Source organism: Oncorhynchus keta, chromosome 30, assembly GCF_023373465.1.
Source record: "Oncorhynchus keta strain PuntledgeMale-10-30-2019 chromosome 30, Oket_V2, whole genome shotgun sequence".
In the NCBI taxonomy this organism is placed as follows: Eukaryota; Metazoa; Chordata; class Actinopteri; order Salmoniformes; family Salmonidae; genus Oncorhynchus; species Oncorhynchus keta.
In genome coordinates, this window is record NC_068450.1 from 41281502 (window position 1) to 41843301 (window position 561800).

The 561800-nt window shown below is 42.9% G+C and overlaps 7 protein-coding genes and 1 non-coding gene across 22 annotated transcripts in view; 4 read left to right on the plus strand and 4 right to left on the minus strand.

The window, feature by feature from the left end:
* Positions 1 to 5087: 5087 nt before the first annotated feature.
* LOC118363978 (annexin A5-like) lies at positions 5088 to 21449 on the minus strand. The gene is made up of 13 exons (XM_052486984.1): positions 21331 to 21449; positions 20995 to 21039; positions 18345 to 18432; positions 17435 to 17529; positions 14280 to 14393; positions 10137 to 10227; positions 8724 to 8803; positions 8353 to 8403; positions 7833 to 7926; positions 7423 to 7518; positions 7176 to 7234; positions 6911 to 7033; positions 5088 to 6012 (listed from the first exon to the last, which is right to left on the minus strand). The coding sequence occupies exons 2-13, from the start codon at positions 20995 to 20997 to the stop codon at positions 5953 to 5955; spliced, it is 954 nt and encodes a 317-aa protein (XP_052342944.1). The 5' UTR covers positions 20998 to 21039; positions 21331 to 21449; the 3' UTR covers positions 5088 to 5952.
* Positions 21450 to 37810: 16361 nt separating this feature from the next.
* LOC118363606 (cyclin-A2-like) lies at positions 37811 to 42747 on the minus strand. Of its 2 annotated transcripts, none has more exons than XM_035744661.2 (9): positions 42552 to 42747; positions 42144 to 42407; positions 41496 to 41745; positions 41267 to 41367; positions 40937 to 41160; positions 40552 to 40756; positions 40357 to 40470; positions 39428 to 39561; positions 37811 to 38508 (listed from the first exon to the last, which is right to left on the minus strand). In XM_035744661.2, exons 2-9 carry the CDS (start codon positions 42357 to 42359, stop codon positions 38457 to 38459), a joined length of 1296 nt encoding a protein of 431 aa, XP_035600554.1. In that variant the 5' UTR covers positions 42360 to 42407; positions 42552 to 42747; the 3' UTR covers positions 37811 to 38456. The 2 variants fall into 2 exon arrangements, with proteins under 2 accessions (XP_035600554.1, XP_035600553.1); XM_035744660.2 differs by having other exon boundaries at positions 42144 to 42448.
* Positions 42748 to 68018: 25271 nt separating this feature from the next.
* Positions 68019 to 75182, minus strand: LOC118363607 (transmembrane protein 33-like). 2 transcript variants are annotated; one of them, XM_035744662.2, is made up of 8 exons: positions 75026 to 75182; positions 74242 to 74313; positions 70970 to 71064; positions 70375 to 70562; positions 69931 to 69998; positions 69571 to 69704; positions 69300 to 69383; positions 68019 to 69168 (listed from the first exon to the last, which is right to left on the minus strand). In XM_035744662.2, the coding sequence occupies exons 2-8, from the start codon at positions 74290 to 74292 to the stop codon at positions 69039 to 69041; spliced, it is 750 nt and encodes a 249-aa protein (XP_035600555.1). In that variant the 5' UTR covers positions 74293 to 74313; positions 75026 to 75182; the 3' UTR covers positions 68019 to 69038. The 2 variants fall into 2 exon arrangements, with proteins under 2 accessions (XP_035600555.1, XP_035600556.1); XM_035744663.2 differs by lacking the exon at positions 75026 to 75182 and adding an exon at positions 74911 to 74957.
* A 52598-nt stretch (positions 75183 to 127780) lies between these two features.
* Positions 127781 to 131292, plus strand: LOC118363610 (paired mesoderm homeobox protein 2B-like). The gene is made up of 3 exons (XM_035744665.2): positions 127781 to 128384; positions 129037 to 129224; positions 129599 to 131292. Exons 1-3 carry the CDS (start codon positions 128144 to 128146, stop codon positions 130028 to 130030), a joined length of 861 nt encoding a protein of 286 aa, XP_035600558.1. The 5' UTR covers positions 127781 to 128143; the 3' UTR covers positions 130031 to 131292.
* Positions 131293 to 131445: 153 nt separating this feature from the next.
* LOC118363609 (LIM and calponin homology domains-containing protein 1-like) lies at positions 131446 to 291470 on the minus strand. Of its 13 annotated transcripts, none has more exons than XM_052488438.1 (29): positions 291179 to 291470; positions 231586 to 231656; positions 227916 to 227985; positions 207317 to 207423; positions 198271 to 198301; positions 185066 to 185176; positions 181124 to 181325; positions 165865 to 166162; positions 161947 to 162273; positions 157622 to 158053; positions 156195 to 156233; positions 149551 to 149677; positions 149223 to 149383; positions 148499 to 148985; positions 147194 to 147496; positions 146541 to 146652; positions 146111 to 146241; positions 145215 to 145320; positions 144895 to 144975; positions 144196 to 144227; positions 143477 to 143599; positions 140494 to 140586; positions 137706 to 137870; positions 137282 to 137379; positions 136953 to 137123; positions 135499 to 135582; positions 134717 to 134825; positions 134103 to 134205; positions 131446 to 133700 (listed from the first exon to the last, which is right to left on the minus strand). In XM_052488438.1, the coding sequence occupies exons 1-29, from the start codon at positions 291278 to 291280 to the stop codon at positions 133675 to 133677; spliced, it is 4302 nt and encodes a 1433-aa protein (XP_052344398.1). In that variant the 5' UTR covers positions 291281 to 291470; the 3' UTR covers positions 131446 to 133674. The 13 variants fall into 13 exon arrangements, with proteins under 13 accessions (XP_052344398.1, XP_052344403.1, XP_052344399.1 ...); XM_052488443.1 differs by having other exon boundaries at positions 147416 to 147496; positions 157622 to 158056; XM_052488439.1 differs by having other exon boundaries at positions 131446 to 133697; positions 157622 to 158056.
* An 11625-nt stretch (positions 291471 to 303095) lies between these two features.
* On the plus strand, positions 303096 to 303167 carry trnac-gca (transfer RNA cysteine (anticodon GCA)). Its single transcript has one exon. It is a non-coding gene; the product is annotated as a tRNA-Cys (tRNA).
* Positions 303168 to 316629: 13462 nt separating this feature from the next.
* LOC118363611 (BTB/POZ domain-containing protein KCTD8-like) lies at positions 316630 to 385140 on the plus strand. Its single transcript, XM_035744666.2, has 2 exons — positions 316630 to 317883; positions 383021 to 385140. The coding sequence occupies exons 1-2, from the start codon at positions 317061 to 317063 to the stop codon at positions 383518 to 383520; spliced, it is 1323 nt and encodes a 440-aa protein (XP_035600559.1). The 5' UTR covers positions 316630 to 317060; the 3' UTR covers positions 383521 to 385140.
* Positions 385141 to 471865: 86725 nt separating this feature from the next.
* The window catches only part of LOC118363612 (GPI ethanolamine phosphate transferase 2-like), a 134943-nt gene continuing 45008 nt past the window's right edge, over positions 471866 to 561800 (plus strand). The window contains exons 1-9 of the mRNA XM_035744668.2: positions 471866 to 472349; positions 472606 to 472811; positions 485909 to 486118; positions 486431 to 486619; positions 517547 to 517685; positions 520298 to 520510; positions 532225 to 532442; positions 540423 to 540698; positions 554335 to 554771. Of these exons, the coding sequence (XP_035600561.1) occupies positions 472196 to 472349; positions 472606 to 472811; positions 485909 to 486118; positions 486431 to 486619; positions 517547 to 517685; positions 520298 to 520510; positions 532225 to 532442; positions 540423 to 540698; positions 554335 to 554771 (2042 nt within the window). The 5' untranslated portion in view covers positions 471866 to 472195. The remainder of the gene's footprint in view (positions 472350 to 472605; positions 472812 to 485908; positions 486119 to 486430; positions 486620 to 517546; positions 517686 to 520297; positions 520511 to 532224; positions 532443 to 540422; positions 540699 to 554334; positions 554772 to 561800) is intronic.

A 561800-nucleotide genomic window follows, 5' to 3' on the forward strand; every position in this document is an offset into this window, starting at 1 on the left:
GAACAGTTTGGGAGCAACACAGGGTCACCGGCAGAGCAGTGGCCCCTGGAACAGTTTGAGGGTTAAGTGCCTTGCTCAAGGGCACAATGGCAGTAGGCAGCACATAGGATATATTCCAACAACCCTCCAGATAAGAGGTTTTAAACACGTTAAAATGTATGCACTCACTACTGTAAATCTCTTTGGATAAGAGCGTCGGCTAAATTACTCAAATGTAAACATCGTGTATCAATCAATCAAACCAGCACTGGACTCCAAAGTCTTCATTGGATAAACGCAAACTCTGTGGAAGCACAGTGCTGTTCACCTTATTTTTTGGTCTCTATTTACTTTACTTATTTATTTCAATTCTATTTCACCTCGCATTCATGACAGTCCCGGACAATTGCATTCATTAGGAGTCAACGTTAGCGTTTTGTCATTCTTGCACAGCCCCGTAATGCATCGAGAAAGTCAATAGCGGCCAGTGAACAATGATGTTCTCTTCCGAAAGGAACAGAACGTCGTTGAGACATGGTGGGACCGCAAAATATCGTACCTCCCCTCCCGTACAGTGTCCCTATGCCACCTGTTTCACAGTACACAAGTTAAGTAGACTAACTTAATTCGTGGCTTAACCTAATCATTCATTAACATCCCTTTCACCTCTATAGATATGTACTGTATATGAATCATTACTCATGCCTTTGATCTACAGTAAGAAATTCACATGCCTGCTCTGACCACCAGAGCCATAGGCTATACATAAATACATACAATACATCTCTATATATGGCTGCCCCATCCAACTCTTGTCACAGTTAATGTTGACAGTGTCTGCTGTCTCGGTCAGGCACCACTTTGATTCTGTGCATTGTGCTATAGGTGATGGTCATCGAAACGATGTCTTGACAGGCTGTTCTAAAGCACGGATTAGAGATTCAGTCGTAGAGATAAATATCTACAGGTAAAGCTTTACAGGTGGGTCCACATCAGTGTGTTCTGTTGGGAGGAAAGGCCAACGCTTGCTACTGTATTCATGGGAAGATAAGATACCAACATTCCTCTCGTAACTGATAACATGAAAAGGCCGATATTATTCGCTAGTCAATGCATGCCGCCATTGCGCAACAAACACTTTCACAGCCACTTCATTCTTCTACACGAACACCGAGAGGTGTTTGTGTCGGACTACTCTTTCCCTTTAAGATGAATTGATTGTACCCAAATAGCGTCTGGAATATCCTCAGCGAGTATTATACTGCATACACAGTTCATATTTCTATACAGTTTGTTTCATATAGAACTACCACAGAAACATTGAACCACTGCCACATGACCTTCTACCAGCGTGAGATTAAGAAAGACTTTCTTTCCCTCCCTTTCCCAATACCCACACCTTGGAATTTGGGAACACTGCCCACACGCCTGCCAAAATTTCACGTGATGTCCACCTCGCCAGGACATGTCCACTTCCTGCTGTGCCGGTTGGTGGGTGGAGCCAGTTGTATTGTTCCTGTGTGGACAGAGGTGGCCTGATTTCCCCTGGCCCCTGATTGGCTAAAAAAACAAAGCCTTGATCATCCTCACACATTAAGAAAACACACCCAAGCAGGAGATTTGGAGCATGGCGGTGTGTGTGTGTGTGTGTGTGTGTGTGTGTGTGTGTGTGTGTGTGTGTGTGTGTGTGTGTGTGTGTGTGTGTGTGTGTGTGTGTGTGTGTGTGTGTGTGTGTGTGTGTGTGTGTGTGTGTGTGTGTGTGTGTGTGTGTGTGTGTGCTGATTGGTTAATAAAACGTTTTAGGGCTGGGGCCAGGAAGTTATTACAGCCTACAAACAATTCATTGTTTGTGTGTGAGGTGTAAAGTGAGACTGCACATTTCCTCAATGTGTTTACGTGAAGGTAGGGTAGAGTACAATCCAATGTGGGTGAGAGGAGCTATCAGTTGCAGGGCATGTGGTGACGTCTGGAACGCTCCATTTTTGATCCATTAATAATGTTTTTTTTAAGTAATAAAATGTATTTGTGCATGTCTGGAACAAAAGCATACACACCACGTGGCCGCCCAGGACCAGGATTGACCACCCCTGTGATTGCCCATGAATTCCTCAGTGGTCATAATCCATACACCATGGTCATAGTCCAGACTGTAGACTTCTCAAATCAGGCCAACCTTTCCCCATTCTGGCACTTTACCTGTCATCAAATTCCCCAAAAGCCACTGAGCCACTGCTAGGACCACTGAACCTAATCACTCTTCTACGTAATGACAGTGTAAGAAAAGGGGACAACGATCACCCAATCTCGATTGGCCAGTCAGTCACAAATCAGTTGCAGAGGCTACGACAACAATTACTCAAAACTACCAGCGAGATGGGAACCTTGCAGCAAAAGCCTGCCAAAACATGAAGATTTTCACAGCTTGAACCAGTGAATGATTTAGTGTCATAATATGAAAGTGTCTGGCAACCACTTGTTTTGCAATAGTTGATTCTCTAGGCTAGACCTGGGGCTATTACTGTGTCATTATGGTCCAAACATTCACCTGCTCATCATTCCTTTTGCCATTTGAAGTGCACTAAAAACTTAAGTCCCTTGTTTTTGAATTCACCACCTTGAATTCACACCCGTGTTTAATGACAACCAAATCCTCAAAACATGAGTCTTTCTTTGCTACTCATTCTAGGTTTTGGGGGTGTGTCTATCTGTTTGGTTAGTATCTGAGAACAACGTGCACATGCATAGAATAATGTCGTTTTTAGCCTATAGGGGACTTATCTAGAGTAGGCGACATGTTTCAACACAACTACTGTGGTAAAAAATAAGGAGCTACAGTAAGCTTTGTGCGTTTCTGCCATCTAGTGGCAGAATGTTGATATCACCAAAGACTCAACCATTTTCACGACTTGTGAACTAAGGACTCGTCAGTCAATCAGATGACGTCCATGTCATGGAGATATACAGTGTTCATTTTAGGACTATATTCAATCTGTATCGCTGAAGCGTTACTCATTTAAATATTTGTACTATTTTCTACATTGTAGAATAATAGTGGGGACATCAAAACTATGAAAAAACAAATGGAATCATGTAGTAACCAAATAAGTGTTCAACAAATCAAAATATATTTGAGATTTGAGATTTTTCAAATAGTAACCCTTTGCCTTGATGACAGCTTTGCACACTCTTGGCATTCTCTCAACCAGCATCATAAGGTAGTCACCGGGAATGCATTTCAATTAACAGGTGTGCCTTCTTAAAAGTTCATTTGTGGAATTTCTTTCCTTCTTAGCGTGTTTTAGCCAATCAGTTGTGTTGTGACAAGATATACAGAAGATAGCCATATTTGGCAAAGACCAAGAACTTTGAAAGTTTCTTCAAGTGCAGTCGCAAAAACCATCAAGCGCTATGATGAAACTGGCTCTCATGATGAACCGCCACAGGAATGGAAGACCCAGAGTTACCTTTGCTGCAGAGGATAAGTTCATTAGAGTTACCAGCCTCAGATAGCAGCCCAAATAAATGCTTCACAGAGTTCAAGTAAGAGACACATCTCAACATAAACTGTTCAGAGGAGACTGCGTGAATCAGGCATTCATAGTTAAATTGCTGGAAAGAAACCACTACTAAAGGACACCAATGAGAAGAAGAGACTTGCTTGCGCCAAGAAACACGAGCAATGTACATTAGACCAGTGGAAATCTTTCCTTTGGTCTCGAGTCCAAATTGGAGATTTTTGCTGTGTCATTGTGTCATTGTCAACTGCTGTGTCATTGTGAGACATGATGTGGGAGGATCTCTGCATGTGTATTTCCCACCATAAAGCATGGAGGAGGAGGTGTTATGGTGTGGGGGTGCTTTACTGGTGACACTGTCTGTGATTTATTTAGATTCAAGGCACACTCACCCAGAATGGCTACCACAGCATTCTGCAGCGATACACCTTCCCATCTGGTTTGTGCTTAGTGGGACTATCATTTGGTTTTCAACAGGACAATGACCCTTACACACCTACAGGCTGTGTAATGGCTATTTTACCAAGAGTGATGGAGTGCTGCATCAGATGACCTGGCCTCCATAATCCCCGACCTCAACCAAAATGAGATGGTTTGGGATGAGTCGGACAGCAGAGTGAAGGAAAAGCAGCCAACAAGTGCTCAGCATTTGTGGGAATTCCTTCAAGACTGTTGGAAAAGCATTCCAGGTGAAGCTTGTTGAGTGAATGCCAAGAGTGTGCAAAGCTGTCATCAAGGCAAAGGGTGGCTATTTGAAGATTCTGTTTAACTTGTTTAACACTTATTTGTTTACTACATGATTCAATACGTGTTAGTTTTGATGTCTTCACTTTTATTCTACAATGTAGAAAATGTTAAACTGGTACTGGTACAATAAATCTGATTCCTGGCCCTGCGTCTGAGCGGTCAAATCTGGTTTATTTGCCCTCAAGTGCTTTTTAGACTGTTATTGGCTTATTTTGTTGCTTGCTAGCTATGTTGACAGTTTTGACAAGAACATGAGGGAGATAACTAGCTTGTTAATTGTTTACAAACAAATGAGTGAATGTGCTAGAAAACTAACAGCTTCCTAGCTCGCTAATTCAGTCATTTTTGGCTCGCCACAGTAGTTGTTTCGAAAGTTGGATCGCCTTGCCCTTTGAGGCTTTAAAAGTGTTCTTACACTATGATTTTGAACATTCAAAGCAACTGGGAAACGTCCATGGCAGGCATTGTTGTCGCCTTAACTTGCTACATAACTTCTGAGTGATAGGAACCAGAGCACCACCACCAATCAGCCTACACCACAGTGCACACACCGGTCATTATTATGACATATAGGGTAGCCATTTTAGCAAATTACTTCTGTCTGAACACACATAAATCAGATTTGGTCACTGGTAACTTGCTGTTTGGACAGTCAGTATTCCAAAACGGATTTGAGAAACAAAACGGATTTAAACATTAACGCCTGCAGCGTGAACAAGGCTTTAGAGGCGATTGATATCTTACATATCTGCCCAAGTGTTCATGCATAGACAATTGCATATCATTACTTATTGACAGTCCTGTTGCAATTCACCACTTCATATGTAATTCATGAGTGAAACATCATAGTAGACATTATCCTTTTAATAATTGAACAGCAGCGTTGTACAGATGTAGGATCTTAATTTGAGTCAGTTTGCTACAGCAAGAAAATAATCCTGTAGCAACAGAAATGTTCATTCATATGTGGATTATAATTAATGTTGGGGTTGATACATATTTTTTTGATAGGACAAATCAAGGCTGACATTTTAAAATGGAAATTACAAAGTTTAGAAACCTTTTGAAACCTCGAATACACGACAACTTTGTATTTCCTGCCTTGCAGGAAAATTCTCGGCAACAAAAGACTGATCAAATTAAGATCCTACATCTGTATATCTAACTCCCATAGACACATACTATAGAGTAAGATAGCATGTTGATTTAAGTAACAATAAAGAAGAGAACTTCAAAGTTCAAAGTTATAACAATATTATTCTCATTATTCCCTGAAATTGTTCGACAAAACAAAGCATAGTTTGGTTGACATGACCATTAGGCTGTGTTTACATAGGCATCACAATTCTGATCTTTTGCCCAATTATTCACAAAACATCTGATCTGATTGGGCAAAATACCAATTACTTTAAAAAGATCAGAATTGGGCTGCCTGTGTAAACGCAGCCTTAGTGTCAAAGAATTGGCTGATTATTTGAACAATATAAGAAAAAACAGGGAACACACTGTTGAGTTCAATATGTGTTGAATGTGGGCAATCAAGACACATAGCCAATACAGTGAAGTGGTATCTCAAGCCAATCGTCAAACTGAAGCCAATAAAGTCAAGTGTTAATTAATTGTAATTGGCAGAGAGTATCAAGTGCAGCCCATTGCCGCTCCATAACGCATCATCATAGAGCAACATCGTTGCACATCATCAAAAAGCGCCTCAGTCATTTCCTCCACAAAGGTAGAGCAGGGCCTTTCCGTAGTCCCCAGCGGTGTCGTCCTGTGAATGAGTAAACAAATAAACACAAACTGGCATTTAAGGTACATTCAGTACTATCAGACAGACGAGCAGCCTATGGGTTTGCATAGGCCCGAATACTCAGTTCGTGCAACTCATGTCCAACACATTCGACAGACAGCTTTGTCATACAACAGAGAGTTAGTCTGCAAAAACCATTGTGCAGCGTCTTCACATCGGTTGTGTAAACAACATCCGTTGGATGTTGCGTCAAATGGGTTGTACATCAGTTGTGTCAAATGAGGGGACTGTCGTTGTGCACTTTGTCAACCTGACGCAGGTCAGAGCAAGGAAGGCTGCTCATCAGTACCAAGGCAGAGAGCATGTCACGTTGAGTCATGTGTTGAGAATACTGACAGAGTTGCCAGTGTCATAAATGGATGATGTAGGCTGTAGATTGTGAGGTTGGAATTAAGGACACATGACAGGAGGTGGCATGTATGCACTGGTCCTATCCATTTGGAATTACACCAGTCTAGTACGCCCTCTGTGATACCTGACATCTCCCATGTGAATGGGGCTGAAACCAGATGGAATAACGGGACCTGTTACTCAGGTGACATCACAGTGTATTGGTGTGTGGCAACAATGTATCTCATGAATCTAGTGGCACTGGAGAGGTGGTAGCTGGGTATAGAGGTAGATTATTAGGGTTAGTCATCTGGGATGAAGGTGAGACTAGTGCATTGTACCTGGTTAGAGGAGAGACTAGTCCACTGTCCCGGAATAGTTAGCTCATTGGACCTGAATAGTTATAAGGGAGACTAGCCTTTTGTGCCAGAATGCTTAGAGGAGAGAATAGCCCATTGTACCTGAATAAATAAATGCGAGACTAGCCTTTTGTACCAGAATGGATAGAGGAGAGATTTGCCCCCTGTACCTGAATGGTGTTGTAGAGCGAGGCCCCATACATCTTCTTAAAGCAGGCTCTGATGTCCAGCATGTCTGTCTCACTCCTGGACACCATGATTCTCATCAGAGTCTGGTCATCAGTGCCAGCACGCTAACAATAAACAATAGACATCACAATTACAAATGCCTAAACCTAAACTACTGAATCACTTTTGGAGATATGTGATGGCAATTCAAACTTTCTCGCAAATCGTCCACGGAATGATTGATAACAAACACAAAAAAGAGCATACCCTCATAGACCCATTGAGAGACTCCGCAAAGTAGGCTGGGACACTCTTAGCACACTTCACTATGGAAAAGGAAGATGGCATTCCCAAATGATTTATTCGTGTTTCATTATAATTTTAGGTTTGATTTATCAAAATGCAATAGAGAAATCCCATTCTTTAAGTGTGTTATATTTCAGTTTTGTATATTTATCTTCTTTTTTATTTTTTACCTTACTGTGTCTTGCTTATCATCATTGTAAAGTCTTACCAACAGCCAGCATTAAGTTCTCCAGGTTTCCAGTAGTCTCACCCTCAATGCTGTCCTCGATATCACTGCCAGCCAGCTTCTTGTAGGCGTCAAACACTTACAATCAAAAATACAAATGAGAATGTGATGTTATTTGATGTTACAATAAAAGTGCAGAATGCTTTTATGTTTTTATGATTGAACAAAATGGCCGTAATCACAAATTTACACCGTGGAAATAAAACATCCAGAGTCCCAGAGCTGATTAAAGAGCAAGCACTAAAAGTTAAAGCTTGCACTTGGGAGGCATTTTAACGCACGCACCGCACCGCACCGCACCGCACCGCACGCACGCACGCACGCACGCACGCACGCACGCACGCACACACACACACACACACACACACACACACACACACACACACACACACCTAGGCGAAGGTGTTCATGGCTCCTGTTTCCCAGGATGTTGATGAATTTCTCCACGTCTGTGCCAACCTTCCCCTCGCCAGCAGCAAACAGTTCCTGAAACATATACTGGTCACTGGATTTCTCTGAATATAATAAGGCCATGGAGTGGATGACAAAAGGCCAAAAGAACCTTCAGGAGACCTATATTATACATGCATGTGTAATTAGTAAATGTACCGTAGCCTACAATACTGATCCAAGTATGGAAACTCAAAACCTACAAAAACAATAATAACTTTGAGGACAGAAATGTCCTTTCCAGTTAGCAAATGTCCTAAATAAATGTTTCACGTCGATCATTTATCAGAGAGCACTGTGATACTGCCTTGAAGCTTGCTTTGTCCTTTAGGCCTGTGGTAGTAGTTTGAAGGCATATCCTAAAGCAAGTTAACACTTGAGCGCTGAAGACAAAATGTCATTATGTCTTGCGCTATAACATATCACTTAGCGAGCACCCACCCACCCATAGGGTTGCGTTACCTTTGCGTCGTTCTCAATCCTATCTTCATCCACCCCTTCGTCTCTGCTCCCCTACAACAACGGGGGAAAAAACAGAGGAGCGAAGGGGAAGAAAGAACAAAGGCAGAAGGTCAGTGCGTCATGGGAGAAGAGCCATGTCTACCCTTTCGTCACCTAATTTCGCTGAGTGTCGCCCAACCTGGCGACCTGATGGGTTGGGTTACCAGACAATGATATACAGTATGCGTCACTCCCGCCTCCTTCCTCACTCTATGCCCACCTCAACTTAACCGCTCATGACTTTGTAATGGCATCACCAAAGCACTCTCATTATTAGAAGGAAATATCTCTCTCCTCCCTTTGTGTCATCCCTCCTTCCCCCCTTCGTTTACCTGCAGAAGGATCACTAGAAGCTTTTGGAAGTGGCCCGAGGTGTCACCAGTGATATCTTTCTCCAGCTTGCCACCGCACTCTGAGATAGATGAGAAGAGAGAGAAGGGAAGGGCAGAAGATTGCTTACACTTATCTCTGACAATAGTCGCCAATGGCAGAAATCGACTCTGATTGGTCGTGCTCTGTTTAGCCAAAGGTCTCCGCCAGGGGGATTTGATTAGAAGGGTAACAGATGGATCAGGCTTCTCCAGTGTTCAACTCAGATGGCCAGTGTGGATATTTTCCTTGGCCTATTGTGCCAGTAGCTTGGTTCCAGAACAGTTGTTGTGACAATGGTGTGATAATGACCATAAGAGTTGGCAAGGCAGCACCCTTACGAAAAAAAATAGCATGAACAAAGTCACGTGAGAAAAAAGGCAAACCAGTAGTGGGATGCAGGATGCAATATTGCTGGAAGGAACGTGCCAAATCCTGCAACTGGGAAAAAGACAGTGAAAACAAAATGCCAGGGTAACATAACCCAATACAGGGAAAATTGAAGGAAAGAGGGAGGAGGATTCTTATTGAATTGCAATATCATAAATGATGTTTTACTGAAAACAATTATTTTGCATCCATTTACAATTAATTTAAAGAGTTTCATTCCAAAACATTATATATCCATTTTCAGAAATGTAGGTAAATTAGCTAGTACTGTTTAAAAACTCTTCAGGATCGGTGGGTCCCCTGGAGGGGTTGAGCTAACGAAAGCTAATGTGATTAGCATGAGGTTGTAAGTATCAAGAACATTTCCCAGGACACAGACATATCTGATATTGGCAGAAAGTTAAAATTCTTGTGAATCGAAATGCACTGTCCAATTTACAGTAGCTATTACAAGTGAAAGAATACCATGCTATTGTTTGAGGAGAGTGCACAGTTGTAAACATGAAAAGTTAGTAATAAACTAATTCTAGAATAAGAATGAGTGGAAGAGACGGACATTCAGATTGAAAGCAAGGTTCCACAATATGTGGACGACCGGTGGCCGGTATTGCATTCTGGGAGACAATCTGTCTCTGCTTTAGCTTTAGACAATTTTTTTCCCATTTTTGGAAAAGCACAGATCCAGCATTTGAAAGCAGAAAAATTATGGTATCAAGGTTATGCAGATGGTTGTAAAATGTGGAATGTGTCACACTGAAAACATCACGTGGATTGTGTTCGACCCAACTTCTCTCCACTGTTGACTAAACATGGTTACGGATGTTTTTATGGGATGATACCGCGACACTCATAAAGGTGATTTATGGAACGCCTATTTATACCGTCAGCTTAAGTGCTACCTGTTTTCCTTGTGGAGCCTCTCACCTGTCTCGCAGATGAAGAATGAAATATGTTATGAATGTGTCATGAGACATTCAACCGCTCACCTTTCTTGTAGACTTTGACGATGTCTTTAATCTGGGCGCAGGTCCTGGACGCTAGGATCTCAATTAGCACGTCGTCATCAGTCCCCGCTCCCTGGGGAAGAGCAGTCAGAGACCGTCAGAAAATGTCACTCAATACTCAATAACTGGCTGACCATTATGTAACAACCAGCTAGCAAGCGCTTTTATTGAATTCAGTACATGTGGACATGTTTTTTTTTTTAAAGTGCACGATTGAAGATTTTTGCACAATCAAGGTATGGAAAGCTCTTAGAGACTAACCCAGACTCAAAAGCTGTAATCGTTGCCAGAGATTCCATTACAAAGTATTGACTCAAGGGTGTGAATACTTATGTAAATGAGATACTTCTGTATTTAATTTTCAATAAATACGTTTGGGAAAAAAAGAGAATCTAAAAACATGTTTTCAATGTGTCATCATTGGGTACCACGGGTAGATGGGTGAGGAAAATTCTTTATTTAATCCATTTTGAATTCAGGCTGTAACACAACAAAATGTGGAATAAGTCAAGGGGTATGAATACTTTCTGAAGGCAAAGTATGTACAGTGCATATGTAAATTATTGAGTTGACTTTTTTCACATTTTGTTACGTTACAGCTTTATTCTAAAATGTATTAAATTGTTTGTTTGGTCCTCATCAATCTACCCCATTATGACAAAGCAAAAGCAGATTTTTTTTAATAAAAAAAAATGTCTTAAAAAAACAACAACATTCACATCACATGTGCGTAAGTATTCAAACCCTTTACTCAGTACTTTGTTGAAGCACCTTTGGTAGCGATTACAGCCTTGAGTCTTCTTGGGTATGATGCTACAAGCTTGGCACATCTGTATTTGGGGAATTTTCTCCCTTCCTCTCTGCAGATCCTCTCAATCTCTGTCAGGTTGGATGGGGAGCGTTGCTGTACAGCTACTTTCAAGTCTTTCCAGAGATGTTCGATTGGGTTCAAGTCCCGGCTCTGGCTGGGCCGCTCAAGGACATTCAGAGAGGACATTCATTGTCCCGATGTCACTCCTAAATTATTTTGGCTGTGTGCTTAGGGTCGTTGTCCTGTTGGAAGGTGTACCTTCGCCCCAGTCTGAGGTCCTGAGCACTCCGGGACAGGTTTTCATCAAGGATCTCTCTGTACTTTGCTCCTGACTAGTCTTCCAGTCCCTGCCACTGAAAAACATCCCCGATGACATCGTGTGGGTGAGCAGTTTGCTGATATTTTTTTCGATGTCAATTTGAATGCATAGAGATACTGAGCCCCACTGTCGTGCCATTCATCTGCTGCCGTCACCTCATATTTCAGCATGATAACGCACGGCACCATGTTGCAAGGATCTGTACACAATTCCTGGAAGCTGAAAATGTCCCAGATCTTCCATGGCCTGCATACTCAGATACTCATAGTTCGGGATGCTCCAGACAGTGTGTTTCATTTCCCGCCAATATCCAGCAACTTTACACGGCCATTGAAGAGGAGTGGGACAACATTCCACAGGCCAAAATCAACAGCCTGATCAACTCTATGCGAAGGAGGTGTATCACAATGCATGAGGCAAATGGTGGTCACATCAGATACTGACTGGTTCTGATCCACGTGCCGACCTGTTTTTTAAGTTATCTGGGACCAAAATACTCACATCTTTATTCTCAGTCGTGTGAAATCCATAGATTAGGGCCTAATTCATTCATTTCAACTGACTGATTCCATATATGAACAGCAACTCGGTAAAATCTTTGCATGTTTCGTTCACATTTATGTTCAGTGGTGTGTGTGTGTGTGTGTGTGTGTGTGTGTGTGTGTGTGTGTGTGTGTGTGTGTGTGTGTGTGTGTGTGTGTGTGTGTGTGTGTGTGTGTGTGTGTGTGTGTGTGTGTGTGTGTGTGTGCGTGTGCGTGTGCGTGTGCGTGTGCGTGTGCGTGTGTGTTTGTGTGTGTGTGCCAGCCAGGGGGCTGATTGGTTAATAAAAAGGTTTAAGGTGAACATTCACCGTGCACCATCACTACCGTAAAAGTGTGGGTGTCTTGAGTCACTTATAATTCAGACAGTGAACGTAACCCCTGACCCTGCCAAAGCTTAGAAGTTCCACAGTATTATTTGACAAGCTGCTATGTCTTGGACAAGGCCAACAAGGAGACATGGAAGGTAAAAAACACGACCAGAAATATTGCGGGACAACTTCACTACTGTAGCCTATAATGGAATGGCTTTCTGCAAGGAAATAAGAAAATACTTCAGGAGAGCTAGAAGGTTTAACTACTGGCACAAGTTAACATTCACTTGAAATAATCATAGCCACATAACCAATATCCTGCATATACCTGATGGTAAAAATACCATTACGATTCGTCATGATACATAAAGAGAAGTATGTCTGTTCTACACAAAATTACACAGCTGTGCTTTACCTTGAACTGCACGTTACCCTCATTCTATATGTACAGTTGAAGTCAGAAGTTTACACTCACCTTAGTCAAATACATTTGAACTCAGTTCTTCACAATTCCTGACATTTAATCCTGGTAAAAAAAAGTCGCTGTCTTAGGTCAGTTAGGATCCCCACTTTATTTTAAGAATGTGAAATGTCAGAATACTGTAATAGTAGAGAGATTGAACTATTTCAGCTTGAATTTCTTTTATCACATTTCCAGTGGGTCAGAAGTTTACATACACTCAATTAGTATTTGATAGCATTGCCTTTCAATTGTTTAACTTGGGTCAAATGTTTCGGGTAGCCTTACACAAGCTTCCCACAATAAGTTGGGTGAATTTTGGCCCAATCCTCCTGACAGAGCTGGTGTACCTGAGTCAGGTTTGTAGGCCTCCTTGCTCGCACACGCTTTTTCAGTTCTGAGGTCAGGGCTTTGTGATGGCCACTCCAATACCTTGACTTTGTTGTCCTTAAGCCATTTTGGAAGTATGTTTGGGGTCATTGTCCATTTGGAAGACCCATTTGCGTCCAAGCTTTAACTTCCTGGCTGATGTCTTGAGATGTTGCTTCAATATATCCACATAATTTTCCATCCTCATGATGCCATCTATTTTGTGAAGTGGACCAGTCCCTCCTTCAGCAAAGCACCCACACAGCATGATGCTGCCACCCCTGTGCTTCACGGTTGGGATGGTGTTCTTTGGCTTGCAAGCCTCAACCTTTTTCCTCCAAACATAACCATGATTGTTATGGCCAAACAGTTCTATTTTTGCTTCATCAGACCAGAGGACATTTCTCCAAAAAGTACAATCCTTTTCCCCATGTGTAGTTGCAAACCGTAGTCTGTTATTTTTTTTATGGCGGTTTTGGAGCAGTGGCATCTTATTTGCTGAGATGCCTTTCAGATTATGTCGATATAGGACTCGTTTTACTGTGGATACAGATACTTTTGTACCTGTTTCCTCCAGCATCTCACAAGGTCCTTTGCTGTTGTTCTGGGATTGATTTGCACTTTTCGCATCAAAATACGTTCATCTCTAGGAGACAGAATGGGTCTCCTTCCTGAGCGGTATGACGGCTGCGTGGTCCCATGGTGTTTATACTTGCATACTATTGTTTGTACAGATGAACATGGTACCTTCATGTGTTTGGAAATTGCTCCCAAGAATGAACCAGACTTGTGGAGGTCTACAATTTTCTTTCTGAGGTCTTGGCTGATTTCTTTTGATTTCCCCATGATGTCAAGCAGAGGCACTGAGTTTGAAGGTAGGCCTTGAAATACATTCACAGGTACACCTCCAATTGACTCAAATTATGTAAATTAGTCTATCAGAAGCTTCTAAAGCCATGACATAATTTTCTGGAATTTTCCATGCTGTTTAAAGGCACAGTCAACTTTGTGTATGTAAACTTCTGACCCACTGGAATTGTGATACAGTGAATTCTAAGTGAAATAATCTGTCTGTAAACAATTGTTGGAAAAATGACTTGTGTCATGGACAAAGTAGATGTCCAAACCGACCTGCCAAAACTATAGTTTGCTAACAAGAAATGTATGGAGTAGTTGAAAACGAGTTTTAATGACTCCAACCTAAGTGTATGTAAACTTCCCACTTCACCTGTATATTGCATGCTTGACTGCACAATATATGACTTATTCTTGGATCCATAACCACACATAGACTATACATTGCTGTACTTTACCTTGAGTGCTTTGTGGAGTTGAGAGGCGTCATAGGAAATGGGAGGCGTCATCAACGCCACAACGAGCGTCTCGAACAAGCCTCCGAGCTCCGACTTTAAAGCACTCACAAGGTCCTGTAGAAAAATAAAGACAATATTAAGATAACTTAGACAGCAGAAGGGTTTTCCGTTAGACTTCTCTTTTTATTAAGAAATATCCAAACAAATAGAGCCACAATTCCTTACTCAATCGGTACATTTGAATTATTCACAAGATCCTGAGGAAAAAAATGCACTTTGAACAATGGAAAAAAAATCATTATCTCGATCAATACATTTAAATAATTAACTATTTTGACGATTCATATTCTGATAACTTTGACAATGAAGGAAGCATTTGCTTTGGATTTTCTTTAAGTAATAGGAAAATATTTGCATAAAAGAGCAGAAGTCCTTAAGTCAATCAATACATTTGAATGATTAACGGATGTTTTGAGAACTTGTGCCAACAGAATTGTAAGCTAACGTGTGGTTTATGAGAGAGAGTTCAAGTTATTATTGTTGACTCTAAAATACATCAGTTGAGTCAACCCTAAGAGAGAGAGAGTTATCAGGGACCCTGTTAACTAAATATATTATTGGCTTTCCTCTTATGATAAGGCATCGGCCACTTCAACACATTACTCACAGAAGTGTATGTCGGGAATTTATTTTTATTAGCTGTTTATCATAGATTTTCTTTTTGTAATGATCTGAACAGGCAGGAGGGAGAGAGGGAGAGAGAGAGAGAGAGAGAGAGAGAGAGAGAGAGAGAGAGAGAAATGAAATGAATGAAGAACAACATGAAAGGGAGATTGGAAAGGAAAAATAAGAGGGGGAGGATGGAGGTGTGGGGAGAGAGAGATTGTGAGTGGTGGGTGGGTGGTTAGGTTGGTGGGTGGCAGGTAGAGAAACGTATGGCATGCGTGGGTGTATAATACTTCAGAACCCTCATGAGGGCCAACTGTATATTGTAGGCACTGGACAGATGCTATTTGTCACAGATACGTCAAAAACCTCTTGGAGCCCCTGGGCTGCTAGCTGCCAGGGGTTGCTAGCTGCAATTGCTATACAGTCACGCCAACCTGCCTATACTAATAAACCCCAAATCTGACAGTAACAGTAAAGAATTTTGGCAGTGTGTGGATGGAATACTCTACTCCCTTTTAGTAACATTAGAACATAATAGTGTACTGTAACTGTCCTTACAAAAAAAACATGAAACAAATCATGTGAAAAAAAAAACACTTTAAAATGTGGTTTACAGACACGTGTCAACACAAAACATGTGAAAAAATGCCACGTACAATTTGTAAAAAACAAATGTTGCAAAGCTGGTTGAGAGAATGCCAAGAGTGCGCAAAGCTGTCATCAAGGTAACGGGTAGCTACTTTGAAGAATCTCAAATATTAAAGTATATTGTGATTTGTTTAACACCTTTTTGGTTACTACATGATTCCATGTGTATTATTTGATCGTTTTGATGTCTTCACTATTATTCTACAATGTAGAAAATAGTCCAAATAAAGAAAAGTGTCCAAACTTTTGTGTCTAAACTTTTGACTGGTATGTAAATGTGATAATTTCATTTTTTTTATTGATCCATTTACAAACCCAAAAAAATCAACAAACCAATTTTTGCTTTGTCATTATGGGGTATTGTGTGTAGATTGATGAGGCAAAAACATTTTTTAAATCCATTTTAGAATAAGGCTGTAATCTAGTAAAATGTGGACAAAGTCAAGGGGTCTGAATACTTTCCGAAGGCACTGGGTGTGGTTCTCAGGACACGTTTGAAGTTTCAAATGTGTGTTTTTTCACGTTTATGTCTCACCATTTCCAGCTACATCTGGTCTTCCATTCAGTGACCGGCCCTGCTAAGCTTCAGAGGCAAACCAGCAGTGGGATACAGGGTGCTATGTTGCTGGAAAAACGTGTGCCAAAACTTGCAACAGGCAGCAAAAGCAAAGGCCATGGTAACCAAAGATAGAGAAAATTGCAGGAAAGAGGGAGGTGTTTTATTTAATCACTTTATCATGTATATTTTTTACTTTCAACATTTTTTTTTGCGTCCATTTACAATTCATTTTCTTCTTGCATTTCAAAATGATTTCCTTGCAATATTTTGTTTTGCTATCAATATTTGTGAGTTCATGTTTTGCTTTCGATACCGTTATTTTTGTTTAAAATACAACGAAAATGATATTAATGGCAAAAAAATAACACACTAACTAGAGGATTGGGCCATATAATAAAACTATTACTATATTACACTATTAATCACCACCACAGTTTCATTAAAAATCTGAGGGATGGGGCTGTAGAAATGCAATTACTCTCAAATCCATAGACCACGCTATGTGTGTAAGGACTGGCCATCCATGACATCAAAATGATAGTTTTAGCCATGTTTTTAGGCTTTGTTTACAAACATTGGAGCAAAGCAAGCATATATTTTGGGTTCTGAGGCGGTACGACAGTTTAACTAAGCTAATTAGGCATTTATACGTTATATTCTTCAAGAATCAATGGGTTCATATAATTCATTTAGAAGTCCAAAAATGGATGGAGCAACTAAGGACTTACCCTTTAACCAACCTTCAGACAGCAGAACTGTGTCACCATTTGAACGTGATCCATTAACCTCCCCCCCAAAAAAAATATCCTGTCCACTGTTCCATGAATGTCCTGCAAAATAATTTCCTTGTCCCTTGTTGGGCTTTTTAGATGTGGTTTCCCTAATTCCATTTTGTTTTTTTTACATGTGAAACAGCAAAAGTGTTTTCACATGTGAACGTTTTAAACATGCGCAACTGCAAATTTGGCAGGGGTGTGAACATGTTAACTGTAAATGTAATACATGTGCAAATATTTAAGCTCCACATGTGAAAACAACTATTTCACATGTGGAAATTTGATTTCATATGTGAAAATGCAATTTTCACATGTGTTTTTTGTTGTAAGGGTGTAATATGACCACATCTAATTGTTTTCCCATTAGGTAACCCCCGGTTAGACCAGCTTGTCTTGGCTGATTAATGGTGAGGTTGGTGACAATGTCACAACAGTGTTGGTGACATGATCTGTAGGCATCAGTCAGACGATACGTGTCGCCTGTCATCGGCTTCCTGTCTCACCTTTCCGTGGGCCTTCTTGTACGCCGCCTTGATTTCCTGCCGTTGATTGTTGCTGCGCGATGTCAGGAGCATGAGAATGGTGCCCTCATCAGTGCCTGTCAAACATGATGGCAAACATACAGTAATTTATCTTAAATCAGTGACATGAGAACGTGTCTTGATAATTAATTGCAGAACTCATTAAAACAAGGCCACCCTTAACAGTATGGAATATCTCTTGTAAGTTACCACATTGTCCATTATATTGGTGTAGCACACCAAGTAAGGAAATGAAGTCTGTGTTTTCAATGATAAAGGGATGATTCACCCAAAAATTTAAGTTTGTCAGTTTTTTCCATGCCCCAAAAGTGGTCTAATGTTGAGCTGAATCCATATTCTATAAATAGAGTGTGGTTTAAATGGCAGCAACATGGTGTTCTGTGTCAAACTTGGTCAAACTCAATGTGGCTCGGACCACACTACATGAATTCAAGAAAATCTACGGACCTCAATTAGATTGGCACCATGTAATCGCATCTAGACGATGAACTCCCCTTTAATAAGCAGTAGATCAACATATACACCTATTCTCACCTGGGAAATAACGAGTTAAATGGACTAATGCACAAACAATCAATACCAATACCTTTAAAAGGCATCAATACCTCTGCGGTAAAACATTGAAGTACAGCAAAACAATTAATACCAGGGCTGAGACAAAGCCACAGCATTTCTTGGGCAATGTTGAAATAGATTCGTTATCCGTACTTAACTATGCCATAAAGCAGGTCCCAGTTTATAATGTGATCGGGTTCAAAGCACAGAGTTCAGATTGATTATTAGATTCAATGATACTGTAAAATCACTTTAAAAAATGTCTGCTAAATTGCACATATTATTATATTTATAACATTAAGTGCATCTAACTCACCTATGCCTTTCATGGCCTTGTGCAGGAGCTCAGCATCCTGCTTGGCATTGAAGTTGACAAAGTCTTTCACACTGCCTCTGTGGGAATCCTGTGGGAAAGAAATAACAACGGATGAACATTGGGAACTGAATACAGAGGACATTGCCTGCATTTCCTTAATATGTGTTGTTGTGGGACAGACATGGGAGAAAATGTTTTGCACAATCAAACTATAATCTAGCTAGCATGTTTGGTTGCAGAAGCAAACGTTGAACATCAGAAGGGGGATACTCGTGGAATGTTGTGCAGCTGTGTGTCTCCATGCTATCCCCCTGAACTGAAACTTGTTCACAAGGTTGTTCTCAATAGACACTTTGCAATACTTTATTTTGTCCCTTCCAGATGGTTAGGCTACTGTAATGTAGTCTGTGTTAATCTACATATATGTTAACCATCATTGCTAATTCAGAAGTAAACACATACTGTTCAAGCTCACGTTGATAGGCCCATGTCATGTAGAGTCATAATTCTTTCAATTGTACTTGGTTTCCATCTCTGAGGAAAATATAATTTGAGGAGAAAAGCAATAAAACATCTCTTTCAGCCTCAGCCTCAGTCGGATGCCAGCGAAGGTTTAGATTTGAGAAAATTAGCTTCCCCTCCAGTCAGCAAAACTCCCTTCCCACAATTTGCTTTGTTGTGCATCTTTGTCTACTTAACAAGATCATACTGGTATGACCTGATATTTTTTTTTTTAAATGAATCGACTGAATATCCGATTCGCTACATATTTAGATTGCTGCTGGTTGGCTATGTTTAGCTAATGGTTGACACGTTAGCCATTATCCGTTGGTGAAGCATTATCAAATCAAATCAAATGTTATTGGTCACATACACATGGTTAGCAGATGCTATTGCGAGTGTAGCGAAATGCTTGTGGTTCTAGCTCCGACAGTGCAGTCAAATCTGACAAGTAATCTAACAATTCCACAACAAATCAAATCAAATCGTATTTGTCACATGCACCGAATACAACAGGTGTAGATCTTACAGTACAATGTTTACTTTACTGTACAAGCCCATAACCAACAATTGAGTTAAGAAGAATACCTAAAAAAATAAGAAATAAAACTAACAAATAATTAAAGGGAAGCAGTACAATAACGATAGCGTGGCTATATACAGGCGAGGCTAACTACCTCATTATGGGTCAAATTAAAGGCTATCAGCACAAGGTATTCAATTCTTTAATCATTACAGATATTGATATTAGAGAGCAACTGGATTTACAAGACCAGGGGTGAATAGATATAGTGGGCGAGGGGTGAAGACTCCATCAGTGGCGGCTGATGACTTAATATTTGATGAGGATGATGGATTCATATTATTTGGAAGGCAAAAAACAAACAAATGGAATGAAGATCTCGATCTGATCATGACCTGAGCCACTCACATTTACATTCAAGTTCACATGGTTCATAATAACCAGAAAAGGGTTTGAGAAATAATTAATTTAATTAAATGAGTAAAGTTACCAGGAGGCAGCAACCTGACGGAATACCACACCTAAGTTTTTTTTTTAAATCCTCTAATAGTGAATGGACATTAAAGGTTAGTGTCTTAGATTTTTCATTAACAATTAAAGATGTCTTCTCTTTCCCTGCGGGCATTGAAGTAATAACGCAAAGACAGACAGGCAATCTGCACAAACAGTAATCAACCAATGCAAATAGGTCTACGGGACAATCCACTGTTAGATTGATGGCATTTGGCTGTATTTACTCAATGGTTGAAACCCGTCGCGAGTCACACCTAACAAAAGAGTCTGTCTGTCTGTCTGTCTGTCTGTCTGTCTGTCTGTCTGTCTGTCTGTCTGTCTGTCTGTCTGTCTGTCTGTCTGTCTGCCTGTCTGTCTGTCTGTCTGTCTGTCTGTCTGCCTGCCTGCCTGCCTGCCTGCCTGCCTGCCTGCCTGCCTGCCTGCCTGCCTGCCTGAAGTTTCCAACGCAGAGTGATTAGAGTCCTCTTAGATGTATGTGTAGGGATTGCAAGTGCAGAGTGAGCAAGGACATTGCTACGCCGAGCTAGAGACCCATCAGTGAAGATTGCCTACCTGACTACCTCAAGGGATATTCAAGTCAGGTCTACCCCAATGAAACCCTATTCTAGGTGGGTGGGCTCAGACCCACGCTATCCCTGTTACTGTCCTTACGGTAATACAACACTATGCAAATTAACCACCATTATGAGGAAGTGGTGCATGGAAGTCAACATCTGACTGTCTTTTTAATCATCAAATCAATTTGTTAGAAATATTCATAACTAGCTGAAGAAGCGACTGGAATTGCAAATAAATAAATAAATGAACCGGATTAAATTTGTTTCAAGAAATTAGAGCTTGATGTCACAGCAGGGGAGCTGTTTGCTGTCATATTGTACGTTTAATGAGTATATCTCCATAGTGAGTGAATAACTTGACGTTTCAAATGAATACGTGGAAATGAGATGCTCTAAATTGGTAATAATACACTTGTTATGTTATTAGCATATTCTCCAGTTCACTATGTAGTTTGGATAATGATCCCATGTCAACCAGAACTGGTGCGGTCCATTTCACTGCTGTATTTGCAATGTTTTGAACTAACACTGCGGTAAACAAACAAAAAACACTTACCATGAGATATAACTTGTTGATGAGACAATGTAGAATTGATCAAATCTGAAAAAGCAATTTTGCAAGCATCACATCAGTTCACATGTCATCATTTACAATGGCACTGAGAGTCACGCTTCTAAGAGCATCAACTTAAACAACGACAAATGGTCTTTCGGATTTTGTAGGAAAACATGGAAATTCACAAGTCGAATTAATTAAGTGTAGGATATCAAATGCACAAATATGTTTGTCTATATTAAATGCACTAATGATTTTCTGAAAGGTAAAAAAAAAACAAAAAAACACTGCAGTATAAACCATGTGAATAATAACAAGAACTAAAAGGTATCTTACCAAAGGTGTCTTGTTCTTTACCTCTGAGAATGGAAAGTGCAGTAAATATACAGTAGGCTGTGAAAATGTAATGGGTATTGACACTCCTCTACTCCATGCTTCTTAATGCTCACTAAGCGCTCAACAACAACAGGGAAGACCTAACTGAACTACTCCACTGTCCAAACAAAGTATCCTATTTCAGCAGCTGTCAATCAAACGGGGGATTATGACCTAATGCATTCTGACGTTTTCACAGTGTAGTACTTACTGTATATGGATGATACATTTGCCACACTAACACATGAACACGAGAGACTGTTGTAACAATGGACAGGGATCCAATGAAGAAATATGACATTTCAGCTTAGAATAGACCTAAATAGCGTTATAATCGGGGATTTCAGACATCAGACACTTTGTTTCACCCACATCCCAACTATCCCATTCCAGCCTGTTTCATTTACTGGAATCACATATCAGGTGGATTGAGGCTCTATACTCCAGCATTTTGGATTTGAGATCAAATGTTTTATGTGACGACAGCACAGAATGTCACTTTTTATTTTAGAGTATTTTCATACATATCTGTTTTACTGTTTAGAAATGAAAGCACTTTATGTATATAGTCCCCCCGTTTAACAGTGTCATAAGTATTTGGACAAATTCACTTAAATTGCATTCAATTTAGTCCAAAGTTTAGTATTTAGTCCCATATTCCTAGCACGAAAGGACTACATCAAGCTTGTGACTCTACACACTTGTTGGATGCATTTGCAGGTTGTTTTGGTTGTGTTTCGGATTATGTTGTTCCAATAGTCATTTTGGTCATTTTGGAAACACTTTAATTGTAAATAAGAATAGAATGCGTTTCTAAACACTTCTACATTAATATATGCATGCTACCATGATTACGGAAAATCAAGAATGAATTGTGAATAATCATTAGGCGAGAAAGTTACAGAATCATAAACATCATACCCCCCCCCCTACAAATGCTAACCTCCCCTGTTATTGGTGTTGGCGAGTGGTTAAATATGTTTTGGGGGCATGATCTTTGTGCATCTGTAACTTTCTCAATCATCATTATTCACAATTCATTCACAATTATATGTAATCATGGTAGCATCCACGTGAATGTAGAAGTGTTCAGAAACATTTTTTTTTTTTTTACAATCAAAGTGACTCGAAAATGACAAGTGAATTTTGACCAAATACTTATGATGGGGGACTTCAAATGGGGGACTAAATACATAAAGTGCATTAATTTCTAAATGGTAAAACAGATACCGGGATTGTATGAAAATACCCTCAAATAAAAGGTGACATCCTGTAATGTCGCCAGATTTTTTTATTTAAAAAAAAAATCTCACATACAAAATGCTGGAGTTCAGAGCCAAATCAAACACTTTAGCTTCGCTGTCTAAATACATTCAGGGGAGTGTACCTAAAACAACTTATCAACCTTGATAGGTTAAGTTTAGATAGTATGTATAAGCAAACCAGACCTGGGTCAGATACATCTGAAATATTTTGGAATTCTTGAGATGCAATTGATTTAGTTTCCCCCGGCACAATGGAACAGTAATAAAACACAATAATACAAATGTAATACATACACCCAAAAGTGTAAACTCGAAGCTAAATCAAGAGCGGACACCTCAAATATTTACTAGGATTTGAAAGTGACATACTGCTGTGCCACTCAGGAGCCCACATAACATTGACTTGTTCAACATTCCTCCATCTCTCAAACAATGTAGTTAGCCCAGATCTGAAGCAAACATGGGCTCATACATATGATTTGTTTGAGAGATGGAGGAATGCTGAACAAGTCAATGTTATGTGGGCTCCCGAGTGGCACCGCGGTCTAAGGCACTGCGTTTCAGTGCTAGAGGCGTCACTATAGACCCTGGTTTGATTCCAGGCTGTATCACAACCGCCTGTTATTGGGTCCCATAGTGCGGCGGCACAATAGGCCCAGCGCCGTCCGGTTTAGGGTTTGGCCGGGGTAGGCAGTCATTGTAAATAAGAATTTGTTCTTAACTGACTTGCCTAGTTAATAAAGGTTCAGAATATTTTTTTTTTAAATTAGGTAGCTTCCCAATAGTTTCACTCTGCAACTTCATTCACACTACAGAGTGTGAAATCAATGCAACCTACCCAGAGCAAATGTGCAGATCTTCGTTTTTTGATCTTCGCTCCTGTCACATTGTATTTGGAAAGACAGAGCAAGTCAAGGTTACAATAGATCTCACCAATCTTCATACTGAGTCTGACTTTCATGTTCTGTGATAAAAAAAAATGTTTTAAGCGCTTACAAACACAAACAGTTGCCTCCTCTTCACCAGCTTCCCTTGTCTACACTCTACTCTGAAAGTAGCACGTTGAGATGTGGGAGAGGCTGAGTGAGTCGTTTGTGATAGACGGAATGAGATTGTTGATAGGAGTGAGATCAGCAGATCACAAAGACACCTATCTCTCCCATATATGCCCATTCCTGTCCTGCACACAGCAACCCTGAATTAAAATTAGCACTTGCGAGGAGACAGGAGCCCGGGTAAGCATCGTCTCTTATCGAGTCGTAGCGCACAGATCTCGGTTTCATCTTAGGGGTTTTGGAGTTGAGTCATGGCTAAACAAGCAAAGATGCCAACACATACCAACAACATACAGGGAGAATCTTACACCAGCAAAGACTTCACTCCATCTTCAACCGCGAGTCTGACTGTATGATAAAAAACTGAGACTTTATAATAACTTGAATGACTTCAACTTTAAGAATTGTATAATATAAGCAGAAATAAAGTATTTACAGATAGTGTATGCTGCATACTATTATCATATATTGAATTACTTCTAAAGTATTCATAAACATTATAAGTGGTACATTTCATAACCATTTATTACATTGCTTTCAATTTCTAATGCATTTCTAATTGCTTATTTGTTTAAGTTATTAGGTATGATGTGTAACCTAGTTCCTCCTGTGATGGGTCACCTGTTTCAAGTGGAAAAGTTTTAGACTTGTCTCCCTAGGGTGCCACATTTAGGCCTAAGAGTGCAGCGCTATGTATCCTCCTTCCTCTCGAGAATACCGCCACCAGTTGTTGGAGTTTGAAGTTTGCCCCGAGTTCAGACAGAGTTCACCCCTCTGCAGCAGCAGCTTTTCTTCCTCACCCTCGGTTTCAACAGCAAGTCGATATGGAGGGATTATTATTTACAATCTCCACCTCAGTTAGGACAGAATGATATACATCCCACAGGACAGCTCACTCTCCAAGTGCTGATAGATGGACAATAAATTAAATTCATAAATCGAGGCGTCTGTTTCGGGTTCCATCCGCTGCTTATTTGGTCCCATACTCTGAGGAGGTCCTATACTCTGAGGAGGTGGCTGATAAAATGGAGAGAGATTACATTTCCACGGATATTGAGAGGACTGTCTGGGAGCGCTTCTCAAATCAGATCATGAGATTTGGTTGGGTTGAAGTGACTTCCTTAAATACTTTTTGTCACATTGGGATGAATTGCAGTGTGAGGTTCTAGACGTGGGTGAAAAAAATATGCCTGTTTCTCAGGTTCTGAACTCACAGTGGGGGAAAAATGTGTTTATTATTAAGTTACTATAACCTCAGACTAAGCAGGCCTGAGAATCAATAAAAAATGTAAAGGGGCTAACATGTTTGCTATCAATAAATATTAAATCATTTGTATTATTTTAAATGTCCAGTCATCACATTACGGATGGTATAAAGCTTATAGAAAGAAGTGGTAAGTAACCATAATTAATTAATTTCATTCATTAATCCATCCATCTATCCATCCATCCATTCACTTCAATTGACAGGGGTAGAATCCGTTACAATAACGAAGGCCCCGGGGCCATGGTGATCACTAGGGAGAGACAAGATAGGAGATGTAGACTTGCTAAAGGTCATACGTTGGTTTATTGAGCCCTGCAGATGACCAAGTGGTGACAGACGATATTAGTCAACTACTGAATGCCTCCGCCCACCAAAATAATGAAGATAAAAATATAAATATGCTGCATGTCGCCTCCACTGTGGGCTCACACACCATCAGCCGGTGACAGAACATACTACAGAACATACTGTAGTACCCAAACAGGTCACATAAGGAATTCTCATCATAGCCACGTGTCTCTATGTCCAGTTTGAGTTCTTATCCCCAATTCTGTGTGGCTTGTCAGTGAAGTAGATGGACCCACTGTAACCCACTGAACTGTTCAAATTCCTTGACTGTTACAATGTTTGACGTCAAAAAGTTTGGGCATCTCTGGTTAGTTTAGGCAAACCCACTTGGGTTGTGTATGTGTATGTGATGGGCAAGGTAGTATATGACACTCAAGGTTGTAGCTAAGATTAGCAGTTCAGCACATAGTAGCACATCCTTGACCTTACTAAACAAAGCTTTGATGGTGAAAACGTGACACTTTTGTCTTGTTGATTAGAAGAAAAAGAATAGGACAAAAAATACTGCCATAATAGTTGGTAATTCAGAGAATAATGTTCTGTCTGTCAATGCCACGTGAGTTTATTTTTGCTGAGGTAAACTGAAGACAAAATCGGAATCTAAATCAAATCTGAATCTAAATGTACAATGTCACAAATGAGGCTATAGTGCCTTGAAAAGGTTTTCACACATTTCTGATGATCTTATTTTTGCATTTTTTTTTAAAAATTAATGTTATCAGGTCTTCAAACAAAATCTAATATTGATAAAGGGAACCAAATAAATAATAAAGGGAACAAATACAAAATGGGATACTTATTTCATTCATTTAATAAACAAGAGATATACAACACTCATTGCCCCAACACTAATTGAAAAAGTAATAGCCCCCACTCAATGACTGGTTGTGCCACCAACCAAGGCATAAGCGACATAAGCTTTTATTCTAAAAAATGTAGGAACTCGGTATCTTAACTTACTGTTGAGCGTTAGAATAGTAGAGTGCAGAAGGTGGAAGTTTGAAATGTGGTTGTGAATCAGCAGTTTATCTCTTGTTGTGTCAGTCACTGACAGTCCCTTAATAAGCCATGTCAGCTAACAATTTTTAGATTGGTAAATTACTCTAGCCAGTTATCTAAAAACGTGAAGTAATCATGGCAGAATACTGACCTGTCAGGCAGGGCACTTGCCCAGGGCCCTGACCCTCATTGACCCATGTCATCCAAAAAGTAGACTCTAGTTTGCCAAAAAAAGCACCTGGATGATCTTCAAGACTCCTGAAAGAATGTTCTATGGACAGATTAGTTCAAAGTAGACCGAAAACCAAACACTACATTCCACAGTAAGAACCTCATACCCACAGTCAAGCATGGTGGTGGTAGTGTGATGGTTTGGGGATGCTTTGCTGCCTCAGGACCTGGATGACTTGCCATCATTGAAGGAACCATTCATTCTGCTCTGTATCATATAATTCTACAGGAGAATGTCAGGCCATCCATTCGTGAGTTTAAGCTGAAGCACAGCTGTGTCATGCAGCAAGACAATGATCCAAAACACACAATCAAGTCCACACCAGAATGGCTGAAAAGCAACTCATTTGGGAAGCTGTGTGTATGCTTGTGTACGTCTATGACACATTTTCTGTGTCATACACGATAACCCGCAAATATCGCTGAGTTAAAGCAGTTCTGCATGGAAGAGTGGGACAAACTTCCTCCACGGCGATGTGAGACTGATCAACCACCACAGGAAGCGTTTGGTTGCAGGTGTAAGGGGGCAATTACTTTTTCACACAGGAGCATTGGATGTTGCATAACTTCATTTAGTAGTTTCCTTCAGTCAGACCAAATCACCCTCTGGTGGCCTCATGGGTGGAACGTTATTAATATTTTTCATAATTAATCAACATTATAAAATACACAGAAAATCTGGTGTTTCTATGTCAAATGGTTTTGTTATATTTCAGTGTTGTGCGATGTATATAACGTGTAATATTGGAATGCAAAGTCGAAATTGAATACATTTCAACTCTACATCTGACATGGTGTCTTCTTTTTGTTAAGCCCATAACCATGTGTGTGAGATGTATACTTTTAAGACTACCAGGAAACACTCCGTGTGACCCTGATTTAGCCCACTGCAGTCAAAGTTTAAACAAATGAAATAAGTATAACATTTTGGAGTTATTTTTTTCACTCAGGTTCCCTTCCCATCTAATATTAAGTTTTGGTTGAAGATCTGATAACATCCGTGTGAAAAATAGGCAAAAATAGAGAAAATCAGAAATGGGGCAAATACTTTTTCACGCGTCTGCATAACGGAGCCGAGTGAAGGACGCATTTTGTTGATGTTGTGAGCTACTTGAATGGTGGATTCCGCTATTGAAGGTTAATTAACCTTCAAGGTGAGGAAATCATTGATAAGCTCTAAGTTCTAGAAAAGCAACAAATCTTCCCATTCATCACAACGCAGTGAACACACACACACACACACACACACACACACACCTACCCTGGCACCCCCACCCCTATGGGCCGCTTCCTTATGATGTAAAACACAGGTCGTCTGAACTAGATGGGTTGGAAAATGACATATATACACACCCAAGGCAGTAATACATTAAAGATATGAATGACCCTTTTCCCAGAGGGACTTAATCAGAAATTGGTTTGACCTGGATGTGGGGTAGATTTATTAACTAAATAAATGACCAAGCTCCCTTCTGATTTCTTATTGGAGACATTTCCTCAATACTAGCCAAACAAATCACCACTGAGATGAGAGGAGCGCAAATTGCCATCCTGAAAGCATCTATTTAATCAGCAAATTAAAATGCAGATTGGATCTTGCATGTGTTTTTCTCTTGGAAAGGCAGATTTTTAAAAAAGTGACTGTGGAAATGCATTCGAAAGATTAATAGAAGTAGGTTAATATGGGTTGTGTGTTTATGTGCGGTACAAATTGCATGAAAATATCATCAATATTTAATGCGGAGAGACTCCTGCTCTGTTTTGTGGCCAATCAATACTATAATGAGTTACACTGTATACTGGCATAGATTGATTTGATACCACTTCGACATGCCTTGAAAAGAGAAAATAAACTTAAAGGTCTAGTTCACCCAAATCATATCATTTGTTCCCTTACTCTGTAACCAGGTTTGATAACAAACCATGCTTTGGTTTAGTTTCCCAGGCACTGTTTCCACATTTGTGGCACAAATCCATCCTAGTCCTGCTACCGATATTATAATTCAAAAGTCCAAATCATCCGAAAGTACTGAATCGCGACAGTCACTTATAGATTAATTGTTTTGTTGTTGCTAATATCGGTTCTATGACTTGAATGGGATTTGTGCTAAAACTTTAGCATTTGTAAACAGTGCCAAGGAAATAAAACCAAGCTGTGGATTGCTGTCATACCTTGTCCAAAGACTGGTTTCCTTACTCTGTAATCAATGTGTCATTTTGTAATTTGGGTGATATCTTAATACTATCAGAGTATATTCTCAGCAAATGTTACATTGTATGCACTCCTCAGAAAATATCTACTGATGCAATGGTGAATACATTGTTACAATTTTAGGTACAGTACATACAAGGAAATAAGATGCAATACATGATTAAAACAAGGATTGCCGAGTCACGGTCTCTGTCAATCACAACTAAGCAGTCCAAAGCACTGCTGTGCTCTCTATGATCCATTATTCAGTTGAGAGGAGAATAAGCAAGTTTATAGCAGGTTATAGGCATGTTAAGCTCCATAAGCGTATAGCTCCGGTGAGTCGACAAGCCGTGAGGCACAGTCCAAGAAACTTCTGAAGAAGGCTTTATGGTAAGTGTTCTGCAAACCATGAGGTACATTACATTCAAACAGGTTCATAGAGAAAACAGTCTTTCCTTTCCACAAGCTGTGAGGGATAGTCCAACACGCTTTCTTTATGACAAAGGTCTGCAGCAGGGTTCCCCAATAGGCGGGCCACGGGTTTTCTGAGCAAAGAATAAACACATATTTTACTATTATCAATCATTTTCATTCTTTGACATAAGACCGTAAAATCCCCAGGAAATGTCAGAGTGATTTTTAGTTAGGAAATCTGTTCCCAAATATTACCACGCATAAATAGACAACGTGTGATTGTATCCAAATTTGAAATGATTCTGATTGGAATTCTTGAATTCAATTTACAGTGTACAAATGATTTATAACTATGTTACAGCCTCCTCGACCATCCGCTCAAGGATAAATCGGTCCTTACAGCACAGTCTGACACCTCTTGAAAAGAAAGGTATTTCACCCTATCAGAAAAGAGAGTATTTCCTTCCAACAGTGCAAGCTGCGAGGCAAAGCCCAACATCCTTTCAGAAAAAAAAAAAACAATTTCCTTATAACAAAAGGTATTTTTTAGGCACAGTCTAATACAAGTCTGGAGAAGACCGTCTTTCCATCCAACAAGACACAGTCCAACAAAGTCAGCACACTCTTATTCTTCCGTTACAGGACATAGTTTCCTCTCTGACCATGGCGAGGGTCTCTCAGAGAGCGCCCGGGCTGCAGACTAGATCCCACGGAGTTCCTCAGCTGCTTGAGGAGCATCCAGAGCAGGAGCACCATGAGCAGGAGCAGTAGCAGCAGCAGACCCAGGTACACGCTCAGGTTCCAGCCCCAGCCCAAGGCTACGGGCAGCGAGGTGGACGCCACCAAGAACCTCCTCGGCGAAGGCATGGGTCAGCTCTGGAGTCCCTCCTGGTACGTTCTTGGTCCTTTAACGTTTGGACCAGTGCTGAGGTGTGGTCATGGTTGTCATTTTAGAATGTTAGATCCTTAGGGCTGGTTGGTCTGGGAATTTACTTTCCCTCCATGGTTTTGTTTTTCCTCAGACATTCCATGTGTCCTCCTTTTGAGTTGTGTCGTCATCGTTATCTAGAGAAGAAGCAAGGGAGAGGCGGTCCATGGTGTAGACTTGTGCTCTCGTCAAGACAGACTGGGGAAATGTGTGGTAAGCTTTCTGTTGCTGGGCTCCGTACTCTCTTCTGCTGTCAGCGCTCAACACACACCAAGAGAGCAAGAAACCCCTCTCACTGCCATTGGCTACCTCTGTCCACAATCACAGGCAGAGAATCAAATCATAGGCGAGCTGGGAACAGAAAACACCAATATGTTGTTTAAATCGGTATGTCTTTGGAGTGAGAGTTTGATTAAATGACTCATACACAATGACACATACACATTGCTGGAGAAAATATACAGACACGTGTTTACATTGTTGAACTAAATTGTGATGACATTTTTTTTTTTTTTTACATGATCAGTCTGCTTCTTTTATCTCATGAAACAATATATTATGTAGCCTATCTGTATGTGATGGTATATACAGTGCCTTGCGAAAGCATTCGGCCCCCTTGAACTTTGCGACCTTTTGCCACATTTCAGGCTTCAAGCATAAAGATATAAAACTGTATATTTTTGTGAAGAATCAACAACAAGTGGGACACAATCATGAAGTGGAACGACATTTATTGGATATTTCAAACTTTTTTAACAAATCAAAAACTGAAAAAATGGGCGTGCGAAATTATTCAGCCCCCTTAAGTTAATACTTTGTAGCGCCACCTTTTGCTGCGATTACAGCTGTAAGTCGCTTGGGGTATGTCTCTATCAGTTTTGCACATCGAGAGACTGAAATTTTTTCCCATTCCTCCTTGCAAAACAGCTCGAGCTCAGTGAGGTTGGATGGAGAGCATTTGTGAACAGCAGTTTTCAGTTCTTTCCACAGATTCTCGATTGGATTCAGGTCTGGACTTTGACTTGGCCATTCTAACACCTGGATATGTTTATTTTTGAACAATTCCATTGTAGATTTTGCTTTATGTTTTGGATCATTGTCTTGTTGGAAGACAAATCCCCGTCCCAGGCTCCATCCATCTTCCCATCAATTTTAACCATCTTCCCTGTCCCTGCTGAAGAAAAGCAGGCCCAAACCATGATGCTGCCACCATCATGTTTGACAGTGGGGATGGTGTGTTCAGGGTGATGAGCTGTGTTACTTTTACGCCAAACATAACGTTTTGCATTGTTGCCAAAAATGTCAATTTTGTTTTCATCTGACCAGAGCACCTTCTTCCACATGTTTGGTGTGTCTCCCAGGTGGCTTGTGGCAAACTTTAAACAACACGTTTTATGGATATCTTTAAGAAATGGCTTTCTTCTTGCCACTCTTCCATAAGGGCCAGATTTGTGCAATATACGACTGATTGTTGTCCTATGGACAGAGTGTCCCACCTCAGCTGTAGATCTCTGCAGTTCATCCGGAGTGATCATGGGCCTCTTGGCTGCATCTCTGATCAGTCTTCTCCTTGTATGAGCTGAAAGTTTAGAGGGACGGCCAGGTCTTGGTAGATTTGCAGTGGTCTGATACTGATACTGATACTCTACATTTCAATATTATCGCTTGCACAGTGCTCCTTGGGATGTTTAAAGCTTGGGAAATATTTTTGTATCCAAATTTGCATCTCATGGTTTTTAATAGATGAAAAAGATGACTGTAAAAGTGAGTAAAACTTGTGCGTTGTTTATCAGTTGAGATTCGAGAAGTTACATTATTTTAGTCTATTCTTTTAATTGTGGAATGATTACAATCAACAGTCTCATAGCAGAAAAATATGACATGTAGTAGCATAATTGTTTACTTTGAAGTTGAAAAACTAATTCAAATCAAACTTGAATCCACTGCAGGATGTCCTCAAACTATCTGACTGATCAAACAAACCTCTCTCGCAAACAATATATATTGGACTTCAGGCTTAAACAGTGGTGGTGAGGAAAGAAAGTTATTTTTTTAATATATTTTTTAAAATGTTTTTAAGTAAATTTAAAAAGTATGTGGTTACTAAAGAAACCAGGAGTTACACCTCTGCTCTAAGGCAGGGATGGGCAACTCCAGTCCTTGGGGGCCGGATTGGTCTCACATTTTTGACCCAGCTCACACACCTGACTCCAATAATCAATTAATCATGGTCTTTACTTTATAACGCAATTAATTGTTTGCTATGGATGGGGAAAAAGTGTAACACCGCTCCGGCGATCGAGGATGAGTTGCCCGTCATTTCAACCCTGGTGCAATAGTCTCAAACTATTGAACTATGCTAAATAACTTATATTCTGTCACCATGACATGCAACTCATCTACAAAAAAAGCATTCCTCTCCAAGTTGAGGGAATCCATGTGGCAAAACAAACAAAAATGGGTTTACAAAAAAGCTTGGTGATGAAAAATGTCCATTGGATTGCAGTCATTAAAACCTCTTCAGGATTGGTGGGTCCCCTGCGGGACGGTTGAGCTAACGTAGGCTAATGTGATTAGCATGAGGTTGTAAGTAACAAGAAAATGTCCAGGACATAGACATATCTGATATTGGCAGAAAGATTAAATACTTGTTAATCTAACTGCACTGACCAATTTACAGTAGCTATTACAGTGAAAGAATACCATGCTATTGTTTGAGGAGAGTGCACAGTTTTGAACATGAAAAACTATTAGGCACATTTGGGAAGTCTTGATACAAAATTTTGAACCACAATGTAATGGTTAATTGGATCAGTCTGAAACTTTGCACATGTAATTGCACCTGGGCTGGAATAATACAGTTTGGCCTTTCTCTTGAATTTCTAAGATGGTACAAAAAAAATAAAAAATAAAACGTTTTTTTTTCTTCTTTGTATTATATTTTACCAGATCTAGTGTGTTATATCCTGCTACATTCCTTTCACATTTCCACAAACTTCAAAGTGTTTCCTTTCAAATGATACCAAGAATATACATATCCTTGCTTCACGGCCTGAGCTACAGGCAGTTAGATTTGGGCGTCATTTTGGGTGAAAATTGAAAAACGGGGCCGATACATAAGTGCCATCATTAAGAATAGGCTACATCCAGTATTTCCTTTCAGAAGATAAGCAATTTCACAAAAATTATAATTCATCATACAGAAGACATTGCATTATAGATGGAAGGGAAATTGAGAAAACAAGGCTTTTAAAATGTCAGGGACACAAAAGGACTGGTTGGAAAAACAATGGTTACATTGTACATAGTCTGGGTTATCATTCAAATTCCTCTGAGAGGATTTGAGAAATACATGGGTGGTATTTATTTACACATGTGTACATGGAACGCAATTCCTTTTTTATGCACCTTTCTCTCTACATGAATTTTGACCTTGAACTTAATCATGAAAATAGCTTGCTATTCACCAACTATTCGTTTAGCGTGGATATCAACGAAATTAAGGCAGCGTTTCCAAAACTCTCACCACACTTATTGTTTTTTGCCCTAATACTACACAGTTGATTAAAATGATCAAAGCATGATGATTAGTTGAATCAGCTGTGAAGTGCTAGGACAAAAACCAAAACCTACACCCTGAGGACCAAGTTTGGGAAACCCTGAATTGATGTGGGGCAGAGGTGTGTCAACCGATGCACTGTAATTCTCCATGCACTGTAATTTACAAATTGGTAAGAGCTATTGATAAGAGCTAGGCTAATGAGTAAGCCGTTTGGATAAGGGGATTGTAAATGTAACAATTGTTTATATCCATTTGAAATTTTGATCGCTGGAGACAAATGTGAAACCGGTCACATGGCACCAAACTGAAGCATAAACATATCACCTTTTCAATAGTGAAGTTTATTTAATGCTGGCCTTATTACTTGCAGATATGAAATGTGGAGACCCAAGCCATAGGCTTCTGTAGCCATGTGCAATTGACAGTATTAGCGCCAAACCTACCAAGTTGATTTGTGATTTTTAGAATGTTTTAATTATATGCCCAGATATTGGCCACTATAGGTAACCGTCAGTTATACCAAAATACAATTATTACAGTCATTTCCCTCTTAGTTTCCTTACATTTTGCATCATTCCATTATATATTTAGTTTACCTTTGTTTCCTGTGTTACATTCCTGTTGTTGTTCTGAAGATCGCTAGCAATAGTGGATCATATTGGGCTACGGTATTACAAGTTGTGCAATAATTTGGAACATGTAACCTATTTGAATCATTGTGGAACGCAGACCATACGTCGAAGTTTAAACCTGGAGCACGGTTTCTGACACCTTAACTGTTGTCATCACAGTTCCATGATTCGTGATGATTATTAGGGTAGATTTATAAAACTACTGGTCGACCACATTGTACACTTCTCAACTTCCAATATTTCAAGGATAGAACAATTTAATATGGAAACTGTCAGGATTAATCAAACCACTACTTTTGATTCACCAATATATTTTATGTGTTTTTTATATATATATATATATACTTTCCTAAACAATATACAAGATCAGAGTATTTTTCTAATCCACCAATTGGTGCTGAAATGATGAAAGTGTGTGTATTTACACTGCTTTCCTTCATTGATCCCGAAAATTCGAATAGAAAAAAAAAGTTAAGTACACCAAATTAAAGGGGTGGCGTTAGATAAACGTACTGAAAATCCTATTGATTGAAAACTCCTTGAGAAATTATGTTGTCCAGCAAGTGGGAGGAATTTCTGAGGTTGAATTCAATTTAAATCAGTGCGCACAAGGGAATAACACCGGCAAAGCCCATTACACACCTGCATAAAGGTACATCTGAATATCATATAATGAGAAGTGTGTAGGAAAAGTGTACATTTCCTAAATCTGAAGGAAATTGGGTGCAATAGTGCTCTGCTCCCACCATGAGGCCAAAACAAGACATAGCATACTTACACATTCGACTAATGCCACCCACAAATTGTGATGAGGAACTTTCACACTTCACAAATTAGAAGATCTGGGGAGCAAAGGGGTGGTCTCCGTCAGATCATATTCGGCTCGCTGCAGGTGAGAACGCAGCCCGGACCAAATAGGAAAATAACCAGAAGCGCGCAGTATAATTGGCAAGTGGCTGGTTTGGCCACATATTCACAGTCGAAACTTGTTTGCCATTTTTTTGCAGTTCCCTCCCAGCACAAAGGCTTCTTCGTAGTTGTCTATTTACCACCACAAACCGATGCTGGCACTAAGACAGTACTCAACGAGCTGCATAAGGCCATAAGCAAACAAGAAAATGCTCGAGGCGGCGCGCCTAGTGGTCGGGAACCCTAATGCAGAGAAACTTACATCTGTTACATTTCTATCAGCATTTTACATTACCAACTAGAGGGAAAAAATGTAATAAACACTAGACCACCATTACGCCACACACAGAGACATGTACAAAGCTCTCCCTTGCCCTCCATTTGGCAAATCAATACGGAAGTGGTCAGATGGCGCCGATATTAAGCTACAAACAGGCAAAGCATTAAAGGACTAAGATGGAATCATAATACACCGGCTCCAACGCTTGTCGGATCTGGCAGGGCTTGCAAACTATTACAGACTACAAAGGGAAGCACAGAGAGCTACCCAGTGGCACGAGCCTACCAGACAAGCTAAGGCAAGCTTCAAGGCAAGCAACAAGCATGCACGAGCGGATCAGCTGCTACGGACGACTGTGATCACACTCTCCGTAACCAATGAGTAAGACCTTTAAACAGGTCAACATTCACAAGGCCGCAGGGCCAGACGGATTACCAGGATGTGTACCCCGAGCATGCGCTGACCAACTGGCAAGTGTTTTCAATGACATTTTCAACATCTCCCAGATCGAGTCTGTAATACCAACATGTTTCAAGTAGCTCACCAGTGTTCTTGGGCACAGGGACTTCAGTAACCTGCCTAAATGACTGACGCGTAGCACTCACGTCTGTAGTCATGAAGTGCTTTGAAAGGCTGGTCATGGCTCACATCAACACCATTATCCCAGAAACCCTCGACCCACTACAATTTGCATACCACCGCAACAGATTATGCAATCTTTATTGCACTCCATACCTGGACAAAAGGAACACCTGTGAGAATGCTGTTCATTGACTACAGCTCAGCATTCAACACCATAGTTCCCTCAAAGCTCATCACTAAGCTAAGGACCCCGAGACTAAACACCTCCCTCTGCAACTGGATCTTGGGCTTACTGACGGGCCACCTCCAGGTGGTAAGGGTATGTAACACATCTGCCACACTCACCTCTAGGGTGCATCATCAGTCCCCTCCTGTACATTGATTATCATCAACAAGGCTGTAGTGGAGCAAGTTGAGAGTTAAGTTCCTTGGTGTCCAAACTATCATGGTCCAAACACACCAAGACACCCATTCCCCCTCAGGAGACAGGTCCAAAAGGCTTTATGTCCAAAAGGCTTTTTAACAGCTTCTACCCCCAAGCCATGCACTCCTGAACAGCAAATCAAATGTCTACACAGACTGTTAGCATCATCCCCCTCCCATTTTACACTGCTGCTATTCTTTATCCATGCAGTCACGTCACCTCTACAATACCGCAGTAGTTCCCCTACACATTGACAGTACTGTCCTGTATATAGTCTCAGTATTTATTGCTCCTTTAAACAAACCTGCATTTTTGGTTAAGGGCTTGCAAATAAGCATTTCACTAAAATAAGCATTGTGGTCAGCTCATGTGACAAATTTATTAACTCGGATCCCCAAAAAATATTTTGATAGGTCACCTTGTCTATTCACCCAGACTCTAAAAATGCAAATTGAAAATCAGATATGAGCGACTAGAAATCTAGCAGACACCTTCCCTAAAACAAAGTATTGAATACATTTGCACACAGTTCAAAGGAACTGAACCTAATGTAAATTTTAAAGTTAATCCAAAGGTCTACATTTGACTCAATTCGGCTGTCTCATCCAGATCATGGCATTTTTTTTTTTTTATTGTAGCCACATTAGCATTTTGGGGAGAGGAGCGGGGATTGCAAGTGAATATATTAAGTCACATTACACCAGGGTAAACTTACATGAAACCGACCTCTTGAAGTTTCTCAAATCCCCTATGGGGAAAAACAATTGGAACCAATACCTTGTTTGACTGCAAGGTTTGAGTATTATGACTGATAATGTGGTACTCTAAGGCCACTGAACACAGCCCATTCACGTCACAGTTAATAATAATATATGCCATTTAGCTGACGCTTTTATCCAAAGCGACTTAGTCATGTGTGCATATATTCTACTTATGGGTGGTCCCGGGAATCAAACCCACTACCCTGGCGTTACAAGCGCCATGCTCTACCAACTGAGCCACAGAAGGACCACATTAGAGCTGCTATCGCACATTTCCTCCCACATGTTGAAAGACCAATAAAACAAGTATTGGACACAAGTTCAGCTTCTTGATAAGACTGATTTAATTTGAGATTTTTCCAAACTTGTATTAAGTTTTAGGCATTTGGCAATGTGAAACAAATCAGACCAAATGGACAATTACCATTTTACAATCAAAATTATTCTATAGCGCAAAACTGTATGAAGACACCTGAAATGTAACAGTCAGAGCGTTGCAGGTGTGATTGCAGAGTACAGTGAAAATCTTAGGCAGAGCTCCAACATGCATGAAATAAAACAATTGAAATAGAAGGGAAAGAGTAAGAGGGTCTTGGCAGGAATGGAATTTATTTACAAGATATATTTTACAGCACAGATGCCTTGATTGATAACAAGTGAACTCCCAACCAGACACCTTTGAATGAGGCAAGTGGTTAAAAAAATGTTTTTAAAAAAAAGGCAACGTTCTGCAGAATGTTGAACCAAACAAGACTTCAGTGTCCAACTTTGGCTAGAATACCATTGAGCAGAATGTGCTATAAAAATAAATAAAGTCCACACAGCCCATATAAAATCAAGTAATCAGAAAACCAAGACAGCTAGTCCGGGAAAGATTTCAGGAAATATTCACAAGCATGTGTTTGCAGGAAAAATAAGCTGACGTTTTATTACAAGAATGCAGCCTGAAAGATGCATCTGTACAGCGTTCTAACAGTTAAAAACCACTGAACACATTTGTCTATTGAGAAGAGACCGACAGATGACATTGCTTGATTAACTACATTAAAGCTCAGTGTTGCATAAAGCATAAAAGACAATCCTACAGGATTGTACATATAAAAATACATAAAAGATCACTAAATTGTGCCCAGAGCTGCAAAAGATTGCAGATCTCATGTAAAAAAATAAAAATAGAATGTGCATGAAAAAAAAAGATTAAACCAGTTCTCAGCATTGGTGAGCAAAGGAAAGAAGTCAATTCAATAACAACTTCTCTGGGGGCTCGATGAGAGAGACCTCTTGGTACCTGGAAAACAAGAAACACAATGGTAGAAAAACCAACACTAATCAGTCATGTTCAATCTACTAGAAATCTGTAAAATTAACATATTAAGTGGTTACCAAGCACGTAACAACAAAACACGTGTAGTGTTTGTCCCATGTTTCATGAGCTGAAATAAGAGCCCAGAAATGTTCTAGACGCACAAAAATACATTTCTCTCAAATTTCTCATTTGCCAAGATAATCCATCCACCTGACAGGTGGGGCATATCAAGAGGCTGATTAAAAAGCATGATCATTAGACAGTGCTGGAACAAAAGGTGACAAATGTGCAGTTGTCACAACACAATGCCACAAATGTCTCAAGTTGAGGGAGGGTGCAATTGGCATGCTGACTGCAGGGTTGTCCACCAGAGCCAGAAAAGTGAATGTTGATTTTTCTACCATAAATCAACTCCAACATAATTTGAGATTTTGGCAGTACAGCCAATAGGCCTCAACCACAGACCACATAACTACACCAGCCCAGAACCTCTACATCCAACTTCTTCACCTGGGGGATCATCTGAGACCAGCCACCAAGACTGCTGATGAAACTGATGAGTATTTGTCTAATAAACTATTTGATGGGAAAACTAAATCTGATTGGTTGGGCCTAGCTTCCCAATGGGTGGCATCGTTGCACCCCTGCCCAGTAATGTGAAAGCCATAAATTATGGACCAATTTATTTATTTCAATTGACTGATTTCCTTATATGAACTGTAACTCAGTAAAGTCGTTAATTGTTGAGTTTATATTTTTTGGTCAGTATAAATTAGCATCAAATGAACGAGATACTAATTGGTTAAAATTAGCAAAATATGCCAAATTTGGTATATACAGTGGAAGATGACCACTAGTGAGTCATGAACAACTTTCAGATAAGAATTTTGAAATCACTTACTTTGCACCCTTGTACTTCTCCCGTACTGACTGCTGTGCATGCGTAGCAGTGTTGAGATACATTTGGTGCAGATCCTCTATGCAAGGCATCAGGTCTTCTAAAGAGTAGCCAGTCACCTCTGCCAGAGACTTTGACTAATAAATAAAACAGAGTCAGGGGAAGAAAAAAAAAACGGCACTGCAAATGTATTTGTTTTAGGGCAAAGACAAGTTGTCATTTGAGTTTGGGAGAACCTGTTTATCAATTGCAAACTTTCATTCCACAGGCTAGCACTTTTCAGGGTAAGACAATCTCACACTACAGCAGTATAAGGATTTTAGGTTTATCAGTTAAATTCAAATACAAGCAAGAGATTGCGTGTCAGGGAGGAGGCTGAGGATCAAAAACACATGGGCAGCAGGGGGGGGGATTAGAGATGGTGTATTCCTATGTTGTCAGTAAGCAAACCTGTCAACTTGGGTATCGCCTACCTATCAAACAATTAACTTAAAACAACAGACTTAATATAACAGTTGGAAATAATGTTTTGTATGTGCCAAGTCAGGGTATAGAACAAGGGAACTTAACCTTCAGTGACACCAAATTGGCCAAAGCATCATTGGCCCACCAATGACACCTTGGTCGCAAGTGAGACAAAAAAAAAAGGCCTGATTGCTGTGAAGCCTTGCATAAAGGACTTTTTTTTTTTTTTTTTTTTTAATTGTGTTAATGTTTCTTCAAAAGTCAGTAGTGCCCGTGGCAGAGTTACTGCAGGGAGGGATTTCCTGTTAGCACTAGCTACTAAATCCTGGCCTACTGCATTGTGGCCAAGACCTGTTGAAGACACTACATGTTGTTGCCCTATTTTGAATAGGGGCATGGTGGCCAAACCAGAAGGCAAAGGAAACTCCTACCCTGTTGGAACACTTACTGTGACATTGCAAACTTACCCACGAGCCTCCTGTTACTGTGTGATTTGCCAAAACTAAAGCGGCAGCAGAAGTCTGAGAAGGGAAGTATTTCAGGAATGGGTCCGAGTCAACTAGACTGAGCTCCCCTAGGAACTAAGACAAATATAGAACAATAAAACAACAATTTCAACTTAAAATTCTAGATGTGAACACCACAATGTGTGCTCTGCTCACCATTGACAAGCTCTCCACCTGGCTGCTGACTGGCTGGGTCAGAAAGTACTGCGTGAGAAACTGGTTGATGGTGGGAGAGGCAAGATCAAAGGAGAGCACTTTCAGCACCAGATGCTCCATTCGCAACACTTGCTTCTTCGTGTAGGTGTCATCCGTGATGTAAACAAACTCTGCGACCTCCGGGGGATAGATCTCTTCAAATTTCCTGCATTAATGAAAACGTGTGTCAGATGTTGGTGCCAATCTTTTCCATTAATTTGGGACAGAGGCCTAATACATCAAGTGAGCGCTACACAACAAACAGCAAAGACTAAGTCCACTCTGCACACCTTTGAGACACACAAACTCCCTTTAATAATGCTGTGGAGGAGTCTACAATACTTACGAAGCCAACAGCATTGCAGCGGTCCCGACCAACTGCAGCTTCCCCCGCAGGACTGACATGGAAGACAGGAAGCGGTCGATGTAGTTCACGGCAAGGTACAGCGTCTCGTTCTGGAGCTTGTACTCCTCTCCAACCTCCACCAGCCAGTCAACGAGGATGGCCCGCATGCTGTTGGTGATGTCTGGCTGCTTTTTCATGTAGCCCGCTTTTGGTCTGGACTTAACCTAAGGACAAGAGTCCAAAGACAAAGGGTATCCACAATATTCTATAGTTACAGGTCCGTTATTTCAGCGCCAACTGAAAAATGACTGCACGCGCAAGTTTGCTCACCTCCATTTCTCTAAGATACGTGTGTATTTCTGCAGCATACTCCGTTGCCACGTTCACTGGCTTCTCATCACCTTCAATAACCGACATATCCATGGGAGAATCTGTGTAGATATATCAAGATAACTGGAAAATGTTTGACTTTCTAATCCATATTGAGAAAACACAATGCTCAGAGTTTTAAAAGGGTAAATAAGTTATGGGATATATAAAGTCTGATTGGATCACTCACCGTCAAAACTAACATTCATGTTAGATACACATGTTGCTGGTATATTAAGAGAGGAGAGAGGCTGCCTATGAAGGGTAACTGTTGGGTTCAGTGTCAGGGGTGGAATCTCTGTGGAGGGCTTGGCCTTGAGGGACACCTGTTTCTTGGAGCAGGCACTATCAGGCTCATCCTCATGAATCTGGAAAGCTGGTTGCTTGCTGCCCAGCTTGTCTGCATAGCTTTTGGGTACGTCATTTTCACAGGATAGCACCTGAAATGAGGGCAGATCATTTCAAAGAGCAGACAATTATTTCCATGCTCATGGTTTCTAAAGTAAAAATTAATACATCTGATGGACAAGAATTGTTTGAGAATGCAAATAGTCCATTCCAATGAGCAGAAGAGGAGACTGACAGCATAAAATGGCGGACTAACGTTGGGTAGATTTACTTCCAACTAACATTTCTAGACAAATACTCAGTAAAATGTAAATAAAATTCCAAATGAACTGCTTGGTAGTGAAAATGAACTTAAAGTGTTTCCCTAAATGTAGCAAATTAGCTAGCCACCAGGCTCAATCTGCATGCTACTGCTATGTTAGCTAGCTAGTCTACAAATCTGTAAGTATATGGTGTTGGCTGGCTAGTGGCTAGTTAGCAAGTTACCAACCTGTTTTGTGCCGCGCAGAGTTTGAGGTTTGCTGCGTTTGTTGTTTTGCAAGGCTCCCAGGACAGTTCTCTGTGGCGCTTTTGGGACAATGTTCTCCTGGTTGTCCACACGGTTTTTGATTGTACCCCTCAGTCCGGACAGAATATTTTCTTGGTTTTGGTATTCTGGCAGTGGAACATCAACTGCACTTCCTTGTCCTTGGGTTGATCCTGACATGTTAGCTTATGTTCCACCGTTCGTGGCTCACTGACGTCAAACAAGTCACTGCAGATGCGTGCAATTTGTCACAGAAGATTAAACAAAACCTTGATGGTAAATAAAATATAAACTGGATTTAGAAATGAGTTTGGAACTAGAGGCTAGGTTAGCTAGTTATCGCACAAGTCTCGTGTTGAGATGGCAACGTACCGTTAGCAAAAGTCGGCGCTGCAAATTTGAAACCCTATCTGGACCGTTGACGCAACAAAATCCTCTACATGAAAACACAACATTAGCTGGCCATACGGTCTGAGAAAATGTTATAACTGCTAACTAGACAAAGTCCCTTGTTTCTCAGAACATGCAGCTAGAGATATGCTGCTTTTTTTCTCAATTCAAGTAGCCCGCGACCATTGAAACGGCCAATCAGAGCCGAATGCGAAAGTACGTCACGAAGCTACGGCGGCTGATAGAACTCAGATTCCCTGTGTCCGCGGATGCCGCGAATGCACAGCCGTTGAGATTTCGGTGTACACTTTTGTCAGGCGGGACAACCTGAAAATGAATACTCAAAGGCTGATTTTTTTATCACTGTAATTCATATAATATTGTATAAACAATTATGATCTCTCTGAGAGCATCTCAAACTATTGTTACACTCACTTATGTTATACAGAGTAGACAACCTCCCATGACAAATGAACCACAAATGATTGAACATATGATATATTTAAATACTCTATTTTATATATTTTTATTTGAACCTTTATTTAAACAGGGAGTTACCATTGAGACCAGGGTCTCTTTCACAAGAAAGCCTGCATATGCAGTTCATAAGACAAAATCAAATCAAAATTATATACTAATGTAAAACAAACTAAAATACAGCACAACACAAATATTCAAGAACAACTGTTACATTCCTCAGTAAGAAGTTCCCAAATCAATATTTTAAATTGCGGAGGGGGACCAGAACATCCAATTGTAATGTATTTTGTAGTTGGTTCCAGCAATGATGCGCATTATAACTAAAAGTGGATTTACCAAGTTCTGGGGAGACCAGAGAAATTTCAACAGTTTTGTATCTAATGTTTTTATACTTTAACAACAAAGTTTGAAGCTTATGTGGTAGAGCTTTGTAAACAAAAAGGCAGTAATTAAGTGATCTACTGGACATTGAGAACCAGCCAACCTTTTGAACCAGGATGCAGTGGTGAGTATTAAAAATACCACCTTTGATAAAAACTAATGGTGCTCCAATAGACGGAATCCAAAGGTTCAAAGAGTAGTGGCTGCTGCAATCTGGTAAATGCTGTCACCATAGTCAAGAACTGTCAGGAATGTTGACTGTACAATCTGCTGTACAATCTGCAAGATCAATTTCTAAAAAATAAGCCAGCCCACTTTAAATTGTAGCTTTTTAACTAGCTTTGTAGCTTTTGTAGCTTTTTTAAACATTACATTTTTGTCAATGCAAATGCCCAAATATTTATAGGCGGGAAGCCGATCAATGGGAGAACCAACCATGAATAAACACGTAGTCCATCTTAATTTCTGGGTGAGAATTAGAGTACATGTATTTAGTCTTGCCCCCATTAAGTACAAGTTTTAAACCAACCAGGGCTTTCTGTAAGGTAACAAGGTCAAATTACAGCTCTAACAGCCTGTTCAACAGTTGGGTCTTTGGGAATAAATAACAGTGTTGTCTGCATACAGATGAATATTACATGTTTTAACAGATAGACCAATATTATTTATGTAAATAGTACAGATCTCAACAGATCTCAATACCGACCCCTGCGGTACACATACATATACTTGAATAGAAATATAACTTGTCAAACATTAACAATTATATTTTCATGTGTAAACCTATAAAAGAGAACATACAACAGATGATATAGCGAGGCCAACAGAATATAGGGCTTTAGACATCCAGATGTTGTTGAGAATTGATATAAATAATTCATATTAGTATCTTCCAAAAAACAAACAAAGCTGAAAAATAAACTCTATACAAAACAACAAGCCATTACAAATGAAGCGTCAAAGTTTGTATCCTCATTGGAGAAATTCATTAAAGAATCCAAATCGTAGTTATTCAAACATTTCCAGCAGCAATGACACCTTTGGTCTTGACATTCTGTCCTTTGAATTTTGTCGATGAAGAGGTCAGTTATCGTACCTGGGGAAACGGAAACAAACACACACGTTACTGTGATTGTAGTTTTGCATAACCATGTTGTCACATTCATTATGCACCCAGGAGATGTAGGATCCCTGGCAAGCTAGTCTACTGTGATGGCTGATTTTTTATTTATTTGAGTGAAACGATAATGTTACAGCAATAACTGTAACTAAAGTCTTTCGAGGTGAGTTGGTTGCTTCTAGTATTCCTCTTGCAGATAGGCAGACTCGTCTAGAATGTTACAATATTCAGGAGTAAGGAAGTCCGCATTCCCCTTGTGAACATGAAGATCACACACACAGAGAGAGAGAGAGAGAGAGAGAGAGAGAGAGAGAGAGAGAGAGAGAGAGAGAGAGAGAAAGAGAGAGAGAGCGATATGTGTGCAAGGGTTGCAATATTCAACTTTGCAACACTGGTAGGCCTATTTACTTTTAATGAGTCAATCAGCTGAAACTTTTTGGCCAAATGCAGCTGATACTCAAGCGTCAGATGAATCATCTTGAGTGTGTGGCCCACTGAATCGTCATTGATATCTGAAAATTAGAGCCGCAAATACAAATGTGAGACTGTCTACAGTGCATTCGTAAAGAATTCAGACCCCTTGACTTTTTCCAAATGTTGTTACGTTACAGCATAATTCTAAAATGGATTAAATTGTCCCCCCCATAATTAATCTATACACAATACCCCATAATGACAAAGCAAAAAGTTGACATTTTTGCAAATCTATTACAAATAAAAACAGAAATATCACATATATATAAGTATTCAGAAACTTTACTCAGTACTTTGTTGAAGCACATTTGGCAGCGATTAGTGCCTTGAGTGTTATTGGGTATGACACTATGAGCTTGACAAAGTCCCTGCCGCCACTATCATAAAGGTCTGATTGATGGAGTGCTGCAGAGATGGTTGTCCTTCTGGAAGGTTCTCCTATCTCCACAGAGGAACTCTGGAGCTCTGTCCAAGTTCTTGGGCACCTCCCTGACCAAGGTCCTTCTCCCCTGATTGCTCAGTTTGCCCGGGCGGCCAGCTCTAGGAAGAGTCGTGGTGGTTCCAAACTTCTTCCATTTAAGAATGATGGAGGACACTGTGTTCTTGGGGACCTTCAATGCTGCAGAAATGTTTTGGTACCCTTCCCCAGATCTGTGCCTCGACACATTCCTGTCTCGGGCGCTCTATGGACAATTCCTTCGACCTCATAGCTTGGTTTTTGCTCTGACATGCACTGTCAACCTTATATAGACATGTGTGTGCCTTTCCAAATCATGTCCAATCAATTGAATTTACCACAGATGCACTCCAATAAAGTTGTAGAAACATCTCCAGGATGATCAATAAAAAAGGATGCACCTGATAGCAAAGGTTCTGAAAACCTGTTTTACATTTTTTTTATACATTTGCAATAAAATCTAAACCTGTGTTTGCTTTGTCTTTATTGGGTATTGTGTGTAGATTGCTGAGAAAAAAAATATATTTAATCCATTTTAGAATAAGGGGGTCTTAATACTTTCCGAAGGCACTGTACAATCACACTCCAAGCTGGCTGAGAGAGTACCAAACTAGGAGGTCAATGGCAACCTAAGCACATCCAGGTACCACTGGCTCCAAAAAGGCGTTACAAAAGCCACCCCCAAATACTTACCCTAGAAGCCTGAACTGTCAGAGCCCCATATAGGAAACCAGAATCTGCTGGAACTTGGCTATGCGCACTGACACTGCAGCCCAAGTCCCTAGACCCCAAGAACAATACTTACCTTGCAAGCCTGAAATTTCAGAACTTGTACAAGGAACCACATGTCCAAAACAGAACATCTGTCGTGACTAGGTAAAGCACACACGCGGGATGCATAGCATTGGACCAGAGTCGATGAACCACAGCAGCCTGAGGTTAAAACCCACAGGAAACCTGCAGTAAATGTGTATTTTTTGCGGTGCCATGGCAGCCCAAGGCTCAAACCCACAGGGAACTGTGATAATACCTGATAAATGCGCATTCTGTTCATTGCCACACATCAAGGCAGCCCAAGGCTCAAACCCACAGCAAAACTGTGGTACCCAGACAAAATACTGCCTAACATCGACCACGGTGGCCCAAGTCCTTAGGTTCACATCGAGACTTGAGGAGTCTGGAATGCCAGCACTCACACAAGGAATCGCAAGTACAAAACAACAGGGAACCTGCTGTAACTTAATCCTTTGCTGTCATATGCCAGGGAGATCCAATGATAAAGATGCGCCTTAGAAAGCACCCTACCCCAAGCTGGTTTGGCAAAACAGACAAAAAGCTGGTCACAAACATCTATATCCTTGGTTCTATCCATATACGTGCATAATGCATGCACTGGACCCAGGCCATGCAACCTCCATGATCATTGGAAGCAAACGAAGGAGGTGACAGAGCAACAGCTCAAAAACCAGGGGCCTGTAAGACATACTTTTTCTTGACACTGTATGTGAACCCTTTGGAAATACCTGGATTTCTGCATAAATGGTTTCTTTGGACATCAGTGGCTTCTTCAGGGGTGTCCTTCCATGAACACCATTCTTAATGTTTTACATATCGTAGACTTGTCAACAGAGATGTTAGCATGTTCCAGAGATTTCTGTAAGTCTTTAGCTGACACTCTAGGATTCTTCTTAATCTCACTGAGCATTCTGCTCTGTGCTCTTGCAGTCATCTTTGCAGGACGGCCACTCCTAGGGAGAGTAGCAACAGTGCTGAACTTTCTCCATCTATAGACAATTTGTATTACCGTGGACTGATGAACATCAAGGCTTTTCAAGATACTTTTGTAACCCTTTCCAGTTTCATGCAAGTCAACAATTCTTAATCTTGGGTCTTCTGAGATCTCTTTTCTCCGAGGCATGGTTCACATCAGACAATGCTTCTTGTGAATTGCAAACTCAAATTTTGTGAGTGTTTTTTTATAGGGCAAGGCAGTTTAGCTCCAGGTTAGCTCCTGACTCCAATTAGTTTTGGAGAAGTCTAGGGGTTCACATACTTTTTCCAACCTACACTGTGAATGGTTAAATGATGTATTCAATATAGACAAGAAAAATACAATAATTTGTGTGTTATTAGTTTAACCACACTATGTTTGTCTATTGTTGTGAATTTATACAGAAATCCAGGTAATTCCAAAGGGTTCACATACTTTTTCTTGCCACTGTAGGTATAATCTTGGGAGCAAAAACTGCTTTAGGACGTAACCTCACTTTTGATTCGCCAGCCGTGAATTCCAAACATTATGGGTGTACTAATACTGACACCAAGGCCATGAGCAAGGTAGTCTTGTAGGATAGACCTTCAGGATCAGCATTTTGAACATTCAACCTTGAGGTGTCTTGTTAAATAAAACCTTGTTTAAAACACGCAAGTCCAGGAGGGATGCATCGCTCTTGGGAACTAAGAAGTACCGTCTGTACCAACCGCTCCATACTTCTGACACGGGGAACGCCCAAACTGTCTGCTTTTGAAAGAGAGAGGAAATCTCCTCTCTCAAATCTCCTCTCTCAATTACGCCATGAAAAGGAGGACAGCGCACAGCGAACTGCAGACCGTACCCCCTCGTCACGGACCTCATCACCACCCATGGTGAAATTGCACATGCCCACCACTGGACGTGGCACCCTGCCAGTCTCACATACATTATCTCCTAAAGGGACAGAGCGCCACCCTGAAGACTGTGATAATTTGTTTTCATATTCACCACTCTTGACAATCTGAACATGGGGAAGGAACTGTGTATTCTGATACCGGGCCCACCGGGTTTGGGGAACTCTGCAACCAGTAATTTGCCCCCCTTTGACCGAGCCCCTTCTGAGCCTTGTTGCCACAGTAAGATGGCGCCAACGGAGATGGCAGCATCGCGACTAGCTCTTAGAAAAGTTTGCAGTATTCTGTTTTTTTTTTATGTACTATTTTTTTTACATTATTAGCTCTGGAAATGTATTGTATCATTACATAGAGCCGGAAAGAACTATTGGATATTAGAGCGACGGTAACTCACCAGAACTACCAGCATTACGACCAGGAATATGACTTTCCTGGAGTAGATCCTTTGTTCACTCTCCCTTAACTTATTCCAGAGGCCGACCCAAAACATAGTCGGCGGAGGAGAGGCACTCGAGGCGGCCTGCTGGTTTGACTTAGGAGGTGCCCACACCACCCACTGCTTCTGAGTATATTACTCGCTAATTTTCAGTCTGCCCCATACGAGCAGATAACGGGCCAGGTTTTTTATAAATGTTATTCTATTTCACCTTTATTTAACCAGGTAGGCAAGGGCTGGGGGGGGGGGAGGACACACACACACAAACTCAATTCGTTATGTTAACCCAATCTAGAATACCTCACAATTAATTGCCGACCATATTATCTCCCAACAGAATTCTCCAAAGTCATCGCCACAGCCGTTTTACATCCCACCTCAAGCAAAAACTTCACGGCCCTCAGAGAACTTTATGCAAACTGGAAACCACATATCCATATCCAGCATTTATTGTAGCTGGGGATTTTAACAAAGCAAACCTGAGGTCTCGGCTGGAATTCTACCAACATATTAACTTTTCTACTGTTCCGGGTAGCATGCGAAAATAATCTTGATGCATACACGGATACGGTGACTGAGTTCATAAGGAAGTATATAGGAGATGTGGTACCCACTGTGACTATTAAAACCTACCCTAACCAGAAACCGTGGATAGATGGTAGCATTCGTGTGAAACTGAAAGTGCGAACCACCGCATTTAACAATGGCAAGGCGACTGGTAATATGGCAGAATATAAACAGTGTAGTTATTATCTCCGCAATGCAATCAAACAAGCTAAATGTCAGTATAGAGATAAAGTGTGGTCGCAATCCAACAGCTCAGACACAAGACATATGTGGCCTGGCCTACAGACAATCACGGACTACAAAAGGAAAACCAGCCATGTCGCCGAGACCGACGTATTGCTTCCGGACAGGCTAAACACATTTTTCGAACGCTTTGAGGGTAACACAGTGCCCCCGACGCAGTCCACTACCAAGGACTGTGGGCTCTCCTTCTCTGTGGCCGACGTGAGTTAAACATGTTAACCCTTGCAGGGCTGCCGGTCCAGACGGCATCCCTAGCTGCTTCCTCAGAGCATGCACAGACCAGCTGGCTGGTGTGTTTACGGCATATTCAATCTCCCCCTATCCCAATCTGCTGTCCCCACATGCTTCAAGATGGCCACCATTGTTCCTGTACCCAAGAAGGCAAAGGTAACTGAGGCCCACTTCGATTTGCTTACCGCCCCAAAATATCCACAGATGATGTAAATACCATCACTCTGCACACTGCCCTATCCCATCTGGACAAGAGGAATACCTATGTAAGAATGCTGTTTATTGACAATAGCTCAGCATTCAACACCATAGTACCGTCCAAGCTCATCATTAAGCTCAAGGCCCTGGGTCTGAACCCCGCCCTGTGCAACTGGGTCCTGGACTTCCTGACGGGCCGCCCCTAGGTGGTGAAGGTAGGAAAGGATCACTCCGCTGATCCTCATCCCTGGGCCCCCACAAGGGTGCGTGCTCAGACCCCTCCTGTACTCCCTGTTGACCCATGACTGCGTGGCCACTCATCAAGTTTTCAGACGCCACAAAAGTAGTAGGCCTGATTACCAACAATGACGAGACAACCTACAGGGAAGAGGTGAGGGGCCTGGGAGAGTGGTGCCAGGAAAATAACCTCTCCCTCAACGTCAACAAAACAAAGGAGCTGATCGTGGGCTTCAGGAAACAGCAGTGGGAGCACGCCCCTATCCACATCGACGGGACCGCAGTGGAGAAGGTGGAAAGGGGTTTTGTTGTTTTTGGAGGGTTTTAGGCTGGGTTTCTCTACAGCACTTTGAGATATCAGCTGATGTACGAAGGGCTATATAAAAACATTTGATTTGATAGCTTCAAGTTCCTTGGCGTACACATTACTGACAAACTGAAATGGACCACACAGACCATATGGTGAAGAAGGCACAACAGAGATATTTGGCTTGTCACCTACATTTTTTACAGATGCACAATTGAAAGCACAATTGAAAGCATCCTGTCGGGCTGTATCACAGCTTGGTATGGCAACTGCACTGCCCGCAACCGCAAGGCTCTCCAGAGGGTGGTGCGGTCTGCCCTACAGCACCCGATGTCACAGGAAGGCCAAAAAGATCATCAAGGACATAAACCACCCGAGATACTGCCTGTTCACCCTGCTATCATCTAGAAGGCGAGGTCAGTACAGGTGTATCAAAGCTGGGGCAGAGAGTGAAAAACAGCTTATATCTCAAGGCCATCAGACAGTTAAACAGCCATCAATAGCACATTAGAGGCTGCTGCCTATAGGCATAGACTAGGAATCATTGGCCACTTTAAGGAATGGAACACTTGTCACTTTAATAATGTTAACATATCTGGCATTACTCATGTCATACTGTATTCTATACTATTCTACGGTATCTTAGTCACTTAATGTTTACATATCTGGCATTAATCATCTCATATGTATATACTGTATTCTATACTATTCTACGGTATCTTAGTTACTTAATGTTTACCTATCTGGCATTGCTCATCTCATATGTATATACTGTTTTCTATACTATTCTACGGTATCTCATTCAATTAGTAAAGCTTACATATCTTGCATTACTCATGTAAACTCAGCAAAAAAAGAAACGTACTCTCACTGTCAACTGCGTTTCATTTTCAGCAAACTTAACATGTGTAAATATTTGTATGAACATAACACGATTCAACAACTGGGACATACATTTAACAAGTTCCACAGACATGTGACTAACAGAAATGGAATAATGTGTCCCTGAACAAAGGGGGGGTCAAAATCAAAAGTAACAGTCAGTATCTGCTGTGGCCACCAGCTGCATTAAGTACTGCAGTGCATCTCCTCCTCATGGACTGCACCAGATTTGCCAGTTCTTGGTGTGAGATGTAACCCCACTCCCCACCAAGTTCCCAGACATTTCTGGGGGGAATGGCCCTAGCCCTCACCCTCCGATCCAACAGATCCCAGACGTGCACAGAACGAGCAGTATGGCTGGTGGCATTGTCAGGCTGGAGGGTCATGTCAGGATGAGCCTGCAGGAAGGTTACCACATGGGGGAGGAGGACGTCTTCCTTGTAACGCACAGCATTGAGATTGCCTGCAATGACAACAAGCTCAATCCGATGATGCTGTGACACACCGCCCCAGACCATGACGGACCCTCCACCTCCAAATTGATCCCGCTCCAGAGTACAGGCCTCGGTGCAACGCTCATTCCTTCGACTATAAACGCGAATCCGACCATCACTCCTGGTGAGACAAAACCACGACTCTTCAGAGAAGAGCACTTTTTGCCAGTCCTGTCTGGTCCAGTAACGGTGGGTTTGTGCCCATAGGTGACGTTGTTGTCAGTGATGTCTGGTGAGGACCTGCCTTACAACTGGCCTACAAGCCCTCAGCCCAGCCTCTCCCAGTCTATTGCAGACAGTACATTGTACATGTACTAAGGTACATTCACGCAGATGAGCAGGGACCCTGGGCATCTTTCTTTTGGTGTCAGTAGAAAGGCCTCTTTAGTGTCTTACGTTTTCATAACTATGACCTTAATTGCCTAAGCTGTTAGTGTCTTAACGACTGTTCCAAAGGTGCATGTTCATTAATTGTTCACGGTTCATTGAATAAGCATGGGAAACAGTGTTTAAACCCTTTACAATGAAGATCTGTGAAGTTATATGGATTTTTACCAATTATCTTTGAAAGACAGGGTCCTGAAAAAGGGACGTTTCTTTTTTTGCTGAGTTAATATACAGATTTTTCTATACTATTCTAATGTATCTTAGTCCGTTCCGCTCTGACATCGCTCATCCATATGTATATAGTCTTAAATCATTCCTACTTAGATTTGTGTGTATTGGGGATATGTTGTGTAATTTGTAAGATATTACTTGTTAGATATTACTGCACTGTCAGAGCACAAGCATTTCACTACACCCGCAATAACATCTGCTAATCACGTGTACGTGACCAATAAACTTTGAGTTGATTTTAATTTAATTTGAAATGCTTGGGGAGGAGTGCCCCGAGCCAAACAGCCTTGTTGCCGAAACTGGCTCATCGAAATACATCCACCTGTCCCTCTCAAGAGTCCTGAGAAGCGGCGCTGTTTATTCAGAAGCACCATGCCCCCTTGTTAGCCTTTGGAGCTAAGTAAATCTTTAAACAGAGGTAAGCGACGCTTCACCACTGCAGGGACAGGAGGTAAATACACCACATGACAGCCCCAGACCATTATTCCTCCTCCACTAAACTTTACAGTTGGCACTATGTACAGTGCCTTGCGAAGGTATTCGGCCCCCTTGAACTTTGCGACCTTTTGCCACATTTCAGGCTTCAAACATAAAGATATAAAACTGTATTTTCTTGTGAAGAATCAACAACAAGTGGGACACAATCATGAAGTGGAATGACATTTATTGGATATTTCAAACTTTTTTAACAAATCAAAAACTGAAAAATTGGGCGTGCAAAATTATTCAGCCCCCTTAAGTTAATACTTCGTAGCGCCACCTTTTGCTGCGATTACAGCTGTAAGTCGCTTGGGGTATGTCTCCCTACCACTGAGGAAGTACAGTTCCCGCTCAGCCCAGTCAAAACTGTTCGCTGCTCTGGCCCCCCAATGGTGGAACAAACTCCCCCACGACGCCAGGACAGCGGAGTCAATCACCACCTTCCGGAGACACCTGAAACCCCACCTCTTTAAGGAATACCTAGGATAGGATAAAGTAATCCTTCTCACCCCCCCCTTAAAAGATTTAGATGCACTATTGTAAAGTGGCTGTTCCACTGGATGTCATAAGGTGAATGCACCAATTTGTAAGTCGCTCTGGATAAGAGCGTCTGCTAAATGACTTAAATGTAATGTAAAAAATGTAATGTCTCTATCAGTTTTGCACATCGAAAGACTGAATTTTTTTCCCATTCCTCCTTGCAAAACAGCTCGAGCTCAGTGAGGTTGGATGGAACAGCAGTTTTCAGTTCTTTCCACAGATTCTCGATTGGATTCAGGTCTGGACTTTGACTTGGCCATTCTAACACCTGGATATGTTTATTTTTGAACCATTCCATTGTAGATTTTGCTTTATGTTTTGGATCATTGTCTTGTTGGAAGACAAATCTCCGTCCCAGTCTCAGGTCTTTTGCAGACTCCATCAGGTTTTCTTCCAGAATGGTCCTGTATTTGGCTCCATCCATCTTCCCATCAATTTTAACCATCTTCCCTGTCCCTGCTGAAGAAAAGCAGGCCCAAACCATGATGCTGCCACCACCATGTTTGACAGTGGGGATGGTGTGTTCAGGGTGTTGCTTTTACGCCAAACATAACGTTTTGCATTGTTGCCAAAAAGTTCAATTTTGGTTTCATCTGACCAGAGCACCTTCTTCCACATGTTTGGTGTGCCTCCCAGGTGGCTTGTGGCAAACTTTAAACGACACTTTTTATATCTTTAAGAAATGGCTTTCTTGCCACTCTTCCATAAAGGCCAGATTTGTGCAATATACGACTGATTGTTGTCCTATGGACAGAGGCTCCCACCTCAGCTGTAGATCTCTGCAGTTCATCCAGAGTGATCATGGGCCTCTTGGCTGCATCTCTGATCAGTCTTCTCCTTGTATGAGCTGAAAGTTTAGAGGGACGGCCAGGTCTTGGTAGATTTGCAGTGGTCTGATACTCCTTCCATTTCAATATTATCGCTTGCACAGTGCTCCTTGGGATGTTTAAAGCTTGGGAAATCTTTTTGTATCCAAATCCGGCTTTAAACTTCTTCACAACAGTATCTCGGACCTGCCTGGTGTGTTCCTTGTTCTTCGTGATGCTCTCTGCGCTTTTAACGGACCTCTGAGACTATCACAGTGCAGGTGCATTACACACAGGTGGATTGTATTTATCATCATTAGTCATTTAGGTCAACATTGGATCATTCAGAGATCCTCACTGAACTTCTGGAGAGAGTTTGCTGCACTGAAAGTAAAGGGGCTGAATAATTTTGCATGCCCAATTTTTCAGTGTTTGATTTGTTAAAAAAGTTTGAAATATCCAATAAATGTCGTTCCACTTCATGATTGTGTCCCACTTGTTGTTGATTCTTTACAAAAAAATACAGTTTTATATCTTTATGTTTGAAGCCTGAAATGTGGCAAAAGGTCGCAAAGGTCAAGGGGGCGGAATACTTTCGCAAGGCACTGTATTCAGGTAAGTAGGATTCTCCTGGCATCCGCCAAACTCAGATTCATCCGTTAGACTGCCAGAAGGGGAAGCATGATTCATCACTCCAGAGAACGCGTTTCCACTCCTCCAGAGTCTAATGGCGGCAAGCTTTACACCACTCCAGCCGACACTTGGCATTGCGCATGGTGATCTTAGGCTTGTGTGCGGCTGCTCGGCCATGAAAAAAACATTTCATGAAGCTCCCAATGAACAGTTCTTGTGCTGACGTTGCTTCCAGAGGCAGTGTGGAACTCGGTAGTGAGTGTTGCAACCGAGGACAGACTATTTTTACACCCTACGCGCTTCAGCACTCGGTGGTCATGTTCTGTGCACTTTTGCGGCTGAGCCGTTGTTGATCCTAAACGTTTCCACTTCACAATAACAGCACTTACAATTGACCGGGGCAGCTCGAGCAGGGCTGAAATTTTACGAACCATTGGAAAGGTGGCATACTATGACGCTGCCACTTTGAAAGTCACTGAGCTCTTCAGTAAGGCCAATCTACTGCCAATGTTTGTCAATAGAGATGGCATGGCTGTGTGCTCAATTTTATACACATGTCAGCAACAGTTGAGGCTGAAATAGCCAAATCCACAAATTTGAAGGAGTGTCCACATGCTTTTGTATATTTGGTGTACCTTCCCCAAACCTGGAGGTACTGATGCGGGGGATAAAACGGCATCAAAGGCGTATTCACCACCAATGGTTTAGTCTCCTCAGCCGGATCCAAAGTCAGGGCTTCAGGCGGCACCGGATTGATGTCATCCGATTCACACACTGAAAACCGGAATGAGCCTCACTGGGTTGGGATGACACCCCTATCAACTTCGACCACTTTCCTCTCAGTCAGCCTGACTCCCAATGGAGTTGAACCCAGCTGGAGACAATAGTCACACGAACAGGCTCGAGCCAAGGCTTCCTGAGTGTGTTTCCACTCCATACAACAAGACAGCACTCATGAGTATCTTTAATTTTCATTGTGAAACCACATGCCCTAGGGTACGGTAGGAGGTTCAAACTCGGATGGTTAGCCTTTTTGAACTTACTCTTACAATTGGCGATCTTACTCACGCAAGGAAGCATTGGCTACACAAGCAGAGCAGAAAGTAGTTTGCTTTTAGCCAACACAAAAACAGATACCAAGACCCAAAACTCGCAACACATATGGGGAAGAATATTCTCTGCTCACACTGAGGCTCTCCAGTCATTTTGAAGGGGTGTCCACATACTTTTGTGTATATATAGCGTAGCTACTATCTGTCCTAAGTTAAGTTAGCTACCTCTAATGTTTGCAAAATACAGGACTCCTATCTTTGTTTTATGCTAAACTACCACTCTGGCTGTTGAATTAGCCTTGCCAACACTAAGTTTTGCTTACAAAGTTCCATTGATATCTTTTGGCAAATGCAGGTTTGCAACTGTCCACAAGTGTACCTGAGAGCTGACACTTTGTTCTGGGTACCCCAACCTCATTTTGACTTCCTCTCCAGGGCCTACCTCTGCCTGCTGGGGCTCTGTAGTTAGCCCTGTCACCCACCCTGGACACATACATATTGTTATTTCAAGTCGCTCCCAACATTGACATCACTTGTTTTTCTCTCTAGTGGTTATTCTTTTTATACAGCTGGTACACAAAACCCTCTCTTTTCTTTCGTTGATAGCTCACCTGTATACAGTGGGACAAACAAGTATTTAGTCAGCCACCAATTGTGCAAGTTCTCCTAGTTAAAAAGATGAGAGAGGCCTGTAATTTTCATCATAGGTACACTTCAACTATGACAGACAAAATGAGAAAGAAAATCCAGAAAATCACATTTTTAATGAATTTATTTGCAAATTATGGTGGAAAATAAGTATTTGGTCAATAACAAAAGTTTATCTCAATACTTTGTTATATACCCTTTGTTGGCAATGACAGAGGTCAAACGTTTTCTGTAAGTCTTCACAAGGTTGTCACACACTGTTGCTGGTATTTTGGCCCATTCCTCCATGCAGATCTCCTCTAGAGCAGTGATGTTTTGGGTCTGTTGCTGGGCAACACAGACTTTCAACTCCCTCCAATAATTTTCTATGGGGTTGAGATCTGGAGACTGGCTAGGCCACTCCAGGACCTTGAAATGCTTCTTATGAAGCCACTCCTTCGTTGCCACTCCTTTTTTTTCCGTCAACGATCTACACAAAAAACTCTAAGGGTGGGTTGCACCAACATGGTTTAAATTCATCTAGGATTATAATTAATCAGAGATGTGTTGCACCACTTTATTGTAAATCTGGATAAGTAAATGTATAATTAACGGTTTTAAACAATGATTTGTGACATGTTACACCAATATATGATGTAAGTAGCTATCCTACTTGACAAATGCGGCCACAAAGTTGCTGTTCCTTGATAAAATAATACAAATGTAAAGTTATAACTACTGCAACTCCATCATGAACGATACTAGACAGATATCTAATTCGTTATCAAACGTTAGCTACTGTACAGTCATGGCCAAAAGTTTTGAGAATGACACAAATATTAATTTTCACAAAGTCTGCTGCCTGTTTGTATGATGGCAATTTGCATATACTCTAGAATGTTATGAAGAGTGATCAGATGAATTGTAATTAATTACAAAGTCCCTCTTTGCTATTCAAATGAACTGAATCCCCCAAAAACATTTCCACTGCATGTCAGCCCTGCCACAAAAGGACCAGCTGACATCATGTCAGTGATTCTCTCGTTAACACAGGTGTGAGTGTTGACGAGGACAAGGCTGGAGATCACTCTGTCATGCTAATTGAGTTTGAATAACAGACTGGAAGCTTCAAAAGGAGGGTGGTGCTTGGAATCATTGTTCTTCCTCTGTCAATCATGGTTAACTACAAGGAAACACGTGCCGTCATCATTGCTTTGCACAAAAAGGGCTTCATAGGCAAGGATTGGACTGCTGAGGACTGGCAGGGATTGGACTGCTGAGGACTGGGGTAAAGTCATTTTCTCTGATGAATCCCCTTTCCGATTGTTTGGGGCATCCGGAAAAAAGCTTGTCCAGAGAAGATAAGGTGAGCGCTACCATCAGTCCTGTGTCATGCCAATAGTAAAGCATCCTGAGACCATTCATGTGTGGGGTTGCTTCTCAGCCAAGGGAGTGGGCTCACTCACAATTCTGCCTTAGAACACAGCCATGAATAAAGAATGGTACCAACATATCCTCCGAGTGCAACTTTTCCCAACCATCGTTTGGTGACGAACAATAATATGTGTCTTTCTCAAAACTTTTGGCCACGACTGTAGATAACTAGTTTATAAACAAAGCTAGTTAGCATAAAATGTAATGTATTATTGTCATTACTTATTTAGTCATGTATTATTTGTCAGCTAGCCACTTTGACACGTCATGTCACGACTCCCACTGAAGGTGGCTCCCCTGCCTGCTCGGGCGGTGCTCGGCGGTCGTCGTCGCCAGTCAACTAGCCGCCACCGATCCCTTTTTCCTTTTCTGTTTGTTTAGTCTTATTAGTTGCACCTGTTCCTTTTGTGTTTCTTGATTTTTGGTCTATTTAAACCTGTTAGGCCCGCCTAGGGTTGTGCAGGATTATTTTGTGTTCTCTGTCGATTGTGGATGTGTTTTCGTTCTCTGGATCGTTTGCCCTGTGTTTTGGGTTGGTCAGTGTGTATGTGCCCTGTGTTTGGCGTGACTGATTTTCCGGAAAATTAAATTATTTACGAATCATTGAACCCTCTGCTCTCTGCGCCTGACTCCTACCTTCCACTCCTAGTAAACCTCTCCTTAACCCCTATGATGACGACGGACAACTCGAACCACCAATATTTAGTAAGTATAAATAACTGGTAAATATCAATGACTATAATGCACGTTAAAACAAATGTTAATGCTACTTCACAATGTTACTGTTATCAGGCCCGTTACAGCATGTCACATAACATCATCATTTGTACCAAGGCTGGGCATATAGGGCCCAATTCAATTGTTGTAGCTGACACACTGTGCCATGGAGAAACAGCAGTGCCTGGATTTGGCGTGCCAGCAGCAAAAACACCGGACAGGCCAAACAAAAAGCCCCAGAACTGACATGAACCAAGCTCATATTGATGTTTTGTAGCTGGAGAGAGAGAATTCTACTGCAGATTGAGGTCCTGAATTTACAAAAAGAGCTATTGCAAATTCAGAAGCCCCTTCAGGGAAACAAATGCCCACTGTGTAAAGAATATTTTTATTTATTTAAGGAATTATTTATTAAAACAATTATTTATTAAAACAATGCTTTCCCAAGCGATTTTGTCACACCCTGACCATAGTTTGCTTTGTATGTTTCTATGTTTTGTTTGGTCAGGGTGTGATCTGAGTGGGCATTCTATATTACATGTCTAGTTTGTCTATTTCTATGTTTGGCCTGATATGGTTCTCAATCAGAGGCAGGTGTTAGTCATTGTCTCTGATTGGGAACCATATTTAGGTAGCCTGTTTGGTTTTGTGGGTGATTGTTCCTGTCTCTGTGTTAGTTTGCACCAGAATAGGCTCAGTCACTTTGGTTTTTCTTTTTTCCTTGTTTTGGAAGAGAATAGAACGAGCGCCATTCTCCTTGCGGAGATGGTGCTAAATACATCAACACGGTCGGTCCCTGGGATTGGGCTGGCCAATACGATTCGTTTTGCTTGGAAGGAAAAGGAGTTGGAGCCTTTAGGACGGGAAGCTTTTGGAAGGATAATATTGATGGGGATTCTAAAGCTGACGGTGAAGGACGTGTTTTGTTTCCAAGGCAACTCGTTGGTGGGAGCATACGACGTGGCACTATATACAGAGGAAAAACACGATGATATCCTGAGAAGGACAAGAGCAGTGGGAGGTGAGAGGCCGATGTGCCACTACGAAATAACAAGCCTGGCGAAGAATAACTTTAGGGTTGTAACTGTCAACATTTACAACCCTTACGTTAAGGACGAAGAGGTGAGGGCTTTTCTGGGGAGATACATGGATAACGTCTCCTCAGCAAGGCACCTCAAAGACTCCATTGGGTTTGGAATGGGAGGAGAGGCTTCCAGGCCCTCCTCAGAGAGGACCCAAAGGGACATGGTGGCTACCTCCATCCTCCTGCTATGTTCTCCCTAGGGGCTGACAGGGGGACGTTGTTTTATGCACGTCAGCCCCCATTTTGCAGGCGCTGTATGGCCTACGGTCACATATTCGCCTCGTGCAGTACAAGAAAATGCAGATTTTGTGCATCTGAGGATCACGAGGCGAGGGATTGTGACAAGCCTAAGACGTGCCATGGGTGTGGCTCGTCAGCACACCTGTGGCGGGGGTGCCCGGCCCGTCAGAGGTCATATGCGTCTGCGGCTGGAGGGGGAGCAGGAGCAGGGGATGGGGGAAGAAGAGGAGGGGAAGGAAGCACGCCTCATGACCAGAGTACAGGTCCAGAGGAGAAGGCCACAAGGAAGGAGGAGGAGCAAGAAGCGGCGGATGGAAGGAAACGGAAGGCACGGGAGTAGGAGAACCAGGAAAAGCGGCGGAAGAAGGCAACCGAGTGGAGGAGCATGAGAGATAAGAAAGCGAGGGAGGAGTGGTGGAGAAGGAGACGGTGGAAGAGCAAGTGGACTGGGGGGAAAGTGCCCTGGTGGAAGAGATGAGGGGTATGGTGGAGGAGCTGGCGGGGGGGAGGGTGGTATCTCTCCACTGCCGCCAAAGAAGAGAATGAAGAGGAGGGTGCGATTGGCCGACAGTGAGGGGGAGGGGATGGCCAAGAGAGTGATGGGGGTGGGAGAAACCTCTGGGTTGCTGCTGGTTTCCACAGGCCCTCAACTTCTGTTGGGTGGGGACACACCTAACAAGACTGGGGAGGGGGAGGATTGTGGGGGTAGACCCAGGGTGCAGGGCACCCCGGAAGCCAAACACTATTCCTGCATCCTGGGATGGTGTGATGGAGGAAGAGGGGGGGATGTCGGGATTACGGATGGTGTTCTCACCGGTAGATATGGAGCAGGGGAGCATCGGGTGAGTCTCCTGTTTTTTTTTTCTGTCTGGGTTTAGAATTTGAGTGTATTACATGTTTTTATTTTTTCATGGAGTCTAATTTTACTTTTGTTAGTTTAAATGTAAGGGGTTTAAGGGATTTTGTTAAGAGGAGGGCGGTTTTTAGTTATTTGGAGGGTGTGGGGTTTGATTTTAGTTTTTTACAGGAGGTTCACCTGAGGGATGGAGGGGATGTTAGTAGGTTTAAGAGGGAGTGGGACAAGGGGGAGTCGGTTTGGGGTGTTGGGGGGGTGCACTCATCGGGGGTAGGGATTTTGTGTGGGCACAGGGAGGTAAAAGTGGAGGATTCTTTTGTGGTAATGCAGGGGAGGGTTATAGGGGTGGATGTCACGATAAGGGATTGAAAATTTAGATTAGTGGTGGTGTATGGGCCACAGATGGTGGCAGACAGGAGGGAGATGGTGGACTGTCTGACGCCCCTGTGTGTCACAAATAGGAAATTAGTGATAGGGGGGGATTTTAATACAGATTTAGGAAGAGGGGGGGATAGCAGTACGGGCGCCATTGCCAGGCTAATGGCTTGCCATGGTCTGGTAGATGGTGGTCTGCACACTACTCCGAAAATGGACGGTCCTACATGGCGCAACTCCAGGGGGGTTGAGCGGAGGCTCGACTATATTTTTGTACCCAGGTCTTTGGGTAAGTTGTCTGGGCGGCTGTTGCCTGTTTTCTTTTCGGATCACGACGGGGTGCTCCTGCAGGTGGGGTTGCCAGTCTGCCTCTTTGGTAGGGGGTACTGGAAGTTAGATTGGGATGTGCTGGAGGAGCAGGCTTTTGTTGACGGGTTTTATGGTTTCTTTTGGAGGCTTGAGGGCCTCCGGTCCATGTGCGAGCGGGTGTTAGAGTGGTGGGAATTAGTTAAGGTGAGGATTAGGGCTTTTATAATAGGGTATTGCAAGAGGAAAAAAAGGGAGGAGAGGAGGGAGGTGGATCGTATCCAAAGGTTAATTGAACTCGAATACGAGGCAGGCAACCTCGGCGGGTCGTTTGACTGGGAGAGATCCGCAACGCTAAAGGCGAAGCTCAGGGAGTTGCAGGAGCGGAAGGCTCGAGCTTTCCTGGAGCGTGCGCATAGTGGCTTTCTAGAACATAATGAGACTTGTTCTGCTATGTTCTTTAAGTTGGTTAGGGCAAGACAGAGTAGGAAGGTGATGCATGGTGTTAGGGAAGAAAATGGTAGTATAGTTAGAGAACCAGAGGATATGGTCAGGGTGACAACTGACCATTTCCAAGGTTTATTTAAGGAAAGGGAAATAGATGTAGAGCAGGGAAATGTGTTTTTAGAACACTTGTCCAGGCGGTTGCCGGAGGACATTAGAGAAGTGATGGAGGCCCAGATCTCACTAGAAGAGGTTGAGAGCGCTCTTAGGAGGATGGGAAAAGGGAAGGTGCCTGGGATGGATGGGCTGCCGGCTGAGTTTTATCTCAAGTTTTGGGGTATACTTGGACCAGTGGTCCTCGAAGTCTTGAAGGCCATCCCTGAGACGGGGGTCCCGGGGGGATAAATGGCTGTTGGTGTGCTGTCACTTTTATATAAGAAAGCAAAGGTTTTAGCAGACCGGTTGCGCACAGCCCTTCCCTACGTCGTCCATGAGGATCAGACGTGCGGGGTAGAGGGCCGCTCTATTAGATGGAACCTACAGTTAATCAGGGACTCCATCGCTTGGGTTGAAGATAGAGGACTGCCTTTAATGGTAGCAGCGCTAGATCAGGCGAAAGCCTTCGATCGCGTGAATAGATCCTTTTTATTCAGAGTGTTAGGTCGATTAGGATTTGGGGAGAAGTTTATAGGATGGATTCGTACATTATATGTCGGAGCGGGGTGCCGAGTTAGTGTAAATAGTCACTTGGGTGACGTTTTTGACCTCTCGTCTGGGGTCAGGCAGGGGTGCCCACTCTCGGCTCTCCTCTTCGTTCTGTACATGGAGCCTCTGGGGGCTGCCATTAGGGCAGACACAGGGGTGGAAGGCTTGCTGATCCCTGGAAGTGGTGGGCTGCGTGTTAAGATGACGCAGTACGCCGACGACACTTCTTTGCTGTTGTGCAAGGACTCGTGCCTGACAAGGTCCCTTGCCATCTTTGGGGATTTCACCCGAGCGTCGGGAGCAGTTCTGAACCATGCAAACTCGCACCTGGAGTGGCAGGTGCGAGTGGGTCGCCAGGGCACGCATGATCTGTCCCATCGGGGAGAGAGGTAGGGGGGTACCACATTTCCCCCTCAAGCTGGACACAATTTTTGTTTCTTTCTTGTTAACAGAGCTTGCTCAGTGATACACCTGTCCGGTTACCTCCTGCGGGTGTTTTTCTCGTATCAGGCGAGAAGCATAATGGTGTGGTCTAACACGGGTCCTCGGGCGGAACAGCTGCCGTGGCACTTTGGTCATGCGGCCAAGTGGCTGCATGCGCACCCTGAGGTTGAAGTTGCCCGAGTAGGTTTAGATCACAGGCACCTGTACGAGGAGGTCAGAAAGGCAGGGAGTCCGGCGCCTGTAGTGGGCATCTCGGAAGTGGTCTGGGAGGGAGTGCAGGCGCGGGGTCTGGACAACAGGCTCAAGGACCTGAATTGGTTGAGCCTTCATAAGTGTTTGCCGGTACGTTCCATCTTGTACCGGTATAGTTTGGTGCAATCCCCCACCTGTCCAAGATCCTCTTGTGGCAGGGAGGAGACTGTGCGCCATGTCTTTTGGGACTGTGCCTTTGCCGGAGTAGTATGGGATAGGGCACGGGTGTTGTTAGGTTTGGTAAAGGGGATTTTGTATTGACGTGGGCCAGGTTAGAGAGGGGTGTAGGGAGAGCGAGAGGGACGGATAGGGACAGGTTTCTGCTCTGGCTTCTCATGAGTCTCTTTAAACGGGGGCTGTGGGAAGCAAGGCAGAACATGGTGAAGACAGGGAGAGATTGGGGGGTGGAAGGGATAGTGAGGAGGGTGGAAGGAGATTTGAGGGGGAGGATGAAGAGGGATGAGAGGAAGTGGGGGCAGCATGCTGCTCGGGAGAGGTGGAAGGGGGGTTTAGGGCTGGGTGTCATTTAGATTTGTAAGAGGATAGATTAGGGACGGGGAGATAGGGAATGGTATTTTGTAGGGTGACGGGGAGGGAAGATGCTCCCCTGCGGTTTTGTTTGGGGTTTATGTTTAGTTTAATTAGTTTAATTAAAATACTATTATTTGAGTATGTATGTAAATTATGAGTTGTAAAGAATGAATGGTATTGAAGATAATAAATTATTTTTTATTTAAAAAAAAGGTTTGGTTTTTCACATTTCTTGTTTTGTTAGTCTATTCATGTATAGTTTCGTTATTAAAGAACCATGAATAATAACCACGCTGCGTTTTGGTCCGCCTCTCCTTCGACACAAGAAAAACGTTACAGGACCACCCACCACAACAGGACCAAGCGGCGTGGTGACAGGCAGCAGGAGCAACGAAGTCTGGATTATACGACTTGGGAGGAAATAGACAGGTGGGCAGTCGACCCGGGAAGAGTGCCGGAGCCCGCCTGGGATTCGCTGGAGCAGTGCGAAGAGGGGTATAGGAGAATGGAGTTGGAGAGACAAGCACGGCGGCGCGGTAGGAAGCCCGAGAGTCAGCCCCAAAAATGTCTTGGGGGGGCACACAGGAAGTGTGGCGAAGCCAGGTAGGAGACCTGCGCCAACTTCCTGTGCTTACCGGGGGGCAAGAGAGACCGGGCAGGCACTGTGTTATGCGGTGGAGCGCACGGTGTCCCTAGTGCGGGTGCATAGCCCGGTGTGGTACATACCAGCTCCGCGTATCGGCCGGGCTAGTGTGAGCATCGAGCCAAGTGCCATGAAGCCGGCTCTACGCATCTGGTCTCCAGTGCGTCTCCTTGGGCCGGCTTACATGGCACCAGCCTTGCGCACGGTGTCCCTGGTTCGCCTGCATAGCCCAGTGCGGGCTATTCCGCCTCGCCGCACTGGCAGGGCGACCGGGAGCATTCAACCGGGTAAGGTTGGTCAGGCTCGGTGCTCAAGAGCTCCAGTGCGCCTGCACGGTCTGGTCTATCCAGTACCACCTCCACGCACCAGCCTTCCGGTGGCAGCTCCACGCACCAGGCTTCCTGTGCTTGTCCTCTGCCCAGTGCCAGCACCACGCATCAGGCCTACAGTGCGCCCCGCCTGTCCAGCGCTGCCGGAGTCTCCCGCCTCTCCGGCGCTGCTAGAGCCTTCCTCCTCTCCAGCGCAGCCGGAGTCTCCCGCCTGTTCGGCGCTGCCAGAGCTCCCGCTCCTCAGTCCAGAGGCGCCAGAGCCCCTCATTCCAGAGGTGCCAGAGCCCCTCATTCCAGAGGTGCCAGAGCCCCTCATTCCAGAGGTGCCAGAGCCCCTCATTCCAGAGGCGCCAGAGCCCCTCATTCCAGAGGCGCCAGAGCCCCTCATTCCAGAGGCGCCAGAGCCCCTCATTCCAGAGGCGCCAGAGCTCCTCATTCCAGAGGCGCCAGAGCTCCTCAGTCCAGCGCTGCCATAGCCTTCCTCTACAGTGTTGCCGGAGCTTCCTGTCTGCCCAGTGCCGCCAGTGCCGCCAGTCTGCCCAGCGCCGCCAGTCTGCAAGGAGCCGCCAGTGCCGCCAGTCTGCAAGGAGCCGCCAGTGCCGCCAGTCTGCCCAGCGCCGCCAGTCTGCAAGGAGCCGCCAGTGCCGCCAGTCTGCAAGGGGCCGCCAGTGCCGCCAGTCTGCAAGGGGCCGCCAGTCAGCCAAGGGCCGCCAGTGCCGCCAGTCAGCCAGGGGCCGCCAGTCAGCCAGGGGCCGCCAGTGCCGCCAGTCAGCCAGGGGCCGCCAGTCAGCCAGAGCCCCTCAGCCCAGAGGCGCCAGAGCCCCTCAGCCCAGAGGCGCCAGAATCCCTCAGGCCAGAGCCTCTTGCATTCCTTGCATTCACAGTAGTGGTTGTAGATGTAACTCGCACATACAAAAAGGTCTGCGTCTGAAACGTGCCTGCGAAACACATTGTAGGCATTAAAAAAACACCCACAGTTCCCCTTATTTATACACCAATTAAAAAATGCTCCAAGTCTCTTTCACAATAAAAGGTAGCCTTATACTCTCACCATACTCCCAAGTCCTGTTCATCACTGTTAACGAGCATGTGTAGAGGGCCTGGAACCGAGGCAAGGTAACTTATGTCAAATCGAAAAGTTTAAAAAATGACATGGCATTAATGCTTTCTGTAAGGTTGGCCTCAAAGGACAGGAACTGTTTGACTTTATTGGTGTATCCCTTCACTTCTGAGCCAGCACACACAAAGATCTTCTGCGGGGTATCAAGAGCCTCATCAAGTTCCAGCCTGGTTATCTTCTGTCCTGGCAATGTCTTGGACACAGGCTGGAAAAGATAACCACAATCAACATTCATAGATTGAAACCTTATTTATTTATTACACAATGGAAACTTGTATTTTTGAGGACATGGTACCCATCCCACCGAACAGCACAGGGTCCGCTGCAGGGCAGTTTCTCTGGAGCAGGTTAGGCTAAGTGCCTTGTACAGGAGGACAACGGCAGTAGGCATTCATATGAAGCCCCTGAGAAGTGGTTGTATTCTGCTAGCCTCTGTGCCAGTCTGGTTCTGCTTTAGCCAACAATGATGAATGAGTTGGCTAAAAACAGACTGGCGCCCAGGCTAGTATTTCAATGAGGTTGAATATGTAAGACCCCATACATATACCACAGCTTCTCCTTTTTTCATCCCAAAACAAGTTCTCACACCATCATGATCAGCAACCGGTAACATGCTGGGGCATTGGGGCATTGTTCAGAGACAGATTTCAAAAGCATATTCCAAACCAACGACAAGGTATGTTTATGGGTCACCTCTAATAATGCACATTAACGTTACAGTACCATTTGGGAATCTCTTGGTTTTCTGAGAAGTCACACCAAGCTGTTACGATGAATGTTACAGCCAGTGTAAATCAGCATCACAATTCATCGACAGTTACTAAAGACTAAATTGGCACAGTAAAAAAAGTTGGCGCAGCGAGTGGCGCAGCGGTCTAAGGCACTGCATTTCAGTGCAAGTGGCATCCAGGTTGTATCACATCCGGCCGTGAATGGGCGTACCATAAAAGTGGCGCACAATTGGCCCAGCGTCGACCAAGTTTGGCCGTCATTGTAAATAAGAATGTGTTTTTAACTGATTTACCTGGTTAAATGAAAAACGTAAAAATACTGTAGGCAACTCTGCAGATAATCAACTCGATTGAGGCTGATCTCCATGATGTTATCTTGGCTTGGTGTGAATTTTAATTGATTAGCTACTGTAGCTAACTCAATTATCCAAAGAAGCTGGGTTTCTTTCCAGAAACGTTAAGAAGCTATTTCCAACCGGGTTACATGCATCTAAATCAACGTTAGCTGGCTAGCTAACCTCAGAAATTAGCAAAAAATATTTTGTCTGAATGGGATTATCAAAAACAGTACAGCTCTGTGGGATTATTCTGTAGTAGGGATTTGCTGGCCTATGGTGCGTTCGTAAATTCACTCTGGTTATCTACTCCGATTTCAGAGCGCTCTCATTTGAGTGCAGAATCTACGAACGCTCAACACCCAAATGTGGCGGGTGTCAGTAAACGTTGGCAAAAAAACGTTATGAAATTGTTGCCAGCAACAGTTAGTGAGGTGTTCTGTGTGACATGAAGTAGCTAGCCAACGTTAGCTTGGGTGCCGTTGTGAGGTCAGTATGCCCCATAGTCAAAACGCTCGGATCAACCCTACTTCTCGGCCAGAACGTCCAGTTTACGAACGGTCAATCTGACAACGCTCTAAATTTACGAACACACCCCTAGTTGGCTAAATTAGCTCGTTTGCGTTACTCGAAATCCACGCGACACACACGGACCAGTATCATTAATATAGTCCATATAGCGGACACATCGTTGTTCAAATTAGCTAGTTTATCGACATAGTAGCAAATTCACGTTGTCGAGCTAGCATCTGATTGAGCACACTGGACCCGTTCCCATGGACAACGATGTCGTTTGAAGAAGCTTCAAGATCATTGGGTGATGGTGAGATTAAACCTAGATTCTGATTGATTTAGCGTGGTCCAGTGTCTTCCTCGATAGTAGCTACATTGTCGTAATAATTCCATGCGGAAGCGAATTGATACAAATCATATTTATATTAGCCAATATTACAAATGTCATTCAACAAGGTAATTTCTTTAATATTTTATTGATTTAAAATGGATGAATTTATTCCAGATCTACACAAACGGTTTCTCTAAGTAAATCATAAATACATTTAACATGGCAATGTGGGCATGCAGTGAACTGTAAAACTAGGGGTATTAGCCACGAATCAGTTGAATAGAAGACATTTTTAAATTAGAAAACCTAATCAAAATGCAACTATACACTTGCATTTGAAGCCAGCCTAGTCCTTCCCATTTACTGCATACCATGTGCAGACTGAGGAACTGCTGGTGTAGTGAAACTGTTTAATTTTTTAGCATAAATCCTTTGACCATGTCCTTGTACCATTCAAATCTTCAGAAGTACATTAGGTATTCCCCTTTCTTTTCAGTGCCATGTAACACACCAAGTAGTGAGTTACATGGCATAGATCACATGTGAATTTCAAAGAGAAAAATATATGTTAAGACAATCATAACAACCGATGCTTTCCACCTAAGAAAAAAAATGTATAAAATGGAATTGGTGCAGAGCAACTGACATCTCGTTGCCTTCCGAAAACAATATGATTAATAAAAAAAGAATTACAACTATGAATATTAGTACAATTTAAATATCTAATCTCAGAAGTTAATCTTTTTTTGCAATAGAAGAACAAGTATTTTCCATAAATAAATAAATCATACAGGACAGACCAAAGACAATTACCATCATAAGGTCAATCCTTAGAAGAAGTAGAACACATCAGATAGTCAGCTGGTGTTCTTCCCAAAGAGAGAGAAAGGGGGTGGAGGAGGGTGAGTGAGTGTCCAGCTACTCCATAAAGCCATTTAAAAAACAAATATCGGGGGATTTTCAGTGCATCGCAGGCTGAGCCTAAGCCTCCGCTGTAGCAAATGAACAGAGCAGCAGGAACACAGACCTGACATGTAACATTCAAATGTATTTTACTCTGTTGTTGCTCGTCGGTCCCTTTCGACTTGACATGTCGCCACACCCCTTACAGTACAAACTGTGGTTGTGGGGGGGGGACAGGAAGTGAGGTCACACTCCGGTGGGGGCCAGGCGACTCATAAAGGCGATACTGTTGAGGCACATCTTTCTGAAGAAGGCTGGGCAGGCGGGCTTCATGATGAAATGCTCCAGCAGAATCCGCAGCTCTGAGAATAGGGTGCTGGGAAGGGTGGACAGGGAGATGAAGGGAAATTATGGTTTGAGAAATGCAATTTGCCATATTTACTTATTGTACAATTATCCAACATATTGAAATTACTACACCTACTGAAGTCAATTGAGGCTACTTACCGGCAATATGGGTTTCTCCTTGAGGTGTAGCGGAGAGTTAGAAACCTGTAGTAAATGAAAGGCTGCAGCAAGCTTCCCTGGCCACTGTTAACACAACAAAAACCACGAGTCAAATCAAGTGACTGGGTGGGGGCAGGCGGACGGACAATCAATTCATTCTTATCTCAGTGCATACTGGTATTGCAAGACAGACAAAAATTGAAAAATGCTCTGATTTCAGTCTAAGGTACCATTAAAATGAGCAGAGAAATGTACCAAGAAATAGACATACCTGAATAGCATGAATACGGTGGCTGGCATGAGGAAGATCTCGTTGCAGGCGATGAACTTCAGGATGTTCTGCTGGTTGGCTGTGAGCTTGTTGAGAAAGTTCCTCACAAAGGGCAGGCTATTGGGGCCCATTGCCTACAAGGGGAATAATATACATCAGGATGACCAAATAATGATTAAACTAGCACTTAAAGAGCACCTTACACACTACATTTTCCATGCATTTCCTAAATGCCTAATGAGCATAAAGGTCATTGTCACCATCCAAATCACAAAATACAATTTTTCAAGTGCTGGCTATGCTTTACCCAACTGGCTTCACTAACATTTAAATGTTTTGCAATCAAGAGAGGATACTTACATCAAGAACCTTCTTTGTGTAGGCAGTTGCATGAAGCAACGAGAAGAGGAAGACTGGGAATATGCTCACTGTATACAGCGGTTAAAGGGCAAATATCAGTTAAAGATGAACAACAACGCAAAACAGACATTAAAAGGGCAGCTTCAAAGTGTTTTCAAGCAACGCCTTCTTGTTAATAGGAAAATAGGTTTAGTAGATTTGCATAACTGAAACAATGACCCCAAGCATTACAAAAACCTTCCTGCATTACCAATTAGCATTCTCCCCAAACCAGTTTGTGGTTATATACCAAGCTCTAGCTTTATCCAAGACCCTTATGACAGAACCACCAAGGCATGGTTACATTAGCCTGACATGACAATGATCCTGGGATTCAGCTATGCAACACAAACGGGTCTGGGACCAGGCTATTGTGAAAGCCTTTACGTATGGTTGAGAGGATACTTGTGATGGGGTTAGAGTTGACCAGGATGAGGGAGTACAGCAGGTAGTGACAACTGTCCTCTTGGAGTGCCTGGGCTAGAAAGGCCCTGCTGAGCTGGAAGTGGGGGAGCCTCTGGTGTAGTCGCAGAGCACTGGTGAGGGCGTTGGCCAGCAGCGCACGCTGGTAGAAATTGGCAGCCGCCTGGGGTCTGTTTTTAAAAGTTTAAAACAAACAAATGCATTACTTTGAGGGAACTCAGACTAGTTAACTACATTTCAGTGTATCAAAAAGGTGAAACAATTTGGACGACAATATGCTACGAAATTGAATATGTGGTGGCATCACGTGACCATTCAAGACATTCATTTGATAATGACATCAGCAAAACATTGTTAATTTTGCAGTTCTGCGTCAGCTATTGTTGCTAACATCCCAGGTGTTAATGTTAACAATAACGCAAAACCCAAACTCCACACTACAATAGTTGGTTGATAAATTGAGTCAGGTTAGTTACAACTGGGGTTGGAGTGAAAACCTCCTGCTAGTAGCGCTCCAGGAAAAGGGTTGGAGAGCCCTGATATAGACAAAGTAAAACATCTGAACATTGACCCTTACCCTAAGAGTGGTAGAATGAACATTACTGAGCAATAGATGGTGAAGAGCCGTGAGAGCCACATTGCCGTCTCTAGTTTGTTAGCCAACATGAATTGCTGCGAAAAGAAATAGAGTACATTCAAGTTCATGAGGTTAGAAAAAACTTTAAAATATATTTTAAAATCACCTTCCACAAGCCTACATTGTATCATTGAGCACTATCCAAATGATCTGCAATACACCAAAATGTGAGACCCCCCAAAAATATTTTTAAAATATGTCTACAAGGACGCAATTACATTGTACTACAAATTTGGGTCTGCGCACGTCAGCATGTTTTTGTAATACAACTGCACAGGACAGCCAATTAGTAGGGATGCATGATATATCGGTGAACATATCGGAATCGACCGATATTAGCTAAAAATGCCATCATCGATATCGGCCCGACGTCTAGTTTAACGCCGACGTGCATACCTATATGCACGTCACGTAAAATGTTGCGCTACACGTGCAACACAGCATTCCTAACCTGGCCCACAATGTCTGCTGTGTGGATCGAGCAGTCAAGTCAAGTGGTCGTTTGAAAAAGTAAGAACAACATTTCAGCAAGACAACTCAAAGGCGAAATTCATTAACGGCAAGATAAGGGAGTTAATTGCCCTTGACAATCAACCGTTCTCTGTTGTCAGTGATGTTGGCTTTCGCGACTGGTCGAGCACCGGTACACACTACCAAGTGCATTTTTCAGATGTTACCCTACCGGAGTTGCACAGTAATAGCGGCAATGCTATTAGCTTCCCGACACCATTTGGGTCTTTGCGTGTCAAAAAGATACATGTCCTACAACACCATTTGACGCGTTAAATAAGCTTTTAATTTGACATGTCAAATAACACAGTTCTATTATAGAATGTTGTGTGTTCTGAATTTGCACGTGCAAGCCAAGCGCCACCACTACTATGAGTAGCACAGTCAAAGCTGTAAAAAAAGTCTACAAACAAACACCGGCCACAATCTATGCGTTTATAATACCACGTTGGTAATAAAGCTTTATTTGTTCAACCGCAACTTCTGGGGTACCTAGCTAGCACCAATACAACCAACCTGAAAACAATGACCAGTAGAAACTGCAGTCATTTTCATTATTCTTAGCAATGATTTAGGAATCCTTGTGAGTAAGTATTAGCTAGGTAGGCACTTGTTGTTCGCCCATTGAAATTGAATTTCAGTTCATGAAAATAAATAGCTAGCCAGCTACTTAACCCTGTTTCCCAAAGCTAACATTATAAGCATCCAGCTAACTTCTGGCTAGTGAGGCTCAACCGGACCGGGGTGTGTTGTAAAGCTAGCTACAATAAGGATTTGGCACAAAAGTTTAATTTGCGGTTGGCCTTCAAAATAAAAGTACCTATTTGAAAGTGATGCATAAGGTCACAATTGGTGGAATCATGCCATATTAAAACTATATAATGTCAAACAAGGTTGGAATGTGAAGCAATGTAATGGGGTGTCAGTCTACTCTGTGACACCCACAGAACACAACTGAAGAGTTTACGCAAAGATTCATGTTTTAGCTCTTACCGCGGGACTGGGACTGTGTGAAATCCCCTCCCCAGTCAGCCTATTGTGTGTATTGACATTCATATTGCACTGTACAGCTTTACCTAAGGATAGGGGATCAATGAAATGGGCTATCAGTCTACTCAATACCCAATATATTCCCCCCCCCCCAACATCCTCCTCAGAGTTCAGACTCCAAAACATCTATGCAGTATTGTTTTTCCCTCAGGAACAGTGTTCAATAGACATAGGTTGTCAATAAATGTGGCTCAATTCACAGTTGTTTCAGAGTCCCACAATAAGAGCTACGGTGCTAATGTTCTCTGGGTGTCACGGAGTAGACTGATACCCCATGTCATTGATCCACAGGTAAGGCTGTACAGTGAAGTAAGTATGCCCCCAATGCAATTCTTATGTATAATACATCCAGTATGATTTCAACAGACTTCGGTCAAATTATTGTCTTTTGCTGATTTTATATAACATTCCAACCTCGTTTAGCATGATCTGTTCAATTATGGCACAATTCTACTATTTGTATTCATTCGCATCATTGTCAATTACATAATTTTGTTTTGAAGGCTAACAGCAAAGTCCACTATTGTGGCTAATCCTAATTGTGGCTAGCTTCACATATGGGTCCGACAACCATTAATCAAATAAGAAATGTCTTATAAATTTGGGTTATTTTAGATAATGATACCAAGCTATATAGTTAGCGAGCTAACTATAGGGAAGAACATTGTTTGCATCCATGAGCTAGATTGTTTTTTTTATTAATGACCAGCACTGTAGGTGCGCGAGACAACTTTAGCAGCATTATAGCATACGTATCAATGAATCATGGTGACATATGAAATGCAAGTGATATTGTAATAAATGTGTAATAACTACGTTTAAAAAAATCATGAATGTGTTAAATTATTACGTGACATGCAGTCATATTCAGGTCCTGATTGGTTAACAAGCTTATTTGACACGTCAAGTAGTGTTATTTGACATATCTTTTTTGACACGCCAAGACCCAAACGGCATTCCATAGAAATTCTGGTTGAGAATGAAACTAACAAATAAACAACGAAACAGCATGGCAAGTAAGTGAAAGAAATAGGTTTTTAATTGTGTTTTCCTGGTAATGGGGACATACGTAAATGCCAACAGTGTGGAGTGTGTAACGTTTATCTAACTAGGCAAGTCAGTTAAGAACAAATTCTCATTTACAATGACGGCCTACCCCGACCAAACTCGGACAACACTGGGCCAATTGTGTACCGCCCTATGGGACTCCCAATCACAGCCGGATGTGATACAGCCTGGATTCAAACCAGGGACTGTAGTGACGCCTCTTGCACTGAGATGTAGTGCCTTAGACTGTTGCGTCCGTGTGCATTTTAAATGTACTAGAATGCTTAAAGGCTGCAATTTTTTTTAAATATTGGTATAATTTTCTTTGGCAAGGTAAATATCGTCCAAAAATGTAATATCGGTGCATCACTATCAATTAGTGTAGATAAGTGTCCTTGCGTTGAGCACAATGTATAAAATAGGCTTTAAGTTGGGTTTATACTCAACCAAACGTCCGTAACAAAACATCACTGGAGAGTGCGTAAAATTACAACATGCAGCCAAATGTGTGTTGTGAAGTCAGTGCTCCTACACTACAGAGTATACATCCTGCCTAACAAGTACAATCTATGATCTCGATGAAGTAGAAGTGCATGATTACTCACCACTGGCCCTAATTGGGGGGGAGGGGCACTTGTTTGCTCTGTGTCAGCCATCTTTTTGACTCTCGTTTACCCCTGAAGAGAGAAGGAAACAAAGACTCCGTTTAATGAATAACTTCCAGCACCCTGACATAGAAAGCCCACTTGACTCTGAAGAAATGTCAAGAATGAAAACGCTGATCAGCTTAAACACACGTCCATGAGTTGCTTTTGCATATGCCGAGTGCGGACGTTAACATTTTAGCTGGTTGCTTTTGACGTTAACCGATTCAAGCTAACGTTACCCAACATACTCATCCAGCCAACGTTAGATGACTGTCAGTTCGGGCATCAATATCTTTGGTTTAGCTGGAGCAATGTCAGAACATAGCAAAAGTCGCTGTTCAACTAGCTTAGCTAGCTAACTTAGACAGCAATTATTAGCCACACCAACGTGAGACAGATCAGGAAGTGAAAACTAGCCAACTATAGTACTTAACAAGCAAATGTGTTGGCTTTAATATAATGAGTTAATTGAGAGAACGTTATCAAACTGGCTAATCCCGGTAAATAAGTGAGCTAGCCTAATGTAAGCTAGCTAACGCATGACCACCTTCACACTCTAGAATGTTCGGACGCTTGTTAGCTAGTGCTAGTATCGTTAGCTAGCTCAATTCTGGCTAGACTACCTACCAAGCATGTAATGTACCGTAAACTATCTTAAATATTCTCTGCGTGGACCGTCTGGCTTCCATGTGGGTAACACGAACAATTCGGGTTAGGCTATATTTTCTTTTCTGAAAATTACCTGAAACTGTCGAGAACAACGTCAGATGTGCCGTTTCATCAATGACTCTGTTATTTTGTTGGCTAATTTTGCCAAATACTCAGCGATTATTCTTATTCGGTGGGGTTTTTGTCGGCGGTTGGCAGCCAACGTTATGGTGCATTACCACCACCTACTGTACTGGAGTATGGACCAGAGACGGAGAGAAACTAAATCCCACCTGCCAGCCCCGTTTCCTTTAAAAAAGGTATCAAAATATTTGAGAATATTGTATCTAATAACGTTCTACTCAGTGTACTATTTAAACTCATTTCCTGTATCCACTTCTCCCTCATACTGGATCTCAGCCTTTCTATTTCCCTTTCATACTGCCCACACAGTATCATTACATGCCCTATTGTTTATATTTCCTGTAAATAGTCACACATTCCAATTGGATGCTTTCCTATCACATTTAGTCTTATTCAACCCGGCTGTGTCCTACCCGTAATCTTAGCCTCCTCTCTTCCGTCCTCCCCGACTTTCGTCTGTACTTGGAATAGATGCCTGCCCTTAGTGTCTCTATTCCACTACTCATGCCATCTCTGCACCATCAAATCAAAGTTCATTTGTCACGTGTGCAGAATACAACAGGTGTGTAGACCTTACAGTGAAATGCTTACTTACAGGCTCCAACCAACTGTGCAAAAAAGGTATTAGGTGAACAATATGTAGGTAAAGAAATGAAACAACAGTAAAAAGAAAGGCTAAATACAGTAGCGAGGCTTTAAAAGTAGCGAAGCTACATACAGACACCAGTTAGTCAGGCTGATTGAGGTAGAATGTACATGTAAATATGGTTAAAGTGACTATGCAGTAGCGTAAAAGAGGGGGTTGGCGGGTGGGGGGTGGGACACATTTAAGTCATTTAGCAATGCAGATAGCCCGGTTAGCCAATGTGCGGGAGCACTGGTTGGTCGGACCCATTGAGGTAGTATGTACATGATTGTGTAGTTAAAGTGACTATGCATATATGAGAAACAGATAGTAGCAACAGTGGAAAAAGAGCGGTTGGGAGGGGGCACACAATGCAAATAGTCTGGGTAGCCATTTGATTGCCTGTTCAGGAGGCTTATGGCTTGGGGGTAAAACTGTTGAGAAGCCTTTTTGTCTTAGACTTGGCACTCCGGTACCGCTTGCCATGCGGTAGTAGAGACAACAGTCTATGACTGGCGTGGCTGGGGTCTTTGACAATTTTTAGGGCCTTCCTCTGACACCGCCTGGTGTAGAGGTCCTGGATGGCAGGCAGCTAAGCCTCAGTGATGTACTGGGCCGTGCGCACTACCCTCTGTAGTGCCTTAAGGTCAGAAGCCGAGGAATGCAGTGATGCAACCAGTCGGGATGCTCTCGATGTTGCAGCTGTAGAACCTTTTGAGGATCTCAGGACCCATACCAAATCTTTTTAGTTTCCTGAGGGGGAATAGGCTTTGTTGTGCCCTCTTCACGACTGTCTTGGTGTGTTTGGACCATGATAGTTTGTTGTTGATGTGGACACCAAGGAACTTGAAGCTCTCAACCTGCTCCACTACAGCCCCGTCGATGAGAATGGGGGCATGCTCGGTCCTCCTTTTCCTGAAGTCCACAATCATCTCCTGAGTCTTGGTCACGGTCCATATCAGGATGTTTTCCTCTGCCTTGCTCATTGAAACTACAACATCAATATCTCCACTACTGAATGCTTGTTTAGCCAGTACATCAGCTGCCTCGTTCCCCTCCATCCCCACATGGGCTGGGAACCAAGTAAATCTGGTCTGTTTACCCATCTGTCTAACCCTGCCATGGGTTTATAGTATGTCATAAAGCAGGTCTTGTCTGCTACGTGAGCTAAAGGACTGGAGACTTATCAACACTGCACATGAATCAGAGCAAATAACTACTCTGTCTGACTTGACTTCCTCTACCCATTGCAAAGCCAACAGTACAGCCATCAGCTCCACCATATATACAGCCAGGTGATCTGTAATACGTTTCCTGACTGACACCCCACATTCCTGCAGTACAAATGCTGACCCAGTACGCCCTGTCCTTGATATTTTGAACCATCTGTGTAAATGGCCACAAAATCCTGGTATACAGAACAGTATCCAGACGTCTATGAAACAAATCAGTTGGATCAACCCTCTCCTTATCTTTCCTTAGTCTCTCCAACACTTATAGATCACCTACTGGAGGCGGGAGTAGCCATGGTGGGTTCACAGGAATAGCTACCATTGGGAAAAATTCCCTTCCAGAGAGTCCCATCTCCCTTGCCTGGGTATTACCCACCCACCCAAAGCTCATGTTCCCAGCAGGCCTGTAAAATCCCTTTCGCAGGATGAGACACTCCATGTCCTTGTAAATTGACCCAATAATTCATTGCCAGCTGCTGTCTCCTAATCTGCACTGACATATCCCCCTTCTTCATCTGTAGTGCAGGCACTGGGGACGTCCGAAAATCCCCACTACATACACTGTATGACATCTAGCCTTTCCAGTGAGGTCCGGGCTGCTGAACCATATGCTATACTGCCAGTCGATTACAGATTGGATCAATGCAACATACATGGTCCTCAATGAGGAACGCCCAGCCCTCCACTCCTTCCCTGTCAGACAGCGCGTCACATTTAGCACCTTTTTACACTTTCCCACCACTCTCTCAATGTGTTCTGCCCAGGTCAGCCTGGCCCTAGTGTCAAAGTATACCCCAAGGAACCTGAAGGTCCCCACCCTCTCCAAGGTTCTCCGATATAACCTCAAGCGTACTTCATCTCCCACCTTCCTCCTGGTAAAGAACACTGTCTCAGTTTTCTCTACAGAGAACATGAATCCCCACATTAATGCCCACTGCTCTATCTCATCAATTGATTCCTGTACCTTCCTGACTATAGCGATTATGCGCCATTCCCACATTGAAGTAAAATTTATCGGCTGACCTTGGCTTGCACCAGAAAGGGGAAAAGATCATTGAAATCATCTTTGTTTTGTTTTATTATCTGAAACTAGCTAGATACATTTCAAGTATGGCTTCTTTTATGTTTCCTAGCAAGATTTCTGAGTAAAAGATTCATCTTACTGGAATTATTTTATTGTAAATATACAGAAACCTACTGATCCTATATCAATATACAGAAGCCTATAGCCATGAAATCCTTTGAAAGGCTGGCAATGGCTCACATCAACACCATTATCCCAGAAACCCTAGACCCACTCCAATTTGTATAATGCACCAACAGATCCACAGATGATGCAATTTCTATTGCACTCCACATTGCCCTTAAACACCTGGACAAAAGGAACACCTATGAGAAAGCTATTCATTGACTACAGCTCAGCGTTCAACACCATAGTGCCCTCAAAGTTCGTCACTAAGCTAAGGACCCTGGGACTAAACACCTCCCTCTGCAACTGGATCCTGGACTTCGTGACGGGCCATCCCCAGGTGGTAAGGATAGGTAACAACACATCCGATATGCTGATTCTCAACACGGGGCCCCGAAGGGGTACATGCTCAGCCCCCTCCTGTACTCCCTGTTCACTCATGACTGCACGGCCAGGCACGATTCCAACACCATCATTAAGTTTGCTGATGACACAACAGTGGTAGGCCTAATTACCGACAACAATGAGACAGCCTATAGGGAGGAGGTCAGAGACCTGACCGTGTGGTGCAAGGGCAACAACATCTCCCTCAACGTGATCAAGACAAAGGAGATGATTGTGGACTACAGGAAAAGGAGGACCATCGACGAGGCTGTAGTGGAGCAGGTTGACAGCTTCAAGTTCCTTGGTGTCTACATCACTAACAAACTAACATGGTCCAAGCACACCAAGACAGTCGTGAAGAGGGCACGACAAAACCTATTCCCCCTCAGGAGACTGAAAAGATTTGGCATGAGTCCTCCGATCCTCAATAGGTTTTACAGCTGCACCATCGAGAGCATCACTGCCTGGTATGGCAACTGCTCGGCCTCCGACCACAAGGCACTTCAGAGGGTAGTGTGTACGGCCCAGTACATCACCGGGGCCAAGCTTCCTGCCATCCAGGACCTCTATATCAGACGGTGTCAGAAGAAGGCCCTAAAAATGGTCAAAGACTCCAGCAACCCTAGTCATAGACTGTTCTCTCTGCTACCGCACGGCAAGCGGTACCGGAGCAGCAAGTCTAGGTCCAAGAGGCGCTTAAATAGCTTCTACCCCTAAGCCATAAGACTCCTGAACAGCTAATCAAATGGCTTCCCAGACTATTTGCATTGCCCCCCAGGAACGCTGCTGCTCCTCTCTGTTATTATCTATGCATAGTCACTTTTAATAACTCTACCTACATGTACATATTACATCAATTACCTCGACACCGGTGCCACCGCATATTGACATTGACTCTGTACCGGTACCCCATGTATATAGCCCCACTATTGTTAATACCTGCTGCTCTTGAATTATTTGTTATTCTTATCTCTTACTTTGGGGGGTTCTTAACTGCATTGTTGGTTAAGGGCTTGTAAGTAAGCATTTCACTGTAATACAACCTGTTGTATTTGGCTCATGTGACAAAATTTGATTTGATTTGAGATCTAGGCCTACTTTAGTCAAGATTCAGTGTTTAAACTTAATTGGTATTGTGTAAATACACTGGAAATACTCCCTCAGTAAAAGATATGGCAACCAATGAGTCCAAGTTCTCACACGTGCAGTAGGCTAGGAAACGTCTACAGGGGATATGTGCATAAAGTTTCCTTGTATTGCATCATGTCCACACGGGGATCCTAACAAGGGATTAATTACAGTGTTGTAGCTCAAATGGCTTTGATCTATTAATCATATATTTGTGGTACATGTCATATTTAACAGTACTTTAAACGGAATCCACAATTTATAAGTGTCAAGCCAGCAAACATTCATCTGGAGACCAACCTGAAATCCATTAAATTGGCCAATACTCCTCTTTATCACACACACACACACACACACACACACACACACACACACACACACACACACACACACACACACACACACACACACACACACACACACACACACACACACACACACACACACACACAGGTTATTATAGTAAGCAATAACTGAAACAAAATGAAAAAATAAAGGCCCCCAACATTTTTTAAAATAGGACCAATTCAGCCATTTATCTCAATTTCAAATATTGTCTGGGTAACAATTTAAGTACCTTACTGTGATCATTTTCAGTTAAATTAGTAAAAAAAAAAAAAAATAGCTTCTTAGCGAAGAACAATTTCTCAAGCTAAAATGTTGCTAGGATTGTCTTGGAGTGGTCTGAGTGGGGAGTAACTAGCTGTTATTGGCAGAGAAGTTTGGAACTCTCTTTCTCATTGGTCTATTAACTAATTTCCCGCATGGTGATGTCACCAGACAGGACAAAACTCAATCCCACCTAAACTGGCTGAAATTTCAGGCTGTCTTTTGAAACAGCTCTTAGACTAAAAGGACATCATCATTTTCACAATGTCACAGTTATTGCAACCTCATAGTGTGGAAATATATGTAAAACACAGAAATACCACGTTTTCGACTGCACTGGGCCTTTAGCAAAATTGACCTCAATGCTGCCCTCTACTTAATAAATGGTACTTGCAGGGCTGGCTGTGATATCTAGCTGCAAATACCATTGATTTAATTTCTATTTAGTATAGCGTAATCTGGACATTTGATTATATGATGCAAGACAATAAGGTTAATCCAAAGGCTAACATGTCTAATAAATCCACATTTTAACTAGGTTTGACCTACGGTTTGATTATTTAGGCCTATTGACACAATTGGAAAGTTTGAGACCATCTTCACCACTGATGAGAGGGAGAGTGATAACAATTGCAATGTGATTTTCTCTCCCAGCGTTTCAAAAGCTGTTGTGGAGGAATGGAGGGATTTGAAATCACTCATCCAAGATGGCATAGCAGTTCAGACGTCTTTTGTCCTCGTCTTGTCGTGTCCCGTATATATATATATATATATATATATATATATATATATATATATATTTACAACTTTTTTCACATACATTTTTTACATTTTCCATAAACTCATCTTCAAAAACACTCTCCTGCAACCCGCCTCACCAATTTATATTTATAAAAAAGTATTATTTACCTCAAATATGTAATCCTCCAAGAAGCTAGCCAGAAACTTCAAGAAGCTAGCCAGAAACTAGCCAGGAGCTAGCCAGAAGCTAATCCAGAAGCTAATCCAGAAGCTAATCCAGAAACTAATCCAGAAGCTAGTTCAGAAGCTAGTTAGCTTCTTTACTGTCAAATCGTTAGTATTCAGCTAACCACGGTTTGTGGTCATCAGCTAACCTTTAGCTCGAAAATCTATGGGCAGTTTTGTACGGCACAGCGCGGCTCGGAACGGAACATACCGGACCAATTTTTCTCTCCATGTCCCTGGTTTTCAACCGCTAACTCTGGACATTCATACCTGGATCTCACAGCTAGCTAGCTGCTATCCGTGTGACTATCGGCTTTCGTCGATTCCGGAGCAAACATCAATTATTCCGGAGCTAGCCAGCTGAAGAGTTCCATCAATCACTCCTGGGCTACAATCACCTATCCGGACCCGTTTTACTGCCTACGCGGAGCCCCACCGGGCCTTCACAACTGGACTGCCGACGTTATCTACCCGAAGGAGTTATCCGGCTGGCTCCTCCGTCGCGACGTTACCTGAACGCCCACCTGCGGCCTGCTAACCGTTAGCTGTCTTATCGGCTGCTATCTGAATAGACAATCAGACAATTTTTTAAATTATTTTTTATTATTATGATTATTTTTTCTTCTTGGGCCTCTATAACTATATCTATTGTTTTTATTTTTGTTGTTGTTGTGTGATTTGGATTAATCCCCTCCACCACACGGAACCCCACTAATCTACTGACGGAACGCAAGAGGTGGCTAATAACAGACCTCCATCCTATGCTAGCTTGCTACCGATGGCCTGGCTAGCTGTCTAAATCGCCGTGACCCCCAACCAACCTCTCCATTCACCGGACCCTTTTGATCACTCGACTAAGCATGCCTCTCCTTAATGTCAATATGCCTTGTCCATTGCTGTTCTGGTTAGTGTTTATTGGCTTATTTCACTGTAGAGCCTCTAGTCCTGCTCACTATACCTTATCCAACCTATTAGTTCCACCACCCACACATGCAATGACATCTCCTGGTTTCAATGATGTTTCTAGAGACAATATCTCTCTCTTCATCACTCAATACCTAGGTTTACATCCACTGTATTCACATCCTACCATACCTTTGTCTGTACATTATACCTTGATACTATTTTATCGCCCCCAGAAACCTCCTTTTACTCTCTGTTCCAGACGTTATCGACGACCAATTCTTATTGCTTTTAGCCGCACCCTTATTCTACTCCTCCTTTGTTCCTCTGGCGATGTAGAGGTGAATCCAGGCCCTGCAGTGCCTAGCTCTACTCCTATTCCCCAGGCGCTCTCTTTTGACGACTTCTGTAACCGTAATAGCCTTGGTTTCATGCATGTTAACATTAGAAGCCTCCTCCCTAAGTTTGTTCTATTCACTGCTTTAGCACACTCTGCCAACCCGGATGTTCTAGCTGTGTCTGAATCCTGGCTTAGGAAGACCACCAAAAATTCTGAAATTTTAATTCCAAACTACAACATTTTCAGACAAGATAGAACTGGCAAAGGGGGCGGTGTTGCAATCTACTGCAAAGATAGCCTGCAGAGTTCTGTCCTACTATCCAGGTCTGTACCCAAACAATTTGAACTTCTACTTTTAAAAATCCACCTCTTTAAAAACAAGTCTCTCACCGTTGCCGCCTGCTTATATACCACCCTCTGCCCCCAGCTGTGCTCTGGACACCATATGTGAACTAATTGCCCCCCATCTATCTTCAGAACTCGTGCTGCTAGGCGACCTAAACTGGAACATGCTTAACACCCCAGCCATCCTACAATCTAAACTTGATGCCCTCAATCTCACACAAATTATCAATGAACCTACGAGGTACCTCCCCAAAGCCTTAAACACGGGCACCCTCATAGATATCATCCTAACCAACTTGCCCTCTAAATACACCTCTGCTGTCTTCAACCAAGATCTCAGCGATCACTGCCTCATTGCCTGCATCCGTAATGGGTCAGCGGTCAAACGACCTCCACTCATCACTGTAAAACGCTCCCTGAAACACTTCAGCGAGCAGGCCTTTCTAATCAACCTGGCCGGGGTATCCTGGAAGGATATTGATCTCATCCCGTAAGTAGAGGATGCCTGGATTTTTTTTAAATGCCTTCCTAACCATCTTAAATAAACATGACCCATTCAAGAAATTTAGAACCAGGAACAGATATAGCCCTTGGTTCTCCCCAGACCTGACTGACCTTAACCAACACAAAAACATCCAATGGCGTTCTGCATTAGCATCGAACAGCCCCCGTGATATGCAGCTGTTCAGGGAAGCTAGAAACAATTATACAGAGGCAGTTAGAAAAGCCAAGGGTAGCTTTTTCAAGCATAAATTTGCTTCCTGCAACACTAACTCAAAAAAGTTATGGGACACTGTAAAGTCCATGGAGAATAAGAACACCTCCTCCCAGCTGCCCACTGCACTGAAGATAGGAAACACTGTCACCACTGATAAATCCACCATAATTGAGAATTTCAATAAGCATTTTTCTACGGCTGGCCATGCTTTCCACCTGGGTACTCCTACCCCGGTCAACAGCACTGCACCCCCAACAGCAACTCGCCCAAGCCTTCCCCATTTCTCCGTCTCCCAAATCCGTTCAGCTGATGTTCTGAAAGAGCTGCAAAATCTGGATCCCTACAAATCAGCCGGGCTAGACAATCTGGACCCTTTCTTTCTCAAATTATCTGCTGAAATTGTTGCCACCCCTATTACTAGCCTGTTCAACCTCTCTTTCGTGTCGTCTGAGATTCCCAAAGATTGGAAAGCAGCTGCGGTCATCCCCCTCTTCAAAGGGGGGGACACTCTTGACCCAAACTGCTACAGACCTATATCTATCCTACCATGCCTTTCTAAGGTCTTCGAAAGCCAAGTCAACAAACAGATTACCGACCATTTCGAATCTCACCATACCTTCTCTGCTATGCAATCTGGGTTCAGAGCTGGTCATGGGTGCACCTCAGCCTCAAGGTCCTAAACGATATCTTAACCGCCATCGATAAGAAACATTACTGTGCAGCCGTATTCATTGATCTGGCCAAGGCTTTCGACTCTGTCAATCACCACATCCTCATCGGCAGACTCGACAGCCTTGGTTTCTCAAATGATTGCCTCGCCTGGTTCACCAACTACTTCTCTGATAGAGTTCAGTGTGTCAAATCGGAGGGTCTGCTGTCCGGACCTCTGGCAGTCTCTATGGGGGTGCCACAGGGTTCAATTCTTGGACCGACTCTCTTCTCTGTATACATCAATGAGGTCGCTCTTGCTGCTGGTGAGTCTCTGATCCACCTCTACGCAGACGACACCATTCTGTATACTTCTGGCCCTTCTTTGGACACTGTGTTAACAACCCTCCAGGCAAGCTTCAATGCCATACAACTCTCCTTCCGTGGCCTCCAATTGCTCTTAAATACAAGTAAAACTAAATGCATGCTCTTCAACCGATCGCTACCTGCACCTACCCGCCTGTCCAACATCACTACTCTGGACGGCTCTGACTTAGAATACGTGGACAACTACAAATACTTAGGTGTCTGGTTAGACTGTAAACTCTCCTTCCAGACCCATATCAAACATCTCCAATCCAAAGTTAAATCTAGAATTGGCTTCCTATTTCGCAACAAAGCATCCTTCACTCATGCTGCCAAACATACCCTTGTAAAACTGGCCATCGGACCAATCCTCGACTTTGGTGATGTCATTTACAAAATAGCCTCCAATACCCTACTCAACAAATTGGATGCAGTCTATCACAGTGCAATCCGTTTTGTCACCAAAGCCCCATATACTACCCACCATTGCGACCTGTACGCTCTCGTTGGCTGGCCCTCGCTTCATACTCGTCGCCAAACCCACTGGCTCCATGTCATCTACAAGACCCTGCTAGGTAAAGTCCCCCCTTATCTCAGCTCGCTGGTCACCATAGCATCTCCCACCTGTAGCACACGCTCCAGCAGGTATATCTCTCTAGTCACCCCCAAAACCAATTCTTTCTTTGGCCGCCTCTCCTTCCAGATATGGCTCTGCTGCCAATGACTGGAACGAACTACAAAAATCTCTGAAACTGGAAACACTTATCTCCCTCACTAGCTTTAAGCACCAACTGTCAGAGCAGCTCACAGATTACTGCACCTGTAGATAGCCCACCTATAATTTAGCCCAAACAACTACCTCTTTCCCTACTGTATTTAATTAATTTATTTATTTTGCTCCTTTGCACCCCATTATTTATTTTTATTTCTACTTTGCACATTTCTTCCATTGCAAATCTACCATTCCAGTGTTTTACTTGATATATTGTATTTACTTTGCCACCATGGCCTTTTTTTGCCTTTACCTCCCTTCTCACCTCATTTGCTCACATTGTATATAGACTTGTTTATACTGTATTATTGACTGTATGTTTGTTTTACTCCATGTGTAACTCTGTGTCGTTGTATGTGTCGAACTGCTTGCTTTATCTTGGTCAGGTCGCAATTGTAAATGAGAACTTGTTCTCAACTTGCCTACCTGGTTAAATAAAGGTGAAATAAATCAAATCAAATAAAATCGGTTGTAAATGCAATCAAGCCCTGGGGTGAGATCTGTGACATCAAGGGAGTACGCTGGTTGAAAACACAGATATGTAGCCCTAATATGCACTGACTGCAGCGAATATTAAAATAATTGTGATACCGAGATGCTGGATGGGTTTTAGAACAGCGAGAATCACTTGGAAAGCATCAGAGACCATGGTGAAAACAGTCATCAAGTGACTGTGGCCCAGGCAACAGCTGCAGATTGGTTTCAGCACCATGGACAGCACCGTGCCCTTTTCCGCATGCTTTTCAATCCGTTTTTTAAATGTTTCAATGAACTTGTAAATGAGGCCATGTGATGGTTGTATTCACAGAACAATTGTGTTTTGTTATGGTTTCACTAGATGGCGCGGTCAGCCCTTCAGTTGGGTCCATTGCCCCTCTGCGGTGTGGAGTTGACTGTCGCTGTGTGTAGGATAATTCGTTTCGTCTATAATGCTGTATTTGATGCCAACATGTTTTTAAATCATCTACTGTACTCTGACACTAAATATATGATTGACAAGAGGGTCATATAGCCTAATGATGAGATTGTGGAAAGATATCATTAGAAAATATAGGCAGTGCAATACTGAATCTAATTATTTCGTTGCAAAACCTAATTAGGCATTAAAAAAGGTTAACGCCAGCGCCTGAAACCGTTTTTGTTTAATAATCCCATTACTGACGGCTCATCGTGTATAAAATCGTGCAGGACACTAAGTTTCCACTTGTTTAAGTGAATCTCTGAGAAATGGTCGAGACAAAACACACCACATTTGACAAGATCTGAGATGGGAAAGCAGGACATCGTCACAGTAAGTAGGCTATAGCATGTGCATTTTTGCCCTTTTTTTCTATAGCCCATTTTCGTATTGCTGTTATTAAAACATCAGAATCGACACGAAATGTTGTAGTTTTATAGCCGAGGCTATAAGATAGCGTGTTTTATTGGTTGAATCGCTGCATTAACTATGGGCTACGCATTGAACTATGAAATGTATGTCGTTTTCCTTTAACGAATGGAAGAGTATATTGCAGCATGATTTATTTAAAAAAATATTATTCCCGGAGTGAATCGCAATATATGGCAACATCAATATATGAGCACTGCAGTGCATGATATTTCTCCTACGTCAGGTCCTCAAGGACCTTATATCATTAAACCACAGTCATTATAGCGTACAGCCGAACTTAGAGTGAATTCATGCATTGCAAAATGTAAATGTGGAAAAATCTAGACATTCTGTGGTGGAAAATAAATGATTTGTTCCTGCTTTAAAGCAGTTTAGGCTTAGCTTTCAGATTATTTCAACAAAATATAGCGTTTTTGCATTGCTGTTGCTTAAATGTGATATCGGGATGTCGGTGAAAAGGCCCTCAACTTTTTCTATTCACTGCAATGCAAAAGTGCAGGAGAATAAATGCTCCATAAACTCCATAAAAGCGTGAGGGTTCAGACGCACTTGTCTGTGGAAGGGGCAAATGATTTAAGGCTACATTTTTTTTGTGTGTCATAATATGTAGGCTTTTTGTTGACTCCTATAATTGTATCTATTTGATTTAGTCCACAATTGTCTATTTTTTTATGCAAAACAATTCGTTCAACAACCCACTTTTTCTGCTGTCGAATCGCTACCACCAATGACAAAAAATAACAGCATTTTCGCAAAAACAAAGCTATTGCCAGGGAAACCTTTAAAGCCGCACTTTAACTTTTTCCACCTTTAACCTCTTTAACCTATTTTAAAACTGATCAATCAACAAAGGCCATACGTTTTCTGTTGAAGCTGCGTCGAGACATAGAAGAAAACATGCGTGCGATTGACAGGGTATACGCGGAGGGGGGACTGCCAAAGGGAAAGGGCTACCTCAAAAGGAATGTAGTTGTAATCGGCAAAAATAGGTCTGTGCAGCTGTATCTGACCAAAACAAACAGGGTGTGGGAATGGGCTGAAACCAACGAAAATTGGCACAAGCGAGGAAGACGTGTAAAAAGGCTTGGTTTGGTGGAAGGGGGAAAAGGGATAAGGGCGAATCTATAGTTCCTTCAAACCTTATATTAGCTCTGTTAATGGGGGATCAAACAGCCTATTATATTAATGCTATTTATTTAGAATAGCGGACTTTCATAATTGCATCAAAAATATAAAACAAATATACAATAATGCAATAAATGTTGATTTCTGATTGTAGCTTGTAAATAATTGGCAGCTCTTGTTGCGGCATTCGTTTGCATGGTGATATGTTTGCATGGTCAAGCAGACAACAAGGTAATTATAAACATGCATTAACAAAATGTAGAACACTTAAGGTGGTGGAAGCGGGTGCAAACCCGCTGACCAGTGAACAGGCTACAAATGATGTGTTATGTAGGCTAATCTCTTGTTCCTTATGCTTGACTTGATAGCCAAACTATGTCCACTGAATAAATGCTTTATTTAGAAAATAAAGCCTTTTTCTTTTGGGGAGGTACTGTATGTTTGTTTCTTAGCTGAATGGCCTGGGCCCGGTCTCCCAAAAGCATCTTAAGGCTAAGTTCCTCGTTAGAACCTTCGTAGGATCATTGTTATAAACCAAGCGGTTTCCCAAAACTGTCGTTACAAAAGGTGCACTTGAAAATGCTCGTTATTTACCGACTGCCTCAGACCACTCGCAGAAGAGATAAGTGCGTCGTTCGATGCGTTTTCCCTACCGCGTCACTTTATACACAGAAGATCTCTGCTAAACATAGAATCAATATGATTATCTGTCTCTGTGACCGCTGATAACATCACAATGAAGTTGCCAATGTCTATGCAATTGTTACAAACAAGTGAAGGATAAAAATATGCTTCAAATGAAAACCGAGATGCCTGCATTAAAATATAAATAGCCTACCTACAGTATAGGCTACATAAGCCTATATATTTAAATGATATAGAAATCAATGTAATGTTTATTTACTTGTATTTTAATTGTGCTATCTGGAAACTGTATGTAATTTCTACCTCAATGGGCTATATTTCATGATGTGTAGCCTAACGTGTGCGCAATTATGTGCCAAATCTTTATTTAGTGCATTATTATAAGGTTAAGCATTAGAACAAGCCACCTCAACATTTGCAGCCATTGGTGATAATATCTCTCTAGGAGCTGATCCGTTGTCAGTATTGTGTAATTAGAAGGATGATCCCGAGAGCAGCGCCTTTCTTTCGATTCTATTAGTATCTATACATGCCTCAACGACGCACTTAGCCCAAAGTTATCTCTGCATGGTGTTTTGGAAAACGCATTAAACATCTTCGGTCGTTGTACGAAAGATACATATTTAAAACACCCGTAAGCCTAAATTCCATCGCTATCGGGAAACGGGGCCTATGGAATTGATCGGATAAGGGCCTCTTTTCCTAGTTACGATGTAACTAAGCATCACAATGATGGTACCAGATGCATCGTTATTTATGCAGCCAGGTCAAATCAGTGTTCGACTTCTGTTCATTTCTGAGGACATTGGGAGATGACGTGGACACCGGCCACTAGGGGCAACATTGAGCATTGTTACCTTCAAGTAGGCTATAAGGCTCTGATTCCAAAGGTTGCACGTTCGAATGCAGCAATAGAAAGTTGTTTTTGATATTTTTGTTTTCATATTCCATACCTTAACCCTTACATCAACCATTCGGATTGAATGCATAACCTTAAGAATGTACACTTCATGCCTGAACTTAACCTTAAATACTTCAACATTTGACATTTGAAACAACTTCGAAATGTGATATTTGAGAAGCATGGATGAATGTCTAATTCTGATTTGAGACTGTGAGAGGTGGTAGATTTATGAGCCAATTTTTAAGGAAGAGTGTTTCCCAAACAAGCATGTAAACAGAATGTTCGCTAAGTATGTTGTTCGACCATGTGTTCGCTACTGTTAGGATTGAAAGAAAAGCATTGCTGCTTTCAGATCAGCTTTCTCCATTCAAATCTACCATAACATGACAATGATTCCACAATAGCCTACGGACAACCGATCAGCTCCTACACTTAGAAAAATTGATATTTGGGGTTCAATATAGATCATTTTGGTTCTTTGGTCGAGATGAAAGATCCCTTTACTAAAATCGTTTATATATAGGCTACTGTACTATATACCCTGTGAAGGCAAATAACCTTGAGCGTTCTATCCCTACCCCAGAGTGTAATGGGGATTGTAGAAAACAACAACGTTTATATATATAGGCTGCTGTACTATATACCCCTGTGAAGGCAAATAACCTTGAGGGTTCTAATCCCTACCCCAGAGTGTAATGGGGAATGTAGAAAACAACATCGAGCCTAACTCGGTCACATCAAACTCTGAAATGACAGCTAACATGCCCTTTTAATTTGTTTCAGCTTTTTTTTAGCATTGACATTTATATACATATTAATGATACTGCTGCATGATTACGCCTGGTCAGAAGAATGGCTAGCTGACGTCCAACACGTTAGCTCTTTATGGCAAGGGAAAGATCGAATTCATATTTTGCCACATTGTGCTAGCTAGCAGGAGGAAATAATGTGTTTCATAAAAGCATAGATTCAAAAAATTGGTTCTATATAAAACCTTTGGTCAATTCAAAACCAACTGCCATTCTAGCATGAATAAGCAAGAGTACTGTGGTTGAACCGTGCCCATGAGCAAGTTATTTTTCAATGTATTAAGATAAGCAAAGTAGATTATTTATTTAAAATATAGGAAGGCAAATTCATATGATGAACTACATGCTGTGTTATGTTATTAGAATTTGAGCACGTTTGTAAGCAAGCTAGCCACAGCACTTATTTTTGCTAATTTAGCATGAAACAGAAAACGCTGAGCTAGGCTAGGATTTACTTGAATCTGCCACTTTACAAGCTAGCCGGCTAATGTTTATTCTTTCAAATAAACATTGTTTTTTTATTATGGGTTATACCAAATGGAGCTACAGACACAATCTAACAAAGGACATTTGCTAACTGTTAGTTTTATTTCAGTATTTTAATGTGGCATCAATTGAGGGGACTATGTTTCATGAAGCCTTAGAAGACTGTTGCTGACTGAGAGGAGGTAGGCCTATGCATAAATTATTTACAATAAATGATGTATAATAAGTATTGGTGATTCAAAAGCCTAGTTAAGCATTACATTACTTTTAACATACTATGTTTTTCCTCAGTCTGGCAGTAACCCAGGCAGATCATCTGTTTTTTGGCTGCTGCTGACAACAGCTGTATGTGAGTTGTTTTTCTACATCATAATAATTATATGTATGCACAGAATTTTGTCTTCATTTTGTCAGATTAACTCATGCTTATTTCTGAAGATTAACTCGTGTTTTTGCTCCTATTGTCTTATCCTCTGGAACCAGTCAGGCGATAATCCATACTGTACTGGCAGTAGGTAACCTGGGCCGGGTGCTGGGAAAAAACAGGCGGAATTGATCTGACAACTGGAGGGCTGCTGGGTTCACATCATCAAAACATTCCCCTACCGTTGGGCCCTTGAGCAAAGCCCTTAACCCCACAGCATTCTCTCCGTCCAGGGGTGTTGCACTGCAGCATGATAGGTCATGGTCCAAACACACCAACACAGTCGTAAAGAGGGCATGACCAACACCTCTTCCCCCTTATGATGCTGAAAAGATTTGGCATGGGCCCTCAGATCCTCAAAAAGTTCTACAGCTGCACCATTGAGAGCATGGCTGCATCACTGCTTGGTATGGCAACTGCTCGGCGTCCAACCTCAAGGTGTTACAGAGCGTAGTGCATATGGCCCAGTACATCACTGGGGCTGAAACTTTATACCAGGCGGTGTCAGAGGAAAGCCCTAAAGATTGTCAAAGACTCCAGCCACCCAAGTCATAGACTGCTCTCTCTTCTACTGCACGGCAAGAGGTACCAGAGCACCAAGTCTGGGACCAAAAGGCTCCTGAACAGCTTCTACCGCTAAGCCATTAGACTTCTGAAAAGTTAATCATATGGCTACCCAGACTATTTACATGGGCCCCCTTTATTATAGATTTTCTATTTTAATTTGTTTGCACTGACTCTCTTGCACCAGCTCTATGTACACTCATTACACTCTACCCACACACTCACACATACTACACTGACACACACACACACACACACACACACACACATACATACATACATACATACATACATACATACATACATACATACATACATACATACACACTGCTTACGCTCAAACACACATGAATATTGACGCCACACTCACAGAGACACACTTTCACTCTTCACATAAGCTTCTATCCTGCTATACGCTGCTATCCTTGCAATTTATACCGCTACCTACATGTACATAATGTATTACCTCAAGTACCTGAACTACCTCGTAGCGTTGCATATTGACTCTGTACTGGTACTCCTTGTATGTAGACTCATTATTGTTGAGAACCAGTGGCGGTCAGTGCCGTTTAAGATGAGGGAGGAAGATCATTGTGTTAAGGAGCATGGCCTTATTTCTATTACAGCATATTGGATGACTGTCATTCATATTCCACTCAACCAGCTCAATGTAACATCGATAGGTTTAGGCTTCTACATGATACTAAAATGTTCCCTATACCCATCATGAGGTGGCTACAACCTAGCCTATAACCTAGCCAACCTAGCCTAGTTTACTACGTAGGTGCACACAGGTCGAGAGAAAATTTTGAGTAATCAAGGTGACAGACAGTGACACATACAATACAAGCATGCACACTCCTGATCTCGGCTGTAATCATAAGTCCAACAGTTGCAAACAAGTTTCTATTGGACAAATTTGGGTATGTTTATCCCTGTTTTGTTCCGTTTCCCTGATCACATGCAAAAACACAGTTCACTTTCATAGCAGCCATATACAACCAGTATGATCACTTTGCTCATTGTATAATTCCATCTCACACCTCCTCCCATCTTTTTCTTTCACTTGTGGACTTCAGTGCACAGCACATCAGCTGTCTGTGACCAGGCAAAAAAACGTCTCCAAGCCAAACCTTCATATCATAATCGCTAACTGCTACACACAGCCTATTTCGTTGTCACCATATTAGCTAATGTCATGGTAAACATAGCTATTAGAGCTAATGTGTTAGTATACCCACTACAATCATGCAGTACAGTGTACAGTCAGCAAGCAGTGTACACTGGCAGGTCACAGTGGCAATAAATGAATAAAACCAGTGCTTGACTTGGGCAAGAGCTCACTGTAGCTGAGTACCAGCACCATCAATATTGTAACGCTTGAGCTAATGTTCCTCTTTTCGAATATTAGCTCAAAAGTATTGTGGAGCTCCTGAAACCAAATATAAACAGTACCAGCACCTAAAATGAGTACCAGCACCAATTTCAGTCCAAATCAAGCACTGAATAAAACCAAAAGCTTACCTTGACTTGGAAGAGTTCCAGTGTTGGATAGCCATATCCAGCTAGCTAACATAGCGTCCCTCTCTGTTTGGCCCGGGTGTTTGAGTAGACGAAACTAGTGAAAGTGAAGTGGAAAAAGATACAGCGAAATACAGCTAGCTCTCCCTCTCTAGCTTCTCCTTCATTTTTTAAGAAATGAATTTGTTCAAAACTATTCAACTATTGTCATTCTCTCTCTTTGAGTCAAGTACTCTCCACATTTTATGCACTGCAGTGCTCTAGCTGTAGCTTATACTTTCAGGACTAGATTCATTCTCTGATCATTTGATTGGGTGGACAACATGTCAGTTTACGCTGCAAGAGCTTTGATAGGTTGGAGGACATCCTCCGGAAGTTGTAATGTGTAAGTCTATGGAAGGTGGTGAGAACCATGAGCCTCCTAGGTTTTGTGTTGAAGTCATAGTACACAGAGGAGGGCGGACACTAGCTGTCCTCTGGCTACACCATGGTGCTACCCTACAGAGTCGGTTGAGGCTACTGTAGACCTTCATTACCAAACAGTGTGTTTTAATAAATGTTTTGTTGATGTGTTGACAATATATTTAGTATACTTGTATCTTAAAAGGATAACTTTAAATGTTTCACTATTTACATTTTTCTGAAATGAACTGAGGAGGATGCTCCTCCTCTGTGGAGCCTCCAAGGTTGAGAATGGAGCAGAAGACATATTTGTGTTGTTCTCTGTAACTAATGGACAAAGTTGTATTGCATTGTATTGTAAAGAAGTCAGCCAGAGTTGACATGGGCCATTATTCAAACAAAGAAATGCCTCCCTGTCTCCCAGTGCATATTTCCAAACTATGTTTGCATATAATGACAATCATTTATTCAAGCTATGCTGGTATTTTTTTGTTGATTATTTAATTGTTTATTACATTATATTATTTGCAACAAAAAACATGACTATTTAATAGCAGTATCCATCATTCATAAATGGCACCATGCAGGGTTCTACATGGAACCATTTTGGATCAGAGAAGAAGAACCTCTAGGGTTCTGATCAAAGAACCCTATAAAATGGTTCTATATAGAACTTTTAAGGGTTCCATATACGAAGCAAGCGATTATAACCCTTTTTGGTTCTATAAGGAAACGTAGAAATATCACAAATTGGGTACATCATTGCACACCTGTTGTCACACATTGAGGCCAAAACGTTGACAAAAATTACAGACTGTAGCCTAGTCGGAAAACAGAACTCAATTGATTGAACATGAAATTGATTTCAATATGATTGAAATGGCCATAGGCCTATGTAGCCTATGTATATTGTAATGCAGTCATCTCGGTTTCATTTGAAGCATCATTTCATCCTTCATTTGTTTGTAACAATTGCAAATACATTGACAACTTTGTATTTGTAGTCAACTTCAATCCGAAGTTAGCAGCAGTCACAGTCAGACCGATAGCCTAAACATTTATTCAATGTTAAGCGGAGATCTTCTGTGAATAAAGTGACGAGGAAGGGCAAAAAAGCATCTACCAATGCACTTCGGATGCTGTGCGAGTGGTCTGAGTCTCGTTTCCCAGAGCATTCGTAGCGTTAAGATAATCTTTCAAACCATTTTACCATGTATATTTAGTAGCCGATCTGTTTCCCAATCATGCACAATGACGTGCCCAATGTGATTTAGTACCTTATTATTGGGTAAGCATAATAAGCCATCTCAATATTTGCAGCCATATGTGGTAATATTTCTCTAGCAGCTGATCCATCTTCAGTATTATGGCATAATTATAATGTTAAGGTAAGATTTGAGTGGAGAAGGCAGATCCAAGAGCAGCTTTGATGTTTCTCTCTCGATCCCGTCAGTGTCGACACATGGTCTAAAGACCATCTGTTAACGATGGACTTAGCGAACGTTCTCTACGTGCTTGTTTAAAAAGTTGGTTTAAAAAGTTGGCTTGTAAAATAAGGACACAACTGGTACGATAATCGCAATGTTTAGGTTACATTGCAACTAGGAAACGAGGCCCTGGGCTGTCACCACAACTCATCTGGACGCGCAGGGTTGCTCGACTATTATGTCACGTCCCTCTAGCTCATGGGCCTCCTTTTGGTTGAATACGATAGTATTAATCAAATGGTTAGAGGAATATACCCAATCTAAGGCGTATTTGATTTATTCGTTGTGCAGTGGCCAATGCATGCTGATATGCCACTTTTGTTCGTTTGGCGATAATGGTATGGGTAGCCGGAAGGCTACCATAATCGCCATATTTATTATGATGTTTATTAACTCAATTGTGTGTAGGCCTATTGTAGGTCATTTTAAACAGAGGACACGTGCACTGTAGAAGACATATACAATTTGTGTTGGCATACACATTTAAAGTAGTGTGTGACATTCTTGAAAAACGAATTATTCGTTTGGATCGGATAGCCAATCTAATGGTAAAGGCCTACAATATGGGCCCTTATCTGTAGACCTATTTTGGTGTTGACATTTGGGGCAACCAGATATGGCGTGGCTTAATAACGTCAAATTCATAAATTAATAATTGATCATATTTAAACAACTGCCTATGCCTGCATAGTATTTTCCTCCTAAAGGGGAATTGGTCTACCTGCCCCGTGGAGAGCACAATGTCAAGATCAAAGCGCTATCTTTATTGCTTTATCAAACACAATCAGAAAATGAATTAATCAAGCGCCACGCAATAGAGCAAGCACATCGTTGTCATATAATGGATGGCTTTAAAATTTGACGTTATTATTTCCCGTCATTTCAGGAAACAAATTGAACATTTATTGCATATATATTAAAAATTAAACAGTCGTCGCGCGAGGCTGATGTCTCTTTTATTGAGGCGCACTGAAAGGTGAGGTCTCAGCGGATCAATTTCTCTGGCCTGTTAATCCCGCAAGAGAATGTTTGGGAAATGATTTGGAACCACTAAATTGTTTCAGGTTTTACAGAAAGTAGTCCTAATTGTGTCCCACCCTACCATTATATTCCCCCTGCTTTCTCCATCATGTTGTCCTTACTTTTACGTATTTAAAGATAGCAATTTTTTTTCAGATACCATTTCGCTCCTCTTCTAAATTGAAAACGGAACATGAAAGTTGTGAGTTCTGTGGGTTAGGCTAGATTTCTAATCCGTAGTAAAAATCGATTTAATACACTGGTATTGGTTTCACAAACATAACCATTAAACGGTCACAATGCTTTTATTGTGCACTTTATCCTAAAATAGAGCCATGTCTTAGCTGCAGGATCCCAGACTCAACATGCGAAGAGGCCTCGTCTTTGTCTCGCTATGACGAGATGAATGTCCCGTGTCACGCAGATGATTAGTTTTCACTATTAAATTGTCAAAAAGGAAGGATTTCCCTAATAATGCCTTTTCGTCGAAGAATTATGGAATCCAGGGTTGTTGGCGACTGCTGGGGGAACTAGTGTGGGTTAGGAAGGGTGAGGGCAGCCAACCGCTGAGAAACTGGCTAAGGTCAGATGAAGTTCTCAGCAGTAATGGTCACTCACTGTTCAGTGTGTGGCATCTTCTAAGGACTGGAGAGAGGAGGCACAAGTGGCGCCACTTGAATTTTACGATTGGATTTGGGCTTGGTATTGGCTGCTATATGTAAATGTAAATCGTTTTTTTACCATTTTTTTACCATTCACCCCATCATGTTTACAGATGGTGAAGTACCGTTATTACCAAATGTGCCAATTTTAGTGCCAATTTTATTACTCATAAAATCAACTAGGTTGATGATGCATTTCAGTGCACCGAACTATTCCAGCATGAAGGCCTGAAGGCTCATTAACTCATAGCTCTTGCGAGTAAGTTTTGCTTTCTTTTTGCATATAGCTTATTACATTGTATACCATTTTTTAATCAGCCAGCGTACTTTTTCGCATGAGCAACTTTTACGTGCTTAAAAAATAGCCACCCTCAGTGGAATCGGCTGTCTCCAATTAGCCTCGAGGCAAAACCATAAGCTGTTTTTCTTCCCTGTAGACCGCCCTGGCCTACAGGGAACCCCCTTCTATTTCACCCAACTTCTATTCTAGTGCCAACGTTTTGTGTTAAATGTTAACAACTTGGCCTAATCCATTTGACCGCCAACTACATATCTACGTTGACTCGGAACACTCGCCCCCTTTGTGCCCATTGTGCGCCTGCTCTTACTCGAAGATTTATGTATTTTTGATATTAAATTCCTTCTGTCATCAAGACTGCTCTCTTGTTGACTTTTCTTGACCCGCCGACCCGTTCCCTAAACTTTCCCATGTTTAACTGGGGATCTTTCCCCCCTCGCTCTCTATTTTGCAGTCGTTGGGACTTCTTTGGCTCCACAGTTGAATAGTGTGTGTCCCCCCATTGTTGGCATGTGCTGTTTGCACTGTTCTTGAACTTCAGTGTGCCGCACCAGGCGACGCTGCTGTGTCCCCATCCTGTACTTTGAACTCTGGATATTCCTCAAAATCAATGCCCTGTCGAATACAAGCCTCCCCTGACTGCCCAGCTTGCTAATTGGTTAAATAAACGCTCGTACGAATGATTTGGCAGGCCTGGTGAGCTTTTTGGATTGTGTTCTAACTCTGGACTTTGCATGTCCTGCTGGAAACTTAGCTCTTCTGTTGCGCTGTTGAAACGGCTGGACCGCCCTGTCCGAAGTCCATCCCCCCACGGGCCAAAGGGCACCGTCCGTGGCTCAGAATGGCACCGCCAGCTGCTAGCGGTGACACCGGCCACAAAGGCTCGCGGTGAGCAATCGTTCTATGGGATGTCAGTATTGTGACAGTGTTGGACTGAAAATTGTTACTAGTCTCATGGAACCAAACACAGTTTCATGTTTGAATTTAAGCCTAAAAAAGTCTCAATGTTCTTACTATTCCAGCATTTCCTTCTCTTGCGGCTAAAATTGTATTTTACGCAGTGTAATTTGTGGCCTATCCAGTTATTTCTGTCTGGACCTCCTTGTGTGCTCCACGGAGGTCCAGACAGAATTGTATACTAATTGCAGGGACTGTACACGGCTAGCTGACAAGCTTGCACATAACGTTCTGAGAACCATATGTTTCTTAGAGATTGGTGAGAGCGTGGTTGTCCTATGGTTATTTTGCATACAACCTTCCCACAACGTTCTGGGAATGGTGCATGATAGTTGCTTGGCTTAGGAACGTTCTCAGCACCTTTAAGGAACATTTTCTTGGTATAAAAATACTTAGTTTTCTTGATATTCCATTACTTTAACAGAACCTTTCCCAAAAGTTCAAACATGGATACATTTAATTTACATTTTGGTCATGTTCTAGGAAGGTTCTCCAACTATTTTGACAGGAATGTTTTCAAGTAATACAGAGAATGTTAAAAATCTAAGTTTTTCTCCGGGAATTTCAGTACATAAGCATAGTGTTTCCTGTAGGTTACTCAGGGTTCTGTTTTAAAGTCATGTTCTCAAATTGTGCCAAAAACATTATGAAACAGCGTTGTTCTGTGGGAATTCCCGTACTTCTGCATAAAGTTTCCCGCCAGTTTCTTAATGGAAAATGTTCCACAAGAAAACTTTAGTAACGTTCAGATAATGTTCTAAGAATGTTATTTAAAAACATATACATTTCGTTGTCAGCTTAAACAAAACTATATTATTATTATTATATTATCTCTATCCTCTATCTTGTTAAGTGTGCTCAGATGTGTTGGCTGCGCACACTAATTGACCACACCTGATCTTAATGAGTGCTTGTTTCCTTTAAAAATGGAGTTTGTTTGAATAGACTAAAATTAAAAGCTTTGTATTCTGGTGGCGCAGTGGAATAATTCAAAAGATAGAAAATAAAATATCTTACATTCAAATCCCACAAATGCCATATCACAAAAAAATACATGTATAAATGCCAAAGGACAACCTATCTGTGCTTAAAGTTATAAACAAAACCTAACGCAAAATAAGCTAGTAGTGTTATTAAAAGTTATATTGAAACATTCAGTGTCATTTTTAAGGAAGTTATTTGAAAAAAAAAAATTCAAAATAACCTATAATTTCCATTCTCAGAGCTGAATTAAAACCTCCAAGAAAAAAATTCAAGGAACCAGAGTAAAATGTTTTCAGAACCTCCCTGCAACCTGAAAATAAATGTTCCCAGAACAGGCAACGTTTTCCCTTCTGTTCTCAGAGCCTGTAAAAAAGGTTCAGTTTAAATGGTCAGGAAATGTATTGCTTTGTTCCAACAACCAATTTGAAATCAAAAGCAAAAGTTCCCACAACTTCCAAGGAACCAAATGTGCTAGCTGGGTGGTGGAGCGCCTTGGGCAACCAGAGGACCTGCTTGTCACTGGCTAATTGACAAGGGCTTGTCTGTCTTTAGGAGCAGCTGGTCCTAAGCACTGGCACACAAACGCAATCTTGACACGGCCTCCTTTCGCCTGAAGGAGTTTTGAGGGAGAAGGCAGTTAAAGGGAGATTTATTGATCCCGTTGGGTGTCGCGGTATTAAGTAAAATATTCCCGGCGGGTGATAAGGATGCCACGCTCTCCTGGTATTAATAATATAACGTGGAAATTAGGCAGGTTACATTATGTGTCCCGCTAAACAAGACAGACAGAAGGGAAAACAAGCTAGTACAAGTAGGCCTCTAATCAAAAACAAATGTACATGGTACTTTATTTAATTTATTTGTATTACATGCCAAGGAAACAAACCCATGTGTCACAAATCTACAGTAGGGCACACCACGGTTTCCCTAGCTCGGTCCAGCCCAAGGTGCACGTTTTTTTGTTGCCTTAGCACTACGCAGCTGATTCAAATAACCAACTCATTATCAAGGTTTAATTATTTGAATCAACTGTGTAGCACTAGGGCAAAAACCCAAACGTTCACGCAGGGGGCCGCAGGACCGAGTTTGGGATACCCTGGGCTACATGATAGTCAAATAATAATCGTTTTATATAGGACACATAAAACTTACCATTTTTATTATTGGATCAATTGGAGACATACGGGCACTCACGCATGCTAACAAACGACTTTCATATTCAGTAAAATAATCTATTCTTTATATCCTATTCCTATGCAAGCCGATATGTTTGAATTAGTCAAGAGAAGACCAAAGCTAGCTTTGTTTTCGAGTGAAGTGGAAAATGTTTTCTGAAACTTTCCCACTGCCTGCAAAGAAATGCTACTTTTCTTTTCCTTTTGAACTGAAATCGCGATTTTTTCTTGCGTATTCTCCCAACGCTCCCCATTTGTGCGGAACAATGACAACAGTGGAGCACCCCTTCGGCGCGCCACAGTTGGGGATCTCTTGCATTGTTTTAGACATCTTTAGATTTCATCAATCAAAATGACTGCAGTTTTCCATAAAAATGCTGGATTTGGGTCTGGGCTTCAGAGAACTAGGTAGAAAATACGAAGCTGTCCCTCTTGATGATAAATTGCCATCCTTTGATTGAACAAATAGAGAAATACGAACCTTTAGGCCTAAGAACCTAAGAAACAGCTATAGATTGGATACTTTAGTTTTGTTGAACATTTTATATAAGATTATAGGACTACTGAAGCAACATGAACTAACAAAAACGTTGTTTATTTTATTTTATGTTATATATATTTATTTAAACCTAAAATGCCAGAATTATGTTGTCTTGGTTGCAGATTGTGACAAGCACATCCCTAGACTAGAGAATCATGGCATGGGTGTTAATGAATGGTTAAACAGTGCATTCTGAAAGTTTTCAGAGAGTATTACTTTTCCACATTTTGTTGCATGCAGCCTTATTCTAAAATTGCTTAAATTATTATTTTTCTTCGTCAATCTACACACAATTCCCCATAATGACAAATCAAAACAGGTTTTTAGATTTTTTTGCAAATTTAGAGAACAAAAATAAAACAGAAATACCTTATTTGCTTAAGTATTCAGACCCGTTGCTATGAAACTCATAATTGAGCTCAGGTGCATTCTGTTTCCATTGATCATCCTTGAGATGTTTTTACAACTGGATTGGAGTCCACTTGTGGTCAATTAAATTTATTGGACATTATTTGGAAAGGCACACACCTGTCTATATAAGGTCCTACAGTTGACAGAGCAAAAACCAAGCCATGAGGTCGAAGGAATTATCTGTAGAGTGCCGAGACGGGAATGTGTCGATGCACCCCCCTTCCCTGGGAAAGGGTACCAAAAAATGTCTGCAGCATTGATTCTTGGTCCCCAAGAACACAGTGACCTCTATCATTCTTAAATGGAAGAAGTTTGGAACCACCAAGACTCTTCCTAGAGCTGGCTGCCCAGCCAAACTGAGCAAATGGGGGAGAAGGTCCTTGGTCAGGGAGGTGACCAAGAACCCGATGGTCACTCTGACAGAGCTCCAGAGTTCCTCTATGGAGATGGGAGAACCTTCCAGAAGGACAACCATCTTTGCAGCACTCCACCAATCAGGCCTTCATGGTAGAGTGGCCAGACGGAAGCCACTCCTCAATAAAAGGCACATGACAGCCGACCTGGAGCTTGCCAGAAGGCACGAAAAGGACTCTCAGATAATGAGAAACAAGATTCTCTGGTCTGATGAAACCAAGATGGAACTCTTTGGCCTGAATGCCAAGCGTCACGTCGGGAGGAAACCTGGCACCTACTCTACGGAAAGGCACGGTGGTGGCAGCATCACACTGTGGAGATGTTTTTCAGCGGCAGGGACTGAGAGATTAGTCAGGATTGAGCGAAAGATGAACGGAGCAAAGTACAGAGAGAGATCCTTGATGAGAACCTTCTTCAGAACACACAGGACCTCAGACTGGGGTGAAGGTTCACCTTCCAACAGGACAACGACTCTAAGCACACAGCCAAGACAACGCAGGAGTTTCTAAATGTCCAGACTTGAACCCGATCAAACATCTCTGGAGAGACCTGAAAATAGCTGTGCAGTGACGCTCCCCATCCAACCTGACAGAGCTTGAGAAGAATGGGAGTAACCCCCCAAATACAGGTCTGCCAAGCTTGTAGCGTCATACCTAAGAAGACTCAAGGCTGTAATCACAGCCAAAGGTGCTTCAATAAAGTACTGAGTAAGGGGTCTGAATACTTATATAAATGTGATTTTAAATTTGTTTTATTTTATTTTTGATACATTTGCAATCATTTCTAAAAACCTGTTTTTACTTTATCATTATGGGGTATTGTGTGTAGATTGATGAGGGGGAAAAAATATTTAGGGTTGCAAAATTCTCCTAACTTTCTTGAAATTGGTTGGAAGATTTGTGGATTTCCTGCTTATTCCCACCTGATTTCAGAAATATTCCATCTGGGATTTCTGGAATAACCTGTGAATTTTGGAAAAGGTTTGCAAGACCAAGCTGCATGCTCTCTTCATCAATGGAGAATGAGCAGAGCATACTCGTGTGCCATAACAGTGTCTCTTCCATGACTTGTTTAGTATAACAATAGTTACATTTATTTGAGACATTTTCCCACAAAGTGAAATCAGACAATCAGTTTGCTCTGAGTCTGATAGCAACAAAGATCAGCGAGAATATAATGACTTTTTCTCAGAGGTAGCTTCGGTTGTGGCATTCAGATGAGATAATAAATACAGAAGAGACCATTTCACACATGGCACAAATGCATTATAAACACATGAGAGGGTTCTGAATGAAGTTTCCACACAAAACAACACAAATTGTCCTAATGGGAGGCTCGGGTTGGTTAATCAAGTGGATCAAATCCCATATATCACTTTTTATCTTCGGAAATGTTACATTTGTCCACGTTTTTCCAAACATCTGTGGCTGAAGTCAAGGTAAAACAGTTTTTCATGTTTAAGTTAAGCCACTGTTACCTAACTCAAGTGAAACCAAACACTAAACTGCCATTGGGCTAGGGGTTTCAAATCTGGTGAAGGTAAAGGGTTAAGGTGTGGTATAGGGTTAAAATAGGGTTAAGTTTAGTTAAGTTTAGGAATTAATTCAGAGTGGTTAAGGTTTGTGAAAGGCTTAAAACAGAAAAGCAAAAAACAGTTGCCTGTCACTGGGATTGAACATGCAATGGAGTGTTGCTTTTACTTGGCTCACTGTTGCCCCTAGTGGCCAGTTTTGAAGGCAACTCTAGAAGTCCCTGGGAACCTAATGGATGTTTTGAAGATCACTAACCTTCCCATCACCGTTGTGCTGTTAGAGCAAATTAGCCAGGAAACAGACAGAAACATCTAATTTTACAATCACAAATTTAGGCCTAGATTCAATCAGCATTAACCGGCGATAGCTGACACATGCATGGCTGATGTTTTGACTGTGTCAGAGGTGTAACTGTGTTGGAGATGTCAAATTGGTGAGCATCTGCTCTTGTGATCCTTGTCACAAAGCCACACCCGTCCCACGCTCCTTAGGAGTTCAGAACGAGAAAGTCTGTATATATATATATATATATAGAGAGAGAGAAATAGTGACAGTCAAATTTAAAAATCTTAAACAAAATAATGAGGATTATCAGCCTAATCGAGGTGTAGATTACATCTCAGTGTTCAATTTGAAAACAAGGCTGCATGGGATTTCTCTTAATTAGACTCTGTGCAGCCAATGTCCACTTTAGGTATAGGCTAATACCGGGAGCTGCTTGTGGATTTGATAGCTCTGACGGATCTCCAACACGGCCAAAAACAACGACAATGCGGTTGTCGGTTAGTGCGGATCTGATACAATCTAGCAATCTACGTCTCTCTAAGGCATTCCCCATTTATTTCCTTCAGTGTTGCAGCTAATTATCTCACATTGACATGTTAGCACCGCCGCAGATCACAAGGTCATTGCTCCCGCATGAAGTGGCCTTTATAATCCTAGCACTCAGACGATATCGTATCGGTTATAGAAAAACAACTTGCCCAAAATAATGGAGACTTGACTCAAGCTTGTCGAGGGGCTTGAATCATTTTTTTTTCATTTCGGCGCTTGGCTGAGGCAGTCTGGCCGCAGTATTTTCTGCGGTGAGGTCTGCATTGGCTGCTAATAGAGATCTAACTGATGGCTGAAGTCCCGTTTCCATGCTCCCCTCCTTTTATTGCGCCCCTGGCGTCTGCTGTAAAATAGAACTATAATCGCATTAGGCTATTCCACCAGGGAGGAGAGAGTGAGAGTTTACGGCTGAAGGGGAGGGAAAAAAATCTTTATTAAAAAAGTTAGGCACAGAGTAAAATTCAACATACTGTTGAGGCATGTTGAAAAATGGGGAAAGTGATAACACCGACAGACCTCAGCCTATATGAGACATATTATCCCTAAATAACCTTTCTTCATTTAGCTTTACACAATATCCTATAGCATAGATACAGTATGGTCTCTATCTGTTAATGGTCTATCTATTATTGAATAAAGTCATTATTTTCAAACAGAAATTATCATTATTCATATCATAACTTACTATCACTGTGATCAGGAATACATAGGGGCCAACATTATGACATATACATTCACAACGTCATGATTAAACGATATGCAATAGCCCAACCCTTGTTAATCATTTCATTGTCATGTCATGCACTCTATGGCACTCAAACCCCCCAGAAATGAGTGGCAGGCTAAGAAACACCCCAACAGACTGATGCTCTTTCATTTCTCTCTCTCTCTCTCTCTCTCTCTCTCTCTCTCTCTCTCTCTCTCTCTCTCTCTCTCTCAATCTCTCTCACTCTCTGTCCTATAGAGTTTCCTGGATGGGTGCTGCAGTGCATTGGATGCCTGTCTCCGCTGTGATAGCAGCCCTGGAGCCCAGATGATTGATGAAGGCGAGGGCAAGGCTGAGCGCTGGCAGCATAAAGCCCCATAGACGCCTCAATAAAGCCTGGCTAGTGGAGGGCCTGGGCCCGCTCAATAGCCACCGCCTACGAGGATTCAGGGAAGCAAGCGAAGAGGGGAAGGTGCTCTGTTGTTCCATAATCCATTTAGCCATTGAGCCACCAGCCGTCTGAGGCTAGATAATAAGTGCAGCGACGAATGTGTGTGTGTGTGTGTGTGGGGGGTGAAACTAGCAGGGAGTGGAGGGCTGGATAGGCCCACAGGAGGGGAGGATGTAGGGAGACGCATACAGTTCACACACAACTGATCGAGGAATTGAGGGAGAGGGAGATGGAGAAAGATGCTGATGATCACGCAGCTTCCTCCAGGGTAGAAGGTAAGGGATGATTTGCATATCAGAAAATGCACGTTTTTTGTATTTGCCTGAGTATGTAACACTTATATTCTTTATCTTAACATGAAAAATTGAAATTCTAATCTAACCGAAGGGTGATATACTATTCAGGCAATATACTGTAGAAAACAAAGAGGCAAAACAAGACAACATCTGGGACAATATTTATCCCAAACGGGCACCAGCTAATCAAAAGGCCTTCATAGAAGTGCCACACTTGCACCAAGCAACAGGAGACCAATTGGTCAGCCATTGACCCCTGCTCCACAGAGACGTTCCCACTGAAGCTTGGGGAATCCCTGTCATCCTGAAAATGCATTAGTCCCAATGGTCCACCACAGTGGCCAGACAGACCTCATGCAGGCCATACTAACCCCAGTGCACCACATCCCTCAATGGCACAATTAGGCTGCAATCATCTCCTACCAAGCCAGCTTTACACTGACCCCAGGCTCAGTGCAGCTACACGGTACACTGCAGTACAGCCTGGTTGGAGATGGAGGGATGAGAAGGAGGGAGGGAGGGAGGGAGGGAGGAAGGGGGTGGAGTGATGGGCTTATGTCCTGTGGCTCCAGTCTGCCCTATGACACTTACTCCCAGTAGGTCTCAGATGCGTGGGAGTAGAGTTAGTAGAATGGACGTTGCCATTCAAGGCGATGTCTCATGGTAGCGGGACTATCTGGATGTTCTATTTCTATGTCACACTCGAGCTCTTCACTGATCCCTCTACCTCAGCCACTCAAACCCATGTAATTGAATTGGAAATGAAAGGAGTTTCTAAGATAATGTTAATGTTCCCTAGTCATTTAGGATGGATGCCCTCTGATTTATCCTAATGGTTGTATTATGTACAATACAATTCAAAAGTTTGGGGTCACTTAGAAATGTCCTTGTTTTTGAAAGAAAAGCTATTTTTGTGTCCATTTAAAATAACACCAAATTGATCAGAAATACAGTGTAGACGACATTGTTAATGTTGTAAATGACTATTGTAGCTGGAAATGGCTGATTTAAAAAAAAAAGTAATATCTACATAGGCGTACAGAGGCCCATTATCAGCAACCATCACTCCTGTGTTCCAATGGCACGTTGAATTAGCTAATCCAAGTTTATCATTTTAAAAAGCTAATTGATCATTAGAAAACCATTTTGCAGTTAGGCTAGCACAGCTGAAAACTGTTGTCCTGATTAAAGAAACAATAAAACTGGCCTTCTTTAGACTAGTTGAGTATCTGGAGCATAAGCATTTGTGGGTTTGATTACAGGCTCAAAATGGCCAGAAACAAAGAACTGTCTTCTGAAACTTGTCAGTCTATTCTTGTTCTGAGAAATGAAGGCTATTCCATGTGAGAAATTGCCAAGAAACTGAAGATCTCATACAATGCTGTGTGCTACTCCCTTCACAGAACAGTACAAACTGGCCCTAACCAGAATAGAAAGAGTGGGAGGCCCCGGTACACAACTGAGCAAGAGGACAAGTACATTAGAGAGTCTAGTTTGAGAAACAGACGCCTCACAAGTCCTCAACTGGCAGCTTCATTAAATAGTTCCAGCAAAACACCAGTCTCAATGTCAACAGTGAAGAGGCAATTCTGGGATGCTGGCCTTCTGGGCAGATTTGCAAAGAAAAAGCCATATCTCAGACTGGCCAATAAAAACAAAAGATTAAGATGGGCAAAATAACACAGACACTGGACAAAGGAACTCTGCCTAGAAGGCCAGCATCCTAGAGTCGACTCTTCACTGTTGATGTTGACGTTCATTTCTCAGAATAAGACTAGATGGACGAGTTTCAGAAGAAAATTCTTTGTTTCTGGCCATTTTGAGCCTGTAATCGAACCCACAAATGCTGATGCTCCAGATACTCAACTAGTCTAAAGAAGGATTATTTAATTGGGACAACAGTTTCCAGCTGTGCTAACATAATTGCAAAATGGTTTGCGAATGATCAATTAGCCTTTTAAAATGATAAACTTGGATTAGCTAGCACAGCGTGCCATTGCAACACAGAAGTGATGGTTGCTAACAATGGGTGTTTGTACGGCTATGTAGATATTCCATTAAAAATGAGCCGTTTCCAGCTACAATAGTCATTTACAACATTAACAATGTCTACACTGTATTTCTGATCAATTTGATGTTATTTTAATGGACAAAAAAAATGATTTTCTTTCAAAAACAAGGACATTTCTAAGTGACCCCAAACTTTTGAACGTTAGTGTACGTAGAACCATACATCTGGTATGTTCTAATCAATTTGTTATACTGCGTCTTACAGGGGATGGCAGTTTTGAAGAGAGGTTGTTGGACAATTTTTCGAGAAAACATCATTTGTTGTCTCTGTAATAACTACAAATCTATGTAGCCTAATAAAGCTCATTTTCTTATAAACTGTGTTGTTTTGCTTTCATCAGCAGCATAGCCAATACAAAATGGCAGACCAAACCGTGAAGTTGCCCTTCAAGATTTGTGTTTAACATTCCAACAGGTTGATGAAACCATCAAAAATCAAGCTTGTCTCTGTTCATTTATGTTTAGCGAAGAAGGGGTGGATACACGGGGTCCCTGTAACTCAATTTCTCCTCGGGTTGTAATTGTTTAATTGGAGGGATTATTTAGCAATGGGGAAACCATTCCAACTGTTCTGTCAGAAAGGGGAATCTGTCACCGTCTTGCTCACGTTGCCAATCAATTGATAAGATGATGGATTTACATTTGGATTTGCTTCTCAATGATCGAATCAAATAATCAATAATCATATTTAAACCCCAGTGAATAAGGGCATATCATAAGAGTAGGTATTTACCATGGTCTAATAGGGGCATTGTGACAGTAAAATCAGTAGCTTAAATGGAGCGTGATGGTAAATTGAATATGTATAGGCCTACACTCCTGTGTCTTAGTTTTAAAACATTATCATATAGAAAGAGAAGGGTAACAATACACAAATCGGAATGTTTGACAATGCTATTTTATTCCATTGTCATACAAACAAAACAAACATTAATATCACATCATTGCACAATTACTGCATATAGCATGTATTAGATCACAGCAATGGGCATTGGTCAAAGGATGATGTCATAATAGCGTATGTAGACCTGTATGCTTTTGTTTGGGTGTGTTGGCGGGGGTTACTAAAAGGCTAGCGAAGATTCCAGCCACCAGCACAGGCCAAATGAGGAAACATTGGCATGGGAGGCAGAGAATAATCAAGAGCTAATTGGATTCCCATGTTTGATAATGGAGGCCAGGCTAATTTCGAAGAATTCCAGGCAAATTTTTGCAAATGAAAAAGGATTGCTCCTGACATAATGGCACAGTGCAAGGCGGTCTCTAATGAGGTGTAATTTGTCTAAGAGCCTCTCTCTTTCTTTTTCTATATCCCTCTCTCTCTTTCTCTTCACTCCCCACCCTCATTTCACTCAAGGCTCAGGTTCACAGCAGAGAATACCCATTATTCCTCCGGCTCTCTCGTTTTCTCCACCTCCTGCACTCATCGGCTTCTTCTCTCTTTTCTTGAGGAGGAAAGGGGAGGGGGGTTGGGATGTGTGTGTGTTTTTCATAATTGTGTGGCTTTGTTGTTACTTGAGCGAGAAGGGGAGATGAAGAGATAACGATCGGGATATGTAACAAAGTTCAGGTTTGTGTGTCTGCGTGAGAGAGGTTTGGAAGTCATTGCTACCGTGCTTAAGTCAGCTATGATCCTTTGTATTATGTCAAATGTAAACACTTTCATCTGTTTGCCATATAGCAAGTAACATAAAGGCCTAGCACACATAAGCATCCATGCACAACTAGTCACTCTGAGATCGAAGAACAACCAGTCAGATACTTCCACTTGTCTCTATGGGTGGAATAAACCCCCCTCCCTCCTCCTCTCCAAACCACCTCCCTCCCCCTCCTCTCCAAACCACCTCCCTCCTCCTAACACAGCCACCAGCAACTGGCCTGGCCCCGGCATTCCTGACAACTTCCATAAATTATTGGATATTTTCATATTTCAAATTTCATCTGCATTCATGCGGCGCGGCCCGGGCCGAGTGGAGCGTCGGTCGGGCTACCATCGGCGGAGGAGAACAGGACTCCTCGGTAGCATAGCGGCTCTGCTCTGCGACCGGCTGCCTGGCTCAGCCGCACCAGAGACCCCAGCTAATTGAATTATATCCCCTGATTAGATTATCCTTGTGGCAGCTTGCTGCCAATCTGAAGTATGGGTGCCTTCTATCCTACTTAACCCTTCTGCCCCCCCCACCCGCTGCTGCTGTTCTGCTGCAGGCACACACACACACACAGCAGCACAGGCAGAGTGACCAATATATTCAGGGGCCCTCAAAGTTGGGCAGTTTTGTTATTTTTCTTTTGCATTGTCTTTCCCTGTAAAAGGAGCCATCTTTCACCGCCTGGTCCCCACCGTTTGTTTGCCCTCCCTCCGTCCCTCCCTCCTCGCCAAACAGCTACTCTTTGCACACTGGAATCAAATTACTCTTGTTTGTTTTCAGTCCCCCCCCCCCCTTTTTGGGGGGATGGTTAATGTGTTGCCTGCTATTTTGGGAATGGGTTTTAAGGGGTATAGTTGTGAGATGTGGTGCCATATCACCATGTGAGGCTGATGTGGTGTATGGCCCACATTATTTGAGGTTAACATATTGCCATAAGCAAATTTTTATCAAATAATATAGACATAAAAGGTGCGATGTTTAGTGATATGAGGTTGTTAAAGGGATCAATATTGATCACATGTCTGCACTTGAGTTAAGCCTAAATAGTGACATAAACAATATTAAAAAGGGAGGCAGGTAGCCTAGGACACTGGTTTGACTACCTGAGCTGATAAGGTGGAAAATATGTCTGTGCCCTTGAGCAAGGCACTTAAACCCTCATTTGCTCCTGGGGCACCATACAACTATGGCTGACCCAGTCAAACGGCACGTTTCAATACACCTATCTGGTGTATGTGACAATAAAGCATCTGTTATCGAACAAAGCAACGTTTTCCATTTTTTTTTCTTTCTCATTCAAATGTTTTCGACATCTACACAGTGCAACGCTTCATACAATTGTGGATGACCGATAACAAGTCCCACAGTATCTGCCTATTTCCCTGTGATGTCATCGGCGAGCCTTCAATGCAGGACAGTAAGCTGTGCTTGTTGATGGAAGCACAGCTATTCTTACATGTTTTTGACATGTTATATCTCAAAATATAATAACTAGACCCGTTCTCAGACAGCAGCTTGTCCCAAAATTCGGTTGCTTAACTTGAAACGTATGTGTCGGTGTCCCCTGTAACCTTGCTATAACACAGTATCAAAATACCGGCCAACCTTCATGAAAGACCTGGTTCCTGCCCTGCCATACTGTACTTGCCACATTTCAGCTTCACTCCCATGCATAACACAGATTAATATGTGCTGTCCACTGAGGAGAGATCATGTTGTGATGTAATTATTATCTATTGCTTCCTGGAATTGTATCGGGTCTCTTTTGAACAATAATCTCATGTTGAATGTCTGGAGCTGGGTCCTTTCAATGTTTATTGTTCTCCGCTCTTGTAAAAAAAAAAAAAAAGCAATTGAATTGAAGACTGCACTATTGGATTTTTTTTGCTCTGTAGAATAAACGGAAATTGTATTTTTCTTTGCTGGAAATTAGCAATACATCTTGCTGAGAGAGAATAAGAAGACAAAGACATAGAATAGAATAGACCCTGGGTATTGGAAAGGGGGTGTTAGATAAAAAAAAAAGTTGGAAGATGAAACAACTGGTTGGAGTCATACAGTAGACATACATCATGTTGAAGAGATTTATTGACATGTGGAGTTAGCAAATGTCACAAAAACCTGTGCGTTTTCATATCGTCGTCAGTTGTGTTTCTGTCTGTACGTTTATGACATTTTAACTACAGGGCCTGCTTGAATCAGAATTCGACTCGAAAAAAATAAACATGGAGGGGGAAAAAATGGCGACATGTCAGAATAGGTGATATTGTAAGAGACATTCTTTCACTTTATTGTGGTTCTAGATTTGGTTATGTTTTTACTGTTTTTACTACTATGTTTTCCCTTTTACTATATAAACTCAAAAAGGGTTTTTAGGCTGTCCCCATACGACAACCCTTTTGGTTCCCGGTATAACTTTCTTTGGTTCCAGGTAGAACTGGGGGATTCCAATACTGGCTACTGTACATCTAGGCTGTCATAGCAGGAAGCAGGAAGTTAGTCTGACATAACTCCCCTGTTAGGGAGAAGGAAGTGAAGGGACCTGGCATGCGCACAACACCCGCAACTCTCTGAACAATCTCAATGCTCCTGAAACCACAAGCCATCCATCCAGGCTTTCCTGAGTCACTTTTCATAATTATTGAATTACATTCCTTGCAACCCATTAAGCAGGACATTTTCTTCTTAGCCACCTGCTCTTCCCCCCTCCTCCACTCCATTTTAAGCCATCAATCTTTCAGCGTTACCAGACCCCTAAAAGCTTTCTGACTGGCCTATAATGGGGGACACCGTGGGGTCAGGGGGTGCTATAGGACAGGACTGTGTGCTCAGGAACTGTGATGCCTCAGCATTTGGGTGGCGGGTAAGAGAAGAGGGGATAGTGGGGGTGAGAGGGGGGCAGTGGGGGTCACTCTGTCAGTCTGGACTTCTGGCGTGGTGGCTGGTGGGGAGCCTGATTGGAACAGGTCACTCACTGTGTGGTTGTGTGGACCCATGCTGGGGAATACAAAGTGTGTGTGTGTGTGTGTGTGTGTGTGTGTGTGTGTGTGTGTGTGTGTGTGTGTGTGTGTGTGTGTGTGTGTGTGTGTGTGGTTTGGTCAGCATTCTGGTATTATGACGATGTTGTCTTGTGCCTCGGGGCACTCACGGGGATGATGGGGACATTGACCCCCAGTGTCAGGCTGAGGCTGCGACAGACAGGGGGCCAGGCTGAAGGCATTATTGTGCCACAGGAGCCATAACGTTACCTCTCACACACACAGTGGAACATTTAGGGGACGACTGAGGACACAGCTACAGGTGTCGGATCTTAATTTGACCAGTTTCTCACAACAGGAGAATAATCCTGCAGCAATAGGAAATGTGAATTATTGTATGGATTATAATTAACTGACATTTCTTGAAGGGGTTGATGCATTTTTTAGTTATGGCAAATCAAGTTTGACATATTAAGTAGAAATGACAAACGTTTGCCTTTTTAAACCTCGAATACACTACAAGTTTGCTTTTCCTGCTTAGTTTATGTGTAGTGCATCAGCAGCAGCATCTTTAATAAATGCAGTATGATGATTTTATTTATTTTTTATTTCACCTTTATTTAACCAGGGAGGCCAGTTGAGAACAAGTTCTCGTTCACAACGCCGACCTGGAATTGGTGATGTGTTATGTGGTGTATGCCACTCTGTGGTCTGTTTTCTTGTATATGGATTGTGTGTATTTGGTCATGTTGTCCTGTTTGTAAACCAAATTACCAATGGGGATACATAATGATTGACAGTTTATCCTTACACCATTATGGAAGGTTCACAATTCCATATGAGTGAGGTGAAAACTAAAGTAGTACGTTGGATGATTGATATAAGCAACACTGACCTTTTGGCATACAATGCTCTTGGCTGTGTGTGCTGTCCAGGAGGTGATTTCTACATTTCAGTGTTAAGTGAACTTTAGGGTAAAAAATGGAGGTTGGTCTCTGCACACTTGGATAATGACTGGTTGTCAATATCCCTGCGGTGGAAATCCATAAGCCCAAACGGATAGGACTGTTTAATTTAACCTTGCGCAATACCCTAGCTGCAGTTGCACCCCTAAAAACTAAAAATGTTTCTCATAAGAAACTAGCTCCCTGGTATACAGAAAATACCCGAGCTCTGAAGCAAGCTTCCAGAAAATTGGAACGGAAATGGCGCCACACCAAACTGGAAGTCTTCCGACTAGCTTGGAAAGACAATACCGTGCAGTATCAAAGAGCCCTCACTGCTGCTCGATCATCCTATTTTTCCAATTTAATTGAGGAAAATAAGAACAATCCGAAAATGTATTTTTGATACTGTCGCAAAGCTAACTAAAAAGCAGCATTCCCAAAGTGAGGATGGCTTTCACTTCAGCAGTAATAAATTCATGAACTTCTTTGAGGAAAAGATTATGATTATTAGAAAGCAAATTACGGACTCCTCTTTAAATCTGCGTATTCCTTCAAAGCTCAGTTGTCCTGAGTCTGCACAACTCTGCCAGGACGGCCTCCCGGGTGGTGCAGTGGTTAAGGGTGCTGTACTGCAGCGCCAGCTGTGCCATCAGAGTCGCCGTGGGGCGACGCACAATTGGCCTAGCGTCGTCCGGGTTAGGGAGGGCTTGGTCGGTAGGGATGTCCTTGTCTCATCGCGCACCAGCGACTCCTAACCAAGGTTGCCAGGTGCACAGTGTACCCTCCGACACATTGGTGCGGCTGGCTTCCGGGTTGATGCGCGCTGTATTAAGAAGCAGTACGGCTGGGTTGGGTTGTGTATCGGAGGACGCATGACTTTCAACCTTCGTCTCTCCCGAGCCCGTACGGGAGTTGTAGCGATGAGACAAGATAGTAGCTACTACAACAATTGGATACCATGAAATTGGGGAGAAAAAAGGGTAAAAAAAAAAAAAAAATACTCTGCCAGGACATAGGATCGAGAGAGACGCTCAGGTGTTTTAGTACTATATCTCTTGACAAAATGATGAAAGTAATCATGGCCTCTAAACCTTCAAGCTGCATACTGGACCCTATTCCAACTAAACTACTGAAAGAGCTGCTTCCTGTGCTTGGCCCTCCTATGTTGAACATAATAAACGACTCTCTATCCACCGGATGTGTACCAAACTCAGCAAAAGTGGCAGTAATAAAGCCTCTCTTGAAAAAGCCAAACCTTGACCCAGAAAATATAAAAAACTATCGGCCTATATGGAATCTTCCGTTCCTCTAAAAATGTTTAGAAAAAGCTGTTGCGCAGCAACTCACTGCCTTCGAGAAGACAAACAATGTATACCAAATCCTTCAGTCTGGTTTTAGACCCCATCATAGCACTGAGACTGCACTTGTGAAGGTGGTAAATTACCTTTTAATGGCATCAGACCGAGGCTCTGCATCTGTCCTCGTGCTCCTAGACCTTAGTGCTGCTTTTGATACCATCGATCACCACATTCTTTTGGAGAGATTGGAAACCCAAATTGGTCTACACAGACAAGTTCTGGCCTGGTTTAGATCTTATCTGTCGGAAAGATATCAGTTTGTCTCTGTGAATGGTTTGTCCTCTGAGAAATCAACTGTACATTTCGGTGTTCCTCAAAGGTTCTGTTTTAGGACCACTATTGTTTTCACTATATATTTTACTTCTTGGGGATGTCATTCGAAAACATAATGTTGACTTTCACTGCTATGCGGATGACACACAGCTGAAGCCCCAAAATTTCCCTTGCTAGAAGCCTGTGTTTCAGACATAAGGAAGTGGATGGCTGCAAACGTTCTACTTTTAAACTCGGACAAAACAGAGATGCTTGTTCTAGGTCCCAAGAAACAAAGAGATCTTCAGTTGAATTGGACAATTAATCTTAATGGTTGTACAGTCGTCTCAAATAAAACTGTGAAGGACCTCGGCGTTACTCTGGATCTCTCTTTCGACGAACATATCAAGGCTGTTTCAAGGACAGCTTTTTTCCATCTACGTAACATTGCAAAATCAGAAACTTTCTGTCCAAAAATGATGCAGAAAAATGAATCCATGCTTTTGTTACTTCTAGGTTAGACTACTGCAATGCTCTACTTTCCGGAAACCCGGATAAAGCACAAAATAAACTTCAGTTAGTGCTAAATACGGCTGCTAGAATCCTGACTAGAACCCCAAAATTTGATCATATTACTCCAGTGCTAGCCTCCCTACACTGGCTTCCTGTTAAGGCAAGGGCTGATTTCAAGGTTTTACTGCTAACGTACAAAGCATTATATGGGCTTGCTCCTAACTATCTCTCTGATTAGATCCTGTCGTACATACCTACATGTACGCTACGGTCACAAGACGCGGGCCTCCTAATTGTCCCTAGAATTTCTAAGCAAAGAGCTGGAGGCAGGGCTTTCTCCTAGAGAGCTCCATTTTTATGGAATGGTCCACCTACCCATGTGAGAGACGCAGACTCGGTCTCAACCTTTAAGTCTTTACTGAAGACTCATCTCTTCAGTGGGTCATATGATTGAGTGTAGTCTGACCCAGGAGTGTGAAGGTGAACGGAAAGGCTCTGGAGCAACGAACCACCCTTGCTGTCTCTGCCTGGCCGGTTCCCCTCTTTCCACTGGGATTCTCTGCCTCTAACCCCATTACAGGAGCTGAGTCACTGGCTTACTGGTGCTCTTTCATGCCGTCCCTAGGAGGGAGGCGTCACTTGAGTGGGTTGAGTCACTAATGTGATCTTCCTGTCTGGGGTGGTGCCCCCTCCTTGTGGGCCATACTCGGCCTTGTCTCAGGATGGTAAGTTGGTGGTTGAAGATATCCCTCACGTGGTGTGGGGGCTGTGCTTTGGCAAAGTGGGTGGGGTTATATCCTTCCTGTTTGGCCATGTCATCGGATGGGGCCACAGTGTCTCCTGACACAACTTTCATTAATCTGCTTGCTATGCCCTCATAATATCAGGTATGAAGGTAAGACTCAAGTGCAGACTGTGTGAAGTAACAGTGTTTATTGTAACAACAGCGGCAGGCAAACGACAAGTCAAGGCAGGCAGGGATCGATAATACAGGCGGGTGGGTACAGGGTCAGGACAGGCAAGGGTCAAAAACCAGGAGAACGAGAAAAAGCTAGGCTGGGAAAAGACAAAAGCTGGTAAGCTTGACCAACAAGACGAACTGGAACAGACAGACAGAAAACACAGGTATAAATACCCAGGGGATAAGTGGGGAAGATGGGCGACACCTGGAAGAGACGGAGACAAGCCCAAGGACAGGTGAAACAGATCAGGGTGTGACCCATATTTTTTTTCTCACAATTAAAGTGTGAGGACAACCAGGGCTACAAGTAGAACACGAAACAACTTGACATAAACAGCTACATTCATGAGCGCTATTTAAAAAAATCTCAATAAAAAACAAAGGTCCGCCAAGCAAAAACCTTATAAGAAATGTATTTCTAGGAAATGTTTGCTCAGTGGGACATGACTATCCAACTAGTCCGTGACAAATGTGTGGAGTTTGGAGCTTGTGCCAGCAACTATATGAACTTATTACAGTATTATAGACACAATGTCCTGGGATTTCCAATGATCTTCTATGTAGGAGAAAACCTGACCTAATGACACTTATGTAGCTTGTGAGCATCATAGAGCAAAACATGTTTACTTGCCCTTGTTGTGTGAGATGAACCACTTTTCATAGATGGGTCATAATAGTTTCGTAGCTCAAACTGTTCGGGCCTTTACAGAAATGTTTGTGAGAATCCGCCCTTGTCTCACAAACAAACTCGAGCTCAGCCCCCGTTAACCGCACAGACCGATGGTTGGCATCAGCGGATGCAGAAGACATAGGTCGTCTGTATCTCAAACGCACAACGTTGAATTGGGGTTAGAAGTCCAAAATGTGCAAGCCTCACGGTGGGACTATAGGGCCACATTTATACCTGGTGCTGGTGGGTGTGTTTGTTTGTAATCGCAAATAAACCGTGTCAGCACAGATGGAGGGCCATGGCATACTGCGTTAGCGCTTATCTCACAGCATGCGCCTCATTACCTAATGCTCATAACCCACTGTATATTATTCATCGCTGACAGCTCACACTGCTTTGCATAACGCACACGCATACACACAAACACGGACGCATATGCGCACATGCACGCGTCATGCACCCCACACATTCGCAACACATACACCTACGCACACACACACACACACACACACACACACACACACACACACACACACACACACACACACACACACACACACACACACACACACACACACACACACACACACACACACACACACACACACGTGCAAACATGTACATACGCATGCAGGCAAACACACACACACACACAATCGACTCTCGCACACTAACGCAAATATCGACAAAAGCATATAAAGAATGCACACCCACACACAGGCCTAGACATAAAAACACAGTTTAATGCATGCACACAGACACACATACAGGCATGCACAAACTCATGCACATATAGCTTGTCAATAGTCAAACACACACACCATTAATACTCGTTCATCTTCGATCTTTCTCTCTCTTGCTCTCTCGCTTTCTGTTTTACACTTACACACATTTACACACACACACGCACACGCACACACACACACACACACACACACACACACACACACACACACACACACACACACACACACACACACACACACACACACACACACACACACACACACACACACACACCATATGAGAAATGAACAACCTTAATAAAACCTCAAACTTTCTTCCTCTCCTCCCTGTTTAAATCCACATCCCCCTTTAACGTTTCCCTAATCAGATTATCCGGCTGGCTAATGGGTTTCCTTCTGCTGCTCGGAGACGCTCTGGCCAGACCTTGGAAAGGCAAGACACACGGGGGTGTGCTACTGCAGACGGGGCTACATCTGCAGAGAGATGGAGGGAGGGAGGGATAGAGGGATTGGTGGATGGGGGTGGAGAGCATGCAGCAGCTCCACTCCAAGCCCCCCTCCCCTCCTCTACCCCCCCCCCCCTCCCCCCTCCCACTTCAGCCGAAATCTATAGGGAGAGAAGGCAGAGACAGGTGCATTTCTCCACAAATCGAGTTAGCCAAGACATGCCACATCCAATTGGGTTAAATTGATGTGAGAGTTTGCGATGTCTGCCGTGGGTATTACAGCAAAGGTCAGTGTGCCGAGACAATGACATCAATCTGCCTCCACGTGGCCAGCTAGTGTTCAGGCCCCGATGATTCAGATGCATAGATGGATGCGCGTTGATCTCACAAAAATTGACACAGTGGGAAGGGAGGGTGAACAAATATGCAGGGAAATAGTGTTTATGTTTTGGGCATAGGCTTAATGGTGGGCACATTGAAGTCTCGTTACTGATCATTGGAGTATGACTGCACCATAAACTCGTAATTGGATGCATTATTGCTCACCATTAGGCCTAAGTATTCAACCCCCTTGACTTTTTTCCACATTGTGTTGCGTTACAAAGTGGGATTAAAATTGATTTGTATTTTTTTGTTGTCAACGATCTACACAATAATAATAATTTAAAAAAATATTATAAAATGTAGGAAAAATAAAACACTAATATATCTTGATTCGATAAGTATTTAACCCCCTGTGTCAATATATGTTTGAAACAGCTTTGGCAGCAATTACAGCTGTGAGTACTTTTGGGTAAGTCTCTAGGAGTTTTGCACACCTGGATTACACAATATTTGCCCATCATTCTTTCTTCAAGCTCAGGGCTGGAGTACCGCATTTGGGGCCATGGTGCAGAGAGAAAAATTTGATGTTTTATAATGCTATTCTACACATTTTGTTAAAGCTATTTTCCAGCAGTTCAACACTTTTTGCCATTGGGCAGGGGGAAATGTTTTGTTTTTTTAGCTCCTCTCATGCTTTTGTTTACATTTTGCCTGAGGCTGAGAGAAAATGTTGCAGTTTTAAAGCTAATTTCCTACAATTCTACACGTTTTGCTATCATATGCTATCTGGGGACCCCACAACCTCCCACTGGGGCACGTGCCCTGCGTGGCCGTTGGGTGAAGCTGGTTGTTGATCATTGCTACACAGAACATTCAATGTCCTCTTGGTAAGCAACTGTGATGTAGATTTGGCCTTGTGTTTTAGGTTATAGTCCTGATGAAAGGGGAACTTGTCTTCCAGTGTCTGTTGGAAAGCAGACTGAACCAGGTTTTCCTCTAGGATTTTGCAGATGCTTAGCTCTATTACGTTTATTTTTATCCAACAACAGAAAAAGACTCCCTTGTCCTTGCCGATGACAAGCATACCCATAACATGATGCAGCCACCACCATTCTTGAAAATATGAAGAGTGGTACTCAGTGATGTGTTGTGTTGGATTTGCCCCAAACGTAATGCTTTGTATTCATGACAACAACAAAAAAGTATTTGCCTCATTTTCAGTATTACTTTAGTGCCTTGTTGCAAACAGGATGTATGTTTTGGAATATTTTATTCTGTACAGGCTTCCTTCTTTTTCACTCTGTCATTTAAATTAGTATTGTGCAGTAACTACATTGTTCTTGATCTATCCTCTGTTTTCCCATATCACAGCCATTAAACTCTGTAACTCTTTTAAAATGACTATTGGCCTCATTGTGAAATCTCTGTGTCTTTGTAGTGACTGGGTGTATTGATACACCATCCATAACCAAATTAATACCATGTTTAAAGGGATATTCAGGGTCTGCTTTTTAAAAACATTTTTTTTTTTTACCAATCAGCGGAAAACCTCCCTGGTCTTTGTGGTTGAATATATGCTTGAACTTCAGTGCTCGACTGAGGGACCTTACAGATAATTATAGGTGTGGGGTACAGAGATGGGGTGGTCATTCAAAAATACTGTTAACCACTACTATTGCACACAGAGTGAGTCCATGCAACTTATTATGTGATTTGTTAAGCAAATGTTTACGCCTGTGCTTATGAAGGGGGTGAACAGTTATTGACTCAATTAAGAAATTTCAGCTCTTCATTTTCAATTTGTTTGTAAACATTTACAAAATCTAAATTCTACTTTGACATTATGGGATATTGTGTGTAGATTAGTGACACCAAATTGAATTCATTTAAAATGTAGGAAAAAGTCAAGGGGGTTGAATACTTTCTGAAGGCTTCGTGTTTATCTTTTCAAACCAAACTCCCACACACTGACAATGACATTTGCTCCATGTTTTTGGCCCTGAGACCCTTCCTGAGTTTGTCCCTTCAGTGTGCAAAAAATCTGTATACTCCTCCAAACAGCATGACTAAAATTAGGCTGAAACTTGAATCCAAACCAACATGATTTCCTAAACCTGGTATCAGCAGTGAATAAATAGCCTATCTCATATTATATATAGTGTTGGTTGGGGGAATTTTTTAGCATCTGACCTCAGAAAAACAAATATGAACTTGCTGCAGGATTTTGCTTCATCAAACTGTCACCTCTGCCCAGGGTCCTGAAATAGAGATTTCAGTCTATCGCTTTCTTCCCACCTTTATTCAGAAAACCATTTTATTTTATTGCGTTAGCTTTATTGCTACTCTTAGGCTTTGCTCTGTCTTCTGAGTGATACTTTATATCACCCCCCGGGGTATTGGTTTTCATTCTATGGGTTGGTTCAATATGGACTTAGACCAAGCGCTAGCCAAGTCAACTGTACAGCAGCTGAAGTAAAACTAAAGCCGTTCACATGAGCTCCTACACAGGTCGTAGCGTGGGAGGTCACGGCGTCAATGGAAAAATGCACGAGATAAAGTATTTGAAAAACAAAAACATTAAAAAATATATATAAAAAACATGATTAGGAGCTATATAACAGATCAAAACTTCTCTGCCATTTCTATAATTGCAAAACCATTTGGATAACTATTGTGCTTACGCAACACATTATCTTGGAGTAGAGGACAATGTGAGTACCTGACAGCAGACTCTGCTTCTGGAGAGCCCCTGTGTATTCTGGTTCTGTTTCCATAATGGTTCCGAGTCAATACTCCAAATATCTTGTCTAATTCCTCCCTGAGTTTGGACTCTGTGGGACCAAAAGATGGATGGGTACATGTATATTTAAACATCACCAGATATAAGATAACTTCTGTTTACTTTTGCTATGCTCTTTGGAAATGTTCCGGCAATTAACCAAGGTGGACCCAGGACTCACCCTTGTGGAATCCCAGGCCTGATATTTGCCTGAGAATTAATTTACTCTCGTTTGCCAGTGAGGGATGCATAAACATAGTCTCTGATACGCCAATTCATCATCAGATAGCTTGGGGATTCTGGGTGTGTTCTGATCAAATTTGTGCCCTATGATGATGAGAGGCATGTTGGTTTCGCTTCAGAAAACTGCACATCCAGCAATTTGTCACACACGTCACGCAATCTCACGGGAGGCTGGGAGAGAGAAGTACTGGAGCATTTTCTTCTTCTTCGAAAGAGAGAGGGGCCTTCTGGGAACAGGAAGTGAATCAGAGGCTCAGGATGGGCAGACTGCATCCGATTGCTCCCATCTGGCTATTTTTTTAAAGGATTATATCTAATCAAATTAGCTTTGATTGATCCACAGGCATTACGATTGGCTAGTGGCTGTGGGTATTGAAGGCCCTATTCAATCAAAACCGATTATAACCGGGTTAAGGATACTTTTTAAAATTTTCAACAACAGTGAGAAAAATGCGTATATTAATATGCAGTAGAGTTTCTTCTAGGTTCACACCATATTGTTTTGTCGAGTATCAACCTTAGCCTGCAGTGCAAGAAAAAGGACGTTTTGGACTAATCTTGGAAACCCAGTTTGTGGTTTTGATTGAGTGTTGCCTCTGCTGAGGTTCTGAGTTCCATAGAATGTAGTTATGGTTAAATGAAGTGGATATAAACCCACAAGAAGATTACAGTGTTTTGGGTGATAGGTTACCCAGTCAAGCATCCTGGTGAAAATACATGCCTTCTTGCAGGCTGAAACCATAGATTCAACAATTCAGCGATCTGCAAGTTAATTACCGATATAAATTAAAGCAATTTGTGGAATGTGCAATACAAGACAAATGTGTGTCATATATTATTGTAATGAATGGACAACATTTGTCCCTATAGCAACATCCCACAAACATATTCACATTACATAAGGTACAAGCTCCAGCATGTGAATACATTTCATTTTTATTAAATAATTATGTTGCCTGGATATTATAGTCTGCCTAATTAATTATATTAACAATTTCCACTTTGGGGTTTATTCTAAATTATTCATGATAATTCATTCATAAGGGGACCGTGTAATTATTGGCCTAAAGGGATGACTCACACACAAAAAAAGTTCTGTAATGCAGAACTTACAAGTGAAGCCATCAAATATGAATATAAAGAAAATAAAGGGGTCTACTGCACCAGGCGAAACAAATTGGTAAGCTTCTATCACGTATGGCAGGTGTTTACACGTGTGCATCGTTGGAATGGGTATAATAGCAAAGCAATAAACATTACAATGCGCTGGGATACAATCTTCAGTATAATTTCACAATGACCTTGGCGTTTTATGATCAATTGAGAGACTAGCTCTACTGTAATTGCCGCTCCCCTTGACGCCGCACCAGTCAGCGCGACATCCGCTCTCTCATTGGCCAATTTGGGGTTTTAACATTAAAAAGCGCTCCATCATTCTTGATGCCTGCCGTCCTAGCCTCCCATTAATCGCTTAATTCCAGTAAACCTACGTGTACACAATGGCCCGCTGTCTCTGGCTAATGCATGTGTGATTAAGCTTTTAGCCCGACCACACGGCGATATTAGCCAGCAGGTCTTTGCCTTGTATTGAGCCCAAAATGCCTTCAGGGGGCCGGGGGAGGAACGCGTGGGGATTCGGGGGGCTAGTTAATGACACTGACCCTCACTTCCCCAACCCTCACTTCCCCAACAGCCATTCAATTCAACAATAATAACGCTCCGAGCAGCTGATTTATGAAACTGGAGCTAATAATTGTCAATTGCTAATGTGTGTGTGTGTGTGTGGGGGGGTAATGCCAGTATATGCTAAGTAAAATATGCCCTCTCTTTCGCCCGCCACTGGCCTAACACATGGCGACCCCCGCACGGCTACTTAGGGGAGACAGCTAGTAAGGCTTTGACAGCTTGAGTTTAAGTCGTCCCCAAGACATTTGGGGTTTAGGCCTACATGTGAAAAGCGTAGGCCTAACACAGCCTAGGCCTATGCTTATGTGTCAAATGCGTGAAATTATGGCAAACAAAAAAAGTTGATTATAGGGCTACTATAAAATACATTATCTTTGTTTTGATAAAATGAATAAAAACAAACAAAATATCTAAATATAAAAATGCATATTGTCATAAAACGGTGGACAATATTTTATATTTCCCGGTTTTACCTCATGGAGTAGGCATGCAGTCATATCCGCCAAAACTCTGATAAATTAACACGCAAACGATGTCTCGAAGAGGGGAGGATTCACTTACTAAGTTTATTTAAAGAGAGGGAAATCGCATGATGGCCATTGACCAATGTTAAACAGCACGAGATGAAATGATGACACGGGACTCTGATAAGAATTTAATTCCATCTCGTTTTGGACGATTTTATTAACCACAATTTTGAACACTGGCGAGAGATTTAATGATCACATCTTTTCAAAATCTTTACTTCAGGCTGGTCGATGGCATGCCTCTGCGTTAATGTCGATTTAGAGGTTTGAGTAATTTAGTAATTGATTCCTAGCCTATAGCCCTCGCTCCTGCCAGGTCCGCGTTCGATTGTTAATCTTATCCGGTGGAATAAGATTTTTATGCTAATCCAGTCGCTGGTCTATGTCACTTGGGAGGCCCTCAAAATGCTTCAAATGCAGAGGAGCAACCCGAGGAGGGCAGACAGACCACAAAGCCTTCGACCCACGAAGGTGGCCGGCGAAGTTTGGAAGACATGGATAACGTCATAGAGAATATTAGATGTTTATATCTTGCAATTGCATCCTATCAACTTGCTTTGATCAACACACGAACGAAGATGGCTGATGTCTAATGCTCAACCTAATCATAATCACTATTATATATATATATATATATATTATTATCGTCATCATCACCGCCCACCATTATCGTCCTCAACATATCCTCATTTTGACCATATTGTCATCATCACAATGCGTACATCATTATGTTGAGGCAGAAACAGATTTATACGAAGTAGGCCTCCCACAACTAATTGCAGTAGTTATCATAGACCAGCGTCTTCGACTGAAAAGTGTCCATCGAGTTACTGTATTCTGGACAGCACAACACGCTTTTTTGTGTGCGTGAAACTTTTCGTCCAGACATCAAAAGAAAGAGCCCACTCTTCTAATTTAATTTACCTCTTCCCCAGATGTCACCTTCCATCTGTGCGCGTGGAAACGTGATGCGCCCGGTGACGCGCCTCACAACCTATTGTTTTTTTTCCCAGGGAAATCATAAAATCACATTCTTACATCGACATCTTCATACTCACTTGACTTGTATAAAAGCTTTATTTTGACATAGAAAAGTTTGCAAGTCAAAATGCTGCGGCGATGGATGTAGGACATGAAGGGTAGAAATTGGTCTAATAAGGAAATATTATGTGACAAATGATTTCCCATTGCTATCGAAAAACAGTGACATATTAAATATGCTCATCATTCCATTATAATACGAGTTTAGAGCACGCCATTGCACAGTGGTAAAGTTGTAAACAATTCCATAGCCTATTCGTTTATTTGATGTTTGGTGCTGTGCGTTTTATTTTCCCTTGGCACTTTAGTATAGGCCTTAATAATCTCAATATCAAATTGAGATATCAGACGAAATTGTCAGGAGAACAAGCCGAATGAATATTTTATGTTGAGCTTTATCATCAACATTGCCTTCGGCTTGTGATTCGACCCCACCCGGAACACGTACGCCCTTATTAATAACCGTTTTGATAACGGTAAGTTTTCGTCAGCTTGAGTAAGACATTATGTTCAATGTGACAGAGGTTCCTCCCATCGCAGTGTCTTCATCCCCCTCTCTATTTTTCCTTTTTGTGAGTGTGATATATCCAATCCATCCACAGACAATGTCATTTTGTTCCTCTGTTTTGTCCCCCTGTCGACCCGCATTCCTGTATTGCTGAGCAACGACAGAGCCCACTAAAAGAAGAGGAGTTCCTTGTCCGCCTTTTAAATGTCTCCGGCTATTGTGTGGCACTTGCCAATGAAAATGTGGTGTCTCGCACGCATCGCAGTTGTTCTGATTTATTTAAGTGATAGTATGGTTGCTGTCATTTATGTGTCGAAGGATAACAAATGAACTGCAGGTTCACTTTGATGAAATAACCATTATGGTACTGTAAATCCCGGATTCCATGCACTTGTGATATTTGTTTTTGAGATAATGCTTAATTTCAAGTGGGAGGACTTGTTAACATCATCATTACCGAAAGGGTAATGCGTAATTGTATTTCAACCACCAAAAAGCTCAACTCACAGTCTGACTCAAATCTTATTTTACTTCGTTGATTTTGAAAACGTGTGTGTGTCGGCGCTGTGCCTGTGCGCGTGTATTTCAAATGTGAGGACGGGCGTAACATTCTCGAATCAAAATATCAAAGGTTTTAACTCTGAAATTGTATTCCGCCCAACATATTTCGAAACCAGTTGATAGAATAAAGGGAGATGTTGAAAATATAAAGGAGGGCGTTTCAATGACTGGTGGACTATGGTGGACTATAGGCCGGTCGAATAAAGATCCATTTGAATAAGAGAAATGGATGGCAAACGCTATAATTATATTTGCCTCGGCAAAAATATCAGAAAGGACTTCTCGGTTCTTTGTCCGTTATTAGATTAATTCATAGAGATGGCTTCTTTTGCGGTGCCAGACGCGTGGAGGGAGGACGGTGAACCAGTTGCTCTTTGGTTTCAATAATCAAATGAACCATGTGGTAGGCTTTACAACTTTAAGTCACAACTCGCGTGTAGAAAGAATAATAGAAAGAAAGAGACAGCATTTACATAAAAGGGACTGGGTTGTGTCAAGAAAGAATTCCTTCTTATTGTCGTTCATCATTGAATTTGCAACGCTTAAAGAAAAGGGGAAAGACACTGAAACGCGTCAGCAATTGATCGCATAGGACTTCATTAGCGTAAAGTCTTCAATGTTATACTCGTTTTTTTCGTGTTCAATTGCACCTTGCATCTCCTATTTTGAACATCATTTAAAATAAATAAATTGGCCTAGTTTCTTTTCTAGGGACAACAACAAAGGGTCAAAGCCTTTATCAGTTTATTTCAAATAATTAAAGCTCTATTTTTGGCAGGTGCCTTCGTTTCATTTTCATGGTGAAAATGTTTTCAAATAAATACATTGAATGATTACCCTCAAATTGACGTTAATCTTAGAGGGGTTCTTTGGAGTTACCTATCCCTATAGATGTGTGCAGTGTGCACATCCCTGGTTTTATGGCTGGAGACTTGGAAACAACTTGTCAATTTATTTATCAGAGTATCATGGGAAACATTCGTCTTCAATCGATGCAGAAAAATATCATTGTACATGTACACCTTTATTTTGATACACTTCCGTTGGGTAGTAATTGTGGAAGAAAAATAAACATTATGCAACGAATGAAATGTTGCTACACAGCAATTTTCTTTAGAAAGGCAATAATTCCTTGGAGAAATAGTCTGTGGACAAAACATAAAATGATGACATGGAGGTTATGGGCACGAACGTGATCAAATGAAAGAACAGTAGACCACCTTACAAAAAGGTTCACCTTATTACCAAAACCAAATTAGCCTAATATTGTGTGCCTAGAAGTTCCGATGGCTCGCTCACAACTTAGTTAGATTAATTAGAAAGATTTTTTTGGGGCCAAATGCAATAAAACGAATAACAACCTAATTCGAATCATAAAAAATTACCCCCGAAGTTTAATTGAAAAACACCGTGCACATGAAGTGTGATTTAGAAGATAAAACATATTCTGCGGCTTTACCTTAAGTAATTGAAATAATACAGGACTATCATAATTGTTTTATAGGAATAGACTATACCCATCCAGTACTTAATATAGGAATAGCCTATATTCCTATAATAATGTGAATTTTAAAAATGAAACATTGCCGGTCTGGCCTACCATTTTGTTTTCGTTCAGGCTACTTTCGTTTCGTTTGTTGAGACAGCAACAGTCAGACAACAACAATGGTGGTAGGGCAAAATAACACCAAAAGTTCAATAATAGTAATAAAAGTAATATTAAAAATTATTATAGAATTATTACAATAAAAACAACAATCCAACCTTGTGTACACGGTGTGTAATTTAACAACAATACAGGTCTCATAGGCCCTGAGATCTACCTTTGTTGTAAAATTACGCATGAGCTAGCTAACATTCTTACAAGGTATAGCATTCCGGCATCCGTACTTCTAGCCAAGAGAGAATGCAAAACAGTGTGATCAAAAGGAAAGAAGAGAGAAGGGGAATACTATCTGAAATTCTGCCCAAGGTATACGGTCGGTTAAAAGGCTTAAAAGCTTGGGGAAAATTGGATCAGGGAGAATCGTCACCCAACTTTCATTATTTCCAAGTGGTGTGATTGAATTAAAGGGCAAGATGGTGGTTAGAAAGGAGAGAGGTGGATAGCGCGCTGGGGGGCTTGGCTCGTAATGGCGTGGTATTAAATTCTAATTAGAGATGCAGGGGATCAATGATAGGGAGGTTGGACAGCGCGGTCCCACAGTGCCAGCCCAATAGACTGATGAGTTATTGTCATGTAAAAAAGCGCTAGCAATAAGACCAAACGCTTTGCTATTGTCCAAGCGGAAAGAGCCAAGTTTATTATGAGGACTATATGCTCTAGAGACCTGAGGCTAGGCGGCTCTTAGGGGGCTTTTCATAAAACAGGGCGAAGCTCCTATAAAGGAGGCCAGTTTTGGAGCAGGCGCTGAGCAGTGCACATCTACCCACGGCCTCTTTCCAAAACAGTCAAATCCAAGCAATTCATTTCTCCCCAACATATCTCGCGTTCTTATCATTTTTCCTGGGAAGTGCGGCTTTCTTTATCCACGGAGCCTTTTCAAATGTATAAAATGGAGTATTCTTACTTAAATTCCTCTGCCTACGAGTCATGTATGGCCGGGATGGACACGTCGAGCTTGGCATCAGCCTACGCGGACTTCAGCTCGTGCAGTCAAGCCAGTGGGTTTCAGTACAATCCGATCAGGACCACGTTTGGGGCAACCTCCGGCTGCCCGTCGCTCACGCCGGGGTCTTGCAGTCTGGGGACCCTGCGGGACCACCAAAGCAGCCCGTACGCTGCAGGTAAGCAACCGCCAACTTTGTCCACCACTCCACGCTCTCTACCCGGGTATATAGGACGTCTTGATTGCATTTGAAAATGGAAATGTGTTTAGTATTTACCAAACGAAATTTGCTTACACAAATGAAATAATTTATCACGTTAGAAGCGATTGCAGGCAATCGGTAATTCAGTTACGGGGTTACACTATACCAGTCACACCCAAACCGCCAACAAAATTATCTTAAGCTGCCAAAATGATAGGCATAATTTATTTACTTTGCGATGAGACATAAAGCTTCGAAAATAATTAGATAACCAAAGACTAAAGCTCATTATTGACACGGAATTGGAGTTACAATAGCAACTACCGGGACAGATGGCAACATTATGACAAGTTTCCAAACTTGAACCCCAATATCAAAGCAAGAATTAGTTTACCATTACAATTAACCACATTACATTTCATCACTGGTCTCAATTTAGCACTAATCCACAAGAAATCTAACAGATTATAGAATACAATAACAACATAACCCGATTTTCAACAGAATCATTATACTTCGGATTGATTTTAATCTGACAACATTGCAATTACATATGATCAAATCTTTCCATTACTCTATAGCTATTGCCATTGCAAATAAGTTTAATGTTGACATTTATTTCCCCCAGTTCCTTACAAACTCTTTACGGATCATGGTGGACTGAACGAGAAGAGAAAGCAGAGGCGCATTCGGACCACTTTTACCAGCGCACAGCTCAAGGAGCTCGAGAGGGTTTTTGCTGAGACCCACTACCCGGATATCTACACACGAGAAGAGCTGGCGCTCAAAATCGATTTGACTGAAGCCAGAGTACAGGTAGGCTATGATATCCGGCGCTATCCTCACCTCATCCAAGCGCACTCGAGTCATTACGAACAAGGCTCCCTACTATTATTTTGGTGTTAAAAAAAATGGTATTTGGTTTATTACGCATTTTGCCAAAATCAGGTCCATACAGAACCCCTAGGCTTACACTGTTGTATGCTTATATGTGAATAACTACACATTTGAGGGTTGTTTTCCGACGGTCAATATGCGGATACAGTATCATATTGCATCATCCAATATTGACAGAATGACAATGGTTTCAGTCATTTACATATACAGTAGTCCCATTTGATTTAATGACCATTTAAAAAAAGCTCACTATCAGTTGTCTAAATCTTTTGGATCTGTTTTTCGTTGTAAAGGTGTGGTTCCAAAACCGACGCGCCAAATTCCGCAAGCAAGAGCGCGCGGCATCTGCTGCCGCTGCAGCTGCCAAGAATGGCTCCGGGAAGAAGTCGGACTCTAGGGACGAGGACAGTAAAGAAACCAAATCTACCGATCCTGACAGCACCGGAGGACCAGGGCCCAACCCCGTCCCGACGTCCAACTGCAGCGGGCCCAGTCCAACCAGTGGCCAGGTCAACATTTCCAGCGGAAACGGACAAGTGGACCAAGGGAAGACATCAGTGTCTCCCGGCATGTGTGGAAACACAGCGATTCAAGGCTGGGCTTCTGCCCCCGGCACCATCACCTCTATCCCGGACTCATTGGGTGGACCGTTCGCCAGCGTACTGTCCTCTTTGCAAAGACAGAACGGAGCCAAAGCTACGTTAGTAAAGACAAGCATGTTCTAATACAGCGGAGACCCATTGACAAAATCAACAAGAGAAACATGGTTTACTGACTCCGGTGACCGAGGAGTGTTGAGTCCGTGGAAGGAAGGATGTTACAAGACAGACAGAAGGACACTGATAGGCCAATCATAACCGCAGTTGTAAAAAGATGAAGATTACTACTTTTATTTTTTTGCCTCACGCCTTCCTTCTCGGCTATCGTCTGGTATTGTGGTCATTCTGCACTTATAACTGTCTGGTTCAAGTAACCACTAACAGCTGCGCATTCATACGCAGTCCCATCATAGGACCAGATGTCAAAATATATCGACACTGTAGGCTACAAATCCTTTTTTAAATTTTTTTTTTTAAGTTGCCGACATTTTGATTTGACTGAAGCTGTTTGATATATCGAATATCTCTGCTTATTATCGAATGAGACATCAACTATTTTGTCATTTTCCTGACGCAACTTGCTAAGTATAAGTAGCCTATACGTCACTGTTTCAGGGCTCATGAAGAATGTAGTTTTTTTCCCCAATTGTTGATATCAAATGAACTTGCATTATTTCCAAAAAAAAGGCACAAAGTACAACAGTTCACCGCTGACAGAAATAAGTAGGCCTAATTGTTTTGTGTGTTTTTGTGGCTCAAATTGTATAGCGTTAATATGTATTATTGTATCCTATAGTTGACCATAGGCCATACTCCCCTTGTAGAATCACAGTCTTTTTTGATGTTTTACAAAGTTACAATTGGCGAATTTATTTTGCGTAAAAAAAAAGGGAATGGATGCAAACATTGTATTTATTTCATTTTTATTTGCATGTTGTCTTTTCTGTCCAATTTTATAATATTTTCCCCCATTTTGTGAGCATAATGTAACATGTTTTGTCCAGGATTTGAAAGCTATTTATATGTAGGTAATGAATGCTTATATTTAAGAAGGAAATATTTCTACATGTTCACATAGTTTTCCAGGTGTACCATTGAAATGGTTGTTGATGATAAAAATAATAATCAAATTGGCTTTGTCATGTTTCTCTTTGTACATCTTTAGACAACATGTAAGCAAACACCTTAGGCTACTATTCTGCATAGAAAATATTGAAAAAAGGTTAACCAAATTCGCACATAAATTGCTATTATCTTCTGATTCCCTAATCCACGTCAAATTTACATATTGGTTCTCACAAATTAAATCACATTCTTTAATAACTTTTGTCATGGATTCTGTAGTATCTTGTATTACTATGCACATCTATAATATAAGTCACCTAATACACTGAAAGACACCATTCTGGCGGCCGTGGCCCATTCTAATGGCTGGGGATTGATTTCAGCACCATGGACAGCGCACGCTGGCAAGTTGAGCCGAATCGCCCAAACGCTTGCACATTACTTCATAATATCATATAACTACAGACACCCACAAGTCCAATTATTTTGTTACATTTTATTTATAAACATACAGTATACTATAAAGCCATTGCATTTGAACATCACATTTATCTATATTCGGATAGTGTTCAGGTGAATATTACAATAAATACAGAACTTAGACATAAAATATAATTCCCAAGCTATTCATCCTGCTAAGACAATATCGATATTTCTGTCTCAAAGATGCCCCCCCCCTGCAGAATTAGACGAGATTTATTCATTTCCTAAGTAAAAGTTAAAAAAAAGACACAATCAGAACCGAAGCTTAAAAATACAGTATGTCAGAAAAATGTACCCAGACGGGCAAAGTTGTAAGCTACATTTGAGAATGGTTCATACATCCGATACGAGAGTAAGCTATGGATTTATTTCGACATAGCAAATGATTTGGAATAGGCCTACGTCCATTTGAACATACATCCACAACTGGTATACCTTCTCAAACTGCTGGCACTGATCTTTAGTTTATATCCAACCAAATGTTACTCACGTAAGACCATTTTTAGCCATTATTTCACAACGCAACAGGTAGGCCTAATGATTTTGTTGTTGTTGTGTGTGTTGAAAATGGTTTTCTATTGCTGAGCATTTACCAAAATCGTCACCACTGTCAACAGGGCGCAGAGAGGCATATAGACTCATTATAATACAATAAAAACATACGGAAACACAATAAAAAAAAAAACAATGGCATTTTTGTTGTTGTTGCTAAGGGCTGATATTAAATACTTCCACCATACGTCTTAGATGTATTCTAAATTCCGTGTTTAAATTGTAAAGACCATCACTGTCACGAAATCACGAAAAAACAAATGGAAGGTTTGGTAGGCTCTGACATAAGTCCCCCCAAAATAAAGGGGGATATCAACAACAAAAAATTGGAGTGGGGGGCGATTTTAAGTCCTGGTGCAGTGTCCTCTGTGTTTTAGCGCTATTTCGACAAAAACCTCCAAAACCTACCCAATCATACTCAAATGAACAAACACCTCCCGTTCTTACCAGTCATACTTAAATGGACACCGTAATTGGGTTCCCTTCCCTGGCGTGTGCAATCACCTGCTTACCTAAGGCACATGTTTTGAGACATTTCAAGCGTGACATTCCTAAAGAGAATTGGTTAAGAGGAAACCGAATGGTTTAGTACAGTAGCATACATCCGTACTAAATGACACATGTTAACCTCCACAAGCGCAATCCAGTTCACATGCACCGGTTCCTGTTATTGCTCTAAAATCAAGTACGTCTAACTTTGTAAGCGGATATTTGTTTCGAGCAAAGAAAGAGAGAAAAGGAGGACCTTTTCAGGCCAAAGTGCGATGTTACGGTAATGTATATCCTAGTAACAGCGCGGTATATTTAAAAAAAAAATCCAGTAGGCTACTAAAGCAATAGGGAATAAATAAAAGATAAACAGCCAATTTTCGAGCTTCCGGTAAATATAAGAAAGGCAGAAAAACAATTTTACTCCCAGAATTTAAACCAGCGTTTGGATTAATTGTGGTTTCAGCAAAAATCTAAATCAGGAGGAAAAAAAAAAATCAGGCTTTTCTAAGACTTTTGCTGACCATCAAGAAATAACCCCTAAAGACCTCAAGTCATCAAAATGGAATGCACTTCTATTACAATTACCTGACACTTTAATTCGAAATCTTGACAACCTTCTTAAGGAACAAATTAAAAACTGAAGTTACAAACGAAAGACTAATTAGGCCTATCTAACAACCTCCATACAAGAGATTCAAAGAAAAGGTTTTCTTATTAGCACATATTTAGTCTAAGTCCCAAACTCAGTTTGTTGGATTTCATTGCATTGGTATTTTCAGGAGTTTCCTTTTCAGTTTGGAAGTGATGGAGGCTGTCATACTGTCTACACCAAATATACAGTATCAGAGCTCAGAATCAAAATGGCCACCGTCTTCACAAGGGCTTGTGGGTGCATATAGAAACGAGGAAATGAGAAGCTCAAAGCTGTAATCATACAGGGCCAATATAAATCCATAGGGCTACTACGATCAGTCACTAATATTCAATGCACACACAATTTCCCAAGGTCAGGAATATTTTGGCCCATTTCAATCAAGTCATGGGATGTGAATTGCAGATATTGCAAAAAATCCCAACATAGGCCTTGACAGACAAGACACATTCCACACATATGTCGATTACTGGAGAAAAAAGAAGGGAGACAATTTCTCCGTAATCCTTGTGCTTTCCCAATGTCGTCACAATGTGGTTGGCTGGCCGGCTGCTGTAAAGAAATAGAGCAATATTAAGCACAACTGTAAATTCTCTAATAGATGATCATCATAATTCAATTGGACTAAGGAAAAATACATGTATTTCTGTGAGGCAATTTGGTAAATTATACTCCTGTATCAGCAAAATTAATACTGTGAAAAGGGCAATAAGTTAATCAGTGTGTGATGTAGCTATTTATCATGTGAAAGCAAGGAAGACAAAGGTGTGTATGCGAGAAAGAGAGAGAGTCTGTATGTGTGAGTTTGAGAGAGATAGTGTGTTATTAAGTATGTATATGTGTGTGTGTGTGTGTGTGTGTGTGTGTGTGTGTGTGTGTGTGTGTGTGTGTGTGTGTGTGTGTGTGTGTGTGTGTGTGTAAGCGGGGATGTGAGTGTGTGTGTCTGTGACTCACAGCGGGAGCGGATGTAGCACTGGTGGCAGTTGAGGAGGCCGTTCCGAATCCTCACGTCTGTCCCCGTGGTGGTGTCACCCAGCTGCCCCTTACAGACCCCACACTGCAGGGTGAACAGAGGGGGAAGAGGAAGAGAGCGAGAAATACAGGGAGAGAGAGAGAGAGAGAGAGAGAGAGAGAGAGAGAGAGAGAGAGAGAGAGAGAGAGAGAGAGAGAGAGAGAGAGAGAGAGAGAGAGAGAGAGGGAGGAAGGTGGAAGCAAAGTAAGACATGGGCTTTGTTTGAATACCTTGAAAATGCATAATTCCTTCCTTACTTCTTTGTAGTAATCACTGATCCGACAAAGCTGGCGGCATCGGTTAAAGTATTGACGAGAGAGGATTCGAAAAGGTTTAAGCAATATGATAATTCCTTCACCTTGCCTTCTGATTGGTTGGGTGGGATATTTTACTTGCCCCTGTACTATCCTTATAGATCAACAAGGAGAATCTGGGGGGGTTGGACTGAAATTTATCATCAAGTGCATTAGTCATGGCCCTGTGGCTACTACCTATGGATGGATGTGTCGCTGTGACGATACGGTGCTGGCCTAGCACAGCCTGCCGTGATACAGACCTTAAAGCACTGGATGTGGAAGTAAAGGCTGAGGGTCTCAATGATCATGGCCGCCCCTTTGCCCAGAGGGTGGCCGCAACTGGAGCACAGCTTCTTACCGCTCACTGACCTGCAGGGGAGAATATGGTCCCGATTAACACAGATTGACAACTGAGCAGCACAAACTGAATGACCGCGCTGCCAAATGAAGTATGGTCCAGTGATAGGGAATGGAACATTTAGGGATTGAGGCTTGTAGATTCCTCCTGACTCGCATATACTGTAGTAAAAGCATATGAATCTACATGTGTAACCATTATTTAACTCGGTAAGTCAGTTAAGAAACAATTCTTATTTATAATAATAATAATAATAATAATTATAATTCTTATTTACAATGATGGCCTACCCCGGCCAAACCTGGACGACGCTGGGCCAATTGCGTGCCACCTTATGGGACTCCCAACCACAGGCAGACGTGTTGCAGCCTAGATTAGAACCAGGGACTGCAGTGACACCTCTTTTGCACTGAGATGCAGTGCCTTTAACTGCTGTGCCACTCAGGAGGGGGTGTGTTTTATTACTACAGTATATGTGACTCAGTTATACCAGTTTGAGATACCAGAAATGTCTTCTATAGAACTGACATGATTGCCTTACTTTTCACAGAGATCAAACCTTGCACTTGCAGCAAGTTCAATATCCTTCTCAATATAACACATGACAGACGCAGCAGTGAGTGGTCTCAAGGAGCTGAGTTTGGCGCCCTCTGGTGTACAATATGTCAACATGTGACAAAATACCTGTTTGGAGATGGAGGCATGTCGGATGGGCATGTGGTGGGTGACTTTAATGGACTGGGCCCCATGGTCTCAATAGACCCACACCTGGAGATGAAGAGCAACATGCAACATGATGACCTGCCTTGCAACATGGACATGATTGAATCCATTAGTATGAATTGGACCAATCAAAAGTATGGGAGGTGAGCAAACAATATTGAGGTTCAATCGGTCAGTGTTTCCCAACTCCAGTCCTCGAGTACCCCAAACACACATTTTTTTTGTAGCCCCGGACAAGCACACCTGATTTAACTTGTCAACTAATCATCAAGCCCTCAATGATGAATCAGGTCAGTTTGTCAGGGGTGACAACAAAAACGTGCACTGTTGGGAATTCAAGACTTGAGTTGGGAAACACTGTTATAGGTGAAAATACAGATGTTGTTGCCAATTCTGTTGACCATACAGTGTGCAATTACAGCTGCATTTGACACATTTGCACTATAGGCAGTAGGTTTACCAATATGTGTTCTTATTTTATTGTTATTTTTTTTTCAATCTCTTTGAACCACCAACAAAATTACATTTTTATTGGTTTGGACAATTATAAATAAGGGACCTTTTTTGTTGTTGTGAATTTGTAAAGATATCATCTCTGTTGTCATGAATCTATAAAGCCTTCACTGAAATCCCAAATCACTCCCTTTCCCCGCAGCCCTCCATTTGCTCATTCACGTGTGCCTCCGTCATATACACAAGTGCCCCGAAGCTGACGGAGTAAAACTCATCGAGGGTGCATGGGGTGCATGGGGCTAATTACACCCTGCGACAGCCACTTCAACCAAGCCAGCAAGGCTGCATGACTCAGAGCGAAGTGCTATCCCGACATGCACCGAGGCGCGGTTTGGAACCACCAAGACTCTACCTATACAGAACAACATGACGGAGAGTGGTGCCTAACTTATATGCCACGTGAATTTGTTTATATGTCTGATTTTGAGAGACTTGACATGTAACAGATGAAATACCTCCCAAATTAAATGTTTAACTGTTTACCGGGCTTTATGTCTTGTAAAAGGATAGGCTGGATTTGCAGAAACACGTAGAAACACGAATTGCATCATTCAAGTCACCAGTGTGTCCCAATGTCGATGGGTTTTATTGATCCCCCTCGCCCCTCTCTGGAAGTCACCCTCAGAGTTTTTCATCAGCGACACGTGACAACGGAGGGCCCTCCGAGTGAGTTGGTAGGGGCGAGTGGGTGGTTTGAGATGAACAGTTTATCATGACAGTGAGGCAAGGCCACCTGGGTAAAAGGCATGTCCATCAAACAGATAGAAGATGTGGAGTAGCATTCAATAAACTCACTTAAAAACAAAAAGAGAAACCTCTCTGCATGATACAGTGTATATTAGCCTGTGAATGATAGAACAAACTCAACACTCACGGATGCACCCTGACTCCACCCCACATACCTCCTGTCCCGAGAGGGCGTCTGTTGGCTGGGTTTGGCGCAGTCTAGTAAGACCTCTGGATGTTGTTTCTTGCTGGGGGGCTGGGGCAGGGCCATGGCGGGAGGTGCTCTTTGGCCGTTCCTCAGACTCTGAGTCAGCTTGTCTGTCTGACTGCTGTTCTGGCTGATCGAGCTGTGGGCGATTGATTGTTTGCTTAAATGATTGATTAGTTTCACTTTGGGTACAATTTTTAAAAACATTTGTCATTAATGAACCATGGTAATAAGTCATTATTTTCACGCCCATTGTAGGGTTCAAGGGCACACGCACGCACACGCTCTCAGACTGACCTAACTGCTGTTTTCAGGCTCTCATCTCTGGACGCTGTGCTGATGTCACTACTCCTGTCGTTGTCTTGTCGTTTCCATTCCACACTCTCTGTGCTCCCCTGGTGGATGAAGAGGGATAAAGGCCGTTTCAAAGAGTTAGTTACAAATCACCCTAAAATCCACTGAAACACAAAACATACTGCCTTATGGGACATATTAGCTGTTCAATAACTTCAAACGGTTAGTTCACAATTTCACTGAAGTCCACGTCCCTACTCATACACGGAGTATAATGCATTTGAACTGTGTCAAGTTGTATTACCTTAAAATCCAGTGTAACAAAAAAGCACATTGCCTCTTTGCAGATATTTACTCTTGAATAAAATGGCTCATTCAAAATGTTAGATTGATTCCAAAGGTAACCCAAGATAACGTCTCCTCTCACCCCCTGCCTCTCCAGCAGCTCCTGCTTGCGTTCCCAGTCGGCCAGCGACCGGACGATGGTGTCCTGGGGGTCCATTGGTGTGGGGGCGTCACCCCGGATGGGTGAGGGCAAGTTGCAGGAGAGGGGGGTCAGGGGGGCCACAGTCTCTTCTAGTATCCTGCGCTCCTGTGGAGGGAGGAAAGGAAGGAGGGAGGCAAGGATGAAAGAAGGCGGAGGGGGGGAGGTAAAGGGGGAGGGGAAGGAGGGAAGATTGAAGGATGAAGGGAGGGAGTTAGGGCGAGAGGGAAGGCAGAATGCGGGAAAGAGTCATTGTAGGGAAAAGGTAGGAGGACACTGGTAGGATGATAACAAGTTTGTTTTCAGTCAGCAGTCACATACATACAGGGGCTTCGGAAAGTATTCAGACCCGTTGACTTTTTCCACATTTTGTTACGTTACAGCCTCATTCTAAAATTGAGAAAAAAATACAAATCCTCAGCAATCTACACACAATACCTCATAACGACAAAGCAAAAACAGAAATACCTTATATACATAAGTAATTCAGACCCTTTGCTATGAGACTTGAAATTGAGCTCGGGTGCATCCTGTTTCCATTGATCATCCTTGAGATGTTTCTAGATGTTTCTAGATCTTGATTCTGGCTTCCAGTTGAAGCTCGCATCCGCTACAAGCCCATGGTGCTTGCCTACGGAGCTGTGAGGGGAACGGCACCTCAGTACCTCCAGGCTCTGATCAGGCCCTACACCCAAACAAGGGCACTGCGTTCATCCACCTCTGGCCTGCTCGCCTCCCTACCACTGAGGAAGTACAGTTCCCGCTCAGCCCATTCAAAACTGTTCGCTGCTCTGGCCCCCCAATGGTGGAACAAACTCCCTCACGACGCCAGGACAGCGGAGTCAATCACCACCTTCCGGAGACACCTGAAACCCCACCTCTTTAAGGAATACCTAGGATAGGATAAGTAATCCTTCTCACCCCCCTTTTAAGATTTAGATGCACTATTGTAAAGTGACTGTTCCACTGGAAATCATAAGGTGAATGCACCAATTTGTAAGTCGCTCTGGATAAGAGCGTCTGCTAAATGACTTAAATGTAAATGTAATGTAAATGATTCTAGTCCACCCGTGGTAAATTAAATGGATTGGTAAATGATTTGGAAAGGCACACACCTGTCGAAATAAGGTCCCACAGTTGACAGTGCATGTCAGAGCAAAAACCAAGCCATGAGGTCGAAGGAATTGTCAGTAGTGCTCCGAGACAGGATTGTATCGATTGTGTTTTAGTACCCTTCTGGGGAAGGGTACCAACACATTTATGCAGCATTGAAGGTCCCCAAGAACACAGTGGCCTCCATCATTCAAATGGAAGAAGTTAAATGGAAGAAATGGAAGAAGTTTGGAACCACCAAGACTCTACCTATAGCTGGCCGCCAAGAAGGATCTTGGTGAGGGAGGTGACCAAAAATCTGAAGGTCACCCAAGAGCTCTAGAGTTCCTCTGTGGAGATGGGAGAACCTTCCAGAAGGACAACCATCTCTGCAGCACTCCACCAATCAGGCCTTTATGGTAGAGTGTCTAGACAGAAGCCACTCCTCAGTAAAAGGCAGATGACGTAAGTTGAATGGGACAAAGTACAGAGAGATCCTCGATGAAAACCTGCTCCAGAGCGCACAGGACCTCAGACTGGGGTGAAGGTTCACCTTCCAACAGGACAACGACCCTAATCACAGAGCAAAGACAACGCAGGAGTGGCTTTGGGACTAGTCTCTGAATGTCCTTGAGTGGGCTAGCCAGAGCCTGAACTTGAACCCGATCGAACATCTCTGGTGAGACCTGAAATAGCTGTGCAGCGATGCTCCCCATCCAACTTGACAGAGCTTGAGAGGAGCAGAAGAGAAGAATGGGAGAAACTCCCCAAATACAGGTGTGCAAAGCTTGTAGGGTCATACCCAAGAAGACTCTGTAGAAGGCTGTAATCGCTGACAAAGGTGCTTCAACAAAGTAAAGAGTAAAGGGCTGAATACTTACGTAAACATTGTGATATTTACATTTGACATTTTTTATAAATGAGCAAAAATGTATAAAATCCTGTTTTTGCTTTGTCATTATGGGGTATTGTGTGGAGATTGATGAGGGGAAAAAACGTTTGAATCAATTTTAGAAATGGGCAGTAACCAAACAAAAAGGGTTCAGAATACTTTCCGAAGGCACTATAGACAACCAAGCTACCAACTACTTCAAGAAGTTAAGCTACACTAAAGCTATCCATATGAAGAAGATAGATTCCTTAACTAAAGTTACTTTGAAAAAGTATTACTTTGTGAAAAACTATCTTATGTCAATTTGAAATGTCATAGAATACAAAATTACAAGAACAGATCACTTTGGGGTCATATGTTAACAGAATGTGTCATTTAGCCTTAAACACAAAAACAATGTTTCAAGTGAGATTTAGGCAGGACAGATGCCAAACAAGAAAGGAAATGATTGCCTACTTCACTCATATTTATTTTATTTTTTCATAAAAAGTAGTGTAGTTCCAGTAGTTAGTTACATCGTTACATGTAGTTCACTACTCCCCAACCACTGCAAATACACACTCCCAACCCTGCCATCTTCGTCAAGCACACACACACACACACACACACACACACACACACACACACACACACACACACACACACACACACACACACACACACACACACACACACACACACACACACACACACACACACACACACACACACACACAAACACACACACAAACACACACAAACACACACCTCCTCATGGTACCGCCTCTCCTCCTCTTCCACCTCTCTTTGCGCTCTCTCCCACTCCTGTTTCAGCTTCTCCTGCTCACGCTGGTACTTCTCCTGTTGTCGTTGGCAACGAGAGACAGCATACATTCATCAGCAACGACAACGAGAGATTTGAGACAAACAAAAGTAAAGTGGTAGGTCAAACATACAGTATAACGCAAACGTCAAGAAACCCGAAGGTTGCATGTTTCAATCTCATCACAGACAACTTTGTAACTACTTAGCATGTTAGCTAACCCTCTCTTGGTCTGACAATCCGCGCTGCAGCTTGGCTGCGGAAGGCCGACATCGGCGGATGAGGTGGATTGAGACACAGCCTATGCAACATATATCTCTAGTTTAAACAGACAGATCTGAATGGGAATGTGTTTATTATGCTAATTAGAGTTCCATGGGGGCACGGACATTGACTGTACAGTAAGAATTGTTATACACCATTTGAAGATTACGACACACGGTTATAGATCATTTGTGAAACATTTATGTATTGCTTATGAAGCCAATATGTATACTGAACGAAAATGTAAAGTGTTGGTCCCATGTTTCATGAACTGAAAGGGGTTTACAATCCTGTTTTAGTGAGTATTTCTTCTTTGCCAAGATAATCCATCCACCTGACAGGTGTGGCATATCAAGAAGCTGATTAAACAGCATGCTCATTACACAGGTGCAACTTGTGCTGGGGACAATAAAAGGCCACTCTAAAATGTGCAGTTTTGTCACAACACAACCTCACAGATGTCTAAAGTTTTGCGGGAGCGTGCAATTGGCATGCTGACTGCAGGAATGTCCACCAGAGCTGTTGCCAGATAATTGAATGTTAATTTCTCTACCCTAAGCCGCCTCTAACGTTGTTTTAGAAATTTTGGCAGTGCGTACAACCGGCCTCACAACCGCAGACCACCGGTAACCAAGCCAGCCCAGGACATCCACGTCAGGCTCCTTCACCTGCGGGATCATCTGAAACCAGCCACTCGGACAGCTGATGAAACTGTGGGTTTGCACAACTGAAGAATTTCTGCATAAACTGTCAAAAAATGTCTCAGGGAAGCTCATTTGCGTGCTCGTCGTCCTCACCAGAGTCTTCACCGGACTGAAGTTCAGCGTCCTGACTGACTTCAGTGGGCAAATGCTCACCTTCGATAGCCACTGGAACGTTGGAGAAGTGTGCACTTCACAGATGAATCCCGATTTCAACTGTACCGGGCAGATGGCAGACAGCGTGTACAGTGTTGTGTGGGGGCGAACAGTTTGCTGAACGGTGTGAACAGAGTGCCCCATGCTGGCGGTGGGGTTATGGTATGGGCAGGCATAAGCTACGGACAACAAACACAATTGCATTTTATCAGTGCAATTTGAATGCACAGAGACACCGTGACGAGATCCTGAGGCCCATTGTTGTGCCATTCATCTGACGCCATCACGTCATGTTTCAGCAAGATAATGTACAGCCCCCATGTCGCAAGCATCTGTGCACAATTCCCGTAAGCGGAACATTTCCCAGTTCTTTCATGGCCTGCATACTCACCAGACATGTCACCCATTGAGCATGTTCGGGATGGTCCGGACCGACGTGTACGACAGCGTGTTCCAGTTCCTGCCACCATCCAGCAACTTGGCACTGCCATTGATGAGGAGGGATAACACTCCACAGGCCATAATCAACAGCGTGATCAACTCTATGTGAAGGAGATGTGTTGAGCTACTACACGAGGTAAATGGAGGTCACACCAGATACTGACTGGATTTCTGATCCACGCTCCCACCTTCTTTTTAAGGTGTCTGTGACCAACATATGCATATCTGTCATGCAAAATCAATAGATTAGGGCCTAATGAATTTAATTCAATAGTGATTTCCTTATATAAATGATAACTCGGTAAAATCTTTAAAATGGCTGCATGTGACGTTTATATTTTTGTTCAGTGTGATATAAAGCCTTTATCAGTTGTACTTCGTTGAAAGTGGGACTGAAAGACCTCCGCAACAGATGGTGTGAAATATAGAAGACTCAACTTCAGACTCATTTTGAAATATGAAAACACCGGACCAACTTTGATTTTGAGGGGAACTATCCATTCACATTGGATTTCGTCTCAATACATAACTCAGTTCAGGTCTGGAGGAAGCACCATTGAGAAAAATGAAAAATGTGACTGGAAAAAAGTGGGCAGACACAAACATAGCAAGCACGATGAAATGTGTAAAGATGAGAGAAAATACCAACCAGCAAAAAGCTGCCAACCAAAGCAATAGACACACCATACAATGACAAGGGTGTTTAGGGGTCAAAGGTGACAAGGGTGACAAGGGTTCATGCATCAGCCAAGCAAACCCTGTGGGTGGATCTCAATAGGCTAAATGGCTTTCTTTCCTCATCTCCTCCCTTTCTTCTGTACAGATCCGAGAATATGGTGAGGATGTGAGGAAGGTTACTTTGGAGAATTGAGACACATCCTATGATGGGTGGATAGAGGAGGAGTGTGAGGTTGACTGGCGACAGATTTGAGGATCTGGTGAGTGAATGTGAGATGCAGGACGTGCCATAGCACACAGTGTTTATTGTGCAATGCTGCTCACGTGTGGCCACTGTCTGCACAGCAGTGAGCAGCAGATTGGGGTTCGACTTCAGATTCAGAGCAGGCAGATGCCTAAGCAATATTGTGGTTCATTTAAATGTGGCTGCAAGCTAATAGAAAGCACCCGCTTTGGGTAAATGTAACTGGGGCTGAAGACCCTATATTCAGTAAACAGCAGGCTTACTCAGGCCTAGCTTTTGCTAACGTCAATAAAGCATCAGCTTTCGTTAACATATTTTTTTGCAGAATGCTAACTCAGGCCTAGCTTTTGTTAACATATTTAGGCAGCATTTTAACTCAGGCCTAGCTTTAGCATGCTAAGTCAGGCTTAGCGTTTCTGTCTTTAGTAGCACAACTCAGGCTACCTGAAGCATGCGCTCCTGCTCTTGCTGCCACCTTTCCTGACGCTTTCGTTCCTCATCTGGGTCCCAAGCCCAGCGGTCACCCCGCTTAGCCTGAATCACTACCGGGGATGACACCTGAGTGACCTGATAGGACCCATCCGGGGCTCACACGCACACGCACACACACACACACACACACACACACACACACACACACACACACACACACACACACACACACACACACACATACACAAGCATGCATACATACGCCAGCCCACAAACCGAAGTACACACACACACACATCCACAAATAGGGAAGAGAGGAGACAGACAGTTGATCTACCACAGCACCATTTCCATGCTAGCCAAAGGAGTCCTACTAAGGAGAGAGAAAAGAAAGATGAGGGGATGAAGGGAAAAGGAGAAAAGCAATGCTGGGCACTCTGTACATCATCCTCATTTAATAGGTTGAGCCAATGAAGAATGACCAATCAATCATTGGGGTCTTAGGGAGGTCCTAAATATATGACAAAAACAACAAAAGGATTGTGCTCAGTCAGCACAAAACAGAAGATTACTCTCTGACATGGACTGAAACGGGGAATCACCTAAACTTGCCCAATAAGAAACGTGTGGCCTAATGAACACATTTTGGCTCAACCGGATGAGAAACAATTTTTTAAAAACCTTCAGAACTCAACCAGGAAAGACTATAGGAGCCGTCACAATCTACTTACCGGCACTTTACCACACTTCGGCTCCTCCCCCTCTATGAAACAGAAGTAGAGTAAAAAAGGTAGACGGTTAGAAAACAAACATCTTGTCAAACACAGGAACTGATGCTGAGTGGACACGGCATTTTTAAAAAATCATCTCATTTGGTAACTACGCTGTCTTGGTGTGAACACATGGGAAAAAGCTATTTCCATCATGAATGTCATGGGGAGGAATTAGGGAATGAAGTGAAAGAAGGGCAGGGAACAAATCAAGGTGGTAAGGCATAAAGTTAAAGACTGAGTTGCTTTAAAAACCACGAGCTGTGAGGTATTTTGTTAATTACTGAGTAGCTAACAATTCCAGTTTCCATTTTGGAGATGGTCTGTGCAAAAGGGAACATTCAACAATGCTGCGCGAAGAGTTGTTCTTATACCTGTAGTGGCACGGTTGTTACACTTGTAACAATGTTGAATTAACATATTGTTAATGTAGTAAAAGTACAACATTATAATACCAACTTCATGTAAAATATAATGGGATCCACTGAACACCAAATATAAAACAAAAAAACAAAAACAAACAGTAGATTGAAGAAATGGGTTTCCAATGCCGTCACCCTGCCCCTGGGGAGGCACTGAGGAAACCCTACACAGTGTATGAGTATGTGAACTCCAACGGGGGGTTACAAGGCAAGCCCAACTATTCAGTGAGCAGTTTACCTGGTGGGGCGAAGAACTCCCAACGTAGGCCTAACCTAGGGTTGCCGGTTTCTGGCGGATAACTGGCACTGTTAGCCAGCTCTACATCACAAGCGAGAAGGGGGGAGGGGGAAGGAAGGAGGCAGGGGGTGAGGAGAAGAAAAGGAGGGGATAGATAGAGAGATCAAAAGCAAAAAAAATACAGAGTGCAAGTTGGAGAACCAAGGGAAACAAAAGAGTTGGGGTGTGTGATAGCAGAGTTGAAAGGGCTGTGTACAATAAAGACTATTGGAAAAAGGTCGTTTGAGGTTCATCCTCATCTGAAAACACATTTTGATTACCTGTTGTGGGAGCCTCACGTGGTGGTTTGTTTCTGACAGGTCCTGGATCAGCCAAGGCAGCAACTTCCTCTGCACTCTGAGACAATTCCAGGCTGGGCTCACTGACCTAAGATCAGAAGCAGAAAAGTCATAAACACAATGATCAAAACTTGACCAGGAGGAATATTTCAAAAATATTTAGTTAGAATGTCACAGATATAAATTGTATTTATATAGCTTATGCAATACCCTATTCTACACAGTATTGAATCATGCCCACTGTACATAATGCATTTCTATCTGAAAGTTAAATGGGGCTGCACCCTCCCGGGCAAAGCTTCTGCAATCTTTGAAACATTAACGGTTCCTCCAAGAACCCCTCATCTATAACCACATATGAACCCTTGACTAGCAATGGTTCTTTGAACTCCAGGGGTTCCTCGAAGATCTCCACGGTTCTTCGAGTCACAACTAATTCCATGGAGGAACCCTGGACTGGAGGCTTAGTAGGGGCGTGGCTTTCAGATACAGGCGAATAATATTGATAAAAGCCACCTTGTCCTAGAGAGATTTTACACGGTTATCAACATTTCCAACCAGGGTAAGCATACATGAAACTTATTTGAAGTGTTTTTAAAATGAACGGTGGGGGAAAAAACGATTGGAACCATTTCCCTTTTGACTGCTAGGTTTTATGGGTATTATGACTCATACTGTGGTACTCTATTGAACCCCTCCCATCACAAAACATTTCAGGTTTGAACATTGACACAGAGTTTCTCGAAGACCCTTTTTAGAATCCTAAAATGTTCTTCCAGGCTCCTTTACGTCTAAGAGTGTGCTTGAGGTAAAGCAGGGCACAAATGATTGACTATTTGGAGCATTGGGGCCATTGATTGGTTGGTTGGTGATCTCACCTGTGCAGTCATTGGCTGAGCTTGCTGTGTTGCGTGCTCTGATTGAACAGGACAGGGGACTGTGGCATTCGGTCTGGTCGCTGTGGCATTCGTACACACTTCTCTTTGTTCCTTGGTAGCGCGTTGTGAGTCTTTAAACAAAACAGAGACACATGTTTAGCTGCATCAGAGCAAGGTTCTGCATCAGAGTACAGGTTCCAGACAGCGGGGGTCATAATGTGACGTTAACCATGGGAAGACCAAGTTGAATAAATTGTTTAATAACTTAAAGTGTTCATTCTCAAGACAGACAGTGAGTAATACATGACTAGCATGAATATTGAATAGCAAAAGGATTGGATGGGTTCTAAAAAACAGCAGAAATGGTCACCACTAGGTGTCAGGGTAGCAGAGGTTAGACCGGCATTCTAGGTAACCCAGAGGAACAGACCTGTAGCTGGAGAGGGCTGTACTGCAGCCGCTGCCGTGTTGGGCTCCTCCCCCAGTGGGCCTGCAGCAGACCTGCCGCCCGCCTCCACAATGCTCTCTGTGCTCTGCAGCTCCTGCAGGGACACACAAAGATAAGAAATACTCTGTTGCCGCATCCTCCACACTCCTTTTGTTGAAGTCATGACCTATCTGACTCAGTGTTGCTTTATCCTATCTATGACTGCATGCCAGACTAAGAACAACACACAGGTCTGGTTGATACGTGGCTTTTCACCAAACAGTTTTCAAGACTTATGTTGTTACGACGACACCTTCCTGTCCGACTCCCAACTGATTGAAAAAACACGCCTGTTCACTTCGTTTAGATGCTGAAATCAAGTGGCCCACCTGGCGAAGAAGATGCTTATTTCTCAAAATTAGAAGGCGTTGCCAATTCCTTACACATATCCGTCCTTCTACGCTCATTGCACATTTCAAAAACAAAGACGAGACAGCTAGCGCTGACAGTCTGTGGCGCTAACAGTCTGTGGCTACAATGCTGCTAGCGGTACGCGGTCTATTCAGACCCGTGGATCCAATGACCACCCTTTTGATAACTTATATATTTTTTTCAGATAAACAAAGCAGGCTTGGCTGCATGTACTGGAGCCTCACCGAGGGCAGTGAGGTGGGCCGGCTAGGTGGGCCGGCTTCTCCTGGCACTGAAGAAGGTGGCACTGCGGTGCTTGTGCCACCCTGTGCCAAAGTTGTCATGGCTGTTAATTGGCTCGCCCTGGGGGAGGGGCTATGTGTGGGTGGGGGAGTGGCCACACATGGGGGTGTGTCGGAAGGGTCAGAGGAGGCTGTAGGCGTGGCAGTGGAAGGGTAGAACCGTACAGGGGAGGTTCTTCCGTCTCTCTCTGGAGTGGTGACCTCATCGTTTCCCATGTCGCCGTTCACTTGCAGCAAGCCGTCCACCTGAGTACACAGACTTAAGACTTAAAGAACACAAACATGCATACAGCACGCGCATACATACGTGGACACACATGAACACATGCACACTCCACAAAGATGCATTTCAATCTAAAAATCAAACACTAAATCCCCATTTTAGAGACACTGTGACTGCATCCTCACCCCAAAAATATCCATCAGACAGTAACGCAAGAACAGTCAACTGGGGTGAAACATCCCAAATACCACATTCCACAGCAATGACCGCAATATGACCAGACAGTTCTATTCCAGACCATCCAGACCAGCAGTTGCCCCATGTTGTAAATAAAACCATACCTCATGTATGTTAACTCTGGCCTATTAGCTGTTCAGCTAGCTCCTGATAACACGCTGGGACTGAATGAAAGGCTGTAATGTATGTGTGAGGAGCGCCGAGTGCTAACTCCAGATGCACAGGGGGGTTGTTGAATGGAGGGGGGACTCACTACCCACAATCCCCCCCCTCAGTCTGTGTGGCCCTCTTTGTCTGCCTGGAGACCCACTTCATATTGAGAGGGCCTACTTGTCAACTTTTTAAGTCAATACGGAACAGAGCCCCCCCCCCATTCAGACGGAGGCTCCACTCAGCTCCAAATAAGACATTCCAGCCACTAAAGTGGAAAGAACTGGCTCCCCGGTTTGTCCCCGTAATAACCGAAACCCAATCGCCATGGTTTCTGTCTGCTATTCCAATGTAAATGCCAAGATCAGGGACCATTTCATATAATACATGTCGGTGTACCCTGCGAATACTAGGCTGAACAAAACGTTCCAACTACTTCAGGGGACGTTAGTATCTAAGTATCTGTTTAGTATCGTAACACTTCAGGAAAGCTGCCCTGATTTGTCACGGGAGTGCAAAACAACCCCACGACACCCTGGTAATTTGAACCCTGGCCCACACACCATTTTATAGAAAAAATACACTAGTGATAACACTGATAAAACCCTTGCTCCATTAGCTTGCCTTTTGTGCCTTACCTTGCCTGGCTTGGGTCCCGCCAGCATCTGCGTGCCCTTGGATTGGATGTAAGGCTTGGGTGTCAGCAAAGGAATAGATTTAGGCGAGGCAGCCTGGATAGAGGGGCTTCGTTCAGGCGTGCGTGACTGAATCTGGGGGCGATGAGACTGACCCTGGGGGAACCCCACCACTTGGGCCTCGACGGTAGCGGTAAACTTGGGCGCCGGGAGCGACTGCTGCCTCAGGTACTTCAGAGGGCCATTTGGATCTTCTTCCGGGGAGGTTGAGTTGGGAGAACGGAAGCTGGGGGTGAGGGGGAGACGTGTGCTGGTGGCAGTGGTGGGATCTTCAGAGACGCTCCTGTCCAGCAGCTTGGGCAGTTGCAGGCGCTCCAGCACCGCTTCACTGATGGTGAAGCGCTGGGCGTAGCGGTGGAGGACCAACGCTGCCTCCTCAGGGGTGCGGGCCGACTGGTAGGCCTCGCGGAGCTCGTTCTCACGACGTTCCCTAGGGAAGGAGGAGGACAAGGTGAGACAGGGCCATGTGACTGTTGTTGAAACATTTCTGTACATTGCTACTGATCTCCTGATGCAGTTAAAATAAATTTTTAAAAAGCCAGGATGCGGTAAGAAACAACAGGCTAGGATATAAGAAACATGAGAGTAGGTATAGGGCAATACTGTAAATTGAGGCAACCAACCATATGGAAAGCAGGGTTTGACCTAAAATGGCCTTGTGACCTACTTCTCCTCCACGATCTCCCGGTAGGTCTTGATACTCTTCCTCCTCTGAGAAATGGCCCCTCCCTCGCCCGTCATCAGCTTCTCCATCATCTTCCTCTCCTCCTCCTTCTTGATCAGGTCCTGGGAGACGCTTCTCCTGCGACTCTTCCACCGGGCTAGGTCCTAACACACAGACACGTCACTGTATGAGTGCATGAACGTGTGAGTGAGTGTGCGTAAGTGTATTAGTATGTGTGTGTGTGTGTGTGTGTGTGTGTGTGTGTGTGTGTGTGTGTGTGTGTGTGTGTGTGTGTGTGTGTGTGTATGTGTGTTTGTGTGTGAGTGCTTACGTCCTGCCAGTGGTCCTCTTCCTCCTTCATCATGTTGTACTGGTTGTGCATGAGCTCGTGGCGCACCTGGCTGTGGTGCGGCAAGCTGGCGTCCTCCTCACAGCGCACGTCAATCATACTCACACTCCTGAGAAAAAGAAACGAGAGGAAAGAGACATGAGAGGGGGGAGGAGTTCTAAACAAATTTACTAGGAGAAGAGTCACGCATTCGGTATGGACAAATATGTGTTTTTATTTCCAGGCACATAAGATGTTTTCTGGAGCTCTGGAGTTGTCGTAGTTCAGCCAGGAAAGGTCGAGGTCAAACAGGCTGGATGGTCAAACGCTTCACGGATGCAACTTCTATAGGTACTGAAGTGGTCCACCCAAAAGGAACCCAAAAGGAACTCATTATTACTCTGACAATACATCTCATTGCACGACCACAAATATTATACTACAGGATATTATTGTTCTGTATCCATTAGTTTGTATCATAGTGTGAACCACGCAAAACAGAAGGCACCAGAGATAATGTGAATAAAGGCAAATTATAACCACAAGTAAGCAACATGCCATCAAAAGGTCATGCAGTGAGGTCATACATTTTTGTTGTTGTTTTGGCTCTGTACTCCAGCACCTTTTGGATTTGAAATGATACAATGTCTATGAGGTTTAAAGTGCAGACTCTCAGCTTTAAAGCGGCAATATGCAACTTTTTGGGGCTACCTGGCCAAATTCACATAGAAATGTGAGTTATAGATCTGTCATCCTCATTGAAAGCAAGTCTAAGTAGCTGTAGATATGTTCTATGTGCACTATGCAGAACTAGCTCTGGCATTTTTTAATGTGAAAAAAACAAGTATAGAGTAGAGAATCATCTAAACCACTGTGAAATATATTTTCCATAACCAAAAATATTGTATTTTAAGCTGTTCGAAGCTGGTGTGCAATACTGAATGTTAAAAATGCAAAAATGAAACATAAGAACAGGAAGCATAGAAATAGCCCACATAGAACTGATCTACCACTTCTTAGACTTGCTATCAATGAGAATGACAGATCTATAAGTCATATTTCTATGTGAATTTGGCCAATAAATTTACAAATTGCATCATAAATTATTATAATTCTTTTGTCTTTTACTTTTGGTTTTGTACACCAGCATCAAACAGATGAAAATATATATTCCCCCTTCAAGCTGATACCTTCGATGGTCCTCAAAGAACTACGCTGGACTTTACGCAAACTGGAAACCACAGCAAAACACTACCGAAGTTCTACCAACACATTGGCTGTAGTACTCGCGCTGGGAAAACATTGGACCACCGCTACTCAACTTTTAGAAATTCTTACAAGGCCCTCCCCCGACCTCCCTTAGGCAAATCTGATCACCCTTGCTCCACCCTTCCTATAGGCAGAAACTCAAACAGGAAGTACCCGTGCTAAGGTCTATTCAACGCTGGTCTGACCAATCGGAATCAATGCTTCAATGATTGTTTTGACCACGCGGATTGGGATATGTTCCTGGTAGCCTCTGAGAATATCATTGATGAATACACGGATACGGTGACTGAGTTAATCAGGAAGTGTTTAGGAGATAAAAAAAAAAAAAAGTGTGAACCACTGCATTTAACCATGGCAAGGTGACTGGGAATATGGCCGAATACAAACAGTGTAGTTATTCCCTCCGTAAGACAATCAAAACAGGCAAAACATCAGTACAGAGACAAAGTGGAGTTGCCAAGGACTGTGGGCTCTCCTTCTCCATGGCTGACGTGAGTAAGGCTGCTGGCCCAGACGGCATCCCTAGCCGCGTCCTCAGAGCATGCGCAGACCAGCTGCCTGGTGTGTTTACGGACATATTCGATATCTCCCTATCCCAGTCTGCTGTCCCCACTTGCTTCAAGATGTCCACCATTGTTCCTGTCGCAGGAAAGCAAAGGTAAATGAACTAAGTGTCTATCGCCCCATACCACTCACTTCTGTCATCATGAAGTGCTTTGAGAGGCTAGTTAAGGATCATATCACCTGTACCTTACCTGACACCCTAGACCCACTTCAATTTGCTTACCTCCCCAATAGATCCACAGATGATGCAATCGTCATCGCACTGCACACCGCCCTATCCTATCTGGACAAAAGGAATGCTACATAGAATACAAGAATGCTGTTCATTGCTCAGCAATCATCACCATCGAACCCTCCAAGCTCATCATTAAGCTCGAGGCCCTGGGTCTGAACCCCGCCCTGTGCAACAGGGTCCTGGACTTCCTGATGGGCCACCCACAGGTGGTGAAGGTAGGAAACAACACCACTTTGCTGATCTTCAACACAGGGACCCCACAGGTGCGTGCTCAGCCCCCTCCTGTACTCCCTGTTCACCCATGACTGCGTGGCCACTCATCAAGTTTGCAGACAACACAAAAGTATTAGGCCTGATTACCAACAATGACGAGATAGTCTACAGGGAGTAGGTGAGGGCCCTGGGAGAGTGGTGCCAGGAAAATAACCTCTCCCTCAACGTCAACAAAACAAAGGAGCTGATCGTGGGCTTCAGGAAACAGCAGACGGAGCACGCCCCTATCCACATCGACAGGACCTCAGTGGAGAAGGTGGAAAGCCTCAAGTTGCTTTGCGTACACATCACTGACGATTTGAAACGGTCCACCCACACAGACAGTGTGGGGAAGAAGACGCAACAGTGCCTCTTCAACCTCAGGAGGCTGAAGAAATTTAAAACCCTCACAAACTTTACAGATGCACAATTGAGCGCATCCTGTCGGGCTGTATCACTGCCTGGAACAGCAACTGCACTGCCCGCTACCGGAGGGCTCTCCAGAGGGTGGTGTGGTCTGCTCAACTCAACACTGGGGGAAAACTACCTGCCCTCCAGGACACCTACAGCACCCGATGTCACAGGAAGGCCAAAAAGATCATCAAGGACATCATCTACCCTAGTCATGGCCTGTTCACCCCGCTATCATCCAGAAGGCGAGGTCAGTACAGGTGCATCAAAGCTGGGACAGAGAGACTGAAAAACAGCTTTAATCTCAAGGCCATCAGACTGTTAAATAGCCACCACTAGCCGGCTCCCACCCGGTTACATAACCCTGCACCTTAGAGGCTGCTGCCCTATATGCATAGACTTGGAATCACTGGCCACTTTAATAATGTTTAAATAATGTCTACATAGTGCTTTACTCATCTCATATGTATACTGTATTCTATTGTACTGTATTTTAGTCAAAGCCACTCCGGCATTGCTCAATCTAATATTTATATCTTTCTTCATTCCATTATTTTACTTTTAGATTAGTGTGTATTGTTGTGAACTGTTAGATACTGCTGCACTGTTGGAGTATCTGCTAAATATGTGTATGTGACCAATACAATTAGATTTTATTTTATTTGAATACAATCTTTTTGGTTATGGAAAGTATATTATTACCCAGTGGTTTAGATGTTACAATGATTATCTACACTATACTTGCTTGTTCTCTCACATAAACTAAAATCAGGCAAACTATTAGAATATTAGCAACCAGGAAATGGCGGAGCGATTCCTTGCATAGTGGATCTTTAATATGAGGGTATTTTTAAAAATCCATATCGATTGAACTGTATAGAAATTACAGCACTTTTTGTACAAAGTATTGGTATAAATGCACTTTGTTTTGGTTGAAACACAACCAAAACAAACAGCAAATGCATCTAACACATTTGTAGTGTCACAAGGTACATACACTGTTAAAAAAAAATAAAGGGAGCACTTAAACAACACAATGTAACTCCAAGTCAATCACACTTGAAATCAAACTGTCCACTTAGGAAGCAACACTGATTGACAATACATTTCACATGCTGTTGTGCAAATGGAATAGACAGCAGGTGGAAATGGTAGGCAATTAGCAAGACAACCCCAATAAAGGAGTGGTTCTGCAGGTGGTGACCAGACCACTTCTCAGTTCCTATGCTTCCTGGCTGATGTTTTGGTCACTTTTGAATGATGGCGGTGCTTTCACTCTAGTGGTAGCATGAGACGGAGTCTACAACCCACACAAGTGGCTCAGGTAGTGCAGCTCATCCAGGATGGCACATCAATGCGAGCTGTGGCAAGAAGGTTTGCTGTGTCTGTCAGCGTAGTGTCCAGAGCATGGAGGCGCTACCAGGAGACGCGGAGGAGGCCGTAGGAGGGAAACAACCCAGCAACAGGACCGCTACCTCCGCCTTTGTGCAAGGAGGAGCAGGAGGAGCACTGCCAGAACCCTGCAAAATGACCTCCAGCAGGCCACAAATGTGCATGTGTCTGCTCAAACGGTCAGAAACAGACTCCATGAGGGTGGTATGAGGGCCCGACGTCCACAGATGGGGGTTGTGCTTACAGCCCAACACCGTGCAGGACGTTTGGCATTTGCCAGAGAACACCAAGATTGGCAAATTCGCCACTGGCACCCTGTGCTCTTCACAGATGAAAGCAGGTTCACACTGAGCACGTGACAGATGTGACTGGAGTCTGGAGACGGCGTGGAGAACGTTCTGCTGCCTGCAACATCCTCCAGCATGACCGGTTTGGCGGTGGGTCAGTCATGGTGTGTGGTGGCATTTCTTTGGGGGGCCGCACAGCCCTCCATGTGCTCGCCAGAGGTAGCCTGACTGCCATTAGGTACCGAGATGAGATCCTCAGACCCGTTGTGAGACCATATGCTGGTGCGGTTGGCCCTGGGTTCCTCCTAATGCAAGACAATGCTCGACCTCATGTGGCTGGAGTGTGTCAGCAGTTCCTGCAAGAGGAAGGCATTGATGCTATGGACTGGCCCGCCCGTTCCCCAGACCTGAATCCAATTGAGCACATCTGGGACATCATGTCTCGCTCTATCCACCAATGCCACGTTGCACCACAGACTGTCCAGGAGTTGGCGGATGCTTTAGTCCAGGTATGGGAGGAGATCCCTCAAGAGACCATCCGCCACCTCATCAGGAGCATGCCCAGGCGTTGTAGGGAGGTCATACAGGCACGTGGAGGCCACACACACTACTGAGCCTCATTTTGACTTGTTTTAAGGACATTATATCAAAGTTGGATCAGCCTGTAGTCTGGTTTTCAACTTTAATTTTGAGTGTGACTCCAAATCCAGACCTCCATGGGTTGATACATTTTTGTGTGATTTTGTTGTCAGCACATTCAACTATGTAAAGAAAAAAACTATTTAATAAGAATATGTCATTCATTCAGATCCAGGATGTGTTATTTTAGTGTTCCCTTTATTTTTTTGAGCAGCGTATATAGTCATTGCGAATATGGGACCAAATACCTAAATTTCTACTACTTTAATGCACATAAGTGAATTTGTCCCAATACTTTTGGTCCCCTAAAATGGGGGAGCTATGTACAAAAAGTGCTGTGATTTCATTGTATCATTTCAAATCCAAAGTCCTGGATAGAGAGACAAAACAAAAACAAAAATGTTCACTGCCCCAATACTATTGGTGCTCATTGTATACACAGTATAGAAGCCTATCTATTTATTTTAATTTTATTTTACAAGGCAAGTCAGTTAAGAACAAATTCTTATTTTCAATGACGGCCTAGGACCAGTGGGTTAACTGCCTGTTCAGGGGCAGAACGACAGATTTTGTACCTTGTCAGCTCGGGGATTTGAACTTGCAACCTTTCGGTTACTCGTCCAATGCTCTAACCACAGAATAGCACAGAGCATCAAAGTCATACTCTGCAAGTATTTGACCCAGGTCTTATTTTGAGAATCACAGTGAGAGCCTCATACAGTGGCGTTACAGTGATGGTCCATGTCCTTATGTGTGAGTGTATGCAACATGCATCATATGGTGAGCTCTCTCGTCTCTCTAGACATCCATGTTGCCTCCCACCATTTCCTAATGTTCCCGCTTCACACGTCTGTACGTAACAGTACGTCAGTTTGGCATAGAGGACCTAAGTTCTCTGCCTATGTCACTACCTTACCCACTTGAATAAAATACAAAATAGTAACTTGCCGGTCAAGGAGGTTGTTTTTAGCGAGTGCATTTCACAAGTGGCTCGTTTGTGTCTGCAAACTTTGGTTTCAAATCACAATGTTCTGGCATGTCTGCTTTGTGATTTTTTGGGGGAGAGTTGTGTGTCTGAAGTTGTCTGTCTTTTTTTTTTTTACCCTTAGCGAAGTCGCCAAAAGAGTCCATCACTGAAAACGGACCCTAGTCACTGTTGTTGCCTAGGGTCGGGTTTGCGAGACTATGAGCTCTCCACAAGACACAGGGGAGCGATAGAGGCACATCCCATTCCACATTAGACCCTTGTAGGATAGAAGAGACAAAGTGACTCGGTGAGGCACGTCTCGAGTTCCAACGCTTGCTTTTGTGTGTGCGAGCGTGAGGCACGCAGATAACCCGAAGCTGGTTAAAAACACATTTGAAAGGCAACCGCTAGTCCCGCTCCACTTCTCGTATATCTGAACGGATCGGATGGGTGCAATATGCTTACAAGTCCAGTAAGGTCAGAGTTTCCACCATATTGCTTAAACCTATCAGCTCCTTACAGATCTACTAGAAATGTCTAGAGGCTGCGCTCTAGGGATCTGTGCATACAAAGCAGGTGTGGTTTAGCAGGGCAGGCATGTGTTTCCGATGGGTAACAAAGAACCACTTACTCTGGGTCATCTGATACACTAGCAGCTCTGTGACTGAATCTACGAAAGCAGAGACATGGAGAGAGAGCACAAACACCAATGAACAAACACACAATTACAACACAATGCAATATATACAGACACGAGCCCACAACTACACAATGCAATATATACAGACATGAGAATAGTATAACAAAAAAAAAGTGTGATGGAATATAGGGGGGCGTGTTAAAAACACCTCTAGGCTTAATGTACTTGTGTGGGTTACCGTTGACAACAGTATGAGTTCTTAGAAAACGAGCGTGCATGCTTAATGAGATGCTGGAGGTTTAGTGTTATTTAAAAGTCAGTAATTGCTGTCTTAAATGGCAAAACATTTAAGACAACAAGATCTGCGGATCCAAGTTAATAAAAAGTGTCCATTTGAACACAAGGTGGCGCTCTAGTCAAAAATACAGCCAGCTGAGTACTTGGGAGAAAAACCACTGAATTCACTGCACTAATATAGGCCTCTACAGCATATTGTGTGGCGCAGATGGAAATGATCTCATGGCGCAGTCTAAAACAAAACTATCAATCAAAGCATGCATCTTTTATTAGCCTGCTCATAACCCATCTTCAAAGCTGGGGTTCGTCAACTTTTGCGACCACGATACCCAAATAGGCGGTTTGGGCTAACCAGGTTTGGGATTAAGTTCTAGGGTCAGAGAGAGCTTTTAAAGCTGGATTTCTGATGTTGGGAAGGGTGTGAGTGAAAATGTGGCTTGTGGTCCTATTAAGACTGGCCACAAGAAAGCAGGAGACCCAGTGAAGAGAGGTCTTATGAAGTGGAAAGCAAATATATTGTTTAATGGGCTGTATGTATTTGTCATGTCTGCCATACAGAGAGCGAAAATACATTTTCTACTACTACCAGTGTCGTTTTTGAGGGAGTTGCTTCAAACAGTGTGTTTTGGAAAAGGTCAATGTCAAAGGTCATCATGCAAGGTTATTAAAAGGTCACATCTATGACAGGTCACCGCCATGTCTTGCTCACATGCTCAAAAATAGAAAAACCCGAATGAACAAATCAAATACTAAAAAGAAAGTATTAGCTTCCATGCATCCAAAAGCAACACACTTCATTCAGACTTTAAACTCTTTCCTTAGCCTGCTCGGGTCAAAGCAGCTGAAATTATCTAATTCTGCCACTTGCGAAAGGTCATGCAATTTTCACATATGCCATCCAGAGGTGTGCATCACTGCTCGAGGTCACGGCCGCATGCTTACGAGGCAGGATTTCTAAATGTCTTCTGAAAGATCATGGGTAATGTAGTTCCCAGTATCTGATCTGTGTAGGCTGGGAGAAACCCAATAAGTTATGGCTATTAAGGTGTGATGCTCCTCTCTTAGACAACAGAGAATTTCGTATCGGTCACTCAATCCTAGTCAATGGACGACAGGCTCACATTGGCTGGAGGTCATCGTCAAGCCAAGATGGACGTCTCGCCACCGCCGGTTTGTCGCCCTCGCGACCTTCAACCTCCGACTTGCCCATGCGACCCTGGCAGGCGACCATCAGTGTGGTGGTTAACCTGGCTGCAGGAACAGGCAGGAACTGGCTTGGACCGGTAGTGCTGCTGTGTTTTGGCGAGGTAAGGGCGTGGCGAGCCCACATGTCGTTGTTCCTCCCGGTGTCTGTCGCCAGGGATATAGCCAACCCCACCTTCTTTGGACCTGCCTCCTCCCTGTCCATAAGGGGAGGGGGAGGGAACTTCCTGGTTGTTTCCGGGCTGTCCCCAGCGCTGGGGGGGCTCGTCACGACGATGGAGGTCGTCATGGGGCTGGTTGTCACAGACGACAGGCGGTATAGTTCCTCGGAGCATGAGCGGGCGGGGGTACTGCTGAGAGAGTGGTTTGGTTAGCATTGACCAAGGTTGTAATTAAGGAAGGCCATTTGACATGATTTCACTATTCAAATAATATCATTACATTTTTGGGGATATCTGGATATTCAAAGTTATTTTAAAACAGCAGAATGTTGCTTTTCTCCTTAGTTTTTGGTTAAAAAGAACAGTGAAAGAGAAATCTGATTTTCGCCATGATAGAACTGATTCTGTTACAAAAAGGTTTTCTGTTGAGTGTTTTTGCATTGATCTGTGTCAGGTTTTGTGGAAACTCTGTTTGGTGCGTGTCTGTAATTGATATCTGAAGTGGGGAAAATAGCATACCGATGTCAGGGCAGACCAGAGCTCTAAATGCGCAGCTGTAGCTCAACACAGTACATTCAAAGTTTGTTTAATCAAATTAAGTATTGCAAATGTCATTGTATATGAGGTAACAATGTCACAAGGATTGTGTAATTTAATTTATGTCAAAACAGGCCTAGCATTTATTTCTCTCCAAATGAACACGCACTCAAGTAATCAAAGATATTGCTTAGATATCCGGATATTCGATTAACCGTGCCTATCCCTGGTCATAATATAAAGACCTTGGCTTTGTCTCGGAACTCACCCCAATGGGCACAGATGTCAGTTCAACATCTAGTTTTGATTTACATTTGGTTGAGTTGCCAACATAAGTTGCCAACCTCGATTCAACGTGAAATCAACAAAAAATGGCACCATGTCATTGGATTTAGGTTCAAAGTTGGGTGAAAATGACGTGGAAGCAATGTTGATTCAAACAGTTTTCGCCCAGTGAGACATTAGATGTGGAACATAGGTTTGTGAACGAAAGCAGAAAAAAACAGTATTGACTCACAAAGAAAGTATTGGCTATATCTAAGCTGCTCTGGCAAACCCCAAATATACATTCTAAGGACCACATGAGTGATTACTCACGAAACCTATGCCAAAAACACCATGATTTGGGGGATTTTCACAAAATGTAAAAAATAAAAATTAGGGAGTGGTTCAGCTTTAATATTTCAAGTAGATTGTGGGTTCTATTAATGTAAATGTCTGCAGAATTTCCAATCCACCATATATATATATATATATTATTTTTTTCTCTCCAAGTAGTATATATATTTGTAATATACACTGCTCAAAAAAATAAAGTGAACACTAAAATAACACATCCTAGATCTGAATGAATGAAATATTCTTATTAAATACTTATTAAATACTTTCTTTACATAGTTGAATGTGCTGACAACAAAATCACACACAAATTATCAATGGAAATCAAATGTATCAACCCATGGAGGGCTGAATTTGGAGTCACACTCAAAATTAAAGTAGAAAACCACACTACAGGCTGATCCAACTTTGATGTAATGTCCTTCAAACAAGTCAAAACGAGGCTCAGTAGTGTGTGTGGCCTCCACGTGCCTGTATGACCTGCCTACAACACCTGGGCATGCTCCTGATGAGGTGGCGGATGGTCTCCTGAGGGATCTCCTCCCAGACCTGGACAAAAGCATCCGCCAACTCCTGGACAGTCTGTGGTGCAATGTGGCGTTGGTGGATGGAGCGAGACATGATGTCCCAGATGTGCTCAATTGGATTCAGGTCTGGGGAACGGGCGGGCCAGTCCATAGCATCAATGCCTTCCTCTTGCAGGAACTGCTGACACACTCCAGCCGCATTGTCTTGCATTAGGAGGAACCCAGGGCCAACCGCACCAGCATATGGTCTCACAAGGGGTCTGAGGATCTCATCTCGGTACCTAATGGAAGTCAGGCTACCTCTGGCGAGCACATGGAGGGCTGTGCGGCCCCCCAAAGAAATGCCACCCCACACAATGACTGACCCACCGCCAAACCGGTCATGCTGGAGAATGTTGCAGGCAGCAGAACGTTCTCCACGGCGTCTCCAGACTCTGTCATGTCTGTCACATGTGCTCAGTGTGAACCTGCTTTCATCTGTGAAAAGCACAGGGCGCCAGTGGCGAATTTGCCAATCTTGGTGTTCTCTGGCAAATGCCAAACGTCCTGCACGGTGTTGGGCTGTAAGCACAACCCCCACCTGTGGACATCGGGCCCTCATTACCACCCTCATGGAGTCTGTTTCTGACTGTTTGAGCAGACACATGCACATTTATGGCCTGCTGGAGGTCATTTTGCAGGGCTCTGGCAGTGCTCCTCCTACTCCTCCTTGCACAAAGGTCCTGTTGCTGGGTTGTTGCCCTCCTACGGCCTCCTCCACGTCTCCTGGTAGCGCCTCCATCCATTACATTGTGTTGTTTAAGTGTTCCCTTTATTTTTTTGAGCAGTGTATATATATATTCCTTCATTACTTTCCCTAAACCTACCACCACCCCTGTAATTGTAGTAAACTAATGGACACCAACCCTTAGGCTTCTACATCCAGCTTATACATACTATATACATTTTACGGACACAGCATACTTTACATTAGTCATCTTTTGTTTGTTTCTACTCCCATCCTTCAGATATCTTCAACCTCTCTCTTCTATCTCTATACACCATCCAGTTTTGAGTTCTATTTGCCATATACAGTGGCAAGAAAAAACATGTGAACCCTTTGGAATTATCTGGATTTCTGCATAAATTGGTCATAAAATTAGATCTGATCTTCATCTAAGTCACAACAATAGACAAACAATAGTATTCCCCCCCTTCTTTGTCACATCACATCTGATTGGCTCAAACACATTAAGAAGGAAATAAATTCCACAAATGAACTTTTGACAAGGCACACCTGTTAATTAAAATGCATTCCAGGTGACTACATCATGAAGCTGGTTGAGAGAATGCCAAGAGTGTGCAAAACTGTGACCAAAGCAAAGGGTGGCTATTTGAAGAATCTCAAATCTAAAATATACACTTTTTTTGGTTACTACATAATTCCATGTGCGTTATTTCATAGTTTTGATGTCTTCACTATTATTCTACAATAGTAAAAATAAAGAAAAACCCTTGAATGAGTAGGTGTTCTAAAACCTTTGACCAGTTTGTGTATGTCAATAGATCTGCCAGAAACACATAGGAAGACTCGTCCAAAATAAAGAAGACCACAAACATCGCAAACAGCAGACTCCTGGCAAACATCGAAACCACGAACGTCTGGGCTTGGTTTTCACATGGAACGAGAGGGCAGCTGTGTGTCCAACACCAACAAAAGCAGTGCACCACAGCAACGCTTATGTTTGGAAAGCTCCTCGGACATCCCCAGAATAACTATTTTTGTGTGTTCTAAATGGCACCATGCTCCCTATATAGTGCACTACTTTTGACCAGAGCCTCCTACTGCCCTATATCAGAAATAGGATGCCATTTAAGACACAAGACTTGGAACATGCCCTATACACAAGTCATATTTCCACTTTAGAGTGTCGTTAGTCAGACAAAATAGTGACAAGCCAGGTTTTCAGATATCAGTGAGGCCAGAGAGAGCAGACATATCCATAGAGTGGATCCAAATTCAACTCACAAATGGGCCCAAATGAGCATCAGTCATGTCTCTGTCAAAAAATAACAAGCAAAGTTAAACTCTTACGAAACAGTTTACTGAATCCCCCAGAGTTTGTGTAAATAGTTGTCTGCAAAATACCTTAAGTGTCTGCAAGGGCATGTTTAAAGGTGTCCTCACCAAAACAGTGTAAGCTTTAAAATGTTCTAAGATTGGGGCAAAGGTTTCATTAAGTTGGGGTCATTGGAACCGTGGCTTGATGAGCCAATAGCATCTTTACGGGAAAGTCTTTTGTCTGGGGATTTTTCGGTTGAGGGGGTTATTAAATGGAAACACTTTTGCCTGGGGGTTGTTGGGTTGGGACAAGGGGTAGGATTTAGGCTTCAGGGGTTAGGGCATACTGTGATTGGCACCTTTGCTCAGCAGTCCCAGTCAGGTGTATAGCCGTCTCCCCGTGGGTGAGTGTGGGGGTCTGTGAGTGTTGAGGGGGGTTGTAGGGGTGACGTTCATATTCCTCCTCCCTCTCCGTCCACTCCTGCCTCCAAGTGCATGCCGGAGACAGCTTCCCTTCCTCCTCTTTCCTCCCCTCCATTTCTTCCTCCTTCTCTTCTTCCTCGTTCCTGTGTTCTTCTTCTGACTGATTCTGTGGTTTGGGAAGGGGTTGGGCTTGAAGCTTGGGGGATGGGGACTCTATAGCGGCTACAACTGGAGGTACTTCTAGGGTTGGGAGTTCAGTCGGACTGTTATACACACGCACGCACACACGCACGCACGCACGCACGCACACAAGGGGCAATCCCAACAACACCAACATGCAACCACGACACAGGTGGTACGACACAACACAGCACAAACCAAAGCCACAACACATACGTGAAACACACAGCCGTTACCACAAAAGCCAGCCACAGAGTGTGGTCATGTGGACAACGACAATGGGAGTAGTAAATAGAAACCCCAACACACCAATGGAAACATGCCCGGTGGGAAAGGGGGAAAAAGGAGGAGGAGCAAAGAAAGAAGAAAACAAAAACAAACATCACATGTGATAATGACACAATCTCAAATAATTTGAACAGTCACTGAAAAAGAGAACCCCAGCTGAACGAAGGATAATGTACCGGTCGGTATTGGTCAGTCAGGGACCCGGTGACCTCAGTAAGAAGCTCAGGCCAATCTCATGATGTCATGCAAGCGCAAGCACAAATACACACTCGCACAAGAATACACTGACATATGGACACATATAGTAGTCATGGACGTACTCAGATAGGTATGGTGTGACCTTACACACCCACATGCAGGTTTAGACTTATGTGCACCGACACACACACACACACACACACACACACACACACACACACACACACACACACACACACACACACACACACACACACACACACACACACACACACACACACACACACACACACACACACACACACACACACACACACACACACACACTTGTGCCTTATTCACTTCCAATGACAGGTTTAACTCTTTCCAATTTCAACCTTGCACATGAAGACACACACACACACACACACGTAGAGGAAAGATGATTTCTGCTGAATGCTTCCGGGCTCGAAGAAGGTCATCCCTCCTCCTTATTGAGAAGCCTGTATCATCGGTGTGAGAGTGGTGTGTAGGTGTTATTGCAAAAGTCAGGTTTAACCTAATGAGATTAATATCAAACCAAGCCATGTCAACAAGGTCAGATACAGGAGCAAAGGCCCAATTTAGTAGGTGATGTCTAGAGTAAATAAATACACACACACATGCACACGCACACACATACACACACTCGTACGTACAATACCAGTCAAAAGTTTGGACACAACTACTCAATCAAGGGTTTTTATTTTTTATTTTTTACTATTTTTTACATTGTAGAATAATAGTGAAGACATAAAAACTATGAAATAACACATATGGAATCATGGAGTAACCAAAAAAGTGGTAAACAAATCCAAATATATTTTATATTTCAGATTCTTCAAAGTAGCCACCCGTTGCCTTGATGACAGCTTTGTACACTCTTGGCATTCTCTCAACCAGCTTCACCTGCAATGCTTTTCCAACAGTGCTGAAGGAGCTGAGAACTTCGTGCTGAGCACTTGTTGGCTGCTTTTCCTTCACTCTGCAGTCCAACTCATGCCAAACCATCTCAATTGGGTTGAGGTCAGATGATTGTGGAGGCCAGGTCATCTGATGCAGCACTCCATCACTCTCCTTCTTGGTCAAATAGCCCTTACACAGCCTGGAGGTGTGTTGGGTCACTGTCCTTAAAAAACAAATGATAGTCCCACTAAGCACAAACCAGATGGCGTATCGCTGCAGAATGCTGTGGTAGCCATGCTGGTTAAGTGTGCCTTGAATTCTAAATAAATTACTGGCAGTGTCACCGGCAAAGCACCCCCCTGCCATCACACCTCCTCCATGCTTCAGGGTGGGAACCACACATGCAGAGATCATCCGTTCACCTACTCTGCGTCTCAAAGTCAAGGCGGTTGGAACCCAAAATCTCAAATTTGGACTCAGTCTAAAGGACAGATATTCACCGGTTTAATGTCCATTGCTCGTGTTTCTTGGCCCATGCAAGTATCTTCTTATTATTGGTGTCCTTTAGTGGTGGATCTTTGCAGCAATTCAACCACGAAGGCCTGTTCTCCTCTGAACGGTTGATGTTGAGATGTGTCTGTTACTTGAACTCTGTGGAGCATTTATTTTGGCTGCAATTTCTGAGGCTGGTAACTCTAATGAACGTATTCTCTGCAGCAGAGGTAACTCAGGGTCTTCCATTCCTGTGGCGGTCCTCATGAGAGACAGTTTCATCATAGCCCTTGATGGTTTTTGCAACTGCACTTGAAGAAACTTTAAAAGTTCTTGAAATGTTTTGGATTGATTGACCTTCATTTCTTAAAGTAATGAGGGGCTGTCGTTTCTCTTTGCTTATTTGTTCTGTTCTTGCCATAATATGGACTTGGTATTTTACCAAATAGGGTTCTTCTGTACACTACCCGTACCTTGTCACAACACAACTAATTGGCTCAAACGCATGAAGAAGGAAATAAATTCTACAAATGAACTTTTAACAAGGCACACCTGTTAATTGAAAGGCATTCCAGGTGACTACCTCATCAAGCTGATTGAGAGAATGCCAAGAGTGTGCAAAGCTGTCCTCAAGGCAAAAGGGTGTCTATTTTGAAGAATCTCAAATATAAAATATATTTAGATTTGTTTAACATTTTTTTGGTTACTACATACTACATGACCCTACAATGTCGAAAATAGTACAAATAAATAAAACCCTTTGAAAGAGTAGGTGTGTCCAAATATTTGACTGTACAAGTGTGTGTGCACAATGCAAGCTTATGCACATATGTGCTCGCACACACACACAAGCACGCACACAAACGTATGCATACACACACACATATTTTTTTGCCATCTACTGAAATATTACAAGATGAGCGGAACAAGTCAGATGTTTGTTTCATGAAAACCTCAATACTCTGTCAACCGAGTCATATAGTAGCAAAAATCGGTCACACATTTTAGTAGTCACCTATTTGTGTCTGAATAGCAAATGCCTCGCCAGTTGCTGGCTTTTCTCTCAGTGCTTCAGTCTCGGCCAATCCAAACACACATCTGGTCTCCATCAGCCCATCCCTTCATGCCACCACTATACACTTTCTATTTTATTTTTCCTTTTCTTAAACATGCGTGTTCCACATCAGACAGGACATTCCCAGTCTCCCTTGTGCAATGGGGGAATTACAATATGAAGGAAAATTGGCTGGAGGTAGCTGTTTTTAAAGTGCTGTGTCAGGGCTGGTGGAAGAAACAACATATCGGTGATACGTATAAAAGCTAGACACTTCTAGAAAAGAAAGAATAAGCGAGTTTGCTTTGTCTCGATGGTACCAAAGAAAGTGCTGTTAGCGTGAACATTTTGGGCTAACGTTTGGATTGATTGAAAACAGTTAGCACTTTAGTGAACAATACTTTCTCAATATACTGTATGACAAATATTTACAACCAGCATATGTATAGTGATGACCTTCGACTGCTATTGAAATAACCCCTCACACTATCTATTGGCTTGGGCATGTCTATATTGTTCTGTCAAAGTGTAGCAGGTGTTTCCCACGGAGGAAAGAGGGCCAGCAACACATTTAACAAATTACACCATGGCTATGATACAATATCCATACTAGCATTCCACTTCGAATCCAATACATTGCTTGGGACAGAGCCTACTACTCCCACAACATTCAATCTATCACTTCTACCACTACTACAACTGCATCACCAATGCTCACCTGAAGGGTCTATTGCTTCCTATGGGCGAGGTGGCGGTACTCCAGCTCTTGCGGTCGCCCCCGCCCCCGCCTCGGCCACCGTCCTCCTCCCGACCCTCACGGTCGCCCCTCTTCCGGCGCAGCGGTGTGGGCATGTAGCCACTGGCATTGCTTTTGTTGGGCAGGTACTGGTTGAAGGGCACCATCACTCTGGGCTCGCTCACCGAGGTCCGCCGTGCCAGCATGTCATCCTTGCGCACGTCCGGCAGCTTCCTGCCCCCGTGGGGTCCGACGTCGGACTCTGAGTCGCTGCCGCGGCCTGGTGGGTGCAAGAGAGGGAGAGACTTTGACTTTTGATCCGTCTTCATTGAGACCTTCTCATTTGCTTAAAACCATGCTTGCTCTTATCCATCTCACCTAAACCTGTCAACTTAATAAGCGAACTGTTGTTTAGAGAGCATGCACACATTTGCCATTTATCGCAACAGTTTGTGTGACAAACTGCATTGAATTTGTTTTTTTAATCAGTACATGATAACTTTAGCGCAAAAGTGTTTATGTGCACCACGTCATCACGTAGTGTACATAAAGTCAGTTTCGATGGAAGCAAGAATTAACATGAATTAAGTTTTCTAATAATCTGTCTCAAATTGGATGGAAACCTAGCTAGTGTTTCACAATCGGGCCACTTTCATTGGTTTTCATTTCAATTATGCTATCCAATCACTGACCTCTGAAATTGGACAGATGTTACTGAAAGTAGTCCACAGGTAAGCTAGAAACATCCTAATGGTTATATATCCTCACTAAAATGGACAATTGAACAGCAAGACATCTTCTAGATTGTCCCTTTAAGAGCTCTGAGTCTGAAATAGCCATAGACTGTATAACAGGAAATAAACCACAAGAATCAGAATGAAAGAACATTCAGGAGTCCCCCAGGACATGGCCTAGATGATAATGTGACTTGCCGGTCTAGCAGTGAAGTAACGTTTTAACCACCTATGCACCTTACCGGGTTTTCTCAAACAAAATGTACAGTAAACCTTTTATGGGCTAAGGCAGATACTTTAGCATTGCTCTTGCAACCATAAATCAACCGAAAATTGTTGGAATACCAGTATTTGAAGGGCATTAGACAGCACATACAATATCAATCATCTTTAAGAGTTTACTCTTTCGCAAACTCAAAGGCACTTAATTGCACCGCACGGTTGAAAAGAATGCATTTGATGAAAATGTTTGCCACAATATCAGCTTTTTCTGTCTGCAGTAACACCTGGTCATGCTGAAGCGCATCCCTCAAGGTCTCCCCCCTGCTCCACCACGTAGATTCCTCCCCAAGATGTTCACCACATGTGTTCCTAGTATCCCACCCTTCCCTACCACGTACACTCTGTGAGATAGGTTAGGTCAAGCACACAATCTCCTCTGTTTGTCACATTCACTGTTGCTGAGACTGAATCTTCTAGAGTCAACCAGTTCACTGAGTACTTTTTATTCTAAGAGTTTAAGTCTATCTAGAACCTAAAAGGGTTCTTCGGCTGTCCCCATAGGAGAACCCTTTGAAGAACCATTTTTGGTTCCAGAAAGAAGCTTTTTGGGTTCAATGTAGAACTATTTCCACAGAGGGTTCTACATGGAACCCAAAAGGGTTCTACCTGGAAACAAAAAGGGTTATCCTATAGGGAAAACCAAATAACCCTTTTGGAACCCTTTTTTCTAAGTGTGTAGAGATTTCTGCTTCCCAAATGGCACTCTATTCCCCATACATAGTGCACTATTTTTGACGAGAGCCTTATGGATCCTGGTCAAAAGTAATGTGCTATTGGGTGCCATTTGTGATGCAAAGATTGACTTTATGGTAGGATCAAGGCTAGAAAGAGGCATCAAGCTACTTCTGCTTCAAACTGACCATTGATTCTAAAGTAGAGGGGTTTGACCATTCAACTGCTTCAACTGAAGCAGGTGCCACTCATGCATGCAGCCCATATTGACTGACATGTGGTCTACTGTTAACAAGCGTGCACCATGGTACCATACACTGTAAAGTAGGGATGCATGATATATTGGTGAACATATCGGAATCGTCCGATATTAGCTAAAAATGCCATCATCGGTATCGGCCCGATGTCTAGTTTAACGCCGATGTGCAAACCGATGTCAAAGCTGACGTGCATACATATATAACGTAGGTACATGACGTAATGACGCCACGTAAAATGTTGCACTACACGTGCAACACAACATTCCTAACCTAGCCCACAATATCTGCTGTGTGGATCGAGCAGTCAACAAGTCGAGCAGTCATTTGAATGAGTAAGAACATTTCAGCAAGACAACTCAAAGGTGAAAACCATTAACGGCAAGATAATGTAATTCATTGCCCCTTGACAATCTGTTGTGAGTGATGTTGGCTTTCGCCGACTGGTCGAGCACCAGTACACACTACCAGGTGCGTTATTCTTCAGATGTTACCCTACTGGAGTTCCACAGTGATAGCGGCACTGCTATTAGCTTCACAACCAACAAACTATGGAATGGTGTTTGGGTCTTTAAGTGTCAAAAAAGATACACGTCAAATCACACGCCAAATAACTGACAGGCCAAATAACACTATTCGACGCGTTAAATATGCTTTTAATTTGACACGTCAAATAACAGTTCTATTATAGAATGTTGTGAGTTCTGAATTTGCACGTGCAAGCTAAGCGCCACCACTGCTATCAGTAGCACAGTCAGTGCTGTACAAACAAGTCTGCAAACAAGCAAACACCGGCCACGAACGATGTGTTTGCAATACTGCGTTGGTAATAAAGCACTATTTGTTCGACCGCAACTTCTGGGGTCGCTAGTTAGCTTTAGCTTGGTACCTAGCTAGCACCAATACAACCAGCCTGAAAACAATGACCAGTAGAAACTGCAGTCATTTTCATTATTCTTAGCAATGATTTAGGAATCCTTGTGAGTAACTATTAGCTAGGTAGCCACTTGTTGCTCGCCTATTGAAATTCAGTTCATGGAAATAAATAGCTAGTCAGCTACTTATTCCTGTTGCCCAAAGCTAACGTTATAAGCAGCCAGCTAGCTTCATCTGGCTCGTGATGCTCGACCAGAACGGGTTATGTGTTGTAAAGCTAGCCACAATAAGGATTAGGCACAATAATGGAATTTGCGGTCTGCCTTCAAAATAAAAGTACCTCGAAAGTGATGCCAAAGGTTACAATTGGCGGAATCATGCCATATTTAGACTATATAATGTCAAACAAGGGTGGAATGTGAAGCAATGTAATAGGGTGTCAGTCTATTCGGTGACACCCACAGAACCTTGTAACCTTAATTAGCTAGGCAAGCCAGTTAAGAACAAATTTTTATTTACAATGACGGCCTACCCCAGCCAAACCCGGATGACGCTTGGGCCAATTGTGCGCTGCCCTATGGGACTCCCAATCATGGCCGGATGTGATACAGCCTGGTTTCAAACCAGGGGCTGCAGTGATGCCACTTACACTGAGATACAGTGCCTTAGACCACTGCGTGCATGTGTGTGTGTTAACTATTTAACTGTACTAGAATGCTTAAAAGGCCGCTAAACATTTTTAATATCGTTATCGTGTTTTTTTGGCAATGAAAATATTGAATATCGGTATTGGCCAAAAATGTCATATCGGGACATCACTACTGTAAAGACCTGTATGAGAAATCTTGGACAATGGGTCAATGCCATACCTGCATCTCAATATTGTAGGTTCCCGTGTTTCTTTATCTTTCTGTATGATACCATGGGGTCACATATGTTAGTACTAAAGCATGTGCTGGTGTGAGTGTGTGTGTATCAGGGTCGTTGTGTGTGCATTTTGGACAAGCAAACTTTTAAGAAATTAACTTTAAAACACGTCGGGCATGCGGAAAAACTCAGGCATTAAAATCCCTTGAACTTACCCGACCTTTCAAAAGTTTGGGGTCACTTAGAGATTCCCTTGTTTTTGAAAGAAAAGCAATTTTTTTTGTCCATTAAAATATCATCAAATTGATCAGAAATACAGTGAAGACATTGTTAAAGTTGTAAATTACTATTGTAGCTTGAAACGGCATATTTTTAATGGAATATCTACATTGGCGTACAGAGGCCCATTATCAGCAACCATCACTCCCGTGTTCCAATACCACGTTGTGTTAGCTAATCCAAGTATATAATTTTAAAAGGCTAATTGATCATTAGAAATGAAAAACGAAGCTAATTCCCTTTAGTTCTCTTCGTTGTTGGTGCATTGGGGGTTCTTGGGGGTGGGGAATGGAATTAATTTTATTTTTAGGGGGCTGTGGGAGGGGTCTCGAATGGTAGAGGGACAGCTATTGGGGTGTGTGTGGGGGGGGGTATATTGTATTTTGCAACACTCATGTTCACATTTTTGGCACAGTGAGAGATCTGTCAATGTGCCCATTGACCCTGGATGCTTCTGTGTGTCACTCTGAATGGGAGTCTGTTGGATAACTGGTAGGATGACTGGTATGATGTCGTTGTTGAGCGGCTTCACTGCAAGTATATTGTATGTTTTGGATATTCAATAAAAAAAAAAATGTTTGAAATAAATAAATAAAGCTTCAGGTGTTCGGATCACAAAGAAGAACATTCGTGAGACGCATAAATTTTTTTAAAAGATACTGGAGAAGTGCTTGACACCTTCTGTCAAGCATGGTGGGGGCAATGTGATGGTCTGGGGGTGCTTTTGGTGGGAGATTTGTACAGGGTAAAAGGGATCTTGAAGAAGGAAGGCTATCACTCCATTTTGCAACGCTCCATTTTGCACCGCTCATGTTGAATACTATTACTGCACACAGAGTGAGTCCATTGCAACATATTATGTGACTTGTTAAGAACATTTTTACTCCTGAACTTATTTAGGCTTGCCATAAGAAAGGGGTTAAATACTAATTGACTCAAGACATTTCAGCTTTTCATATTTTTATTAATTAGATTTTTTCTTGAAAAACTAAGTTCCACTTTGACATGATGGGTTATTATGTAGGCTGGATAACAGTTTTGAGGTGAAGATAAGCCATTTCTCCTCATGTGGTGAAGAGTATTGGACCACATGGTGTAAATTAAATGAGGAATTATGCATATCTTCCACACCTAACAAATCAAATCTTTGCTAACATTAATTGAGGGAACAGAGTTGACGTGTTGAGCTAGACCACCTCAGTGAAAGATAAAACAATTATAAACTGACCATAAAGACAGAGCATACTAACTTCCTTTCCCACCATGCTGTTCAGGAGGCCCAAACGAAGTCATTATTTTAATTATTTTAAAGGGGTAAATTGTAAATTGTTTGCATAAGAGGGACAGATGTAAATGCATCACTAATCAGATAAATATAAAAAAATATCTTCAGAAATGTCTTTGTTAAAGCAACAAAATAACTAGGTGTTTCAAAAAAAAAAATGTTTTTATTGAATATTAAAACATAGAATCTACCTGTAGCGAAGACGCTCAACATTTACATTACATTCAGTCATCTAGCAGACTCCCATCCAGAGCGACCTACAGGAGCAACCAGGGTCAAGCACCCCGCCCAAGGGCACGTCGACTGATCTCCCACCAAGCCAAAACTGGGACCGAAACCAGCAACCTATCGGCCTCCAGGCCAAGCTCCCAACCGCCAGGCCACCGACCATCCAAGATCCCCCGCACAGTTCCCCGGGAGCTGCTCCTCAACCATGAAAGCCTCCCCATGCAACCCCCCCCAACCTCTCCCTCCATTCTGTGTGTATGATATCATGGTTCCACACATGTTAAAGCACTGCTGTGTGTCTGTGAAGTTCCTTGCCACGCGATTACAAATAAAACACATTTCAATGACATCATGCCACGTGATTACAAATAAAACACATTTCAATGACATCATGCCACGTGATTACAAATAAAACACATTTCAATGACATCACATAACCCACTGTACTCAGCTCCATAGTTGTTGACTGTGGATGGAGCGGCTTTAGCAGAAAAGAGAGGGAAGAGAAGAGGGAAGAAAATAATAGGGAAGGGAAGACTAGAATAGGGTTAGAGTACGGTAGCACAAAGATGTATATTTATCCACAATGTGTGCTGATCTACATAACTCGAACAAAAGAGGGCTGTCGATATCAAATTCCTTTTGGAGATTAAATAAAAATCCCTTGTGTCCTCTAATTATTTTTGGGATGGACTAAGTGAACTTACAGAGTGAGTGTGAGAGCTGAATTGGCGGTAGCAGCATAAGAAAGCCCTGGACCATGAAAAACTAGTTTGGTGTAGCTATTTTGTGTAAACAGTGATCATTTGGAGCCTTTCTTCTTGGTGTAATCAAACCTTGTATCATTGGCAGATCTCTGGTCTGCTCAGCTGTTCCCTGATCTAGTGTGTGGGCCTCTTGGAACTGTTCTAGAGTCAGAGTTAGATGAGTCCAGGGCTGGAGATGTTCTGGACATGAGGCACCATGGCATAGTGAAACACATTTTAATGTACAGCTGGCCACACTAAATTAATTTAGCCAAAACCACTCAATGTTAACCTACATAGAAAACCCAGCATCAATCAATGAATGTTTCCCTATAAACCAATAGCAAACAAACACCAACTACTTAACGTTTTATTACAATCCAATAGCAAACCAAACATCGACTTCTCAATGCTTCCCTACAAACTCAATATCAACCACTCAGCCTTTAGCAACAACAATAGCAAACCAAACATCAATCACCCAACTTTCCCTACAAACCAATAGCAAACCAAACAATCAACCTCTCCAGCTCTAATCACTTTCACCCATAGACACAACATTTTCCTCCACACTTCCAGTTCCTTCCAAACAATAACACACCCTGGCCCTAGACAGGAAGCTTGGCCTCGTCCCATCTGTTGCAATTCGTTTTTACAGAATGTCAGCCCAAACATACATTTGTTGACGAACGTCGTAACCTTTTACAAGCCTCGGGTAAAAGTGAAAAGGCTGCTATGGCTGGAATGACATTATAATTGGACATCTGATTCAGCCAAGCTATGATCCAGACTCCGTTTGTGTCTTCGACGCAGCAAGTAAATATTCTTTACAGTTGTTTCCGATATTAGACTTTTCTCACGGCATCATATGTAACACGCGACATTTGCAAACACGGAGGACGCATTGCAATATGGACGCTTGCATCCATTGTCCGGTAATGGAAGGACGAGCACTAGCACCACCCACACCTTGTCCGGTAATGGAAGGACGAGCACTAGCACCGCCCACACCTTGTCCGGTAATGGAAGGACGAGCACTAGCACCACCCACACCTTGTCCGGTAATGGAAGGACGAGCACTAGCACCACCCACACCTTGTCCGGTAATGGAAGGACGAGCACTAGCACCATCCACACCTTGTCCGGTAATGGAAGGACGAGCACTAGCACCACCCACACCTTGTCCGGTAATGGAAGGACGAGCACTAGCACCACCCACACCTAAACACACACACCGTGTAATACAGTATAATACAGTGAAAAACAGATAGTTGTTTGGCCCAGCAATAAGTGCGTCACGAATTGTGAGAAAAGAGAGAAATAGAGCGTAGTGCTGTTCATTGATGATACAGCTCACTGTTCATCACCATAGTCTCCTCCAACCATGGGACCCTGGGACTGAACACCTCCCTCTGCAACTGGATCCTGGACTTTCCAATGGGCCGACCCCAGGTGGTGAGGGTGGGCAACATTACCTATGCCATGCTGACCCACAACACGTGGGCCCCACAGGGGATGTGGGCTTAGTCCCACCCTGCACTCCCTGTTCACCCACGACTGTGTGGCCCACGCGCGACTCTAACACCGTCATCAAGTTTGTTGACAACACGACGATGGTGGGCCTGATCACCGGCGATGATGAGACAGCCAACAGGGAGGAGCGCAGTGACCTGGCAGTGTGGTGCCAGAACAACAACCTCTCCCTCAATGTCAGTAAGACCATGGAGCTGATCATGGACTACAGGAAACAGGCCCCCATCCACATCAACGGGGCTACAGTGGAGCGGGTCGAGAGCTTTTAAGTTCCTCAGTGTTCAAATCACTAAGGACTTAAAAATCAAATCAAATCCTATTGGTCACATACAGTGCCTTGCGAAAGTATTCGGCCCCCTTGAACTTTGCGACCTTTTGCCACATTTCAGGCTTCAAACATAAAGATATAAAACTGTATTTTTTTTGTGAAGAATCAACAACAAGTGGGACACAATCATGACGTGGAACGACATTCATTGGATATTTCAAACCTTTTTAACAAATCAAAAACTGAAAAATTGGGCGTGCAAAATTATTCAGCCCCGTTAAGTTAATACTTTGTAGCGCCACCTTTTGCTGCGATTACAGCTGTAAGTCGCTTGGGGTATGTCTCTATCAGTTTTGCACATCGAGAGACTGACATTTTTTCCCATTCCTCCTTGCAAAACAGCTCGAGCTCAGTGAGGTTGGATGGAGAGCATTTGTGAACAGCAGTTTTCAGTTCTTTCCACAGATTCTCGATTGGATTCAGGTCTGGACTTTGACTTGGCCATTCTAACACCTGGATATGTTTATTTTTGAACCATTCCATTGTAGATTTTGCTTTATGTTTTGGATCATTGTCTTGTTGGAAGACAAATCTCCGTCCCAGTCTCAGGTCTTTTGCAGACTCCATCAGGTTTTCTTCCAGAATGGTCCTGTATTTGGCTCCATCCATCTTCCCATCAATTTTAACCATCTTCCCTGTCCCTGCTGAAGAAAAGCAGGCCCAAACCATGATGCTGCCACCACCATGTTTGACAGTGGGGATGGTGTGTTCAGGGTGTTGCTTTTACGCCAAACATAACGTTTTGCATTGTTGCCAAAAAGTTCAATTTTGGTTTCATCTGACCAGAGCACCTTCTTCCACATGTTTGGTGTGTCCCCCAGGTGGCTTGTGGCAAACTTTAAACAACACTTTTTATGGATATCTTTAAGAAATGGCTTTCCTCTTGCCACTCTTCCATAAAGGCCAGATTTGTGCAATATACGACTGATTGTTGTCCTATGGACAGAGTCTCCCACCTAGATCTCTGCAGTTCATCCAGAGTGATCATGGGCCTCTTGGCTGCATCTCTGATCAGTCTTCTCCTTGTATGAGCTGAAAGTTTAGAGGGACGGCCAGGTCTTGGTAGATTTGCAGTGGTCTGATACTCCTTCCATTTCAATATTATCGCTTGCACAGTGCTCCTTGGGATGTTTAAGGCTTGGGAAATCTTTTTGTATCCAAATCCGGCTTTAAACTTCTTCACAACAGTATCTCGGACCTGTCTGGTGTGTTCCTTGTTCTTCATGATGCTCTCTGCGCTTTAAACGGACCTCTGAGACTATCACAGTGCAGGTGCATTTATACGGAGACTTGATTACACACAGGTGGATTGTATTTATCATCATTGTCATTTAGGTCAACATTGGATCATTCAGAGATCCTCACTGAACTTCTGGAGAGAGTTTGCTGCACTGAAAGTAAAGGGGCTGAATAATTTTGCACGCCCAATTTTTCAGTTTTTGATTTGTTAAAAAAAGTTAGAAATATCCAATAAATGTCGTTCCACTTCATGATTGTGTCCCACTTGTTGTTGATTCTTCACAAAAAAACACAGTTTTATATAAATACAGTTTTATATCTTTATGTTTGAAGCCTGAAATGTGGCAAAAGGTCGCAAAGTTCAAGGGGGGCGAATACTTTCGCAAGGCACTGTACATGTGTTTAGCAGATGTTATTGCGGGTGTAGCGAAATGCTTGCGCTTTTAGTTCCGACAGTGCAGCAATATCTAACAAGTAATATGTAACAATGTCATAATATATACCCAATACACACACATCTAAGTAAAGGAAAGGAATTAAGAATATATAAATATATGGACGAACATTGTCAGAGCATCATAGACTAAAATACAGTAGAATAGTATAGAATACAGTATATACAAGTGAGATTAGTAATGCAAGATATGTAAACATTATTAAAGTGACATTATTAAAGTGACTAGTGTTCCATTTATTAAAGTGGCCAATGATTTCTAGTCTGTGTATATAGGCAGCAGCCTCTCTGTGCTAGTGATGGCTATTTAACAGTCTAATGGCCTTGAGATAGAAGCTGTTTTTCAGTTTCTCGGTCCCAGGTTTGATGCACCTTCTGGATGATAGCGGGGTGAACAGGCAGTGGCTCGGGTGGTTGTTGTCCTTGATTACCTTTTTGGCCTTTGTGACATCAGGTGCAAACTACCTGCCCTCTTCCTGGAGTGCAGGTAGTTTGCCCCTGGTGATGCATTGTGCAGACCCTCTGGAGAGCCCTGCAGTTGTGGGCAGTGCAGTTGCCCTACCAGGCGGTGATACAGCCCGACAGGATGCTTTCAATGGCGCTACAGAGGGTGGTATGGAAGACCTCTATATCAGGTGGTGGGTAAGGAAGGCCGGTAAATCTCACAAAAGACACCCAAGCCATAGACTGTTCTCTCTGCTGGAGCATCAAGTCTGACACCAACAGGCTCCTGAACAGCTTCTATCCCCGAGCCATAAGACTGCTAAAGAGTTTAACAAAATGGCCACATATCCTATCTACATTGACCCTTCTAATTTCATTTTTTTCTCTATGCAGTTTACACACATTTTACACACACGCACACACAATATACGCTGCTGCTACTCTGTTTATCATACTGTATATCCTGATGCCTAATCACTTTACCCCCTATACATATCTATCTGTAAATATGGTATTGGCACTAACCCAGGGACCTGACCCTATATATAGCTACTGACCCTGGAACTGACCCTGTATATAGCTACTGACCCTGGAACTGACCCTGTATATAGCTACTGACCCTGGAACTGACCCTGTATATAGCTACTGACCCTGGAACTGACCCTGTACCTGACCCTGTATATAGCTACTGATCCTGGATCTGACCCTACATATAGCTTACTTACTTCTTCGTGTTGTTCTTATTTCGATTTCTTGTATGTTTCTGCTCCAGTTTACTTCTTATTTGATTTGTTATAGTACTGATACAGAGTACTGCATTGTTGGGGAAAAAAGCAAGCAAGAAAAAGGTGTTTCACTGTACTCGTGCACATGGCAACAACAACTTGAAACATTAACTGAGCCGCAAAGGTCAAAGATGGACTGGCAGCTCAAAAAAAATCTGTGTGCGTGTGTGTTTGTGTGCACATATGTATAATAAAAGACGAAACAGGCTAGAGTCACTCTGGACAGGATGCTGCGGTTACGGTTAGGCCTCACTCTTGGCTCAGTCCCCCTTGAACAATCAGGTTTTTAAAATGCCCTGGTAGGACAATCAATCATAGGGCTTTAAAATACTGGGCATAAGAGTTTCTGGCTTCTCTATCCATGCCTGGAAAACACATAAAACATTCATATCATATATTTTTTCTCTGTTGTGTTTGATGGAGCGAGTTCCTCTGTTGGGATGGCATTGATAGATATGTTGCAGCTGCTATACAGAAGATGGTCCTCAGCAGCAAGTTGTTTGCTCCTGTGGTGCCAGCATAGCAATTACAGGTGTGTTTTAGGACCACGTGGCCGCCTTTGAGATGGAGGTCAGGCTGTTTGCAACCAATGCTTTTCTAAAGCCGGTGAGGCATGCTGAATTTGTTTTCATCCTATGAATTTGGCTCTAGCGTTTGAACGGTTTGGGCCATTAGCTACAATGACCCCATTCCTGAAAGGTAATCCTCTCAGGAACATATATATATTTTCTGTTGCCCTCTACAATGGCCACAAGCCACGCAGGACTCGTTAGAAGGGACTGTGACAAAAACGCACTCGGGGGGAAAATAATGGACCTTCCTGTTCTAAGAAAGATGAAATTCACAATGATCCAGATGATCTTCCTTCTGCTTTCCTGAACCTTTCAACACCTCTCTGATGCATTTTAAATCACTCTGGCATTCTCATTCAGACAGAACTTTGGCATGACCCGATTTGCCATATTTTATTGTCACAGCATTTCTAAGGCCAGATTAAAAAGTTTCATCAATTAATTTGTACACAAGCTTTTCGGATACCCCCAAGTGTCCTAAAATAGAGAACAAAATGGTCCATGTTGTCACTATCTTAAAACAAATATGTGTTAATAAGGCAGTAATACAACACAGAAAATGCTTTTTTAGAGGAATTTACTGTAGGCTACTTCAGCATTGTAAAGGTCTGCCCCCCTGCCTCTAGCTCTCACCATTCCTAAAAAGTGGTTATCAATCAAAGCCCTAATTAAAAGGTGATTGTCAGACCAATGTGTCGGAACAAATGTCATTACAAAATGCAGCCTAAATCACACGAATCAGCCAATAACTCCTCCTTCAGATAAATACCTGTGTAGTTCCTGTTCTGAGCACTCCTGTTCTTAGACTTCCAGTTTTCCATGTAACCTGATAGAAGTCTACGGGGGCAAGAGAGACTGTCATCCAGTTTTGTTTCGTTTCAAAAGCCACTACTAACTTGAGCTATTCCATGACCAAATCAAAGACTTGATTTGAAGTTACTTCGAGCTGATTTGGCTTCTTTTGAATATGGTGAGCTTGTCCGTGTCACACCCCTAGTTCTTCTGGTTATTGTTGGCTTAAGTTAACTCAAATTGTCAGTGGCTTTTGAAACAAATCTGAACCATTGATGTCTCTTCTGACCCCATAGATTACTTTCTTGGTAAATGACAAAACAGAGACTGAAAAAGTGAAGATATCTTTGAATAACTATATATACATATATACAGTGGGGCAAAAAAGTATTTAGTCAGCCACCAATTGTGCAAGTTCTCCCTCTTAAAAATATGAGAGAGGCCTGTAATTTTCATCATAGGTACACTTCAACTATGACAGACAAAATGAGGGAAAAAAATCCAGAAAATCACACATATATATATATATATATATATATATATATATATATATATATATATAAATTTTGTCTCTCTAATAAAGTTAGATGATATTTGATAGAGAGGTCTTCATAAAGACCCCAAAATATCAAGTGTTTGTACTTTGCTTTTATAAGAGTTTTCATTTGTTAGACTATTTGGTTCAAGGTACAACACAGTCAGCACGTTTACATAATTCATAAATCGATATTAAACTGATTATGGCAGAAGGCTGAGTGGGGCATTAGTCATGTAAACGCCTTACTCTGCTTATCTTAATTGGCGTAAAGTCAAAATCAAAGTTAGCATATGCAGATTACAAACACCTGGTTTTATGAGCAAATCTTTGAAATGATTAGGACATGTGAACGGCTTCATCAGCGTTCCAACGTGGTGGTATTTGATATGGGCGTGTGCCAAAAGCCTCCCTCTAATGCGCGAGTGAAGTGAGTTCGGGGGCGGGGGGGAAATGAAATATGCATCTTATCAACAGTTATCACACAAACGTTCTACATCATCAGAACTCAGACTCAAATAGCCTTCTTAAAAAAATAACAAGGTCACTGTAATACGATGGGAGACAGAGAACTGGTTTTAAGTGCAGGGCGCAGCAGGTGTTTATTTATAAAGGACCACAGGAAGAGGCAGGTAGCTGGGTCCAGGGGCAGGTAGAAAGTCATACACAGGGGGTCCAAAAAGGCAACAGTACAGGCAGGGAAAAGGCTAGTAACGTTGTCCGGGAGATCAGGCAAGAGGTTGGTGACAGGAAATCCGATAGGCAGAAGTACAGGCAGGGAATAGGCAAAAAGGCGTCGTTAGTGAGAATGGCTAAAAACTATGATACACAGGAGGACTAATACGGGAAAAACAGGGCTCTGAATAGAAGTGTCACAAAACAAACAATACCTCACAATGATGGGGTGCAAAGAACTGAACTAAATAGTGTGTGATCATGACATACAGAGGTGTGAACAGGTGATCAGAATTCAGGTGAATGGGATCTGGAGAATCAGCTGCATTCAGAGGATCTACGTGTTTGAGAGTGTGAGTTGGGAGCAGACAATTACAGTCCACTGTGGTCGGATGCTTATTTAATTGCCGATTTTGTGCATTTATCAAAACAGGATTATCAGGGAAATCGTTCTATATGCAAAGCATGTAAACGTTTTAAACAAACTATTAATTCATCTGACTGTCCACAATAATTGTATTATTGTGTGCATGTAACCGTGTTCATTGTTGATTGTCGAATTACCTTTGTTTGGCCTCTTAACAATCAAATAATATATATTTTTTTAAGGATCTCTTACCTAGCTTGATTACTGTGGCCATTTTTGCTACAAGACCATGGGTCATGTTCAATTGGGTAGAAATGCAGGAAATGGCCTTTAGATGACCCTCCACTAGGTTTGGTTGCGCCCCTGAATTTAACCACCAGCTCCAGTTAGCCCCGTGTGTGCTGTAGGACTATAGAACTATATCAATCATTAATGGTGTGTGTGTGTATGCTTGTGCATAAAAATATAGGCACAAGATTAAGTGTGCCCCTATACAGTATGACAGGCAGAAACACTCTGTGACTAATTAGGTATCAGTCCCAGGTATCATCATCTTGTGCAACACCACTCAAGACTGGAACAGATGAGATGCCGTGTAAAACACGACTCCCCTGAAATATGTTGCACCCTGTCAGTCAAGACTGCCATCTCCTCTCTCCACCGCCTGATTTCAATGTTCACTCTCTCTCTCTCTCTCCCTCAACACATGTCTCTTCAAGAGGGCCTTCAAAGAGATGTAACCCATGGCAACAACTCTAAACAGTCAGCCGCAACACCCAACCGCCTTTGTACAGATGTCAATAGCAGAGCTGGGCTGAGCTGGAAGATACCCTGCCAGATGATTTCATTGATACGAGACAGGGAGAGGTTGAAAAGTGCAGATAGGGACAGCTAGTTTCACGTCAGCTGGTGGTGACCTTCCCCAATGATACTGTATGTGCAAAATGGCTGCCATGCAACATTAAAGTGCACAAAGTAAAACATTGGTAGAGGATGAGGTAAGTCACTATGTTGATACATGAACAAAATAGTTACAGCTATGCAAGCGGCAAGCCCCTATAACGAGACAGGGTCATATTCATTAGTTCACACCGTAGCACACCGTAGCAAAAATCTTTAGAGATAGAATTCTTTTTTTTTTTACAATAAAAACTAAGTTCAGGTAGACCCTCCCCGTCTTGGTCCATTTTTGTCCGTTTCGTTTCTGGTGAATATGACCCAGGTAGCACCAGAAAGTATGCGACAGTAAAAGCATGTGTGGTGTGACCTGTCCGGGCGTCTAGCGTCCTACCATCACTGCCGATGCCGCGGGTGACCAGTACGTCCGGCGAGGGCGTCTGTCTGGAGCGTGACCCGAGCGAGTCCAGGCTGTCGAAGGAGTCCTCTCGGCCGTGGCGAGGCGGGGAGAGCGAGTCGCTGCGCTCCGAGTCCCAGCTGTCAATGTAGCCGCTGTCCCGTATGCTGCGTTGGGGGCTCTCCGTTTCCTCCGCCTCCTAACACACACACACACACACACACACACACACACACACACACACACACACACACACACACAAAAACCATCCACCATGTCAATGTACATTTTTTTATGTTGAGATTACCCCAATATCCCATCCAATCCGGATCCATCACTCACCATGATTCCTCCAATTTGGACAATTACATTCACTTTCTCTCCCTCTCTCTGATTTGAATAGATGTTCTACCTCTGTCTCTCTCTGTGCATCTATAAGCTGCAGCAGTGTGTCCTGGTCTGTGGCCTCCTTGGTTTCCAGCTCTTAGAAAAAGCTTTTCCTTCCCGCCTGCCTGAGGAACCTCCTGGTCTTGTTTCTCTTCCTCCCCTCCCATTCCCCCTCCTGGCAGCCACCTATCGCCTTACTTTACCCCTCTCTCCGACTCCCTCTCTTCCCCTCGCTCTTTCTGTTTCTTTCCCTCTTTTAGTCCCTCTCAATTCAATTCAATTCAATTCAAAGGGCTTTATTGGCATGGGAAACATATGTTTACATTGCCCAAGCAAGTGAAATAGTGAAATAAACAATACAAAATGAACTGTAAACATTAAGCTCACAAAGGTTTCAAAGGAATAAAGACATTTAAAATGTCATATTATGGCTATGTACAGTGTTATAATGATGTGCAGGTAGTTAAAGTACAAAAGGGAAAATAAATAAACATAAATATGGGATGTATTTACAGTGGTGTTTGTTCTTCACTGGTTGCCATTTTCTTGTGGCAACATGTCACACATCTCGCTGTTGTGATGGCACACTGGTATTTCACCCAATAGATATGGGAGTTTATCAAAATTGGACTTATTTTCAAATTCTTTGTGGGTCTGTGTAATCTGAGGGAAATATGTGTCTCTAATATGGTCATACATTTGGAAGGAGGTTAGGAAGTGCAGCTCAGTTTCCGTCTTGTTTTGTGGGCAGTGTGCACATAGCCTGTATTCTCTTTAGAGCCAGGTCTTCCAACTGACGCCTCTCTTCACAGCAAGGATATGCTCACTGAGTCTGGGAATAGTCAAAGCTTTCATTCATTTGGGGTCAGTCACAGTGGTCAGGTATTCTGCCACTGTTTACTCTCCGTTTAGGGCCAAATAGCATTCTAGTTTGCTCTGTTTTTTGGTTAATTCTTTCCAATGTGTCAAGTATTTATCTTTTAGTTTTCTCTGTTTGTGTTTGTGAATAGAGCCCCAGGACCAGCTTCCTTAGGGGTCTCTTCTCTAGGTTAATCTCTCTGTAGGTGATTGAGTGGTTATGAAAGGTTTGGGAATCGCTTCCCTTTTAGATGGTTGTAGAATTTAACGTCTCTTTTCTGGATTTTGATAATCAGCGGTTATCAGCCTAATTCTGCTCTGCATGCATTATTTGGAGTTTTACGTGGTACACAGAAAATATTTTAGCAGAATTCTACATGCAGAGTCTCTCCCTCCCTCCCCTCCCTCCCTCCTCCCTCCCTCCCTCCCTCCCTCCCTCCCTCCCTCCCTCCCTCCCCCTCCCTCCCTCCCTCCCTCCCTCCCCCTCCCTCCCTCCCCCCCTCCCTCCTTCCACTTCAACCCCTTTCCCCTCCAATTTACTCCCCCTTTCTCTTCCTCTCCCTCTGTGCCAGATCCTGAGTGAAGGAGGATGCTCGGATTCTATTTGTCTGACCTTGTGATGGGTGTGGGGGGAGGGGTTGTGGGTATTTTGGGTACAATGGCTAGCTTTGAGTGGCAACTCTGGGGGGGGTTCTTACTTATTGGTCAGATCAGCCTGTGAACCCCCAAGCTGAAACCTGAGTGAGCTCAGACAACAACAGTGGTCCTGGAGCTAAAGAGCGTGTCGGCTTTTGTTCCATCTAACACACCTAGAGCCCTACTTTAGGAATGTGTCTGGTGGCCATTGAACTGACTAGCCTTCAGAGAGCCCCACTAACCTGTAGAGGACACTTTGGCCCTTTTTCAGGTAACAAACTATCATGCTTTATTTTCGGACAGGATATTCAACTGATCTATTGACTGAATGTTATTTGTCAAGTTAAATGACTATTTGTCTACATCAACACTAAGTTTAACATCATTTGAGCCTCTCACCACTACAACAGCTAACACATATCACTACATCTCCTGTATTACGTACAACATTATTTCATAAATATATTGAATTTCTCTCTCACGTTAAGTCACTGCCCGTTATCTTTTGTTAAGTGGAGACGTGGCCCGGTTGTAGTGGATTATCAGGACATCTGGGAAAGCATTCTAGGCTTATTGGTCATTTCTCATTTTAAGAGAATAGCAGTGGGGGGATGTCAAATTGCTGGGATGGAATAAATGGCAGAGCAGTGACATCATGCTCTGAATCGGGAAGTAGAAGTTGTCAAAAAATATAATTAGTAAAGTAAAGTACAGATACCCCCCCCCAAAAAACAACTTAAGTAGTACATTAAAGTATTTTTACTTAAGCACTCTACACCACTGGTTCTGGAAGACCAGCGGAAGGCCTGAGAGAGAGACACACACACCAGACAGACAGACAGACAGACACACACACCAGACAGACAGACAGACAGACACACACACCAGACAGACAGACAGACAGACAGACACACCAGACAGACAGACAGACAGACAGACACACCAGACAGACAGACAGACAGACAGACAGACAGACAGACAGACAGACAGACAGACAGACACACCGACAGACACACACACCGACAGACACACACACACCGACAGACACACCGACAGACACACACACCGACAGACACACCGACACACACACCGACAGACACACCGACAGACACACACACCGACAGACACACCGACACACACACCGACAGACACACCGACAGACACACCGACACACCGACAGACACACACACCGACAGACACACCGACACACACACCGACAGACACACCGACAGACACACCGACACACCGACAGACACACACACCGACAGACACACCGACAGACACACCGACAGACACACACACCGACAGACACACCGACACACACACCGACAGACACACCGACAGACACACCGACAGACACACCGACAGACACACCGACAGACACACAGACACACCGACACACAGACAGACAGACAGACAGACAGACAGACAGACAGACAGACACACAGACAGACAGACAGACAGACACACAGACACACAGACACACAGACACACAGACACACACACAGACACACAGACACACAGACAGACACACCGACAGACAGACAGACACACCGACAGACAGACACACCGACAGACAGACACACCGACAGACAGACACACCGACAGACACACACACCGACAGACACACACACCGACAGACACACACACCGACAGACACACACACCGACAGACAGACACACACACCGACAGACACACACACCGACAGACAGACACACCGACAGACAGACAGACAGACAGACAGACAGACAGACAGACAGACAGACAGACAGACAGACAGACAGAGATCATTCTCGTCTAGGGACGACTCCATGAGGAGGAGAAGAGAGAAGAGGAGATAAAGGAAGTTGTGAAACAATGAATGCACCCCGAGGAGAGCTTGCATAATAACATCCTTATGTCTGCAAAATAAAACATATGCTTTGGTTGGACAGTGCCTTCTTGTCTAATATTCCTAATAGTACAGTCACTTAGCAACTGCAAAAAGTACCTAAAATACACAGCCCTTTCGAGGAATTGGACCCCCAACCTTTATGACATCTCATAGCCTTTACGTACCTTTCGCATCTGTGACAGCAGGCCTTCGAACTCCTTCAGGTCAAGTGTTGGCCCGTTGTAGGAAATGCAGCTGTTGGCAGCCCGGCCCAGCCAGTATATGGTAATCAGAACCTGGGGAGGAATTACAACAGGAGGAGGATTTAGAGCCAGTATTAACAAGGCAATGCATTAACGTCACACTCTGTAGTTTTCAATTTAATGGCAGTTCATGTCCAATTGACCCGACCACACAGTTGACCAACTTTTGGCAACACTTTTGGCCTAACCAATTCCCAGTCGTCTCATACTTCATAGCTTGTGCACAAGTTGTGTGTAATTTATTGTCACACCCTGACCATAGAGAGCCATTGTTTCTCTATGGTGTAGTAGGTCAGGGCGTGACTGATGTGTTCTAGTTTATTATTTCTGTGGCGTTCTAGTTTTCATATTTCTATGTTGGTGTGCTTGATATCGTTCCCAATTAGAGGCATCTGGCAATCATTGTCTCTAGTTGGGGATCAATTTTAGGTAGCCTTTTTCCACCTGTGTTTTGTGGGATATTGAATTTGGTATTTCGAGGTAGTCCATGTGCATCGCTGTAGTCACGGTTTGTTGTTTGTTTCTTGTTTTTGTTTGATAGTTTCACATAAAAATAAATTATGTGGAACTTTAATCACGCTGCGCCTTGGTCCGTCTCTACAAATGATCGTGACATTTATGATGCAAGGCTGCTAGCACATGATACATTAGCTAATGTGCTAATTAGCAGAGTTGCTAAATATATGCTTTATGGGCACAATGTCGCACACCAAAACCAACTGTTTACTTCCTGAGTAAACCTGGCAAAATGCCACCGCAAAATCAACATATGTTGATATGAGCAAAGTTAGCATACTGTAGGTCACGAAATACCTTCCTGACAGCTGTAAGGTATACTTCACAACGCTAATGCTATCCAACAGTAACACAAGCATTCGCAGCCAACTGAGAACAATCAGAGAAATCCACATGACACACTGTGATAGATGCCAGCTATGGCTCAAAGGCACACTGTACCCATTAGCTATAAAAAATATACCATATCTCTATACCATTTTCTCCGTTGAGTGTTTGTTTGATGTGAAGTCATGGCATACAACCCAAATCACCCTCAATTCCACTTGTCTTTAATTTGTGAGGAGTACCAACAACAGTTTTATCAAAATGGCCACCAACAGGGTTCACTTCCTGTTTTTTTGGTCCACTCTTTTCACTATCATTGGAATTGGCTAGTTAATGGTTTCTGTACAAGCAAGACAATACCTAGCCATTGTCCTGGCCACAGATCAGGTCAATATGAACACAATGTGAACACACAGCTATATTTCTCTCTCTCTTTACCATTGCCACATGGGTAAGGTTGATTTACTATTCTAGCATAGCCCTAACCCATTCATAGAGGCTAACTACCTTTAGCGCCTATTGACGATAGTGTCTTCTGGCCCGAGGAAGTTTTGATAAGAGTCCTGACGCTCATTCTAAACGTTAAAACACATCGCTTTCAGTACGGTTTTAGAAATATAAGGAACGTATCTTTCATATTGGAGATAAATTATTTTCAAAAAACAAAAGGTTACATTACGCCACATCTTTACAGGGTCACCATGTTACAATGCCTGTTTACGGAAAACAGAAGGAAGACAAGAGGCGTTGCCAAACACCTGTGTATAAACGGAAGACAGAACCACACGTGTTGTCACTGAAAATACTGTCTGCTCAAACTGTGTTAGAACCTGTGCACAGTAAGTGTATATTTAGTATTTGTGAAATTATTTTGAGGTGATATGAAAGTAGAGGGCTTTACATTTCTAAAACTGTACCGGAATTGAGAATCAATTCACGTTTAGATGGAGTATTTGGCTCTTTTGGCTGCCAGAGCCAATTCACCTCTAAACAGAACATGTAAACTCCTTGGATTATAAAGGGTAACATTAGGCTCCTTTAGTCCATTTTTGGGCTAGAATAGCCCTGACAAACTAATTTACTGTGCCAACCTCATCCGCTATCTATCTCATCTCCCTCTATGTAGCTAGGCTGTCTCATCTCCCTCTATTTAACAAAGCCATTGTGTGGACTCAGCACTCTTGAGATAGGGTGCAGGCCATGCAGCAGGCTGTTAACCAGCCTGCCAGCTTAGTGGAGTCTGCCACTAGCACAGTCAGTGTAGTCAGCTCAGCTATCCCCATTGAGACCGTGTCTGTGCCACGATCTAGGTTGGGCAAAACTAAACATGGCGGTGTTCGCTTTAGCAATCTCACTGGAATAAAGACCTCCTCCATTCCTGTCATTATTGAAAGAGATTGTGATATCTCACATCTCAAAATAGGGCAACTTAATGTTAGATCCATCACTTCCAAGGCAGTTATAGTCAATGAACTAATCACTGATCATAATCTTGATGTGATTATGACTGAAACATGACTTAAGCCTGATGAATTTACTGTGTTGAATGAGGCCTCTCCTCCTGGTTACACTAGTGACCATATCCCTGGCGCATCCCGCAAATGTGGAGGTGTTGCTAACATTTACGATATGAAATTTAATTTTACCCCCAAAAATATTACTGCGTTTTTGTCTTTTGAGCTTCGAGTCATGAAATCCTCAAGGTTCCGTTTTGGGACCACTATTGTTTTCACTATATATTTTACCTCTTGGTGATGTAATTCGAAAACATAATGTTAACTTTCACTGCTATGCGGATGCTACACAGCTGTACATTTTGGTGAAACATGGTGAAGCCCTAAAATTGCCCTTCCTGAAAGCCTGTGTTTCAGACATGAGGAAGTGGATGGCGGCACATGTTTTACTTTTAAACTCGGACAAAACAGATAATTAAAAATAATTAATAATCGGATGTAATAAATTTATCAAATGTAAACAATGCCACTTTATATAATGTTTACATACCCTACATTACTCATCTCATATGTATATACTGTACTCTATACCATCTACTGCATCTTGCCTAAGCTGTTCGGCCATCGCTCATCCATGTATTTTTATGTACATATTCTTATTCATTCCTTTACACTTGTGTGTATAAGGTAGTTGTTGTGAAATTGTTAGATTACTTGTTAGATGTTACTGCATGGTCGGAACTAGAAGCACAAGCATTTCGCTACACTCGCATTAACATCTACTAACCATGTGTATGTGACAAATACAATTTTATTTGATTTGCTAATTCTAGGTCCCAAGGAACAAAGAGATCTTCTGTTGGATCTGACAATTAATCTTGATGGTTGTACAGTCGTCTCAAATAACACTGTGACGGACCTCTGCATCACTCTGGACCCTGATCTCTCTTTTGACAAACATATCAAGACGATTTCAAGGACATATTTTTTCCATCTTCGTAACACTGCAAAAATCAGAAACTTTCTGTCCAGAAATGTGGCAGAAAAGTTAATCCATGCTTTTGTCACTTCTAGATTAGACTACTGTAGCTCTACTTTGCGGCCATCCGGATAGAGCACTAAATAAACTTCAGTTAGTGCTAAACATGACTGCTAGAATCTTGACTAGAACCTAAAAATGTGATCATATTAATCCAGTGCTAGCCTCTCTACAGTGCCTTCCTGTTAAGGCTAGGGCAGATTTTAAAGGTTTTACTGCTAACCTACAAAGCATTACATGGGCTTGCTCCACCTATCGCTCCGATTTGGTCCTGCTGTAAATACCTACACGTACGCTACGGTCACAAGACGCAGGCCTCCTTATTGTCCCTAGAAATTCTAAGCAAATAGCTGGAGGCAGGGCTTTCTCCTATAGAGCTCAATTTTTATGGAATGGTCTGCCTATTTCTTTTTTTTATTATTATTTTTTACCTTTATTTTACTAGGCAAGTCAGTTAAGAACAAATTCTTATTTTCAATGACGGCCTAGGAACAGTGGGTTAACTGCCTGTTCAGGGGCAGAACGACAGATTTGTACCTTGTCAGCTCGGGGATTTGAACTTGCAACCTTTCGGTTACTAGTCCAACGCTCTAACCACTAGCGTAGCCACTAGGCTACGCTGCCGCCCCTCTGCTTCCATGTGAGAGAAGCAGACTCGGTCTCAAACCTTTAAGTCTTTATTAAAGACTCATCTCTTCAGTAGGTCCTATGATTAAATGTAGTCTGGTTTAGGGGTTTGAAGGTGAACTGAAAAGCACTGGAGCGACGAAACACCCTTGCTGTCCCTGCCTGGCCGGCTCCCCTCTTTCCACCGGGATTCTCTGCCTCTAACCCTATTACGGGGGCTGAGTCACTGACTTACTGGTGCTCATCCATCCCGTCCCGAGGAGGGGTGCGTCACTTGAGTGTGTCGAGTCACTAATGTGATCTTCCTGTCCGAGTTTGGTGCCCCACTCAGGTTTATGTCTTGTGGATCTTTGTGGGTTATACTCAGGGTAGTAAGTTGGTGGTTGAATATATCCCTCTAGTTGTGTGGGGGCTGTGCTTTCTTTAAAGTGGCTAGTGATACATTATTATTATTATTATTATTATATTATACATTTATTACATAATTTTTCCATTATTAAAGTGGCTAGAGTTGATTCAGTATGTTGTCAGCAGCCATTTAATGTTAGTGATGGCTGTTTAACAGTCTGATGGCCTTGAGATAGAAGCTGTTTTTCAGTCTCTCTGTCCCCGCTTTGATTCCCCTGTACTGACTTCGCCTTCTGGATGATAGCGGGGTGAACAGGCAGTGGCTCGGGTGGTTGTTGTTTTTGATTATCTTTTTGGCCTTCCTGTGACATTGGGTGGTGTAGGTGTCCTGGAGGGCAGATAGTTTGCCCCCGGGGATGCGTTGTGCAGACCTCACTATCCTCTGGAGAGCCTTACGGTTGTGGGCGGAGCAGCTGCCGTACCAGGCGGTGATACAGCCTGACAGGATGCTCTCAATTGTGCATCTGTAAAAGTTTGTGAGTGCTTTCGGTGACTTTCTTCAGCATCTTGAGGTTGAAGAGGTGCTGTTGCGCCTTCTTCACCACGTTGTAGGTGGGTGGATCATTTCAGTTTGTCCGTGATGTGTACGCCGAGGAACTTAAAACTTTACACCTTTTCCACTAATGTCCCATCGATGTGGATAGGGGGCTGCTCCCTCTGCTGTTTCCTGAAGTCCACGATCATCTCCTTTGTTTTGTTGACGTTGAGTGTGAGGTTATTTTCCTGACACCACACTCTGAGGGCCTCACCTCCTCCCTGTAGGCCGTCTCGTCGTTGTTGGTAATCAAGCCTACCACTGTAGTGTCGTTTGCAAACTTGATGATTGAGTTGGAGGCGTGCATGGCCACGCAGTCATGGGTGAACAGGGAGTACAGGAGAGGGCTGAGAATGCACCCCCCAGTTTTGAGGATCAGCGGGGTGGAGATGTTGTTACCTACCCTCACCACTTGGGGGTGGCCCATCAGGAAATCCAGGACCCAGTTGTAAAGGGCGGGGTCTTGAGCTTAATGACGAGTTTGGAGGGTACCATGGTGTTAAATGCTGAGCTGCAGTCAATGAACAGCATTTTTGAATAGGTATTCCTCTTGTCTAGATGGGTTAGGGCAGTGTGCAGTGTGATTGCGATTAGCCTGTGATTGACTGTAGACCATACCACATACCTCTCGTGTCTGAGCCGTTGAATTGTGACTCTATTTTGTCTCTATACTGACGCTTAGCTTGTTTGATTGCCTTGTGGAGGGAATAGCTACACTGTTTGTATTCGGTCATGTTTCCGGTCACCTTGCCCTGATTAAAAGCAGTGGTTCGTGCTTTCAGTTTTGCGCGAATGCTGCCATCAATCTACAGTTTCTGGTTGGGAAATGTTTCAATAGACGCTGTGGGTACAACATCACCGATTCACTTGCTAATTAACTCGCTCACAGAATCATCAATGTTGTTGTTCGACGCTATGCGGAACATATCCCAGTCCACGTGATTGAAGCAATCTTGAAGCGTGGAACCCGATTGGTCGGACCAGCGTTGAACAGACCTGAGCACGGGTGCTTCCTGTTTTAGTTTCTGTCTATAAACCAGATGGCTGTACCGACTCCGATAGCGTGTTTCGAGTGAGCCATGTTTCCGTGAAACAAAGAACGTTACAGTCTCTGATGTCTCTCTGGTAGGCAACCCTTGCTCGGATGTCGTCTACCTTGTTGTCAAGAGACTGGACATTGGCGAGTAGTATGCTTGGGAGCGGTGAGTGATGTGCCCGTCTATGGAGCCTGACCAGAAGACCGCTCCGTCTGCCCCTTCTGCGGCGCCGTTGTTTTGGGTCGCCGGCTGGGATCCGATCCATTATCCTGCGTGATGGATCAAACAGAGGATCCGCTTCGGGAAAGTCGTATTCCTAGTGGTAATGTTGGTGAGTTGACGTTGCTTTTATATCCAATCGTTCCTCACGACTGTATATAATAAAACCTAAGATTTCCTGGGGTAGCAATGTAAGAAATAACACATAAAAAAACTAAATACTGCATAGTTTCATAGGAATGCGAAGCGATTTGGCCATGTCTGTCGGGTCAGTCTGTTATATATATCTGGTGTCCTGTGTGAATTGAATTATGCTCCCTCTAATTCCCTCACCCTCTCCCTCCCCTACTGGAGGACCTGAGCCCTGGGACCATGCCTCCGGACTCCCTGTCCTGATGACTCCTTGCTTACCCCTGTTCACTGGACGTGCTACCTTGAACCGGACCTGCTGTTTTTGACTCTCTCTCTCTCTCTCTCTCTCTACCGCACCTGCTGTCTCTAACTCTGAATGCTCGGCTATGAAAAGCCAACAGACATTTAAAAGCCAGTTGACCTGTTGCACCCACTACAACCACTGTGATTATTATTATTATTATTATTATTATTTGACCCTGTTGGTTATCTATGAACGTTTGAACATCTTGGCCATGTATTGTTATAATCTCAGCCAGAAGAGGACTAGCCATCCCTCAGAGCCTGGTTCCTCTCTAGCTTTCCTCCTAGGTTCCTGCTATTCTAGGGAGTTTTTCCAAGCCACTGTGCTTCTACATCTGCATTGCTTGCTGTTTGGGGTTTTAGGCTGGGTTTCTATATTGCACTTTGTGACATCGGCTGATGTAAAAAGGGCTTTATAAATACATTTGATTGATTGATTGCTTGCTACTGTGGCCATATGGAGATCACACAGGCTCTTTGATGTTCCAATAAAAATCTGACTGATTGGCTGCTTTGTTTTACTATATCAATGTAATCTAAGGATCTAGAGTTTTTTATGTTTGGCATACAGTCATTGGAAGCACACTTTTCAGACATGTACACAATCTAGGCATACCTCACACACCACACACATAATGTGCACATCCAAGTACAGCGTTGAGATTGCCTGCAATGACAACAAGCTCAGTCCGATGATGCTGTGACACATCGCCCCAGACCATGACGGCCCCTCCACCTCCAAATCGATCTCTCTCCAGAGTACAGGCCTCGGTGTAACACTCATTCCTTCAACGATAAACGCGAATCCGACCATCACCACTGGTGAGACAAAACTGCGATTCGTCAGTGAAGAGCACTTTTTGCCAGTCCTGTCTGACCCACCGACAGTGGGTTTGTGCCCATAGGCGACGTTGTTGCTGGTGATGTCTGGTAAGGACCTGCCTTAAAACAGGCATACAAGCTTTCAGTCCAGCCTCTCTCAGCCTATTGCGAAGAGTCTGAGCATTGATGGAGGGATTGTGCATTCCTGGTGTAACCAGGGCAGTTGTTGTTGCCATCCTGTATCTGTCCCTGCAAGGACGTATGCCACAGCGAGGACGATAAGCACTCCGTCCTGTCCTCATGCCTCCTTGCAGCATGCCTAAGGCATGTTCACGCAGATGAGCAGGGACCCTGGGCATCTTTCTGTTGGTGTTTTTCAGAGTCAGTAGAAAGGCCTCTTTAGTGTCCAAAGTTTTCATAACTGTGACCTTAATTGTCTACCATCTGTAAGCTGTTAGAGTCTTAATGACCGTTCCACAGGTGCATGTTCATTAATTGTTTTATGGTTTATTGAACAAGCATGGGAAACAGTGTTTAAACCCTTTACAATGAAGATCTGTGAAGTTATTTGGATTTTTACAAATTATTTTTGAAAGACAGGGTCCTGAAAAAGTTTCTTTTTTGCTGAGTTTATTTTATATTTAAGATTTTTCAAAGTAGCCACCCTTTGCCTTGATGATAGCTTTGCACACTCTTGGCATTCTCTCAACCAGCTTCATGAGGTAGTCACCTGGAATGCCTTTCAAATAACAGGTGTGCCTTGTTAAAAGTTAATTTGTGTAATTTCTTTCCTTCTTAATTTGTTTTAGCCAATCAGTTGTGTTGTGACAAGGTATACAGAAGATAGCCCTACTAGGTAAAAGACCAAGTCCATATTATGGCAAGAACAGCACAAATAAGCAGAGAAATAACAGTCCATCATTACTTTAAGACATGAAGGTCAGTCAACGCGGAACATTTCTAGAACTTTGAAAGTTTCCTCAGGTGCAGTCACAAAAACCACCAAGCGCTATGATGAAACTACGACGAGTCGATGGTTTGTCTCACCAGGGGTGATGGTCAGATTCGTGTTTATCGTCGAAGGAATGAGCGTTACATCGAGGCCAGTACTCTGGAGCGGGATCGATTTGGAGGTGGAGGGTCCTTTATGGTCTGGGGCGTTGTGTCACAGCATGATCGGACTGAGCTTGTTGTCATTGCAGACAATCTCAACGCTGTGCGTTACAGGGAAGACATCCTCCTCCCTCATGTGGTACCCTTCCTGCAGTCTCATCATGCCATGACCCTCCAGCATGACAATGCCACCGCCATACTGCTCGTTCTGTGCGTGATCTCCTGCAAGACAGGAATGTCAGTGTTCTGCCATGGCCAGCGAAGAGCCCGGAACTCAAATCCATTGAGCATGTCTGGGACCTATTGGATCGGAGGGTGAGGGCTAGGGCCATTCCCCCCATACATTTCCGGGAACTTGCAGGTGCCTTGGTAGAAGAGTGGAGTAACATCTCAGCAAGAACTAGCAAATCCAGTGCAGTCCATGAGGAGGAGATGCACTGCAGTACTTAATTCAGCTGGTGGCCACACCAGATACTGACTGTTACTTTTGATTTTGACCCCCTTTTGTTCAGGGACACACTATTCAATTTCTGTTAGTCACGTCTGTGGAACTTGTTCAGTTTATGTCTCAGTTGTTGAATCTTGTTATGTTCATTCAAATATTTACACATGTTAAGTTTGCTGAAAATAAACGCAGATGACAGTGAGAGGACGTTTCTTTTTTTGTTGATTTGTTTAACACTTTTTTGGACACTACATGATTCCATATGTGTAATTTCCTAGTTTTGAGGTTTTCACAATTTTTTTTACAATGTAGAAAATAGTAAAAATAAAGAAAAACTCTTGAATGAGTAGGTGTGTACAAACTATTGATTGGTACTGTATATGTACTGTATTTCCACACTATAAGATTGGAGTAATACTGTGAAATTGTGAAAATTATGATAATCACCTTTTAGTGTAAGAGCTGTTTGAAAAGACCACCTGAAATTTCAGCCTGTTTTGGTGGGATGGAGTTGTCGCTCGCATGGTGACAACACCATGCAGTAAATTAGTTTATATACAAATAAGAAAAATAGTTCCAAACATTTCTGCCAATAACAGCACATTTTCACTTTTCCCCTCCCCACTCAGACCACTCTCAGACAGTCCGATCAAAATTATTACCTGAGAAATATGGCCCTTTACTAAGAAGCTGTTTTTGTTTCTTTTTGAACATTTTAATTGAAAACAATCACAGTAAAGGTACTTAATTGTTACCCAAAAATTGATATTGAGATAAAAATTGTAGCATGGACCTTTAAAGCCATATGAGTTCTTTCTCTATGTCTGTCTGTCTCCTCTTAACTTTACAGCAATGTTGTAAAGTACTTAAGTAAAAATACTTTCAAGTACTACTTAAGTTCTCTTTTTTGTGTCTGTACTTTACTATTTATATTTTTGACAACTTTAACTTCAGTACATTCCTAAAGAAAATAATGCCCTCTATACATTTTCCCTGACACACCAAAATACTTGTTACATATCGAATGCCTAGCAGGACAGGAAAATGGTCCAACTTATCAATATGTAAAAAAACAAGAACATGGCTTGATTAATATAAGGAAATTGTACTTTTGATAGTGCCTTTGGAATGTATTCAGACACCTTGAATTTTTCCAAATGTTGTTACATTACAGCCTTATTCGATAAAAAAAGGATTAAATTATAACATTTCCTCAGTAATCTACTCACAATACATCCATACTCACATAAGTATTCAGACCCTTTGCTATGAGTCAAGAAATTGAGCTCAGGTGCATCCTGTTTCCATTGATACTATTTGAGATGTTTCTACAACTTGATTGGAGTCCATCTGTGGTAAATTCAATTGATTGGACTTCATTTGGAAAGGCACACACCTGGCTATATAAGGTCCCACAGTTGACAGTACATGTCAGAGCAAAAGCCAAGCCATGAGGTCGAAGGAATTCCCCATAGAGCTCCGACACAGGATTGTGTCGAGGCACAGAAGGGTACCAAAACATTTCTACAGCACTGAAGATCCCAAGAACACAGTAGCCTCCATGAAAATAAGAATATGTTCTTAACTGACTTGCCTGGTTAAATAAAGGTAAAAAATAAAATAAAATAAAAAATCATTCATAAATGGAAGAAGTTTGGAACCACTAAGACTCATCCTAAAGCTGGCCGCCCAACCTAACTGGGCAATCGGGGGAGAAGGGCCTTGGTCAGGGAGATGACCAAGAACCAGGTGGTCACCCGGGCAGAGCTCTAGAGTCCTCTGTGGAGATGGGAGAAACTTATAGAAGGATAACCATCTCTGCAGCACTCCACCAATCAGTAGTTTATGGTAGAGTGGCCAGACGGAAGCCACTCCTCAGTAAAAGGCACATTACAGCCCACTTGGAGTTTGCCAAAAAGCACCTAAAGACTCTCATACCATGAGAAACAAGATTCTCTGGTCTGATGAAACCAAGATTGAACTCTGGCCTGAATGCCAAACGTCACGTCTGGAGGAAACCTGGCACCATCTCTACGGTGAAGCATGGTGGTGGCAGCATCATTCTGTGGGGATGTATTTCAGCGTCAAGGACTGTGAGACTATTCAGGATCGAGGCAAAGATGAACGGAGCAAAGTACTGAGAGGTCCTTGATGAAAACTATGTTATACATTTTTTACTTCCTGTTTCAGGAATTGATTTCACTGAGTACTGCTCCTATATATAGGACCTTCCACCTCCACCTGGGATATGGATACCTGATGAAGACCTAAGGGTCAAAATGTTGTAAATAAATATCATCTGGGAGAATGAGAAGCAGTGTGCGGCATTTTCCTTTCTGTTTTCCATGAGTTTGCCAACAACTCCAGCACCTGCTGAAAGTACCTGGATGTACTGTATGTTCTTCAGCTTTTTTCCTTGATGAAAACCTGATCCAGAGCACTCAGGACCTGACTGGGGCGAAGGTTCACTTTCCAAAAGGATAACGCAGGAGTGGCTTCGGGACAAGTCTCTGAATGTTCTTGAGTGGTCCAGGCTAAGCCCGGACTTGAACCCGATCAAACATCTCTGGAGAGACCTGAAAATAGCTATGTAGCAACACTCCCCATCCAACCTGACAGAGCTTGAGAGGATCTGCAGAGAAAATTGGGAGAAACTCCCCAAATACAGGTGTGCCAAGCTTGTAGCGTCATACCCAAGAAGACTCGAGGCTGCAAAAGGTGCATCAACGAATTACTGAGAAAAGGGTCTGAATACTTATGTAAATGTAATATTTCAGTTTTTTATTTATTTTTTATAAGTTAGCAAAAGATTCTTAACCTGCTTTTACTTTGTCATTATGGGGTATTGTGTGTAGATTGATGAGGGGGGAATGTTTTAATCAATGTTAGAATATGGCTGTAACCAAACAAAATGTGGAAAAAGTCAAGGGGTCTGAATACTTTCCAAAGGCACTTTAAGTACATTTGAGCAATTACATTTACTTTTGATACTTAAGTATATTTTAAACCAATTCATTTTAGACTTTTACTCAAGTAGTATTTTACTGTGTGACTTTCACTTTTACTTGAGTCATTTTCTATTAAGTTTACTTTACTTTAACTCAAGTATGACAATTGGGTACTTTTCCACCACTGCTTTTACAGTGCTTGTTTTCTCTGATATGCTTTACTAGACCCAACAAAATGTGTTCTTTCCAGATGGGAAAATAACCTCTGTGTCACAAGCGCACACACATACACACAAGAGCATGAGCACACTCATGCACAAGCACGCACAAACACCAACTTCACCCAGCAGCAGTTCCACACCTACAGAACCAAAACACCAAACAATATTTACAATAAAACATACCTACAACATAAACAAAATAGATACCTTATTGTTTACGAATGCATCAGTTTAACATTGCATAAGGCCAGCAGAATTCCATCCAGTCCCTCATGATAGTCCCTTTTCCTAGCCGAGTCCGAGCTGCGTTTACAAAACAGTCCAAAAATACTTCTCCACCTATCTCATCTTCTCAGTCTGATGGTGCTCGGAGTCTGAGCAAAAAGATGAATAATTGAATACTACTGCTGCAGTTTGCAACAACGAAAAGACTACAGTCGACACCAGCACCAGGCTAGCTCCCTCTACAGCTGTTGTGAGTTCATGGGATGTTCTGATGCAGTGCCGACGGAGTCTAATGTAGCGTTTCAATGTCCCTCTGCTAAAACAGCTAAAACAGCTTGGTCAGCTGTGGAGCTAGAGCTGGAGATGGCCTACAGAGTACACTATAGCAAGCCAAGTCAAGCAGAGAGCTCCCATTGCTCACACCGCAGAGAATGACAACAGCACTATGCTAGCTCGCTAGCTCCTCTTAAAGCAGCAGAGACAGGAGATAGATGGAGAGTGAGAGAGTGAGGGAGTTTGAGAGAGAGAGAGAGAGAGGCGGTAATGAGATGGACTGACTGAGGGAGAGGGATACCTTACTGATGATGAAGAGAAAGGAGCGACAGAGAAATAAAGAATGACAGAAATAGAGAGAACACAGACAGAGGCAGAGAGACAAAGTGACAGGGAGAGACCAACCCACGCATACGAGCGTACATAGCATAAACATATATTTACTGGACAAACAAAATACACAATATAGGAGGTGACACTTACATTTGTCAGCTTCCTGCTGCAGTCGGCAACCCTGCCGGGAAGAGAGAGAGAGTGAGACGAGGATGATCGTAGGTTCCAGGTTAGAGAGCTGTCAAATGAGCTGCATTCTTCGCTCTCATAGAAATAAATCAATAAAAACAACTCTGTAGTTACAGTATGGAATGACATACAGATGCAGTTGTGGAAAGCCCCATCTGGGCTGAGAGAGAGGTAGAGAGAGAAGAAGGAGGGAGAAAGTGAAAGTGGGAGAGAGAGATAGAGGGAAAGGGAAAGACAGGGAAAGAGAGAGAGGGGAGGGAGAAAGAGAGGGAGGAGCAACAGAGAGACAGAGGGAAAGAGCATGCGAGAGAGACAGAGAGAGACAGAGAGAGAGAGAGAAAGAGAGAGAGAGAATGAGAGAGAAAGAGGGAACGTAGAGAGGGACAAGGGGAGAGAGAGTGGTTGAAAGAGAAAAAATAATAGTGTTTGATCTCCAAACTCTCCAGCCTGATGCTGTTGCTGCAGCACAAGGTTGTTTGGATGTTTTTTCAGTGTTCAAGAGGCTCCAGGCAATAGCAGGGCAAAGGCGGAGAGGCCAGAGTGCCTTTCAATCACACACACAAACCACACAAATTCAATTATTATTTCTTTTTCATTTTCTGACACACAGATGGTTTGCCTTTCTTTCTCTCGCTAACATATGTTTCATCAAACTAAATAAACATTAAACCATGTGTCAGTTTCAGAATGGTTACAGACTGAATTATATCTACAGGTTCTGTGTTTGTCTAGCATGTGAGTGTGAGTGCATGAGTTTGTGTGTGTGCCTGTGACCGTGAGCCTCCGTTTGTGTGTGTATAGTGCACATTTGTGAAGGAACACATGCATGTGTGTAGTTGGTGAGCTGATCTAAGGCTACACTTGATACTTTACTCACACACTAGTCAGCAGAGGTCATAGGTCAACCTTGTTGGCTTGTTCAGCTCCCACACACTGTTCCTTGTCGTAATGATCTGTACAGGTCACCCAGAGGTTAAGAGTGTTAATGCAGCTAACTTCCACATGAGAGGGATTATTACGAAACTGTCAATCAAATGACTCATGTCCAGATCGTTAGTTGGTGGAAGTTTAATCATGTGAGGAATGAAAAGTTTCCATTGAGTTACATGTCAATATGCTTGTTCATACCTAACCCTTATTTTACCAGGTTGGCTGAGAACACATTCTCCTCAATGACCTAGGGAAGAATTGCAGGGGAATTTTTAAATTTATTTTACCTTTATTTATTTAACTAGGCAAGTCAGTTAAGAACAAATTCTTATTTGCAATGACAGCCTAGGAACAGTGGGTTAACTGCCTGTTCAGGGGCAGAACGACAGATTTGTACCTTGTCAGCTCGGGGGTTTGAACTTGCAACCTTCCGGTTACTCGTCCAACGCTCTAACCACTAGGCATGAACAGGGCTTGAATGAGCCAATTGGAAGCTGAGGATGATTTGGTAGACACCAATGATAACAACCCTATACTCTTGAGACAAGTGCCATGGGATCATGTAGATTCACTAATCCTTATACTATATGACTCAGTTCAGGCTTGGCTGTTTTGATGTGGAGGTAATTTGTCGATCAGGTATTCTGTGCAGCCCCTAGCCCTGTCAGATTCTCATTCAGGGTTCAAAAGCTAGATCTCTCCAATTATTAAAAGAAATGCTCTATAGCAACTGCAAGATATTTGGAAGATATTCTGTTTGTTCCCATTTCTGGCCGATTTGATAGAGAGACAGGTAAAGGGGATCCTTTTGTCTTTACATGACCTCCCCTTGTGTAAGGGGTATGTAACTGGTGGCAGGGAAGTCAGACGCAGGGGAGCAGAACTAGGTAAAAGCCGGAGCAGTTTAATTGCAAAACCAACAGCATAAATAAATAACCAACATGGGTACAAAACGCGACGTGCACCAATAAACTGATGCACAAGCACTTACAACAAACAATTCCACACAAAGACATGGGGGGAACAGCGGGTTAAATACATAGGAATAAATGAGGGACATGAAAACCAGGTGTGTAGGAAAATAAGACAAAACAAATGGAAAATGAAAAGTGGATCGACGATGGCTAGAAGGCCGGTGACGCCGACCGTTGAATGCCGCCCGAACAAGGAGAGGAACCGACTTTGGTGGAAGTGGTGACGGTACCCCACAAACCGAGGACCCATCTTCCGGAAGGGCAGGCGGAGGGGCAGGTTTCGAGTTGAGAGCCAGACCCGGCCCCCCGGGGCGAACACCGGGGCCTCACTGCGGTGACGGTCTGCGCTGGCTTTCTGGCGCAGCATGGCGTGCTGAAGGTGAACATGAGCGGCGTCCCATGTCTCCTCCACGTGCCGGAACCAGTCGTCCACCGCAGGAGCCTAGGTCTGACTCTGATGCCAAGGAGCCAGAACCGGCTGATACCCCAGTTACGCACTGGAAGGGGGAGAGGTTAGTGGAGGAGTTGTGGAGCGAGTTCTGGGCCATCTCTGCCCAGGGCACGAACGCCGCCCACTCCCCTGGCCGGTCCTGGCAATAAGACCTCAGAAACCTACCCACATCCAGGTTAACTCCCTCCACCTGCCCGTTACTCTCGGGTTGAAAACCTGAGGTAAGGCTGATCGAGACCCCCAGATGTTCCGTGAACGCCCTCCAGACCCTCGAAGTGAACTGTGTACCCCGATCAGATACTATATCCTCAGGCACCCTGCACGTAGCGCCTGCTCAATGTCCGTGTCCAGCTCCCATACTACTGGCGCCTCCAGGCAGGAGGTGGGAGTATGGGAGTGGGATCCACGGGCCGCTCCTCTGTGTCATACATCTGGGACAGTGCGTCTGCCTTAGCGCTCTGGGAACCTGGTCTGTAAGAAAGGGTGAAAACAAAACGGATGAAAAACATGTCCCACCTTGCCTGGCGAGGGTTCAGTCTTCCTCGTAGCCCGGATGTACTCCAGATTGCAGTGGTCAGTTCAGATGAGAAAAGGGTGTTTAGCCCCCTCAAGCCAATGTCTCCAAGCCTTCAAAGCCTTGATGACAGCCAACAGCTCCCGGTCCCCCACGTCATAGTTTCGCTCCGCCGGGCTGAGCTTCCTCGAGAAGAAGGTACAGGGGCGGAGTTTTGGTGGCGTACCCGAGCGCTGAGAGAGCACAGCTCCTATCCCAGCCTCGGACACATCCACCTCCACTATGAATGCAAAAGAGGGATCTGGATGGGCCAGCACGGGAGCCGAGGTAAACAGAGCCCTCAGGGGACCAAAAGCCCTGTCTGCCTCAGCCGACCACTGCAAACGTACCGGTCCCCCCTTCAGCAGTGAAGTAATGGGAGCCACTAAAACCACAGATAAACCTCCGGTAGTAATTGGCAAACCCTAGAAACCGCTGCACCTCCTTTACTGTGGTGGGAGTCGGCCAATTACGCACGGCTGAAATGCGGTCACTCTCCATCTCCACCCCTGAGGTGGAAATGCGGTACCCTAGGAAGGAGATTTCTTAGCCTTGACATACAGGTCATGCTCCAACAGACGACCAAGCACCCTGCGCACCAGGGACACATGTTCGAGTATATCAGAATGTCGTCAATATACACTACTACACCCTGCCCGTGCAGGTCCCTGAAAACCTTGTCTACAAAGGCTTGGAAGACTGATGGAGCATTCATCAACCCGTACGGCATGATGAGGTACTCATAATGCCCTGAGGTAGTACTAAAAGCCATCTTCCACTTCCACCAGGCTGTAAGCGCTCCTGAGATCTAGTTTGGTGAAGAAGGGCGCCCCGTGCATTGACTCAATCGCTGTGGCTATGAGTGGTAGCAGGTAACTGTACCTCACAGTGATCTGGTTAAGAGCTTGATAGTCAATACACTAGCACAGACCTCCCTCCTTCTTCTTCACAAAAAATAAAAACTTGAGGAGGCGGGTGAAGTGAAGAGGATCGAATGTACCCCTGACGCAGGGATTCGGAGACATATGTTTCCATAGCCTCCGTCTCCGCCTGTGACAGGGGATACACGTGACTCCTGGGAAGTGCAGCGTCTACCAGGAGATTTATCGCACAATCCCCCGTCGATGGGGTGGTAATTGAGTCACCTTCTTTTTACAGAAGGCGATAGCCAAATCGGCATATTCAGGGGGGATGCACACGGTGTAAACCTGTTCTGGACTTTCCACCATAGTAGCACCAATGGGAACCCCTAAACATCTCCCCGAGCACTCTCGCGACCACCCCGTGAGAGCCCTCTGTTGTCACGAAACAGTGGGGTCATGACAGGCTAACCAGGGTAGGTCTAGCACCACGGGAAATGCAGGAGAGTCAATAAGAAAGAGACTGATTCTCTCCTTGTGATCCCCCTGCGTTACCATGCCCAGGGGAGCGGTGGCCTCCCTAATCAATGACTGTCTAAGGCGTGAACGGGGAGGGCACAGCCACGGAAACAATGGGGATCTCTAACCTATGGGCGAACGATCTGTCTATAAAATTCCCAGCCGCGCCTGAATCGACGAGCGCCTTATGCTGGGAATGCGGGGAAAATTCAGGAAAAGTGACATACAAAAATATGTTTGAAACAGAGGGCTCTGGATGAGAATGGTGCTGGCTCCCCTGGAGTGACACCAGAGTGCCCTGCCTGCTGCCTCGATCCCCAGAGGAGCCAACCCGGCACCGACCGGCAGTGTGACCTCTGCGGCCACAGCACCTCCCAGCTCCATGGGCATTGGTGCGGTGGTGCTGGGCAATGGAACCAACAGACCCCGCTCTGGACGTCCACGGGTAGCCAGCAGGTTATCCAACCGAATGGACAGGTTCACCAGCTGGTCGAAGGTGAGGGTGGTGTCCTTGCAGGCCAACTCCAGACGGATGTCCTCGCACAAACTGCAACGATAGTGGTCGATCAGGGCCCCGTCACTCCATCCCGTGCCGGCGGCCTGGGTTCAAAAGTCCAGGGCGAACTCCTGGACGCTCCTCGTCCCCTGCCTCAGATGGTAGAGACGTTCACCCACCCCTCTACCCTCGGGCGGGTGGTTGAAGACTGCGGTGAAAGCTCCACGTCTCCTTCTCCCCACACAGCGTTGGCCCACTCCAGGGCTTTCCCTGAGAGGCACGAGACGAGGGCGGACACCCTCTCATGGCCCGAAGGAGCCAGGTGGACGGTTGCCAGGTAGAATTTTAGCTGCAATAGGAAACCCTGGCAGCGTGCAGCCGTCCCGTCATACTCCCGGGGAAGGGCGAGAATCCCACTGGAACCGGGTGAAGAGGGGGCGAGTAGTGGAGGCCTTGGTTGTGCTGGTGGAGGCGCTGGCGGAACTCCCTGTCTCTCCCAGCAGTCCATGGTCTGGACAACGCAGTCCATGGTGGCGCCGAGATGGTGGATCATCGCCGCTTGCTCCTGGAAGCGCTCCTCGACCCCTATACCAGGGGCACCTGCTCCTGCTGACTCCAGTAAACTCCAGTAAACATGTGCACAAGCACAACAAACAATTCCACACAAAGACATGGGGGGAACAGTGGGTTAAATACACAAAAATACAGTGCCTTGCGAAAGTATTCGGCCCCCTTGAACTTTGCGACCTTTTGCCACATTTCATGCTTCAAACATAAAGATATAAAACTGTATTTTTTTGTGAAGAATCAACAACAAGTGGGACACAATCATGAAGTGGAATGACATTTATTGGATATTTCAAACTTTTTTAACAAATCAAAAACTGACAAATTGGGCGTGCAAAATTATTCAGCCCCTTTACTTTCAGTGCAGCAAACTCTCTCCAGAAGTTCAGTGAGGATCTCTGAATGATCCAATGTTGACCTAAATGACTAATGATGATAAATACAATCCACCTGTGTGTAATCAAGTCTCCGTATAAATGCACCTGCACTGTGATAGTCTCAGAGGTCCGTTAAAAGCGCAGAGAGCATCATGAAGAACAAGGAACACACCAGGCAGGTCCGAGATACTGTTGTGAAGAAGTTTATAGCCGGATTTGGATACAAAAAGATTTCCCAAGCTTTAAACATCCCAAGGAGCACTGTGCAAGCGATAATATTGAAATGGAAGGAGTATCAGACTACTGCAAATCTACCAAGACCTGGCCGTCCCTCTAAACTTTCAGCTCATACAAGGAGAAGACTGATCAGAGATGCAGCCAAGAGGCCCATGATCACTCTGGATGAACTGCAGAGATCTACAGCTGAGGTGGGAGACTCTGTCCATAGGACAACAATCAGTTGTATATTGCACAAATCTGGCCTTTATGGAAGAGTGGCAAGAAGAAAGCCATTTCTTAAAGATATCCATAAAAAGTGTCGTTTAAAGTTTGCCACAAGCCACCTGGGAGACACACCAAACATGTGGAAGAAGGTGCTCTGGTCAGATGAAACCAAAATTGAACATTTTGGCAACAATGCAAAACGTTATGTTTGGCGTAAAAGCAACACAGCTCATCACCCTGAACACACCATCCCCACTGTCAAACATGGTGGTGGCAGATTCATGGTTTGGGCCTGCTTTTCTTCAGCAGGGACAGGGAAGATGGTTAAAATTGATGGGAAGATGGTGGAGCCAAATACAGGACCATTCTGGAAGAAAACCTGATGGAGTCTGCAAAAGACCTGAGACTGGGATGGAGATTTGTCTTCCAACAAGACAATGATCCAAAACATAAAGCAAAATCTACAATGGAATGGTTAAAAAATAAACATATCCAGGTGTTAGAATGGCCAAGTCAAAGTCCAGACCTGAATCCAATCGAGAATCTGTGGAAAGAACTGAAAACTGCTTTTCACAAATGCTCTCCATCCAACCTCACAGAGCTCGAGCTGTTTTGCAAGGAGGAATGGGAAAAAATTTCAGTCTCTCGATGTGCAAAACTGATAGAGACATACCCCAAGCGACTTACAGCTGTAATCGCAGCAAAAGGTGGCGCTACAAAGTATTAACTTAAGGGGGCTGAATAATTTTGCACGCCCAATTTTTCAGTTTTTGATTTGTTAGAAAAGTTTGAAATATCCAATAAATGCCGTTCCACTTCATGATTGTGTCACACTTGTTGTTGATTCTTCACAAAAAAATACAGTTTTATATCTTTATGTGTGAAGCCTGAAATGTGGCAAAAGGCCGCAAAGTTCAAGGGGGCCGAATACTTTCGCAAGGCACTGTAAATGATGGAAATGAAAACCAGGTGTGTGGGAAAACAAGACAAAACAAATGGAAAATTAAAAGTGGATCGACGATGGCTAGAAGACCGGTGACGCCGACCGCAGAATGCCGCCTGAAGAAGGAGAGGAACCGACTTCGGTGGAAGTCGTGCCACCTTGAGGAACACGTTTGTTGGTCGGCAACATAATACTCATATACTCATATCTGATCCAACAGAAAAAGGGGGTAGAAAAGGGAAGAGAGATTGAGAGAGAGAGAGAGAGAGAGAGAGAGAGCGAGAGAGAGACAGCAAGACAACAAGAGAAATAGAGAGAGAAAGAGAGATACCTTATATAGAGAAAAATAAAGTTCAAAAGAAAGAACGTGAAATAGGGGGGTTGAAACCAAAAGGCCAGGTGTCAAGTAAGTCTCAGCGTTAGTTTCTCCACCTCCCTCTCCAACTTCCCTCTATTCCAACAGAAGGTCCCTGTGTCATTTCACCTTCCTCCCCTCTTTATCTCCTTCCTCCTCTCCTCTCGCTTGACTAAATTAACAGAGAGACAGGTCTGTTTTCTCTACCACGCTACCTTGCTTACTTACATAACCATCTAAAGCCTGCCTGAGAAAGACGGCAATACAGATTCCACTAGGTAATAGATCACTGCATGTGATCTCACCTTTACTCCCTCCATCGCGCTCCTTTTCCCTCTCTCACTCTCTCTTTCTTAATCTCTCTCTCTCTTTCTCAATCTCTCGCTAGCTTTCTCAATCTCTCTCTCTTTCTCAATCTCTCTCTCTCTCTTTCTCAATCTCACTCTCTCTTTCTCAATCTCACTCTCTTTCTCAAACTCACTCTTTCTCAATCTCACTCTCTCTTGCTGTCTCTCGCTCTCTCCCTCTCACTTGCCCTCTCTCTTTCTCCCCCCCCCCCTCTTTCGCTCTCTCCACCTGTCACTTATCTTGGAAATGGATCTGTTTCCATCAGCAGATGGAACAGAAGACATATTTCAGGCCTTAGCACATTGTGTGGAGCGGTGTCTCTTTATGCACCCAAATCCGTTTTCTAGAACACTGGGCAGAGTGGCAGGAGAAAAGGGTAGAGCTACACACACAATCTAACGGACAGTAAAAAGGTAATATAAGTCAATGCAAGGATGCATAGCCATCAACAGTAGAACAGGGTTAATTCAAATGCAATGAACTTGGTTTGGAGCCAAGCAAATGCACAGGCATCAGTGAAAGTGGACACACACACACACATTTGCACACGTGCACAAAAACACCTTCACACACACAGTGTGACAAGTGTGTGAGTAAAGCGAATTGTATTCCCTTGGCCCACACCTGACCTCTACATGGAATCATATGTCATGACAGAACCCGTCAAGCCATCCCGGAGACCTGCTAAGTTTGACATTACCCTGTCACAAAGTGAAGAAACTCTCTCTCTACCTCTCTTCTTCTCTCTGTCCTTCCCAATCGTTCATTCCCTCTCTCTCGCGCTCTCTTTATTGACTGACTGACAGAGCAGCCCTGGCACAAGGATAGTTGGGGGGGGGGCAACACCTACTCACCTAGCAACAGCTACAATGTCACAATCTCCTGTCGAGTGACGTTGAATCCAGGAAAGCCACATTTCTTTGCTTTGACATTAATTACTGTACTGTTGACATAACAGCGACACAGAGCGGTAGAAAGACAAGCAAATGCACACATGGATGAGAATAGATAAAGCACATGAATGAAAAAACAAAGACATACAGGCTGACAGCTAGACAGACACAGAAAGACACAGACAGAACAACTGTCCAACCACCCTACGGACAGTGAGTCGGCCAGCATAATCAACGAGCCAGTCTTTCAGCCACCCAGCCAGTCAGGGAAACAAGTGTGTGTGTGTGAAGTCTTACCTGGTTTTGGGGCGTGTTGAGGTGTCCTGCAAGTCCCCGGGGTCAAACAGCTGAGAGCCCTTCAGTCCCAGCTCCTCACAGCCACGCAGGAACACACTCAGGTTGTCCTGTTGTGGAGAGAGGGCGCATGCACACACACACGCGCACACACACACACAGTTACAATAGGGCACATACTCACTTTTACTCAGAGAAAGGTGAATACACTCCTTTTGTGGATAAAGGGAGAAATACATTGAGATTGTCCCCCATCACGGACACACACATGGACACTAGAGGTCGACCGATTATGATTTTTCAACGCCGATACCGATACCGATTATTGGGGGACCAAAAAAAGGTCAGTGCCGATTAATCGGCCGATTGTTGAAATTTATTTGTAATAATGACAATTACAACAATACTGAATTAACACTTATTTTAACTTAATATAATACATCAATAAAATCAATTTAGCCTCAAATAAATAATGAAACATGTTCAATTTGGTTTAAATAATGCAAAAACAAATTGTTGGAGAAGAAAGTAAAAGTGCAATATGTGCCATGTAAGAAAGCTAACGTTTAACTTCTTGGATATAGGGGGTGTTATTTTAATTTTTGGATGAAAAACGTTCCTGTTTTAAACAAGATATTTTGTCACAAAAAGATGCTCGACTATGCATATAATTGACAGCTTTGGAAAGAAAACACTCTGACGTTTCCAAAACTACAAAGATATTGTCTGTGTGCCACAGTACTGACGTTATAGGCAAAACCCAGATCAGGAAGTGCCAAATTGTTTAAAACCACCTCATGCCAATACTCCTTGTATGGCTTTGAAGGAGCTAGGAGTCAGCTTACGTTTTCCACGTTTTCCCCAAGGTGTCTGCAGCATTGTGACGTCTTTTTAGGCATTTCCATTGGAGAATGGCTGTAAGAGACCATATAGGGCGAGTGGACGCATGGTGTCTCCGGGAGAAAACCTTGCGTAAAATACTGAGGTAGCCATTTTTCCAATCGTTTCTTATGAGAAACCAACTGCCTCCACGGATATATTATCGAATACATATGTTAAAAACACCTTGAGGATGGATCCTAAACAACGTTTGCCGTGTTTCTGTCGATATTATGGAGCAAATCTTGAAAAAAGTTTGGCGTTATAGTTTAAGTATTTTCGGTCGATTTCTCAGCCACGTAACGTTTTTCGCATACAGAAATATTATTTTTGGAAAAAAGGAACATTTGCTATCTAACTGGGAGTCTCATGAGTGAAAGCATCTGAAGTTCTTCAAAGGTAAATGATTTAATTTGGTTGCTTTTCTTATTTTTGTGAAAATGTTGCCTGCTGCCAGCACAGCCTAGCATTGCATTATGCCATGCTAAACTTACACAAATGCTTGTCTAGCGTTGGCTGTAACGCATATTTTGAAAATCTGAGATGACAGTGTTGTTAACAAAAGGCTAAGCTTGTGTTTCAATATATTTATTTTATTTAATTTGCGATTTTCATGAATAGGAAACGTTGCGTTATGGTAATGCGCTTGAGGCTATGATTACGCTCCCGGATACGGGATTGCTCGTCGCTAGAGGTTAAGTTCCTTGCTCAGAACATGAGAACATATGAAAGCTGGTGGTTCCTTAAATATTCCCAGGTAAGAGGTTGGAGGTTGTAGTTATTATAGTAATTATAGGACTATTTCTCTCTATACCAGTTGTATTTCATTAACCTTTGACTATTGGATGTTCTTATAGGCACTTTAGTATTGCCTTGGCCCTACCTGGGCTCGAACCAGGAACACAACGACAACAGCCACCCTCGAAGCAGCGTTACCCATGCAGAGCAAGGGGAACAACCACTCTAAGTCTCAGAGCGAGTGACGTTTGAAACGCTATTAGCGCGCACCCCGCTAACTAGCTAGCCATTTCACATCGGTTACACCAGCCTAATCTTGGGAGTTGATAGGCTTGAAGTCATAAACAGCGCAATGCTTGAAGCACAATGAAGAGCTGCTGGCAAAATGCACGAAAGTGCTGTTTGAATGAATGCTTACGAGCCTGCTGCTGCCTACCACCGATCAGTCAGATTATAGGCAACGCAGGACACGCTAGATAAACTAGTAATATCATCAACCAGGTGTAGTTAACTAGTGATTATGATTGATTGATTGTTTTTTACAAGACAAGTTTAATGCTAGCTTGCAACTTACCTTGGCTTACTGCATTCGCGTAACAGGCAGTCTCCTTGTGGAGTGCAACGAGAGGCAGGTAGTTATAGCGTTGGACTAGTTATCTGTAAGGTTGCAAGATTGGATCCCCGAGCGGACAAAGTGAAAATCTGTCGTTCTGCCCCTGAACGAGGCAGTTAACCCACTGTTCCTAGGCCATCATTGAAAATAAGAATTTGGTCTTAACTGACTTGCCTAGTTAAATAAAGATTAAATAAAGGTGTAAAAAAAAAAAACGGTGACTAAAAATACAGATTTCCGATTGTTATGAAAACTTGAAATCGGCCCTAATAAAATCGGCCAGTCCGATTAATCGGTCAACCTCTAATGGACACACACAAGCAAACATGCACACAGGCATGCAAGCTCACACTCACACCCCAGAAAGAGGAAAATAGTCCCCTCAGAGGCAGGAATATGTTCCCGACATGGTTTGTCCGTCGCAGGCTGCTGGTTCAACAAACTCTTGCTTTCTCGCAACCGACTTGCTTCTTAAATTATCCTCACCCTTCTTTTCCCTGGTTGATCTCCCTTCGAGTCTCTTCCTCCCTCCGATTTTTACTCACACACTTGCAATCTCTTTTTTCTTTCCCTATCTATTTGCAACTTTCTCTTTCACTCTCTCTCTCTGTTTCCTCTTTCCCTATCTGCTTGTTCTTTCTCTTTCTCTGTCTTCTATACAGAACTTGCCAGGTGTCCTACGGTCCTTTGTTCAGTTGGTAAAACCTGACCCTGCTAAGGCTCCTGTTCCCTTCTGGTCTTCAGTTCCCAGCCTCTCTCACTCTCTTCTCTCCCATTCTCCGTCTTTCTCGCACAAACACACACACACACACAGAGCTGGATTTTCTCACGTTCCAGAGCCTTTCTCAATGTGGTAAATTACCCCCCACCCCCAACGGCATCCTGTATGTTTGGGAGAGTGCCATCTCTGCTACCCTGGAGAGGAGTCCCCACCCATAGACACCCATACTGAAAAAACAGGCTCCTGGTAAACAGTTGGGGCAAACTTTTGGCCAAGTTGTCACAATTTTGCAGCAAGCTCATATTTTCACATTCAAATCATTTTTCGGGGCAAACTGTTGCGGTAAATTTGCGGTCAACTTGTTAACATCTGGCAAACAATTCTGGGAACTTATGGTGAACATTCTGTTTTTGGTTACTGTGTGTTAACAACATTGAAAAGTATCTAAATAAACCAAATCACAATTTTAAATGAACTTACCATTCAGAGAATGAAAACTAAAACATTAAATGTAGTAAATATACTAAATATGTATTCAATGTCTTAACAGATACAAATCATCAGCATGGTAATAAAGAAAATAGCAAAGACTGGATATTTGTCAAATAAATTGTTTATTTAATCTTTTATGTAGCTACAGCATTTACATGAGAGGAATGTGAACAGTATGGGATTGTTGACCTTAGGATGTTTATGTCACACCCTGATCTGGTTCACCTGTCCTTGTGATTGTCTCCACCCCCTCTAGGTGTCGCTTATTATCCCCAGTGTATATACAGTTGAAGTCGGAAGTTCACATACACCTTAGCCAAATACATTTAAACTCAGTTTTTCACAATTCCTGACATTTAATCATAGTAAAAATTCTCTGTCTTAGGTCAGTTAGGATCACCACTTTATTTTAAGAATGTGAAATGTCAGAATAATAGATAATACCTTGACTTTGCCACAACTTTGGAAGTATGCTTGGGGTCATTGTCCATTTGGAAGAAGCTGTAACTTCCTCACTGATGTCTTGAGATGTTGCTTCAATATATCCACGTACTTGTCCTTCTTCATGATGCCATTTATTTTGTGAAGTGCACCAGAACCTCCTGCAGCAAAGCACCCCCACAACATGATGCTGCCACCCCCGTGCCTCAAGGATGGAATGGTGTTCTTCGGTTTGCAAGCCTCCCCCTTTTTCCTCCAAACATAATGATGGTCATTATGGCCAAACAGTTCTATTTTTGTTTCATCAGACCAGAGGACATTTCTCCAAAAAGTATGATCTTTGTCCCCATGTGCAGTTGCAAACCGTAGTCTGGCTTTTTTATGGCGGTTTTGGAGCAGTGGCTTCTTCCTTGCTGAGCGGCCTTTCAGGTTAGGTCGATATAGGACTCGTTTCACTGTGGACATATATACTTTTGTACCTGTTTCCTCCAGTATCTTCACTGGGTCCTTTGCTGTTGTTCTGGGATTGATTTGCACTTTTCACACCAAAGTACGTTCATCTCTAGGAGACAGAACGCATCTCCTTCCTGAGCGGTATGACGGCTGCGTGGTCCCATGGTGTTTATACTTGCGTACTACTGTTTGTACAGGTGTATGTGGTACCTTCAGGCATTTGGAAATTGCTCCCAGGGATGAACCAGACTTGTGGAGGTCTACAATTTTTTTCCTGAGGTTTTGGTTGATTTCTTTTGATTTCTTTATCCCATGATGTCAAGCAAAGAGGCACTGATTTTGAAGGTAAGCCTTGAAATACATCCACAGGTACACCTCCAATTGACACAAATAATGTCAGAAGCTTCTAAAGTCATGGAATTTTCCAAGCTGTTTAAAGGCACAGTCAACTTAGTATACGTTAACTTGTGACCCACTGGAATTGTGATACAGTGAATGATAAGTTAAATAATCTGTCTGCAAACAATTGTTGGAAAAATTACTTGTATCATGCACACAGTAGATGTCCTAACCGACTTGACAAAAGTATAGTTTGTTTCCAAGAAATGTGTGGAGTGGTTGAAAAATGAGTTTTAATAATTCCAACCTAAGTGTATGTAAACTTCTGACTTCAACTGTAGCTTGGTTAAATTAGCACAGATGGAGAATAAGTCAAATCTAGCTATGGTAACCTAGCTAGACAGCTAACATTAGCTGACGAGTGAAACAGTGTCCGACACAGTCCAGAAGAAGTGGCAGACTTAGCTAGCTAGCTAAGGTAGTAAGCTAGCTAATCTACCATTACAGACACTGAAGTGTATTTAGCTAACTAGCTAGCCAAGCGTTGACACAAAATGTACATTTAGTTATATTCCGCCACAAAACACTCCAGGAAGCTAGCGTCACGAGAATGGTCATGAGGCTTTTCGTTAGCTAGCTAGTAAATATTATGACTAGCTAGCTAACAGACGTTAGCTAATGCTCAAGCTAACTGCTAGCTACCAAAGTATGATTGGACTACCGATTTTTAAGCTGAATGACTATCAAATTCATAATTCATATAGTTTGTTTCTTACTGATTTCAGAGCTTTCAGACTGCCAAAACACTCAACCTTAGTAACCCAGCACCAACAACCCAACCTAGCTGTTTTTGAAGAAAACAACCCAACTATTGACCCAATGCCTGCAAACCAGGAATTGGGTCATCCAAACAACCCAGAAATGTTTTGAGTGTAACTTACATCTCAAATCCAGGCATGCAAGAAGCCTTGACCTGTCTGGTGAACACACATTTCTCTGTCCTCAGTTTGATTGAAGGCCTCAATCTGTATCAGTATTGAAGGCCTCAATCTGTGTTGAGCTAGCCACTACTAGTTTAAAGCAATGAAAGATCTAAATGTTACAAATAATTAATGTATGAATAAATGCATTTAGTTACCTTATCAATCTCAAAGACAATACACTAATTTATCACTCAAAAAAGTGATTGCTCTACAAACATATTTCCAGGGTGTTGATGCATCCTCCTCCCAGCCTCTTTCAACACCACAGGCGGGAAAGGGTAACCATCTGCAAAAGTGAAGTTTTGCTTTGATGTCAGATCAACTCATATTGTTGCTACTATACATTAGCTGTTGTGCTAGCTAATATGCTACTGAACTGTGACACTATCATATTGACATGGATATTGGTATTAAGACAGCAACGTATTCACCTTAAAATATAAGTGTTTAGGTAAATAGCAGCATTCCACCCTGCATACCACTGCTGGCTTGCTTCTGAAGCTAAGCAGGGTTGGTCCTGGTCAGTTCCTGGATGGGAGACCAGATGCTGCTGGAAGTGGTGTTGGAGGGCCACTCTTTCCTCTGGTCTAGGAGGCACTCTTTCCTCTGGTCTAAAAAATATCCCAATGCCCCATGGCAGTGATTGGGGACACTGCCCTGTGTAGGGTGCTGTCTTTCGGATAGGATGTTAAACAGGTGTCCTGACTCTCTGAGGTCATTAAAGATCCTATGGCACTTATCGTAAGAGTAGGGGTGTTAACCCCGGTGTCCTGGCTAAATTCCCAATCTGGCCCTCAAACCATCATGGTCACCTAATAATCCCCAGTTTACAATTGGCTCAATAATCCCCCTCCTCTCCCCTGTAACTATTCCCCAGGTCGTTGCTGCAAATGAGAATGTGTTCTCAGTCAACTTACCTGGTAAAATAATGGATAAATATATATATTTTTTAAATCTAGCTACCTATCACATTAATTGTGCAAGAATATGATAGCTAACTTTAGCTAGCTAAGCGCTAGCCAGTCAGTGGTGCTGACAGATTGAAACTGGTATCAACAAAATGTGTTAAAACCTCTTAGGCCGCCCCATCCCGCATGCGGGATCGTGACTACAGCCTCAAGCTCATTACCATAACGCAACATTAGCGATTTCTAAAAATTGCAAATGAAATGAAATAAATATGCCTGCCCTCAAGCTTATCCTTTTCTTAACAATCCTGTCGTCTCAGATTTTCAAAATATGCTTTAGAACCAGAGAAAATCAATAATTTGTGTAAGAGTGGTGATAGCTAGCTTAGCATTTAGCGTTAGCATTTAGCACGCAACATTCACAAAAACCAGCAAAGGGATCAAATAAAATAATTTACCTTTGAAGAACTTCAGATGTTTCAATGAGGAGACTCTCAGTTACATAGCAGATGTCCAGTTTTTCCTGAAAGATGCTTGTGTAGGACACAACGTTCCGTTTTGTTACTATGCATTTGGCTACCGAAACTAACCGAAAATTCAGTCACCTAAACGTCAAACTTTTTTCCGAATTAACTCCATAATATCGACTGAAACATGGAAAACGTTGTTTGAATCAATCCTCAAGGTGTTTTGTCATATATCTCTTCATTGAAATGCCAGTCCTAGAAGCGTGCATTCTTCTCTGATTCGGATGGAAAAATACTGGTACCTGACTTTTGCGCACCAATTTCCACGCAGACACCATGCGGGACACTTGGTAATTGTAGGCTCTTATGGGCAATCTTCCAATGATATGCCTACAAATACGTCACAATGCTGCAGACACCTGGGGGAAACGATAGGAAGTGTCCGTTCATTCCTGTCGCATTCACAGCCATATAAGGAGATCATGGAAAACGTGCCTCCAGAAATCCTGTTGATTTCCTGGTCACTCAAACATCTTGGTTTTGCCTGTAGATTTTGTTCTATGGCACTCACAATGAAAATCTTTGCAGTTCTGGAAACGTCAGAGTGTCTTCTTTCCAAAACTATCAATTCCAAACATAGTCGAGCATCTTTTCGTGACAAAATATTGCGCTAAAAACGGGCACGTCTTTTTATCCAAAAATGAAATACTGCCCCTATAGGTCTAAAACTTGACATTGCTAACTAGGCATCATTTAGCTAATAATATGTTAAAGTGTATTAGGAAGTTTAATTAGTAAGTTAGACACTGGAAAAGGTAGGTAGCTAGCTAGACAGCTTGGTTTTCATTTTCCAATAGACGTTTCTAATCCCCCTGATTGGTCATCAACAGTTACTGGTCTTGGAACTGGTTGCCACAGGTTTTCCACAGATTCAAATAGAATCTTGAGACAATTGTCTGCCAGAAAAAAAGCTCATGTCACGACTTCCACCGAAGTTGGCTCCTCTCTCTGTTCGGGTGGCGCTCGGCGCTCGTCGTCGCCGGTCTACTAGCTGCCACCGATCCTTTTTCCTTTTCGTTTGGTTTTGTCTGTCCTTTCGTTCACCTGTTTCCTATTTTGGTTAATTAGTGGGGTATTGTAATCTCGCCCTACCCTCTTTGGTTTTGTGCGGGATTGTTTCATTTACTGTCATTTGTTGGGTTGCGTTTTCGTGTGTTCTGTTGAACAGGTGTTTTTCTGGACTGCGTTACGGTGGTTTTGAAGCTACTATTGTGGTCATGTTCCTGTTCTTTGGTCTTTTAAAATAAACACCCTTTCTTTACATTCGCTCTCTCCTGCGCCTGACTCCACACCCACCTCTCCTTGGGGAGAACGTGACAGCTCAGGTGACCTGTTTGCCACTGGTGGCAATACATATTATTGTTGCTAAAGGTTTGCTGCAAATTCACCACTAGTGGCAAACATTTACAGAATTCTGTCAACATTTTGTAGCACACTATTTAGTTTGCAACAAATTTGCCAAAGAACCGCAACAAATTCAGTTTTGTAATGTAATCTTCAAGGATATTATATGAACTTCTTCCAAATCAGCATTGCATTCACACACTGATGAAAAATATTGATGTACATTTTTTAAAGTTTTTGCTCTAACTGCCAGGTAACTGTCAAAATAAAGGAAACACTTAAGTACATTAGGGTTATGGTGGCACTGTTATGGTGTGGGGTGCCTTCTCCTGGCATGGTTAAGGTCCACTCAACCCCTTAGAGAGTAAGTTAAACGGCAATAAACACACAGCAATTCTGAGTGATCCCCTTCATCCCATGATGAATCATTTCTATCCTGGTGGGAGTGGTCTCTTCCAGGATGACAATGCCCCCAGCCACAGGGCAATTCTGAGTGATCACTGAATGGTTTGATGAGCATGAAAATGATGTAAATCATATGCCATGGTTGTCTCAGACACTTATGGGAGATTCTGGAGCAGTGCCTGAGACAGTGTTTTCCACCACCATCAACAAAACACAAAATGATGATGGAATGTCTCATAGAATAATGGTATCGCATCCCTAGTTCATAGATTCCAGACACTTGTAAAAGTTTTAGCAGCTTGTGGTGGCCCAACGCCTTATTAAGACACATTATGTTGGTGTTTCCTTTATTTTGGCAGTTACCTGTATATATCTATATATTTTTGGTTATGGGTAAATATGTTCTAATATGGGAAAATTAATGGTTTAAATAAGGTTGTTTCCATTTAGAGAAATCCATATCCTGAAATCCAAGAATTAACTTCACCAAGCACACTACAAACAAAACTTCCTAGAAATGTCTAAACTATAGCGGAATCTGATGTTGGCAGGGGGAAGAAGAAAGAAAGAAGAGGAGGATGGAAAGGGTTTAGGAGGGCAATCAAGACCAGTTAAATGCAGACTGGAGGAGGCCAAACTAAATCTCGTTAAGTCCAGTAGAATCCAGTGAAATCCAGTTAGCCACAGAGATCTGGCACAATATGGTGGGTTTAAAAAGGATGGTATTATTACAAAGTCGAGAGTGTAGAGTGTAGAGGAGACATTGTGAAATCACACTTTCATGCTTTTCACTTTCTTATTGTGAGTAACAGATTGGTTACGCTTTGTAATGCCTGCATTGCTTATAAACTAATTGCTAAACTAATGGATGGTTGTGATACAGCTTGTAATCAAACCATTGTCTCTAGGGATGCCTCGAGCACTGAGATGCAGTGCCTTAGACCGCTGCGCCACTCGGAAGCCCCATGTTGACAGAAAGATATGGTAGGTGTTTCTTTCTACGACATAGGGAGCCAAAGTAGTCCAGAATGTGGGAAATATTCCTGTTGACACGGTAACGGGTGTATTTGGTGCATACTACAATAGCTGATATTCATTATAGTACAAAGATGTAATAGTCTACCACAGATTTTGAAAGGACACAAGATATAACTTCTTTCTTTAAGCAAACCTAAGCTACTACAGTACAACAGTGATGCTAAATATAAACATATTTCACAATTATAAACTGGGTGGTTCGAGCCCTGAATGCTGAATGACTGACAGATGTGGTATATCAGACTGTATACCACGCGTATGACAAAACATGTATTTTTACTGCTCTAATTACGTTGGTAGCCAGTTTATAAGGCACCTTAGGGGTTTGTGGTATATGGCCAATATACCGCAGCTAAGGGCTCCGCATTGCATCGTGCATAAGAACAGCCCCTAACTGTGGTATATTGGCCATATACCACACCCCCTAGGACCATATTGTTTAAATATACTCATGCAGAAACATATATTTAAGTCTATGAGGGGTGAGGCTTATTGGGCATTACTAACAGCCAGCCAGAGGGTTAAGGGGGAGTTCAACACATAGTGTGGCCAAAACCTGAACCAGACCACAGCAAAGTAATTATTTGACCATAAAGGAGTCAGATAATAAGACCCCCCCATTTCCTTAAACATTTCACCCCACCCCCCCATTTTTTAGAGCAACTCTTAAGTATTTGATGTTACAAACATTAATACATTTCCAATGCCTTTTCAGATTGTAACATACTTTTCTAGTTGCATTTTTCCTGCATCCAACAAGATGACCACAGTTGATCTGCCATGAGTAGTTGATGTACTGTTTTCAGTTGATCTGGGTCATGGTCAGTTGATGTACTGTTTTCAGTTGATCTGGGTCATGGTCAGTTGATGTACTGTTTTCAGTTGATCTGGGTCATGGTCAGTTGATGTACTGTTTTCAGTTGATCTGGGTCATGGTCAGTTGATGTACTGTTTTCAGTTGATCTGGGTCATGGTCAGTTGATGTACTGTTCTCAGTTGATCTGGGTCTTGGTTGGTTGGAAGTCACAAATGAAGGGCAGAACATGATTACCTTGGTGTGCGTAAGAAGGTGTCAATAATACCCTCATGGTTAGGATTAAGCAGAGTTTTACCATTGTCGATGCAAAAGGAGGATGTGTAACTAAATGTAAATAATGAATGTGTGGTTATGTACAAATACGGTGGCAGTAAGATTGTTGCTGTATGCCTGGCGGGTAACGCTCCGCGTCAATGTGTGTGTTCACACTGTACAGGCGCTCAAAGCGGCAGACCTGCTCACTGTATGCTGGAGGCCGCAGGGTAATGCACAGCCCTTTTCGGAGCTAGCTACCCCATCCACTCAAAAGCTTTCCTGATAAATCCAGAAGTCAGTAACGACAAACCAAGACCAGCAAAGAAACTGGAGGAAGAGTAGAAAAAAGGAGAAAAACGAAAACAATAGTTCCAGACAACACACGCAAACCATCTCACTCCACACTGCCGCTGCTCCCAAACCAAACAACCAAATTCCTCCCTTTTTTCCTCTCTCCCGACAACAAGTTGCCCGATGCCAACAATAACAGAAACGCAAACAAACACTCGGACAGAGGACCAAACTGAGTAAATATTAGTGAGTGTGAAAGAGAAGTCGACAAGGGTGTGTGTGTGCGCGCGTGTGTACTGTACGTGTATGTGTCTAGGGGAAATCACTTAACAAATCCATGTCCTGCACATTTGTATATGTGTTCATGTGTTTGAACCGTGTGTGAATGTGTGTGTCTCTGGCAGAGGAAACTGAAACTGGGTGGAGTCCGCAGCTGAGATGATTGACGCTGACGTCTACATCAACACGAACAGTGCCCCAGCCACTGCCCCCCGACACCAACACAATGGACAACGGTCCAAGAAATACCCAGACAATAACACACACAGACTTAAAGAGATATCCGCAGAGAATTCAAATCCAGCGGATTTAAGACATTCTTCCCCCAACAGACTTAAAACAGTAAAAAACTATTCAGAACAAATTGATATGAAGAATTATGTACTTAAGGACATTAAACATGTTCCTTCCTCTGAAATGAGCCATTGGAATAGTTGGAATGACTCAGATCATATTAGATTATGGTGCAGGATAGAATCAATATCTTTCTGGCATAATCTGACTGCAGATGCTTGTAGGGGGGAAGTAAAACAGTGTTCACACCTAGCCTATTGTCACGATCGTTGGAATCATACTCGGACCAATGTGTAGCGTGATCTGGGTTCCACATCTTTCTAATTTAAAGAAAGTGAACCACACAACACAACAATAAAGAATAAAATAAAGGTGACGATAATGGAGTGCAAACATGCAACTACACATAAACAATATCCCACAAAACACAGGTGGAAAAAATGCTACTTAAATATGATCCCCAATTAGAGACAACGATTACCAGCTGCCTCTAATTGGGAATCACACAAAATCACATCAAAATCATAGAAAAACAAAACTAGAACCCCACATAGAAATAATAAACTAGACTAAACCCCCAGTCACGCCCTGACCTACTCCACCATAGAAAATAAGGGCTCAATATGGTCAGGACGTGACAGCACCCCCCCACCCCAAAGGTGCGGATTCCGGCCGCATAACCTGAAACCAAAAGGGAGGGTGCTCTGGTGCGGGCTGAAGAATCCGCTCATCCTGCAGATCCAGACATGGACCCAGGCTGAACACTGTGCCTGGACTGGACCTCGGTGCAGAGGAAGACTCCTGCCATGGAGCGGGACTGGACACCGGCCCTAGCCTCGACATCGGTGCAGAGGAAGACTCCTGCCATGGAGCTGGACTGGACACGGGCCCTAGCCTCGACATCGGTGCAGAGGAAGACTCCTGCCATGGAGCTGGACTGGACGCTGTGTTTGGAAGCTCTGGACCGTTGACCGTCGCCGAAGTTTCCGTACCGTGGTCCGTCGCGGGAGGTTCCGGACTGTGGACTGTCTCGGGAGGTTCCGGACTGTGGACCGTCTCAGGAGGTTCCGGACTGTGGACCGTCGTTGGAGGTTCCGGACCGTGGACCGTCGTTGGAGGTTCCGGACTGTGAAACGTCGCCGGAAGCCCTGGACTGGGAAACGTCGCCGGAAGCTCTGGACTGGGGACCGTCGCCGGAAGCTCTGGACTGGGGACCGTCGCCGGAAGCTCTGGACTGGGGACCGTCGCCGGAAGCTCTGGACTGGGGACCGTCGCCGGAAGCTCTGGACTGGGGACCGTCGCCGGAAGCTCTGGACTGGGGACCGTCGCCGGAAGCTCTGGACTGGGGACCTTCGCCGGAAGCTCTGGACTGGGGACCGTCGCCGGAAGCTCTGGACTGGGGACCGTCGCCGGAAGCTCTGGACTGGGAACTGTCGCCGGAAGCTCTGGACTGTGAAGGCGCACTGGAGGCCTGATGCATGGGGCCAGTACAGGTGGCAACGGTCTGGTGACACGCACTTCAGAGCGAGTGCGGGGAGGAGGCACAGGACGTACCGGACTGGGGAGGCGCACTGGAGGCTTGATGCATGGGGCCGGTACAGGTGGCACCGGACTGGTGACACGCACTTCAGGGCGAGTGCGGGGAGAAGGCACAGGACGCACCTGACTGGGAAGACTCACTGGAGGCCTGGTGCGTGAAGCTGGCACAGGACATACTGGGCTGTGAAGGCGCACTGGAGAACTGGTGCGTGGAGCTAGCACAGGACGTACTGGGCTGTGGAGGCACACTGGAGACCTGGTGAGTAGAGTTGGCACAGGACATACTGGACAGGACATACTGGACGCCCTGACCTACTCCACCATAGAAAATAAGGGCTCTCTATAGTCAGGACGTGACACCTATAGAGTATCCAGGGGAAAGGCGTTCACAGATTAAGCCGAGGGAGATGGGTGTCTCACAGATTTGTTTCAGATTCCAACCTCGCAGACAAGGATAACACTCAAATAATCAGGGGAGAGTTGTGTTAAAGTCACACACAAGTGACTTCTTATCATAAGTCAAGATTCTGACTGACTAGGCAGTGCCATGACTGGGGTTTTTGCAATTATACAGTGGCATGCACACATCCATTGTTTATCAGGTTCTGTGTAATGTTATGCCAGAACTAATAGTCAGTTAAGAATAAATTCTTATTTACAATGACGTCTACCCCGGACAAACTCTCCCCTAACGACGCTGGGCCAATTGTGCGCCGCCGTATGGGACTCCCAATCACAGTCAGTTGTAATACAGCCCGGGATCGAACCTAGGTCTGTAGTGACTCCTCTAATACTACAATGCAGTGCCTTAGACCGCTGCACCACTCAGGACCCCTAAACCTTTGACCTATGCATTTGACCCAGGTCTGCAACCAACTCACCAACCTGCAAGCCCTCTTCAGCAGTACTCCAACCAACCACCCACCCTGTAGTCCAGGGAGTTAGTACGGCTTGCTAACCCTGAGCCTCGGTGCGGCTTGCTAACCCTGAGCCTCAGTGCGGCTTGCTAACCCTGGGCCTCAGTGCGGCTTGCTAACCCTGGGCCTCAGTGCGGCTTGCTAACCCTGAGCCTCAGTGCGGCTTGCTAATGCTGAGCCTTCCCAACGCCTTGGACCAGAGCAACCAGCCAACCTGCAAAACATCCCACGCTCCGCTCTGCTCCCCATCCACCATTCACCCTGATTACACAACAGGGAATTCCACAGAGAACCATTTCCCCATTAGGATGTAACAGGAAGGGGAAGGAAGGGGGAGTGCCTGGTCCAGCCTGGTCCGTGTTTTATTATGATGGCTGAGATAAAGGCAGGCCTCTTGTTTACGCCTTTCTCACCTCAGTAATCACACTAAAACTCCCCCATAGGCCAGTGTGAGTATGTGTGTGTGTGTGTGTGTGTGTGTGTGTGTGTGTGTGTGTGTGTGTGTGTGTGTGTGTGTGTGTGTGCGTGTGCGTGTGTGTGTGTGTGTGTTTTTGTTGATGTTTTGGTGCCCAGCATTGCTCTGGTATGGAACACTTGAACCTGTGTAGATTGTGTAAGTGCAACTATAAGGTCTCTCTGTTGTGTGGAAGTCCATGTGGGAATACAGCCACAGGGTCTCACTGTAATCCACAGACCTGTTTGTGAGCGCAGAGGTATGGTTTTACTACTGTTGACAACACAATTAGGGTGTGAGAAGTGAACAAACATGGGGTTCTGCTTTGGATACGTAAGTCCACGCCTGGACACAACTGATATGTACAGTTGTTTTTGTAAACTTGTTTTTCAACCACTCCACAAATGTCTTGTTTACAATCTATAGTTTTGGCAAGTCGGTTAAGACATTTAAGTCATTTTTCCAACAATTGTTTACAGACAGATTATTTCACTTAAAATTCACTGCATCACAATTCCAGTGGGTAAGAAGTTTACATACACTAAGTTGACTGTGCCTTTAATCAATTTGGAAAATTCCCGAAAATTATGTAATGGCTTTAGAAGCTTCTGACATCATTTGAGTCAATTGGAGGTGTACCTGTGGATGTATTTCAAGGCCTACCTTCAAACTTAGTGACTCTTTGCTTGACATCATGGGAAAATCAAAAGAAATCAGCAAAGTCTTCAGAAAAATAATTGTAGACCTCCACAAGTCTGGTTCATCCTTTTGGAGCAATTTTGAAATGCCTGAAGGTACCACGTTCATCTGTACAAACAATAGTATGTATAAAGTATAAACATCATGGGACCACGCAGCCGTCATACCACTCAGGAAGGACACGCGTTCTGCCTCCTAGAGATGAACGTACTTTGGTGCGAAAAGTGCAATTCAATCCCAGAACAACAGCAAAGGACCTTGTAAAGATGCTGAAGGAAACAGGTACAAAAGTATCTATATCCACAGTAAAAACGAGTCCTATATCGACATAACCTGAAAGGATGCTCAGCAAAGATGAAGCCACTGCTCCCAAACCACCATAAAAAAGCCAGACTATGGTTTGCAACTGCACATGGGGACAAAGATCGTACTTTTTGGAGAAATGTCCCCTGGTCTGATGAAACAAAAATAGAACTGTTTGGCCATAATGACCATCTTTATGTTTGGAGGAAAAAGGGGGAGGCTTGCAAGATGAAGAACACCATCCCAACAGTGAAGCACAGGGGTGGCAGCATCATGTTGTGGGGGTGCTTTGCTGCAGGAGGGACTGGTGCACTTCACAAAATAAATGGCATCACGAGGAAGGACAGTTATGTAGATAGATTGACGCAACATCTCAAGGCATCAGTCAGAAAGTTAAAGCTTGGTCGCAAATGGGTCTTCCAAATAGACAATGACCCCAAACATACTTCCAAAGTTGTGGCAAAAAGGCTTAAGGACAACAAAGTCAAGGTATTGGAGTGGCCATTACAAAGCCCTGACCTCAACCCTATCAAACATTTGTGGGCAGAACTGAAAAAGTGTCTGCGAGCAAGGAGGCCTACAAACCTGACTCCGTTACACCAGCTCTGTCAGGAGGAATGGGCCAAAATTCACCCATCTTATTGTGGGAAGCTTGTGGAAGGCTACCCAAAACCTTTGACCCAAAAACAATTTAAAGACAATGCTACCAAATACTAATTGAGTGTATGTAAACTTCTGACCCACTGGGAATGTGGAATGAAATAAAAACTTAAATAAATCATTCTCTCTACTATTATTCTGACATTTCACATTCTTAAAATAAAGTGTTGATCCTAACTTAAATTTTTTTACCTTTATTTAACTAGGCAAGTCAGTTAAGAACAAATTCTTATTTTCAATGACAGCCTAGGAACAGTGGGTTAACTGCCTGTTCAGGGGTAGAACAACAGATTTGTACCTTGTCAGCTCGGGGGTTTGAACTTGCAACCTTCCGGTTACTAGTCCAACGCTCTAACCACTAGGCTACCCTGACGACATAAGACAGGGAATTTCTACTAGGAACAAATGTCAGGAATTGTGAAAAACTGAGTTTAAATGAATTTGGCTAAGGTGTATGTAAACTTCCGACTTCAACTGTACAAGTGTGCATGTGAGCAGAGCTGTATGGTATCACTAGTGTACACAAAGCTAGGTGTGGATATCATGCATCACTGAAGCATGCATGAGAGCACCAGCTGCTCCGGATGACTGTGTGATCACCCTCTCTGTAGGAACTACAGCCCCGGGTTCAATCCCAGTCGGCCATGACCGGGAGCCATGAACGGCCAAACCCTCCCCTAACACGGATGACGCTGGGCCAATTGTGCACGGGCGGTGCACAATTGGCCCAGCGTCATCCGAGTTAGGGGAGTGTCTGGCCAGGTTGATTTCTTTGGCTCATCATGCTCCAGTAACTCCCTGTGGCGTTTCCTACGACACATTGGTGCGGCTGTCTTCTGGGTTAAGAAGCCGCACGGCTCGGCAGGTCATGGCGCATGGCTCTCAACGTTCCCCTCTCCCGAGTCTGTTGGGGAGCTGCAGCGATGAGACAAGATCCTAAATTCCAATTAGATATCACAAAAAAAAGGGCAGTCAACTTGAGTTACTCAATGAGAAGGAGCAGCACTAAACTAGCCTGCAACGTCACTAGCTCAAACTATGCATGTTATGACCACATCTAAACTTTAATTTGGCTTCAGTGTGCTATTGACTCTTCATTTAGGAATGAATGGTGTCAAGTGATCGATGGCTTTGTCCATTCATACAGTGTATACAGTAATTGGCCGGTGCCCACTCATGCACGTATCAAAAGCTTACTAAAGGTATACTAATGCCTCCTTTCTCCTCCCACTCACAAGTTCCTTGTTAATGTCTCTTGTTGGTGGAGGACATGTGTGTAGATGGATCATTAAATGAGTGCCTCGATACCCCCCCCCACATGAACTGTTCCCTCGGGTCAGAAATCATTAGACAAAGAGAGGGAGAGGGAGACTGACTTATGCTGCTCTTAGATATTGAGACATCCTCTCTTAAAAAATACTGAGTGAGAGAAAGAAAGAAACAGAAAGAGGTGGAAAGAGTGACAGCGAAAGAGAAAGAGAGAAACAAGACAGAGTGACTGACATCGCGCGGAAAAAACTTTTTCTTCAAGCAATAAGAATTGAGGCGATAACTCTTTTGCTTTGAAACTTTAACAAGATAATAAGATAATCCAATGTTATTGTAGTGGGGGGATTGTAAAAAAAGAGAAAGGGTTGTTAAGAATACAGGAGTGTAATTACCGGGTTTGTGGAAGCCAGGGGAGGCTAGTTGGCGGCAATTAGAGACGCCGTCAGATAAGAGAGTAAGGAGAGAGAGAGAGAAGCTGGGCCAAACCAAACTTCCTTCAAAACAGTTCAACACTTCTGCTCCTTTCCAATGATGCATGCATATATATATATATATATATATATATATATATATATATATATATATATATTATTCAGCTCTCTCTCTCTCTCTCTCTCTCTCTCTCTCTCTCTCTCTCTCTCAAGTAAAAATAGCTGTTGAGTCTTCCTGTACTCTGCATGTTTCTCTCTCTCTATATACTGTATATATTTCATTCAGCTGCTGAGCTCTCCTCTCTTTCATACTTTCTCCGCTTATCTCTTTCTCAATCTTATCCAGCTGCTGTTCATCTCTTCTCCTCTGCCCTTCATGCCTTCTGCACTCTTTCCATTACCCTTCAGTCTTAACTAACCATGAGCACAGTCAAAGGCAACACAAGGCCATTTTGTCTTATAGCCACAATACGTTTCCCTCAGATGCTATGTTCCCCCACTAATGGTTAAGGTTAGGATTTGGGGTGGGAAAGCTGATCCTAGATCTCTCATTGAGAAGCTAGCCAATAGAAACTACCCAACTCTGCCTACCCCTGCTCTATAACCTCCCTTGCTTTCTCTCAACCAAATCCTATACGAAGCCAAGTGCGAACTAAGCAAGAAACTCTAGGTAGGATTTCCCGGAGACCAACAGGGACTGCATTGATGTCTTGAGGTAGTGGAGGGGCATATCAAACAACGCCCTCTGAGACAACATGAGGTGGAACTATTAGAGGGCCAGAGCTACTGTACTGTATGAGACGGAAGGAAGTGCACAGGCTGACCTTTCACCTCTGCTTCTCCATTCACTCTCAAAGAGGCCTTGTTGTTTGTCTCTCAGCCTTGGTCCTGAAGGAACCATGTGTGTGCTTGGTCATGCCAGTCCAGTCCTTGGTTCATTATGAAAGGCCTACATCTCACAATAGTGACACATTTGGTCAAGTCTTTGATGAATTTACGAAAGCCCAAAATCTCATAGTAGTGACAAATCTAGTCAAGATATACAAGGGCTACTAAAGTGTTACATTTGTTTCCTGGTAACGATAATGCACCAAGACCAAAGTGTCGAGCAGAGGTAGTGTGGAAAGTCATAACATTGTGGTTATGATTTCACACCATGAAATGGGGCTCGTCTCGCAGCATTGCCAGCAATCACACGCTCATTTTACACTAAGAACGGATCCCAGGGCTGTCCCAGTACATCTGAGCCTACCAGTTGTCTTCATTCAGCGAATCAAAGCCGACCCAAACCAAGCCAAAACACCCCAGAGGATTGAGAGAGTGTGTGAGAGAGAGAGAGAGAGAGTGAGAGAGAGTGTGTGAGAGAGAGAGAGAGAGAGAGAGAGAGAGAGAGAGAGAGAGAGAGAGAGAGAGTAGAGAGAGAGAGAGAGAGAGAGAGAGAGAGAGAGAGAGAGAGAGAGAGAGAGAGAGAGAGAGAGAGAGAGAGAGAGAGAGAGAGAGAGACAGAGAGAGAGAGAGAGAGAGAGAGAGAGAGAGAGAGAGAGAGAGAGAGAGAGAGAGAGAGAGAGAGAGCTGAATAATATAAGAGAAGAGGACAAGAGAGCCAAAAAATGGATGTGAAAGTCTTGGAGTAGGAGAGACCAACTCTAATGCACTACATCCAAAATAAAAAATGAGGCAGATCTCTTGAAGTTTCCTTCCTTTCCTCTCCTTTGATATCCAACTCTATACATCCGACAGTGAAATGAGGAGCTGGATGTATTTCCACAAGATTCTTGAAAGACATGCTGCAATTAGTTGCGGGGAGACTCTTTTTTTAACCTTTTGGTTGGAGGGGTACGCCCCTTCTGTCTTCTGGTATGTGGAGTACAATAACATGTACACTCTGAGGCTGAACACAGCTGAGACGCAGTTGAAGATACAGGCCATGCCGACAACGTGGCCTCAAGATGTGAAATAGCACTATACATAAAGGCCTACGGTACACAAACAAACACATGCATCAACGCACACACACATGCAAACTAAGAAACATAGACACACACAAACATACACGGGGGGGGCACTCACACCACATAGACACGCACATGCATTTACTCACACTAAAACACACTCACACACACGCATTAACACAGACACACACATAGTGGCTAATTGAATACTGCTGTGATGTTTACACCCTTTTATTGTTCCCAGTTCCCAGACAGAGCTTGAGTCTTCTTACAGCCTGGGAATTGATGCATTATCTCTGTACTGTATATCTGTGCATAACTTAATGTGCAGAACATACTGTACTATATTCCGAAAGGAATGTAGGTACAGTGAGAGGAAGGGGGAGACGGATGGAGGGAGGAGAGGACTTGGAGGATAGGGAAACTAAATGTAGGGAGGAAAGGGGGGATAGATGGTTGAAAAGAGAGGAAGGGAAGCGAGGGGGAATCATTAGAGGGAGGAGAAGAATGGAATATAGAGGGGAGAGGAATGGAGGATGGTAGAAGAAGGAGAGAACTCACCAGGCCAGCGATGGGAGTGGGTAATCTGTTGATTTTCTTCACCAAGCCAGGTTTGATGGCACTCAGCAACCTGAGGGGGGAGAGAGAGAAAGGATAGATAGAGATAAGATTTCTACAGCTTTATCCATGGAATATAGAGAAGATCTGTAAAAAAATAAATAAATGTACACCCAACTTAAAAAACATGAAAAAAGTCATATATAATATCCAATCAGGTGCAGGACAGAATCAGACGCACAAAAGACAACGTTTCAATCAGAGTTGGATCTTCATCAGGTCATGAAAAAACAAGTTAAAAAAAGAAAGAGTAAATGAAAGAAGGAATCCTATGTGGCTGTGTTGGGAGGTTAGTGGTGTCACTGGCTCTAAATCAGTTGGAAGGACTCAAGGACATACAGAAAGGCCTTGAGACTTTAATGCGCACGCACGCACGCGCGCACACACACACACACACACACACACACACACACACACACACACACACACACACACACACACACACACACACACACACACACACACACACACACACACACACAAATGTGTCATACTCTATCTCAGTGTGCCTTTAGTGTATCCAGTCATGTGTTATTCCTGAGGAAGTGGGCATGAGTGGTTGGGATAATGTTGTCAGGTCATGGATCACAACACATTACAAAAACACACACAGACAGAGTACTGTAGCTATAATACATTACTGTACACACGCACTTCTTTCAAAAACATGGGAAGACATGAGACACCCCTTTTGAAGTCCATCCACCACCCCCCTCTACTTAAGGCGACCTCAAAAACAAAACATGAGAAAAAAATTGGGGTGAGGGTGTCAAAGCCAAACAGATAATTTCCTTGCGGTCCAACCCTTCCCTTGTTTAGAGAGTGCACAAGGTCCACAGGGGACATTCTCCAACTTCCTCCCGAGGTGCAATGTTTTTTTAGAACAATTCAGAGGGGATGTTCTAGTCTTATCTGATCCTAGGTCTGTTCCTAAGTCTAGTTATTGATGTTCCACCTGAGGAACGTACAAGAGTTCCCCCTATCTGATTCCAGACCTGTTACTACAGTACATCCTGTTATTGCGGAATGCACTACAAGATTCTCCACTTTTCCTAGTATTATCTGATCCCAGACCTGCTCCTAAGTTCTGTTATTGCTATTCTACGTGAGGAATGCACTTCAAAGTTCATCCTTTGTTCGTCATCAAAGCCAGAGCCCAAAATCGTCTCTAAGGTTACGTTATGATGCACCTGGAAGACAATGTGATTCTACCTCAAACGCTGAGTGGAAAAGTTGAGTGTTTGAGTTGTAGATGGATGGCTGCGGATGGCGAGATATGGAAAGGATTAGGCGTATGGTTGTAAGGGAGCCTCTGATTGTTGACAAAGGGGTTTTACGCTCGACTGGGTTCGTAGAGAGAAATGGGAGAAAGTGTCTTTTTCTGTGATAGGGGTTATTGACAATATGGTAAGATAAAAGCTGATCATTCAATGGCGGTAGGGCTGGGCGATAACGACACATATCACGATACAGCACATTTCCCGTAAATTCAATGAAAAAATAGTTTATATAAAATTACCATATGTAAAGGCCTATTTCTTATTACATGTGGAATTATACTCAACAAATAAAAGGCACTTCCTCATATTTGAATATTTCTCCTTTTAATTAGAACCTTTGTGCAAATGTTCAATTAAGCATGTGACAAAATATACAAGATTAACGTATCAAATCTAAAAAGGTAAATAGAAAATACTTCAACTACAGTTGCAAACAAAATAAATTGGCCTAAAATGTGAATATGGTCTAAAATATCCAAACCAAACATAACTCTTTAATCGTAGAACTGTTAGAATTGTAGAAGCATACAAATGAATGGTCTGTACCAAATGTAAACATGGAACACTTTCCAGTTTAAACTATAGCAGCAAAATAAGGCTCACCAAAAAATATATAAAATATAACAAGTAAACATAACACTCCTTCAAGGTTGAATGAACGTTACAGCATTATATGAAAACAACCTAAGTGCTGCAAAAAATCTTTTTTGAGGGGGGGTCTCATCCCTAGACTCTCTCTGTACTGTTTCACATGATTCTTGCGTAGGTGGTAAAAGAGACTAGTGGTGTTTGAGCCTGACCGTCCTGCTGCATCTTTTGCGGAGGGTGGTTTTCTGGGAGGGTGGTTTTCTTTGCAGGGTGGTTTTCTTTGCAGGGTGGTTTTCTGGGAGGGTGGTTTTCTGGGAGGGTGGTTTTCTGGTCCGTGTCAGACTTTTCAGACCCAAACCACATCCATGCGACCGCAGTAGCCTCTCTTTTAGGTACGAGCTCCGTGTCTTCATGGATCTCCATGAAAATAAATGTTTATTTGGCCTGGAATGTGTGCAATGTTTTTAATATGAACAATTCGATAATTACTGTTATCCCGCATGCACACAGGCACACACACACACACACACACACACACACACACACACACACACACACACACACACACACACACTCACTCACTCACTCACTCACTCACTCACTCACTCACTCACTCACTCACTCACTCACTCACTCACTCACCACTCACTCACTCACTCACTCACTCACTCACTCACTCACACACACACTCACACCGTTAGACAGCTTACAGACAGCAGAGACACACAATTCACATTTGAAGACTGCCTGTCACCCACCTAAGATGACCAATCTGTTTGAGTTGACCACAGGGAAGCACCTCAAGCCCCATCATAGTCTCCAGAAGGGCTGTACTAAATCCCTAGGGTGTCTGTGAATTGCACTACACAAACAGACTCCACACACTGGAACACTGGAACTTAGAAGGAGGACCGATACCTATAAATCTCCTAGATTTACTCCACTGTAAAGTAAAGTATGTTATGTCCACAGGATGAGGAACATGTCTGAAGGGAAGGGGGGTAGAGACTATAGACATAACACAGGTGTTCGCACAATGTGAAGTATGTAGCTGACACTTTTATCACAGGCTGGGTGGGGAGGATGCATGTGATTTATACACTACAGGAAAAGGTTTGAGGACTCAATGAGTATTTCACTGTAGTTATTTATTTGTTTATTTACTGTCTCTATCTTATTCAAATGCTTTGAGTATATGCAATGGGGATTAAATAACTCTGGACCAATGTCTTTTGACTTATTTTTTGGGCAACAAATTTGGTGTTTAAGCCCAAGTCACTCAACTCAAACTATCGGTCTATAGCCCAAACATATATAGTCAACATTATAAAATGTGCACGTAATGTACAGTTAGCCTGGCTAACAAAGCCAAACTCTGTTATTTACTGCTGCTCTTTAATTAACGTTACTTGTTATACGTATCTCTTTTTTTATAGGTATTTTCTTAAAACTGCATTGTTGGTTAAGGGCTTGTAAGTAAGTAATCATTTCACTGTAAGGTCTACACCTGTTTCATTTGACGCATGTGGCAAACACCATTTGATTTGATTGCCCCAGTTGCACCACACGGTCTGGCATGCCGGGCTACTACTGTACAGTATAATCGGTGCATAAAGTGCTTTGAGCGCTTGGGAAAATTGCTCTATAAAGGCAACACTTATTGTGCCCGAGCCACAAGGGGAAACGTACCTGAGGACACTGCATACAGTAACGTGAAGGAGTTGCAAAAGATGGGGAGCACTTACTCGCACAGCAGGATCCCGTTCTCCAGGCCTCCCCTGAAGTCCTTGTCACCGGAGCATCTGCCTGTGACCGCCTGCCGATCAGAAAGGGAAAACAAAGATGGCGTCAGCTCCCTTGTTCGTATTCCTCATTGCTCCTTCAACCGTTTAGGTGCTGCAGTGTTGGTTAAAAGTCATGCGCAACAGCTATTCCTTTTCCTCTCAGTGTGCCACCGTCTTTTCTTTTTCAAAAACACCAGTCTTTGCTTAGTTGAAGATAAATAACTACAAAATGCTATGTTTTTTAACATTTGGCTACTTCAATAGCACGTGAAGAAGCATGGCCGACCGAAGCGGATGAAAGAGAGTGTACAGTAAGCATCCCACGTCAAACTGTACATCATCGTCCACTAACCAAAAACCCCTCTGCGGGAAAAAAAAACAATAACCTTTGTTCTTGGCGCTTAAAGCTTTTCCTCCACAAACCTCCAGATAAAACCGCCAGAGCGATGAGGAAGAGAACGAGAAACTAAGTCTATTCGGTAACGCTTGCTAGTTCACAGCGCTAGCTAACAAGCGGTACGCTAACAAGCTTGACATAAGCTGCCATCATCCCCACAAAATCGCTCTCTGGGGCCGCTCCAGGCCACTAATTGGTTGTGACATAAGAGATTAATCTCTACTAGTAGTTCAGTGGTCTCTTGGTGGGGGTAAGCTATACGTTTGCATGCTGTTGCATGACTGGACTAAGTCCACATTTGTCACTGTGGTCTAATGCCTAGCCTAGCTTAGCCTATACATCCGAATAGGATATTCGGATGTATAGGCTAGGCTGTATTGTTCAAATGTACATTTGTTATTTTCAGTCTTAACTGCAACACATTTTTTTAGCATCCAAAGATGACAGTATGCTTATATACTTCAGATTGGTATCAGGTGCAATATCATAGAAAAGCACAGAAAAAGCTCCTTTCAATTTCAAGCAGGGAAAGCATTGACTAATGTCAGCACGCTAATACAACTTATGATGGAAACCTCAGCAAGTTAGAGTACCTGTTCACCTCTTGACATTTCAAGGTTCCTTGACCTCTAACCTGGAAGGTTATGTGTACAGAAGGACATCCTCCTCACACACATCACAAATCCTGGCAAACACAATGTTTACAACACACACACACACACACAAATGAATTACAAACGTTTTACTCAAATATCAGCAGTACTTACTTTAATAATCTCTCCTCGCTCAAAAAACACCTCTAACCTCCCCGCTGTCAGACTTGCAAGTGCCAGACAAAGTTAAAAGTCATTCATTTTCACATAGCAAAGAATAGCCATTTAAAAAGTAGCGTATCTTCGGATCGTTCATTTGGAAGCCAAAACAATTAGGGGATAAATTCCCTGACTGGTCCAGTTCCATTTATTAGTACAGCTGTGGAAAAAGTGTGGAGATTGGGGATATACAACGACTGGCTGGCTGGGGTGTGCATTTCTGTCAGTTCTTTGGCTCATTTGGACTTGGACGGTGTACAAAATAAACGGACTGCTGTATGTCAGTGAGTAGGCCAAAATGTTGATCTGTGTTGGGTGGCGGGTGAAACAAGCCCTACCACCTGGTGTGTGTGTGTGTTACAGATCTGGCTAGTGTGCTGACGTTGGGGCCCTTCACTACGACTATTCATACGGTGGGTGAGAATTGTGAACCTGGCATTGTCTTCCCATTGACGACAAAAGTGATGAGAGACGACATTCTTTTTGGGAGGCCTGTGTCACTGTGTGAGGTCCAAACGTCCAAACATTAACCTGTCTGAAAGCATTTGGTCCAAATTATGAGGAATCATTTTGAATTGCTGTATAGTTTTCAGTGTATAATAAAGTACAGTGCAATGTAGACTAATACAGTGTCAGACTCCAAAGTAAAGTATCAGCCTAGATGTGCTTTAATACAGCAGCATATTTCACTCTAGTGATGATGACCTTGATATATCAACGCATGATATATTTCTGAGCTAAAATTGAGGGTAACGGCAATGTCTACCAGGCTTGAATAATGGCTTATGTCAACCTGGTGTCCACTGATTCACCTGATGTGGACTCGAGGCATAGAGGGCATCAGCAGATGGCTGTGTTTCATCAACTGAACAGGGCTGGGGGATACAGTATGACATCTGGTTATTTCTTACCACACAGAAAGAGCTGCAATGTACTGTAGCAGAGGGACAAAACTGCACTCACTCATTCAACCAGGCTGTTTCAGGCAAACTGGCCCACAGCAGTTTTGTTTCACTAAAGAATCATTCTTTTGAAGGAAATTGGGAAGCTCGAAAATACGACGACGACACACGGCTTCACATACAACTATGAAGTAAATAACCAACAAAGCTCAATACAAGTGCCTCAAGCCACAGCCTCAAAATGCACTGCCCCCGGGGTTACGTCCATAAACCTGCATTACGTCTTCCTGGTCTGGAGGCTGGCTATAACACCGCCTGCGATTGGCCAATTGGACGTCTGGGCTCAGAATATTGAGGGGCTCTGTTTTTCTCCTTGCCTGGCCCCTCTTTGGCAGCCACTGTAATTGTTAAAGACCCTGTAATTCCTGCATGTCTGCTTGTCTCATACGAGCTGCCTCGACACACAGACAACACAGAGACCCGCTAAGGCTGAAAGGAAGCTGGTAGAACTCGCGCAGGCCTTAGGCCCACCACCACACCCAGGCTTACCTCATCATAGAGATTTCTGGCTGGGGGGGGCTGATCGCTAAAGCAGGCCATTCCTGGCTAATATAGCCCCTCTGGGACTTGTATCAGGAAGCTATAGTCTAACATGGCAGTAAAAGCTGAATTAGTTCCTAGCACACCAAGGGAGGGTCCTTAAGACTGGAGCCTAACTGTACTGTGACAGGTTCAATTGAATAAACACACAGCTCCCTGAGTAAAAATGGCCTTGGGGTCAAGCGCCCAGGAGAGTTTGACCCCAAAGTCTAATTGACCCTTTTTTCTAGTTCAAAGTTGAAAACCCTTTAATCCAGTTCAAAAGTCAAAAGCCCTTTAAGACAAAATCCTGTGACATAAGACCCATCAAAGGGCCAACATTTTCCTGAACAGATATCTCTCTTTGTGGAAATAGACTTAACTGGACCCATAGGGCCCAGCCAATAAAAATAGAACTATTACCATATGGTAATCTCTGGGGTATTTCCACGGAAAGCTACCTGTCCCAAATGAATAACCGGTAATTCCAGGTTCATGAAAGGCATGTTTCCGTGACTGCAGGAGTGTATAGTACGATGTCCCATCCAGGGATGAAAAGGGTCGGAAACTTTCCGGTAAATTTCCAGAATTTTTCCTGAAATTATCCATGGGAAGATAAACCCGGGATTTTGGGGAATTCTAAGTTAGCTTATAACAGTGAACCTTTTTTTGTGGGATACACATAAGGCAAGTCTAGGTCTTGTGGCAAATTTTGGTTAAACTATCCCCAATTCAATGGGATTGTAACCCTCTGCATGCACAGTGTATTCTTCCATCACATGTACAGCTGGCTCTCAAGATCTTGCACACAAGTGAAATGCTGTTGAGCCCACACTACTACACTGTCTGAGCCAAGGACTACATGCATTCTTGTACGTTTTGATTACAATACTGGGTGGGGTGAAAACATTTTATGACATACATGATTTTTTGTTAACTAGTAAATATAGTAGCCTACAGAAAAGTGTGTTTAAATTATTTCTAACTTGTTAACAATATCTGCTAGTTAGTTTTTGCTACCATGTGGGTTTTAGCCTGCTCAAGCCTGCTAACTAATGAGTGTTAATTCACCTGTTTCCATACATGTTTAATTTTAAAACATGTATCTTACAAAGGAGTTGTTTAATCTAACTGCTTAAAAATGTATCTTTACATGGAATTGTGTTTGGGTTTTATTACTCATTTTTTTCTCATCTTTTTTTCCTTCTAATCTTTACAGGAAAATGCCAAGGGCACTATCTGATGTGTGGGGAAATTTCACTGCAGCTAATGCTGGTGGAAACGCTGTGTACATTTGCAAATACTGTGCCAAATCATATGTGAAGAACGCAACAAAGATGCAGAATCATCTGGCCAAGTGCATAAAGTTGACGATGAATGATGAATCAGACACCTTATCGATAGCAACAGCCCATGGTGCCCCTGGAATCAGATTTTTTTTTACTCAATGGAGGAACGTAGTCAGAGAAATGCTTTTGAATGTGTTGCTGAGCTGTGTATGCAACTGGTTCACCTCTGATGCTCACAGGCAATGTGTATTGGAAGAGATTTATGAATGTCCTTGCCCAGCATACACCCCTCCAACCAGACATGTTTTTTCTACTCATTTGCTGGATGCAGAGATCAAGTGAAAGTCAAGCAAATCATAGAGAAAGCAGACTGTATTACAATCATCTCTGATGTGTGGCCGAATGTTCGTCGGCAAAGAATAATTAACTACATCATCTCCACCCCTCAACCAGTATTCTACATGAGCACAGACACAAGGGACAACAGACACACCAGTCTCTACATTGCAGATGAGCTGAAGGCAGTCATCAATGACTCCTGGACCACAGAAGGTATTTGCACTGGTGACAGACAATGCTGCGAACATGAAGGCTGCTTGGTCGAAAGTGGAGGAGTCCTACCCTCACATAAACCCCATTGGCTGTGCTGCTCATGCAAGGAATCTGCTCCTCAAGGACACCGTGGCACTGAAAACAATGGATACACTCTACAAGAGAGCAAAGAAAATGGTTAGGTATGTGAAGGGCCATCAAGTTATAGCAGCAATCTACCTCACCAAGCAAAGTGAGAAGAATAAGAGCACCACATTGAATCTGCCCAGCAACAGCCGTTGGGGTGGTGTTGTCAACATGTTTGACAGTCTCCTGGAGGGGAAGGAGTCTCTCCAAGAAATGGCCATATCACACAGTCTGCCGATATGGACAGCCCCATCAACAGGATCCTCCTGGATTATGTATTTTTGGAGAGAGTGGTAAAGCAGCCTGAAACCTATAGCAGTAGCCATTGCACGGATTGAGGGAGACAATGCCATCATGTCTGATGTTCAGACTCTGCTTGCAGATGTAAGGGTAGAAAATCGTACTGCCCTGCCCACTTCACTGTTGCTCCAAGCAGAGGAAACTGCAGTTCTGAAATACATCAAAAAGCGTGAAGAACTTCTGCCTGAAGCTCATACACGCTGCAGCGTACATGTTGGACCCCAAGTATGCTGGCCAGAGCATCCTGTCTGGTGCAGAGATCAACAATGCCAATGGTGTCATCACTACCTTGTCTCACCACCTTGGCCTGGATGATGGCAAGGTTCTTGGCAGTCTGGCAAAGTAAACTTCCAAGAAGGAAGGGACTTTGTGGATCGGATGCTCTTTCTCCTGTTGCCTCCATCATCCACCAACTTCAGCAGCCTCAGAGCGCAACTGTTTGTTTGGGTACACACAAACCAAAGCACGCAACAGGCCGACCAATACAAGGGTTGGAAAATTGGTGGCCATCTGGGCAAATTTGAGGTTGGAAAGTGGTTGGAAAGTGACAGTGAATATGAGGCCTCAGAGTCTGATGTTTAAGAAGTGGATATTGAGGAGGTCCAGGGAGAAGACATGGAAGCCTGAGAGGGAGACAACCAAAGCTTTAGTTTCTAGACTATCATTTTACAGATGTTTGTTGAAACCATTTTTGGGAGATGCGATGGATCATTGGGGATAATTTAATATTCCCTTTCTATTGTTGTTGAGTGAAATCATCCCATGTGAAGAGTCAACTCATTTAACTAAAGTTAAATTCGTAACGCAATTGTATTATTTTTTTCTATTGGAAGGATTTAATCATTTGCAATCATGTCCACTTATGATAAGGTAAAAGGTTTGTTTCTGTCTCCACAGGATATGGTAAACATATCCAATGCAAAAAACATCTACGTTTAAATGGTATTAATATTAATTTGCATATATTTCCGTTAATTCCCATATATTTCCATTAAATCCTAAAAGTGAATAACTAGTGTTATTCGGCAAAGCCTAGCCAGAGATCATGATTTTATAAAGTAACATATACAGTATACAGTGCCTTCAGAAAGTATTCACACCTCTTTACTTTTTCCACATTTTGTTGTGTTACAGCTGGAATTGAACATTTATTAAATTGAGATTTTGGGTCACCCTTCGACACACAATATCCAAAAATGTCAAAGTGGAATTCTGCTTGTAGAAACTGTTCTAAATTGGTTAAAAATTAAAATCTAAAATGTATTCAACCTCTGTTATGGCAAGCCTAAATAAGTTCAGCAGTAAAAATATGCTTAACAAGTCACATAAGTTGCATGGACTTCGTGTGCAATAGTTTTAACAATTTTTTGAAAGACTACTTCATCTCTGTACCCCAGTACATACAATTATCTGTAAGGTCCCTCAGTCGAGCAGTGGATTTCAAGCACAGATTCAATCACAAAGACAAAGAAGGTCTTTCAAGGCCTTGCAAAGAAGAGCACCTATGGGTAGATGGGTATATAAAAACGTTGGATGGTGTATCAATACAACCAGTCACTACAAAGATACAGGCGTCTTTCCTAACTCAGTTGCCAGAGAGGAAGGAAACCACGCAAGAGATTTCACCAATGGTGACTTTAAAATAGTTAATGGCTGTCAAAACTGAGGATGGATTAACAACATTTTAATTACTCCACAACACTAACCAAATTGACAGATTGAAAAAAAGGAAGCCTGTACAGACTAAAAATATCCCAAAACATCCATCATGTTTGCAATAAGGCACCAAATTAAAACTGCAAAAATGTGGCTAAGAAATTCACTACATGTCCTGAATACAAAGCGTTATGTTTGGGGCAAATCCAACACAACACATTATTGAGCACCAATTCATATTTTCAAGCATGGTGGTGGCTGCATCATGTTATGGGTATGCTTGTTGAATCAAATCAAATCAGATTTTATTGGTCACATACACGTTTAGTAGATGTTAATGCGAGTATAGCGAAATTATTGTCATCAGCAAGGGAGTTTTCCAAGAAGGAAACCTGGTTCAGTCTTCTTTCCTTCAGGCTCTGGGAGATTAATTCACCTTTCAGCAGGACAATATAACCTAAAACACATGGCAAAATATACAATGGAGTTGCTTACAAAGATGACATTAAATGTTCCTGAGTGGCCTGGTTACATTTGTGACATAAATTGGCTTGAAAATCTATGGAAAGACTTGAAAATAACTGTCTAGAAATGATCAACAACCCACTTGACAGACCTTGAAGAATAAAAACAAATATAATGTGCAAATGTTGCACAACTAATGTGTGGAATGGTCTTGGAGACCAGAAGGACAGCTGCAATCTCACAGCTGTAATCTCTGCCAAAGGTGATTATAACATGTGGGTCCTCAGGGGTGCAAATACTTCTGTAAATTCGATATTTGTGACCCGTTTCAGGAAACTAGGCTTATGTCACAAATCATGACTTCACAGGAGAGCCATTTTAAGTTTTATTTTTTTAACGTGTTGTTTTGGCAGAAATGCCTTCTGGAACATGTGAACTTTCATGTGCCTTAATAGAAAACTGGTATGCCATCTGTAAATACCAATACAATTGTTAAATTATGAGCCTTGTTGGTTAAGCCACAGAAAAAGTCAGCAACCTTCCCACTAGCCCTGATTGGCTGAGATAATGAATGGGTTGGACATGCTGAGAGAGGAGTTTGGATTGGTCTGCCATGTAGAAGGCTGCTGTCTATTTGAGCTGGTCAGTCTGTGTTGGTGATCCTGTCAAACAAGGCTTTTTTAAAAATGTATTGTGTAATGGAGCTGCATAAGTGTTTCTCTCCACTTTCTGGAGGATCATGTTTTGAAATCAGTGGAATTAGAGTATGATAGCTAAAGAGACGGAGAAAACACCTGTCTCCGGATTACATCTTCAAACTAAGGGCATCTTCAAACATCCGTGACAGGGAGACGCATCCATCATGCAATATGGCAGACCAATCCAAACTCATCTCTTGTGTCCAGCCCACTCATTATCTCAGCCAACCATGGATAGTGGGAAGGTTGGTGACTTTTCTGTGGCTTTAAAAACAAGGCTCATAATATAACAATTGTATTTATATTTACAGATGGCATACAAGTTTGTTATTAAGGCACATGAAAGTTCATATGTTTGAGGAGGCCTTTCTGCCAAAAAACGCATTTTGTTTTAAAAAAATATTACGTTCCAACGGCTCTCTTGTGAAGTCATGACTTGCAACCTAGTTTTCCTGAATCGGGTCACTTATATAGTCAGGTGCCTTTACAAATTATGTCCAATCAATTGAATTTACCACAGATGAACTCCAATCAAGTTGTAGTAACATCTCAACAATGATCAATGGAAACAGGTTGCACCTGAGCTCAATTCTGAGTCTCATCGCAAAAGGTCTGAAAATGTATGAAAATGTGATATTTAAGTTTTTATTTTTAATACATTTGCAAAAACATTCGAAAAACTTGTTTTTGGTTTGTCATTATGGAGTATTGTGTGTAGATTGATGAGGGGGGGAAACTATTTAATCCATTTTAGAATAAGGCTGTAACACAAGAAAATGTGGAATAAGCCAAGAGGTATGAATACTTTCTCAAGGCACTGTAGACATTGTGGTATAAGGTATAAATAAATATATAAGTACAGTGCCTTGCGAAAGTATTCGGCCCAACACAGTGCAGGTGCATTTATACAGAGACTTGATTACACACAGGTGTATTGTATTTATCATTAGTCATTTAGGTCAACATTGGATCATTCAGAGATCCTCACTGAACTTCTGGAGAGAGTTTGCTGCACTGAAAGTAAAGGGGCTGAATAATTTTGCACGCCCAATTTTTCAGTTTTTGATTTGTTAAAAAAGTTTTAAATATCCAATAAATGTCGTTCCACTTCATGATTGTGTCCCACTTGTTGTTGTTTCTTCACAAAAAAATACAGTTTTATATCTTTATGTTTGAAGCCTGAAATGTGGCAAAAGGTCGCAAAGTTCAAGGGGGCCGAATACTTTCGCAAGGCACTGTATATAAAGTATATAAGCATCCAAATAAGTATATAAAAATAAGGTATTAAAATTGTATAAAATTGAGTGATATCACTACAACAATAATACAGTCATTTACAACTTGCACAGCAGGAGGAACTAAATCACCTTTTTGTTAACATAGCACAAATACACAAATGTTGTGACTGCCACGTTTTACCAAGATATACAGTGAGGCAAAAAAGTATTTAGTCAGCCACCAATTGTGCAAGTTCTCCCACTTAAAAAGATGAGAGAGGCCTGTAATTTTCATCACAGGTACACTTCAACAAAAAAAATCCAGAAAATCACATTGTAGGATTTTTAATGAATTTATTTGCAAATTATGGTGGAAAATAAGTATTTGGTCACCTACAAACAAGCAAGAGTTCTGGCTCTCACAGACCTGTAACTTCTTCTTTAAGAGGCTCCTCTGTCCTCCACTCGTTACCTGTATTAATGGCACCTGTGTGAACTTGTTATCAGTATAAAAGACATCTGCCCACAACCTCAAACAGTCACACTCCAAACTCCACTATGGCCAAGACCAAAGAACTGTCAAAGGACACCAGAAACAAAATTGTAGACCTGCACCAGGCTGGGAAGACTGAATCTGCAATAGGTAAGCAGCTTGGTTTGAAGAAATCAGCTGTGGGAGCAATTATTTGGAAATGGAAGACATAAAAGACCACTGATAATCTCCCTCGAGCTGGGGCTCCACGCAAGATCTCACCCTGTGGGGTCAAAATGATCACAAGAACGTTGAGCAAAAATCCCAGAACCAAACGGGGGGACCTAGTGAATGACCTGCTGAGAGCTGGGACCAAAGTAACAAAGCCTACCAACAGTAACACACTACGGGGCCAGGGACTCAAATCCTGCAGTGCCAGACGTGCCCCCTGCTTAATCCAGTACATGTCCAGGCCCATCTGAATTTTGCTAGAGAGCATTTGGATGATCCAGAAGAAGATTGGAAGAATGTCATATGGTCAGATGAAACCAAAATATAACTTTTTGGTAAAAACTCAACTCGTCGTGTTTGAAGGACAAAGAATGCTGAGTTGCATCCAAAGAACACCATACCTACTGTGAAGCATGGGGTGGAAACATCATGCTTTGGGGCTGTTTGTCTGCAAAGGGACCAGGACGACTGATCCGTGTGAAGAAAAGAATGAATGGGGCCATGTATCGTGAGATTGAGTGAAAACCTCCTTCCATCAGCAAGGGCATTGAAGATGAAACGTGGCTGGGTCTTTCAGCATGACAATGATCCCAAACACACCGCCCGGGCCACAAAGGAGTGGCTTCGTAAGAAGCATTTCCAGATCTCAACCCCATAGAAAATCTTTGGAGGGAGTTGAAAGTCTGTGTTGCCCAGCAACAGCAACAAAACATCACTGCTCGAGAGGAGATCTGAATGGAGGGATAGGCCAAAATACCAGTAACAGTGTGTGAAAACCTTGTTTAGACTTACAGAAAACGTTTGACCTCTGTCATTGCCAACAAAGGGTATATAACAAAGTATCGAGATAAACTTTTGTTATTGACCAAATACTTATTTTCCACCATAATTTGCAAATCAATTCATAAAAAGATCCTACAATGTGATTTTCTGGATTTTTTCTCTCTCATTTTGTCTGTCATAGTTGAAGTGTACCTATGATGAAAATTACAGGCCTCTTTCATCTTTTTAAGTGGGAGAACTTGCACAATTGGTGGCTGACTAAATACTTTTTTGCCCCACTAGCTATGATAAAACATCTCTGGGCCCCTCTCAGACCCCCTTAACTTAGAGAGAAGTGTATAATAGGTATGAAAATAAACACATCCAAGGACTCCATCATCGGTGCATTGTGTATCATCAGTTTGTAGGAATTCTATGCGTGGGGTCCTCTATATTTCTTAGGGTTTGTCTAACTATTTGAGGCTTCAACAGTTCAGCCAAAGGTCATGAGAGGGATCCGTCCAGGAACCTTCATTCAAATCTTTTTACGCTCTGCCACTGCTGCTATTCTCAAAGGAAACCAATTGGCCTTGGATTTCTAGTGGCTCGCCCCATCTATTGTGACTATGGGCTGGATACCCTGGGGCTTGGCACATTGGGGAATATATTATAGACTGGGGTGGGAGGGAGTTTGGGGTTCAATGTCACAGTTAGTGGCTGTGCTTGCTGACACCACTGTGGTAACTCAGGGGCAACTGTTCGAACCTTAAGGAGGGTTTTGCAGCACTGCAGTGGGTGAGAACACGATGAAACGTCTCTGCCACTGCTGCCCTCCTCTACAGTCCCAAAGGCTGCTGGTAAAGCTGTTGGCAGCTGGAGGATTCTGGCCTACATTCTGCTTTTAGCACTAGCCCAGTGTGCTATTCTATTCTATTAAGGACTCGGCCTACGGAGTGGGAGGAAGAAGGGGATGAGGAGGGGGAGGTGGAGAAGAGCCTCGTTTGGTTTTAGAAATGAATAACCTTTGGGCAAGAAATGGTTAACATTTCCATCAGCTTCCTCGATATCTCTTTATTTTTTGTTGCAAAAAGTCATCAACATACATTTTAACCCAGAGTTCAACCACTAATCAACGAAAGGGTCACAGGGTCACAAACCAACAAAATTATATTTTCACAACTGATAGACAGGGAGAACAGGAAAACAGGAACAGGAAAAACTTGACTGTAAAATTATCATTTCCAAAGAGCGTGATTCAGAGCAGCAAAACTTCCATACTTATTTAACCAGAACACTGTTCAAATGCCTGTGGTCAAATTGTTTAAATGTCAACGAAGTCTAATTCCTTCCGTCCTTGTCCTCGGAAACTATTGGCCATGCCACCTGTCAACGAGTGAATTTCTATAAACCCCCCAAAATGAAGAGCCTTTTCCCCACGGCAATATGATATTTACCCCGTTCTCCCTCCCTTCCTATGTCGCAAGGCTCGCAACTTAGCATAAGCGTGGGGTGAACAGGAATGAGCTACAATATACTGTCATCATATTCACCCCTATGGTGCAGGAAGAGGAGAGAAGCTAGAGCATCTGGAGAGAATGTGTAGGCCTGTAAAACAGAATAAATAAAAAAAATCCCCTGTCTACTTTGGAACCTGGGGTTCATTGATGCGATCTTGGCAGATGTATCAGATGTGGAACCTGGTCCTCAGGCTTGCTGCATACAGATCTATACAGTAAATCACCCAAGTGGAGGTCAAAATGATTTAGAGGCTGACATCCAATAGATACAAACTAATGGATATACAGTGATGTACATATGAAAGCTTGGGACAGGAATACTTGCGTGACGGCACTGAGCTGTGCAAAAAGAAATCTAAAATAACATAAACTTCAAAATGCGACATATTTATGGTCTTAACTTTTACGATGTCCCTGAGAATGCAGAGACACACTGTCTATAGCCTACATCTATATATTAGCCTGACAACACAGCAAACACTTCTCAATTTGGGCGGAACTTGAGCAGCAGTCATCTCTGAGGAAGTGCCAGAGTTTTAAATCAACTTAACCACCAACAATGGCTTGCCAGAGGCAGAACAAAAGCCTTTTGTGAGGAGGGATCATCACAGGTAATGACAGTTAATGGAGCCCAATTACTATGGCATTACACAGTTGGAATCAGCACTAGACCACAGCAAAGTCAAAACACAGTCCGTAAATCCCTCACCAAGACACCCCAATAGAAGGCTTGCCATGAAAAAACCACAGCTACTGATTGAGAAATGATGGTTGTGTTTATTTGATTGCGGGTAATTTAGCCCTGCCTTATGATAGATAGTCATATTTCGTACTGTATACTGTGCCACTGTTTGTCAATGTTATGTCATAAAAGGATGCTGTGCTAGAAAGACCACACACACACCTGCACACACACATAAACATATGTCAATAGCTACTGTACCTCTCCTTGCAAAAAGTGCAAATAAAGTTGAAATATGTGATCATATGTTTTCACTATGATGCAATTGTAAGGGGTAGATGCATGCAAGGGACCGAATGTTGCACAATACACTAGAGTTGATTGGCACCAGCTTGCTTCTCTCGTTACACCCTGACCACATAAGCTATATTGTGTAACACTCGATTACCTTGATTTATATCATGTTTTATGTGGACATCACAACAGTAGAAAGAGACAAATATATCAACAGGGTAGAGGCCTGCCATATTATTAAAGTAGCTAAATGGAGGAAAAATATTACATTACATTTAAGTCATTTAGCAGACGCTCTTATCCAGAGCGACTTACAAATATGTAGTAGTACCATGGCATAATAAATAAAAAGTGAGTATACGAATATGCCACATTTGTGTCCATCAGAGACAGTGGGCTCTATTTTAACGAATCAAACGCAAAGGTAAATCTTAGCGCTGGCGGGAGCGTGATATTTTTGCAATTTTTACAACCGGAATTATGGGCACAGTAGCAGTGGCATGAAAGGGCTAGGTTTTGATGAACAAACTAGTTGTGGGTGTATCGAGGCTTGGCCCCTCAGTGACCAGAGCAGTGGCGTCTTCCTTGCTGAGTGGCCTGTCAGGTTATGTCGATATAGGACTAGTTTTACTGTAGATATAGATACTTTTGTACTTGTTTCCTCCAGCATCTTCACAAGGTCCTTTGCTGTTGTTCTGGGATTGATTTGCACTTCGCACCGAAGTACGTTCATCTCTAGGAGACGGAACGCGTCTCCTTCCTGAGTGGTATGACAGCTGCGTGATCCCATGGTGTTTATATTTGCGTACTATTGTTTGTACAGATGAACATGGTACCTACAAGCATTTGGACATTTCTCCCAAGGATGAACCAGACTTGTGGAGGTCTACAATTATTTTTCTGAAGTCTTGGCTGATTTCTTTTTGATTTTCCCATGACGGCAAGCAAAAAGGCACTGAGTTTGAAGGTAGACCTTGAAATACATCCACAAGTACACCTCCAATTGACTCAAATTATGTCAATTAGCCTATCAGAAGCTTCTAAAGCCATGCCATCATTTTCTGGAATTTTCCAAGCTGTTTAAAGGCACTTAGTGTATGTAAACTTCTGACAAACATGAATTGTGATACAGTGAAATATAAGTGAAATAATCTGTAGGTTCTAAATTGTTGGGAAAATTACTTGTGTCCTGCACAAAGTAGATGTCCTACCAAAACTATAGTCTTTTAAAAAATGTGTGGAGTGGTTGAAAAACAACTTTTAATGACTCCAAGCTAAGTGTATGTAAACTTCCGACTTCAACTCTTCATTGTTAAACATAGGCTATAGCATTAACACAGATATAAGGGCTAGGCCTACTGTAAACTGCAGTGTGGATATGGACACGCCAAATGTAGCCAATAAGCAAGTTGAAATTCGCTACGCTAATGATAAGGCCTGAAAGATCATTCTAATCTAATTCTGATCAAAATCAGTGTTTAAATAGAGTTACAGGCACCATAATTGCTTCCTGTGTGCTGTGCGCAGGCCTATTATACAGACAAGGCAACTTAAGACTATGGAGGGTTTTACGCACATCCAAACTTTTCACAGGAGCTGGAAAAATATCTAACATAAAGAGAAAGGGGGAATGTCCACTCACCGTTTGCACTTCTCCAGAAATAGCAGATGGAATTGCATTGCATTCGAGCATGTGTGTTCACACTGCTAGCGATATTTGAATAAAACATTGGTTATAGGCTACTGGCAAAATCGATTAAATAAACTGGCGCCAGCGTTGGAAAATAGCAGAGCACTGACTGCAGTGTCGCTCTTTGTCCATTTTTACTTGTAAAAGCCAGTGCTCTGCCATTTTCCAACCCTGGAGATTTTCCAACCCTGGCGAACAACTCCAGACGAAAATAAAGCGCAGTAAGTTTAGATTTTTTAACTTATTTGTCTGGATAAAAACAACCACAAATATCACGGCAGCCATGTGAGAAAACCATTCATTTAGAAAAATGTAGGCATCAGAGTTCGTAACCTTCTGAGATTCTCCTTTTCCCCCTTCAGGTCTTATTTCCTCAGAGACATCTGGCCCAACGGTAAAATAAAGTTATGTTGACTTTATACAGTAATAGTTCATTTTTAATAGTTATTCATCTCCCAGCATAGTTCATATGGTTTATGTGAACAGCTGGCTTATATATGCATTCTATATTCTACAGGAATGTTGAGAGAAAGCAGACAGAAAACATTGTTGTGCTTCTTCGCTGATATATTCTGGTGCAAACTTACTCCACTACTCCAAGTCTCCAACCATCACTGTAAATTTAGAAGATGCTGTCGAGGAACACATACATACCTTTAAATAAATGAACCACCACACTGAGGGTGTAGAAAACCCTCTCTCATACCCTCCCTCTGGTGCTGGGACTTAGGACTTAAGACAAACTTAGTGACTTCTTACAGCTGAGGTAGGCGACCAACGCCGGACCTCAGCCTGTGTGTAGTTTCTTAATGTGTGACTTCTGTGAGACCGCAAGAATCAACATGCTCTTGGAGCACACCATTTCCCCTTAACTCTGTCATGCCTGTTATGTTATTTAAAATAGGGCTTATCATACCTTCCTCATCTAATACAGTATATTGTTAGGCCATGCCCTGTCTGCTTGCTAATGCTAATGCTAATGCTAACATACAGTATCCCACATGTTTGATGTGTGGGAGGGTGTCAGATAGGATGTGTATCATTCCACGTTCCCAGGGTTCTCATTACAGTTGTTTTGACTGCAGCTTAGCTTTCAGGCCAGAGTGCTAATGTGTTAGGGACACTAATACATGAGTGTCAACAGCCAAGGGTTGTAGCCACTACCTCGGAGACAGAGGAATAGACGGATGTAATGAATGAGTACAAAGAAGGAATTCTGATCATTCAGAGAAGGAATGGAAAGAGCGCATATCACTCTGACACTTGACAGAAGCAAGTGGTTAGAGTTTCCAAAGCATTGAGAATGCAGACAACTACAGACACAGACAAGTAGGCAGTGTGTGTGGGAAGAGTGATAACACACTCCTGTCAAAACCAGAGCACAAGTAGTGTTGAACACCTCTTCACTGCTGCAGTCTCATTCACACATGTGCGTGCACACACAGCTACCTTCTGTTTCATCGTTGAACACAAACACGCAGACAGACAGACAGCCAGACAGACAGATACACAGACACACAGACACACACACACACACACACACACACACACACACACACACACACACACACACACACACACACACACACACACACACACACACACACACACACACACACACACACACACACACACACACACACACACACACACACGCACACACACACACACACATTGTGCTCTCCACTTGCTCACAGTACCACCAACGTTGCTAGGTCCATTTCCTGGGAGACTCATCTGCGTAGGAAACCTTACATAACCTCTGATTGCTCATCCATTACTCCCCCTCATCAAGAAAGATGTACTGATTTTACTGAGAAAAGACAGACCCATAGATAACCATATATATAATCTTCAACCAGTTATTGCAAATTTTACATACACACACACGCACCACTTTCTGTATACATAGACACACATTAACACACACATGCGCACACACACACAGCTTTCTGTATACAATTAGGGAGGTTGGTAAAGGTAATGCACCGAACGGTACAGGTGTTATTTATCTCTACTGTCTACTTTGCTTTCTCCAGCACTCCATGCAAACATGTCTGACACCTTGTTCTTCCTCTTGTTTTAACACGTGAAAGATCACCCGACCTCTTGTTCACCAGTCGACACCGTGTTTATGTTTCAGGCTTGATTGAAACTTGAGAGGGTTCATCTTTTACTGCATTGGGTTAAATCAGGGTCACACAGAGTGTTTCTTGGTAATCTTAAACACATCTACTTTGAAACAAACGTATACACCTCACACACATGGTTATGGGCTTAACAAAAAGAAGACATGTCAGATATAGAGTTGAAATTAGAGGTCGACCGATTATGATTTTAAAACGCCGATAGCGATTATTGGAGGACCAAAAGAAGCCGATGCCGATTAATCGGACGATTTTTAAAATGTATTTGTAGTAATGACAATTACAACAATACTGAATGAACACTTATTTTAACTTTATATAATACATCAATAAAATCAATTTAGCCTCAAATAAATAATGAAACATGTTCAATTTGGTGTAAAAGTGCAATATGTGCCATGTAAGAAAGCTAACATTTAAGTTCCTTGCTCAGAACATGAGAACATATGAAAGCTGGTGGTTCCTTTTAACATGAGTCTTCAATATTCCCAGGTAAGAAGTTTAAAGGTTGTAGTTATTATAGGAATTATAGGACTATTTCTCTATACGATTTGTATTTCATATACCTTTGACTATTGGATGTTCTTATAGGCACTTTAGTATTGCCAGTGTAACAGTATAGCTTCCATCCCTCTCCTCGCTCCTACCTGGGCTTGAACCAGGAACACATCGACAACAACCACCCTTGAAGCAGTGTTACCATGCAAAGCAAGGTGAACAACTACTCCAAGTCTCAGAGCGAGTGACGTTTGAAACGCTATTAGCGCGCACCCCGCTAACTAGCTAGCCATTTCACATTGGTTACACCAGCCTAATCTTGGGAGTTGATAGGCTTGAAGTCATAAACAGAGCAATGCTTGAAGCATTGCGAAGAGCTGCTGGCAAAATGCACAAAAGTGCTGTTTGAATGAATGCTTACGAGCCTGCTGGTGCCTACCATCGCTCAGACAGACTGCTCTATAAGAGCCTTAGGTCATTAATATGGTAGAATCCGGAAACTATCATCTCGAAAACAAAATGTATATTCTTTCAGTGAAATACGGAACCGTTACGTATTTTATCTAACAGGTGGCATCCATAAGTCTAAATATTCCTGTTACATTGCACAACCTTCAATGTTATGTCATAATTACGTAAAATTCTGGAAAATTATTTCGCAAAGAGCCAGGCGGCCCAAACTGTTGCATATACCCGTGACTCTACGTGCAATGAACGCAAGAGAAGTGACACAATTTCACCTGGTTAATATTGCCTGCTAACCTGGATTTCTTTTAGCTAAATATGCAGGTTTAAAAATATATACTTCTGTGTATTGATTTTAAGAAAGGCATTGATGTTTATGGAGCAACGACAGTCCTTTTTCGCGAATGCGCACTTCATCGATTATATGCAACTCAGGACACGCTAGATAAACTAGTAATATTATCAACCATGTGTAGTTATAACTAGTGATTATGATTGATTGATTTTTGATTGTTTTTTAATTGTTTTTTATAAGATAAGTTTAATGTTAGCTAGCAACTTACCTTGGCTTCTTACTGCATTCGCGTAACAGGCAGTCTCCTCGTGGAGTGCAATGAGAGGCAGGTGGTTAGAGCGTTGGACTAGTTAACTGTAAGGTTGCAAGTTGAATCCCCGAGCTGACAAGGTAAAAATCAGTCGTTCTGCCCCTGAACAAGGCAGTTAACCCACCGTTCCTAGGCCGTCATTGAAAATAAGAAAGTGTTCTTAACTGACCTGCCTCGTTAAATAAAGTAGTAAAATAAAAAATCTTTACATTAAAAAAATTTATCGGCAAAATCGTCATCCAAAAATACAGATTTCGGATTGTTATGAAAACTTGAAATCGGCCCTAAATAATCGGCCATTCCGATTAATCGGTCGAGCTCTAATCCCTACTGTGAAGGATGGTGGTGGAAGCATCATTCTGTGGGGAGGTTTTTCAGCAGCAGGGACTGGGAGACTAGTCAGGATCGAGGAAAAGATGAACGGAGCAAAGTACAGAGAGATCCTCAATGAAAACCTGCTCCAGAGCGCTCAGGACTTCAAACTGGGTCAAACGTACACCTTCCAACAGGAGAATGACCCTAAGCACACAGCCAAGACAACGCAGGAGTGGCTTCGGGAAAAGTCTCTGATTGTCCTTGAATGGCCCAGCTAGAGCCCGGACTTGAACCCGATCAAACATCTCTGGAGAGATGTGAAAATAGCTGTGTAGCGATGATAACCTGACAGACTTTAAGAGGATCTACATAAAAGAATGGAAGAAACTCCCCAAATACCGGTGTGCCAAGCTTGTAGCGTCATACCCAAGAAGACTCGAGGCTGTAATCGCTACCAAAGGTGCTTCAACGAAGTACTGAGTATTTGAATAATTATTGAAATGTGATATTTCAAATTGTTTTATTTGAATACATTTGCTAAAACATAAAAAAACAGTTTTTGGTTTGTCATTAACTGGTATTGTGTGTAGACTGATGAGAGGGGGAAAAATGATTTAATCTATTTTAGAATAAGGCTGTTGTCACGACTTCCGCCGAGGTTGGCTCTCCTGCCCGTTCGGGCTGTGCTCGGCGGTCGTCGTCACCGTCCTATTAGCCACTACTGATCCCTTTTCGGTTATCTGTTGGTTTTGTCTGATTGTTTTCACCTGTGTGTTAGTTAATTAGTATCTGTATTTAATGTAGGTTGTCCCGCCCTTGTTTTGTGCGGGATTGTTTGTTTTTGACATTTCGTTTCGGCTGTCGGTGTTTTTGTGTTTTATTTCTCCGGTTTGTCTGTAAATTCCTGTTTTGGATATTTTTCACCCTGTTTGTATTTTGGGTTGTCCGTGTTTATTGTTGTTCACCGGAGAATAAACCTTTATTCATTATTTGCTCTCTGCGCCTGATTCCACCCACCTTGACTAGTCGTGACAGCTGTAATGTAACAAAATTCAAGGGGTCTGAATATTTTCTGAAGGCAATGTTGGTGGAAAGAGTTGAAGATGGCTGCGCATCGCTGCTCCCCATCTAATTTAACAGAGCTTGTGAACATCTGCAAGGAAGAACGGGAGAAAAGTTAAGGGGTGTGTAAATGAGATGTAAATGAGATGTCTGTATTTTATTTTTTAATCCATTTGCAAAAATGTCTAAAAACATGTTTCACTTTGTCATTATGGGGTATTGTGTGTAGATGGGTGGCAATTTTTTTTTTTTATCCATTTTTTAAATTCAGGCCGGAACACAAAACAAAATGTGGATTAAGTCAAGGGGTATGAACACTTTCTGAAGGCACTTTATGTGTATGTGTAACATAGCAGTAAATAGCAGTAAATAACACAGGTGGATACACTCAATGACTGACTGACTAGCAGAGCAACTGACCGAGACAGACTGAAGGAAGGTCAATAGAGATGCTGTTGTGATCCAACCTTTCACCTGGGAAGTCATTCGATCATGATTATTACTGGAGGTCATGTCTTTCTTGTCTCCGGGGACGTGTGTGTTTTCCCTGCTCTTTTAAGAGGACAGGGAAGGCTTTCAAAAGAGAGGAAAACCTACCCTTCTGAAATTTCTCCTCATGTCTTTGGGAATTACGCTTAATGTGGGACTAGTTGGACGTGACAGCCAATGTGTGTGTGTGTGTGTGTGTGTGTGTGTGTGTGTGTGTGTGTGTGTGTGTGTGTGTGTGTGTGTGTGTGTGTGTGTGTGTGTGTGTGTGTGTGTGTGTGTGTGTGTGTGTGTACACTAATGAAGAACAGGTGGGAGACTGAGCGGTTTGGCCTGCCTGGAGATGATTGGTTCCTAGTGCAAGATGAGAACAACAACACAGAAAATAGAGGAGGTGTGATGTGGTCATGTGAGACTTCACTAACACTACAAAGTTACTGCTGATCCCATACTCAGGGATGCACTGTACTACATATGGCTTGATGTTGGACCACTTTCTCTGATTCTTTATTTGTTTAGGATCCCTAATTTCCCCATCTGGCTCTAACACACCTGATCTTTCCAGTCAACCAATAAACTAATCAAGACCTTGATTGAAGCTGGGCTGGAACAAGAGCCTGTGTACACCCTATAGCAGTGGAGTGTACACCCTATAGCAGTGGAGTGTACACCCTATAGCAGTGGAGTGTACACCCTATAGCAGTGGAGTTTGCACTGAAGTGGAGTTGCGCTGATTGCGACAGTAGTTGTGTAGTGTCACAGTAAGGTTAACTGTCACTCTGTTAAATATTTAACAGTCTCAAGGACATAGGCGAGCACAGCTTAAGCCTACATCTCAAGGTCTTCTCTCTCTCCTTCTTCTCTACAATTTGCGTGAGAAAGCAAGGCCTTGGCTTTGCGAGAAAGGGTCTCTTTACGTTCTCAGATAAATTTCCATAGAATCTAACCTGTTGTCCTACCTAAAGAAGCACTAAAACTGGCCTTCTTTAGACTAGTTGAGTATCGGGAGCATCGGCATTTGTGGGTTCGATTACAGGCTCCAAATGTCCAGAAACACAAAACTGTCTTGTGAAACTTGTCAGTCTATTCATGTTCTGAGAAATGAAGGCTATTCCATGAGAGAAATTGGAAGAAACTGAAGATCTCGTACAACGCTGTTTACTACTCCATGTTGTTATAAGAGGGGCGGTAGGGTAGCCTAGTGGTTAGAGTGTTGGACTAATAACCGAAAGGTTGCAAGTTCAAAATCCCCGAGCTGACAAGGTACAAATCTGTCGTTCTGCCCCTGAACAGGCAGTTAACCCACTGGTCCTAGGCCATCATTGAAAATAAGAGTTTGTTCTTAATTGACTTGCCTGGTTAAATAAAGGTAAAAGAAAATAAAATAAAAAGAAAAGGGCAACCAGTAAAGAACAAACACCATTGTAAATACAACCTACAGTTGAAGTCAGAAGTTTACATACACCTTAGCCAGATACATTTAAACTCAGTTTCACAATTCCTGACATTTAATCCTAGTAAAAATTCCCTGTCTTAGGTCAGTTAGGATAACCACATTATCCTAAGAATGTGAAATGTCAGAATAATAGTACAGAGAATGATTAATTTCAGCTTTTATTTCTTTCATCATATTCCCAGTGGGTCAGAAGCTGACATACACTTAATTAGTATTTGGTAGCATTGCCTTTCAATTGTTTAACTTGGGTCAAACGTTCCGGGTAGCCTTCCACAAGCTTCCCACAATAAGTTGGGTGAATTTTGTCCCATTCCTCCCGACAGAGCTGGTGAAACTAAGTCAGGTTTGTAGGCCTCCTTGCTCCCACACACTTTCAGTTGTGCCCATACATTTTCTATAGGTTTGAGGTCAGGGCTTTGTGATGGCCACTCCAATACCTTGACTTTGTTGTCCTTAAGTCATTTTGCCACAACTTTGGAAGTATGCTTGGGGTCATTGTCCATTTGGAAGACCCATTTGCAACCAAGCTTTAACTGATGTCTTGAGATGTTGCTTCAATATATCCACATAATTGTCCTACTTCATGATGCCATCTATTTTGTGAAGTGCACCAGTCCCTCCTGCAGCAAAGCACCCCCACAACATGACGCTGCCACCCCCGTTCTTCACGGTTGGGATGGTGTTCTTCAGCTTGCAAGCCTCCCCTTTTGTCCTCCAAACATAATGTCATTATGGCCAAACAGTTCAAATTTTTTTTCATTCATTTGTCCCCATTTGCAGTTGCAAACCGTTGTCTGTCATTTTTATGGCGTTTTTGGAGCAGTGGCTTCTTCCTTGCTGAGCGGCCTTTCAGGTTATGTCGATACAGGACTTATTTTACTGTGGATATAGATACTTTTGTACTTGTTTCCTCCAGCATCTTCACATGGTCCTTTGTTGTTGTTCTGGTTTGCGCTTTTCGCACCAAGGTACGTTCATCTCTAGGAGACAGAACGCGTCTCCTTCCTGAGCGGTATGACGGCTGCGTGGTCCCATGGTGTTTATACTTGCGTACTATTGTTTGTAGAGATGAATGTGGTACCTTCAGGCATTTGGACATTGCTCCCAAGGATGAACCAGACTTGTGGTGTTATGCAGATGAATGAGGACCCAAAAGCGACTTGGCGAAAACAGAGTCTTTATTCCAGTAAAGGATATAAGCAATACTCCTGGACAATCAGAGCAGAAAACAAAACATAAAAAACTTAAATCCACTCGTAGTGACGAGGACAGACTGGAGACTCGACCATTAACTGTAGGTTGCCTCGGGAAGGCACCGACCGTAGCGGACTCAGACACCTGCTCACACGCAGCATCTGAAGGAGACAAGACACGACAGGGCGAGACAAAGACACAGCACAGCGAACATCATACAAGGATCCGACAAGGACAGAAGCGGAAAACAAGGGGAGAAATAGGGACTCTAATCAGAGGACAAAATAGGGGACAGGTGTGAAAAGACTAAATGAGTGAGTTAGGAGAATGAGGAACAGCTGGGAGCAGGAACGGAACATAGAGAGAGGAGAGAGAGGGAGGGGGAGAGAGAGGGATAGAAAAAGGGAACGAACCTAATAAGACCAGCAGGAGGAAACGAACAGAAGGGAAAGCATAATGACAAGACAATATAAGACAAAACATGACATGTGGAGGTCAACAATTTTTTTGCTGAGGTCTTGGCTGATTTCTTTAGATTTTTCATGATGTCAAGCAAAGAGGCACTGAGTTTGAAGGTAGGCCTTGCAATACATCCACAGGTACACCTCCAATTGACTCAAATTATGTCAATTAGCCTATCAGAAGCTTCTAAAGCCATGACATCATTTCCTGGAATTTTCCAAGCTGTTTAAAGGCACAGTGTATATACAGTGTATATAAACTTCTGACCCACTGGAATTGTGATACAGTGAATTATAAGTCAAACAATCTGTCTGTAAACAATTGTTGGAAAAATGACTTGTGTCGTGCACAAAGTAGATGTCGTAACCAACTTGCCAAAACTATAGTTTGTTAACAAGAAATTTGTGGAGTGGTTGAAAAATGTGTTCGAACTAAGTGTATGTAAATTTCCGACTTCAACTGTATATTGATGTAGATTTATTTTCCCTTTTGTACTTGAACTATTTGCATATCATTACAACACTGTATATATACACATAATGACATTTGAAATGTCTTTATTCTTTTGGAACCTTTTGGAAGTATAATGTTAACTGTTCATTTTTTATTGTTTATTTCACTTTTGTTAATTATCTCTTTCACTCGTTTTGGCAATGTAAACATGTTTCCCATGCCAATAAAGCCCTTAAATTGAAATTGAGAGAGGGAGAGCGAGAGAGAGGGTGGGTGGGTGGGTGGGTGGGTGGGGGAAGGGAGAGTGACAGGCAGCCATCAAGGCAGCAGAGACGACCACTGTTGATGAACAATCAAACAGTCAAACTCAATTGAAGGTGTTGGTCGTGAGTGAGCAGAGCTGAACACACAGACACAAAGGGGGACATTAACTTGACGACAACGAGCGCTTGTTCAGGATGCTAATCATTGGTATGCCATAACAGATGCTTTAATCCAAAAAACACTCATAAGTGAACGTGACCCTTGCAGGGAATTGAACCAATGAGGCTCTAACCAACTGAGCCACATAGAACTGCTGCTACTGTCCATTCAAGTTCCCTGCTTGCTAAGTGTGGAATTGTTTTTATGGAAAGAATTTGTCAAAGTGTCAGTGTGTGTATGTCAATTCATTTTAGGGAGTAACCGTACTGTGTCGGGGTATCTTTGAGCAATTGAGCCACTATAGCATACAGTATACCGTATGTACACCAACAGCAAATTAAGAGGAATGAGAAAGCAAGGAAAGCAACAAAAGATGAGGTAGACAAGCAGCCAAGTCTGTCTTGATAACGCACATCACTCTAGTGTTTCTAGTATTTCTAGATATAGTATTTCTAGATATACCTGCATGGAGAGAACACAACACTTCCTGTCTTTCGAGGAAGTAGCATGGCACCAGTAAGCCATCAGAACTACAGGGATCTCTGCCTGGTATCCTATTCAGTAAGCACTTCCTGGTCAGTTCGAGGAAGTGGGGGGCGGGTTGCGGCCTAAGTCAGATGGACAGTGGACATGCATGTATGTGTGCTACGTGTGTGAACCAAACTAGAAGGGGAGGAGTTTGGCTTTCTAGTACATTGTGAAAGGGAGTGTATATTACTTTCACAACCACCACCATCTTCCCATGTAACAAAATGTATACCACTATACCCACACCCAATAGCAGTTAGCAGTACCAATGCCAATGATTAGCTAGCGACTCTTCGCTATTAGCTATTCCCCTTTGTCCCCGTGCTAACCTCCAGTATGGGCTGATGATCTGGCCCACATCACCACGGACATAAATAGTCTGGCATTGCGTTTAGAGGGTGCTGCTTTTCCAGTCCACTAATCTCTTGAGCAGGAACACATCCGTGTGATCCCACCGACAAGGAGTGTGTGTGACAGCATAATGTGATACAGTGTCGGGGGAGAGAGAGGAGAGTCAGGTGTTACGTAATAGATTTGGAGTACTGTGGCAGGTTTCAAGCAGGGGATTTATTGTATTCCATGTTTTAGATTGTACTGTACAGATACATCTCGAAAAATGGAGAAAAAAACAAGTGTCAATGTTTTTCTCTAGCTCCCAGATGCACGCACGCACATGACACACACACCCTTCTCGGTCTGCTGCGCGATCAATAGCTCTGGCCCACATAGAGGATGACCCACTTCATGCCTCACCCAGACCAGGAACAGTACCATACAAGTACAGTAGTGCACTGTACAGCCTCCTTTTAGAGAGCCTTGGCCAGTATGCATGCAGTGAAAAAATGAGTTGAACTTTAACCCTTCTAGGCATTTCATCTGACTTTGTATGAGGACCAACCTGCACCCTAGTTTGTGTTATTTAAAAGCCATTGGATCAGCTTACAGTTGAGTTGACCACACGGTGGCAAAATCATTATTGCATCCTTATTGTGTGAGAGTTCCATGCAGTTCAACAATAGAGCCATTCACACCCTTAATAACACAGCTCTTTTAACCTCAGGTTACTATAATGCATACAAGTCATCATAGAGTAAAGCCTCTGGTAAGCCTCTTGAGACCTGACAAACCAGGACAGCCAGAACAAAAGCAGCGCTACATCCGTAACTAATGCCACTTCTCCTCTGTTTTGGAACCCGGTGTTTTTGAACCCTTTATACTGTCTGGATAGCCATCTGGTCTCCCTCGCAGTGTCTCCCAGCCAGCCCCCTAATAAGCGCCTCTAATTAGACAAGTGAAATGTTCTGCTCAGGATTCTAAAGTGTCTGAAACCTGCCCCCTGAGCTACATATTCGTATTCCAGCCAGTGAGTCCATGGCTATATCCCAAATGGCACTCTATTACCTACAGTATAATGTGTACTACTGCTGGCCCTTAGAGCTATGTTCAAAAGAAGTACACGATACAGGCAATAGGGTGCCAATTGGGACTCAACCAGTCCATTTTCCACAATGATTAGATGGCCGGGGTGAAGTTTGGCTTTTGGATTAACCTCGTGCTTGGTTGTTCCATGCACGGTGCCTCCTCTTCCCTTCCTCCCCTTCTTTCCTCCAGGCTTGGCTCGGCCTGGAGCCCTGGTAAAGGGGAAGGAAGAAATCAAGAGCCGGACTGGTAGACATAAGTATTTGGTATTTTATTAGGATCCCCATTAGCTGTTGCGAATGCAGCAGCTACTCTTCCTGGGGTCCACACAAAACACAAGACATGATATAATACAGAACATTAATAGACAGGAACAGCTCAAGGACAGACCTACATCGATTTAAAGTGGGAGGGAATGGGAAGTGGGGTAAAGAGGGACGCATTAAAGGGAGAATAGGGTGGAGGCAGATGCAGGAAGGTTCATTACAATGACCTCTTTCTGCCCCGAGGTGGTGTTGAAAGTCTGTCATCCTGTACTCTACAGACTGTGTGTGTCTCTGTGTGTGTGTCAATTGCATAGCTGGCTTAACTGCCACAGGCGTTCTGTCCTGTATGTGACAAATAGATGAAAACCAATGCAAAAGCACTTCAGGGTGCATGTGTGCATGCATGACAGGCTAGCCTGATCAATATGATGCCAAGCCAGTCATTACATCCGTCTGTACAGTTTGACTTTGGTGTCAAACTACCCTGTGTAACATGACCGTGTTCTCTGGAAAATAACTACAGATTGTGCCTTTCCAAAATAATACCCATAATATTCTGCTCCCAAGATCATGTTTTAAAATATTCTGCTCCCAAGATCATGTTTTATAATATTCTGCTCCCAAGATCATGTTATATAAACAACCTTGATTCTCAATAAAGGGGGAAAAAGTTATTGGAAAATCACATTTTTCAGGATTTTCAGTATACAACTTATCCACATGTCACACATTTGACGCGGTACCATTGCTCACTGCAGTGCCGAGAACTATGACCGAAGGTCACAAACATTTGTCTATGGATTTTGATGCCAGATTAAAAAGCCACAAAAAAATTGAGTGAGTGAGAGAAAGAAAAATTATTCAGCTAACAATGTTCCCATAGAGGACTGGCAGAAGAGTTGAGCAGGACAGGGGAGATCCACACAGGGGCTTCATTGTTACCCCCAAAATAGCAGCAGGGGGCCTTACAGTCACACCATGCCCCCTGGGGACGCGCACACAACCCCCTAAGTGGTTCAGAATGCCCTCCTTTCAGAGTAGAGCCGTTATCCCGGGTGTGCAGTTACAAATCCCCACCCTTCTAATCCCGTTCACCCCCACACACACTTTCATTACAGTGGAACCCAAATTTGGATGGGTTTGTTTGAATAAAAGTTGCAGTCTATGAAAGGAAAAGAGGGGGGTGGGGCTTTTATTAAATATTCTTGAACATCCACATCAAGGGGTGTGGTTGAACATTTCTCTAATCGAGCTTCCTCATGTGCCCACAAATGAGGTCCATTCTCCCCTTACTATCCGGACTTGCCTCCACGGTCCCAAATACCTACAGAGTCATCCATGATTAGTTGAAGGTATGTGGATGAGGTTCATGGGGTTTGACCTAGGACCCTCAGAACACTACATGAAGCCAGGAGACTGCCATAACCAATCATCCCATTTCTATGTGGCCTTTCTATGTGGCCTACTGGCGACCCTATGAAAGTTCTGGGGAGGACTCCCCCTGGACTAAGCCCTAAGTTCCTCTGTGTCCACATCACTAAGGATCTATCATGGTCCACACACACCCACACAGTCGAACAACACCTCATCCCCCTTTGGCATGGGCCCTCAAATCCTGAAAAAGTTTGACAGCTGCATCATTGAGAGCATCTTGACTGGCTACATGACTGCTTGGTATGTCAACTGCTTGGCATCCGACAGCAAGGCGCTACAGAGGGCAGTGCGTACGGCCCAGTACATCACCGGGGTTGAGCTCCCTGCCATCCAGGATCTCTATACCAGGCGGTGTCAGAGGAAGGCCCTAAAAATGTACTCTCTCTCAAACCATAGACTGTTCTCTCTGCTACATGTCAAGCGGTACTAATGCACCAAGTCTGTAACAAACAGGACCCTGATAAGCTTCTACCCCCAAGCCATAATACTGCTAAATATTTAGTTAAATATTTAACCAAATAACTAGCTGGACTATGTGCATTGACCCTTTTTGCACTAACGTTTTTGACTCTACCTCAATTACCACATACCCCTCCACATCAACTTGGTACTGGTACCTTGTGTATATTGCTGTTTAAATGTTCTATTATTTCTCTGTTTTCTTTCTCTCTGCATTGATGGGAAGGGCCAATAAGTAAGCATTTCACTGTTAGTCCACACCTGTTGTTTGAGAAGCATGTGACAAATACATTTTTTATCTGATTTGAAGCCCCCTGAGCACTGGGACTTTTCCAAGGGGCCTCTAATGGGACCCAATATCCTGAGCTGACTGTTCCACGGTCCACTTAGCCAGGGTAGTATTCATTAGAAAAGGTATAATAATGTTTTTCAACGGAAAATGAAAATGAGTCCCTCCCTGTTTCAGTCCGTTTCCTAGTGTATAGTGCCTAAAGAAATAAGTACCCCGGGGGGACAAGCCAGGGGTACGAGCCAGACGTAACATCAAGACGGGTGACCTTGCCTCGACCAAGCAGACAGGCTCCAACGCAGCGTCAACCATCAGCATCCTTCAACATGCCAGTGGGAACGTACAGGAGTTCTTTCAGGCTCTCAGTGGCTGGAGTGTTCACAGGAGTCTTTGACGCACTCCGAGAAAGTGTAAGTACACACACACACATGCAGGTGTATGCACGCAAGTGCACGCACCTCACACACTCTCAAGACAGGAAATTAGTCGTTAAAGCTGGAGCACTGTTTGTTATTATTTGCGTAATAAATTAAACAATATGAATCTGCACACACACACATTCACGATTCAGGACAATGTAGTAGACACATGGGCATGTTAAGACATGCCTGCCTCTCTTCATGAATATGTATTGTTTAAACAACGGTGGGCTCAATCAAAAGCTACTCACACAATACTGTGTAAACATCAACACACAATGCTCGGCCCAACCAGCATGTTTACAGTGTGCGGTATCTGTTCTGATATGAACAAGTATTTAAGAAGCCCTCCTGTTCTCCACTCATTACCTGTATTAACTGCACCTGTTTGAACTCGTTACCTGTATAAAAGACCTGTCCACGCACTCAATCAAACAGACTCCAACCTCTCCACAATGGCCAAGACCAGAGAGTTGTGTAAGGACATCAGGGGTTAAATTGTAGACCACAAGGCTGGGATGGGCTACAGGACAATAGGCAAGCAGCTTGGTGAGAAGGCAACAACTGTTGGCGCAATTATTAGAAAATGGAAGAAGTTCAAGATGACGGTCAATCACCCTCGGTCTGGGGCTCCATGCAAGCTCTCACCTCGTGGGGCATCAATGATCATGAGGAAGGTGAGGGATCAGCCCAGAACTACATGGCAGGACCTGGTCAATGACCTGAAGAGAGCTGGGACCACAGTCTCAAAGAAAACCATTAGTAACACACTACACCGTCATGGATTAAAATCCTGCAACGCACGCAAGGTCCCCCTGCTCAAGCCAGCGCATGTCCAGGCCCGTCTGAAGTTTGCCAATGACCATCTGGATGATCCAGAGGAGGAATGGGAGAAGGTCATGTGGTCTGATGAGACAAAAATAGAGCTTTTTGGTCTAAACTCCACTCGCCGAGTTTGGAGGAAGAAGAAGGATGAGTACTACCCCAAGAACACCATCCCAACTGTGAAGCATGGAGGTGGAAACATCATTCTTTGGGGATGCTTTTCTGCAAAGGGGACAGGACGACTGCACCGTATTGAGGGGAGGATGGATGGGACCATGTATCGCAAGATCTTGGCCAACAACCTCCTTCCCTCAGTAAGAGCATTGAAGATGGGTCGTTGCTGGGTCTTCCATCATGACAACGACCCGAAACACAGTCAGGGCAACTAAGGAGTGGCTCCGTAAGAAGCATCTCAAGGTCCTGGAGTGGCCTAGCCAGTCTCCAGTCCTGAACCCAATAGAAAATCTTTGGAGGGAGCTGAAAGTCCGTATTGCCCAGCAACAGCCCTGAAACCTGAAGGATCTGGAGAAGGTCTGTATTGAGGAGTGGGACAAAATCCCTGCTGCAGTGTGTGCAAACCTGGCCAAGAACTACAGGAAACGTATGATCTCTGTAATTGCAAACAAAGGTTTCTGTACCAAATATTGAGTTCTGCTTTTCTGATGTATCAAATACTTATGTCGTGCAATAAAATGCTAATCAATTACTTAAAAATCACACAGTGATTTTCTGGATTTTTGTTTGAGATTCCGTCTCTCACAGTTGAAGTCTACCTATGATAGAAATTACAGACCTCTACATGCTTCGTAAGTAGAAAAACCTGCAAAATCGGCAGTGTATGAAATACTTGTTCTCCCCACTGTATTCGCTCTTCAAATCATGCTACAGTGCCTTTAGAAAGAATTCACACCTCTTGACTTATTCAACATTTTGTTGTGTTACATAAAATAGATTCAATTGAGATTTAGTAAAAACATTGCGTCAATAAGTATTCAACCCCTTATTAAACGTTCCTATTTATTTAACTTGTTGGATATAGGGGGCGCTATTTAAATTTTTGGATGAAAAACGTTCCCGTTTTAAACAAGATATTTTGTCACGAAAAGATGCTCGACTATGCATATAATTGACTGCTTTGGAAAGAAAACACTCTGACGTTTCCAAAACTGCAAGGATATTGTCTGTGAGTGCCACAGAACTGAGGCGAAACCCAGATGGTGGTCCTTCTGTAGCTCAGTTGGTAGAGCATGGCGCTTGTAACGCCAGGGTAGTGGGTTCGATTCCCGGGACCACCCATACGTAGAATGTATGCACACATGACTGTAAGTCGCTTTGGATAAAAGCGTCTGCTAAATGGCATATATTATATTATTATATTATTATATTATTATTATATTATTAGATAAAAATCCTATCAGGAAGTGCCGCATTCTTTTAAACAGCCTCATGCCAATGACTTATATGGCTGTGAATGCGCCAGGAATGAGCCTGCACTTTCTGTCGTTTCCCCAAGGTGTCTGCAGCATTGTGACGTATTTGTAGGCATATCATTGGAAGATTGACCATAAGAGACTACATTTACCAGGTGTCCGCCCGGTGTCCTGCGTCAAAATTATTGCGTAATCTCCAGGTCCATGCGAGTTCCATTTCTTCAGAGGAGAAACCAAACTGCCACGAATGATTTATAATCGATAGATATGTGAAAAACACCTTGAGGATTGATTCTAAACAACGTTTGCCATGTTTCTGTCGATATTATGGAGTTAATTTGGAAAAAAGTTTGCGTTGTAATGACGTAATTTTCGGGTTTTTTCTTACCCAATTGCGATGAACAAAACGGAACGATTTATCCTACACAAATAATATTTTTGGAAAAACGGAACATTTGCTATCTAACTGAGTCTCCTCATTGAAAACATCTGAAGTTCTTCAAAGGTAAATGATTTTATTTGAATGCTTTTCTTGTTTTTGTGAAAATATTGCATGCTGAATGCTAGGCTTAATGCTATGCTAGGCTATCAATACTCTTACACAAATGCTTGTTTAGCTATGGTTCAAAAGCATATTTTGAAAATCTGAGATGACAGTGTTGTTAACAAAAGGCTAAGCTTGAGAGCAAATATATTTATTTCATTTCATTTGCGATTTTCATGAATAGATAACGTTGCGTTATGGTAATGAGCTTGAGGCTATAAATAGGATCCCGGATACGGGATTGCTCGTCGCAACAGGTTAAATACACTAGTTAGAACTGGGCGGACCACCCACTGTATTTTGGTTAGTTAGTTAGCTGTTGTTAAAGTAGGCTAGTCTAGCTTAGGGGTGTTTTTGAATACTTATTGTTTCTTTCCTTGTGACCAGCTCAGCCCCTTTTCCTGCTCCCCCCATTACCGTGTGTTTATTAATAAACGCTGAGTTTGACGGTAGATTTCAGTAGTCGTGGTTATTTCGTTCTCACTTTTACTTTGTCACAATTATAATTTGCATGAGTTATGTTACGGGTCTCATTTACCACCCCCTAGATCCCCCCCACTTTGAGGATGGATCCTAAACAACGTTTGCCGTTTTTCTGTCGATATTATGGAGCAAATTTTGAAAAAAGTTTGGTGTTGTAGTATTTTCTGTCAATTTCTCAGCCAACCAGGATGAACAAACGTGACGTTTTTCGCCTACAAAAATATTATTTTTGGAAAAAAGGAACATTTGCTATCTAACTGGGAGTCTCCTGAGTGAAAGCATCTGAAGTTCTTCAAAGGTAAATTGTTTAATTTGGTTGCTTTTCTTATTTTTGTGAAAATGTTGCCTGCTGCCAGCACAGCCTAGCATAGCATTATGCCATGTTAAACTTACACAAATGCTTGTGTAGCGTTGGCTGTAACGCATATTTTGAAAATTTGAAATGACAGTGTTGTTAACAAAAGGCTAAGCTTGTGTTTCAATAAATTTATTTCATTTCATTTCATTTGCGATTTTCATGAATAGGAAACGTTGCGTTATGGTAATACGATTGAGGCTATGATTTACGCTCCCGGATACGGGATTGCTCGTCGCTAGAGGTTAATGAATATGAGTTATTAATTAGTAAAGATTTAAACATCTCACTAAAGCTTCACTCACACAGTTGAATTCGGAAGTTAACATACATCTTAGCCAAGTACAATTCCTGACATTTAATTCGAGTAAAAATTCCCTGTCTGTCACTCCCTTACCTGAGTATTCTTTGTTTTCTTTATATATTTTGGTTAGGTCAGGGTGTGACATGGGTGATGTATGTGTTTTTCAATATCTAGGGGTTTTGTAGGTTTATGGGGTTGTTTACCATCTAGGTGTTTATGTATGTCTATGGTTGCCAAGATTGGTTCTCAATTAGAGGCAGCTGTTTATTGTTGTCTCTGATTGGGAACCATATTTAGGCAGCCACCTTCTTTGAGTATTTTGTGGGTTATTGTCTATTTGATGTTGCATGTTTGATAGCGGTCACCTTGTTATTTTGTTTGTTTAGTGTACTTCGTGTTTTTTCGTCTTTCATTTAAAAAAGATGTATTCACATCACGCTGCGCTTTGATCTCCTCACTACGACGATCGTGACACTGTCTTAAGTCAGTTATGATCACCAATTTATTGTAAGAATGTGAAATGTCAGAATAATTGTAGAGAATAATTAATTTCAGCTTTTAGTTTCTTTTATTACATTCCCAGTGGGTCAGAAGCTTACATTCACTCAATTAGTATTTGGTAGCATTGCATTGAAATTGTTTAACTTGCGACAAACGTTTTGGGTAGCCTTCCACAAGCTTGCCACAATAAGCTGGGTGAATTTTGTGTTACGGATGTCGTCTGGAGATAGAGAGGAGGACCAAGGTGCAGCGTGATAAGTGTTCATGTCTTTTTAATAAACAAACTGAACACTGGAACAAAACAAACGATGTGAACAAAACGAAACAGTCCCGTGTGGTGACAAACACTGACACGGAAAACAAACACCCTCCCCCCCCCCAAAAAACAGGCTACCTAAGTATGATTCTCAAAAACTAACATAGAAAGACAGACTGCCCACCCAACTCACGCCCTGACCATACTAAAACAGAAAATAGCAGAACTATGGTCAGAACGTGACATTTTGGGCCATTCCTCCTGACAGAGCTGATGTAGCTGACTCAGATTTGTAGGCCTCCTTGCTCTCAGACGCTTTATCAGTTCTGCCCACAAATTGTCTATAGAATTGAGGTCAGGGCTTTGTGATGGCCACTCCAATACCTTGACTTTGTTGTCCTTATGCCATTTTGCCACAACTTTGGAAGTATGCTTGGGGTCATTGTCCATTTGGAAGATCCATTTGCGACCAAGCTTTAACTTCCTGACTGATGTCTTGATGTTGCTTCAATATATCCACAATTTTCCTACCTCATAATGCCATCTATTTTGTGAAGTGCACCAGTCCCTCCTGCTGCAAAGCACCCCCACAACATGATGCTGCCACCCCCATGCTTCACAGTTGTGATGGTGGCTCTTCAGCTTGCAAGCCTCCCACTTTTCCCTCAAAACATAAATATGGTCATTATGGCCAAACAGTTCAATGTTTGTTTCATTAGACCAGAGGACATTTCTCCAAAAAATACGATCTTTGTCCCCATGTGCAGTTGCAAACCGTAGTCTGGCTTTTTTATGGTGAGTTTGGAGCACTGGCTTCTTCCTTGCTGAGCGGCCTTACAGGTTATGTTGATACAGGACTTGTCTTACTCTGGATATAGATACTTTTGTACCTGTTTCCTCCAGAATCTTCACAAGGTCCTTTGCTGTTCTAATGGGATTGATTTGCACTTTTCGCACGAAAGTCCGTTAATCTCTAGGAGACCGAACGCGTCTTCTTCCTGAGCGATATGATGGCTGCGTGGTCCCATGGTGTTTATACTTGCGTACTATTGTTTGTACAAATGAACATGGTACCTTCGGGCGTTTGCAAATTGCTCCCAAGGATGAACCAGACTTGTGGAGGTCTACAATTCTTTGGTCTTGGCTGATTTCTTTAGATTTTTTAGAAGCAAAGAGGCACTGAGTTTGAAGGTAGGCCTTGAAATAAATCCACAGGTACACCTCCAATTGGCTTAAATGATGTCAATTAGCCTATCAGAAGCTTCTAAAGCCATGACATAATTTTCTGGAATTTTCCAAGATGTTTAAAGTCACAATCAACATGGTGTATGCAAACTCCTGACCCACTGGAATTGTGATACAGTGAATTCTAAATGAAATAATCTGTCTGTAAACGATTGTTGGAAAAATTACTTGTGTCATGCAAAGTAGATGTCCTAACCAGGGGGGCACAGAATGCAAATAGTCCGGGTAGCCATTTGATTACCTGTTCAGGAATCTTATGGCTTGGGAGTCAAAACTGTTGAGAAGCCTTTTTGTCCTAGACTTGGCACTCCGGTACCGCTTGCCATGCGGTAGTAGAGAGAACAGTCTATGACTGGGGTGGCTAGGTTCTTTGACAATTTTTAGGGGCTTCCTCTGACACTGCCTGGTGTGGAGGTCCTGGATGGCAGGCAGCCAAAGTGATGTACTGGGCCGTACGCACTACCCTCTGTAGTGCCTTGCGGTCTGAGGCAGAGCAATTGCCATACCAGGCAGTGATGCTCCGAATTTTGCAGCTGTAGAACCTTTTGAGGATCTCAGGACCCATGCCAAATCTTTTTAGTTTCCTGAGGGGGAATAGGCTTTGTTGTGCCCTCTTCGCGGCTGTCTTGGTGTGTTTGGACCATTCTAGTTTGTTGTTGATGTGGACACCAAGGAACTGAAGCGCTCAACCTGCTTCACCACAGCCCCGTCGATGAGAATGGGGATGTTCTCGGTCCTCTTCCTGTAGTCCACAGTCATCTCCTTAGTCTTGGTTACGTTGAGGGATAGGTTGTTATTCTGGCACCTTCCTATAGGCTGTCTCGTCGCTGTCGGTGATCAGGCCTACCACTGTTGTGTCGTCTGCGAACTCAATGATGGTGTTGGGAGTCGAGTCCCTGGGGAGCTCCAGTGTTGAGGATCAGTGTGGCAGATGTGTTGTTACCTACCTTCACCACCTGGGAGCAGCCAGTCAGGAAGTCCAGGATCCAGTTGCAGAGGGAGATATTTACTCCCAGGATCCTTAGCTTAGTGATGAGCTTTGAGGGTACTATGGTGTTGAATGCTGAGCTGTAGTCAATGAATAGCATTCTCACAAGTGTTCCTTTTGTCCAGGTGGGAAAGGGCAGTGTGGAGTGCTATAGAGATTGCATCATCTATGGATATGTTAGGGCGATACGCAAATTGGAGTGTGTCTAGGGTTTCTGGGATAATGGTGTTGGTGTGAGCCATTACCAGCCTTTCAAAGCACTTCATGGCTACGGTCGTGAGTGCTACGGGTCTGTAGTCATTTAAGCAGGTTGCCTTTGTGTTTTTGGGCACAGGGACTATGGTGGTGTGCTTGAAACACGTTGGTATTACAGACTCAATCAGGGACATGTTGAAAATGTCAGTGAAGACACCTGCCAGTTGGTCAGCACATGCCCGGAGTCCTGGTAAAATGTCTGGCCCCGCAGCCTTGTGTATGTTGACCTGTTTAAAGGTTACGGAGAGCGTGATCACACAGTCGTCCGGAACAGCTGATGCTCTCATGCATGCCTCAGTGTTGCTTGCCTCGAAGCGAGCATAGAAGTGATTTAACTCGTCTGGTAGGCTTGTGTCACTGGGCAGCTCGCGGCTGTGCTTCCCTTTGTAGTCTGTGATAGTTTGCAAGCCCTGCCACATAAGACGAGCGTCGGAGCTGCTGTAGTATGATTCAATCTTAGCCCTGTATTGACGCTTTGCCTGTTTGTTGGTTCGTCGCAGGGCATAGCAGGATTTCTTGTAAGCTTCCGGATTAGAGTCCTGCACCTTGAAAGCGGCAGCTCTACCCTTTAGCTCTGTGCGAATGTTGCCTGTAATCCATGGCTTCTGGTTGGGGTATGTACGTACAGTCACAGTGGGGACAGCGTCCTCGATGCACTTTGATGTAAAGACATTGAATATCCCTTTGAACATGGTGAAGTTATGAATTATACTTTGGATGGTGTATCAATACACCCAGTAACTACAAAGATACAGGCGTCCTTCCTAACTCATTTGTCAGAGAGGAAAGAAACCGCTCAGGGATTTCACCATGATACCAATGGTGACTTTAATACAGTTTCAGAGTTTAATCGCTGTGATAAGAGAACTGAAGATGGCTCAACTACCCTAAATGACAGCGTGAAAAGAATACAAATATTCCAAAACATGCATCCTATTTGCAATAAGGCACTAAACTAAAACTGCAAAAAATGTGGCAAAGAAATTAACTTTATGTCCTGAATACGAAGCGTTATGTTTGGGTCAAATCCAACACAAAACATCACGGAGTACCACTCCCCATACACACAGTGTAAAACATTAGGGACATCTTCCTTATATTGAGTTGCATGCCCTTTTGCCCTCAGAACAGCCTAAATTCATCGGGGCATGGACTCTCCAAGATGTCTAAAGCATTCCACATGGATGCTGGCCAATGTTGACTCCAATGCTTCCCACATTTGTGTCAACTGGATGTCCTTTGGGTGGTGGACCATTCTTAATACACACAGGAAACTGTTGATTGTAAAAAAAAACAAGCAGCGTTGCAGTTCTTGACACACTGAAAGGCACTTGAATTTTTGGTCTTGCCCATTCACACTATAAATATCATGGGGGTGGCTGCATCATGTTATGGGTATGCTTGTCATCGGCAAGAACTAGAGTTTCTTTTTTAACAAAAAGAAACAGAATAGAGCTAAGCACAGGCAAAATGCCAGAGGAAAACCTGGTCCAGTCTGCTTTCCAACAGACACTGTGCTACAAATTCACATTTCAGAATGACAATAACCTAAAACACAAGGACAAATATACACTGGAGTTGGCCTAGTTACAGTTTTGACTAAACTCGTCTTGAAAATCTATGGTAAGACTTGAAAATGGCTGTTTAGTAATGATCAACAACCAACTTGACAGAGCTTGAAGTAAATAATAATGTTGTCACGTCCTGACCTTAGTACCTTTTTTATGTCTCTGTTTTAGATTGTTCAGGGCGTGAGTTGGGGTGGGCATTCTATGTTTTTGTTCTATGTTTTGTATTTCTGCTTTTGGCCTGGTATGGTTCCCAATCAGAGGCAGCTGTCAATCGTTGTCTCTGATTGAGAACCATACTTAGGTAGCCTGTTTTCCCACTGATTTGTGGGTAGTTTCTTTCTGTTTTGTGTTTTGCACCTGACAGAACCGTTTCATTTCTTTCATTCACGTTGTTATTTTGTTTTGTGTGTTAATTTATTAGACTGGACATTGGACACTTACCACGCTGCATATTGGTCCGATCCTTCCTACTCCTCCTCAGATGAAGAAGAGATTCGTTACAGAACTACCCACCACAACCAGACCAAGCAGCGTGGTAACCAGGAGCAGAGGGCTCTGGACTCCTGGACATGGGAGGAGATTTTGGACGGTAAGGGACCCTGGGCACAGGCTGGGGAATATCGGAAGAGCTGGAGGCAGCCAAAGCAGAGCGGTGGCATTATGAGGAGTTAGCACGGCAGCGCAACAGGGACGAGAGGCAGCCCCAAAAATGTATTGGAGGGCGGCACACGGGGAGTGTGGTAGGGAGTCAGTTAGGAGACCTGAGCCAGCTCCCCGTGCTTACCATGGAGAGAGGTGGACCGTGTGCCGCCCTGAGGCACCGTGTTATGCCGTGAGGCGCACAGTGTCCCCAGTGCGCCTCCACGGTCCGGTCCATCCGGTGCCTCCTCCACGCACCAGGCCTGCTGTGGCAGCCCCACGCACCAGGCTGTCTCTCCGTCTCCACCCTCCAGGTGCTCCCATCTGTCCAGCGCTTCCAGAGTCTCCCTCCTGTCCAGTGCTTCCAGAGTCTCCCTCCTGTCCAGCGCTTCCAGAGTCTCCCTCCTGTCCAGTGCTTCCAGAGTCTCCCTCCTGTCCAGCGCTTCCAGAGTCTCCCTCCTGTCCAGCGCTTCCAGAGTCTCCCTCCTGTCCAGCGCTTCCAGAGCCGCCCGTGAGTCAGGAGCTGCCAGAGCCGCCCGTGAGTCAGGAGCTGCCAGAGCCGCCCGTGAGTCAGGAGCTGCCAGAGCCGCCCGTGAGTCAGGAGCTGCCAGAGCCGCCCGTGAGTCAGGAGCTGCCAGAGCGCCCGTGATTCAGGAGCTGCCAGAGCCGCCCGTGAGTCAGGAGCTGCCAGAGCCGCCATTCACGCCGCCGCTGCCGGAGTCTCCAGTCTATTCGGGGCCCGCTGCAAGGGTCCCCAGTCCAAAGGCGCCACTTAAGTGGGCCAAGACTATGGTGGAGTGGGGTCCTTACCCGCGCCAGAGCCGCTACCGCGGACAGATGCCCACCCAGACCCTCCCCTATGGGGTTAGGTTTTGTGGCCGGAGTCCGCACCTTTGGGGGGGTACTGTCACATCCTGACCGTAGTTCCTTTTTTATGTCTCTGTTTTAGATTGGTCAGGGCGCGAGTTGGGGTGGGCATTCTATGTTTTTGTTCTATGTTTTGTATTTCTGCTTACAAACCTTAATGACATGGAGAAGATCTGAAAAGAGGAGTGAGACAAAATCCCTTCTGAGATGTGTGCAAATCTGGTGGCCAACTACAAGAAACATCTGACCTCTGTGATTGCCAACAAGGGTTTTGCCACCAAGTACTAATTTAATGTTTTGCAGAGGGGTCAAATACCTATTTCCCTCATTTAAATGCAAATCAATTTATAACATTTTTGACATGTGTTTTTCTGGATTTTTTCGTTATTCTATCTCTCACTGTTCAAATAAACCTCAAATTAAAAAATTATAGACTGATAATTTCTTTGTCAGTGGGCAAACATACAAAATCAGCAGGGGATCAAAAACTGTTTTCCCTCACTGTACATGATTTGTTGTTAACTAGTAAATAGTAGCCTACAGCAAAGTGTGTTTAAATCATTTCTAACTTGTTAAACAACTCTGCTAGTTCGCTTTTGAAACTATGTGGGTTTAGCTTGCTTGAGCCTGCTAACTAAGGAGTGTTAATTTCCATGCATGTTTCATTTTAAAATATGTATCTTACAAAGGAGGTGTTAAATCTAACTGCTTAACTATTTATCTGTACATGGAATTGTAATTTGGATTTTAAATTTTTTTTTCCTAAAGTTTAAAGGAAAATGCCACTGGCACTAATGTAGAAGGAAACGCTGTGTACATTTGCTGTGTACATTTGCAAATACAGTGCCAAATCATGTGAAGAATGCAACAAAGATGGAGAATCATCTGGCCAAGTGCATAAAGTTCCCTCAGCGCTCACAACAAGCAACTTCGGACAAAAGTCCCTCTACTTCTTTCAAGGTGAAAACGATGAATCAGACACCTTATCGATAGGCAACTGCTAATGGTCCTCCTGGAATCAGAAGTGTTTTTGACTCAATGGAGGAACGTAGTCAGAGAAACGCTGATGAATGTCTTGCTTGAGCCGTGTATGCAACTGGTTCACCTCTGATGCTCACAGGCAATGTGTATTGAAAGAGATTTCTGAATGTTCTTTGCCCAGCATACACCACTCTAACCAGACATGCTTTATCTACTCATTTGCTGGATGCAGAGTTCAAGTGAAGGTCAAGAAAATTATAGAGAAAGCAGACTGAATTACAATCATCTCTGATGGGTGGTCGAATGTTCGTCGACAAAGAATAATTAACTACATAATCTCTACCCCTCAACCAGTATTCTACAAGAGCACAGACACAAGGGACAACATTTCAGATAAGCTGAAGGCAGTCATCAATGACCTTGGACCACAGAAAGTATTTGCACTGGTGACAGACAATGCTGCGAACATGAAGCCTGCTTGGTCTAAAGTGGAGGAGTCCCACCCTCACATCACACCCATATGCTGTGCTACTCGTGCATGGAATCTGCTCCTCAGGGACATCTTGACACTGAAAACAATGGATACACTATACAAGAGAGTGATGTCATCATGTTTGACAGTCTCCTGGAGGGGAAGGAGTCTCTCCAAGAAATGGCCATATCACAGTCTGCCGATATGGACAGCCCCATCAACAGGATCCTCCTGGATGATGTATTTTGGGAGAGAGTGGTAAGCAGCCTGAAACTCCTGAAACCTGTAGCATTAGCCATAGCACAAATTCAGGGAGACAATGCCATCCTGTCTGATGTTCTGACTCTGCTTGCAGATGTAAGAGAAGAAATCTGTACTGCCCTGCCCACTTCACTGTTGCTCCAAGCAGAGAACTGCACTTCTGAAATACATCAAAAAGCGTGAACCCATACACGCCGCACGCAGCATACATGTTGGACCCCAAGTATGCTGACAAGAGCATCCCGTCTGGTGCAGAGATCAACAAGGCCTATCGTGTCATCACTACCGTGTCTCACCACCTTGGCCTGGATGAGGGCAAGGTTCTTGGCAGTCTGGCGAGGTACACTTCCAAGCAAGTGCTTTTGGATAGAGATGCAATATTTTAGTCGTGCCAACATATCTCATCAGCCACCTGGTGGAAGGGACTTGGTGGATCTGAGGCTCTTTCCCCTGTTGCCTCCATTATCCTCCAAATCCCACCAACATCAGCCGCCTCAGAGCGCAACTGGTCCTTGTTTGGGAACACACACACCAAAGCATGAATCAGGTTGACCAATACAAAGGTTGAAGAATTAGTGGCCATCCATGTAAATTTGAGGCTTTTTGAGCCTGAAAATGAGCCTTCCTCAACAAGGTTGGAAAGTGACTGTGAAAATTAGGCCTCAGTCTGATGTTCAAGAGTTGAGGATTTTGAGGAGGACATTGAAGACATTGAGGAGATCCAGGGAGAAGACATGGAAGCCTGAGAGGAAGACAACCAAAGCTGACAACCAAAGCATGTATGTTGAAAACGTTTTCGGGAGATGCGATGGATCATTGGGGATCATTCAATATTCCCTTTGTTTTTCACATTCCATGTGAAGAGTCAATTCATTTAAACTCTTAGAACTACCTCTCCCGGAGAGAATTGTCATCAACTGACACTAATTGGCATAACGCAACGGACAAAAAATATTACTAGACAATATTCATATTCATGAAATCACAAGTGAATAATAGTGAAACACAGCTTAGCCTTTTGTTAATCACCCTGTCATCTCAGATTTTGAAATTATACTTTACAGCCAAAGCAAGACAAGCATTTGTGTAAGTTTATCGATACCCTAGCATAGCATTATGTACAGCTAGCAGCAGACAACTTGGTCACGAAAATCAGAAAATCAATCAAATTAAATCAATTACCTTTGAGCTTCGGATGTTTTCACTCACGAGACTCCCAGTTAGACAGCAAATGTTAATTTTGTTCCATAAAGATACATTTTATAGCCGAAATACCTCAGTTTGTTCTTCAAGTTTGGTTAAGAAATCCACCGGAAACTGCGGTCACGACAACATCGAAAAATATTCCAAATTATATCCATAATATCAACAGAAACATGGCAAACGTTTTTTATAATCAATCCTCAAGGTGTTTTTCAAATATTTATTTGATAATATATCAACCGGGACAATTGGCTTTTCAGTAGGAGCGAGAGGAAAAATGACTACCTCTGTCTATTAAGCAAGAATCACTATGAGAGCCCTCAGCTGGCCACTTACGCAATGTAGTCGTTTACGCTCATTCTTCAACATAAAGGCGTGAAACTACGTCAAAATGCTGTAGACACCTTAGGGAATACTTAGAAAAAGGAATCTCGTTGATATCCCTTTCAATGGCCAATAAGGGTGCATAGGAACACAACGGTTTCAAAATAAGAGGCACTTCCTGATTGGATTTTCCTCAGGGTTTCGCCTGAAATATCAATTCTGTTATACTCACAGACAATATTTTGACAGTTTTGGAAACTTTAGAGTTTTCTATCCTAAGCTGTCAATTACATGCATATTCTAGCATCTTGTCCTGACAAAATAGCCTGTTCACTTTGGGAACGTTATTTTTCCAAAAATGAAAGTAGTGCCCCCTAGTTTCAAGTGGTTAATTAAAGTTAAATTCATAACTAAATTGTTTTTTCTTTCTATTGAAAGGATTGATTTAATAATTTGGTAAAAGGTTTATGTTTCTGTCTCCATATGATATGGTAAATATATCTATTGAAAAAACTTTTACATTTACTGTAAATTGTATTAATATCAATTGCCAGATATTCCCGTTAATTCCCATGGAAGTTATTCACCAAAATGTGCAACCCTTGTTACCACCCCCCACAAATAAAGAAAAACCCCTCAGCAAGCACTACCGACTGACTCAAATTATTCCAACCAACCTTTGAAATTCAAATTCAAATTCCCCACAAAATGACACCTTTCTTCCTGATAGTTTCTAAAGGCCCTGGTCCAAACTCCAACTTTAACCCTATCTCCGGTCCCTAGGAATATCGCCGCCAGTCTATGGTTGGCATATCCTCTACCCAGGGGGTTGGAAACTAGTATAATGGCCTGGGCCCAATACTGCATCCTTCCCTGGACAAAAGACTGAGCTGAGCTGAGCTCCTTTAGGATTTGGAGAGGAGGCTTGCCTTGGACTGGCTCTTACCTCCAGAGGAGAGGTAGTGGAAAATGGGTCAACAGGAACATTTATATGAGAGGTGTGGACACCAAGATGGCGGACGATTAGGCCTAGACCAACGGACCATAGGACTATATCAGAGAAGGTTTGACTTTGAATTGTAAAACGTTAAAAAAGCACCTGACATGGTGATTCTCAATTCGAGTCGTGTACATTTAAGTCAATGTTTAGATTCTCAATTTTAGTACAGGAGTCCAGTCTGGGTTTGGGAAACCAACCCATTATGTTCAACTACAAACTTGGTATGGCTTACTCCTACTGAATCAGTCTGACCACCGCTCCCGAGCCATATGGCTAGATGTGAAGTACCCACTTAGTATGGGTAAACATGTCAGGGGACAGTGTTGGCTGTAGTCACTTCCCAGGGTTATTATGGTACAATCTATCAAAGTGCAGATTGAGGTATATTGTCATCTTGATGAACACTGATGTTCACATACAGACTGTCTTGGCAGGGGGGGGTTAGGGATTAGGGATTAGGGTCAAGATGGGAAGCCTATAAGTGGTGTTTACTCCTAAACATTTCCAGCCTTTCACCAAAACACTACACAGAGTGTCTTCAAATGGCACAATCAAATGCATGAGGAGACACTCTTAATTTGGTCATCGGAGATCACATTTAAGTGGACTTGACATATGGTACTACGTGAACTAAACTGTTTTGACAAAATAAAATGGTTCTCTTATTGGGGCAAATATGTCCTTCGAAACAGAGCAAAGACAACTAACAAGATATGCTGCAGCCAGTCCAAACATATCCACATATCATCAAATCCCTACAATGACAAAAGTTTTCCGAATGCACCTGCCCAAATAAACTTTGTCATTGTATATTTACAGTGGATGGTGTAATTTCCCTCCCAACTCTATTTAAAGGCTGCCATGGCTACTGTAGAATGTGCAGCCCAGATGACGAACACATAGATAAGTCCTTTAGGGGTTCGGCCTCAGTGGTGAAAATGTCTTTCAGCGTAGGAAGGAAGAATGGTTGGGCCAAAGGACAGCACACAGGGCTAATTTCAAAAGGGGGGAAAGAGAGAACGAGGGGAAGAAAGAGAAATGACTAGATTAATGCCCGAGGATTATCCCTGGTGCAGACTGCTGTTTCCAAGGAAAACGTGTGGCAAAAATAAGCAAACATCCGAATGCTTGTGTCCTCATATTATGAAAGGGGGGTGCTGTCGTTGTTTTTCTTGTGTGTGTGTGTGTGTGTTTTTTGTTTTTTCACCCCCCACAATCACCAAATAAAATACTGTATACTAAGACAACACAGTGTATACTCTCACAAACCAGGCGTAGTGCCATGGTTGACTGCAAAAGATAAAACAGCGCCACTGGTCGCCCACTGGCGCATTTGTTATTCTTTTTGTTTGTTTTTGAGAACGAGGAGATAAGCATCCAGCAACGTCATTTAAACATGTTTTGTACATACTCAGCTGTCCTACGCCCGTGCAATGATGTGTGAGGGAATAAAACAGTGTTAGTTGTTTAATAAAGCAACGTCTTTGTTGTTGTAGTATGCAAATGGCCATGGCAATTTCACCTCAATGCATTGCAACTTTAAGCAGGTTTATTAAGAGGTCACCAACTCTAGGCTCCTTACTTAAAAATGATTACACAAATTGTATTTTCACCAACTGTATTTTCTACACTCATATTCCTTCCCCCTGGCGCGACCATCCACCCACCCACGCACGCACGCATGCATGTACGCATACACACCTCATTGGCCCATACTGTAGCCATTAGCCGGAGGTCAACAAACAAAACAAGGGGAGAAACCTGAAAGGTAGCGATGGGGAGCCGAGGTACACTCTACCAAAATGTGATTTCTCTACACAGTCCACAGAGAGGGAGGTGTCTATGGAGTTTCATAATGGCTAATCATACCGGAAAACTGAGAAGGTTTAGTCATAAAGACCTAGGCCTTGTTCGTCTTACATAACCTGTAATACCAATAAATTAGCTGTTTAAATAACTGTTTATATCAATGCAAAGCCTAAGAGAGGGTCATTTGCACTGTACAAATAAACATGCAAGCATGTCAGCCTACTACTAGATAAATCAATAGAATCCAGCAAGAGTTCTAATTGGATTACGTTCACTGTTGAGCTAGACAGATCACGTCTCAGGAAAAACAATTGTGCATAAGAAGAACAGTTACCATGCAGGGGCAGATGTTCTACACATATGGGACAATCTGACATTTAGTAACAGTAATACTATAGGACTGGGCGATATATCAAGTTTTTATCTATATATTCGAGTTTATGTTTTAGCGCAATATGGAAAATGCCCGTATCGCAAGAAGAGGTTCTGCTATAACGTTGTAACGTTCTACAAATGCAGCATCTCAGTCTCTTCCCTGTCAGCCCAATGTGTGACAACACGTGCACAGAGGTTATCCACCAATCACAACCGTAGACAGCTTTTCACAAGTTGTAACCACGCCGGAGAAGTGTAGCGGCGGTAAGAGTTCCACCAAAATGGAATGTGAAGAAGCCAGCTCAGTCTCTTGTGAGGAAGCCAGCTCAGTCTCTCGTGAGGAAGCCAGCTCAGTCTCTCGTGAGGAAGCCAGCTCAGTCTCTCGTGAGGAAGCAAGCTCAGCCTCTTGTGAGGATGAAATCATCCCCAAAAAAGGCAGCAATGTTTTTTCAGTAATACGGAAGTGGTTTGGGTTTAAGAGGTCTGATGTTCAGCAAACGAATGTCCTGTGCAAAATTTGTCGAAAGACAATTGCTACGAAAAGCAGCAGCACAACCAACCTCTTCCATCACCTGCAACTGAAACACGCGGTGGAATGGGAGGAATGCGTGAGACTATGCAATGCCAATTCCAGTCGCTCGATTCCCAAAACATCTGCTAAAAGACAAACTACCACAGCCGCATTCTTTTCAAACGTAATCCCTTATGACAAGAAAGGTTTGAGGTGGAAGGAGATAACGGATGCAGTGGCTTATTACATTACATGTTGCCCCTTCTATAGCCATTGTGATTATTATTTGATCCTGCTGGTCATCTATGAACATTTGAACATCTTGAAGATGGCCATGTACTCTTATCTACACCCAGCACAGCCAGAAGAGGACTGGCCACCCCTCAGAGCCTGGTTCCTTTCTAGGTTTCTTCCTAGGCCAGTGTGCTTCTACATCTGCATTGCTTGCTCTTTGGGGTTTTAGGCTGTATTTCTGTATAAGCACATTGTGGCAACTGCTGATGTAAAAAGGGCTTTATATATACATTTGATTGATTTGATTCTTGTTTGACGGCGTTGTTTTACAGCCTTTGTTGACAGGTTTGTATTGAATGTTGGGATTGGATGCAAGCTGTTAAATGCTCTATGCCAATCAAATGGTAAACATCACTAAACAAATAGCCTAAATGGTTTGGCTAGGCTGGTGTTGGCTGCCGGCCAATATGAAGTGGACTGAAGAGACCTCTGTTCCTGATACCAGGCCTGGCAGAGGGTGGAAGAGAAGCCTGATGCAGTCGAGCGGAACAAGACCTCAACTGTACATTACTGCCATACGGCCACCTCATCATCTCACCTCATCATTATCACTGGGAGAGGAGAATAAGGGATAACATTTCTGCAAAGACGATCTGTAGATGCTTTGACTCTGAACAAACTATCGAGCAGATTTAGTAGTTGGCAGTCGAAACAGTTTGCAGACTATAGCTAGGTTTATGTAGATATTATTCAGTCACTCTAGCAGTAAAAGTAGTTGCTGGATGCTGCAATTGATTAATGAAGCAAACTGCATGTGATTAGTTAGCTGAACATCAACTCAACTGTAGGTGACCACCCAGATAAAGTGAGAGGGAATGTTAAGAAAAGGAGGCATACTTTAATTGTCAAGGTCCAGATTGAGGCTACTTTGTACACAGATACTCATACACAGAAATCCAATTCACACGCTGTGCCTGCACACGCTTCATTTTAGAAAATATGCAACCTGGGAATATTACAAGAAACAGGTTTACAACCGCACATCTGTAGCTTGTACATTTTGTCACTCTATCGACGATTAATGCTGAATACTTGACCCACCATACTGACAAAACGCCTAAGGACTCGTGGGAGGATATCAGGAAAACCAAGTGTCACGGTAAACTTGATCAAGTTACAGTTTAATAACCCAGTCTCAGTCTCTCCCCGTCACTGAGTCATCGGAAGCACAAACAGGTGGGACCGAGATTCAGAATCCAGTTCTACTGGGAATGTCTGGAAGATCTTCACCATTTAATGCAATACATAGACTATAAAAGTGTACAAAAACAAATACAGGCCATTTATCAAATTCCCTGCAACCATTTCTGTGAGAACAGAGGGGGAGTTGAGGGTGGTGGAGTTATTGGTGCTCGTGTATAATTTTTGCATGCTTGGTAGATAACTGATAAGCCAACCACGTTTTCCCCCCATGATATCACACATTTCTAGTCAGTAGCAATCTACCATTTCTCTGCAAAAGTGTCCAGTCACCCTTGACATGGAGATAGGCTAACTCTTCATACAGTTATAGTGACACAGACAATGAGAATGCCCAGAGGACTAGATTACTGATTCTGACAGACCGAAGAGAGACAGAGAGAATGTGGTTAGCATAATAGTCAAATGAATGAGATATGGGAAAACAAAACAAATGGTATTGAGAGGGGGTTGTAAAAAATACTTGGCCATGATGACATTGGCTAGACAGTGTATCCCTCGCCTTATAATTAGTATTTCTCATCCCTGCTTTCTCACACCAACAGAAGCAGTAGCATTGTTGCCAGAGCGGAAAATATTGAATTCAAAAGAGACAAGGTCAAGATGTTCAGCCATTTGCAAGGCAGGAAGACATGCTCTGCATCAAGCGTCTATTTCCGCTCAGCGTTTGTACTCACTTTGAGTGTATCCTGGCTTTGGTTGCCTTTGTTCAAGGAGGTCCAGTCCTTGACCCAGAGTGTGAATTATGTGGGGCCCGGGAGGGTGTAAGGCCCTCCTGAATAAGACACGAGTCCCCCCAAATGCAACAAAGTCAAACTTTGGGGGTCACCAAATAATGCTAATTTAACCATTCTCCTATTTGTTTAAAATGCAATTTGTATTTACAGTGGTAAATATTAAAATGAAAGCTTATTCCAAATTAAACAAACACCGCCACCTCTGTGTCATGGTTTACACAAATAAATAAAACATATGTCAAAAATGTAATTTTGTCATAAAGAAACATAAATTAGTTCAGGATATAAGAGAGCGTAGACCAAATGACAATCGCCAAATGTCAAATGTCAAATAAAGGTAAATAAATTCACGTTTTACTGTTTTTTTTTAAACAGATGTCTCTTTCCATTCATGAAATGGTGCAAGCACACTGTGAACTGTTCTCCTGCTGGAATTATTTTGGAGTGGACGAACACGTGCAGGTAGCCTTCTTTTTTTGGACAAAAATTTGAAATCATCATGATTGGTTGTGTTCATGCCAAATTAAAAGGTAAAAATACAAATGTGCACACATAGGAGGGCCTGTGAAAAATTGACACCCCCACAAATGTAACAGTATAATTTGCACTCTGCCTTGACCTTTTGTTAAGGCTTGTTATGATATTTCTAGAGCCAGTTTATTCAAATCATTAGCCGCTACCCAATGCTAACAGGCTAACCATCTAACAATGCTAACCAAGCTAACATGCATATTTATCCCGTCTGGTTTTAGTACACTGTGGGTAGTGTTGCAAACAAAATTGAGTTTTCCAAAGCAGTGGGGGGGCTTCACAGTAGACCTTAATGGACCTTCTTCCCTCAGTAGTGGAAAAACTACCCAATTTTCTACTTGAGTAAAAGTCTCAAATAATTTGGTTTTAAATATACTTAAGTATCAAAAGTACATTTAATTGCTAAAATATACTTCAGTATCAAAAGTAAGTAAAGTAAAAGTAAGTAAAAGTATGAATCATGTACAATTCCTTGTAATTAAGCAAACCAGATGGCACCATGAATTTGATTTGATAATTTGTTTATGGATAGCCAGGGGCACACTCCAACACTAAGACATCATTTACAAACAAACCATTTGTTTGACCATGGATGTTCTCTTTGATACTGTAAGTGTGTGAATTCCACCATGTTGCTGTCCTGTGAAGCATTCAAAATGTAACGAATACTTTGGCTGTCAGGGGAAATGTATGGAGTAAAGTACATTATTTTCTTTAGGAATGTAGTGAAGTAAAAGTAAAAGTTGTCAAACACAGTACAGTAATTGTAAAGAAAAGTACAGATACCACAAAAACTACTGACAGTTGAAGTCGAAAGTCTACATACACTTAGGTTGGAGTCATTAAAACTCGTTTTTCAACCACTCCACAGCCTTCTTGTTAACAAACTAAAGTTTGGCAAGTCGGTTAGGACATCTACTTTGTGAATGACACACAAGTAATTTTTCCAATAATTGTTGGCAGACAGATTATTTAACTTATAATTCACTGTATCACAATTCCAGTGGGTCAAAAGTTTACATACACTAAGTTGACTGTGCCTTTAAACAGCTTGGAAAATTCCAGAAATTATGTTATGGCTTTAGAAGCTTCTGATAGACTCATTTACATAATTTGAGTAAATTGGAGGTATACCTGTGAATGTACTTCAAGGCCTACCTTCAAACTCAGTGCCTCTTTGCTTGACATCATGGGAAAATATAAAGAAATCACCCAAGACCTCAGAAAAAAATTGTAGACCTCCACAAGTCTGATTTATCCTTGGGAGCAATTTCCAAACGCCTGAAGGTTCATCTGTACAAACAATAGTACGCAAGTATAAACACCATGGGACCACACAGCCGTCATACCACTCAGGAAGGAGACACGTTCTGTCTCCTAGAGATCAAATCAAATCAAAGGTATTTATATAGCCCTTCGTACATCAGCTGATATCTCAAAGGGCTGTACAGAAACCCAGCCTAAAACCCCAAACAGCAAGCAATGCAGGTGTAGAAGCACGGTGGCTAGGAAAAACTCCCTAGAAAGGCCAAAACCTAGGAAGAAACCTAGAGAGGAACCAGGCTATGTGGGGTGGCCAGTCCTCTTCTGGCTGTGCCGGGTGGAGATTATAACAGAACATGGCCAAGATGTTCAAATGTTCATAAATGACCAGCATGGTCCACTAATAATAAGGCAGAACAGTTGAAACTGGAGCAGCAGCACGGCCATGCACGGCCATGAGATGAACGTAAAAAATGAACGTAAAAATGAACGTAAAAAAGCCAGACTACGATTTGCACATGGGGACAAAGATCATACTTTTTGAAAAATGTCTTCTGGTCTGATTAAACAAAAATAGAACTGTTTGACCATAATGACCATTGTTATGTTTGGAGGAAAAAGTTGGATGCTTGCAAGCCGAAGAACACCATCCCAACCGTGAAGCACAGCATCATGCATTATGAGGTAGGAAAATTATGTGGATATATTGAAGCAACCTCTCAAGGCATCAGTTAAAGCTTGGTCGCAAATGGGTCTTCCAAATGGACAATGACCCCAAGCATACTTCCAAAGTTGTGGCAAAATGGCTTAAGGACAACAAAGTCAAGGTATTGGAGTGGCCATCACAACAAAGCCCAGACCTCAATCCTATAGACAATTTGTGGGCATAACTGAAAAAGCGTGTGCGAGCAAGGAGGCCTACAAATCTGACTCAGTTAGACACTACCTCATCCCCATACTGTATTTATGTATTTATCTTGCTCCTTTGCACCCCATTATCTCTACTTGCACATTCATCTCCTGCACATTCTACCATTCCAGTGTTTAATTGCTATATTGTAATTACTTCGTCACCATGGCCTATTTATTGCCTTATACCTCCCTTATCCTACCTCATTTGCACACACGGTATATAGACTTTTTCTACTGTATTATTGATTGTATGTTTGTTTATTCCATGTGTAACTCTGTGTTGTTGTATGTGTCGAACTGCTTTGCTTTATCTTGGCCAGGTCTCAATTGCAAAGGAGAATTTAAAAATAAAAAGTTACATCAGCTCTGTCAGGAGGAATGGGCCAAAATTCACCCAATTTAGTGTGGGAAGCTTGTGGCAGGCTACCCTAAACGTTTGATCCAAGTTAAACAATTTAAAGGCAATGCTACCAAATACTAATTGAGTGTATGTAAACTTCTGACCCACTGAGAATGTGATGAAAGAAATAAAAAGCTGAAATTAATAATTCTCTCTACAATTATTCTGACATTTCACATTCTTAAAATAAAGTGGTGATCCTAACTGACTTAAGACAGGGATTTTTTACTCTGATTTAATGTCAGGAACTGTGAAAAACTGAGTGTAAATGTATTTGGCTAAGGAGTATGTAAACTTCCAAATTCAACTGTAAGTAGTACTTCAACATATTTTGTACTTAAGTACTTTACACCACTGCCAGCCCTGCAACTACCCTCATTCACTTTACATATGTCGGAGACACTGATATCAATTAGTGCAGCTAGCCTAAACTACATAACTATGTTGGATAGTGGCCTGTTTAAGCAACATTCCCAGGTTGGGAAACTACTTGAAAATATTGATGTATACTCACGATGGGGTAAATCTTTCCATCACAAAAAGAAACGTCTGTTGCTAAAATATACTATGGCACATATTTTTGGGATAAAACCAAAGTAGTGACACTTAACATTTTGCACTGTTTACCCAGACCAAAAGAGAAATGACACTGAAAGGGATTTTTAGTCCAAGGTGTCTCGCGGTCTGTAGTGTTTTCTCGTGTAAATATTATAACTGTTGTTATTTCATAGTGGAAGTCACTGGGCTGACATGGCGTCTGTCAGAGTCGAGGGCCAGTGGTGGCCCCGGCACATGCCAGTCAGCTGAGGGATGATTGTGTCACTTTCCAGAGCTGGTGACAGGGTGCATTATTGCCAGGGGCAACTAACTGGGGGAGAGTGTGTGTATGTATGTGTGTGTGAATGAGGTGGGGGGGGATTCAGGAGTTTAGGAATGTTGGGGTGGGTGGGTATTGAATCGTGTGTGTGCTATAAACAATAGAAACCACCCCAGCACTGCTCTGAAAGGAACCATTCATAGAGGGGCGGTCATCATTTCTGCTCCTCTAGACCAATTTGGGTATCTCACCCTTGCAGAATTTCTACCAAAAGAACAGTTCCCCCCAAGTGCAACTGAGTTGGGTTGAGCCTAAAAAGCTCATTTCAATGAAATGGGTCCTTGGATCTCCAATGGTGAGGGGGGAAAGAGTGGCGTGACAAGAAGGAAATATATGTTGTGAATCAAGGGCTCATTGATAGAAGTGTCTAAGATGATAAGCGAAATAGCAATTACACTCGGAGTCGAACTTGAAGTTAGGCATGCAAGAAGCCTGTTGAGATAATACTGCCTGAACTTTAGTCTCTAATGCTAACAAGACCATTTGTTGGAATTGCACTGGAACCAGTCCTTATGTAGATATGGATGTGTGTATGTCAATATCATATCACAGTGAACGCTCTGCGTTCCCATTCAAATGTCACCCAAACGCCATAGAGAAGCCCTATCTATATTCCTAATTGGATTATACAGTAAGTGTGAGTGAATATGTGTTCTGTTGCAGGTAATGACACACTGTGCAGGTTACTTCAGTGTGTGTGTGTGTATGTGTGTGTGTGTGTGTCTTTGCCCCACTACAGACAGAGACACACTGTCAAGTTCCAGGGCCTCCCTTGACAGTCCAGAAAGAGTCCAGCTCCCCTGAGCCTTAGCTCAGTAAACTAGGAGGCCATCTCAGTCTTTTTAATGCCCCAAATAAAATCATACACGCTATTGAGAGATTGCTCCACGTATCACTCTATCCATCCTTCTATCTTCCCATCTGTCTGTCTGTCTGTCTGTCTGTCTGTCTGTCTGTCTGTCTGTCTGTCTGTCTGTCTGTCTGTCTGTCTGTCTGTCTGTCTGTCTGTCTCCAGATATAAAGACAACAATTGACCAATTATAACTACTGTACCATGATGATGACCCTAAACTGTTGAATAGGAAGTAAATACAGTGACAGCTGATTCAGTTTTTTAGGATTCCGTGTCCCCTGCTCAGCAAATTGCACGCGCCTCAACACAAACTTGATGTGTGCCTTTGTTTTTGTACCCAGAGAAGGAGGCAGGTCACTTTGCTTTGATGAAAGGCCTATTCTGGGAACAAACCTTAAAGGACTCCTGCTGTTGAATAGGAGGAAGAACACCCCCCCCATGGTTCAAAACAAAGTCCACAATTATTGTTCTGCTTGATGGAAGAATGTCATGTCTTACAGGAAACTAGACTTTCCTTCCTGGTTGAAAAATGTAATGAAAGTTTGCTGGGATGGTGGTACCATTTAAATCTGTGGCTCAATTTGTGATAATAGCTCAATGATTTACGACAATGTAAAATATATTGACGTCCCAATACCATTGCACTGGATTTATGAACTGATATACCAAACAAAATTTGACACATCAAGCCATTCTTTTAAATGTAAACTATTATATAAAATTATCGCCACAAAATGCAGACTCTGCTTCAAGTAAACAAAATCAATAGATAATGTATTTTGGTACTGTCCTTTGGTGGCTTGCTTTTAGAGTCCGGTCCAGGAATGGTTGTTAAATCACAATGTCTGTGTTCAAATGGATCTAAAAACAGTACTGAAAGATCTGAAAAAATCACAATCAATTAATGGGAAATATGATTATACTCTGAGGTAAAGTATTTCTTTTTAGGGCACTCTCGGTAGAAATTGCACAAATAGAGACGTTCAAGACCCACGTAAGACATCACAGTGAAATATAAGGATGTAATGCAATATAAGGATATTTGCACCAAATAACCAAGATGGCGTAGCAGTCGGACGTGTGTTTGTCTTGTCCTGTGTAAATATTAAATAGTCTGTTTCTTCGTTTTTTCACGTATATATTTTATTCTCACTTTCCATCTACGAACTAAATATACTTTCCTGCAACCCTCCTCACCCAATGTGGTATGGATCTGCTATTTTTATACATTATAACTGGAACCTCCATCAGAAGCTACCCAGCTAACTAGCTACTAGCTATTAGTCATTGTAAATCACTGCTAGCTGTCTTCACTTCTAGCTCGGACACTAGCCAGCTTTAGTTCGGTCAATACCTGCCAGTCTGCACAGCGCCATATCAACCCAGAGCATATCGGACTGCTTTTCTCTATAACATCACCAGATTCCTTCCGCTCTGGATCATTACACCAGATCATCGCAGCTAGCTAGCTGCAACCGAGTGGCTATATTGTTGGCTAACAAAGCAAGCACCACTTAACCATGAACCATGAGCTAGGCCCATCTCCCGGCGAGCCGACGAAGAATACCAGCTAATTCCTGGTCTACAACATCTTTTTTTGCCAATTCGCCTGGATCTTTTACTGTCGAAACGGAGCCCCGCCGATCCATCACAACCGGTCTGCCGACGTAATCGTCTGATGTGGTTTCAACAGGCTTTTCCGTTGCGATGTCGCCGAAGACCCATCTGCTAGCCCTGGCCCGCTAGCTTCTGAACGACGTGTCTCCCGCTTGCCTAGCGTAGTAGCGACTACTGAACGGCTCCCTGACTCACCAATTGCTGCTCAATGGACCCTATGATCACTCGGCTACACAGCTGATGTCTGCTGGATTGTTCACTAACACAGTACCTCATTGTGTTGATCTGTCGGCCCCAGCCTTGAACTCAGGTCCTATGTGTACCTAACTGACCCTCTCTGCCCATTCATTGCCATTTACCCATTGTTGTCTTAACTCTCCTGATCAACACCTGTGATTGCTTTATGCCTCTCTCTAATGTCAATATGTATTGTCTAATGTTGTTTTGGTTAATTCTTATTGTTTTATTTCACTGTAGAGCCCCCAGTCTTGCTCAGCATGCCTTGGATAGCTCTTTTGTCCCACCCCTCACACATGCGGAGACCTCACCTGGCTTAACTGGTGCCTCCAGAGATGCAACCTCTTTCATCGTCACTCAATGCCTAGGTTTACCTCCCCTGTACTCACATCCTACCATACCCTTGTCTGTACATTATGCCCTGAATTCTACCACGCCCAAAAATCTGCTCCTTTTATTCTCTGTTCCCAATGCACTAGACGACCAGTTCTTATAGCCTTTAGCCATACCCTTATCCTACTCTTCCTCTGGTGATGTAGAGGTTAACCCAGGCCCTGTAGCCCCCATTACTACACCTATTCCCCAGGTGCTCTCATTTGATGATTTCTGTAACCGTAAAAGCCTTGGTTTCATGCATGTTAACATCAGAAGCCTCCTCCCTAAGTGAGTCTTATTCACTGCTTGAGCAAACTCCGCCAACCCTGATGTCCTAGCCGTGTCTGAATCCTGGCTTAGGAAGACCACCAAAAATTCTGAAATATCCATCCCCAACTACAACATATTCTGTCAAGATAGAACTGCCCAAGGAGGCGGAGTTGCAATCTACTGCAGAGATAGCCTGCAGACTTCAGTCATACTATCCAGGTCTGTGCCCAAACAGTTCTGCTTTTAAAAATCCACCTTTCCAGAAAGAAGTCTCTCACTGTTGCCACTTTTTATAGATCCCCCTCAGCCCCTAACTGTGCCCTGGACTCCATATGAGAATTGATTGCCCTCCATCTATCTTCAGAGTTCGTACTGCGAGGTGACCTAAACTGAGATATGCTTAAAACCTGTTAGGGATGATGCGAATTTTCGCAGCTTTTCGCAGCTTTTTGTTAAAAATCGCGCAACATTTCAAAGTCCTGCTACTCATGCCAGGAATATAGTATTTGCATATGATAAGTATGTGTGTATAGAACACACTCTGAAGTCTCTAAAACTGGTTCAATCGTGTCTGTGGCTATAACAGAACGTGTTTAGGAGTATAAATCCCTGGTAAAACTGTGCACACCAAAAACACAAAAAAATATTCATCCGCCAGTCAATGTATTGTCTAAGGCGACAGAAAATAAATGAGGATCCCCTGTCAACGCCTACAGCTTCCACACGATGTCGCCAGTACTGGCATTTCATGTCTGCTTTATCCTTGGTTAGATGACGTATAGGCCCTTCCTGTCTTTGGGCGCACCACAGGATGTTGTGAAAGTGAAAACATGGACGATGATTTCAAGACTTGCTGCTATCAAATACAGATCGCCCCGTGATCAATTTTATAGATTATTAACGTTTATTCATACCTAAAGTTGGTTTAGAAAAGTAGTTTGAAGTGATTTGTAAAAGTTTATAGGCAACTTTTGTCATTTTAAAAAGTGACGTTGCGTCTTGTCAAGGGGCATTTTCCTGGATCAGACCGGCCTTCAGGAAATTACATTTTGAGTATACAATGACGGATTTAATCTTGTTTATGGGACATATAGGAGTGCCAACAAAGAAGCTCGTCAAAGGTAATGAATGTTTTATATTTTATTTCTGCGGTTTGTGTAGCGCCGGCTACCGCAAAATCTGTTGTTTTAGGTGACGTTCTGGTATTTTGGGGGGTGCATGCTATCAGATAATAGCTTCTCATGCTTTCGCCGAAAAGCATTTTACAAATCTGACTTGGTGGCTAGATTCACAACGAGTGTAGCTTTAATTCAGTACCTTGCATGTGTGTTTTAATGAAGGTTTGAGTTTTATCAAAAACTATAGGTGGCGCTCTAAAATTTACGCTGATTTGGTTCCGAACAGTTCACTCCAGACTTGACTACCCTTGACCAGCACAAAAACATCCTGTGGCGTACTGCCCTAGCATTGAATAGCCCCCATGATATGCAACTTTTCATGGAAGTCAGGAACCAATATACACAGTCAGTTAGGAAAGCAAAGGTGGCTTAAAGTGCCAAGGCGGGCTGTCATGTGCCTTTTACTAGAGAGGGGCTTCCGTCTGACCACTCTACCATAAAGGCCTGATTGGTGGAGTCATGCAGAGGAACTCTGGAACTCTGTCAGAGTGACCATCGGGTTCTTGGTCACCTCCTTGACCAAGGCCCTTCTTTCCTGATTGCTCAGTTTGGCCGGGCGGCCAGCTCTAGGAAGAGTTTTGGTGGTTCCAAACTTCTTCCATTTAAGAATGACGGAAGCCGCTGTCTTCTTGGGGACCTTCAATGCTGCAGATATTTTTTTTACCCTTCCCCAGATCTGTGCCTCGACACAATTCTGTCTCGGAGCTCTACGGACAATTCCTTCGACCTCATGACTTGGTTTTTGCTCTGACATGCACTGTCAACTGTGGGAACTTATATAGACAGGTGTATTTACACCTTACAAATCATATCAATTAAATGTACCACAGGTGGACTCCAATAAAGTTGTAGAAACTTATCAAGTATGATCAATGGAAACAGGATGCACCTGAGCTCAATTTTGAATCTCATATCAAAGTGTCTGAATACTTACGTAAATAAAGTATTTCTGTTTTTATAAAAACCTGTTTTCGCTTTGACATTTTGGGGTATTGTGTGTCGATTGATGAGGAAAAAATATATAATTGAATAAATTGTAGAGTAAGGCTGTATGTAGCGTGATGAAATGTGGAAAAGGGGAAAGGGGTCTGGATACTGTATGTCCGCCTGGAGCTCCGAGTAACCTAAATAACACCGTTACCAGTGTCACTGACAGATAAGTAACTGCAGTCAATTTCAATTCAAATACATTGCATATTTTACAGGTGTAAATACTGTTTCTAAGTTCATCTATTTATCCAGGCAAAATGTAAAATTGGTAGGCTTCAATCAGAGGGCTGACACTTTACAATAAGGCATGCTTAAAAGGACAAGTATGTTATAACTATAGGCCTGTTCATTAGCATATTAGTTTATATCAAGTTTATAAATCTGTAGTAAACAGTCATAGAACATAGGTTGGGATTGTGTGCCTGCAAGTATACCGTAATGTAAAGTGTTACTGTGAGAGCTAACCCAAGGCCTAACACCCAGCTACACAAACATGGCTCAGAAATATAACTCATGGCTCAGAAATATAACTCATGGCTCAGAAATATAACTCATGGCTGAGAAATTAAACAGAAAAATAAACCTTCTTCATTCACCTGATATCAGTACGTTTGGCTTTTATTTGTTTCCAATGACCTGCATTAACTCTCAAGCCCCTCAAGGGAACCCAGTGACAGACAGCAGGTGTGTGGGGTAATGAGAGCAGTCCCCTTGTGGGGACAGAGAATAACAACCTACCCGACTGTTGTTTATGCCATCCTCTCATTCAACTGTGTGACCCATTATCAGTCAAATGAGACATGGCCAGTCATTTCTGCTTTAAAGTAGGTTACCATACAATTTGGCCCCTCTAGGGTATAGTGATTGTAATCATAATGGTGCCATGAAGTAAGCTCAAATCCATACATTTGGAATGTAAATCTTCGGATGAAGTAAATGTCTGTTGAAAATAGGCTCATATGAAGGTGAAAGCAATTGATTTATTACAAAAGACTGGCAGTAGGCCTAGTCCTCTCCTGTGAGACAAGGTGATACGATGTGTGTGTGTGTGTGTGTGTGAGAGAGAGAGAGTGTGGGTGGGTGGGTGGGTAATTCAGTAAGTACAGTAAGTAATTAAAAATACAGTAAGTGTCCAGTATAAAAACGAATGCCTCAAAAGTATTTAACATAGGCGTAGTTTACCAAGCTTTGTTCACATCACAACAACCAAAAACTGTGTTGAATAGAACAATGAGACACCATAATGCGGCAAGTGAATGCCATGATTTAAATTCTCACCGAACAAAAAACAGTTTGTGCGATTACTGTCCGCCAAGCTCGCAATGACCCAAAAATCCATTCCACATGATGCATTCATTGTTTTCGACCAAACACGCTCCACAGCAGAGGCTACTGTTCGCAAGGCAAGTGGGATGTCGAATTTGCGTCACTTTTTCAACAGGTGACTAGGCAATAAACCCGGTTAGCCTGGTTTAGCCGTGCCTTTGTAAAATTATAGTCTGATAACGGGAAGGGACTTTTAGCCAAATTACAAGTCTCTAAATTGCATTATGCAATGCAATAACGTAACCGTAAGAGTTTGATAAGGACAGTGACTCACCTCAATCCATTTCTGCGCTTCTAGAAACGCGGGCTCGGAGGCCGATTCGGAGAGGAGATGTCGCTGGTGTGGTTGTCCTATATCTGCAGCGGGACTTGCCATTTGCAAAGCTGCTCAGTGTTAAAATATGTGAACAAAAAAGCTTGAACAAAACGGGGAAATCCCCAGGCTTCAGCCTCAGCACCTGACCGTGAAAACCAGATAATGCCGTTTTTTTTTGTCTTGACTTGCTGTTTAGGTAGTCTCCCTCTCCTTCAGTGCTCCTTCGGTTGTATGCTGCAAACCCGCGGCAATGCACTTGCAGCGACCAATGATTTATATATACACTAGATAACTGATGGGGGCGCTGGGTTGAAGTCACCGTGCCTCCATCTTGGCACTTCCACACCGTTGTAAAAATGACTGTATTTTGGAAGCTATAGAAATGCATTTATTAATGTCTACATCTGTTTTTGTTACGATTATTCTATACAGACATCTTAATGCATACTTGTTTATTGTTTTATGTGAGCTAAACACGAAAATAAACACCTCTTCCCTCACAGAAGGCTGAAAAGATTCGGCAGGGGCACAGCTTCTACCCCCCAAGCCATAAGACTGATAAATAGTTCAATTAAATAGTTAAATAACCAATAGCTATCCAGACCCATTGACAACTCTTTTGACTCTCATCACATATACTGCTGCTGCAGTTTACTATCTATCCTGTTGCCTATTCACTTTATCCCTACCTTCATGTACACATCTACCTCAATTACATAGTACCTCCGCATATAGACTCGGTACTGGTACCCTGTCTATATAGCCACGTTATCTTTACTCATTGTGTATTTATTCCTCATGTTATTACGTTTCTATTATTTGAAAAAAAAACATGTTTTATTTGATTTAACTAGGCAAGTCAGTTAAGAACAAATTCTTATTTACAATGATGGCTTTCCAATGTTGGGAAGGGCTCGTAAGTAAGCATTCCACTTTTAGTCTGCACCTGTTGCACTGCCTCCACTACTCCAACACCATTTCAACCTCAACGTTTCAACATCATCTAATCACCTATGCTTAGTCTAATACAGTGACAACTAAAAGATACCAAAAACTATTTAGTCCATTCAACGTAAAATAAATATGATGTGGCTGTCCATGGTTCTGATTTCTCTGTGTGTGTGTTGCGTGCAAGTAGAAAAAACATGTTACCTCACCCTACTTGCAGAGAAACGCCAATGCCATCCTCCTCTTTCATGTTGTCTAAACGGTCTATATGACTGTCGTACAGTACACACTTTTAGTTTTTGTTGTCCTAACCTACCTGGCTAAAATGCTTGATCGCTTGCCTAACTTACTTTCATTTTCAAAAATGAGAGGGCCAGCTAGTTAACATTAACCTACTCCATCTAGCTACATGTTGAACTTCCATCCTCTCAGGCCAGGGGCACAATGTATGCATTTTTGGTTGGATCAGAATCGCTGTTATAATCATTGGCCAGTACAGAGAATTAAGTAAAACCACATGTCTAAATCCCTATCTCCATCCATGATTAATTTAGGTAATCACAAGCTAGCCACTGGACAATGACAAAATGAGATGCAACAGTATTGTTCCTTTCTGTCAATGACATTTGGCCAAATCCAAACTGGCTTCCCTTGACCCTTTTTTTTGGCGTGCCAGGACCATTCACAGCTGAGCTCAACGCTGATTAGTTATTATTTTATATCGTTTTTCATCATGGGAGGCCAAATGCTCACTGGCTTCCCTTGCATTCAAGGCAATGTTAAACTCTTTTTTACAAGACAGCATCAGATAGATGGGCTACACATACTGAGACACAGGGGCGCTGTTTCATCCGTTTTGATGCTTTCTCCGGCGAGATACGTTCAGCCTTTTTATTGAGGAAATACAGAGCGATGAAAGATGAATTATTTTGTTTGTTTGTTTCTTGGTCAATTTTTTGGGGAAGCCTGGCTTCCCTTAGGATCAATGAATTCACGACACTGGGAACGAATCAACTTGCTCACACCACAATATGAATCGCACCAGGAGCTCTGTTTCCATTAACTTGTCCAGTGATATTTTTTTGTCAACATTTAAAAAGTTGCATAGAAATTAGACGTGACAATTGCCTGCAACTGTACATTTCCGTTGAACTGTCTTATGTAGATAAAAACAGCTGGATGTACTGGAGTTACACCTTATATATTATTATTATTATTATTTTTTTTTAAAACACCCACTGGGCAAAAACGTTTTTTAAAAGTTGGTGATAATATATATTTTCGTTCGTTTATCATACTACCATCATCAGAATGTCATGAATTGTAACCACTTTTAAATTGTGGGATGAGATTGATGCACCCCCTTCAACATCCCCTTCAAAAATGTGTCTGTTTAAGATAGAGATAGGCCTGTCGGTATGGGATGCGTCTTAGACCACTGCATCCGCCCATGTCGGCCTTCCGTATGTGTGGTGGAAAGTGGCAGAGTTACAGAGCTGTTTGTCAGACCACGAGACATCACAAAAATCTCACAAAAATGTCTGTGGTGTCCTGTGTTCGAATGGTTTGGCCTACAAAACACACAAGACTCGTCTGAAGTCGGTAACGTCCATGTGCTAACCTCTGTCTGTAGTGTTCGAATGGTTTGGCCTACAAAACACACAAGACTCGTCTGAAGTCGGTAACATCCATGTGCTAACCTCTGTCTGTAGTGTTCCAATGGTTTGGCCTACAAAACACACAAGACTCGTCTGAAGTCGGTAACGTCCATGTGCTAACCTCTGTCTGTAGTGTTCGAATGGTTTAGCCTACAAAACACACAAGACTTGTCTGAAGTCGGTAACGTCCATGTGCTAACCTCTGTCTGTAGTGTTCGAATGGCTTGGCCTACAAAACACACAAGACTCGTCTGAAGTCGGTAACGTCCATGTGCTAACCTCTGTCTGTAGTGTTCCAATGGTTTGGCCTACAAAACACATAAGACTCGTCTGAAGTCGGTAACGTCCATGTGCTAACCTCTGTCTGTAGTGTTCCAATGGTTTGGCCTACAAAACACACAAGACTCGTCTGAAGTCGGTAACGTCCATGTGCTAACCTCTGTCTGTAGTGTTCCAATGGTTTGGACTACAAAACACACAAGACTCGTCTGAAGTCGGTAACGTCCATGTGCTAACCTCTGTCTGTAGTGTTCGAATGGCTTGGCCTACAAAACACACAAGACTTGTCTGAAGTTGGTAACATCCATGTGCTAACCTCTGTCTGTAGTGTTCGAATGGCTTGGCCTACAAAACACACAAGACTCGTCTGAAGTCGGTAACGTCCATGTGCTAACCTCTGTCTGTAGTGTTCCAATGGTTTGGACTACAAAACACACAAGACTCGTCTGAAGTCGGAAACGTCCATGTGCTAACCTCTGTCTGTAGTGTTCGAATGGCTTGGCCTACAAAACACACAAGACTCGTCTGAAGTCGGTAACATCCATGTGCTAACCTCTGTCGGTAGTGTTCCAATGGTTTGGCCAACAAAACACACAAGACTCGTCTGAAGTCCGTAACGTCCATGTGCTAACCTCTGTCTGTAGTGTTCCAATGGTTTGGCCTACAAAACAAACAAGACTCGTCTGAAGTCGGTAACGTCCATGTGCTAACCTCTGTCTGTAGTGTTCCAATGGTTTGGCCTACAAAACACACAAGACTCGTCTGAAGTCGGTAACGTCCATGTGCTAACCTCTGTCTGTAGTGTTCCAATGGTTTGGCCTACAAAACACACAAGACTCGTCTGAAGTCGGTAACGTCCATGTGCTAACCTCTGTCTGTAGTGTTCCAATGGTTTGGCCTACAAAACACACAAGACTCGTCTGAAGTCGGTAACGTCCATGTGCTAACCTCTGTCTGTAGTGTTCGAATGGCTTGGCCTACAAAACACACAAGACTCATCTGAAGTCGGTAACGTCCATGTGCTAACCTCTGTCTGTAGTGTTCGAATTGTTTGGCTTACAAAACACACAAGACTCGTCTGAAGTCGGTAACGTCCATGTGCTAACCTCTGTCTGTAGTGTTCGAATGGCTTGGCCTACAAAACACAAGACTCCATGTCCATGTGCTAACCTCTGTCTGTAGTGTTCCAATGGTTTGCCTTCGTCTGAATGGTAACGTCCATGTGCTAACCTCTGTCTGTACAAAACAAAACACACAAGACTCGTCTGAAGTCGGTAACATCCATGTGCTAACCTCTGTCTGTAGTGTTCCAATGGTTTGGCCTACAAAACAAACAAGACTCGTCTGAAGTCGGTAACGTCCATGTGCTAACCTCTGTCTGTAGTGTTCGAATGGTTTAGCCTACAAAACACACAAGAATCGTCTGAAGTCGGTAACGTCCATTTGCTAACCTCTGTCTGTAGTGTTCGAATTGTTTGGCCTACAAAACACACAAGACTCGTCTGAAGTCGGTAACGTCCATGTGCTAACCTCTGTCTGTAGTGTTCCAATGGTTTGGCCTACAAAACACACAAGACTCGTCTGAAGTCGGTAACGTCCATGTGCTAACCTCTGTCTGTAGTGTTCCAATGGTTTGGCCTACAAAACACACAAGACTCGTCTGAAGTCGGTAACGTCCATGTGCTAACCTCTGTCTGTAGTGTTCGAATGGTTTGGCCTACAAAACACACAAGACTCGTCTGAAGTCGGTAACGTCCATGTGCTAACCTCTGTCTGTAGTGTTCCAATGGTTTGGCCTACAAAACAAACAAGACTCGTCTGAAGTCGGTAACGTCCATGTGCTAACCTCTGTCTGTAGTGTTCGAATGGTTTATTCTACAAAACAAGAGGCGCAGGTCCTAATCCAGGCACTTGTCATCTCCCGTCTGGATTACTGCAACTCGCTGTTGGCTGGGCTCCCTGCCTGTGCCATTAAACCCCTACAACTCATCCAGAACGCCGCAGCCCGTCTGGTGTTCAACCTTCCCAAGTTCTCTCACGTCACCCCGCTCCTCCGCTCTCTCCACTGGCTTCCAGTTGAAGCTCGCATCCGCTACAAGACCATGGTGCTTGCCTACGGAGCTGTGAGGGGAACGGCACCTCAGTACCTCCAGGCTCTGATCAGGCCCTACACCCAAACAAGGGCACTGCGTTCATCCACCTCTGGCCTGCTCGCCTCCCTACCACTGAGGAAGTACAGTTCCCACTCAGCCCAGTCAAAACTGTTCGCTGCTCTGGCCCCCCAATGGTGGAACAAACTCCCTCACGACGCCAGGACAGCGGAGTCAATCACCACCTTCCGGAGACACCTGAAACCCCACCTCTTTAAGGAATACCTAGGATAGGATAAGTAATCCTTCTCACCCCCCCCCCTTTAAGATTTAGATGCACTATTGTAAAGTGACTGTTCTACTGGATGTCATAAGGTGAATGCACCAATTTGTAAGTCGCTCTGGATAAGAGCGTCTGCTAAATGACTTAAATGTAATGTAAATGTCTGTAGTGTTCGAATGGTTTAGCCTACAAAACACACAAGACTCGTCTGAAGTCGGTAACGTCCATGTGCTAACCTCTGTCTGTAGTGTTTGAATGGTTTGGCCTACAAAACACACGAGACTCGTCTGAAGTCGGTAACGTCCATGTGCTAACCTCTGCCTGTAGTGTTCGAATGGTTTGGCCTACAAAACACACAAGACTCGTCTGAAGTCGGTTTCTTCCATGTGCTAACCTCTGTCTGTAGTGTTCGAATGGTTTAGCCTACAAAACACACAAGACTCGTCTGAAGTCGGTAACGTCCATGTGCTAACCTCTGTCTGTAGTGTTCGAATGGTTTGGCCTACAAAACACACAAGACTCGTCTGAAGTCGGTAACGTCCATGTGCTAACCTCTGTCTGTAGTGTTCCAATGGTTTGGCCTACAAAAAACACACAAGACTCGTCTGAAGTCGGTAACGTCCATGTGCTAACCTCTGTCTGTAGTGTTCGAATGGCTTGGCCTACAAAACACACAAGACTCGTCTGAAGTCGGTAACGTCCATGTGCTAACCTCTGTCTCTAGTGTTCCAATGGTTTGGCCTACAAAACAAACAAGACTCGTCTGAAGTCGGTAATGTCCATGTGCTAACCTCTGTCTGTAATGTTCGAATGGTTTGGGCCTACAAAACACACAAGACGTGTCTGAAGTCGGTAACGTCCATGTGCTAACCTCTGTCTGTAGTGTTCGAATGGTTTAGCCTACAAAATTAATATGACCCCACAATGTTCTCGTCTGAAGGTAACCTGGTACCCGGAAAAACTATTTATGGAAGTAGTTTGGTGCCGAAAAAAAGTGGGGGAAAATACAGTGCACACCATTTTTTTTCTTTTGACTCGATACTCCAAAATTTGGGATTTGAAATCAAACATTGACTGACTATGAGGTTAAACTGCAGACGGTTAGCTTTAATTTGGGGGTATTTTCATCCATATTGGGTGCACTGTTTAGATATTGCAGCACTTTTTGTACATAGTCCCTTCCTTTTAGGTGAACAAAAGTAAAAATGTACTTATATGTGTCTTGAAGTAGTAAAAGGTTAAGTATTTGGTCCCATATTCATAACATGCAATGACCACGTCAAGTTACAGCCGCACAAATATCATACACCCCCCCAAAATGCTTACCTCCCATGTTATTGTAATTGTGAGATGTTAGCATGTCTTGGGGCTATGATATTTGTGCATCTGTAACTATCACTAATTACTATTCACGATTAATTCACATTTATCCGTAATCATGGTAGCATCCATGATTAGAAGTGTTTAGAAACATATTCTATTCTTATTTACTATAAAACTGACTCCAAAATGACACAATGCAATATTTACTATTCATTTCTACTGGGCACAAAATAATCTGAAACACAACCAAAGCAAACAGCAAATGCATCCAACAATTTGTAGAATCACAAGATTATTGTAGTCATTGTGTGCTATGAATATGGGATCAACTACTTAACTTTTTACTACTTTATTACACACAAGTGAATTTCTCCCAATACTTTTTCTACCCTAAAATGTGTACAAAAAGTGCTGTAATTTCTAAACAGCTTACCCAATATGGATGAAAATACCCTCAATTTAAAGCTGACGGTCTACCCTTTAACATCCTTTTTAATTTTTTTTATTTTACCTTTATTTAACCAGGTAAGTCAGTTAAGAATATATTCTTATTTTCAATGACAGACTGGGAACAGTGGGTTAACTGCCTGTTCAGGGGCAGAACAACAGATTTGTACCTTGTCAGCTCAGGGGTTTTGAACTCACAACCTTCTGGTTACTAGTCCAACGCTCTAACCACTAGGCTACGCTGCCACCCTTTGTCCTTGTTTGATTTTAAAAAATTTGGAGTATAGAGCCAAGATAATTGTAGAAAATTCATTGACACAATAATTATGGAGGGCACTGCACGTGTTGAAGAGCTTTCGTATATCTCCTAGATGTAGAAAAACTAGACAATAGAAACAAGCGTTTCTATGGGCTATAATAGTAAAGACCAAATTCAATATTTTATTAAATCATTTCTACATACAATACATTTTTTATACCTACCTCCTAAAACTCAAAATCAAATAGCTAAATGAGATATGGTATGACCATCTTAAAACAATTCCATGTGTTAGCTTAGTATAAGTAGCCTCAGAAGCATCTGCATTCAACAAATGTTGTGTGGTTATCCTTAGACATATTCTCCAAATGTATACACAAGGAATTGTTGATACATTGCCCCCGTAAAATGTCATATTACATTGTTTCCCACCAAAATTTGCAAAATATGCTTTTTACTAGATTTTTTGGAATTTTACAGATTTCAAAGTATTTATCCACAATTGACTATGTGTAAGTCCATACCTGGGGTGTCTTAACAAAATGAAACCAAAATAATTGGGTTCATCCAATGTCCAGAACATTTTTATTTTGTGATATGCAGGTTTGTACATAGATGAACTAATTTGCCTACTTTACAATATTTCAGAAACAATGTAATACAGAAAATGAGTATATTTGTGTCCACATTCAACTGGTAAAAGTTTATTGTGATATGATTAATGGGAAAAAAATCTTATTACGGTGTGGTGTTGGGCCATAATCAATTAATTACAGATTAGGTATGCATTTTCTAGTTGAATCACAAATTCTCATTAGATTCTGCTAATGTAACCAAAATATTCAGTGAATAAGGATAAGAAAGATAGCCACGCCCACATCATTGACAAACACACCATATTATTCAACCAATATTACTTTGGGTAGTCAAGGTATTTTATACTCAATAGTTTGTCAATAGAAGGAATTGGCCTATTGGCAAAATGGCAAAATAACTTCTTTTCAAGCCGTCTGCTGGCCTCTTGTGGAACAATACTGAACACCAGGAAGCTTGAAAAGCCACTTTTGACTTTCTCTGTCATAACTCAAATCCTAGTGCACCTTTTTGCACTCCAGGTTCAAATCCTGCAGCCCGCCTGAAGTAATGTGCTTTATAAGTGTATCTTGAGAGAGGGTGTTCCTTATTAGGTGCTGTTACTCTTAATCTAAAATGTCTCTTATTAGACGGTACTTCTCTCCAGCTCCTGGCAGATGGGGTACAGCTCAGTGATAGAGGATTTGACTACAAATCAAGAGGTCCCAGATTCCAACTTGCCAACTTGAAATGAAATGCTTTATAAGTGTGATTTGAGAGAGGGAGTGTTCTTTATTAGGTGCTGTTACTCTTAATCACAAAACATAGGCCTTATGGACAAACTCAATAAAATAAGACAAAAGGTATGTTCATAGATTCCAAGAACACAGGATGAGATGTTACTATCCTTTGTGCAAGCACTTCCAAGAGTTAATGAACAGTGAGCGTGGTGCAATTTTGGGAGCGCATCGTCAGTAGTGTACCTTTGGTTCCTAGGGTGTTTCGGCCTTTCACACTATACACCCTCCCCAAAGGCGGCCAGCGACAGGGTGATCAATCCTACGCTTGCGTCCCATTTCCAAATACGGTATAATTGACCAAAAAAAAGAAAAAACGGTCCAGAAAGCAATTTTTTAGAGGGTGTTGAATTTTATTTTTTTATTTTTTTATTTTCAAAATTTGACCCTTGGGTCTTGACTTTGTGACCATTTGCAATATGAAAATCTACGGTATAGAGTGCACTCGCCATCTTTGGGAGATTTTTTGTATGACATTTGGCATTTGCCATATGCCACTTGCCATATGGTTTGGATGAACTGCTGTCCATTTGAGTGGTATTTGCAATTGTGTATGTGTTTCGTCCAATGCCAATATGTTGCCATTCATTTTTGTCCATTTCATGGGGGTTTTCCCTTATTAGCTGTTTTTTGTCTGAGCTGTTTTATCTCTCAGTTTCTAACAGAGGGGGAAATGCGATACACTTCAGATCAAGAGATCTCAGGTTCAAATCCTACTATCCCCTTGATATCAAATATAGTATAGGTGAGTTCTCATAGAGGGAGAGGTCTTTATTAACAGTTAATTTATTTGGCAATATAACTCTCCTTCTAAAATGTCTGTTATTAGATGTTTTTGTCTCTGTCAGACAGTTCCAAGCAGATTAGGTTATGTAGATCGCCATCTGAAATGTCCCTTATTAGACAATTTCTCAGGATCAAATCCTGGTGCCCCCTTAAATCAAGTACTTTCTAAGTGTATCTTGAGAGGAAGTGCTCCTTTTTAGGTTATCTTACTCAATCTTTAATGTCCCTCATTAGATGTTTTTTCTCTCTGTCAGGGAGTTCATAACAGAGATGAAAGTGCAATAGACAATAGACAATAAACAATTTCTCAGAATCAAATCCTGGCGCCTCCTTGAAATCAATTACTTTCTACGTGTATCTTGAGAGAGAGGAAGTGCTCCTTTTAAGGTTATCCTACTCAATCTATAATTTCCCTCATTAGATGGTTTTTCGCTCAGTCCGACAGTTCCAACCAGAGGTGGAAGTGCAATAGACTTCAGATCAAGAGGTCTCAGGTTCAAATCATGTTGTCAACTTGAAATCAAATACTTATGGGTATGTTTTCAATGCGAGAGGGTACTCTATAAGGTGATGTCCATCTCCAGCTGAAATGTCTCTTATTAGACCATTTTCCCACCTTTAGAGAGTTCCAAAGAGAGGGGGTACAGCTCAGTGGTAAAGCATTTGACTGCAGATCAAGAGGTCCCATGTTCAAATCCTGGTGCCCCATTGGATCATGTACTATTGATGTGTATCTTAACGGTAGGATTAGTCCTTTTTAGATTATGTTACTCAATATAAAATGTCCCCCATGAGATGGATTTTCTCTCAGTCATAGAGTTCATAACAGAGGTGGAAGTGCAATAGACTTCAGATCAAGAGGTCTCAGGTTCAAATCCTATTGTCAACTTGAAACCAAATACTTTATGGGTATGTTTTCAATGAGAGAGAGTACTTTATTAGGTGATGTCCATTTCCAGCTGAAATGTCCCTTATTAGACCATTTTTCCACCTTTAGACTGCTTCAACCAGAGGGTGTATAGCTCAGTGGTAGAGCATTTAACTGCAGGTCAAGAGGTCCCAGGTTCAAATCCTAGTCCACCTTTGGATCATGTACTTTTGACGTGCATCTTGAGGGTAGGAGTAGTCCTTTTTAGATTATGTTACTCAATCTAAAATGTCCTCCATTAGATGGTTTTTCTGTCAGTCAGAGAGTTCATAACAGAGGTGGAAGTGCAATAGACTTCAGGTCAAGATGTCTCAGGTTCAAATCCTTTTGTCAACTTGTAATCAAATACTTTATGGATATGTTTTCAAAGAGAGAGTGTTCTTGATTAGGTTATGTAGATCGCCATCTGAAATGTCCCTTATTAGACAATTTCTCAGGATCAAATCCTGGTGCCCCCTTCAATCAAGTACTTTCCAAGTGTATCTTGAGAGAGGAAGTCCTCCTTTTAAGGTTATCCTACTCAATCTATAGTGTCCCTCATTTGATGGTTTTTGTCTCAGTCAGAGTTCATAACAGAGATGGAAGTACAATAGACAATAAACAATTTCTCAGAATCAAATCCTGGCATCTCCTTGAAATCCAGTACTTTCTAAGTGTATCTTGAGAGAGAGGAAATCAAATCAAGTCAAATCACATTTTATTTGTCACATACACATGGTTAGCAGATGTTAATACGAGTGTAGCAAAATGCTTGTGCTTCTAGTTCCGACAATGCAGTAATAACCAACAAGTAATCTAACTAACAATTCCAAAACTACTGTCTTATACACAGTGTAAGGGGATAAAGAATATGTACATAAGGATATATGAATGAGTGATGGTACAGAGCAGCATAGGCAAGATACAGTAGATGGTATCGAGTACAGTATATACATATGAGATGAGTATGTAAACAAAGTGGCATAGTTAAAGTGGCTAGTGATACATGTATTACATAAGGATGCAGTCGATGATATAGAGTACAGTATATACGTATGCATATGAGATGAATAATGTAAGTAACATTATATAAGGTAACATTGTTTAAAGTGGCAAGTGATATATTTACATCATTTCCCATCAATTCCCATGATTAAAGTGGCTGGAGTTGAGTCAGTGTCAGTGTGTTGGCAGCAGCCACTCAATGTTAGTGGTGGCTGTTTAACAGTCTGATGGCCTTGAGATAGAAGCTGTTTTTTCAGTGCTCCTTTGAAGGTTATCCTACTCAATCTATAATGTCCCTCATTAGATGGTTTTTCCTCAGTCAGACAGTTCCTACCAGAGGTGGAAGTGCAATAGACTTGAGATCAAGAGGTCTCAGGTTCAATTCCCGTTGTCAACTTGAAATCAGATACTTTATGGGTATGTTTTCAATGCGAGAGAGTACTTTATTAGGGTATGTCCATCTCCAGCTGAAATGTCCCTTATTAGACCATTTTTCCACCTTTAGACATTTTCAAGCAGAGGGGGTATAGCTCAGTGGTAGAGCATTTGACTGCAGATCAAGAGGTCCCAGGTTCAAATCCTGGTGCCCCCTTGGATCATGTACTTTTGATGTGAATCTTGAGGGTAGGAGTAGTCCTTTTTAGATTAGGTTACTCAATCTAAAATGTCCCTCATTGGATGGTTTTTCTCTCAGTCAGACAGTTCATAACAGAGGTGGAAGTGCAATTACACTTCAGGTCAAGATGTCTCAGGTTCAAATCCTTTTGTCAACTTGAAATCAAATACTTTATGGATATGTTTTCAAAGAGAGAGTGTTCTTGATTAGGTTATGTAGATTGCCATCTGAAATGTCCCTTATTAGACAATTTCTAAGGATCAAATCCTGTTGCCCCCTTGAAACAAGTACTTTCTAAGTGTATCTTGAGAGAGGAAGTGCTCCTTTTTAGGTTATCCTACTGAATCTATAATGTCCCTCATTAGATGGGTTTTCTCTCAGTCAGACAGTTCCTACCAGAGGTGGAAGTGCAATAGACTTGAGATCAAGAGGTCTCAGGTTCAATTCCTGTTGTCAACTTGAAATCAGATACTTTATGGGTATGTTTTCAATGCGAGAGAGTACTTTATTAGGGTATGTCCATCTCCAGCTGAAATGTCCCTTATTAGATGGTTTTTCTCTCAGTCAGACAGTTCCTACCAGAGGTGGAAGTGCAATAGACTTCAGTTCAAGATGTCTCAGATTCAAATCCTTTTGTCAACTTGAAATCAAATACTTTATGGATATGTTTTCAAAGAGAGAGTGTTCTTGAATAGGTTATGTAGATCGCCATCTGAAATGTCCCTTATTAGACCATTTCTCAGGATCAAATCCTGGTGCCCCCTTAAATCAAGTACTTTCTAAGTGTATCTTGAGAGAGGAAGTGTTCATTTTAAGGTTATCCTACTCAATCTATAATTTCCCTCATTAGATGTTTTTTCTCTCAGTCAGACAGTTCATACCAGAGGTGGAAGTGCAATAGACTTCAGATCAAGAGGTCTCAGGTTCAACTCCTGTTGTCAACTTGAAATCAAATACGTTATGGGTATGTTTTCAATGCGAGAGAGTACTTTATTAGGTGATGTGCATCTTTCCTTTCATTAGGATCTCATTTAGTCCTCATTTGGACTAATCTTTCAAGAGTCCTTAAACAACTTCTTCAGGCAAGGGTCTATTTTTCTCCACTTCCTGTCTGACTGATTTGCCCAAAGTAAACTGCTTGTTACTCAGGTCCAGAAGCCAGGATATGCATATAATTGGTACCATTGGATAGAAAACATTTTGAAGTTTGTAGAAATGTTCAAATAGTGTATGAGACTATAATACAATTGATATGGTAGGAGAAAATCCAACGAAAAATTAACCAGTAATTTTTTTTGAGAGCCCATGCTGTTACAATGGAAAGCTATGGGTTATATGCAATTCCAGCTCCCAGATTGCAATTCCTATGGCTTCCACTAGATGTCAACTGTCTTTGTTCAAAGTTTCAGGCTTGTTTCTTCCCAAACAATTTTGTTGTTGTTGAGTTTTGGTACTTGGAGTCAGAGTTCGAAATCAGTCTTCTTTCCATATGAAATATTTTAGTTTAATTACATTTTACATCCAATTTCGCCGGACGGGACGCCTAGCCCTACTTAAAATACAATTCATAATATAATCACATTTTCACATACAACACAATGTTACAAACAGACATAATGCACTGACATATTGACTAGATAAATACTCTAACAGTCTGAAAAGACAGATTGATTCCTTCATCTACCATAGTCCAACACAACCTTCCAATTTATTATATTTAAATGGTTCTAAAGTATTGTATGAATATATATATTTAAAGGGTTCTGGTTTGCTCAGATACATTTTTCAATGTCGTTATTTCCCTGAATCGAAATATTATTTCGCCTATTTCTCTTTTCTGTCTGGATAACACATAGATGGTGGACAATCTATTCCTATTTACTGAATGTCTGTCTCTTACCAAATGAAATCCGTTGTGATTGGAGTTTGGCCGTTTGAAATGGTGTACATTGTGAAATAAAATAACCATGTTTTTTAAAATTATCCTGTCGATTGATGACCAACCAAGAGCAAGACTACAACAGAAGAACCATATCTCCACCTTAAAACAATCCTTACTGCTTTGTTCTGTGCAATATGCAGCCTCCTAATTTAACATGCTGATGCATTTCCTCAGACCACAGAACAGTAGTTCACCTGACTCCCAATTATTATGATCATGCATGCAGTTTTTTATACATAGATGAGTTATTTGAGATTACCATGATAGTGTCATGATGTGACTATCATTAAATGTGACAAATGTTATTTTATTAAATAAATTAACTGTGTTTAATTATTACGTGATTCAATTAATCATGTGATGATTAACTCATTAGCAATATTGGGGCACCATGGGAAAAGTTTGGTTAATGAGTTACCGTTTCCTGAATTAACTGAAGAATATATCAGAATATATCGTTATCATACCAGTCATCCATTAATCATTATTACCTCATATCAGTCTCATTCTGAACGTCATAATATTCTATAAATCTGCACGAACCCGAGTCTACATAATGACTCAGCTTACACTAATTGGCTTAATTATTTATTTACTGACTAGCTAAATAATCACACTGAAATACATAAACACACACAGTACCGGTTGAATTGATTACTAACATAATGCAATGCAAATCGATGATACCTCTTGGCCAACTTGGCTTTGGTTTGTTTTGTTGATTGGGTTTGTTGTCCTTAACAGTGCTTGAATCCTCAGAAACCAGTGATATGTTTCTTTGAGTTCTTAACTATCTCTCGTCAATGAATTGTTCAAGCTCCTCAATGGATTCTGAATCATCCAGCATGTTTGCAGGCAGAGTGAAACAAAAATAACAAAACAGTGGATGTATCCTTCCGGACATATACAGGCCGTTGGTAGATACACCCAATACAAAAATACAATTAAACGATTGTGTACTCACTCCTGCCTGTTATATTGAAATATTTGGGAAATTAACATGGAACTCTCTGCCACCCCAGGTAACTCAAGCTAGCAATAAAATCAGATTAAAAAAACACCTTACGGCACGACGGGGACTGTGAAGACACACACAGACATTTTTAGGTATTTTGTATTGTATTTTGCATTGTATTATGTATTGTATTACAGCTGAAATCGGAAGTTTACATAAACATTAGCCAAATACATTTCAACTCAGTTTTTCACAATTTCTGACATTTAATCCAAGTAAAGATTCACTGTTTTAGGTCAGTTAGGATCGCCATTTATTTTAATATGTGAAATGACAGAATAATAGTAGAGAGCTATTTATTTAATCTTTAATTTCTTTCATCACATTCCCAGTGGGTCAGACGTTTACATACACTCAATTGGTATTTGGTAGCATTTCCTTTCAATTGTTTAACTTATGCCTTCCACAAGCTTCCCACAATAAGTTGGGTGAATTCTGGCCCATTCATCCTGACAGAGCTGGTGTAACTGAGTCAGGTTTGTAAGGCCTCCTTGCTCGCACATGCTTTTTCAGTTCTGCCCACACATTTCCTATAGGATTGAGGTCAGGGCTGTGATGGCCACTCCAATACCTTTACTTTGTTGTCCTTAAGCCATTTTGCCACAACTTTGGAAGTACCCTTGGGGTCATTGTCCATTTGGAAGACTCATTTTTGACCAAGCTTTAACTTCCTGACTGATGTCTTGAATTGTTGCTTAAATATAGCCACAGAATTTCCCTTCCTCATCATTCTATCTATTTTGTGAAGTGCACCAGTCCATCCTGCAGCAAAACACCCCCACAACATGATGCTGGCCAAACAGTTCTATTTTTGTTTCATCAGACCAGAGGACATTTCTCCAAAAAGTACGATCTTTGTCCCCATGTGCATTTGCAATCCGTAGTCTGGCTTTTGTATGGTGGTTTGGAGCAGTTTGCTTCTACCTTGCTGAGCAGCCCTTTAGGTTATGTCGATATAGGACTCGTTTTACTGTGGATATAGATAATTTTGTACCTGTTTCCTCCAGCATCTTCACAAGGTCCTTTGCTGTTGTTCTAGGATTGATTTGCACTTTTCGCACCAAATTATGTTCATCTCTAGGAGACAGAACACGTCTCCTTCCTGAGCGGTATGACGGCTGCGTGGTCCCATGGTGTTTATACTTGCATACTATTGTTTGTACAGATGAACGTTGTACCTTCAGTCATTTGGAAATTGCTCCCAAGGATGAATCAGACTTGTGGAGGTCTTGCACAATTGGTGGCTGACTAAATACTTTTTTGCCCCACTGTATACATATATTTGTAATAATGACAATTACAACAATACTGATTAAACAATGAACACTTTATTTTAACTTAATATAATACATAAATCAAATCAATTTAGTCTCAAGTAAATAATGAAACATCTTTAATTTGGTTTAAATAATGCAAAATCAAAGTGTTGGAGAAGAAAGTAAAAGTGCAATATGTGCCATGTAAAAAAGCTAACGTTTAACCTCTCTAGAGTATGTGGGAGGCTAGCGACCCATCTGGCCAACATCCAGTGAGGTTGCAGAGCTCCAAATTGAATTACAGAATTGCTCATTATAAAAATTCAGAAAACAAAACATATTTTACATAGGTTTAAAGATTAACTTCTTGTTAAACCAACCAGTGTCATATTTATAAAATGATTTTCGGAGAAAGCATACCTAGCTCAGAACATACCTAGCCCAGGACATAGCCCAGTTCACAAATTATTACAAACAGTAACCAGCCAAGCAGAAGCGTTACAAAACTCAGAAATAGAGAAAATGAATCCCTTACCTTTAATCTTTATATTGTGGAAATCAGAAGACATTCATTTACTCAAATGTTCCTTTTGTTCGATGAAGTCTCTTTATATCCAAAAACCCCTGTTTTGTCAGCGCATTTTCTTCAGTAATCCACAGGCTCAAACTCAGTCAAAACAATCAGTCAAAATTGTATCGGTAAAGTTCATAGAAACATGTCAAATGATGTTTATATTCAATCATCAGGTTGTTTTTTAGCCTAAATGATCTATAATATTTCAACCGGACAATAACGTCATCAATATAAAACGTAAACAAGAAATACACATGCGCCTGAAACTCTGCGTCCCGTTAGGGTCCACTCATTCAGACTGGTCTTACTCCCTCATTTATAAGAAGGCATAGGAACTGCAAATGGCGTCCTAAGTCAATGGATACTGTAATGGGATTGAATAGAAAACTACAAAACCACAAAAAAAACTACTTCCTGAATGGAATTTTCTCAGGTTTTCGCCTGCTAAATTAGTTTTGTTTATACTCACAGACACTATTGTAACAGTTTTGGAAACGTTAGAGATTTCTATCCAAATGTACCAGTTAGATGCATATCATATTTCTTGGGTCCGAGTAGCAGGCGGTTTAATTTGGGCATGCTTTTCATCCAAGATTCCGAATGCTGCCCCCTACCCTAGAGAGGTTAAGTTCCTTGCTCAGAACATGAGAACATATGAAAGCTGGTGGTTCCTTTTAACATGAGTCTTCAATATTCCCAGGTAAGAAGACTATTTCTCTCTATACCATTTGTATTTCATATACCTTTGGCTATTGGATGTTCTAATAGGTACTTTAGTATTGCCTGCCTAATCTCGGGAGTTGATAGGCTGAAGTCATAAACAGCACAATGCTAGAAGCATTGCGAAGAGCTGCTGGCAAACGTAGTACAGTGCTGTTTGAATGAATGCTTACGAGCCTGCTGCTGCCTACCACCGCTCAGTCAGACGGCTCTATCAAATCATAGACTTAATTATAATATAATAAGCCTTAGGTCATTAATATGGTCAAATCCGGAAACTATGATTTTGAAGAAAAAAAAAGTTTATTCTTTCAGTGAAATACCTGGAATGTGAACCGTTCCGTATTTTATCTAACGGGTGGCATCCATAAGTCTAAATATTGCTGTTACATTGCACAACCTTCAATGTTATGTCATAATTGCGTAAAATTCTGGCAAATTGGTTCGCAACGAGGCGTTGCATATACCCTGATTCTGCGTGCAATGAACTCAAGAGAAGTGACACTATTTCCCTAGTTTAATATTGCCTGCTAAAATTAATTTATTTTAACTAAATATACAGGTTTAAAAATATATACTTCTGTGTATTGATTTTAAGAAAGGCATTGATGTTTATCATTAGGTACATTCGTGCAACGATTGCACTTTTTTTATTAGGAAGAAATGGTCTTAGCACAGTTCGCATTGAGTCAGGCGGCCCAAACTGCTGCATATACCCTGTCTCTGATGCACAGAACACAAAAGAAGTGTCACAATTTGCCTCGGGTAAATTAGTAGCCTAGTGGTTAGTAGCCTAGAGGTTAGAGCATTAGACTAGTAACCGGACAGTTGCGAGTTCAAACCCCTGAGCTGACAAGGTACAAATATGTCGTTCTGCCCCTGAACAGGCAGTTAACCCACTGTTCCTAAGCTGTCATTGAAAATAAGAATTGGTTCTTAACTGACTTCCCTGGTTAAATAAAGGTAAAATAAATAAATAGTTAACCTCTCTGTGCACGGAACCTGTTAGCAGGCTGAAATTTCACAACATACGGTGATCGCTACATAAATAGTCATATTATACATTCATGACAATACACATGTATCGAAAGCCTAGAATCTTGCTAATCCAACTGCGTTGTCAGATTTAAAAAAGGATTTACTGCGAAAGAATACTATGTGATTTTCTGAGCATAGAGCCCCATAAAAGTTGTTTTTAAACCAGCACAGGCGTAACATAATCAAACTGCATTTCTTTTTTTTTTTATAAAAAAAATCCTACTTTGTTGTATTCGCGAGTAAGAAAAAAAAGTCACATCTACTAAATTCCTCTGAGATGTAATTGTAATGAATTTCCTCCTCTTTTTCCGAAGAGGAGAGGCGAAACGGATCAGAGGACCAATACGCGGCATGGTAATTGTCCATGGTTCTTTGTAATGCGTTAAGGTACACATGAACAACTGACTACAAAAAACAAGAAATGTGAAAACTCAAAACAGTCCTATCTGGTGCAAAGACAGAGACAGGAACAATCACCCACAAACACACAGTGAAACCCAGGCTACCTAAGTATGATTCTCAATCAGAGACAACCAATGACACCTGCCTCTGATTGAGAACCATACTAGGCCGAAACATAGAAATTCCCAAAACCTAGAAAAACAAACATAGACTGCCCACCCAACTCACGCCCTGACCATACTAACTAAGTACAAAACACAGGAAATAAAGGTCAGAACGTGACAGTACCCCCCCCCCCAAAGGTGCGGACTCCGGCCGCAAAACCTTGACCTATAGGGGAGGGTCTGGGTGGGCGTCTGTCCGCGGTGGCGGTTCTGGCGCGGGACGCGGACCCCACTTCACCATTGTCTTAGTCCGCCTTATTGTCCGCCTCCGTGGCTTTCTCACCATGGCAACCCCTCTCAATGACCCCACTGGACAGAGGGACAGGGGCTCTGGCGCCTCTGGGCTGAGGGGCTCCGGCAGCGGCGCCGGACAGGCGGGACGCTCCGGCAGCGGCGCCGGACAGGCGGGACGCTCCGGCAGCGGCGTCGGACAGGCGGGACGCTCCGGCAGCGGCGCCGGACAGGCGGGAGCACCTGCAGGGAGGAGACAGAGAGACAGCCTGGTGCGTGGAGCTGCCACAGGAGGCAGCGGCGCCGGACAGGCGGGACACTCCGGCAGCGGCGCCGGACAGGCGGGAGGCTCCGGCAGCGGCGCCGGACAGGCGGGACGCTCCGGCAGCGGCGCCGGACAGGCGGGACGCTCCGGCAGCGGCACCGGACAGGCGGGACGCTCCGGCAGCGGCACCGGACAGGCGGGGACGCTCCGGCAGTGGCACCGGACAGGCGGGAGGCTCCGGCAGCGGCGCCGGATAGGCGGGAGGCTCCGGCAGCGGCGCCGGACAGGCGGGACGCTCCGGCAGCGGCGCCGGACAGGCGGGACGCTCCGGCAGCGGCGCCGGACAGGCGAGAGCACCTGCAGGGAGGAGACAGAGAGACAGCCTGGTGCGTGGAGCTGCCACAGGAGGCAGCGGCGCCGGACAGGCGGGACGCTCCGGCAGCGGCGCCGGACAGGCGGGACGCTCCGGCAGCGGCGCCGGACAGGCGGGACGCTCCAGCAGCGGCGCCGGACAGGTGGGAGCACCTGCAGGGAGGAGACTGAGAGACAGCCTGGTGCGTGGGGCTGCCACAGGAACCAACAGGCTGGGGAGACCTTCAGGAGGCTTGGTGTTAGGAGGAGCCTGAAAGACCGGGCTGTGGGGGAGCACTGTAGCTCTGGTGCGCAACCTTGGCACCACTTCCCCAGGCTGGACAACTACTCTAGCCCGGACCATCCAGAGTGCAGGCACAGGTTGAACCGGGCTGTGGGTAAGCACGGGAGATCTAGTGCTTACTACACGCACCTCTCCCCTAGGCTCCACTCCCACAGTTGCCCGGCACGAGCGGAGCGCAGGCAGAGGACGCACTGCACCCTCCCAGTGCCCCGGAGACACAGCACGCAGAGCCGGCGCAGGATAACCTGGACCAAGACTGCGTACCGGCGACCAGACCCGCTGAGCAGGCACCATACGCCCTGGCTCAATGCCCAAACTCGCATGGCACTCTCGGGGGGCTGTCCTATAGCGCACCGGGCTATGGACACGCACTGGCGACACCGTGCGCTTAACCGCATAACACGGTGCCTGACCAGTAATGCGCTGCTTATCATAAGCACGAGGAGTGAGCTCAGGTCTGCTACCTGGCTTAGTACCACACCTCGTGTGCCCCCCCCCAAAAATTTTTTGGGGCTGCCTCTCGTACCTGTCGCACTGCCGTGCTGGCTCCTCATATTGCCGCCGCTCAGCTTTCGCTGCCTCCAGCTCTGCTTTGGGGCGGCGATTTTCCCCAGCCCGTGCCCAGGGTCCCTCTCCGTTCAGTATCTCCTCCCATGTCCAGGAGTCCTGTGATGCTGGCCTCTGTTGTTGATGCTGCTGCTGCTGTCGTCGCTGTCCTTTACCACGCCACTTGGTCCGATTTGGGTGGGTGATTCTGTAATGAATTTCCTCCTCTTTTTCCGAAGAGGAGAGGCGAAACGGATCAGAGGACCAATACGCGGCGTGGTAATTGTCCATGGTTCTTTTTAATGCGTTAAGGTACACATGAACAACGGACTACAAAAAAACAAGAAATGTGAAAACTCAAAACAGTCCTATCTGGTGCAAAGACAGAGACAGGAACAATCACCCACAAATACACAGTGAAACCCAGGCTACCTAAGTATGATTCTCAATCAGAGACAACCAATGACACCTGCCTCTGATTGAGAACCATACTAGGCCGAAACATAGAAATTCCCAAAACCTAGAAAAACAAACATAGACTGCCCACCCAACTCACGCCCTGACCATACTAACTAAATACAAAACACAGGAAATAAAGGTTAGAACGTGACAGTAATTGATGAAAAGGTATCCTGGAAAGATCATATTCAATTTGACTGCGTCAAAGTGGTGAAATCTGTTGGTATCATCAGAAAGATTAGTGGTTTGGTTCCTCAGGCTTGATTCCTAACTCTATACTATAGCTTAATTTACCCATATCTCATTTACTGTAATATTGTCTGTGCAAGTATATATACCTGATACCTACAAGGCCACCTCCTCTAATTACCTGGCTCCATCTGCAACTTTGTTTAATTTGGGATCGGTGTCCCTTCCACGGGACGGTTGAGCTAACGTAGGCTAATGCGATTAGCATGAGGTGGTAAGTAACAATAACATTTCCCAGGACAGAAATACCTGATATTGGCAGAAAACGTAAATTCTTGTTAATCTAACTGCACTGTCCAATTTACAGTAGCTATTACAGTGAAAGAACAGCATGCTATTGTTTGAGGAGAGTGCACAGTTTTTAACATGAAAAGTTATTAATAAACAAATTAGGCATATTTGGGAAGTCTTGATACAACATTTTGAACAAAAATGCAATGATTCATTGGATCAGTCTTAAACTTTGCACATACACTGCTGCCATATAGTGGCCAAAATCTAAATTGCAGCTGGACTGGAATAATACTGTAACGGTTTTCCAGGTGTGAAGGAGAGTCGGACCAAAATGCAGCGTGTAGATTACGATCCATGTTTTAATAAACAAACGTAACATGAATCTAAATACAAACACTACAAAAAAACAATAAACGTAACGAAAACCGAAACAGCCTATACTTGTGTACACTAACACATAGACAGGAACAAGGACACTAAGGACAATCACCCACGAAACAACCAAAGAATATGGCTGCCTAAATATGGTTCCCAATCAGAGACAACGATAAACACCTGCCTCTGATTGAGAACCACTTCAGAGAGCCATAGACCTAACTAGAACACCCCACTAAGCTACAATCCCAATACATACACACCACATACAAAAACCCATGCCACACCCTGGCCTGACCAAATAAATTAAGATAAACACAAAATATTTTGACCAGGGGGTGACAGAACCCCACCCTAAGGTGCGGACTCCCGAACGCACCTCAAAACACTAGGGAGGGTCCGGGTGTCTGAAGTGGTTCTCAATCAGAGGCAGGTAGTCACCACCAACTTCAATGACAGCCATCTTAGAATTAATAGACACATCTAATATTCCCGGATAACAATAACATTGTTGCCGAGGAGGGATTGTTATCTAGCTACAGGGTTTGAGTCACCTCAGCCGTTTTCTTATAATAAAAAAAGCTCAGCTAGCAATGATAGCTAGCTAATGTTATCTAGACTGCGACTAGACTCGGCAGCTCACGGGCCCATAAACATGTCACATAGGCTTCAGGAGCCAGCTGGTTAGATATGATTCCACCATGGGCAACAATAACAAGTTATGTTCAACCCATAGCTAGTTTATCCAGTGACCACAGCGTTTAAAATGATAGCTACTGACCATAGCCGCGGGAAGTAGGTTGTTGAAACACCACCTGAAAAATCAGAGTAAAAAATGTAATGATTTATAAAAACACTACTAATAATAGAAAATGCAAAAATTCACAAAAGTAGATCACTGGGCCTTTACTCGTTCTGTATTAGTGGACCGATATAGCCTTCTGTAGCGCGGGTCATTTTTTGTATTCCTGGAGCTGCAGCTCTCGCTGTCCGACAGGTGATATTATTCCACACATTGCCTACTAGGCCCTGTAGCACATGTGATAAAGTAATAAAAATACACATGCATCAATTTAATTAGACAAAATGATGCCAATGAACTTATAGACCAATAAGCATGACTGATCCAACGTATTTTTGGCTGCTAACCAATTGACCGTTAGCATTAACATCCCTAATACAAACCTTTTAAAACCACAACAAATTAAAGACACACCACGTAGAAATCGCTCTGCCATTTTCTGGTTGCTAAAATTGGAATATTTCGCCTAATTTTAGTTTATGAGAGAAAACAAACAAACAAAAAGTATTTTGTAGAGAATCATTGTACCATCTAAACCACTGTAAAATATTTTTTCCATAACAAAATATATTGTATTTTCAGGTGTTTAAAGATGTACAAGGTGTACAAAACTGAAAGTAAAATATGCAAAAACCAAACGTATGAACTGGAAGCATAGAAATAGCTCACATAGAACATATCTACCACTTCTTAGACTTGCTTTCAATGAGAATGACATATCTATAACACAGAGTTTTTGGGTTGGGTCACCCAAAAAGTTACATATTGCAGCTTTAAGAGACATAAATACTGTATGTAGCATGCAATAGCAGCTGGGTCTGGTCTACTTAGCTCATTGTCTTTCATAACTGCATTTGGAGACCGATGTTGACCCCATGTTAAACAACCAAAGAGAGGGGATATAGCTCAGTGTTAGAGCATTTGACTGTAGCTCAAGTGGTCTGACGTTTGAATCCTGGTGCCCCCTTTAAATCAATAGTTCTTAACTATAGTTTGAGATAGAGTGTCCTTAATGGGTGCTTTTTTTCTCAAACTAAAATGTTCTTTATTAGACCATATGTCTCTCCTTTCAATTTGTTACTAAGAGGGGGAATAGCTCAGTGGTAGAGCATTTGGCTCTGGATCTTGAGAGCTCATGTTCAAGTCCCTGTGTCCCCTTTAAAACAAACAGTTTAAACTCATAATTTCTGGAATGGGGTGAGATCTCATGTTTCTCTATATAATATCAGCTCTCTGATGTTCTTGCCTTTGTGTATGGTTTAGAGAAACACTTAAATATGATTTTTGTCCACATATTTGAAATGTATGTAGAGTTTCTTATAAAAACAAATGACTAGTAGTGAGAGGTTAAAGTTCACAGAACTTGTCATAGGGAACGTTCCTTTGCCCAGGCGTTGCTAACTCATGCCAGATCTTTCAACACCTGGAAAGATATTTTAAGTCTCAGCTAACCACATCATATGTTATTGCAATCGATTAGTCGATGACACAGTCCATGACGTGACACGCAATCATTGGTTGATGCATGCAACGTCTGAGCATTGGAAAGCAACCATAGTTTCTGCTGAGTCAGCATGTTGGCTGTGACCCAGAGCTGTGGGTGCAAAGCATCGTGGGTCATAAGAGGAGATTAATTAAGACATTTTCAAGCAGTAAGCATATTTGATGACACTCTCTGTTCAATTAGATGGAGGAAAGTCTGACTTTGATTAATGGCCTTGTAACATTTCATTGTGTTCAATGACCTGTGAGCCTCTGTGCTGTACTGTGGTATCATTTTGTTACATTGGTGTCAGATGTAATCATATATAAAAGGTATTGGAAAATTTTCGGTTGAGCTAATGAGTTGGATCAGTATATGCTTGGGGAATAATTGGATCCTCTTTGAACAGACATGTACATAACTACAGAATATCTTTACAGAGAGGCAGAAACATTTCCTAGTGATTTAGGTGTTTTACATAGGTCTGCATCTCATCATTTATTTTGGGCGTCGCTGTTGTCTAATAGTTCACATTGAGATTGTCTCCTCATCAATATAAATGACAATTGACCCATTTTGTTCAACATTTCAACAGGTTCTTTGTTAGGCAAAAAACAAGACCTCAACCATGTTTGAGTTTATTGGACATGTTAAGATCATGTTTAAATGTTTTGCAGCATTCCAACAGATGGCACTGTGGGCTTCTGATTTGAACCCAAATGTTGAACCATAGAAATGTGTTGGATATTTGCCACTGCTACAGTATTGTTGCATTTCCAATCAACCAAAAATACATATTGTGTAGGAAATATGGTTGTGTAATATATTATAGGATTTGTTAAAAAGACATGTGAAGCATATAAACAGACAGACATATGTCACATTTTTACTGTCGACATTACGGAAGCAACATTCAAAAATGCTGGGATTGGTTAATGTCTGAAAATATGTGTCTGTTTATAATGTTGTTTATGTCATTTTCATTACCAGGTCATCTTCAGACTTTAAAAGGAGATGAAGTTGGTTAATATTGTAGCAGTACTTCCTCTTTAAAAGGCTGTAACTGCAGCACCTCCCCTTTTATTCAGAGGATGATGTCATCCGGGAGTCACTCACAGTGTTTTTTTTCTTCTCCTGCTCTATCGCTCTCTCTTCGCATTTGCACTCTCCATTAGTGAGGTGACAGGACACTTCTCTGTCTCTCCATATTTTCTCTCTTTCTCGCTCTCCCTCGCTCTCTTCCTCCTTAGCTTCCTTTAACAGCAGGGATGTAGTCCTCTGCCTCTTTCAAACTTCAGCACCTGCTATGCTGTGAACTCCTTGGTGACCTCTATTGATTCTATTGAGACTGCTCCTTACTGAGATATTTTGCTCCACTTGTTTGAGAGGATCTAAGAGGACCTTATTGGGTTTGGAAGTTGTTTGATTTCTCTCTATACCCTGGTAGAACTACAGGACCATGGCCATGAAGGAGACCATTCTGCCCATCAGTGAGGTGTCTGGCCCGGCCCCGTTGCCCTACCCGGAGGTAGTGGAGCTCAACGTGGGTGGCCAGGTGTATGTCACGAAGCGCTCTACCCTGGTCAGTGTGCCCGACACCACCCTGCACGCCATGTTCACCCGGTGCCCGCCACGGGAGCTGCCAAGGGACAGCCGCGGGCGCTTCTTTATCGACCGCGATGGCTTCCTGTTCCGCTACGTGCTGGACTTCCTGCGAGACCGCCAGCTGGTGCTGCCTGACCACTTCCCTGAGCGTGAGCGCCTGCAGAGGGAAGCCGAGTACTTCCAGCTGGGCGAACTGCTGCGCCTCCTGGGGCCCCGGGTGGGTTCCAAGCAGGGCTCCATGAATGATGAAGGCTGCCACAGCGATATTGAGGAGAGCTCACAAAGCAGTGAGTACCCCACAGGTCGTACCTTGACTTCCTCGGACAAGAGGTCAGGGTTCATCACCATCGGCTACAGGGGATCCTACACCACGGTGCGGGACAATCAAGCCGACGCCAAGTTCCGTCGAGTGGCCAGGATCATGGTATGTGGACGCATCGCCCTGGCCAAAGAGGTGTTTGGGGAAACACTGAACGAGAGCCGGGACCCAGACCGGCCGCCGGAGAAGTACACGTCAAGGTTTTACCTCAAGTTCACCTACTTGGAGCAGGCATTTGACCGCCTTTCTGAGGCGGGCTTTACAATGGTGGCTTGTAATTCCGTGGGAACAGCCGCTTTTGTCAACCAGTACAGGGACGACAAACTCTGGAGCAGCTACACAGAGTACATCTTCTTCAGTAAGTGCAAAATGACTTCTCACGTATTCACTAGCATACATTTTGGAAAAGTGGGTCCAACATGTTTTGTCAGGTTTTGGTATTGTGTCAAGTTTCGCTTCACAAGTGAAATGATTGAATGGATTATTTGCCTATCTATTTGAATTTGGAGTGTACAGGCTTTTAAAGGTAAAGCTTACATTTTCCTCTACGTGGTTCAAAGTAATCATTACCAGCTTCTTCACTTTCCTTTAGAACATCCTCCCTGTTCCTCTAATCTGTTTTTGACATGTGTTCCAAAATCACAATAGATCTAGTAAATATGAGAATAGATTAGAGAGAAAGCTGTGTATGACAGTTACATATAGGGCTTTATTTTAACAAATTCTTAGCGCTGGCGGTAGGCTATACGTTCGGGCGAGTGTCAGAAATATTTTTGCTATTTTCACAACCAGAATTATGGGTGCAATAGCTGACGGTGGTGTGAAAGGCCTGGGTTTTGATTAATAAACAAGTTGTAGGTGTTTCAAGCCGTGACACCTCACTGGCCAATCAGAACATGCACCATGGCTAAAAATGTGGTTGCTTCAAGTCGTGTATTTACGGTCTTTTATGTATTGCATTGTCATAAACTCCAATACGAATGTTAGTCTGTTGAAGCCGAGTTCGTTGAATTGCCTGCCCCACATTTGCTAAATATGTTGAGCATATTTGCAGTCACATTATTGTAATTGCATTGCTCAATATGGAAATACATTAATAAACATAGGCAATAGCATTCACACTGATAGGCTAGGCTCGAGGAGGTTGGTGGGAGGAGCTATAGGAGGACAGGCTCATTGTAAAGGCTGGAATGGAATAAATGAAACAGTACGAAACAAATCAAACATATGTAAGCCATGTTTACATTAAACATTAATTCCATTCCAGCCATTACAATCAGCCTGTCCTCCTAATGCTCCTTCCACCAGCCTCATCTGGGCTAGGTCCACTGTAAATAGCAGTTTGGACATGCCGAACATAATCAATAAGCAATATTAAATTCACTCGAGAGGAGGTGAGAGGAGTGTCCCTGGGAGTATGGTGCCAGGAAAATAACCTCTCACCCAACGTCAACAAAACTAGGGAGCTGATCGTGGACTTCAGGAAACAGCAGAGGGAGCACCCCCCTATCCACATCAACGGGACAGCAGTGGAGAAGGTGAAAAGCTTCGAGCTCCTTGGCGTACACATCACTGACAAACTGAAATAGTCCAACCACACAGACAGTGTGGTGAAGAAGGCGCAACAGTGCCTCTTCAAACTCAGGAGGCTGAAGAAATTTGGTTTGGCACCTAAAACCCTCACATAGATCATCAAGGACAACAACCACCACTGCCTGTTCACCCCGCTATCATCCAGAAGGCGAGGTCAGTACAGGTGCATCAAAGCTGGGACAGAGAGACTGAAAAACAACAATCACTAGCACATTAGAGGCTGCTGCCTATATACATATACTTGAAATCACTGACAACTTTAATAATGAAACACTAGTTACTTTAATAATGTTTACTTATTTTGCATTACTCTTCTCCTATGTATATACTGTATTCTATCCTATTCTTCTGTATCTTAGTCTGTGTCACTTTGACATTGCTCATCCAAATATGTTTTATTCTTAATTCCATTACTTTACTTTAGATTGTGTGTATTACTTGTTAGATATTACTGCACTGTTGGAGCTAGAAACACATGCATTTTGCTACACCTGTAACGGCGTTCTTCGTTTGTCAAAAGAGAGTCGGACCGAAATGCAGCGTGGTGGTTACTCATGTCTTTAATGAAGGAAATGACGATACATGAAATAACTTATAAATACAAAAACAACTAAACGGAACGTGAAACCTAATTACAGCCTATCTGGTGAAACTACACAGAGACAGGAACAATCACCCACGAAATACACAGAGAAACCCCGGCTACCTAAATACGGTTCCCAGTCAGAGACAACGAGAATCACCTGACTCTGATTGAGAACCGCCTCAGGCAGCCAAACCTATACAACACCCCTACTCAGCCGCAATCCCAAATACTACAAACCCCAATACGAAAATACAATATATAACAAAAACACAAAATACAATGACCAAGGCGTGACAGAACCCCCCCCTAAGGTGCGGACTCCCGGACGCACCTCAAAACCATAGGGAGGGTCTGGGTGGGCGTCTGTCCAATGGTGGCGGTTCCGGCTCGGGACGTGGACCCCACTCCATTAATGTCCTAGTTCCTCCCCTTCGCGTCCTGGGATAATCCACCCTCGCCGCCGACCATGGCCTAATAGTCCTCATACAGAACCCCACTGAACTGAGGAGCAGCTCGTGACTGAGGGGCAGCTCGGGACTGAGGGGCAGCTCGGGACTGAGGGGCAGCTCGGGACTGAGGGGCAGCTAGGGACTGAGGGGCAGCCCGGAACTGAGGGAAAGCCCAGTACTGAGAGGAAGCCCAGTACTGAGAGGAAGTCCAGTACTGAGATGAAGCTCAGGCAGGTAGTAGGCTCCGGTAGATCCTGGCTGGCTGGCGGATCTGGAAGATTCTGGTTGACTAGCAGATCTGGAAGATTCTGGTTGACTGGCAGATCTGGAAGATTCTGGTTGACTGGCAGATCTGGTAGAATCTGGTTGACTGGCAGATCTAGAAGATCATGGCTGACTGGCAGATCTAGCTGCTCTATGCAGACTGGCAGATCTGGAAGGGACTGGTTGACTGGCAGATCTAGAAGATCATGGCTGACTGGCAGATCTAGCTGCTCGATGCAGACTGGCAGATCTGGAAGGGACTGGTTGACTGGCAGATCTAGAAGATCATGGCTGACTTGCGGATCTAGCTGCTCTATGCAGGCTGACAGCTCCTTGCAGACTGACAGCTCTGACTGCTCCATGCAGGCTGACAGCACCCTGCAGACTGGCAGCTCCTTGCAGACTGACAGCTCCTTGCAGACTGATAGCTCCTTGCAGACTGGCAGCTCTTTGCAGACTGGCAGCTCTGGCTGCTTTATGCAGACTGACAGCTCTGGCTGCTTCATACAGACTGACAGCTCTGACTGCTCCATGCAGGCTGACAGCACCCTGCAGACTGGCAGCTCCTTGCAGACTGACAGCTCCTTGCAGACTGACAGCTCCTTGCAGACTGGCAGCTCCTTGCAGACTGACAGCTCTGGCTGCTTCATGCAGACTGACAGCACTGCTCCATGCAGGCTGACAGCAGCAGACTGGCAGCTCCTTGCAGACTGACAGCTCCTTGCAGACTGGCAGCTCCTTGCAGACTGACAGCTCTGGTTGCTTCATGCAGACTGACAGCACCTTGCAGAATGACAGCTCCCTGCAGACTGACAGCTCAGGCTGCTCCGAACAGGCAGGAGGCTCCGGCAGCGCTGTAGAGGAGGAAGGCTCTGATAGCGCTGAACAGGCGGGAGACTCCAACAGCGCAGGAGGGAAGGAAGGCTCTGGCTGTGCTGAACAGGCGAGGCGCACTGAAGGCCTGGTGCGTGGTGCTGGAACTGGTGCTACAGGATCGAGGACACGCACGGGAAGCCTGGTGCGGGGAGCTGCTACCGGAGGACTGGTGTGTGGAGGTGGCTCTGGATAGACCGGACCTTGCAGGTGCACTGGAGCTCTTGAGCACCGAGCCTGCCCAACCTTACCTGGCTCGATGCCCACTCTAGCCCGGCCAATACGAAGGACTGGTATGAACCGCACCGGGCTATGCACCCACACTGGAAACACTGTGCGCTCCATAGCATAACACGGTGTCTGCCCGGTCTCTCTAGCCCACCGGTAAGCACAGGGAGTTTGCGCAGGTCTCCTACCTGGCATAGCCATATTCCCTTTAAGCCACCCCCCAATAATTATTTTGGGCTGCTTTTCGGGCTTCCATCCGCGTCACCTTGCTGCCTCCTCATACCAGCGCCTCTCCGCTTTAGCCGCCTCTAGTTCTTCCTTGGGACGGCGATATTCTCCAGGCTGAGCCCAGGGTCCTTTTCCGTCTAATATCTCCTCCCAAGTCCAGAAGTCCTTTGATCGCTGCTCCTCACAATTAACAGGGAGAGTAGGCTCAGGTCTGACTCCTGACTCTGCTCCTCTCTCCCTGAGCCCTCCCCCAATAAATATTTGGGGGTGACTTTCGGGTTTCGCTCTGCGCCGCCGTGTCTTTCTTTCCGACTCCATTCTCCTATAGCCCTCTTCGCACTGCTCCAGCGAATCCCAGGCGGGCTCCGGCACTCTCTCTGGGTCGACCGCCCACCTGTCTATTTCTTCCCACGTCGTATACTCCATGCTTCTGCTGTCCATAACGTCCTCCCTTCGCATCTCCTCCTGCCTGTTACCACGCCACTCGGTCCGTGTGTGGTGGGTGATTCTGTAACGGCGTTCTTCGTTTGTCAAAAGAGAGTCGGACCGAAATGCAGCGTGGTGGTTACTCATGTCTTTAATGAAGGAAATGACGATACATGAAATAACTTATAAATACAAAAACAACAAAACGGAACGTGAAATCTAATTACAGCCTATCTGGTGAAACTACACAGAGACAGGAACAATCACCCACGAAATACACAGAGAAACCCCGGCTACCTAAATACGGTTCCCAATCAGAGACAACGAGAATCACCTGACGGATTGAGAACCGCCTCAGGCAGCCAAGCCTATACAACACCCCTACTCAGCCGCAATCCCAAATACTACAAACCCCAATACGAAAATACAATATATAACGAAAACACAAAATAAAATGACCAAGGCGTGACAACACCCGCAATATCAAATCAAATGTATTCATACAGCCCTTCGTACATCAGCTGATATCTCAAAGTGCTGTACAGAAATCCAGCCTAAAACCCCAAACAGCAAGCAGTGCAGGTGTAGAAGCACAGTGGTTAGGAAAAACTCCCTAGAAAGGCCAAAACCTAGGAAGAAACCTAGAGAGGAACCAGTCTATGAGGGGTGGCCAGTCCTCTTCTGGCTGTGCCGGGTGGAGATTATAACAGAACATGGCCAAGATGTTCAAATGTTCATAAATTACCAGCATGGTCAAATAATAATAATCACAGCAGTTGTCGATGGTGCAGCAAGTCAGCACCTCAGGAGTAGATGTCAGTTTGCTTTTCATAGCCGATCATTAAAAGTATCTCTACCACTCCTGCTGTCTCTAGAGAGTTGAAAACAGCAGGTCTGGAACAGGTAGCACGTCCGGTGAACATGTCAGGATTCCATAGCCGCAGGCAGAACAGTTGAAACTGGAGCAGCAGCACGGCCAGATGGACCAGGGACAGCAAGGAGTCATCATGCCAGGTAGACCTGAGCCTGAGGCATGGTCCCTGGGCTCAGGTCCTCCGAGAGAGAGAGAAAGAAAGAGAGAAAGAGGGAATTAGAGAGAGCATACTTAAATTCACACAGGACAACGGATAAGACAGGAGAAGTACCCCAGATATAACAAACTGACCCTAGCCCCCCGACACAAACTACTGCAGCATAAATACTGGAGGCTGAGACAGGAGGAGTCAGGAGACACTGTGACCCCATCCGATGATACCCCCGGACCGGGCCAAACAGGAAGGATATAACCCCACCCACTTTGCCGAAGCACAGCCCCCACACCACTAGAGGGATATCTATAACATCTGCTGTGTATGTGACAAATAACATTTGATTTGATTTTGAATGTCAAGGCCTAAAAAGATTGTGTATCAAATTCAGAAAAAAACTAAACAACTTGTTTTAAATAGGTTGTTTGAATACTGTTACAGATATCTTAATTGCTCCCCGTGCTGCCCGCACATAATACAGACAAGGAAACTTAGACTATGGAGGGTTTTACACACATCCAAACATTTCACAGGAGCTGGACAAAGATGCAATATAAAGAGAAAGGGGGATTGTCCACTCACTGTTACACTGCTCACAAATGTAATGTTTTATAAACATCATGGAGCCATCCTATAGGTCATATTTGCACTTCTCCAGAAATAGCAGATTAAGTTGCATTGCATTCAAGCCATGTATGTTCTCAACATAAACCCACTGACTGGCAAATCTTTCTAATAAGTTTTAAGTCAAATTAAATGAAAAACATTTTTTAAAACAATATCAGGTCAGAAGCATGATATCATAAATCGCATCTCTCGTTCCATGAGCATAAGGAAATGTATGCACACGTAGGCCTAAGGGCTCATTGGCATGAATGTTTACCCTATACGTTGACGATCAAAGTGTATTAAATAGTATTTTTTTTTTTTTTATTATTTTTTATTTCACCTTTATTTAACCAGGTAGGCTAGTTGAGAACAGGTTCTCATTTGCAACTGCGACCTGGCCAAGATAAAGCATAGCAGTGTGAACAGACAACACAGAGTTACACATGGAGTAAACAATTAACAAGTCAGTAACACAGAGAAAAAAGGGGAGTCTATATACAATGTGTGCAAAAGGCATGAGGAGGTAGGCGAATAATTACAATATTGCAGATTAACACTGGAGTGATAAATGATCAGATGATCATGTATACAGTAACCATAGAATAGGCTTAGTCATAACAAACTTGTAGCCTATCTAGTGTTTTGTATTGGCTTCAACATGGAAACATTAGTCTACACACGTTGCATTCGTATTTCAAAAGTGTACTGCGTGTTCAAGCTATGGACAATTGGACATTGCCCAAATGTTATAAGAAGATTAGCCTTCCATTAGCCTGCCATCCCATTATTTGACAGGTCTAATAGGCTAGTGGAAGATGCAATTTTGTTTACCAAATGAAAAAGGAAAAGCAATAAGAAGTCTATTGTAATAACTTGATGACGGGCTCCGAACCAACTGTGCTATTTTGTTTTATCACATTGTTTATAACTCATGTTGTACATAATGTTGCTGCTACTGTCTCTTATGACCAAAAAGAGCTTCTGGACATCAGAACAGCGATTACTCACCTCGAACTGGACAAAGATTTTTTCTTTAATGAGTTTAATGCAAAGGACATACTGCTTTGTCAAGACAAGGCCCAAATCCCTGTCATCAGCGTGAAGAAAAGACAGAGAAAAGGGGGAGGAGTGCGTTGTAAGAATCTGCCAATGAGGAGGAAAACCACCACTACCCTCCATATTATTGGCCAACGTGCAATCATTGGAAAACAAACTGGATGATTAAGACTATCCGACCAACGGGGCATTAAAGATTGTATTAACTTGTGTTTCACCGAGACGTGGCTGAACGACGACACGGATATAGAGCTGGGTGGCTTCTTCGTGCATCGGCAGGACAGAGCAGCCACGTCTGGTAAGGGACGGGTGTGTGTGTGACTATTTGTAAAATACTGCTGGAGCCAATATCTAATATTAAAGAAGTCTCGAGGTATTGCTCACCTGAGAATACATCATAATAAGCTGTAGACCACACTATCTACCAAGAGAGTTCTCATTTATATTATTCGTAGCCGTCTATTTACCACCACAAATCGATGCTGGCACTAAGACTGCACTCAACGAGCTTGTTTGCCATAAGCAAACAAGAAAATGCTCATCCAGAAGAGGCGCTCCTAGTGGCCGGCGACTTTAATGCAGGCAAACTAAATCCATTATACCGAATTTCTACCAGCATGTCACATGTGCAAACAGAGGAAAAACAACTCTAGACCACCTTTACTCCACACCCAGGGATGCACACAAAACTCTCCCTGAACGTCCATTTGGCAAATCTGAACATAATTATATCCTCCTGATTCCTGCTTACAAGCAAAAACTAAAGCAGGAAGTACCAGTGACCCACTCAATATGGAAGTGGTCAGATGATGCGGATGCTATGCTACAGGACTGTTTTGCTAGCACAGACTGGAAAATGTTCTGGGATTCATCCAATGGCATTGAGGAGTATACCACCTCAGTCACCGGCTTCATCGGCGACATCGTCCCCGCAGTGACCATACGTACATTTCCTAACGAGAATCAATGGACTACATGGAACATCCGCATTGAGCTAAAGGCTAGAGCTGCCAATTTCAAGGAGCGGGACACTAATCTGGACCCTAGTAGGAAATCCTGTTACGAACCATCAAACAAGTATAGCATCAATACAGGACTAAGATGGAATCCTCTGCTCTGATGTTCGTTGGATGTGGCAGGGCTTGAAAAATATTGCAGACTCCAAAGGGAGACCCAGCCGCGGGCTGCCCAGTGAGGCGAGCCTACTAGACAAGCTAAATGCCTTTTATGCTCGCTTCGAGGCAAGCAACACTGAAGCATGCATGAGAGCACCAGCTGTTCCAGACAACTTTGTGATTTCGCTCTCCATAGCAGATGTGAGCAAGACCTTTAAACAGGTCATGCGCAAACCTGCAGGGCCAGACAGATTACCAGGACGTTTTACGCAAAGCTTGTCTACTGTACACTGATATTTTAAACCTCTCCCTGACCGAGTCTGTAATACCTACTGTACATGTTTCAAACAGACCACCATAATCCCTGTGCCAAGAAAGCAAAGGTAACCTGCCTAAATGATTATCACTCCGTAGCTAGCCATGAAGTGCTTTGACAGGATGGTCATGGCTCACATCAACACTGTCATTCGAGAATCCCTAGACCCACTCCAATTTGCATACCGCCCCAACAGATCCACAGATGACGCAATCGCACACCACACTGCCCTTTCCCACCTGGACAAAAGGAACACCTATGTGAGAATGCTGTTTATTGACTAAAGCTCAGCATCCAACACCATAGTGCCCACAAGGCTCATCACTCATCAGGACCCTGGCACTAAACCTCTCTCTGCAACTGGATCCTGGACTTCCTGATGGGCCGCCCCAGGTGGTATGGGTAAGCAACAGCACATCTGCCTCAACACTGGGGCCCCTCAGGTGTGCGTGCTTAGTCCCCTCCTGTACTCCCTGTTCACCCATGCGTGGCCAAGCACGATTCCAACACCATTATTAAGTGACAACGACAACAATGAGACCTGGCAGTGTGGTGCCAGGACAACAACCTCTCCCTAATTGTGAGCAAGACAACGGCGCTGATCGGGGACGATAGGAAAAGGAGGGCCCAACAGGCCTCCATTAACATCAACGGGGCTGAAGTGGAGCGGTCGAGAGTTTCAAGATCCTTGGTGTCCACATCACCAACAAACTATCATGGTCCAAACACACCAAGGCAGTTGTGAAGAGGGCACGACAACACATTTCCCCCCTCAGGAGACTGAAAAGATTTGGCATGGGTCCTCAGATCCTCAAAGTATAAACTGCACCATGGAGAGCGGTTGCATCACCGCTTGGTATGGCAACTGCTCGGCATCATTTTCTAAACTCTATTTCTTGAACTGCGTTCTTGGTTAATTAAGGGCTTGTAAGTAAGCATTTCACGGTTCTATGCGGTGCACGTGACAAGTAAAATTTGTATCTGTGACAAATGAGGCAAATTATCTTTTAAAATCAAAAATAGACTTTTAAAGTTATTTTTTTATTTCACCTTTATTTAACCAGGTGGGCCAGTTCTCATTTACAACGGCGACTTGGCCAAGATAAAGCAAAGCAGTGCGACACAAACAACACACATGGGATAAACAAAGTTACAGTCAATAACCCAATAGAACAGTCTATATACAGTGTGTGAAAATGTTGTAAGATCAGGGAGGTAAAGGCAATAAATAAGCCATAGTTACTCCAGGTGTCCACTCCCATTTCTGAGTGTTTACATTTGATTTCTCTTGGAATCAACTTTTGGAGATCGACTTTTGGGGAATCGACTTTTGGGGAAATCGACTCTTGAAATCGACTATTCTTTTTGATGGGGGAGATTAGTTGCCGTTCTTCTGAGAACAAAAACACTTGCATCCTTCATATAGAGCATGGCATGGAGAGAGAATGGGGCAGGTGGGCAGGTCGGCATCAGGCAGACAGTCAGAACAGTGCACTGCAGTGGTTCTTCCTTTAAAAGTTGTGGCACACTGCAAGATTTCTATGGCACGTTATTTAAGAGTCAGCTATTGTTGCCAGAATGACGCAATTTACCACAATCTGACACCATCTACCGCAAACGGCCACATCATAAACTCAAAACCTTTAAAAGGAAGAATCACTGTAGGCATATCAAAAGCTGTAACTCGCAATGGAATGCTGCATCTTGCCATTTCTTGGCTTGCAATGTCTCGCGAATTCAGTAAAGCAGGGCCTATCATCAATGAATTGGCTAGGATATTCTGCACGCAACAGACCGAAGGCTGAACACACACTAGCATCATTAGCAAAGCGGAGGCGAGCCAGATCGAGGGAGAGAGAGGAGGGGGCAGGCAGGCAGGCAGAAAACATTTCTTGGTAATCTGTATCTCGTAATTTCTTGACTTGCATGCCTCACAAATGCATGCCTCTCTGGTTTTATCACATTTTACAACATTTCCCAGGTCGTTAGCCTAATATCTAGTTAGGCTATAGGCTTAACACGGAAACTAATGTTTTATGATAACTGCACTGTGATTTTAATTTTGTGGGGGAATAACAAAGAAAACAGTTTTCGGGTAGGGATTTTTCTTAGTGTTATGGATCCCAACTTCACACCCCTAATCAAATCCCCAATTCAAATAATTTCAAATGTTATTTGTCACATACACATGTTTAGCAGATGTTATTGCGGGTGTAGCGAAATGCTTGTGTTTCTAGCTGTGCTGTAAGATCTAATATAAGAAGTAATATCTAATAATTGCATAACATATACCTAACACACACACAAATGTAAGTTAACGAATGGAATTAACAATATATAAATATATGGACGAGCAATGTCAGAGCAGCATAGAATAGAATAGTATAGAATACAGTATAAACATATGAGATGAGAAATGCAAGATATGTAAACATTACTAAAGTGACTAGTGTTCCATTTATTAAAGTGGGCAGTGATTTCAAGACAATGTATATAGAAAGCAGCCTCTAATGTGCTAGTTATATAACAGTCTTATTTCCTTGAAATAGAAACTATATTTCAGTCTCTCTGTCCTAGCTTTGATGCACCTGTACTGACCTCGCGTTCTGGATGATAGTGTGGTGAACAGGCAGTGGCTCGGGTGGTTGTTGTCCTTGATGATCTTTTTGGCCTTCCTGTGACATTTCCAACAATGAACGGCGCCGATATCTGAATGCTTATTGTAGGCCACATCACGTTTATCAGTGCTCACATTCTAGGGCAATGGACAACATTCAATGTCCTTGAGGTAGCAGAGCTTGCTTTTTCAATTTTGGTCTTATGTTTGATAATTAAAAAATATATAATAATTATACACTTACTTTTTTCAAAAAGCAATGGCTGATAATCACACCTCACAACAACAAAAAAACTTTTCTTCAATGGAGTTGCCACTGACAAGCAAAAATATATAATCTTCCTCCTTCCCAGGCCCCTTGGACGTGTTCTTCAACCTGACAAAAGATAACTAGGCAGCCAGCTCCCACGGGGCAGCAACACATCACACTAAAGCCGGCCGACAGGCCCTGTCGACCTCGCTGCCCCCTGCCCCTGTGTGCCTGCTCTCCCCCCGTCAAGCCTCCCCAATCCGTCAAAGCCTTCACATCCAATAGGACCAAGCCAAGAGTTCTTCATTAGCAGCAGGGAAACGTGACTGGGGGAGGTGAGAAAAGGGTCTGGCAACAAGTCAGGGAGCAAAATGTCTGGAACTGTAGACAGTCATAACATAGACTGGGCATTTTCTTCACGAACACCTTTCAGTCCCCTGAAGTCTTTGCAGGTATACAAACACACATTCAGACACACATACACATTGATACACAAGCACACATAGCCTACATCCACACAGGCACACCATGTACGCACTAACACGTACACACACTCCCCTCTTTCTCAGTATTTATTTCTATTGATTAGAATGGTCCAATCTGTTTAAATTGGAGCAGTCCCCCCCCCCCCCTCCACAAATCATTCCCTATTCCCCAGACACACCTCACCCCTAGATACACCCCACCAAAACCCCATCTATCTGCCCTCAGGCAGTTTTCGATCAATCATTCCTCTTCCAATGAAACTAGGGGCTCTATTTTCTGCTGCCGTTAAGGCGGCACTAATGTCAAATGCTCGCTCTTTGGCAAAGCCAGCTCTCTGCTATTTGGGTTGGATATCAGCTCGCTTGAACTAAGGTGGGAGGGGTGTAAATATTTGAGATGTGTCCTTAAAAATGCCAATTTGCTCACCAAAAGCTGTTCTTAGCAGTAATGTAATTAGTTATGGTCGATTTTGCCAGCGGAGACCCACAGTAGCCTATAAACAATGTTTTATTAAAATATCAGAAGCAGCAAAACAGTCAGACAGTCTTTACATTGGACATTATTATTGTCCATGAAGCTTCTGTGAAAATGTCACGTTCTTCTAAATGAGCAGACCAAGGTGCAGCGTGAGTATAGTTCCACATCTTTTAATGAATAAGTGAAACTGAAAACAAAATAACAAAAAACTTACAAAGACCCGTGACTACGTAGTGCTCAAATACACAAATACAAATACAATATCCCATAACCCACAGGTGAAAAAAATGCTACTTAAGTATGATCCCCTATTAGAGACAACGATAACCAGCTGCCTCTAATTGGAATCATACATATCACCAACATAGAAAATCAAACCTAGAACCCCACATAGAAAATACAAACTAGAACAAAAACCCCTAGAACTTTGGACACATTAGGCCTATGTGCAATGCCAGGGGACTGAAAGGGGGCAGCAGGTAGCCCAGTGGTTAGAGCGTTGGGTCGTAACCGGACGGTTGCTGGATTGAATCCCTGAGCTGACAAGGTAAATATATGTCGTTCTGCCCCTGAAGAAGCCAGTTAACCCACTGTTCCCCGGGCACCGTAGATGTCGATTAAGGCAGCCCCCCACACCTCTCTGATTCAGAGGGGTTGGGTTAAATGCGGAAGATGCATTCAGTTGGACAACTGACTAGGTTCCCTCCTTTCCCCTAACGAATGAAAGGTGTCTGAAGTCTTTTTACGACATCAAATCACATTTGATTTGTCACACGCTCCGAATTCAATGCTCCGAATACCGTGAAATTCTTACTTTACAAGCCCTTAATCAACAATGCAGTTCAAGAAAATATTTACTAAATAAACCAATGTAAAAAAATTAACACAAGACAATTACATAACAATAACAAGGCTATATACAGGGGGTACCGGTACTGAGTCAATGTGTAGGGGTACAGGTTAGTCGAGGTAATTTGTAAAATGACTATGCATAGATAATAAACACTGCCAGTAATCTCTGACCTGGCCATTTAATTAAATTGTAGAGCAGTATTATAGGCTGTCTAAGGTGCCTTTTGGTCCGATTTGGCTCTCGGTGATCAGGTAGCTGAGTGAACAGCTATGACTTGAGTGACTGGAGTCTGACAATGTTTCGCCAGCAAACTTAATGATGGTGTTGGAGTCGGATGCAGTTGCCATACCAGGCAGTGATGCACGCAGGATGCTCTTGATGGTGCAGCTGTATAACTTTTGAAGATCTGGGGATGCCGAATACAGGAGGGGATTGGTGTTGTCATGTCCTCTTCACAACGTCTTGGTGTGTTTGGACCCTGATAGTTTGTTGGGGATGGGCCCCAGTGTTGAGGATTATGGGGGCGTGGCAGATGTGTTGTTGCCATTACTGCCAGATCTCCCTTCGCCAGCAAACTTAATGATGGTGTTGGACGACCTGGGATTAGCGTGGCAGATGTGTTGTTGCCTACCCTTACGACCTGGGGTCGCCCGTCAGGAAGTCCAGGATCCAGTTGCAGAGGGAGGTGTTTAGTCCTAGAGCAGTCTTATCACAAATTTATTTTCATCACTCTGTGATGAGCTTTGCGGGCAGTATGGTGTTAAACGCTGAGTTGTAGACAATGAACAGCATTCTCACAAAGACGTTCCTTTTGTCCAGGTGGGAAAGTGTGGAATGCGATTGCGTCATCTGTGGATCTGTTGGGGCAGTATCCAAATTGGAGTGGGTCTAGGGTTTCCGGGATGTTTGTGTTTATGTGAGCTATGACCAACCTTTCAAAGCACTTCATTGCTACCGACATGAGTGCTACGGGGCTGTAATTATTTAGGCAGGTTACCTAAGCTTTCTTGGTTACAGGGACTATGTTGGTCTGTTTGAAACATATACAGTTGAAGTCGGGAGTTTACATACACTTAGGTTGGAGTCATTAAAACTTGTTTTTCAACCACTCCACAAATGTCTTGTTAACAAACTCTAGTTTCAGCAAGTCATTTAGAACATCTACTTTGCGCATGACCAAGTCATTTTTCCAACAATTGTTTACAGACAGATTATTTCACTTATAATTCACTGTATCACAATTCCAGTGGGTCAGAAGTTTACATACACTAAGTTGACTGTGCCTTTAAACAGCTTGGAAAATTCCAGAAAATTATGTCATGGCTTTAGAAGCTTCTGTTAGGCTAATTGACATCATTTGAGTCAATCGGAGGTGTACATGTGGATGTATTTCAAGGCCTACCTTCAAACTCTGTGAAAATGGGAACATAAAAAGAAATCAGCCAAGACCTCAGAAAAAAATGGTGGACCACCACAAGCCTGGTTCATCCTTGGGAGCAATTTCCAAACACCTGAAGGTATCACGTTCATCTGTACAAACAATAGTATGCAAGTATAAACACCATGGGACCACGCAGCCGTCATACTGCTCAGGAAGGAGATGTGTTCTTTCTCTTAGAGATGAACGTACTTTAGTGTGAAAAGTGCCAATCAATCCCAGACAAAACAACAAAGGACCTTGTGAAGATGATGAAAGAAACAGGTACAAAAGTATCTATATCCACAGTAAAACGAGTCCTACATAGATATAACCTGAAAGGCAAATAAGAATACACAGCTCCAAAACCTCCAAAGCCAGACTACGGTTTGCAACTGCGCATGGGGACAAAACTAGTACTTTTTAGAGAAATGTCCTCTGGTTTGATGAAACAAAAATAGATCGGTTTGGCCATAATGACCATCGTTATGTTTGGAGGAAAAAGGGGGAGGCTTGCAAGCCGAAGAACACCATCCCAACCGTGAAGCACGGAGGTGGCAGCATCATGTTTTGGGGGTGCTTTGCTGCAGGAGGGACTGGTACACTTCACAAGATAGATGGCAGGAGGAAGGAAAATGTCTGGATATATTGAATCAATGTCTCAAGACATCAGTCAGGAAGTTAAAGCTTGGTCGCAAATGGGTCTTCCAAATGGACAAATGACCCCAAGCATACTTCCAAAGTTATGGAAAATTGGCTTAAGACAACAAAATCTAAGTATTGCAGTGGCCATCACAAAGCCCTGACCTCAATCCTATAAAAAATGTTGTGGGCAGAACTGAAAAGGCTTGTGCGAGCAAGGAGGCCTACAAACCTGACTCAGTTCACCAGCTCGGTCAAGAGGAATGGGCAAAAATTCACAACTTATTGTGGGAAGCTTGTTGAAGGCTACTCGAAATGTTTGACTCAAGTTAAACAATTTAAAAAGGCAATGCAATCAAATAGTAATTGAGTGTATGCAAACATCTGACACACTGGGAATGTGATGAAAGAAATAAAAGCTGAAATAAATCATTCTCTACTGTTATTCTGACATTTCACATTCTTAAAATAAAGTGGTGATGCTAACTGACCTAAACCAGGGATTTTTTACTAGGATTAAATGTCAGGAATTGTGAAAAACTGAGTTTAAATGTATTTTGCTAAGGCGTATGTAACCTTCCGACTTCAACTGTATGTATTACAGACTTGGTCAGGGAGAGTAATAGTTTTCAAACCTTGTCACATCCGATGAGCGTAGAGCCGGTGTAGTAGGATTCAATCTTAGTCATGTATTGATGCTTTGCCTGTTTGATGGTTTGTCTGAGGGCATAGCTGGATTTCTTTTAAGCATCCAGTTTAGTGAGCCTCTCCTTGAAAGTGCCAGCTCTGGACTTTAGCTCGTTGCGGATGTTGCCTGTAATCCATGGCATCTGGTTGGGATATGTACGTACGGTCACTATGGGGACGACATTGTCGATGCACTTATTGATAAAGCCAGTGAATGAGGAGGTATACTCCTCAAGGCCACTGGATGAATCGCATAACATATTCCCGTCTGTGCTTGCAAAACAGTCCTGTAGCGTAGTATCTGCGTCATCTGACCACTTCCGTATTGAGTGAGTCACTGGTGCTTCTTGCTTTAGTTCTTGCTTGTAAGCAGGAATCAGGAGGATAGAATTATGGTCAGATTTGCCAAATGGAGGACGAGGATGGTCTAGAGGTTTTTTTCCTCTGGTTGCACATGTGACATGCTGGTAGAAATGAGGTAAAACAGATTTAAGTTTGCCTGCATTAAAGTCCCCGGCCACTAGGAGCGCCTCTTCTGGATGAGCATTTTCTTGTTTGCTTATGGCTTTATACAGCTCGTTGAGTACTGTCTTAGTGCCAGCATCAGTTTGTGGTGGTAAATAGATGGCTACAAATAATATAGATGAGAACTCTTGGTAGATAGTGTGGTCTACAGCTTATCGTGAGTTATTCTACCTCAGGCGAGTAATACCTCGAAACTTATTTAATATTAGATATTGCGCACCAGCAGTTATTGACAAATAGACACACACCCCCGCCTGTCATCTTACCAGACAGAGCTGCTCTGTCCTATCGAATTACAGAGAAACCAGCCTTCTCTATATTATCCGTCATGTCTCGGGGAAACGTAAGATATTATCGTTTTTAATGTCATGTTGGTAGGATAGTCTTAATCGTAGAATTTGTTTTCCAATGATTGCACATTGGACAATAATACAGAGGGTAATGGTGTTATTTTTAATGATTATTTTACCAGGTAAGTCAGTTAGGAACACATTCCTATTTACAATGACAGCCTACAGAGGAACAGTGTTCAGGGGCAGAACAACATATTTTTACCTTATCAGCTCAGGGATTCCATCCAGCAGCCTTTTGGTTACTGGCCCAACAGTCTAACCACGAGGCTACATGCCTACCTTCTTGTCAGCAAGTTCTTACAAGGCACCCCGCCCTCCTCCCCCTTTTCCTCCATCATTTCTTCATGCTGATGATGGGGATTTGGGCCTTGTATTGACAAAGCAGTATATAATTATTGTCAGACTCATTGTGCTATCTTTCATGCCATCCAGTGTTGTGTGTATATGTTGTGAAAGTGTTTATTTCTAAGGATTTGTTGTTTACTTTTCATTATCGCCCTGAAATGTAAATAATTTTTGCTCTAATTCAAATATTTATATGTTATTGGTCAGTGTAATAATTAAATATGGTAATGATTATTTAATGCAAACAACACAAGCAGTTGCTGTTTTAAATATAGTGACAATCTCTTTTGAAATAATCAAACTTGAGTGTTGGTGTTTTTCTTTCATGCCTCTCAATGGAATTCAAATGAAACCGAATAGAATCATGGAATGCTTGTTTTCTCTCTTTTTACTTTTTGACTAAAGTAAAAGCTCATAACTTGGGTTCTGATAAAGATATAAGTTTGTAGTTTTCAGTACTATAAAAAGTTTTAAAAAATGATCCAGCATGTGAGTGATTTTTCTAGGCAGACACACAAATGGTTCAATGTTTGTCTTCTTTCTGTAGTTCTTGTCTAAAGGATGATCTATAGCCTCAGCTATTACCACTGTAACATTCTCTATCACTGTACTGAACTGTTGTCTGTTCTTTGTGACAAGGATTGAATAAGCACTGTAAATCTTTCCATTATATCAATACACTACCAAGATATTGGTTGGTTTCCCTTTCATCAATATAGTACAAGATCAATGACATCCACAACATAAACCATAGTTAGATTATTTTTTAGATGGAGTAAAATACTTTCAATAGAACCTTGACCAATCAGTCTCGGCTACAAGTTAAAGACAGGGCTACATTCACAATCCTATATCATGCCAAGGTGTGGCAGAGAGAGCTCTGAGGTGTCATTTAAAATGCTTCCATGGGAGGTGTATTTTGAAGGAAAAACAAGATGCCAACATAAGATGTATGTGAGAATACTCCGTGGGAGAGGGGGGGTCATCATATCTGACATCTATATACTGCATCTTACCCCCCACCTGCCATTCAATGCACCATGATAGTATAACACTTTTGAAAGTGAATTGTGCTGGAGGGCATAAATATAAAGAGGGGGAGGGGGTAATGGATAGGGTGATGAAGCAAAAGTGTTGAGTGACACCTGAGGAGTTTGAGGCTACGGCTGCTGCTGACAAACGCTTGACTGGTTTAAGAGGTTGAGGAGGCTGTTGGGTTATCTGAACTTTTCTTCCTGTCAGTGGAAAAGTTGGCATTGCTGTACACACACCTCTTCCATGAAGCTGAAACCGAAACTGATCCACCTGTGTGGTCCCGCTAGGGCCTTGCATAATTCATTTACCACTCTGCAACAGGGCTTTGCATTGATATTTATGAGGGAATCAAGCCTTCATTCTCCTGTTGAATGCAGTAAAGCATAGAGCTGCTATTCTGTTGTTCAAAATATGAGTTGATACACTTTTCTTATGTCATTACAAGGAAATAATGCAACATAATGGTATATTACAGTATATTAAAATATAACAAATGTTTTACAAGTGCTGGCACATTGTTTGCACTTCTCAGCTCACTGGCCACGATAACAACACCCCACCCGTAGCACGCGCTCCAGCAGATATATCTCACTGGTCATCCCCAAAGCCAACACCTGCTTTGGCCGCCTTTCCTTCCAGTTCTCTGCTGCCAATAACTGGAACAAATTGCAAAAATCTCTGAAACTGGAGACTTATATTTCTCTCACTAACTTTAAACATCAGCTATCCGAGCAGCTAACCCATCTGTAAATAGCCCATCCAATCTACCTACCTCATCCCCATATTGTTTTTATTTACTTTTCTACTCTTATGCACACCAGTATTTCTACTTGCACATCACCATCTGCACATCTATCACTCCAGTGTTAATCTGCTAAATTGTAATTACTTTGCTACTAATGGCCTATTTATTGCCTTACCTCACACCATTTGCACACACTGTATACAGACTGTTTTTTTCTATTGTGTTATTGACTGTCGCACTGCTTTGCTTTATCTTGGCCAGGTCGCAGTTGTAAATGATAACTTATTCTCAACTGGCCTACCTGGTTAAATAAAGGTGAAATAAATAGAAAAAAACAATAAAAAATAGGAAGCATTGACCATGTTGTCGAAGAGGTCGCATTCAACCATGTTAAAAGGATTGTGATGGTTCCACCTGTCACCAGTTGGCGGCAGAGACCATCCACACTCGGGTGTGTCCAATGTACTCATTATGATTATCCTGTTAAAACAGGTGTGTTTTCTGTTGTCCTTTGCATAAGTTGGAATTGTGTGCCATGTGTGTTTGTCACCTGAGTGAGTTTTTGAGACTTAGTGGTTTATTGTTTTCCCTGTGTTCCGTTCGTTACCATTTCTCAGTAAAGTATTATATATATATTTTTTTACCCCCAATTTCGTGGTATCCAATTGTTAGTAGTTACTGTCTTGTCTCATCGCTACAACTCCCGTACGGGCTCGGGAGAGACGAAGGTTGAGAGTCATGCGTCCTCTGAAACACAACACCTAGCGACCTGGTCAGCGTGCACTGCGCGCGGCCCGCCACAGGATTCGCTAGTGCGTGATGAGACAAGGATATCACTACCGGCCATTGTGCGTTGCCCCTTGGACCTCCCGGTCGCGGCCGGCTGCGGCAGAGCCTGGTCACGAACCCAGAGTCTCTGGTGGCACAGCCTTAGACCACTGCGCCACCCGGGAGGCAATAAATAAAGTTGTTTATCCTTATCCGCTGATTCCTCGTCTGGTCTCTTCTCTGCACCTGGGTCCAACCTCACCATGTTACAAGGATACTGGCTATTAAGCTGCTAGCTTACGCTACTGTACCTGTAGACTTCCAGTCATTATGCTAATGCTAGTTGACATTGGCTTGTGACACTACCTCCAACTTCCCTCCGGTGGAGCTCGGTAGGAGGATGGGCCATTGTAAAGTCTGGAAAGGAATTAATCCGTCAAACATGTGGTTTCCATATGTTCCATTACAACCATAAATGAGCCCATCCTCCTAATTCGCCTCCCACCAGCCTATTCTGCTTACTTTACACTGCATGCAGACACATAAAAATCCATGAGTTAATCTGACTCTGGGTAAGTAGAAAAACAGCCAGAATCTTAAACCATAAAGTTCTGCATTGGCCACATTTAAAAACATTCAAGAAAGCCTTTTCCAAAACTGAGTTATCCATCCCTCATCTGCATTATACACTTTTAACCTTTATCCCTAAACCAAACTGCAGCACTTTACCATGCATTATACATGCTGTTATGGTTCAGCAGGTTCACACTGTTTCTCAGAACAAATACATTGATTGCCAATGTCTTTGGTCTGAAGGTCAGTAGACAGAAAAGTTGGCAATAAGCTAGAATACATATGTGAAACTTTGCAAACAAGGAGTGTGCAATATATAAAAATGTTCCATATTCTAGCATAATGCAGACTTATTCTTGACATGTTGTACTCTTAGATAAAACCCAAAGGCTCTTGCTGGCTGAGTGTGTTTTAAGTTTTTTTTTCATACAGTAGATGGTATTCCACAGAGACCGAACACGCATACTCGCTCGACACACACACACACACACACACACACACACACACACACACACACACACACACACACACACACACACACACACACACACACACACACACACACACACACACACACAATTACTTCTATGGAGTTAATCCTCTTTGCCAGGGACACATAGGGAGTCAAAACCCCTAGTCGGTCCCTATTACAGCCCATTCTTATCTAAAGCCCCACATATACCGCACACTGCGAACAGTTATCATATCTGTACTGTGCATTAGGCCTTACCTTAAGCTATATTAACGTCTGACATTTGGTCATTGATATGTCTTCTACTGTTTGGGTGGTTAGAATTCTTGTTACTTCATTTCATAACGTTTTGCATTGTTGCCAAAAAGTTCAATTTTGGTTTCATCTGACCAGAGCACCTTCTTCCACATGTTTGGTGTGTCTCCCAGGTGGCTTGTGGCAAACTTTAAACAACACTTTTTATGGATATCTTTTAGAAATGGCTTTCTTCTTTCCACTCTTCCATAAAGGCCAGATTTGTGCAATATACGACTGATTGTTGTCCTATGGACAGAGTCTCCCACCTCAGCTGTAGATCTCTGCAGTTCATCCAGAGTGATCATGGCCCTCTTAGCTGCATCTCTGATCAGTCTTCTCCTTGTATGAGATGAAAGTTTAGAGGGACGGCCAGGTCTTGGTAGATTTGCAGTGGTCTGATACTCCTTCCATTTCAATATTATCGCTTGCACAGTGCTCCTTGGGATGTTTAAAGCTTGGGAAATCTTTTTGCATCCAAATCCGACTTTAAACTTCTTCACAATAGTATCTCGGACATGCCTGGTGTGTTCCTTGTTCTTCATGATGCTCTCTGCGCTTTTAACGGACCTCTGAGACTATCACAGTGCAGGTGCATTTATACGGAGACTTGATTACACACAGGTGGATTTTATTTATCATCATTAGTCATTTAAGTCAACATTGGATCATTCAGAGATCCTCACTGAACTTTTGGAGAGAGTTTGCTGCACTGAAAGTAAAGGGGCTGAATAATTTTGCACGCCCAATTTTTCAGTTTTTGATTTGTTAAAAAAGTTTGAAATATCCAATAAATGTCGTTCCACTTCATGATTGTGTCCCACTTGTTGTTGATTCTTCACAAAAAAGACAGTTTTATATCTTTATGTTTGAAGCCTGAAATGTGGCAAAAGGTCGCAAAGTTCAAGGGGGCCGAATACTTTCGCAAGGCACTGTACGCTGCTGCTACTCTGATTATCATGTACCCTGATGCCTATGGCAGTTTACCCATTTACATACAGTTAAAGTCTGAGGTTTAGATACACCTTAGCCAACTACATTTAAACTCTGTTTTTCACAATTCCTCACATTTAATCCTAGTAAAAAAGCCCTGTTTTAGGTCAGTTAGGATCTCGACTTTATTTTAAGAATGTGATATGTCAGAATAATAGTAGTATTTCAGCTTTTATTTCTTTCATCACATTCCCAGTGGGTCAGAAGTTTACATACATTCAATTAGTATTTGGTTATCATTTCCTTGAAATTGTTTAACTTGGGTCAAACGTTTCAGGTAGCCTTCCATAAGCTTCCCACAATAAGTTGGGTGAATTTTAGCCCATTCCTCCTGACAGAGCTGGAGTCAGGTTTGTAGGCCTCCTTCCTCGCACATGCTTTTTCAGTTCTGCCCACACATTTTCTATAGGATTGAGGTCAGGGCTTTGTTATGGCCACTCCAATACCTTCACTTTGTTGTCCTTAAGCCATTTTGCCACAACTTTGGAAGTATGCTTGGGGTCATTGTCCATTTGGAAGACCCATTTGTGACCTAGCTTTAACTTCCTGACTGATGTCTTGGGATGTTGCTTCAATATATCCACATCATTTCCCTTCGTCCTGATGCCATTTATTTTCTGAAGTGCACCAGTTCCTCCTGCAGCAATGCACCCACACAACATGATGCTGCCACCCTCGTGCTTCACGGTTGGGATGGTGTTCTTTGGCCTGCAAGCCTCCCCCGTTTTCCTCCATACATTACGGTGGTCATTATGGCAAAATTGTTATATATTTGTTTCATCAGACAAGAGGACATTTCTCCAAAAAGTACGATCTTTGTCCCTGTGTGCAGTTGCAAACTGTAGTCTGGCTTTATATGTCGGTTTTGGAGCAGTGGTTTCTTCCTTGCTGAGCGGCCTTTCAGGTTATGTTGATATAGGACTCGTTTTATTGTGGACTTTTTTACCTGTTTCCTCCAGCATCACACGGTCCTTTTCTGTCATGAGATTGTTTTGCACTTTTCGCACCAAAGTACTTTCACCTCTAGGAGACAGAATGCATCTCCTTGGTATGATGGCTGCGTGGTCCCGCGGTGTTTATACTTGCGTACTATTGTTTGTACAGATGATTTGGGATTTGGAAATTGCTTCCATGGATGAACCAGACTTGTGGAGTTCTACAATTTTTTTTCTGAGGTCTTGGCTGATTTCTTTTGATTTTCCCATGATGTCAAGCAAAGAGGCACTGAGTTTGAAGGTAGGCTTTGAAATACATCCACAGGTACACCTCCAATTGACTCAAATTATGTCAATTATCAGAAGAATCAGAAGCTTCTAAAGCCATGAAATAATTTCTTGGAATTTTCCAAGCTGTTTAAAGGCACAGTCAAGTTAGTGTATGTAAACTTCGGACCCACTGGAATTGTGATACAGTGAATTATAAGTGAAATAATCTGTCAGTTAACAATTGTTGGAAAAAGTATGTGTGTCATGCACGAAGTAGATGTCCTAACCGACTTGCCGAAACTCTAGTTTGTGAACAAGACATTTGTGGAGTGGTTTTAAATCAAGTTTTAATGACTCCAACCTAAGTGTATGTAAACTTCCGACTTCAACTGTATCTACTACTCACTCCAGTATCACTGCAGATTGTAAATATGGCAATGGAACATACCGGGATATGGTATTTGAAAGAAGCAGGATTGTGTGTTTACTTTCTCTTGTTTACTTGTATTTTTATTCGTGTGTTTTTGCTCTAGCTTGTGTTTTTATTGTATTAAATTGTAATTGATAAATTAATTGTTGGTTTTAGAGCTTGCGAGAAAGGCATTTCACTGTACTTTTGCATGTAATGTTGACTTAATTTGAAAGAGGGAGTGATAAAGTGTGGAAGGAAGTCTAGACAGAATTGTATATATGTTTATTTGCTGGGCTGCTACAAACAGTGCATTCAGAAAGTATTCAGACCCCTTCACTTTTTCCACATCTTGTTACGTTACAGCCTTATTCTAAAATGGATTTAATAAAAAGGTTTCCTCAATCAATTTACACACAATACTCCATAATGACAAAGCAGACTGGCGCAAAGGTTCACCTTCCAACAGGACAACGACCCTAGGCACACAGCCAACACAATGCAGGAGTGGTTTCATGATGTTCTTGAGTGGCCCAGCCAGGGCCCGGGCTTGAACCCCATCGAACATCTCTGGAGACACCTGAAAATAGCTGTGCAGCAAAGCGCCCCATCCAATCTGACATAGCTTGAGAGGATCTGCAGAGAAGAATGGGAGAAACTCCCCAAATACGGGTGTGCCAAACTTGTAGCGTCATACCCAAGAAGACTCAAGACTGTAGTCGCTGCCAAAGGTGCTTCAACAAAGTACTGAGTAAAGGGTCTGAATACTAACGTAAACGTGATATATTTTTTTTTATAAATGTTCCAAAATATCTAAGCCTGTTTTTGCTTTGTCATTTTGTGGTATTGTGTGTAGTTTGATGGGGGGGGACTATGTAATACATTTTAGAATATGCCTGTAATGTAACAAAATGTGGAAAAAGTCGTGTCTGAATACTTACTTATTTTACAATAATGTGTTGATCTATGCATAAACGTATACATATTTCCCCAACATATTCAAACGTTCTACGGGTTACGGTTAGAATGATTTCCATCAGTACCGTTACTTTTCAAAACAATCTCTACTATAGCCATACAACGATCCCTTCCTGTTTACAACTTATGGCCATAAATGGTGCAGTCTGGTAGGCTACATAGTAATATACTCAATAGCCCAATCCCTCAGCTGCATAGCAAAACAAGTGTAAGGGCTGCCATTTTGCTGGAAAAAAATTTAACTTTTTTTTAGGAAGTACAATTGCGCTGGGGATTCTTATCAAGCAAATGCCAGCTGACTATGGTGGTCTTTATCTGCCTAAGTCTAATTAATTAGGCAGAAAGCAGTCTGATAACATGCCTGAAAGATAGTGGCGGTAGCCACTTTGCCTGTCTATTAAAATCCAGATAGACACCCAGAATGTAAGTAATCATGACCAAGCAGTCATTGTGGACTCTACCGGACCATGAAAATGGACACAGATGGGAATGTTCTATGCACCCGATTAGCAGATGAAAGCATGAGTGAACACAATATGTTTCCACCGTTTCCATGTGCATTATTTCTAGGACATCGTTTTGTCAGGCCATCTGCTCTCCCAGACTGCCACCACTACACAGGTTGTGAGCCTGAGTGCTTTCGTTGTAATTGGATGTTCACTAGCAGGATGTTTTTAACTTGTTTCGATAGCCATTTCTACTAGAGTAAATGTGCACATTGATTTACAGATTACAGGTGGCAAGAGCCACAAACCTGTCTGAAAACACCCAGCGGAGAATGTACTGCAAGTTAAATTCAAATTCTCACATAGTAGGAGAACGAATGATAATCGCCCTCTTCCTCAATACAACAGTCTCCACTGATGTACAGTACATGTATTCAATAGAATGTCTATGGTGCTGAAGCATAGAAACACCCTGCATTGTTGTGGTTTACGGCTTGATCATGCTGCTGCTCTCCCTCTGTATATACTAAAGCCATTTCCCCATGGGCATCATCGGCACATATTTGTATTTTTTATTCCATGCACTCCTTTTCTTTCCCCAACTCAGCTGCCGCGAGATAGGGAGACTTGCATTTCAATTATAGATTGGTATCACATTCAACTATTTTCTTTAATCCCCTTTCCCTTGACGAAAGGTCAAAGCCCGCGCCATCTTTTTCAGTCTGACCATCTTTATAAATCGTACTTTATGAGGCCTCTGCTTTTCATTCTGATCCTTCACCTCTATTATATTCATTAGTAACCTGGACTGAATGTACACACATATGGCCATTCTGACAGTTTGTAATAGCATTACATCTCTATATTTGTGTTCTTTATTCCTGCTATGAGTCTTTCTATTTCTCATCTTTTTTTTTCAACGATTGCCCTTATCAAATATTACCCTGATACCTTATCCATCATATTGCTTTCAAACCATGCACTTCATCCCCAATGGATGTCGAATAGGAAATTGCATTACAGTTATCTGCTTTTCATTTTTGAGATCAGTGTGCTTGACATGTTTTGTATTTTTATTAACATCTCAGGTCAGGTGTACATGTTTTGTTCTGCGAGTATTCGGCGGAGCTTTCCAACCTCATTAAGATTCACCGTGTCTTTTCAACATAATTGCACCTTTCATCCTTAGCGCACAGCTAGATGTACTGTAATTTGCCTTCATTTCTTGGATGTGCACCCAGTGAAGCGTTATCGGGAGCACTTATATAATATTTTTTGTTCAACACTTGATTAGATAATAGATGTCTTCCTTAGCCGTTGGTGTGCTTTCTCGCATATCTCACTTTTTTATGTGGTGTCCATTCAATGTGGTCTCGGGCAATACATATTATTCTGTATGTAAATCTGTTAAAACCCCATTTAGTATGATGTGTTATGTTAGGTTACATTATGAATGGAATAGCGGTTTTACAATAGGATACGAATTAGAGGACGTATCATACCATATGTCTTACCTGGTGATACAATAGCATACAAATGGAATGACGTAATGATCATACATCCTGGAGGACTTATAGTGTTGCACATCTTTATCGGAGACCAGGTTGCTTGTTGCACATAACAACAGAGGATAAATATGGGAAAAATGTGCGTCGTAGAGGAACTAAAGATAAAGGTTAGGAGAAGTAAAATGACAAATGAAAGGTGTATTTATGTAGCAGGTTAGGTGAATTGGGTTAAGTTTAGAATAAGAGTTAGAGGAAGGGTTAGCTACTCGAAAATGCAACCTTTGATTGCTTGACTGTCACGGATTACTCCTCATCATCCCTACTTTAATTTCTGTACCAAGTAACTAGACCATTCGTACGTATCATACTTCTTGGCAGTACTCAGGAATACGTAAAGTCTAATTCGTGTATGGGTCGTTCCATGTAATTTCATCAAGCCATGACACCCAAAACAGATAAGATAATCATTCCGGAAACACAATTTTGTTGAAATATCTAATTTGGTCCTCCCAAGTGGCGCAGTGGTCTTAGGCACTGCATCACAGTGCTAGCTGTGCCACTAGAGATTCTGGGTTCGAGTCCAGGCTCTGGGGCGTCGCACAATTGGCCCAGCGTCAACCAGGTTAGGGGAGGTTTTGGCCAGCAGGGATGTCCTTGTCCCATCGTGCACTAGCGCCTCCTGTGGCGGGCCGGGCGCAGTGCACGCTGACACGGTCGCCAGGTGCACGGTGTTTCCTCCGACACAATAGTGCGGCTGGCTTCCGGGTAAAGTGGGCATTGTGTCAAGAAGCAGTGCGGCTTGGTTGGGTTGTTTCGAAGGACGCAAGGCTCTCGACCGACGCCTCTCACGAGTCCGTACGTTGCAGCGATGAGACAAGACAGTAACTACCAAATGGATATCACCAAATTGGGGAGAAAAATGGGTAGAAGTAAAAAAAATAATATATATATATATATATATATACACACAAATATACAAAAATGGTTCGCTCCTACAGACAGCGAGTCAGGTGGCTGTGGCATGCTATATAAAGCATGCAGACGTGCAAAGAGGCATTCAGTTATTGTTCGACTGACTGTTAGAATGGGCAAAATACAGCTGAAGTCAGAAGTTTACATACGCCTTAGTCAAATACATTGAAACTCAGTTTTTCACAATTTCTGACATTTAATCCTAGTAAGAATTAACTGTTTTAGGTCAGTTAGGATCACCACTTTATTTTAAGAATGTGAAATGTCAGAATAATAGTAGAGATAATGATTTATTTCAGCTTTAATCTCTTTCAAACACATCCCCAGAGGGTCAGAAGTGTACATAAACTGAATTAGTATTTGGTACTTTGCTGTCCTTAAGCCATTTTGCCACAACTTTGAAAGTATCCTTGGAGTCATTGTCTATTTGGAAGACCCATTTGCGACCAAGCTTTAACTTCCTGATTGAGGTCTTGGGATGTTGCTTCAATATATCCACATAATTTTCCTCCTGGTGATGCCATTTGTTTTGTGAAGTGCACCAGTCCCTCCTGCAGCAAAGCACCCCCACAACATGATGCTGCCATCTCCATGCTTCACGGTTGGGATGGTGTTCTTCCCCTTTTTTTCTTCAAACATAACGATGGTCATTATGGCAAAACAATTCAATTTTTCAGACCAGAAGACATTTCTCCAAAAAGTACGGGCTTTGTACTCATGTGCAGTTGCAAACCGTAGTCTGGATTTTTTTTATGGTGGTTTTGGAGCAGTGGCTTCTTCCGTGCAGAGCGGCCTTTCAGGTTATGTTGATATAGGACTCGTTTTACTGTGGGTATAGATAGTTTTGTACCCGTTTCCTCCAGCATCTTCACAAGGTCCTTTGCTGTTGTTCTGGGGTTGATTTGCACTTTTCGCACCAAGGTATGTTCATTTCTAGGAGACAGAACACGTCTTCTTCCTGAGCGGTATGATGCCTTCGTGGTCCCATGGTGTTTAAACTTGTGTTCTATTGTTTGTACTGATGAAAGGGATACCTTCAGGCGTTTTGAAATTGCTCCCAACGATGAACCAGACTTGTGGAGGTCTACAATTTTTTGGCCGATTTCTATTGAATTTCCCATGATGTCAAGCAAAGAGGTACTGAGTTTGAAGGTAAGGCCTTGAAATACATCCATAGGTACACCTCCAATTGACTCAAATTATGTCAATTAGCCTATCAGAAGCTTCTAAAGCCATGATATCATTTTCTGGAATTTCCTGTTTAAAGGCTCTAGTTTTCCTGTTTAAAGGCTCTAATCTCCCAATTTAAAGGCTCTAGTTTAAAGGCTCTAACTTAGTGTATATAAACATTTTACCCACTGGAATTGTGATACAGTGAATTTTAAGTGAAATAATCTGTCTAAACAATTGTTGGAAAAATTACTTGTGTCATGCACAAAGTTGATGTCCTAACTGACTTGCCAAAACTATAGTTTGTTAACAAGATTTTTGTGGAGTTGTTGAGTTTTAATGACTCCAACCTAAGTGTACGTAAAACTTCCGATTTCAACTGTATAATTCGATTTTTGAGAAAGTAAACTATTTGATTGCACACAAATTGGCCATTTTAATTTATAGGATTCATCTAATATTATACAATGATGGTACCTAAACAACATTTTTTCTGACAATGAGTAAGACATGAGGAATCCAAATAAGTGGTCAAAAGCCATCCACGGACCCCCCACATCCCACGTCAATCCCATCTCAACAACGAGTATACAGCATCAGTTCTCTATATCTGACAAGTAGTATGGAGCTGTGGCTCTGAATATTGTTTCTTCATCCTATGTAATGTATTGTCAGTGAAATTTGTGATATTTTTTCCCCCTGTTCAGAGAAAAAAATATATGGAGGATTGGAAGTGATGCAGACAATTACATTGATGGAAGCTACAATCTGCAATATTAAAGCTGATCTACTCCCCCCACCCCGACGGTCAAAAACAACTACAAATACTTAGGTGTCTGGTTAGACTGTAAACTCTTCTTCCAGACCCATATCACACATCTCCAATCCAAAGTTAAATCTAGAATTGGCTTCCTATTTCGCAACAATGCATCGTTCACTCATGCTGCCAAACATACCCTTGTAAAACTGACCATCCTACCAATCCTCGACTTTGGCGATGACATTTACAAAATAGCCTCCAATACCCCACTCAACAAATTGGATGCAGTCTATCACAGTGCAATCCGTTTTGTCACCAAAGCCCCATATACTACCCACCATTGCGACCTGTACGCTCTCGTTGGCTGGCCCTCGCTTCATACTCGTCGCCAAACCCACTGGCTCCATGTCATCTACAAGACCCTGCTAGGTAAAGTCCCCCCTTATCTCAGCTACTGGTCACCATAGCATCTCCCACCTGTAGCACACGCTCCAGCAGGTATATCTCTCTAGTCACCCCCAAAACCAATTATTTATTTGGCCGCCTCTCCTTCCAGTTCTCTGCTGCCAATGACTGGAACGAACTACAAAAATCTCTGAAACTGGAAACACTTATCTCCCTCACTAGTTTTAAGCACCAACTGTCAGAGCATCTTACAGATTACTGCACCTGTACATAGCCCACCTATAATTTAGGCCAAACAACTAGCTCTTTCCCAACTGTATTTAATTAATTTATTTATTTTGCTCCTTTGCACCCCATTATTTTTATTTGTACTTTGCACATTCTTCCATTGCAAAACTACCATTCCAGTGTTTTACTTGCTATATTGTATTTACTTTGCCACCATGGCCTTTTTTGCCTTTACCTCCCTTCTCACCTAATTTGCTCACATTGTATATAGACTTGTTTATACTGTATTATTGACTGTATGTTTGTTTTACTCCATGTGTAACTCTGTGTTGTTGTATCTGTCGAACTGCTTTGCTTTATCTTGGCCAGGTCGCAATTGTAAATGAGAACTTGTTCTCAACTTGCCTACCTGGTTAAATAAAGGTGAAATAAAAAAAATTATTAAAAAAAGTTAGAAAACAATATACTGGTTGTGTCTGATAATCTACCATTCCATCCAGTTTGTTACACTTGATCTTTCTTGAATAAGTTCATCCATGTCTTTTTGTTTTTCATCTAACTTATTCTGAGCCTTTTAGTCTGTCTATTTCCTTTGTTAGTATGGTCTTTTGACCTAAATTGCTTTTATTTTAGAGATGAGTACTGAACTGCATGGCCTCTAAAGGCACATTTAAGTGTCCCATACAATAAGGGGATTTGCTGTACCTAATGTTATGTCGCAAAAATTCAGTTATAAATTCCTCTGTCCTAGTGAAAACAAGTTATCATCCAATAGGCTTTGATTACATTTCCAATATCCCTGCCCACGTGGAAATTCAGTAAGAGTAAAGTATATGCCAATTATCTGATGGTCCGACCGCATTCTATCTCTTATCTCTTATCTCTTATTAACACTTTTTAAAAACTTTTGGTGCCAACGAGAATGACACAAGAAAGAAGTCGACTAGATTGATTATTCCTGCACCATGTATATCTCACTAAGTCAGGATATTTAAACCTCCATATATCCACTAGTTCCAATATATCCATGACATTAATGATTTCCTTAAGATCATGAGGATGATCGCTTGTAGTGTGACTTCCTTTACAGTCCATTGAGGTATTTAAAACCATATTATAATCTCCCACCATAATAATAGTATTATATTGCTTGCAGGGGTTGATCATTTATTATATATATTTTCAAAGCGTGGATCATCATTATTTGGTCTGTAAAGGTTAATGAGCCATATGTTTATGGTCCAATAACATATTTAAAGTCATCCATCTACCTTGCAGATCTGTTTGGACAATTTCCACATTCGGATCAAAATTACTGTTAATTAATATCATCACCCCTTTTGAATTTCCTGTAAACAATAGATATTATATTCCATCTCTTTGAGTCAGGTAAGTATTGTTATTCTATTATCTGCTAAGCCATTACAATTAACTGGCTATACTTATTTCACCATTTATCATAATGAGACACAATTTCAAATCTATTTATCGTAATATACATACCTCATGAGAGCCAGTTTCATCATAGCGCTTGATGGTTTTTGCGACTGCACTTGAAAGTTCTTGAAATTTTCCACATTGACTGACCTTCATGTCTTAAAGTAATGATGGACTGTCGTTTCACTTTGCTTATTTGAGCTGTTCTTGACGTAATATGGCGCACTGGCAAGGAAAGAAATTCCACAAGTGAACTTTTAACAAGGCACACCTGTTCATTGAAATGCATTGCAGGTGACTACCTCATGAAGCTGGTTGAGAGAATTTCAAGTGTGCAAAGCTACTTTGAAAAATCTCAAATCTCAAATATATTTTTATTTGTTTAACACTTTTTTGGTTACATGATTCCATATGTATTATTTCAGTGTTGAGGTCTTCACTATTATTCTACAATGTAGAAAATGGTAAAAATAAAGAAAACACCTTTGAAAGAGTAGGTGTGTCCAAACGTTTGACTGGTACTGTATGTATGTATGTATGTATGTATGTATGTATGTATATATATATATATATATATATATATATATATATATATAGATAATCATGTTTTTTACTGCACTGGGTTCCAGTCTCTTGCTGTTTGACAGACAGTTGGACTGAAATTTTCTATATAGGTTTGAAACCCAGTCAAGCTATCCCCTGCATTCACTACACTACATTTGTCATGCTACAATGCTAATGTACAAAGGTGCATGTGATGAATGTGAATATAATCTTTTTCCATTCTCGATAAATTGCTCTGTACTTGGATGTGCAAGGCTGTGAAAGACACAGTGGGGAAATTAGGGACAGTTTGTACAGAATTGTGTATCAATGAAACAGGTCAAAAAGATTAAGATTAGAAGAGAGTTGTTTACTTTAGAAGGTGCCCTAATCAGCTTTACGGGACACCGTATCATCTGATGTGTATGAAGTATAATTCTGTATATGCATGGGTTTATTAAGCCTAACTGCCCAAGATGAAGTAAACCCAATTTTATTTTTTCTTTCATCTGATGGAATATCCACTACCAAGTTTTTGTTTTACAGGTTTATCAATGATTCTGTATCTCTCCCTTTGAAAGGCTTCCCGAGACAGTTTCCTTAGGAGAGCAGTAGGACAAGACAGTAACTACTACCAATTGGATACCACAAAATTGGGGTGCTTTTTTTTTAAAGCACCCGGATCCAGATGTGAAGGGACCTCCCAAATTAAACGTTCACTACGGCCCTTCACCACTTTTACTGTGAGACTGGGGGCGTGCTCGGTCCTCCTTTTCCTGTAGTCTACAATTATCTCCTTTGTACTGATCATGTTGAGGGAGAGGTTGTTATCCTTGCACCACACTGCCATGTCTCTGACCTCCTCCATATAGGCTGTCTCATCGTTGTCGGTGATCAGGCCTACCACTGTTGTCTTGTCGGCAAACTTAATGATTTTTTATTTTATTTCACCTTTATTTAACCAGATAAAGCAAAGCAGAGTTTGGATTGGTCTGCCATATAGCACTCTTCTGTCTATTTGAGCTGGTCACTAGGTAATTCTGCAAGTATCCATTTCTGTTTCAGAGCACTCTCGTCTGTGTGCCAGAGTGCAGAATAACTCGTGAATTTATGACGCTCAACACCAGTTGAATATGGCCGATGTCAGTAAACGTTGGCAAAAAAAGCATCATTAAATTGTTGCTAGGAGCACAGTTAGTCACCAACAATCTGGATAACATGAAAACAGCCTAACCAGCTCTGCTAGGGTGAGTGAAATGGTCAGAGTTTGGGTGGGGGCTAAAGCTTAAGATGATTCTTATGGCATTGTACACAGTCAATTTGAACCAGAGTGACTTGACACAACAACAGGCCAAGCAATGGAAACGACACAGGACGTCTTATTTAATGAAAGGAGTTGCAGTCTGCCGTGAAGCATTCATCCATGTATAAGGGTAAGAGTCTAGCTACAGTTTCAGATACCATATGTTTCTAATTTGGTCAGAAAGTTGTTTTCATTGCAAATGAAAGCATAGTGTTAGCTAGCTAGCTGACATTAGATGGCTGGCTCGCTAGCTAACATTACGTTTATGATCTGTGTGTAGTAATGTTATCTCAGAATGCCATTTCGCATGGCTAGTTATAGCCTAATGATACCTATTTGGTTAACTTTAGCTAGCTATGACAATCGGTTTGTATTACTAGTACTCTATGGATTGGGGATTATTGTTCATGGTTTAGGTAGCTAGCTAGCTCCATGTATAAAGAAAATACCAAGTTAAAGCTAACACAATCGGTTTGTAATGCTAGTACTCTATTGATTATGGTTCATTGTTTAGCTAGCATGTCTAAATCAAAGACTCCACTTTTCCAGATGTTTACATGACCTATCAAGTTAGGCAGGTGTGTCTGACGGTGATTATGGCTGTCTATTGTATAATAATGGCAAATAATTGTACCTGGAATTTGTCTTTCAGCATCAATAGAACACACCTGGCTAACACATCTGACATGTTGGGACGGTAGGGTAGCCTAGTGGTTAGAGCATTGGACTAGTAACCAGAAGGTTGCAAGTTCAAATCCCCAAGCTGACAAGGTACAAATCTGTTGTTCTGCCCCTGAAATAAGATTTTGTTCTTAATTAACTGACTTGCCTAGTTAAATAAAGGTAAAAAATACAATTAATGATGGCTGCTGTTTTATTTGCTCTTATTAACCAATCGGGCTATTTTCTTATTTTTTTGCATTGTTTGTCAATTATTTTGTACAAAATGTTGCTGCTACTGTGTCTTATGACTGAAAAGTGCTTCTGGACATCAGAACAGCGATTACTCACCTTGAATTGGACAAATAATTGTTCTTTAATGAGTCAGACGGGAAGGATATACTCCAAACACCCAGACAGGCCCTCATCCCCGTCATTCGCAGGAAAAAGAAAGAGATTTTGCGGATGGAGTTTGGGGTGCCTTGTTGAGAATCAGGCGACGAGTGGCTAATCTGACATTGCCATGGTCCGTCTCTCCACACAACCGTGACAAAGGTGCAGTGTGATTAAAGGTTGTCCTTGGGCTTTCTGTGGGGTGCGAACCCTGGCGTCGTCGAGGTCCTCCCTATTTTCCTTCCGTCTGCCGCCAAGGAAGAGTTTCGCATCCTCTCATGTCCTCCCAAGTCCAAAACCTCCTCACCTCATATTCACGGTGCTTGGTCCTTTGTTGGTGGGATCTTCTGTCACGGTTGTGTGGAAGAGACGGACCAAGACGCAGCTTGATTAAAGTTCCACATATTTATTGACGCGAAACTTCCAAACAAAAAGATACAAACAACGATCCGTGACATCAAAGGTGCCACATGCACTAACTCAAAACAAGATCCCACAAAACACAGTGGGAAAATGGCTGCCTAAATATGATCCCCAATCAGAGACAACAATTAACAGCTGCCTGTGATTGGGAACCATACCAGGCCAACATAGAAATAAAACAACCTAGATTACCCACCCTAGTCACACCCCGACCTCACCAAAATAGAGAATAAAAAGGTTCTCTATGGTCAGGGCGTGACAGCCCTCCGTACTGTTGGCCAACGTTCAATCGCTGGAAAATAAATGGGCCAAACTAAAAGCACGTATATCCTACCAACGTGACAATAAAAACTGTTATCTTATGTTTCACCGAATCGTGATTGAACGACGACATTAATAACATACAGCTGGCAGGTTATACACTCTCGGCCGGATAGAACAGCAGCCTCTGGTAAGACACGGGGTGGCAGCCTATGTATATTTGTAAACAGCTGGTCCACGATATCTAAGGAAATCTGGAGGTTGTGCTCGTCTGAGGTAGAGTATCTCATGATAAGCTGTAGATAAGCTGTAGTTACCTAGAGAGTTTATCTGTATTTTTCGTAACTGTCTACATACCACTACAGACTGATGCTGGCACTAAGACTGCACTCATTGAGCTGTATACCGCCATAGGCAAACAGGAAAACGTTCATCCAGAGCCGCCAGAAGCAAACAGGAAAATGCTCATCCCCGCTCCTAGTGGACAGGGAATTTAATGCAGCATGCGCTGACAAACTGGCAAGCGTCTTCACTGACATTTTCAACCTCTCCCTGTGCGAGTCTGTAATACCAACATGTTTCAAGCAGACCACAATAGTCCCTGGCCCAAGAACAGAGAAAAATAACACCTATGTGAGAATACTATTCATTGACTACTCCTCAGCAGTCAACACCATAGTGACCTCAAAGCTCATCACTAAGCTAAGGACCCTGGGTCTAACCACGTCCCTCTGCAACTGGATCCTGGACTTCCTGGCGGGCCGCCCCCAGGTGGTAAGGGTGCGTGTTCAGTCCCCATCCTGTTCTCCCTGTTCACTCATGACTGCACGGCCAGGCATGACTTCAAGTTTCCGATGACACAAGAGTCGTAGGCCTGATCACCAACAACGATGAGACAGTGTATAGGGAGGTCAGAGATCTGGCCGTGTGGTGCAAGGACAACAACCTCTCCCTCAACGTGATCAAAGCAAAGGAGTGAATTGTGGACTACAGGAAAAATTGTGGACTGAGCACGCCCCCATTATCATCGACTGGGCTGAAGTGGAGCAGGTTGAGAGCTTCAAGTTTCTTGGTGTCCACATCACCAACAAACTAACATGGTCCAAGCACACCAAGACAGTCATTAAGAGGGCATGACAAAACCTAATTCCCTTCAGGAAACTGAAAAGATTTTACACGGGTCCTCAGATCCTCAAAAGTTTTTACAGCTGCACCATCGAGATTATCCTGACGGGTTGCATCACTACCTGGTGTGGCAACTTCTCGGCCTCCGACCGCAAGGCACTACAGATGGTAGACCATACGGCCCAATACTTCACCGGTGCCAAGCTTCCTGCCATCCAGGACTTCTATACCAGGCGGTGTCAGAGAAAGGCCCCAAAGATTGTCAAAGACTCCAGCCACATGGCAAGTGGTACCGGAGCACCAATACTAGGTCCAAGAGGCTTCTAAACAGACTCCTGAACATCTAATCAAATGGCTACCCAGACTATTTGCATTGTCCCCCCCTTCTACGCTGCTGCTGCTCTCTGTTATTATCTTTGCATAGTCACTTTAATAACTCTAGGTACATGTACATATTACCTCAATACCAGTGCCCCCTGTATAAAGCCTCGCTATTGTTATTTTACTGCTGCTCTTTAATTACTTTAATTACTTTTTTTACTTTTATCTCTTTTCTTTTTTTTGTGGTATTTTCATAATATCTGCATTGTTGGTTAAGGGCTTGTAAGTAAGCATTTCACTGTAAGGTTTACTGTTGTATTTGATGCATGTGACAAATACTATTTGTTTTGACTCACCTCCACCAGTCATTCAAGGAGAATGGTCTAATGCCTCCCATCAAAAAGAAAGCTGGTCCAAGCAAGCGCAGCTTACACCTGAAGCATGAGGACTTGCAGCGAGTGGTGAAACTTCATTAACAACTACACAGAGGATAATGCAATAGTGTTACCAGGACGCCACACAGGGACACAAACACTTTGGTGCAAAGCTGCTGTCATCCCATGTGACAAAAGCAGCAGTGTGGCGTCTCTACAAGGAATGGAACACTTGGTATGTAAAGCATAAACAACACGTTGTCATTATTTAACTGACCAACATGACTGGCACTACTTTGATTGATCTCACATTACTTCTGTATTTTCCAGAGGTATGTGTAGTCAGGCTGTGTGTTATCATTTTAACTTCCAATTTCCAAGATTATGTTTCTGTATGCAGTGCTGCTGCTCTGCACATTTGTAGGTAAGTGAAACTTACCTGATAACGATGCATTACAAAATTATATCACGTTTTACATTACATTTTCTTTTCATTAACTTATCTTAATGTTCTTTTGTTGTTTGCAGGTGCACTATCATTCTGACCCTATGCAGCCAGGTCCCATCTACTTTTTAACTCCTCGCAAGTGTGGCTTGTTTGGTGTCTGCTGTGAAGGAATACCACAACAAGTCAACTACTTGATTGATGTAGGCATGTCATCCAGCAAAGGCAGCAGCGCAGTCATCAACTACATGCACCATTTCTTCACCAACCACGGAGTTGTGGAAACATGTGTGGACCTGAATTGTGATAACTGCAGTGGCCAAAACAAGAACACGTTTGTGCTCTGGTATTGTGCCTGGCGGACCATACACATACTCCAACACAGTCTGGGAGGATGGTACAGTGCTGATGGAAAGCAATGGCTGGCAACAACACCTGACTCCGTACTTTAGGCCACTGCCACAGTTCAAGCAGTACCAGCGCTTCAGGTGAATATAATTTTCATTGCATGAATGATGAATTGGTGTTGTAATGTCTTATTTAAAAAATATATATTTCCTGTTTTACAGCTTCCATGCTCTGGAGCCTGGTGTTGTTGTCGCCAAGGAGCATTCGAACTCAGTTGGGACCAGGTTTCAGCTGCTGCTAAACGCTGACATCCTTCGAGAGGAAGGTCTGCCTGCACCACCTGGACTGGACACAGCTAGGCAAACGTATCTTTTTGAGAAGATCAAGGAGTTTTGCGACGAAGAGGCTATGGACATCGCATGCCCTGCACCAAAGTCAAGGGCAGGATAGAAACAGGCTCTCCGAATATAGATTTCCTTGTTCATGCGTGGGTCAGACGGACCAGTCATCAGCACTATCTGCAGTGCCTCTATTCAAATTACTCTCTCCTAACACACACGCCATACGTTGCTGCTACACATTTTTTTTATCCTGCTGCTCAGCCACTTTACCCCTGACTGTATGCATATAACTACCTCATCTATCACTATCGTTATTGATATTGTTCGTGCACATACTGTATATTTTATTTATATTGACATGATCTATTTTTGATATTGCTACTATGCAAGTAACCATTTGGCTGTACCGTTTACACCTTCTGTAGAGACCCATCCACTTGCAAGACAAAAACTGATATATAAAATGAATACTGATATGTGTGGTCATAACAGGATTTTGTGACATACGACACAGACTCACAAAACAAAAATGCTTCGTTTGTGAGTTATGTCTGAGTGTTGGAGTTGTGCCTCTGGTTATCCGTCAATAAAAATAAATAAAAACAATTGGGTCTTATTTAAGAAATTTGAAAAGATTTCTACTTACTTTTGATACTTACTTCAGTATTTATATTTTTGGCAACTTTTACTTCACTACATTCCGAAAGAAAATAATGTACTTTTAACTCCATACATTTTCCCTGACACCCAAAAGTAATCGTTACATTTTGACAGGAAAATTGTCCCATTCAGAAATTTATCAAGAGAACATCCCTGGTCATCCCTACTGCATTTGATCTCACTAAACACATGCTTCGTTTGTAAATGTCTGAGCGTTGGAGTGTCCCTGGCTATCCGTCAATGAACAAAAATTTAAAAAACTATTTGGTTCATCTGGATTACTATAAGGAATTTCAAATGATTTATGCTTTTACTTTTGATACTTAAAGTATTTGGTTTTAAAAATACTTTACTCAAGTAGTATTTTACTGGGTGACTTTTACTTCAGTCATTTTCTGTTGAGGTATCTTTACATCTGGACACTTTCTGTTCATCTGAAATTTTTCCTTATTGTAGGCTACTACCACTTTTAGTCTTAATCTTTACTACACTACTCACTGTTTAGCACATGGCCTCACATGTGAATCCTTAAAGAGATGGGCGGGGCTAAAGCTTAAGAGGGTGTGAACAATGCTGAATGGGTGTAGACAAAGGAGAGCTCTTCACCACATACCAAAATATTCCAAGGCCCTTTTCTCAAAAGTGAGTTTACAAGTTTATCAACTTTCGAAGCAGAATTACTTTCCCATTGTTCCTCAACTGTAGTGTATGATAACCTTTTCTAGCTCCGAGTCATTTATCAAATGTTAAAAAAAAAACACCATTTAACATTTTGCTACATAAGACCAATTCCATGTAAAGACTGATCTTTTTTATAATCTGCTAAACCATTACAATTACAACTGGCTACACTTATTTCACCCCTTACCGTGACTAGATACTATTCTCAGTCTAAATTGACCATAATTAGTGCTTGTAAATGTACTGTCGTAAGAGGTGTTTTAACGGTAAACATTTGAGATTTCAAATGTCTGATAGTAATATTTGTTGTATTCCCTTGTCTGTTTGCCTGTGAGCCAGTGCCACAGATGTTAGAAAATGTTGTCAAGCTATTATGTGTGTAGTAAATCTGACTAGGTTGATGTGTATGCTATTGGATGTGACTTAGTGAGTGGGTGTGATGTCTGGATAAGAGTAAGTCTATAACATGTAATGTCTAAATAAATAATAACCCAGGCAATTTGCATGGTTGAGTGTCTATGTGTGTCACATGAAGCCTTAATATTCAGGATGATAATTGTAATCCACATTGTATCACCATGATATTTGCATTATAGTTTTAATTGAAAAACACATCCCAGCATTTCCATTTCAATTGAAATTTCACATGATTATGACATTTCTATAGAGACTGCTTGACTACAGTACAACTGTATCCTTTACAATAAGTTATTATCCTGCATCATCCCTGTTCTGATATTTTCCCATTGCTTGTTGTAAACATAGACAAACATGTAGACAAATATAGACAAACAAGACATTAAATGAGAGAAAAGTTCTCAACAATAGAGAGAGAGAAGAGAGGGAGATGAGTGAAGAGAAAGAGAGAGTGAGAGATCAAGTGTGTGTGTGTGTGTGTGTGTGTGTGTGTGTGTGTGTGTGTGTGTGTGTGTGTGTGTGTGTGTGTGTGTGTGTGTGTGTGTGTGTGTGTGTGTGTGTGTGTGTGTGTGTGTGTGTGTGTGTGTGTGTGCATCCATATGTGTAAGCGAGCGTGTAATTGAGTGCGTGTGTACGCATATCAACTTCATAGTGTTCAGATATTTATTTTCGAGGACATTAAAGAACCCCCCCCACACACACAAATTGTTAAAGGGACAGTTTACAAAATTTAATTGAGTTATTCTAACCCTGTAAACTCTATATGGACCAGCTATGACAGCAGCCCGTGCTTTGTTTTTGTTTATCTGGCCACTATTTCAAATTCAAACTTTCTTGCATTTTTTGTCATTTTTGAGGTGGAACGACCCATATGGCTCTGAGGTCAGTCTGGTCCATTTGTTGAGGCTGGTCTGAAAGGTGTTTTAAAGTGTCAAGTGATTCTTAACCAAGGAATCATGCCTTAATGATATCCTGTTATTCATTGAGATGTATTACTCTTTCACGTAAACATTTCCAATATGAGAAAGTGCTGGATGTACTTCTCCAACCCCACTTTGCAATGTTATGTTCTTCAATGGAAGCTTCTTTAATATCAGATATGTACAGGGCAGTGTCCCTCGGGGCAGTTGCCTTGGGCCGTTACGCTTCTCTATTTTTACAAATGATGACAGGAACAAAATCAATTTTTGTCCTACTAATGCTGTGTTTGTATGGTCTCCACTCTAGCTTCCTACAGTTAGACTGGGTGTATGGTCAAGGAAAATGGTTTTGCTAGCGATAGCTTGAGCTGACAATGACTTGTTGATAAACACCTAAAGCCAGCATTCCATAGACAAGATGTGGTGTGTGTGACCCGAGATGAGATAGAGATAGCCTGGAAGAGTTTAGAACAATCCCTTATTGTTCTAATCATCCTGGCATCTGGGAAACTAAGCTAGAATGACTGTGTATGTGGATGATTCCACACTATACATCAGCACCCAAAGCCAGTGAGCTCAATGAATTTCTAAATCAAGAGTTGCAGTCAGTATCAGAATGGGTGATTAATAATAAATTGGTCTTAAAGGGATACTTCAGGATTTTGGAAATGAGGCCCTTTATCTATGTACTTCCCTAGAGTCAGATGAACTTGTGGATGCCATTTTTTATATCTCTGCGTTCAGTTTGAAGGAAGTCGCTAACTAGCATTAGCTCAATGACTGTGCTAATGATAGTTAGCATTGGCTCACGAAATTACTTCCAACTTTCTTTATACTGGACACAGACATAAAAATGGTTTTCACAAGTTCATATAACTCTGGGGAAGTAAATTGCCAAAATCGTGAAGTATCCCTTTAAATATAGCTAAAACTAAGACTTCTATTGGGTTCAAAACATTCGGTATGACCCAAACCTCAACTGGAGTTCTCAAAGGGTGTGACCATTGAGCAGGTTGAGGAAGCTAAACTCCTAGGTATAACATTAGATGGTAAATTATCATGGTCAAATCATTTACAGACAAAGTTGTTGTGAAGAATCCCCAAGTCCAAAATGAATTCACGGCAAAGCAAAGTTTTTTATATTGAGCCATGATCGCATGGAACTCCCTTCAATCTCCAATTACTGAAGGCAAACAGCAAAATTACCTTTAAAACAAATTCAACTCATGTAATGGCGTGAGCTGTAAGGGGACACACACATGCACATACACACTAACACATTATGCTTTCGTTGTATTGTTTATATTTTTTGTTGTATTGTTTGTAAATTGTTGTATTTTACATTTGTGTGACTTTGGTTAATTGTCATGTTTTTTTGTGGACCCCAGGAAAAGTAGCTGCTGCTTCTGCAAAAGCTAATGGGTGTTAAGGCTTTCTTCCGATGAAGGAGGCAGACCAAAATGCAGCATGGTTATTTCAATACATGTTTAATAAAACCCAAACAGCCTTATCTGGTGAAAACAAACACAGAGACAGGAACAATCACCCACTAAACAATCAAAGAATATGGCTGCCTAAATATGGTTCCCAATCAGAGACAACGATAAACACCTGCTGCCTCTGATTGAGAACCACTCCAGGTAACCATAGACTCTTCTAGACAACCCCACTAACCACAATCCCATAACCTATAAAGAAAACCCTAGACAAAACACACCACATAAAACAACGCATGTCACACCCTGGCCTGACCAAAATAATAAAGAAAACACAAAACACTAAGACCAGGGCGTGACAATGGGGATCCAAATAACAAATAATTTAAAAATAAAAGATTTCTCTGAGAACATTACATTACATTTAAGTCATTTAGCAGACGCTCTTATCCAGAGCGACTTACAAATTGGTGCATTCACCTTATGACATCCAGTGGAACAGCCACTTTACAATAGTGCATCTAAATCTTTTAGGGGGGTGAGAAGGATTACTTATCCTATCCTAGGTATTCCTTAAAGAGGTGGGGTTTCAGGTGTCTCCGGAAGGTGGTGATTGACTCCGCTGTCCTGGCGTCGTGAGGGAGTTTGTTCCACCATTGGGGGGCCAGAGCAGCGAACAGTTTTGACTGGGCTGAGCGGGAACTGTACTTCCTCAGTGGTAGGGAGGCGAGCAGGCCAGAGGTGGATGAACACAGTGCCCTTGTTTGGGTGTAGGGCCTGATCAGAGCCTGGAGGTACTGAGGTGCCGTTCCCCTCACAGCTCCGTAGGCAAGCACCATGGTCTTGTAGCGGATGCGAGCTTCAACTGGAAGCCAGTGGAGAGAGCGGAGGAGCGGGGTGACGTGAGAGAACTTGGGAAGGTTGAACACCAGACGGGCTGCGGCGTTCTGGATGAGTTGTAGGGGTTTAATGGCACAGGCAGGGAGCCCAGCCCAGTGATCCGTCATCCACACTGATATGTCTGCCAGACATGCAGAGATGCGATTCGCCACCTGGTCATCAGAAGGGGAAAGGAGAAGATTAATTGTGTGTCATCTGCATAGCAATGATAGGAGAGACCATGTGAGGTTATGACAGAGCCAAGTGACTTGGTGTATAGCGAGAATAGGAGAGGGCCTAGAACAGAGCCCTGGGGGACACCAGTGGTGAGAGCGCGTGGCGAGGAGACAGATTCTCGCCACGCCACCTGGTAGGAGCGACCTGTCAGGTAGGACGCAATCCAAGCGTGGGCCGCGCCGGAGATGCCCAACTCGGAGAGGGTGGAGAGGAGGATCTGATGGTTCACAGTATCGAAGGCAGCCGATAGGTCTAGAAGGATGAGAGCAGAGGAGAGAGAGTTAGCTTTAGCAGTGAGGAGCGTCTCCGTGATGCAGAGAAGAGCAGTCTCAGTTGAATGACTAGTCTTGAAACCTGACTGATTTGGATCAAGAAGGTCATTCTGAGAGAGATAGCGGTAGAGCTGGCCAAGGACGGCACGTTCAAGAGTTTTGGAGAGAAAAGAAAGAAGGGATACTGGTCTGTAGTTGTTGACATCGGAGGGATCGAGTGTAGGTTTTTTTTTCAGAAGGGGTGCAACTCTCGCTCTCTTGAGGACGGAAGGGACGTAGCCAGCGGTCAGGGATGAGTTGATGAGCGAGGTGAGGTAAGGGAGAAGGTCTCCGGAAATGGTCTGGAGAAGAGAGGAGGGGATAGGGTCAAGCGGGCAGGTTGTTGGGCGGCCGGCCGTCACAAGACGCAAGATTTCATCTGGAGAGAGAGGGGAGAAAGAGGTCAGAGCACAGGGTAGGGCAGTGTGAGCAGAACCAGCGGTGTCGTTTGACTTAGCAAACGAGGATCGGATGTCGTCGACCTTTTTTCAAAATGGTTGACGAAGTCATCTGCAGAGAGGGGGGAGGGGAGGATGATTCAGGAGGGAGGAGAAGGTGGCAAAGAGCTTCCTAGGGTTAGAGGCAGATGCTTGGAATTTAGAGTGGTAGAAAGTGGCTTTAGCAGCAGAGACAGAGGAGGAAAATGTAGAGAGGAGGGAGTGAAAGGATGCCAGGTCCGCAGGGAGGCGAGTTTTCCTCCATTTCCGCTCGGCTGCCCGGAGCCCTGTTCTGTGAGCTCGCAATGAGTCGTCGAGCCACGGAGCGGGAGGGGAGGACCGAGCCGGCCTGGAGGATAGGGGACATAGAGAGTCAAAGGATGCAGAAAGGGAGGAGAGGAGGGTTGAGGAGGCAGAATCAGGAGATAGGTTGGAGAAGGTTTGAGCAGAGGGAAGAGATGATAGGATGGAAGAGGAGAGAGTAGCGGGGGAGAGAGAGCGAAGGTTGGGACGGCGCGATACCATCCGAGTAGGGGCAGTGTGGGAAGTGTTGGATGAGAGCGAGAGGGAAAAGGATACAAGGTAGTGGTCGGAGACTTGGAGGGAGTTGCAATGGGGTTAGTGGAAGAACAGCATCTAGTAAAGATGAGGTCGAGCGTATTGCCTGCCTTGTGAGTAGGGGGGAAGGTGAGAGGGTGAGGTCAAAGAGGAGAGGAGTGGAATGAAGGAGGCAGAGAGGAATGAGTCAAAGGTAGACGTGGGGAGGTTAAAGTCGCCCAGAACTGTGAGAGGTGAGCCGTCCTCAGGAAAGGAGCTTATCAAGGCATCAAGCTCATTGATGAACTCTCCGAGGGAACCTGGAGGGCGATAAATGATAAGGATGTTAAGCTTGAAAGGGCTGGTAACTGTGACAGCATGGAATTCAAAGGAGGCGATAGACAGATGGGTAAGGGGAGAAAGAGAGAATGACCACTTGGGAGAGATGAGGATCCCGGTGCCACCACCCCGCTGACCAGAAGCTCTCGGGGTGTGCGAGAACACGTGGGCGGACGAGGAGAGAGCAGTAGGAGTAGCAGTGTTGTCTGTGGTGATCCATGTTTCCGTCAGTGCCAAGAAGTCGAGGGACTGGAGGGAGGCATAGGCTGAGATGAACTCTGCCTTGTTGGCCGCAGATCGGCAGTTCCAGAGGCTACCGGAGACCTGGAACTCCACGTGGGTCGTGCGCGCTGGGACCACCAGATTAGGGTGGCCGCGGCCACGCGGTGTGGAGCGTTTGTATGGTCTGTGCAGAGAGGAGAGAACAGGGATAGACAGACACATAGTTGACAGGCTACAGAAGAGGCTACGCTAATGCAAAGGAGATTGGAATGACAAGTGGACTACACGTCTCGAATGTTCAGAAAGTTAAGCTTACGTAGCAAGAATCTTATTGACTAAAATGATTAAAATGATACATTACTGCTGAAGTAGGCTAGCTGGCAGTGGCTGCGTTGTTGACACTACACTAATCAAGTCGTTCCGTTGAGTGTAATAGTTTCTACAGTGCTACTATTCGGGGGCTAGCTGGCTAGCTAGCAGTGTTGATTACGTTACGTTGCGTTAAAAGAACGACAATAGCTGGCTAGCTAACCTAGAAAATCGCTCTAGACTACACAATTATCTTTGATACAAGGACGGCTATGTAGCTAGCTATGTAGCTAGCTACGATCAAGCAAATCAAACCGTTGTGCTGTAATGAAATGAAATGAAAATGTGATACTACCTGTGGAGCGAAGCGGAATGCGACCGGGTTGTTGTTGGCTAGCTGTTAGCTGTTAGCTAGCAGTGTCTCCTACGTTAAGGACGACAAATAGCTGGCTAGCTAACCTCGGTAAATTAAGATAATCACTCTAAGACTACACACTCTAAACTACACAATTATCTTGGATACGAAGACAGCAAAGACAACTATGTAGCTAGCTAACACTACACTAATCAAGTCGTTCAGTTGAGTGTAATAGTTCCTACGGTGCTGCTATACGGTGGACGTTAGCTATGTGGCTAGCTGCAGTAGACTACGTTAGGACGACGAAATACGATAATTACGCAATTATCTTTGATACAAAGACGGCTATGTAGCTAGCTAAGAAGACATTGCTAAGATTAGACAAATCAAACCGTTGTACTATAATGAAATGTAATGAAAAGTAATGAAAAGTAATACTACCTGCGGACCGAAGTGCGAATGCGACCGCTCGCTCCAACCCGGAAGCAAAATTACCCTCGTGCAACATTGTTTCTTTCCATCATCAAAAACAGGCAAAATGTAGGTAACCTAAACTGTTGTTCTGTGGTTGGAGAGAGAGAGGCACAGAGCGAGGGAAAGAGAGAGACTACACACTACTATGATGACATAGTGCACATAAATAACTTTTGCGATTAAATTCCCATGTACCGAATAAAGAACACAAGTTAAATGAGTTTCCATTGCATTTTCAACACCACTGATGGTTGTGTAAAAAAACAAATGTTGCGTTACAGTATATCGCAAATGTGTCCACTCTGGTCTTGGCACAGGCTCTCTAGCCAACAGCTCACAGATACAGTGCGGGTAGGATAGCCTTGATGATTAGATTATGGACAAAAGATAACGATTCTTTTTATTTGTCAAAAGGCAGCCAAACATTAAGACCCGCAATATTTACTGGAAAGGAGTATCAATTACCTTGTAAAGTTCATCATCACATGTTTAATCCGTAGCCTAATAAACTGCCTTCTTTCCCAACAAGTCATAGTGAGAGGACCACACAACATGTCATGGTTTGACTCCAAGTTGACTTCGATATGATGGTTATTATATTCATATTTTTGCATTTCCATCGCCATTTCTCACAATTAATTTTACAGACGGACAAAGATCCCACCTTGTCTAGCATGTTTAGTCAACATTTGGAAAATGTGCTGTTTCATCGGGCCTGTCAGGAATTTTTTCTTATCCGACATGTATAGTTGAAGTCGGAAGTTTACATACACCTTCAAAATTCCAGATATCTATTCCTAGTAAAAATGCCCTGTCTTAGGTGAGTTAGCATCACCACTTTATTTTAAGAATATAAAATGTCAGAATAATAGTAGAGAGAATGATTTATTTCAGCTTTTTATTTCTTTGATCACATTCCCAGTGGGTCAAAAGTTTACATACACTCAATTAGTAATTGGTAGCATTGCCTTTAAATTGTTTAACTTGGGTCAAATGTTTTGGGTAGCCTTCCACAAGCTTCCCACAATAAGTTGGGTGAATTTTGACCCATTCCTCCTGACAGAGATGGTGTAAATGAGTCAGGATTGTCGGCCTCCTTGCTCGCACATGCTTTTTCAGTTCTGCCCACAGATTTTCTGTAGGAGTGAGGTCAGGGTTTTGTGATGGCCACTCCAATACCTTGACTTTGTTGTCCTTAAGCCAAGTATGCTTGGGGTCATTGTCCATTTGGAAGACCCATTTGTGACCAAGCTTTAACTTCCTGACTGATTTTGCTTCAATATATCCACAATTTTCATCATCATGATGCCATCTATTTTATGAAGTGCACCAGTTCCTCGTGCAGCAAAGCACCCCTACAACATGATGCCGCCACACCCGTGCTTCACAGTTGGTATGGTGTTCATCGGCTTGCAAGCTTCCCCTTTTTTCCTCCAAACATAACTATGGTCCTTATGGCCAAACATTTCTATTTTTGTTTCATCGGACCAGAGGACATTTCTCCAAAAAGTATGATCTTTGTTCCCATGTGCAAACCGTAGTCTGGCTATTTTATGGAGGTTTTTGAGCAGTGGCTTCTTCCTTGTTGAGCGGCCTTTCAGGTTATGTCGATATAGGACTCATTTTTACTGTGGATATAGATACTTTTGTGCCTGTTTTCTCCAGCATCTTCACAATGTCCTTTGCTGTTGTTCTGGGATTGATTTGCACTTTTTGCACCAAAGTACGTTCACCTCTAGGAGACAGAACACTTGTCCTTCCTGAGCTGTATGACGGCTGCGTGGTTCCATGGTGTTTATACTTGCGTAATATTGTATGTACAGATGAATGTGGTAACTTCAGGGATCTGGAAATTGCTCCCAAAGATGAAGGTCTGCAATTGTTTTTCTGAGGTCTTGGCTGATTTATTTTGATTTTCCCATGATGTCAAGCAAAGCGTAACTGAGTTTGAAGGTAGGCCTTGAAATACATCCTCAAGTACACCTCCAATTGACTAAAATTATGTCAATTAGCCTATCAGAAGCTTCTAAAGCCATGACATAATTTTCTGGAATTTTCCAAGCTGTTTTAAGGCACAGTCAACTTAGTGTATGTAAACTTCTGACCCACTGGATTTGTGATACAGTGAATGATAAGTGGAATAATCTGTTTGAAAACAATTGTTGGAAAAATTATTTGTGTCATGCACAAAGTAGATGTCCTAACCGACTTGCCAAAACTATAGTTTGTTAACAAGACATTTGTGGAGTGGTTGATAAACTAGTTTTAATGACACCAATCTAAGTGTATGTAAACTTCCCACTTCAGGTGCACTTTACTCGCATAAAAAGTTTGGATGGAAACCTGATTATAGTCCCAATGTCACCGGAGAAGGGCAGTGGCATCAGTGGTCCTAATTCAGCACTAACCGACCCCACCTGCGTAGCCTTTCCCTACTGTCCCTAGGGCTCAGTGATGATCTTGCAGCCCTGAGAAAGACTCTCCCAGAGAATCGATCTGATACATGAAGACTCAGCAGGGAATTATATGGGAGAGTGGTTATAGGGAACTAGATCCTTTATAGGGAGGGTTGAGATTTGACTCAGTTCAATAGTAGATCACCAGCTTGTCCTTGGATGTGAACAATTTAAGTTCAAATATGTAATTTGGTAACACTTTACATTAAGTTGCCACTATTACTATGTAACTACACAATAACTGTAGTAACAACATAGTAGTTACATGTGTTAGTATGTAACTACTTGGTAATAAGGTTTAAGCCCTATAAGTTATTACACAATTGGAAGAAGGAATGTGTAATTACACATCCACTTGCTGAAGGTTATTCCACATGTGTAATTACTGATGTTATGACAGTCGATGAAGAGGGCACAACAACACCCTTTCCTCCTCAGGAGACTAAAAAGATTTAGCATGGATCCCCAGATCCTCAAAACGATCTAGAGGTGCATCATCGAGAACATCCTGACAGTTGTCTGGTATAGCAACTGCTTGACTGTAAGGCGTGTGATAGAAAAAAAATATAAAAAAAATACCCAAAGTAGGGCAGGCGGGGTCCTGATCCCTAAGGAGAAGGATGCAGTGAACATCAGCCAATTCCGCCCAATCTCCTTACTGAATGTCGAGGGTAAAATCTTTAGGGTCATTGCCCAGAGGATGGCAGAGTACCTGCAAAGGAATGCGTATGTCGATACATCTGTACAGAAGGCAGGAATATCAGGGTTCTCTGGCTGCTTGGAACATTCCAGCATGATCTGGCACCAGATCCAAATGGCCAAGGTGGAGAAAAGGGACCTCCATGTAGTCTTCCTCGACCTCGCCAATGCATTTGGCTCTGTGCCCCATGAACTCCTGTGGTCTGGCTTCAGATTTTTCCACATACCGGACACCATCACAAACCTGGTGAAGTCGTTCTTCCAGGATCTGCAGTTCTGCTTCACCACCTCAGAGTTCACCACCTCAGGCAGTGCCTGAATGTAGGTATAATGGCGGGATGTACCATTTCTCCGTTGGCATTCACAATGGCAATGGAGGTTATCATCAGATCCTCAAAATGGGTTGCTGGTGGACAGCGAGTCGACTCTGGATTCCGCCTCCCTCCACTCAGAGCCTACATGGACGACATTACAACATTGACCACCACCGTCCCATGCACCAGGAGACTGCTCAGAAAACTCGAGAACATCAGCTGGGCCCGTATGAAGATTAAACCATCCAAGTCAAGTCCAAGTCATCCAAGTCAAGCTGCCCCTCACCAGTCTAGCAGAGGAATTCAAGTGTGCAAAAACCAGGCTCCAGATGACACTGAATGAATCTCGAGACCCAGTGGTGAGCAACAACGCGCCGACCTTGGCAACTGGGTGCAAATGGAGGCCAGGAAAAGCAGTCCAGGAGGCAACAGCAGCCCTCAGATATGCTGACATTGTGGGTCATGTTCAGCAAGGGAGAGGAGGCCTTGGGCTAACTAGCCGTGCTGCTTGGAGTAAGGCCACTGCACCAGAGTGGCGGAAGATGGTAGTGCAGGAAGTACGCCATCAGGAGGAGGCTGCAAGGTGGGCCAAGGCAGTCTCTCTTGCCAAACAGGGACAGTGGACTCGATGGGACAGTGTGGAGAAGAGGAAGATCAGCTGGAAGGATCTGTGGGCCATGTAAGCGAGGCGGTTGAGCTTTTCCATCAGAGCAACATATGACGTCCTTCCAACACCAGTTAATCTTCACCAATGGTATGTGCCCTCTGTTCCATGTCAGCCAACCTCAGGCACATTCTCACAGGGTGTAAAACAAGCCTCACCCAAGGACGCTACACTTGGCGTCACAACCAAGTCCTTAAAAAACTTGCGTCCGCCCTGGAGGACAAGCGAGCTGCCACCAACTCCCTACCACCCACAGCAGCATCACACTCCTTACGGACAAACTTTGTCCGCGAAGGGGCTAAACCACCGAAGAGCGACTCTACACCATTAGAGCGAGACCAGCTGCGCTTGGCCCGCGACTGGAAAATGCTAGCTGACATTGGCCGGCAACTTGTGTTTCCTCCGGAGATCGCAACCACCACCCTAAGACCTGACATGGTGCTCTGGTCCCGTTCGCTCAATAAAGTCTTCATCATTGAGCTCACAGTACCCTGGGTAGGACTCAGTAGATGAGGCTTATGAGCGAAAACATCTGCGCTATGCTGATCTAGCTGCCGAAGCACGGCATCATGGCTGGAACACAGAAGTCCGACCAGTGGAGGTGGGCTGCAGAGGTTTTGTGGCAACATCTACAAACAGACTGCTTAGAGACCTGGGAATTAAGGGCCAGAGCCAGCGTTCGGCAATCAAAGCTGTATCGGAGGCGGCAGAAGGCAGCAGTCAGTGGCTCTGGATGTAGAGGAAAGACCCCAGCTGGGCCCCGAAGTGAGAGGGCCAGGAGCTATGCGGTCAACAATGCTTGACTCAGGGAGGAGGATGCCCCTGCCATGCATAGTCCCATGGGATGTTGGCTATCAACAACAAGGCAACTCCTATGACTAATTGGGAATGGGACGCAAGCGTAGGATTGATCACCCTGTCGCTGGCCGCCTTTGGGGAGGGTGTATAGTGTGAAAGGCCGAAGGTACACTACTGACGATGCGCTCCCCAAATTTCACCAAGCTCACTGTTCATTAACTCTTGGAAGTGCTTGCACAAAGGATAGTAACATCTCATCCTGTGTTCTTGGAATCTGTCCTACTAATGCTGTGTTTTAATGGTCTCCACTCCTACAGTTAGAGTGGGCGTCTGGTCAAGGAAAATGTGTTTTGCCAGAGATAGCTTCAGCTGACAATGACTTGGTGATAAAAACCTAAAGCCGGCATTCCATAGACAAAATGTGGCGTGTGTGACCCGAGATAGAGATAGCCTGGAAGAGTTTTGAACAATTCTTTATTGTTCTAATCATCTGGGAAACTAAGCCTTGGTTCAGGTTGAAACGGCACCGGGTTTGGATGACCACAGGATGACGTATGATGCCCCAATCTGCATAGGAGGGGAACGGCACCTCAGTACCTCCAGGCTCTGATCAGGCCCTACACCCAAACAAGGGCACTGCGTTCATCCACCTCTGGCCTGCTCGCCTCCCTACCACTGAGGAAGTACAGTTCCCGCTCAGCCCAGTCAAAACTGTTCGCTGCTCTGGCCCCCCAATGGTGGAACAAACTCCCTCACGACGCCAGGACAGCGGAGTCAATCACCACCTTCCGGAGACACCTGAAACCCCACCTCTTCAAGGAATACCTAGGATAGGGTAAGTAATCCTTCTCACCCCCCCCCCCCTAAAAAGATTTAGATGCACTATTGTAAAGTGGCTGTTCCACTGGATGTCATAAGGTGTATGCACCAATTTGTAAGTCGCTCTGGATAAGAGCGTCTGCTAAATGACTTAAATGTAAATGTAATAGGAGGGGTGGAACCAGCAATGACTAAGCATCTTTAATGTCAGCTATATAAAAACTCTGCATTGTCTGTAAGGGCTCAGCCCAACAGTCTTATTGCAACAATTAATAACAATTAAATGAAGATGATTGTTTGAATAAATGGCAAAGTCTCTCTCAGTATGAATTTCCACGACAGGCGCTACAGAGGGTAGTGCGTACGGCCCAGTACATCACTGGGGCCAAGCTTCCTGCCATTCAGGACCTATATACTAGGTGGTGTCAGAGGAAGGCCCAAAAAATTATCAAAGACTCCAGTCACCCAAATCAGACTGTTCTCTCTGCTATCGCACGGCAGTTCCAAAAGGCTTCTTAACAGCTTCTACCCCCAAGCTATAAGAATGCTGAACAGTTCATCAAATGGGGCCCACCTACTCACTGTTTATTATCTGTGCATAGTCACTTTACCCCTACCTACATGTACAAACGACCTCGACCAACCTGTACCCCCACACATTGGTACCAGCACCCCCCTGTATATAGCCTTGTTAATATGTAATTACATTTTTTACTTTAGTTTATTTAGTAAATATTTTCTTAACTCTATTTCTTGAACTGCATTGTTGGTTAAGGGCTTGTAAGTAAGGATTTCATGGTAAGGTCTACACTTGTTGTATTCAGTGAATGTGACAATTAACATTTGGTTTGATTTTCTATTTGTTTATTTCTATGTTTTGAGGTGGCTCAATGGCTATACCGAATCAATTGTCATATAAGAACAATGTAGTTACATAGGATATACTTGTAATTATCATGTGCAGTGCCTTCAGAAAGTATTCACACCCGTTGCCATTTCCCACATTTTGTTGTTTTACAAGGTGGGATTAAAATTGATTTAATTGTTATTTATTTCTCAATGATCTACACAAAATACTCGTATGTCAAAGTGGAAGAAAACGTCTAACATTAGTAAGTCTCTCTGAGTCTTTCTGGGTAAGTCTAAGAGCTTTGCACAACTGGATTGTATAACACTTGTACATTATTCTTTTTAACATTCTTCAAGCTCTGTCAAGTTGGTTGTTGATCCATGCTAGACAGCCATTTTAGAGTCTTGCCATAGATTTTGAAGCCAATTTAAGTCAAAACTGTAACTACGCCAGGAACAATCAATGTCTTGGTAAGCAACTCCTGAATGTCTCCTAGTGTCTGCAAACCGAACAAGATATTCCTTTAGGATTTGGCCTGAGCTTAGCTCTATTCCGTTTATTTTTATTTAAAATAAAACCCTCCCTAGTCTTCGCCAATGACAAGCATACCCATAACATGATGCAGTCACCACCATACTTGAAAATATGGAGCGTTGTACTCTGTGATGTGTTGGGTTGGATTTTCCCAGAACTTAACACTATGTATTTAGGACAAAGTTAATTTGATTGCCACGTCTTTTGCAGTTTTACTTTAGTGCCTTATTAAAACAGGAAGCATGCTTTGAAATAATTTTATTTTGTACAAGATTTCTTCCTTACACTCTGTCATTTAGGTTAGTATTGAGAAACTACAATGTTGTTGATCCATCCTCAGTTTTCTCACTGCCATTAAACTCTGTACCTGTTTTAAAGTCACCATTGTTCTCATGGTAAAATCCCTGAGCGGTTTACTTCCTCTCGGGCAACTGACTTAGGAAGGACACCTGTATCCTCTCCTGTACTCCCCGTTCACCCATGACTGCTAGGCCATGCACGCCTCAAACTCAAACATCAAGTTTGCAGACGACACTACAGTGGTAGGCTTGGTTACCAACAACGACGAGACGGCCTACAGGGAGGAGGTGAGGGCCCTTGGAGTGTGGTGTCAGGAAAATAACCTCACACTCAACGTCAGCAAAACAAAGGAGATGACCGTGGACTTCAGGAAACAGCAGAGGGAGCACCACCCTATCCACTTCGACGGGACAGTAGTGGAGAAGGTGGAAAGTTTAAGTTCCTCGGCGTACACATCACAGACAAACAGCGCGTCCTCAGCCATCAGGAGGCTGAAGAAATCTGGCTTGTCACCAAGCCCACAACCGTAAGGCTCTCCAGAGGGCACCAGGGGCAAACTACCTGCCCTCCAGCACACCTACACCACCCAATGTCACAAGAAGGCCAAAAAGTTCACCAAGGACAACAACCACCCGAGCCACTGCCTGTTCACCCTACTATCATCCAGAAGGCGAGGTCAGTACAGGTGCATCAAAGCTGGGACCCAGAGACTAAAAAAAAGCCTCTATCTCAAGGCCATCAGACTGTTAAACAGCCATCACTAACATTGAGTGGCTGCTGCCAACATACTGACTCAAATCTCTAGCCAATTTAATAATTACAACTTGAATGTAATACATGTATCACTAGTCACTTTAAACAATGCCACTTTATATAATGTTTACATACCCTACATTACTCATCTCATATGTATACTGTACTCTATACAATCTACTGCATCTTGCCTATGCCGTTCGGCCATCGCTCATCCATATATGTATATGTGCATATTCTTATTAATTCCTTTACAATTGTGTGTAAAAGGTAGTTGTTGTGAAATTGTTAGATTACTTGTTAGATATTACTGCATGGTCGGAACTAGAAGCACAAGCATCCCGCTACACTCGCATTAACATCTGCTAATCATGTGTATGTGACCAATAAAATTTGATTTGAAGCGTGATTCATCACTCCAGAGAACGCATTTCCACTGCTCCAGAGTCCAATGGCGGCAAACTTTACACCTCTCCAGCCAATGCTTGACATTGCGCATGGTGACCTTTGTCTTGTGTGAGGCTGCTAGGCCATGGAAACAGTTCTTATGCTGATGCAGTTTGAAACTCTGTAGTGAGTGTAATCGAGGACAGGCGATTTGTGAGCTTGTGTGGCCTACCACTAAGAGCACTTACAGTTGACCGAGGCAGCTCTAACATGGCAGAAATTTGACAAACTGACTTGTTGGAAAGGTGGCATCCTATGACGGTGCTACGTTGAAAGTCACTGAGCTCTTCAGTAAGGCCATTCTACTGCTAATGTTTGTCTATGGAGATTGCATGTCTGTGTGCTTGATTTTATACACCTGTTTTAAAACGGTTTTGGCTGAAATAGCCAAATCAACTCATTTGAAGGAGTGTCCACATACTTTTGTGTATGCCAATCACCACCTGGATTCGGTCTTGTGTAGCAAAATGTGAAATGGTGTTTTTTACGTTGGATAAAAGTAGAGACTCAGCAGTACAAAATGGTTTATCATACACTGCATTTGAGGAACAATGGGAAAGTAATTCTGCTATGAAGGTTGATCAACTTGTAAACTCACTTTTGATAAAATTGCCTTTGAATGTTTTGGTATCTAGTGAAGAGCTCTTCTTTGTCTACACCCATTCAAGCATCGTTCACACCATCTTAAGCTTTAGCCCCGCCCATCTCGTTTCGCTCTTGTGTTTACTGTTGTTTACTGACACCGGCAATATTCAACAGGTGGTGTACACACTTCATGTAACGTTAGCTAACGAGCAAGCCAGCTAAAGTTAGCTAGTTAAACAACAATGAACAAAGTGCCAACAATGCCAAACAAATAATAACTTCAGCTAGGGAGCCAGCCAGCTAACATTAGCTAGCTTGCTAACAGTTTGCAGATGTTATGCGGAGACAGGTGTTTTCCATCTCTTTAGCTATCATACTCTAATCCCACTGATTTCAAAACTCAGTCCTCCAGAAAGTGGAGAACAACATTTATGCAGCTCCACTACACAATAAACATTTTTTAAAGCCGCGTTCGACAGGATTACCAACACAGCTCAAATAGACAGCAGCCTTCGATATGACAGACCAATCTGAACTCCTCTCTCGGCATGTCCAGCCCACTCATTATCTCAGCCAATCACGGCTAGGGGGAAGGTTGCCAACTTTTTCTGTGGCTTAAGCAAAATGGCTTGTAATTTAACAATTTCATTCAAATTTACAGATGACATACAAGTTTGTTGTTAAGGCACATGAAAGTTGTTTGAGAAGGCATTTCGCCCAAAAAACGCATTTTTATTAAAAAATATTTTTTTTTATATTCGAATGACTCCCCTGTGAAGTCGTGACTTGCGGCATATGCCTAGCTTCACAAATCGGGTCACATACATAGTGTATATTTTACTCTGTTTGAGTGGACTGCCACATCCCTAAAATTGCCGTGTGACATTTGGTCACTGCTCCTACAAAATGTTATTGTGGGTAAAACAAAGTGACCGCTGCTTTCTCTTGGCCAGAGTTCAGATTATGACACTGGTAAAGCTGCTATCCCTCGGGTTTACGAGCTGGTCCCAGAGGCGTACGGACAACAGTTCCGTAAATTACAAAAGATAGAATCATAAAGCCGTGCTGAGATTGCAAGGGAACAAGCGTGTCTTTCGTTGAGGATTTAAAAGACACTCGTAATTCTCGAGAAGTTAAAAAATTGCCTTCACGAAAGGGTTTCTACCTACATTTATGAGCACAAGGATCTCACTCTTGAAAAAGCAGCAGCTCTGACAGATGAGTGTGTGTTGGCACATAAAACTACATTCACAAACAATGCACACAGTAGTTATCCCAGCGCATAAAGGCAATTCAGAGAAGTCACCTCCAAAAGGTTTCGGTCTTTTCTACAGTGCCCAAAGAAAGATCGACAGAACAGTTTTTTTGTATATGCCAGTTTGTTATTATTACAGTGATAAAGGACACATTGTCTCTGTGTCCTAAGTTGAAACAGAAAAATGAGAGCGAAAAAAATCATTTTCTTCTTGTGGGAGCCTAAACAAGATTTTGGATCAGATGTGTATTACCCCTTTGTTTCAGACAGGTTCGTGACTATGCAGAGTGGCGATGCTCTTGAAGAAACTGCGAGTCACTGAGGCAGCCTTTCATTTTGGAGAGTGTTTTGCTTTGTCTGAGACACTTCAGCAACTGGTTACAGTGTGTTAGTACAAGGCGTGGAGATGGGTTGCATGGAAGTTCATTTTTATAATGTGGAACTCAAGTCTGATCTTGTTTCTGGTTCTGTTGTCGTTGGAGTGAATCCTAGCCTACCAATGAAGGGGCTCATTTATTTTGGAAAATGATTTGGCTGGAGGGAAGGTCGTGCCAAATCCTGTAGTTTGTAAGGAACCCCGAGTAGAGGAACTTGATGGGTTATCAGAAAAGTACCCTAGAGTGTTCCCAATGTGTGCCGTTACATGTGCTATGTCCAAGAAAGTTGCCGGGTGAAAGTCTAGTGTTGAGGAACATGTCAGCGACCCCACAATGGTCGATCTTTCTGAGACGTTTATGGGTGATCCTGTTGTCAGTGAATCTCCTGAATTGACTTTTCCTTTGAAAACCCCAAAGGTGAGTGAGTTTGTAGGACCACTGAAGGAAGTGAGTTCCTACAGTTGACACTTCGATTTCTAGAAAGCAGCTAATTTCTGAACAGAGTAAAGATGTTTTCATCTCCCCTTTTTGCTGAGATACGTCCGGAGGAAGAGTTTGATGAAGTTTGTGGGGTATACTTAGACAAAGATGGTGTTCTAATGAGGAAATTGCATTCTCGTGCCACTTCTGGGCAAGGCAATTGGGGCAGTGTATCTCAAATTGATGATCCAGTTACGCTTCGACGAGTTACTGAGGATGGCTCACAATTTATTTTGACGGCACATTTTGCCATTTTGGAAATGAGTTTTGTTTTGGTTGGGTTCGTTCCAAGGATAAGAGTTGTAAAAATGTACATGATTTGACCTCTTTTCAGAACTTCAGTTTTAGGCAGATGTAGAAAGACGAACAAATAGAAACAAAAGAAGAAAAATATTGTCAAGAACAAATGGTGTGTATATATATTTACAAAGAATAAGGTGGCTGTTCTGTCTGGCATTTAAGTGTTGACAGCCAGTAGACACAATGTTTATAAATTGGAGGAGGCAACGTATTTAAATAGCGACGCATTTAAGTTGATCATGTTGTGAGATGGATGTTATTTTCTGTTGGTTGTGAGCAAACTTGTCCAACAAAAATATAGGATATATTTGTTGTCTTAAGGTGGAAGATGTTACAGGCTTAGATTTTTCCATATATATTTTGAGGTTGGACGTTAGGTATCACCTCGTTTGTCAATTGGCGTCATCTCGTTAATTGGAAGGTGTTTCACCTGTGCTGGCCCAGTGCTGCAGTTGTCTTGAGAGATGTGGAGGGTTCACACCTTTAGTTGGCACTCCCTATTTGAGTTCTAGACAAAATCCTTTATCTGATCACTCTTTTTTCATTGTTATTCTTCACTTTTTGTATTTCTTCCTGTTTTTTATGTTTGGTGTGGTTTTTGCTTTTGTTTGACTCTTCTTGGCCAAATTTATTGGGTGCTCATGGTGGGGGTGTTTTAGGTCCCAGTTGTTGTTGCTAGTCAACTTTCAATGGACACCCTTATGAGTGGGATCAGTTTGTGGAACCATTCAACTAATCTTCAAACCATCGTATTCTACTACTCTCATCGCCCCACTGAGAGCTATCGATACAGCTGGCTAGCCTATTTTCAAAGAATCATCTTCCAGAGCGAGTGGAAGCAGAGTGTCTTCTGTAGTTCTTTTCAGGACTACACGACGGACAGTAGAGGAGATGGGTGGGGACCCCTTTTGGACAATCAGAGTATTACAAGTGTGCCGCGGAAAGGGCCAACCCAACCCCTTTCCAAGGAGGCTTGGATCCGACAGAGATACCCAAGGCATTTAAACATACAGTGCCTTGCAAAAGTCTTCATCCCCTTTGGCATTTTTACTATTTTGTTGCATTACAACCTGTAACTTAAATTGATTTTTATTTGTATTTTATGTAATGGACATACACAAAATAGTCCAAATTGGTGAAGTGAAATGAAAAAAAAAAACTTGCTTCATAAAATTCTAAAATAATTTAAAACGGAAAAGTGGTGCGTGCATATGTATTCACCCCCTTCGCTATGAAGCCCCTAAATAAGATCTGGTTTAACCAATTATCTTCAGAAATCACATAATTAGTTAAATAAAGTCCAGCTGTGTTTCACATGATCTGTCATAATCTCAGTATATGTACACCTGTTCTGAAAGGCCCAAGAGTCTGCAACACCACTAAGCGAGGGGCACCACCAAGCAAGCAGCACTATGAAGACCAGGGAGCTCTCCAAACTGGTCAGGGACTAAGTTGTGGAGAAGTACAGATCAGGGTTGGGTTATAAAAAATATCTGAAACTTGGAACATTCCAAGGAGCACCATTAAATCCATTATTATAAAATGGAAAGAATATGGCACAACAACAAAGCTGCCAAGAGAGGGCCGCCCGCACAAACTCACGGAACAGGCAAGGAGGGCATTAATCAGAGAGGAAAAAAGAGACCAAAGCTAACCCTGAAGGAGCTGCAGAGCTCCACAGTGGAAATTGGAGTGTCTGTCCATAGGACCACTTTAAGCCGTACTCTCCACAGAGCTGGGATTTATGGAAAAGTGGCCAGAAAAAAGCCATTCCGTAAAGAAAATAATCAAACATGTTTGGTGTTTGCCAAAAGGCATGTGGGAGACTCCCAAAACATTTGGAAGTAGGTACTCTGGTCAGATGAGACAAAAATTAGCTTTTTGTCCATCAAGACAACGCTATGTCTGGCGCAAACCCAATGCCTAACATTACCCTGAGAACACCATCCTGTGGGGATGTTTTTCTTCGGTAGGGACTGGGAAACTGGTCAGAGTTGAAGGAATGATTGGTGGCATTAAATACAGGGAAATTCTTGAGAGAATCCTATTTCAGTCTTTGAGATTTGAGACTGGGACGGATGTTCACCTTCCAGCAGGACAATGACCCTAAGCATACTGTTAAATCAACACTCGAGGGGTTTAAGGGGAAGCATTTAAATGTCTTGGAATGGCCTAGTCACTGCTCAGACCTCAATCCAATTGAGAATCTGTGGTATGCCTTAAAGATTGCTGTACACCAACGGATCCCATCCAACTTGGAGCTGGAGCAGTTCTGCCTTGAAGAATGGGCAAAAATCCCAGTGGCTTGATGTGCCAAGCTTATAGAGACATACCCCAAGAGACTTGCAGCTGTAATTGCTGCAGAAGGTGGCTCTACAAAGTATTGACTTTGGGAGTGAATAGTTATGCAGGCTCAAGTTCAGTGTTTTGTCCTATTTCTTGTTTGTCTCACAATAAAACATATTTTGCATCTTAAAGTGGTAGGCATGTTGTGTAAATCAAATGATACAAAATATCTACACTGCTCAAAAAAAGAAAGGGAACACTTAAACAACACAATGTAACTCCAAGTCAATCACACTTTTGTGAAATCAAACTGTCCACTTAGGAAGCAACACTGATTGACAATAAATTTCACATGCTGTGGTGCAAATGGAATAGACAACAGGTGGAAATTATAGGCAATTAGCAAGACAACCCCGATAAAGGAGTGGTTCTGCAGGTGGTGACCACAGACCACTTCTCAGTTCCTATGCTTCCTGGCTGATGTTTTGGTCACTTTTGAATGCTGGCGGTGCTTTCACTCTAGTGGTAGCATGAGACGGAGTCTACAACCCACACATGTGGCTCAGGTAGTGCAGCTCATCCAGGATGGCACATCAATGTGAGCTGTGGCAAGAAGGTTTGCTGTGTCTGTCAGCGTAGTGTCCAGAGCATGGAGGCGCTACCAGGAGACAGGCCAGTACATCAGGAGACGTGGAGGGGGCCGTAGGAGGGCAACAACCCAGCAGCAGGACCGCTACCTCCGCCTTTGTGCAAGGAGGAGCAGGAGGAGCACTGCCAGAGCCCTGCAAAATGACCTCCAGCAGGTCACAAATGTGCATGTGTCTGCTCAAATGGTCAGAAACAGACTACATGAGGGTGGTAATGAGGGCCCGACGTCCACAGGTGGGAGAACAGCCCAACACAGTGAGAACGTTTGGCATTTGCCAGAGAACACCAAGATTGGCAAATTCGCCACTGGCGCCCTGTGCTCTTCACAGATGAAAGCAGGTTCACACTGAGCACGTGACAGACGTGACAGAGTATGGAGGCGCCGTGGAGAACATTCTGCTGCCTGCAACATCCTCCAGCATGACCGGTTTGGCGGTGGGTCAGTCATGGTGTGGGGTGGCATTTCTTTGGGGGGCCGCACAGCCCTCCATGTGCTCGCCAGAGGTAGCCTGACTGCCATTAGGTACCGAGATGAGATCCTCAGACCCCTTGTGAGACCATATGCTGGTGCGGTTGGCCCTGGGTTCCTCCTAATGCAAGACAATGCTGGACCTCATGTGGCTGGAGTGTGTCAGCAGTTCCTGCAAGAGGAAGGCATTGATGTTATGGACTGGCCCGCCCGTTCCCCAGACCTGAATCCAATTGAGCACATCTGGGACATTATGTCTCGCTCCATCCACCAACAGACTGTCCAAGAGTTGGCGGATGATTTAGTCCAGGTCTGGGAGGAGTTCGCTCAGGAGACCATCCGCCACCTCATCAGGAGCATGCCCAGGCATTGTAGGGAGTTCATACAGGTGCTTGGAGGCCACACACACTACTGAGCCTCATTTTGACTTGTTTTAAGGACATTACATCAAAGTTGGATCAGCCTGTAGTGTGGTTTTCCACTTTAATTTCGAGTATCACTCCAAATCCAGACCTCCATGGGTTGATAAAAATTATCAATGGAAATTAAATTTATGTGATTTCGTTGTCAGCACATTCAACTATGTAAAGAAAAAAGTATTTAATAAGAATATTTCATTCATTCAGATCTAGGATGTGTTATTTTAGTGTTCCATTTATTTTTTATTTGAGCAGTGTATTTTAAATTCCAGGTTGTAAGGCAATAAAATAGGAAAAATGCCAAGGGGGTAAATTCTTTCGAAAGCCACTGTAATTACATTCATGATTTCTTACTCCAAATGGGCGGCAGTTTGTGTGCAAAGTATATGATTACTGTGAGAGTAGTTTCTAAATGTACCATAGTATTATGTCTCTGCCCCTCTCTCCATCTCTCGCTCTTCATCTCCTTTGTAATAAGCCACCATATTGTTAGTCCGCTAGGGCCTGTTTTTATGTATTACCTGTGTTACCATTTACTGTAGTTATTTAGTAAATACAGTGCCTTGCGAAAGTATACGGCCCCCTTGAACTTTGCGACCTTTTGCCACATTTCAGGCTTCAAACATAAAGATATAAAACTGAGACATACCCCAAGCGACTTACAGCTGTAATCGCAGCAAAAGGTGGCGCTACAAAGTATTAACTTAAGGGGGCTGAATAATTTTGCACGCCCAATTTTTCAGTTTTTGATTTGTTAAAAAAGTTTGAAATATCCAATAAATGTCGTTCCACTTCATGATTGTGTCCCACTTGATGTTGATTCTTCACAAAAAATACAGTTTTATATCTTTATGTTTGAAGCATGAAATGTGGCAAAAGGTCGCAAAGTTCAAGGGGGCCGAATACTTTCGCAAGGCACTGTAAATAATTACACCAATTTGTGTAGTACTGAATCAAGTAAGGCTGGGGTTTTTGCAGATGCAGGAGGTTACGACTTTTCAAAATGATATGATACGAGGTTATAATAATACGTTGACTGTTTTATGGATGTGATAGTTAAAGACCTTTAGTCTTTAATTCAGGAGATGGCAACTCTTTAAACAACGGCTCTCGTGCTGTCCCCCAATCCTAATGATTGTTACATGATTCATTTAATCAGGTAACAATTAAACATAGTTAGTTGACTAAATAAATAACAGTAATTAGATTAGGGAGGCAGGGTAGCCTAGTGGTTAGAGTGTTGGAGTAGTAACCAGAAGGTTGCAAGTTCAAACCCCTGAGCTGACAAGGTAAAAATCTGTTCTTCTACCCCTGAACTGGCAGTTAACCCACTGTTCCTAGGCAATCATTGAAAACAAGAATTTGATCTTAACTGCCTTAAATGAAGGTAAAATAAATAAAGATAAGATGAATGAAAGTAAAGTTACGCCAGTATGTAAAACAATCACATATAAAAAAAAATATATGTAAGTGAACCCTTTCAAAATAGCCACTATCCACTAACACTACTGCCCATGCACACATTCCTATTCTGAAAACTGGAAAGAATCTACCTGTGTAGTCTACCTGCTATTAATTATAATCACCCAAACCTTTCTGTAATTTCATTTGACTCTGCTGATAAAGCTATGTTGACACTATTCTTTTAATACTGCAATGTGGTTTCGATAGAGTCGCGTCCCTAAGACTTATTGAGATAGGGTGCCAAGAACCATCCCACACAAAAGCACATTGTGTCACGTTCGTCATAAGGATCGGACCAAGGCACAGCGTGTTATGAGTACATTCTCTTTTTAATGAATGAACAAAAACAACAAACAACCAAACGAAACGTGAAGCTATACAAACTAGTGCTGACAGGCAACCAAACATAGACAAGATCTCACAACTAACAATGGGGAAAATGGCTACCTAAACATGATCCCCAATCAGAGACAACGATAAAGAGCTGTCTATGATGGTGAATCATACCAGGCCATCACAGACATTCAAAACCCCTAGATGACAGAAACCCTAGACATACAACAACTAGAGTACCCACCCTAGTCACACCCTGACCTAACCAAAATATATAGAAAAACAGAGAATCTAAGGTCAGGGCGTGACACATTGTTGAATGCCAACTGTCTCGGTGAGTTAGTAATCGTTGGATGGCACACTTTCCCTACGGACCCTAGTCAAAGGTAGTGCATTACTGTATACAGAGAATAGGGAGCCACATATGACGTGCCTTTGTCAAACAAGATGAAAAAAAGGAGAAGAACTCAATGATAGGGCCTTAATCCTTGTATGATATGCTATTTATCTAATGGAGTCACATTTTCTCCTTTGATGTACTGGCTCCCTAAGTCCCTCTATTAGCTTGACTTTAGTTGTCTAAGTAATGAGAGTAGCAAGTTATTCATGCTCTATTTTCAAATCAAATGGGAGACAGTCGGACAGAACATTCTCCGTTTTAAAGGCCCAGATTTCCACTGACCCTCTGCAGTCTATTGGATTTGTTTTCTTCCATTCGTGCCACTGAGTGTAGAGAAAGACGGAAAAATGGAACCTGGCACTGATTCGATTCAACTTTTAAAAATTGGTGTGTGTGTGAGGGGGGTAATGAGTAATCTAGGATCTACATATGTAATTGGTTTCCTTGGTGGAGGCAGTCATTGTGAATGATGTTTGGCGTCCTTGGGGTCTTGGCTACTGTTGCTATTAGAGAGATAGTGAACCAAAGTGGAAGCCTTGAAGTACAATGCCTTTGAGGTGCATCACTGATTTACAGCCTGCATGTGTTTGCTAATACGGGCTTGCAGCGGCCCACCAAAAACCCAGGGCTGGCTGACATTTGAACACAAGCCATATCAGCTATTGTGAATGTAGATCATTTATGTGTTTTTGTTTATTCTGCAGTGGGTAGGGGGGTGTAGAAGCATTTCAATTAAATGTTATGGACAAATTGTAGAATCGACATAATGGAAATGATGCCTCTAGTTCTGATGCTATAAAACCAGGAATTCAGCCAAACTCATTCTACAAAAACCCTGAGCTGTGGAATATCACAAAATACTAACGCTGCAAAAAGGCACCATTTCAATTTAATCAAAATGAGTTATTTGTAAACATCAGAATATAATTTTTATGCAAATTTCAGAATATTTACACAAAAATCTGTAGCCAATTGGATGGAAACCTAGCCACTGACAAGGATTTTAAGCTGGGTGTTGAGATGCGTTCTTACTGTAACCAAAGAGAGAGAGAGTGAAAGCGTGAGCGAGTACCTAGCACAACTGATTCAACTGCTCAACTAATCACCAAGATGAATTAGGTGTACTTGTACTGTAACAGAACATAAGTGGAACGGCTGTGGCACTGAAGGAGAAATTCGGGGGAAATGGCAACATGACATACACAGGTGCTCTTTACTCCAGTTGTCTCAACATGTGACTGACCTTGTCTCTCTGCTGTGTGTTTGGCAGGGCCGGCATCGAAGATCGTCTCCCCCAAGCAGGACTGTGAGGAACGCCAGAAGGACAAACTGGGCACCGACAAGGGCAGTGAGAGCGGCACCTCCCTCAACGAACTCTCCACCTCCAGCTCTGAGACCCACTCTGAGGCCACCTCGCCCCAGGACGGCCCCAACTTGGGTGGGGGAGGCGGTGGGGGATCCATGGCCCCCTGCGGAGCCCTCCAGTCTGTCTCTCGGCAGCCCAGCACCCTCACCCTTGGGCGGCCCTCCAAGAAGGGCTCGTCAGTGCAGTGGATGCAGCTGCCAGATAAGCGACGCAACAGCGAGCTCTTCCAGTCGCTGATGGGGCGTGAGGGCGGCCTGAGCAGGAAGAAGAACACGGAGAGACCCAGCGCAGAGGAAGAGATGAAGCAGTGCATACAGGACTTTAACAACATCAAAATCCCACAGGCTTTCCCGGAGCGCAAGCGGCAGTGGCAGTCCGAACTACTCCAAAAGTACGGTCTATAGGGACCCTTTTCTATCACCATGCCACAAGCAGTAGTCATTTAATTTGGATTCCCTCCGTTTGGCTGGTTTTAAGTGCAATGATTCATTATAAAATGTCTTCCAGTTCAAATTAAGTTAAAAAGATGATCAACAAACTGTTTTTGTGAGGGGAGGCACAAGGTTAGTAAGCACATGCATTTCTGGGGCACATGTTAAAAGAAGCACAGCAGAACTCTCCTTTACCGGTATGTTGTCTCTTCAGTTCTAGATTGCATTGGAGATTACGTTTGAAACAATATGCCTATGTGAACAGTATATGACTACTGTACATTTGTCCAGTTTATTAGGTACACCACCCCGTTCACAAACATGGTTCGCTCCTACAGACAGCGAGTCAGGTGGCTGTGGCATGCTATATAAAGCATGCAGACATGCAAAGAGGCATTCAGTTACTGTTCGACTGAAAGTTAGAATGGGCAAAATACAGCTGAAGTCAGAAGTTTACATACGCCTTAGTCAAATACATTTAAACTAAGTTTTTCACAATTCCTGACATGTACTCCAAGTAAGAATTCCATGTCTTAGGTCAGTTAGGATCACCACTTTATTTTAAGAATGTGAAATGTCAGAATAATAGTAGAATGATTAGTAGAATAGTGAATGATTCATTTCAGCTTTTATTTCTTTCATCACATTCCCAGTGGGTCAGAAGTTTACATACACTGAATTAGTATTTGGTAGCATTGCCTTTCAATTGTTTAACTTGGGTCAAACGTTTTGGGTAGCCTTCCACAAGCTTCCCACAAGAAGTGGGTGAATTTTGGCCCATTCCTCCTGACAGTGTAACTGAATGCCATCTATTTTGTGAAGTGCACCAGGCCCTCCTGCAGCAAATCACCCCCACAACATGATTGCTGCCACCACCGTGCTTCACGGTTGGGATGGTGTTCTTCGGCTTTCAAGCCTCTCCCTTTTACCTCCTAACATAATGATGGTCACTATGGCCAAACAGTTCTATTTTTGTTTCATCAGACAAGAGGACATTTCTCCAAAAAGCATGATCTCTGTCCCCATTTTTTAACCTAGGCAAGTCAGTTAAGAACAAATGCTTATTTTCAATGACAGCCTAGGAACAGTGGGTTAACTGCCTGTTCAGGGGCAGAAGGACTGATTTGTACCTTATCAGCTCGGGGATTTGACCTTGCAACCTTTCGGTTACTAGTCCGACACTCTAACCACTAGGCTACCCTGCCACCCTATGTGCAGTTGCAGACCGTAGTCTGGCTTTGTTTTTACCCGGTACGATGGGTGTACCTAATAAACTGGTAACTGAGTGGATATTTCCATTATTTGACACATTCAGTGTGAATGCAGATGACTGTTAACAAATAAGAAAACATAGATAAACTGTATACCACTAAAGACTGAAAGTACATTATTCTCTCTGTAGATAATTAAGTGTTCAACATGTGAATTGTTTAAGAAGTTTGTAAATCCACATAGTGGAAAGAGTGGAGATGTCCATTCAGTATCTACCATGGACGTCCTTTGTGTTTACTGTTGTTGTCCATGGTCAATATGTGCGTAATGACATTTATTCCTACTTTTCTATTCTACAATAAAATATATCATGTTATGACACTTTTTAGTCCAGGACCAGGCTTAATCAGTGTCTGGGAAACTAGCTTTTTATGTATAAATCTCTCGGTGCTGGGCTAAGAAAAGGGGAAGACAATTGTCTTACAATGACTAGATAGAGGCTGGTTTAGTCATATTTTACATCAGGATTTGAACCTTGGGGAAAGTCATCCAATCAAAAACAATGGTTGGAGCAGCACAGTTTTTGGAAGTGTTGGTAGAGAGCCACAGTAAATATGATGTGCTGAGGACAGAGCCTTTGCTGCAGTGTTAACCCCAAGCCGTCTTTCTGTTGCTCACCCAATAACCGTTTTGAAAATCACTGAAAAATCAGGTTATTCAGCAATGGAAGACTGTTTTTGTAAGTCTCTATTTGTTGCCGCTTAACGAGGAAAAAGCTGCTGGCCATTTCCATGAGTTTCCTACTTCCCCCCAAAGACATGAATTGGAGATCAGGAGTTTTTCAATTATAACGGAGGTTAACATGCCTTGATGCTCTGTTTTGAGGCAATGCACATTGTCAAGGCTATCTATTTTTTCTCTGCAGAGGTACATTAAGATCTGTGTATTATATCAGGTGGCCAGTATACGCCAGTTTTTTTGGTAGTGTACAGCACATTTTCAAGGTGAGGTGTTTTGTTTTAAAGACATTTAATGCATTCAATAAAATATGTTATAAACTAGAGGAACTACAAGATTTCCTTCAACACATTTTTCAGACATATTGTGTAGAACCCAATTCCGAATCCCTTACCATGAGCACATAGCAAAAAGAAAGCCACGCTTAGTAAATTGAAGAAAACGCAACTCGCCAAATTGCTTTGACAGATGGAAAATGTGGTGGCAAATTACATGAACACTTTGACTGCTTTGCGTTTGCTCTTTGAATGAGAAGAAAATGAGCATCAGAGACTCTTAAAACATGCTTCACTGAGTTTAACCCTGCTTGTCTAAATTGTCTCGATCCATGGTGCTGAAATGATCATGCAGTTAGTCTCAAATGAAATTGCTGTGTATCACAACAACATTTAGCAGGTGAAGTTCTCTTCTCTGCCAGGGACAAAACATGTCAGAAAATGGAAATGTGAACAATGGTTTTTAGATAATTGATTATTGATTATTTCACTGATAGCTGAAGCAAAACTGAAACTGTCTGATACGCTCAGAAACCAGTAATGTGGTAAGCTTTCCAATAAAAACAGCCTTGGTCCATCTCTTGCAATCAGGGCTCATCTACAAGAGGTCGGTAAGATGCCCCAGTTGAATATATTTGAACGGAAAATAAAAGATGAAGATTTGCTGGCATTGTAAGCATTGTTTCCATGGTAATGCAGGAAAGTGGATGGACTCTCCAAACATAATGACAGCCACCCACTCTGGGGCAGATAGTGCTGGTTGATGTATGCATAGGCAAGAATTTTACATTCTGAAGTCCATGTAAATTTACACAACATTGATTATTTAACCACGGAGAGAAAATTGCAGAGACATTATGACTCTCTCTTGAATCCATTATCGCTGTGTGGGACTGCCAAGGCCATGCGCAAGTCCCAGTGAAATGTATTATTCTGCTTTTTGAAAATCTAGTTCTCACTGGGAATTTATTTAAGGAATTAGATCTGTCAATAGAGGATTGACCATATGACAAGACCGAGAGAGAAGCCCTCTGAAATCTCTAACCGGTGCTGTTGGAAAAATTTCCCACATGTGTCCTCTATGCTTTTGTGTGTGGGGGGGGTATTGAACTAATTGGCTCGTTTTTTGGGGGGAGCTCAATGTGCCGTTTTTCTAGAGAGAAATCAAATCATGCAGGAGAAAAACTTAGTCAAGAACTATGTGGGACGCTGGACTGATTGGAAGTTGTAGTTTTCATTGTTCAAATATTCAACCTAGATCAGAACAGAAACGTGGTAATTAACTACAATAATATGGGTTTGCGCTCAGGCTAGAATGGAAGGTGGCTGGTGTGTAGGAGAAAAAATATATATGTGGAGTTCAAAAGGTACTCACACTCAAAACCATGAAAAGGAATACCCCAAGGAAGCCAAGATGCAAAAATAATGTAGTTAATTGTCACGATCTTTAGTATAGACGGACCAAGGCGCAGCGTAGGTAGAGTTCCACATTAGTGAAACTTAGAAAAATAATAATAATAAAACGAACCATGACGACAATGCAGTGCTAACAGGCAACTAAACATAAATATTCCATAACCCACAGGTGGAAAAAATACAACTTAATTATGATCCCCAATTAGAGACAACAATTACCAGCTGCCTATAATTGGGAATCATACACAAACACCAACATAGAAAATTAAACCTAGAACCCCACATAGAAATAATAAACTAGACTGACTGACTATACCATAGAAAATACAGGCTTTCTATGGTCAGGACGTGACATTAATTCAATCCATGCAAAAAAAAATACAGAAAGTGCAAGGTGCTATAAAACAAAAATGGAGCACACGCTTCGGGCTCATCAGGGCTGTGAAGGGACTGCTGGTGCCTGTAGACAACATTACAAGAATGCAACAATGTCCAATTCCTTATTAAGCCCTCCAATTCCTCATTAAAAAATGAGGAATTGGACCTTACATGTTTTTTGTAATGTTGTCTACATGCACCAGCAGTCTCTCCCCCAGCACTCTGAACTTTTACATTAATAAGTCCTTTTTTATTAATAATATGCAGTTGAGTTTCTCTTATTCAACTACATTATGTAAACACTTTCATAAACACCATTTTGCTTATTAAATCTTAGCCTGAGGGCAGAAATATCTTTCCATATTTTGAGGATGGAATTGTTTAAGTAAAGTACCAATGCAGCCGTTTTTCATTTCTGGGTAAAAATTAAGTACCTTTGTGATAAGGTGCATCTCGGTGAGAGGTGTAGGAGTTAGGCGCAGGAGAGCAGGGATTTCTGAGAAGCGTGTTTAATATAGATATATGTATACATATATATATATACACACATAGTCCACCAATACAAAATTGGCACAGATGAAATTCCAAAACTAAGCTCTCGAAGGAACAGAAACTCGTGCCAAAACACGGAGGAACAACCACAGTTCCGACACTACACACACGTACGTAATAGCGAAAACAATAAACAGCATAGATAATCAAAGGCAAATATCCACAAGCTTAATCCTGCACGAATTAAGGCAGGCAACAGGTGCCCTATACACAGAAATAAAAGCAATTGAAACCAGGTGTGAAAAGGAACACAGACGAAACAACCAGAAAAGGAAAAAGGGATCGGTAGCGGCTAGTAAACCGGCGACGCCGAGCGCCCTGCCCGAACAGGGAGAGGAGTTACCTTCGGTAGAAGTCGTGACAGTGGAGGCGTTGAAACTCCCTTAGCATAGGTGGATCCAGTACGTCCTCCACCGGCACCCAAAATCTCTCCTCCGGACCGTACCCCATCCCAGTCCACGAGGTACTGAAGATCCCCCACCCGACGCCTCGAGTCCAGTATGGACCGAACTGCATACCACGGCGCCCCCCCCCCCGATGTCCAGGGGGGGGGCGGAGGGACCTCCCGCACCACATCTTCTTGAAGCGGACCAGCCACCACCGGCCTGAGGAGAGACACATGAAACGAGGGGATAATACGGTAATAAGGGGGGAGCTGTAACCTATAACCTATAACACACAGAGTTTGCGAGTTCATTAGAACATGCGTTGAAGATGTCGTTCCCATAGCAACGATTAAAACAATTAAAACATTCCCAAACCAGAAACCGTGGATTGATGGCAGCATTCGTGTGGAACTGAAAGCGGGAACGACTGCTTTTAATCAGGGCAAGGTGACCAGAAATATGACCGAATACAAAACAGTGTAGCTATTCCCTCCGCAAGGAAATCAAACAAGCTAAGCGTCAGTATAGAGACAAAGTAGAATCTCAATTCAACGGCTCAGACACAAGAGGTATGTGGCAGGGTCTACAGTCAATCATGGATTACAAAAAGAAAACCAGCCCCGTCACGGACCAGGATGTGTTGCTCCCAGGCAGACTAAATAACTTTTTTGCCCGCTTTGAGGACAATACAGTGCCACTGACACGGCCTGCAACCAAAACATGCGGCCTCTCCTTCACTACAGCCGAGGTGAGTAAAACATTTAAACGTGTTAACCCTCGCAAGGCTGCAGGCCCAGACGGCATCCCCAGCCGCGCCCTCAGAGCATGCGCAGACCAACTGGCTGGTGTGTTTACGAACATATTCAATCAATCCCTATCCCAGTCTGCTGTTCCCACATGCTTCAAGAGGGCCACCATTGTTCCTGTTCCTAAGGTAACTGAGCTAAACGACTACCGCCCCGTAGCACTCACTTCCGTCATCATGAAGTGCTTTGAGAGACTGGTCAAGGACCATATCACCTCCACCCTACCTGACACCCTAGATCCACTCCAATTTGCTTACCGCCCAAATAGGTCCACAGACGATGCAATCTCAACCACACTGCACACTGCCCTAACCCATCTGGACAAGAGGAATACCTATGTGAGAATGCTGTTCATCGACTACAGCTCGGCATTTAACACCATAGTACCCTCCAAGCTCGACATCAAGCTCGAGACCCTGGGTCTCGACCCCGCCCTGTGCAACTGGGTACTGGACTTCCTGACGAGCCGCCCCCAGGTGATGAGGGTAGGCAACAACATCTCCACCCCGCTGATCCTCAACACAAGGGTGCATTGTGAGCCCTCTCCTGTACTCCCTGTTCACCCACGACTGCGTGGCCACGCTCGCCTCCAACTCAATCATCAAGTTTGCGGACGACACAACAGTGGTAGGATTGATTACCAACAACGACGAGACGGCCTACAGGGAGGAGGTGAGGGCCCTCTGAGTGTGGTGTCAGGAAAATAAACTCACACTCAACGTCAACAAAACTAAGGAGATGATTGTGGACTTCAGGAAACAGCAGAGGGAACACCCCCCTATCCACATCGATGGAACAGTAGTGGAGAGGGTAGCAAGTTTTAAGTTCCTTGGCATACACATCACAGACCAACTGAATTGGTCCACGCACACAGACAACATCGTGAAGAAGGCGCAGCAGCGCCTCTTCAACTTCAGGAGGCTGAAGAAATTCGGCTTGTCACCAAAATAAAAATATTTATGAATGAGTGATGGTATAGAACGGCATAGGCAAGATGCAGTGGATGGTATAGAGTACAGTATATACATATGAGATGAGTAATGTAGGGTATGTAAACATATAAAAGTGGCATTGTTTAAAGTGGCCAGTGATACAATACATCAAGATGGCAAGATGCAGTAGATGGTGTAGAGTATAGTATATACATATGAGATGAGTAATGTAGGGTATGTAAACATTATATCGGATGGGGCCACAGTGTCTCCTGACCCTTCCTGTCTCAGCCTCCAGTATTTATGCTGCAGTAGTTTGTGTCGGGGGGCTAGGGTCAGTTTATTAGTACTTCTGGAGTACTTCTCCTGTCCTATTCGGTGTCCTGTGTGAATCTAAGTGTGCGTTCTCTAATTCTCTCCTTCTCTCTTTCTTTCTCTCTCTCGGAGGACCTGAGCCCTAGGACCATGCCCCAGGACTACCTGACATGATGACTCCTTGCTGTCCCCAGTCCACCTGGCCATGCTGCTGCTCCAGTTTCAACTGTTCTGCCTTATTATTATTCGACCATGCTGGTCATTTATGAACATTTGAACATCTTGGCCATGTTCTGTTATAATCTCCACCCGGCACAGCCAGAAGAGGACTGGCCACCCCACATAGCCTGGTTCCTCTTTAGGTTTCTTCCTAGGTTTTGGCCTTTCTAGGGAGTTTTTCCTAGCCACCGTGCTTCTACACCTGCATTGCTTGCTGTTTGGGATTTTAGGCTGGGTTTCTGTACAGCACTTCGAGATATCAGCTGATGTACGAAGGGCTATATAAATAAATGTGATTTGATTTGATTATATGAAGTGGCATTGTTTAAAGTGGCTAGTGATACATTTATTACATCAATTTATCCAGTGGCTGGAGTTGAGTCAGTATGTTGGCAGCAGCTACTCAATGTTAGTGATGGCTATTTAACAGTCTGATGGCCTTGAGATAGAAGCTGTCTTTCAGTCTCTCGATCCCTGCTTTGATGCACCTGTACTGACCTTACCTTCTGTATGACAGGCAGTGGCTTGGATGGTTGTTGTCCTTGATGATCTTTTTGGCCTTCCTGTGACACCAGGTGGTGTAGGTGTCCTAGAGGGCAGGTAGTTTGCCCCCGGTGATGCGTTGTGCAGACCTCACTACCCTCTGGAGAGCCATACGATTATGGGCGGAGCAGTTGCCGTACCAGGCGGTGATACAGCCCGACAGGATGCTCTCGATTGTGCATCTGTAAAAGCTTGTGAGTGTTTTTGGTGACAAGCCAAATTTCTTCAGCCTCCATCCTTGAAAGTCAGGGCGATCCTTGTCCTGCAATGAAAGATTATTTTTATAGTTGAAAAACATTATTTTGCAAGCAGTAGGCATTTTGAATGAAATGTGGAGTGGAGCTTTATAGTTCCATGATGAGATCGCGTGCCCTGTGTACCTTCAGAATTACAAGGTCATCATCATTTGAGAAGGGTGCCAAAGGAACCGTTCCTGCATGTGGGCATTAATGCATTTGCAGAAACCCTTCTTTATACTTCTATTGGTCGAAGGACACAGTGTGCCAGCCAGCTAGTCCAAGGAGTACTCCGGTACACAGCAGGCAGGGGCGAAACCTTGTGTTTACTAATAAGCTAGCTAACAGGCGGTGACGCTAACTATCAAGCTAGTTAGTACAGGGTACGACCGGTAGACAGTGTACTTCGCCCCGCCTGTCGGCCACAGTTTTCTCTGGTGCACAACAGGTTCTTTTGGGAGGGGTGTTGCCCCAGCCTTCCGCCTGCTGTGCTAGTGTGAGGCGGGGGAGAGCGTTAGAGTGTCGTTCACCCCCGCCTGTCGGGCATGTTTTCCTACAGTTCTGTTAATGATGGCGAGGGCATGCGGGAGTGAAGGACACTGTCTAAACTCCAGTAAAAAATCTATTTCCCTTTTGACCCACATTCGAAAGTGTCACACAAGCATGAAGTTGCAGGAACCAAGGGGGTTCCCGAGGGGGGGGGCGTTCATGCAGGAACCAATAGGATGCTCGGGGGGCTTGCAGGGATGCCCCGAATTGTGGGCTGCAGTTATTGTGTAATTGTGTAATTTATTTCCATAATCAGTTGTTAGACACAAGAAAAATCCACCCCTGTGGAATGGAAACATGTTACCATTCTTCAGAAAATGTCTCCTACATCTGCTGTTTCCTTTACACATCGCAATTATTCTTTTATTTAGGACATTGCTTTTGTCAAATAAACCTGGGTCAATGGAAACCTGTCTAGTGGTACAATTGAGCGATTGAAGGGAAAAGTGCCGCAGTTACGCAGATGCATATGATTAAAGGGGAATATCACCCTGGCTCTGCCATGGCATATAGTCACGTTTTTGTCATAAACGTCAACATTATCCAAACCACAAGCTACAACGAGCGCATTTTCATTTCACTGGTAAAATATAGAAATGTTGACTTCCTGTGTTTTTCGTCTGCTCATAGTGAAGCACAACGTCCAGCATTCATAGCGAATTTTGAACAACCAGCACACAGTAATCTCAGAATTTCTCTAGGCGTTTTGTCCGTGTAGTGTTCTGTCTGGCTGTGCTAATTATTATTATGGTTAAAATAATGTTTTTGTGTATATGTTTGGCCCACAATGGTAGGATGACAAAACAAAGAACCCTGCAGTTAACATTGTGAAATCATATAAATGATGTGATGGTTTCCCCACAAAGCAACGAGTCGTGGTCACAGCCTGAGTCTCACACCATTAGATCTGACAAATTGAAAAACCCTTGTCATTGGAGATTCCATTATCTGCAATATTAGACTTAAAAATAATTATCCAGCAATCATACATTGTTTACCAGTGGGCAGGGCAACCGACATAAAGGTTAATCTGAAGATGGTGCTGGCTGAAGCTAAAACTGTATAGATGGTATGGGGATATTGTTACCCACGTCGGCACCAACGATGTTAAAAGTGAAACAGTCAGAGGTCACCAAGTGCAACATAACTCCAGCTTGTAACTTAGCAAGAAAGATGTGCTGGCATTGAATAATTGTCTCTTAATAATTGTCCAGTTAGGGAGAGTGATGAAACTTTACAGCAGACTCGTACAACTCAATCGCTGGTTGAAAACAGTTTTCTGCCGCTCCCAAAAGATAGAATTTGTAGATAACTGCCCCTCTTTCTGGGACTCCCCTACAAACAGGAACAAGCCTCTGCTGCTGAGGCGTGACGGACTCCATCCAAGCTGGAGAGGTGCTCTCATCTGATCTATCAACATAGACAGGGCTCTAACTCATCTAGCTCCACAATGAGATAGGGTGCAGGCAAGGCAGTAGGCTGTTACCAGCCTGCCATCTTAGTGGAGTCTGCCACTAGCACAGTCATTGTAGTTAGCTCAGCTATCCCCATTGAGGCAGTGTCTGTGCCTCAATCTAGGTTGGGCAAAACTAAACATGGCGGTGTTTGCCTTAGCAATCTTACTGGAATAAAGACCTCCTCCATTCCTGTCATTATTGAAAGTCATTGTGATACTATTGCACATCTGAAATATGACTACTTAACGTTAAATCCCTCACTTCCGAGGCAGTCATAGTCAATTAAGTAATCACTGATCAGAACCTTGATGTGATTGGCCTGACTGAAACATGGCTAAAGCCTTATGAGTTTACAGTGTTAATTAAATGAGGCCTCTCCTCCTGGTTACATTAGTGACCATTTCCCCCCACACATCCCGCAAAGGCTTTGCTAACATTTACGACAGCAAATGTAATTTGATTTTGTAAAAAATGACTGGGTTTTTGTCTTTTGAGCTTGTAGTCATGAAATCTTTGCATCCTACTCAATCACTATTTTATAGATACTGTTTACAGGCCTCCTGGGCCGTATACAGCATTCCTCACTGCGTTCTCTGAATTCCTCGGACCTCGTAGTCATTGCTGATAATATTCACATTTCTGGTGACAGTCCCACTACAAAAGGCTTTCAGAGCTATCAACTCAGTGGGTTTTGTCCAGCATGTCTCTGGACCTACACGTTGTGTCCAGTGTATTAAATATTGTGGATCTAAATGTTTTTCCTCATAATCCAGGACTATTGGACCACCATTTAATTAAATGTGCAATTGCAACAAATAATCTGATCAGACCCCAATCAAGGATTATTAAAATTCGTACTATAAATTCTCGGACAACACAAAGATTCCCAGATGCCCTTTCAGACTTCCTCCACCTATCCAAGATTGTCAGAGTACAAAAATCTGTTAACCACCTAACTGAGGACCTAAACCTAACCTTGCGTAATACCTCGGACACAGTCACATCTCTAAAAAATTAAAAACATTTGTCACAAGAAATGAGCTCCCTGGTATACAGAAAATACCTGAGCCCTGATGCAAGCTTCCAGAAAATTGCAATGGAAATGCTGCTCCTCTAAAAAAGCTGCTTGATCAGACTACTTTTCCAACCTGATTGAGGAGAATAAAAATAGTCTAAAAAATAAATGTTGGATTGTCGCAAAGCTAACTAAAAAGCAGCATTCTCCAAGTGAGGGCGGACTTCACTTCAGCTGTCATGAAATCATGAACTTCTTCGACGAAAAGATCATGATCATTAGAAAGCAAATTATGGACTCCACTATGAATATGCATATTTCTCTAAAGCTCAGTTGTCCTGAGTCTGCACAAATCTGCCAGGACCTAGGATCAATGGAGACACTTACGTTTTTAAATCCTGTATCTCTCAACACATTCACGAAAATAGTCATGGCCTCTGAAACTTCCAGCTGCCTACTAGACTCTATTCCAACTCAACTACTGAAAAAGCTATTTCCTGTGCTTGGCCCTCCTATGTTGAACATAATAAAATGATCCCTATCCTGCAGATGTGAACCAAACGCACTAAAAGTGGCACTAATAAAGCATCTCCTGAAAAATCCAAAACTTGACCCGGAAATTTTTCAAAATTATAATCAAATCTCCCATTCCTCTAAATTAAAAAAAACTGTTGCGCGGCAACTCCCTCCCTTCCTGAAGACAAATAATGTATAACGCTCCAGTCTGGTTTTAGACCCATCATAGTACAGAGACTGCACTCGTGAAATTGGTAAATTACCTTTTAATGACATCAGACCAGACCATCTGTCCTCGTGCTCCTAGACCTTAGTGCCGCTTTTGACACCATCGATCACCACATTTTTTTGGAGAGATTGGAAACTCTAATTGGCCTTCATGGACAAGTTCTTGCCTGGTTTAGATCTTGTCAGACAGAAATCAGTTTGTTTTTGTGTATTGTTTGCCCTCTGACAAATCAAGTTTCAGTGTCCCTCAAGGTCCACTATATATTCTTCCTCTTGGTGATGTCATTCGGAAACACAATGTCAACTTTTACTGCAGACATAAGGAAGTGGATGGAGACAAATGTTTTACTTTTAAACTCGGACAAAACAGATATGCTAGTTCTAGGTCCCAAGAAACAAAAGGGATCTGCTGTTTGATCTGACAATTCATTGTGATGGTTGTACAGTCATCTCAAATAAAACTGAGGGAACGTTACGCTGGACCCTGATCTCTCTTTTGACAAACATCAATGTTTCAAGTACAGCTTTTTTTGAATCTTCATAATATTACAAAAAAATCTGAAACATTTTGTCAGAAAATTATTCAGGAAAGCTAATCCATGCTTTTGTCACTTCTAGATTAGACTACTGCAATTCTTTACCCGGAGAGCACAAAATAAACTTCAGGTACTGCTAAATACGGCTGCTAGAATCTTGACTAGAACCAAAAATGCATATCATATTACTCCAGTGATAGCCTCTGACTTCCTGTTAAGGCTATGGCTGATTTAAAGGTTTTACTGATAACCCCTGATAGCATTCAATGGACTTGCTCCGACCTCTCTCTCCAATTTGGTCATGCCGTACATACCTACAAGTTCACTACGGTCACAAGATGCAGGCCTCCTTATTGTCCGTATCATTTCTAAGGAAACACCTGGAGGCTGGGCTTTCTCCTATAGAGCTCAATTTTGACGCAATTGTCTGCCTATCCACACAAGAGATGCACACTCAGTTTTGACCTTTAAGTCTTTACTGAAGACTCATCTCTATTTTTTTAATTGAACCTTTATTTAACTAGGCGAGTCAGTTAATAAGAACACATTTTTATTTACAACTGCCTTGTTCAGGGGCAGAACAACTGATTTTTTCCTCGGGGGTTCGATCTAGCAACCTTTCAGTTACTGGGCCAACGCTCTAACCACTAGGCTACCTGCCGCCCCATTAGGTCCTATGATTGAGTGTAGTCTGGCCCAGGGATGTGAAGGTCAACGGCAAGGCACTGGAGTGACGAACCGCCCTTGTTGTCTGCACTGGGATTCTCTGCCTCTGACCGTATTACGGGGCCTGAGTCACTGTCCCTAGGAGGGTTGTGTCATGTCATGCCAGGCTTTTTTGCTATACTCGACAGGCTGTGGGTGGGGTTATATCCTGCCTGGTTTGCCTTGTCTGGAGGTATCGTTGGATGGGGCCACAGTGTCCTTTGACCCTCCCTGTACCAGCCTCCAATATTTATGCTGCAATGTTCTATGTGCCGGGGGGCTAGTGTCAGTCTGTCCTATCTGGTGTAATTCTCCTGTCTCATCTGGTGTCCTTTGTGTACTTATGTATGCTCCCTCTAACTCTCCCATCTCTCTCTCTCTCTTTCCTCTCTCGGAGGACCTGAGCCCTATGACCATATCTCAGGACTACCTGGCCTGATGACTCCTGGCTGTCCCCATCCCCAGTCCACCTGGTCGTGCTGCTGATTCAGTTTCAGCTATTTTGACTGTGGCTATGGAACCCTGACTTGTTCACCGGACGTGCTACCTTGTCCCAGACCTGCTGTTTTTGACTCTCTCTCTCCCTCTCTACAGCACCTGCTGTCTCAACCTCTGAATGCTCGGCTATGAAAAACCAACTGACATGAACTCCCGAGGTGCTGACCTGTTGCACTCTCTACAACCACTGTGATTATTATTTGACCTGCATGTCAAATAATCATAATCTGTGAATGTTTGAAGATCTTGACGAATGATCTGGCCTCAATGGCCATGTACTAATATAATCTCCACCCGGCACAGCCCGAAGAGGACTGGCCACCCCTCGGAACCTGGTTCCTCTCTGGGTTTCTTCCTAGGTTCCTGCCTTTCTAGGGAGTTTTTCCAAGCCACTGTGCTTCTACATCTGCATTGCTTGCTGTTTGGGGTTTTAGGCTGGGTTTCTGTACAGCACTTTGTGACATCTGCTGATGTAAAAAGAGCTTTATAAATACATTTGATTGATTGATAAATCTTTCCAAATATAATGGTAAATGCTTGATGTTTCTCAGCACTTTACACTTGTCTGAATAGTCAGCAACAGAGCAAGCAAAGTTTATATAATTGCACTTAAATAATTAAATTGGACATGTTATCCTTTATCACATGCCAGTATTCGTTTTGTATCCAATGCATTTAGTTTACATTAGGATGAAGTCGCCTCAGCCTTCTAATCTAGTTAGATTGCATCATTTCACCTTTCAATATGAGTTATCAACTAATATAAAACCATGTTATCTTGAACATCAGTGTCACCACAGGTGCGATAGTTGTATGAATTAATCCGAATGAAAGCCCACGCATTAGAAGAAAACAGCAGCTCTAATGCAATATTAGCTTCAGAGTGAAACACCACTATTATGGCTATTAATCATTTGTAAACAGTGAGTAAAATAGCATATTTAGCCATCTCAAAAAATTGTAGCCTGTACGATATCATGCATGCAATCTTACCTGTCCTGTCCACAACGATGGAGCAGCAGACTGAGCAATATGCGAGAGGAGGACCCTATACCGTAGGATAATTATTCTGGTCGGTGTCCACTTCATTAATTACAGGTACTGAGGAAAATGTTACTTGTTATTCATGTCAGATATGTCCATGTTAGGATAGTTGTCCACTAAATTGCTAGCGCTTGCTGCTCACGCTGCTACATTGGCTACAATGTGGCTACAAACATATTGCTCTTGGTGCAATATCAATGTGTTATCAAGGGATGCTTTCTTCGAAATCATCCAAAATGTCAGTAAACATACTGGAAAATTGTTACCTTCTAAGGTTGGTGCTTTGGAGACAGGTAGGCAGCATCCTTTGGATTGGTTAAATAATAACAATAGGCTACACCAACATTAGTTTCCATTCATACAAAGTGATTGCCCAGCACAAAGACGTTATGTTCGGAGCCGAAGCGTGCTGGTCAGACCTCTGGGTTATAGCAGTTCAGAATGCACGAGCAAGCTGTGAGTATACTTGATCATACTTCATTGGAATGAAGAAGAGGCCCTCTTCCGGGGGGCCGGAACTAATTGAATCGGCCCGGAATCGGGTGTCGGATTCAGCCCGTAATCAAAATGAATGACTGCCGAGAATTGTACATCGGGCCGTTTCCATCTACCAGAACTCAGCTGACTTTGTCGGTGTAACAGTATAGCTTCCGTCCCTCTCCTCGCCCATTTCACATCGGTTACACCGACATCTTAAAAGAATCCCCCCAGAAGCAGGCCAATGCAAATTTAAATAAATGTATACAAAATTATCAGATTATGTCATTTTAAATATTACCATTACACATTTTATACATACAAATTATACCCATCCACAAACAAACATTTAGTCTCGGAGGAAATACCATAAACCTGGAGACCGTGTCGGTGTGCATGCGCCTAGCCCGCCACAGGAGTCGCTACAGCACGGGAGAATGCTGGGGGAATAAGGATAAGGACATCCCAGCCGGCCAAACCCTCCGCCGAACTCGGACGACGCTGGACCAATTGTGCATCGCCTCATGGGTCTCCCGGTCACGGCTACTCTTGCGATAAATGCCAGGGGATTTATTTATTAGACCATAGAAAGTCATAGCCTTGATTAAATAATATCACATCGAGAACTTAAAGTGAGTTGTCCCTATAGCTACTACTACCCCAAGGTAATGTGGTCTTCATAGACCCATGGGATGAGTGCCCAACTTTGGCCGAAACACCACCTGTCCTTCCCCCAGCAGTCTCCCTTCTCCCTTCCAAGTACTGAGCAGCAGACCCAACCTTTAGTGTTACCTTTAGTGGTATAACACTTTGGAAGGCCACTACTTATTTTTAACATAGATTACTAATCTAGAATAGATCAACACGATATAGTATTTTTCATATCCCATAGAGAGACAAAACTGTATAGCATAATTCCATTTTCATACATGTATGAACTCAGTTGACATTCATTGGACAGCACTAGTGCTGAATCAACTTGGACAGAAACGCCAGAGTAGGGTAAGATTTAGAGTTTTTTTTAAACAATAATATGTATTACAGGTGTATACGTGGTTTTCGGATGAATTTGGAGTCCATACACAAGCAAAATGGCCTTTCAAAATCTGAAACCAGCATAATAGATGCAACATTTTAACTTTTCAGGATAATTTACTCTTGGTTTGAATATAATGTGTTGAAGATGATTCCTTCAAATTACTTCTAATACGGTCTCTCTTTAGACACAGCAGGTGCAAACAATTAGCTGAAGCATCTACAATAAAAAAATGTTGAAGATGCAAATCGCAAAATGAAAGTATTTTGTTTTTCATCTCGAGTTTGAAAATCAAATTACACTTGGCATGTTTTACAGCTTGCAATAAAAGACATGTCTTGTGCATTACAGATTTGATTAAGGCTTGTCAGAGAATGTTATCCTTCTCACTGCAGTTTCTTGAAAGGACTTTCCCTCATGACAAAACTTTAATCCGCATCGTATTTTATGGGCTGCACATCATTATTCAAGATTGTGAACAGCCCTTTTCTGCATTGAGTTGTTTTTGCAGATTAGTTTGTTAACAAATGTTAAAGGTATAAGCTGATCCTTTGCATGTTTGAGTGGATTTCAAGTCAAATTATATTAGTCACATGCGCCGAATACAACAGGTGTAGTAGACCTTACAGTGAAATGATTACTTATGTGCCCCTAACCAATAAGATAAGAATAAGAAATAAAAGTAACAAGTAATTAAAGAGCAGCAGTAAAAAATTAAATAATATTTACAGGGGGGTGCCAGTACAGAGTCAATGTGCGGGGGCACCGGTTAGTTGAGGTAGTATGTACATGTTGGTAGAGTTAATTAATGTGACTAGGCATAGATGACAACAGAGAGTATAAGTGATGTGGAGAGGGGAGGGGGAGGGGTAGGGGGGGCAATGTGAATAGTCTATGTAGCCATTTGACTAGATGTCTTATGGCTTGGGGGTATAAGCTGTTTAGAAGCCTCTTGGACCTAGACTTGGCACTCCGGTACCACTTGCTGTGTGGTAGCAGAGAGAACAGTCTATGACTAGGGTGACTGGAGTCTTTGACAATTTCCAGGGCCTTCCTCTGACACCGCCTGGTACAGAGGTCCTGTATGGCAGGAAGCTTGGCCCAAGTGATGTACTGGGCAGTTCGCACTACCCTCTGTAGTGCCACCTTGTGTTCGGAGGCTGAGCAGTTGCCATACCAGACAATGATGCAACCAATCAGGATGCTCTCGATGGTGCAGCTGTAAAATCTTTTGAGGATCTGAGGACCATTGCCAAATCTTTTCAGTCTCCTGAGGGGGAATAGGTTTTGCCGTGCCCGCTTCACGACTGTCATGGTGTGCTTGGACCATGTTAGTTTGTTGGTGATGTGGACACCAAGAAACTTGAAGCTCTCAACCTGCTCCACTACAGCCCCGTCGATGAGAATGGGGGCGTACTCGGTCCTCTTTTTCCTATAGTCCACAATCATCTCCTTTGTTTTAATCACATTGCGGGAGAGGTTGTTGCCCTGGCACCACATGGCCAGGTCTCTGGCCTCCTACCTTGAGGCTGTCTCAGTGTTGTTAGTGATCAGTCCTACCACTGTTGTGTCATAGGCAAATTGGAGTGGGTCTAGGGTTTCTGGGATGATGGTGTTGATGTGAGCCATGACCAGCCGTTCAAAGCACTTCAATGGCTACAGACGTGAGTGCTACAGATCGGTAGTCATTTAGGCAGGTTACCTTAGTGTTCTTGGGCACAGGCATTATGGTGGTCTGCTTATTAAAACATGTTGCTATTACAGACTGTCACGCCTTGGTCATTGTATTTTGTGTTTTCGTTATATGTTTGGTCAGGCCAGGGTGTGACATGGGTTTATATGTTGTGGTTCGTAGTATTTGGGATCGCGGCTGATTAGGGGTGTTGTATAGGCTTGGCTGCCTGAGGCGGTTCTCAATCAGAGTCAGGTGATTCTCGTTGTCTCTGATTGGGAACCGTATTTAGGTAGCCTGGTTTCGCTTTGTATTTCGTGGGTGATTGTTCCTGTCTCTGTGTAGTTTCACCAGATAGGCTGTAATTAGGTTTCACATTCCGTTTGTTGTTTTGTATTGTATAGTTATTTCATGTATCGTCATTTCATTCATTAAAGAACATGAGTAACAACCACGCTGCATTTCGGTCCGACTCTCTTTCGACAAACGAAGAACGCCGTTACAGAATCACCCACCACACTCGGACCGAGCAGCGTGTTAACAGGCAGCGACAGCTTGAACAGCGAAGGGAGGACGTTATGGACAGCAGAGGCATGGAGTATACGACGTGGGAAGAAATCGACAGGTGGGCGGCCGACCCAGAGAGAGTGCAGGAGCCCGCCTGGGATTCGCTGGAACAGTGCGAAGAGGGCTATAGGCGAATGGAGTCGGAAAAAAAGACACGCCGGCTAAAGCGGAGAGGCGCTGGTATAAACAGGCAGCGACAGCTGGAGCAGCAAAAGGAGGATGAATTATTCGGAGAATGGACATGGGAAGACGTGTTGGATGGTAAAGGTTGTAACACTTGGGAGGAGATATTGGCCGGAAGAGATCGCCTCATATGGGAACAGGTGGAGGCACTAAGGAGAGCAGAGGCAGCCGGAGATAGGAGCCGACGATACGAGGGAACACGGTTGGCAAGGAAGCCCGAAAAGCAGCCCCAAAAAATTATTGGGGGGCTTAAAGGGAGTATGGCTATGCCAGGTAGGAGACCTGGGCAAACTCCCTGTGCTCACCGTTGGGCTAGAGAGACCGGGCAGGCTCCGTGTTATGCTATGGAGCGCTCGGTGTTTCCAGTGCGGGTGCATAGCCCGGTGCGGCACATACCAGCCTTTCGTATTGGCCGGGCTAGAGTGGGCATCGAGCCAGGTAAGCTTGGGCAGGTTCGGTGCTCAAGAGCTCCAGTGCGCCTGCACGGTCCGGTCTATCCAGAGCCACCTCCACACACCAGTCCTCCGGTAGCAGCTCCCCGCACCAGGCTTCCTGTGTGTGTCCTCAATCCTGTAGCACCAGTTCCAGCACCACGCACCAGGCCTTCTGTGCGCCTCGCCTGTTCAGCATAGCCAGAGCCTTCCTTCCCTCCTGCGCTGTCGGAGTCTCTCGCCTGTTCAGCACAGCCAGAGCCTTCCTTCCCTCCTGCGCTGTCGGAGTCTCCCGCCTGTTCAGCGCTATCAGAGCCTTCCTCCTCTACAGCGCTGCCGGAGCCTCCTGCCTGTTCGGAGCAGCCTGAGCTGCCAGTCTGCAGGGAGCTGTCAGTCTGCAAGGTGCTGTCAGTCTGCATGAAGCAGCCAGTGCTGTCAGTCTGCAAAGAGCTGTCGGTCTGCAAAGAGCTGCCAGTCTGCAGGGTGCTGTCAGCCTGCATGGAGCAGCCTGAGCTGTCAGTCTGCATGAATAATAATAAATAATAATATATGCCATTTAGCAGACGCTTTTATCCAAAGCGACTTACAGTCATGTGTGCATACATTCTACGTATGGGTGGTCCCGGGAATCGAACCCACTACCCTGGCGTTACAAGCGAGCTGCCAGTCTGCAAGGAGCTGCTAGTCTGCAAGGTGCTGGCAGCCTGCATGGAGTAGTCAGAGCTGTCAGCCTGCATGGAGCAGTCAGAGCTGTCCGCCTGCATGGAGCAGTCAGAGCTGTCAGTCTGTATGAAGCAGCCAGAGCTGTCAGTCTGCATGAAGCAGCCAGAGCTGTCAGTCTGCAAGGAGCTTCTAGTCTGCAAGGAGCTGTCAGTCTGCAAGGTGCTGCCAGCCTGCATGGAGCAGTCAGAGCTGTCAGCCTGCATGGAGCAGTCCGAGCTGTCAGCCTGCATGGAGCAGTCAGAGCTGTCAGTCTGCATGAAGCAGCCAGAGCTGTCAGTCTGCATGAAGCAGCCAGAGCTGTCAGTTTGTAAGAAGCAGTCAGAGCTGTCAGTCTGCATAGAGCAGCTAGATACGCCAGTCAGCCATGATCTTCTAGATCTGCCAGACAACCAGTCTCTTCCAGATCTGCCAGTCAACCAGTCTCTTCCAGATCTGCCAGTCAACCAGTCTCTTCCAGATCTGCCAGTCAACCAGTCTCTTCCAGATCTGCCAGTCAACCAGAATCTTCCAGTTCCGCCAGCCAGCCAGGAGCTACCGGAGCCTACTACCTGCCTGAGCTTCATCTCAGTACTGGGCTTCCTCTCAGTACTGGGCTTCCTCTCAGTACTGGGCTTTCTCTCAGTACTGGGCTTCCCCTCAGTTCCGGGCTACCCCTCAGTTCCGGGCTGCCCCTCAGTTCCAGGCTGCCCCTCAGTCCCGAGCTGCCCCTCAGTCCCGAGCTGCCCCTCAGCCCCGAGCTGCCCCTCAGCCCCGAGCTGCCCCTCAGTCCCGAGCTGCCTCAGTCCCGAGCTGCCCCTCAGTCCCGAGATGCCCCTCAGTCACGAGCTGCTCCTCAGTTCTGTGGGGTTCTGGGTGAGGACTATTAGGCCATGGTCGGCGGCGAGGGTGGATTATCCCAGGACGCGAAGGGGAGGAACTAGGACTTTAATGGAGTGGGGGCCACGTCCTGAGCCGGAACCGCCACCATGGACAGACGCCCACCCGGACCCTCCCTATGGTTTTGAGGTGCGTCCGGGAGTCCGCACCTTAGGGGGGGGGGTTCTGTCACGCCTTGGTCATTGTATTTTGTGTTTTCGTTATATGTTTGGTCAGGCCAGGGTGTGACATGGGTTTATATGTTGTGGTTCGTATTGGGGTTTGTAGTATTTGGGATCGCGGCTGATTAGGGGTGTTGTATAGGCTTGGCTGCCTGAGGCGGTTCTCAATCAGAGTCAGGTGATTCTCGTTGTCTCTGATTGGGAACCGTATTTAGGTAGCCTGGTTTCGCTTTGTATTTCGTGGGTGATTGTTCCTGTCTCTGTGTAGTTTCACCAGATAGGCTGTAATTAGGTTTCACGTTCCGTTTGTTGTTTTGTATTGTATAGTTATTTCATGTATCGTCATTTCATTCATTAAAGAACATGAGTAACAACCACGCTGCATTTCGGTCCGACTCTCTTTCGACAAACGAAGAACGCCGTTACAGACTCGGACAGGGAGAGATTGAAAATGTCAGTGAAGACACTTGCTAGTTGGTCAGCACATGCTCGCAGAACACGTCCTGGTAATCCGTCTGGCCCTGCGGCCTTGTGATCACTCTGTCTTCCGGTACAGCTAGTGCTCTCATGCATGTTTCAGCGTTATTTGCCTCGAAGCAAGCATATAAGTAGTTTAGCTCATGCGGTAGGCCCGTGTCACTGGGCAGCTCTTGACTGTGCTTCCCTTTGTAGTCTTTCATGGTTTGCAGACCCTGCCACATCCAACGAGTTTCAGAGCCGGTGTAGTACGACTCAATCTTAGTCCTGTATTGATGCTTTGCCTGTTTGATGGTTCGTCGGAGGGCATAGCGGGATTTCTTATAAGCTTCTGGTTTAGAGTCACGCTCCTTGAAAGTGGCAGCTCTCGCCTTTAGCTCAGTGCGGGTGCTGCCTGTAATCCATGGTTTCTGGTTGGGGTATGTACGGTCACTGTGGGACGACGTCATCGATGCACTTATTGATGAAGCCAATGACAGATGTGGTGTACTCCTCAATACCATTGGAGGAATCCCAGAACATATTCCAGTCTGTGCTAGCAAAACAGTCCTGTAGCTTAGAATCTATTTCATCTGATCACGTTTTTTATTGATCTAGTCACTGGTGCTTCCTGCTTTAATTTTTGTTTGTAAACAGGAATCAGGATATAATTATGGTTAGATTTGCCAAATGGAGAGGTTTGTATGCATCTCTGTGTGTGGAGTATAGGTAGTCCAGAGTTATTTTTCCTCTGGTTGCCGCTGTTCTATCCTGCCGGTACATCGTATAACCTGTTCAGATGTATATATAATTTTACATTTTGTTGAGAATTACTTGACATTTGGCATTACAAAAGTTTTAGGAAGAAACTGATTCGAGCTCGTTTTTCACATCAGGAAAGTTTGTTTACAGCATAATAATAATAATAGCATTCCTGAAACCATTTAGAAGACCATTTAGCATTGCAGTGTTGTTATGTTGTGTCAATGTGATGAAAGATACAGTTGGGGTCTTGGGGCTTGACTTGGGGGTAAAATATGCAGCCTATGCCCTTGAACCGTCACCACAAGAGGAGTACCATTAGCGGAGACACAGCACCCTGTTCTTGTGTGCGCCTCCAGGCCTAATTGAGCACCATGCAGCCAAGCACACTCTCCACTTGATTAGCACAGTGGGTGAGGGGAAGCCAGAGTAATAGAGCTGTTCCTGCAAATCACCATCGCTCCAAACTGACTCACTACTATCTAGACACCGGACGAAAGAGACACTCCCAATCACTTGGTATAAACCAACCGTCTGAGAGCTATGATTTGGCTCGCGACAACTAATTCCTCAGTGTGGTTCTGTTTGGCCTGCTGGACTTCCCTTAGTGTTTCCATTGTCTGAGCTTGTTACGCACGCCTCTTGGAGGAGGGAACGCAACACCCTGCTACACTCAACTCCCCGTGGAGTGAAAGAGGTATGGGACTGCAGGTGAAAGAGGTATGGGACTGCAGGTGAAAGAGGTATGGGACTGCAGGTGAAAGAGGTATGGGACTGCAGGTGAAAGAGATATGGGACTGCAGGTGAAAGAGGTATGGGACTGCAGGTGAAAGAGGTATGGGATTGCAGGTGAAAGAGATATGGGACTGCAGGTGAAACAGGTATGGGACTGCAGGTGAAAGAGGTATGGGACTGCAGGTGAAAGAGGTATGGGACTGCAGGTGAAAGAGGTATGGGACTGCAGGTGAAAGAGGTATGGGACTGCATGTGAAAGAGGTATGGGACTGCAGGTGAAAGAGGTATGGGACTGCAGGTGAAAGAGATATGGGACTGCAGGTGAAAGAGGTATGGGACTGCAGGTGAAAGAGATATGGGACTGCAGGTGAAAGAGGTATGGGACTGCAGGAGAAAGAGGTATGGGACTGCAGGTGAAAGAGATATGGGACTGCAGGAGAAAGAGATATGGGACTGCAGGTGAAAGAGGTATGGGACTGCAGGTGAAAGAGATATGGGACTGCAGGTGAAAGAGATATGGGACTGCAGGTGAAAGAGGTATGGGACTGCAGGTGCGGGTAAGGATGACAGAGGCAGAGAAAATTACCATTGACAGGGAATGTACAGTGCCTTGCGAAAGTATTCGGCCCCCTTGAATTTTGTGACCTTTTGCCACATTTCAGGCTTCAAACATAAAGACATATCTTTATGTTTGAAGCCTGAAATGTGGCAAAAGGTCGCAAAGTTCAAGGGGGCCGAATACTTTCGCAAGGCACTGTATACCTTTACACGGTAATTTGGGGAAAAGGGGCTGGACAGAACCAAAGAAAATAAAGTAAAAGTTAAAGAGCCCCTCTCCTACCTTACCTACCTACCCACAACTTACCTAGCACCACCTGGTGCACTATAACCAAAATACAGGGGGTGGTCCGCCCAGGTCTTACCTAGTGTTTATAGACAGTGAATACTAATAATAAATACTAACGTAACGTGAACAATTTGAATAATCAAAACACAGTCCTTGTGACAAAAACATACCTCCGCAGGACCGGCTACAAAATACTTCACAAAACCCACAGCAACACAGGAACTGGGGAACGTAACAGAACACCCTGTGAATTTTGTATTGTATTTTCATATAAAGTAAGTCATTGTGCACCTAGGCACATCCCCATATTTCGGCCTACATGCTAAGGTGCTACACTAATGCACATCCACTGTGAATATGCATAACAGCGGCTGTCTGTGCCATTTATGAGGGAGCACGATAAAAAAAAATTATGAGCTTGGCCTTTTTTCTATTACAGCATATTGGATGACTGTCATTCATATTCCACTCAACCAGCCCAATGTAACATCGATCGGTTTGTGCTTCTACATGATACTCACATTTTCCTGTACCCATCATGAGGTTGCTTCAACCTAGCCTTTGAATGAAAGTTTACAACGTGCACAGGTGGAGATCATTTTTTGAAATCAAGGTGACAGACATTGACACATTCAATGCTGCCTTTGCAAACTCTTGCCTGCATTTAGCTGATCGAGGGTGTGATCATTAGTCCAACAGTTGCAAATGTGAGTTTATATCAGATAACTCAGGTGCATTTATCCCCGTTTCATTCTTTTTGCTTCCATTTAAGAAAGGTTTTAAAACATACATTGGCAGAATGAACACACCCCTGATCACACGCAAACACAGTTCACTTGCATACCAGACACATACAAACGGCTCGTTATATATATCATTCCTTCTCGCATCTATGTACATGCTGTCCTCTTCTCACTTTTTCCCTTAGCTTATGGACATCAGTACACAACACATCAGCTGTCTGTGACCAGGCCAAAAAAAAACGTTCCAAACCTTCATATCAAGACCAGTCATAGTCAATAATGCTACTAGAACTAACACCGTTACAATCATGCAGTACAGTGTATCAACAATCAGTTTAGCAGTTATACCAGCGGGCCCCGATGGCAATAAATGTATAATACCAAAAGCTTACATTGACTTGGAAGAGTTCCCGTGTTGGACAGCCATAGCCAGTTTGCTAACAGAGCAGCCCTTTGTCTTGAGCTGGTTGTTTTAGTAGGCTTAACTGGCTAGCTGCATTTGACACTAGCTAAGTGAGTGAAAGTGAAAAATATACAGTAGTGGTCAAAGTTTGGACACCTACTCATTCCAAGGTTTTTCTTCATTTTTACTATATTATAGAATAACAGTTAAGACATCAAAACAATGAAATAACCAAAAAAGTGTTAAACAAATCCAAATATATATTAAAATGTGAGATTCTTCAAAGTAGCCACCCTTTGCCTTGATGACAGCTTTGCACACTTTTGGCATTCTCTCAACATGATTCATGGAGGTAGTCACCTGGAATGCATTTCAATTAACAGGTGTGCCTTGTCAAAGGTTTAATTATGGAATTATTTCCTTTTTAATGCATTTGAGCCAGTCAGTTGTGTTGTGACAAAGTAGGGGTGGTATTCAGAATATATCCCTATTTGGAAAAAAGACCAAGTCCATATTATGGCAAGAACAACTCAAATAACCAAAGGGAAAGACATGAAGGCCAGTTAAAATCCGGAACATTTCAAGAACTTTGAAAGTTTCTTCAATTGCAGTCGCAAAAAACATCAAGCGCTATGATGAAACTGGCTCTCACGAGGACCGCCACAGGAAAGGAAGACCCAGAGTTACCTCTGCTGCAGAGGATAAGTTCATTAGAGTTAACTGCACCTCAGATGGCAGACCAAATAAATTATTCACAGAGTTCAAGTAACAGACACATCAAGATACATTTTTCAGAGGAGACTGCGTGAATCAGGACTGCTGCAAAGAAACCACTACTAAAGGACACCAATAAGAAGAAGAGACTTGCTTGGGCCAAGAAACACGAGCAATGGACATTCCACCGGTGGAATTCTGTCCTTTGGTCTGATGAGTCCAAATATGAGATTTGTGGTTCCAACCGCCATGTCTTGGTGAGACGCAGAGTAGATGAGCGGATGATCTCCGCATGTGTTATTTCCACAGTGAAGCATGGAGGAGGTGTGGGGTTTCTTTGCTGGTGACACTGTCAGTGATCTATTTCGAGGCACACTTAACCAGCATGGCTACCACAGCATTCTGCAGCGATAATACAAATAAAGAAAAACCCTTGAATGAGTTGGTGTGTCCAAACTTTTGATGGGTACTGTATATACTACAAAATATAGCTTTTTCTCAATCTCTCTCTCTCTTGTTTCTCCTTCATTTTGGAAGAACTGTTCAGCTGTCTTTCTCTCTCATTGAGTCAACTACTCACATATGTTACGCTTTGCAGTGTAGCTTATCCTTTCAGTAATACTATGAACGAAAATCTAAAACGCAACATGTAAAGTGTTGGTCCCATTTTCGTGAGCAGAAAAAATGATCCCAGAAATGTTCCATACAACAAAAATATTATTTAGCTCAAATGTTGTGCACAAATGTGTTTGCATCCCTGTTAGTGAGCTTTTCTTTTTGCCAAGATAATCCATCCACCTGAAAGGTGAGGCATATCAAGATGCTGATTAAACAGCATGCTCATTACACAGGTGCACCTTGTCCTGGGGAAAATAAAAGGTCACTCTAAAATCTGCAGTTTTGTCACATAAAAGACAATGCCACAGATGTCTCAAGTTTTGAGGGAGCATGCAATTGGCATGCTGACTGCAGGAATATGCACCAGAGCTGTTGCCAGAGAATTGAATGTTCATTTCTCTACCATAAGTCACCTCCAATGTCATTTTAGAGAATCTGGCAGTACGTCCAAACGGCCTCACAACCGCAGACCACCTGTAACCATGTCAGCCCAGGACCTCCACATCCGGCTTCTTCACCTGAAAGATCGAGACCAGCCACCTTGACAACTGATGAATCTGTGGGTTTGCACAGCCGAAGAATTTCTGCACAAACTCTCAGATACAGTCTCAGGGAAGCTCATCTGCATGCTCGTCATCCTCACCAGGGTCTTGTCTTGACTGCAGTTCGGCGTCGTAAGCGACTTTGGTGGGAAAATGCTCATCTTCGATGGCCACATGTACTCTGGTGAAGTGTGCCCTTCACTGATTAATCGCAGTTTCAACTGTACCAGGCAGATTGCAGAAGCATGTATGGCATCGTGTGGGCGAGCATTTTGCTGATGTCAACGTTGTGAACAGTGTCATGTCTATGGCATCATTCAACTGAAGACTGTTAGTTTATCAAATCAATTCTCTGTAATTATTATGTGATTATTCTAATCATGTAAATGTAATTAACTAGGAAGTCGGGGCACCAAGGAAAATATTCAGATTACAAAGTTATAATTTTCCTTATACAACTTTTCAGATATTTTAATATTTGATGAATTAGTCTTCTAATTAATTAATTATTCTTTACCTCGGGTTAGTCTGATTCCAAACGTCGTAAATTGTTGGTTATCTGCACGAACCCAGTCTTCACTATGAATCATCCATACAGCAATTGTTTCAATCATTTATTTATTAGCTAACTAAATAATCACAGAAATGCACACACAAAGTAGGTATGGTTACAAGGAAATGATAGGGGATGTGCCCTAGTGGGCTAAACAGGAATGGCGGCTTGGTAGACAAAAAGGGAAGTGGGTGTAGACTGAGAAAGGCGGGAATTATGCAAATGAATCACTACACACTTGATACTTCTAACAATTGAAATGCTAATCATTTGCACTTGAACGCTCACTCATTCGGAAATAATTGCAATCAATATATATATTTACGCTCAGTGTGTTGTCGTGATCTCTGTTGGAAAGGTTGTTTCTGTTGGAGAGTTTGTCCACCCTCTCCCTCTCTGACATGGTTAGAATGAATAGTTCAGGGTAACATTCAGCAATGTTGTTATAGAATAGATGTTTCATCGGTTGTCGGTCCACGCATTCACGGGTACATAATTTGTAGCTGCAGACTAGTAATTAGTATCGAAGAGTAGCTCTTATTCTGTCGGATTGATAGTCTTTAGTGGTACCACGTGGTATGGTTAAAAGATCTACTCAAACCGTAACTCCCTCTGTGATGAGGTACTGGTCTGCAGGGAATTCCTCCGGGTGGGGGTTATATTCGTAACAAAGTAGAAAGGGGCTGTCCCATGACGCCAGATCAATGTCTGTGCTCATGGGGCGGGCAAATGACAAAGGGCATTGGAGTTTCCTTGATTAAACAGTTTAAAATCACATTACATAATTTCACAAATAGTTCCATCTTCACCATAAAAAATCCTACAATGTGATTTTCTGGATTTTTTTTCTCATTTTGTCTGTCATAGTTGAAGTGTACCTCTGACGAAAATTACATGCCTTTCTCATCTTTTTAAGTGGGAGAACTTGCACAATTGGTGGCTGAATAAATTCCATTTTTGCCCCAATGTATCTGTATTTACAGTAATGTGAAATCCATAGACTAGGGCCTAATGCAGTTTTTTCAATTAACTGATTTCCTTATATGAGCTGTAACTCAGTCAATTCTTTGAAATTGTTGCATGTTGCTTTTATATTTGGTTCAGTGTAGATTCATTCTCTGATCCTTTGATTGGGTGGACAACTGCCATGTCCACCCAATCAAAGGATCAGAGAATTAATCTAGTAAACTACAGCTAGCTAGCACTGCAGCATAAGCATAAGCTACAGCTAGCTAGCACTGCTAGCACTGCAGTGCACAACAAGTAGTTGACTTAAAGAAAGACAATAGTTGAACAAATTAATTTCTTCGAAAATTAAGGAGAAGCGAGAGAGATATAGATAGATAGATATATTTGGTTGTATTTTTGTCTCTCAGAGAGGGATGTAATGTGAGCTAGATGGCTATGGCTATCCAACACTGGAACTCTTCCAAGTAAAGGTAAGCTTTAATTGATTTATTGCCACCAGGGCCCGCCGTTGTAACTGCTAAACTACCTACTGTACACTGTACTGCATGATAGTAGCCAGTTTACTTACGCGTTAGTTCTAGTAGCTTAGTTCTAGTAGCTATGTTGACTAATTGACTACAATGATGTAGGCTGTGTGTAGCGGTTATTACATAAAGCTTTGGCTTTGAAAGTTAGATTAATTTTTTCTTTACTATTTCTTCTTTTGTAATTTTTTTACCCCTTTTTCTCCCCAATTTCATGATATCCAATTGGTAGTTCCAGTCTTGTCTCATCGCTGCAACTCCCGTACGAACTGTCAAACTGTCAAACTGCACTGCTTCTTGACACACTGCTCACTTAACCCGGAAGCCAGCCACACCAATGTGTTGGAGGCAACACCGTCCAACTGGCGACCGTGTCAGCGTGCATGCGCCCAGCCCGCCACAGGAGTCACTAGAGCGCGATGGGAGAAGGACATCCTGGCCGACCAAACCCTCTGCTAACCTGGACGACGCTGGGGTAATTATGCGCCGTCTCATGGGTCTCCCGGTCGGTTGTGACACAGCCCGGAATCGAACCCAGATCTGTAGTGACGTCTCGCCTTAGACCGCTGCACCACTCAGGAAGCTGGAAAGCTTTTTTTTGCCTGTCCACAGACAGCTGTTGTGTTGTGCACTGAAGTCCACAATTTAAGGGAAGGAGAAGGAATTATAAAACTAGCAGAGTGATCATGCTGTTTGTATGTGGCTGCTATGAAAGTGAACTGTGTTAGGGGGTGATCAGGGGTTTATTCCGCAGATTCTGTAAACTGAAGGAAATGGAACGAACGAAATGGGGATAAAGGTATTTGTCAAATATAAACTAGTTTGAAAATGTTGAACTAATGATTACACCCTAGATCAGCTAGATGCAGGCAAGTGTATGCAAGGCGGTATTGAATGTGTTACTGACTGTCACCTTGATCACTGTCACCTTAAATTTGTATCTTGACCTGTGCACTTACGTTGTAAACTTTCATTCAAAGGCTAGGTTGTAGCAACCTCATGATGGGTATAGGGAACATTACAGTATCATGTAGTAGCCTAAACATATTGATCTTACATTGAGCTGGGTGAATGGAATATGAATTACAGTCACCCAATATGCTGTAATAGAAATAAGGTAATAGAAATAAGGTAATTCTCCTAAAAATACCAAAATCGTCTAACCCATAATGATTCAAATCCTATCAGAAAAGGTCACAGGGAACTCTTTCCCTCAGTCTGAGACACGTGTTCTCACAACCTGGGGTTATGTCATTTATTTGTTGTTGTCTTGCAATACTATATGCTCATTTAGATCATATAACAAGGTTATCGGTAATAGGTATTGTTGTTTTACCATTATAATGGCAGAATCATGTAATTACTGTGGAATGATCACCCTTAGCACGACAAGATGTGTCAAGAGCAGGGAATCAGCTGGATGTACGTATTTTATATGATCAAAGCAATCTATTTCTTCTCATATCAGAATCGGGAGCTGATTGATCCATCTATTTTTGTTAGGAATTAATGTTATGTAAAATGTTTACCACAGATTACCATTTGATTGCTTATGACGTTTATGACAAATGGTCTCTACAATGGTCTACAATGAACTCTACAAAAGAGACCGTATTAGATCTCAATTCTATCCACCAAAGCTTCCATAAAAGTCTGTCTGTTGTGCCAATGCTAAATCCCCACTGCAAATAATTCCAGGAAGCAGCTTCCCCCAGAAGACTAGGAGGAATTAAAGCAATGTCGAGTGAGGGCTGCTGTCACCCTGATTGCCAAGCCTACTCATGAAATCCAGAGCGCCTTGTGTTATCACATACATATTTAACCCGTTACATACACTTCAGTTACAGACAGCTCTTACATATGTCTGCTCACCAAAAGATAACATACTGTAAATACAGTAGTATTACAATGGGTTCCATTTTGGGAAAACAAAAAAACATTTTCCTTTAATTGAAGAACTAGCAAAGTGTACAAGACAGTTAGAACAAAGGGAGATGACATTAGAACATTCGGGACATGTAAAGAATGTGTGATAATGTCGTGATCTTTAACGTCTTAAAATCGTTGCGGTTTTGTTGTCTTCACCACAAACCACTCGTCATAGCAGCAAGGCATCCGAGCACAATCCAACTCCATTCCCTGTTTGGTATTCACATCCTGCCGATTTACATTGGCAGACCTTTGTTTTGAGTATGAATTTGTTGGATATGTGAATCAATTTGTCACATTGAAAGCTCTTTCTGAAACACTGTCTCTTGATTATTTTTGAGTGGTATGCAAGAAAAGGTCTACCTTAAATACAATTGTTTAGTATTGCCTAGTCACATATTATGTTGTTTAAATGTCAAACTCCAGGAATCATTTAAGAGCTCCTTGACTCCCTGATACTGTCACTCACTCCTCCTCGCTTGATCCTCCTGCCCTCCAGTCAGTGTGGGACCAAAATGCCAACAAACAAGTATCAATCTGCGTGACAGGCAGAAGAGATCAGTGGGGAGAAGTAGAGGAAGTTGGACTTCAGTACATGGGTGCATCCATCTGATGACAAGGCCATGGCCCAAATTACTCAGCGGTGTTCCCGAGGTGCGCTGTTGACAAATCTGCCTGATAATCTGCAAACAAGAGTGGCCCATTCGACCATAAAAACAGTGTTGCAGATTACAGGATATTCACTTCCATTGGGTTAGCTATTTATTTCCCCCTTAAGTGACAGTGCAGTGGTCAAAGTACCATATAAGAGCGCAATGTAATTGACTCCAACCTACACTGCAGTCTTTACAAAGTAGCATGCTGTTACTGTTGCTACCTAAACAGATGTTTACATTTTAGTCATTTACAGTAGCAGACACTCTTATCCAGAACAACTAGGGTATAGTGCCTTTCTCCAGAGCACACTGGCAGATTTTTCACCTGAAGGATTCAAACCAGCAACTTCTCAGTTACTGGCCCAACGCTCTTAACCTCTAGGCTACCTGCCACCCAGTCTTATAACCCAGCACACTATGAACTGCTGTACCAAAACACACCACAAATTTGATGCTCCCTCTGTACACTTTGTGTTTTTTTTTTGTATTTTCCCTCCACTTTCTGTTAACACACTTACTTCTAAACACATTGCTATGGTGGGTTTGACATAATCTGTCCCTGAGAATGGTTCTCCCCAACTCTCCTCAACCTCAATATCCTCCTAGGATCATTAAGAGGAAGGAAACTAGAGGGAAACCGAAAACAGGAGGGCTGTGTTTATCTGAGCGTATCAATGCGATGATGATGAAGAATGACGGCTTGATGGCCATAATTCACTGGGGAGACGTTGGTGTGGAAATTTGGTCATTTCTTTTGGCAGGTTGCATCTGTCATCGTGTAACGACTGATTTAAGGACCCGTCAGTCATTGATTATGTCTCTGATGGGAGTCAATGGCGATAACGCATGTTTGGAAATTGAATTCATCTTCTCAGGAGATACAGTAAGGGACGTGTGGGAGAAGGTCTAATGGAAGAATTCAATCTGTGTTCGTTTTTTCATCAGTCTTTTTTTACGCTTCGGGTGTTTATATTGTCTTAAAGGTTAAGTGTATAACATTGTTTGCTATGAAAGCAAATGTTAAAACTTAAGCTGCTACTTTTACTATTTTACTTAGATTGTGTACGCTCTTACTGTACATTTCCGATTATTGTCTTATTTCCTATCGAAGAAATTAGAGCCTTCGGAGTGCTCAGTGTATAGAAATCCACACCGCATGGCTTTTTCCAGTAGTTAGCTGTCACGAGTCCGACCGAGGGTGTCTCCCCTTCCCGGGCGGTTGGCGCTCGGCGGTCGTCGTCACCGGCCTATTAGCTGCCACTGATTGTTTTTCCTCTCCCTCCTTGTATGTTTAGTGGTAGCACCTGTTCATGATTAAATCAGCTAATTAGTTTGTCTTTATTAGACAGCCGGCCCGCCTGGTTGTTGTGCGGGATTATTGCAGTGTAACCTTCGGCTCTGTTGTTAGAAGTACGTGTTAGTGCCTGGTCGTTACTTTTCCGTTGTACATTCTCATGCCCTGTGTTTGGGGCCGTTACTATTGTGAGCACCCTGGGATGCGTTGGCGCTATTAAAGACGCACAGCTTTGCACTCACTGTCTCCTGCGTTTGACTCCACACACCTACGACACCTGAAGTGTTACAGAATCCCGCACCTAAATAAAATCGAATGGAGTCAGCAGGAGCAGCAGCCAACCCTCTCCCATCGATGGAGGAACGGGTTCTCCACCACACCACCATTCTCCATCGGATCGGATCCGCGATGGATCAAGTGATGGAGAGAATGGACCGATGGGAGAGGAGTGGTCTCCTCTCTCCACCTTCGGCACCCCCGACTCCGGACTCCCCATCACTCGACTCCAGCACCCTTCGTCTGACGCTACCGAGGGCTTATGATGGAGCGGCGGCGGGTTGCCAGGGGTTTCTGCTTCAGCTGGAGCTATACCTGGCCACCGTTAGACCCACTCCCTCAGGAGCGGAGAGGGTGAGTGTCCTCATCTCCTGCCTCACGGGTCGTGCTCTGGAGTGGGCGAACGCAGTCTGGAATGGCCCAGACTCAGCGCGGGAGCACTACCCAGAGTTTTCCTGCCGCTTCCGTGCCGTATTTGATCACCCTATAGACGGCCGAGCGGTGGGAGAACGACTTTTCCATCTCAGGCAGGAGAGGAGGAGCGCCCAGGATTACGCGCTGGAGTTCCGGACCTTGGCAGCCGGATCTGGGTGGAACGACAGGGCCCTTATGGACCACTACAGGTGTGGTCTCCGAGAGGACGTCCGCCGGGAGTTAGCGTGTCGGGACACCACTCTGTCACTGGATCAGCTGATTGACATGTCCATTCGACTGGACAATCTGCTGGCTGCCCGCGGGCGTTCAGAGAGGGTCCTGTGCGTTCCACCACCCAGCCCCTCCGCTCCCATTCCGATGGAGTTGGGAGGGGCTGCGCCGAGGGGTACCGGAGGAGGAGGCCTTCCCTGCACCAACTGTGGTCGGAGAGGACACACGTCTGATCGGTGCTGGGGGGGTCCGTCTGGGAGTAGAGATGGCAGGCGGAACGCTTCTCGGTCACCCCAGGTGAGTCAGCATCAGACTCACCCAGAATCCCTTGTTGGCCATATGTTTGTCTTAATCTCTTTCCTTCACTTTTTTCCCTCTTCCCAGCATAGGGCGCTAGTCGATTCAGGCGCAGCTGGGAACTTTATGGATCGCGGACTCGCCCTTAAGTTAGGGGTTCCGCTGGTGCCGATAGATTCTCCTTTCCCCGTGCACTCCCTAGATAGCCGGCCATTAGGGTCAGGGATGGTCGGGGAGACCACGGTCCCACTGGACATGGTGACGCAGGGGAATCATAGGGAGCGTATCAGTTTTTTTATTATTGATTCGCCTGCGTTTCCAGTGGTGCTGGGGACTCCCTGGCTGGCCCGGCACAATCCTAAAATTTCGTGGAGACAAGGGGTTCTCCAGGGGTGGTCAGAGGAGTGTTCTGGAAGGTGTTTGGGAGTTTCCATCGGTGCCACGTCGGTGGAGAGTCCAGACCAGGGTTCCACGGTGTGCATTCCCCCGAGTATGCCGATTTGGCAATCGCTTTCAGTAAAGTGAAAGCGACTAAATTACCACCTTATCGACCGGAAAGGGATTGTACGATAGATCTCCAGGTAGACGCTGCGCTTCCCAAGAGTCATGTGTACCCGCTGTCCCAGGAGGAGACGTTGGCAATGGAGACATATGTCACGGAGTCGCTGGGACAGGGGTACATTCGGCCCTCCATTTCACCCGTCTCCTCGAGTTTCTTTTTGTGAGGAAAAGGAGGGAGGTTTGCGTCCGTGTATCGATTATAGAGGTCTAAACGCCATCACAGTGGGGTATAGTTACCCTCTACCTCTCATCGCTACGGCGGTGGAATCGTTCCACGGAGCGCAGTTCTTCACAAAACTGGATCTCAGGAGCGCGTATAGTCTGGTGCGTATTCGGAAGGGAGACGAGTGGAAAACCGCATTTAGTACTACATCCGGCCACTATGAGTACCTCGTCATGCCGTATGGGTTAAAGAATGCTCCAGCCGTTTTCCAATCCTTTGTAGACGAGATTCTCAGGGACCTGTGCGGTCAGGGGTGGTTGTTTATATCGATGACATTCTGATCTACTCGGCCACTCACACCGCGCATGTGTCTCTGGTGCGCAAAGTGCTTGGAAGACTGCTGGAGCATGACCTATACGTCAAGGCTGAGAAATGCGTGTTCTCTAAACGAGCCGTCTCTTTTCTGGGATATCGCATTTCCACCTCGGGGGGTGGTGATGGAGGGGAACGCATTAGGGCCGTGCGTAATTGGCCGACTCCAACCACGGTAAAGGAGGTGCAGCGGTTTTGGGTTTTGCCAACTACTACCGGAGGTTTATCCGGGGTTTTGGCCAGATAGCGGCTCCCATTACCTCACTGCTGGGGGGCCCGGTGCGATTGCAGTGGTCAGCACAGGCGGACAGGGCATTCAACAAGTTGAAGGCGCTGTTCACTGAGGCGCCCGTGTTGGCGCATCCGGATCCCTCTCTAGCATTCATAGTGGAGGTGGACGCGTCCGAGGCTGGGGTGGGTGCCGTGCTATCACAGCGCTCGGGTACGCCACCAAAACTCCGCCCCTGCGCTTTCTTCTCAAGGAAGCTCAGCCCAGCGGAGCGTAACTATGATGTGGGGACCGGGAGTTGCTAGCGGTGGTTAGAGCTCTGAAGGTGTGGAGACACTGGCTTGAGGGGGCTAAGCACCCTTTTCTCATCTGGACCGACCACCAGAATCTGGAGTATATTCGGGCTGCAAGGAGACTTAACCCACGTCAGGCAAGGTGGGCCATATTCTTCACCCGGTTCCGGTTTACTTTGTCTTATAGACCGGGCTCCCAGAACGTGAAGGCTGACGCACTGTCCCGCCTTTACGACACCGAGGATGGGTCCACCGAACCTACTCCCATCCTTCCCGCCTCTAAGCTGGTAGCCCCAGTGGTATGGGAGGTGGACTCGGACATCGAGCGGGCGTTACGGGCTGAACCCGCGCCTCCTCAGTGTCCAGCGGGCGAAGGTACGTGCCGCTTGATGTTCGGGACAAGCTGATTCGGTGGGCTCACGTCCTACCCTCCTCGGGTCACCCTGGGGTGACGAGGACAGTGGGGAGCCTTCAGGGGAGGTATTGGTGGCCTACGTTGGTTAAGGACGTTAAGGGTTATGTCTCCTCTTGCTCAGTGTGCGCTCAGAGTAAGGCTCCTAGGCACCTTCCTAGAGGGAAGCTACAACCCCTCCCCGTTCCACAGCGGCCATGGTCACATCTGTCCATAGATTTCCTGACCGATCTTCCGCCGTCTCAGGGGAACACCGCGGTTCTAGTGATTGTGGATCGGTTTTCTAAGTCCTGCCGTCTCCTCCCGTTGCCCGGTATCCCTACAGCCCTGCAGACTGCGGAGGCATTATTTACCCATGTCTTTCGGCACTACGGGGTGCCGGAGGACATCGTTTCTGATCGGGGCCCCCAATTCACGTCTCGGGTATGGAGAGCGTTCATGGAACGTTTGGGGGTCTCTGTCAGCCTGACCTCCGGTTATCACCCCGAGAGTAATGGGCAGGTGGAGAGATTGAACCAGGAGGTGGGTAGGTTTCTGCGGTCGTATTGCCAGGATCGGCCAGGGGAGTGGGCACGATACATTCCCTGGGCTGAAATGGCTCAGAACTCACTACGCCACTCCTCTACTAACGTGTCCCCTTTTCAGTGTGTGTTGGGATACCAGCCGGTCCTGGCACCATGGCATCCGAGCCAGACCGAGGCTCCTGCGGTGGAGGAATGGGTACAGCGCTCCAAGGAGACCTGGAGGGCCGTCCAGGAGTCTCTACGACAAGCGAGTGGACGGCAGAAGAGGAGTGCTGACCGCCACCGCAGTGAGGCCCCCGTGTTTGTACCGGGGACAGGGTCTGGCTCTCGACCCGAAACCTACCTCTCCGCTTGCCCTGCCGGAAGCTGGGTCCGCAGTGTGTAGGGCCCTTTAAAGTCCTGAGGAGAATAAACGAGGTGTGTTATCGATTACAACTCCCTTCCTATTATCGAATTAACCCCTCGTTTCATGTGTCTCTCCTCAGGCCGGTGGTAGCTGGTCCCCTGCAGGACAGTGAGGTACCGGAGGTCCCTCCCCCCTCTGGACATCGAGGGGACCCCGGCGTACACGATCCAGGCCATTCTGGACTCAAGACGCCGGGTGAGGGGCCTGCAGTACCTCGTGGACTGGGAGGGGTACGGTCCGGAGGAGAGGTGCTGGGTACCGGTGAGGGACATCTTGGATCCATCCATGTTGAGGGATTTCCATCGCCTCCATCCGGATCGCCCTGCACCTCGTCCTCCGGGGCGACCTCGAGGCCGGTGTCGGCGCGCTGCGGGAGCCGCGCGTCAGGAGGGGGGTACTGTCACGAGTCCGACCGAGGGTGTCTCCCCTTCCCGGGCGGTTGGCGCTCGGCGGTCGTCGTCACCGGCCTATTAGCTGCCACTGATTGTTTTTCCTCTCCCTCCTTGTATGTTTAGTGGTAGCACCTGTTCATGATTAAATCAGCTAATTAGTTTGTCTTTATTAGACAGCCGGCCCGCCTGGTTGTTGTGCGGGATTATTGCAGTGTAACCTTCGGCTCTGTTGTTAGAAGTACGTGTTAGTGCCTGGTCGTTACTTTTTCCGTTGTACATTCTCATGCCCTGTGTTTGGGGCCGTTACTATTGTGAGCACCCTGGGATGCGTTGGCGCTATTAAAGACGCACAGCTTTGCACTCACTGTCTCCTGCGTTTGACTCCACACACCTACGACACCTGAAGTGTTACATTAGCAGTAGGAAAATAAGAGTTTCACCAGTACCTCGCCTTTATAGCCCGACAGACTTCAAAAGGGACACACTTTAATTTCTAAGAAAATTGTGTGTGATGTGCAGTATTATTCCTTTCTCCAACAAAGAATAAAGAGAACGGCAATTATTCTGCCACTTATCACACTCCTCCTCGTGCGCGGACCGGCCTGCTTCTGCTGAATGAGGGGATTCTGAACATCTCTGTGACATTTACTGACAAGCAAAAAAACCTGCATGATCATGGTATGCGAGGCAGAACGGCAGAGCCACAATTCACTTTATGTACACAAGTGGTTTGCTCCACATTGTTTGTGAATGCACAGTACTATTACCTAGCTATAATATTGTATTACCAGTTCAAAATGCCAACACTTGGCAGCTAGTACCCACTGGGCACCAACTGTTTGAATCAATGTTGTTTCATTGTCATTTATCTTCGTATTATGCTGTCGAATCCATGTGGAAAATATATTGGATTCGAAAAAAGTGATCAACGTCGTAAACTGTTGTTTTGTGGGTGAATTTCCATAGACAAACCTTCTATTAAAATATGCTGGATTTGTACCTTTTGAAAGAATGTCAGATTTTTATCGTTATAGCCACTATCAAAAAAAACAATAGGCTAGGCAGCACTTCCTACTGGAGACCTGACCCATCAACAGCTATCCATTTAGTCTCCCATCCAGGGTTTTAACCAAGCCCTGCTTAGCTTCGATAGTTGTCACTGACTACTGCCAATGTGCTATCATGAGAATATGTATTGAGACATCTCTTAATACTAAATATACTGAACAAAAATATAAAACGCAACATGCAACAATTTCAAAGATGTTACTGAGTTACGGTTCATATAAGGAAATCAGTCAATTTAAATGCATTCAATAGTCCCTAATCTATGGGTTTCACATGACTGGGAATACATACGTGAGGGAAAAAAGTATTTGATACCCTGTTAATTTTGCACGTTTGCATACTGACAAAGAAATGATCAGTCTATAATTTTAACGGTAGGTTTATTTGAACAGTGAGAGACAGAATAACAACAAAAAATATATATAAATATAAATTGAATTGATTTGCATTTTAATGAGGGAAATAAGTATTTGACCCCCTCTCAATCAGAAAGATTTCTGACTCCCAGGTGTCTTTTATACAGGTAACGAGCTGAGATTAGGAGCACACTCTTAAAGGGAGTGCTCCTAATCTCTACTTGTTACCTGTATAAAAGACAGCTGTCCACAGAAGCAATCAATCAATCAGATTCCAAACTCTCCACCATGGACAAGACCAAAGAGCTCTCCAAGGATGTCAGGGACACGTTTGTAGACCTACACAAGGCTGGAATGGGCTACAACACCATCACCAAGCAGCTTGGTGAGAAGGTGACAACAGTTGCTGCGACTATTCGCAAATGGAAGAAACACAGATGAACTGTCAATCTCCCTCGGCCTGGGGCTCCATGCAAGATCTCACCTCGTGGAGTTGCAATGATCATGAATTAGCCCAGAACTACACGGGAGGGATCTTGTCAATGATCTCAAGGCAGCTGGGACCATAGTCACCTTGAAAACAATTGGTAACACACTACGCCGTGAAGGACTGACATCCTGCAGCACCCGCAAGGTCCCCCTGCTCAAGAAAGCACATATACATGCCCGTCTGAAGTTTGCCAATGAACATCTGAATGATTCAGAGGACAACGGGGTGAAAGTGTTGTGGTCAGATGAAACCAAAATGGACCTCTTTGGCATCAACTCAACTCGCCGTGTTTCGAGGAGGAGGAATGCTGCTTATGACCCCAAGAACACCAATCCCACCGTCAAACATGGAGGTGGTAACATTATGCTTTGGGGGTGTTTTTTTGCTAAGGGGACAGGACAACTTCACCGCATCAAAAGGGGCGATGGACGGGGCCATGTACCATCAAATCTTGGGTGAGAACCTCCTTCCCTCAGCCAGGGCATTGAAAATGGGTCGTGGATGGGTATTCCAGCACGACAATGACCCAAAACACACGGCCAAGGCAACAAAGGAGCGGTTCAAGAAGAAGCACATTAAGGTCCTGGAGTGGCATAGCCAGTATCCAGACCTTAATCCCATAGAAAATCTGTGGAGGGAGCTGAAGATTCGAGTTGCCAAACATCAGCCTCGAAACCTTAATGACTTGGAGAAGATCTGCAAAGAGGAGTGGGACAAAATCCCTCCTGAGATGTGTGCAAACCTGGTGGCCAACTACAAGAAATGTCTGACCTCTGTGATTGCCAAGTACTAAGTTATGTTTTACAGAGGGGTCAAATACTTATTTCCCTCATTAACATGCAAATCAATTAATAACATTTTTGACATGCTTTTTTTCTGGATTGTTATGTTGTTATTCTGTCTCTCACTGTTCAAATAAACCTACCATTAAAATGTCTTCGTCAGTGGGCAAACGTACAAAATCAGCATCAGGATCAAATACTTTTTTCCTTGACTGTGTGTACATTGGTTGGTCACAGATACCTGACAAAAAAAGGTAGGTGCATGAATCAGAAAACCAGTCAGTATCAGTGTGAGAACCATTTGCCTCATGCAGCTACACATCTCCTTCCAATAGAGTTGATAAGGCTGTTTATTGCAGCCTGTGGAATGTTGTCCCACTCCTCTTCAATGGATGTGTGAAGTTGCTGGATATTGGTGGGAACTGGAACATGCTGTCGTACGCATCAATCCAAAGCCTCCCAAAAGTGCTCAATGGGTGACATGTCTGGTGAGTATGCAGGCCATGGAAGTACTGGAACATTTTCAGCTTCCAGGAATTGTGTTCAGATCCTTGTGACATGGGGCCGTGTATTATCATGCAGAAACATGAGGTGATGGCGGCGGATGAATGGCATGACAATGGGCCTCAGGATCTCGTCACAGTATCTCAGTGCATTCAAATTGCTATAGATAAAATGGAACTGTGTTCATTGTCCATAGCTTATGCCTGCCCATACCATAACCCCACCACCACGGGGCACTCTGTTCACAACGTTGACATCAGCAAACCGCTCGCCCACACAACACCATACACATGGTCTGCGGTTGTGAGGCCAAATTCTCTAAAACAATGTTGGAGGTGGCTTACAGTAGAGAAATTAACATTCAATTATCTTTCAACAGTTCTGGTGGACATTCCTGCGGTCAGCATGCCAATTGAATGCTCCCTCAAAACTTGAGACATGTGTGGCATTGTGTTACAGTATGTGACCAAACTGTGCAGTTTAGAGCGGCCTTTAATTGTCCCCAGCACAAGGTGCACGTGTGTAATGATCATGCTGTTTAATCAGCTTCTTGATATGCCATACGTGTCAGGTGGATGGATTATCTTGGCAAAGGAGAAATGCTCATTAACATGAATGTTGTCACGAGTGCTCCCCCTCCGTCCTCTAGGTCACCAGGTTGCTCGTTACGGCGCACACCTCTCACCAGCGTTATGCGCATCTGCGCATAATGACACATTCCTGGACTAAATCACCTCCTTTATATGTCACTCCCTTTGGTTTCTTACCCAGGCGTTATTGTTTGTATCACGTTGGTGTGCTGTTCGTGTTTCTTGTTGTGTTTGTTTATTTATTAAACTGTATTCACTCCCTGAATGTAATCACATTTTATAAATCATATAGCATCAATGATACTATTTAGGCCTATACAGCATTTGCGAACACAACAGCTATTGTTTTAATTCAACCCAGGGTCCAACTAAAAATAAACTATACATATAGGCATAGGGTTTCAAGCTCTGGTTGATTTCAAATGGAACCTTCAAGTTCGTTTATATGTTGGATTCACGTCTCCATCTCAACCAAAAAATGTAAGTTGAAGAATAGGACTCGGTCAAATCAAACCTTATTGAAAGTGTATATAAAAGTTTGATTTGATTTAGCCCTATACTTTAACTTTTTTTTTTTTGGTTGATGGAGACGAGCATCCGACATATCAGTTATTATTTTGTAGACTAATTGGATTTTGAATTGTGTTTGGTTGTCAACCTAATATCAAACATTTGAAGGAAATGTATCTTCTGCTTGGATAGCTCCCTCTGTGCCGCTGAGTTAGGCTGGCTTTAATTCCAGTTTGTCTACAAATGAATAATTAACATTCCGGATTCACATCTCCATCTCAACCAAAAGCTAAAGACTAGGATAAAATCGAACTTTAAATGAAGTTTAAATCAATTTTGATTGAATTATGTCCTATTCTTTTTGGTTGAGAGGGAGATGTGAATCCAACATATCAATTATTCATTCAGTGGCACAAAAGATACATCTCCTTCAAATATTCATATTGGGTTGCGTTGACAACACAATTCAATATCACTTTAGCAATAGAGTAGCTAAATGTCCTATTAACTTGTTGACAAGATAACAAATGATATGTTGGTTTCACGTCTCCAATTCAAACAAAAAATACAAGTTAAAGAATAGGAGTGGCTCAGATTAAATTATCCAAGCATTACATACATCTTCTTTAAATGTTGATATTTGGTTGAGTTGTCAACCAAACACATTTCAATTTTCTTCTCTAAGACAGTAAATAGCCTTAACTTTAGGCTATCTTATAAATTAATGTAAAAAAAACAAATTCAATGTTAAAATGATTAAAACACATTTTGAGGTTACTAACTACAAATGTCTTCTTATGTTATCATAGAACGTGTGCATGTTCAAGATAGCATGCAAATGTTGCAGGTCTGTGGAGATCTTCACAATGCTACAATAATCGGCACAGAATCTCGAGCATCATTGGTCACTTGCACTATGTGCTTTCAATATAATCTCAACTGCAATCCAGGTCATTTGGTTGAGCTATTAAGTTAAGCACAGTGATAACACATTTAGTTGTTGCAGAAATACACAATATCTGATATCTGTATTCCTATTTGAACTTTGTTTTGCTTTTAAAATGGTTGAAAGCTTAGTGATAATACATTTGAATTCAGCAAACTTCTGGCTGCATTTTTTGAGGGGGTGAATAAAGGTTGAAATCTCATTGATCAACATCTCAACCAAATGTGACCCACATTTCCAAGTTGAAATGATGTGGTGTGCCCAGTGGGTAGAATGTTTTAAGAATGCTACTCAGGTATTGAACAAACACTATATTGGCTAACTCATGGTTTAATGAACTGCTCACTTGTTAGCATCAACTGTGAATACCAGATTCATGTTGAATTCATAGGAAAGAAAGAAAATAACCCAGTTCCATTGTGATAGAACCTAGTTCCACAATAACAGGGATGACAGATGTTAAAAGCATGGAGGAGAGGCCATTTAGGCCTATACATTGCACTACACCACGAAGGAAACTATATCTAACACTGTGTCCATGCATTGCATGTGTCATGGAACAGACAAGCAGGCAACCTAAAAGCAGTCTTTCCAAAATTCCCTGGACAACTTCTGTTCAGTGAAAACGGAACGTTTTCTTTGTGACTTTCCTGTGCTGTGCGGGACATCAGAGTGAATAAATAAAAGCTTCCTCTGTGTGGCATGTTGGATCAGGGGATGGGATTAAGAGCGTTTTCACGGCTAAGGGAGATGTCTAATCTTCTGACAGCAGACTAAGAAAATCTGTCTCAGACTGACAAGGAAGCTCATGTCTCTCCTTCCAGCAAAGGAAGATAGCCGAGTAGCCGTCCACAAGAGTTCACGTTTGGATCATTTCTGAGTGGATAAATAAGTGCATCTGACTAAATATGCAGGTGCATTTGTCAATATCTAGGTACATTTGTCCTCCCCCCACAAATAGAACTGTAAGTCAGAAAATGTACTGAATTCCTGTCGTTAAAAATGTACTTCAAAATTCAATTCACTAGTTATATTTTTTATTAAGACATTTGCGACAGCAGCTACAATATGTTAAACCTCTTTAGCGGTCGATGTCATTGAGGATTCTGATTAAGTGTCTGATAGAGCTACTATGCTAACACATGTGTTGCCATTATCACAGTCGGGGAGCCAAATTGCTTTCAAAATCAGAACATCTCAATGTCATGGGTAAGAAATAGTAAGAAAGCCCCTGCAGCCTACTGATAACATGGATTTATCTAAACACAAAAATAAAAATAAAATCTTAAGGGAAAGGATACCTACATTGAAGAGCACTGATATTCCAACCTACTTTCTCAATGTTTTGCCTCTCCAAAAGTCTTGACCCACTGAAAATGGAAATACATAGATATCCTGGGATTGATTTCACAGTTTTGTGGACTGAGCATTGCAGGTTTTGTGGCTCGGATTATGAAGTGGAAGTGTGATTGGCAGACATTCCTGTGCCCAAACCGTGGACTTGGAATTTGCAGAACATTCCGTAGCATTATTTTCCAGTCCACAAATGTCTTTCTCTGTACAAAAATAAATACATCTCAATGACATTCCTTTAAGGGACATGTGAATAAAGTTTGACAAAATATCCATAAAATGTTTACTTTTAACAGATGTTTTGACATGTGGATCAAATCATATTTAATTTGTCACATCGTAAACAAAAGTTGTAGACCTACAGTGAAATGCTTACTTATGGGCCCTTCCAACAATAGAGAAATAATAGATAAGTAAAACACATAATAATAAAAGTCATAATAAATCCACAATGAATATGTCACAACCTGATCTGTTTCACCTGTCTTTGTGATTGTCTCCACCACCCTCCAGGTGTCGCACATCTACCCCATTATCCCCTGGGTATTTATCCCTGTGTTTTCTGTCTGTTGCCAGTTCATCTGTTTTGTTTAAGCCTACCAGTGTTTTGTGTCTCGGTGCCTGTTTTTTCCAGTTTCTCGTTCCTCATCCTCCCAGTTTTGGACCCTTGCCTGTCCTGACTCTGTACCTGACCACCTTGCCTGTCCACCCTGCCTGTCCCTGAGCCTGCCTACCGTCCTGTGCCTCTACTCGACCCCTGCCTGCCTTGACCTGTCGTTTACCTGCCTGATGTTACAATAAACATTGTTACGTCACACAGTCTGCACTTGGCCTTGTTACCTGATAAAGTAACGATAGCCAAGTTATGTACACGGGTTACCAATACTGAGTCGACATACAGTGAGTGGTATGAGGTAATTGAGGTAGATATGTACATATAACTAGGAATGAAGTAATAGATAATGAACAGTAGCAGCAGTGTATGTGATGAGCCGAAAAGTTAGTGCAAAAGGGTCAATGCAGATAGCTATTAGGTTAACTATTTAATTGGCAGAGAGAACAGTCTATGACTTGGGTGGCTGTAGTCTTTGAAAAACTATAGGGCCTTCCTCTGACATCACCTGGTATAGAAGTCCTGGATGGCAGGGAGCTCAGCCCCAGTGATGCACTGGGCTGTACGCACAACCCTCTGTAGCGCCTTGCGGTTGGGTGCCAAGCAGTTGTCATACCAAGCGGTTTTTCAGCCAGTCAAGATGCTCTCAATGGTGCAGCTGTAGAAGTGTTTGAGTATCTGAGGGCCCGTGCCAAATCTTTTCAGCCTCCTGAGGGGGAAGAGGTGTTGTCGTGCCCTCTTCACGACTATGTTGGTGTGTGTGGACCATGATAGATCCTATGTGATAGAACCTGCTCTACCCGTGCTCGGCCCTCATTTTCCTGTAGTCAACGATCAGCTCCCTTGTCTTGTTGATGTTGAGGAAGAGGTTGTTGGTCTGGCTCCACACTGCCAGGTCTCTGACCTCCTCCTTATCGGCTGTCTCATCGTCGTTGGTGATCAGAACTATCTCATCTTTGTCGGCAAACTTACTGATGGTGTTGGAGTCATGCACGGCCACGCAGTTGTGGGTGAACAGGGAATACAGGAGGGGACCATGTGTTGAGGTTCAGCATGGTGGATGTGTTGTTGGCTACCCGCCAGGAAGTCCATGATCCAGTTGCAGAGAGAGATGTTCAATCCCAGGGTCTTAAGTTAGTGATGAGCTTGGACGCTGAGCTGTAGTCTATGAACAGCATTCTCACCACAGGCTGTTGGTGGCACCTTAATTTGGGAGGACGGGCTCGTGGTAAAGGCTGGAATGGTATCAAATACATCAAACACATTCCATCCGCTTCGTTCCTGGCCATTATTATGAGCTGCCCTCCCCTGAGCAGCCTCCTGTGATTCTCACGTAGGTGTTCTTCTTGTCCAGATAGGAAAGGGAAGTGTGGAGTGCAATAGAGATTGTGTTATCTGCAAATCTGTTGGGGCAGTATGTGAACTGGGTCCAGGGTAGAGGTCTTAACGGATCCAAAAAGTTGGACCAGTTCTGAAATGGACCTGAGGCTTTCCCACCTGGACCCAATATGCATGAATAAATAATATAGAGACCCGTTCCAATTGCACCTGAGGACAACAATACCCGTACTGTATAGACCTGTTCGGATTTAGACCCAATCAGAGTGAGGGAAGCAGCAGAGAAGTCATTTTTTAAAGCTACTTTATTAACCGGAGCTGATAAAGCAAGAGAGGAGGGAGAGAGAGGTGCCCCTCTAGCAGGCGGGTGGAGGGGTCGTACTTTGAGCGAGTGACACGGGAGGAGGGAGGGTGGGAGGGAGAGTAGAGAGACCAATTAAGCAACCAACCAAGTAGACCAATAGATGCCATAGCTAGGTTATTTATCATCAAATATGATTACGTAGTGCCTGTCTTGAATGCGTAAAACTGGGAGAAGCTAGTTAGCAAGGTAGTCTAATTGAGGCTGCAGTGCATACACTTTCTCATCGTACAGTTACAAATAACGACTCCATTCAGAATATTAAATAGCAGCCTACCTGTTGCCTCTTGGTCGTTGTATCCTTCTCCTTTAACTTTGAATTCCATTTTAATTCCATCTTCCATTGATTAGATATCTCCTAACTTTTACCACATATGGAGATTCTATGACTGTAGCCTATTTCCGCTTTGATGACTTATGATTGGCCAACAACAACAACAAGCTACAATCAAGCTTGTTGTCTCGTGACAAGCAAAAGCAGCAGGATAAATGATCAAATGTCACTATCTCTCTCTACTGTAGCAGTCACATTCAGAGCTGTACGGGCCCTTCCAGACAAGTCAGTTACAATTACACATATCCTTTACAATAATATTATGTCCGATTCAGACCCGTGCTATTATTTAGAATTCTGGATCCAAACCCGCTCGGGTACTGGATCGATTCTTGGGTATTCAGGTACAGGTGGATCCGTGAAGACAGCTAATCCATGGTGTCTGGCATGATGGTGTTGATGTAAGCCATTACCAGCCTTTCAAAGCATTTCACGGATATGTGAATGCCATGGGGCGATAGTGATTTAGACAGGTTACCTTGGCATTCTTGGGCACAGAGACTATGGTGGTCTTGTTGAAACATATAGGTATTACAGACTGGGTCAGGGAGAGGTTGAAAATGTCAATGAAGACACTTGCCAGCTGATCAGTGCATGGTCTAAGTACACGTCCTGGTAATCCCACTGGCAATCCCACTGGCCTTGTGGCCTTGTGATTGTTAACCTGTTTAAAGGTCTTACTCACATCGGCTACGGAGAGTGCGATCACACAGTCGTCCGAAACAGCTGGTGCTCTCTTGTATGGTTCAGTGTTGCTTGCCTCATAGGAGGCATTTAGCTTGTCTGGTAGGCTTGCGGCACTGGGCAGCTTGCGGCTGATTTTCCTTTTGTAACCCATGATAGTTTGCAAGCCCTGCCACACCTGACTAGCGTCAGAGCCGGTGTACTAGGATTAAATCTTAGGTCTGTATTGATGTTTTGCCTGTTTGATGGTTCATCGGACAGTGTAGCGGGATATCTTATAAGCGCCCAGATTATAGTGTCCCGCTCCTTGAAAGCAGCAGCTCTAGCCTTAGCTCAGTGTGGATGTTGCCTATAATCCATGGCTTCTGGTTGGGAAATGTACGTATGGTCACTGTGTGTCCTGTTGTTTAGCATCCGCTTCATCGGACCACTTCAGTATTGAACGCGTCACTGGTAATTCCTGTTTGAGTTTTTGCTTGTAAGCAGGAATCAGGAGGATGGTTATGATTAGATTTGCCAAATGTAGCGCAAGGGAGAGCTTTGAAAGCGTTTCAGTTTGTGGAATAAAGGTGATCAAGAGTTTTTCCGCATCTAGTTGCACACGTGACATGCTCGTAGAAATGAGGTAAAACGCTTTCAGTTTTCCTGCATCCCCGGGCACTAGAAGTGCCGCCTCTGGATGACCATTTTCTTGTCAATTTATGACCGTATACAGCTCGATGGCCCTATACAGCTCATTATATATTTGTTGCGGTAATAATCCAGCTAAATTAATTTCGTAATTCGTTTTTCAAAGTTCTTCAGTCTAAACATGGAGTAATCTGGCATCTAATTCTAAATCAAGAACAATCTAAGAGACTATCTCTTGAGATTAAATACTATCTTGTAGTTCAATCAACTTAGTATCAACAAAACGTCAAATTCAAGTTCAACTTTGTGTCACAATCTTCAAGGTATCATACCAGTACTTAAACAATGGAAATTAGTCCAGTACGCTGATGCTCAAGGTTAAGATTCCAGGTGGGCCATTTCCTTCTCACAAGCTATTGGCTCAGGTCGAGCTAAGACTATGTTGATGGAGCTATAGGTAGTGGGTGGCGTGTCCGAGAGGGCATCAGTGGTGCACAGCTCATCTGGCATTGCAGCAAACATGTAATGTATCAATTCAGTAAACCATGAGAAGACCAGATCACTCTGCTATTTTTGATTGGCTACACTGAAGCTACAAGCAGGAGTACATAATTAGTTATTGTGTTCAATACCAAAAAAGTATGCATTTTACCATATAATTTCGTTGTAAATACTAAATACCACCTGTACAATAAAGAATTATACCAAAATGTTGTCATTCCTTCTATAACCTGTGCTCAATCATCAACAAATTGCTTGCGTTGGCTAAATGTGCATTACTTATTTCTTCCACTGCAACTATAGAAACACATCCACAAGCAATTCATCACTGGCTGTGGTTCCTCTGTGTCCTATTCAAGATACTCCAGTGCTGCGATTGCACTTTTATATTAATGCGATCACGTTTGAGGTGGCACACAAAGTGAATTAAGAAGCTGAGAAATTGATCGTTTGGCGAATACAAAGGCCTAGGTAGCTTGTACGGCACTTTAAACACTCCATAATAAACTTGGAATTTAGATCACGCAGCAGAATTCAATGGGGGGCTGAGGTCGTATTTGTTTCAAGAAGCGGCCACCGTGAGGTAACAAACAACCTCCCTTGACCTTAGATTTACTTCCGAAAGTGTTTCCATTCCCCTTTAAGGTCAAGGGAGGCTGTTTGTTACCTCAGGATGTCCACGTCTTGAAAAAAGAACTTGCAGGGACTCAATGCATTTAGTTAGTTATCAGATTCAATGGCAGATTCAACCATGGGGTGATTTGTACCATGATATTTTCATACATATACAGTCAGGTCCAAAATGATTGGCACCCTTGATAAATATGAGCAAAAAAGACTGTATAAAATAAATTATTCAAATACTGAACTATATTGTATGTAAAAAATAAATAAAAAAATGGGGAAATTATATAATATTATACTTACACAATTGCTCAGCTTTTTCCTGCAATCTAGAGCCACAATCACTATGCTTGATTCTTTGTCCAAAATATGTCTATTTATTTTCATATCAAATCAAAGTGTTTTTGTCATGTGTGCCGAATACAGCAGGTGTAAACCTTACAGTGAAATGCTTACTTACATGCTCTAACCAATAGTGCGAGAAAAAAAAGGTATGTGTGTGTGAAGGTAAGTAAAGAAATAAAACAACAGTAAAAATACATTTAAAAATAAGAGTAGCAAGGCTTATTGAGGTAGTACGTACATGTAGATATGGTTAAAGTGACTATGCATATATGATGAACAGAGAGTAGCAGTAGCGTAAAAAGAGGGGTTGGCGGGTGGTGGGACACAATGCAGATAGCCCGGTTAGCCAATGTGCGGGAGCACTGGTTGGTCGGGCCAATTGAGGTAGTATGTACAGTGGGGAGAACCAGTATTTGATACACTGCCGATTTTGCAGGTTTTCCTACTTACAAAGGATGTAGAGGTCTGTAATTTGTATCATAAGTACATTTCAACTGTGAGAGACGGAATTTAAAACAAAAATCCAGATCACATTGTAGGATTTTTAAGTAATTAATTTGCATTTTATTGCATGACATAAGTATTTGAACACCTACCAACCAGTAAGAATTCCGGCTCTCACAGACCTGTTAGTTTTTTCATTAAGAAGCCCTCCTGTTCTCCACTGTATTAACTGCACCTGTTTGAACTCGTTACCTGTATAAAAGACACCTGTCCACACACTCAATCAAACAGACTCCACCTGTATTAACTGCACCTGTTTGAACTCGTTACCTGTATAAAAGACACCTGTCCACACACTCAATCAAACAGACTCCAACCTCTCCACAATGGCCAAGACCAGAAAGCTGTGTAAGGACATCAGGGATAAAATTGTAGACTTGCACAAGGCTGGGATGGGCTACAGGACAGTAGCCAAGCAGCTTGGTGAGAAGGCAACAACTGTTGGTGCAATTATTAGAAAATGGAAGTTCAAGATGACGGTCAATCACCCTCGGTCTGGGGCTCCATGCAAGATCTCACCTCGTGGGGCATCAATGATCATGAGGAAGGTGAGGGATCAGCCCAGAACTACATGGCAGGACCTGGTCAATTACCTGAAGAGAGCTGGGACCACAGTCTCAAGGAAAACCATTAGTAACACACTACGCCGTCATGGATTAAAATCCTGCAGCGCACGCAAGGTCCCCCTGCTCAAGCCAGCACATGTCCAGGCCCGTCTGAAGTTTGCCAATGACCATCTGGATGATCCAGAGGAGGAATGGGAGAAGGTCATGTGGTCTGATGAGACAAAAATATAGCTTTTTGGTCTAAACTCCACTCGCCTTGTTTGGAGGAAGAAGAAGGATGAGTACAACCCCAAGAACACCATCCCAACTGTGAAGCATGGAGGTGGAAACATCATTCTTTGGGGATACTTTTCTGCAAAGGGGACAGGACGACTGCACCGGATTGAGGGGAGGATGGATGGGGCCATGTATCGGGAGATCTTGGCCAACAACCTCCTTCCCTCAGTAAGAGCATTGAAGATGGGTCGTGGCTCGGTCTTCCAGCATGACAACGACCCGAAACACACAGCCAGCGCAACTAAGGAGTGGCTCCGTAAGAAGCATCTCAAGGTTCTGGAGTGGCCTAGCCAGTCTCCAGACCTGAACCCAATAGAAAATCTTTGGAGGGAGCTGAAAATCTGTATTGCCCAGCAACAGCCCCGAAACCTGAAGGATCTGGAGAAGGTCTGTATGGAGGAGTGGGCCAAAATCCCTGCAGCAGTGTGTGCAAACCTGGTCAAGAACTACAGGAAACGTATGATCTCTGTAATTGCAAACAAAGGTTTCTGTACCAAATATTAAATGCTGCTTTTCTGATGTATCAAATACGTATGTCATGCAATAAAATGCAAATGAATTACTTAAAAATCATACAATGTGATTTTCTGGATTTTTGTTTTAGATTCCGTCTCTCACAGTTGAAGTGTACCTATCATAAAAATTACAGACCTCTACATGCTTTGTAAGTATGAAAACCTGCAAAATCGGCAGTGTATCAAATACTGCTTCTCCCCACTGTACATGAATGTGCAGTTAAACCGACTATGCATATAAGATAAACAGAGAGTAGCAGCAGCTTAAAAGAGGGGGTGGGGGGCACACAATTCAAATAGTCCGGGTAACCTTTTGGTTACCTTCAAACTCAGTGCCTCTTTGCTTGACATCATGGGAAAATCAAAAGAAATCAGCCAAGACCTCAGAAAAATAATTGTAGACCTCCACAAGTCTGGTTCATCGTTGGGAGCAATTTCAAAACACCTGAAGGTACCCTTTCATCAGTACAAACAATAGAACGCAAGTTTAAACACCATGGGACCACGCAGCCGTCATACAGCTCAGGAAGGAGACGCATTCTGTCTCCTAGAGATGAACGTATTCTGGTGCGAAAAGTGCAAATCAAGCAAAGGCCCTTGTGAAGATGCTGGAGGAAACAGGTACAAAAGTATCTATACCCACAGTAAAACGAGTCCTATATCGACATAAACTGAAAGGCCACTCAGCAAGGAAGAAGCTACTGCTACAAAACCACCACAAAGAAGCCAGACTAAGGTTTGCAATTGCACATGGGGACAAAGATCATACTTTTTGGAGAAATGTCCTCTGGTCTGATGAAACAAAAATAGAACTGTTTGGCCATAATGACCATCATTATGTTTGGAAGAAAAAGGGGGACCTGGCCATAATGACCATCATTATGTTTGGAAGAAAAAGGGGGAGGCTTGCAAGCCGAAGAACACCATCCCAACCATGAGACACGGGTGTGGCAGCATCATATTGTGGGGGTGGCTTGCTTGCATGAGGGATCACCTCATAATGAGATAGAAAAATTATGTGGATATATTGAAGCAACATCTCAAGACATCAGTCAGGAAGTTAAAGCTTGGTCGCAAATGGGTCTTCCAAATGGACAATGACCCCAAGCATACTTCCAAGGTTGTGGCAAAATGGCATAAGGACAACAAAGGCAAGGTATTGGAGTGGCTATCACAAAGCCCTGACCTCAATCCTATAGAACATTTGTGGGCAGAACTGAAAAAGCATGTGTGAGCAAGGATGCCTATAAACCTGACTCAGTTACACCAGCTCTGTCAGAAGGAACGGGCCAAAATTCACCCAACTTATTGTGGGAAGCTTGTGGAAGGCTATCCGAAACATTTGACCCAAATTAAACAATGTCAAGGCAATGCTACCACATACTAATTCAATGTATGTAAACTTCTGACCCACTGTTCATGTGATGAAAGAAATAAAAGCTGAAATAAATCATCTACTATTATTCTGACATTTCACATTCTTAAAATAAAGTGGTGATCCTAACTGACCTAAAACAGGGAATTTTTACTAGGATTATATGTCAGGAATTGTGAAAAACTGAGTTTAAATGTATTCGCCTAAGGTGTATGTCACTTCCCACTTCAGCTGAATATATACACACACACACTAACGGTAAAAAGGTTTAGAACACCTACTCATTCAAGGGTTTTATTTATTTGTACTATTTTCTACATTGTAGAATAATATTGAAGACCTGAAAGCTATGAAATAACACATATGGAATCATGAAGTAGCCAAAAAAGTGTTAAACAAATCGAAATATATTTGAGATTCTTAACTAGGCAAGTCAGTTAAGAACAGATTCTTATTTTCAATGACAGCCTAGGAACAGTGGGTTAACTGCCTTGTTCAGGGGCAGAACAACAGATTAGTACCTTGGAACATTTATTTGGGCAGCAATCTGAGGTACAGTTAACTCCAATGATCTTATCCTCTGCAGCAGAGGTAACTCTGGGTCTTCTTTTCCTGTGCCGGTCCTCATGAGAGCCAGTTTCATCATAGTGCTTGATGGTTTTTGCGACTGCACTTGAAGAAACCTTCACACTTCTTGAAATTTTCCGCATTGACTGACCTTCATGTCTTAAAGCAATGATGGACTGTCATTTCTCTTTGCTTATTTTAGCTGTTCTTGCCATAATATGGACTTGGTCTTTTACCAAATAGGGCTATATTCTGTATACCACCCCTACCTTGTCACAACACAACTGATTGGCCCAAACACATAAGGAAAGAATTTCCACAAATAAACTTTTAACAAGGCACACCTGTTAATTGAAATGCATTCCAGGTGACTACCTCAAGAAGCTGGTCGCGGGAATACCAAGAGTGTGCAAAGCTGTCATGAAAGCAATGGGTGGCTACTTTGAAGAATCTCAGATATAAATATATAGTTTTTGGTTACTACATGATTCCATATGTGTTAGCTCATAGTTTTGATGTCTTCACTATTATTCTACAATGTAGAAAATAGCAAAAATAAAGAAAAACCCTTGAAGGACTAGGTGTGTCCCAAAGTTTGACTGGTACTGTGTATATACACAATGAATGTACAAAACATTTTTCAATACATAGATTGCCCAGGTGAATTCAGGCGAATGCTATGATCCCTTATTGATGTCACTTGTTAAATGAAGGGGAGGAGACAGGTTAAATAAGGATTTTTAAGCCTTGAGACAACTGAGACGTGTATGTGTGTCATACACATATCTCTGAGGCTGTTCTGAGGGCAAAAGGGGTGCAACTCAATATTAGGAAGGTGTTCTTAATGTTTTGTACGCTCAGTATATATGCGTTTCAATATGGTGATGACTGGAAGATGGTGCTTTTAACATTCAAAGCATTCTGAGTATTAGTGTTTTATTCGTCTCTGTACTAAGCTATATTTTGTACATAATTCAGAATTTATATAAAATCTGTCAATACGAAGCGTGATGCCCTGATTCCCTCACTCTCTTATCGTTGAACATGTTGGTGCTCCTCTGTGCTGATTGCACCCCTGATTATGTGTGAAGTGTCTGAGTTATTTTTGTTGATTTGAAGACCATTTTGGTGATCTTTAGGGGAGATCTGTTCATTAGCAGTATAAGCCTGTGCTTGTCAGAGGGACTGGAAATAACTGTGGGGGTTCGTTCACCTCTCTCCACCAGCCATACACATTCAGTTGTGTTTTTTTTTTTTTTTATTAATTCAGAATTGCAGCATGCGGCCGAAAATTATTTTGAACAAATGCTCTGAGGTCCAACACACACAGCCATACGTTTGGCCTGGGCCAACTTTTCAATTAGATTTCTTAAAGAATGACTTGCAGTGCCACTATGCAATTACCTTAGAAGAGCCCAAACCTTATTATTTAAATATTTACTCTCCAATGACCATGGTCTTCGATGTGCCTTGGTGGGTCAGTTGAAGTCGGAGGTTTACATACACTTAGGTTGGAGTCATTAAAACGTGTTTTTCAACTACTCCACAAAATTCTTGTTAACAAACTATAGTTTTGGTAAATCGGTTAGGACATCTACTTTGTGCGTGACACAATACATTTTTCCAACAATTGTTTACAGACAGATTATTTCACTTATTATTCACTGTATCACAATTCCAGTGGGTCAGAAGTTGACTGTGCCTTTAAGGACAACAAAGTCAAGGTATTAGAGTGGCCATCACAAAGCCCTGACCTCAATCCAATAGAAAATGTGTGGCAGAACTGAAAAATTGTGTGCGAGCTAGGAGGCCTACAAACCTGATTCAGTCACATCAACTCTGTCAGGGGGAATGGGCCAGAATTCACCCAACGTATTGTGGGAAGCTTGTGGAAGGCTACCCGAAACGTTTGACCCAAGTTAAACAATTTAAAGGCAATGCTACCAAATACTAATTGAGTGTATGTAAACTTCTGACCCACTGGGAATGTGATAAAAGAAAGAAAATCTGAAATAAATAATTCTCTCTACTATTATTCTGACATTTAAATAAAGTGGTGATCCTAACTAACATAAGATTGGGACTTTTTACTCAGACTAAATGTCAGGAATTGTGAAAAACTGAGTTGAAATGTATTTGACTTCAACTGTACGATCCGTAGTACCACCACTGTCTTTATCACTGTTCTTCAGGCATTTGTCAGTTCCTAAAAACAGTCCACAACTAATTTATTCAGATTAAAAAAATACATTTCAGGCTGATTCATGTTAATTCAAACTTTACTGGGTTTAAATGCATTATTTAAAATGAACCGTTGAAGGGAAGATAGGATCATTGACTTGTCAGCAGAGTCTTTACATTATGGATGTCACTTTATGGGACATTGAAACTAGTTAATGTAGGGGAACATGGTTTGATTAAAAATGGCCTCTAGATTACATTCATCCACTGGCTCAAATGTGGCTGAAAATAGGACATTATGGATGTCACTATGGGAAAATGTAACTAGTTAATGTAGGGGAACATGGTTTGATAATAAATGGCCTTTAGATTACATTACTCCACTGGCTCAAATGTGGCTGAAAATATGACATTATGGATGTCACTATGGGAAAATTTAACTAGTTAATGTAGGAGAACATGGTTTGCTAAAAAAATGCCCTCTATATTACATTCTGGCTCAAATGTAGCTGAACATATGATATTATGGATGTCACTTTGGGAAAATGAAACTAGTTGATGTAGGAGAACATGGTTTGCTAAAAAAATGGCCTCTATATTACATTCTGGCTCAAATGTGGCGGAAAATATGGGGGATATGATTTTTTTATATTTTTTTACTTTGATGGAATTCTAGCATTGTACATAACGCACAAAGATCCAAAAGTAAACACCCTGACACTCAGTTCCAAGAGACTGAAATGTAATATCAAGTAAAAAAGGGAGCGTGCTGTACATGTCTCAAGTTCCTCTTGTCTAAGTACAATGGGTATTGTATATTAAAAGCTACGATTTTGAGTCAGTCAGACTGAACTCAGAAGTCGTTAATGGTGACATAACATTGTCTCCAGAATGATGAGGCCAAACATAGACACGGAGTTTAAACCAAAATATGAGCAGCAGTTAAGAGTATAAGTGGGGGATTGAGTGAAGACGGTATCCATCACTCCCTGGATTTGTCTGTTATCTCTCTCCAAGCAGATATTTTAAAGCCAGGCCCAGAAACCTCCCATGTCTCATAGCTCACCATGTCTTTCTTCATGACTGAAACGCCAGCCATCCTGAAGGATTTTCACCTCTTGCCATTGCTGAAATGTGCTGATTATGAACTTTAATGGCACTGCTGGTTGTTATTTTGTCAACTTTGTGAGTATTTTCTTCTTAATATGGAATTTTGGTCATTTGGCTTGTTGATTGCTTTCTTACATAACTTTCAAGATGACATACTGTATATATATATCAACCAAAGATCAATTCCACAAAATTTTACTTGCAGTCCAACCACTGTCAACAATTTTTATCCTTTGATAATTTTTGTTTTTAGTTCTCCAAATGCTAAGTGCACACAATTAATATTTACCAATGACCATGTGACCTGTGAGTGTTAGCCTTTCATGAAGGTGGCAAACCAATTTGGTCACTTGCTAATGTTGTCTTGGGGCGGCAGCGTAGCCTAGTGGTTAGAGCGTTGGACTAGTAACCGGAAGGTTGCGAGTTCAAACCCCCGAGCTGACAAGGTACAAATCTGTTTTTCTACCCCTGAACAGGCAGTTAGTTAACTGTTCCCAGGCTGTCATTGAAAATAAGAATATGTTCTTAACTGACTTGCCTGGTTAAATAAAGGTAAAATTAAATTAAAAATCTTCCCTCTGCATCCTTGTCATTTTATTTAACATTTAATCTGTCATCCATCCTTTCATTTCCCCTTTCTCCTGTCAGTGCCTCCCCCAAAACAAATGGGATGGTATTTGGTGCATTATATCCATGCTGATCTCTCTGTCTCTTTTCGATTAGCCATTTTTCCTAGCAGCCAGCCACAGGTTGGCAAATCTCTGTTGTGTTTCAAATGAGGGCATTGCAGAATAATTGTTTTTGCCATCTGTGATATTTGTTATTTGTTTGGATAATGGGCACCAGCCATTGTTTATTCGCAACTTCCGATAATAACCTTCCCTTATACACAGGGGTTGACTGAGACTTTAGTTTAATTGATCTAGTCAGAATGGATCAAATTAAAAGTTATTTTATTCATGATTCATGGATGTGTTGTAGGAAAGGCAGTACCAGATAACACATATAGTCGGCTAACAACTATACTGAACAAAAATATAAAAGTGTTGGTTCCATGTTGGTCCCATGGGGCGGCAGGGTAGCCTAGTGGTTAGAGCGTTGGACTAGTAACCGGAAGTAAACCCCCGAGCTGACAAGGTACAAATCTGTCATTCTGCCCCTGAACAGGCAGTTAACCCACTGTTCCTAGGCCCTCATTGAAAATAAGAATTTGTTCTTAACTGACTTGCCTAGTTAAATAAAGGTAAAATAAAAAATAAAAAATCATGAGCTGAAGTAAAAGATCCCAGAAATGTTCCATAATCACAAAAAACGTATTTCTTGCGAGTGTTGTGCACAAGTTGGTTTACATCCCTGTTCGTGAGCATTTCTCATTTGCCAAGGCAATCCATCCACCTGACAGGTGTGGCAAATCAAGAAGCTGATTAAACAGTATGATCATTACACAGGTGCACCTTGTGCTGGGGCCAATGAAGAGTCACTCTAAAATGTGCAGTGCTGTCACACAACACAATGCCACAAATGTCTCAAGTTTTAAGGGAGCGTGCAAATGGTATGCTGACTGACGGAATGTCCACCAGAGCTTTTTTTCCAGAGAATTGAATGTTCATTTCTTTACTATAAGCCGCCAACAACATCGTTTTAGAGAATTTAGCAGTATGTACAACCGGCCTCACAACCACAGACCATGTGTAACCACGACATCCAAGGACCTCAACATCCGGCTTCTTCACCTGCGTGATGGTCTGAGACCAACCACCCAGACACCCAAACTGTGGGTTTGCACAGCCAAAGAATGTCTGCACAAACTGTCAGAAACCTTCTTAGGGAAGCTCATCTGCATGCTCGTTATCCTCACCAGGGTCTTGACCTGACTTCAGTGGGCAAATACTCACCTTCGATGGCCACTGGCAGCAGCTACTCTTCCTGGGGTCTGGCAAAATTAAGGCAGTTATACAATTTTAAAACATTACAGTACATTCATAACAAAATTCACAACACACTAAGTGTGTGCCGTCACGTCCATACTCCACTACCACATATCGACAACACAAAATCCATGTGTACATCTGTGTATAGTGCGTATGTTATCATGCGTGTGTGTGTGTATGCATGTGTCTGTGACTATGTTTGTGTTGCTTCACAGTCCCTGCTGTTCCATAAGGTGTATTTGTATCGTTTTTAAAAAATTGGATTCTACTGCTTGCATCACTTACCTGATATGGAATATAGTTCCATGCAGTCATGGCTCTATGTGGTACTCTGCACCTCCCATAGTCTGTTCTGGACTTTGGGACTGTGAAGAGACCTCTGGTGGCATGTCTTGTGGGGTATGCATGGGTGTCTGAGCTGTATGCTTGTCGTTTAAACAGACAGCTCGCTACTTTCAACATGTCAATACCTCTCACAAATAGAAGTAGTGATGAAGTCAATCTCTCCTCTACTTTGAGCCAAGAGAGATTGACATGCATATTATTAATGTTTGCTCTCTGTGTACAATTAGGGCCAGCCATGCTGCCATGTTCAGTGCCAATTGTAATTTTCCTAAGTCCCTCTTTGTGGCACCTGGCCACATGACTGAACAGTAGTCCAGGTGCGACAAAACTAGGGCCTGTAGGACCTGCCTTGTTGATAATGTTGTTAAGAAGGTAGAGAAGCTCTTTATTATAGACATACTTCTCCCCATCTTAGATACTGCTGTATAAATATGTTTAGACCATGACAGTTTAAAATCTAGGGTTACTCCAAGCAGTTTAGTCACCTCAACTTGCTCAATTTACACATTATTTATTACAAGATTTAGTTTAGGGTTAGGGTTTAGTGAATGATTTGTCCCAAAAGTCTGTTGTCAATTTGTTTAATGTAAAATAGCATTGTATTTGGTCAAACACAATTATTTCTAAAACTTTACTAAGGGTTGGTGTCAAGCTGATTGGTTGGCTTTTTGAGCCAGTAAAGGGGACTTTGTTATTCTTAGGTAGCGGAATGACTTTTGCTTCCCTCCAGGCCTGAGGGCACACACTTTCTAGTAGGCTTAAATTGAAGATATGGCAAATAGGAGTGGCAATATCGCCGCTATAATCCTCAGTAATTTTCCATCCAAGTTGTCAGACCCTGGTGGCTTGACATTGTTGATTGTTGTCTATCATTTTTTCACCTCTTCCAAACTCACATTATGGAATTTATAATTTGGTCAGATATATTTGGGTGTGTAGTGTCAGCATTTGTTGCTGGCATGTCATGTCTAAGTTTGCTTATCTTGCCAATTAAAAAATCATGAAAGTAGTTGGCAATATCAGCCAGTTTTGCAATTAATGAACAATCTGATTTAATGAATGATGGAGCTGAATATACCTTTTTTCCCCAAATTTGATTGAAGGTGCTGCAATGGCGTTCTTCGTTTGTCGAAAGAGTGTTGGACCGAAATGCAGCGTGGTTGTTACTCATGTTCTTTAATGAATGAATCGCGATACATGAAATAACTTATACAAATACAAAACAACAAACGGAACATGAAACCTAATTACAGCCTATCTGGTGAACACTACACAGAGACAGGAACAATCACCCACAAAATACACAGTGAAACCCCGGCTACCTAAATACGGTTCCCAATCAGAGACAACGAGAATCACCTGACTCGGATTGAGAACCGCCTCAGGCAGCCAAGCCTATGCAACACCCCATACTCAGCCGCAATCCCAATAACTACAAAACCCCAATATGAAATACAACAAAATAAACCCATGTCACACCCTGGCCTGACCAAATAATTAACGAAAACACAAAATACTACGACCAAGGCGTGACAGAACCCCCCCCTAAGGTGCGGACTCCCGGACGCACCTCAAAACCATAGGGAGGGTCCGGCTGGGCGTCTGTCCATGGTGGCGGTTCCGGCTCGGGACGTGGACCCCACTCCACTAAAGTCATAGTTCCTCCCCTTCGCATCCTGGGATAATCCACCCTCGCCGCCGACCATGGCCTAATAGTCCTCACCCAGAACCCCACTGCACTGAGGAGCAGCTCGTGACTGAGGGACAGCTCGGGACTGAGGGGCAGCTCGGGACTGAGGGGCAGCTCGGGACTGAGGCAGCTCGGGACTGAGGGGAAGCTCGGGACTGAGGGGCAGCTCGGGACTGAGGGGCAGCTCGGGACTGAGGGGAAGCCCGGGACTGAGGGGAAGCCCGGGACTGAGGGGAAGCCCAGTACTGAGAGGAAGCCCAGTACTGAGAGGAAGCCCAGTACTGAGAGAAAGCCCAGTACTGAGATGAAGCTCAGGCAGGTAGTAGGCTCCGGTAGATCCTGGCTGGCTGGCGGATCTGGAAGATTCTGGTTGACTGGCAGATCTGGAAGAGACTGGTTGACTGGCAGGTCTGGAAGAATCTGGTTGACTGGCAGATCTAGAAGATCATGGATGACTGGCGGATCTAGCTGCTCTATGCAGACTGACAGCTCTGGCTGCTCCATGCAGACTGACAGCTCTGGCTGCATCATGCAGACTGACAGCTCTGGCTGCTCCATGCATGCTGGCAGCACCTTGCAGACTGGCAGCTCCTTGAAGACTGGCAGCTCCTTGCAGACTGACAGCTCTGGCTGCTCCATGCAGACTGACAGCTCCTTGCAGACTGGCAGCTCTTTGCAGACTGGCAGCTCCTTGCAGACTGACAGCTCTGGCTGCTCCATGCAGACTGACAGCTCCTTGCAGACTGGCAGCTCTTTGCAGACTGGCAGCTCCTTGCAGACTGACAGCTCTTTGCAGACTGACATCTCTGGCTGCTTCATACAGACTGACAGCTCTGGCTGCTTCATGCAGACTGACAGCTCTGGCTGCTTCATGCAGACTGACAGCTCTGGCTGCTTCATGCAGACTGACAGCTCAGGCTGCTCCGAACAGGCAGGATGCTCCGGCAGCGCTGTAGAGGAGGAAGGCTCTGATAGCGCTGAACAGGCGGGAGACTCCGACAGCACAGGAGAGGCGAGGTGCACTGTAGGCCTGATGCGTGGTGCTGGCACTGGTGATACTGGATCGAGGACAGGCACAGGAAGCCTGGTGCGGGGAGCTGCTACCGGAGGACTGGTGTGTGGAGGTGGCTCTGGATAGACCGGACCGTGCAGGCGCACTGGAGCTCTTGAGCACCGAGCCTGCCCAACCTTACCTGGCTCGATGCCCACTCGAGCCCGGCCAATACGAAGGGCTGGTATGAACCGCACCGGGCTATGCACCGGCAGCTCGGGACTGAGGGGAAGCTCGGGACTGAGGGGCAGCTCGGGACTGAGGGGCAGCTCGGGACTGAGGGGCAGCCCGGAACTGAGGGGCAGCCCGGGACTGAGGGGAAGCCCAGTACTGAGAGAAAGCCCAGTACTGAGAGGAAGCCCAGTACTGAGAGAAAGCCCAGTACTGAGATGAAGCTCAGGCAGGTAGTAGGCTCCAGTAGATCCTGGCTGGCTGGCGGATCTGGAAGATTCTGGTTGACTAGCAGATCTGGAAGAGACTGGTTGACTGGCAGATCTGGAAGAATCTGGTTGACTGGCAGATGTAGAAGATCATGGATGACTGGCGGATCTAGCTGCTCTATGCAGACTGACAGCTCTGGCTGCTCCATGCAGACTGACAGCTCTGGCTGCATCATGCAGACTGACAGCTCTGGCTGCTCCATGCATGCTGGCAGCACCTTGCAGACTGGCAGCTCCTTGCAGACTGGCAGCTCCTTGCAGACTGACAGCTCTGGCTGCTCCATGCAGACTGACGGCTCCTTGCAGACTGGCAGCTCTTTGCAGACTGGCAGCTCCTTGCAGACTGACAGCTCTGGCTGCTCCATGCAGACTGACAGCTCCTTGCAGACTGGCAGCTCTTTGCAGACTGGCAGCTCCTTGCAGACTGACAGCTCTTTGCAGACTGACAGCTCTGGCTGCTTCATACAGACTGACAGCTCTGGCTGCTTCATGCAGACTGACAGCTCTGGCTGCTTCATGCAGACTGACAGCTCTGGCTGCTTCATGCAGACTGACAGCTCAGGCTGCTCCGAACAGGCAGGATGCTCCGGCAGCGCTGTAGAGGAGGAAGGCTCTGATAGCGCTGAACAGGCGGGAGACTCCGACAGCACAGGAGAGGCGAGGTGCACTGTAGGCCTGATGCGTGGTGCTGGCACTGGTGATACTGGATCGAGGACAGGCACAGGAAGCCTGGTGCGGGAGCTGCTACCGGAGGACTGGTGTGTGGAGGTGGCTCTGGATAGACCGGACCGTGCAGGCGCACTGGAGCTCTTGAGCACCGAGCCTGCCCAACCTTACCTGGCTCGATGCCCACTCGAGCCCGGCCAATACGAAGGGCTGGTATGAACCGCACCGGGCTATGCACCGGCAGCTCGGGACTGAGGGGAAGCTCGGGACTGAGGGGCAGCTCGGGACTGAGGGGCAGCTCGGGACTGAGGGGCAGCCCGGAACTGAGGGGCAGCCCGGGACTGAGGGGAAGCCCAGTACTGAGAGAAAGCCCAGTACTGAGAGGAAGCCCAGTACTGAGAGAAAGCCCAGTACTGAGATGAAGCTCAGGCAGGTAGTAGGCTCCAGTAGATCCTGGCTGGCTGGCGGATCTGGAAGATTCTGGTTGACTAGCAGATCTGGAAGAGACTGGTTGACTGGCAGATCTGGAAGAATCTGGTTGACTGGCAGATGTAGAAGATCATGGATGACTGGCGGATCTAGCTGCTCTATGCAGACTGACAGCTCTGGCTGCTCCATGCAGACTGACAGCTCTGGCTGCATCATGCAGACTGACAGCTCTGGCTGCTCCATGCATGCTGGCAGCACCTTGCAGACTGGCAGCTCCTTGCAGACTGGCAGCTCCTTGCAGACTGACAGCTCTGGCTGCTCCATGCAGACTGACGGCTCCTTGCAGACTGGCAGCTCTTTGCAGACTGGCAGCTCCTTGCAGACTGACAGCTCTGGCTGCTCCATGCAGACTGACAGCTCCTTGCAGACTGGCAGCTCTTTGCAGACTGGCAGCTCCTTGCAGACTGACAGCTCTTTGCAGACTGACAGCTCTGGCTGCTTCATACAGACTGACAGCTCTGGCTGCTTCATGCAGACTGACAGCTCTGGCTGCTTCATGCAGACTGACAGCTCTGGCTGCTTCATGCAGACTGACAGCTCAGGCTGCTCCGAACAGGCAGGATGCTCCGGCAGCGCTGTAGAGGAGGAAGGCTCTGATAGCGCTGAACAGGCGGGAGACTCCGACAGCACAGGAGAGGCGAGGTGCACTGTAGGCCTGATGCGTGGTGCTGGCACTGGTGATACTGGATCGAGGACAGGCACAGGAAGCCTGGTGCGGGGAGCTGCTACCGGAGGACTGGTGTGTGGAGGTGGCTCTGGATAGACCGGACCGTGCAGGCGCACTGGAGCTCTTGAGCACCGAGCCTGCCCAACCTTACCTGGCTCGATGCCCACTCGAGCCCGGCCAATACGAAGGGCTGGTATGAACCGCACCGGGCTATGCACCCGCACTGGAAACACTGTGCGCTCCACAGCATAACACGGTGCCTGCCCGGTCTCTCTAGCCCCCCGGTAAGCACAGGGAGTTTGCGCAGGTCTCCTACCTGGCATAGCCATACTCCCTGTAAGCCCCCCCCCAATAATTTTTTGGGGCTGACTCTCAGGCTTCCATCCGCGTCGCTGTGCTGCCTCCTCATACCAGCGCCTCTCCGCTTTTTTCCGCCTCCTGTTCTTCCTTGGGACGGCGATATTCTCCAGGCTGAGCCCAGGGTCCTTTTCCGTCTAATATCTCCTTCCAAGTCCAGAAGTCCTTTGATCGCTGCTCCTCACGATTAACAGGGAGAGTTGGCTCAGGTCTGACTCCTGACTCAGCCACTCTCTCCCTGAGCCCTCCCCCAATACATTTTGGGGGTGACTTTCAGGTTTCTTTCTGCACCGCCGTGTCTTTCTCTTCGACGCCATTCTCCTATAGCCCTCTTCGCACTGCTCCAGCGAATCCCAGGCGGGCTCCGGCACTCTCTCTGGGTCGACCGCCCACCTGTCTATTTCTTCCCACGTAGTATACTCCATACCTCTGCTGTCCATAACGTCCTCCCTTCGCTGCTCCTGCTGCCTGTAACCACGTCACTCGGTCCGTGTGTGGTGGGTGATTCTGTAACGCCTACTCAGCCGCAATCCCAATAACTACAAAACCCCAATATGAAATACAACAAAATAAACCCATGTCACACCCTGGCCTGACCAAATAATTAACGAAAACACAAAATACTACGACCAAGGCGCGACAGGTGCTCCAAAGCTTTTTACTATTATTCTTTATGGAATTTATCTTTGTTTTATAGTGTAGTTTCTAATTCTTTTTATTCAGTTTGGTCACATGATTTCTCAATTTGCAGTACGTTTGCCAATCGGTTGTGCAGCCAGACTTATTTGTCGTTCTGTTTGCCTCACGCTTAGTATATGCAAATCAACCAGTGAGAACTCCAAAAGCATATGATCTATTTGCTGTTCTCTTCCAACTGCCAAGCAGAAAGAGATATGGCTAGCCAAGCGGTGGCACTGTCAACACAACTTCACAAAAACAAATGTGCACCAACAATCTAAATATAAGATTTGGCACAAGCTGACTTACATTAAAAGATACTAATACCTAAGCAGTACAATTTCTGCTCATCCTCACCACATCCAAGAAGGAAAAATGTCTGCATGTGTTGGATGCAGTGAACTAGCGTGGAGGTCTGAGGTCAACAGGTGTTGCTTTCATGGATGGCGGCAGGGATCTCGAGTCCCTCGGATCACGTCAACGCTACCCTGCTGCAGGGAAATATCGGGAGATGAGCGTGAGCACTTCAAACTCACATTGAAGAACAGGTCAACCCTCACTCCGATAAGGTTATATGCGGCTTTGTACAGTTCAGGAAGCATCTCCTGCTAGAAGGGAAACAATGGTAGGAGAGGGGTCAGAGGGTGAGTACACCGACCAGCACTTAAGTGCTACACTCAAATAGCAAGACTTAGAAAAAATAAGTGTCCAATTTAGTCCATTTTACTTCCTGTCCCTGTCAGTATGTTTTCTTTACTCTCAGATGACATCCTTTTTATCCCCAGCCAGCAGCTCTGGTGTGGGACTTCAGAACGACAGTCCCCTAATATGGCCAATTATCTATTCTGATAGGGGCCGGCCAGTTGATTCAACACTAATCTCATGAACTGATATGATGTATTTAGGTGGGCGGACACCTGGGGCGGGTTGATTTGTGAGTTGCCCTTCGTGCCAGCTCCTATACCCGAGAATTCTGTATTTCTTTTTGTAATTTGTATATTGGTAGACCAGAAAAGCCACATCCTGATTGGCAGATGAGTGTCAAACCCTGATTAGAAGCACCTTCTGCTCATCGGATGTTCTTTACAAATGCTGTTTTGAATTAAAAGAGAATTGTTTCCTAATAACTGAAGGAGGCTGTAAAGCCCCAAACATCTGTGTACACTATCCCTGATGCAGTGAAAATCATTAAAAACATTTTTGAATAATTAAGCAAGCTTTATGCAATATTTTTGAGCGAGAAACACATTACCCCTTTTTGTTCAGTTGATTCAACACCCATTGATTTAGTGTTAGGCTTCCCTGTCTCTGATGGAGCTTGACATTTCTAAGTAACACATTGAAGTAAGTGAGTAATTTCATATAACTAAATAATGGCAGCCTCAGTAATTTTGCTTCAGTACTTACCTTCCTCGCTCGTGCCCCAACTGCTGATCTGGCATTCGATTCGATGTGTGAACTTCAACTTTTCCCACATCTCCATTCATCATAACTCATTATGGGGCCGAACAGCTGGCGATATGGGGATGCAGCGTCATCGTGACCGATCTATCTGTCCATTTCCATCTGTTTCACCCCATTAACTCTGGAGATTGGCCTGTGTCTGGCGTAAATGCCTTCCCAAAACCCTATAATCCCACTCATTTATCTCCTCGTCTGTCATCGGTCCCCACATCCCACAAATCTTTGTTCTTTTCATCGCCACGCCTACGATATGCACCCGTTGCTAGACCCAACCCAAATGGGATGCGATCCACAGACTGGGGGAAACCTGTAGATATGGAACTGAATGTCTGGAAACTCATGACAGAAAAAGCAACACCCCCCTTTTTGTAGTAACCTATTGTAGTAAGGTTACTACGTTACTCATTCCTTCAGAAAGCACATCCCTGCTCTTCACTACAAGTTCCTGGAGCTGGGAACCATTGACATATAGTTGTGATCCAATCAGAGGGCTCAGATTCAAATATTACAAATCAAAAGCATTTCTTGCAAACCACCCATTATTTAAAACACAGCTACTCAAAAACTATCAAGGGCTGCAGGCTTATATCTGTGACAGGCACTTGTTTTGGCATTTTCAAAGGGCGGTATAATTTAATGATAGCATTAACTAATCATGTCTGGGTGTTTCTTCAATAATATATTCATTAGCACACCTGGGCTGTGTCTTTTGAAATATGCCAGGGACCTTTAGATTGGCCCTCCTTGGTGAAATGCTCCAGGGAGAAATTTCAACTAGGTATAGATCTAGTATCAGCTTCACCTCCCACAAGCCTAACTTTAATCATTAGTGGGGAAAATGCAAAACTAACCCCAAATCAGCCTCTATGGTCAAACCCATTCCATTGTCCTACAAACACGACGAGTTGAGTTTTTACAAGAATGGTGAGCAAAAAACAAAGCCTACCATCAGTAACACACCGCCAGGGACTCAAATCCTGCGGTGCCAGATGTGTCCCCCTGCTTAAGCCAGTACATGTCCAGGCCCATCTGAAGTCTGCTAGAGAGCATTTGGATGATCCAGAAGAAGATTGGGAGAATGCCATATGGTCAGATGAAACCAAAATATAACTTTTTGGTAAAAACTCAACTTGTCGTGTTTGGAGGACAAAGAATGCTGAGTTGCATCCAAAGAACATACCTACTGTGAAGCATGGGGGTGAAAACATCATGCTTTGGGGCTGTTTTTCTGCAAAGGGACCAGGACGACTGATCCGTGTAAAGGAAAGAATGAATGGGGCCATGTATCGTGAGATCTTGAGTGGAAACCTCCTTCCATCAGCAAGGGCATTGAAGATGACACGTGGCTGGGTCTTTCAGCATGACAATGATCCCAAATACACCGCCCGGGCAACGAAGGAGTGGCTTCGTAAGAAGCATTTCAAGGTCCTGGAGTGGCCTAGCCAGTCTCCAGATCTCAACCCCATAGAAAATCTTTGGAGGGAGTTGAAAGTCCGTGTTGTCCAGCAATATCCCCAAAACATCACTGCTCTAGAGGAGATCTGCATGGAGGAATGGACCAAAATACCAGCAACAGTGTGTGAAAACCTTGTGAAGACTTGCAGAAAACTTTTGACCTCTGTCATTGCCAACAAAGGGTATATAACAAAGTATTGAGATAAACTTTTGTTATTGACCAAATACTTATTTTCCACCATAATTTGCAAATAAATTCATAAAAAATCCTACAATGTGATTTTCTGAAAAATGTTTCTCTCATTTTGTCTGTCATCGTTGATGAAAATTACAGGCCTCTCTCATCTTTTTAAGTGGGAGAACTTGGTGGCTGACTAAATACTTTTTTGCCCCACTGTATACATACATTGAGAAATTCCAACAGTCCTTGACTTCAAGGTAACATTGTATTGCATGTACCGGTTACAGTGGCTTGCAAAAGTTTTCACCCCCCCCCGTGGCATTTTTCCTAGTACTGTATATGGCATGCTAGGCACATCCATGCTTTGGCCAATGAGTGCATGTATCCATTGTATTATATTAATTGAACGCCCCCTCTAAAATACCATCCAATGTATAGTTGGAGAGGAGGTCGCACACATTGACAGAAATTCTGTCTAAACCCATTTATAAAATAAGAGTTGTCATCTTGGACACAGGCTGTCCCTCAAGGTCATGTATTCAAGCAAGGATCATCACATGCACTGTCAGTGCAAATACAGCCATGGGTGAGAAGCCGTGTGGCATGCTTAAACGTGCCTCCTGTCACATTACATTTAGAGTAGGAGTGACTGACAATGCAAGTGGCTATTTCAGGAACAGCTTTACATGATGTGTAAGATCCATCAGCTGAAGTGATCAAAGAAAAGACAGAAGGGATCAGGAAACAGGAAAGGGAAAAAAAGGAGGAACACCCCTAAAAATAAACCCTCATCATGGATTTTAAGAAAATGATATCAGTCACATAAGATACATCGCGTCACGTGAGCCAGACAATTGCAAAGCTCATTTTCCATATACATTTGGGGGGACAAGCTGAGGTTTATTCCTAAATCTGTGTTTGCTTGTTATATAGCATTTATCAAGAATCTGTGCCTGGCTCTGGCATAAATAAGGTTGGTATATGCAGTCTTACCGAAGCGCCTGTGTGTGTTCTGAAGCCAAGTGCCTCGCTTGCAGCCCCTTACTCAAACGGCTGTCTGGATGCAGAGCCAAATTATTCTCACTCTCTTCATCAGATGCTAATGAGCAATTACTCAGCCAAGAGTGGTCTTTGCATATCAAAATGGAAGCACATGGAAATGTGACTCCAGGACTGACTACAGTAACTTCACCACCATAACCCCAGTAAGTAAAACTGATTTAGGCAACTCATGCATGTCCTCTGTTTATTAGATTTCCATTCAAATTGCCCCTTAATTCGGATAGCTGCTGAAATTGTTCGTCACAAGAAAGTGAGCAAAAAGTAGTACAGTACATACATCAGTATTCTCTCATGGATGCGAAGAGCCTGTGTGAAAACATTGTACAATACATCTCAGACTTCTAGTTCATTCTCCCTGGGTGTCACGCCTTGGTCATTGTATTTTGTGTTTTTGGTATATGTTTGGGTAGGCCAGGGTGTGACATGGGTTTATATGTTGTGTTTCGTATTGGGGTTTGTATTAATTGGGATTGTGTTTGATTAGGGGTGTGTCTAGTTAGGCTTGGCTGCCTGAAGCGATTCTCAATTGGAGTCAGGTGATTCTCGTTGTCTCGGATTGGGAACCGTATTTAGGTAGCCTGAGTTCGCGTTGTATTTTGTGGGTGTTTGTTCCTGTCTCTGTGTTGTAGTCACCAGATAGGCTGTAATTAGTTTCACGTTTCCTTTGTTGTTTTCTTATTTCAGTTATTTCATGTACCGCGATTATCTTCATTAAAGTCATGAGTAACCTACATGCTGCATTTCGGTCTGACTCTCTTCTTACAACAGACAAACGTCGTTACACTGGGCAAAATATTGTCCAACGTTCCCCTCGTTATTTATATTTACTTTACCAATGTAATCACTTGGCATAAACATAACTGTTGGTATTTTTATTACCCAAAAGTCCTCAACATACATTTTCTTTTGTCACAATGTAACCTAGATTTCAACCACAACATTTTAAACATTTATGTTTCTTCACAAATAAATCAAATATTAACCCCAAATTGTATGTTGATCGGATCTGGCCTAGAGGGTTATTGGCATTGCAAGACAAGCACAACAGCTTTGTCAAGTAAGATTGTAATGAAAACATGTCATTCCATCCAGCAACAGTGATGGGAGTCCTATCTGTTATTCCCAGAATAATGCAGCACTTGGGAAATAAGACAAAGGTCAATAGGTGCTGAAAGGCTGGAATTACTGTACCTTGGCACCACATGGTGGCTAATACAAAACTCATCCTGCCAAGACTGAAAGTCCAACAGTGTATTTAAATAATGAAAACATCTACCCAGAAACCAACACCAGTGGTATAAAGCTGATCCGTCAAGATTTACCTGATGGTTTCCCTCACCTTACACAATACAAGCACAAACGGAGCTGGGCAACGAAACATCAAAATGGTATAGTTGATATTACTGTAAATACCCCCCAAAACTATTATTTTGAACTGGTGTTACATGTACACTATATAGTATTTTCACAAGAAATTAAATTAAAATGTTTAATTTTCTGTACTTTTCAAGGTGAAGTAGAAGTCCTCCTGTACTTTTTAGATGGTATAGTCCTAAGGATGGGAAGGCAATCTGAAAGATGATTGGGCACTCTGTTCTAGACCATTGGGTTGGGTATGGGGTCATGATGCTAGGCAAAGCTCTATCCTAGCAAGCCAGCTTTTGTTGAGTCCAAGTTATTGTATGCTGTTTAAACTCAGTGAGACAATTTACAGTAAGACTTGTTAAAGTCCATTTAATTTTCATATTCATCCCACATAAATGTAGATTTCTACACTCTAACAGGCCTCAACATGCAGCATTCCCATATCCATATCTGCTATGACTGCGTATTAATTTATTTAATCATAATTAATTTATTATCCATTCATGTATAATGTGGTAATAACCACAGCTGGGCAAATTGTCTTGTCAAAGCATGTTGAACGGCATGATTTTCTTTTGAGTAGCGAGTGACAATAGTCACTCACCACAGCCATGTGTCTTAGAAGCCTGGGAACACGGTAATGGCATGGTAATGGTAATTGCACATAGTCCAATGTAAGAAATGAGATTTGGGCTAGAACTGAGAAATCCGTTTGAACTGAATGTTCTAACATCGACAATAATATGTTTTGTTACCATGGTATTACGACAGCTGAGATTCAGGGTCTTCTCAGATTGCTACAATCAAATGGTTTGTACAGCTCTTACCACCTCGTTCTATTACAGTGCCTTGCAAAAGTATTCATCCCACTTGGAGTTTTTCCTATTTTGTTACATTACAACCTGTAACTTGAATGGATTTTTATTTGGATTTCATGTAATGGACATACACAAAATAGTCCAAATTGGTGAAGTGAAATGAAAAAAAAAAACTTATTTAAAAAAATCCAGCCCCCCCCTCCCCAAAAAATGAAAAGTGGTGCATGCATATGTATTCACCCCTTTTGCTATGAAGCCCCTAAATTATATTTGGTGCAACCACTTACCTTCAGAAGTCACATAATTAGTTAGATTGCACACAGGTGGACTTTATTTAAGTGTAACATGATCTGTCACATGATCTCAGTATATATATACACACCTTTTCTGAAAAGCCCCAGAGTCTGCAACATCACTAAGCAAGGGGCTCCACCATGAAGACCAATGAGCTCTCCAAACTGGTCAGGGACAAAGTTGTGGGGAAGTACAGATCAGGGTTGGGTTATAAAAAGATATCTGAAACTTTGAACATCCCATGGACACCCATTAAATCCATTATTAAAACATGGAAAGGATATGGTACCACAACTGTCACACTGACCATGATTTGCGTTGTTTGTTTTTATGATTTGTTTGGTCAGGGTGTGATAGGAGTGGGCATTCTATGTTGTATGTCTAGTTTGTCTATTTCTATGTGTTTTGGCCTGATATGGTTCTCAATCAGTGGCAGGTGTTGGTCTTTGTCTATGATTGGGAACCATATTTAGGTAGCCGTGTTGTATTGTAGTTCGTGGGTTATTGTCTATGTCTGCACTAGTATTATATAGCTTCACGTTGGGGTTGTTGTTTTATATAGTTTGTTAGTGTTCTTCGTCATTCATTAAAAAGTATGTATTCTAATCACGCTGCGCTTTGGTCTCCTCATTGCCAAGACAGGGCCACCCACCAAAACTCACAGACCAGGCAAGGAGGGCATTAATCAGAGAGGCAACAAAGAGACCAAAGATAACCCTGAAGGAGCTGCAAAGCTCCACAGCGGAGATTGGAGTATCTGTCCATAGAACCACTTTAAGCCGTACACTCCACAGAGCTGGGCTTTACGGAAGAGTGGCCAGCAAAAAGACATTGCTTAAAGAAAAAAAAACAAGTTTGCTGTTTGCCAAAAGGCATGTGGGTGACTCCCCAAACATATGGAACTCTGGTCAAATGAGACTGAAATTGAGCTTTTTGGCCATCAAGGAAAATACTATGTCTGGCGCAATAGTGAAGCATGGTGGTGGCAGCATCATGCTGTGGGGATGTTTTACATCGGCAGGGACGGGGAAACTGGTCAGAATTTAAGGAATGATGGATGGCGCTAAATAAACGGAAATTCTTGAGGGAAACCTATTTCAGTCTTCCAGAGATTTGAGACTGGGACGGAGGTTCACCTTCCAGCAGGATAATGACCCTAAGTATAATGCTAAAGCAACACTCGAGTGGTTTAAGGGTAAACATTTAAACGTCTAGTCAAAAGCCTAATCAAAGCCCAGACCTCAATCCAATTGAGAATCTGTAGTATACACCAGTGGAACCCATCCAACTTGACGGAGCTGGAGCAATTTTGCATTGAAGAATGGGCAAAAATACCAGTGGCTAGATGTGCCGAGTTTACAGAGACCTACACCAGGAGACTTGCAGCTGCAATTGCTGCAAAAGGTGGCTCTACAAAGTATTGCCTTAGGGAGGGTGAGTAGTTATGCACGGTCACGTTTTCAGTTTTGTCTTATTTCATGTTTGTTTCACAACATTTTGCATCTTCAAAGTGGTAGGCATGTTGTGTAAATCAAATGATACAACGCTCCCAAAAATCCATTTTAATTCCAGGTTGTAAGGCAACAAAATAGGAAAAATGCCAAGGGGGTGAATACTTTTGCAAGCCACTGTACATTTGTGACTCACCACCTGGATTCTGTGTTATGTAGCAACATTTGAATAGCTGTTTTTATTACATTGGATAAAAGTAGAGACTCAGATACAAAATGGTATATAATACACTGCATTTGAGGAAACAATGGGAAAGTAATTCTGCTTTGAAAGTTGATCAACTTGTAAACTCACATTTTGGAGAAAACCATCTTTCAATGTTTTGGTACTACTATTGGAGAGACCTTCTTTTCTACACCCATTCAGCATTGTTCACACCCATCTCTTTAAGGGTTGAGCCATGCATTCTGTACCAACTTGCCAGCTACTTCCAGACATCTAAGAAAGAGAGAGAACAGCTCACTGAACATTACTCACCTTAGCAGAGCTGGTTAGGCTGTTACAGTATATTATCCAGAGCGTTGGGGACTGCAACTGTGCTGTCAGATTGTCCGTTAGTAAATTCAGAGCCTTTCGTGTTCAGAGTGCACAGTGGACGCTCTGGCCAATAAGTAAGCGTTGTTCCGAAAGCTCTGACCTCACAATGACAGTCAAGTACCCAAGCTAACTGGCTAACATTGGCTAGCTACTTCCAGACACATAAATGAGAGAACACCCCACTCTGACCATTTTACTCCCCCTAGCAGAGCTGGTTAGGCAGTTTTCATGTTATCCAGAGCGTTGGTGACTATCAGTGCTGCTGGCAACATTTGAATTACGCTTTCTTCAAGGTGTTGAGCGTTTAAAAATGTATCAGTATTCCGCGCTCTGGCACACTAAGACAACAGTCTTTTGTTAAGAAATGTGGCTAGATAGCTAGGTAAACAATGAATCCCAACGCATGATGTAACGTTAGATAGCGAGCTAGCTAGATAACAGTACACTAACTTGAAATTAAAATACTTGTATATATAATATATGTAGCGAGCTAGCTAAACAATGGACCATAATCACAACTCATGACGTTACAACCCTGCGTGAATCTGCAGGCAGCTAGCCAACCAGGTTCTATGGCTATAACTAGTCAAACAAATGTGTCTGAGATACGAAGAATAAGATCATACACATAATGTTAGCTAGCTAACAGTACAGTTGAAATTAAACCACTTTCGGTCAAAATTAGAAACCTGTAATATATGAAAATGTAGCCAGGTAACAGTACACTAACTTGACATTAGGTTTATGCAGTTTAGCTACACAATACTTTTTTTTTTAAAGACGGGTTTGACACAATAACCTAGGCATACTGACCAGCTCCAATAGACGACGCGTGCTATATGACAGACCATTCCAAACTCATCTCTGAGCATTGAGCCTGCTGGTCATCTATGAACATTTTGGCCATGTTCTGTTATAATCTCCACCCGGCACAGCCAGAAGAGGACTGGCCACCCCTCATAGCCTGGTCCACTCTAGGTTTCTTCCTAGGTTCTGTCCTTTCTAGGGAGTTTTTGCTAGCCACCGTGCTTCTACACCTGCATTGCTTGCTGTTTGGGGTTTTAGGCTGGCTTTATAAATACATTTGATTGATTGATGTCTAGCCTACTCATTATCTCAGCCAATCACGGCTAGCAGGAAGGCATGCGTGCTTTTTCTGTGGCTAAACCAACTTGGCTAATAATTTAACAATTTTATTTGCATTTACAGTTGGCAAACACATTTGATATTAAGGCAAATTAAAGTTCACAAAAAAAACACATTTGATAAATAAATATTTTTTTAAACATTCAAACAGCTCTCCTGTGAAGTTGTGACTTGCGACATATGCCTAGTTTCCTGAATCGGGTCACATTTTTGGATAATTAAAATGGATAAGGAGTTCATACTTGTTTTAAAACTATGGCTGGCTCCATCAACACTTCAAACCTTATTCCCTTTTTATACTGTCTATTTTGCCATTTACAGTATGTGTCACGGTCATGTAAAGAAGTGGACCAGAGCGCAGCGTGGTGAGCGTACATTACTTTATTTATATATATGTCGCCAACAAAACAAGAAACAAAGAAACGACCGTGACGCTTACGAGGTCTATAGTGCCACTATCAAAGATAACTTCCCACAATAACAGAAGGAAAAAAAGGCTGCCTAAGTATGATTCCCAATCAGAGACAAAGATAGACAGCTGTCCCTGATTGAGAACCATACCCGGCCAAAACATAGAAACACAAAAGATAGAAATCAGAACATAGAATGCCCACCCAAATCACACCCTGACCAAACCAAATAGAAAGGCTCTCTAAGGTCAGGGCGTGACAGTATGTTATATTTTTCTATGGGCTATAGTAGTAAAGGCCACATTCAATATGTATATCTTTAAAAAAATATTTAAAAATAAATAAATGATCCATTGTATGGCCACCTTAAAACATTTCCATATGTTAGGAGGTGACCACAACTATCATTTCCCACCGGTGTTACCGATTTTCACAGGTCATTAATTTAAGATATTGTACCTCTGCCAAACACAGTACAGTGTAACAATGAGGGTTTGACACACAATGACTGCAGTGTGCTCTCTTAATTGGAGTTGTGTTGGCCAGATGGTTGCAGGAAACCCATATGGCCCCATTTGCTGCTTACTGAGCCAGTTTGCTCAGAATGAACCACATCTGAGCCAGGTCTTTCACACCTTTAGCCAAGACAAGACTACTGCTGGACTGCTCAATCTTAATATTGCTACCTAATTACATTTTGGGTGTGTGATATATGCAGTTTTTATTTACTATGTACTGCATTGCATATATGTGTGTCCCCATTCACAGATGTAGGTGAATACACTCAGTAAAGTATTTTTACTGTGGAAATGAATAGGAAGATCACTCAGAAAGCCACTGTAACACAAAGCATTTTGACAATTGGCACATATTTGCTGTTGAATGGTCAGTTGAAAAGGTTGGTTCACAGTCTCACGAGATTATTGAGACCAAGTCCCCGCACTGCCAATGCATAAGAACAACAAAAAGGGATTGGATTCACACAGTGCTTTTCCTGGTGTTAAAGTCCAGAGGCTTTCAATTGTTGGGAAACTGACCTTTCCCACTCCCAATGTGTAGAATCAAAGTAGTTACTAATACAGTTTGTGCCAACCTAGACAGTGAGGCAGTAGTGATAACCCATTAACACACACCTGATTTGGCATGCCTCCAGATTGACATAGTTCCAACAAGCCTTGGCTCATGGCTGTGTGTGAAAAAGAGTCCTGTGTCACGAGACCTGAGAAATTAGCTCAATTAGACTATAGAGACTGAAGCTATCCAAACTCCTTGGCAGTGAAGCACCAAACATGTGTTCCCTCTGTATTGGAATCTTTTCCCAAAAGCACCACACTTGTGTCTGTGCATGAAATGCACTTACATAATGTACTTTAATGATTTTCAGTGCTTTTAACAGGCTTTGCTCTTGATATATTTGAGCTGTACAGCCCCCCTTTTTGTATGTAATCGTTTTTCTTGGAAAAGTGTCTGCTAAATGCAAAAAATAAATATGAATTCAAATAAATATGTCGTAGCTCAATTTTGTTAGTATGTTACAAAATCTAATTGACCTTTTAAATGTTTTGAATATATTTGGCGCCCAAGCCAGGATACAGAAAGCCTCCTGTCTGATCCAAAAATAAATCACTTACCCATTGTCCTGTGTTTCCTCCGTAACCCATCTTCAGTATATCTATGAGCATGCGTTAGGCCACATCTTAATGTTTTTTTATCACATTAAATTTCAAATGTAATAAATGCAGATAATTGCATGAAAATTGCATGTGATTTGCCGGGAACATAAATGGGGCATGTCACATCTCCATTTACTCAACATTCCGCAAATATGAATATTAAGTAGCCTCAATGTCAAACTAGCACTGGCGGCTGTGTCTGGGAGGCATTCTCTCGTAGAGGGTGAGTGGGTAGGCAGTGAAATGGCAGCCGCAGGGAGCAAAGGATCATGGACCATGGTGGAGGGCACAGGGGCCGTTGATGAGTTATTAGACGGAAGTAATAGGAAGGCATTCAGATGAGGCGGACACACCTGCTGCTCCATAATACTGGGGCTATAAATTCTCAGGGAATTTATGTGTGTACTCTTAAACTTGAGTTGAAGGATGCTACAGTATATGGGTACTCTAGAGTAGACAAAACCAATTGAATGGCTTTTAATCTTGTTGTCACTTTTTGAACCAATGTTAACAGAGTACCATCACCCTCCGTAAAAGGTAGTGAGTAATATCTGCACAGGTAAAGTCCTTTCCATACAACATATATTACAAGTCAAATGGTCTTGACTGCTTACTTTGTAGTAGTTACAAAAAAATGCAAAGGCTTTCTCTTTTGTTTTCTGCGGACAAATGCTTTTAGAAGAATAGTATATAGTAAGAAAGGTGAACCATAGACACGTTCAGTGGGGAAACAACAGCGCTGAATGCACATATTAGGCTACATTACATTAGGGACCAAAAACAGCAACCCTAACAGTGTCCTCTAGTGCAGGTATTCCCAAACCAGGGTATGCTCTAGTGCAGGTACTCCCAAACTGGGGTATGCTCTAGTGCAGACATTCCCAAACTGGGGTATGCTCTAGTGCAGGTATTCCCAAACTGGGGCATGCAATACCATCGGGGGTACGCCAAATAAAAATGTGATTCACATCAAACAAGGCATTTATATTTTCCAACGGGGCTATACATTTGGGTGTTTTTTCTTGCCTAAGTAGCCTCGTTTCACAGCCAAAAATAAAAGGAAACTATCTAGTGCTCAGCGAAATAACAACACGAGGTCAAATACGGGTAGCCTAGTCAAATAATTAACATCCAATCACATTAACCGTTACTTTCTCAAGGGAATTCCACTAACAGTCCAGTTGTAGCCAAACGTAGCTACTGCTCATGTTGGTATCTGTACTGATGGTGCAAAAGCCATGACAGGGAGACATAGTGTAGTGGTAACGTGCGTGCAAGCAGTTGCTCCCGATTCCACTTGGGTACACTGCAACATCCACCAAGAGGCTCTTGCTGCCAAGGGAATGCCTGACAGCTTGAAATACATTTTGGATACAACAGTGAAAATTGTTTAACTTTGCTAAAGCAAGGCACCTGAACTCTCGTGTATTTTCTGCACTATGCAATGATATGGGCAGCGACCATGTAACACTTTTACAACATACAGCAGTGAGCTGGTTATCAAGGGAAAAAGTTTTGACATATTTTTTAAATTAAGGGATGAGCTTAAAGTTTTCTTTACTGACCATAATTTTGATGATGAGATTCTCACACGACTGGCCTATCTGGGTGATGTTTTCTTTCGCAAGAATGATCTGAATCTAGGATTACAGAGACTCTCCCCAACTATATTCAATGTCTGGGACAAAATGTAGGCTATGATTAAGAAGTTCGCGCTCTTCTCTGTCTGCATTAATAAGGACAACACATATGTCTTTCCATCATTGTATGATTTTTTTGTGTGCAAATGAACTCAAGCTTGCGGACAATGTCAAATGTGATATAGCGAAGCACCTGAGTGAGTTGGGTACGCAATTACACAGGTCATTTCCCGAAATGGATGACACAATCAACAAGATTAGTTATCCCTTTCATGCCGTGCCTCGAGTCGACTTACCGATGTCTGAACAAGAGAGCCTCATCGAAATTGCAACAAGCGGTTCTGTGAAAATGAAATTTAATCAGAAGCCACTGCCAGATTTCTGGATTGGACTGCGCTCAAACTATCCTGCCTTTGCAAATCGGGCTGTTAAGACACTGATGCCCTTTGCAACCACGTACCTACGTGAGAGTGGATTCTCGGCCCTCACTAGCATTGAAACTAAATACAGGCACAGACTGTGTGTGGAAAATGATTTAAGACTGAGACTCTCTCCAATACAACCCAACATTGCAGAGTTATGTGCATCCTTTCAAGCACACCCTTCTCATTAACCTGTGATACGTTATTCACAATTTTTGGTTAAAAAAAAGGTTTTATATGTAAGATAGTTAAATAAAGAGCAAAATGATTGATTATTATCATATTATGTTTTTGTGCCCTGGTCCTGTAAGAGTTCTTTGTCACTTTCCACAGGTTGTGACAAAACCTCACACTCATTCTTATGTTGAGTACATGTATTGTATAGTGTGTGTGTGGCAGGCTTAAAATTACAGCAAAAAAACAACATTTGAGAGTGCGCTGACCCTGGTGCTAGAGGGGGTACGCAGCTAGAGGTTGAATGTTTGAAGGGGTACGGGACTGTAAAAAGTTTGGGAACCACTGCTCTAGTGGATCCCTAACTTCCTTAAACTGCACAAACTCATTGAATTGTATACGTGCCCCTGTATATTTAGTGTAAATTCTCTTAGATTTGATGTCTCATATTATGGTACAGTAGATAACAGCAAAAGCTGAAGACCATGCTGTTAAGCGTGTATATGGGAGGCGAAGTTAAGTGCAGGAGAGCGGAGTATATTAAACAGGTGCACTTTAATACCGGTCAACAACGACAGCGCATTAAACATAAGAGTGCCACAAACACGGTCTACAACAAACGTGCAGCGCCTGACAAAATAATCACGTAACAATAAACAATTACACACAAAAACATCGCTGCACCTCCTTTACCGTGGTGGGTGTCGGCCAATTACACATGGCTGCAATGCGATACCCTAGGAAGAACAGGCATTTCTCAGCCTTGACATACAGGTCATGCTCCAACAGTCGTCCACGGGCTCGGCGCGTGAAGTGGAGTATATCAGAATGTCATTGATATACGCCACTACAGCCTGCCCATGCAGGTCCCTGAAAATCGTGTCTACAAAGGATTGGAAAACTGATGGAGCATTCATCAACCCCTACAGCATGACTAAGTACTCATAATGCCCTGAGGTGGTACTAAACACTGTCTTCCACTCGTCTCCCTCCCGGATACGCACCAGGTTATACGCACTTTGGAGATCCAGTTTCGTGAAGAAGCATGCCCCATGCATTGACTCAATTGCCATGGCGATAAGAGGTAGCGGGTTAACTGTACCTCACCGTGATTTGATTGAGACCTCTATAGTCAATGCACGGGCTTAGACCTCCATCCTTCTTCTTCATAATAAAGAAACTCGGAGGCGGGTGAAGTGGAGGACCTTTCCATATCCACCGTCTTCGCCTGTGAGAGGGGATACATGTGACTCCTGGGATGCACAGCATCTGCCAGGAGATGTATCGCACAATCCCCCTGTCGATGGGGTGGTAATTGAGTCGCCTTCTTTTTACAGAAGGCGAGAGGGAAACCCCTACACACCTCCCCGAGCACTCTCGCGACCACCCCGTGAGAGCCCTCTGTTGCCAGCAAATAGCGGGGTTATGATGAGCTAACCAGGGAAGGCCTAGTACCATGGGCAACACAGGACAGTCAACGAGGAAGATACTGATTTTCTCCTCGTGGCCCCACAGCGTCTCCATGGCTAGGGAGATGGTGGCTTCCCTGATTAGCCCGGACCCTAATGGTCGACTATCCAGAGCGTGAAATGGGGAAAGGTCTAACTACAGGAATAATGGGGATCCCTAAACTAAGGGCTCACGCTCTGTCAATAAAATTCCCAGCTGTGCCAGCCTTATGCTGGGAATGCGGGGAAAAATCAGGGAAACAAACAGGTATAAACAGGTGGTTAACAGAGGACTCTGGATGAGTGTGGTGCAGACTAACCTGGGGTGACGCCAGAGTGCCCTGCCTGCTGCCTCGACTCCCAGAGGAACCGACAGAGCCCCCTCTGGACGTCCACGGGACAAATCCACCAGTTGGTCGAAGGAGATGGTGGCATTCCTGCAGGCCGGTGACTTAGATTGCTGAATGCCCCCAGAACAAGGAGAGGAGCCGACTCCAGCGGAAGTCGTGACACATGCATACATCCAGTAGATAATAGCTTCAATCCTTTCTGAACCCATCAATTCCCATTGTTCCTAGTGTGTCTTCAGGTGGTGAAGGCATAACAGTGATAGCAGTGTTGGCTTGGGACCATTTCCCAGGCCTACTTCATTCACTGGCTACTCAGGCTGCATGATAATCATGGTCTCAATTCAACTGTATTTCTGAGTGGGCGTAACACATACACTCGGCGTTGTACATCAACGTCAATGCCTTGTGAAATTCTGGTCAACTGTAATAACCTTTTCTAAGCTCTGCAGTATGTGGCATTTGAGGTAGGGCCAATTCGGGTCTTACAATAGGCACTTTTGTGTGAGACCTTAAGCTGGCATCTACATGGATCGAAATGCAATTTTAAAGAGCATCCCTGTTCTGTTTACACATGACCTGTTCTTGCCACAATGAATCCATCCTAATGTAGCAGGCGTAAAACAAACGCCTGAAACCAGATCCCCCACACACTGGACTTGTCACCTCCTTAATGTCCAAATGCAGTAGTTGTGTCACAGACTCTCTTTCCATATCCCCTGAAAACCGGAACATCCGGTTTGTTGGAGAATTGGCAGAGGCTACATTGGATCCAACCAGAAGACTTGAATATCTCATCTGCCGTGCTAGGCTACTCAACAATCTGTGAGTGGAAGGATGGTAAATGGATTCCAGGCAACAGCAGGCTCTGGTTCGGTCACACACTCGCTTCTGGCTCACAGTCACACACTCAGACTTGCTCCTGGCACACACAAGTACACACATACTCACAAACGTATACACACGTGCGCGCGCACACACACGCACTGTTTAATCACCTATTCAGTGGTGGCAGGGAAGGGTTGGTACAGAAAAACTCTCTGAAATCACATTTCCTATTTTGTGCCATCTGTGGCAAATGTGCACGCCAAATTGGGGAACTGAAGCCAGGAGAGCCCATGTTTTTAAAAGTACCCTGTACCAGTATCCAGCTTTTATATAGGAACATAATATTGAATTGTCCAATGTCTATCTCTATGGATTCTGCTATTTGCGGGAAATGGAGAGATGATTTGATTCATACTAAGCTTGTAATCTGTGACAAATCTTTTATTGAATTACAGGTTGTCACAGAGAAATGAGATCTAAGAAAATGTGTAACAGAGGGATTTCAGTTAATCTTATTTCAGGAGTAATGTTTCAGATTCAGAAGGCTCAAAGAATACTTGCTCCATCTACTGAAAACATTGTGTAATGGCAGTCATTGGCATCATGTTGATAACACACTTCAAAATAATAGATCAACCACCAAAATAAAAACAATGATAATAATAATAAGAATAAGAATAATTCCACATGGTTACAATTATTAAAAAGTAGGCTATGGCTTTAAATAAGGATGGATCCTTATGAATATGATGTGCTTATAATTACTAGCAATTGCATTGAATAGTGTGAATAAGAGTGCCACCTGTTGGTCGGTTGTCTCCAAAAGAGATGCTGGTTTAGCATATGTACAACTTTCCCAGAGTCCAGGAAAGGGGACTGTACACACACACACACACACACACACACACACACACACACACACACACACACACACACACACACACACACACACACACACACACACACACACACACACACACACACACACACACACACACACACACACAAACTTTACATATGAGTGGAATGAGTGGAAAGGATTTATATGGAAGAGAAGAATGAAGAACGTATTGCACAGTGATAATAAGGTGACAGCAATGTGCCATGGTAACAGTGATATAGCAATAATGTACATATAGTAAAGGACAATGGCCTATATACTGTACATACAGGGATAGCATCAACACGCTAACAAACTAAACATAGCACACAATACAGACACAATATACAATATCTACATGTTAGCAATGGGCTAGAGCTTCATGCTAGGCCATAGTTTCGTAGGCTAAATACAGTACAAGGTATGCAACAAGCATTAGCAGGGCGAGGCAAGCAGCATTTGCTATATGGCTAACATAGCACACAGTAATATCTTTAATAGTAGCTAGCACTTTAGGCTAGGTTACACAGTGAAGCATAGCACAGTGATATGGGCTGTATACAATTAGTGGCCAACAAAGTGCTAGCATGCTAGGTGGCTATGCTAATATGTAAACAGTAGACCTCTATGATATTACCATGGGGGCAGCCATCTTCGGTTATGCAAAAATGGGCCCTTGGAGAGTTTGTTACATGGTAAGAGCTAACAGTTAAACTATACAGGCACAAGATAGATAAATAAGAGTCCAGGGAACAGGAAGAAGGTCCATGGGTTGTGGCCCAGCTGTTGGTGTGTAGGGCAGAGCGTCTACACAATAAGTCCATCTCCCACCTGTCACCCAGGCCCCCCCACTGGGGAGCCAGGCCCTCCCAATCAGATTGCTATATATTTGTCAGTATTCCAAACACAACATTATTTGTCTTTTTACCTAAACACAGTACTTGACTTGGGCAGGAACTCACCAGAGTTGAGTATTGGCAGCTAAAATGTTCTTCTGATTGAGTTCCTGCACCTCCTATAGAATATTAGCTGCAAGTCCTGCACCTAAATATACATTTACATTACATTTAAGTCATTTAGCAGACGCTCTTATCCAGAGCGACTTACAAATTGGTGCATTCACCTTATGACATCCAGTGGAACAGCCACTTTACAATAGTGCATCTAAATCTTTTAAGGGGGGGTGAGAAGGATTACTTTATCCTATCCTAGGTATTCCTTAAAGAGGTGGGGCTTCAGGTGTCTCCGGAAGGTGGTGATTGACTCCGCTGTCCTGGCGTCGTGGGGGAGTTTGTTCCACCATTGGGGGGCCAGAGCTAAATATAAACAGATATAAACAGTACCGGCACCTAAAATGAGTACCGACATCTATTTCTATCCAAGTCACGCACTGGCCTAAACATGCACTATTCTTCCCTCGCAAAATTAGTCCCCTTCTTAAGCTTAGCAGATAGATAAACCCGGTACAGCTACTGTATTGTTGAATGATGATTTATTGCGACCACCTCATAGGTGCAGTAATAGTGACTGAAATGAGTAAGACTGAAATATATTAAGAAAATAACAACGTGTACGACTTATTGTGTTCTAGCTGAATACTAGGCTTAATTCTCAATAATAACACAGCATGTATTTGTATATATGTTCATAAACACAGGAATATGCAGCCGTATGCATTAAATCAGATGTAAATAATTCCCCAAAACATGACAAGGTCAAATGCGCTGAACATGTGGCAATCAAGAAGCTCCATAAAGATCATTAAAACGACAATCCATACAAAATATTGTCATGAATTGAATGCCAAATATGATTAATTTGACTTACAGACAATGCTTCTACAAAATGCAAGCAAGTAGGATGGAGTTTGATAACATATGCAGCTCCACAGTGTGACTTTCACCATTTTGGAATGTAACGATACTGATTCTACAGGATTTACACAACACATTTACATTTACATTTAAGTAATTTAGCAGACGCTCTTATCCAGAGCGACTTACACACATCAACACAGGACAGTGGCCTCCATGTGGTCAACATTGGAATTCCACGATAGCCTAAAGGAACTCAAACTCAACTACAGGGGCCAGAACACTCCCCGCCTGGTATCTGTAAGGATGCCACCATTAAGACTATGCAGGTTAGAACTGCCATGTTTACTTGTCAGTCTCAGGAGAGAGGAGTAAGATAGTCTCTGAGACTGGACGCAGTAAGGTCTTGCATGACCCCTCTCTTGCTGTCTAGACTTCAACCTTTCTCACCTTTGAATCTCTGCTGGGAAAGGTCTTGGTGTCTGAGAACTTGACGGTGGTACCTTGCAGCATCTGCTGTAGGGATTTTTGTCCTATTGTTGGGAAGCTCATTGCACTCGATGGGTGTGGGAAGAGGTAAACAGAATCTCTGCTGGGAAAGGTCTTGGTGTCTGAGAACTTGACGGTGGTACCTTGCAGCATCTGCTGTAGGGATTTCTGCCCTATTGTTGGGAAGCTCATTGCACTCGATGGGTGTGGGAAGAGGTAAACAGAATCTCTGCTGGGAAAGGTCTTGGTGTCTGAGAACTTGACGGTGGTACCTTGCAGCATCTGCTGTAGGGATTTCTGCCCTATTGTTGGGAAGCTCATTGCACTCGATGGGTGTGGGAAGAGGTAAACAGAATCTTTGCTGGGAAAGGTCTTGGTGTCTGAGAACTTGACGGTGGTACCTTGCAGCATCTGCTGTAGGGATTTCTGTCCTATTGTTGGGAAGCTCATTGCACTCGATGGGTGTGGGAAGAGGTAAACAGAATCTTTGCTGGGAAAGGTCTTGGTGTCTGAGAACTTGACGGTGGTACCTTGCAGCATCTGCTGAAGGGATTTCTGTCCTATTGTTGGGAAGCTCATTGCACTCGATGGGTGTGGGAAGAGGTAAATAGAATCTCTGCTGGGAAAGGTCTTGGTGTCTAAGAACTTGACGGTGGTACCTTGCAGCATCTGCTGTAGGGATTTCTGCCCTATTTTTGGGAAGCTCATTGCACTCGATGGGTGTGGGAAGAGGTAAACAGAATCTCTGCTGGGAAAGGTCTTGGTGTCTAAGAACTTGACGGTGGTACCATGCAGCATCTGCTGTAGGGATTTCTGCCCTATTGCTGGGAAGCTCATTGCACTTGATGGGTGTGGGAAGAGGTAAACAGAATCTCTGCTGGGAAAGGTCTTGGTGTCTAAGAACTTGACGGTGGTACCATGCAGCATCTGCTGTAGGGATTTCTGCCCTATTGCTGGGAAGCTCAATGCACTTGATGGGTGTGGGAAGAGGTAAACAGAATCTCTGCTGGGAAAGGTCTTGGTGTCTGAGAACTTGACGGTGGTACCTTGCAGCATCTGCTGTAGGGATTTCTGCCCTATTGTTGGGAAGCTCATTGCACTCGATGGGTGTGGGAAGAGGTAAACAGGCCTTTCCATCAGCTGATTCCACAATGAAGCCTCTTGCTCTCCGGCACATGGTCTCTGAGATGCCTGCACACGTTTTGAGGGTGTAAGGTGAGGCATCTACGGCTACATTGAACATCTTGAAGACGGCTGATCTGGCTAAGTATTTATTACTTTGGTCGTCGAGATTGGCGTGTGTTTTCATCTTCTCAGGCTGACCCTCTGGGTAGACATTAACATTAATTTTCCCTGGGCGTTGTCCCCACAGACCTCGGTGCAGGTGGAAGTGGCAACTGGAGAGGAGGGAGACTCGTATTCCTCCCTGCCATCCTGTGTGGAGGAGCTGAGGGCTTCCATATGAAGAGGACCCATATGAAGAGCTGAAATGTGTCTGTTGCTTCCACACGCTGAACACTGGATGACAGCTTTACAGTTCTTCGCCTGTTGTGCGGTTAAGGAGACACACCAAAAGCATACAGAGTTCTCTTTAAGGAAAGTTTTCCTCTCTTCAAGGAGTTGATTCCTAAATCCTCTACACTTTAGCAGAGGGAAGGGCGGGGGGGCTTTTTGTGGATAGGGCACTGTTTGTTTGGATCATCCATCTTCGATGCATCTTTCTGGATGGCAATGTCCACTTTTGTCTTGTGCACTCGGGAAGGGGAATTATTTTATTATTCATACTTTTACTTTTGATACTTAAATACGTTTTAGCAATTACATTTACTTTTGATACTTAAGTATATTTAAAACCAAATACTTTTAGACTTTTACTCAAGTAGTATTGTAATGGGTGACTTTCACCTTAACTTGAGTCATTTTCTATTAAGGTATTTTTTACTTTTACTTGAGTATGAAATTTGAGTACTTTTTCCATCGCTGGCGCCGAAGGAGATGACTGCCGTTTTACGATCCCATAACCAATTGTGCTGTTGTGTATGTTTTTTTGCATTATTTGTAACTTATTTTGTACATTATGTTTCTGCCACCATGTCTTATGACCGAAAAGGGCTTCTAGAAATCAGAACAGCGATTGCTCACCTTGAACTGGTCGAATCATTTTTCTTTAATGAGTGACGGGACGTATTGACTCCAGACACCCAAACAGACCCTCATTCCTGTCATTTGCAAGAGAAAGAGACAGAAAAGATATTGCGGAAAGAGGGCTAATCTGCCTTTGCCATCGGTACTATTGGTCAACATACAATCGCTGGATAATAAATTGTATGAACTAAAATCAGGTATATCCTACCAACGGGACACTAAAAACTGTAATATCTTATGTTTCACCGAGTCATGGCTGAACAATTTGTTATATACCCTTTGTTGGCAATGACAGATGTCAAACATTTTCACAAGGTTTTCACACCATGTTGCTGGTATTTTGGCCCATTCCTCCATGCAGATCTCCTCTAGAGCAGTGATGTTCAAGTCCCTCCAAAGATTTTCTCATTTTGTCTCTCATAGTTGAAGTGTACCTATGATGAAAATTACAGGCCTCTCTCATATTTTTAAGTGGGATAACTTGCACAATTGGTGGCTTACTAAATAATGTTTTGCCCCACTGTACATTATTTTTTTTGCTGCTACTGCTGCATTTTGTCCTTTTTAGGTTGCTAGCCTACAGTATAGGCCTTAGCCTACCTTGCAATCATTTTTTGTCATCTTGAAATGTTTTACATTTCCCCCACTAATAGTTACAGCTAGAATCCTTAATTGAAACAATAGGCTAACAAACAGGACACATCAACTCTGTTTTGGTAATAAGCTCACTGACAGGCCTGGACCTGTAACCACTCTCAAATTCATAGACCAAGCTATGGATACAAGGACTGACCATCCATGATTTTAAAATTATAGTTTTAACCATGATTTGGTGCTATACAGTGTTTGTTTACATCTACTTTGTTTACAAACATTGGAGTAAAACAAACTTATATTTTGGGTTCTGTTGAGGAATGACAATTGAACTATAAGCTCATGATGCATTTATAAGTTATATTCTTCATTATACTCTGGATGGTTCGAGCCCTGAATGCTGATTGGCTGAAAGCCGTGGTATATCAGGCCGTATACCATGGGGATGACAAAACATTTATTTTTATTGCTCTAACTACATTGATAACCAGTTTATAATAGCAATAAGGCACCTGGAGGGTTTTGTGGTATACTCTGCGTTGCGTCGTGCATAAGAATAGCCCTTAGCTGTGCTATATTGGCCGTATACCACACCCCTAGGGCCTTATTGCTTAAATAATCAATGGGTATATATACTGTACAATTACATATCCAGAAATGACATACAGATTCTAACTTTAAGGTTATGATTGGGGAAGGGAGTTGATTTTAGATCTGTAGTAGGGCAAATTTTACCTCAAAGCTTTACAAAAACATTACAGCAAACCATGCTCCACAAACTGTTCTTACCAAACATTTCATTTTTTACCGTAATTGAACTAGGCAAGTCAGTTAAGAACAAATTCTTATTTACAATGACGGCCTACACTGATCAAACCCAGGCCAATTGTGTGCCGCCCTATGAGACTCCCAATCATAGCCGGTTGTGTTACACCCTGGTTCGATTCCAGGCTGTATGTAGTGATGCCTCTAGCACTGAGATGCAGTGCCTTAGACCGCTGCACCACTCGGGAGCCCAAATGAAATATTTTATATTTTGACCATTCAACATATCACAATAATTAAATACATTAAACTTGTAGTTTAAAACAAAATCACAAATATCAATAGATGTAATCTTTCCAAAGCATATTTCTCTGGATGGATCGTAATTATTCTCGAAGTCCCAGTTACGTTGTTTGACTGCTTCGACTATCCGTAGCTAGTTTAAACAAACCCGGAACCAAGTTGACAGCTCCAGTTCCCGAGAGCATCCTTTTCAACTTGTAGAAACAAATGTTTTTCGGTGGTGATGAATATGCCACAAAAACGAACCTTTTATTATTGTTAATCGATTTTTTTTTGTGCAAAATTGGTGCGAGTTAGCTCGCCAGTGGGAGAGCCATTCATTACATCAAGCTAGCCACTTCCTTGTAATGCAAGAGTCAGAGGATTAAATCAAACACTGCTGTCAAGATAACGTTTATCCTTTCATGTCATAGCAGTCAACTAGCTAGGTAGCTAGCCTGTCAGCAAAATGAGGGTACGCTCGTCAGTTTTTGCCTCGTTTTGTCTCATACTCGAAGTATTAAGCGTAGCCCTGTTTCTTAGGGGATTTTTCCCAGTCCCTGTCAAATCATCTTTTTCATCGAAAAGCAAGCTGTCAGATCTTCCGGCTGAACCATTCACAGGTGTGTTTTGATGACATTCTTTTCTCTCTGGCTAGCTAGCTATACTTAAAATTAGAGTGGTACTGTTATTCTTGGCTCTTAGCTGACTTGATTGATTTTCTGCATTGGATAGCTAACTACTCGCTTGAATGATGACGAGTAATACAGTACTTCTTTTGCTCACATAATACATGTTACTTTACCCATTTGTTCCTCAGTGTTGTCTACAATACCTTTCATGTGTTGGTAACTGTGGCATTTTCTTTGGCATTTACAGGGAGCTCCCCAAACTTGTCCAAGGTCCCAGATCCCCTTTTTAAGAGAGTGGTGATAGTGTTGATTGATGCACTCAGGGAGGACTTTGTGTTTGGTCCCAATGGGAGAAAGTACATGCCATACACAAGGCACCTAGTGGAGAGGGGCTCCACACACAGCTTTGTGGCCAAGGCAAGACCTCCTACAGTTACAATGCCCAGAATCAAGGTACGAAAGTAGAACACCACCATAACTAATTCTCATTTGTGGTGCAGTTATTACAACCCTTTACAACTTCATTGTAGAAAAAAAACTCCCACACTCACAATATTGCAATAAATGTGCAGAAGTAATATTGTGTGCAGGATTATCTTTTCTACCTTTGAAAATGCTGCTTTGTGACGGTGTCAGGGTGAAATGTCATGGGTTGTCATATGTTTGGGTTCAAAACCTTGGATAAAGTGTGTTGAACTAACTGGGCACATATGTCTAGTTTAGGTTGATTCCTTGATTTGAGTTCTGGCCATTAAAAAGTCATAATAATGCATTTTCTTTGAAATCTTCTTCCAAATGAGACACTGTTTCAACTGTTGTCTTGTTATAGATCTAGTCTAAGCACTTTCCTGTATTGATGACCTTTGAATATAAGTACTTATGAGTATTAGTTTAGCTATAGATTTAATGACATAAGTGGTATGTGGTTCAAAGAGAGGCAGAATATGTGTACCCTACCACCTTATTCTGACAGTTGATCAAATTACTCTATAGCTACTTTCAAAATGTCAATGCTCATTTACCATAGCTAATTGGGCCTAATAGATCATTCATAGATTCAAGATTCAAACTTTGATTCAACAACTCCCCCCCAAAATGGCCTACCCTGAATAATAAAAGAAAACAACAATTGGCACATCTTTGTGTTGAGACATTCTCATTCATACCAGAAGGTGGCAGTGCAAGTGTGCCATCATGGACTACTGCATCTTTCCAAATCACTGCAGTGCACCCAATCAACTGGTATGACACGGCCAACTAACCCAAATCAGAATCACCCAGAGACACAGCCCATTCATTAGGAGTACGCCAGCCAGCCTCTGGCTGTGTGACAGGAAATACATCCCAGAAAAGGCAGTTTGGGGAGGGATGTAATTGAGAGAATTGTTGAGGAAAATAAATATTTCAGTGGATATACTGGCTGAATTGTACGCTGTGTATTGCTGCCCTTGTGTTTTGATGCACATAGGGAATGGCGTGACTTAGGCCCAGTTTCCTGTTGTTGATAACATGTACACACACACAGGGCCGGCTCTAGCCTTTGGGCCCCCCACCTCGCGACAAAACATTTTAGTGGCACACCGCTTGACGGTGGAGAGAGAAATTCAAGTTTTAAAGCAAGTTTCCTGCAATTCTACACATTTTTTAATGACTTATGCCATGTTAATATGATATTGGAGTGAGAATGACTAACAAAATGAATGTGGGGGCCCCTGGAGGTCAGGGCTCCTGGGCACGTGTACTGCGTGCCTGGTTGGTATTCGGCCATGATTACTACAAGTTTAGATACAGTAGCTGGCTAGACTAACTACCAATTAAAAAAATGTTAGCTGACATAGCTAATTGAGTGATTTTCAGAACAAGATAACCGCTTATGCACAACCAAATGTGGAAATTTAATCTGATGTATTCTACTATTCTTACTCTAAATAGTATGTTGAGACCCCGACTGAGCCTAGCTCTTGGTTGCCCTGAGCGACCACTTATATGGCTTGTACCTGGAACTGGCCCTGCGCTCGCTCGCGTGCACACGCACTCAGAGTCCCATTCCAACAAAGAGTCCCATTCAGAGTCCCATTCCAACAAAACAATGCCTTTGCAGGTAAAGCTACAGTGCGTCCAGAAGACCCAATCATTGACTATGCTCACTCACTAACTTTAGCCGATTAGGCTGTGTTGGGAAGACCTTTGCTTTGCAGACAGGGAGTTCTCTTATAAATTAGACTGTGTGGAGTTTATTCATTTGAAAAAGGTGGAATTGGGGCCATTTTAAAAGGCCTACTGGTAATCGTTGAGGTGAAGACCAAGCCTGTATGTTGAGCTCTGTCTATTCTTGGAAGCCTTTTTCAGGGTCACCACACTTTATTGGCTTTGCTGTCGCAAATACTGCAGATGGTAGTGTGTGATGCAGACTTAATAACTCTGAATAACTCTTCACCCAAATTAGGTGAAGCGTATGTTATTAAGCGAAGACCAGTGAGTGAACACACACATTCTCACCACAGCCCTAGTGGACTAGTGGTGCTTCACGATTCCCTGATGATGAATGTTTGCCACTGTGACTGCACGCGTCATCGACAAGGACCCGTTTGCTCATCACTTCTGTTGAGAAAGTTGGAAATAAAAGTTCATCTCTACTTATCACGGGTCAAGGCTTTCGCACATTCCCTTAGGTTGCATTGTTGAGACCACTGTTCTGGGTGGAGGATATATTTGGTTTATTTTTGCTCAGGTTGACAAATTGCTCTACACCTGCTCAGACTGAACTCGTTAGCATTCCAAATACTTTCCGGTGGCCGGTAGTAGTTTTCTGCTTCTGCTTTCCTCACATATCCTCACATATACTTTCATTGGAATGGACACATGAGAAAATATGTTTTTGTGGCCGATTGTATAATTTCCAAGCCTTCAGTTTGACTGTAACAAGAACATACAGCCAGCGGGGAGGAGTTCTGGTGAATCATCTCTATTGAACACATTTTAACAGGCCTCGGCTAACTCTGGGGAAACTGGCCCAAAATAGTGAAGACCTGTCTGCTCATGATGACCCTAAGTTGGACACAACTTCCATGAGGGTCAGCAAGGAATTGCAGCATTTGGAAATGCCAATATGGGTGACTGGGTCTATGAGAAAGAGGTTTTGACTCAATCAATACATCACAGACATTATTAGCCTTTTAATTCCATTGTAATGGGAAGAAGTGGGAGCTTTTCTTTCTGTCTTTTGCTTTAGATACATTTGACATTATTCATCTCAATGTACCTTTCCTTTGTGTGCTTTGTTCACCCGTAGTGATGTGCGTGGGTGTAGTCATTCTATTTAGTAAATTATGAAGATGACAATTTCTCAGGGACGGGGGGAATAATATTGATTTCTGGAGAGTATGTAGGAATAAATGAAAATGCCCTGGGAAAAGAAAGCAATCATATAATCTGCATTACTAAGACTGAACCAACCAACCATCCAACCAACAAGAAGACCTAATATTTAGTTGTTATCCCAAACACAGCATTTGGCCTCGTGTTTTTGGGCTAAAGCACATCATGCTTTGAGAGGGCACTTATTGGACCCACTTCTTTTATTTTCGCCAGTCTTTGACTCCACCTTATTTAACATGCAATGCTAGCTGCATGTTCAAGACCCTCCCTTAGTGCTAAGCCTTAATAATGCATCGGGCGTCCTAATTGGCCGAGCGTCGTCCGGGTTAGGGAGGGTTTGGCCGGTAGGGATATCCTTGTCTCATCGCGCACCAGCGACTCCTGTGGCGGGCCGGGGCGCAGTGCGCGCTAACCAAGGTTAGTGCACTATGACTCCTCCCACACATTGGTGCGGCTGGCTTCCGGGTTGGAGGCGTGCTGTGCTAAGAAGCAGTGCGGCTTGGTTGGGTTGTGTTTCGGAGGACGCATGGCTCCCGTACGGGAGTTGTAGCGATGAGACAAGATAGTAATTACTAACAATTGGATACCACGAAATTGGGGAGAAAAAAGGGGAAAATAAAAAAAAGAATGTATGGTGCGTTCCAGCGTGTTCCCTTAACATACGGGTGAGGATTATTTTGGTTCTGACGCAGACTAATATGTTTTTGTGTCAGGTCTATGCTTAATCCAGAGCTCAGTCAAGGGTTTCCTCTGTTCCTCCACCAGGTCTTTTCTTCATCGACTCCAATGCTCAACCAACATATTTATTTTGCCTACCAGTCATATCCTCTGCAGGAAAGGGAGCATCTCCTCAACAGGTGTTGTGGTTTTTCCCAGCCTGCCAATGATGAAATCATCAGAAACCCTGCTTGAGACAAGCTCTTCTCTTGCATCTGATTTGAGTGTTTTTTTCTTACCACATCTAAGAACGAGACGGTACAGGTTTCAACTGAGCTCTCTGTCACAGACGAAGGGTTGTGTGGTTCGTGTGAGCTGCCAAGTGAACCCTCATAGATGAATAGACTGATGTTGTCTCTCTAGGGTTTGTGTAAATATCCTGCGTAAGATCAAAAGTTAAGCATTGATCTAAACTTTTCTCTGACTTTTGCAATGTAGGCCTAGCTTGAAAAGGATGTATATGTTACCTCCAATCAGGGTTTGAAGCTATAGCAGAGTAGGGATCTAAAGATATCCATTTGGGCCACCTTGGGGTTCTGAACCAGGGGCATCTTACACCCCAAAAACCCGAGGGGGCGCAGAGTGAGTGAGGATGGCTATATAGGATGGAAACACCGGAAACAGCCTTGTCTTGCAATCTAGAAACATAATCATTATGCTTAATTCTATGTAAAAAAAATAGTATATTTTCCTGCATATCTAAGCATACCTCTTGAGCTGTCTGTATGCTCCTGACTGATGTTTCTTTTTTTTTAAAGACACTAAATCTGGGTAAAGGATTGAAAGGAATGTCAGCCTTAATCAGTTTAGTTTGTATTTATTTATTTAGTTATGCATGTTATTTTATAATGTCTACCAACCTTGCCAGCAGTCATGCTAGCTAAGATAGTTAGACAAGCTAGCTACTCTAATTTGATTGATAGCCTGGAATGTTATAGAAAATGCGCTATAGTCAGAGACTGCAGAAAACAAAAGTTGACAGAGGGGATGCAGGATTTTGTTTTTGCCTGACTTTAGATTTGTTTCTGCTTATAATTTCTGACTTTTTGGTAGGCTATTTGTTTGTCAACTTAGAAATAGAAAGCTGTGAAAACGACCCAACATGTTTCTGATACGATTTCAGGTTGGCCTTTTATAATGCTGATAAAGATAGCTAGATACCGCCTGTAGAGGTGCTAACTGCGAATTCACATTCTCTTAAGATGGGGAAATAAATCAATAATATATCTCCACTCCTGTTCCTGAGTAAAAAGTTAGCCTACATTTGGTGTATCATTTTAAATGCAGGAAATGCTTAATTTTGCAGGAGTTAATATTAAGGTTATTTGAGAGGTTATAGACCCACAGTCATTTTTCAGTCCCCATTCAGCCCATCCAAACAGTAGACTTCAGTTGCCTTTTACGTGCCATAGGGCCATTTGAAGTCAAATTTGTTTAGCACCTCACAACCATCACACATAACATAGCCGGCACTGCTATCATTCGTCCCTCTTTACTACTATGGCTGACCCTGTAAAACAACACATTTCACTGCTCCTATCCGGTGTTTTTGACAGTAAAATTTCTTTCTTTACCACTTCACCAAATCTTTCCCAAACATGACTTTTCTGGCCCTCCCTTTTCTTTATTTTCAACTCTCCATTTCACAGCTTTTCTCTTGTTGAGTTCAGCTCCTTTTTGCCTCCGTGGATCAACATGATTAACCTTTTCTGCCCATGTCCAAAAGCAATTGGCATCTAGGCGATTTAGCACGCGTACAGTTTGGCCCTAAAGTTGAGGCTTATGCACTAATGACAGACAAAAATAATGGGAAAAAAGTCAATGAAGCCTGTACATATATATTGCACAAGAATTCTACATTTACTTTTTACATTAAGTATTATCTCTTTATTAAACCCGCCCCGCTACCCACCCGCCTTTCATCCCTTCATCCATACAATATTTAATGACCCTAAACTGCCCACCCGACGCATAGATATAACTGAGGGGACGATGAGTCAACGAACCCCCGCATCACTACCGCATACTACATTAAGTCAGAAGTTTACATACACCTTGGCCAAATACATTTAAACTCAGTTTTTCACAATTCCTGACATTTAATCCTAGTAAAAAAATCCCCCGTCTTCGGTCAGTTAGGATCACCACTTTATTTTAAGAATGTGAAATGTCAGAATAAGTAGAGAGAATTATTTATTTCAGCTTTTATCTCTTTCATCACATTCCCAGTGGGTCAGAAGTTTACATACACTCAATTAGTATTTGATAGCATTGCCTTTAAATTGTTTAACTTGGGTCAAACGTTTCGGGTAGCCTTCCACAAGCTTCCAACAATAAGTTGGGTGAATTTTGGCCCATTCCTCCTGACAGAGCTGGTGTAACTGGGTAAGATTTGTAGGCCTCCTTGCTCGCACACGCCTTTTCAGCTTTGCACACAAATGTTCTATTGGATTGAGGTCAGTGCTTTGTGATGGCCACTTTAATACCTTGACTTTGTTGTCATTATGCCATTTTGCCACAACCTTGGAAGTATGCTTGGGTCATTGTCCATTTGGAAGGCCCATTTTGCGAACAAGCTTTAACTTCCTGACTGATGTCTTGTGGATATATTGAAGCAACATCTCATAATTTTCCTTCTCATGATGCCCTCTATTTTGTGAAGTGCACCAGTCCCTGATGCAGCAAAGCACTCCCACAAGATGATGCTTCCACCCCCGTGCTTCACAGTTGGGATGGTGTTTCCTCGGCTTGCAAGCCTCCCCCCTTTTCCTCCAAACACAACCGTGGTCATTATGGCCAAACAGTTCTATTTTTGTTTCTTCAGACAGAGGACATTTCTTCAAAAAGTACGATCTTTGTCCCCATGTGCATTTGCAAACCGTTGTCTGGCTTTTTTTATGGCTGTTTTGGAGCAGTGGCTTCTTCCTTGCTGAGCGGCCTTTCAGGTTATGTTGATATAGGACTCGTTTTACTGTGGATTTAGATACCTTTGTGCCTGTTTACTCCAGCATCTTCACAAGGTCCTTTGCTGTTGTTCTGGGATTGAATTGCACTTTTCGCACAAAAGTACATTAATCTCTAGGAGACAGAACTCGTCTCCTGCCTGAGCGGTATGACGGCTGCGTGGTCCCATGGTGTTTATAGTTGTGTACTATTGTTTGTACAGATGAACATGGTACCTTCAGATGTTTGGAAATTGCTCCAAGGATGAACCAGACTTGTAGAGGTCTACAACTTTTTTTGCTGAGGTCTTGGCTGATTTCTTTTGATTTTCCCATGACTCCAACCTAAGTGTATGTAAACTTCCGACTTCAACTGTAGGTGGTGGGCTGATGCTGAAATCAGTGAAGTTGATCGATCTAAACTCAGCAAAAAAGAAACCACCCTTTTTCAGGACCTTGTCTTTCAAAGATAATTAGTAAAAATCTAAATAACTTCACAGATCTTCATTGTAAAGGGTTTAAACACGATTTCCCGTGCTTGTTCATTGAAACATTAACAATTAATGAACATGCACCTGTGGAACGGTCATTAAGACACTAACAGCTTACAGACGGTAGGCAATTAAGGTCACAGTTATGACACTAAAGAGGCCTTTCTACTGACTCTGAAAAACACCAAAAAGTCCCTACTGTGAAAAACACCAAATGTCTGTACTACTACGCCTAAGACAGTGCTACAGGGAGACAGGACGGGCAGATGATCATCCTCGCAGTGGCAGACCACGTGTAACAACACCTGCACAGGATCGGGCAATCCTAACATCACACCTGCGGGACAGGTACATGATGGTAGCAACAATTGTCCGAGTTACACCAGGAACGCACAATCCCTCCATCAGTGCTCAGACTGCCCACAATAGGCTGAGAGAGGCTGGATTGAAGGTTTGTAGGCCTGTTGTAAGGCAGGTCCTCACCAGACAGCACCGGCAACAACGTCGCCTATGGGCACAAACCCCCCACCACTGGGCCAGACAGGACTGGCAAAAAGTTATCTTCACTGACGAGTCACGGTTTTGTATCACCAGGGGTGAAGGTCAGATTCGCGTTTATTGTCGAAGGAATGAGCGTTACACCAAGGCCTGTACACAGGAACGGGATCGATTTGGAGGTGGAGGGTCCATCATGGTCTGGGGCGGTGTGTCACAGCATCATCGGACTGAGCTTGTTGTCATTGCAGGCATTCTCAACGCTGTGCGTTACAAGGAAGACATCCTCCTCCCTCATGTGGTACCCTTCCTGCAGGCTCATCCTGACATGACCCTCCAGCATGACAATGCCACCTGCCATACTGCTCGTTCTGTGTGTGATTTCCTGCAAGACCTTGCATTGCATTTCTGTTAGTCACATGTCTGTGGAACTTGGTTTCATTGACAAATGATAAGTCTTTATGCAGAACTGTAACAGAGGTCGTAGTAATTGTGAGCGAGAGGTTGTGGAATGGCCGGAGAAGTTTGAGGGTGGTTGAGAATAGCACTCTTGGGTTTTTTTGTTCATTCCTAAAGATGTTGGAGAAATAGGCAAATTTGGTTGTGTGCAACTGAGTCCTTGTAGTTGGACCAGGGACTGCAGTGACATCTCTTGCACTGAGACCGCTGCACCATTCAGGAGCCCCAATACAATTAGGCTGTGATAACAAAATGACAGTCACATGGCGGAATACATTAAACTACACGTACATTTGCTTCATCACAAAACCAGAGAGTAACATATGTTCGGGGAAGTCCACAAAGCAAGTATTTCATGTAACAAACAGTTATATGACCTGCAGCATGGTCAAGAAAGTTAATGTTTCCTTCAGTTTACTGAACAACTACTGATTTAGAACCACGGAATTACTGCAGGTCAGCACAAAGACAACAGGAGCCCTGCCTCTGCTATTCCAGCACCATTTACACATAAACATCATCAAATCAACTAGGCTATATACTGTAGATACTTTTGTACTTGTTTCCTCCAGCATCTTCACAAGGTCCTTTGCTGTTGTTCTGGGATTGATTTGCATTTTTTGCACCAAAGTACGTTCATCTCTAGGAGACAGAATGCGTCTCCTTCCTGAGCGGTATGACTGCTGCGTGGTCCCATGGTGTTTATACTTGCGTACTATTGTTTGTAGAGATGAACGTGGTACCTTCAGGCGTTTGGACATTGCTCCCAAGGATGAGCCAGACTTGTGGAGGTCTACTATTTTTTTGCTGAGGTCTTGGCTGATTTCTTTAGATTTTCCCATGATGTCAAGCAAAGAGGCACTGAGTTTGAAGGTAGGCCTTGAAATACATCCACAGGTACACCTCCAATTGACTCAAATGATGTCAATTAGCATATCAGAAGCTTCTAAAGCCATGACATAATTTCCTGGAATTTTCCAAGCTGTTTAAAGGCAGTGTATATACAGTGTCTATAAACATCTGACCCCCTGGAATTGTGATACAGTGAATTATAAGTGAAATAATCTGTCTGTAAACAATTGTTGGAAAAATGACTTGTGTCGTGCACAAAGTAGATGTCCTAACCAACTTGCCAAAACTATAGTTTGTTAACATGATGAAAATTACAGGCCTCATCTTTTTAAGTGGGAGAACTTGCACAATTTGTGGCTGACTAAATACTTTTTTGCCCCACTGTATGCTTAGTTTAATACACTGAAAACAAACTTAAAGACACCAAAAAACAATTAACTTAAATTAGTGTTGCTAAATATCATGTGGTTGTCCATGGTACTGATTTCTGTGTGTCTGTGTGTGTGCTTGCACACTCAAGTAAAACTAATTTAAAAGTTGACTTGTAGAGTAGTTGAACACTGTTGTGACTTGACTCTAACATTAATCTGAAGACTCTAATTTATCGAATTAAGTAAATATGTTTATTTGTTACCCGATTTAAATGAATCATCTAACAATTTACTCGTTAGGATCTGGGGCACCACGAGAGGTTCTTTAAAGAGTTACCATCCTTCGAATTATCACATCCATAAACAGACAACTTATTAGTCATAACCTCGTATCATCATTCTGAACAGTCGTAACCTCCTTGCATCTGCAAAAGCCCGAGCCTTACTTATGATTCAGTATTCAGTACTACACAAATTAGTTTAATTATTTATTTACTAGCTAACTAAATGGTGGCACAGGATGAACATACACACTTCATACGCTAATATCAGGTCCCTAGTGGACTGACAACAATATGGCTGCTTGTTACGAGAGAGAGAGAGAGAGAGAGAGAGAGAGAGAGAGAGAGAGAAAAGACAGAGAGAGAGAGAGAGAGAGAGAGAGAGAGAGACTTAACGTTGGTACATTTAGAAACTACTCTAGCTTACAGTACTCCTATACTTTGCACATGAACCGTCGCTCGCTTGGCGTAAGAAATCATGAATGCATTTACATGCATTTGTCGTGTAGTCCTGAACAGAACTACAGAGTTTATTCTCCTTCCATTCACTCCGGAAGATGCTTCTTTGAAGATGGGCTAGCCAGCCGTGTCGATGGTTCCCAGTGAGGTGATGAGAGTAGGGTAATATGGTGGTTTGAACAGAGTAATAGAATAGAGTCCCACTTACATTCACATTTTTAGATATTTTACTTAGGACAGCTAATTAGCCATACCAGTTGGGAGGTGAGTGTATCATCTCTACCTCGAGTTGAGATTCAGATGTCAAACCCCTTTAAACATGAGCTGCACCTCCTAAGTCTCTCTGTTCTGGTATGTTAATTCTTAACTCAGAATTTTAGACAGTTTGTTCTAAAGGGTGATTTCGTCAGGCTGACACGCTCTCTGACCTCACTTAGGGGTGTGACATGTCACTGTGCAAAGTTTGTAAAACAATTGTCTCTTGGCTCCTAAAATCATGTCCCTCTCTTAACAAAAACACTTCCATCATTTTTTATATTTTCATACACAACGTAAAGGATGCTTACTTCGTAAATATAGAGTGTATACTTTCCAAGTTACAGTATTTCCTTTATACATTTTTTTACGACATCACAAAATAACAAACAAAACAACAGTGTTCTTTAGATCGCCTCTGACCATTCTCCATGTTCTATGTTAGAAATAATGTTCCAGTATTCGCTTTAGAACGTGTTTTGGCGGGAAAAAGTATTCTTGAAACAAAGCACATTCCTTGGGTGAATTTGGAGAGGTAGACATGAATCTTCTCCGTTGGATTTACAACAGTGCGTGAGTTGTTAACCCCCACCAGCTGCGGGTGAGATGGGGTCTTGTTGAAGTCATCCATTGCAAACCTGATCTGACCTATTTGGATCCTCACAGGACAGTCATGTCCACCAATGCCATTCTCCTCACTTTCATGTTAGCAAAAGGGTCTGTTGCTCTTTCATACAGTGTGCCTTTAGTTTTCTTTTTCATAGGCTACCTAGCTAAAATGCTTGCTAGCCTAACAATGCTTGATAACATGGGCAACAATGAACCAGCTAAGTTAGCTTGCTAATTAACGTCAGCCTACTAGGCTACATCTAGGCTACATATTGAACTCCAATCATCTCATGCCAGTGGCACATTATATGCAGTTATAGTTAGATCAGATTATCCGTCATAATCATAGGCCAGTACGAAGAATGAAGTCAAAACAAAATCCACCTCCATCCATGCCTTAGGAAAGAGATGATTTTAGCAAATAGACCACTTGCGAATTGATGGAAAATCAGTAAAACACAGAGCGACGAAAGATAATTTTAGTTTTACTGGTCAAATATTTGTGGAAGCCTGGCTTCCCTTGGCAATCCATGAATACACGCAGCTGGAAGGGAGCCGTGCCAGTTGTGCACATAAGGTCAAGTACATGGCCTCTGTCATGGGTGGGCAAGTTGACATACCTTGTGAAGTTGAAGCAATCCAACAGGGCCATGAAGTCTCTGGCAAAATCACATCCGTCAGAGTCCACATGAATGTTAAGTGCGGGAACTTATAGGGTCTCGTGAGGCCTGTGCATGAACAGACGGGAAAAAAAACCTGGTCAAGACAAAAAGGCAGAAAAACATCACAAAATGTTGTAGTAATACATGCTGGAACTGTTGCGACTGGGAAGCAATACGCTAAGCTTTAGTCGCACAATCAAATTAAGATGTTTTGTGCCGTATTTCTCAAGTGAAACGATGTGCATGAAAACTTGTCTCATTGAATGACGATAAACACTTAGTTGAAGAGTCCCGTCCATAGTTCCTACTAGTATTAGTACTGTTGACCAATCACCGACGAAGGGGCGTAGACTTTGGCAACAGAACTTCAACTTGCCTCAAGTATATATTTTTTTCCGCTCGAACAGCGGGAAAATCCCTGCCGGAACACCGAAACAAACAAAAACATCACATAATGTTGTCATAATATATGCATAAATTGTTTCAACTGGGAAGCATGCAACAACCTTAAATGTAGATCATTCTGATAGTTTTGCTTGAATTACAAAGGCCAGCAGGTGCTTTTGACACTGCTTTTGACATGTGCAAATAGACTAAAGCACGAGCACGAGCACGAGAACAATTTTGTGGAAAAAGAAAGGCATGGAATCCATTTCATTAGTTTAGTTTAACCTAGTTTGCTTCCTTCTGTGAGGCTGCCTCAAGGTTATTTGCCCCAGAATGCCTGATTGTGAGAAATCACAGTGATTATGCAAAGAGTTGCTGTAAACACGTCAGCGTGAAAACATGTTGATATGCCTCGTTTGTGACAGACTAGTGAGATACTGCCAACAACATCTTGGCCTATATGGGTTTCATTATTGGCTTTAACTAGCTGAGGAGGACACAACATTATGTAATGAATTATGTGATACAATAAATAGTCATAGTCACTATCAATCCTTCATAGACAGGCTACTATTATGAAAGTATTCTCATGACAATACAGTATTTTATTTGTTTATTGTAAATAAATGTGTCATTCGGTGATTGCTTTGAACACAATCTTACACCAGTTTCACATTGTAATTGCTGTAGCTCCTGTGTTAGCCTTATTCTACTGCAAATCACAGTTAAGTAAATGGAGATGCTAGCGTAACGAAATAACACTGATACTGAATAACAGTGGTACTTGCTGACTACACCTGTTGCACAATTAGTCTATAGCTTACATATAGTACCAGTCAAAAGTTTGGACACACATACTCATTCCAGGGGTTGTCTTTATTTAGAGTATTTTCTACATTGTAGACATCAAAACTGTGAAAAACAGTGTGTAAAGCTGTCATCAAGGCTACTTTTTAAGAATCTCAAAAATAAAGTGTATTTTGATTTAACACTCTTTTGGTTACTACATGGTTACTACATTTTGGTTACTACATATGTTTTATTTCATAGTTTTGATGTATTCACTATTATTCTACAATGTAAAAAAAAGTACAAATAAAAACCTTTGAATGAGTAGCTGTCCAATTTTTTTGACTGGTACTGTACGTAGACTGACAAACTCCCTTGGCCCTCCTCCTCCTGCTCCTTCTAGGCCCTGACCACAGGCAGTATCCCAGGTTTCATCGACGTGGTAATGAACCTGAACTCCCCCGCACTGCTGGAGGACAACCTCATCTGGCAGGCCAAGACGGCGGGCAAGCGGATGGTGTTCTATGGGGACGACACCTGGGTGAAGCTCTTTCCCAAGCACTTCATGGAGTATGACGGCACCACCTCTTTCTTTGTGTCCGACTACACTGAGGTCAGTCATGGTCATTGTCTGTTTGAAGGTCAGGGCCATGCCCTTTAACCTTTGCACTCTCATTGATTTTGTTTGTTTGATGTGATTTTTTCATTGTTAGTTACATGGGAATGACATGACGATTTACTAATTTTTATTTCCAAGATTCCGTATTATATTGGCTTAAGTTTAATCTGCTTCTAATTCATAATATTTCTAACATACTATACATAAAGACTTTCTCAGAGGTCTGATTCAGAAACAATGACACATTCTAGATTGTGTCTTGGTGTTAGTCTTTTGTGTTGACATGTCCCCGCTAACTCTTCCCAGGTTGACAACAACGTGACTCGTCACCTGGACAGCACGCTGAAGAGAGACGACTGGGACATTCTGATCCTGCACTACCTGGGCCTGGACCACATCGGACACATCAGTGGACCCCACAGCTCCCTCATCCAGCCCAAACTAATGGAGATGGACGACATCCTCAAGAAGATTCATGGCTCCCTCATCTTAAAGGTATAGAAGCCTACTTTTCAATAGAAAAATACCGCATACAGTACCAGTCAAAAGTTTGGACACACTACTCATTCAAGGGTTTTTCTTTATTTGGACTATTTTCTACATTGTTGAATAATACTGAAGACAACAAAACTATCAAATAACACATATTGAATCATGTAGTAACCAAAAAAGTGTTAAATAAATCTAAATATATTTTAGATTCTTCAAATTAGTCACCATTTGCTTTGATAGCTTTGCTCACTCGTGGCATTCTCTCAACCAACTTCACCTGGAATGCTTTTCCAACAGTGTTTGAGAAGTTTTCACATATGCTGAGCACTTGTTTGGCTGCTTTTCCTTCACTCTGCGGTCCAACTTATCCCAAACCATCTAATTTTGGTTGAGGTTGGGTGATTGTGGAAGCCAGGTCATCTGATGCAGCACTCCATCACTCTGCTCCTTGGTCAAATAGCTCTTACACAGCTTTTCGCACTTATAGTTCCACTAAGCGCGAAAACAGATGGGATGGCGTATCACTGCGAAATGCTGTGGTAGCCATGCTGGTCAAGTGTGCCTTGAATTCTAAATAAATCACTGACGGTGTCACCAGCAAAGCACCCCCACACCATCAAAATTCCTCCTCCATGCTTCACTGTGAGAACTACACATGCAGAGATCATCCGTTCACCTACTCTGTCTCACACAGACACGGCGGTTGGAACCAAACATCTCAAATTTAGACTCGTCAGACCAAAGGACAGATTTCCACTGGTCTAATCTCCATTGTTCGTGTTTCTTGGCCCAAGCAAGTCTCTTGTTATTATTGTTGTCCTTTAGTAGTGGTTTCTTTGCAGCAATTCGACCATGAAGTCCTGATTCACACTCACCGCTGAACAGTTGATGTGTCTGTTACTTGAACTCTGTGAAGCATTTATTTGGGCTGCAATCTGAGGTGCGGTTAACTCTAATGAATTTATCCTCTGCAGCAGAGGTAACTCTGCGTCTTCCTGTGTTGTGGCGGTCCTCATGAGAGCCAGTTTCATCATAGCGCTTGATGGTTTTTGCGACTGCACTTGAAGAAACCTTCACAGTTCTTGAAATGTTACACATTGACTGACTTTCATGTCTTAAAGTAATGATGGACTGTCGTTTCTCTTTGCTTATTTGAGCTGTCCGTGCCATAATAATATGGACTTTTACCAAATAGAGCTATCTTCTGTATACCACCGGTACTTTGTCACAACACAACTGATTGGCTCAAACGCATTAAGAAGGAAAGAAATTCCACAAATCAACTTTCAACAAGGCACACCTGTTAATTGAAATGCATTCGAGGTGACTTCTTCATGAAGCTGGTTGAGTGAATGCCAAGAGTGTGGATATCTGTCATCGAGGCAATGGGTGGCTTCTTTGAAGAATTTCAAATTTCAAATATACTTTTTTTTGGTTACTACATGGTTCAATATGTGTTATTTCATAGTTTTGATGTCTTCACTATTATTTAAAGAAAAACCCTGGAATGAGTAGGTGTGTCCAAACTGTCAACCTTTTGTAATAAGGTTTAGGATATCAGTTATGACAAGTATCATCATTTATTTGTGGGAGAACGTCCTGTTATGATTAGCGCTTTTGAAGCACTCAACAGTAGTTTTCTTGTAAAAACATGTATAGGATCATGACTGTAAACGGTGTTCTTGTGCATATTTAACCGCGCCAGCCTTGTAGCTATTTTACTCTCTCTTGCGCTTAGGCAACAGGGAGCTCTTAATTAAATGGTCTTGAAAGCCTCAGCTCCAAACTTTCCCAGTAAAAGCCTGCTGCTGTTCTTTACACAGTACCATTGTGACCTACAGTGCCTTGCGAAAGTATTCGGCCCCCTTGAACTTTGCGACCTTTTGCCACATTTCAGGCTTCAAACATAAAGATATAAAACTGTATTTTTTTGTGAAGAATCAACTAGAAGTGGGACACGATCATAAAGTGGAACGACATTTATTGGATATTTCAAACTTTTTTAACAAATCAAAAACTGAAAAATTGGGCGTGCAAAATTATTCAGCCCCTTTACTTTCAGTGCAGCAAACTCTCTCCAGAAGTTCAGTGAGGATCTCTGAATGATCCAATGTTGACCTAAATGACTAATGATGATAAATACAATCCACCTGTGTGTAATCAAGTCTCCGTATAAATGCACCTGCACTGTCATAGTCTCAGAGGTCCGTTAAAAGCGCAGAGAGCATCATGAAGAACAAGGAACACACCAGGCAGGTCCGAGATACTGTTGTGAAGAAGTTTAAAGCCGGATTTGGATACAAAAAGATTTCCCAAGCTTTAAACATCCCAAGGAGCACTGTGCAAGCGATAATATTGAAATGGAAGGAGTATCAGACCACTGCAAATCTACCAAGAACTGGCCGTCCTTCTAAACTTTCAGCTCATACAAGGAGAAGACTGATCAGAGATGCAGCTAAGAGGGCCATGATCACTCTGGATGAACTGCAGAGATCTACAGCTGAGGTGGGAGACTCTGTCCATAGGACAACAATCAGTTGTATATTGCACAAATCTGGCCTTTATGGAAGAGTGGCAAGAAGAAAGCCATTTCTTAAAGATATCCATAAAAAGTGTTGTTTAAAGTTTGCCACAAGCCACCTGGGAGACACACCAAACATGTGGAAGAAGGTGTGGTCAGATGAAACCAAAATTGAACTTTTTGGCAACAATGCAAAACATTATGTTTGGCGTAAAAGCAACACCTGAACACACCATCCCCACTGTCAAACATGGTGGTGGCAGCATCATGGTTTGGGCCTGCTTTTCTTCAGCAGGGACAGGGAAGATGGTTAAAATTGATGGGAAGATGGATGGAGCCAAATACAGGACCATTCTGGAAGAAAACCTGATGGAGTCTGCAAAAGACCTGAGACTGGGACGGAGATTTGTCTTCCAACAAGACAATGATCCAAAACATAAAGCAAAATCTACAATGGAATGGTTCAAAAATAAACATATCCAGGTGTTAGAATGGCCAAATTAAAGTCCAGACCTGAATCCAATCGAGAATCTGTGGAAAGAACTGAAAACTGCTGTTCACAAATGCTCTCCATCCAACCTCACTGAGCTCGAGCTGTTTTGCAAGGAGGAATGGGAAAAAATTTCAGTCTCTCGATGTGCAAAACTGATAGAGACATACCCCAAGCGACTTACAGCTGTAATCGCAGCAAAAGGTGGCGCTACAAAGTATTAACTAACGCCCAATTTTTCAGTTTTTGATTTGTTAAAAAAGTTTGAAATATCCAATAAATGTCGTTCCACTTCATGATTGTGTCCCACTTGTTGATTCTTCACAAAAAAATACTGTTTTATATCTTTATGTTTGAAGCCTGAAATGTGGCAAAAGGTTGCAAAGTTCAAGGGGGCCGAATACTTTCGCAAGGCACTGTATGTGTGTATATATATATATATATATAGACAGCCCATTGTGGTCCCATAGGGTGCCTTAGAAGCTGAATGAAGAAACCCACAAAGTATGTTCCCTCAGATGGCTGAGATGACTAGTAAGACGTTCAACGAGTTTTGAGGTGTAAAACATTCCAGTGACTTTCATAGCCTTGCCGAACTAACAATATCCTTTTTCTTCACTCTGTGTCGGTGCTGTGATAAAAGAAATGACGCATCGTGCAAAGTGGTTGGCTGGGATAGGGAAAAAAGGCAACCCAGGCTCCTCCCATGGCTCTACTGTAAAAAGTTAGCCAGAGCATCTTTCCTACTTTGGCCTTCCCGGATTAGAAAGGAAAAGCCAGTACCTGCAGTGTGGGACAACACACAATCTGAGCTACAGTTTCTGGAGGGGAAGGGATTAAAGACTGCAGCACTGTGACATTTGCAGACCTGCCAACCTGCACGCGGTTACAAAAAACGACCCTAAAATAGGCTTCGTCATTGTGGTTTTTGACTCAACCATTTGAGGTTGGAGATGAGCCAATCCGAGAACTTGGCTAGGAGAAAAAATCTCTAGCTCTTCGCTCCAGCTGTTCCACTTTATCCTGTCTTTCACGGAAGTTACGTTAGACTTTTAAAGATGATTATGCCGATTTTAATTAATCAGTTAATTAATCTCTAGACCCAAACTGTTACAGACCTATATCCATCCTGCCCTGCCTTTCTAGTCTTCAAAAGCCAAGTGAACAAACAGGTTCACGTGGCTATGCAATCTGGTTTCCGAGCTAGTCACAGGTGCACCTCAGCCACGCTCAAGGTCCTACACGATATCATAACTGTTATCGACAAAAGAAAGTACTATGCAGCCGCCAAGGCTTTTGACTCTGTCAATCACAGTATTCTTATCGGCAGACTCAAAAGCCTTGGTTTCTCTAATGACTGTCTCGACTGGTTCACTAACTACTTCTCAGATAGAGTTCAGTGTGTCAATTCAGGGGGCCCGTTGGCCGGACCTCTGGCAGTCTCTATAGGGGTGCCACAGGGTTTAATTCTCGGGCGGACTCATTTCTTCGTATATATCAATGATGTCGCTCTTGCTGTGGGTGATTCTTTGCTCCACCTCTACGCAGACAACACCATTCTGTATACATCTGGCCCTTCTTTGGACATTGTGTTAACAAACCTCCAAACGAGCTTCAACGCCATACAGCACTCCTTCCGAGGCCTCCAACTGCTCTTAAATGCTAGTAAAAAAATGCATGCTCTTCAACCGATCGCTACCCCCCCGCCCGACTAGCATCACTACTCTGGATGGTTCTGACTTAGAATATGTGGACAACTATAATACCTAGGTGTCTGGCCAGACTGTTAACTTGCCTTCCAGACTCACATTAAGCATCTCCAATCAAAAGTTAATTCTAGAATCAGCTTCCTATTTTGCATCAAAGCCTCCTTCACTCATGCTGCCAAATATACCCTCGTAAATCTGACTATCCTACCGATCCTTGACTTTGGCGATGTAATTTGCAAAATAGCCTCCAACACTCTACTCAGCAAATTGGATGCAGTCTATCACAGTGCCATCTGTTTTTGTCACCAAAGCCCCATATACTACCCAACACTGCGACCTGTATGCTCTCGTTGGCTGGCCCTTGCTACACATTTGTCGCCAAATCCACTGGTTCATGGTCATCTGTAAGTCCTTGCTAGGTAAAGCTCCATCTTATCTCAACTCACTGGTCACCATAGCAACACCCACCCATAGCACACGCTCCAGCAAAACAACTTTCTAACATTTAGCAGACGCTCTTATCCAGAGTGACTTGCTGAGTAGTGAGTGCATACATTTTCATACTTGTACCCCGTGGGACTCGAACCCACAACCCTGTAGTTTCAAACGCCATGCTCTTCCAACTGAGCTACACGGGGCACAGGGTCTCTAACTGCACCATTTTTTGTTTCTCTCCATCACCCATGCACTTTCAAACATTTTTCAAGATGATCGATGAGAAAAGTATTGTCCAACCCATAGGGTATTTCACTGCACCCTTATATGTCATGTCTTGAAATATGCAGACAGACAGATTAAAAGTTTCCATTGTAATACTTCTGAACCCCAACTTTCTAACTCCGCCCATAACTTTTGGACTTTATAACATTCCCAGAAGGCATGGATTATTATAACCTAATACAAAATGTACCTGGTCATTTCATTTAATGTACTGCAGGCGTAAGACCTATGTGTTTAACCTTCTGAATGAATGATTATATTGAAGATAGAAGCCGCCTCTTAATGAGTTCCGAGAGCCGATCTGTTGCCCAAATAAATAACATCAAATTATTTAGTCTAATTGTTTTTGACTACAGACAGTATGCTGTTATTCCTTTTTTCCTGCATTCATACATTTGTCTGTATGTCTATTCAACATTTGGCAAAAATGAAACCATTCCATGAATTAATAACAATATAGATTTTTTTTCACAATGCAATGTGACACATTGACAACTCATCACTTTAAAGAGCCGTCTAATATTAGACAACAAATAAATATACAAAAAAATGACTTCAAACAGTCCATTGATCATTGGATTTCTTCAAATTGCTGTGCAGGAAAAGGATGTCATCCACCGTGTTTGGTCGTAGGCTCGCAGCTGGCTTCCCTTCGCTCTCTCTCTGCACCTCCATTCATTTACAAGGCTTACAAGTCTAGTAGTGGCTTGCGAAAGTATTCACCCCCCTTGGCATTTTTCCTTTTTTGTTGCCTTACAACCTCAAATTAAAATAGTTTTTTGGTGGATTTGTATCATTTGATTTACACAACATGCCTACCACTTTGAAGATGCAAAATATTTTTGGTGAAACACAAGAAATAAGACAAAAAAACAGAACTTGAATGTGCATAACTATTCACCCCCCAAAGTCAATACTTTACAGAGCCACCTTTTGCAGCAATTTTAACTGAAAGTCTCTTGGGGTATGTCTCTATACGCTTGGCACATCTATCCACTGGGATTTTTGCCCATTCTTCAAGACAAAACCGCTCCAGCTCCTTCAAGTTGGATGGGTTCAGCTGGTGTACAGCAATCTTTAAGTCATACCACAGATTCTCAATTGGATTGAGGTCTGGGCTTTGACTAGGCCATTCCAAGACATTAAATGTTTCCCTTTAAACCACTCGAGTGTTGCTTTAGCTGTATGCTTAGGGTCATTGTCCTGCTGGAAGGTGAACCTCCATCCCAGTTTCAAATATCTGGAAGACTCAAGGTTTCCCTGTATTTAGCGCCATTCATCATTCCTTAAATTCTGACCAATTTCCCTGTCCCTGCCGATGTAAAACATTCTTGGTAATCTCTGGGTGATGAGTGTTGGGTTTGCGCCAGACATAGTGTTTTCTTTGATTGCCAAAATGCTCAATTTTAGTCTCATCTGACCAGAGTACCTTCTTCCATGTTTAGGGAGTCTCCCATATGCCTTTTGGTGAACACCAAACTTGTTTGCTTATTTTTTTCTTTAAGCAATGGCTTTTTTTCTGGCCACTCTTCCATAACCGAGCTCTGTGGAGTGTACGGCTTAATGTGGTCCTATGGACATATACTCCAATCTCCGCTGTAGAGCTTTGCAGCTCCTTTAGGGTTATCTTTGGTCTTTTTGTTGCCTCTGATTAATGTCCTCCTTTCCTGGTCTGTTAGTTTTGGTGGGCGGCCCTGTCTTGGCAGGTTTGTTGTGGTGCCATATTCTTTCCGTTTTTGAATAATTGATTTAATGGTGCTCTGTGAGATGTTCAAAGTTTCTGATATTTGTTTATAACCCAACCCTGATCTGTACTTCTCCTCAACTTTGTCCTTGACCAGTTTGGAGAGCTCCTTGTTATTCATGGTGCCGCTTGCTTGGTGGTGCCCCTTGCTTAGTGGTGTTGCAGACTCTGGGGACTTTTAGAACAGGTATAAATATACTGAGATCACGTGACAGATCATGTGACACTTAGATTGCACACAGATGGACTTTATTTAACTAATTATGTGACTTCTGAAGGTAATTGGTTGCATCAGATCTTATTTAGGGGCTTCATAGCGAAGGGGGTGAATACATATACACACACCACTTTTCCGGGGGTTTATTTCATCAATTTTTTTCATTTCACTTCACCAATTTGGACTATTTTGTGTATGTCCATTACAAGAAATCCAAATAAAAATCCATTTAAATTACAGGTTGTAATGCAACAAAATAGGAAAAATGTGATGTGGCGGAGCATGAGAAGGGTGTGATATCGTTGGCATGTGTATGTTTTGAATTGTTCCCCCCCAAAAAATGTGCATACAAAACAATGACAAGCTTGCAACACACATCTGATTATTAATTATGAATAGGATTTATTTGAATTATTTCGCCACACAATTACCAGGTGGACAGTATTCCCCTTGAAGCAAGAGGAAATCAACAACATCCACAAGTATTCTTTCACAATAGCTGGCCTTATGTTATCTACAGTTTTGACCTGCACTGTCCCACTCCATGGTGGATAACACAAACTCCTCATTTATGTAATGGGCTGTAAGGCACAAGTATCCTAGTCATCGAAAATCATCAGTCCACCTGTCAAGTGTAATTGCACCATTGTCTTTACCCAAGTTCACTCTCAACTCCGGGAGCACACGCCAGCAATTAAAAAAAAAACATATATTTTCTGATGCAAGACTCTAGTGCCAGAGAGGAGAGACTCTCAGACTGAAACAGTCACAACTCCATTAATTGACAAAAGGATAGTCTAATAGCTCGGCTAGGTGTGAAAAATCCCCCAATTTGTGCCACAGTTTAGGCTAACAATAGATTTAACTCCACCTTGTGATAGTGTGGCTCAATGACCGAATTACTCAATTTTCCACCATCTGCCGCCATCTACCGCAAACTGTTGCGGCATAAGCTCAAAACATGTCGTTAGTAAAGATTGAAAAAAGTAAGTGGCCTAGACAGCTGCCGTGGGGAATTCCTGATTCTTCCTAGTTTGTTAGAGAGGCTTCCATTAAAGAACACCCTCTGTGTTCCATCAGACAGGTAAGTCTTTATCCACAATATAGCAGGGGATGCAAAGCCATATGTTTTCCAGCAGCTGACTGATCGATAATGTCAAAAGCAGCAATGAAGTCTAACAAAACAGCCCTTCCCCCAATATTTTATCATCAATTTCTTTCAGCCAATCATTAGTAATTTGTGTAAGTGCTGTGCTTGTTGAATGCACTTCCCTAATAAGCGAGCTGAAAGTCTTTTGTCAATTTGTTTACTGTAAAATAGCAATGTATCTGGTCAACCACACATTTTTCCAAAAGTTTAGTAAGGGTTGGTAACAGATTGATTGGTCGGCTATTTGAGCCAGTAAAGGGGACTTTGTTATTCTTAGGTAGCGGAATGACTTATGCTTCCCTCCAGGCCTGAGGGCACACACTTTCTAGTAGGCTTAAATGAAAGAGATGGCAAATAGGAGTGGAAATATCAGCCGCTTTTATCCTCAGTAATTTTCCATCCAGGTTGTCAGACCCCGGTGGCGTGTCATTGTTGATAGACAATATTTTTTCCACACTCACTTTTCGGAATTTAAAACTACAATGCAGATTGGATGGAGGTAATGACTCTTAAGCATCTTGGATGTGTGGTTTCAGCGTTTGTTGCTGGCATGTCATGCCTAAATTTGCTAATCCTGACAATTAAAAAAGAATTAAAGTAATCGCCAATATCAGTGGGTTTGGTGATGAACGAGCCAATTGATTGAAAGAATAATGAAGTTGAGTTTGCCTTTTTGCCCAAAATGTAATTTAAATGTTATTTTTACTCTCATTCAGTATTTTATATTATATATAGTATTTAATTATAGTATTTAATTTATATTTGTTTCATAGGATGGTTTCTTCTTTTTTTATTTAGTTTAGTCACATGATTTCTCAATTTGCAGTATCGGTTGTGCAGTCAGACTTATTTGCCATTTTCTTTTCCCTTATCTCTCTCAAACATAAAATGTTACAATTCCTCATCAATCCATGGGGATTTAACCGTTTTTAACCGTTTTTACATGAATTTTCTTAATGAATGCATGCTTATTAGTAACTGGAATAAGCAATTTCATAAATGTATCATGCGCCCATTAAGGTGTATGGTTGCACCTCATTACACACCAACAAAAATTATTTACATCAACAACACAGGAATCAATACAAAACGTATTGTATGACCTTTAATATACGATATTTCTTTTACCTTTATTTAACTAGGCAAGTCAGTTAAGAACAAATTCTTATTTTCAATGACGGCCTAAGAACAGTGGGTTAACTGCCTGTTCAGGGGCAGAACGACAGATTTGTATCTTGTCAGCTGGGGGATTTGAACCTGCAACTTTTTGGTTACTAGTCCAACGCTCTAACCACTAGGCTACCCATTAGGCACAGCCTTTGGAACTTTGGTTTTCCTAGATGCCTACGATATTGTGATCATCAGGTGGATCTAGATACTGCTTTCAAGCATATTTCTGCAGCATTAGTAAAGATGTGATCAATACATGTTGATGATTTCATTCCTGTGCTGTTTGTAACCTGTGCCTGCAACCTGAACCAGGTTGCAGGCACTGGTTACAGTTTGAAGCTTTTTCTTGAGTGGGCAGCCTGATGGTGTCCTTTAGTGGTGGTTTTGATGCAGCCATTCGACCATGATGACTGATTCACGCAGTCTCCTCTGAATAGTTGATGTTGAGATGTGTCTGTTACTTGAACTCTGAAGCATTTATTTGGGCTGCAATTTCTGAGGCTGAGGTACGGGAGTTGCAGCGTGGGACAAGACTGTAACTACCTACCTGTTTTTTCTTTGTCATTATTGGGTATTGTGTGTAGATTGATGAGTAAAAAAAAATAATTTAATCCATTTTAGAATAAGGCTGTAACGTAACAGAATGTGGTAAAGTCAAGTGGTTTGAATATTTTCAGAATGCACTGTATAGTGTCAGAAAAACAATTCTTAAAAATCAACCCATGCTCTATTTCACAATATAACTTTTTTTGGCAGAATTACTGCGATTAAATGCACTCCTCACGTGCACTCACAATACTCAAAGCAGAGTAATATACGCTATATATATACAAGAGCATTTGGACACCCCTTCAAAGTAGTGGATTCGGCTGTTTCAGCCACACCCGTTGCTGACAGGTGTATAAAATCGAGCACAAAGCTATGCAATCTCCATAGACAAACATTGGCAGTATAATGGCCTTACTGAAGAGCTCAGTGACTTTCATTGTGGCACTGTCAGTTTATCAAATTTCTGCCCTGCTAGAGCTGCACTGGTCTACTGTAAATGCTGTGAAGTGGAAACGCAAGCTCACAGAACGGGGCATAGCTCGTAAAAATTGTCTGTCCTCAATTGCAACACTCACTACCAAGTTCCAAAATGCCTCTGGAAGCAGTGGTGTAAAGTACTTAAGTAAAAATACTTTAGTACTACTTACAGTAATTTGTTTTTTGGGTTATCTGTACTTTACTTTACTATTTATATTTTTGACAACTTTACGGCACTACATTCCTCAAGAAAAGAATGTACTTTTTACTCCTTAAGTTTTCCCTGACACCCAAAAGTACTAGTTGTCATAAGGTGAATGCACCAATTTGTAAGTCGCTCTGGATAAGAGCGTCTGCTAAATGACTTAAATGTAAATGTAAATGTAGTTACATTTTGAATGCTTAGCAGGACATGAACATTTTCTAATTCACGCACTTATCAAGAGAAAGACCCTGGTCATCCCTACTGCCTCTGATCTGAAAGACTTCCTTCTTTTCACTTCGTCAATTAGGTTAGTGTTGTGGATGAACAACAATGTTGATCTATCCTCAGTTTTCTATTATCACAGCCATTAAAGTCACCATTGGCCCCATGGTAAAATCCCTGAGCGGTTTCCTTCCTCTCTGGCAACGGAGTTCAGAAGGAGACCTGTATCTTTGTAGTGACTGGGTGTGTTGATCCAACTTCCCAAGTGTAATTAATAACTGTACCATGCTCAAAGGGATATTCAATGTCAGCTTTTTTTATTTGAACCAATCCACCAATAGGTGCCCTTTTTTTCTGAGGCATTGGAAAGCCTCTCTGGTGTTTGTGGTTGAATCTGTGTTTGAAATTCACCGCTTGATTGAGGGACCTTTCTGATAGTTGTATGTGTGGGGTACAGAGAGAGTCATTAAAAAAATCATGTTAAACAGTATTGCACACGGAGTGAGTCCACGCAACTTATTATGTGACTTGTTAAGCACATTTTCACTCCTGAACATATTTATGCTTGCCATAACAAAGGGTATGACTATGTATTGACTCCATGACTTCATTTTTTATTTTTTTGTAAACATTTCGAAAATATAATTTCACTTTGACATTATGGGGATATTGTGTAAGCCAGTTACCAAATAAAATCTCAATTGAATCTATTTTACATTTAGGCTGTAACACAACATGTGGAAAAGGTCAAGGCGTACGTATGAATACTTTCTGAAGGCACTGTACTTACGAGGCACATCGGAGCATAAATTGAGAACCATTTATTTTTATTTGACTGGACTGATGTTAAGGGAGGCAGAGAGTGTGAGTCGAAGTGGAAAAGCGTGTTTCCTTTCTGAAAGGTCTTTTCCTGGTTAAATAAAGGTTAAATAAATAAACAAAAGTGTTGTAGGGAAAAACAACAGTCATAAAAACACCCATTTGCTGTATTCTCTGACAACCTCTCGCTCTAGGCATGGTTTTGAAATCTTACAGTAGCCTGCTCTACAGCCAGTATTCATTTAGCTGTGGACGCGTGGAAACTGCTGTAGACACGGTGATCTAAGGTATCAGATTAGCCAAACGGTATGCCTACAGATGCACCTATTTTACTGTCTGGGCTCGCCAGGAAGGCAGAGTTTGTATTGTCAGACAAATAAAATGGTTCAAAATGGGAACACTTCAGTTACTCGGCATGCAGGGTAGCTAAATTAGGCGTACCTATTGCATTATTAGCAAAGAAACACATTTTTTATAAAAATAAAAAGTAGCTTGGCTGGGCGACCAACCCTCTGTAACTTTCGTTGAGGCTGCTGTACAAAAACAGTTAGTTCTACGTCCTCCACAGAAATGCCACAATTGTTACTGGGTGGCACTTTATCGCTGTAATTTTACCAAATGAGTCGGATCGGGGCAGGCAGATGCGGCCTCCTTCATGATCCCGTATAATTGTTCTGAAAACGACTGTTGAGTTCTATAAATTGCCTGTCCAATATCTCGTTCCATAATGTCTGTAAATCCGAGTTGCTCCTAACTGGGGCTGCTTTCCCCGCTTTAGATTGTGACACGCGAGTCCCCAAACCTTGCTAACAGTTTTTTGTTTCGGGAAAAGGTAGCTAGCATCCTGGTTGTGGATTTCATTTTGACCATCAAATCATCTGTAACCTTAATGATTTTAATCAAAATCACCTTTAGAATTGTCTCTTATGTACTGAAACTGTCTTTTAAGGCCCTCGATTAGATCGATGATTGATATAGAGGGGGACTGGAGGCCCTTCATGGGGAAATCAGTAATATCAAATAACTTGGCAAATGCTCCAACATCCTTTTCTATATGCGGTTTCTTGAAAAAAAAAAAAATGTAACAGTGAGATTTGTTTGGCCATTTCACGTGTTTTTGTTTGCCAAGTCTAGCGAGCTAATCGTGAGTGGCCTATACAGTATAGCCTACACAGCTGTAGCTACTGTTTACTGCACATGGTGTCACTGCGGAGTGACATGTGCCAGAACCCACCGATAATGTTTTCAAATTGATAAGCGGATTCGTTTGAGTTTTTCCCTGGTAAATAATCGAGCATAATTCAAATGCATTACTTTGTCCTACATGGAATAGATTTCATGAACAGCACTAGATTTGATGTGGATGTACTTTTAATGTCAGACGTCTTTGAGTGTAATAAATATGATTGTTGTCGTTATTATTATTATTATTATTGTTTTATCTGATGGTGTATGCATGTTTAGGACAGTGCTTGACTTGGATAGAAATGGATGTCGGTACTCATTTTGGGTGCTGGTACTGTTTATAATTAGGTGCAGGAATTTCTCAATACTTTTGAGCTAATATTCTATAGGAGGTGCAGGAACTCAAGCAGAAGAACATTTTAGCTGCCGGTACTCATTTCCCGTGAGCTCCTGCCCAAATTAAGTACTGTGTTTAGATAAAAATGCAAATCCAGTCCAGTTTGGAACACTGACACGTGGAGCGTAATTTGTATGTTTTTGTTGCTCAATCTTATTGGGTGAGCTTGGCTCCCCAGTCCACCCGTGCCTACGCCCCTCCTGTGATGGCTACACTGTTTGATATCATTTAAGACTCTAGGTTTCAGGAAAAGGCAGTTACAGGTTTTTCTAAAATGCAAAATGCTCCAACTTCCAGACCTCCCCTACTCAACCGTAGGCACCACCTTGTCAGAAAGTCTTAGGGAGAGCCCTGGTTGTACATTTAAACGTATTTCCAGTGGTCTCCTGAAGAGTAGTCAATTACCAAGTCCCCTGTAAGACACTATTGCCTACCATTTCTACTGAGACAGTCTTCTGCCAACATTTAGGCTAAAAAAATGTGCATTTGCCTATGATTTAAGCAGTGTGGGTGTCGCACGCGTGCCATCGTGGGGTGCCGCCGCCGCTCTGAAGTGGTATTTATAAGAATTATTCAAGGTTGACAAGATAATTGTTACTTAGAAAAAGAGAGGTGGAGGGACTATGAACGTGACTGAAGATGATCATGCTGACTAAGGCTGAGTTTTCTAAACCATTAGCCTTGCTACTTGAATGGTATAATTTGATGTTTGATTTACTTGAATATATATTTTCTTGACCATCAAAGGAGTCTTTTGGACAGCGCCGTGAAAAAGTATTTTCCCCCCTTTTTGTGTTGTGTTCACTCGGGTTCCCTTTATCTAATATTAGATTTTCATTGAAGACCTGATAACATTCAGTGTCTAGAAATTCAAAAATACAGAGAGAATTTCAAAGGGGACAAATACTTTTTCACGGCACTGTATATAATCAGGATATTGGTTGATGCTTTGCAAGTTGCAGCCTCTTAATCGTTTAGGGATTTAAAAAAATCTGCAACAAAACGAATGGCTCAGAAAGCCAACTCCGCCCCGGCACATCTTTGGTTGTGTTTTCTCATTTGCACGATTTGATTTCACGGCATGCGTTTTCCACTGTGCTGAAAGCAGCCCTGTCAAACATACTCTTGCTGCTGGGTTCTCACGAGTCTATGATAAAAGGGATTACGGAAGCAAAGAAAAACTGGGCTTGATCAGCGTATGTCAGCTCCCATATACCAGCCACCTTGTTTGTTTGTGCCTGTCACCTGCCATTGCCAAATCCACCCATCCCTGAAACAACAAGAGAGCAAACGTTGCAGGCACAATTTGCCTTGTTGTGTGCGTGTCAAAATCATGTCCTCACTCTTTTAAACTGTGTCTGTTCCACTGAGGTTTCAAGAGATTACTCTCTTTCTTCCCTCTGTGTAATGGCTGCTGAAGGTAACCCCCCTCAGAAAATAAACAACAGGAGGGATGCCACCAAATATACTTATATTGTAAGTTTAGGTTGGCTGATACATCTGTACTAGACCTAGATGTTCTGCAGATAGTCGAACAAATTCTACAATACGTACCTCGTGTGATGTCAGTCATAGGAACCCTGCACGGTGCACAGCTCCAGTCCTTGAAGGCCACATTGTATTCTCTTGTCATCCTTGCCAACGCTGTATTAAGGGGATAGTTCATCCAATGTACACTATTTGCGTTTCGTTTCCTGAGACTTATTTCTTCCATGTCGAGTGCCTTTAGAAGTATCCACGCATCTCAATTTCCCCCTACATTTTGTTGTGTTACAACCTGAATTTAAAATAGATTCAATTGAGATTTTGGGCTGCTGGCTTACACACAATACCCTATAATGTCAAAGTTGAATTATGTTTTTAGAAGGGTTAAATTAATTAAAAATGAAAAGCAGAAATTCAACCCCCTCTGTTAAGGCGAGCCTAAATACACAGAGTGTACAAAACATTAACGACACTTGCTCTTTCCATGACAGACTGACCAAGTGAATCCGGGTGAAATCTATGATCTCTTATTGTTAAATCTTATTGTTAAATTCACTTTAATCAGTGTAGATGAAGGGGAGGAGACAGGTTATAGAAAGATTTTTAAGCCTTGAGACAATTGAGACATGTATGTGTGCCATTCAGAGGGTGAATGGGCAAGACAAAACATTTAAGTGCCTTTTAATGGTGTATTGTAGTACACTTTAGGTGCCAGGTGCACTGGTTTGTGTCAAGAACTGCAACGCTCCTGGGTTTTTCAGGCTCAACAGGTTCCCGTGTGTATCAATAATGGTCAACCACCCAGACATCCAGCCAACTTGACACAACTGTGGGACGCATTGGAGTCAACATAGGCCAGCATCCTTGTGGAACGCTTTCGACACCTTGTAGACTCCATGCCCTGATGAATTGAGGCTGTTCTGAGGGCAAAAGATAGGGGTGCAACTCAATATTAGGTTGGTGTTCCTAATTTTGGTACACTTGGTGTAAGTTCAGGAGTAACAATTTGCTTAACAAGTCACATAAGTTGCATGGACTGAAATAATAGTATTTAACATGATTTTTGAATGACTACCTCATCTCTGTACCCCACATACACAATTATCTGTAAGGTTGCTCAGTCGAGCAGTGAATTTCAAACACAGATTATACCACAAAGACCAGGGATGTTTTCCAATGCCTCGCAAAGAAGGGCACCCAGTGGTAGAAAAAAAAAGACATTGAATATCTCTTTGAGCATGGTAAAGTTATTAATTACACTTTGTATGGTATATCAATACACCGGGTCACTACAAAGATACAGGTGCCCTTTCCCAACTTAGCGGTTTCCTTCCTCTCCAGCAACTAAGGGATTTCACCATTAGGCCAATGGTGACTTTAAAACAGTTACAGAGTTTAATGGCTGTAATAGGAGAAAAGTGAGGATGGATCAACATTGTAGTTACTCCAAAATACTAACCTAATTAACAGAATAAGATAAGGAAACCTGTACAGAATTAAAATATTCCAAAACAAGCATCCATTTTGCAATAAGGCACTAAAGTAAAACTGCAAAAAATGTGGCGAAGAAATGAACCAATGTCCTGAATACAAAGTGTTATATTTGGGGCAAATCAAACACAAAGAATCACAGAGTACCACTCTTCACATTTTCAGAATGGTGGTGGCTGCATCATGTTATGGGCAAGGACTAGGGAGTTTTTTTTTTTATATAAAAAGAAACAGAAGAGAGCTAAGAACAGGCAGATTCCTAGAGGAAAATCTGTTTCAGTCTACTTTCCAACCGACACTGGGAGACAAATTCACCTTTCGACAGGACACATTCCTAAAATACAAGGCCACATGTACACAGGAGTTGCTTACCAAGACGACCGTGAATGTTCCTTAGTGGATGAGTTACAATTGTGACTTAAATCAGCTTGAAAAAATCTATGGCAAGACTTAAAAATGGCTGTCTAGCAATGATCAACAACCAACTTGACAGAGCTTGAAGAATTTTTAAGAATAATGTGCAAATATTGCATAACCCAAGCTTTTAGATACAAACCAGAAAGACTCACAACTGTAATCGCTATCACATCTGATTCTAACGTATTAACACAGGGTTAAATACTAATGTAATCAAGATATAATGTGTTTATTTTTCTTTAATTTTGTACAAATGTTAGAATTATTCTTCTACATTGACATGTCCAAGTAATGTGTAGATTGACAAAAAAAAAACAATACAATTTAAATCCCACTTTGTAACACAACAAAATGTGTATGTGCACTCGCCAGCCAATCTATCTAATATTGGATCCAATAGCTCAGCAACACTTGATTCAACTACTACTAGGGTTTGAGGACCTGGGTTGGAACACAAATGTAGAATTAAAGAATGACAAGTCCCACACTTACCCGTACGCTGAGCATACATCGCTGAACAGATTTTCTTCCTCACAAGATCAATCTCAATCACCCAGATCGAGAAGACTTGACTGCTCATTTGAGTGTTTGACATTAGTCAAACAAAGCAGTAAAGAATTAGCCATGAAACAACATCGGACTCTTGTCCTCTACACTTTTTTCATAATGCATTTAGTTCGTCCTTGTATGTTGGTCCTTCAGTGTATAGAAAGAATTGGTTCTCTGAGATGGAAAACATGCCCCTGCAACAGATGTTTATGGGGTTGTGTTCATGTTAAAAGGTAAGCTCTTTCAGCTACGGCTAAGCTGCATTTTTCTAAAAACCTTGAGGAAATCTAATTGATCACCAAGTTGTTGCATAGAGCAGGGTTTCCCAAAGTGGGTCCTGGGGCCGCCCCTGGGTCCACATTGTGGTTTTTAGCCTTAGCACAGCTGATTGAAATAATCAAATCTTGATGATGAGTTTGTTCTTTGAATCAGCTGTGTAGCGCTAGGGTAAAACCCATAACGTACATCCAGGGGGCCCCCAGGACCCCGTTTGAGGGAGCCCTGGCATAGACCACCGTTTAATACACACTGATGGAGTTACGTGCATTTTCTATTAAATGTGGAGAGGTCTGTGCATTACCGATTCACGTCCTCGGATGAAATACCTTCTCTTAAAGAAGCAGCAGTGCTTATGTGTGCTGCATTTTGTAATGCAGACATAATTTGATACCAGAGTTTAGTTTCACTTCTCTTGAATGTAACCATGTAGGAATCTAGTCTTTATTCCGTGTTTATACCCGGTAACGGAATTACAGTAACAGAGTTACATCATGGCTCCCTGATCTGTACTGCACAAAAATGCAAAATTATGGATATGAATGTCTTTCTCCTTGTTTTTCACAAGTTTTGACATCACATTGCAGCAGACCACAGTAGAGTACAGTGCAGTACAATACAGCACAAAAGAGCAGAGTAGTGTTCAGTACAGTACAATATACTGTGCTCACCTGTCCTATACTGTATTATATTGTACTCTCTATACTGTGCTCTACTCAACGTACTGTATTGTACAGTACTGCCCCACAAAGACAAAACACAGTAACTATGTATTTTTCTGTCTAGACAGACAGCAATTTCCGATACTATCATAACACAAGGCGAGACCCAGATGCAGACACAGGAGGCAGATGGTTGGAGTCTTAGATGTTTAATAATCCAAAAAAGGAATAGGCAAGAGAATGGTCGTGGACAGGCAAAAGGTAAAAACCTGTTCAGAGTCCAGGAGCTACAGAGTGGCAGGCAGGCTCGAGGACAAGGCAGTCAGGTGGTTCAGAGTCCAGAAACAGGCAAGGGTCGAAACCGGGAGGACTAGAAAAAGAATAGCATATGCAGGAGAACGGGGAAAAACCACTGGTTGACTTGGTACATACAAGACAAACTGCCACAGAGAGACAGGAAACACAGGGATAAATACACTGGGGAAAACATGCGACACCTGGATGGGGTGGAGGCAATAACGAGGACAGGTGAAACAGATCAGCGTGTGACAGATACTCCATGATATATTCTGATCAACTGGCTTGTTCTTGTGTCGGAACTAAATACCACATTAATCAGACAATATACCTGGCCATTATAACAGATCAAAGATTTTTGACCAAATTCATAGTTACTGCATTTTATCTTTTGTAGGGCATTGTCCGCTACTGATAACACGCTGTACTGTGTTATCCAAATTTGTGAAACATACACTGAGTATTTCAAACATTAGGAACACCTTCCCAATATTCAGTTGCAAACCCCACCGTTCCACAGGGATGCTGGCCCACATTTGGCTTGATGTTCTTTGGGTGGTGGACCATTCTTGATACACTTTAAGCTGTTGAGCATAAAAACCCCAGCAGCGTTGCAGTTACTGTCACAAACCAGTGCGCTTAGCACCTACAACCATACCCCGTTCAAAAGCACTGAAATATTCTGTCTTCCAATTCAGCCACAATCTATGTCTCAAATGTCTCGAGGCTTAAAAATAATATTTTAACCTGTCTTCTCTTCATCTAAACTGATTGAAGTGGACTTAACAAGTACCACAATAAAGGGATCATAGCTTTCACCTGGATTCACCTGGTCAGTCTGTCATGAAAAGAGCAGGTGTTCTTAATGTTTTGTGTACTCAGTGTACGTACAATGCATTCGGAAAGTATTCAGACCCCTTGACTTTTTCCACATTTTGTTACATTACAGCCTTATTCAAATATGTATTAAATGCATGTTTTCCCTCATCACACACAATACCTCATAATGACAAAGCATAAACAGGTTTTTAGAATTTTTTGCAAATGTATAAAAACAAAGGAACAGAAATACCTTATTCACATACGTATTCAGACCCTTTGCTATGAGACTCAAAATTGAGCACAGGTGCATCCTGTTTTCATTGATCATCCTTGAGATGTTTCTACAACTTGATTGGAGTCCACCTGTGGGAAGGTCAATTGATTGAACATGATTTTGAAAGGTACACACCTGTCTACAGAGGAAAACCCAAGCCATGAGGTTGAAGGAATTGTCCGTATATCTCCGATGCAGGATTGTGTCGAGGCACAGATCTGCGGGAAGGGTTCCAAAGAATGTCTGGTGCATTGAAGGTCCCTAAGAACACAGTGGACCTCCATCATTCTTAAATGTAAGAGGTTTGGAACCACCAAGACTAGAGCTGGCCACCTGGCCAAACTGCACAATCGGGGGAGAAGAATCTTGGTCAGGGAGGTAACCAATAACTCGATGGTCACTACGACAGAGCTCTAGAGTTCCTCTGTGGAGATGGGATAACCTTCCAGAAGGACACCCATGTCTGCAGCACTCCACCAATCAGGCATTTATGGTAATGGCCAGACACAAGTCACTCCTCAGTAAAAGGCACATGACAGCCCGTTTGCCATAAGGCATCTAAAGGACTCTCAGACCATGAAAAACAAGATTCTCTGGTGTGATGAAACCAAGATGGAACTCTTTGGCCTGAATGCCAAGCGTCACGTCTGGAGGAAATCTAGCACCATCCTTATGGTGAAGCATGGAGGTGGCAGCATCATGGTTTGGGCATATTTCTCGGCGGCAGGGACTGGGAGACTCGTCAGGATCGAGGGAAAAATTAACAGAGCAAAGTACAGAAAGATCCTTGAAAACCTGCTCAAGATTGCTCAGGACCTTAGACTGGGGTGAAGGTTCACCTTCCAACAGGACAATGACACTAAGTATACAGCCAAGACAACATAGGAGTGGCTTCAGGACAAGTCTCTGAATGCCAGAGCCCGGACTTGAACCCGATTGAACATCTCTGGAGAGATCTCCACATCCAACCTGACAGAGCTTTAGAGGATCTGCAGAGAAGAATAGGAGAAACTCTCCAAATACAGGTGTGCCAAGCTTATCGCGTCATACCCAAGAAGACTCAAGGATGTAATCACTGCCAAAGGTGCTTAAAACAAGTACTGAGTGAAGTGGTCTGAATACTTATGTAAATGTGATATCTGTTTTTGATTTACAAAATGTACAAAAAACTGCTTTTGCTTTGTCATTACGGGGTATTGTGTGGAGTAAGAATCAATTTCATTATATGGCTTCGACGTAACAACATGTGGAAAAGGTCAAGCGGTCTGAATACTTCCCGAATGCACTGTATATGATAGGTTCAAATTAGTCCGGGTCTGTCTGTGGACGTTAGCATCAAGGCCAGGGTGGACTGACCACATTTCAACTACTTTTTAATGTCCATGGATGTCCGTTGTCTGTTGGTGCTCAGTGGGGGATGATGCTGGTTAAAGTAAATGGAAGAGAGAGTAGGTGTCAGTAAGAGCTGGGAGAGGTGACATTAACTGGAGTGTGAGAGAAAAGGCAGAGAGAAGGGGAGGAGTTGTCCAGACGGACTATTTTAACAATCTTGGTTTGACTTCCAGACAACAGAAAGACAGAAAACAAAGTATACGGTGTACCAAATATTAGGAACACCTTCCTAATGTTGAGTGAAAAACACAAAAACATGTTTCCACCGGCCCAAGTGTTTATACCCTTCTTTAGGCGGAGTCTCCTCCTATTTCAAACTAGAACCCAACAAGGTGTGCGAGAGAGAGAGAGCGAGCTCCTCTTTTGAGTGGCATGCCTATAATTTAAGACCCACACACGGGCATAATTAGATCTAGGATAGAAAATGTCAAATGGCACTCATAGAAAGCTGTGAAGAAGATGCACATTATGGCTGGTGACGTTTCCTCCTGCTATGATTATGTACACTCTTAGCCCATGTTCTGCTTGGGTAGCTCTGTACAGTTGAAGTCAGAAGTTTACATACACTTAGGTTGGGGTCGTTAACTTGTTTTTCAACCACTCCCCAAATGTCTTGTTAACAAACTATAGTTTTGGCAAGTCGGTTAGGACATCTACTTTGTGCATGACACAAGTAATTTTTCCAACAGTTGATTACAGACAGATTATTTCACTTATAATTCACTTTATCACAATTTCAGTGGGTCAGAAGTTTACATACACGAAGTTGACTGTGCCTTTAAACGGCTTGGAAAATTCCAGAACATGATGCTTTAGAAACTTCTGATAGGCTAATTGACATAATTTGAGTCAATTGGAGGTGTACCTGTGGATGTATTTCAAAGCCAACCTTCAAACTCAGTGCCTCTTTGCTTGACATCATGGGAAAATCAAAAGAAATCAGCCAAGACCTCAGAAAAAGATTTGTAGACCTCCACAAGTCTGGTTCATCGTTGGGAGCAATTTCCAAACGCCTTTCATCAGTACAAACAATAGAACGCAAGTTTAAACACCATGGGACCACGCAGCCGTCACACCGCTCAGGAAGAAGACACGTTCTGTCTCCTAGAGATGAACGTATTTTGGTGTGAAAAGTGCAAATCAATCCCAGAACAACAGCACAGTAAAACGATCTTGTGAAGATGCTGGAGGAAACAGGTACAAAAGTATCTATATCCACAGTAAAACAAGTTCTATATCGACATAACCTGAATGGCCGCTCAGAGAGGAAGAAGCCACTGCTCCAGAACCTCCATAAAAAAGCAAAACTACGGTTAGCAACTGCACATGGGGACAAAGATCATACTTTTTGGAGAAATGTCCTATGGTTTGATGAAACAAAAATAGAACTGTTTGGCCATAATGACCATCGTTATGTTTTTAGGAAAAAGGGGAGTCTTGCAAGCCGAAGAACACCATCCCAACCGATGATCCTAACTGACCTAAGACAGGGAATTTTTACTAGGATTAAATTAAAGGAATTGTGAAAAACTGAGTTTAAATGTGTTTGGCTAAGGTGTATGTAACCTTCCGACTTCAACTGTATTAGTATTGTTTTCACAATCTGATGAGGATACAGAGTCTGTAGACAACATGTCATGTTTTAATGTTTGCTTTGAAATTCAAGGTGACATTGCTCCCCATTTTTAGTGAAGTGATGATGCATACAGCACATTTCCCTCAGTGTGATTTTCACTCTCATGCAGTATTAATGTTGCACTGCCACTCTTGCAGGACTGAGCATTGCTTATTAGGCGGGGTCCTTAACCAACAATGCTTTCTTATAAATGAAACCATGCAAGAAAAGCGACAGATTGGACTCTATCCCCTTTTCCATTGCCTGTTCCATTCCTTAGTACAGTGGCTTTTAACACATTTCGCCCTAAGCTCATTTAATGTGATTTCCAGACTGGTGGCGTTCAGATCCCTTATTCGCACAGGCACGCACGCACACACACACACAAATGCTGGGATTTGCTTTTCATCCTCTATGTTCAGTGAAGATTATTCACTGTTTGTGGCTCATTCTTTTTAGTTGGTTTTGATTCTACTGTTTGTCTCCTCTTGATCTCTTGTTGTACATTTTTGTTTTCGTTGTTTTATTTCCGGATGTACAGTAGTATATTTATATAAAGCAATTAAAGTGCACGCAACTCCTAAATATTGCGTTGAAAATATTTTTTTAATCATTAAATCAAACGTGTTACTATGATCTGTGGAATAATGTAATTTACAACAGAATTAACCGCCATTTGTCATCTAAGCTAGGAATGGCATCACAGTCTCACAGATGACAACATCTAGTGGTTTAGATATCCATCTAGAACCCCCAAACTCAGGCATGCCCATGTCAGCCGCATCCTTGGAGCTAATCTTGGTTCGGAGCAGAAGATTGCTCTCCCTGGTACCGCAGGTCCTGCTCCACAGAAGCCTCCGAGTGTGTTCAAACAGGTTGCTGGTCCACCTCCCAAGACGCCTCTGGGTGCGGTCAAACACTTTGCCGAACAGAGAGTTGAACAGAGAGTTCCTGACCACGCTCCTGTCCATGTGTCTACAGTCGATGTGGGACTGCAGACTGAGTGGCGGATGGACGGACAGGCGATTCTAACTCAGACAGATGTATGGGGAAACACCCAGCATCTCAGTGCTAGAGGCGTCACTACAGACACCCTGTTTCAAATCCAGGCTGTCTCACACCCGGCCGTGATTGCGAGTCCCGTACGGCGGCGCACAGTTGGCCCAGCGTCGTCCGGGTTTGGCTGGTGTAGGCCGTCATTGTCAGAGATCCAAGATGGCTTAGCAGTCAGGCGTCTTTGTCTTCGTCTTGTCGTGTATGTATCTTTTTTTCTTCTAATTTTCTTCGCACATATTTTGTATATATTGAAAAATATATTTTTTAACCTCAACTCCAACATACTCTCCTGCAATCAGCCTCAACCAATGCTTCTAGCTAGTAGTCAGCTAGCCACTGCTAGCGGTCATCAGCTAACCTTTAGCCCGGACAACTCCTGCCAGTCTGCACAGCGCGATTCAACCCAGAGCATACCAGACTCTCTTTTATTCCCCACATCTCCGGATTCCTACCGCAAGCTCTGACCCTTTTCACCTGGATCATCGCAGCTAGCTAGCTGCTATCCGCGTGGCTACTCCTGGCTAACATCTCTGTCTCAAAGCAATCACCAATTAGCCTGGAGCTAGCCTATGCTAGGCCCATCTCCCGGCTAGCTAAAGATGTCCATCAACCAATCCTTGGGCTACAATACCTATTTTGCCAATTGGCCTTGACCCCTTTTACTGCCAATACGGAGACCCGCCGATCCATCACGACTGGTCTACCGACGTAAACTGACTGAGGGGGTTTTCAACAGGCTCCTCCATCGCGACGTCCCCTGAATGCCCATCTGCTAGCCTGCTAGCCGTGGCCCGCTAGCTGTCTAGAGCATATCAGACTGTTAGCTGAAGACGTCCATCAGCCAATTTTCTTGGGCAATCACCAATTGGCCTGGACCCTTTTACTACACGGAGCCCTGCCGATCCATCACGACTGGTCTGCCGATGTAACCGCCCGAGGGGGCTACAACTGACTCTTCTGTTGCGACGTCCCCCTAAGGCCCTTCTGCTAGCCTGCTATCCCTGGCCTGCTAGCTGTCTGATTCTCTGTGTCTCCAGCCCGCCTAGCGACTCACTAGACTCCATGATCACTCGGCTATGCATGCCTCTCCCTAATGTCAATATGCCTTGTCCAATTTGGTTAGTGATTATTGTCTTATTTCACTGTAGAGCCTCCAGCCCTGCTCAATATGCCTTAGCTAACCCTTTTGTTCCACCTCCCACACATGCGGTGACCTCACCTGGTTTAAATGGTGTCTCTAGAGACAATATCTCTCTCATCGTCACTCAATGCCTAGGTTTACCTCCACTGTATTCACATCCTACCATACCGTTTTCTGTACATTATGCCTTGAATCTATTCTTCTGTGCCCAGAAACCTGCTCCTTTTACTCTCTGTTCCGAACGTATTAGACGACCAGTTCTAATAGCCTTTAGCCGTAGCCTTATCCTACTCCTCCTCTGTTCCTCTGGTGATGTAGATGTTAATCCAGGCGATGCAGTGCCTAGCTCCACTCCCATTCCCCAGGCACTCTCATTTGTTGACTTCTGTAACCGTAAAAGCCTTGGTCTCATGCATGTTAACATTAGAAGCCTCCTTCCTAATTTTGTTTTATTCACTGCTTTAGCACACTCTGCCAACCCGGATGTCCTAGCTGTGTCTGAATCCTGGCTTAGGTATGCCACCAAGAACCATGAAATTTCTCTAAAATTTTCTATGGCTTGCCATGCTTTCCACCTGGCTACCCCTACCCTGGTCAACAGCCCTGCACCCCCCACAGCTATTTGCCCAAACCTCCCTTATTTCTCCTTCACCCAAATCCAGATAGCCAATGTTCTGAATGAGCTGCAAAATCTGGACCCCTTCAAATCAGCCGGGCTGGACCCTATCTTTCTAAAATGATCTTTCGCAATTGTTGCAACCCCTATTACTAGCCTGTTCAACTTCTCTTTCGTATCCCTAAAGATTGGGAAAGCTGCCGCGCTCATCCTCCTCTTCAAACTGTTACAGACCTACAGTTGAAGTCGGAAGTTTACATACAACTTAGCCACATGTTTTTGATCTCAGTTTTTTCACAATTCCTGATATTTAATGTTTTAGGTCAGTTAGGGTCACCACTTTATTTTAAGAATGTGAAATGTCAGAATAATAGTAGAGGGAATGATTTATTTCAGCTTTTATTTATTTCATCACATTCCCAGTGGGTTTCCCAGAAGTTTACATACACTCAATTAGTATTTTGGTAGCATTGCCTTTAAATTGTTTACCTTGGGTCAAACACTATGGGTAGCATTCCACAAGCTTCCCACAATACGTTGGGTGAGCTTTGGCCCATTCCTCCTGACAGAGCTGGTGTAACCGAGTCAGGTTTGTAGGCCTCCTTGCTCACAAACCCCACAATTCTTCTATAGGATTGAGGTCAGTGCTTTGTGATGGCCACTCCAATACCTTGACTTTGTTGTCCTTAAGCCATTTTGCCACAACTTTGGAAGTATGCTTGGGGTCATTGTCCATTTGGAAGACCAAGCTTTAACTTCTGTAGCTCAGTTGGTAGAGCATGGCGCTTGTAACGCCAGGGTAGTGGGTTCGATCCCCGGGACCACCCATACGTAGAATGTATGCACACATGACTGTAAGTCGCTTTGGATAAAAGCGTCTGCTAAATGGCATATATTATGATGCTTCAATATATCCACATATTTGTCCTTCTCATGATGCCATCTATTTTGTGAAGTGCACCAGTCCCTCCTGCAGCAAAGCACCCCCACAACATGATGCTGCCAACCCCGTGCTTCACTGTTGGGATGGTGTTCTTCGGCTTGCAAGCCTCCCCTTTTTCCTCCAAGCATAACGATGGTCATTATGGCCAAACAGTTATATTTTTGTTTCAGCTGACCAGAAGACATTTCTCCAAAAAGTACGATCTTCGTCCCCTTGTGCAGTTGCAAACCGTAGTCTGGCTTTTTTATCATGGTTTTGGATCAGTGGCTTCTTCCTTGCTGAGCGGCCTGTCAGGTTATGTTGATATCGGACTAGTTTTACTGTGGATATAGATACTTTTGTACCTGTTCCCTCCAGCATCTTCACAAGATCCTTTGCTGTTGTTCTGGGATTGATTTGCACTTTTCACACCAAAGTACGTTCATCTCCAGGAGACAGAACTCGTCTCCTTCCTGAGCGGTATGACGGCTGCGTGGTCCCATGGTGTTTATACTTGCCTAATCTAAATCCTCCCGTTTATGATGTTTTTTTTCCCCTGCATCACTAACGACTCCTTTTACCTATTCCCTGCCTGTACTTTAGCCTATCGGATTTCCTGTTATTAACCTATTGCCTGATCTTCCTGATGACGTTACTAGCCTTTTCCACGCCTGTACTCTTGCCTTTTTGGACCCCCTGTGTATGACTTTCTGCCTGCCCCTGGACCCAGCTACCTGCCTTCTCCTGTGGTCCTTTACAAATAAATACCTGCTGCTGCTGTATCAAAAGGCTGGCTGGTCCTCATTAAGGTCCAGTAGATCACTTCGCTATTCCTTTTTTGTTTGCTCAAGCTTCCGACTTACCTAACTCTGCTGTTAAAATATAAAAACATGAGATGCCAAAACCCGTTCACAAGGTTGGTTAACTCTTGACGTTCCTTGAGTCTCCACCAAACTCGATAAATCCACTTTTAGTTTGAAAGCACCTGAAATCAACTAAAAAATACATTACAATTGTTTGTCCTGGTGCTGCCCCTGCAATTAAAATGATTGTTTGGGGACCTTCTTATTGACAAATGTATTTGTTTTTCTTCCATTTGTGGTGTGGTGGATATTACTTGTTTTATATTTAATTTTATTTTATACATTTGCTCCTATGAAATTGTATATGCAGGGCTCTCTTGTGAAAGAGACCCTGGTCTCAAAGGTGCTTCAATAAAAGTTTAAAAAAGATGCAGAGGTTGCGCTGGCTGGCTGCTGGCTAGGTGTCGATCTCTGTACAGACAGAGCAGCGGAGGTAGTCCTCCAGAGAAGAGGAAAACGTGGCCGTATCGGAGCTGACTGTGTACTGTGGTCAAATGAGAAATGTCAGATAAGTCTGTCCCTAAAGCACAGAGTCAAATGAACCTTTACTCAGCCTCAAGTGATTGGTGTTTCTATCTTATCTGAAAGGGGCCGGAGCGTTCCCTTATCCAACGCCCACAGGTCAATACTTTTCCCACAGTAACTCTGGTCTTATCCATGACCCAACACATTCATGGTGTGTTTAGAATTATCTACGGGTCAATTCCTGGACAACTGAGGCAAGGCATTCTCCATTATTATTATTATTATCTACAGATAAAACTATGCCGTGACTACTTGAAATGAAATATTTTGAGAACTCGAGTGTACAAAGTCAAAGCTGAACCTCTTTGAGGTAGAACCTAAGGCCTCTAAGGGGACCTCAAGGTACATGTTTGAAAAATGTGATCAATGATTGTTTTTTGGGAAGGTAAAACATTTTCCTTGCAAAACCCCCCAAGGATGCATCTGCAGATACTGTGCATTTTTAAAAGGTTGAAATATTCTGGTTTCAAACTTCAAATGTGAGTCGAAACACTTTGAGTGGTCTGTTTCAAGCCACAGAACAATCCATGAAAAACATCCTCTTTTTTTTACGACTACCCAGAGAACTTTCATGCATTTATCCATTTTGGTATGACATTCCCTGTCACTATGACATTCAAAGGCATGAAGTCTACAGCTTTCAATAGTGGTCTTGATCTGGCGCATTCGCTATGGGTTCCTGAGCAATCGCCGTTTCCGCAAAGACGCTCAGACTTCAGAGAGTGTTTTGTCATTTGGTTTGAAAAGTATTGATTTTCTTCCCATTTCTAAAGCTCTGTTGAGTGCTGACCTCGGTAATAGGAGGTTGACATGCAGGACAAGGCCATCCCTCATCCTTTTACCTTTTCCTTTTTCATTCTTTGCTACAATTTGCCTCGGGGTCAGCCCCTATTCTCCTAGGACATCACATCTTTCACATTATGATCTAAACTCTGCAATGGTGCTGCAAATTGCACTCGCCTTCACCCACACAACTTGGCGCGTGAAAAGTTGAAGACAAAATTGTCTTTCATTGAAAATGGGATGAGATTATTTTTCATTGAAAAGAAGCAGTTAAGTTTGTCATGTTGTTCATTCCGCTTTTTGAAACATTTTACAATTTTGTCGATTACTCCCAGAAACTTGGCAATAAATCGATCGGAACAAGGCATGGCAACATATTTATTTGGTAGGCTACAAATGAGCACACTTTTAGTACCGCGTTGTAAATCAGGATGGCTGCCTCAGTGCAGGGGAGGGAAAGGAGCATTTTTCTCTTTCCCCTGTTCCTTTTGCTCTACCTCCTTAAAGACTCAACTGAACGAATAACCCAATCTAGGGTGATAAGGCCACTCTTTTTTTTCGCCCAAGGTTTCATCGATCTTCATTCCCAACAGACTTTTCAACGTTTTGTCTCCTTACCTTCCACCAGACTGCAACTGCGACTTCCGACGTCTGGCAGATTGACATTCTCCTGCTGGTGCTCAAGCCCCCCGCTTGAGGAGGCCTTGGGGTTGTTTGATCAGAAATACAAATTGCCTGGCAGTCAGGAAACCTCACAGAGTGGTGGTGGCGAGCAGGTCCCCGACTTCACTTTTCTTCATCTCCAGACTTCATCTATAGTAGTTGTATCCCTTTTTTCCCGTGCAGAGCAAATGACTATTACGTAAGGCCCAACTGTCTTTGCATTTGCAGTTAATACTGTTGTTGTGATTCAGTATTGCTTCTTGAATTAATTAATAGGCGTAGACATTTTGGTGAAACGTGGCTTATTGAATTACTTGGATTTACTGCTGCAGTGCTACTAGCTTCCTTACTAGCTACCTGGTGAGTTCTGAGGAGCCTGTCATGGGTTTCCCAAAAACCTGAAAGAACTTTCTATTGAAGACTCAGTCGGAATTTCCCACAACCCGATACTTTGAAAATGTGGCTTTGGGAAAAATAAAGCACGTACCATCGAGTGGTTGATATTCATGGTCACATGACAGCATAAAAATATTTGGAATGGCCACAGGTGACGTTGCCAGCCCCCTCAGTCATATACTGTACAGTGCAGATTCAGCACTCAGAGAGGGTTAGATTATACTAACCCCCAAAAATAAGCTATCAGGAGATGGACAAAATAGTCTATAGTAGATGACACTTGTAGCATGAACCACTCATGAGAGTAGCATGAACTACTCATGAGAGTAGCTGGCTATGCAGGCTGCTGATGAGGAGGAAGGTTTGGAGTGTAGCTCGCTCACTTAGCGTTAAGATGCCGTTGATTTGAAAATAGCTGGCTTGGTTAGGGCGAGCAGCTAAATTGGTAGGGACTCGAGGCTTCTGTTAGCTTGCACTGCTAAAGGAGGCAGGCGAGTGTAGAAGAGAGTGCCTGAGAGTTTCGTTTGACATGAAACGGCGCGGACCACCTTCCATTCCCTGAAGAGAGAGAGTCTAGCCCCTCAGGCGCTGTTTAGACACTCCATTGTTTCGCTCCAGCCAGTGGAGGACATGAGGCGAGGCTGCTACTTCCAGCAGCAGGCCTCTATTTCAAACAGATATCTCTCCCCCCCGTTTCTCCGCTGACTGTGCGTTTCTATTACCTGTTGAAGCCCACACTTTCTACCTGATAAGTCCCTCATAGGGAGTTGAGTAGAGATCAGATGTCCGTGGCTAGAATATTGAAGTAGCCCTGAATTGACTGCACAGGCGAAACAATTGTTATTTTCCAATGTGAATATATATGTACCCATTATGCTTACAAACTGCCGAAGGGATACAATAGTACTACTGCTGGCACATTTAGGCTGGCATTATCTGTGAAGGATAGCCTATTGAGGCTGATGAAGAGTTTTTCCCCTCCCCAGACTCAGTCTTATGTCACGGGCTGCTTACTGAATATATGCTAACTGTAAATTGCAGTGGATTAAAAGTTTCTGATAAATGGCCATATGTCAATATTTGCTCTGCTTATGTCCCATGCGTCCTCAGGAGACAGTGGGTGCACTACCCTACCTGCTGGTGCTGTGTGGCGACCACGGGATGTCCGAGACGGGCAGCCACGGGGGCTCGTCTGCGCATGAGGTCAACACCCCCCTGGTGCTCATCAGCCCTGCCTTCAAGAGGAAAGGTAAGCACTTTCGTTGGCTCCCCCTGTTATCCTTTAGCCTGTCGGTCTCAGGCTGTCTTGCTGTCAGTGCACAACTAGGCACATTCACACCAGTGTTCAAATCCATATTATAGCACTGGTCCACCCCTTTTTTTTATATGCACTTACATTTGTTTTCACATAGCCACGTTTTTCCTTTTTCCTGAGTGAGGATTAATGTCACTTATGATAAGCAGGGGCCTACTCCAGAGTGCCTGAGCCACACACGCATACACGCCTGGATAATTACAGTTGAAGTTAGAAGTTTACATACACTTAGGATGGAGTCATTAAAACTCACTTTTCAACCACTTCACAAATTTCATGTTTACAAACTATAGTTTTGGCAAGTCGGTTAGGACATCTACTTTGTGCATGACACAAGTAATTTTTCCAACAATTGTTTACAGACAGATTATTTCACCTATCATTCACTGTATCACAATTCCAGTGCGTCAGAAGATTAAATAAACTAAGTTGACTGTGGCTTTATGGAAAATTCCAGAAAATGATATTATGGCTTTAGAAGCTTCTGATAGGCTAATTGACATAATTTGAGTCAATTGGAGGTATACCTGTGGATGTATTTCAAGACCTACTTTCAAACTCAGTGCCTCTTTGCTTGACATCATGGGAAAATCAAAGGAAAATCAGCCAAGACTTCAGAAAAAAAATTGTAGACCTCCACAAGTCTGGTTCATCCTTTGGAGCAATTTCCAAACGCTTGAAGGTACCACGTTCATCTGTACAAAAAATAGTACGCAAATATAAACACCATGGGACCACGCAGCCGTCATCCCGCTCATGAAGGAGACGAGTTCTGTCTCCTAGAGATGAACGTACTTTGGTGTGAAAAGTGCAAATCAATCCCAGAACAACAGCAAAGGCCCTTGTGAAGATGCTGGAGGAAACGGGTACAAGTATCTATATCCACAGTAAAATGAGTCCTATATCGACATAACCTGAATGGCCGCTCAGCAAGGAAGAAGCCACTGCTCCAAAACCGCCAAAAAAATGCCAGACTACGGTTTGCAAGTGCAGATGGGGACAAAGATCGTACTTTTTGGAGAAATGTCCTCTGGAGAAACTGTTTGGCATAATAACCATTGTTATGTTTGGAGGAAAAAGGGGAGGCTTGCAAGCCGAAGATCACCATCCCAACCGTGAAGCACGGGGGTGGCAGCATTATTTTATGGGGGTGCTTTACTGCAGGAGGGACTGGTGCACTTCACAAAATAGATGGCATCATGTGGAACGAAAATTATGTGGATATATTGAAGCAACATCTGAAGACATCATTCAGGAAGTTAAAGCTTGGTCGCAAATGGGTCTTCCAAATGCACAATGACCCCAAGCATACTTCCAAAGTTGTGGCAAAATGGCTTAAGGACAACAAAGTCAAGGTAATGGAGTGGCCATCACAGCCCTGACCTCAATCCCATTGACAATTTGTGGGCAGAACTAAAAAGTGTGTGTGAGCAAAGAGGCCTACAAACCTGACTCAGTTACACCAGCTCTGTCAGGAGGAATGGGCCAGAATTCACCCAACTTATTGTGCGAAGCTTGTGGAAGGCTACCCGAAACGTTTGATCCAAGTTAAACAATTCAAAGGCGATGCTACCAAATACAAACGGAGTGTATGTAAACTTCTGACCCACTGGGAATGTGTTTGAAAGAGATAAAAGCTGAAATAAATTATTCTCTCTACTATTATTCTGACATTTCACATTCTTAAAGTGGTGATGCTAACTGACCTAAGACAGGGGATTTTTACTAGGATAAAATGTCAGGAGTTGTGAATAACTGAGTTTAAATGTATTTGGCCAAGGTGAACGTAAACTTCCGACCTTCAACTGTAAATATATTTACACACACGTACTCTCTCTCACACAACTGAGCTCTGGCTGTGAGAGACGACGACGTATTTTACGTACACACAGGCACCGCCATCTCTCAGCTGAGCTCTCACACTGTGAGAAGCGGTGACGTCTTGACACGGTGTGAAGAGGAGCTCATTAACGTATCGCCGCTCCGTGACGAACGTGTCGGTGGCCGTCCATGTGAAAGTGATAATTGTTTCCTCATCCGCCACATCTATTTCAGAGATCACTCCTCATCCACATGGGTTTATTTCAGGGGGATCAGATTGTCCTGAGAGACTGGCTGAGGAATTGATGGACAGGCTCATGCAGTAGCTTGTACTGTAGGGCCTCTGAGACGTGAGCAGAACCGCAGAATTCATCTTCTGGATTGGCCTGTCAACTGTCAGTATTAAGATTGAGCTTTTGTCAAACTGAAAAACTGGACACAGCATTGATAAAATATAAATATATGTTGTTGTTGTATTTGAATTTGTGCTACACAAACCAAATCAATAATTATTTTAAAAAAATATGGCACGGTAGGGATTGATTAGGGATTCAAATGTTCTGGCCTGTAACTTCTCAAATGATTTTGAATGGGACTGAATTGTGTGTCCCCAGAAGGTCATTTATGCAAGACTGTGTGTCTATGCCTGTGTGCCTCCTTGCAGGCATGTCTCTCTATGTCCTGAGACCCTCAATCCACCTCCTCTCTTTGCTCCTTATAACCAGTGGGGATGGAGAAGCCGCCAACAGTAGAGCAGGTGGACCTGACCCCAACCCTGGCCCTTGGTCTGGGCCTGCCCATCTCCCAGAACAGCGTGGGCCGACTCATCCAGCCCGTGGTGGAAGAAGCCTCGCTCAGGGACCAGCTACGCTTCATGCACCTCAACGGCCACCAGCTGAGCTGCCTGCTGAAGGACAGCATGCCAGCCTATGAGAAAGGTAAGAGGGAATGGTGCAGTGCAGTGGTAGTGCCAGATCAGAGCAGAGAAAGGTTAAACCAGCTCCCAGCCTCCCAAATCCACAGAGTTGTCCGTGTGTACAAAGCTAATCAGAAAAAGCAGCTAAATTCAAGTGTGTTACTAATACAAACACAAGCAAGTTTACAGGCGCTTAGGCACATACATACCATTTGTGGCGTGGACACACACACACACACCACACACCACACACACACACACACACACATATCATCTGGCCCTGGAATCCTTTAAGTCTGTAAATACATGTATTGACACCTGCAAAGGATTCACAAAGATTGCCTTTGGTTGGCTCTCTCCAGAGGACAATCCTGCCCTCCTTTCCCCTCTCTCTCTTTCTCCGTCTGCACACACACACACAGTCCCTTTTTGCAGGGTTCTACACTCTCCTACTTCTATTATCTTACTGAATCACTGTCAAAGAAAGAAACAAATAGAAAGGATAACATTATCCACCTAAAGGGGTTCTTTCTCACACACACACACACACACACACACACACACCGCCCCCGTAGTTCCATTTCAATCTCGGCTGCTGTGCTTAGGCTCTGTTGTATACAGGTCAAAGCGAGGCTTTGAGACACAACAGAAGAAACCTGGGCCCGTATCCACAAGCATCTCAGAAAAGGTCCTAGCAATCCCTTTTAAGACAACGAACCTCCCAGCTCGGATTAGGTTTTAGGATAATGTTAAGACACTTCTCAGACCAACTCTGAGCCATCTCCGCTGGTAATCACCACACTTTTGAGGTACTGCGAAGGAAAGATAATGATGTTTCTCATTGACATTGTTGCAAAGGGTGGGGAATAACCAATCGCGATGAGGCATCGCCAGCTGTGAACTCTGTATCACCCTTTAGACAGCCACAGTGAATGTGACTGGACATCAAATATTGCAATGGTAAAATGTTTGATATGCTGTCATTTTCGCCTGACATGATCACTTTGCCTATTCTTATACTTTTTTATTTTTTATTTGACAATTCTGATGGTTGTTAAAAGCATAATTTTGACAACATTTCCATTATATCAACACACTTGTCACTCCCATTTTACAACTCTAAATCGCTTTGGCACAGTAGGCATCAAGTCACTTGCCGATGATGTTGTACAGTGGGGCAAAAAAGTATTTAGTCAGCCACCAATTGTGCAAGTTCTCCCACTTAAAAAGATGAGAGAGGCCTGTAATTTTCATCATAGGTACACTTCAACTATGACAGACAAAATGAGAAAAGAAAATTCAGAAAATCACATTGTAGGATTTTTAATGAATTTATTTGCAAATTATGGTGGAAAATAAGTATTTGGTCAATAACAAAAGTTTATCTCAATACTTTGTTATATACCCTTTGTTGGCAATGACAGAGGTCAAACGTTTTCTGTAAGTCTTCACAAGGTTTTCACACACTGTTGCTGGTATTTTGGCCCATTCCTCCATGCAGATCTCCTCTAGAGCAGTGATGTTTTGGGGCTGTTGCTGGGCAACACGGACTTTCAACCCTCCAAATATTTTCAATGGGGTTGAGATCTGGAGACTGGCTAGGCCACTCCAGGACCTTGAAATGCTTCTTACGAAGCCACTCCTTCATTGCCCAGGCGGGGTGTTTGGGATCATTGTCATGCTGAAAGACCCAGCCACGTTTCATCTTCAATGAATGTTCTTATCATTTTGACCCCACGGGGTGAGATCTTGCGTGGAGCCCCAGATCGAGGGAGATTATCAGTGGTCTTGTATGTCTTCCATTTCCTAATAATTGCTCCCACAGTTGATTTCTTCAAACCAAGCTGCTTACCTATTGCAGATTCAGTCTTCCCATTCTGGTACAGGTCTACAATTTTGTTTCTGGTGTCCTTTGACAGCTCTTTGGTCTTGGCCATAGTGGAGTTTGGAGTGTGACTGTTTGAGGTTGTGGACAGGTGTCTTTTATACTGATAACAAGTTCAAACAGGTGCCATTAATACAGGTAACGAGTGGAGGACAGAGGAGCCTCTTAAAGAAGAAGTTACAGGTCTGTGAGAGCCAGAAATCTTGCTTGTTTGTGGGTGACCAAATATTTATTTTCCACCATAATTTGCAAATAAATTCATTAAAATCCTACAATGTGATTTTCTGGATTTTTTTTCTCATTTTGTCTGTCATAGTTGAAGTGTACCTATGATGAAAATTACAGGCCTCTCTCATCTTTTTAAGTGGGAGAACTTGCACAATTGGTGGCTGACTAAATACTTTTTCCCCCACTATATAATGTTCCATACAACATTTGAAAGGCCTATCATTTTCATTGAACACAATCAAAGTTAACATAAGCTCTAGGTTTCCTTCAATTGCCCAATTTATAGGCATGTCCAATTTAGGAATATTTTCTAACAACGTGATATTGCGCTGCAAATGGATAACTTGAAATAACATGATGTAGATCATTTGTAAAAATAAATAAAAATGAAAGAAAACCACGATTATTTATTAGCGTAATGGTTATGACCATTTAGTCATGTCATGTGAAATAGGCCTTCTGAAATCATAGTCAAAAGTGCAAGAGATACAGTTGCGTGTAGGTCTACATTATTTATGGCTCGATCATATAGAAAAATCAAAGCATTATTTCAATACCACCATTTCCTGCTTGTAACTGCTCGTGAGCTATCCTAAATATCTGTTGACTAGGTGTGACTCTTATGACCAAAGAGGCCTCCTGCTTAGCTTTTATTTCTGCCCATAAGAGTAGGAGTAAAATATCTCTATTCTCAGCACTTAGGACCAATTGTCTACTCTTGAGATGCTTTGTGCACATGGACCCTGTGCTTAGTCTATTACAGTGGATGTTCTGTAATAGGTCGTTTAGACAGTGTCTCCTCCCAGTTTTCAAAATTGCTCCTGCACTTGTATGTGGTTCATCATCTTTAAAAGGGTGGTCTCAAATGTGCAATATAAATGTACAGAAAAAAGTGGTAGAGTTTTTGTTTTTTTAAGTGGTTCACATGCAACTCCAGGGTTGTGGGTTTGATATCCTCAGGTTCCCCATGCTGAATATGTTAATTTAGGCGCTCTTTGACATATCAGAATCCCTTGATGATTCTCTGCGGAGTGTTCCAACTCTACAGTATAGGAACATATTCCATATTCATTGGAGGTACGGTTCCCACTTCAGAATGATCCGGGATCTGGGTTTTGAAAAAAACGAACGATCCTTGTCGGGAGAGAGATCCGTAGAGAGAGTGTGTGCGGGGGCGTGTCTGTGTTTGCATGTGTCTCTCATCAGAGTACTCGAACCTGATCAAAGCCACGTCGCGCCACGCAGATTTGTGTTTGTGAATGTGGCTGCATTTACAAAGGCAGCCCAATTCTGATTTTTTTTTTGTGCCACTAATTGGTCTTTTGACCGATCAGATCTGCTTTGAAAAAGGATCTGATGAGATTGTTCAGAAGACAAATATCAGAATTGGACTGTCTATGTAAACGCAGCTCGTGTCAAAACAAGCCCTCTTGCGACACACATGTTCTTTCACTGAGTGCTACGCCACATACACTCCCCTCCATATGTGTTTGGAGAGTGAAGCTAAACATTTTACGTTTGGCTCTATACTCCTGCATTTTGGATTTGAGATCAAGTGTTTCATTTGAGGCGACAGTACAGATTGTCAAATTTTGTTTGAGTGTGTTTTCATACATATCTGTTCTCCGGTTTAGAAATGAAAGCACTTTATATATCTTGTCCCCCAATTTGAAGATGTCATAAGTATTTGTTCAAAGTTCACTTACAGTGTATTAAAGGAGTCCCATATTCCTAGCAAGCAATGGCTACATCAATCTTGTGACTCATTGAATGCGTCTGCAGCTTATTTTGGTTGTGTTTTGTCCATTAGAAAGTGAAGGGTGAATAATGACTGGAGTAATTTTCTTGATCATCCAACAAGTTTGTAAAAGGCAAAAGCTTGATGTAGTCATTGTGTGCAAGGAATATGGGACCAAATACTAAACTTTTGACTACTATATATATACTATACTTATGAAAAAATACTTCTGACATCTTAAAATGTGTGTACTAGATATATAAAGTGCTTTCATTTAAAAACTGTTAAACAAATGTATGAAAATACCCTCAAAACAAATGTTACATTCTGTGCTGTTGCTTCATATGAAACATTGTATATCAAATCCAGAATGCTGGAGTATAGGACCAAATAAAAATGTTTAGCTTCACTGTCCAAAGGCATATGGAGGGGAGTGTAAATTGATACACACAGACATGCACACACACACACACACACACACACACACAGATCTACATAGTTACAGTGTAAGATTGTGTTTTAAATGAAGTATTTTAACAGTGACGAAAGGTATTAATTATGGAATTTGACTACAACAACACATACACCACACCCTCATGAGAGGGTAATCACACTCTGTGTGTTACCTGGCAGACTATAGCATAGAGCAGTATTTCTCCATTTATTGCATGTGTGTTAATTTAATGTCATTTATTTTTATTTAACCTTTATTTAACTAGGCAAGTCAATTAAGAACATATTCTTATTTACAATGACAGTCTACCAAAAGGCCTCCTGGGGGGACGGGAGCCTGGAATCAAAACTTCTTTTTTTTTAAATAACATAGAAATATAGGACAAAACACACATCACGACCAATGATGTAGATGGGATGTCAATCCGCTCAATCCGCTTATTCTGACTGCATTGTGAACGTTTTCCACAAACATTTAGCTTGAATAATCATCCTAGATGAACTGGAGAATTTGGGGCACTGATGTACCATAAATCAACCATACCAGCTTCAGCTTATTATTTTAGAAAGAGTGTGTCTTCTCCTCCTCACAGATTTCTCAATCATCTTTTAATCACAGCTTTTTGTTCCATAAGTGAGGTGCGAAGAAATTTATCTTCAGAATACGCTAATGTTCAAATTGTTGGTAGAGGACTTCGCTGAAGAACGAGGTTGTTTTTTTTGGATTTTGTGTTTTGTATTTTTCTTTATGGGTTTCTTAATGCTCCTGCTTTGATTGTTTAATTGCTTGGTCTTGTCATGCAGGGCTCCCTCAAAAAAAGAAACCTTGGTCTCAATGGGACTCCCCCTGCCTAAATAAAGGTTAAATAAATATATGTTCATAATTTGAACCAAGTCACCTTCTCATCAATTCACCTGCCACCTTTTCCCCTCCATCTCTTTCCTACGTGTATTTTGGGGCTCCGGTCTTATGTCACCCCATGGGCCTCTAAATGCTGAATGCACATTACTGTAGACAAATACATGCTAATCAATCACAGTGGCTGCTTATTGCTACTGTCATTTAAAACATATTTATATTGCAGTTTAGTAGCTCAAGAGAAAGGAGAACTCACACAGGCCTTAAATTACTATTCTGATTTGGATCTAAAATGGCTGCCAGGAAGGTCCTTGTCTACACTACAGATTATTCAGCTCCATTTCTTCACTCGCTAGTTTCCATAGTGATTCTGGGACAACTTTACAAGCGGTGGACCTAAATATTGAGTGTGAAATCTGGCCATTAAAACTCTGAGACATGAACCGCATAGCATCCTTGTGAGATTGTCCTTACTGTATACACGATGGACATTCGTAGACATCTACACAAACAACCATCTCACGCCTACAGCAAATGTCTTGACAAGCCCAGACAAGACATGGTGAAAATGCTAAATTCGGTCTGTGGTGTACGTACCTCATCTTTTTTTCTTCTTCTTGTCTTTATCACATATTTAAATTACTGGACCTCCTTTTGAGAGGCTTTAAATTTTTCCTCAGTAAAAGGAACAGAGGACCGTATGGATTTGTTAATCTGTGAGAAATCTCTGCTAGAGAGAGTTGGGCAATTGGAGAGAGTGGCTGATTTTAAAGAGAACTCTGCAAGGTTGTGGTTATTGCTGTCCCAGTCAGTCACCTTGATTAAGGCAGCCTTTATATGCAAGTTAAATAAAGGTTACATTTAAAAAAATAAAAAATGTCACATCCAGCAAGTAATCTGATCCTAAATTCAACCGCTCGGCTGTAGTCGGCTAAATTTACAGTGTGGCCGAACAAATTGGACTGACACAGTAGTGCCTTTATCGAGGCTGTTCGGCCCTTTCCCATTTTGACCTTACACATGTGGATCTCAAGCATACGTGAACAATTACATACAGTGCTGGAATGAAAAAGATGCTGGTACACATTTTTAGAGTTTCATATTTTAGTGCGATTGGGCGTTCATGGAGGGGGCGGACATTGTGATTTTGTCTGGATTGTGACCTCTGACTGATGTGTGTCACCAGTGTCGATCTCGAACTGAACACTTGGCCCCTAAGCCTTTTATTGAGTGGCCATTTGCTTTTGCTGTTCTGTTCGATAGTGATCACTCTGCAAGTGGTTTGGGCCCAAATGAGCATTGAGACGATGAACACTCGACATCCCAACTGCCACTTATAAATATTCCAAAATGCAAAATCCATCCGTGAGCATCTATCTTGTAGCATGACTCACTTGCTATGAAACACGGGCAGTGAGGACCCCGGGGCAGACACAAATGCATAGTCTGATAGACAGTGAGAAAGTTGTCAAAACAACAACATCTCTCTACTCCTGCCTAAACTATGTGCAATTATATTGGTCACCAGTGATTTAAATCTGCTGGTTTCAACATAATCTAATCATCTATACTTAGTCTAAATACAGTGGCAACTAGAAGATACCCCAAAATATTTAGTATATCAACGTAAGCTAAATATTGTATGATGTGGCTTTCCATGGTACTGATTTTATGTGTGTGTGTGTGTCACGACTCCTGCTGAAGTCGGTCCCTCTCCTTGTTCGGGCGGCGTTCGGCAGTCGACATCACTGGTCGACATCACTGGTCTTCTAGCCATCGCCACTCCACCTTTCATGTTCCATTTGTTTTGTCTTGTTTTTCCGCACACCTGGTTTACATCCCCTCATTACTCTACGCTTATATTATCCTCTGTTCCCCCCATGTCTGTGTGTGGTATTGTTTGTTTTGTTACGTGTATGATGCTTCAGGCTGGTTTTGCGCCGGGTATGGTTGTAACCCGTGGTTTTGTATTTTGTAGCATTTTGTGTAATTTGTGCGCATTCACTTCTTTCCCTTGGGTCGGAGTGTTGTGACGCTGTTGCGTTCGGCTGTTTTCCTCGGCCTGAATAAAGTGTGCCTGTTCACTCATCTCTGCTCTCCTGCACCTGACTTCCTTCGACCAGTTGCACACACTTTGTGTGTGTGTGTGTGTGTGTGTGTGTGTGTGTGTGTGTGTGTGTGTGTGTGTGTGTGTGTGTGTGTGTGTGTGTGTGTGAAACGCCATCCTCCTCTTTCATTTTGCCTTTACGGTCTATGACTCTGTCATACAGTACACGCTTTTAGTTTTTCTTGTCCTAGTCTACCTGGCTAAAATACTTACTCGCTAGCCTAACTTTCTTTCATGGCCAACGATACACCATGCCAGCTAGTTAACATTCGCATACGTCATCTAGCTACATGTTGAAATTACATCCTCTGCGGCCAGGGGCACAATGTGTGAATTTATGGTTGGATCAGAATTGCTGTTATAATCATTGGCCAGTACAGAGAATTAAGTAAACCCACAAGTCCGTGGGCCTCCTGACTCCCGAGTAGGGCAGTGGTCTAAGGCACTGCATCGCAGTTGCTAGCTGTGCCACTAGAGATCTTGGTTCGAGTTCGAGATCTTGGTTCCAGGAAGACCCATGGGGCGGCGCACAATTGGCCCAGCGTCGTTGGTGTGGCTGGCTTCCAGGTTAAGCAGGCATTGTGTCAAGAAGCAGTGCAGCTTGGTTAGGTCGTGTTTCGGAGGACGCTTTCGACCTTCACCTCTCCCAAGTCTGTATGGGAGTTGCAGCGATGAGACAAGACTGTAACTACCAATTGGATACCACAAAATTGGGGAGAAAAAGTGGTATAAAAAATAAGAATAAAAAAATGTCCAAATCCGTATCCATGGATAATTTAGGAAGGGGAAAGGGGGATACCTAGTCAGTTGTGCTGAATGCTTTCAACTGAAATGTGTCTTTCGGTTACTGGCCCAACGCTCTAACCACTGAAGGGGCCAAATATAGCTAGCTCGCAAGCTAGTCACTGGAGGACTGGAGGACAACAACACAATGAGATTCAACAATTAAAGTTTTAATTGAATAATAATGAAGTTTGACTTGTGATGGGATTGGTCTGAAGCCAAATCCAAACTGTCTTTCCTTGACACTTTTCTTTTGGTGCGCCAGGACCATTCACAGCTGAGTTCACTCAGTTTAGCTCATTGGCTATAATTATTATTTTTTTATCAAGGGAGGCCAAATGTTTGCTGGCTTCCCTTGCATTCAATGGTACGGGGGTAACAATGTCATAGTCTTTCTGACCAGACAACACCAGATAGACACACAACACAGTGGGGCGTTGTTTCGTTCGCTCGGCTGCTTTCTCTGGTGAGATACATTCAGCAGCCTCTGGCAAATTGAAGGAAATTTGGAAAACACAGAGACAATATATATATATATATATATATATATAGACATTTTTAAAACTTTTTTTTGTCTCGTAAATTTGATGCCACTGTAGCTAACTAGCTAGTTCACTTGCTAATGGAAGGAGGATAGCATTGTGTTTCACTAGATGGTTGGTTAGTTTCTCTTTCTTTTCATATGAAGTGAATGGCTCAGGCTTAGCTAGCAAGTTAATAATGGAAGTTAATAAAGATTTTGTGTAACGTTACATGATCAAACTTCAAATATACACTAAACTCTAAAGCCTTCCGCAAGCTTCCGTTCGGCTGGTACTTAGCCAAACTTTGCGAGGCGAATCCAAGAGTGTGCTCGCATACTACTTTAATAGAAAATAGTACTGTTTGTTCATATTGTCCTCAAAATAGTCTGAATTAATCTAAGATAACTCAAGAAATCCGTAATTAAATGTGTTGTTTTTCTGAGGATATTTTAGTCGCACAATTTTACATCTAACTAAGATGCATCTAACTTTGGTGCAGTATTTCTCAAGTGAACAAATGTGCATGAAAACCATTTGTCTGTTGTTGATTAACAAACACTTCAATGAAGAATCCCATTGAAGAAAACACTCTTTACTTACTTTGAAATGTTCATATTTTTAAATATTCATTTGGATTCTTACCGCACCTAATACTCTCAGAGAATCTCTGTACTCTGTGCACCCGACTGGAACACAGGAGCTGGAAACTAAACATTTTGATGAGGAGGTGAAACAACCACAATCCAGGGCCAAATTCAATAAACTCAATTCAATAAACTCAACCATACTTTATTCTTACTCTGAGGAGATGAAAGTGCTCAACAAAACCAGCCCTTACAGTGCGATTCAAGAAGTACACTCCCACATGTTAGGCCTAGTTCAAACATGCTTTCTTCCTGAAGGGAAATAGTGTTACTTTAAAATAGTTACAGGCCAGTTTATATAACCTGTACTTCTTATTGCAATACAGCGCTTTTCCCATCAAATTTCTTTCCTCTCCAACCGTCTGTCTCACTGGCGGTTGGTATTAGATTGATTGAGCTGATTTATTTGTTTCTCTGGAGTTGAGGAGGTACAGAGGTACAATTATTATTATTATTTTTTTAAATATTTTTTTTTTAGGGAAACAGGAGGGCACCAGAGGTTTGTGTTCTTGCTGACGTGGCTAATTTCTGTGTTAAGTGCCGTAGCATCCCCTTCTCCTTAAAACTTGGCCAGCCACCTCAGTGGGAAGAGAAAAATAACACTGATGGTTGCATGACTCAGCAATATGACAGTGGATTATTGAAGAAGTCCTCGACTTGTTGGAATTATTTGTACTACAAGTGAAGTACCGCCCTCAGCCTCTTTGACAACTCCCACTTCTTTTGATATCTGTTTTTCAAATGATTAGATACTTTTTTGTGTGGATTCAGCTAAAGTGAAACCATTGTTTCATTAAAATATGCTGTAATAAATTTAGCATTTCACAAAATTAGGATAACAGAATAATTAAATGATGAATAGCGAGCGTTATCAATTATGGCTGTGACGATAACAGTATCTCAATACTTTTTCCATGGCAAAAATGAAAACACAAAGCAGACCAGTAATAATCGTATTAGGAGACGATGGGGAGGTGACAAAAAACCTTGTCTATGCCAGGCCAGGGCATTCATCTCTCCTAACCCATGATCAATTAATTAAATTACAGTTTCATTATGAATGGATAGCGTGTCATTTTCTCTTATGTTTGAGGAATTTGTCACCTGAGAAATCCAAGCAGGACATAGGGTGGATCCTGTGTGTAGTATACAGTAACTGAATGAGTAAATTAATTAGTTCTTATTGTTTCTGTAATCGGCGTTTAGCAGTATAATTGGGTACATTAGCTGCAGTGTAAGTGTCTGTTGAAGTGGCAGCTGTTGTAAGATGGGGATACAATTGTAGAGTTTTGGCAGTACAGCTAGTAAATAATTAATAGAGACATATACTGTATATGATCTACTTTTTAGAGCTAGTCTCCTCAAAATATGTCATATTTATAGGCTGTATGTCTGTCAACCAACAATGGGTCGCATTCATCAACCTGAATTACTTTGTTACTTTTTCGTGTCCATCACTGATGAAAGTGTAATGACAGTTCACATTAGAGTAGACAGCCCATGTCTCTCACTCTCATTTACACTGTCTTTTTAATATCTTTGATTTGCTAATAATTCCAGGCATCTTGTGGATACCTAAAAAGGTCATCCTCTGACCAATCCCACTTTCACTTTCACTCTGACCAAGGACCGTTTGTATTGTTTGATTCATGCCTATGGCTGAAGACTCGTATATTTCCACCTCCGTTCCTGTGTCTAACATCATCACAATCTCCGTTTATCATAGTTATGCTCATATGATTCAGATAGAGGCGCCAGCAAACGATGGGTATGAGTCGAGTTGTATGCGTTCTAGAACAGTTGGACAAAGCCAAAGCGAAGGGTTGTTTTATTATACTCTACGTTTGAATGTTATTGTTCCCAAAATTAGAGCTGTGATGGTCCTGGAATTTTGGAATGGTCGTGGTGGTTATTTTATTTTCATGACGGTCTCCATCCATAATCGTTGGCTACATGATTATACAATTACCATGCCAGCCCTACCCAAAATGCTATTTTGGAAGGTTATTAAAATGCTTGAATGAAATTAATACAGAAAAGTTAACAATGTTGAATGGATTTTTTTTCATATCCTGGCTACGAGTTGGCAATGTTAAGTGAATTACGAGCGGACTAATGGAGCTATAAATCTGCATATAAATTATATGGAGTGAACGTGCTGTTGGTTGGTTATCGATTATACTTTTCTCCAAGTCTCCGGCGCAAATTATTGAGCACGTTTCGCTAATTAAACGGGTGTAAATCATCGTTTCTTACTAACACAGGAGTAACTATTAGTATATTATTGTGTTATTGCCGCTGTACAACATATACAACACATTCTTGAAAGGTGCCTCTGTTAGTTATTGTGTGTCTACCTTCGCAACTACTACCACGACTAGTAGTAGTTCGTTTATTGTTCATGTAAAATTGATTGACATCCGATATCACTCACACTTTGGCATAACACCTTCCTTTCCTCGCCCTCCTCCTCTCATAATTGTCTCCCTTCCTCCCTCCTCTCTCTCGCCCACAGAGGAGGGCTACGAGCAGTTCCGCGTGGCGGAGAAGTCCCATGGTAACTGGTTGAAGCTGGTGGTGGAGGGCAACACGTCAGAGGTGCTGAACAACATGGGGAAGAAGGTGCTCAAGCAGTACCTGGAGGCCCTCAGGGTCATGAGCGCAGCCCTCAGCAAGCAGATGGGCAAATATGACATGTATTCCATGGTGGTGGGCGTGGTCCTCGTCTTCCAGGTGGGTAGTGGGGTGTTGCCCCCCTCAGACGCTTGTGTCAGTTTGGGATTTTCCCCACGAATGGTTAAGGTTAGGATTGGGGGGAACCTGATCCTACAGTGCCTTGCGAAAGTATTCGGCCCCCTTGAACTTTGCGACCTTTTGCCACATTTCAGGCTTCAAACATAAAGATATAAAACTGTATTTTTTTGTGAAGAATCAACAACAAGTGGGACACAATCATGAAGTGGAACAACATTTATTGGATATTTCAAACTTTTTTAACAAATCAAAAACTGAAAAATTGGGCGTGCAAAATTATTCAGCCCCTTTACTTTCAGTGCAGCAAACTCTCTCCAGAAGTTCAGTGAGGATCTCTGAATGATCCAATGTTGACCTAAATGACTAATGATGATAAATACAATCCACCTGTGTGTAATCAAGTCTCCGTATAAATGCACCTGCACTGTGATAGTCTCAGAGGTCCGTTAAAAGCGCAGAGAGCATCATGAAGAGCAAGGAACACACCAGGCAGGTCCGAGATACTGTTGTGAAGAAGTTTAAAGCCGGATTTGGATACAAAAAGATTTCCCAAGCTTTAAACATCCCAAGGAGCACTGTGCAAGCGATAATATTGAAATGGAAGGAGTATCAGACCACTGCAAATCTACCAAGACCTGGCCGTCCCTCTAAACTTTCAGCTCATACAAGGAGAAGATTGATCAGAGATGCAGCCAAGAGGCCCATGATCACTCTGGTTGAACTGCAGATATCTACAGCTGAGGTGGGAGACTCTGTCTATAGGACAACAATCAGTCGTATATTGCACAAATCTGGCCTTTATGGAAGAGTGGCAAGAAGAAAGCCATTTCTTAAAGATATCCATAAAAAGTGTCGTTTAAAGTTTGCCACAAGCCACCTGGGAGACACACCAAACATGTGGAAGAAGGTGCTCTGGTCAGATGAAACCAAAATTGAACTTTTTGGCAACAATGCAAAACGTTGTTTGGCGTAAAAGCAACACAGCTCATCAAACATGGTGGTGGCAGCATCATGGTTTGGGCCTGCTTTTCTTCAGCAGGGACAGGGAAGTTGGTTAAAATTGATGGGAAGATGGATGGAGCCAAATACAGGACCATTCTGGAAGAAAACCTGATGGAGTCTGCAAAAGACCTGAGACTGGGACGGAGATTTGTCTTCCAACAAGACAATGATCCAAAACATAAAGCAAAATCTACAATGGAATGGTTAAACAATAAACATATCCAGGTGTTAGAATGGCCAAATCAAAGTCCAGACCTGAATCCAATCGAGAATCTATGGAAAGAACTGAAAACTGCTGTTCACAAATGCTCTCCATCGAACCTCACTGAGCTCGAGCTATTGGGAAAAAATGTCAGTCTCTCGATGTGCAAAACTGATAGAGAAATACCCCAAGCGACTTACAGCTGTAATCACAGCAAAAGGTGGCGCTACAAAGTATTAACTTAAGGGGGCTGAATAATTTTGCACGCCCAATTTTTCAGTTTTTGATTTGTTAAAAAAGTTTGAAATATCCAATAAATGTCATTCCACTTCATGATTGTGTCCCACTTGTTGTTGATTCTTCACAAAAAAATACAGTTTTATATCTTTATGTTTGAAGCCTGAAATGTGGCAAAAGTTCGCAAAGTTCAAGGGGGCCGAATACTTTCCCAAGGCACTGTAGGTCTGTACCTAGGGGAACTTCACCCCATAGCTGGGATTGAGGGACAGGAAGTTACATGATGATGGTGATAGTGGTGATGATGTACTCGGTAATATCTTGTGTGTATATACATATTTATATACAGTGAGGCAAAAAAGTATTTAGTCAGCCACCAATTGTGCAAGTTCTCCCACTTAAAAAGATGACAGAGGCCTGTCATTTTCATCATAGGTTCACTTCAGCTATGACAGACAAAATGAGGGGGAAAAAATCCAGAAAATCACATTGCAGCGTAGCCTAGAGGTTAGAGCGTTGGACTAGTAACCGAAAGGTTGCAAGTTCAAATCCCGAGCTGACAAGGTACAAATCTGTCGTTCTGCCCCTGAACAGGCAGTTAACCGACTGTTCCTAGGCCGTCATTGAAAATAAGAATTTGTTCTTAACTGACTTGCCTAGTTAAATAAAGGTTAAACAATTTTTTGCAAATAATTGTATATATTGTATATTATATACACATACATACACATGTACTTTGCATGCAACCCATAATAAAACTATGCAAAGTCTATTAAAATATTATCTGACTCCATAAAGACAATTTAGCAATGTGCAAGTGGGACTGTTGTTAGTTACAGGAATAGGCTATCAAGAAATGTCTGAGAATTGAATGATCAATGGTAGTAGATTTAAATTGCAAACTGAATCAATTCACATACAAGGCTAAACCACAAATTTCAAGTTATTACTGGCATTATTCTAGGCATGATCAAAGAGGGAGAGAGAGAGAGAGAAGTCAAGGTCCTAAAGACCATGCCACAAAAGGTCCATGGGGAGGAGCTAGAGAGAGAGGCAGTGTAGGTTCCTCACCAAAGCAGGACATGAGCAAAAGAGAGAGAGACAAGTCATCTAAGATCAATGTATAACCATATGACCTGTTTGAATTCAAAATCTGAGTTGTTGACCAATAGCAGACTCTAAAAGTTCACTTCCAATCAGATATCAGACGTATAGAATGTTATCACAACAGCACCACTGCTTCCCAGAGATGTGACAGAATGGGGGTTGTGGAGTGCATCACAGATCATTCAGCGTAACTGAGAAACACAATTGAGTACTTGAATACGCTGTCGTCATAGACATGTCAGGGGCTGCCACTACATGCTGATCAGAACACTTGTATACATTATACCAAAAGTGTTATGTACAGTACATATGCATGCCAGTGCATGGTATGCGTATGACCATGGTGGGATATTGCTGATGGTTTTCATGTTGAATGGTATTAGCCTAAATGAGCACTTTGCGTTGTAAACTGGTGTCATATGGTATGTATCACACACAACCCACATCCAAATATTTGCTTTTTAAGATGCCAATTCTGCTGCTGAAGTGATCCAATATCTAGGCATATTCATAGAACACAATATATTTTAATGAACAGTTTTAATTTTGATTTAAGGCTTGACTTAATCCCGTGGTTTACCTTTACAGAGAGTGTTGATATAGCCTTCAATTAATAAAATGGCCTCGAGCTAGCGTGGGAATAACTATAGAGTTGGAACAGAACTTCCCCACAGTTCTGATTGGATAACAGATAATTCTGTTTCCTCTGTCTGTGATAATTTTAGATGATGCCTTGATCTTTATCGTCGCTACTTCTCAACATTGCTGCTACCAAACACTTGGACAAAGGGTCTCTAATGAAGTGAGGTGTGTGTGCGCGTGCGTGCCATATTGTTTGATTAACAGGTTCAAATCGAATCAAATGAAATGTTTTCGTCACGTGTTTCGTAAACAACAGACTAAAAGTGAAATGACTTACCCACGGGCTCTTCCCAACGATGCATCGAGAATGAAAATAGAGAAATTATTGAAAAGGGATAACACGTCATAATAAATATATTGTGAATAACGATTGCTATATAATGTTACATGGGATACCAGTACCTATTTGATGTGCAGGGGTACAAGGTAATGGATTTAGATATGTACATAACTATAAATAAAGTGACTAGGCAACAGGATAGATGATAAACAGTAGCAGCGCCGTATGTGAAAATAGGTCCCAAAAAAGTGCAAAAAGGGGTCAATGCTGTCACGCCTTGGTCTTAGTATTTTGTGTTTTCTTTAATTATTTGTTCAGGCCAGGGTGTGACATGGGGTTATTGTATTGTCGTATTGGGGTTTTTGTAGGCATTGGGATTGTGGTTGATTAGGGGTGTGTCTAGTATAGGCTTGGCTGCCTGAGGCAGTTCTCAATCAGAGTCAGGTGATTCTTGTTGTCTCTGATGTGGAACCGTATTTAGGTAGCCTGGGTTTCACTTTCTATTTCGTGGGTGATTGTTCCAGTCTCTGTGTAGTTTCACCAGATAGGCTGTAATAGGTTTCACGTTCCGTTTGTTGTTTTTGTATTTATTAGTTATTTCATGTATCGTTCTGTTTTTCTTCATTAAAGACATGAGTAACCACCACGCTGCATTTCGGTCCGACTCTCTTTCAACAAACGAAGAACGCCGTTACAGAATCACCCACCACACACGGACCGAGTGGCGTGGTAACAGGCAGCGACAGCATGAGCAGCGAAAGGAGGATGAATTATTCGGAGAATGGACATGGGAAGACGTGTTGGATGGCAAAGGTTGTTACACTTGGGAGGAGATACTGGCCGGAAGAGATCGCCTCCCATGGGAACAGGTAGAGGCACTTAGGAGAGCAGAGGCAGCAGGAGATAGGAGCCGACGATACGAGGGAACACGGTTGGCAAGGAAGCCCGAAAAGCAGCCCCAAAAAATTATTGGGGGGGGGGCTTACAGGGAGTATGGCTTTGCCAGGTAGGAGACCTGCGCATACTCCCTGTGCTTACCGGGGGGCTAGAGAGACGGGGCAGGCACCGTGTTATGCTATGGAGCGCACAGTGTTTCCGGTGCGGGTGCATAGCCCGGTGCGGTTCATACCAGCCCTTCGTATTGGCCGGGCTAGAGTGGGCATTGAGCCAGGTAAGGTTGGGCAGGGTCGGTGCTCAAGAGCTCCAGTGCGCCTGCACGGTCCGGTCTATCCAGAGCCAATTCTCCTTGTTTATCGTGAGGAGCCAAGGAGGAGACCAGAACCAGAGCCGGTGTTAGAGGTGAGCGAAGCAGAGACTGTGAAGGAGTTAATGGGGAAAGTGGAGGAGAGAGTAATGAGGGAGTTGCTAGTATGGTGCTATAGGTACGATATTCGTCCGACGGAGCGTGTCGTGGATTTAATGGCACCTGGGTCAGCGCTCCATACTCGTCCTGAGGTGCGTGTTAGTCGGCTGGTGAGAAATGTGCCAGCCTCACGCACTAGGCCTCCTGTGTACCTACCTAGCCTGTGTACCCAGTCCTGCTCTCAGGCTCACCAGTACACCTTCACGGTCCAGTCCATCCTGTGCCACCTTCACACCCCAGTCCTCCGGTAGCAGCTCCCCGCACCAGGCTTCCTGTGCGTGTCCTCGATCCTGTAGCACCAGTTCCAGCACCACGCACCAGGCCGTTCACCTGTTCAGCACTATCAGAGCCTTCCTCCTCTACAGCGCTGCCGGAGCCTCCTGCCTGTTCGAAGCAGCCAGAGCTGTCAGTCTGCATGAAGCAGCCAGAGCTGTCAGTCTGCAAAGAGCTGCCATTCTGCAAGGAGCTGTCAGTCTGCAAGGAGCTGCCAGTCTGCAGGGTGCTGTCAGCCTGCATGGAGCAGTCAGAGCTGTCAGTCTGTACGAAGCAGCCAGAGCTGTCAGTCTGCATAAAGCAGCCAGAGCTGTCAGTCTGCATAAAGCAGCCAGAGCTGTCAGTCTGTATGAAGCAGTCAGAGCTGTCAGCCTGCATGGAGCAGTCAGAGCTGTCAGTCTGCAAGGAGCTGTCAGTCTGCAAGGAGCTGTCAGCCTGCATGGAGCAGCCAGAGCTGTCAGTCTGCAAGGAGCTGTCAGTCTGCAAGGAGCTGTCAGTCTGCAAGGAGCTGCCAGTCTGCATAGAGCAGCTAGATCCGCCAGTCAGCCATGATCTTCTAGATCTGCCAGGCAACCAGATTCTTCCAGATCTGCCAGTCAACCAGTCTCTTCCAGATCTGCCAGTCAACCAGAATCTTCAATCTTTGTAATGCAACTTTAGTTATTAGTACACGTTAATAAGCGATAAAATTCATCAGGAGGCGATGTCAATTCTATAGGTGTCTGTTTCGAAAAAATGTCTTGGAGAGAGCTCGACCAAAACATCCGGTCGGAGACCGGAGGGAATCGATTCCCTTGATTCGGTTAGACCAAGAATCAATTGCGAATCAAATGACAAGACTCTAGACAACGTGTGGAAGCTGTAGGCACTGCAACCTCGGCCTCATTTAATTCGATTCACTTTGAACAATTCCTTGAAGTCGCGGATGGATATTTATTTCCATTTTCAGTGATCAGATATTCCTGCACTTTTCGATGAAACGCACGTTCTGTTATAGTCACAGCCGTGATTTAACCAGTTTTATAAACGTCTGAGTGTTTTCTATCCACACATACTAATCATATGCATATACTATATTCCTGGCCTGAGTAGCAGGGTGCTAAAATGTTGCGCGATTTTTAACAGAATGTTCGAAAAAGTAGAGGGTCGACTTAACAGGTTAAAGACATGAGTAACCACCACGCTGCATTTCGGTCCGACTCTCTTTCAACAAACGAAGAACGCCGTTACAAATGCAGATAGTCCGGGTAGCTATTTGGTTCACTATATAACTAACTATTCATCAGTCTTATGTCTTGGGAGTAGAAGCTGTTCAGGGTCCTGTCGGTTCCAGATTTGGTGCATCGGTAGCAAGTTAAATGGTGTAGCGATGCTTTAAAGGTCAACACATCTTTATACTGCTCTTTGTTGAGCAAGCATTTCTCCAGGTAAACTTTTTCTGGGGGGGGGGCTCTCCTTAACAATACAACTTTCCAACTTTCCTGGGCTTTTACGACAAAAATCTTCCATGAGAACAATATTGGATGAGGCAATTCCCATGCGTTCCCTTCAAAACAGAGACAAATCTGCTGTGCTCTCATGTTGACTGTTCAGTCACACCTTACGTTCATTTGAATATGTTTCATCTTGGAGAAGAGGCTTTAATATGCAAACAGGCAATTTGCCGGTAAAAGCGGAAAACAATCATAAGAAAATCACAGAACGTGTTGGCATTTACTCACTTAAGTTATTTGTGTAAGGGTTTGACTTAACTTTGTAGAATATACTGTATGTTTTAACGTCCTGGGTTTAGAAGATTGCCTCCACTTTTAGAATTTGCTCAGCAACAGTAAATACTGTACGCACAATAAATAAGATATGAACGACAACGGTTTAACCTATAGAAATGCTTACCATTTATTCCAGTTTGTACTCAAATTTCAGTTTCCATTGAGTTCACTGGGTTTGTTGTCATGCTCGCACTTTAAGACCGTTTCACTACAAGTTATTTATTTATTTATTTATTTTCAGAAATCAAACTGCTAATTGCAGCACGACATAGAACGCTCTGCATAGACTCCCCAGCGAGTATTATTGGGAGCAGTTGGGAAAGTTGACAAAAAAATATCCCAAACCCTGAATAGAAACTAAGTGTCCCTCGAGAGGTGACTGCCTTCTATCAGAGAGAGAGCTGAGAGAGAGAGAGAGAGGAAGAGAAAGAGAGAGAGAGAGAGAAAGAGAGAGAAAAGAGGCTGTTTCCAAAGTGAAAAAGTTGGACTTGTCAGCAGTTTGTCCCAGTCGATACTCAAGGACAAGGCAACTAGTCTACTCTCCACTGCACGGTCCCTGATAGATTTTGTCCGTAGAGAGAAAGGGAAGAGAAAGGGATTTACGTAGCAAAGGACCTGGAACTCTCGTCTCTTGTGTTCCATGTACTTGTTTACTTTGAAAAGAAAGAGCTTCCATATTTGCTTCCAAGATGGCACATTGAAAGGTTCCAGGTGAAAGACTTCAGTCAAGCCAAACTCCAAAATGCAAATATAGGGAAGCACACAAATGATGCTTTTGCTTTGACTCAATCCAAGCCACATCAACCACAGACTGACAAATGTCTGCACTCTGTTCACACATTGACTCCAGTGTTACCTCGTAGTTTGCTCATCTATCCAGCCATCTCTCTATATCTTCTGTTCCCTTTACTGTATGACTCATTGACCTCATGCGACAGTTGCAAAGACTTGTAGCTATAAAAGTGAGCTTGGTCTGTCCGGTGTTTTTGCATTATGTATGTGCGCATTTGCACACCCTTGTGAGTCTGTTTTTGCTTACATCCATGACTGGACTGAGTGTGTGCGTTCCTCTTTCTCTCTCCAGTTCCTTCTCCTCCTGCTGCTGGCCATGCCCGAGGCACTGAGCGGCGCGTCAGAGGTGGATCTCCCTGTGTCCTCGGCTCTGCTTTCGCTGCCCTTCTACCTGCTGTGCCTGCTCCTCTTCTCCGTGCACATGCTGGTGTGCACGTCGGCTGAGAGTGTCTGCTACTTCTGCAGCCTCCCCTGGGGCCTGGTGTTCGGGGCAGTGGCCCTCTCCTCTGCCCTGCTCTGCATTCTGGTATCCATGGCAGCCAGGAAGGGAGCAAAGCCCCCTGGTAAGGTGAGTACATTGTCCCGAGAGCCATCTCCAATGAGACATTAGTAGCTCTTTTGTCTTCTAAAGACTGGTCAAATGTTACGCTCAACCTGGTAATTAATGGTTGTTTTCAGACCACAAATGTCTGAAGACATTTGACACTGACCTTAGTTCTCTCCATCTCTTGAAGAATTAGGCTAGTGCATTTTCTTCTCTGACCCTCCCTGACCACAGTAGCCTATTCCCTTTCATTGACATTATACAGACCTGCTCAAATTTGTTGGTACACTTACAGCTCATTGAAATAATGCTTCATTCCTCCTGAGAAGTGATGAAATTGAAAACTATTTTATCATGTATACTTGCATGCCTTTGGTATGTCAAAGAATAAAGCAAAGAAGCTGTGGAAAGAGATGAATTATTGCTTATTCTACAAAGATATTCTAAAATGGCCTGGACACACATGTTGGTACCCCTTAGAAAAGATAAGAAATGATTTGATTATAGTGATATTTCAAACTAATTGAATTAGTATCACACATGTCTCCAATCTTCATCATCATTGTCATTCAGCCTATTTAAATGGAGTAAAGTAGTCACTGAGCTGTATGGTATCATTGTGGTCACCACACTGAATGTGGACCAGAGTAAAGTAGTCACTGAGCTGTATGGTGTCATTGTGTGCACCACACTGAACATGGACCAGAGTAAAGTAGTCACTGAGCTGTTTGGTATCATTGTGAGCACCACACTGAACATGGACCAGAGTAAAGTTGTCACTGAGCTGTATGGTATCATTGTGAGCACCACACTGAACATGGACCAGAATAAAGTAGTCACTGAGCTGTTTGGTATCATTGTGAGCACCACACTGAACATGGACCAGAGTAAAGTTGTCACTGAGCTGTATGGTATCATTGTGAGCACCACACTGAACATGGACCAGAATAAAGTAGTCACTGATCTGTATGGTATCATTGTGTGCACCACGCTGAACATGGACCAGAATAAAGTAGTCACTGAGCTGTTTGGTATCATTGTGTGCACCACACTGAACATGGACCAGAGTAAAGTAGTCACTGAGCTGTATGGTATCATTGTGTGCACCACACTGAACATGGACCAGAATAAAGTAGTCACTGAGCTGTATGGTATCATTGTGTGCACCACACTGAACATGGACCAGAGTAAAGTAGTCACTGAGCTGTATGGTATCATTGTGTGCACCACACTGAACATGGACCAGAATAAAGTAGTCACTGAGCTGTTTGGTATCATTGTGAGCACCACACTGAACATGGACCAGAGAAAGCAAAGGAGACATTAGTCTGAGGAGATCAGAAAGAAAATAATAGACAAGCGTGGTAAAGGTTAAAGGCTACAAGACCATCTCCAAGTAGCTTGATGTTCATGTGACAACAGTTGCAAATATTATTAAGAAGTTTAAGGTCCATGGAACTGTAGCCAACCTCCCTGGGCATGGCTGCAGGAGCAAAATCGACCCCAGATTGAACAGATAAAGAACCAAGGATAACTGCCAAAGAGATACAAGCTGAACTCCAAGGTGAAGGTCACTGGTTACATCACTGCCTGGTATGACAACTGCTCGGCCTCCGACCGCAAGGCACTACAGAGGGTTAGTGCATACGGCCCAGTACATCACTGGAGCCAAGCTTTCTGCCATCCAGGACCTCTATACCAGGCGTGTCAGAGGAAGGCCCTAAAAATTGTCAAAGACTCCAGCCACCCAAGTCATAGACTTCTCTCTGCTACCGCACGGCAAGAGGCCTCTAAACTGACTTCAACCCCTAAGCCATAAGACTCCTGAACTTCTCGTCAAATGGCTGCCCAGACTATTTGCAGTGCCCCCCTCACCCCCTCTTTACACCACTACTACTCTCTGTTGTCATCTATGCATAGTTACTTTAATAACTCTGCCTACATGCACATACTACCTCAAATAACCAGTCCCTCCCCTGTACATTGACTCTGTATCGGTACCCCCCTCCCCTGTATATAGTCTCGCTATTGTTATTTCACTGCTGAGCTTTAATTGCGTGGTACTTTTATCTCTTATTCTTATCTGTATTTTTTTTTAAACTGCATTATTGGTTAGGGGCTCGTAAGTAATCATTTCACTGTTGTATTCGGGGGCATGTGACTGATAACATTTGATTTGATGTCAGTTTCTGATCGCACCATTCATGGCTTTTTTGAGCGAAAGTGGGCTGCAGGAGGACTCCACTTTTGAAAGAAACATTTTTAAAAAACTAGACTGGAATTTGCTAAAATGCATATTGACAAACCCACAATCCTTCTGGAAGAATGTCCTTTGGGCAGATGAGTCAAAACTGGAGCTTTTTGGCAAGTCACATCAGCGCTATGTTCACAGACGAAGAAAAGAACACCATACCTACAGTGAAACATGGAGGAGGCTCGGTTCTGTTTTGGGGCTGCCTTGCTGCAACTGGCACAGGGTGCCTCGAATCTGTGCATGACACAATGAAATCTCAAGACTGTCAAGGCATTCTGGAGCGAAACGTACTGCCCAGTGTCAGAAAGCTCTGTCTCAGTCGCAGGTCATGTGTCCTCCAATAGGATAATGACCCAAAACACTCAGCTAAAAGCAACCAAGAATGGATAAGAACAAAACATTGGACTATTCCGAAGTGGCATTCTATGAGTCCTGATCTGAATCCTATTGAAAATCTATGGAAAGAGCTGGAACTTGCAGTCCGGAGAAGGATTGAGACAGCTGGAGCAGTTTGCTCAGGAAGAGTGGGACAAAGTACCTGTTAATAGCTGCAGAAGTCTCATTGAGACCTACGGAAAAAGTTTGATTGCAGTGATTGCATCGAAAGGTTGTGCAACAAAATATTAAGTAAAGGGTCCCACCATTTTTGTCCATGCCATTTTCATTTAGTTTTTTTGATTTCTATTAAATATGGAATAAACAATGGTGGATGCCAATTACTTTAGTCAGTTTCAAGTGATTTCAGAGAAAATTGTGCGTTTTTCATTTTTTGTGGAGGGGTACCAACACATTTGAGCACGTCTGTATATATTGAGCAGACGGTTTAAATAATTGCATTGCATGTTAATAAAAAATACACCGTTTGAGACAAAAGGTCTTCGAAATTATGCTGTCCTTTCTTTGTAATTACTTATTTCTGTCCCTGCAAGTCATATGATTAAAACCATAAGACCAAATATGTTTGCATTGTTTCAAAATGGCACCTCAAGCATGCAACATAAAGAGAGGTGAATAATTCAAATGAATTACCCTTTCCAGAAAAAGTTTTAAAGACAAACTGTTTCTTTCTACTTCTAAGTCACCAGTGTCATTTAGCTTTCTTAATTATGTTTGAAAAAGTGGCCTCTTCTCTCTCTCTTCTGGGAACTAACAGAACGTGCTGACACAGAGGAGAAGAGCACAGAGAAAGACAGAGAGAGATACAGTGCATTCGGAAAGTATTCAGACCCTTTGATTTTTCCCCCCACAATTTATTACGTTACATCATTATTATATAATTGATTAAATGTTTTTTTTTCTTCACATTACCCAATAATTTTGAAGCAAAAACAGGTTTTAAGACATTTTTGCAAAACAAATAGAAATACCATCAGACCCTTTACTCAGCACTTTGTTGAAAAACCTTTCGCAGCGATTACAGCCACGAGTCATCTTGGGTATGACGCTACATGCTCAGCACACCTGTATTTGGAGGAGTTTCTCAGATTGTTCTCTACAGATCCTCTCAAACTCTTGTCAGGTTGAATGGGGAGCGTTGCTGCACAGCTATTTTCAGGTCTCTCCAGAGATGTTCGATCGGGTTCGGACTCTGGCTGGGCCACGCAAGAACATTCAGAGACTTAAACCGAAGCTACTGCTGTATTGTCTTGGCCGTGTGCTTAGGGTTGTTGTCCTGTTGGAAGGTGAACCGTCGCCCCAGTCTGAGGCCGTGAGTGCTCTGGAGCAGGTTTTCATCAAGGATCACTCTGTACTTTGCTCCGTTCATCTTTCCCCCGATCCTGACTAGTCTCCCAGTCCCTGCCGCCGAAAAACATCCCCACGGTATGATGCTGCCACCACCATGCTTCACAGTAGGGATGGTGCCAGGTTTCATCCAGATGTAAAGCTTGGAATTCAGGCCAAAGAATTCAATCTTGGTTTCATCAGACCAGAGAATCTTGTTTCTCATGGTCTGAGAGTCCTTTAGGTGCCTTTTGACAAACTCCAAGCAGGCTGTCGTGTGCCTTTTAGAGTGGCTTCCGTCTGCCACTCTACCATAATGGCCTGATTGGTAGACTGCTACAGAGATAGTTGTCCTTCTGGAAGGTTCTCCCATCTCCACAGAGGAACTCTGGAGCTCTGTCAGAGTGACCATCTGGTTCTTGGTCACCTCCCTGACCAGGGCCATTCTCCTCCAATTGCTCAGTTTGGCCAGGCGGCCAGCTCCAGGAAGAGACTTGGTTGTTCCAAAGTTATCCCATTTAAGAATAATGGACGCCACTGTGTTGTAATAACCAAAAAAGTTCAACAAATACAAATATATTTGAGATTTGAGATTCTTCAAGGTAGCCACTCTTTGCCTTGATGACAGTTTTGCACACTCTTGGCATTCTCTCAACCAGCTTCATGAGGTAGTCCAAACCTTTGACACACCTGCTCGCTTAATGCGACTATCATTTGTTTTTCAGCAGGACAATGACCCAAAACACTCCTCCAGGCTGTGTGAAGCATTTTTGACCAAGAAGGAAGTGATGGAGTGCTGCATCAGATGACCTGGCCTCCATAATCACCTGACCTCAAACCAATTGAGATGGTTTGGGATGAGTTAGATGAGTTGGACCGCAGAGTGAAGGAAAAGCAGCCAACAAGTGCTCAGCATATGTGAGAACTTCTTCAAGAATGTTGCAAAAGCATTCCTCATGAAGCTGGTTGAGAGAATGCCAAGGGTGTTAAAATATATTTTATTTATTTACACTTTTTTGCTTACTACATAATTCCATATGTGTTATGTCATAGTTTTAATGTCTTCACTATTATTCTACATTGTCGAAAATAGTTTTTTTTTTTTACTTTAACATTTTTTTGAATGAGTAGGTGTGTCCAAACGTTTGACTGGTACTGTATACATTGTAATAGCTGTACACTGTAAAGTCCATTATTCCCCTGAAGAGTATGAAGTAGGCTGTTTGATAAGGTTTGAATCCTAAGAAACCTGCCTAAACATAGTTTGAAGTACAATACCATTATAGCTACTTTAGTAGGTCAAAGCGTAGTAGGCCAAAGCTGTGTGCTGGAAAACCTTGGTATAGCATGGATGGAATAGGCATTGTGGTGCTCATGTGAATTTCCTGTCTTTTTTGGCTTCAGACCATGCTTACTTCTCACTTAAAACATTTTTTCCCCCCATGTTTTTACACAACATTATTATACCACATTATAATACAGCATAACACAGCAAAAAATGTAGTTAAAAGTAAACAGTAATCACAAATGTCAACAGAGATAATGTAGTTGTTATTATATATTTAATATTAACAGCTGATTTTCCAGAGGGAAGCAAAAAGACAGAAACTCACTTAAGCCAATTTGGAGAAAACTGGGGGAGAACATGTCCTGATTTCTCCTAAGACAATCGAGCCCCTGGAACCTAACAGTTTACTGAAGAAAGTCCTACATTACCTGGGGAAAACATGTCCTGATTTCTCCTATGACAATCGAGCCCCTGGAACCTAACAGTTTACTGAATAAAGTCCTACGTTACCTGGGGGAAAACATGTCCTGATTTCTCCTAAGACAATCGAGCCCCTGGAACCTAACAGTTTACTGAAGAAAGTCCTACATTACCTGGAAACAAAAGTCAATTATCACTAAATATAGCATTGTAAATACAATTCAGGGATGGCCACAATTGCTCTTGAGAAGCTGCAGTTTTATGCAGGCTTTTTTTTTGTTCAATCCCAGTTCTAGCACACCTCATTCTACTATTCATGGTCGTGATGAACAGCTGAGGTCTTGATGAGCAGCCGAGTAGTAGAATCAGGTGTGGTAGCACTGGACTTGAAGAAAAAAAAAAACATGTATAGCCCTGTGGATCGTCAAGAACAATTTTGGCAACTCCAGATACAAACAATGCTGAGAAACCCCTGTAAAATACAAGTACCAAACACTCTTAAGAACGACGATATACATATTTACAAATCTGCTCTAAATCCTTTCACTACAAATGTTCAACTCCAGTAAAAGAGCACACATTCCCTTATTTATATTTGACAGAATAAATATGAAAACAGATGGGACTATGCACAGATTTGGAACAGAACATACATTTTAAGTATTGATAGTGTGCGAATGACCATGTGTGCATTGGAATTGGCATAAGTCGTTTGTCAGCTCCACATGGGCCAGCTTGCATTTATTTCTCTGTGACAAGCGCTTGCCCACAATCCACTACTCTGCCATAAAGCACTGTGTCCTTGGGAAGTACCGTAGAGATGGCATGCATCTCAATCAATGAGGGCAACAACCTGTTCCTTTAGAATCTGAAAGCTGGTCTCCTCCATTCTAGCAAGGCACACGCAATAATACACACCACCACACTCACTGCCACTTGCCTGCCACTCCACGAACCCAAAGGCTCTTTTAAGAGCCACCTAATTAATGAAAATAAGTGTGTGTGGGAATGGTCAAAATGTTTCCTCTGGGAGACAAATCCACAGTCTTCAGATCCACAGGCGGTAACTCTAAACGTTAACCCTGCGAACCCGGTTCTTAAAACATTGATTTTCACAGACCTTTTACATTTACATTTACATTTAAGTCATTTAGCAGACGCTCTTATCCAGAGCGACTTACAAATTGGTGCATTCACCTTATGACATCCAGTGGAACAGCCACTTTACAATAGTGCATCTAAATCTTTTAAGGGGGTGAGAAGGATTACTTTATCCTATCCTAGGTATTCCTTAAAGAGGTGGGGTTTCAGGTGTCTCCGGAAGGTGGTGATTGACTCCGCTGTCCTGGCGTCGTGAGGGAGTGTGTTCCACCATTGGGAGCCAGAGCAGCGAACAGTTTTGACTGGGCTGAGCGGGAACTGTACTTCCTCAGTGGTAGGGAGGCGAGCAAGCCAGAGGTGGATGAACTTTTAAATGGACAGATTGGAAGTGTTCGTTCGAAATGATTTTGCTCATTCACTCAGTACTGATTGAACATTTATTTAGCTTTCTTGGTTAAAATACAATTGTCTAAAACTGTTGATTTGTTGAAAACAGACTCATTTTATTACGTAGCTGACCAAGTTAGGAAGCGTGTCATTTTCCTTTGACTGCGCACAGCATGGCGTACAATTTAACTTAGTGTGTTTTCGAGCATGAACTGCTCTTTTCAGGTCCTGCCACAACATCTTAATCGGGTTTAGGTCTGGACTTTGACTAGGCCATTCCAGAACTTTAAGTGTATTGCTTTTGAGTCTTTCTGATGTAGAATTGCTTGTGTGTGTTGGATCATTGTCTTGCTGCATGACCCAGCTACGCTTCAGCTCACAGATGGATGGCCTGACTGGTTCCTTCAATGAGGGAAAGTCATCCAGGTCCTGAGGCAGCAAAGCATCCCCTTACCATCTCACTACCACCACCATGCTTGAACGTTTGTGTGAGGTTCTTACTGTGGAATGCAGTGTGTTTTTAACAGGGATCCATGCCTTCTGAAAAAGGATTAGCAGGCAATGATTTACATTGGCTCGTTTGATGTTCCAGGACAACTTTTAGAAATGGTGCCAACGGCGGGAATCACCACATCGCTTCCAATTATTGACCTTATGTGTCTGTGATGAACTGAAGTGAGGTCCCGCCACTGGATGCACCGTGACAGGTTTACTTTGGCTCTGTCTGTGTCAGCATGCCTTCAGAAACTGAAGGGGAGAGGAGGGAGCCTTGTGGGGTTCCTTTTGTGTGACAAACCCAGACAGTCTGGCAAAAAAGTTGAGTTCTAATGGCTATGTCCTGAATGGCACCCTACTCCCTATTTAGTGTCCTATGGGCCCTGGGGATAGGGTGCCATTAGGTAAGCAGGAAAACACTTGGGTGACAAACTGCCCTGTTGATGCTAAATCCACGTTACGACCAGACGAGATCTCCAGCAGTGTGCCAGTCTGCTATTGGATTAGCATATACAGTCAGGTCCAACATTATTGGCACCCATGGTAAAGATTAGCAAAAAGACTGTATAAAATAAGAATTTAAATATTGAGATATATTGTTTTCTAAAAAATCTTGGGAAATTATATTAGTTTTTACTAATAAAATTGCTCAGAGAAAGAGATTTTGTTTCACAAGTAAATATTTTTACTCAAAAGATATGGGTCAAAATTATTGCCACCCTTGTTTCAACATCTTTCAATTCCTCACCTTGCGAGGATAATGGCACTGAGTCTTTTTCTAAAAGTTTTATGAGATTGGAGAACACTTTGGGAGAGATCTTAGGCATTCCTCCTTACAGAATCTTTCCAGATCCTTGATATCTTTCGTCTCCGCTTATGGACTGACTCCTTCAATTCAAACCACAATTGTCAAGTGCGGCGACTAAGATGGCCTTTCCAAATGCTTATTTTGTGGTCAACTAACCTTTTCTTTGTGGATGTTGATGTGTGCTTCGGGTTATTTTCTTGCTGGAAGATCCACTTGCAGCCAAGATTTAGCCTCCTGGCAGAGGCAACCAAGTTTTGAGCTAAAATGTCCTGGTATGGGTCAAAATCACCATTGACCTTAACAATGGTCCCAGGACCAGTGGAAGCGAAATAGCTAATAACATCCAAGATCCTCCTCCATATTTACAATAGGTATGGGATTCTTTTTGCATTTGCATCTTTCTTTAGATGCCAAACCCACCGCTTGTGTGCAAAGAGATATCTTTTCATGTCACCCAACAAAGGCCTGACGTTTGCTAAACAGCATTGGCAATTGGATCAGAACCGGTGCTATGGTTAGATGACATGAATCTAGAGCTATTGGCCGTGCACGCCATTGGTGGGTTTGGTGTTGAAAGAAAGATGCAAATGCAGAAGATAACCACATACCTACTGAAAATATGGTGGATCTTTGATGTTATGGAGCTATTTTGCTTCCACTGGTCCTTGGGGCCCTTGTTAAGGTCAACGGACTAATGAACTTTACTCAGTGCCACAACATTGAAGCAAAAACCTGGATGCCTCTGCCAGGAGGCTGGAACTTGGCTGCTAGTGAAGAAATGGTTAATTGACCGGGGGGAAAAATTGTCCGTCTGTCTCCAGACTTGAACCCCATTGAAAACCTGTGGTTTGAATTGAAGAGGGCCGTTCATATGCAGAGACAAAGAATATCAAGGATCTGGAAGAATCGGTCTAAGATCCCTCCCAATGTGTTCTCCAATCCCACAATTAAGGTGAGGTATTAAGAGATATGAAAAACACATGTGCCAATAATGTTTATTCCTATTAAAGGACCTGCTATTGGCGGACCAAAAAAAAAGCAGATACTGATTAATCGGACTGTTTTTATATATGTATTTGTAATAATGACAATTACAACAATACTGAATTAACTATTTTATTTTCATTTAATATAATACATAAATAAAATCAATTTAGTCTCAAATAAATAATGAAACCTGTTTGGTTTAAATAATAAAAAAACAGTGTTTGAGAAGAAGGTAAAAGTGCAATATGTGACCTGTAAAAAAGCTAACATTTAAGTTCCTTGCTCAGAACATGAGAACATGTGAAAGCTGGTGGTTCCTTTATAGTCTTCAATATTTCCAGTTAAGAAATTTTAGGTTGTAGTTATTATAGGACTATTTCTCTCTATATCATTTGTATTTCATATACTTTTGACTATTGGATGTGCTTATAGGCACTATAGTATTGCCAGCCTCATCTCGGGAGTTGATAGGCTTGAAGTCATAAACAGTGCTGTGCTTCAAGCATTGCGAAGAGCTGCTGGCAAACGCAGGAAAGTCCTGTTTGAATGAAGGCTTACGAGCCTGCTGCTGCCTACCACCGCTCAGTCAGACTGCTCTATCAAATATCAAATCATAGACTTAATTATAATATAATAAACACACAGAAACACAAGCCTTATGTCATTAATATGGTCAAATCCGGAAACTATCATTTCGAAAACAAAACGATTATCCTTTCAGTGAAATACGGAACCGTTCCGTATTTTATCGAACGGGTGTCAACCCTAAGCCTAAATATTGCTGTTACATTGCACAACCTTCAATGTTATGTCATAATCATGTCAAATTCTGTCAAATTCATTACGGTCTTTGTTAGGAAGAAATGGTCTTCACACAGTTCACAACGAGCCAGGCGGCCCAGACTGCTGCAATATACCCTGACGCTAATGCGCTTTTGTTAAATCATCACCCGTTTGGCGAAGTAGGCTGTGATTCGATGATGAATTAACAGGCACCTCATTGATTATTTGCAACGCAGGACAAGCTAGTTAAACTAGTAATATCATCAACCATGTGTAGTTAACGAGTGATTATGTTAAGATTGATTGTTTTTTTATAAGATAAGTTTAATGCTAGCTAGCACCTTACCTTGGCTCCTTGCTGCACTCGAGTAACAGGTGGTCAGCCTGCCATTCAGTCTCCTCGTGGATTGCAAGGTAATCGGCCATAATCGGCATCCAAAAATGGCGATTACCGATTGTTATGAAAACTTGAAATCGGCCCTAATTAATCAGCAATGCCGGTTGACCTCTACTATCAATAATTGTATTTATTTTCTTATCAACGGAACATGAAATACGGTAATATGCTTTTCTTCCCGGAGTAATGTCTGAACAAGGACATGGATAATATACAGTTAGCTGGGTTTTCTATGCATCGGAAGGACGGCAGTGTTTGGTAACATTGTGGGGGTGGTGTGTGTCTCTTTGTTAACAACAGCTGGTGCGCGATCTCTAATATTAAGGAAGTCTCAGCTTATTTAGAGATTTTCTAACTCGCCTGAGATGGATTACCTCATGATAAACTGTAGACTATTATTTACCATGAGTTTTATACCATATTTTTCCATAGCGGTCTATTTACCACCACAAAACTATGCTGGCACTAACGAGCTCTACAAGACCATAAGCAATCAAGAAAATACTCATCCATAGGCGACACTCCTAGAGGCCTGTGATTTTAATGCAGAAAAACTGGAATCTGTTTTACCTCATTTCTACCAGCATGTCACCTGTGCAAAAAAAAAAAACTCTAGATCACCTTTATTCCAAGCACAGAGACGCATACAAAGCTCTCCCTCTGCCTTCATTTAGCAAATCTGACCAGAACTCTACGTTCCTGATACCTGCTTACAAGCAAAAACTCAAACAGGAAGTGGTCCGATGAAGCAGATGCTAAGCTACAGGACTGTTTTGCTAGCACAGACTGGAATATGTTCCGGGACTCATCCGATGGCATTGAGCAGTTTACCACGTCAGTCACTGGCTTCATTAATAAGTACAGCCTGTAATAACTACATGTTTCAAGCAAACCACCATAGTCCCTGTGCCCAAGAACAACAAGGAAACCTGTCTAAATGACTACCGCCCCGTAGCACTCGCATCTATCTGTAGCCATCAAATGCTTTGAAAGGCTGGTCATGGCTCACATCAACACCATCATCCCAGAAACCCTGGCCACCCTCCAATTCGCATACCGCCCCCAACAGATCCACCAACGACACCATCTCTTTTGCACTCCACACTGCTCTTTCCCACCTGGATAAAAAAGGAACACACACGTGAGAATGCTGTTCATTGACGACAGCTCAGCGTTCAACACCACAGTGCCCTCTAAGCTCATTGCTAAGCTAAGGACACTGGGACTGAACACCTCCCTCTGCCACTGGACCCTGGACTATTTACATTGACTCGCTTTTATTATATTCATGAATTTGTTTATATTTTTTGCACCGGCTCTATGCACACTCAGTAGACTTCACCAACCCACTCATACATACTACACTGATACTCCAACACAAATAAAACACTCTACATAGACTCACACACACACACACGCCTATTAATGCCACACACTAACACACAGACACACTTTCACACTCTTTGACACTCTTCACCCACGCTGCTACTCTGTTTATTATCTATCCTGATTGCCTAGTCACTTTACCCTTACCTACACGTACATATTACCTCAACTACCAACACTGCTGCTACTCTGTTTATTATCTATCCTGATTGCCTAGTCACTTTACCCCTACCAACACGTACATATTACCTCAACTACCAACACTGCTGCTACTCTGTTTATTATCTATCATTTTTTGTCACTTTAAACACTTGTACTTCAATTATAGCCTCGTTAAACCTTGTTAGCCTCGTTATTTTATTGTGTTACTATTACCTTTTATGTACTTAGGAAGTATTTGTCTTTGTAACTCTGCATTGTTGGGAATGGGCTTGTTAGTAAGTCTACACCTGTTGTATTTGTCGCATGTGACCAATAAAATGTGATTTGATTCGAATGTTGTTCCTGACTGTATATAGCCACGGTTTGACACTCATTTTGGTTAGCCATAAGCAGACAGTACTTTAAATGCTGGCCAACCCCAACAAATCTGATAAATTGGCAGATGTGAGACCATTCCAGGGAAATGCTGTTGCGATTCAAGTACCCTCCGTTCCTCAGCTCAGGGACCTTGAAGCAACAGAGGGAAAGAGGGATGATGAAGAAAGGAGAAATGAACAAAGAAAGGGTCCCCCCCCCCCTGACTTTGGTTTACACAAACAGAGTTCTGCTTACGCATTCCGTTTTCCCCTCTGCTGAGCTTGCGGCATGGTGTGCCCCTCCCGCCGATGCGTGAGTGGCACTTGGCGAGGACGAGCCCCTCTCTGTGGAGCAGCGTGTTACCGTGACACGCTACTGGGGGGGTCTGTGTTTATGGAAAGCGATCACTTCACCTTCTTTTGTTTGTGTAATAATTCATTTCATGATGTTTCCTTTACTCATACCATTTTGAGGGAGTGTGAGGGAAGGAAAATGAATACTACAATACAGACAATAGATTTCGATAGTCGGTCAATAGATTTGAGTGGCCCTGAAGCACGTTACACACAGTCTGTCCCTGTGAGTTTTAGCTGCTGTCCCCAATGACAGTGTGTTAACTTAGTGGGATCAGAGGAGTCCACTTACTCACTCTGTCAGGCTCCCCCTGAGTACTGAGTCAACAACAAGCCCCAGGGGGAGTACTACAACTCAGTGTGGGGCGAAAACACACAGACACACAAACACACGCATGGTCCTAGAATAGAAATAGACCTTCGTTGTTGTTGTTGTTCTGCTTTCTAACAGCTTAGGTCAGGATCTTGGGAACGCCATCAAAAAGCCTTCTCTTTCTAGGTTGGGGCATCTGTGCTCCCTGATATGTTATTGTGTTAAAATGACTTCAACTAGAACGTATTGGCCGGTATTTTAATTGCAGCCTTTATCTTGATCGTTTTGGTAAGTTTAGGTTACTCTGTATTAATTGTATTGCTTTGATGTGAAGTCAACTCTATGCTGTGGTTTGGCCAATGTGTTTATGTGTAATTAGTTGTTTATATTCCAGTAGCGGCCTGTGAGCCTAATATGACATCTTCTCTTTGTCTCCTTCTCCCCTAGTCTCCATCCCGTGCCAGCGGCGGTGGGTGGTCGCTGTCGGAACTTGACATTCTGCTCCTGGCTGGCACAGCTGGCCACACACTTAGCCTGTCGGCCAGCAGCTTCGTGGAGGAGGAGCACCAGGTCTGGTACTTCCTGCTCAACACCCTCTGTCTCGTCGTCTTCCAGGACGTCTGTCGCAAGTACTTCCGGGAGCGCAGGGCCAACATTGGCGTCATAGGGTGTTCGGAGGACGAAGACCGCCTCCCTCCTTCCAAAGAGGAGGATGTGGTAGCCTCACCGTTGACTGATTTGGGGGTGACAGGCGCAGATTCAGAGAGGTGGCTGGCCCTGGCAACACCGCTGCTTACCCTGGCGTGTTGCCGTCTGCTGCGCTCGCTCAACCAGACCGGGGTGCAGTGGGTTCATCTGCCTGACCTGGGACACTGGCTCAACAGGTGGGTGTGCTGAGGTTTGAATAGACCGGAATACTTGCTATTTATTGTTGTGCTGTGTGTTACTTCACACAAGATAAATGTTGGCATAAGTGGAGTGCCATACACTACCATATAGTGGTAGTTGAATATATTACATTTTCTTAATTTGAAGCAGCCTTTAGGAAAATATCAGTGTTTTTGTTAGCTTGCTTTTTGCCTAGTTCAGATCCACTATTTGATACATAGACCAATTCATTAAAGCAACATTTTGCATAATTATGCTTTGTGAAGGCCATCGGCAGTGCTTTCACGGAGAAGCGGTAGAACAAGTCTACTGCTTGAGTATAACAGTTCCTCCATCTTTTATTCATACCCCTATCATACACTCAGATCTATGCCCGGTTTCTAGCTTTCAACGGCTTTCATGACGCACCGTCACTGAAGTGCAACTCTACTTCTGAGTAAAAATGTGTCGTTCTGCCCCTGAGCAAGACAGTTAATCCACTGTTCCCCGGGGCGCCGAATACGTGGATGTTGATTATGGCTGCCCCCCCGCACCTCTCTGATTCAGAGGGGTTGGATTAAATGCAGAAGACTCATTTCAGTTGGACAACTGACTAGGTTGACTCTCTGCTATGCAATCTGGTTTCAGAGCTGGTCATGGATGCACCTCAGCCACGCTCAAGGTCCTAAACGATATCTTAATCGCCATCGATAAGAAACATTACTATGCAGCCGTATTCATTGATCTGGCCAAGGCTTTTGACTCTGTCAATCACCACATCCTCATCGGCAGACTCGACAGCCTTGGTTTCTCAAATGATTGCCTCGCCTGGTTCACCAACTACTCCTCTGATAGAGTTCAGTGTGTCAAATCGGAGGGTCTGCTGTCCGGACCTCTGGCAGTCTCTATGGGGGTGCCACAGGGTTCAATTCTTGGACCGACTCTCTTCTCTGTATACATCAATGAGTTCGCTCTTGCTGCTGGTGAGTCTCTGATCCACCTCTACGCAGACGACACCATTCTGTATACTTCTGGCCCTTCTTTGGACACTGTGTTAACAACCCTCCAGGCAAGCTTCAATGCCATTACAACTCTCCTTCCGTGGCCTCCAATTGCTCTTAAATACAAGTAAAACTAAATGCATGCTCTTCAACCGATCGCTACCTGCACCTACCCGCCTGTCCAACATCACTACTCTGGACGGCTCTGACTTAGAATACGTGGACAACTACAAATACTTAGGTGTCTGGTTAGACTGTAAACTCTCCTTCCAGACCCATATCAAACATCTCCAGTCCAAAGTTAAATCTAGAATTGGCTTCCTATTTCGCAACAAAGCATCCTTCACTCATGCTGCCAAACATACCCTTGTAAAACTGACCATTCTACCAATCCTCGACTTTGCGATGTCATTTACAAAATAGCCTCCGACACACTACTCAACAAATTGGATGCAGTCTATCATAGTGCAATTTGTTTTGTCACCAAAGCCCCATATACTACCCACCATTGCGACCTGTACGCTCTCGTTGGCTGGCCCTCGCTTCATACTCGTCGCCAAACCCACTGGCTCCATGTCATCTACAAGACCCTGCTAGGTAAAGTCCCCCCTTATCTCAGCTTGCTGGTCACCACCGCATCTCCCACCTGTAGCACGCGCTCCAGCAGGTATATCTCTCTAGTCACCCCCAAGACCAATTATTTCTTTGGCCGCCTCTCCTTCCAGTTCTCTGCTGCCAATGACTGGAACGAACTACAAAAATCTCTGAAACTGGAAACACTTATCTCCCTCACTAGCTTTAAGCACCAACTGTCAGAGCAGCTAACAGATTACTGCACCTGTACATAGCCCACCTATAATTTAGCCCAAACAACTACCTCTTTCCCAACTGTATTTTATTTATTTATTTATTTTGCTCCTTTGCACCCCATTATTTTTATTTCTACTTTGCACATTATTCCATTGCAAAACTATCATTCCAGTGTTTTACTTGCTATATTGTATTTACTTTGCCGCCACTTTACTTTTTGCCTTTTTGGCCTTTTTATTGCCTTTACCTCCTTATCTCGCCTCATTTGCTCACATTGTATATGGACTTGTTTTTGTACTGTATTATTGACTGTATGTTTGTTTTACTCCATGTGTAACTCTGTGTCATTGTATCTGTCGAACTGCTTTGCTTTATCTTGGCCAGGTCGCAATTGTAAATGAGAACTTGTTCTCAACTTGCCTACCTGGTTAAATAAAGGTGAAATAAATCAAATAAATAAATAGGTATTCCCCTTTCCATTCACACAACACAGGAGTGCCTTATTAGCTTGTGAAGATTACAGTTCTAGAGGGCCGACTCACAGGCAGTACTCTCTTCCCAGTCAGTTATGACTATGTTGTATGAAAGGAATACATATAGCTCATGGTAATACTGTTCCATAGGTCTCAACCCGCATGGTCTCAAGTCGTAGCCTGTCCAAGAGACTTCAGTTCCTGTGCTCATCCTCGTTTCCAACATGATTTTCCCTCCTTCCTGTTAGAGTTATGGTAGTACAAAAAGTACAAACCTCTGCAGAGTCATCAAATGAGCAAAATGACAATGTAAATTACGCAGGCTCCGCCGCTCGCCGCATGTGGCAGGGGCTACAGTCCATTACGGAATACAAAGGAAGATCCAACCGTGATCTGCCCAAATGATGCCTCTCTACTCGACCAACTCAATGCATTTTATGCCAGCTTTGAAAACAGCAACGTCGTGCCGGGTGGGATGGCCGTGACCCAGACGATTTGGTGATCTCGCTCTCCGAGGCCGACGTGAGAAACATCTTTAATCGGGTCAACACCTGCAAGGGCGCGGGACCGACAGTAATCCAGGGAGCAGTCTCAGAGCATGGGCAGAACAACTGGCAGGCATATTAGGGTACTTTTCAACCTCACCTTGTCCCAGTCTATAATCCACACATGTTTTAAGAAGACCACTATCATTCCTGTCCCCAAGAACTCTAAAGCTTCATGCCACAATGACTACCGCCCTGTAGCACTCACATCTGTAATCATGAAGTGCTCTGAGAGGCTGGTTATGGCAACACATTAGCTCCATCATCCCAGACACCCTAAACCTACTCGTTTGCATACTGCCCCAACAGGTCCATAGATGACGCAAACTGAATTGCTTTCAACACTACCCTCACCCACTTAGATAAGAGGAATACCTATGTGAAAATGCTGTTCATTGATTACAGCTCAGCGTTCAACACCATTGCGTTCACACCTCCCTCTGCAACTGGATCCTGGACTTCCTGCGCCACGCTATCCCTCAACACAGGGGCCCCACAGGGGTGTTTGCTCCTCTATTCCTTGTTCACCCACAACTGCGTAGCCACGCACGACTCCAGGACCATCATCAAGTTTGCTGACAACCTGACGGTGGTAGGACTGATCACTGGCGAAGATGAGTCAGCCTACAGGGAGGATGTCAGTGACCTGGCAGTGTGGTGCTAGAACAACAACCTCTCCCTCAATGTCAGTAAGACCAAGGAGCACGATGGGGCTGCAGTGGAGCAGGTCGAGATCTTCAAGTTCCTCGGTGTCCAAATCACTGAAGACTTAAAATGATCCAAACACAAGCGTACGGTTGTCAACATGGCGCGACAGCCCAGCTTCCCTCTCAGGAGGTTGGAAAAGTTTGGCATGGGCCCTCAAATCCTTAAAAAGTAAATGTCTGGTGTGGCAATAGCACCGCCCTCAATCACATGGCTCTACAGAGGGTGGTGCAGACAGCCCAGGACATCACTGGGGCACATGTCCTTGCCAACCAGTACATCTACACTGAACGAAAATATAAACGCAACATGTAAAGTGTTGGTTCCATGTTTCATGAGTTGAAATACAAAACTCCAGACATTTTCCATATGCACAATAATCATATTTCTCTTCAGTTGTGTGCACAAATGTGTTGACATCCCTGTTAGTGAGCATTTCTCCTTTGCCAAGATAATTCATCCACCTGACAGCTGTGGCATATCCAGAAGCTAATTAAACAGTATGATCATTACACAGGTGCACCTTGTGCTTGGGACAACAAAATGGCACTTTATAATGTGCAGTTCTGTCACATAACACAATGCTACAGATGTTTCAAGTTTTAAGGGAGCGTGCAATTGGCATGCTGAGTGCAGGAATGTCCACAAGAGCTGTGTCCAGAGAATGTAATGCTGATTTCTTTACCATAAGCCACATCCAACGTTGTTTTACTGATTTTGGTACTACATACAACCGGCCTTACAACCACAGACCACGTGTAACCACACCAGCTCAGGATCCCCACATCCGGCTTCTTCACCTGTGGGATTGTCTGAAGGGGCTGAGAGGAGTATTTCTGTCTGTAATAAAGCCCTTTTGTGGGAAAAACAAATTATTTAAATAGACTGATTTCTTTATATTTTTTAAAATCTTTGAAATTGTTGTATGTTGCGTACATTTTTTTATTCAGTATATATCAGGCAGTGTGGTCGGAAGGCCCAGAGAAAATATTAATGACTGCAACCACCCAAGCAATAGACTATTCTCTCTGCTTCCGCACAGGAATAGGTACCGGTGCATAAGTATGGCACCAACAGGCTCTTGAACAGCTTCTATCCCCAAGCAATAAGACTGATAAATAGCTAACAAAATAGCTGACACGGACGATCTGAGTAAACCTTGTATCTTTATTGACCTTTTATTGTTATTTTTGCACTTTCTCTATGCACACTCACTGGGCCCTACACACACACACACTCACTGGGCCCTACACACACACAAACACACACACTCACTGGGCCCTACACACACACACACACGCACACACTCACTGGGCCCTACACACACACACATACACACTCACTGGGCCCTACACACACACACCCACTGGGCCCTACACACACACACACTCACTGGGCCCTACACACACACACACAATCACTGGGCCCTACACACACACACACACTCACTGGGCCCTACACACACACACACACTCACTGGGCCCACACACACACTCACTGGGCCCCACACACACACACACACTCACTGGGCCCTACACACACACACATACACACTCACTGGGCCCTACACACACACACTCACTGGGCCCTACACACACACACACACTCACTGGGCCCTACACACACACACTCACTGGGCCCTACACACACACACTCACTGGGCCCTACACACACACACACACACTCACTGGGCCCACACACACACTCACTGGGTCCTACACACACACACACACACACACACACACACACACACACACACACACACACACACACACACTGGGCCCTACACACACACACTCACTGGGCCCTACACACACACACACTCACTGGGCCCTACACACACACACTCACTGGGCCCTACACACACACTCACTGGGCCCTACACATACACACTCACTGGGCCCTACACATACACACTCACTGGGCCCTACACACACACACTCACTGGGCCCTACACACACACTCACTGGGCCCTACACACACACACACACACACACACACACACACACACACACACACACACACACACACACACACTGGGCCCTACACACACACACACACAGACACACACTCACTGGGCCCTACACACACACACATACACACTCACTGGGCCCTACACACACACACTCACTGGGCCCTACACACACACACTCACTGGGCCCTACGCACGCACACACACACACACACACACACACACACACACACACACACACACACACAATCACTGGGCCCTCCACACACACACTCACTGGGCCCTACACACACACACACACATACACACTCACTGGGCCCTACACACACACACACACACTCACTGGGTCACACACACACACACACACACACACACACACACACACACTCACTGGGCCCTACACACACACACACACACTCACTGGGCCCTACACACACACACACACTCACTGGGCCCTACACACACACACACACACACACACACACACTCACTGGGCCCTACACACACACACATACACACTCACTGGGCCCTACACACACACACTCACTGGGCCCTACACACACACACACACACACACACACACACACACACACACACACACACACACACACACACACACACACAGACACACACTCACTGGGCCCTAGACACACACACACACACTCACTGGGCCCTACACACTCACTGGGCCCTGGGCCCTACACATACACACTCACTGGGCCCTACACACACACACTCACTGGGCCCTACACACACACACTCACTGGGCCCTACACACACACACACACACACACACACACACACACACACACACACACACACACACACACACACACACACACACTGGGCCCCACACACACACACACACACACACACTCACACACACACACACACACACACACACACACACACACACACACACACACACACACACACACACACACACACACACACACACACACACACTCACTGGGCCCTACACACACACACTCACTGGGCCCTACACACACACACACACATACACACTCACTGGGCCCTACACACACACACACTCACTGGGTCCTACACACACACACACACACACACACACACACACACACACACACACACACACTCACTGGGCCCTACACACACACACACACACTCACTGGGCCCTACACACACACACACACACTCACTGGGCCCTACACACACACACACACTCACTGGGCCCTACACACACACACTCACTGGGCCCTACACACAGACACACACACACACACACTCACTGGGCCCTACACACACACACACACACACACACACACTCACTGGGCCACACACACATACACACTCACTGGGCCCTACACACACTCACTGGGCCCTACACACACACACACACACACACACACACACACACACATCACACACACACACACACACACACACTCACTGGGCCCTACACACACACACTCACTGGGCCCTACACACACACACAGACACACACTCACTGGGCCCTACACACACACACACAATCACCGGGCCCTCACACACACACACTCAC

Coding starts and splice junctions, on each gene's coding strand:
- LOC118363978 (XM_052486984.1), bottom strand. Junction 8,804..10,136: donor CGTCAAAGTCTACAAGAAAG/GTGAGCGGTTGA, acceptor CATCTATCTCAG/AGTGCGGTGGCAAGCTGGAG. Junction 7,519..7,832: donor CCATGAACACCTTCGCCTAG/GTGTGTGTGTGT, acceptor TTTGATTGTAAG/TGTTTGACGCCTACAAGAAG.
- LOC118363606 (XM_035744661.2), bottom strand. CDS start 42,359: ATGTCAGGATCAACCCAAGGACAAGGAAGTGCAGTTGATGTTCCACTG. Junction 41,161..41,266: donor CGTATCTTAGAGAAATGGAG/GTGAGCAAACTT, acceptor TCTTGTCCTTAG/GTTAAGTCCAGACCAAAAGC. Junction 40,471..40,551: donor AGGTGGAGAGCTTGTCAATG/GTGAGCAGAGCA, acceptor TATTTGTCTTAG/TTCCTAGGGGAGCTCAGTCT.
- LOC118363607 (XM_035744662.2), bottom strand. CDS start 74,292: ATGGCTGACACAGAGCAAACAAGTGCCCCTCCCCCCCAATTAGGGCCA. Junction 69,999..70,374: donor CAACTCTAACCCCATCACAA/GTATCCTCTCAA, acceptor CGCTGTATACAG/TGAGCATATTCCCAGTCTTC. Junction 69,705..69,930: donor ACACAAAGAAGGTTCTTGAT/GTAAGTATCCTC, acceptor TTCCCCTTGTAG/GCAATGGGCCCCAATAGCCT.
- LOC118363610 (XM_035744665.2), top strand. CDS start 128,144: ATGTATAAAATGGAGTATTCTTACTTAAATTCCTCTGCCTACGAGTCA. Junction 128,385..129,036: donor AAGCAGCCCGTACGCTGCAG/GTAAGCAACCGC, acceptor TATTTCCCCCAG/TTCCTTACAAACTCTTTACG. Junction 129,225..129,598: donor TGACTGAAGCCAGAGTACAG/GTAGGCTATGAT, acceptor TTCGTTGTAAAG/GTGTGGTTCCAAAACCGACG.
- LOC118363609 (XM_052488437.1), bottom strand. CDS start 291,280: ATGGCAAGTCCCGCTGCAGATATAGGACAACCACACCAGCGACATCTC. Junction 156,234..157,621: donor GACGATGACCTCCAGCCAAT/GTGAGCCTGTCG, acceptor CTGCTTTCGTAG/ATTCAGTCACAGAGCTGCTA. Junction 134,826..135,498: donor ATGCCTCCATCTCCAAACAG/GTATTTTGTCAC, acceptor TCTCCCCTGCAG/GTCAGTGAGCGGTAAGAAGC.
- LOC118363611 (XM_035744666.2), top strand. CDS start 317,061: ATGGCCATGAAGGAGACCATTCTGCCCATCAGTGAGGTGTCTGGCCCG. Junction 317,884..383,020: donor CACAGAGTACATCTTCTTCA/GTAAGTGCAAAA, acceptor TGTGTTTGGCAG/GGCCGGCATCGAAGATCGTC.